This window comes from Haliotis rubra, unplaced genomic scaffold (genome assembly GCF_003918875.1).
Source record: "Haliotis rubra isolate DU_JTF1 unplaced genomic scaffold, ASM391887v1 Scf748, whole genome shotgun sequence".
In the NCBI taxonomy this organism is placed as follows: domain Eukaryota; kingdom Metazoa; phylum Mollusca; class Gastropoda; order Lepetellida; family Haliotidae; genus Haliotis; species Haliotis rubra.
The window spans coordinates 1-525,433 of record NW_025767466.1 but is presented as its reverse complement, the minus strand read 5'-3'; the positions used below and the strand labels follow the sequence as shown (position 1 = coordinate 525,433).

The 525,433-nt window shown below is 41.1% G+C and overlaps 6 protein-coding genes and 4 long non-coding RNA genes across 28 annotated transcripts; 4 read left to right on the top strand and 6 right to left on the bottom strand.

Moving 5' to 3' along the window:
• Positions 1 to 69,992: 69,992 nt before the first annotated feature.
• On the bottom strand, positions 69,993 to 76,914 carry LOC124260032 (methyltransferase-like protein 27). The gene is made up of 5 exons (XM_046694274.1): positions 76,825 to 76,914; positions 76,059 to 76,190; positions 71,992 to 72,130; positions 71,004 to 71,096; positions 69,993 to 70,352 (listed from the first exon to the last, which is right to left on the bottom strand). Exons 1-5 carry the CDS (start codon positions 76,912 to 76,914, stop codon positions 70,117 to 70,119), a joined length of 690 nt encoding a protein of 229 aa, XP_046550230.1. The 3' UTR covers positions 69,993 to 70,116.
• Positions 76,915 to 203,741: 126,827 nt separating this feature from the next.
• Positions 203,742 to 205,566, top strand: LOC124260031. Its single transcript, XM_046694273.1, has 2 exons — positions 203,742 to 204,117; positions 205,415 to 205,566. Exons 1-2 carry the CDS (start codon positions 203,742 to 203,744, stop codon positions 205,564 to 205,566), a joined length of 528 nt encoding a protein of 175 aa, XP_046550229.1.
• A 7,963-nt stretch (positions 205,567 to 213,529) lies between these two features.
• On the top strand, positions 213,530 to 234,918 carry LOC124260030. The gene is made up of 3 exons (XR_006893985.1): positions 213,530 to 213,602; positions 232,719 to 233,042; positions 233,620 to 234,918. It is a non-coding gene; the product is annotated as an uncharacterized LOC124260030 (long non-coding RNA).
• LOC124260027 lies at positions 214,604 to 215,995 on the bottom strand. Its single transcript, XR_006893982.1, has 3 exons — positions 215,842 to 215,995; positions 215,168 to 215,303; positions 214,604 to 214,768 (listed from the first exon to the last, which is right to left on the bottom strand). It is a non-coding gene; the product is annotated as an uncharacterized LOC124260027 (long non-coding RNA).
• An 18,480-nt stretch (positions 234,919 to 253,398) lies between the features above and the next one.
• LOC124260022 lies at positions 253,399 to 391,748 on the bottom strand. 9 transcript variants are annotated; one of them, XM_046694252.1, is made up of 8 exons: positions 391,451 to 391,748; positions 388,542 to 388,629; positions 385,298 to 385,411; positions 384,938 to 384,994; positions 354,383 to 354,947; positions 353,755 to 353,936; positions 352,330 to 352,550; positions 253,399 to 255,164 (listed from the first exon to the last, which is right to left on the bottom strand). In XM_046694252.1, the coding sequence occupies exons 2-8, from the start codon at positions 388,623 to 388,625 to the stop codon at positions 254,996 to 254,998; spliced, it is 1,392 nt and encodes a 463-aa protein (XP_046550208.1). In that variant the 5' UTR covers positions 388,626 to 388,629; positions 391,451 to 391,748; the 3' UTR covers positions 253,399 to 254,995. The 9 variants fall into 9 exon arrangements, 8 of the variants coding, with proteins under 8 accessions (XP_046550208.1, XP_046550211.1, XP_046550213.1 ...); XM_046694257.1 differs by lacking the exons at positions 253,399 to 255,164; positions 385,298 to 385,411 and adding exons at positions 313,693 to 314,089; positions 387,380 to 387,402; XM_046694251.1 differs by lacking the exon at positions 253,399 to 255,164 and adding an exon at positions 313,693 to 314,089.
• Positions 391,749 to 397,302: 5,554 nt separating this feature from the next.
• Positions 397,303 to 429,133, bottom strand: LOC124260024. 7 transcript variants are annotated; one of them, XM_046694264.1, is made up of 10 exons: positions 428,968 to 429,132; positions 404,034 to 404,198; positions 403,723 to 403,900; positions 402,936 to 403,078; positions 402,388 to 402,442; positions 402,162 to 402,275; positions 401,688 to 401,773; positions 399,574 to 399,730; positions 398,365 to 398,497; positions 397,303 to 397,377 (listed from the first exon to the last, which is right to left on the bottom strand). In XM_046694264.1, the coding sequence occupies exons 1-10, from the start codon at positions 429,025 to 429,027 to the stop codon at positions 397,335 to 397,337; spliced, it is 1,134 nt and encodes a 377-aa protein (XP_046550220.1). In that variant the 5' UTR covers positions 429,028 to 429,132; the 3' UTR covers positions 397,303 to 397,334. The 7 variants fall into 7 exon arrangements, with proteins under 7 accessions (XP_046550220.1, XP_046550222.1, XP_046550221.1 ...); XM_046694266.1 differs by lacking the exon at positions 402,388 to 402,442 and having other exon boundaries at positions 399,589 to 399,730; positions 402,162 to 402,330; positions 428,968 to 429,133; XM_046694265.1 differs by lacking the exon at positions 402,388 to 402,442 and having other exon boundaries at positions 398,365 to 398,482; positions 402,162 to 402,330.
• Positions 427,180 to 449,042, top strand: LOC124260025. Of its 2 annotated transcripts, none has more exons than XM_046694271.1 (6): positions 427,180 to 427,515; positions 442,929 to 443,225; positions 444,543 to 444,683; positions 446,136 to 446,151; positions 447,873 to 447,974; positions 448,407 to 449,042. In XM_046694271.1, exons 1-6 carry the CDS (start codon positions 427,338 to 427,340, stop codon positions 448,579 to 448,581), a joined length of 909 nt encoding a protein of 302 aa, XP_046550227.1. In that variant the 5' UTR covers positions 427,180 to 427,337; the 3' UTR covers positions 448,582 to 449,042. The 2 variants fall into 2 exon arrangements, with proteins under 2 accessions (XP_046550227.1, XP_046550226.1); XM_046694270.1 differs by having other exon boundaries at positions 448,389 to 449,042.
• Positions 449,043 to 459,922: 10,880 nt separating this feature from the next.
• On the bottom strand, positions 459,923 to 460,771 carry LOC124260029. The gene is made up of 2 exons (XR_006893984.1): positions 460,679 to 460,771; positions 459,923 to 460,478 (listed from the first exon to the last, which is right to left on the bottom strand). It is a non-coding gene; the product is annotated as an uncharacterized LOC124260029 (long non-coding RNA).
• Positions 460,772 to 461,331: 560 nt separating this feature from the next.
• On the top strand, positions 461,332 to 462,009 carry LOC124260028. Its single transcript, XR_006893983.1, has 3 exons — positions 461,332 to 461,382; positions 461,739 to 461,824; positions 461,923 to 462,009. It is a non-coding gene; the product is annotated as an uncharacterized LOC124260028 (long non-coding RNA).
• Positions 462,010 to 462,180: 171 nt separating this feature from the next.
• LOC124260023 lies at positions 462,181 to 505,135 on the bottom strand. 4 transcript variants are annotated; one of them, XM_046694259.1, is made up of 11 exons: positions 505,095 to 505,135; positions 504,480 to 504,619; positions 494,255 to 494,320; positions 493,332 to 493,498; positions 493,021 to 493,198; positions 492,042 to 492,184; positions 471,871 to 472,039; positions 471,423 to 471,508; positions 469,462 to 469,618; positions 462,530 to 462,653; positions 462,181 to 462,355 (listed from the first exon to the last, which is right to left on the bottom strand). In XM_046694259.1, exons 2-11 carry the CDS (start codon positions 504,490 to 504,492, stop codon positions 462,262 to 462,264), a joined length of 1,197 nt encoding a protein of 398 aa, XP_046550215.1. In that variant the 5' UTR covers positions 504,493 to 504,619; positions 505,095 to 505,135; the 3' UTR covers positions 462,181 to 462,261. The 4 variants fall into 4 exon arrangements, with proteins under 4 accessions (XP_046550215.1, XP_046550216.1, XP_046550217.1 ...); XM_046694260.1 differs by having other exon boundaries at positions 469,477 to 469,618; positions 493,332 to 493,503; positions 494,260 to 494,320; XM_046694261.1 differs by having other exon boundaries at positions 493,332 to 493,503; positions 494,260 to 494,299.
• Positions 505,136 to 525,433: the final 20,298 nt, after the last annotated feature.

Genomic DNA, 525,433 nt, shown 5'->3' with positions numbered 1-525,433 from the left:
CGACCTTTCACTGGCCAATGTGACATCGTCCTCTGCTTGTTCCCGGGTCACGTCGGCATAGCAGGTAACACAAAAGCCAATGCTGCACCTAAAGCAGCTCTTGACAAGCCCTTTTCTCGTACAGTGATTTCAAACCCACTATCAAAAGCTATACTCGGGACCTAATGCAAAAGAGGTGGGACACACAAGTAGGAAGAAATAAACTGTGCATGAACTGAAGCTAACAATTGATTATACTTACTTGGGTTGTCAGTCAAGACGTGATGAGGTAATTTTACGACGATGTCGTATTGGCCACAGTCGGTTTACACATGACTATCTGCTGAAAACGGAAAGGGGGTGGACCCCCCATGTGTGTCTCTTGCGATGAGGTTTTCACCATCAAGCATATTCTGCATGACTGTGTGGACTTATCGTCTGCAAGGGACTCACACTATGATGCAGCTAATATGAACGATCTGTTCTCCCACGTGAGCGCTCATCTGATAGTGAACTACCTGAGGGTAATGTGACTAACATATTGCCTGCCTTTAAATTCAGTGCTCTGCCTTTTGCTGTCTTTAAATGACAATGTAATGAATATATGTTTTTGAAATACAACTCATTTTGACTCTGTACCTACAATGATTATTAATGCAGACTTGTTATCGTCAGACTCGTCTCGTCTATATGGCTGGAATAATGCCGATGTGACGTAAAGCCCAACTCAACTGAACTCAAAGTGGTTTATGGGACAAAGGAATGCTTTTCCTGGGAGCATACACCAGAATCCCTTCTTCCAAAGATGCATGGACGTTACCCAGCACCTCACCACACAGACATTGCTCTTCTCAAATTACGCATATGCCTTGATGTGCGATAGATTGGATCTAGGCATAGCTCTTACTACTACCCAATACACCATTATATTTTGTTGTTTGACAAGCCATTTGGGCGTAATGGAAAATACGATTGCTTATGAACAATTTCCGATCATAGTATTGCGGCGCCCAATGAGAAACGATCGTTGGATATAGTGACGTGTCAACCATGTAAGTGAGTCTTACCAACTGATGTCATTTATCACCTCTAAAGACAAGCATACATGTGTTGCTGGAAACCAATTCTAACCCTGGTCTTCACGGGAATTGTTTGTAATAAGTCCCGTATTGATCTGTTACTTGATATAATAACCCTGTTGCTGGCGTAATGTGAAACTCCTTCTTCCATTCCACAGGGTCCCTGTTCTGACTGTAAACCAGGAAGCAGTTGTATAAAGTCTCAGCAAGGTGACACAAAGTGCGTCCATTACGGTAAGGATGAATTTATGTCCACGTATGTTTCGTGTAAATACGTTTAGTTTGAATATGTTGCTGAGGGTGTACTTGACTGATTCTGGATATTTCATGACGAGGTTCAAACCTTAAAGACATATCCCTAACAGCATGAATAGTTCACATTAATTATAAAACCATATTGTGTATTAGAAAATATTGATAATATGTCTTTTTGTATTGAAAATCGAACATGTTAGCAATGAACAGTGCACTATACGAATTTTGTTAAGCATACTTTATTTTGCATATTTGAAAATATATTACGATGTATGATATACAAGGAGGCTCTAATATCCTATTTTGTAATTCTAATACTAATGAAAGGTTCTGTGACAGACAATTTCTAATTCAATGTAGGATCAAACTTGTTCTGTCGTCTCGGTGAGATTTAATACAATATTCATATTTTCACTCTAGGCCTACACGATCAATCTCAGAGAGGTAGCATGCCGCCACAAGCACGCAAAACTACACATTTCTTGAACATAACAGATCAAGGTAATTTTCTGCAGAGTGAATATGCATAAATTTAATGTTACATATAAATGTTCCTGCATGACGCTCCCCATGAGAAAAACTGAACAAATTGCGTAAAGATTTCGATACCAGATAAATGTTGTAGTGAGAAGAAAGGGTTGGGGTAAACGGAGCCAACATTATGACGACAAAATCTGGTTTATCTCAAGATGGTGGCACTCGTGGTTCCAGTAGCGAGCGTTGGATAAAGGTAATAGCTCTTCCCCCGTGTGCATTAAGGGTAGAATAGATCCTCAGCACCCCATTGCTGGTCGCAAGAGGCGACCAAATTGGGCAACATGATCGCTGTGGGTCGCGCACCTGTGTCGGTCGGGATTCTGGTTATTTAGGGCAAAGGAGCCAGGAACTGTTTTCCTATAGCCCAACAAACCACTTTGACACTTTATAAGTTCTCGGGAATTTTTACTTCCATCGACTGCTTGACTTGGAAGAAATGTAAGATTTTTTCCCAGCAATGGCTTTTCAAAAGAAAGCATCATTTGTAAATGTCTCTTTAACAAACATCAACAAACCAGAGGGCTTGCTTCGACCACACACCCGTTTTGTGCGGATATATCGTCAGCCATTTGTGTCAAGATCGTTTAGTTGAGAGTGAAATCGGGTTTCTGTCGACTTGCAGAAATAACAATAAAGAACTGGTAAGTGTCATGAGAGGTGCTCGATATTCCAGCCATCCATGATTATGTTTACATTAACTTTTAATCGATTGCATGCGATGGTAGCGTAGCGATCGGCAAAGCAATCGGCTGGGGTGCACGGAAGTGTCCGGTCTTGTCATAATGTATTATACTGTGAAGCATTTCGAGTCGGGGGTCATGTCAAAAACAATATTTTTTTAATCGTTAATCCTCGCAAAGACACGTGGGCATGCGTTATCCGGGGTAATAAACATCAGATTCTGATTAAAGCGCCCAGTGAGCAGCTAGCGAGATGGATACTAGGCGCTATATATATGAATTATTAGGTCTTCAGACGAAAGTTTGGAAGACCTACTGTTATTATCCGAATATTCTTCTTCTTATTATTATTATTTGTACCTTTTTTGTAACAGCTCCCCTGAACTAAATACCTGGTCGATTTTAATGGAACTTTCAGGGATGATAGCATCCGTGCTGAAATTAATACAGAGTTATAAAAACCATGACTTCCAGCTTCCGGTAAGGGCAGATAATTCAAAATGTTAAAATATTTAAACCTCTATATCTAAAAAACTAGCAGAAATACCTTAACCAAATTTTCACTCCATGTGCACAACAACATCCAGCATCGATTCAAGGCATAGCAGAAGTTGGCGATCAAGATAGATTTTCCCTCATTTTGACAAAAATAAATGTTTGCCGAATTTCACGTTTTGACGGTGCCTGTGTTTAAAAATCTTCTCCTAGTGCAATCGTGTTTGATATATCGTTGTAACGCCCACACACCGGACTACTTAGATTCCTTAGGGCATGTCGATGTCTTGAATACTTTTGGAGTAATTGACCTTTGAAGTTTCTAAAGATGCATTTCCAAAGGGTTCATAAAAATGTCACAGCTTCACGTTATCATTATGTTAAAAATCAATAATTACGTCACAATTACGACACAAACACAAAAAGTACGAACGAAGATACCAACTATAGTGAGCAAAATACAATTTTACTTTGTCCATCTGTTGTCTGTGGAGCTGTATTAATGCAATTCGTTGACATATTCGCGGCCAGAGGACGTTTTTGACACGCGAGCGGATCGCTGAAATACAGCCGGAGTCTCGGAGAATCATGTACCTTTAAAGAAGTTCCGGTGAAGAAATGCCCCTTTTACAGGCCATAGCTCAGTCGTTCTTTGGTCTACAGTCAGAGCAGTTAGTGTTCTAAAATCGCCAGTACCTGAGCTATCAGATGCATCCACTCAACATTATATCATTTTCTGATTTTTTTACCACTTTTCACATGGTAAGTTTGCTTTTGAAAAAATCGTGAAGAAATCTGTGACACTTTTTGAAGAGACCTTTCGCCCGTAAGGCACACGTGGGCACTGTTTGTACACAATGTGTAGAGTGGTTCCTGGACACAAAGTATGGTGAGGTGAGGTGAAATTGGGTTTCGTCGTCTTGAGAATATTTCGCTCACAAAGTATGGAAAGTTAAAGTGGAAAGTTCGACCTCAGTACATTTTGCGATCAAACTACTCCGAAAAGACCGCCTCTATGGTGTAGAGCGTCCGCCCGGAAAAGTTGCGGGTTCGATCCCCGACCGCGGCATACCAAAAGACGTTAAATATGGTACTTGTTGGTCCCTGCCTGGCGCTCGGCATTCATGGGTACAACAAGGTCTGGTCGGCTCGGAGTCAGTATAATGTGTCTGAGTGGGGTATTCATGCTTCACTGCGGCATGGTATATCAGTGAGCCAGCAATATAAAACCAGCTTTTTCTGGGCTAGTACAAGCAGCCGCACATACACACGCATGCACGTCGTCATATGAGCAAAATATTATCAAGCACGACGTTAAACCCAATTTCACCTCACCTCACCTCACTCACAAATATTGCTTAAAAACTTAAAACAGCCATAGCTATCATCTGATTGTGCACCTCAACACAGAAAATGGAATTTCTTGAACCATTAGTTCTCGATATTTGCTGTTAAACATTGCCATTTTGGAATTGATTTGTAATTATCTGCCCTTTGCTATGGGGCCTACGGCGTGGAGATTTTTGCAGAACAGCTTCAGCACTGTTGTGCCATTAGCGCCAAATTAGGGCGTCATCATTTCATTGGAACTAACATTTACTTTCTTAGTAATTATATCCGAAAAACACTGTAATGGACGCCCCAGTTAATGTCCAAAGTGAGCAGTGAGTTAAAATTTAATTTCAGCCATATCGTGACTAAATCAAGTTATACATTAATATAAATTAAAGGTAAAGTATAAAAACCTGTCGACGAAGGACAGTAAAATAACTAGATTATCACATTTAGAAATTTAAAACTAGTAACTGAATCTAAAACAGTTTAACTATACATGATAATGCAATATAAAAACAGGCTATAGGTTGCCCAAAACTGAAGGTAGATCACCATACTAGGGACTATGGGGACTTACAGTACATTTGCTTCCTGCATGGACCCTAGTTGGATTTACATCATCCCCTCAGCTAGTAGCAATTTACACACATCTAGCAATACATTAAAATACACATATTCTATGATTACAAATGTGGACAGTTTAAGTTTACAGTACTTTAACCCCCCTTGAGGATACAGCCACTAACAATCTGTGTTATTAATTTACACTTCCAATCATAAATATTTTATCTAATTACAAATCAGTTAACAAATCTAATTCCTTTAAAAATGCAATAATTAAATGGGAACTTATATTATTAAAAATATCCCTCATAGTTCGTGATTTGAGTGAGTGAGTGAGTTAATATTTAACATCACATCGGCAATATCTCAGCAAAATCGAAATGAAAATAATTTTTACAATAAAAAAGAAAACATTTTAGAGAGTAAAACCTGTCGACGATGGACAGTAAAATACTAGAGTATTACAGATATGAACATAAAACGAGCATGTAAAACTAAAAGATTTTAATGAAAGAAGCCAATACAATATAAAACACGGGCTATAGATTGCTAACAACTGAAGGTAGATCACCATACTAGGAACCATTGGGACTTACATTACTTTTGCTACCTGCATGGACCCTAGCTGGATTTACACCATCCCTTCAGCCGCTGGCGATTATAGGAAAATCTAGCCAACAGTTAAAATAACAAAAATACTACGTTTAAAAAGTGATAATTTATATTTTACAGCTGGCGATGGTAGGAAGAATTATGGTTGAGCGAAATTGACTTGGAAAGTTTTTGGGACTTACGTACCCTCTCAGGAGGACAATAATTTTACGCTACTTCAACACCCTTTGAGGATACAGCCACTAATAATCTAAGTTGTGTCCTTTACTGTTGAAAATTTGAAATATGTATCCCTTATGATGGATGCTTGACCGTGGTTCTCTGATAACAAGGGATGCAAAACGGAGGATCCTCACCTTTTTAGAGGCATTCATGAGTATATCTTGTATGTCCAAAACGACATCGTCGCATGATGACCTCTTCAAAACTGGACTGACAACCCAAGTAGGTGTAACCAATATAGGGTTATATTTCATGTAATTTATTGATTCCTACTTGAGTGTCCCACTTCTTCCACATCAGATCACGGATGTAGGTTCTAATGCTAGCTTTGTAATCAGAGTATGGGATAAGAAGTGGTGTCACAGATTTGTTTAGTGCTGCCTTAGCAGCAAGATCAGCTATTGTATTCCCACAAATGCCAACATGACTGGGTAACCAACAAAACAAGATGTCGCATTGGTCAATAGCAAGATCATTATACAATTCAGGAATTACTAGTGGATGTTTACCAGAAAGAATTAATAGCCTGAAGACACGAAAGAGAATCGGAAAAGATGATATATTGTTTATATGTACGGTGTTTGTTAATATATTTAATAGCTGTTAATGTGGCGTTAGATTCTGCTGTGAAAATAGAGCTGTTATTTAGTAGGCGGAAATATATTGTTCTGGATCCAACTACAGTGGCACATGTCACCGTGCCACCATCCTTTGACCCATCTGTAAATAAGGATTTGTATGTATTATATTTATTTTTTCATTGATTATATTCTTGTTTACATTGTAATTCATTAGTTTCAGATTTCTTAAACTTTGTCAGAGTTAGGTCAACTGCAGGCCTCACCAGTTGCCAAGAGAAGAGTGAGTGAGTGAGTTAAGATTTAAAGTCACATCGGCAATATTTCAGCCATATCGTGACTAAAGCAAGTTATAAATATATCAACAACGATGGACAGTAAAATACTAGAGTATTACAGATATGAACATAAAACGAGCATGTAAAACTAAAAGATTTTAACTAAAGAAGCCAATACAATATAAAACACGGGCTATAGATTGCTAACAACTGAAGGTAGATCACCATACTAGGAACCATTGGGACTTACATTACTTTTGCTACCTGCATGGACCCTAGCTGGATTTACACCATCCCTTCAGCCGCTGGCGATTATAGGAAAATCTAGCCAACAGTTAAAATAACAAAAATACTACGTTTAAAATGTGATAATTTATATTTTACAGCTGGCGATGGTAGGAAGAATTATGGTTGAGGACAAAATTGACTTGGAAAGTTTTTGGGACTTACGTACCCTCTAATCAGGAGGACAATAATTTTACGCTACTTCAACACCCTTTGAGGATACAGCCACTGACAATAATCTAAGTTGTGTCCTTTGACTGTTGAAAATTTGAAATATGTATCCCTTATGATGGATGCTTGACCGTGGTTCCTCTGATAACAAGGGATGCAAAACGGAGGATCCTCACCTTTTTAGAGGCATTCATGAGTATATCTTGTATGTCCAAAACGACATCGTCGCATGATGACCTCTTCAAAACTGGACTGACAACCCAAGTAGGTGTAACCAATATAGGGTTATATTTCATGTAATTTATTGATTCCTACTTGAGTGTCCCACTTCTTCCACATCAGATCACGGATGTAGGTTCTAATGCTAGCTTTGTAATCAGAGTATGGGATAAGAAGTGGTGTCACAGATTTGTTTAGTGCTGCCTTAGCAGCAAGATCAGCTATTGTATTCCCACAAATGCCAACATGACTGGGTAACCAACAAAACAAGATGTCGCATTGGTCAATAGCAAGATCATTATACAATTCAGGAATTACTAGTGGATGTTTACCAGAAAGAATTAATAGCCTGAAGACACGAAAGAGAATCGGAAAAGATGATATATTGTTTATATGTACGGTGTTTGTTAATATATTTAATAGCTGTTAATGTGGCGTTAGATTCTGCTGTGAAAATAGAGCTGTTATTTAGTAGGCGGAAATATATTGTTCTGGATCCAACTACAGTGGCACATGTCACCGTGCCACCATCCTTTGACCCATCTGTAAATAAGGATTTGTATGTATTATATTTATTTTTTCATTGATTATATTCTTGTTTACATTGTAATTCATTAGTTTCAGATTTCTTAAACTTTGTCAGAGTTAGGTCAACTGCAGGCCTCACCAGTTGCCAAGGAAGAGAAGAAAGCACACGGGAAGGAGCTATATTTTCCAGCTCAATGCCGGCAGCAGAAATGACTGCTTTAATTCTTAAACCAAGAGGTTGAACAAGAGAAGGCTTTTTGTTGTACAAATCCTCATAAAGAGGATTAAACACACAGCTAAATGCAGAGTTAGACTCGTTAGAATACAGTTTTGTAATATACTGCAAGGACAATTTTATACGACGTTCGGTAAGAGATGGCCACCACTGGATATACAGTAATGTTGCATTTCACAATAAAGTCGCAAAGATTTGTCGTATCTAAATGATCTTGGTGTGAAATCATACATTTGTGACTATGTACAATCGGAAGTTTGAACTATGTTCCTACGCTCTGGCTTCCTTGTACAATATCAGTCCCGGAATCATAATTAAGGTAAAAAATGACCTTATTATAGGCACCAACAGTTCGAATTATTATTGGTGTACATGTAGGCAGAGGGATTTCACTTATTTTGTCGCCGCCTGGATGAATATACTATTACGCTTCTAAACCTCGCATCTGCCGCTGCAAAGTGACGTGCAGGTCAGATCAAAGCAATAGAGGACTTCAGAGAATGCAATCACCAGCTTATTCCCCTGACCTCGCCCAACTGAACATATCTGGACGACGCGTTCGTGAAAACCATTAGGACTGCGCCTGCCCACCGCCAACAGCTGTTTGAATTTCTTCAACAATAGTGACAAGCAAGACCTCAAGTATCCCTCTGAGAAAAATGCGTTAGAAACCGTGGTGGTCATACTCATTATTATGCGTGCGTCGTGACTCGTGATTTTTTAAAATGACCCGCTTGACTTCAAAATCAGTGCACGGCTATATTGCTGGAAATTTTGATTGAATCTCCCCTTGCATCTACACCATTAAATATTCTCATTTTTGTACCTACTTAATGTGTTGTTTCGTTTGGGCTTTTCTTTAAACTAACGTGTCAGAGTTGTCGTATGTTTGAAATTGAAGATATATTTTGGAAACATTTGGTGTTCATACACTTGTTTGAAGTAGTAGGTAATCTCTTCTCTTGTACTTTATTACCCTTGAATTTGTACAGTCACTATATTATTTACTGCCATAGTAATACCTTTGTACTGGTTGGTGTTGCTTTCTGAACTAGTTTATCTTTAGTACACGGTTGTTAATAGCATCATATTTCTTTGTTGTTGGTTGGTTTTACATCTAGGTCTGTTAGTTTTTTTCATTTCAACTTTACAACATTACATTACAACACTAAATATGTTTCATTACAGATCTTAAAGACAAGTGGACCACAACTGAGATTCAAGAAGGTGACATAATGATATCGTTGACTTATAGTCCCTCGTTTGCACGTCATTTCTACTGCCTAAGTAGGAAGGGGTTGGGCAATCTCATCATTCAACTCTACATCCAAAAGGGTAACTCACTGGAGAAACTGGTCCACTGGGACGGTGTGACATTTCCTGGGCGTTGGCAGCATATATGGAGAATTGACACTGGATTTTGTCTGACAAATGATGGCACGCCCTGCATATTTGTATTTGAAAACCAGATGAACTTCATGAGCAAAGATATGTATTTGCGCTCTTACCTGGAAGTAAAGACTCCACATCACCTTCGGCCGGAAAGGGAAGGGTACATAAAACAGTATGTATGACTCCGTTTGCGTTTAGTTGTTGTCGATACAATGACAAACATACTTTATGTACGACATTCTACCTGATGTTTATTTCCAGATGAGTGAGTTAAAATTTGTAGTCATTCACTCTTTCAAATTGGCGACTATTTTGACAAGAAGCTCAATTGTATGCATTATAAATAGTGTGCATCAGAATGAGATCGGGCGGTCCTGGCACAGTAGGGCTGATAAGGCTCGTCTTCAGCTTTTCAAGACAGGTTTTATATACTCTGGTGTAAATTGGAACTCAAAGGAAATTTTACACCGCAAAATATTACATAAAAATTTCACACCAAGAAATGAAGTGAGAAACCATACTGAGCCATGTAACACGTACACACCCATCCTTTCGGGGGACAAACAGCGAAACAAGTTAATGAATGGCCTAAACTTCTCGCAAACTATAAAACGACTCGTTCTGATGTAACACGAAATGCACGTGCATACTGATGGTAAAAATTAGCCTACGCTACACGCGAGCAACGCAGTAGTCAAAAGAACACAGATCATATGCCACTTTTGAGGCAAATCGAAAGAGCTGTCAGAAAGGCCCAACAAGGAGCCAAACACACCGCCATTGCCAGAACCTTCGGCTGCATCCGAGCCGCTGTCATCAGACTGATGCAACGACAAAGACAAACAGGCAATACGTCATACAGTCCTAGGAGTGGTCGACCACGTGCAACAACGCCCGGTGATCGCTATATTCGGACAATTCATCTGCGAAATCGATTTATAACGGCGACATCAATGGGACCGACGGCAGTAGGACATCATATTAGTCGTCAGACAGTGTACCGGCGACTAAGAGAACATTGTATCCGAGCAGGTCGAGCCTACCGCAGAGTGCATCTGACTCTTCAAAACCGACGTCGTCGATTGACATCGGCCAGGCGAGTTCAACGTTGGCAGGCACCCGTGAAGAGCCACCTCCTCGTGGTAGGTGCTGGGTAACGCTAAGCGCTCTAAAACCCCCCGTTGTGGACCCTGGGGTATATTTGGTCCACAAACCCGTGGGTTGCGCCCCTGTGTCGGTGGAGGACGGGAGTCTGGTGGTTGAGGGCTCTGGTTCCAGGAACAGTGTTCCTTTGCCAATCACACCACTTCGCCCCTTACTTCACCTAGACGGGTGGTTGAATCGGCTAGTCACGCCAAGCCCTGTATGTGCTACAATTATGAATTGTTACACACAATTTTGGGATTTATAAAATGATACTTTTAAGTCTTGGCATTTTTTTTATCTCAGAATTTCAAATACACTATTTCCTGTATGTTTTTGCCTAGAGTCGTATGCCCAGAAGGCGGTGGCTCATGGGCTAATTTGGTGGAAGAATTAATCTTTTACTTTCTTCTGCTGGAGTATATCATCCGAGTACCCTTGGTGCTGCAAGTTGGAGACCCACTTGTTTGTAGGATTGTCTTCATGATTCTCCATGGTGGGTGGGGGGTTTGGATGATGAACCTTTAAACACTAACCATGGCTTACGAAACCCCTATTACGAAAGAAAAACGTCCTCTTGACACAGATACTGAAGTTAATGACCATAGACCGTCCACATCTATTGAATACTGGCCACGTTTTATAGTGCTTGAGACTGATGACAAGACTCCTTTAAAAGCTGAACCCTTTTTGCCGTTTCAAAAGGCATACATGGCATTGCAGGAGATGTAAAAAACGTTAAACGTTTGCGGACAGGTTCTCTACTTGTTGAATGCAGAGAGAGACAGCAGGCAACCAACCTCCTGTCAACTAAATCTTTTGTCGGCATTCCCGTATCAGTCTTGGCTCACCGAACGCTTAACACCCGCAAGGGTATTGTGAGAGACCGAGATATGCTAGAAACTGATATTGGATCAGAGATGAATGAACAAGAAGTGCTATATGTGAAACGTTTCACTACCCGAAAAAAACAATGAGATCCAACAAACGAACACCTAGTTGTTATCATTCTCCACTCCAACTGCCCCTATTTCCATAAAGGCTGGTTACTGTCACGTCAAAGTAGATACGTACATTCCGAATCCACTGAGATGTTTTAAGTGCCAGAAATATGGCCATGGTGTAAATACTTGCACATTGTCTGTTGTGTGTGTTCCCACTGTGGTGAGAAGACACACACAACAGAAGATTGTGAAAGTCATAATAAGAAATGCACAAATTGTTCTGGATACCATTCTTCTTTCTCTAAAGATTGCCCAATTGGGAAGCTACAGATGGAGATACACAAGATCAAATTCACTCAAAATATAAGTTTCGCCGAAGCCAAACAGCTTGTCCAAAGATCTGAATTAAAAGAAACGTATGCTTCCAAAACCAGGACGGCATCTGAGGCAACTCCTAAAGTAACTAAATCATCTTCAAGCTGCCAAACAAATTTGACTTGGGTGAAAACCACAGTAGAGTCACTTCCTGGCAGGTCCGACAGTCAACCAGAGCCAGATCATGATCATGATACATCATCTCAGTCTACCACAAGGTCTCAATCGCAATCTAATGTACAGCACAATACTAAAGGCAAGAATAAACCTAAGCCTGATTATTCAAAAAGCCCAAAAGGGTCTGAAAATAAGATTAACCTTTACAACGAATAGCATTTTGTCTACAGGAGACCTACTTAAAGCAGACAGATCCTTTTGGCCTACGTCATTTCAATGCTTGTCATTAAAGCTCACACCCAGGTGACAGGGTCAATCCTATAGTTTGGCATGAAATGCATGTCGACCCGTTTTTTTGTAAATATCTCTTCATCCAATGACCCAATCGATCTCAAACTGTGCAAGTGGATGTTTTGTCAGACAACCTAATCACATTGTAAATCACCGATTTTATGCATTTGTATTAAAGAATCTGTCTATGTAACTGTCAACAAAATAAACAGCAGAACGCAGAAGGCTTGCTGAGGGAGGGAGCCAATGACCTGTAACAGCAAGCGTCCTCGTGCTTTAACTATAATAGTTCAGGGCAAAAGTGTGTTTTATTACACTATACATGGTGGTAGGGCGAAGTGTATTTCTTAAATGCAATTGTGTTTAAACAAAATAAATAAATGGTGTCTTGAAAATGGCTAAGTCAAAAACTAATTTATACACTTCTGTAGAAAATGTAAGCCACATAAGGTCCCAGAACAAAAATGTAAATGGCACTCCAATCAAAGTTGTCAAAGAGGCCAAGTTCTTGGGTCTAATTTTCGACTCCGATTTAACTTTTCTACCGCATATTAAATCCCTTAAATATAAATGCCTGAAGGCATTGGATTTATTGAAAGTAGTTTCTAATTAATAATAAATTAATAATCAAATACAGAGTGGGGAGGGGATCATACTACCCTCCTACACCTATATAGATCACTAGTCCGCTTCAAACTTGATTATGGCTCCATCGTATATGGCGGAGCCTGCAACAGCAACCTAAAACTATTAGATTCTATTCACCACCAAGGCATAAGACTTTATCTTTGGTCTTTTAGAACTTCTCCTGTTGACAGTTTCTATGTTGAGGCAGATGAGCCATTACTTAACCATCGTATAAAATTATCCTGACAGTATATAACAAAACTCTATTCTATCGAGTCTAACCCTGCATCTAACATTGTTTTCAATCCTCTTTATGAGGATTTATACAACAAAAAGACTTCTCTTGTTCCGCCTCTTGGGCTCAGAATTAAGCCATTTATTTCTGCTGCCGGCATTGAGCTGGAAAATATATCTCCTTCCCGACTTCTTTCTTCTCCTCCTTGGCAGTTGGTTAGGCCACAAGTCGACCTAACATTAACTACATTTTAAAAATCAGAAACTAATGAGTTTAATACTTACAAGTCCTTATTTACAGATGGGTCCAAGGATGGTGGCGCAGTGGCATGTGCCACTGTCACTGGATCCAAAAACAATATCTTCCAGAATACTAGATAATAGCTTTATTTTTACAGCAGAAGCAAACGCCATATTAACGGCTCTTAAATATATTCAAAGACACCCTAAATATAAACAATATATGATCTTTTCTGACGCTCCTTCTTGCCTTCAGTCTATTAACAATCTTTCTTGTAAACATCCACTTTCAATAGAAATTGACTTATATAATGCTCTTGCTACTGGCCAATGCGACATCGTCCTCTGTTGGTTACCAAGACGCGTTGGCATTTCTGGGAACACAATGGCTGAACTTGCTGCCAAGGTAGCACTCAACAAATCTGTGACACCACTTCTTATTCCTTACTCTGATTACAAAGCTAGCATTAGAACTTACATCCGTGATCTGATGAAGAAGAAGTGGGACACCCAAGTAGGTATAAATAAATTACATGAAATAAAACATTATATCGGTTACACTTACTTCGGTTGTCAGTCCAGATTTGAAGAAGTCATCATACGACGATGTCGTATTGGCCACACAAGATATACTCATGAGTACCTATTGAAAGATGAGGATCCCCCGTTTTGTATCCCTTGTGATGAAAGAATCACAGTCAAGCATGTCCTGCTTGACTGTTTTGAATATTCCATCAAAAGAGATAACTATTTCAAATCACGAACAATGAAGGATCCTTTTAATAATATAAATTCTCATTTAATTATTTTATTCTTAAAGGAATTAGATTTGTGAAATGATTTGTAAATAAATCAATATTTTATGATTGGAGGTTTAACTTAATAACTCAGATTGATAGTCGCTGTACCCTCAAGGGGTGTTAAAGTACTGTAAAATTATTGTCCTCCTGAGAGGGTACATAAGTCCCAAAACTTTTAAAGTACAATTAAACTTACCAACTTTTTAAAGCGTAGTATTTTTGTGATTATAATTTTGGCTAAGTTTTCCTACAATTACCAGCATCTGAAGGGATGATGTAAATCCAACTAGGGTCCATGCAGGTAGCGAAGCTACTGTAAGTCCCCATGGTCCCTGGTATGGTGATCAGCCTTCAGTTGGTGATCTATAGCCCGGTTTTATGTTGTATTGTTGTCTATAGTGATATATTTTATGATAGCGTACTAGTTTTAAATTAAGAGCTGTGATATTCTAGTAGTTTTACTGTCCTTCTATGACAGGTTTCTATTATCTCAATTTATTTTTTATTGATGTGAATTACACTGTTCTCGTCACGATATGGCTGATGTGACGTTAAATATTAACTTACTCACTCACTTTATCTCTGGGTATATGTGCATGCCCCCTGTGTGTTGTTGGACTGGCCGTGGTCTGATAAGTGCCTGACGTTCTTAGTAGTCAGAGTATGGGTCATATTTATCCCGGGGTATATGTGCATGCCCCCTGTGTGTTGTTGGACTGGCCGTGGTCTGATAAGTGCCTAACGTTCTTAGTAGTCAGAGTATGGGTCATCTTTATCCCGGGGTATATGTGCATGCCCCCTGTGTGTTGTTGGACTGGCCGTGGTCTGATAAGTGCCTAACGGTCTTAGTAGTCAAAGTATGGGTCATCTTTATCACCGGGTATGTGTGTATGCCCCCTGTTTGTTGTTGGACTGGCGTTGGTCTGATAAGTCCCTAACGTTCTTGGAGTAGGGGTCACATGAGGGGCTTATGTATTTGATAACCAAATATGGTTATTTAAAGTAATATACCAACCGATCATACCATTTGACACATTATGGCTGAACTATTGAAAACATGACTTCTATCTCTCTGAACTGACCGTCGAACAGACATTCTATTTACACACTAAGAGTCTTCGTTGAATCTTTATGCCAAATGATCTGTTGAATCCTTTTTTTATTTTGCTTAATCCTTACATGGGATATGAAGTAGCGTAACATTATTGTCCTCCTGAGAGGGTACATAAGTCCCAAAACTTTCAAAGTCAATTCAAACTTACCAGGATTTTTGAACGTAGTATTCTTTTTATTTTAATTTTGGCTAACATTTCTTCCACTCGTCAACAGCTGAAGGGATGGTGTAAATCCAACTAGGGCCCATGCAGGAAGCAAAGGTACTGTAAGTCCTCATGGTCCCTAGTTTGGTGATCTACCTTCAGTTGTCGGTGATATATAGCCTGTTTTTGTATTGTATTGTCCAAATAGTGCTATCAGTTTTAACTTTACACACTAGTTTTAGTTGTTATTGTCATATTCTAGTTGTTTTACTGTCCTTCGTCGACAGATTTTTATAATATGCATATCTTCCATTTCAATAGACATATGTTCTCGTCACGATATGGCTGAAATATTGCTGATGTGACGTAATATAATAACCCACTCACTTACAGGGGGATAGGAACACAATTGCAGAGAGACGACCAACTAGCAGTTTGTTCTGTAGTAATAAGCAAATGGGTAATGCTAAGTTATGTTTCAGCTGTTTCTATGACACATAGAATCTGCTCTCAGAACCCTTTCATCATCACAAAAAGCACTTTCTAGTATACTCACTTTGTTTCCAGACGTTGCGGCTTATCAGTGAGGTGTGTTTTCTCCTGTAGCCCCAAGTTTGGAGTGGCTGTCTACGTCTACACCTTGTATAAAGCAGAAAGCCTCAGATATCTCATTCAAGCTGGAGAAGTTGGTTTTGCGATGAAAAACTCAACAACAATTCATGGATTGCCGTATATGGGGAAACTTAGATGGAATCATGATGGTTCTTTGGCCATTGCTATTTATCCTCACCTAATCAGTTTTTTGGATGATAAGGAACAAGTGGTGAATAAAGTCAACCATACGTGGAAGGGACCCAACTTTTTGCCTGTATGGACCAACACATCAATTATGATCTATGAGGCTACATTGAAGTTTAAAGTTGTGCGCATAAGGTTTCTGAAACTAAAATAATATAGGTAGAATGCTTGATATACATTCACAATGTACACTGCTGTAATAAGAAAGCTTGACCAACACACCAGAGCAAGGGATAGAGTATTACATTTATGAGATTGTAAATATACTCTTAAAAAAAGTGAAACTTGACATAGGAACAATTTGAATTTTAGGAAAATATTTGACACAAACCAACGCGTGCTGAATCCCAACAACGGGGAAATGGTTGCCGACGACAAAACGTTTAAACAATAAAGAGTAGAACAAAAACGTAACGTTACACTCACGTTGGTAGTGAATCGCTAAACGCACCTTTCATGAAATGCACGTGCATCAACCGAAATTGCGTATCACCCGAGCTGAAATCTATGATTGTAGTTGTTAAAAGGCCACATCAACGATACTCCAAATGCATTGCTTTAAGCCACTATAGCCCAGACAGACGACACAATGCCATCGGCCGTTTACAAGGAGGTGGCAAGGCCAACAGATCGTTTCAAACCTATGGACCCAGTACAACATTACTGGGACTGTTAATGACAGACACATGTCAGGTCGACCAAAAGTTACCACCGCCGCCCAAGATCGCTACGTCCGGTTGAGACGTCTTCGTTCACTCACCACGAGCGCAACATCCACAACAACCCAAATCCCTGGACCGCGCCAAATCTCCAACCAGACCAATCGGAAACGGGATTTTTTGCAACAAGATAGGTTCAACATAACGTCTTCCAACAGCTTCACTGGCCTGAACGTCTACATTGGTGCAGACAATGAGTGCGATGGCTGCGGGCAAGATGGAGGACAATTGTGTTCTGAGACTCGGTTTCGTCTCAGACGTGCTGATGGACGTTCACGTGTATACAGACGTCGGGACGAACGTAAAGCCGATTACTGTGTACAGCAGGTCGATAGCTTTGGTGGTGTCATGGTGTGGGCAGGTATCCATCATAATGGCCGGACAGCTCTTTGTGCACGTGGCAGATGCATTGAATGGGATTCTCTATAGAGACGAGATTTTGGAACGTCACGTCGCTTCCTTCATCAACGTCAACGGTAGATCTTTCCAGCTTGACATTGCTCAACCTCACGTTGCACGCGTTTGCCAGGACTTCCTCCAGCAAAACAACGTGAAGGTGTTCCCATGGTCTTCTCGATCACCCGAGTTGTCTCCAATTGAACATCTATGGGACACTCTTGATCGACGCTTGCGCGTAATCCACTACCTCTACAAGAACTGCACGCAGCACGTCAGCAAGAGTTTCAAAACATTCCTCAAGACAGCATTCGGCATCGCCTTTCTTCCACTGGCCACTGCTGTAAAGCTGTTATCGATGCTCATGGTGGTCACACCAGATACTGATATTTCACTCTGACCAAGTAACTGAATAATCCTCTGTGGTTTTACCAAACACTTTCTGGATAATCATGTTTTAGAAATTTGTAAAGTGATGATTTTACTGTAATGGAGCAATGATGTCATGTTTGAAACAGTTATGCACTCAGTAAATAAACTCCAAAAACAGCATATCAATTTTCTTTTTTTTGAAGAATATATTTCATCAACATGTTGCATATCCGTGGGCATATTTGGTTTGTAATAGCATGTTTCTGAGTGACCTGAAATACTGCATAATAATGTACTTTGAAATCCTAACGGTACATGAATCAACATTTGTCAGTAAATTCTTCACTGACAAGACCACAATTGTTATATAGTAATTTGTATGCTTGGGGTGTGAATGGTTTGGAGTGAAAACATTCGATTGCCTACGTTGTAGGTGTCTGGTATAAGAGACCATTTGTTTATATTCATATGCATAAAGAAACAGACCAGCAACGAGGGGAGCGGAAGTGGTGCCCATGCCTACTTTTTGTCGAAATGTTTTACCCCAAAGTTTGAAAAATCAATCAGAAAGTGCAGCACTTCACATATATGTCTCGGTAAATTTCAAGTGACATATGCTTTCGTTTTTTAAGTGACTGAGTGAGTCACATCGGTGGTATTTCAGCCATGTCGTAAATAAGACAAGTGATACATCTGTAATACGTAAAGTTAAATTATATTTTAAAAATTTATCTAGAGGACAGTCAAAACAAGAAAGATCGAGACGTAACTTTAGTATGTCAAGTTGAATGTAGATCACCATATTAGGGACAATGGGGACTTACAGTACATGTGCTGGGACCAGATGCTGGCGATTGTGTGCATAATTGAGCTATGCGTTAAAACACTTTTACACTACGATTCAAGTCATGGACAATGAAAAATACTGTGAATGAAATGGGACTGACGTACCCTGTCCGGGGGAAAATAATTTTACAGTACTTTTAACTCCCTTGGAAAGGTGTGTCTCTTCAGTCGTTAGCGATTGTATTCCAGTTTAACTAAACATTTAAACAATACATGTTCTACGATTACAAACACGTAGTATAAAATAAATCCTTGGATGAAATAGAACTTATGTACCTGCTCGGGGGGACAACCTTTTTACGCAACTTCAACCTTTTGAAGTTATTGCCACGAACAGTCAAAGTTATAAATTCATTCTAGCAAATTAAAATTAATTTACACTGCAAAATCAACATTAGTCAATTAGATCGATCTCTATTACAAAAACAATAATTACATGAACATGTACATTGTTAAAAAGATCATTCGTAGTTTTTGCTCTGAAATAGTGTGCGCCACATATGTCTGGTAAGAACAAATGTATTGGGACTTACGTACCCAAACAGGAGGACAATAGTTTTACAATACCTCAAACCTTGAACACAGCCGATAACAATCTCAGCTGTTCATTTAATCTAACAATTATAAACACCATCTATGTACATACATTTGTCACAATACGTCTATATCTGTTTTAGAAAAAGGAATTCGTATACGATAATTAACAAGATTAAAACACCCCGATCTGTGTTCACATTGAAATGAAATATTAAATTTGACCACTTTCTAAATGACATTGTGCATTCATAGCTTTAGGCCTTGGTAGCCGTGCCAAGTTACATTTACCAGAGGGGTGCACAAAGTCCGTAGCCTAGACAACGAGTTATCCGACTTCCATTTTTATGGAAGCCACAGTGGTTGAGCCGGTTAGGTTCAATAAGCTCAATAGTAAATAATCTGACCCAATACAAGTTGTAAATGATAATAATCTGTACTGAATTTACGAGACTGTCCAACACCTTGTCAGTGGATGCCCTTCCTTTGCATAAACAGCATATCTTAAACGACATGATGGCATGGCTCGTTGCTTTTACTACCGACATGCCTGTGGCTTTGACTCCGAGGTCCATCCATGGTACGACCCTTAACATGTCCAGGGCGTCATGGAAAATGTCCTTTTTGATAAAGCCAATGAATTTATTTATATCATTGAATTTTCTGTCCCTTTGACAGCAACGTGATTGGCAAGATTCAGGAAAAGCATGATAAATATACGGACCTCGCCTCTGAAATATCTCGCTTGCATCCCAAGTACTCTGACGTCAGGTTCCTCTTTGTTCTCATTTCCCTTGGTTTGGTACCTCCTGAACTCTTGGCGCAGATCAGGAGAGTGCCCTGGTTTTCCACCGGGAGTACAGCCCTTCTGACTCTCTGGGTAATGCAGAAGGCTGCAGTGTTGGGGGGCCTTCATATTCTCCGGAAAGTTCTTGGTGGGTTCGACTAGGCAGTGTTTCCTGGGAGAAGTCCCCTTCGCTGTCTAGGCTGCGTGTAGAGGGGGCAAGGGCCCTGAGCTGATGACGAGCCTTACCAGCCTGACTGTGCCAGGATCACCCGAGCCTCTCTGTTGCATTTTCATCTTTAATCTGAAAAACATAATAATAATAAGAGTATTTATATAGCTCTTCCACTTCCACCACACAAAGGCAATGCTCAAAGCGCTGACAAGTCACAGTTCATATGTAAAAGACAAATACATGGATTTATGAAACATATTATTGAATGAGGTGTGTTTTTGACGAGTGGCAGAGTTGGTACTGGTTTTAGATCAAGAGGCAGAGAGTTCCAAAGGGTAGCAGCTGCATACTGAATGACTTGATTTGAGTTTGTAAGTAGGCATGGACAGGAGAAACTGATCATAGGTAAGTTCTTGGGTATTGTTTCCGAGCAACACTTGAACTTTCGTCCACATATCAAATATGTCAAGAATAAAAGATACTTGGAGTATTCAAACCTGATTCCAACTCGAAGTTTCAAGTTTATGTGTGGACGATGATGAGACAACTACGCCCTTATTTTGAATCAATATTTCTAAATGCGTCCTACTAAATTCAATCCTAAATTCAAGACTGTGTTTTGTAATCGTCCCCTAAGACGTCTATAATGGGCCAAACATCCCTTATTACACCATTTGCATTCAGACTGCAATCTGATATTTCTGCTGCTAAAACTGATTTCGAAAATATAGCCCCAACTCTTCTCCCCCATGGCAATTAGTAACACCAAATGTGAATCTAACATTAACTGAACCGAGGAATACTGACACAAAACCAATCACAATATAATGAAGTAAGAAGCACGTATGATACTTACATACTTATCGTCACAGTTGACTCCATTGATGGTGTCACTAAATCCAAAACAAAAAATTAAATTTAATAGTTATAAATGCGTGATGAATACACATTTAAAAACCTGTCGACGAAAGACAGTACAAACCAACTAGTATACCTGAGTAACACTTATCAAAGCTAGCATCTATCCCTTAAATAGGATTAAAAATTGGGACAAAACAATATGAAAACACGACTGAGTATGGACAGGAACTGAAAGAAGATCGCCATGGGGACTTACAGTACTTTTGCTACCATAGCAACTCTACACCAACTCTTCTTTTTAGTGAGTGAGTTAACATTTAAAGTGACATCGGCAATATTACACCCATATCGTGACTACGAAAGTTGTAAATATATAATTGACTAAGACGAAGTCAGCTAAAATACTTACCTGTCTGCAAGGACATTAAAGCAACTAGATCATCACATAAATAAATTTTAAACTAGTAATAAAATCTAAAATATGTTGACTATAAATGACAATACAATATAAAAACAGGCTATAGACTGCCAACAACTGAAGGTAGATCACCATACTAGGGACCATGGGGACTTACAATATATTTGCTTATATATAATTCGTCAAGATGAGGTTTTGATTCAGCGATGTTGTATGAGACATAGTTACTAAACACATTCCTTTTTCTTGAAAGGAGAAGATCCACCATTCTGCATCCCTTGCCATAGACCGATTACTATCAACACATTCTGCTTGAATGTGTTGACTTTTCCAATATCAGACAACGTTTTGAATGACGATATTCCTACTTTACGTGAACCTTGAAAAAAAGTTTCTAGCCACTTGATTTTAGCATATTTAGAAGAAATCAAACTGTATGAAAACCCATATGTTTTTATTTTAGAGATCAGTTTTCTTAACTTTGAATGTAATATTTTAGTGATTTTCTCAAGCACTCACTCACTCGCTCTGCATAATACCCTGCCGCACTAAAATAAAAGCGCCTCCAGTAGCTTTATCCTCTGGATGGGAAAAGGAATGATAATCTCTGTACTGTCGTAAGTTATTTTTAAGATATGTCTCCTGATGACATAATACTGACGGTTGAAGATCTTGTATAAGTAATTGTATAAGTAAAAGTTATTCTTCAGTCCTCTGTAATTCCACTGAATGATATTGGCCTATTGAGTCATTGTTGCGGTTCAATTGGTGATCGTTCATGTGAATGTGAGGAGGAACTATTTCTCCGCCTGGAACAGATTGACTTCCATATGTACATATCCAGAAGAGTGAGTGAGTTAAAATTGATCCTCACATCGGCAATATTTCAGCCATATCGTGACGAGAACAAGTAATTGGTACACATAGTAAGTAATAGTAAATTATAAAAGTCTGCCTACGAAGGACAGTAAAATAACTATCACAGAGAATAATTTCAAACTAGTAATTAAATCTAAAACAGTTTAACAATAGTTGACAATACAATATAAAACCGGGCTATAGATTGCCAACAACTGAAGGGAGATCACCATACTAGGGACCGTGGGGGCTTACAGTACTTTTGCTTCCTGCATGGACCCTAGCTTGATTTACACCATCGCTTCAGCTATTAGCAATTTTAGAAAATCTAGCCACAAATTAAACGAACATATATTCTACGATTAAAATGGTAGTAGGTTTAAATCCGCTTCGAATGTATTGGGACTTACGTACCCTCTCAGGAGGACAATAATTGCATATCCAGAAGAATTTTGTTGAGGAGCCTCTGAAGGTGAAGGGTCAGAAGGTGTTAAATTTATGTTTAATCGTTTTCCTTTCTTCCTTTTAGATAGCTCGATGGCTGGCTGCGCAGTGGCTCCTTGCGATGTTGCGCTTTTGCGAAGTCTGAGTCTGAATCTCGAACATATTTACTGGAACAGAAGGTGTTTTGAGTGGAGAAGCATGTTTTCTTGATAAAAGGTTTTTCCCCATGTCAAATCAGTCTGACAAGCAGCTGAGGCCATTGTCACAGAGCAGGTAACTGCAGCAGAATACAATATATTTGACGGAGTTGAAGATTGATTTGTTAAATGTTTTTTGTTTCGACATAGGAAATGTCTTTTACACTCTTAATCTTAATGAGCTTTGATTCCCTTTGATAGATAGGGCATAATCTAGATGAAGCAGGGTGAGGCTCGCTACAATTAACACACCTGGGATCATTCTCACTGTCTGTGCCGTCCTGGTGATCTCCACAGCAATGACACGCAGCAGAATTACGGCATGAGTTCGAACCATGACCAAACTGTTGGCATTTGTAACACCGGAGTGGATTGGGGACATACACATCCACTCCGATGTTATAATAATCTGCTTTAATTGACTGGTAGAGTTTATCTGACAAATATGAAGAGATAAGTGTCTGTTTAGTTATGATGCCATCCTTCTTTATGGTGAAACGTGGAACTACTGTAACAAGATTATCTTCAAGCTCTGTAGCAATTTCCTCTTCGCTTATTTCATATGATGCCTCGGCAGGAATTAAGCGTTCTATGCACGGACACATCAACCTCTGTATTGGCAAATGTTTTGAGAGACATAAGGTTAAGAGATTGTTGTAACAATGCTCACTCCACCAGAGTGGACCACTACGGAGATGGGATACATTTTTAACTTCCCCACATATACCACGGATAGCTTTGGACACAGCAAATGGGTTCAGTTTAATGGGTAAAAGTCTGAAGGGTCGATCAATAAAAACAGACCCCAGGAATCAACATAGGGAGACTTAATGTCAGTTTGATGATCATCAAGGCGTCACTTAATTTTTCATTTCGAGATGTGCCATTGTGAAAGGAAATGATTTATTACCCCTTATCCCCACCCACGACAGAGTGTCAACAAGGACGTCTACATCCAAGATGCTGACACCTGGGATACAGGGGTGTTATACTCCAGACAGTATGACATGAATAGCTGCATTTATCTACCAATTTAATGTCAGACTGGTTCGGCCCTAGATATGAAATTGAAGATACTTTTTATTCAGAGGTCAACATCACCAGATTGGCCCATGAGCCACCGCCTTCTGGCATGATACTCTAGGCAATTAAATATGATGATAATTTGACCATTGATAATAAAAACAGACAGACAGTTTATTCTCAAGAGAACCCACCAACGGTGGTACATGAGAAAAGTACAATATAAATTCGCATATGATAATATAATCAATCAAGATGACAGCAATATAAGGTAAATACATATATATAGTGAAATTTTCAATGAAATATGGCAAAGTAATTTAGCAATATTCCCATGCAGCTGCAACTAGTCTGAAGATGATGTTGATGAATTTAGACAGGTCTTTCACATTTTTTACTCTGTTGCAAGATAAACATTTTTTTAGCTTGAACATATTAGGCCATTCGTAGAGATCTTTACGTATGTGTATAGACCGTGGCTGGAGAAGGGCTTCACACCTGAACAGGTAGTGGAACTCATCACCAACCGCCGGGGAATTACATAGATGGCACAAACGTTACACTCTTGGGGTATCAGGCCAGCGTCCAGTTTCAACTGGTAAGTGGTGATTTGTTGTTCTAAATTTCAAGATTGGGTAATAGACGTGTTTTGGTAGATAAAGGTATTTTTCAAAACTTATATTTTATTTAAACATTTTATAGTAGACACCTTTCGGGCTTTCAATAATGGAACAATGTCAGTTCTGCAGGAACTGGTCTTTCAATATTTCTTCAAATTTTGAAGCTAACCACCGTGAAGAACACATAAACGGATTGTCAAATATATCACTTAATCCACAGTTATTTAATATTTTCTTAACGAACGTTGTCCATAGTAGTTTTTCAGTGTTGTCAGTGAAATTACTGGTGATAAATCTGTAGATAATATTTGTTAGTTTTGGAGTTTCATTATGACTTGCCATTTTGTGCCAGAATAGAATAGCACGTTCATATATTTTGATGTAGAGGGGTTCCCTACCAAGTTCTCCATAAGTCATATAGTTTGGTGTTGAATTTCGAAGACCTGCTGCCAACTTAAGAAATTTTAAATGAACCTTTTCAATTAGTTTTATGTTTTCAAATGCCTAGATTTCAGAGCAGTCCATTAGGATCGGAGCAATCAAAGTGTCAAATGCCGATATTAAACAGTCCAACGATAGATTGACTCGTCGTGCTTTTTTTAATAAGAAGAACATAGCTTTTGTTGCATTTTCTGCTAAGACTTTAATGGCTTCTACAAATCTCCCGTATCTGTGTAACTTTTTTCCAAGGTAGGTAAAGATATCAACCATTTCGATAGTTTGATTGCCGAACGTGAATTTATATTTTAGTTTACTGTTTTTAGCAGGCCCGCTTCCAAAAACTATTATTTTGGTTTTGGACAAGTTTACTTTTAGTTTCCATCGTGAACAATATACATGAAAAGTGTCGAGTGAATGCTGTAAGTCTTGAGGGTCTTCACTGAATACGACAGAATCATCTGCATATAGCAAGACAATATACTGCAGGCAAAGCATCAATTCGGTTTCGGTTTGGTATTCTAGATTAACACCTTTACTTCCTCGTTTCAGTAGAAATGGCTCAATATCATTTATAAAAAGTGAAAACAGAAGTGGCGATAGATTATCCCCTTGTCTTACTCAAAGAATGTTGCATTGGAAGAATGAGGATATATGATTATGTAACATGACAGTGGATTTTATATTCTTATACATGTTCTTTACTAAGTTAAGAAATCTACCAGATATTCCACAGTTTAGCAGTTTATACCACAGACCAGCCCTCCACACAGTGTCGAACGCTTTTGTGAAATCAACAAAGACGCAATACGTTTACGTTTTGTTTGTTTTAAAATTTCCCTAAGAGCATGTAGAGCATATACATTGTCGCTTGTAGAGAAACCTCTTCTGAATCCTGCTTGAGCTGGAGTTAAAATATTATTTACTTCGACAAACGTAGTGAGCCTCTCATTAAGTATACTTTTGAATAGTTTACCGAAACAACTGAGAATTGTTATAGGTGTATATGAGTTTGGATCTAGGTGTTCGCCCTTTTTCTTATATATCGGTCTAATTATACCCTTTAGCCAATAGTCTGGTACAAATCCGGAACAAAGTATCAAGTTAAAGAAATGGGTTAGGAGTGGTACTAATGTGTGGAAGCATCAATGAAATAATCATTTTCAACAAAGTCCAGTCCAGTGGCTTTATTTCTTTTAAGATTTTTGATTGCCGAAAGGATTTCCTCACCCGTTATAACCTTATTTAAGACATCAGTGTCATATTGTTGATCATCTACAACATCATCTGATATATCCTCATTAGATTTGGATTCATTAATATCTTTATAGAACTCAAAGAATGTTTCAATATCAGGTGTATTATCATATTTAGTGACATCCCCTTTACTCCGTAGCTTCCAGTATTCTTTGGGCGAGCGTTTCATAAGGTCACGAAACTGTTTAGTGGTCTCATTTTGAAATTGTCGCATACTTTTGTCCATACATTTTTTATATGCTCTTGACGTTTGATGATAGTGCGCTCTATTTAATGGAGTATTACGTGACTTATATTCTCTTTTAGCTTTATGGAATGATTTTCGCATTTTCCTACACTCATTGTTAAACCACGGTTTATCTTTTTTCTTTCTATTCTGTTTGGGACGATTCGCGCGAACACTCCTGACGCCGAACGTTTCGCGTGCAGCGTCCACCAGCACGTGCGCTATGTCTGTTGCAAGCTCGTTGACCAGATCTGGGTCAACACCGCATTCGCTTGTGCATTGTGTACGCTCAGTGAGGCGTGCGATATTATCGACATTTATATTATTGCAGTAGAGGTCCGATTTGATGGTATCATATCGTAACGGTTTGCCTATAGTAAGTTATCTTCCATTGGATTTACCGAGGGATGGACAATTTCATTGGTGATGTTTCTATGGGATTTTAAAACAAATTGAACAGGGCAGTGGACATCTGAATATAATGGTGAGTAATCAATTATTTCAAAATTAACAAAAAGACATAGACACGATGGTGACGAAATAACATAGTCCACAACAGATTTGCCTTTACATGTTGCTTTGCCGATTGTTTTGTCTGAACCAACTCTTCCATTACAGATAAAGAGATTTAAATTCTTACACAATTCTATCAATTTAAACCCAAAGTTGTTAGCCCCATCTTTATCTTGTGTGCACCTCTGGTGTGGTAGGCTAAGATTGTCTAGTATATTCAGAGGGTTAATATCATTTTCAAGTTGTGGTACGTCCATTTCGAAATCATCAACAATGTGCTTATCAAGTAAAAGGTAATCACACACAGTGTTAGTTCTGGCATTGAAATCCCCCATAAGGCTTACATAATAACTGACTGATAGATAGTGTAATAGGGATTGTTCAATCTCATTAAATGCGTTACAATTCACATACTTAGAACCTTCAGGTGGGAGATATACATTACCAATGTACATATCCTGATCAATGTGAAACACGGACTTTGATATCTTAATCCACAGAACATAAGTGCTTTCTTCTTCTAGACATGTGACTAAATCTTTTAAAGTATTTCTGATTGCAAAACCAATACCACCTGATTTTCTTAAGGACCCAGACCTGTGATGAATATGTAATTCATATACATGTAATCTTAGATCATCAAAGATGTCAGTTTTGGTTTCTTGCAGACCAATAATGTCATACTTCTCAATAAACTCTGTAAATTCGGCATATTCAAGTCTCTTTCTTAGACCACACACATTAAGATTTAAAAAGCATACTATCTGTTGACTATAATCATTTGCAAAAGCATCATCTTTTTTATTAAAATCATCATCACCATCATCATCATCATCATCATCATCAAGATCAACAACATCATTATCATCAAGATCACTATCACCATCAATATTACCGTCCGCAGCAGCAGAAGAAACACAATCATTATTAACACTTCCCTTATCTATGACGTTCAAGGAATGGTCATGTACAGTTTCAAATGTTGCCTTGGTTGCACAATCAGTTATAATTTCATCATCCATGATATTCAGGGGAGTAGTATTTACAGTTTGCATAGTGGAGTTATTTGAACAGTCAAATGCAATTTCTTCATCTGAGATATTCATATAGTTATCATGTGCAAATTCTAATGTAGGGTTGTTCACCCATTTAGATGCAATTCCTTTATCTGATGAGTTCAGATAGTTATTACTTACATACACTAATGCATCATTGTTTACACAATCAGATGCCATTTCTTCATCTGCGATATTCAAATAGGTGTCATGTGCAGATTCTACTGTGGGACTTTTCACCCATTTAGATGCAGTTTCTTTATCTGATGTATTCAGATAGTTATTACTTACATATTCTAATGTGTGATTGTTTACACAATCAGATGCAATTTCTTCATCTGTGATATTCAAATAGGTGCCATGTGCAGATTTTACTGTGAGGTTGTCCACCCATTTAGATGCAGTTTCTTTATCTGATGTATTCAGATAGTTATTACTTACATACTCTAATGTGTGATTGTTTACACAATCAGATGCCATTTCTTCATCTGTGATATTCAAATAGGTGCCATGTGCAGATTTTACTGTGAGGTTGTCCACCCATTTAGATGCAGTTTCTTTATCTGATGTATTCAGAGAGTTATTACTCACATACTCTAATGTGTGATTGTTTACACAATCAGATGCCATTTCTTCATCTGTGATATTCAAATAGGTGCCATGTGCAGATTTTACTGTGGGGTTGTCCACCCATTTAGATGCAGTTTCTTTATCTGATGTATTCAGATGGTTATCTCTTAAATACACTAATGCATGATTGTTTACACAATCAGATGCAATGTCTTCATCTGTGATATTCAAGTAGGTGCCATGTGCAGATTCTAGTGTCAAAATGTTTATGCACTTAGATCCAGTTTCTTTATCTCTGTAATTCAAAGGGTTGTTATTTACAGGTTTCGTTATACAATTCTTTCCATAGTCAGATGCAATTTCATTTTCTCTGATCAAAAGTTTATTGTTTACATATTCCACGGAGGAATTTTTCACTGAATGTGACATATCTCCGATATTCAAAGTGGGAGCATTTAAATATTCTAATGTAGACTTGTTTACATAATCAAACTCGGTTTTTGTATCTGTGACGTTCAAAGAGTTATTATTTACAGGTTTTAGTGTGCTATTATTTGCTAAGTCAGAACTAGTTTCATCACCAACAATATCTAAAGAATTCTTGGCATTTTCTATGGTGACATTGTTAAAACAATTATCTTCACTGGCATTGTGTACAGTTCCTGTACAGATAGGTGCATTTTTCTTGTTCGCCGGGTCACTGTTTCTCGGATGAGTGACTTTTAGCTTGTGCACTGGGCAACATGCATGGGCATGTTTAGTTTTACTGTAAGTGCACAGTACAGGCACATCCTCGTGACCACCGTCGTTTTCCTATCTATGAGTGGTGTTAGGAACATGCTGTTGTACCCGGTAAGGTGGGGGTGGAGCCTTTTGTAACAGATTATCTACGTAGAGTTTATCAACGGACATGTAGGCTCTTTTATTGTTCTTTCTTGCATCCCTCAGCAGAGGTAACAGTACATCTCTTCTGTAACAACTGATTTCTTCAGGAAATTGTTCAGCAATTGAAAAATTAGTTCCCTTTAGTTCTCTGGCAGCTCTCTTAACAGAGTCCCTCTCAGTTGTATATATGAATTTAGCAATGAGGGGGCGTGGTTTCACTGTATCACCTGGTCGTTGTGGACGACGGGGGCGCCCAATCCTGTGGACTCTTTTGAATTTTATATTCTGGCTGTCTAGGTGCAATTTGGATTCGATGAACTCTCTGAGTAACACTTCGAAACTTTCAAAAGTCGGGGTACTTTCTGTTTCTAGGATGTTGCCAAAAATCAGATTATTCCTCATTGATCTACATCTTTGATCTATGATGGATTCCTTGAGTTGCAAAATCTCCTGACTAAGTTTACCAAGAGTGGATATGTTCCCCGTAACTTGATCTTTTAGGTTATTCAGGTCACGATGAATATCAGTTTTTTCTTTCTTCCAATCTTCGTATTGATCGGCTACAAACTTAAAACTTTCCTCTATACCTGAAACACGACTTTTCACATTGTCGACTTCACCCACTTTTAGCTCGAGTGTTGCCACTTTTGTTTTGTTTTCCGAAATATCATTCTCGAAGAGATCGAGTTTAGACAGCTTTTTGTCGATACATTCAAACTTTTCCATGATGGCCTTACTACAGTCCGGATTCAAAGGTAGAACAGAACCTTGGTTAATAGGATAAGGGCTAAATACCTGGGGTGTACCGAAGTGCGGCTGTTCCTGGGTGGGTGCGTTAGCTGAGTAGATTGTCTCCAGTGACTGTCGCACCAAGTTGCCCGTGGCGGTGGCCATGTTTGTTGCTGCAGGGGTGTCACCTAAGTTCGTGTCTGATCCACTTGAGGACGATATATTTTTCCGCTTATTGTTGCGTTTTCTGTTGAGTTTCTGACGTCCACAGTTGCCTGGCATGTTAGTTCATATCATTTCAGTCGTTGAATTTTCTGTGGTGACTTATAAGTGGGGCTTATTTTGAGAAGTGTTCACTGTTCTTTAGTTACTGAGCAGCTTGCTCCGCCATCTTGATTGCCCCCCCAAAAAACCCCAAAAAACTGTCTGTCTGATAATAAAAACAAACAAAGCCTAAAAAGAAGTAGCATTTGCAAAAATTATTTTACTATGAACAGGGCTTGGCGCAACCAGCCGATTGATAGAATCGGGCCAATTCTACAACCCATCTAGGTGAAGTAAGGGCCGAAGTTGAGTGCTGGGCAAAAGGAACACGGTTCCAGGCTCCTATTGCCCTCAACCACCAGAATCCCGTCCTCCACCAACACAGAGGCGCAACCAATGGCAAACAGGTTGCCCAATTCGGTCTTACGATCAGCAACGGGGTGCTGTGGACCTATATGCCCCCGGGTCCACACGGGGTTTGAGCTATTAGCGTTACCCATTACCCATCACGAGGAGGTTGCTCTTTAAAGGTGCCTACTATATTTTAAGGCTTTTAATATGGCGTTTGCTTCTGCTGTGAAAATAGAGTTGTTATCCATTAATCTAGAAGGTATTGTTCTTGATCCAATGAGAGTGGTACAATCAACTGCGCCACCATCATGGGACCTATCTATAAATAAAGATTTGAATTCTTTTCTTTTCTTCATATTCTTATTATTCCAGTTTATTTTGTAATTCATTAATTTGTGATTTTTGAAATGTGGTTAGTGTTAGGTCGACCTGTGGCCTAACCAACTGCCAAGGAGAAGAAAAAAAGACCGGAAGGATATATATATTTTCCATCTTAGCCAAAGAGGTGGAACAAGAAAAGAGTTCTTGTATAAATCCTCACAGAAGGGACTGAAGACACATGTATATGTAGGTAATTGGAAAATAAAACCTTTGATAGATTGTTCATTTTTATACTAAACAATGTGACAGACAAAATACTGTCCACAGGCATAGACAAAAACAACATCAAACCTTAATAGAACTCAGCAGTACTAGCGTGTCAAAAGGAAGCGTGTTTGACGGAAGTACAAGGCCTCATAGGCTAATCTGAACAAGTGAGTCTTTAGTAAGGATTTAAAAGTAGACAGCTCTGTATAATCACGTAGATATTGCGGTAGTTGGTTCCAGGTTGTAGAGGCTGCATAAGAAAACCGACCTTTCGTCATATATAGAGGTCCTCACAGTGGATCCCGGAGATAACGAGGAGACATTTATCCTGAGAACGTGGACAGTCAGATGGGAGATGTCGTGTAAGGGACTGGGCAAGATACGAAGGGGCATATCCACAAAGACAGCGGAAAGTGAGGCACAGAAGCTTGAATTGAATCCTGTAACGAATGAAGGAGTGGCAGAGCGTCATCAGAATTACGTGACTGGGACACTACACGAGCAGCAGAGTTCTGAATACGCTGTAGTTTAATTATCTGTGTCTTAGTGGTACCAGCGAGAAGAGAGTTGCAGTTATCAATCCTGCTCATAGCTAGAGACAGGACAAGAGTGGTGGTGAGATATGGTCGGGTATGTCCAATAGTGCGCAGTAGAGCAAAGCAGATCTGAACTAGATGGGAAACATGATCACCCAATCACACATCTGCGTCGATAAACACACCAAGTCTTTGACCTTGTCAGCAATTTGGATGTCTGTATTATCAAACTCGAAACCTGTAAGACACTGTGATCTCCTGTTCTGTGGCCCTAGGAAAATGCATCCCGTCTTGTGTCTCTATTCAGTTTTAGTTTGTTGCACTACATTCATGCCTTCATGTCCTCACATCAAATGCTCAATTCACTCAAAGCCCTGTGCACCCTGGCCTCGACTCTATAAATGTGTAGACTTGCGAGTCATTAGCATAGTGATGTCTCTCCGTTTCATGTCTTCCCACAACACTCCCAAGCTCCTTCATTTACAATTTTCATTTTTTTTCATTTTGTATCCCTTGTGATGAAAGAATCACGGTCAAGTATGTCCTGCTTGACTGAGTTGAATAATCCATCACAAGGGATAACTATTTCAAATCACGAACTATGAAGGATATTTTAAATAATATAAGTTCTCATTTAATTATTGCATTTTTAAAAGAATTAGATTTGTCAAATGATTAGTAAATAGATAAATATTTTGTGATTGGAAGTCTAAATTAGTAACTCAGATTGTGAGTGGCTCTATCCTCAATGGGGTTAAAGTACTGTAAAATTATTGTCCTCCTGAGAGGGTACGTAAGTCCCATAACATTCAAAGTAAATTTAAGTCTCCACTATGTTAATCGTAGAGGCACCCATGAAGGGCCACCTCCTCGTGGTGGGTGCTGGGTAACGCTAAGCGCCCTTCAACCTCCCGTTGTGGACCCGGGGGAATATTTGGTCCACCAACCCGTTTACCGTGGGTTGCGCCCCTGTGTCGGTGGAGGAAGGGAGTCTGGTGGTTGAGGGCACTGGTTCCAGGAACAGTGTTCCTTTGCCCAACACACCACTTCGCCCCTGACTTCACCTAGACGGGTGGTTGAATGGGCCCGGTTCAACCAATCGGCTGGTCATGCTGTCCTGTGCATTCAACTTGTTCTTGCACAAATTTGATTCTTTCAAGTGTTTGCCATGGGGTCTTGTTCAAATAGCTTGTAGACCTGCAATATTAATTGATTTTACATAGATCAAAATACTTACCTAGAGTCTTAATGCCCAGAAGGCGATGGCTCATGGGTCAATCTGGTGGATTTATTGATCTCGAATTGATACTTCTGCTGGAGTATATCATCCCAGTATCCTTGGTGCTGCTAGTTTCAAATCCACTGCCTTATAGCATTGTCTTCGTGATACTCCGTGGTGGGTGGGGAGCTGGGATGATGAACCTCTATAACCTTAACATGATACCCCCAAAACAACTTAAACGTACATTAGAAGATAGTACATCTTCTGATGATGATGCTGTTTCTAACAGCAAATCTGATTATTGGTCACGCTTTTTGGTGATTTCCTCATCGGATGATGGTCCGTTGAAGCTGAATCCCTTTGCTCTTTCAAAAGCAATTTAGGGTATTGCTGGTGATGTTGTCACAATGAAAAAGATGCGATCTGGCTGTATCTTGATTGAATGTAAGTCTGCATTTCAATCAGCTACCCTCTTGGCACTCAAACATCTCGTTTCAGTACCTGTTATTGTGTCACCACATAAAACTTTAAACAGCTCAAAAGGCATTGTCAGAGACTGAGAACGTTGTCTTTCAGACATGTCTGAAGATGATATAGCTTTTGAATTAAAGGACCATGGTGTGACGGGTGTAAAACGTTTCACGAGTAGGCAGAATGGTCAAATAGTAAAGTTAACCACCTATCTATTTACCGTTTCTCTTCCTGTTCCACCAACATCCATTAAAGCTGGTTATTGCAACATTGGTGTGGATAAGTACATTCCTAATCCACTTCGGTGTTATTCATGTCAAAAGTTTGGTCATGGTGCCCAGTCATGTACCAACTAAAAGAAATGCCACCGATGTGGCGAACCTGCTCATGAAATGTTAGAATGCCCAAACAACCCAAAGTGTGTTAATTGTTCTGGTGATCACGCTACCTCTTCCAAATCATGCCCTGTGTGGCAACTACAATACAAGGTCGTTAAAATGAAACATGAAAAAAAATGTTTCTTTTCAGAGGCTAAACGTTTGGTGATGTCAACTACAACTCCAACTGCAGCTGTGTCATACTCTGCAGTAGTTGCACGTCATCCTAACATGTCTACTCAATCCGTTGAATACCAGACAGATATCACCTGGGTGAATACTGAAAAACAGTCATTGTCTGAAATTCACGTTGTGGCGTCTACGCAAACAAAACCACCATCCCGTCCAAAATCTCGTTCACCATCACCTGTTGTGATAAATGCCAGCAAAAACATCAACTATATTTAAGAAAACAGGAACGAGTGCCCAAAGGTCAACGGAATCGTGTACAACTCTTCAACAAATATGAAATTCTAGAAGATATGGATGTCACCCCTCACCACCGTACGCGCCGCAAAAGTCATTCACCACAGTCTAGGAACAGATCCCCTGTCTTACCACCTAATGTAACATGAACAACACTACTACACTTATCCAGTGGAATTGCAGAGGTCTTAAGACCAACTTAACTGAAATACAGCTGTTAATCCAAGACTTTCAACCATCTGTTTTCTGTCTCCAGGAAACATACCTGAATCCGACAGATACATTTGACTTACGTCAGTGCAATTCTCATCATTCCTTTTCTCCGTCTGGTGGCAAAGCCACTGGAGGCTCCTCTATTTTAGTGAAGCAGGGTATCATACATAGCCCTGTTCATCTTACCACTAATCTTCAGGCTGTTGCAGTCCGCCTCACGTTACACATTGCTTTTACTTTATGCTCTTTATATATCCCTCCATCTTCAAACCTCCAACAATCTGAATTTCAATCTCTATATGACCAGTTACCTCAGCCCTGGATACTCATGGGGGATTTGAATGGACATAATCCTTTATGGAGAAGTAGTGGTATTAATACCAAAGGTAAAATATGAGAGGATTTCATTTCTGACAATAGTCTATGTATTTTTAACGATGGTACTAACACATATTTACACCCTGCAACGGGTAGCTATTCTGCCTTGGATCTAACAATCACAGATGCAAACCTTCTGAATGCATTTTCATGGTCAGTTCATGATGATTTATGCGGAAGTGACCACTTTCCTACATTTTTAACAGTCAGTAACCCATCTGACGTTCCGCCTTCATCAAGGTGGAATTTTTCAAAGGCTAACTGGTCTAAATTCACATCATTGTGTTCTGAGAAATTAAAACATGAAGCATTCCAGAATATCACTGATCCCATTCAGCTGTTTTCAGATGAACTGAATGCTATAGCTACCGAATCCATTCCTAAGTCCTCTGCTAATCCACACATTCGTAAGCCATGGTTTGATGGAGATTGCAAACGGGCTAGAAAAAATAGGAAAAGAGCGGAAAAATATTTTTGCAAGCATCCAACTGTACATAATTTGAATAATGTTTAGGTAACCAGAGCTAAAGCTCGACGTACCTTCAAACAAAATAAACGTCAATCATGGAGAACCTACGTCTCCAAGATTAATTCCCGCACACCTCTATCAAAGGTGTGGAATATGGTCCAAAGAATCAATGGCAAAGGTTCAAAAACGAGTGTTAAACACCTCAAGGAAGGAGATTTTTTTTGAGACTACTTCAGAAATCTCAGGAGATCGAGGAAAAAAAGAACATTAATTTCAACGAAGTCTTTTCACTACATGAGCTACAAACTGCCCTTGGGCAACCTCATGATACGGCAACAGGGGCTGATAATATTCACTATCAGCTCCTAAAACATTTGCCGGAATCGTGTCTTGAAGTACTTTTAGACATTTTTTGATCAAATTTGGACTTCAGGAAATTTTCCTCCTTCTTGGCGGAATGCTATTGATGTTCCTATTCCAAAACCTGGCAAGGACCATTCAGATGCATCTAATTATCGACCTATATCATTAACTAGCTGTGTTTGCAAAACTATGGAACGAATGGTAAATAATCGTTTAGTGTGGTATTTGGAAACCAATAACCTTATTTCAGATATTCAATGTGGTTTCCGGAAAAACCACAGTACTATCGATCATTTAGTCCGATTAGAATCCTATGTTAAAGATGCTATTGTAAATAAACAACACGTAGTATCCATTTTCTTCGATCTGGAGAAAGCATATGATACTACTTGGAAGCACGGCATTTTGAAAGATTTACATGATTTCGGTTTGAGTGGTCGTTTACCTCATTTTATCTCTCAGTTTTTAACAGACAGACAATTTCAAGTCCGAGTGGGTTCAACACTGTCTGACTATTACACTCAGGATCAGGGTGTCCCACAAGGCAGTATTTTGTCTGTCACACTCTTTAGTATCAAGATCAACAGTTTATCCAAGGTTTTAAATGATTCAATTGATGGATCACTTTTTGTGGATGATTTTAATATTTCTTGTCGTGGTAAAAATATGCATACTATTGAAAGGCAATTGCAGTTGTGTTTAAATAAAATAAATAAATGGTGTCTTGAAAATGGTTTTAAGTTTTCTAAATCAAAAACTAATTGCATACATTTCTGTCGTAAATATAAACCGCATAAAGACCCGGTACTGTTTCTCAATGGCACTCCCATCACAGTTGTTAAGGAGGCCAAGTTCTTGGGTTTAATTTTCGACTCCCATTTAACGTTTCTGCAGCATATTAAATCCCTTAAAACTAAATGCCTGAAGGCACTTGACTTGTTGAAAGCCGTTTCAAATTCTAAGAGGGAAGGGGATCAAGCCACTCTCCTACATCTATATCGATCACTGGCCCGCTCGAAACTTGATTATGGCTCCATCGTATATGGTGGAGCCTGCAAAAGCAGCTTAAAACTATTAGATTCTGTCCATCACCAAGGTCTAAGACTTTGTCTTGGTTCCTTTAGAACTTCACCTGTTGACAGTCTCTACGTCGAGGCAGATGAACCATCTCTTACACAACGCCGTATAAAATTGTCCTTGCAGTATATCACAAAACTTTATTCTAACGAGTCCAACCCTGCATTCAAATGTGTCTTTACTCCTCTTTATTAGGATGTGTACAACAAAAAGCCTTCTCTTGTTCCAGCTCTTGGTTTAAGAATTAAACCATTCATTTCTGCTGCCGGCATTGAGCTAGAAAATATGGCTCCTTTCCGTCTTCTTTCTTCTCCTCCGTGGCAACTAGTTAGGCCGGAAGTTGACCTTACTTTGACACAGTTTAAGAAATCGAAAACTAATGAATTACAATATAAACAAGAATATAATCAACTATAAACTAAATATAATACTTACAAATCCTTATTCACAGATGGGTCCAAGGACGGTGGCGCGGTGTCATGTGCCACTGTCATTGGATCCAGAACAATATCTTCTAGAATACCAGATAACAGCTCCATTTTTACAGCAGAAGCAAACGCCATACTAACGGCTCTTAAATATATTCAACGACATCCTAAACATAAACAGTACATAATCTTTTCCGATTCTCTTTCGTGTCTTCAGGCTATTAAAAATATTTCTTGTAAACATCCACTTTTATTAGAAATTATTGAATTGTACAATCAACTTGCCACTGGCCAATGCGACATCGTCTTTTGTTGGTTACCCAGCCACGTTGGCATTTCTGGGAACACGATGGCCGATCTTGCTGCCAAGGCAGCACTCAACAAATCTGTGACACCACTTCTTATTCCTTACTCTGATTACAAAGCTTGCATTAGAACCTACATCCGTGATCTGATGCAGGAGAAGTGGGACACCCAAGTAGGTATCAATAAATTACATGAAATAAAACCCTATATCGGTTACACTTACTTGGGTTTTCAGTCCAGATTTGAAGAGGTCATCATGCGACGATGTCGTATTGGCCATACAAGGTACACTCACAAATATTTGTTAAATGGAGAAGATCCTCCGTTTTGTATCCCTTGTGATGAGAGAGTCACAGTCAAGCATCTCCTGCTTCACTGTGTTGAATTCTCCATCATAAGGGATAAATATTTCAACGTTAAAACTGTTAAGGATCTTTTTAATTCTGTTCATCTTCATTTAATTCTTGGTTTTTAAAAAGGAATTGATTTCATTAATGAATTTTGATTAATATATTCTGTATATAGCTGTGTTTTAATGATTGGTAGTTTGATTAGTAACTAAGATTGTTAGTGGCTGTACTCTCAAGGGGGGTTGAAGTATTGTAAAATTAGTGTGCCCCTGAGAGGGCACGTAAGTCCCAAAACTTCGAAAGTCAATTTAAACTTACCAGGATTTTTAAACGTAGCATTTTTGTCATTTTAATTGTAGCTAACATTTCTTACAATCGCCAGCAGCTGCAGAGATGTTGTAAATCCATCTAGGGTCTATGCAGGTAGCCAAGGTACTGTAAGTCCCCATGGTCCCTAGTATGGTGATCGACCCTCAGTTGTTGGCGATCTATAGCCGGTTTTTATCTTGTATTGTCCAAATAGTGCTATTAGTTTTAAATCTAATTGGGCCACCTCCTCGTGGTGGGTGCTGGGTCACGCTAAGCGCCCTTCAACCCCCGTTGTGGACCCGGGGGGATATTAGGTCCACGAACCCGTTTGCCGTGGGTTGAGCCCCTGTGTCGGTGGAGGACGGGATTCTGGTGGTTGAGGGCAAGGGCTCCAGGAACAGTGTTCCTTTGCCCAATACACCACTTCGACCCTTACTTCACCTAGACGGGTGGTTGAATGGGCCCGGTTCAACCAATCGGCTGGTCATGTCGAGCCCTGTGCATTCTTTGTATTTGCACAAATTCCATTTTGAACTGTAATTATTGACTTTAGGTCTCGGCCCTTTTTGTCTATAATACATTACTTTATTTCGACATATGACTTAACTACTTTGCCTAGAGTCTTATGCCCAGAAAGCGGTGGCTCATGGGCCAATCTGGTAGGATTTATCTTTTAAAGATACTTTCTGCTTGAGTATACCCTCCTAGTATCCTTGGTGCCGTCTGCAGGAGACCCACAGACACGAGGCATCGTCCTTGTTGACACTCCGTGGTGGGTGGGGAGCTAGGAGGGTGAATCCTATTACATACAATCATGGCTCCCCCACTTAAAAAACGATCTCATGAATCGGACGATTCGTGTTCTTCGGAGGATGAGGCTACTGTAGTCCTTGCAAACGCTGACAACTGGCCTCGTTTCATTGTGATGTCAGCACCGGATGGTGGCCCTTTGAAATTAAATCCTTTTGCTGTAGCGAAAGGCATTGAAGGTTTGGCAGGTGATGTTAAGGAAATTAAAAAACTACGATCTGGCTCACTGCTAATTGAGTGTCAGAAACTGATACAGTCTCAGATTCTGCTCTCAACCAAATCATTAGCTAATGTTCCTGTGGAGGTGTCCCCTCACAGGACACTGAACAGCAGTAAACGCATTGTCCGTGATACTGGACGGTGCCTTTCGGACATGAGTGAACATGACATTGTCAAAGAACTACATTCTCAAGGCGTTACTCATGTTAAACGCTTCACTGCAAAAACGAACAACGAAACCTTCAATACTAATACCTATTTATTCACTTTTTGTCTGCCAGTACACCCAAGCTCACTGAAAGCGGGATACTGCAACTTACGGGTAGATACTTTTGTCCCTAATCCCCTAAGGTGCTACACCTGTCAAAAATATGGCCATGGGTCAAAGGCGTGCCATAATACAGCTGCATGCCAACGATGTGCTGGGACATGTGCAGACAGCAATCTCTGTGACAAGCCTCCTGTTTGCGTTAACTGTTCTGGTAGCCACCCGTCATCATCTAAGGAATGCCCTACCTGGAAATTGCAATCCAGAATTTCGAAGGTGAAACATGAACAGAATATTTCATTCTCAGAAGCAAAAAAGACTGTTCTTGCACAAGAACAGTCGGGTCCGACATATGCCCAAACCGTATCAGCTTCTATTCTGGCCTCCAAACCAAAACATGTTTCCTGTTCTTCAATCGGTTGCCAGACGGATTACACGTGGGCTAGGACTTCTGCTCCTACCCTCCTGTCTGCAGAGATCCAGGAGAAGCCTTCACAAGTCACCTCCGCTTCACAAACTTTGTCTTCATCAAAAAGTGTCATTCAATCTAAGACACCTTCTGGAAAGGATACATCTGTTTCTCAGAAACAACCAAATAAATCGGACAAAATGTGAAACAAAATGTGAAAAATTTATCCAAATCTAACAATGGCACTTCCAAAACGTATCTAAATAACAGACCCCAAAGGGGTCGGACAATGAGGTCCAGCTTTTAACAAGTTTGGATCACTTGAGGACATGGATGTGTCTGACCATAGCCATGGTAGGACACATAGCTTGTCACCCTCAAGGAAGGTGAGGGGTAGATCTCCTGTTCATCCGCCTAAAAAATGATGTGTTCACCCATAATTCCATGGAATTGTAGAGGAATTAGGACTAATTTAAATGATTTACAGTTATTAGTTCAAGATTTAAAACCGTCGGCATTTTGCATACAAGAAACTTATCTGAAACAGACAGATAAATTTGACCTCCGTCAGTTTAATGCGTATCACTATTTTTCTCCTCCTGGTGATAGAGCTTCTGGTGGAGCATCTATTCTGGTGAGGAACAATGTTATACATAGCCCAGTTCCGCTTAAAACAAATCTCCAAGTCATTGCAATTCGGCTTACATTACAGGTTGCTTTTACTTTGTGCTCTCTGTACATCCCGCCTTCATCGGGTGTTCAACTGACTGAGCTGCAAGCTCTCTATGATCAACTACCTAAACCCTGTTTAATCATGGGGGATTTAAATGGCCACAACCCGCTCTGGGTCGGTACTACTACCAACACCAAAGGTAAATTATTGGAGGATTTCATTTCCAATAATGACTTATGCATTTATAATGACGGTGCAAATACTTATTTACATCCTGGCACAGGAACATATTCAGCTCTTGATTTGTCTATTACGGACTCTAACCTTTTGAGTGAATTTGAATGGTCAGTCCACGACGACCTTTGTGGAAGTGACCATTTCCCAACGATACTAACACCCGTGAATCCATCTGATGTTCCTACATCATCAAGATGGAATTTTAAAAAGGCTAACTGGCCTTTATATGAAATTCTGTGTGCTGACCAACTGAAACCTGAACTTTTTAATGATATTCCTGATGCCATAAAATGTTTTTCAGGTAAACTAAATGACATAGCTGACGAGTGTATCCCAAAGTCCTCTTCAATTCCTCACGTCCGAAAACCATGGTTTACAGACGAATGCAAACAGGCTAGAAAGGCACGGAAGAAAGCTGAACATTACTTCCGTCGCCATCCTATGGTCCACAATTTAGACAAATTTAAAATTATTAACGCTAAAGCACGGCGTACTTTCAAGCATAGTAAACGCCAATCGTGGCGAAACTATGTCTCAAGAATCAATTCGCGCACACCTATATCAAAGGTGTGGAATATGATCAAGAAAATCAAGGGTAAGGGCTCTAAATCTAGCATTCACCATCTCAAAGATGGGAATCAGTTATTGACTGATAAATCAGATATTGCAAATAAACTTGGTGAGACGTTGGCCAAACATTCTTCCTCATCTAATTATGTACCTGAATTCCAAAAATATCAAAAACAGCAGGAAAAGAAATCTCTTAATTTCAATTCAGATAATGGGGAAGACTATAATGAAACCTTTTCGATACATGAACTACATACTGCTCTTGATCAGGCTCATGATACTGCTTCAGGGGCTGATAACATACATTATCAACTCCTGAAGCACTTACCTGAATCATGTTTAGAGACGCTCTTACATATTTTTGATGCCATTTGGACATCTGGAAATTTTCCTTCGTCGTGGCGGGATGCTATTATTGTTCCCATACCTAAACCTGGACGTGATCATACTGATCCCTCTAATTATAGACCAATTTCACTGACAAGCTGCGTTTGCAAGACCATGGAACGTATGATCAACAATCGACTTGTTTGGTACTTGGAAACCAATAACCTTATAACTAATATACAATGTGGTTTCCGTAAAACCCGTAGTACCATCGATCATTTAGTACGTTTAGAGTCTTTTGTGAAAAATGCAATAATTAATAAACAACATGCAGTGTCGATCTTTTTCGATTTAGAAAAAGCATACGACACGACATGGAAACATGGGATTTTAAAAGATTTACATGACTTTGGATAACGAGGCCGTTTGCCTCAATTTATATCCAACTTTTTAAATGACAGGCAATTTCAAGTCCGAGTGGGTTCAACCCTGTCTGACCATTACAATCAGGATCAGGGTGTCCCTCAAGGCAGTATTTTGTCTGTAACATTGTTTAGTATCAAGATCAACAGTTTATCGAAGGTTTTAAACGATTCAATTGATGGATCACTTTTTGTGGATGATTTTAATATTTCTTGTCGTGGTAAAAATATGCATACTATTGAACGGCAATTGCAGTTGTGTTTAAATAAAATAGATAAATGGTGTCTTGAAAACGGCTTTAAGTTTTCCAAGTCCAAAACAAATTGTCTACACTTTTGTAGAAAATATAAGCCCCATAAGGATCCAGAACTATCTTTAAATGGCACTCCCATCAAAGTTGTTAAGGAGGCCAAATTCTTGGGTCTAATTTTCGACTCCCATTTAACCTTTTTGCCGCATATTAAATCACTTAAAGCCAAATGCCTGAAGGCACTCGATTTGTTGAAAGTTGTTTCCAACTCAAACTGGGGAGGGGATCAAGCTACGCTCCTCCACCTATATCGATCATTGGTCCGTTCGAAACTTGATTATGGCTCCATCGTATATGGTGGAGCCTGCAAAAGCAACCTAAAACTACTTGATTCTGTCCACCACCAAGGCTTAAGACTTTGTCTTGGGTCCTTTAGAACCTCTCCTATTGATAGTCTATATGTTGAAGCAGATGAGCCCTCTCTTACACAACGTCGTATCAAATTATCTTTACAATACATTACTAAACTATATTCTATCGAGTCTAACCCTGCATTTAACTGTGTTTTCAATCCCCTATATGAGGATTTATACAACAAAAAGCCTTCTCTTGTACCGCCTCTTGGGCGCAGAATTAAACCATTCCTGTCTGCTGCCGGCATTGAGCTGGAAAATATAGCTCCTTCCCGTCTTCTTTCTTCTCCTCCTTGGCAACTGGTGAGGCCCGAAGTTGACCTAACTCTGACAAAGTTTAAGAAATCTGAAACTAATGAATTACAATATAAACAAGAATATAATCAATTAAAAAATAAATATAATACTTACAAATCCCTATTTACAGATGGGTCCAAGGATGGTGGCGCGGTGGCATGTGCCACTGTCATTGGATCCCGAACAATTTCTTCTCGACTACCAAATAACAGCTCTATTTTCACAGCAGAAGCTAACGCCATATTAACAGCTCTTAAATATATTAATAAACATCGTAAATATAAGCAATACATCATCTTTTCCGATTCTCTTTCTTGTCTTCAGGCTATTAACAATCTTTCTTGTAAACATCCACTTTTATTAGAAATTATTGAATTGTATAATGAGCTTGCTACTGGTCAATGCGACGTCGTCCTCTGTTGGTTACCCAGCCACGTTGGCATTTCTGGGAATACAATGGCCGATCTTGCTGCAAAGGCAGCACTCAACAAATCTGTGACACCACTTCTGATCCCATACTCTGATTACAAAGCTAACATTAGAACTTACATCCGTGATCTGATGCAAAAGAAGTGGGACGCCCAGGTAGGTATCAATAAATTACATGCAATAAAACCTTACATTGGTTACACCTACTTGGGTTGTCAGTCCAGATTTGAAGAGGTCATCATACGACGATGTCGTATTGGCCATACAAGGTATACTCATGAGTACCTATTGAAAGGTGAGGATCCTCCGTTTTGTATCCCTTGACTGTATTGAATATTCCATCACAAGGGATAACTATTTCAAATCACGAACGATGAAGGATCTTTTTAATAATATCAGTTCTCATTTAGTTATTGCATTTTTAAAAGAATTAGATTTGTTGAATGAATTGTAAATAGATAAATATTTTAAAATTGGTAGTTTAGTTGAGCAGCTGAGATTGTTAGTGGCTGTATCCTCACAGGGGGTTGAAGCATTGTAAAATTATTGTCCTCCTGTGGGGGTACGTAAGTCCCAAAACATTCAAGCTAAATTTAAACTTACCATTAGTTTTAATCGTAGAATATGTGTTATTTTAACTTATGGCTAATTTGTCTAAACTTGCTGACGACTGAAGGGATGGTGTAAATCCAGCTAGGGTCCATGCAGGAAGCAAATGTACTGTAAGTCCCCAATGTCCCTAGTATGGTGATCTACCTTCAGTAGTTAGCAATCTACAGCCTGTTTTTATATTGTATTGTCATTTCTAGTTCCAATATTTTAGATTCAATTACTAGTTTTAGATGGATATCTGTGATACACTAGTTGTTTTACTGTTCTTCGTCAACAGGTTTTTTAATTTCTAACTTTATTCATCTTTAATATAATTATAAAATGTTCTCGTCACGATATGGCTGAAATATTGCCGATGTGACGATAAATATTAACTCACTCACTCACTTTAAATCTAATTGTGATATTCTAGTTGTTTTACTGTCCTTCGATGACAGATTTTATAATATATACATATTCCATTACAATGTAAAATGTTCTCGTCACGATATGGCTGAAATATTGCCGATGTGACGTTAAATTGTAACTCACTCACTCACTCATTAATCGTAGAATATGTGTAGTTTTTAATATATGGCTAGGTGTGTCTAAATTGCTAACGGTTGAGGGGATGGTGTAAACCCAGCAAGGGCCCATGCAGGAAACAAATGTACTGTAAGTCCCCATGGTCGCTAGTATGTTGATGTACCTTCAGTCGTTGGCAATCTATAGCCTGTATTTATTTTGTATTGTCATGTATAGTTAAAATATTTCAGATTCAATTACTAGTTTTATATATGTATAAATCTACATATATATATATATATATATATATATATATATATATATGTGTGTGTGTGTGTGTGTGTGTGTGTGTGATAATCTAGTTGTTTTACTGCCCTTCGCTGACAGAATTTTATAGTTAACCTTTCATTGTTAATATATTTATAACTTGATTTAGTCACGGTATGGCTGAAATATTGATGATGTGACTTAAAATCTTAACTCACTCACTCATTTACAAGGTGGAAAGAACCGGTCTAAAGACGGATCCTTGTGGAACCCCACACATAAGATATGATAGGTCAGATGACAACTTGTAAATGATTATACACCGACTTCTATCGGGTAGGTACGATTTAGACCACCCTCAAACTGTTCCATCAATGAGAAATTCCAACCTCAGACGTTCCAGGTCAACAATCATAATTTCGTGAAATCTTTCAAATCACCGGCTTTACCTTGTAGTCCTTTTTTTCCAACAGAAATGGTGAATATAAAGTAAGTGTCCGTTCACCCTTTGCTTCCAGGACAAGAAAGCATGTCCAAGTATCCCTTTTGGATTATAATAATTTGGTGCCAATTTCAAATTCATTACAATCAAGTTCAGAATCAGATTCTGAAAAGTTGACGTTTGAAATGTATATTGGTTCAGCAAACTTGTTCCCTACCCGCCATGGAGCGCCAACAATGGCGATGTCATGCAGAAGCGATATTCCAGCAAACAGACACCGAAGGGTTACAGGAATGGAATACTCCAGTTAATCCAAAAGATTAACTAGATTTGTCCATGAGCCACTGCCTTCTGGGTATAAGCTCGAGGCAAGAATATGAGAGTACTTCATGAACACAGGAGTATTCAAAATAATAATAAAAATAAACATACGAGGGGCCTGCAGCAGTTTCCCCTTGTCGAGTCCTTTTCTAATGATATTGGCATGACATTTGGACTCGAAATGTAATACTCTTCATTTGAAACGTGGCAAGGTAGTTAATGATGGATCAGTCAAGTTACAAGGGGGAGGAGTTATTGAGCATCTTGTGGAAGATAACGCCTACACCTATCTTGGAATGCAAGTTCGAGACAAGCTCCAGAATGCCCATATTCAAGACAAACTTCGGGCCGAGTACAAATCTCGCTTAAAGAAAGTCTGGAGCTCAGAGCTAAATGCTCGAATCAAAGTCAAAACCACCAATACTTTTGCTGTGCCAGTCCTTTCCTATTCCTTTGGAGTAGTTGATTGGACAAAACAGGACATCCAGAGTCTTGACCGTCTGACCATGTCTGATAACAGAGCCCACCACCCTTGTTCCTCTCTTAACCGTTTATACATGCCAATCAATTCTGGATGTCGGGGTTTGATTAATGTGGAGGCTCTTCATGATATAATTTTATTGTGTACTTTTGCACATATTTATTTATCGGATGATCCTGTAGTGATGCATGTGAAGACTCATGATGAAAGCAAGGAATTCCACAGCTATTTTAAGCGTGCCAAGGTTGTTAGACAGAATCTGAGATTTGAGGTTGATTTTGTTGATGGCGATGTACTGCTGGACGGTACAGCGATGGGAGTAAACCAGGTGAAGTCCTTCACCAAGTCTGCTCAGAGTCGTTTTTTTGTGGAGAAGCTTTCTAAGAAGCCATTGCATCGTGTGTACATGCAGTGTGTGGAACAGAACAGCAATCCCACCGACTCCTTCGCCTGGATGAAGTCGGCTGGTCTTAAATGTGAAACTGAGGGCTTTCTTTTTGCTGCTCAGGACCAGTCACTTCCCATTCGCAATCGCCTAAATGTGATTCTTAAAGAAAATATCAATATGAAATGTCGACTTTGCAATGAATTCACGGAGACTGTCCAACACCTTGTCAGTGGATGCCCTTCCTTGGCACAAACAGCATATCTTAAACGACATGATGGCATGGCTCGTTGCTTTTACTACCGTCTCCGACATGCCTGTGGCTTTGACTCCGAGGTCCATCCATGGTACGACCCTGAACATGTCCAGGGCGTCTTGGAAAATGATGCTTTCAAACTTCTGTGGAATAGGCCCATATACAGCCTTAGAAGAGTTCCAGCTAACAAACCTTATCTTGTCCTTTTTGATAAAGCCAATGAATTTATTTATATCATTGAATTTTCTGTCCCTTTTGACACCAATGTGATTGGCAAGATTCAGGAAAAGCATGATAAATATGCAGACCTCGCCTTTGAAATATCTCGCTTGCACCCAAAGTACACCGTCCTCAGACTCCCCATTGTTCTCGGTGCCTTGGTTTGGTACCTCCTGATCTCTTGGCGCAGATCAAGAGAGTACCCAGGTTCTCCACCGGGAGCACAGCCCTTCTGACACTCTGGGTAATGCAGATGGCTGCAGTGTTGGGGAGCCTTCATATCCTCCGGAAAGTTCTTGGTGGGTTCGACTAGGCAGTGTTTCCTGGGAGAAGTCCCATTCGCTGTCTGGGCTGCGTGTAGAGGGGGCGAGGGCCCTGAGCTGATGATGAGCCTTACCAGCCTGACTGTGCCAGGATCACCCGAACCCCCTCTGCTGCATATTATCTTTAATCTGCAAAACATAATAATAAGAGTACTATTATAGCGCCTCATCCACATCACCCAGTGACATGCTCTAAGCGCATAACATATATACAGGTTATATGTACAGGAACGTTGACGTCATAGATATTTCTTGAAGAGGTGAGTTTTGAGCTTGGACTTAAAGACTGGGAGTAATGGAGAGGTTTTAAGATCCGATGGTAGAGAGTTCCAGAGAGTGGCAGCAGCATGAGAAAATGAATTTGCAGTGTTAACAAATCATGGAGGTATGCTGGACCAATGCTATTAACAGACTGATAAACAAGGGAGAGCAGTTTAAATTCAATCCTCTCACGGATACGGAGCCAATGAAGAGAATTGAGAGCTGGCGTAATATGAGAGCATAGCTTTGTCCTTGTGACGATGTGAGCAGCCTGATTCTGAATTTTCTGGAGGCGCTGTAATTGTTCATCAGAGATACCAATTAGTAAACTATTACAGTAGTCCAAGCGTGATAGAACTAGAGGTCGAACGAGGGTGGCTGTTGCTTCCATGGTTAAGATGTTGCGTATGGAACCAATATTTCGGAGATGGAAGTGACTTTTCATAGACAAATTTGAGTCAAAATAAACACCAAGATTTCTTACAGAGGGAGAGAAAGGGATTGAGGATTGTCCAATGGAAATGGAAGAAAACTGACACTTCTGCTGTCTTTGACGTGGGGCAATAATGATGGCTTCTGTTTTACTATCGTTTAAGACCAGTTTGTTGTTTGTCATCCATGACTTGACATCATTGAGACACGACTCCATGTTATCCTTGGCCTTCTGCTGACTGTCTGGACTTGGTTTAAAGCTATCCACCAATTGGGAGTCATCAGCAGCATAAAAGTGCCGCCCAATGCAATGATCAGAGATCAGTTGTCCCAGAGGTTTGGTGTACAAAGTGTACAGTATTGGTCCTAAAACTGAGCCTTGTGGCACTCCACATTCAAGGACAGTGCCCTGTTAATTTGAACAGACTGTACACGATCTTCTAGATATGATGAAAACCATTTTAGGACTGTGCCGCTCAGTCCATATTCGATCTGTAGCCTTGATAACAATGTTGCATGGTCAGCAGTAATTCAAAGGCAGCTGAGAGGTCTAAAAGAACGAGCAGGGCAATATTACCGTCATCTACGGACATCTTGATGTTGTCCACAACACCATTTAGAGCTGTTTCGGTGCTTTGTGCAGTCCTGTAGGCAGATTGATACTTATCAATCAGATCGAAGTTCTCTAAATGCCCAAGCATCTGACTTTTGACAACTTTTTCAAGGACTTTAGAAATCAACGAAAGATTAGAAACTGGTTGGTAACTGCTGAGGTTTTCGGGTTCCAATGATAGCTTCTTTATCAAAGGTTTAATTACTGCCTGTATATACAGTCAGGACACTGCCCAAATGAATACTACAGGGCTCGACATGACCAGCCCATTGATATACCGGGCCCATTCTTCCATCCGTCTTTGTGAAGTAGGGTCAAAGTCATGTGTTGGGCAAAGGAACGCTATTCCTGGAACCAGTGCCCTCAAACATCAGACTACCGTCCTTCACCATCACAGGTGCGAAACCCAGGGCAAACTGTTTGCCCAATCCGGACTTATGACTAGCAGTGGGGTGCTGTCGACCTATTGGATCCCGGGTCCACACAGGATAGAAGAGGCATTAGCACTACCCAGCACCCACAACGAAGAGGTTGCCCTTGACGGGTGCCTAAAATATTTGAAGTAGAAGAGGCCAAATTCCTGGTACTCATATGTCACCATCACTTGACATTCCTACCACACATGAACTACTTGAAAACAAACTGCTTGCGTCGACGTGGGTGCTGGGTAACGCTAAGCGTTCTTCAATCCCCCGTTGTGGACCCGGGGGTATTTTTGGTCCACCAACCCGTTTGCTGTGATTTGCGCCCCTGTGTCGGTGAAGGACTGGAGTCTGGTGGTTGAGGGCACTGGTTCCAGGAGGTGGAGGACGGGATTCTGGTGGTTGAGGGCAATAGGCGCCTGGAACCGTGTTCCTTTGCCTAACACACCACTTCGCCCCTGACTTCACCTAGACGGGTGGTAGAAGTAACCCGGTTCTTTCAATCGGCTGGTCACGCCAAGCCCCGTGCATGGTGAACATTTATGCACATATTTGGAATTTTGAAACGTATCCTGTGATCTTGGCCATTAAGTTTTGACACAAACACAAATTATTGATTTGTTAATTTGCCTATATGCCAGAAGGCGGTGGCTCATGGGCCAATATGGTAGGATCTATCTTTTCAAGATATTTTCCTGCTTGAGTATACCCTCCTAGTATCCCTGGTGTCGTCCGTTGGAGACCCACAGACTTGAGACATCGTCCTTGTTGACACTCCATGGTGGGTGGGGAGCTAGGAGGATGAATCATATAAATATCCATCATGGCACCCCCACTCAAAAAGTGCTCACACGAATCTGATGATTCGTTGTCTTCAGAAGATGAAGGTCAAGCAACCTTTAACAATCCTGATAATTGTCCCCGTTTTCTAGTTAAGTGTGCTCCTGACGGTGGCTCTTTAAAATTGAATCCCTTTGGTGTATCAAAGGGCATTGAAGGTTTGGCCGGGGACGTGAAGGAAATCAAAAAGTTGAGATCTGGTTCCCTGCTAATCGAGAGCAGGAAACAAATAGTGTCACAAATTCTGCTCAAAACAAAATCGTTAGCAAATGTTCCTGTGGAGGTGTCTCCTCACAGGACGCTAAATAGCAGTAAGGGACGTTGCCTTTCAGACATGAGCGAAATTGATATAATGACTGAACTGCACTCCCAAGGAGTAAGTCAGGTCAAACGCTTTACAGTTAAAAAGAATAACGAAACACCTGTTTGTGTCAGCTGCGCGGGTTGCCATCAGTCTTCATCCAAGGAATGTCCTTACTGGGAGTGCCATTTAAATATAGTTCTGGGTCCTTATGAGGCTTATAGTTTCTACAAAAATGTATACAATTAGTTTCTGATTTAGAAAATTTAAAGCCGTTTTCAAGATACCATTTATTTATGCTATTTCAACACAACTGCATTTGCCGTTCAATGGTATGCATATTTTTCCCGCGACAAGAAATATTAAAATCATGCATCAATTGAATCATTTAATACCTTGGATCAACTGTTAATCTTAATGCTAAACAATGTGACAGACAAAATATTTCCTTGAGGGACACCCTGATCCTGATTGTAATGATCAGAGAGGGTTGAACCAACTCGGACTTGAAATTGCCTGTCATTTTAATTATTGGATATGAATGGGGGCAAACGACTTCGTAAACCAAAGTCATGTAAATCTTTTAAAATCCTATGTTTCCATGTAATGTCGTATGCCTTTTCTAGATCCAAAAAGATCGACACTGCATGTCGTTTATTAAGTATGGCATTTTTCACAAACGATTCTTAACGCACTAAATGATCAATGGTACTTCTGTTTTTACGGAAACCACATTGTATATTAGCTATTAGGTTATTGGTTTCCAAGTACCAAACAAGCCGATTGCTGATCATGCGTTCCATGGTTTTGCAGACGCAGCAAGTAAGTGAAATTGATCTATAATTAGAGGGATCAGTGTGATCACGTCCAGGTTTAGGTATTGGAACAATAATAGCATCACGCCACGATGAAGGAAATTTTCAAGATGACCAAATATCATCAAAAATATGTAAGAGCGTCTCTCAACATGATTCAGGTAAGTGCTTTAAAGGCTGATAATGTATGTTGTCAGCTCTCGAAGCAGTATCGTGAGCCTGATCAAGAGCAGTATGAAATTCATGTGTTCTACCTATATTATTATAGTTTCAGAAACCTTATGCGCACAACTTAAACTTCAATGTAGCCTCATAGATCATAATTGATGTGTTGGTCCATACAGGCAAAAAGTTGGGTCCCTTCCACATATGGTTGACTTTATTCACCACTTGTTCCTTATCATCCAAATAACTGATTAGGTGAGGACAAATAGCAATGGCCAAAGAACCATCATGATTCCATCTAATTTTCCCCTTATACGACAATCCAGGAATTGTTGTTGAGTTTTCCATCGTAAAACCAACTTCTCCAGCTTGAATGAGATATCTGAGGCTTTCTGCTTTTAGACCGATGTAGACGTAGAGAGCCACTCCAAACTTGGGGCTACAGGAGAAATCACACAACACTGAGAAGCCGCAACGTCTGGAAACAAAGTGAGTATATTAGAAAGTGCTTTTTGTGATGATGAAAGGGTTCTGAGAGCAGATTCTATGTGTCATATAAACAGCGGAAACAAAACTTAGCATTACCCATTTGCTTATTACTACAGAACAAACTGCTAGTTGGTCGTCTCTCAGCAATTGTGTTCCTATCCCTGTAAGTGAGTGAGTTATTATATTACGTCACATCGGCAATATTTCAGCCATATCGTGACGAGAACATATGTCCATTGAAATGGAAGATATGTATATTATAAAAACCTGTCGACGAAGGACAGTAAAACAACTAGAATATCACAATTACAACTAAAACTAGTGTGGAAAGTTAAAACTGATAGCACTATTTGGACAATGCAATATCAAAACAGGCTATAGATCGCCAAGAATTGAAAAATCACTTTTAAACCACAATTATGCACAGCAGGAGCAAACGCAATACTAACAGCTCTTAAATATATATGAATAAATACCGTAAATATAAACAATACATAATATTTTCAAATTCTCTTTTGTGTCTTCAGGCTATCAAAAATCTTTCTTGTAAACATCCACTTTTATTAGAAATTATTGAATTGTATAATGAACTTGCTACTGGCCAATGCGTCGTCTTTTGTTGGTTACCCAGCCACGTTGGCATTTCTGGGAACACAATGGCTGATCTTGCTGCTAAGGCAGCACTCAACAAATCTGTGACACCACTTCTGATCCCATACTCTGATTACAAAGCTGCTATAAGATCTTATGTCCGTGATCTGATGCAAAATAAGTTGTACAGCCAAGTAGGTATCAATAAATTACATGAAATAAAACCAACTATCGGTAACACCTACTTGGGTTGTCTGTCCAGATTTGAAGAGGTCATCATACGACGATGTCGTCTTGGCCACACAAGATATACACATGAATACCTATTAAAAGGTGGCGATCCTCCGTTTTGTATCTCTTGTGATGAAAGAATCACGGTCAAGCATGTCCTGCTTGACTGTGTTGATTATTCCCTCACAAGGGATATCTATTTCAAATCACGAACTATGAAGGATCTTTTTATAAATATAAGTTCTCATTTAATTATTGCATTTTTAAAAGAATTAGATTTAACTGATTTGTAAATAGATAAATATTTTATAATTGGTAATTTAAATTAGTAACTGATATTGTTAGTGGCTGTACCCTCAAAGGGGGTTGAAATAGCGTAAAATTATTGTACTCCTGAGAGGGTACGTAAGTCCCAAAACATTTAGTTAATTAAAGTGTACCAGGTTTTTAATCGTAGTATTTTTGTGTTTTTAATGTATGGCTAAATCTCAGTATAAACGCCAATGGCTGAAGGGATGGTGTAAATCCAGCTAGGGTCCATGCAGGTAGCAAAGGCACTGTAAGTCCCCATGGTCCCTAGTATGGCGATCTACCTTCAGTTGTTGGCGATTACTGGCCCATTCTTACATTGTATTGTCCAAAAATAGTTTTCTACTTTTAAAGTTATATGCTAGCTAGTTTTAACTCATTTTGTGATACTCTACTGGTTGCACTGTCCTTCGTTGACATGGTTTTATATATTATATGTATGTACTATAAATTAAGAACTAGTTTTAGTCACGATATGGCTGAAATATTGCCGATGTGCCTTGAAATTTTAACTCACTCACTCACTCTAATTAACACCTGTCACAAGGGATGGACCGTTTGGGTGGTTTATCACTGCGTAATCAACAGTCAACAGGGCATGAAATGTTGTTTTGAGACTGAAGACGAAATTGGGATGTAGGGGAACAGAGAACAACCCGTTTGGGTTTTTGGGTCAGAGACGGTGTTATGCAGTTGGTGTATTCACGAAATATCATGAACTTGTTAATAGATAATTGGTTATGTTGTCAACACATGGGTGGACTGAGGCAAAACCAACCCAAATGAATTATTTCTTAAAAACTTCATAGTGTAACTAATTAATTTGGTCATTTACAATAAAAGGTGACTAAGAGTTTAATGCATTATTCATTATAGATCACGTTAAATAATTTCTAGAGTAATCACTACACAAGTTCATATCACAGATGATTCCAGAGACAAATAGTACATGAGATTCTAGCTTATGAAAAGCATTAAATTCCAAAAAAAGCATGCCAATCTGTTCTCTAATGCTCAGGAATTATTACCACTTACATGACAATAGTTTGAGAAGGTGTCGACTCAGGAAGCTCAGGACGTTGACAAGGGGTACACTTTGATGTGTGGGTGGTATTTTAGCACATGGCTAATCTCATGTCACGTGTTATTACAAGCTGGTGGTTGATGGAAGTGAACACATCGCACACGGAAGCCGACCGCGTAAAAACATGATTAAAACAATTACATGATGAACACATTTAAAAAGGCACTAATCCAGAGCAATTTCCGCGCACTGGTTGTTGCTTTTGTTATTGTTTTTCTCCCCTGAGGACCCGGATGATATCTCACTATTTTCGACTGGTTGCGCAATTGATAGTATAGGTACAGATTGATAAACAAAAATGAAATCTTTTTTACTCGATAATATTTCCATCTTCATTTTTATTATAACAAATGAAAACATTTTGAAGTTTAATCATCTGCCAGTGTTAAAAAAAACGTTCGGACTGAAAAATAACGAAGTCAATGTATGTCTTTATTTTTTGTCTTATAATCCGAATCATTTTGTTGTCATGTTTTTATGCATTTTTAAACTTAATAAAAAACATACGATCTGCTTCTACTTATAGTGTATTTATAAGATGACTGCAAAAATCTCATATTTCCAAAATTGGAAATGTCTTGGAAACATCATCTTTCCAAAATTGGAAATGTCTATGAAACATCATCTTTCCAAGACATTAGCAAGCTTGTAAATGTGGGCTTTTTTCCAGTGAGGCTAACTGGCCTTTATATGAAATTCTCAAAGACTCACACCTGAACTTTTTAATGATATTCCTGATGCCATAAAATGTTTTTCAGATACACTAATTGACATAGCTGACGAGTGTATCCCAAAGTCCTCTTCAGCTCCTCAGGTACGAAAACCAGAATTTACAGACGATTGCAAACAGGCTAGGAAGGCAAGGAAGAAAGATGAACATTACTTCCGTCGCCATCCTATGGTCCACAATTTAGACAAATTTAAAATCATAAACGCTAAGCACGGCGTACTTTCAAGCAAAGTAAACGCCAATCTTGGCGAAACTATGTATCAAGAATCAATTTGCGCACGCCGATATCAAAGGTGTGGTATATGATCCAGAAAATCAAAGGTAAGGGCTTTAAATCTACCATTCACCATCTCAAAGATGGGAACCAATTATTAACCAATAAATCTGATATTGCAAATAAGCTTGGTGAAACGTTGGCCAAACACTCTTCCTGTTCAAATTATGTACCTGAATTCCAAAAATATCAAAAACAGCAAGAAAAGAAATCTATTAATTTCAATTCTGAAAATGGGGAAGACTATAATGAAGCTTTTTCCATACATGAATTTCATACTGCTCTTGATCAGGCTCACGATACTGCTTCGGGAGCTGACAACATACATTATCAGCCTTTAAAGCACTTACCTGAATCATGTTGAGAGACGCTCTTACATATTTTTGATGATATTTGGTCATCTTGAAAATTTCCTTCATCGTGGCGTGATGCTATTATTGTTCCAATACCTAAACCTGGACGTGATCACACTGATCCCTCTAATTATAGATCAATTTCACTTACTTGCTGCGTCTGCAAAACCATGGAACGCATGATCAGCAATCGGCTTGTTTGGTACTTGGAAACCAATAACCTAATAGCTAATATACAATGTGGTTTCCGTAAAAACAGAAGTACCATTGATCATTTAGTGCGTTTAGAATCGTTTGTGAAAAATGCCATACTTAATAAACAACATGCAGTGTCGATCTTTTTGGATCTAGAAAAGGCATACGACATTACATGGAAACATAGGATTTTAAAAGATTTACATGACTTTGGTTTACGAAGTCGTTTGCCCCATTCATATCCAATAATTAAAATGACAGGCAATTTCAAGTCCGAGTTGGTTCAACCCTCTCTGATCATTACAATCAGGATCAGGGTGTCCCTCAAGGAAATATTTTGTCTGTCACATTGTTTAGCATTAAGATTAACAGTTGATCCAAGGTATTAAATGATTCAATTGATGCATGATTTTAATATTTCTTGTCGCGGGAAAAATATGCATACCATTGAACGGCAAATGCAGTTGTGTTGAAATAGCATAAATAAATGGTATCTTGAAAACGGCTTTAAATTTTCTAAATCAGAAACTAATTGTATACATTTTTGTAGAAACTATAAGCCTCATAAGGACCCAAAACTATCTTTAAATGGCACTCCCAGTAAGGACATTCCTTGGATGAAGAATGATGGCAACCCGCGCAGCTGACACAAACAGGTGTTTCGTTATTCTTTTTAACTGTAAAGCGTTTGACCTGACTTACTCCTTGGGAGTGCAGTTCAGTCATTATATCAATTTCGCTCATGTCTGAAAGGCAACGTCCCTTACTGCTATTTAGCGTCCTGTGAGGAGACACCTCCACAGGAACATTTGCTAACGATTTTGTTTTGAGCAGAATTTGTGACTGTATTTGTTTCCTGCACTCGATTAGCAGGGAACCAGATCTCAACTTTTTGATTTCCTTCACGTCCCCGGCCAACCTTCAATGCCCTTTGATGCACCAAAGGGATTCAATTTTAAAGAGCCACCGTCAGGAGCACACTTAACTAGAAAACGGGGACAATTATCAGGAATGTTAAAGGTTGCTTGACCTTCATCTTCTGACGACAACGAATCATCAGATTCGTGTGAGCATTTTTTGAGTGGGGGTGCCATGATGGATATTTATATGATTCATCCTCCTAGCTCCCCACCCACCATGGAGTGTCAACAAGGACGATGTCTCAAGTCTGTGGGTCTCCAACGGACGACACCAGGGATACTAGGAGGGTATACTCAAGCAGGAAAATATCTTGAAAAGATAGATCCTACCATATTGGCCCATGAGCCACCGCCTTCTGGCATATAGGCAAATTAACAAATCAATAATTTGTGTTTGTGTCAAAACTTAATGGCCAAGATCACAGGATACGTTTCAAAATTCCAAATATGTGCATAAATGTTCACCATGCACGGGGCTTGGCGTGACCAGCCGATTGAAAGAACCGGGTTAGTTCTACCACCCGTCTAGGTGAAGTCAGGGGCGAAGTGGTGTGTTGGGCAAAGGAACACTGTTCCTGGAACCAGTGCCCTCAACCACCAGACTCCAGTCCTTCACCGACACAGGGGCGCAAATCACAGCAAACGGGTTGGTGGACCAAAAATACCCCCGGGTCCACAACGGGGGATTGAAGAACGCTTAGCGTTACCCAGCACCCACGAGGACGTGGCTCTTCACGGGTGCCTCACTTTTTGTGGATGATTTTAATATTTCTTGTCGCGGTAAAAAGTATGCACACTATGGAACGGCAACTGCAGTTGTGTTTAAACAAAATAAATAAATGGTGTCTTGAAAACGGCTTTAAATTTTCTCAATCCAAAACTAATTGTCTACACTTTTGTAGAAAATATAAGCCGCATACAGACCCAGAACTATCTTTAAATGGTACTCCCATCAAAGTTGTCAAGGAGACCAGGTTGTTAGGTCTAGTTTTCGGCTCCCATTTAACTTTTCTGCCACATATTAAATTCCTTAAAGCTAAATGCCTGAAGGCCCTTTATTTGTTGAAAGTTGTTTCCAACTCAAACTGGGGAGGGGATCAAGCTACCCTCCTCCACCTATATCGATCATGAGTCCGTTCGGAACTTGATTATGGCTCCATCGAATATGGTGGAGCCTGCAAAAGCAACCTAAAACTACTTGATTCTGTCCACCACCAAGGCCTAATACTTTGTCTTGGATCTTCTAGAACTTCTTCTGTTGACAGTCTCTATATTGAGGCCAATGACCCATCACCTAACCAACGCCGTATAAAATTATCCTTACTGTCTATAACAAAACTACATTCTAACGAGTCTAATCCTGCATTTAACTGTGTTTTTTATCCTCTTTATGAGGATTTGTACAACAAAACGTCTTCTCTTGTTCCGCCTCTTGGTTTATTAAATTAATCCAGTCATTTCTGCTCCATGCATTGAGCTGGAAAATATATCTCCTTCCCGTCTTCTTTCTTTTCCTCCTTATCAACTGGTGAGGCCTAAAGTTGACCTAACTCAGACAAAGTTTAAGAAATCTGAAATTAATGAATTACACTATAACAAAAATATAATCAATTAAAAAATAAATGTAATACATACAAATCCTTATTTACAGATGGGTCCAAGGATGGTGGCGCAGTGGCATGTGCCACTGTCATTGGATACCGAACAATATCTTCTCGACTACCAAATAACAGTTCTATTTTCACAGCAGAAGCTAACGCGGATCTGTAACACGACTTCTTATTCCATACTCCGATTTTAAAGCTAGCATTAGAACTTACACCCGGGATCTGATGCAGAAGAAGTGGGACACCCAAGTAGGTATAAATAAATTCCATGAAATAAAACTCTATATTGGTTACACCTACTTGGGTTGTCAGTTCAGATTTGAGGAGGTCATCATGTGACGATGTCGCATTGGCCATACGCGTTATCCTCACAAATACTTGTTAAAAGGTGAAGATCCTCCGTTTTGTATCCCTTGTGATGATAGAGTCACGGTCAAGCACATCCTGCTGGACTGTGTTGAATATTCCCTCACAAGGGATATCTATTTCAAATCACGAACTATGAAGGATCTCTTAGTAATATTAGTTCTCATTTAATTATTGCATTTTAAAGAATTAGATTTGTTAACTGATTTGTAAATAGATAAATATTTTATTATTGGAAATTTAAATTAGTAAATAATAAGGGATTAATATTTCAATGTGAAAACAGTTAAGGATCTTTTTAACACTGTTTATTTTCATTTAATAATTGTTTTTTAAAAGAAATTGATTTAAAAGATGAATTTTGAATAATATGTTCTAATTTATTTTAATGATATGTAGTTTAGATTAGTAACTTAGAGTGTTAGTGGCTGTATCCTCAAAGGGGGTTAAAGTACTGTAATATTATTGTCCTCCTGAGAGCTTAAAAAGTAAGTCCCAAAAAGTAAAATATAAATTATCACATTTTAAAGGTAGTATTTTTGTTATTTTAACCGTTGGCTTGATTTTCCTACAATCGCCGGCGGCTGAAGGGATGGTGTAAATCCAGCTAGGCTCATGCAGGTAGCAAAAGTAATGTAAGTCCCCATGGTTCCTAGTATGGTGATCTACCTTCAGTTGTTGGCGAACTATAGCCCGTGTTTTATACTGTATTGTCTTCTTTAATTGGACTGTTTTAGCTTTGCTCGCTAGTTTTATATTCATATCTGTGATTCTCTAGTATTTTAACTGTCCATCGTCGACAGATTTTAATCTTCCAAATGTTTTCACCTTTTATTGTATGGATTGTTTTCGTCACGATATGGCTGAGATATTGCTGATGTGACGTTAAATATTAATTCACTCACTCACTCACTAATATCTGTTTTCGACAATTTTTAACAACTGTTATTAATGCATCAGTCACTCACACATATTCATTTACTCAAAGTAAACCAAGTGCACATGAGGTATGTATTATTTCGTAGCAAACACAGATGGACAGATGGATAAATGTGTATTTTCGATTTACAGAAGTGTCTTCTCGTCATTGTCTACGGTGGAGTTTTACAACAATAGAAAGTTTGGAATGAGTCTCATATATGGATCACATTTAGGACAATCAAGTACAACATTCAGGCCGAGAAAGGTGGATTTTCGTTGGTTGAATCTGAGATGATAGAAGGACTAAAGTGGGTAATGAAGGTTAAGTACGAGAGGTGAGGTGAAATTGGGTTTAATGTCGCGCTCGAGAATATTTCGCTCATATGACGACGTGCATGCATGTGTATGTGTAGGTGCAGCTGCTTGTACTAGCCCAGACTGAAGCTGTTTTTTATAGTGCTAGCCCACTGAGATACCATGCCTCAGTGAAGCATGAATACCCCACTCAGACACATTATACTGACTCTGAGCAGACCAGTCCTTGTTGAACCCATTAATGCCGAGCGCCAGGCAGGGACCAACAAGTATTATATTTTGACGCCTTTTTGGTATGACGCGGTCGGGGATCGAACCCGCGACCTTCCGCTCTGCGGGCGGACGCTCTAACCATTACACCACAGAGGCGGTCGTTAAGTACGAGAACGCGGGTTCTTTCGCCTTTTCCATCTCTACGAGCCATATGTTTATAATCAGGTATTTCGATAATAAAGAGAAAGTGATAGTTTCTTCAAAACATAACTGGGAGGGATTTCTAACACCTGTCTGGACAGATACATCTATATTGCTTCTTGAGACTAATAGGAGGGAGGGTAGAGCAATGTTCTTGAGGACTTTTAATAGATTGGCAAAACGACTGTAGCTGATAGATTCACTGTATCAAAGCTTGAACAAGTTTCCATCGGTAAAGATTCACTGGAACAATGTTTCATTGGTAAAGATTCACTGTAACAAGTTTCAATCGGTAAAGATTCACTGGAACAATGTTTCATTGGTAAAGATTCACTGAAACAAGGTTCATTGGTAAAGATTCACTGTAACAAGTTTCAATCGGTAAAGATTCACTGGAACAATGTTTCATTGGTAAAGATTCACTGAAACAAGGTTCATTGGTAAAGATTCACTGTAACAAGTTTCAATCGGTAAAGATTCACTGGAACAATGTTTCATTGGTAAAGATTCACTGTTACAAGTTTCAATCGGTAAAGATTCACTGGAACAATGTTTCATTGGTAAAGATTCACTGTAACAAGTTTCAATCGGTAAGGATTCACTGGAACAAGGTTTCACTCTGATACAGGTTCACATTGACAAACGATGTTTTACCCTGTATTCTAAAAAGAGGTGGAAGATCAAGGATGAGTTGAGAGACATGTTCCATGAAGGCTTTGACAAACGATGTTTTATCCGACCCTGTAGGGCCTGCAATCAACATGGTAAAGGGATGACGTAACGTGAGTGGGGTGACCATGGCATTCACCAGGTCTGTCCCTGTCCCTCACAGTGCCCCCTGACATAGTCCCTGGCACACGTCTTACCACCCTGCAGGTTACACCGGAAAGGACCTCAAGGATCTAAGATACCTCATGATATACGACCCAACACATTGAAATTGAATTCACATTTTTTTATGAACAACACATTGTGAACAGATCAACAATGATGCATCAACAACACTACATCAACAGATCACCACCAGTTCAGGTGATCCTCAGGATTGCATATAGAACAACGCAAAAAGTCCATTTGTCCTGGATGAAAATGATTTTCATCGATAAACACGAGAATGCTGTCAAAAGTCTCTGACTCCTCTGGAGAAATCACTGAAGTCATCACTGGATCCGTCTCTGAAGCATCTCTCCCTCAGACATCTGTACTTGAGTGTGGCCTTCATGGGGTATCTCTTTGGGGCTAGCAGGACTGGTCCCTTGACCCTTCTCGCTCTCTTCAATAGCACGGCTGGCTTGTTGATAGAACTCCCACAAATCAGCAATCTCCAACTGTTTCTTGGGAGTCCTTGGTGCCTTGAGACTCTTAGGCTTTTGGGGTGCCTTGGTGATTGCTTTGGTGGATGGGGCTTTGGTAGGTGGCGTCTTGGTGGGTGTGTTGGGTGCTGTCTTGGTGACCTTCTTTGCCTTCTTTTGTTTCTTCTTTGGAGAAGTCTTGGCAAGGGTGGCCTTGGGAGGTATTCTTTTTCGATGGACGGATTTGGGCGTCATGTCTGTGACCTCTGGATCGTTTGAGAACAAGGGTAGCGTGTAGGTGGCACGTCGAAGATCATAGCTGGGAGGGTGAGCCCAGAGTTTCATCTGGAGCTTATCTAGGAGCTTGATGTACAGTACTTCATTGCTCAAGGTCATAGGACGACCATTCCTCAACTTGAACACGATGTGTAACAGCTTGCTGAGGAATGTCTCCCCTGCATTTTCTACGGATGAATACCCACCAGCTTGCGGATGATCGACGGTAACTTTTGTTCCATCACTTGGATCTGGTCCTGGAGATCCATGTAGGTCGCCTTGTACAACTGGTTTTGAGCCATCATGTTGACGAAAGAAGAAGGGAGGTTGCCTGGAGATGCCATGTTCAACGGCTGATCTGCTGCTCCTGCGACTGATGACCCACCCGAATGATCCTGAGCTTTATAGGGAGATGCAGGGCGAGCTATGACGTCACTTCAAATCATGTCACGATCCTGTTGCTTCTGCACAACGTCTTGCACCGCTTTTCTGAACCGTTCTAAAAGTATCTCTCTTCTAGATACGTTGCGGCCACAAAGAGCAGAGTGAACAACATGACTAATCATGACTCGGTCAGAAACGCCTCTTTTATATACAGGGTGATGATGACGTCACTTGTTTTTTTTCCTATGTTTTTTTTCTCAACAATGGATGGCATCACTTGGAGTGACCATGACATCCACCAGGATCACTATCGCAAAAGAAAACGGAAACAGGCCGTTGGATTCACCAAGAAACGTAAAGCATTGTTTTGAGAGAAGGCGTCATTTGGCTTCAACTCGTCAGACAGTGCAGACGTATCAGCATGAGTGCATTCGATGTCCCCGATACGGAATGGGTGTCTCCAAAGACCAGGCACAAGAAGTTGTATGTAGATATATCCCCACGGAAACAACCTGAGGATATTCCTTCTCCTCTGTCATCTCCATGGAGACAACCTGGATACACCTTGACGAATCCTAATCACCCCGAGTATGCTCAGTTTCATCAACGTGCGAGGTCGTTTCGAACATGGCCTATACAGATGGCACACACGCCTTATGACTTGGCCATGGCTGGCTATTTCTCTCATGGACGTGGTGATAGTTTGATCTGTTATTGCTGCGGGGTGAAACTTCCTCGATGGGAAGCCACAGACCAAACCTTGCGAGAACATCTGAAGCATGCCAAAGTCCCTTCTGAATACTTGTGCCTGTTTTGTCCTGAGGAAGAAGTCAATGACAACTACAGACGACTGAGGGCCAAAGGAGAATGCAAGAGAAGAGCAATGTGCTTTGAACACGGTACACCACCAACCACCACCACCTGTAGTTGTTGGGGTCGTGATGTCCCTGATCAAGCACCATAAAGGACCGTCCGGATGGAAAAAGGGGTTCAGTTCAACACCAGACACGGTACGGTGAAGAGCAGTTGTCAAGATGATGCACCAGGATGCCTGCAAATGTTCCAAGGCTCAACTGGATCTCTTTCCTGTCCCCCTGTGATGACTTTGGTCCAAGAAGGTCAGTGGGTTCATTACAATCCTCTTGTGCCACCTTCGGTCAAGGATCCCCTCTATTTAAACATTGCTAACCTTATCAATGCCTACATCGATTTGAGTCAGTGTTACTTCCTGCATCTTTGGTGAAATAAAATCAAACGATTGACCTATCGTTATCGTTATTGTTTGCATTGGTCGCAACATTCTTTTGAGAGAGATGGATGGTCCTGAAAAGGACTGCTGGGTTTGATGGGCTCACATTGGTAGTGACCACAGGCGTGGATGGCCATCTTTGTTTTCACAAGGCACTTGCTACAATGGGGCAAACGCCTGATACCCGTGAAGATCCGGGTTTGAATTGGTCTTCAGTAACCCATGCTTGTCGTAAGAGGCGACTCAAGGGATGGATTGGTCAGGCTCGTTGAATTGGTTGACCCATGTCATTATATCCCAATGGTGTAGATCGATGCTCATGTTGTTGATCACTGGATTGCACAAACAGTCTTTGAAATATCAAACACAAGCAAAATAAATGATTTTATGTGCGTTTCACAAAACTAATAATTCAAAAATATTTAAAAAAACATTTATGCAGACATGCTAAAAATGGAGTTAACCCTGTTGTTATTCTAACCCCTTTAATTACTCCCTTAATGGGAACCCATCCTACCGAGCCTATTTAAAAACGTGACTAAGTTATGGGAAGGCAGCCAAAAGGGCGTATCTCCAGTGCCCAGGTTGGTACACAGATGAAACTGGACAAAGTGGATGACTTTAATGCTATCGCCCAGAATGGCTCCTACGTTAAAGACTATTTGAATGAGCCGTTCTCGGAAAATACCCAGTTCTAGGAATTCCACATGAGCTGTGAAGTCATCGATGACGTCACAGTTATGCAATGTCTAACGTAAACAAAACAGCGGTAGCCATTTGCCATGAAACCGTCACTTTCATAGGAATAGTCTTATGCCCACTCTTCACAGTTAAAACTCCAGATAACCTTAGTGATAGTCACGATCGTGACACAGGATTACGAAGGACTGCAAACAATTCCCCAAAACAAATGGATCAAGAGTATGGTAGACAGGAATAGCCCACTGAATGAAAACAACGCGTGTGAGTACCGTTACTGGGCATTGTGTCGCAAACTTTACAGCCACTGGAACCATTTAGTGGTAGATACAATGAAATCACAACGTTGCTAAGATCATTAGGTGAATATATTGTGATATGTTACAGTCATGGACGCCCCTAATCCTGCATCTTTTGCCAAAGTGTTCTTGTTAGCGGGGCAAATAAACGTTTGACAAAATGTCAACCTGTCGTTATTATTAGTGTTGTTGGCATTGAATGCAGCATTCTTTTGAGAGAGATGGGTGGCCCTGAAAAGGGCCGTTGTAGAGTGAGAGTGTACCTCACTCACAGTGTCCACAGCTGTCACATACATTGACATGGCTGAATGGAAAGCTTTGTTTTCACGACACACTTGCTGCCCCTGGCCGTTCACATTGTTTCTCAGGTCTAACAAGACAGCATCAAACTGCTCTCTGAGAACGACGGGGAGGTCTTCAGGTTGTTGACGCTGCAACCAAGCTGGATTGAATTTCAGCGTATAACGATGAGTGTTGCCCCGGAACTTCTAGCGTGTTATTTGGGACGTCGGTTCCAACCAGTAGGGCACAGGCGTCTCTTCAAGTTATCTTCCTCAACTTCGTCCATTCGTGGTGACGACATGGTGAGAACTGACAAGGCCCACGGTGAGCCTGGTTTATATACACAACGTGACCCTATGACCTCACAATAGGTTTTCCCCATGGGTTTTTCCTATGGGTTTTTCTCATGTTTTTTTTTCCTATGGTTTTTTTTTACAATGAGTTTTCCCCAGGGGTTTTTCCCATGGGATTTGCCCAGGACGTCACACACCCTATGACGTCACGCCACACTAACCCGACGGCCCAAAGGGGCGTCATCAACCTCAGCTATAAAACTCATCAAAGCTTGAACCACACACTTCTCTAGCCACCCCATCGTCCTCTCACCACTCTCCTTCCCCCTCCTCCCTCTCCTTCCCTCCCTCTCCTTCCCTCCCTCCCTCCTTCCCCGTCCGCCGCTCGTCCGCTTTCTTGCATGGTGTCTACGTTCGAAGGATCCCGCGAGATTCCACGAAATTCTCACGAGATCCCACCGGATGGGCCGCCATCTTGAAACGCGTCCGCCATCTTGGCCTGGAGGTGACATCATCGCGATGCGTGCGCACATACCGGAACCGGAAGTACCGACCGGACCCCAAGTGGCCTCTCCTTACCGGAAGTGCCGCCATCTTGGACAGGAAGTACCGCCATCTTGGATCACGAGACCATCTTGCAAACGTCTCCAGGGTGCTGTCCTACACTACTCCCTTCTACTTTTAAAAATATATGCTAGATAGTTTTAACTCTTTTTGTGATGCTTTAGTTATTTTATGACTATGGCTGTTCTCATGGCGGTCACCTTTGACAAACTCCCGTAATGAGTGCATTATTAAAACCACTTCAAGCATAGGATTAAATTGGGGACACACACCTCTACTGATGTTTGCATAGCCGGTCTTGATTAATTTAGAAGGGATCGAAAGTTTAAAGGCACACAGTGTTTGACAGGATGTAGTTCCCGTCTTCTATTTGCACAGAAAAATCTTAACTGCCTTTTCCAGTTGAGTTCATAAATCATAAAATAAACGCCTGGCGAGTAAGAATTTAATAGTTTAATTTGAAATGAAGAATGAGGACTATGTTTATGGATATACAACTTCTTTATTCTGTATAGACGACGTTTCGACATAGATTCTAATGTCGTTGTCAAGCAAGCATCTTATTTAGAGCAAAATTGTAAATGTATTAGAAATTTAAAACAACATGTTTGTCTATCACCAGACAATAACAATCATTATTCATGTTTCGAACAGACGCAAGGAAGGTTTTTTAAAACCACAATGAAATTACCAAGTAAAACATGGTTGAACGCACTAATCTCAAGCTCAACCCCGCCCACACAATTACCATCCGATCAGAAAGGAGAACTAGAACAAGGTCACGGTCAAGACAATAATGTTCGGCTCGATTTGGAAATTAATAAGCAATGTATAACAGCATATTTTTCTATCATCAGATAATAACAAAAATGTTCGTAATTTTCGAACAGTCATAAGGAATGATTTTAAAAACTACAATGAAATCACTCAGGTGGTAATTAACAAGTAAAAAATAATGAAATGCAGAACTCACTAATGTATATTCTGTGTTTATCTTTCCAAAATTGCTCATTATCGTATCTATAAATTATTCAAGATATATCTGTGTGGATAAATTAGAATTGCTGTTTATTGTTGGATCTGTTTCGACAGGTTTCTCTTATTTGTTTCGAAACCAAAATGTTTTATACACAAGACATAACACAGCTGTACTGACGTGACGCCATCATTGTCAGAACATACGAGACGATTGCACGCGCACCTGTCCACAAGACATGTTCGTGGTTTGTAATACGCAAATTATGGCAAAGGAACATACTACTTCAGCACACAAATCATAGCGCCTCTAGAGGAGTTTCAATGAAAGGAAATATAATTTGAAAACATTGACAGCACATGTAATTCACATGCGGTGAACTCAAATGTACAAATTTAGCTGTTATATTTTTTCAGTTTTTTAGTTGTCATATTTTTATGCTGCGTCTAAGTAATCTTAATCATAATTTGACAGAGGTGCGATGTCTACCTGATGGCTTTTTCTTTTGGAAAATTTGTGAAACGGATAGGGCTATTCATTCAGGTGGTCACACTGTTCAGTCACTCTTGGTCCACTGGTGTTATTCAAGCTACTTCAAACAACTCAAACAGTAGTGAGCATTACAGAAGCACATGAACGTGGCTGCTTTAAAAAAATATAATGATTGTGAAGATTGATTGAAATATTTTAATTTGATTATTACCAGCTATTCACATTATATTTCAAAATGTATATTTCTAGTAAGGCTTAAGAATCTCAAACAGGACTTGACTGTGTAATCACAGTGTTTGAATTTAGGTGATCAGTGTTTTTGTAATAATAATAACAATTATAACAATGAGAATATTAATAACGCGCCTTTTCCAGGCTAGACAGTCTCACGACTTAGTTCAGAGGGTACCCATTGTTCTGCTGGGTGAACAGAGGCAATTTTAAACAAACTCACCTGCCTAAGATGAGACCACATGCGTCACATGTGCTTCGTTGTGGGGCAGGACTGAAGTCCTAGAAACTCTCAGGAGTCAAGCTATCAGACACGGTCACCCATCTCAAAGACTCTCCGAGACCCTGAGCTCTATGCACAGGACCACACGCCACAACGTGTTTCAAAAATTCCATTACCTAACAATGTATGAAAACGAACGTAACATCTCCACAGCAATCCCGAAACTCGCCGAAGAGCACACTTATGATAGTCGCTTTATGAACAAACGCTCGTGTTGGCATTTGAATCTCGCATCACGCATGGCCCTATTCTAATAAAATCTTCAAATTAGGCAGCACAATTCTGTTAGGTGTGTTCCTTCTCATGTCAAATGACGATACAGTTTGGCACATTACACTCATCCATAGAGGGAACGAGTCTTCATGGAGGTTACGGAAAGGGGCGAGTGGTAACGAATGGTAACATTTGTCGAGAGGTGGACCAGTCTTCTTGGAGGTCAAGGAAAGAGCGAGTGGTGACGAATGGTAACATTCGTCGAGATGTTGACCAGTCTTCTTGTAGGTTACGGAAAGGGGCGAGTGGTAACGAATGGTTACATTTGTCGAGAGGTGGACCAGTCTTCTTGTAGGTTACGGAAAGGGGCGAGTGGTAACGAATGGTTACATTTGTCGAGAGGTGGAACAGTCTTCTTGGAGGTTACGGAAAGGGGAATGTGTTTAATCAATCACAAAAGTCTTTTAGCCCTTTACATGAAAAAAGCAGCAATAATTTGCCAAAAGGAGCGAACATGTAAGATGACCATGGCGGCATAGTTGTGATGTAAACATACTCTAAGGAATATTTCGGGCTTCGCCATTTAGTACTGTTGCGTACTTTTAGTACTTGATAATGCCCATATACGTAGTTCTGCTAAAGGGATCCGTTCCTGCTACAACAGTAATATCAGTACTCAAAAGTTATAATGTTATAATTGGGATTACACTTTCTCAGTACAGATTCTCGTTCTTTTGTTGGGTTGAGTCCCATCCGGGATCGAACTCACACCCTCAGACTTCAGCACCTAATCTTGAATCTCGAATGTATCAGAATGTCATTTAGGTTATGGAGAGAGCTTCTGTACTACTGACCGTTTATTTACTTTTCAGTCTTCTACATTAAGTATTTACAATGAATGAAGGGTTATTTATTGTTTGTTGTAAATGTAGAAAAAGCATCCGACTGTAGATGGCTACAAATTCGTACAGGCATTGTAACAATGTGTCATACATTCGACATTACTACGACTTGTCTAAAACGCACCCACATGTGCAACAAGCAACAAGCATGACACGACTGGCATATGCATGTGGCAGATGTAAGTAAGACAGCGTCGTATATTGTCACCCATCCTCTATCTGTTGTACTTTGGGTGCAGTGGGGTAGCCTAGTGGTTAAAGCGTTCCCTCGTCACGCCGAAGACCGGGGTTCGATTCCCCATATGGGACAATCTGTGAAGCCCATTGCTGGTGTCCCCCGACGTGATATTGCTGGACTATTGCTAAAGGCAGCGTTAAACCAAACTTACTCACACACTCATTGTTGTGCTTTGAAGAAACAGTGAATGAAATATTATCCAATGACCCTTGAGGCATAACTTCTTTGAGTGGCATATTAGAAGTTGGGAAGTTCAATAAAGGCAAACTTTGTGGTTAACAACGTCTTTATTTCATGAGGGCGATACAGATTCTGGTATCGTTGTCAAGCTGAAATGAAATACTGTCAACGCGTAGATGTGTGTTGACAGGGGTATCAGCTCATAACTGAGACGAACAATACGTTGACAAAGACGAAGGAACACTTTGAGTACCAACTTCTTTAGTTATACATGACATGATAAGAGAAGTATACATGAATGAGGTGAGCGGAGTTCCAGCTCAACCCCAAGGCGTTTCCTACGAGCGGCATTATCCTGCTCCCAGTCATCACTACACAGACAGTCGGAATACCGGATTCCTTGACAATATAGATGTGAGCATATATATATATATATATACAGTTTTTGACAACAATGGACAGGCGAAGACTCAACAATGGACAGAGAGAGAAACAACAGCACTTCCGTGGACCAGTTGATGTAATGGCAGACACGGCCAAGGGGGATGATCAATTAAGGCTATAAATGTCACATACAGTAAAAATTGTATTAATGAATTAGACGCTATGACAATACCAACGCAGTTAATGTCAAAACAAGTACAAGTGACGGCAGACACAACAACAGAAATACTCTGAAACCCGGCAGCAAGGTTAAAGAGATCTGGACGCCTTGCATTAGTACTATTTGATAGAAATTGATAGCAAGCGAGTGAGTTTTGTTTTACGCCGCTTTTAGCAGTATTCCTGCAATATCACGACACCAGAAATGGACTTCACACATTATACCCATGTGGGGAATCGAACCCGGGTCTTCAGTGTGACGAGCGAACGCTTTAACCACTAGACCACCCCACTTTCCCTGGTTATTGATAGACTCATTTAGTCAAAATCGTATCCTTCTTTTCACATGTTGGCTTTCGTATTGTTTCAGTTATGTATTTGTGACTCATATTTATGTTTACAAGATACACTTGGATATGGAATGTACGTACGTGTAACAGGTACTAATGGAATAATTATGAAGTACATAAGGTTGTGAATATTAACTTGAGCAGTGATTGTACTACAATGTAAGTGCTACTGTACTACAGCTGATATCGCAATTACATGGAGGCGAATCAATGGGCATGACGAAGCTTCTGTATATATTGTTTCACTTGAACATCAGAAGCTCGAACAATATATCTGAAGAGATTTCCAGGGTCTTGGTCGTAAGAATCATCGTAGTGTTTCTTGTCCAACAGTTGCCACGCCCCATCCTGCTCCAGCCACTGCATCAGAGGTTCCAGCCTGTCGATGTAATCCTTTACCTCAGTGAATCGAGCATCCAGGATCCCGAAACATATCACACCTCCTGCAACGGACAACGACGACCACCAAATCAGTTGGTTTTGTCCACAGGTCAATTTCTGCAGGACATACTGGCTAGAATTAAACTATTTCAAAGACATATATTTCCTGAAGAGGTCTGGTATGTATTGCCAAGTGTCCTGACCCATCACCAATGTCGGGGGTAATTTGGGTTGCGTGAAAATATATTATCCCAGTATCTATAACCTTGCTGTATAGCTGAAATACTGCCGCTGTGACTGTAAACGTTAACTCACTCACTCACTCACTCACAAAAACTGGTCACAATCAGAAATTATCAATAAATCCAACGTACATATTGTGTGTGTTTTTCATTCTGTTCTAAATACACCATAGTCTGTTTACTGACTTGCTAACTATCTTGGTTCAGTGACATCACACACCTTTGAAGCGGCTTGATGTTAAAAATAAATTAAAGTTTGTTTTGGTATTATTTAGGTTCTGTCTATCTCTCATTAATACGTTTAATACATAGGATTTGTGATAGTGCTGAATGTTAGGTGATCTCTGGAACATCGCAGTCTAAAAAGGGGTACTTTAATGGAACTTGTCTGTAAATCCGAATCTCAAACACATACAACTCAGGAACACCACTTCAGGTGAACCACGTGAAGAGGAAGTAAAATCCCAATACCCGGCTTCACAAGTCGCACCATCTCTAGCAACGCAGCACAAGGTAGCAGCCCGATGTTGAAAGCCCCAGCTGCCACCACGCAGTCGTACGTGTCTAAAAGTTAAACAAGCGATATAAATACCACCCAAAAAACAAAAGATGAAGTGAAAATGAAGATATATGTCAATCAATTTCTGTAAACTGTATATCGGACCTAGTGAAAGGTCCGTGAATAATAATATCACCCAAAAATGGAATATATACTATTAGCATGTATGAGCTAATTAGGATGTTGGCTCTACCAGTGTGTTTTCAGAGAACGATGAATTGCAATAGTTAATCGGATATTGAAATCAATCGGTTCTCCAAGCTTCGAATGTATTTGTCAATTATAACTGTCTGGTGATGTGCACGTATCATAAGTTACAGTATCAGTATGAAGAATAGCCTTGACTAACTGTTAATGACGACTGATTGGCGATTTGAAAGTTGAGTGTTCCAGATTTGTATATTTGGTCCATTTGTGTTATACCATTGGGTTAACCATATGATACTTTGAAAATTCAACATAATTCAATTTCGTCATTGTTAAATACACGTCCATGACCGTTGAATTCCTTAGCTACGTTCGTCCTTCTTAGAACGATATGAAACGTTGTAAAGGTTATCTAATATCCTACCCCGTTAATGCAATCGGAGACTATATGTCTAATAGGACGTTTGGCTGACTACTCACATACACACTCATATGCATTCATCGCTCTCTCTCTCTCTCTCTCTCTCTCTCTCTCTCTCTCTCTCTCTCTCTCTCTCTCTCTCTCTCTCTCTCTCTCTCTCTCTCTCTCTCTCTCTCTCTCTCTCTCTCTCTCTCTCTCTCTCTCTCTCTCTCTCCTCTCTCTCTCTCTCTCTCTCTCTCTCTCTCTCTCTCTCTCTCTGTATATATATATATGCACACACACACACGCGATTAATAATGTCTTCATAATATACTGTCATATATATCTCTAACCTGTCTTCAGTGTGCTGATGGGGTTTTCATCCATGAACTCCAGGTAGTAATTAGTGTATACGCCTTTCTTCATTGCTTCACCCATCATACCAGACGATGGACCAAGACCGTCTAGCTGCCTAAATCCCTTTTTCCACAGCTGAAACATGTAATCAATATCATAACTGTTTCCTTCCTTAGTCTACTACAGCTGAGCACAACTGTTTATAAGTGGAAACATATTTTCATTTCAAAACATAAATTTAGATAGAGAAACGTTCACTCGGTAAATATGTGAGTGATAAATGTATGAATATCGGCTGTGTTTTGGCAAACCCTTCCAAACTGAAACGCGGCTTTTCATTACCTGAAATGTGGGGCTAAACAATGGCACCAATGACTTATCACCATCATCATCATCGATAACATCATCGCTATGATGATCTATATTAAGAGGTGCTCAATTAAATTCCATGTGTATAGTTTGCACAGTGATTTTACTTTCGGTCAACGCATCATGTATGACTGTTGAGAATTTGATTCAATTACTTATTTTATAGTTTATTATAAATTTTATTTCAGCCAGAAGTTTGAACATTAATTATTTATTATAGCAATGACTTCTCCCTTGTAAAACTGTATAATGATATATCCCCGCTATGCAGGGCACAGAGTTGGTTTCATGAAGCCCAGACGGACGGCATGGTCTGCCAAGAGATAATCGCTTATGAGCAATTATGTGTCGAGAAACCACTCTTCATGTATATATTATTAATTCTATGTCAAGACATAAGTTTAATATCGTACACGTTATGAACATTGAATGTAAACTAATGTAGTTGTAGTATTAGTTTCGGTCAGTTGGCAGCAGTCTGTAAACAATCCAGTCTAGACAAGACAATCCAGTGATCAACAGCATGAGCATCGATCTAACATGTGACGCTAATATATGGATCAAATTAGCATAGTGCATATGGAATATTTTTAGTGAAAATACAATCAGGATATTTATAGCGTATACCAATATGTCATAGTTTTATTGCACGTACGCACGAGTGCACAAACTTAAGAAAACAGTGGACCATATTACAACAAGAGTCGGCTAAGTATGAAAAGAATAACCGGAAAAGAGACAAGTATACCTAATTATCATCTAATGGAGCGTGTTATCGATGCAATAAAGCAATCGGATAAACTTGGTGTCCAAATCTGATAGCTGTGCAAACTACGTCAATCCACGAACTACTTTCATAAAACTCCATACACGGCATGCGAATCATAAACGTTTTAGCATTTCACTGATAACGTTGTCGCGAGTTTAAATTGCGTGGACGAGTTTATAAACAAACATAGCTGCCCCCATTCTCAAAATTGGTGATTCTGTAAGAATTGCTGACAGAGGGTCTGGAGTCGTTACAGCAGGAATTGACTTTGGAAACCATGAAACGGATTATTTCGTTCAAATTCTAGGTACGAATTATGAGTCACAAGTGAAAGGCGATCGTCTAAGAAAAGTACCAACCAAGGATTGTGATCTGTCCATCACTATACAGATGACTAATCGATTCCGTCAGGTATCAGAAACTGATATTGATGAGGTGATTACCCGCAGTGAAATTAGAAACACTGCCAAGAAAACCCTGCCCGATTTTGTTGTTCTGTTTAGACCGAAAGATCTCATTTTAAGCATGTGTTATGTTTGCACTGTATTAGCAACTTGTCACAACCATAAAATTATGCCGCCGTCATGAACGACCTTCACCTTGGTGTACCGCTAAGTATTCTTACGCGAATGCTCGATTCTCTTCATATAAATTCGCATATGATTTCCTTCTTTTTTTAGAATAATTTTAAGAATGACATCATATGATAAGGCGATTATTAATCCCGTGTGTTTCTGCATCATTAATATCACATATTAGGACAAAACATTATGCATTATGCTCGCCAAAGGCTCGCATAATACATTTTGTATTCCTAATATATTATCTTAATGATACCGAAACACACTCGGTTAATAATCTCAATGAAATACATTAAGAATTTTGTGTCTATGTTGCCATGCGGCGTTTCCGACACAGGGTCTTCTGACCTTACATAGTGTATCTAAATAGCTATCTACATCTCAAAAGCTCAAGACAGAATACGACGCATACATTTCGGTATGCTATGAGAAGTGAGTGAGTACATAAGTTTAATTTAAGTCACTTCATTCCCGGCAAAATTGTCTAAAGAGCTGAAGGAATGGTGTAAATCCAGCTGGGGTCCATGCAGGAAGTAAATGTACTGTAAGTCTCCATGGTACCTAGTATGGTGATCTACCTTCAGCTGTTGGTGATATATATCTTGTTGTTTTTTATATTTATTGTCTTCTGTAGCTGACATATTTTAGATTTACCTACTAGTTCTATATTCATAACTGTTGTTTTTACTGTCCTTCGTTGAAAGGCTTTTTATAATTTACATGTATTTATGGTGAATTTAAAACTTGGTTTAGTCACAATATGGCTGAAATATTGCAGATGTGACCGTACATCTTTACTCACTCACTTAAGTCACGTGGTATATACACAAAGAACTTAGTTATGCACCCCCTGACCTAGTTCACGACTAGATGAGTCCCGATCTTAACCCTTTGACGCATATCTGGGACGTGACTGGTCGTCGTGTGCAACAAAGGGATCCTTCTGTACAAAAACTGGCCCAGTTGGAAGCTGCTTTACACGAAGAATGGCGGAGACTGCTCCTTCAGAGGATCAGGAATCTGACAGGGGGTATTAGGAGGAGAGTGCTGGCTGTGAGTGCTTGACACAAAACCTATTCCGACAGAAACTTTGTGGGTTAAACGCTAATACAAGAAGGTTCCTACTTGGATGGACAACATAAATATATCATGCATGGGGCTTCATGTTGGTAATTGTAAGTGGTTGATCAAATGTGGAAAACGAAAACATTTCAAATCCCCAAGCAGGTCCCGACTGCTCATAACCCCCGAGCAAGGGTCTTAACCCGCTTGCAGATATCATAAGTCATGCTGATTAAAGATATTTTACCCCAACCAAAACAAATTAGATGACGTAATCCATACGAGTGTTGTATTAAACCGTAATCTCTCAGATAGTTCCAGCAATGTTTCTAGCATGCCTGAATATCATAGATAATATACCAAAATGCAAATATGCACCGTACATCTTAACCGATTTAATCATAGGCCAATACAGAAAACCTTTGGCATAGTTTAGAAGCAGTTCACGAAGGTAAGTAGATGAAGTTGGCAAGCCATAAAAGAAAATGCAGACATGTTCTTTAATATCGTTGAAGATGACTTTCACGTTTTGCTTGTATGTTGTATATAAGATAATTTAAGGAAAAACATACATTGAAGAAAAGTATTGTTAAAAGTGTAAACAAATAAATGTTCATATCTGTTAATGTCACATGTGAGCAAAACAACTTCACAAAATCTTTCTCGGTGTATATATCATGCCATGTACCCCCAACATCAAGTCTCCCACTAATGGAATCCCAACATCAAGTCTCACACTAATGGCATCCTAACATCCTGTCTCCCTATATTTGAATCCCCAACATCCCGTCTCCCACTAATGGAATCCCAACATCCAGTCTCACACTAATGGCATCCTAACATTCAGTCTCCCTATATTTGAATCCCCAACATCCAGTCTCCCACTAATGGAATCCCAACATCCAGTCTCACACTAATGAAATCCCAACATCCAGTTTCACACTAATAGAATACCAGCATCCAGTCTCCCACTAATGAAATACCAGCATCCAGTCTCCCACTAATGAAATCCCAACATCCAGTCTCACACTTATGGAATCCCAACATCCAGTCTCCCACTAATGGTATCCCAACATCCAGTGTCACACTAATGGAATCCCAACATCCAGTCTCCCACTGATAGAATCCCAACATCATTGTATTTCTGACACCCAGTGCCATACCTTACACACCGAGGATCCCCACGTATAGCATACACAATACATGGTCTGAACCTGACAATTTCATGAATACTGAATCAGTCTTAGCCTTTCCACAAGTAACACCAGAGCAATGGGCGCACCTGTTCCGCTAACATCCCTGTGCCTGCAGCAACATCCAGAATCCTCACAGATGCCCTCTTATCTTCTTTAAAGAAGTCCGAGACACACTCGGACACGTGTATAGGGTCCCTGTAACTTGGGATTGTCCATATCTGTAAATGTACATCATCCGTATAAAACCCCAGTACGATCAGAAGCAATCATCCAACTCACTCAGCCTGACAGCCAAGTGCAGATGGTAGGTTTATGGTTAGATTGGTATATCCGTGTGAGTGAGTGAGTTTACTTTTACGCAGCTTTTAGCAATATTCCAGTAATATCACGGCGGGGGACATCAGAAATATGTTTGATATATCTTACCCATGTGGGGACTCGAACCCAGGTCTTTAGCGTGACGAGCAAACGCTTTAACCACAAGGCTACACCACCGCCCCTGTGTGTTTTGTAGTGTTGTGAAGAATAGGACAGGTGTTCAAAAAGCGTTGGTATATATGTGGGGATTGTGTGTATATTGTATGCATCTGTGTAAATCATGACGACATCAACTGTCGCACACACTTGTCAAAAAGGCAGGATAGATGTACTGTAGTAAATGAATCGGATGGACCTTACGTCCATTTGAGCAGCACATCATATTATTATATCATACACACAGTTTATTGCAATCAAAATACCACTGTCTTTATGCATATATGGATAGTTGGAATGAATTGTGTCCGTGGCTCTTTGAGGTAACATATTGGTGAAAATAAGAGACTATAGCGTATAATATGGCATTCATCTCACCTGATCGTAACTGCTGGCAACGCTTGTGAATAGATCGGCAATCTGTCTTGGGGTCATGCCCTCTCTCTTGTTATAGTCATCAAATGACATGTTTCCTTTCTTTCCTGTTTGAAACTAAAGTTTTGAACAGGTTAAACGCTATGGATTAATTAGTATGTATTTCTTACATGTAACTAACTTTCATCAGGTTATAAACACATTCCCCTCTAAAGGGTAATCTTTAAATGGGAAGTATCCAGGTATCTTGTGATCAAAGTCATAAACTTTCTAAACGTAAAATGGCATAAAAACAATTGTCTGATACAGTGCAAATTTTCAACAAAAAATAATCAACGGACTCGAAATGTATTATCTATGAGCACATCTTATAACATCACTTCTGGATTAAGTAATATGACATTGTAATAGGTTGTTCTATGCATCTAGATACATAAAAATCCATTTATATGCCCTTCCGTTTTCAAAACAGCATTTCTTTGAAAATAAACATGTTTGACAACTTTGACACATCAAGGTCTAATTGCTCGATCGGAAGATCTGAGATGAATAAATCACGAAAGCATGCGAATTTGTGCATATAACAAATTCTGGTTAAATTACATTGATTGACTATACAATAATAACGAAGTTATTCTGCACATAGCAGTACGCATTGTTACGTAAGTCCTGGATGTAATTACCAACCAGACATATTATCAGTGGACTACAGTTATACTCCACCCCTAGACATGTTATCAGTGAACTACCGTTATACTCCACCAACCAGACATGTTATCAGTGAACTACCGTTATACTCCACCAACCAGACATGTTATCAGTGGACTACCGTTATACTCCACCCCCAGACATGTTATCAGTGGACTACCTTTATACTCCACCCCCAGACATGTTATCAGTGAACTACCGTTATACTCCACCCCTAGACATGTTATCAGTGGACTACCGTTATACTCCACCCCTAGACATGTTATCAGTGGACTACCGTTATTCTCCACCTCCAGACATGTTATCAGTGGACTACCTTTATACTCCACCTCCAGACATCTTATCAGTGAACTACCGTTATACTCCACCCCTAGACATGTTATCAGTGAACTACCGTTATACTCCACCAACCAGACATGTTATCAGTGAACTACCGTTATACTCCACCAACCAGACATGTTATCAGTGGACTACCGTTATACTCCACCCCCAGACATGTTATCAGTGGACTACCTTTATACTCCACCCCCAGACATGTTATCAGTGAACTACCGTTATACTCCACCCCTAGACATGTTATCAGTGGACTACCGTTATACTCCACCAACCAGACATGTTATCAGTGAACTACCGTTATACTCCACCAACCAGACATGTTATCAGTGGACTACCGTTATACTCCACCCCCAGACATGTTATCAGTGGACTACCTTTATACTCCACCCCCAGACATGTTATCAGTGAACTACCGTTATACTCCACCCCTAGACATGTTATCAGTGGACTACCGTTATACTCCACCCCTAGACATATTATCAGTGGACTACCGTTATTCTCCACCTCCAGACATGTTATCAGTGGACTACCTTTATACTCCACCTCCAGACATCTTATCAGTGAACTACCGTTATACTCCACCCCTAGACATGTTATCAGTGAACAACCGTTATACTCCACCAACCAGACATGTTATCAGTGAACTACCGTTATACTCCACCAACCAGACATGTTATCAGTGGACTACCTTTATACTCAACCCCCAGACATGTTATCAGTGAACTACCGTTATACTCCACCCCTAGACATGTTATCAGTGGACTACCGTTATACTCCACCCCTAGACATGTTATCAGTGGACTACCGTTATACTCCACCCCTAGACATGTTATCAGTGGACTACCGTTATTCTCCACCTCCAGACATGTTATCAGTGGACTACCTTTATACTCCACCTCCAGACATCTTATCAGTGAACTACCGTTATACTCCACCCCTAGACATGTTATCAGTGGACTACCGTTATACTCCACTCCCAGACATGTTATCAGTGGACTACCGTTATACTCCACCCCCAGACATGTTATTAGTGGACTACCGTTATACTCCACCCCCAGACATGTTATCAGTGGACTACCGTTATACTCCACCCCCAGACATGTTATCAGTGGACTACCGTTATTCTCCACCTCCAGGCATGTTATCAGTGGAACACCTTTATCCTCCACCCCCAGACATGTTATCAGTGGACTACCGTTATACTCCACCCCCAGACATGATATTAGTGAACTACCGTTATTCTCCACCCCCAGACATGTTATCAGTGAACTACCGTTATTCTCCACCCCCAGACATGTTATCAGTGGACTACCGTTATTCTCCACCCCCAGACATGTTATCAGTGAACTACCGTTATACTCCACCCCTAGACATGTTATCAGTGGACTACCGTTATACTCAACCCCTAGACATGTTTTCAGTGGACTACCGTTATTCTCCACCTCCAGACATGTTATCAGTGGACTACCTTTATACTCCACCTCCAGACATGTTATCAGTGAACTACCGTTATACTCCACCCCTAGACATGTTATCAGTGGACTACCGTTATACTCCACCCCCAGACATGTTATTAGTGGACTACCGTTATACTCCACCCCCAGACATGTTATCAGTGGACTACCGTTATACTCCACCCCCAGACACGTTATTAGTGGACTAACGTTATACTCCACCCCAGACATGTTATCAGTGGACTACCGTTATACTCCACCCCCAGACATGTAATCAGTGGACTACCGTTATTCTCCACCTCCAGGCATGTTATCAGTGGAACACCTTTATCCTCCACCCCCAGACATGTTATTAGTGGACTATCGTTATACTCCACCCCCAGACATGTTATCAGTGGACTACCGTTATACTCCACCCCCAGACATGATATTAGTGAACTACCGTTATTCTCCACCCCCAGATATGTTATCAGTGAACTACCGTTATTCTCCTCCTCCAGACATGTTATCAATGGACTACCGTTATTCTCCACCCCCAGACATGTTATCAGTGGACTACCGTTATTCTCCACCCCCAGACATGTTATCAGTGGACTACCGTTATACTCCACCTCCAGACATGTTATCAGTGGACTACCTTTATACTCCACCCCCAGACATCATTATCAGTGGACTACCGTTATACTCCACCTCCAGACATGTTATCAGTGGAACACCTTTATCCTCCACCCCCAGACATGTTATTAGTGGACTACCGTTATACTGCACCCCCAGACATGTTATCAGTGGACTACCGTTATACTCCACCCCCAGACATGTTATTAGTGGACTACCGTTACACTCCACCCCCAGACATGTTATCAGTGGAATACCGTTATTCTCCACCCCCAGACATGTTATCAGTGGACTACCGTTATTCTCCACCCCCAGACATGTTATCAGTGGACTACCTTTATACTCCTACCCCAGACATGTTATCAGTGGACTACCGTTATACTCCACCTCCAGACATGTTATCAGTGGAACACCTTTATACTCCACCCCCAGACATGTTATCAGTGGACTACCGTTATACTCCACCCCCAGACATGTTATCAGTGGACTACCGTTATACTCCACCCCCAGACATGTTATCAGTGGACTACCTTTTTACTCCACCCCCAGACATGTTATCAGTGAGGTACCGTTATACTCCACCCCCAGACATGTTATCAGTGAACTACCGTTATACTCCACCAACCAGACATGTTATCAGTAGACTACCGTTATACTCCACCCCCAGACATGTTATCAGTGGACTACCGTTATTCTCCACCTCCAGGCATGTTATCAGTGGAACACCTTTATCCTCCACCCCCAGACATGTTATCAGTGGACTACCGTTATACTCCACCCCCAGACATGTTATCAGTGGACTACCGTTATACTCCACCCCCAGACATGATATTAGTGAACTACCGTTATTCTCCACCCCCAGACATGTTATCAGTGAACTACCGTTATTCTCCACCTCCAGACATGTTATCAGTGGACTACCGTTATTCTCCACCCCCAGACATGTTATCAGTGGACTACCTTTATACTCCACCCCCAGGCATGTCATCAGTGGACTACCGTTATACCCCACCTCCAGACATGTTATCAGTGGAACACCTTTATACTCCACCCCCAGACATGTTATCAGTGGACTACCGTTATACTCCACCAACCAGACATGTTATCAGTGGACTACCGTTATACTCCACCCCCAGACATGTTATCAGTGGACTACCTTTTTACTCCACCCCCAGACATGTTATCAGTGAGGTACCGTTATACTCCACCCCCAGACATGTTATCAGTGAACTACCGTTATACTCCACCAACCAGACATGTTATCAGTAGACTACCGTTATACTCCACCCCCAGACATGTTATCAGTGGACTACCTTTATACTCCACCCCCAGACATGTTATCAGTGAACTACCGTTATACTCCACCCCTAGACATGTTATCAGTGGACTACCGTTATACTCCACCCGTAGACATGTTATCAGTGGACTACCGTTATTCTCCACCTCCAGACATGTTATCAGTGGACTACCTTTATACTCCACCTCCAGACATGTTATCAGTGAACTACCGTTATACTCCACCCCTAGACATGTTATCAGTGGACTACCGTTATACTCCACCCCGAGACATGTTATCAGTGGACTACCGTTATACTCCACCCCCAGACATGTTATCAGTGGACTACCGTTATACTCCACCCGCAGACATGTTATCAGTGGACTACCGTTATACTCCACCACCAGACATGTTATCAGTGGACCACCGTTATACTCCACCCCCAGACATGTTATCAGTGGACTACCGTTATTCTCCACCTCCAGGCATGTTATCAGTGGAACACCTTTATCCTCCACCCCCAGACATGATATTAGTGAAGTACCGTTATTCTCCACCCCCAGACATGTTATCAGTGAACTACCGTTATTCTCCACCTCCAGACATGTTATCAGTGGACTACCGTTATTCTCCACCCCCAGACATGTTATCAGTGGACTACCGTTATTCTCCACCCCCAGACATGTTATCAGTGGACTACCGTTATACTCCACCTCCAGACATGTTATCAGTGGACTACCTTTATACTCCACCCCCAGACATGTTATCAGTGGACTACCGTTATACTCCACCTCGAGACATGTTATCAGTGGAACACCTTTATACTCCACCCCCAGACATGTTATTAGTGGACTACCGTTATACTCCACCCCCAGACATGTTATTAGTGGACTACCGTTATACTCCACCCCCAGACATGTTATCAGTGGACTACCTTTATACTCTACCCCCAGACATGTTATCAGTGAGGTACCGTTATACTCCACCCCCAGACATGTTATCAGTGGACTACCGTTATACTCCACCTCCAGACATGTTATCAGTGGAACACCTTTATACTCCACCTCCAGACATGTTATCAGTGGAACACCTTTATACTCCACCCCCAGACATGTTATCAGTGGAACACCTTTATACTCCACCCCCAGACATGTTATCAGTGGACTACCGTTATACTCCACCTCCAGACATGTTTTCAGTGGAACACCTTTATACTCCACCTCCAGACATGTTATCAGTGGAACACCTTTATACTCCACCCCCAGACATGTTATCAGTGGACTACCGTTATACTCCACCCCCAGACATGTTATCAGTGGACTACCGTTATACTCCACCCCGCTATGTTATGTTAATATGATCAGAAAGTATTCTGGAAGAAAGGACAATGTGCCTACTCGGTGTGTTGCCACTGTTTCTCCAGTCGATATTGTATGCAATTGTGACACTGCTGAGAAATGTGACTCTGTAAGGTGTAATGGCATTAAAGACTGTCCTGTCCTATCACTGAGCTATGCAATTGTGAATTTTTACATTACGTAGATGTTAAGCCGGGTCATATTCCGAAAGAACAAAAGCCCAAATATCAGAGTTAGTCCAAGAGTTCTCTCACTTGTTTCTGGATGTTCCTGGATGTACAGATTAAACTAGTGTCATGCTGTAAATGTGTCTGTGAAACAGCATCCCTACCGGATGAATCCAGTCAAGCTTGAAGTCGTTAAGAAGGAGGTTCAACACATGCGAGGCAATGACATCATTTAACCACGTCATAATAACTGGAGTTCACCTTGTATTCCTGTACCAAAGCCCGATAGAAGTAGGTGTACCGACATGAAACGTGTGAATCCTGTTTCTTAAAGTGATACAAAGAATCGACTGCATCAACAGAATCGGTCAGCACAATTGACGTGATAAAGGGTTTTGGCAGCTTCAGCTGGCAGATAGTGCCTGAGAGTTTGCGACTCCAGATAGACTGTATCAATATATTCATGCCATCACACATTCTAGGGACCTGGAACACCTGAAGGGGAATCCTGACTGATTTGAAAGACTCGCTGAAGCCAAACTAATTTGAATTTACACAGACCTCTGTTGTTAGGTTGTGTATTAGGTCAAGGTCAGATCCAAGTGAAGGAGGAATCAATTCTTAGTCCCCCCATACGAGAAGGATTTCTGAGTATGGCTTTTTACAACTGTGAATTGTTTACAAAATATCCCTCTTGTGGAAGCCCCTCTCATTAATTGAAATTGGTTTGGGATGGCAATTGTCAGGCTGCTTTTGAGAAACTTCCCTGCTCCTCAAGCACCGCACTCTGAGAAACACACATTGATGCTTAAGCTGCCCTGTTGCAGGAGGGGGCATCAGGCTGTGGTAATACTAGGAATGACAAGTCGTTATGGATTATCAACTTCTTTATTGTACAGTAGTGATGTTTCAGTATAGATACTTATATCGAGTTCAGTAATGGGTCGGTGAATAGATCCGGCAGGATATAAAGAAGTTGATTATTCATAAAAACTTGTTATTCCTCTAACTTACAACTTCTTGAATGCCTCTCAAACAGTTATTTGGTTATACTGCCTCTTTTTGCCAGCCCTGCACAGAATTAAATCTGGCGTGTTCCACTCTGTACGCGAGCACTGTCGCCAGGCTAACACTCCCAGTCGACAAACGCCCTCCCCTTTGCCCCCTCCCCTGGCCCCCGCCACAGCATAGACCCACACACCAGAGACCATATAATAGATATTATAGATATTATATGGTCTCTGCACACACGCAATGTGGGTCATCAGTGTTTTTACAGCTCGGAGCGGGAGACCTCCACTAGCTTTGCTCCATTTCGACCATAAACCTTAAACCCGTTGGTGTATAGTAATTCTATCCTATAAATAGACTAGTCTAGATAAGCGCATAAGCGGTAGACATTCTACCCCAGTCCATCAGAGGAATATATTTGTTGTTTTGTATAGAAATTATCATTTAAAATATTCATTATTACCTTAGAGACTTGTGCAAGTCTACCCTGACCATACGTTAAGCGCCTGAAATTCCATTTGCATCGGCAGTGTTAGGGACGTGTTGGGAATAGCCATGTTTGTGACAAACACTGAACTCTTATACGAAGTATTGGTTGATTTCAAACAATCACAAACATATGGGATTTTTCACTACCATCGGATATCATTATGTATTTTATTCATGGTCTATGAAAGGTTTGTTAGCACGATTTTTTCAACACTTCAGGAGTTTAGATTGGATGGACTTGATGACACATGAAAACTTTATTTTATACATGATGCATCCACAATACGAGTAATATGATTACACCGCTTTATACCTTCATACTGTGAGCGATAACGTGACATCTAGTCTAGATGTAAAGTATAATATTCATACCTTTTCGTTTGTTGAACTTGTTGAAGACACTTGTACTCTTGAGCTCAAATGGTCGTGACCTAACCTCAAAGTGCAGTCGGCAAGTGATGCATGGTGTTGAATTAATGGAGCTTTATAGCTAAAATGGAAACCGGATGAAACTAGTTTGTGGTCAGTGGTCCAGTAAGTTCAATAGTTGCTCTCCGCTGATTGGTCCAAATTAATGGTGGGATGTCATGGTGGGATGCTATGATGTGTCATCCGTTTCCCAAGGGGAACGCGATCATTGGCCCCAGTCAGCGTGAGTCCAGTGGATCCGTTTCCTACGGGGGTACGCGATCATTGGCCCCAGTCAGCATGAGTCACATCGTATCCCTTTTCCACGGAGGTACGCGGTCATTGGCCCCAGTCAGCGTGAGCCACACCGGACCCGTTTCCCACGGGGGTACGCGATCATTGGCCCCAGTCAGCGTGAGTCACACCGGATCCGTTTCCCACGGGGGTACGCGGTCATTGGCCCCAGTCAGCGTGAGTCACATCGTATCCGTTTTCCACGGAGGTACGCGGTCATTGCCCCAGTCAGCGTGAGTCACACCGGATCCGTTTCCCACGTGCGTGCGTGCGTGCGTGCGTGCGTGCGTGTGTGTGTGTGAGCCAGGTGTTTAACTGGGTCACCAACATGGCGGATTTGGGACTTTGTTCTCCAAGGTCATTGTGAGGTCATTCTTCTAGGCTATGCCTAATGAGGTCACACAGGTGGTGATGATGTCATAAAAACAAAATGGCGGATATTCGTCTATTCCAGCCTGTTAACAACAGTAAAACCAATTACATGCACAAGGACCAATACTATTGGGGTTAAATATCAGGCTAATTAAATTGGAATTACGACTATCAACTAACAAATGTCCTGTTGAAATAATTAAAGATTGTGTGTGACATTCAAAGTGATTGAGTGAGTTTAGTTTTACGCTGCACTCAGCAATATTCTAGCTATATGGCGGCGGTCTGTAAATAATCGAGTCTGGACCAGACAATCCAGTGATCAATAGCATGAGCATCAATCTGTACAATTCTGAACCGATGGCATGTGTCAACCAAGTCAGCTAGCCTGACCACCCAATCTTGTTAGTCGCCTCTTACGACAAGCATGGGTCACTGAAGGCCAATATTCTAACCCGGACCTTCACGGGGGACTTTCAAATTATTACATACACAAGTTATAGATCCTTTTGAAGAGTGTCGTTATTCTGATCCAACTTCAAATAAAACAGACTGCCTCCGTGATGTAGTGGTTAGAGCGCCCGCCCAGAGAGCGGAAGGTCGCGGGTTCAATCCCCGACCGCGTCATACCAAAAGACATTAAAATATGGTACTTGTTGGTCAATGCCTGGCGCTCGGCATTAATGGGTACAACGAGGACTGGTTGGCTATGAGTCAGTATAATGTGTCTGAGTGGGGTATTCATGCTTCACTGCAGCATTGTATCTCAGTGGGCTAGCACTATAAAATCAGCTTCAGTCTAGGCTAGTACAAGCATATATATCCTGGAATCCACCTCACAGTCTTACAAATATGGTATTGGGGGTACGAAATAGAGGTGGGGGAGAGTTATAGATAGTCCGGTTACAAACTGAGTTTGTTGATGAGTGCTTCAAGTATGGAAATAAACTGATAAAAATATAAACTGTTGTCGTCTTCTTGTTCTAGGACGGACGCTTCTGGCCAGCAGCGTACTGGACCAAATTGTTTTCCGTGTTCGTCTGTTCACGTGACAGGAACGGCACGATCTCGAAGATGTTTTGGGTGAGCCTTGCCGACGCATCTCTTCAGATGTAAATGCCACCCTTCCAGGTGGTTGTTGGTTCTTATCCCATCTGAGTTGTGGTGGTTCCATATCGTTCCACTGCGATATGTTTACCGAGTGCGACGAGTTCACCTAATCAAAACATCTAGATTAGATTATCCGCAACCCTAATTACGCCTAATCAGAACCTAACGTTCAAAGGAAACCGCAGGTCGGCGTCCTGAGACTAGTGGAAAATCGAAAGGTCGGCGTCGAGACGACACCGTAAAATATTTGTATTTGATCTCTGTAATTATCAAATCCGGTGTGATTATCAAGCGTATCAATGAACTCAGTCTCTATTGATCCATCGTCAATATATGCTGGATAGTATAACAGTTACGGTATCGATACACATGCGTATAATCATTCAATCAGATTACAGTAATGAGATAATTGAACACCTCTTTCGACCTTGAAATAACAGCCTCCGGTAGAATGCAAATGAAGTTACGCCCTTGTTGAAAGGTTTGTCCCGTGACAAGTGTAAAATAAACAGATGCGCTGTTATTTCATTGGACAACCTGCTTTATGGAGTCACGCCCCTCTCGGTAAGGTTTATTCATGTGAGATCGTGGTCCAGGGGTATAATACTCGTGTCTCTGAACGAGGCTGCACATACAAGAGTCAACCAGGGCCAACTATGAATGTCTTTATTGTGGATGGTGAAATGACTGTGTGCACCTGCCTGCATACAGAAGGAGAATGTCTCTCAGTGAGGGACAGGTACACACACTGTTACATTTAACAACAATAACAGTACAGTTTGGCCAACCACAGCAACATTACATGAATATAACAAACACTACATCAATGCACAGTATGTGACTGTACCAAACACATGTGCCAACTATGACTTTACATATTATAATGGAAAACTGTCATGGCCGACGCTAACAAGCACATGGCCATTGTTAAGTTTATAAATTGACCAGATATATAAATGCTAATTTAAATTAAAGTATGTTCTAGTTGATAGTTAATAGTTGATAATTGTAATAAATGTTTAACATGTTTAATAAATTTAGTAAACCTATGCCTAACTTATCTCCAATGAAACTGTGAAAGGTTGACTCACCTGCATATAGAAGGAGAATGTCTCTCAGTGAGGGACAGGTACACACACTGAGGAACAATCTACAGGTGAGCAAGAAGAAAACTATGGCAAACCAATAGGGCCAATCACAGCCAAGAAGAGAATTGTTTGGCATAAGAAACCAATCAGTGGCAGGTAAGTGGCAATAAGGTGAGTCTACTTATAGAAAAGAAGAATTGAAGTGAATTGGGATGATTCCCAATTCAGAAAAAGAAGAGGGTGAAAATTGGAAGAACCGAGGAACCAAGATGGTGACCAGTGTTAGTAAACAATCAAGACCAGACAATGACATGACATGACATGACTGCTATTACAGCACCCACATGGCACTTCAGGTAACTGCAAGTTTATACACTATAATAATTCAGTATAGTGTCACTTCGTGAATTCTGTGATACGTGTATTTTAGTTTCGATATTCATTCGTATCAAGGTGAAGATTATATTAACATGTACAGCAAACCAGTATGTTTTATGTACTAGTTGTGTGCGTAAAATGTATATGAAAATAAATACTATCTCTACTCAGTGGTTTGATATCAATCGCTTTGTTTTACTTATCGAAAAACACTAAAATGAGGACAAATGTGTTTATCTACTCCTTTTTGTCTTATGTGTATATTTTATACATCGTCATGTTTACAATACACAAACTGTTACATGATGGCTTGAGTTGATAAAGCCGAAACCCAGCATATCGACTGGTCAACGATATAGCCAATAATCAATGTCTATCCAAGCTGTTGCACTGAGTGACCAAACGTGCTCTTCAGAAATTTCGCCCACGCCCCATCACCTGTCCTTTCCTCTGTGACAGGTATCTCATCATACGATTGGTCACAGTTGACATATGACCAGCCACTATATTGAACAGTTGAGATACCGAACGTTCTATTCGGGAAATTTGGTGACGCCCTATCACGTGACGCTTTGTTTTATGTCTATGCAAGGAATATGTAGTATACAGTTTTTATATGTACGTTTGTATGTATGGTCACGTATGCTTTCTGCATTAAATCTAGATGAAACAAAGTGCTCTATGTTAGTCACAGACTAGCGTTATTTAGTACTTTCATTAGAATAATTCCTATACACTAGTAATGTATCGGCAAAAACGCTATTTTCGTCGAAGATTATAAAGTATGGAAGTAAATTCTTCTTTACAGTATGTCATTGTCACAGGTGTTTTGTAAAATTAAACCTCACACAATGATATGAGAGAGATAATTCTATGTGTGTCTCATCTCTTACATACAAAGAATACATGCATATTGTGATAAAATATAAATGTACAAGCCACCAAAGGTCTACAAGAGAAACTTGCAATAAAATTACATAAAATTTTGCAATACACGATATGAATTCACTCCTGCTTTCTTTCAACATATATCTTTACGACACAATTAAACAATCAGGACTTGTTTGTACGACTAGACAGTTTCCTGTCATCCCCGAAACCTGCCAGGGAAATCAGGTGTGATTAGCACTAATTAGTCTCGGCACAGCGAGTGGGCAATCAGCGAGGGGTTCGAGGTGTTGAGTAGTGAGCTGGCTCTCGGGCTTAATGAGTTAAACCCAATTTCATCTCACCTTTATTCAAATAAAACAGGTAATCATTCATTTGTATGAGTCCATCTACTCCAAACGTATAAATAAGGACTCACTGATAAACATCTGTCCTGATGTCAACAGATTTAAGATATCAGGAGATTCATTTTCCATAAGTCCTTAAGAATTGACATAGAAGAATATGCTCGTGTCTTACCTGTTTTGTTCAGGCGGTCATAAAATCGACATTATCCTACACCTTTTCTCCAAAGTAAAATATATTATTATTTTTTTTATATTTATGAGAATAAAGCACTGGCGTTCTCTGTACCTTATCTATGTGCTTGGTCCTATTTTGGCCGAGTGTATCCCAGTTGACAGTGGTCCAGGTTTGGCCCGATGGTTTATTTTTTGCAGTGGATAGTCACGGTGGAGAGACCAGTGTAACGTGTGAATTGTTTTGCTGAATATGCAACATTCATATTTGTAGGTTATCACTATTGTAGCCTCATCGCGTGAGCACTGGCGTGAAACTTGGGAGCGGTCCCTCCAAGGGGATTTGACAGATAGCGTTTGTACAAAAAGTTTCACTCGTCAATTTAACAAAATAATTGCCCAATGGTTTTTAGGCTCGAGTTCATTTCGTTTGTGCATTGTAGGCCCATTATTAATTTGGCAATTACAGCAACAAGGGCCCTACTTCAATTGCTCTCTGTTATACCTATGTTAGGAGTTGTTGATCTCAATGTTTTTTTCAAACTGTTTAATTCCCAAGGTTCAAACAGCCTATTTTTTATTGGTCTGAAATTTGGGGCTATAAGGAATTTTATGCCATTGCAGAGGTTCACCTCCTTGCTTGTAAAAGTTTTTTAAAGTTGGTATCTCTACCCCTAGTAATAAGATGTACGGTGAATGTGAAAGATTTTCTCTGTATATGATTTCTTATTCCCGCCGTTTAAAGTATTGGTGTAAAATAATAAATATACCAGAACATCATATGCCCCCAAATCCTACAATGTGATTGTCCGTCTTGATGATATTGGTAAAAATATTTGGGCAACCTGTACTCGTAATCATTTGTTTAGATATGGCTTTGAATTTGTTTGGTTATCCCCTAACAGTTGGTGATGTTAATACATTTATAAAAGATAAAATTCGCACCAGGATAATCGATATCTTTAAACAAGACTGGCATCCATCTTTATATGAAAGTTAAAGATATGATTGTTATCTTGAGTTGAAATCTTTACTTGAACCCGAAACGTATCTAAAAATCTTCGTGATGTTTTCATACGCCTGAGACTTGGTAGAAACGATTTATCCATCAATCAAGAAAGATATTCATCTATTGTAAAATCACAAAGATTCTGTTCATTTTGTAATACTGTAGAGAATGAATTACACTTTCTATTTCTTTGTCCTGTACATAACGATTAAAGGCAAATGTATTTTCCACAATATTAATGCTACAAATCTCAATACCTTCCTGTAAACCTTCCTTATTACACTGTAAGGTAGCTCTATTTATTTATCATGCGCTTGTATTGAGAAGAGATTCAATGTAACGTGTGTGTCGTATGGTGTATATGTTGTACATATTATGCATACTTATTTACACTCTTCAAATAAAGAAATAATACATGCTGTTTTAGAGTTTACTTACGGAGTGCCCATAACTGATTTAAACATGATATCATTTCGCAATTACTGTAAACTCATCACTTTACAAAATTCGTGATTATCCAGAAAGCGTTTGGTGAAACCACAGATGTCTATTAAAGCCTCTTGGTCAAAATATTATGTCAGTATGACGTGTGACCACCATGAGCATCGATAACAGCCTGGCAGTGGTGACCTATAGAAGAAAGGAGATGCCGAATGCTGTGTTGATGAATGTTTTGGTACTCTTGCTGAAGTGCTGTGTGCAGTTCTTGTAGTGTCAGAGGTATCCCATAGATGTTCAATTGGGGACAAATTGGGTGATCGAGAAGGCAAGGATAACACCTGAACATTGTTTGCTGGAGGAAGTCCTGACAAACACGTCCAGCGTGAGGTCGAGCATTGTCATGCTCCAAAGATCAACTGTTGACGTTGATGAAGGGAACCACGTGACGTTAAACTGGTCTAAAAGTCTGGCTTCCCATAGCCAATTGCGCACTGTCTGGTCGGAGATTCGGCACAGACCAGGGATTTGGATTGTTGTGGATGAAGCGGCCGTGGTGTTTGAACAAAGATGTCTAAACCGGATGTAGCGATCCTGGGCGGCGGTGGTAACTCTAGGTCGATCTGACTTGGGGCTGTCATTAACAGTCCCAGTATTGCTGTATCGGGTCCATTGGTTTGAGATGGTTTGTCTGGCCAGGCTGAATTGCCTTGCCACATCATGCTGCGATGTCCGTCCTAGGGCGTGTTTCAATATATCTCGATTTGGGGGATTGAAGTCAGGACTCCTGGAGGGCCAACATAGAGTTGCTACCGCCTCTTGACGTACGAAATCACCAACAACACGCCCACCATCCATGTGGTCTTGCATTGTCGTCTATGACGACTGGGCTTGTGTTCAGAGGATGGTCATCAAAATGTGGTACAACCACCCTGTCTATGATGTCAGTGTTTTACCGTTGTCCATTCAGATTTTGTCTAATTATCACACAGTCAAGGTGGTAGCCAGAGGCAACCAAACGTCATCAACAAATTCCCGCCAAAAGGTACTTGCGGCGCCAAACACAAGCTCGATTATCAGTCACAAATAAAAGAAATCTAGCCGAGAAGATTCGGGTTAGAATTGACCATCAGTAGTCTTTGCTTGTCGTATGAGGCGACCAACGGGATCGGATGGTCAGGTTTGACCACTTAGTTGACCACATGTCATCGCATCCCAGTGCGTTGATCGATGTTCATGCTGTTGATCACTGGATTGTCAGGTCCAGACTCTATTTACAGACAATACCAATAGCTGGAGTATTGCTGAGTGTGGGGTAAAAGTTGTTTGATAGACATCTATAGAAGTTTGGTAATGATAAATGTACCAATTATATGGATTACAACTTCTTTATTATTTTCTGTATGGCGACATTCCAACACAGATCGTTATACCGTTAATAGGTTACCATTCTGTTGTACAAACGACGATGTTTCAGACACGCCACTTGACATGAACGGATGAAGTTTCCTTTAATCATGTTTGCTTATCAATCAGCTGATTTTACTGAGGTATCGTGTTGTATGACAATTTACCAAATATTTGTTTTTGCTTGATGACGGGACAAAGGATAATCGTCTTTGATCGTAGCACGTCCATAGCTGAAATATGGCCCACAGGAAGTTTGCCCTTAAGGAACTTTGCCTACTGGAACTCTGGCCACTAGAAATTCTGTCAACCACAAATTTGTACAGGGGAGAAATCTTGCCCATAATATTAATATTTTGCCAACCACAATAATGCGCCATTATATAAAATAAGTATGTGTCTTGGAAATCGGTTCTACCGGGAAAAGCAGGAGCTGCTCTCCGGCGCCAGAATCCCAGTGGAATATGCTGACTCTTATTGGTCTGTACATAGACATCAATGTTAAAGTGAATAAGTTTGGATTATAACATGTTTGTGTGAAAGTTTTACATATACTTTGTTAATCCGTTCTTCTATTTCATATTCCATACATATACAGACACGTACCTAAAGATGTAATAAAAACATGTCAACCACGAAACAGTCTATAGTAAGACATTTACTTAGATGTATAATGCCGATGTGACGTAAAGCCCAACTCAAATCAACCAACAACTCAACTCAACTCATCACAAGAGATGCACAATGGAGGATCATCACCTTTCAGTAGGTAATCGTGCGTATACCTAGTGTGGCAAATACTACATTGTCTAAGAACCACCTTTTCAAATCTGGATTGAAAACCCAAAAAGGTGTAACCAGTCATACAACTGGTTGCAAACACTCAACTTTCAAATCAGTAATCAGTCCTTACATACCCAAAGCTGTATAACACAATCTGTTTGACACCAAGCTTACTTCCAAGATACACGCGGTCTCTCACTGAACACGTACTGTGATAATGATGACGTGGCAACATGGCGGGTAACATTGCCATGAGTCTCACTTTGTTTTAAACTACAAGTTTTTAGCGCTACAAGAGACATCTACGTACACTATGTGGTTAGTATTTGAACTGTTTACCCACTAAGATGTCTAAAGGCAAAAATAGCGGTTCTCGGCTGACAAGAGGAAAAAGAGTCCCTATCGTCAGTGAGCGAGACATACACGAATACGGGTGACACCCCGTGCCCACCCGCTTCTCAAGAAAGGAGCACGGGGGACCTGGTACGGCAATGTATGGACACGTTGTACTCTCAGGAACATAAATTACAGCCCCATGCTTACCCTGCCCCCCAGGGACACTACAACCACCCAGGCCCCACGCCTGACACTGGCCCTAACTACGCCTACGCTGCTCCAACCCCGGTACCCGACATGACACTCATTATGGCCAAACTTGAAGGTATGGAGAAGAAACTGAGTAAACTGTTTGAGTTGAGTTGAGTTGGGCTTTACGTCACATCGGCATTATTCCAGCCATATAATGACGAGATCAAACCTGCATTAATAACATTGTGAGTACAGAGTCAAAATGAGTTTTATTTCAAAAACATACATTCATTATATTGTCATTTAAAAACAGCAAAAGTCATAGCACTAAATTTAAAAGCAGGCAATTTGTTAGTCACATTACACAGTTAAAATTTATGATACAGGTGAACTTCCCTCAGGTAGTTCACTATCAGATGAGCGCTCACGCGGGAGAACAGATCTTTAAGATTTGTTGCATCATAATGTGAGTCCCTTGTAGACGATAAGTCCACACAGTCAAGCAGAACATGCTTGACGGTGAAAACTTCATCGCAAGAGACACTCATGGGGGGTCCATCCCCATCCGTTTTCAGCAGATAGTCATGTGTAAACCAACTGTGGCCAACCAATACGACATTGTCGTAAAATTACCTCATTACGTCTTGACTGACAACCCAATTAGGTATAACAAATTGTTGCCTTCAATTCATAAAGTTTATTTCTTCCTACTCGAGTGTCCCACAAGTTAGTGGACAAGTTAGAGGAGAGTGTCTCATAGAGGCAAGGAGAGACAATAAGAAGGCACATATCACTGTTGACAAACTCTATGTTGAGAACAGACTGCAAACTGTGCCTGTGCAACCCCTATACAGAGCACCCAGTACCTCTACCAGGTACAGTGCCAGGCCCCACCATAGACCATAGGGGTGCGATGGTGGTCTTGAGAACTTGAGTCTCATCTGTCTGGAACACTCATATAGTGCTACCCACTCACAAGTGAACACTTGTGTACATGAAGCATCTTCTCTTGTGAATACTTCCAGCTATGTAAATGATATGCACTTCAATGTAATTACATGCACTGTTCACTGTGTTACTCCTTTGACTGTCACTAATTATGTTATATCTCCTCATGTGAACACTAGTGAGTGTTAAAGTACGTCTTATGTTGAAACACATAGTAATATACACTGTATGTATAATGATCAATACCATAATAAGTGATGATAATCATGCTCTCCCTCAACCTACGAAAATTTATAGATCAACTTCTTCCGTGAATGGTACTAGTGTTGAACGTAACACTGTTAGTAAAACATATATTACCCCTGAAAACCATAGCAATAATCAATGTCCCTCAGATAAAAACATGTGTGTATATGAATCTTCAACCCATATGAATGATGCCAGTAACATTGATATCAATCTCTCTCAGATAAAAACATGTGTGTATATGAATCCTCAACCCTTATGAATGATGCCAGTAACATTGATAGCAATGTCTCTCAGATAAACACATTTGTGTATATGAATATTCAACCCATATGAATGATGCCAGTATAACATTGATAGCAATGTCCCTCATATAAAAGCACGTGTGTATATGAATCCTCAACCCATATGAGTTATACCAGTAACATTGACAGCAATGTCTCTCAGATAAAAACATGTGTGTATATGAATCCTCAACCCTTATGAATGATGCCAGTAACATTGATAGCAATGTCTCTCAGATAAATACATTTGTGTATATGAATCCTCAACCCATATGAATGATGCTCGTAACATTGATAGAAATGTCTCTCATATAAATACATTTGTGTATATGAATCCTCAAACCATATGACTGATGCTAGTAACATTGATGGCAATGTCTCTCAGATAAACACGTGTGTATATGAATCCTCAACCCATATGAATGATGCTCGTAACATTGATAGCAATGTCTCTCATATAAATACATTTGTGTATATGAATCCTCAACCCATATGAACGATGCCAGTATAACTTTGATATCAATGTCTCTCATATAAAAACATGTCTCTATATGAATCCTCAACCAATATGAATAATGCTCGTAACATTAATATCAATGTCTCTCAGATAAAATCATGTGTGTATATGAATCCTCAACCCATATGAATGATGCCAGTATAACTTTGATATCAATGTCTCTCATATAAGAACATGTCTGTATATGAATCCTCAACCCATATGAATGATGCTAGTAACATTAATATCAATGTCTCTCAGATAAAATCATGTGTGTATATGAATCCTCAACCCATATGAATGATGCCAGTAGCATTTGATAGCAATGTCTCTCAGATAAACACATGTGTGTATATGAATCTTCAGCCCATATGAATGATGCTAATAAAATTTATAGAATGTTTCTCAGGTAAACACATGTGTGTATATAAATCCTCAACCCATATGAATGATGGCAATAACATTGACATCAATGTCTGTCAGATAAAAATATGTGTGTATACAAATCCTCAACCCATATGAATGACGCTAGTAGCATTGATGCTCCATATAACAATGACGATGCTAGCTATGATCACAACACTTTGACAAATGATGTAACTGATGAATTTGTAATGAACATAAACACTGTTGATATATCAGAATTGCCAACAGAAACTTTGATAAATGCTTATTATAATAATTTAACAAGCCACACTGGTGAACTCCACACCAGAACTACTGAAGAGAGTTCATACCGCTGAAGTTGGGGAATACATCATACCAGAAACACAGCCTGCATCTATCAACCAGTGTAGTCATGAAACTGCAGCTAATGATGATTCATCAAGTTCTGCCAGTAAACTAAAATGTATCAATCTAAATGTATGTGGGCTAAGAAGACAACTGCAGTATCCTGAATTTACATCTCTATTAAATAAAGCTGATATAATTGGCTTACAAGAAATAAAAACAGATTCGTTTGATGAACTAGAAATTTAAGGCTATAAATTATATCTTCACCATAGACCATGCTTCTGTAGGAAGTCTGGTGGTATTGTGTTAGCAGTAAGAAATACCTTTTCTGACCATATCTCATTATATAACCATGAATGTGAATATATTATCTGGTATAGAATATCTAAAGAATTGCTCAATATTGATAATGATCTTTATCTAGGTAATGTGTATTTACCACCAGATAGTTATAGATATGCAAAAGATGATATGTTTCCCCTTGTAGAACAATCCATTTTACAAATGCTTGCTAAGAGTGATTACATTTTACTTATGGGTGATTTCAATGCTGGGACTAGACTATTGAAAGAGTATTACACAGTTGACAAGAATATAATTCAAGAACTTGATATTGATATTGAAACAATGACAGATATTTTTTAACCTGAAAATATTCCTTTTGCCTCTTCTCTCCCTATAATAATAGCTAACCAAGATTTAGGAAAAGTTAATGCTTCAGGACTTAAGCTCATTGAGCTTTGTAAAACCACTAATATGTTTATATGCAATGGGAGACTAGACAAAAATAAGGATATAGGAAAGGTGACATGTAATGACTCAAGTTTCATTGACTATGTTTTACCCCCGCGACAATGTCTTCTATGTTTTGTTGATTTTGATGTTATTGATTTTTCACCTTTGTATTAAGATGTTCACCCTCCCATCACTTTCTCATTACATATAGGATTAAACTATAACTCAAAACCACTTGAGCATAGGCGGGAAAATGTTACAAACAATTCTATAAAACCAAAGCGGTATGACATAAATGAAGCAAACCATTTGTAAATGAAATTAACATAATTTCTGTCCTGGAATTGACCCATTTATTGCATCAACATCAAGTCACGACGACCCAGCACGTGCAGTCAATGATTTTGCCTCTGGGGTAGCGCACCTTCTGGCTGACGCAGCATGTGCAACATTTGGTATGAGACGCTCGCCCCAACCGAAACGAGATTGCAATGATAAGCCTTGGTTTGGAAAAGAATGTCGAGAAAAACGTAAATGCTTTCAAAGTAAGACGATATACTAATAAGGCTGAATATTGCCGATGTTCAAAAGAATATTAGAAATGTCTTAATAAACATAAAAACAAGTACAAAAATGAATTATCCCACTTGATCAGAAAAATACAAATGTATTCCCCTAAACATTTCTCGAAAATACTAACAAAAAGTAACAAATATAACAATTCTGATACCAGACATAAAATATTTTTTTGAACATTTCAAGCATATCAATAGTAAACAGACTACTCCTGATTTCGAAATGGATCAAGAAATTAAAGATTGTGATGATCACATATTAAATGATGATATTACTTACACATGCTCTCAAAAAGCTAAAACGAAATTAATGTTCTGGTATTGATGACATTGAAAATGACAATCTTATTGGTTCCTCTGATCTACTTGGTCCTTTTTGTTTGTTGATTATTTCAATTTGATATTCTCCACAGGAATAATGCCTGAAGCATAGTTGACTGGCTCTATTAGACCTATATACAAAGATAAGGGCCAGAAGTCAGACCCCATTGCCTATAGACCAATCACTATTTTAAGCTGCTTTGGAAAGCTTTTCACTAGTATATTGAACAATAGACTGAACATTAGCTTGGAAATAAACAATATTTTAACCCCTGCGCAGGCAGAATTTAGGAAAAAACATTCCACAAAACACAACATATTTGTTTTGATCATGCTTACTCAGATTTTAAAGACCTGTAAACGAAAGTTATATTGAGCGTTCATTGATTTGTCTAAAGCTTTTCATAATGTATGGAGGATTGGACTAGGCAAAAAATAGTTAACAATGGAATTACAGGTAAATTTTTTACGCTTATGCAAAACATGTATGCAAATATCAAATCTTGTGTAGATTCAAATGATACGTTCTCAGATAATTTTCAATGTTATTCGGGCATCCGTCAAGGGGAAAATCTTTCTCCTCTTTTATTGTGTTTATTCATTAATGATTTAGAACAATTTCTCATTGATGACAGTTGTAAAATTGTTATGCTCGAGAATGTAAACATACAATTATGTGTATCATTTATTGTACTCCTTTATTCCGACGACACTGTTCTTTTTGCTGATTCCGAATCCGAACTACGGAGTACATTAGATTCTTTTAGCAAATATTGTAAAATCTGGAAAAAGTGGCTCTGCCAATAAAAGAAAGACTTAATTTTTTGAAAAAGTGGCCCTGCCAATAACAGTAAACTCAAATTTGTCTTTGAACAATCTCCAATTGAAATTGTAGATAAATATACTTATCTTGGAGTGACATTTAATATAAATAGGAAATTTAATCTTTCAATCAAAAACCTTGCAGCAAGCGCATCCAAAGCAATGTTTTGTCTGTTTTTAAAAATCTAGAAATCATAATATCCCGTTGGACTGTTTACTTAAGGCATTTGATGTTATGATAGCCCCAATTCTTTTGTATGGCTGCGAAACTTGGGCATATGAAAATGTAAATATAATTGAAAAAAAAACATTTGAAATTTCTAAAATTGGCCATCGGTTTACGAAATTCTACCCCTACTTTTATGGTATATGGAGAACTCGGAAGATTTATTCTAAATATCGCAGCGGCTAAGCGTATTATTTGTTACTGGCATACACTTAATAATCCTGGAATGCAGCAGAAATTATCAAAACTGATCAACAATTATGCATATGTACAAAGTATCTATGGGAATTATTTTGATCCCTGGATGCATCATGTTAAACCTTTATTAGATAAATGTGGCTTATCTTTAGTATTCTATAACCCTGTAAGCGTACCATGCCAATGGCTAGTTTCACAGGTGGAGACTGTATTAAAAGACCAATTCCAACAAAGTTGGAAAGCTGATATTGAAAATAACTCTAAGGGATTTTATTATAAACATATTAAAAACACTCCCATATTTGAAAACTATCTTCTCTTCCCAGCTTATATTTACTTTTCTATTTTGAAATACAGAACCTGTAATCACAATCTCTCGGTAGAAACTGGTCGTTGGCATGGTATCGCTAGAAAAAAACAGAAAATATATACTTTGCAATTCACCAGCAATAGGCGATGAATTTCATTACTTATTTAAATGTGAAGCCCTTACATATATTAGATTGAAATATTTACCAACTAGACATATGTACTTCCCCAATTTATCAACATTGAAGAAAATATTTAGTAGTAGAAATACAAAAGAAATAAGAAATCTATCCAAATATCTGCTAGTATTAGATAAACTCATAGGCAAAAATGGTTAAATCTCAATTTTCTCATTCTATAGACAACAAATCACTTAATAGTTATTAATTTATGGCATTACTGTGTTTCCTTTTAAACTGTTCTACCTGTTATTTTGTCATGTTTGTTTATATGTATTAAATTAATTATATTTGACTTTCCTTGTACCACCAAACGTGGTTATTTGAGAATAAACTGAACTTGAACTTGAACTTGTAAAATTATTGTCCTCCTGAGAGGTTATGTAAGTCCAAAAACATTCAAAGTCAATTACACTCTCCACATTTTAAAACGTAGAATATGTGTATTTTTAATGTATGGCTAGATTATTCTAAATTGCTTACAGCTGAAGGGATGATGTAATCCAGCTGGGGCCATGGAGGAAGCAAATGTACTTGAAGTCCCCATAGTCCCCGGTGTGGTGATCTACCTTCAGTTGTTGGCAATCTATAGCCTGTTTTTATTTTGTATTGTTGTCTATAGTTAAAATATTTTAGATTTAGTTACTGATGATATTCATTATCAACTTCTGAAACACCTCCCTGATCCAAGTTTGGAAACTCGACTCAATATATTTGATGACATTTGGACAACCGGCAACTTTCCTTCTTCGTGGCACAATGCCATTATCATCCCTATACCAAAACCTGGGCGGGATCATACTGATTCCTCAAACTACCGTCCTATATCACTAACTAGCTGTGTTCGTAAAACCATGGAACGCATGGTCAACAATCGATTTATCTGGAACTTGGAGACCATTAACCTCCTTAGTGACCTCCAATGTGGTTTCCGAAAAAAAACGAAGTACCATTCACCATCTGGTGCGCCTGGAATCTTTTATGAAAAATTCCATTGTCAACAAACAGCATCTATCTTTTTCATTTAGAAAACGATACAATGTGGAAACATGGTATCTGAAAAGATTTACATGAATTTGGATTGAGGGGCAGATTACCTCAGTTCATATCTCAGTTTTTAAACTACAGACAAGTTCAAGTAGTACGGGTAGAATCCACATTGTCTGATTATTTCCACCAAGATCAGGGCGTCCCTCAAGGCAGCATCCTGTCTGTCACCCTTTTTAGCATCAAAATTAACGGCCTCACTAACGTCTTGAACAGTTGTGTTGATGAGTCCCTTTTCGTGGACGATTTCAATATTTCATGTCGTGGTAAGAACATGCACGCAATAGAAAGGCAGCTACAAATCTGCCTTAACAAAATCCAAAAATCGGCCAATGAAAATGGCTTTAAGTTTTCAAAACTTTAAATTTTTGTCGTAAATACAAACCACACAAGGATCCAGACCTATCTTTAGATAGTACTCCCATCAAGGTAGTAGAAGAGGCCAAATTCCAGGGAATTCCTCATATTCGACCATCACTTGACATTCTTTCCACACATAAAATATTTGAAAACGAAGTGCTTGAAGGCTTAGATGTTTGGTTCGCTCTAAACTAGACTACGGCTCCATCGTTTATGGTGGAACCTGCAAAAACAATTTAGAAAACATAGATTCTATCCACTACCAAGGCCTGAAGTTCTGTCTCCGGTAGACAGTCTATATGCAGAGGCTAACGAACCTTCCCTTTAACAACGCCGTATTAAACTTTCACTGCAGTATATCATTAAATTACATTCAAATCAGTCCAATCCGGCATACAATTGTGTTTTAACCCTCTCATGTTCTGCTTGACTGTGTGGACTTATCGTCTGCAAGGGACTCACATTATGATGCAACAAATCTTAAAGATCTGTTCTTCCGCGTGAGCGCTCATCTGATAGTGAACTACCTGAGGGATGTTGATCTGTATCATAAATTGTAACTGTGTAATGTGACTAACGAATTGCCTGCTTTTAAGTTTAGTGCTATGACTTTTTCTGTTTCTAAATGACAATGTAATGAATATATGTTTTTGAAATAATACTCATTTTGACTATGTACTTACAATGTTTATCAATGCAGACTTGTTCTCGTCACTATATGGCTGGAATAATGCCGATGTGACGTAAATCCCACCTGAACTCAACTAGAATTTCAGAATCCTTATGTGCCGAACTTTATTTGAGCTTGTAGTCTCATAAATGAAAATAGATGTGTTGGTCCATACAGGCGCAAAATTTGGTCCCTCCCACCCATGGTCGACTTTCTTCACCACTTGTTCCTTATCATCCACAAACATGATTTGGCTATAACTCATGGCAATGGCCAAAGAACCATCATAATTCCATTTAAAGGACTTAGGAAGTGTCGACACTCCAGGAATTTGTCCTGATTTTTTCGTCGTAAAACCAACTTCTCCAGCCTGAATGAGATATGTCAGGCACCCTTTGCCGGCGGTGTATTGGTAGAGAGCCAATCCAAACTTCGGGCTACAGGCGAATAGACATCCAAAGTAGCCGCAGTTCCTGGAAAGAAAATACGTATATAAGTGAGTTCTTTTTGTAATTATGAGTGATTGAGCGAGTGAATTACAGTTTATCGTCACATCCGCAACATTTCAGCCATATCGTGACGAGAACATTTAATTTTATACATAATTAATGGTAAATTCTCAAAACCTGTCAACGAAGGACAGTAAAATAATTAGATTATCACAGACTCGAATTTAAAACTAGTAATTAGATCTAAAAGAGTTTAACGATAAATGACAATACCATATGAAAACATGCTATATATTGCCAACAACTGAAGGTAGATCACTACACTAGGGACCATGGGGGCGTCAAGTACATTTGCTTTCCGCATGGACCCAAGCTGGATTTATACCATCCCTTCAGCCGTTGGCAATTTAGGCAATCTAGTCATACATTAAAAAGACACGTATTCTACGATTAGTGAGTGAGTGAGTGAGTCATTGAGTGAGTTACGATTTAACGTCACATCGGCATTATCCCATCCATATCGTGACGAGAACAATGTAATTCATATCAATAAAATATAAATTGAGATAATAGAAACCTGTCATCGAAGGACAGTAAAACAGCTAGAATATCACAGCTCTTAATTTAAAACTAGTACGCTATCATAAAAATATATCACTATAGACAACAATACAACATAAACCGGGCTATAGATCTCCGACAACTGAAGACTGATCACCACACCAGGGACCATGGGGACGGACTTACAGTACCTTCACTACCTGCACGGCCCCTAGTTGGATTTACATCATCCCTTCAGCCGCTGGTAATTGTAGGAAAACTTAGCCAAAATTAAAATCACAAAAATACTGCGTTTTAAAAAGTTGGTAAGTTTAATTGTACTTTGAAAGTTTTGGGACTCACGTGTACCCTCTCAGGAGGACAATAATTTTACTGTACTTTAACCCCCTTTGAACATACAGCCACTCACAATCGAAGTTACTAATATAAATTTCCAATCTATTTACATATCATTCAGCAAATCTAATTCTTTTAAATATGCAATAATTAAATGAGAACTTACATCATTAAAAAAGGTCTTCATGGTGCGTGATTTGAAATAGTTATCCCGTGTGATGGAATATTCAGTGCAGGCAAGCAAGACATGCTTAACCGTGATTCTCTCATCTCAAGGGAGACAAAACGGAGGATCCTCACCTTTCAATAGCTATTCATGAGTATATCTTGTGTGGCCAATACGACATCGTCGCATGATAACCTCCTCAAATTTGGACTGACAACCCAAGTAGTTGTAACCAATATACGGTTTTATTGCATCTGATTTATTGATACCAACTTGGGTGTCCCACTTCTTCTGCATCAGATCACGGATGTAGGTTCTAATGCTAGCTTTGTAATCAGAGTACGAAATAAGAAGTGGTGTCACAGATTTATTGAGTGCTGCCTTAGCAGTAAGATCGGCCATTGTATTCCCGGAAATGCAAACATCGCCGGGGTACAAACAATAGACGATGTGGTATTGGCCAGTAGCAAGATCATTATACAATTCAATAATTTCTATTAAAATTGGATGTTTACAAGAAAGGTTTTCAACGGCCTGAAGACACGAAAGAGAATCAAAAAGATTATATATTATTTATATTTACGGTGCTTATTAATATATTTAATAATATATAATTTAATATATCTAAGTGCTGTTAATATGGCGTTTGCTTCCGCTGTGTGGCACCCATGAAGGGCCACCTCCCCGTGGTGGGTGCTGGGTAACGCTAAGCGCCCTTCAACCCCCCGTAGTGGACCCGGGGGTATATTTGGTCCACCAACCTGTTTGCCGTGGGTTGCGCCCCTGTGTCGGTGGAGGACGGGAGGCTGGTGGTTGAGGGCACTCGGAGAATGGAACCGTGTTCCTTTGCCCAACACACCACTTCGCCCCTGACTTCACCTAGAGGGGTGGTTGAACTGGCCCGGTTCAATCAATCGGCTGGTTACGCCAAGCCCTGTGTATGGACTCTCTCTCTCTCTCTCTCTATATATATATATATATCTATATGCCATTGCACCAATCTGATTTGGAATTGTTTTAATTTCGGTCTTGGCCTACTTGTTTATCTAAAACGTTTGTAATTTTGCAATATACTGTTATGAACTTTGCCTAGAGTCTAATGCCCAGAAGGCGGTGGCTCATGGGCCAATCTGGTGGAATTATTAATCTTTAAATTCTTCTGCTGGAGTATATCATCCGGGTATCCTTGGTGATGCAAGTTGGAAATCCACTTGTTTTTAGCATTGTCCATGTGATACTCCGTGGTGGGTGGGGAGCTCGGATGATGAAATCTTACTAACTAACCATGGCTTACCTACCCCCCCCCCCCACCCCACACACACACACACACCAGACCAAGCGTCAACTTGACACTGATCCTGTTGAAACTGACCTCAGACTGCCCAACTCAATTGATTACTGGCCACGTTTTCTTGTGCTTGAAACTATTGACAACACACCTTTGAAGTTGAATCCTTTTGCCGTAGCTAAAGGTATACAAGGTACAGCTGGTGACATTAAGAACATTAAGCGATTACGTTCCGGTGCTCTGCTGGTTGAGTGCAAAAAGACACCAAGCCACCAACCTTCTGAGTACTGATTCTTTTGTCGGCATTCCAGTCACGGTCTCCACTCACAAAACTCTCAACACGAGCAAAGGAATTATCAGGGATCGGGATCGATTGTTTGCTGACATGTCAGAACTTGACATCGTCACCGAGATGAAGGATCAAGGCATACTTTATGTCAAGCGTTTCACAACCCGTAGAAATGATGCACCTATAAAAAAAAATACGTATTTTTTTATTTCTCTTCTCCAAATGTTCCAAAATCACTAAAAGCAGGATACTGTAACATCAACGTTGAAATGTACATTCCAAACCCTCTTAGATGCTTCAAATGCCAAAAGTTCCGTCATGGGGTTAATACTTGCACATTGTCTGTTGTGTGTGCTCACTGTGGCGAAAAGACACATGCAACAGAAGATTGGGTCAGTAATGTTAAGAAATGTACAAACTGCACTGGTGACCACTCATCATTCTCTAAAGACTGTCCTGTCTGGAAGCATCAAATGGAGATCAACAAAATAAAATTCACGCAAAACATTAGTTTTGCGGATGCCAAAAAACTGGTCCAAAGCTCTGAACATAAAGAAAGCTATGCTTCCGTAACCAAAACATCGTCAGAAACAACAACAAGAGTCCCTGGACGTCTGGAAGACAATCAGTAGCATCCGCTGATCATGAGTCATCTTCTCAATCAACACCTAAACCTTCACAAATTGTTAAAACCAAAGGCAAAAAGCCAGATTCTTTGAAACAACTAAGTGGCAGAGCCCCAAAGGGGTCAGAAACTAGAATTACCTTGTACAACAAATATGGATCACTTGAGGACATGGACGTGTCTGAAAACGTCCGCTCTAGGGCACACAGCTTGTCGCCCTCGAAAACGGTGCGGGGTAGATCTCCAATTAATCCGCCTAAAAGATAGGTCTATCTAACAATATCGTGCAGTGGAACTGTAGAGGACTCCGGACAGATTTTGATGAAATACAGCTATTAATCCAGGATTTCACACCATCAGCGTTCTGTCTGCAAGAGACGTATCTGAAACAGACAGATAATTTTGACTTACGTCAGTTTGTACCGTATCATTATTTTTCCCCTCCAGGTGATAGAGCCTCTGGAGGTTCTACTATCCTTATACGACAGAATGTTATTCACAGCCCTGTTACTCTTAACACTAATCTCCAAGCTGTTGCAGTGCGACTTACTCTGGGTGTAGCATTTACATTGTGCTCTCTGTATATTCCACCTTCATCGACACTTCAGCTGACTGATCTTCAATCACTCTATGATCAACTCCCGAAGCCATGTGTTATCATGGGTGACCTAAACGGTCACAACCCCCTCCGGGGCAGTACTACCATTAATACTCAAGGTAAAATAATTGAAGACTTCATTTCCAATAATGACCTGTGCATATTTAATGATGATTCAAGCACCTACCTGCATCCTGCAACTGGCACTTATTCTTCTTTGGATTTATCTCTTGCAGATTCTAACCTCCTGAATTTTTGATTGGTCTGTTCATAATGACCTTTGTGGAGGTGACCACTTCCCAACTATGCTTTCAGAAATAACTCCATCTCATTCTCCTTCGTACACAAGATGGACGTTTTCGAAGGCTAACTGGTCTTCATTTCAAACTAAGTGTAAATCGAAACTGCGACCTGATTGTTTCAGTGATATAACTGATCCCATTCAAACTTTTTCTGAGGTTTTAAATGAAATAGCTGACGAGTGTATACCAAAGTCCTCTACGACTCCACATGTACGAAAACCATGGTTTAATACAGATTGTAGACAAGCCAGAAAAGCGAGGAAAAAGGCAGAGCGTTATTTCCGCCATCATCCAACTGTCCATAACTTAAATAAATTTAAAATACTCAATGCAAAGGCCCGTCGTACCTTGAAACAAAACAAACGACAATCTTGGAGAAATTATGTCTCCAAAATTCATTCACGCACGCCAATGTCTAAGGTTTGGAACATGGTTCAGGGAATAAAAGGCAAAGGTTCAAAATCAGCTGTGCACCATCTTAAAGATGGTGATAACTTGATAACTGATAAATCTGACAGTGCAAATAAAATTGGCGAAACCCTTGCCAAAAATTCATCATCGGCAAATTATGTCCCTGAGTTTCAGAGATATCAGAAACAACAGGAAAAGACAAATTTTAATTTCGAATCAAATAATGGTGAAGATTATAGTGTTTTCATTACATGAGCTAGATACTGCTCTTGAGCAAGCTCATGACACTGCAGCGGGTGATGACAATATCCCTTACCAGCTACTGAAACACTTACCGGAACCATGTCTGATGACTCTTTTAGATATATTTGACACAATATGGACATCTGGAGAATTTCCTCCTTCATGGCGTAATGCCATTGTAGTCCCAATACCAAAACCTGGCAAGGATCATACCGATCCGTCGAATAACAGACCGATATCTCTAACTAGCTGTGCTTGTAAAACCATGGAACGTATGGTGAATAATAGATTAACTTGGTATCTTGAAACCAATAACCTTATAACCACTATTCAATGTGGTTTCAGGAAAAATCGTAGTACCATTGGTCATTTGGTACGCTTAGAATCCTTTGTTTAGAATGCTATAGTAAGTAAACAACATGCTGTATCAATTTTCTTTGATCTTGAGAAAGCTTATGAAACTACCTGGAAGCATGGCATTTTGAGGGATTTACATGACTTTGGTTTGAGAGGCCGTTTGCCTCTTTTTATATCACGTTTTTTAAAAGACAGACGATTTCAAGTCCGAGTGGGTTCAACCCTGTCTGATCATTACAATCAGGATCAGACTGTCCCTCAAGGCATTAGTTTGTCTGTCACTTTATTTAGTATCAAGATCAACAGTTTATCCAAGGTTTTAAACGATTCAATCGATGGATCACTTTTTGTGGATGATAGTTCTTGTCGTGGTAAAAATATGCATACTATTGAACGGCAATTGCAGTTGTGTTTAAACGAAATAAATAAATGGTGTCTTCAAAACGGTTTGAAATTTTCCAAGTCCAAAACTAATTGTCTACACTTTTGTAGAAAATATAAGCCGCATAAAGATCCAGAACTATCTTTAAATGGCACTCCCATCAAAGTTAAGGAGGCCAGATTCTTAGGTCTAATTTTCGACTCCCATTTACCTTTTTTGCCGCATATTAAATCACTTAAAGCTAAATGCCTGAAGGCACTCGATTTGTTGAAAGTTGTTTCCAACTCAAAGTGGGGAGGGGATCAAACTACCCTCCTCCACCTATATCGATCATTGGTCCGCTCGAAACTTGATTATGGCTCCATCGTATATGGTGGAGCCTGCAAAAGCAACCTAAAACTCCTTGATTCTGTCCACCACCAAGGCCTAAGACTTTGTCTTGGGTCCTTTAGAACCTCTCTTATTGATAGTCTATATGTTGAAACAGATGAGCCTTCTCTTACACAACCACAGCAAAAATAACTCGGTTTCCGCACTGCGGAAACCTGGTAGAAAGTGGACTGAAACTTAAGTTTCCACCTAGAATCCAATGAGTTTCCGTTCTTTTACATTGAGTTTCCGCAATAACGGAAACTTACAATTACCCACTTTCCAAGGGTTTCCGCAAGGTTTCCGTTACCCACACTCCAACAGGTTTCCGCAAGGTATCCGTTACCCACACTCCAAGAAGTTTCCGTTGAGTTTCAGTTAACTTTGAATCCATCAGGTTTCCGCAAGGTTTCAGTTATTAAGACTCCAACAGGTTTCCGCATAGTTTCAGTTACCAACAATCCGACATAGTTTCCGCATAGTTTCAGTTCCCAGCAATCCGACATAGTTTCCGCATAGTTTCAGTTACCAACAATCCGACAAGGTTTCCGCATAGTTTCAGTTACCGGTTTCAATTTCAGGTTCACGGGTTTTCATATGCGTTTCAAAGAGCTAAATGTAAACTTTCATCTTTATTTATATCATAAACTCTTGTTAAAAACAATATAAGCAATTTGTTATTATCATGACATTTACTAAAAGAAAAACAGAATATATAATAAGATTCATTGTTTTATTTTCTCAACATGGTATGGATTAGCATTTAAGGCAAATAACGATCATACACATAACTAGTAATATAGCACTAAAGAACAGGGCAAAACATGTTGGCATAACTCAATCCAGTTTTAGAAATCATATATCATTTATAACAAAGTTGTAATTTTTCATCAGTTAAACTTTCATTCACTTATTATCTTGAAATAGCATGTTAGATACGAAATTTATTTCTAAAATCAGGCTAATGATGAAAAATAACAATAACATACAACTTAACACAGTAATAAAACATAGCTGCATCGGACATTTATTTGCACGCCTTGGCATTCAGCCACACACTCTATGTCACAACTATCGCCAAACATCCACTATGATATACAATAACAACATACAGCTTACAATACAAAAATAAAATAAAAATTACATTATGAAATTGAAAATAAATTCAATTAAATTGCAAGAGCTGGTCAGTGGGCCCCGTAAAGGCATCCCTGAGCGGAGATCCCTCTGTTACTTTGGTTGGATGCCTCATCCTCGTCCTCCTGTTGGCCTTGACGAGAGCAGTGGAGGTGTAGATTCTTTCAAGTCCAGTGTCGTCGTGTATGCCATAAGCTTGCTGGACTCACAGACAAAGGGGACGGAATGCAACTAATTGACGTCATCTTCGTCACTCACGACTGGTGATATCATGTCTATGGTGAGTGTTGTCGCTACCTTTTTCTATCGTCTATCTGGCCAATCAATAGATGCAAGTCTGTTTGGGCGTTGTGCAAGTTTCTGAAAATGGCAGGTTATAACGAATTACTAGGTTATTTTGATGAATTACACAAACATCAATCAACAAGAAACTGACAATGCCAAGGATGATTTAAAATGAGTAATCCACAAGTAAGTTTGAATAAAAGAGAACTAAATTGAACAATCACACTTTGCACTAGTTTTCTCAAAACTCAAATTATGCAATTCATCACACGTCATTGACCGAATGTAATATCTTATTTTCTAAAGAGGGACACAGAATCTATACAAACTTTGCTCTGGAGTTACATGCTTCCCAGACCAGAGGTAGTAATATGTTATATATAATATCTGAACATTTATTGCATTTTCTATGTAGTAATAATGGTACTAGTAATAGATTTTCATCAACGTTGTGGTGTCCACCTCCGTGATGTTGCTGGAATATTGCTAAAAGCGGCGTAAAACCAAACTCAGTCAGGCAGTTGTATTGTTGAAGGCACAAGTATATTCACCCAGTAGTGACTGTATGTTTACACCATTACGTCTTTGAGGTGTATTTAGAAGTGAATAATACAAGACACGAATGTTTCCGGATGTCAAGGTCTTTATTATGTGAAAACACAATGTTTCGGAGTGAATGCTTACACCTGACGAAGGGGTAAGCATTCACTCTGAAACATGTTTTCACATAATAAAGGAGTTGACAATGACATCCATAAACCTTGTCTCTACTCTATGAATTGGAAATAATTTACTACTTATAATGAAAGTCACTACAGATAGGTCAAAATTACCTTCACACATGTTTCAGCTGACCATCCTTGGTCATTCGTTATACAGTCTGCAGACTCATCATCAGCTGAAAAAAATAAACAATAACACGTTACTTTTCTTTGCATTTCTCCATTCATTCATTTGAGGTTTAACAAACCCCCAAACAATTGCAGCGACATTTATACCAACAAGCAAACTACAGATTTATCACTTTAAGGTTATGCAATGAGTAAGTGAACGGCCTGACATAAACATCCTGATGAATGAAGTTCAGTTATCTCATGTGACATAACCTTGGAGTAATTACGGTATTGTAAAATCAAGGGGTCAGTTTTACTGCCATTTCACACAGGTGTGAAGTTTATTTGGTCCAATTTGAAATCATGATTAAGTTACCGGTTATTCAAATCCATTTGCAAATGTAACTTGAGTATGGTTCATTTTGTGAAAATGTATCTAGGGAAGCATAATAATAAAATATTCAAAGTGAAATTACGTCTATGTTTCATAGTACCATAAACACATACCTTCAGTTAGAGGGGTGATCTTTTCTTCCAGGAGTGGTCGTGACACGTTTCCTCTCAACAGCCTAAATGGATAAAACAAATCAATTAATATACAATCTATTTGCTATATTTTTCAAAATTGTAGTATATTTTTCGATAGACACTTATTTTACTTCACCAACCTTTGAAAATAGTTCGTGCAAAACTGTTTATACAGTCAGGGGACTTAAATATACGTCAGTCGGCAAAATTCTCATAGACTTGCATGCTATTTTAGTGTAGCTATGTAATTTTCATTAATTCAGTTTTCCATATTTGGTTGTCAAATTATGCAGGCTGTTAGGAAATAATCTTGGTCACAGATACATAATTTTCCGCATTGTAGTTACATGAGCAACATATATACAACATTGCGTATTCTTTCCCCATAGACCGCCATGTTAAAAATTGCCATAACCATGCATTGAATTTAAAATAAAACGGAAATTATGTCTTTGAAGCTGAGATGATTCAGAACCCATGTGCAAAATATGAACAATATCAAACGGATATCAAATAAATTCAAGACATATTTCTAGCTGCACCAAATTAACATGTAAGTCGAATAATGCATAGTGGCGAATACCTATGGCCACTGGCTGTAATTCGATAGATTAGCTTGTTTACCAATCCGGATTTTCTGTACGTAAAGTAAATAATTCATAAAACGTTATTTGACAACAAAACAAATTGGTCTTACCTGACAGGGTCGTGGTACTGCGAGTTTTTCGCAGCCATTTCCATCTTTCTTTTCCAGGTAGCGAATTCTCTCTTTCAGTGCTTTGAGGAAAACTGAGGCGGCTTTGAAAATCGCGACTCGCAAAGGCTCACGGGAAAAACACTTTGTTGTTGTTTTTCAATCTAAATCTAACATTACAGTTTGACAATATCTTTCCGCGTTATACAACAAAATAAACATACACTATACACATAAAATGTCAGCTGTGTGTTTTTATAATGATTTAGGTAGTCTCGCGTGGACGTGATCCGGTCGCCATTGTTTTATTTGTTTACATTGCCGACATCAAAGGGGACCGTGAAAGGTGGAAATGAGCAGATTGAATGTGAGTACCCAACAGTGGGCTTGTATGGGCTTAAGGGTCTTCTCATCGCATTATGGGCACTAATTGCTCCTCCTCAGTGTCAAGCATCAACATGTAGGCCTAGAGAAGTGAATAAATCTGAAAACATATTCACGTTACTTTAAAAGTCCTCATCGAGCTCCATGAGTCCTACTCATGAGAGATTGTGTTAGTGGCAAATAGGTGATTTTTCAAAACCCTGTCAGGAGTAGGCAATATACGTTCTGCTGGACGTAAAACTTCACCAGGTAAGTAATTTACCTATTGAGCTCAAAACATGCACATGTATTAGACATGCTTATATCATGTTCATTCTTTTCAGTTCTACACCTAGATCTACGTACATTCCCTGTATTATAACTTTACTTATCTAATTATATGTGATGTCAGCTCAACATATCTACGTGAGCGAGTTTAGTATTACGCCGCACTCGGCAATATTCCAGCTATATGGCGGTATTTATCCAATTATACCAGTACATCTTTTTATCATTTTATTACCATTAAAACAATTATAACATATACTTTACACTCATAGCTTTGTGTAATAATTTAGGTAATCAATTATTGAACCTCTTAGCCTTACAATGCATTGACACAAGTCACGTATAACATTTCTAAAAGAATCATTGTTTCAATTATTTGATTTACAGATACGTATTGTGGATCCACTGACTTGTTGGAGATTGACAAGAGGCTTGGCTTGGTAATCATTTATAGTTACACCATATCATGCTCCTAATTTCATTAAAGGAAATCTTAAAACAATATTTTTTATTCATCAGCATTTAGTCAAAACAAGTAAACACTAAATAGATACATAGAATAAATTTCTTTATCTTTGTGAAAAATATAATCACTCAAAATGTAACAGTGCGTGGATTCCAGTGTAACCATAAGTTTAACATATGTTATATATGGGATTACACTTTCATAAGTTAAGATATGTTGATATGTTTTTCAGTTCCAAGAAAAAGACCCAGTTTTCTGTCCGCACTGCCAGTCGTTTGTTTCAAGGAAACAAGGAATCGTCTGGAATGGACGGCAGTTTCTCATCAGGTTAGTCCAAAATACTTCACTTCATAGGTTTCATTTAACGACTTCAGTCAGTTTGATCTATCCCATTGCTATCCATCATATATCAATAATGAATATATTTAATTATTGTAATTTGTTTGATTGGCATTTAGAAGTTGGTGACAAATAAGAAAGTAAGAGAGTTTATGGATAACAACTTCTTTATTATATATGATGCGACGTTTGGCACCCATGAAAGGCCACCTCCTCGTGGTGGGTGCTGGGTCACGCTAAGCGCCTTTCAACCCCCCGTTGTGGACCCGGGGGAGATATTTTGGTCCACCAACCCGTTTGCCGTGGGTTGCGCCCCTGTGTCGGTGGAGGACGGGAGGCTGGTGGTTGAGGGCACTGGTTCCAGGAACAGTGTTCCTTTGCCCAACACACCACTTCGCCCCTTACTTCACCTAGACGGGTGGTTGAACTGGCCCGGTTCAATCAATCGGCTGGTCACGCCAAGCCCTGTGCATGGTTAATATTTTTGCACATTTTTAGTATTGGGTATTTGGTCGTTTACACTTTCAGTGTATAAATTATGAATGTATCTAATTGCCTAGAGTCCCATGCCAGAAGGCGGTGGCTCATGGGCCAATCTGGTTATATAGACCTCTGAATTCCGTGTTCTTTAGAACTGCGTCATGGGCCGAACCAGCCTGGCACTTATTCTTTAAGATATCATGGCTTTTCAAGTCTGTATTTTCTGGAGTATGGCATCCCTGTAACCCTGGTATTGTTGTCTGGTATCCACTCCAATACCGTCCTTGTTGACACTCGATGGCGGGTGGGGGGCAGGGTTGCTGAATTATATTATTACACCATGGCTAACCCCACTCAATCCACTGGTTCTTCTAAAACGAGCAAACGTCGTCACATGTCCTCTTCATCCGACGAAGAGATATCTTCTTTCATTAAAGATTCCTGGCCAAGGTTCTTGGTCATTGACAGTTCTGATGGCAACCCTTTAAGGATCAATCCTTTTGCCGTCTCCAAGGGTATTCAAGGTATCTGCGGAGAGGTTAAAAACGTCACTCGTCTACGAAATGGTTCTCTTTTAATTGAATGTTTGCGTAGGCAACAGTCTGTCAATCTTCTGGGTTTAAAGCAGTTTGTAAACAACCAGGTAGTTGTTTCTGTTCATAAGACTCTCAACACATGTAGAGGTATTATCAGAGACAGGGCCCGCTGTCTGTCCGATATGACAGAAGATGAGATTGTAGCAGAACTGAAAGACCAGGGTGTTACTTCTGTTAAACGTTTTAACAGGAAACAAGAGTCCACTTTTGTCAAAACAAATACATATCTCTTCACTTTTGGTTTGACAAGTCTTCCAAAATTCATAAAGGCCGGTTACTGTAATATCGGGTGGAGGTATATGTACCAAATCCACTCGGTGTTACAAATGCCAAAATTTGGACATGGTGCGAGATCTTGCACAGGTAAGTCAGTGTGCTCACGCTGTAGTGGGGCTCATGAAAGCACCGAATGTACTAATGACATGAAGTGTGCTAACTGCAGTGGTGAGCATCTGTCATCATCGAAATCTTGTCCAAAATTTGAGTATGAGTGCAAAATTCTAAAATTGAAGTGCAATAATAATATTTCATACTTTGAAGCAAAGAAATTGGTTCAGGCTCAGTCAAGACCAGCAACAGGTCTTACCTATTCTGCCACAGTATCTTCTACTGTTCCCTCTACTGTCAAAAAAGCTGCATCCGTTTCAACATCTTGTCAGACTGACATATCTTGGGTGAATGACGCTCAGATAACCTTGGATGACACGACTCACTCATCACAGAATTGTCGGCGCTCATCAGCCTCCCAGACTGAGGAGAACCAACCCGGACATATATCAGATATTGATTTAACTCCAGATACTCAGGGCGTTGTTAAACTCTCAAATAAAGAAAAGAAAAAGTTGAGAAGAAAGACCAGAGCCCTTCATCATTTAGAAGAGCCTACTCCTTTAACACCTTCTGTGGCGGTTCAAAATCTGTTCGAACCGCTTGACATGGAGATCACTCCTTCACAAACAGGTTGTAGGAGTGGCGCTGCCGCGCGCTCACGATCTCCAGTGGAAGCTCCCTAAACATTTTAATGAACTTAATACAATGGAATTGCAGAGGCCTTAGGAAGAATTTTAACGATCTGCAATTATTATCTCAAGATTTTACACCTTCGGCTTTTAGTCTACAAGAGACTTATCTGAAAAGTTCAGATAAATTTGAATTACGTCGGTATAATTCATATCATTCGTTTTCACCCCAAGGTGAAAGAGCCACTGGTGGCGCTTCGATTTTGGTTAGACAGGGTGTAATTCATAGCCCTGTCCCTCTTAAAAGCAATCTTCAGGCTGTTGCTGTCCGTCTAACTTTACAGGTAACCTTTACTCTTTGTTCTTTGTACATTTCTCCTTCTTCTGCTCTTCAGCAGTCTGATCTTCAGGATCTATTTGACCAGCTTCCCAAACCCTGCATCATAATGGGTGATCTTAATGGCCATAACCCTTTGTGGGGAAGTGCCAATATTAACAGTAAAGGGAGAATCCTTGAAGACTTCATGTCTAATAATAATTTATGTCTTTTCAATGATGGATCAGCCACATATTTACATCCTGGTTCTGGAACTTATTCTGCACTTGATCTGTCCCTCACGGACCCAAATATTTATAATGAATTTGACTGGTCGGTACACGATGATCTGTGTGGAAGTGACCATTTCCCACAATCCTTTCTGCTATAAACCCAACCGATGATCCACCAACAACAAGGTGGAATTTTAATAAGGCCAACTGGCCATTATTTCAGACACTGTGTGATGCCACATTACAGTCCGACCTTTTTGTTAATGTTACAGATCCGATTCAGTTGTTCTCTGATAAACTGAAAAACATTGCCGATGAAACTATTCCTAAGGCTTCTGATAAACCACATATTCGAAAACCATGGTTTACTGACAATTGTAAACAAGCCAGAAAGTGTAGGAAAAGGCAGAGAAATACTTTCGCCGCCACCCTACAGTTCACAATTTAAATAATTTCAAAATAAACAATGCCAAGGCTCGACGTACATTTAAACAAAGTAAACGTCAGTCATGGAAGAACTTTGTATCAAAGATTAATTCCCGTACACCAATGACGAAGGTATGGAACATGGTACAGAGAATCAAGGGCAAAGGTAGAAATTCAAGTGTTCATCATCTCAAAGATGGCCACGATATTTTAACTGATAAAATTGACATTGCAAACAAGTTGGGTAAAACTTTAGCTAGACATTCTTCTTCATCCAACTACAATCCACAGTTTCAGAAATATAAAGATCATCAAGAAAAAATTAAAATTAACTTTCAGTCTGAAAATGGTGAAGATTATAATGAAGTATTTTCACTACATGAGCTGAATACTGCCTTAACGCAAGCTCATGATACGGCAACAGGTGCTGATAATATCCACTATCAGCTCCTGAAACATTTAACTAATGCTTGTCTTGAAACACTTCTGAACATTTTTGATAATATTTGGATGACAGGGCATTTTCCTCCTTCGTGGCGTCATGCCATTGTTGTACCAATACCTAAGCCTGGCCGGGATCATACAGATCCATCAAACTACAGACCTATTTCATTAACTAGCTGCGTTTGCAAGACCATGGAACGCATGGTCAATAATAGATTAGTGTGGTTTCTAGAATCAAATAATCTAATTACTAACATTCAATGTGGTTTTCGTAAAATAGAAGCACTATTGACCATTTGGTTCGACTAGAATCGTTTGTTAAAAATTCCATTGTAAAATAACCAACATGCTGTATCAATCTTTTCGACCTAGAGAAAGCTTATGATACAACATGGAAACATGGTATTTTAAGAGATTTACATGACTTTGGTTTGAGAGGCCGTTTGCCTCATTTTATATCACAGTTTTAGCTGACAGGCAATTTCAGGTGCGTGTTGGATCAACCCTGTCTGACCATTATAATCAGGATCAGGGGTTCCACAAGGCAGTATTTTGTCCGTTACTTTGTTTAGCATAAAATCAATAGTCTTTCAAAAGTATTAAATGACTCAATAGATGGGTCATTGTTTGTGGATGATTTTAACGTTTCATGTCGTGGTAAAAATATGCATACCATCGAGAGACAATTACAGATGTGTTTAAATAAAATTCATAAATGGTCACTTGAGAATGGCTTTAAAATTTTCACAGATAAAGACCAAATGTATACATTTCTGTCGAAAATATAAGCCTCATAAAGATCCCGAACTGTCCTTGGATGGCTCTCCAATTAACGTTGTAAAGGAAGCCAAGTTTTTGGGACTGATTTTTGACAAGCATTTGACCTTTTTACCACATATTAAGTCTTTGAAGACTAAATGCCTGAAGGCATTAGATCTATTGAAAGTCGTGTCCAATTCAAAGTGGGGAGGGGATCAAACTACTCTCCTTCATTTGTACAGATCACTCATCCGGTCAAAACTTGATTATGGCTCCATTGTCTATGGTGGAGCCTGTAAAAGCAATTTGAAACTACTGGATTCTGTCCATCACCAAGGTCTCCGACTTTGTCTTGGATCTTTCCGAACTTCTCCTATTGATAGTATTTATGTTGAAGCTGACGAGCCTTCTCTCAAGCAACGCCGTATCAAACTGTCTTTGCAGTATATTACTAAACTATCTTCTAATCAGTCCAACCCTGCATATAACTGTGTCTTCCATCCTCTCTATGAGGATCTGTACAACAAAAAGTCTTCTCTTGTTCCGCCTCTTGGGCACAGAATTAAACCATTCATTGCTGCTGCCGGCATTGAGCTGGAAAATATAGCCCCTTCCCGTTTGCTTTCTTCTCCTCCTTGGCAAATGGTGAGGCCAGATGTTGACTTAACATTAAGCACATTTAAAAAATCCGAAACTAATGATTTACAGTATAAACAAGAATTTAGTCAATTAAGAAATAAATATAATACATATAAATCCTTATTTACGGATGGATCCAAAGATGGTGGCGCGGTGGCTTGTGCTACTGTCATTGGGTCCAAAACAATATCTTCTCGGCTACCAACTAACAGTTCTATTTTCACAGCAGAAGCTAACGCCATATTAACAGCTCTTAAATATATAAATAAACACCGTAAATATAAACAATACATCATCTTTTCTGACTCTCTTTCTTGCCTTCAGGCTATTAAAAATCTTTCTTGCAATCATCCACTTTTATTAGAAATTCTTGAATTGTTTAATGAGCTTGCTACTGGCCAATGCGACATCGTCTTTTGTTGGGTACCCAGCCACGTTGGCATTTCTGGGAACACAATGGCTGATATTGCTGCTAAGGCAGCACTCAACAAATCTGTGACACCACTTCATATTCCATACTCTGATTACAAAGCTAGCATTAGAACTTACATCCGTGATCTGATGCAAAAGAAGTGGGACACCCAAGCAGGTATTAATAAATTACATGCAATAAAACCCTATATCGGATACACTTACTTGGGTTGTCAGTCCAGATTTGAAGAGGTCATCATACGACGATGTCGTATAGGCCACACAAGATATACTCATGAGTACCTATTAAAAGGTGAGGATCCTCCGTTTTGTATCCCTTGTGATGAACAAATCACAGTCAAGCATGTCTTGCTTGACTGTGTTGAGTATTCCATCACAAGGGATATCTATTTCAAATCACGAACGATGAAGGATCTTTTAATAATATCAGTTCTCATTTAGTTATTGCGTTTTTTAAAAAGAATTAGATTTGTTGAATGAATTGTAAATAGATAAGTATTTTATAATTGGTAGTTTAATTGAGCAGCTGAGATTGTTAGTGGCTGTATCCTCACAGGGGGTTGAAGCACTGTAAAATTATTGTCCTCCTGTGGGGGTACGTAAGTCCCAAAACATTCAGACTAAATTTAAATATACCATTAGTTTTAATCGTAGAATATGTGTTATTTTAACTTATGGCTAATTTGTCAAAACTTGCTGACGGCTGAAGGGATGGTGTAAATCCAGCTAGGGTCCATGCAGGAAGCAAATGTACTGTAAGTCCCCATGGTCCCTAGTATGGTGATCTACCTTCAGTTGTTTGCGATCTATAGCCCATTTTTATATTCTGTTGTCCCCTATAGTTAAAATGTTTCAGATTCAATTACTAGTTTTACATATATATCTGTGATAATCTAGTTATTTTACTGTCCTTCGTTGGCAGAATTTTATAACTTCACTTAAATTGTTGATATATTTATAACTTGCTTTAGTCACGATATGGCTGAAATATTGCCGATGTGACTAAAAATCTTAACTCACTCACTCACTGATGCGACGTTTCGGTATGGATTCTTATACCGTTGTCGAGCAAGAGTGTAATTATTGTATACCAGATATGTAACTGTAACTGAAAGTGAATAAGTTGTGTTACACATTTTACAGTTTTAAATTAAATTAAAGGTCACATAAAAAAATAATATTTTATGTTTATATTGCTGGGAATGTTTCCTTAGAGAGTTGATAAAACTAAGAAATACCCACGATTTTTCATTCATGGGAAATGTTAGGTTTTGTATGCTTTTCTCAGTTGAGTTGGTCATTTCAATTTGAATAAGATCACATATATAATTAGGCGTTACATTCAGTGTTTAAACATAATTCGTATCTATTTAAAATATGTATGTACCGTTTTACATATGCTTCGATTTCAATTGGCGATTTGGTAGTAGATGTTACCTTGAATATGAGTACAGTAACAGTAATAAATATTACAACAATTTGCTTCAGAATACTGGGTTGGCTGCTATTTTCTGGTACCAATCAATAAAATAAGTGACATGTCAAATGGAAGATACAATATACATGTATACTACATATCTTTCCTTTGTGATTGTGAAAAAAATATTTTGGTTACATATACAAATTAGTCGTTCTAATTATATAATTTCATTGTGTTCAGACGTACCACTGTGCATGTTTATGAATATGTATAAATGTGTTACTTTGGCTGTTTTGCAGTTTTACTAAGCATTGTATGTATTGTATTTGCAGGATGATGAAGAGTCTGTGTGGGATGATAAGGATGGCAACGATGTTGTGCCAGACATCAACCAGGACTCTTCATATTCACCCACAAATCTTAAGTAGAGCATACACCATCTGTTTGCGTTTGTGGACTGGTTCAAGCCTTGTTGTAATCAACTTGGTTATATTTCCCCTTTCTGTGTGGCAAAACTCAGGCTCAACTCAAGGCTCTGCGTCATATGTACCACATCAGAGGATTGTTGGCTGCTCAGTGTGAGTGCAACAGAAGCTTCATGGTTGTAAGCAAGTTGCCAAGTCTTTACTATGTGAGATTGTTAGTGTGTATATGTTAACATACATTGAGACAGCTTCAAATGTACACTTCATGTATATGTATATGGGCCCATGACCTTTCATACAATAAACATTTGAATTTGAATTTGAAATCTGTTTTATAAATACCACAGCAAATATGTTATGCCTGCACTAGTAGACCTCATTTCATCATATGCATAAAATGTTGTAGGGTTTTGACATATTTGTATTTGCATATTCATACAGAATTTGTTTTCTCCAATGCTGAAAATTCCCTTTTGATATGGGCATGCATGCATACATACATACATACATACATACATACATACATACATAATACATACATACATACATACATACATACACACACACACACACACACACACACACACACACACACACACACACACACACACACACACACACACACACACACACACACACACACACACACACACATACATACATACATACACACACACACACACATTGTTGAGTACTGTTGAAATGTGAGCTATTCACAATAATGAAACAGATGAATCATAACAGTGCATGTGTCACTGTGTTTGTTGTTTTTCGGGTACAATGTAATAAATTGTACATTCACAAGTTATGCAGAATGGTAGTGAGTGAGTTGCATAGTCACATCGGTAGCCATATCGTGACTATGAAAGTCGTAACTCTAAATTTGTAAATGTGTACATGAAATAAAAACAAACTTATATACTTACCTGTCTTCGAAGGACAGTAAAATAACTAATCTATCACAAATGTACACTAAAAACTGGCATGTAACCATAAACACTTTACCGGTACAGTATAAAAATGAGCTATAGATTGCCAACACCTGAAGGTTGATCAACATACTAGGGACTACGGCACGAACAGTACTTTTGCTTCCTGCATTGACCCTAACTGGATTCTGTAAACAGAAATTATCTTGCAACTGTAACAGTAAGTAAATCTAGTCCCCCCAATGGAACAGCACAAAGCTAATTATAAGTTTGCCATTTCATCTAAGCTGAAACCAACAGAAACCTAGCGGAAACCTACATTACCCAGTATCCAATAGGTTTCCGCAATAGCGGAAACAAAGTCATTTCTCTTTGAATGTTTCAGCGAACTGAAACTAAATGGAAACGCATAATGATAGTTTCAGTTGTAGAAACTTGACGGAAACCTAGATTTGTTAGTTTCAGTTTTGTAAACTATGCGGAAACTCGCATTGTCTGTTTCCGGATACTGAAACCTAGCGGAAACCTACATTACCCAGTATCCGTTAGGTTTCCGCAAAAACGGAAACTAAGTTATTTTTGCTGTGAACGTCGTATAAAATTATCTTTTCAATACATTACTAAACTATATGCTAGCGAGTCTAATCCTACATTTAACTGTGTTTTCAATCCCCTCTATGAGGATTTATACAACAAAAAAGCCTTCTCTTGTTCCACCTCTTGGGCACAGAATTAAGCCCTTCATTTCTGCTGCCGGCATTGAGCTGGAAAATATAGCTCCTTCCCGTCTTCTTCCTTCTCCTCCTTGGCAACTGGTGAGGCTCGAAGTTGACCTAACTCTCACAAAGTTTAAGAAATCTGTAACTAATGAATTACAATATAAACAAGAATATAATCAATTAAAAAATATATATAATACTTACAAATCCTTATTTACAGATGGGTCCAAGGATGGTGGCGCGGTGGCATGTGCCACTGTCATTGGATCCAGAACAATATCTTCTCGACTACCAAATAGCAGCTCTATTTTCACAGCAGAAGCTAACGCCATATTAACAGCTCTTAAATATATTAATAAACATCGTAAATATAAGCAATACATAATCTTTTCCGATTCTCTTTCGTGTCTTCAGGCTATTAAAAATCTTTCTTGTAAACATCCACTTTTATTAGAAATTATTGAATTGTATAATGAGCTTGCTATTGGCCAATGCGACATCGTCTTTTGTTGGTTACCCAGCCATGTTGGCATTTCTGGGCAGCACTCAACAAATCTGTGACACCACTTCTTATTCCATACTGTGATTACAAAGCTAGCATTAGAACTTACATCCGCGATCTGATGCAGAAGAAGTGGGACACCCAAGTAGGTATTAATAAACTACATGAAATAAAACCTTATATTGGTTACACTCACTTGGGTTGTCAGTCCACATTTGAGCTGGTCATTATGCGACGATGTCGCATTGGCCATACAAGGTATACTCACAGCTTGACTGTGTTTAATTCTCCATCATAAGTGATAAATACTTCAATGTGAAAACAGTTAAGGATCTTTTTAACACTGTTAATTTTCATTTAATTATTGGCTTTTTAAAAGAAATCGATTTAATGAATGAATTTTGAATAACATGTTCTGTCAATAGATGTATTTTAATGATTGGTAGTTTAGATTGTTAACTTAGATTGTTAGTGGCTGTACCCTCAAAGGGGGTTGAAGTATTGTGCTTTTATGTGTGCTTTTAATTTATGGCTAGATTTCTCTTCTGTCGCCAATGCCTGAAGGGATGGTGTAAACCCAACTAGGGTCCATGCAGGTAGCAAAGGTACTGTAAGTCCCCATGGTCCCTAGTATGGTGATCTACCTTCAGTTGTTGGCGATCTATAGCCCATTTTTACAGTGTATATTGTCTTCTTTAATTGGAGTGTTTTAGCTTTGTTCGCTAGTTTTATATTCATATCTGTGATTATCTAGTATTTTTACTGTCCTTCGTCGGCAGGTTTTTTAGAATATCTATATATATTCTATTTCAATGTCAAATGTTCTCGTCACGATATGGCTGAAATATTGCCGATGTGACGTTAAATCATAACTCACTCACTTGCTTCTGCTGTGAAAATAGAACTATTATTTGGTAATCGGGAAGATATTCTTCTGGATCCAATGACAGTGGCATAAGCAACCGCGCCACCATCCTTGAACCCATCTGTAAATGAGGATTTATATGTATTATATTTACTTTTTAATTGATTATAATCTTGTTTATATTGTAAGTCATTAGTTTTTTTGTTCTTTTTTATATTTAGTGAGTGTAACGTGTGACCTGTGTGACTTATGGCCTAACCAATTGTCAAGGAGGAGACGAAAGAGGACGGTAAAGGGGATATATTTTCCAGCTCAATGCCGGCAGCAGTAATGAATGGCTTAGTCCTGAGCCCAAGAGGCGGAACAAGAGAAGATTTCGTTTTGTACAAATCCTCATAAAGAGGTTTAAAGATACAGTGAAATGCAGGATTAGACTCGTTAGAATATATTTTGGAATTATATTGTAATGATAAGTTCTGAAGGACCCAAGACGAAGTTTCAGACATTGGTGATGGAGAGAATCTAATAGTTTTAGGTTGTTTTTGCAGGCTCCACCATATACGATGGAGCCATGATCAAGTTTGGTACTGACCAATGATCGACATAGGTGTAGTAAAGGGTAGCTTGATCCCCTCCACACTTAGAATTTTAAACAACTTTGAACAAGTCAAATGCCTTCAGGCATTTAGTTTTAAGGGATTTATTATGCGGCAGAAACCGAGAATCAAAAATTAAACCCAAGAACCTGGCTTCCTTAACAACTTTGATGGGAGTGCCATTGAGAAACAGCTCAGGGTCTTTATGCGGTTTATATTTTCTACAAAAGTGTATACAATTAGTTTTGGATTTAGAAAATTTAAAGCCGTTTTCAAGACACCATTTATTTATTTTGTTTAAACATAACTGCAGTTGCCGTTCAATAGTATGCATATTTTTACCACGACAAGAAATATTAAACTCATCCACAAAAAGTTATCCATGAATTAAATCATTTAAAACCTTGGATAAACTGTTGACCTTGATACTAAACAATGTGACAGACAACATCCTACCTTGTGGGACACGCTGATCCTGATTATAAAAGTCTGACAGGGTTGAACCCACTCGGACTTGAAATTGCCTGTCTCTTAAAAACTGTGATATAAAAAGAGGTAAACGACCCCTCAAACCAAAAGCATGTAAATCTTTTAAAATGCCAGGCTTCCAGGTGGTATCGTATGCTTTCTCAAGATCAAAGAATATCGATACTGCATGTTGTTTATTTACTAACATTTTTAAGAAATGATTCTAAACGTACCAAGTGATCAATGGTACTTCGATGTTTCCTGAAACCACATTGGATATTTGTTATAAGGGTATTGGTTTCAAGATACCAAGTTAATCTATTATTTACCATTCGTTCTATGGTTTTACAGACACAGCTAGAGATATAGGTCTTTAATTCGATGGACCTGTATGATCCCTGCCAGGTTTTGGAATTGGGATTACAATAGCATTGCGCCATGAAGAAGGAAAATTTCCAGATGTCCATATTTCATCAAATATATCTAAAAGTGTCATCAGACATGGTTCAGGCAAGAGTTTCAAGAGCTGATAATGTAAATTGTCATCACCGTTGTAGTGTTATGAGCTTGCTCAAGAGCTGTATGTAGCTCATGTAATGAAAACACTTCATGATAATCTTCGCCGTTATTTGATTCGAAATTAAGTTTTGTCTTTTCCTGTTGTTTCTGATATCTCTGAAACTCAGGGACATAATTTGCCGATGATTAATTTTGGGCAAGAGTTTCACCAATTTAATTTGCAATGTTACATTTGTCAGTTATTAAGTTGTCACAATCTTTAAGATGATAAATAGCAGATTTGGAGCCTTTGCCTTGTATTCTCTAAATTATGTTCCACACCTTAGACATGGGTTAGCGCTAATTAATTTTGGAGACATAGTTTCTCCAAAATTGGCGCTTGTTTTGCTTGTATGCCCGTCGTGCCATGGCACTGATAATTTTAACATTGTTCCAATTATGAACAGTAGGATGTCTGCGAAAATATTTTCCTTCCTTCTTCCTATATTTCCTGGCTTGTTTGCATTCATTGTTAAACCATGGTTTACGAATGTGAGGCTTTGCAGAGGACTTCGGAATTGTTTGTTCAGCAATTTCATTCAGCTGAGCGGAAAACAGCTGTATTGGATCTGATGCATTATTAAAATTGTCCGGTATTATTAAGTACTGCGGATAGCTACGGCTTGAAGATAGTATTCAGGTGAACGTCACTATGAATGACATTATTTCTGACTAATATAGAAGCACCCCAGTTGCTTTGTCCATTTGAGGAGCTGGATCTATTACATGTATCACACACAATGGTTCAAGTCTTGTTGATTTTTTATTTGCGTCGACCAGTTGTTTATACTTGATTAAGGATATGTTTGTCCACTCGTGGTCAGACTCTGACCACCTGCCTCTATCGTGCATTGTACGGGTATGCGTCGAGAATTGTGGTGATAACTCGCTAATAGCCAGTGTTCGTCATGTAGAGTGTGAAAAACTCGTAAAGTTCAGGTGGAGTAATGGTGGTTTAGACAGGTTCAATAAGTCTGTAGCGTCTAGTACAGCGAGTTGTATATTAGATGAGTTTCTTGATCTAGTCTATTCTGATATGAATGGTGCCACCGAGAAACTTGTTGAGTTTCTCCACTATGTGGGAAGTCACTTTCAATGTCGTGATGTTCAGATCCCGAAATCAAATAATATTCAACCTTAATGGTTTGATGAAGAATGCGAAAGTTAAAAAAAATATAAGTTTTACTGGCTTAATATGTTCCGCAATGCAGATCAAATGGAAATCTAAACAGATACATTGAAGCAAATAGACATTTTCGCCTCTTGTGCAGAAATAAAAGTAGAATGTTTAACGGTGGTATTGCTGATGAGATTCAGAGTGCTGCTAAAAGTGGTGACTGTAAGAAGTTCTGGCAAAAGATGAAATCTCTACTGAGCAATTGTAATGAAAATAACACAATTACGGCAGATAAGTGGGTGACATATTTTAAGAGCCTGTTAAACCCGACGTGTACCGGAAACAAATGTTGAGTTCAATGAGAATGTTGACGCATTTTTGACACAGCATGATTGCTGTGCGGACTGTAACAATACTGACTTATTATCTGCACCAATTACCAGAACATAAATAGAAAATGCAATCAAAGTGTTAAAATCTGGTTAATCCCCAGGTATTGATGGAACACCACCCGAATTCTTTAAATATGCTCAATGCATACTCCCCTACCTAGACAGATTGTTTAATGCTATTCTGGACAGCGGCATTTTTCATGATAGCTGGAATGTTGGCTTGATCATTCCACTCTATAAAAAAGGAAGCTCTCATGAACCAAAGCTATCGTGGAATCTCTTTGTTGAATGTAATGGGGAAAATATTCACTTCTATCCTCGAAGTCAGAATCCGTATGTGGTTAGATATAAACGAAATATTACATGAATGTCAAGCAGGGTTTAGGCCCGATTACTCATCAGCTGATAATATGTTCGTTCTGCAAGCTCTATGCCAAAAGTATTCAACAAAATCTAAACATCGGTTTTACGCAGTTTTCATTTACTTTCGGAGGCCTTTGATTATATAGACAGAAACAAGCTTTTATATGCTCTTATCCCCAAAGGTATACATGGGAAAATAATACGAATCCTCAATAACATGTATGATAAGGTATCTGTTTGTGTGACAATATGAAGTGTACGAACAGAAGTATTTTCGACACCATCTGGACTACGAGAAGGATGCATTCTCAGTCCTGTTCTGTTCATTTTCTTTATCAACGAATTAGTGGATGGAATGAATGCATGTGGTCTACGAGGAATACTTGTGAAAAAAGGTATGAATGATATATGTTTATTGTTATTCGCAGATGACGTCAAGCTCATTGATGACACAGTAATAGGTTTACAAAAAAAACCTGGATACATTAAAATCATTCTGTATCAAATGGGGTCTAGAAGTTAACTTACATAAATCCTGCATTATTGTTTTCAGGCAACGGTGCCTATCTTCGAAATAACGGAAAATGGCTTTATGATAGTACAAACATGAATGTTTTATCTCATTATAAAAATCTTGGCATTTTGTTCACTTCAAAATTGTACTTGTCTAAAATATGTGAAACATTAGCTTTACAAGCCAGGATGGCTTCATTTCCGTTATTTCTCTTTTCAAAACTTATCAAAATATCTCTTTGAATGTGGCATCTACTATATTTGATAGCAAAATTGCACCGATTCTGCTTTATGGTGCAGAAATATGGGGTTTTACCTATCGTGCAAACATTGAAAAAATACAAAGTTATTACTTCAAAATATATCTTCGTGTTAGCAAAAATGTATCGTCAAATATTGTACTGGGTGAAACAGGTAGAAGCCATCTTTGTGTACAGTATTTCACCCGTTGTATAAAGTACTGGTGTAGACTCCTTAATATGGAAAGTTATCGTATTCCAAAGGCATGCTAAGAAATGTTAAAAACATACGACAAAAATGGTGGTCCCATGAACGTTTACTTTTATTTCACACTGGGATTTCTTTTGTGTGGTTATCGCAAGAATGTGGCGATGTAACAAGTTTTATAAGTGTTTTTAAACAGAGATGTAAAGATATAGATATACAGAATTGGTATGCAAAAATCACTTTTTCATCATTCTTAAATCATTACTCGTCATATAAAAATCTGTACTTGAACCGGAAAAATATATATCAGAGTTTTGCTATGATAAAGATCTCTTACGTGTTTTGTTCAAATTCAGATGCATGAGTGATAAACTTAAAATTCAACATAACCGTTTTAATAAGGTAAATGCTGATTCCATTAAATGTGATAAATGTAATTGTAATTTGATACAAGATGAGTATCATTTCTTACTCGTAATGTCAATTGTATTCACAACAACGCTCTTTGTACATTCCTGACTTTTATATTATATCTCAAACCAGATCAAAGTTTACTCAGCTGTTTGCAACAAAGAATGTAAAACTCCTAAAAAATATTGCAAGTTATCTTAAACTATATTTCCCTGTATAAATTGTTAATTGTTCGCCTGTCCATGTGCTATATTTTGCTTATTGAATTGTACTTTTGGTCATGTGGCCATAAATACTGAATAAAGCTCTTCTTCTTCTTCTTCATATAGATTCTGAAGAGCAGATGAAGGTGGAATGTATAGTGAGCACAAGGTAAATGCAATGTGCAAAGTACTGCATATAGCTACGGTTTGGAGATTAGTATTCAAGTGAACATCACTATGAATGACATTATTTCTGACTAATATAGAAGCACCCCTAGTTGCTTTGTCCACTGGAGGAGAAAATGAGTGGTGACATGTGTACTGCCTTAGATCAAATGTATCAGTACGTTTAAGATAAGTCTCTTGTAGGCATAATGCTGACGGTTTAAAGTCTTGAGCTATCAACTGTATCTCATTAAAATTATTTTTAAGTTCTCTGCAGTTCCACTGAATTATATTTGATAAATGATTCATGGTGGATCAATAGGTGATCGTACACACGAACGTGACGACGAAACATTCTTCACAAAACTCTGTGAGTGAGTGAGTTAAAATTTAACGTCACATCGGCAATATTTCAGCCATATCGTGACAAGAACAATTAATTTTATGCATAATGAGCAATAGCAAACTATAAAAACCTGTCAACGAAGGACAGTAAAACAACTAGAATATCACATATACAGATAAAACTAGTAATAGAGTCTAAAACATTTTAGACAACACAATATAAAATTGGGCTATAGATCGCCAACAACTGAAGGTAGATCACCATACTAGAAACCATGGGGACTTACATTACTTTCGCTACCTGCATGGATCCTAGTTGGATTTACACCATCCCCTCAGCAGCTGGCGATTCTAGGACAAGTTTAGCCAAAATTTAAATGAACAAATATACTACGATTAAAAATCGGGTAAGCAAAAAAGTTAACTTTGAAAGTTTTGGGACTTACGTACCCTCTCAGGAGGACAATAATTTTACACTACTTCAACCCCCCTTTGAGGATACAGCCACTAACAATCTCAGTTACTAATTCAAACTACCAATGATAAAATATATATCTATTTACAAATCACTTAACAAATCTAATTCTTTTAAAAAGGCAATAACTAAATGAGAACTAACAGTAGTAAAAAGATCCTTCAATGTTTTGACATTAAAATACTTATCCCTTGTGATGGCATATTCAACACAGTCAAGCAGGACATGCTTGACTGTGATTCTTTCATCACAAGGGATACAAAACGGAGGATCTTCGCCTTTCAGTAAATATTCGTGAGTATATCTTGTGTGGCCAATACGACATCGTCGCATAATGACCTCTTCAAATCTGGACTGACAACCCAAGTAGGTGTAACCAATGTAGGGTTTTATTGCATGTAATTTATTAATACCTACTTGGGTGTCCCACTTCTTTTGCATTAGATCGCGGATGTAAGTTCTAATGCTGGCTTTATAATCTGAGTATGGGATAAGAAGTGGTGTCACAGATTTGTTGAGTGCTGCCTTAGCAGCAATATCAGCCATCGTGTTCCCAGAAATGCCAACGTGGCTGGGTAACCAACAAAAGACGATGTCGCATTGGCCAGTAGCAAGATCATTGTACAATTCAATAATTTCTAATAAAAGTGGATGTTTGCAAGAAATATTTTTAATAGCCTGAAGACACGAAAGAGAATCTGAAAAGATGATATATTGTTTATATTTACGGTGTTTATTAATATATTTAAGAGCTGTTAAGATGGCGTTTGCTTCTGCTGTAAATATAGAGCTGTTATCCGGTATTCTAGAAGATATTGTTCTGGATCCAACGACAGTGGCACATGCCACTGCGCCACCGTCCTTGGACCCATCTGTAAATAAGGATTTATATGTAGTATATTTATTTCTTAATTGACTAAATTCTTGTTTATACTGTAATTCATTTGTTTCTGATTTTTTTAAAGGTAGTTAATGTTAGGTCAACTTGTGGCCGAACCAATTGCCAAGGCGGAGAAGAAAGAAGACGGGAAGGAGCTATATGTTCTAGCTCAATGCCAGCAGCAGAAAGAAAAGGTTTCACTCTTATACCAAGAGGCGGAACAAGGGAAGGCTTCTTGTTATACAGATCTTCATATAGTGGATTAAAGACAGTTATATGCAGGGTTTGACTCATTGGAATATAGTTTTGTAATATACTGTAAAGTTAATTTTATACGGCGTTGTGTAAGAGATGGCTCATCAGCCTCGACGTAGAGACTGTCAACAGGAGAAGTCCGAAAGGATCCAAGACAAAGTCTCAGACCTTGGTGGTGGACAGAATCAAGTAGATTTAGGTTGCTTTTGCAGGCTCCACCATATACGATGGAGCCATAATCAAGTTTCGAGCGGACCAATGAGCGATATAGGTGGAGGAGGGTAGTTTGATCCCCTCCCCACTTTGAGTTGGAAACAACTTTCAACAAGTCAAGTGCCTTCAGGCATTTAGTTTTAAGGAATTTAATATGCGGAAGAAAGGTTAAATGGGAGTCAAAAATTAAACCCAAGAACTTGGCTTCCTTCACAACTTTGATGGGTGTGCCATTTAAAGATAGTTCAGGGTCTTTATGTGGTTTGTATTTACGGCAGAAATGAATACAATTAGTTTTGGATTTAGAGAATTTAAAGCCGTTTTCAAGACACCATTTATCTATTTTGTTTAAACACAACTGTAGTTGCCGTTCAATAGTATGCATATTTTTCCCACGACAAGAAATATTAAAATCATCCACAAATAATGATCCATCGATTGAATCAGTTAAAACCTTGGATAAACTGTTGATCTTAATACTAAACAGGGTGACAGACAAAATACTGCCTTGCGGGACACCCTGATCCTGATTATAATGATCAGACAGGGTTGAACCCACTCGGACTTGAAATTGTCTATCATTTAAAAAGTTGGATATAAATTGAGGCAAACGGCCTCGTAATCCAAAATCATGTAAATCTCTTAAAATGCCATATTTCCACGTAGTGTCATATGCTTTTTCTAGATCAAAAAAGATAGACACAGCGTGTTGTTTATTAATTAGAGCGTTTTTAACAAATGATTCTAAACGCACTAAGTGATCGACAGTACTTCTGTTTTTACGGAAACCACATTGTATATCTGTTATAAGGTTATTAGTTTCCAAGTACCAAACAAGTCGATTATTTATCATGCGTTCCATAGTTTTGCAAACACAGCTAGTTAGTGAAATAGGTCTATAATTGGACGGATCTGTATGATCACGTCCAGGTTTAGGTATTGGTACTACTATGGCGTCACGCCATGAGGGAGGAAAGTTACCTGATGTCCAAATATCATCAAAAATAGTTAAAAGAGTTTCTAGACAGGATTCTGGTAAGTGCTTCAGGAGTTGATAATGTATGTTATCAGCTCCTGTAGCAGTATCGTGAGCTTGATCAAGGGCAGTATGGAGCTCATGAACAGAAAATAGTTCATTATAATCTTCCCCATTATCTGAATTGAAATTAATAGTTTTCTTTTCTTGTTGGTGTTGATATTGTTGGAATTTAGGCACATAATTAGAAGAGGAAGAGTGTTTAGCGAGAGTTTCGCCCAGTTTATTTGCAATATCTGATTTATCGGTAAGTAATTGATCTCCTTCTTTGAGATGATGGACACTAGATTTAGTACCTTTACCTTTAATTTTCTGTACCATGTTCCATACTTTGGACATGGGAGTTCGAGAATTTATTTTTGATACATAATTTTGCCAAGATTGGCGTTTATACTGTTTAAAGGTACGCCGCGCTTTAGCATTTAAAATTTTAAATTTATTTAAATTATGCACCATAGGGTGGCGACGGAAATAATGTTCTGCTTTTTTCCGTGCCTTCCGAGCCTGTTTGCACTCATTATTAAACCATGGTTTTCGAATGTGTGGAATTGCAGAGGACTTTGGAATACACTCGTCAGCTATGGTATTCAATTCATCAGAAAAACATTTGATAGCATCAGGAACATCAATAAAACGTTCAGGTTTAAGTTTGACAACACACAAGGTTTCATATAAAGGCCAGTTAGCCTTTTTAAAATGCCATCGTGAAGTTGGAGGAACATCAGTTGGGGTTACACGTTTCAGTATAGTAGGAAAATGGTCACTTCCACAAAGGTCATCGTGGACTGACCATTCAAATTCATTTAGTAAGGTGGAGTCAGTTATTGACAGATCAAGGGCTGAATATGTTCCTGTACCAGGATGTAAATATGTATCTGTACCATCATTGTATATACATAAATTATTATTTGAAATAAAATCCTCTAGAATTTTCCCTTTAGTGTTTATGGCTGCACTCCCCCAGAGTGGATTGTGGCCATTCAAATCACCCATGAGTACACATGGTTTGGGAAGTTGATCATAGAGTGTTTGAAGATCAGCCAGCAGAATAGTTGATGATGGTGGAATGTACAATGAACACAGAGTAAGTGTAACGTTCAAGGTAAGTCGCACTGCAACTGCTTGGAGATTTGTTTTGAGTGTCACAGGGCTGTGGATAGTGTCATGTCTTACAAGAATGGCTGATCCTCCAGTGGCCCTATCACCTGCAGGAGAATAATGATGATAGGCGTTGAACTGACGAAAGTTTAAAGAATCTGTCTGCTTCAGATACGTTTCTTGTAAGCAGATCGCTGACGGTTGGAAATCCTGGTCTAATAGATGTAGTTCATTTAGATTAGTTTTAAGACCCCTACAATTCCACTGTATAATGTTTGATGAAACTATTTCTTCGGGGGGTTTATTGGGGATCTACCCCTTGCCTTTCTAGAGGGCGACTGACTATGTGCCCTATGTTGGATGATGTCAGAAACATCCATGGATTCAAGAGATCCGAACTTATTGTATAATTGGATCTTATCTTCTGACCCTTTTGAGGCTTTGCCACTTTGATATTTCTGAAAAGATTCTTTGTTTGGTTTGACCTTATTTTTTGACACGTGCTTCTCATAATTTCCTGTGGGAAGTTTTGGATTCGACTGTGATGATGATTTATCCTTCGAAGTTGACCGAGAGTGAACTGCAACTGTGACAGGTGTTGCAGATAGTGATTCAACAGTTTGCGTTGACTGGTGAGGTGAATATACCTCAGGTGTAACCGTGTCAACCCATGTCAAATCAGTTTGACATGATGTGGATGAAGTGGATATAGTTGCAGCTACTGTTTGATTCATTCCAGTGGATGCTGTAGTAACTGAGGCATATGACTCATTTCGTTCTGAGGTCTGAACGACAAGTTTTTTGGCATCAGCAAAACTAATATTTCTTGTGAATTTAATTTTATTTATCTGCATTTGTTGTTTCCATTGTGGACAGTCTTTGGAAAAGGATGAATGAGTGCCAGAGCAGTTTATGCATTTTTTAAAGTTACTATCACAATCTTCAGTTACATGAGATTTTTCACCGCAGTGAGCGCATGTTATAGAATTTGTGCAGCTATTGACACCATGTCCATACTTTTGACACTTAAAACATCTCAGTGGGTTTGGAATATAAATGTCAACTCTGATATTACAATATCCTGCTTTAATTGACGTTGGAACAGTTGGAGAAGAAAAATGAAATAAGTAGGTATTTGTTGGTCTACTTTCAGAATTTTTCCGGGTTGTGAATCGTTTCACAAAAGTCACTCCTTGGTCCTTCATTTCTGAGACGATGTCCAGTTCACTCATGTCAGCAAACAGTTGGTCCCTGTCTCTTACGATTCCTTTACTTGAGTTCAATGTTCTATGCGGAGAAACCGAAACTGGTATTCCAACGAACAACTCAGTTGACATCAGATTTGATGATTGCTGTTGTCTACTACATTCTATGAGCAGAGATCCTGTGCGCAATCGCTTTATATTACGGACTTCACCTGCAATACCATGTACACCTTTTGATACTGCAAAAGGATTGAGTTTTAAAGGTGATTTGTCAAGTGTCTCCATAACTAGAAATCGTGGCCAATATTCGTTTGAGTTTGAAGGTCGTTGGTCGTCATCATCACTGTCCAATTGACGCTTGTTACGTTTTAGGGGGTTTTTGTATTCCATAGTAAGTGTTAAAGTTTCATCGTCCGAGCTCCCCACCCACCACGGAGTATCACAAGGACAATGCTAAAAACAAGTGGGTCTCCATCTTGCAGCACCAAGGATACTCGGATGATATACGCCAGCAGAAGAGTTGTAAATAACTAATCCACCAGATTGGCCCATGAGCCACCGCCTTCTGGGCATAAGACTCTAGGCAAAGTTCATAACATCATAGTTCAAAATCACAAAAGTTTTAGATGAACACTTAGGCCAAGTCCGAAATTTAAATAATTCCAAATCAGATTTGTGCAATGACATACAGAGATATATAGTCCATACACAGGGCTTGGCGTGACCAGCCGATTGATAGAACCGGGCCAGTTCTACCACCCGTCTAGGTGAAGTAAGGGGCGAAGTGGTGTGTTGGGCAAAGGAACACTGTTCCTGGAACCAGTGCCCTCAACCACCAGCCTCCCGTCCTCCACCGACACAGGGGCGCAACCCACGGCAAACGGGTTGGTGGACCATATATCCCCCCGGGTCCACAACGGGGGTGAAGGGCGCTTAGCGTGACCCAGCACCCACCACGAGGAGATGGCCCTTCATGGGTGCCCAAAACTCTGTGATGATGGAGTGACTTCCATGTCCAGAGCACTATAGGAGTTCTGGACAGGCACCTCTGACTAAGTGAGATTCCTGAGGGGTTGTTCTTTATTGAACTTTTTTCTTTCTTTCTTTTCTTTTGCAAGATTTGACGTTGATGATTGTACTGAGTTTGGTATTGACTGTGTCTGACTCTCTGCGCATGATGTTGAGGCTGGTGTTGAAGCTGATGCCTTGGTTAGGTCAAGCTCGATGACTGGTGCAGTTGACAAGGGTTGAACAGATTTGACCCATGTCAGTTCAGTCTGGCATGACACAGATGAAGTCTGAGTTGGTCTCGAAACAACAGCAGAATAGGTACGTGTAGGTGCTGTAGCCGATTGAGAGTTTAAGAGTTTTCTTGCTTCTCCAAATGTGATATTTCTTTCGCACTTCAGTCTAAGAATTTTCGATTCTGTTTGCCAAACGGGACAGAGTTTAGAGGATGCCATATGCTGGCCATCATAGTTGATACATTTCATGACCCGTTGGCAGTCAGGATTTTCATGGTTGTCACCGCAACGTTGACAAACCATTGAGCGTGTACAGGTATTAGAACCATGGCCAATGTTCGTACATTTAAAACATCGGAGTGGATTGGGGACTTACACCTCCACTCCGATGTTTACATATCCAGCTTTGATAGACTCTGGTAATTGAGATCGTGCAAAAGTGAACAGGTAAGTATTGGTTGGTTCAGTTGTTGAATCCTCCTTTTTTCTAGTGAATCGTTTCACAGATGAAACTATTTCTTGTTCTGACATGTCGGACAAGGAACGGGTCCTGTCACGAACAATGCCTCTGCAGGAATTAAGTGTCCGGTGTTCCGAAACAACAACCTCAACATTGGCAAATTGATGGATTGATAACAGGTTTATGGACTGTTGTTTCTTCACACACTCTACAAGAAGGGCACCAGAACGAAGTCGGGTGACATTTTTGACTTCACCACAATACCCATGAATAGCTTTTGATATGGCAAATGGATTTAGTGTAATAGGAAGATGGTCTTTTTGCCTCCATCACCAGGAATCGAGCCCAGGAATCAATATTTGGACCAGTGCCATCAGATGAACTTGATTTTAAATGTATTCTTTTTAAACCAGATTCATTGTAAGCCATGGTGAAAGAAAAAAACATTCAGCAACCCTGGACAGTGTTAAATTGCATCGGATATCCAAGACGCAAGACTATTGCAGAGCTCTTGGCGTTATCCAGCACCCACCACGAGGAAGTGGTTCTTAACGGGAGCCTGCAATATCAGAGTATATAAGACCTGACAGAATCTGAGCTGACAATGAGCCTTATCAGCCCTACTGTACCAGGACCACCCGACCTCTTTCTGCTGCACTCTATTTATAACCTGTGATATATTAATAATGTGAATATTCTGGGGCGAGTTTAGTCCTGTTCTTTTGTTGAGCAGCCTCCACCTGGTTCACAGCACACATTGCTGGACGTATGAGGCGACCGAATTGGGGTACATGTTTGCCGTTGCGCCCCTGTGTCGGTGGAGGACGGGAGTCTGGTGGTTAAGGGCAATGGCACTTCGGACCTTATTTCACCTGGACAGCTGGTAGAATTGGCCCGATTCTATCAATCGGCTGGTCATGTCAGGCCCGGTGCATAGTGATTATTATCATTATTGAACTCTTTTACTATTGGGTCTTGGTTAATATATTTTATTGCCTGAGACTCCTATGCCAGAAGGGGGTGGTTCATGGGCCAATCTGGCAATGTTGACCTCTGAATAATGTATGTCTCAAATTTCTTGTCAAGGGCCGAACCAGTCTGGCATGAAATTGGTAGATACATGCAGCTATTTAAGTCATATTATGTGGAGTATAACACCCTGCATCTTGGATATCCGGTGTCTTTTTTGACACTCCATAGTGGGTGTAGAACATTGGTGTCGACTCGTTTCCTTTCACCATGGCACCATTAGGTACTGGTTCATCTAGCAGTGAGAAGAAAGGACCTTTCGAGGATTAAGATCCCTCAAGTGGAAATATTTCTCCAAATAATTATTCTTGGCTGGCTTTCTGGTGATTGAGGCTGCTGATTTTTTACCAATCAAGCTTAACCCACTTGCTATTTCAAAGGCTGTATCTGGGATTTGTGGTGAGGTTAACAACGTCTCTGTAGTGGTTCACTACTTGTCTCTTAATTTTCCTATCGATCAAAACATTTACAAATATTGAGGTTGATGTGTCTGTGCACAGGACACAAAACTCGTATAGAGGCATTGTTCGTGTCAAATCTGATGAAGGTCTACTCTAACTGTTGAATGATTTCTTTGCCTCCAGGTATGATACGTTATTTTGACATTTTTGTTTTAGTATCTTGGATTCCCGTTGTCATAAGGGGCAGGACTTAATTCCCGTCCTTAATTCATTCACACATTGCCGGTACGAGTATGCAGTATTGGGGCGCCGATCGTAACTGTGCGCGGACCACATCGAGCTTAATTCAACCATTCACGGCTTATACTGACCCTAACGCATGACTGTCAAAATATTTTCATTGATCCCGCCTGGTCGTTTGAAAACCATGCATTACTCAGACGCGGTCGATACTCAATCGTGATAACAGTGACTTACTATGATTTGTACACATGTGAGGGGTGTCGCGACAAATTGACGAAATGAAAACATATCAGCGTACCATAAAAAAATAGTTTATTAACAGATCTTAACTCATTAAGCCCGAGGGCTACTTCACTGCTCAAACCAGCCCGCTCGACTGTCTGGCTCTCTGTGGCGAGACTAATTAGTACTATTCACACCTGATTTCCCTGGCAGGTTTCGGGGATGATAGAAAACTGTCAATATGGATTTGAATATTGGTATTTAAGCATTTTACCACAAATAGCAAACTTTTTGGAACATCTAATCAACGACTGCCAGATGAGGTCGGCCATTAGAATGGTGCACTATTGGTGTACGAGCGTATATGGACTCTCTGTAATACCTTTATCGGTGATGAAAATCATGCAATTTTAGAAAATTTAGAAATTTATCAAACCTTACTTTACAAAAGACCAAACTGTGTTAAGTTTTGACATTTTTTCAAAATGAAAAAGTTGGTCAACTACGAAAACTTTGTATTTTTGGTAGAAAGATATAAGTGGAAAGAAAGCAGGTGTGAATACAGATCATATATTGCAACATTTCATGCCTTTTTATTGCAAGTGTCTCTTATTGCTCTCTGGTGGCATGTATATTTATGTTTTATCAACGCATGTATTCTTTGTATGTACGAGATGAGACATATATAAACAAATTCACTCTCTCATATCATTGTGTGAGGTTTAATTTTTTTTTTAAATCTATTCACATTACGGGCTTATATATTATTGACAATGACAAATTGTAAAGAATAAATAACTTGCACCCTTTATATTCTTCTACGAAAGTAACTTTATTGCCGATACATCGCTAGTGTATACTAAATATTTTAAGGAAAGCACTAATACGCGAGTCTGTGAGTAACATAGTGCAGATTCATAGTCGAGTGGATTTTTGGTAAAGCAAAAATATTGTTAGAGTTTAAGAAATAATGCAATGGTTATGGTTATTATTGATCCACTGGACAGCTGCTGAAGACATACGTATGCCCTGTTCTTTTATACCCAGAGGTAGTTTAGACTACCTACAGGGAAACTATAGAAGTAAGCATGGCTACTTCACAATTTCAATGGAGAAGTGACAGACTGGTAACTGGTATCGTTTATTCAATTGTTTATTTCTGTTATCTATTCAATATTATATTTACTCATAATTTCCTAATTAATTTAGTTGTTTTAATAATAAATGGGATTAGAAAAATAAATTCATCAAACAGAATAAACGTTTCAGAAATAATGAAACACACTTCTACAGGCAACTCAAATCAAAGGGTGATGGTGAGCATAATAAACGACCTCCAATGGATGCCAATGAAAGGTTCTGGAAGCAGTTGTGGTCTGTAGCCGGCGACTGTAACCTTGAGGCACCATGGGTCAGTGATTTCAAATTAAGCCTTGGATAAGTCCCTAATCCCGTTCCACCATTGTGTATACTACTACTGAGGTGCAAGCAAAATTTGATCGGTCTAATAGTTTCTGAAATATTGACTTTTAAGTGAGCATGGGGTCGGTTGGGAAAAGGTAAAGTGTCCAACTTTTTGTTGTAATTAAGTCTTAATTAATCTAATAAAGGCATTGCGCTGTCAACACCGTCCACGGAATTGACGGCCCTGTGAAATTTTCCTGTAATGCTGACCGCCTATCGCGTTCACGTTCTAGTTGTTCTTGATCTCGCATATCTGTCGCAAACGAAACCCGTGTACGGTTTCCAATGTCTTTGGTACTTCATACACGACTGGGTACAGTCCCATCCTGTGTGTGTATATATATATATATATATATTTTTATAAAATAATATTAAATTGGGTTTGCATCAATCTTTGATGAAAATATTTTAAACTGATGAAATACAAGTGCTCGGATAAAAAAATGGTCCGGAGTAAAATGAGAGGCTCCTGAAAAACCATCACCCCCTCGAGGCTTGTGGTGGGGACTTTTCCTGATTGTATATAAATACGACAACATTTATTTCTATGGCGATCATATGTTTAACCCCAACAGAATGCTCACATCTTGTCCGGGGGCCTCTCCAAGAAAGACTTCCATAATAAGTGTAGAGTCTTGTATCACACTGATCCACGAGTTTGGGACTTCAGTATGTCTCCTTAATTCTAACCATTTATGTTTGTTTTCTGGACGGGCGACTAACATATTACCCGTTTGATCTGGTAATGTTGATACGTACATCCCCTTTTTTGCACCTGGAACAAAACTGTTCAGTACAACCCCCTTATTTTTTAGTTCGATGACATTACCATCATCATCCATAACAAGACAGGGGGTGGTTAGGATAATATCGATGATCCAGTTCAACTGAGATTCTATGATGACTTCTCGTCGTTTGTACACGTTATATTGTAAGTGCAGGACGTACAAGGTGTTTCCCTCCCCGGGCAGATCGAATCGCTGCGTGTCCCCTAGATCGACTAGCGTTATGTTGGGATGATGGTTCATCTCGTATATTAATATGTTACAAAATTAATATGTTACGTTTAACAATTGGTTTTCTGTTAATTCCTCGGACGTGCACTTCAAACCCATGAGATATATTTTGTCGAGTAGGAAAATTTTGGTGAGCGATATCGTGTCTTCCACTGTCACGGTGACTCCCTGCAGACTGGTTTAGGCGTTAACGTTCACCCGCACGTAAACGGAGCAAACTTGGTATTGTTGTTGTTTGCCTGAGCGGAGTTTGATCCCTTTCACAATTTCGACAACATCACGCACCGACGGGGGTCCGCCTAGGTAGACATGGATGTACAGGGTGGATTTCGCTGGCAGATTTTTCCAGGACGTTTACCACGCTGTCGAATTCCGACACCATCTGCAATCCCATGTTTTGTGTCCCGGGTTTGCTCGACAGCATGTGGACTACTCTTTGCCTCAACCATGATGTTGAGATTCCGGTTGATTTGGGATGGCACTAATACCCATTTGTTGTCGTCGTCGAAGATGAGAGTGTACTGCGTGCTTCTGGAGACGGCCGTGGTCTCGACGTCATCCAGGTGGAACAGCCTGCTGCGGAAGGCTGGGGTTATCATCCATTCGTCCTTACGTATCAGGTCGTCCCGAGTGTTGCTGACCGCTCCTTCGGTATCGACAAAATCTAGGTCGTTGTTCTTGCCACCACCACCAGCGGCAGTAGAGGCAGCAGTTCGACACGTTTGTAACTGCTGTTTTTTCAGTTGCAAGGCATACAGTTTGCTGTCAACTCCGGGTTCGTCAAATCCACACGTGTCCCCGATGTTGGAGATCGCTATGTTGGCGCATTTTCTAACGCAAGTTCCTGGACCTGGACCACATCCTATACTTACGCGATCGTGTTTAACTTCTAAAACTGATAATTTCACGTACTGCCGCGATGAAAACGATTCGGTTCTGCCGTCGTTGTACTTTTCCGTTTTCACCGGCATGGCTCTCAGCAGTATGGAAGGTCGTTCACCTTGAACATTGTCGGTCGTGCTCAGCTGATCGAGATGAATGCACAGTTCACGATACGTAACGAGATCGGGTAATTTCGTGCCGGTCACCGTAGTTTCCGGTGGTATGTCATTTGGCGTAAACCTGAGCGTTTTAACCTACGGCCGACCTGTCTCAAGTCGTTTTTTCCGTTGTTGGCTAACATGACCGTGCCGTACGAGTCGTTCATTTTGAGTTCGGCTCCCACGGGTTCGAAGATTTCTTCGTTGAGTGAGCACACGCTGTAGTAGCCATCTGTAATTTGATTGTGGAGGTTATTGATGAACAGCCTGTTGTTTCTGCCGTTGATGTTGGTCCATCGCGGGTAGTAGGTGATGTCGCAGAGCGCAACTTCGAGCTGACCGGACATGATATCGATTGCTTGCAGCAGTTGAATGGACTCGCCGCTTGATATTCCCGGAAACATCACGTACACATTGAAAAGTAGATATGTATACTAAAATTAAATATATAACAATTCAGTATGTACAAACCGGGAGTGTTTTATTCTGAAGGTGATAATAAAAGTGCTACAGATCGCACGCAACAGAGTAGTGTAGTCGATGCAAAGGTTGGTTTACATTTCATAGTTCAGTTCATCGATGTGTTTAAGAATTACGGGTTTTTGGTCACGAATGTGAAAACGGTACACGCTTGGTTTAACAACCCGATGCAGTTCTGGCAGAATCAATTCAATTTCGCCGTGTGGTGTGCGACGAACGGGTGCGGCGTGACGTTGAACGACACTCGTCGTGATGAACTGAGTCGGTCTGTATTCTCGTTTCATGTGTACTACCAGATCAGATGTATCCTGAAAGAAATCAGCGCCCTGATTCCACAGGATAAGCCATGGAATGCCGTAAACAATCCATACGATCGACGTGCGTACGAACGTGTTTGCGGTGAATTTGAACTAGATCCGAAGACGGTCGATTGGCGTTTGCCGGGTCTGAACAACGGTTTGGGAATTCCAATTGTTCACAACATGTCTCTCGTGGAAGCCAGCAAACAGCTGGTGAAAGATTGGGGTTACAAGTCGTATCATTACGTCACGACGAACGAGTGGAACGACGATTACATGGCTTTCAACAACCGCAAGGATTACCGCATTTGGAGGTTTGAGCAGGGACCAGCGGATGATTGGAAAATGTTCATGCTGGACACATCGAAAGGGTTAACTCGTGCCAGTGTCATCAGAATGAACGATTCGATTCGAACGTACGTGTGGGACGTGTTGGGCGCTCAGACACAAACACGTTCCAGCATCGTGTGTCGTGAAGGGACGGCTTACGACATGCAGAAACAGTTCGTGGCTAATGTAGAGGATGCCATTACTAGACCGGTCGATCTACTGAGTGCTATCGAATGCTGTGAAAATGCGCTGGAATACGCCCGTTCGAAAGTCGACTACGTGTTCGGCGCGGGATTGTACATGGCTCCGATCAACATGCAACTGAGACTGAATAGAGTGGTGGGCTACAACAACGAAATAGCCACCGGCTATCAAAAGTTGGGCTTGAGCTTGGGTGTCAAAAATGTGAGTGGAGTCGTGTTGCAGTACGAAACGGCATCGTGGCACCAACACCAGAAGAAGTAGAACCACAACGACAGCAGCACCTTAGCTGCGACGTACACCAGACCCGCCACTGCAATGACGAAAGCCCACTGGTTTTGACCGAGCAACGTGACCATTTTCACCAAGATGCCTAACAACCAGGAAACGATGCTGCCCAAGATGCCAGGCAGCGCTTTGGTCACTTTGCTGGACAGTTTAGCCAGGGCCTCGACGAGAGATATCAAATGTTTTTTTATCCAGTCTCTGACGTCGTCGCCTGATGATGGGCTTGGTGGTGTACCACCACTGCCCGTCAGCGATACGACCTGGCTGGATATGATGAAGCCAAAAGCCGGTCGATGGTTTCGCGCAACGCACAATATTTGTGGTTGGAGGGTTTCCCAGTTGGAGGAAGCGGCTTCCAATCGGGTCCTTCTCTCGTCTTCCAGGTCGCACATTCTTTTCTCGATGATGTTTTTCGTGGCTTTGTCGTCGTCCACGACCATGAGTTTTCTTTTCTTGTGAGCGATGTGCTGTCGATTTCGTTCAGTTAACCCATGTTGTTCACGAGTTCTCCACGCACGTTTTTCAGGCTTTGTCTAGACCCAGAAGTTCCCTAAGAGGAAATTCGAAACCGGGTTCGTTCGTGTACGTGACCAATATTTTTTTTCAATTTCGTCCGACGCTTCTTTGGCGTGCTGGGGCATTTCTCTCGGATCAGCGCTGGCTTCACCAAGTTCTGTCCATACGTTTTGCAGATCTCGGACAACCTTCGGCAAAAGTTGTTTTGGTTGTGCGCTGCCATAATCTTGCAGGTTTTGTTCATCGCATATCAGTTGCCTACCGCCAGGGCGACTGGCTAGCGTCGACAGGGCGAGCGGTTTTCTCGTGTGTTTGTTCATGAGATCGACCTCCGGATGAGCTTTCAATTGCAGCATCCATTCGTTGTCGATTTTGAACTTCAGATAGTTGCGGCCCAATGGTTTGACGTAATTTTTATCGCGCGCTTTAGGGCATCGTAATAATCGTCCATGGCCTGCGTTAAAAGCTCGTTGCCCAGAGTGTCGCCCATGAATGAGGTGTCCATGGCTGCTGCTGCATCATCGTCATTCAGCAAAGGCTGGTGTACCTCAAAATCGTCCATGGGAATATCGTCCACCATTTTAATTATTTTTTATATTAAACTTATAATATACATAGTTTCAATATAAACAATGACGCAATACGGACGAAAGCTAGATACTTCCCGAAGATCGAGAGAACCCCTCGGTGTCAAAGCCATGCGTCAGTCGGTGACCATCAACAACAATCCGAGCACGATCGATCAAAACCAAATGCTGCTGGTTCGATTCCCATGATATATATCATTCATGTTTTTGCACTTTTAGTATTGTGTCTTTGAACCCCACTGCATATGAGAAGGTACGTAATAAATCTTGCATACGTCTCTTAAAAGGTGATCCAAAGTAATTCCTTCACTTTGCCTTCTATCAGCAACTACAGGTGCAATGCTCAGACATCTCAGGAATCCATGCAGGAAGTAAATGTACTGAAAGTTCCCATGACCTCCAGTAGAGTGATCTACTTTCAGTTGTTGGCAATCTATAGCCTGTTGTTACATTGCATTGTAAAGGTTTTATATTTTCATTCTATTCTTATATCTATAACTGTGAACTTCTAAAGTACTGTCGGAAATGCTAGAAAAATGCTTTTTGACTTATATTGAAAATTCAGAGGTATTACAGTTACTTAAATAGCAAATATCACTTTAAGAAGCATCTACCTGCATGTAGACCGAGGAAATAAATTTTGAGACATGCCCTAAAATGTGTTTTTACTGATGAAAATACCAAAAACTTAGAAAAATAAGGGGGTAGTGGGACGTTATTTGATATAAACATTAACTGCCTGTGTTACGTCATCAGCATGCACGGTATCGACAGGTGAAATTGACACCTGAGCACACAGGTTCGGGCGAGGGGTCATCTCAATAGATGTTTTCTTCAAAATGTTGAATATGTGTACGTATTGTATACGTATTGGTTATGTAAGGGATCATCTGTGTATGTGTTTGTTTTGAAATAAACATACGAATTAATGTACATTTGCAAGAATCCTGTCACTTGTGTTATCTTATCGATTGATTGTAGAAATGTGCAACGTTTTAATAAATGTTTTGCATGTCGACAGTATATTTCATTGCAAAAATATGGATGTAATTCGGTCAGTTTAATCTAGTTGTGAACATTGGCCAAAGATTTAACGAAGTCACTGGTGTAGCTTCTTTAGCATATATATATTATTATTCTCATAAAGTTTGTAGACCGCCCGTCTAAGTACTCCCTTGTCAAAGTTGTCAAGGATGGTTTTACGTCCCGGCTTTGCTTTTGAGACGGTCCCTGTCTTGTCTGATTTGTTTACAGTATTGTAAACTTGTTGGCAAGACATACCAACAGCTCTACAAGTTCTGTAATAAACTAATGAAAGGTTTACCTCTGTCTTTCTCAATCACAGAAAAACTTATAAACCTTTGCAACAATCGACTGCAAATAGTTGGCCATAGTTGACGCTGTGATAAAGATGTGCATGCATGACGGGGAACATATTTATCAAGACTTAACATTTATATTAATATTTCTTCAATAAAGAAACGATAATTAAGTAAAGTAACATAAACATTCAACATTTATTTGTTTAAGAAAAACGTTAATTTATGTTTTCACACCACCTGTATTATTAGCATAAATGTAAAGACTATTTCAGATTTCTGTTGTTGAACTCTGAAAATGTTTTAAGTTGTTGTTTTGGTACCAAATTCTCTCCTGTAAACTGCCCCTTCAATGCATGGGAATGTTAAATCAATTGAAATAAAAATTAGGTACACTAAAGGCGAGTTGATATATTGACAACATAGTACATTGATCACCTTTCTAAAGATATTATGGCTAAAAAGCATTTTTCTAGCATTTCCGACAGTACTTTAGTTGTTTTACTGTCCTTCGTTGACAGGATTATAACAAAAATCGTTTCTTAGCAATCTATAGCTTGTTTTAGTCTCCTGAGGGGTACGTAAGTCCCAAAACTTTCAAAGTTAAATTTAAGCTTACCAGATGTTTAACACGTTGGCTGCCTTTCACGAGTATACTCGTGGTGTCAATTCTGGACGAGTTTGCCACTGCGAGTTGTCTCGTGTTGGCAAAATGGCATTTTGAGGCAGGTTTTGCATGTTGGCTTGGTGGACACAGGAGGCAAACGTCTCCTGGCGGTCTTTGTTACCGCCAGGAGATGATTGCTTCTTGTGCCTGTTTTGCCAACATGTGGGGCCTGTTTCTGGGTGCCATTGGTGTAGCTGCGAGATGGCTCGTGGTGGCGTGTTCGGCCAGACATTTATACTGCGAGTGTGCTTGGGTCGCAGTCAACGTGTTAAACGTAGTATTTTTGTTCTTTTACACTTCGTCTAAACTTTTCAATTTAATTGCCAGCAGCTCAACCGATCGTGTAAATCCAACTAGGGCCCATGCAGGTAGCAAAGACGCTGTAAGTCCCCATGGTCCCTAGTATGGTGATCTACCTTCCGTTGTTGGCGATCTATAGCCAATTTTTATATTGTGTTGTCCTCAATAGTTAAAATATACTGAGTCAAAAAAGAAACTTCACATTCTTTCTTCAGGGCACTATAAAAGAACAAGAGATGGTAAGATGGTTAAATTTTTATTATTTCATTGCTGAGATCTGTGTGATGTACTCGATGCACTGACAGTGCCATAATCAGTTCCATTAGGCTACACCGCCGTTCCAAAACATAGGTATACAGAATGTCAAGTCACAAGAATAAAAATGCGAAATTGCTCAGTTCAATATCGTGTATGGCCGCCCCGCGCATTCATCACTGCCAAACACCGTCTCCTCATCGACTGCCTGATGCTTGTGATGCTTGGGGATTCTGCGCCATTGCTCTTGCAAGGCAGCGCCAAGTTCCTGTAAATTCTGAGGTTGGTTCCTAAGACCACGAAGCCTTCTCCCAAGTGCATCCCAAACGTGCTCTATTGGATTAAGGTCAGGGGACCTCGATGGCCAGTCCATGACGTTGATTCCAGCTTTTTGAAGGAAATTTCGTGTCAACATCGCGGTATGCGGCCGAGCATTATCATGCTGGAACCGTAGACCTGGGCCATGAGCCGCCATGAATGGAACGAGTTCAGGGGTGAGCACCTGGTCACGGTAAGCAGCAGCTGTGAGGTTTCCACGGATGACCAGAAGTCGGGAACGGTTGTTCCCACAGAAAGCACCCCACACCATGCAGCTTCCGCCCCCGAATCTGTCGACTTCCTGTACACAACATTGGGCATACCGTTCACGACGTCGTCTCCAGACTCTATGCCTACCGTCAGAGAATCTGAGGGTAAACCTGGATTAATCGCAAAAGACGACTCGATTCCAGTCTCTCTAGGTCCATAGGAAGTGACGTTGGGCCCACAGCAGACGTTGACGTTGATGAAACGGCGTCAATATTGGCCCACGATAAGGACGTTGAGAATAGACATTGGCAGCCCACAACCGATTTCGAATGGTCTGTGAGGACAGTCGACCTCTAAACATCTCAGCCCTGGTTCGTGTAGCCGTCAGAAATGTGTCACGTGGCTGACGTAGGACGATTTGACGGTCTTCTGCTCGTAACGTCACACGTGGACGACCCGACCTTGGGCAATCAGAAGTGGCGCCAGTTTGTTGTAGACGACCTCGCAAGTCATACACAGTACGACGGCTGCATCCCATTGCTCTTGCGACGTCTATAACTGATCTTCCCGCTTGCAACACGTTCACGTTGCATATTTGACAATCGTGGCATTTCAAGTACCGTTAGAACTGTGGTTTAAAAGTGTTTTTTCAATTCTTGAGGCCAATACAAACACGTGCATATGAAGAACACTTCGATGCGAAGATCACGTGATCGACTGCACCTGCAAAACCTGATTTGGCACTAACGTCATTTGCACGACGAATGGATGGGTTTGAGTGGGCTTTGCTAACGTTTTTCTAGAGTCGAAAGATAGCGATCCCATTTCGGATACATAGATGTATCATCAGAGAAAAATTATTCATTATTTTTCAAATTGCATTTTGTGAAGTTTCTTTTTTGACTCAGTATATTTTAGATTTAATTACTAGTTTTACATTTATATCTGTGATATTCTAGTTGTTTTACTGCCCTTCGTTGACAGGAGTTTATTATCTGCCTGTAATTATCGTTCATCTATGACTTGTTTATCGTTAATCTATGACTTGTTTTAGAAATATTGCCAAAGTGACTTTAAATTTTAACTCACTCACTCACTTGTTTTAGTGACGCTATGGCTGAAAAATCATAACTCACTCACCAGGGATACGGTTGTCTTATACTCCCGGGAAAATGACGCGAATAGCTGTAATGGACTGCCAATTCAATGCCAGACTGGTGCGGCCCATGACATTATACATTATTCGTAGGTCAACACCTTTGGGCATATGACTCTAGGCAATTTCATATAGATATATAGATGTACACAATTGAAATGTGAACAGCCAAGACCATATATATATGTCAAATATTTGAAAAACAAAATCATCACCATGCACAGGGTTTGGCGTGGCGATTCGATTGATACAACCCGGTCGATTTCGCCATCCGTCTGGGTAAAGTTAGGGTTGTATTGGTGTCTTGGGTGAAAGGGGCACGGTTCCTGGCTTCAGTGTCATGTTGATTCGATTGATGACATTGATCTTGAACCACAGAGAAGCAAATGCACATCAAGTGTAGTTGTGCTTTACTTAGTGATATAAAGTCATGATACTAGCTTGTAAACTGAATTGGTTAGTATTAATAACAATGTTGAATAGGGGATTCGCGTCTTTCTTCCTCGAAACGGAAGACTGGTGATCTTCCATTCTGTGTTTTGCATGTTTTCTATACCTAATCCATGATACTTTCACAATTAAACTTACTTTCAGACAATGACACGTTAACGTAATCATACATACTGTTTTATGTCCCCTCTCCTTTCTAGCTGAAGATGATGTGGAGTCTTTACTTCCCGGTAAATGCGCAAATGCATACTCCTTGTCCATAAGCCTAAATCGCTTTGACATACGAATATGCAGAGCGTGCCATCATTTGTCAGACAAAATCCGGTGTCAATTGTCCAGAAATCAAATCGGGGCTTAGGAAATGTCACACCATCCCATTGGACCTGCTTCTCCAGTGAGTTCCGTTTTTGGATGTAGAGTTGAATGATGCCAGTTTCACGCCCCTCATTACTCAGGCAGTAGAAATGATGAGCAAACGAGGGGCTATAAGTCAACGATATTATTGTGTCACCTCCTTGATTCTCAGTTGTGGTCCACTTGTCTTTAAGATCTGAAATGAAACATATTTAGTGTTGTAATGCCTGATTTCCAAGTTGAAATAACAACACTAACTGACCGAGATGTAAAACCAACCAACAGCAAACAAATGTGATGCAATTACCAACCCTGTTCTAAAACTGACCTAATTCACAAATCAAAATATATCAGTACAAACGTATTACTATGGCAGTGAGTGAGTGAGTGAGTTAAGATTTAGAGTCACATTGACAGCCACGTCGTAACTATAACATTAATATGATAATAAACTATAACATTATAAAATAATAAACAGATTGTAGTCAGAGATGGCCATAATTTAAAATCGCAAAAATACTACGAGTAAAGTGAGTGAGTTAAAATTTAAAAGGCACCCTTGAAGCTAATAGCTCTGACCAACCTGACATTATACTTGGTAGACAAATATAGCTATTTATGTCGTATTTACTGGAGTATATCACCCTTGTACCCCTAGTGTTTGCATGCTGGATATCCGGTGCTATTAGACACTGTCCGTGTTGACACTCCTTGGTGGATGGGGAGCAGGGGTGCTGGATCAAACTCCCTTCATCATGTCACAACAATAAACTGCTTCATCCCGTCATGAAAGGAAACAATGTCTTGACGAAATAGATCAATCAAGTGACCAAACAAATAAAAATGTTGATTAATGGACTCGGTTTTCGGTAATAGAAGCTGCAGATTTTCTTCGTATTAAACTTAATCCTTTTGCCATTTCAAAGGCTATTTCTCGAATTTGTGGAGAGGTCCAGAATGGGTAGTGGTTCACTTTTAGTTGAATGTTTACGTAGACAAAAGACACTCAGTCTGCTGTCGATCAAGACCATTGCAAACATAGCAGTTGCCATCTCTGCACGCAGAACGTCAAACTCGTGTCGTGGCATTGTCCGTGACAGAGCACGGTGTCTCTCTGATATGTCAGAGGAAGACATTGCTGCAGAGCTGCAGAATCAGGGAGTTTCAGTAGAAAAACGTTTTACCGCTACGAAATAGAGTATCATTACCAAAACTGATTCATATTTCTCGACCTTTTCTCTTTCCTCACTTCCAACATCTATCAAAGCAGGTTATTTCAATATCGGGGTGGATGTGTATGTCCCAAGTCCACTCCGATGTTACAAATGTCAGCATTTCGTAACAGGCTTGCAATCTTGCCGAAACTCTGTAGTATGTCATAACGATTTTGACTGCGACAAAGATTCCAAGTGTGCTAACTGTAATGGTGCACATCCTGCTTCATCAAAATCCACACATAAGATATTTGAAAACAAAGAGCTTGAGGGCTATTGAAAACTTAGATTGTATCCACCACCAAGGTCTCCGGTAGACTCTATATGTGGAGGCTAACGACCCTTCCCTTGAACAACGCCGCATTCATTTTTCACTCCAGTATATCACTAAATTACGTTCAAATGAGTCCAAACCAGCATACAGTTGCATTTTCAACCCTCTCTATGAAAACCTCTTTCCTAATCTGACAAGCCTGATTCCACCACTTGGAATCAGAATACAAACACACATGACCATTTAAATCTCCCATTATGACACAGGGTTTAGGGAGCTGGTCATATAGTGCCTGAAAATCGGACTGATGAAGGTAAGTCGATCGTGGAATGTACAAAGAACATAATGTGAAAACAACATTTAATGTTAATCGAACTGCAACAGCCTGGAGAGGACTTTTGAGAGGAACAGGACTATGAAGGATGCCTTGCCTCACCAAAACAGAACAACCTCCAGTGGCTTTATCACCTGGGAAAGAAAAGCGGTGGTATGAGTTGTATCGTCTTAAATCAAATTTATCGGTGATTTTAAGGAATGTTTCTTGTAAACAAAGAGCAGATGGTTTTAAATCTTCGATTAATAGCTGAAGATCAGAAAAATTGTTCCGAAGACCTCGACAGTTCCATTGTATCAAACTGTCAGGGCAGGTCATGGGGGCACAATAGGAGATTGTGTGTGAGAAGGTCCTTTACGCTGTAATGGCAGTGATGGAGTGACCTCTATATCCAGAGAATTTAAGATATCATGAACCTCCAGAGGAACAGTCAAGGGTAAAGGTACCTCAAAATGTTTGAGGCCCTTTGTTCTTTTTTCTTTAGTTTTTGTTTTTCCTTCTTTGTAAGTGAGGCGTTTCATTTTATCTCAATAACAGGTTCAGATTGACTTTCGGTTCAGGCACAGTTGTTGATTCTGGTATTGTTTTAGCAGACACGGTGGTTTGTGAAGCTGATGTAGATTTGGAAGGCATGAGTTCAGCATCTACTTCATAAAGAACGGTCTGTACATCAGATACCCAGTTAATTGATGTTTGACATCCTTGATCAACGTTTGGAATTGAGGAAGAAACTGCAGCAGAGTAAGACACTGTAGAAGTGGACGAGAAAGTCTCCTTTTCTACTTTTTTCTTTGCCTCAGTAAAAGAAATATCTTTAGAATATTTGTTTGTGAGAATTTTATTTTGTTGCACATAGCAAGGGCATGATTTTGAGAAGGACATGTGGTCGCCGCTGCAGTTTGCACTTGATCATATCTGTGCAGTCGGTACTGTCATGTTTTTTACCGCAGCGGGAGCAAACTTGAGAGTTAAGGCAAGATTTGCACCATGTCCAAACTGTTGACATCGGAAACACTGGAGAGGATTTGGTATATATACATCCACTCCGATGTTGAAATACCCAGCTTTGATTGATGAGGGGATTTTCGATAGAGCAAACGTGAAGAGGTAAGTATTGGTATTGATAATTCTGTCACCATCTTTCCTAGTGAACCTTCTCACATGCGTTACACCTTGACTCGGTAGCTCTTCTGCAATCTCATCCTCAGACATGTCCGATAGGCACTTTGCAAGGTCGCGTACAATACCTGTTCACGAATTTAAAGTTTTGTGCACTGAGACAACGATCTCAGTATTTGCAAAATGATGTGCTTTCAGCAGATTCAGAGACTGTTGCCTCCGCGCACATTCCACGAGCAACAAACCAGAATGGAGACGGGTAACATTCTGTACGGTACCGCATATGCCTTCAATTGACTTAGAAATTACAAAAGGGTTGATTTTTAGGGACTCACCATCAACACCTGCTACGACTAGAAATCTTGACCAATAATCAGAATTGTGTACAGATTGCTCATCTGAAGAATTAGCAATATCAGAATCAACATGTCTTCTCTTAGTTTTTGACCGAGAACCAGATAATTGTGGGGTAGCCATAATGAAGGAAAATATATTCAACAACCCTGCTCCCCACCAACCATGGAGTGTCAACAGGGACGGTGTTGTAGTAGAAGCCAAATACAGACACCAGGGTTACTATACCCCAGCAAAATGGACACAGGTAGCTACTTTTTGCCTAACAAGGTAAAAGTCAGGCTAGTTCTACCCTAGACAGATCCCTGAAGACAAACCGAACCGGAGGAGGTCAAAATTGCCAGATTGGCCCATGAGCCACCGCCTTCTGGCATAGGACTCTAGGCAATGTAATCTAAGAATAATTTGTTTACTGAAAATCGAAATGTCCAAGACCCACTTACAAAAATGTGCAGAGAATAATCACCATACACGGGGCTTGGCGTGACCAGCCGATTGATAGAACCGGGCCAGTTCTACCACCCGTCTAGGTGAAGTAAGGGCCAAAGTGGTGTGTTGAGCAAAAGGAACACAGTTCCAGGCTCCCAGTGCCCTGAACCACCAGACTCCCGTCCTCCACCGACACAGGGGCGCAACCCACGGCAAACGGGGTGGTGGACCCAATATACCCCCGGGTCCACAACGGGGGGGTTGAAGAACACTTAGCGTTACCCAGCACCCACCACGAGGAGGTGGCTCTTCATGGGTGCCGGTACTAAGAGAGACAGGGCTATGTATTATATCCCGTCGCACCAAAATGGAAGCACCTCCAGGATGAGAATAAGAGTGACAATCACTGTACTGTCTTAGATTGAAGTTATCTGTATTTTTAGATAACTCTCTTGAAGGCATAAAGCTGACGGTTTAAAATGCTGCATCAAAAAGTGGATCTCATTGCAGTTCTTTTTCAATCATCTGCAGTTTTAAAGTCGACAATTTAGTCCTGGTGGCAGAAATGGCGATCGTTGTGATCCTTCACGTGAATGTGAGAAGGATAAACTCCTCCGCCTGTCCTTTGAGGACAGAGTGACCTTGATATCTGGAGGTCCACAAGAGGTTGCTAGAGGAAGGTTCCCTTTGACGTTGATAGGATGGTAGGGGACTGTTTTCTGTTTAATTTCTTTTCTTTATTTTTTGGTCTGCACATTTAAAGGTTGTGAAGACGACGTTTCTTATGATTTGGTGTCAGAAAGTTTTGTATAAAAGGTTCCACTTTGAGATTCCTTCCTCACTATTCTGCTACAGCTTCAGAAAACAAACGGCCAAATCAGCATGCAAATTGACGATTAAACATTCAAGTGAATTTCTTCATTGTTTCATGTTCATGTACTGTTCACTAATGAGAAAACTATTCAACTATTAATGTTGAACAGAAAGTTGAGACAACGTAAAATACGTTAGCATCAAATAACTTATGCTTGTGGCAACGTCACGGCAAACAGGCTGCCCAAATTGGTCGCCTCTGACGACCAGCTATAAGGTGCTGTGGATACATTCTGTCACGGGTCCACACGGGGGACCGTTACCCAGCACACTCCAAGAGGAAGTTGCTCTTCACGAGTGCCATCATCTTCAAATACACTAAATTATGTCAATCTTTCTTTTCACTAACAGTTAAATTACTGTAAAATTATTGTCCACCTGGGAGGGTATGTAAGTCCCAAAACTTTCAAAGTCTATTCAGATCTACACACTTTTCGTAGAATATTTGTTGTTTTATTATGGCTAGCTATCAGTACAATCGCCAATGGCTGAAGGGATGGTATAAATCCAGCTAGGGTCCATGCAGGTAGCCAAAGTACTGTAAGTCCCTTTGGTCCCTAGAGTGTTGGTCTACCTTCGCTTGTTGGCGAACCTCAGCTTTTTTGTATGTGTATTGTCCTAATCTGAAATCCTATTTTAGAGATATATGCTAGTTTTATTTCTTGATATTGTGATATTCTAGTCGGTTTTACTGTCCTTCGATTACAGGTTTTCATAATTTACAATAAAATGTTCTCGTCACGATGTGGCTGAAATATTGCCGATGTGACGATAAATTATAACTCACTCACTCACTCACTCTCTTTTCACTACAACATTCATATGGTATTGACATCTTTGACACAACTTATGCACGGTTCATTAAACTTTTTTCTCATGGGGGCATCTGCATAGTAATCACTTTACCTACTACTATGAGCGTCACGTAAGAACATTTATATGTTGCATTACACTTGGGCAAGTTCAGTCTGCAGGAAATTACCTTGATCTGTTATGTTCAGGAAATGTGTAGTTTTTTGTGCTTGTGGCGGCATGCTACCTCTCTGAGATTGATCGTGTAGGCCTGAAGCGAAAACATGAATATTGTATTAAATCTCACTGAGACGACACAACAAGTTTAAGCATACATTTTTAATCGAAATTGTCTGACAGAGAACTGATTATTAGTATTAGAATTACAAAATAGGATATCAGGAACATGATCTCCTTGTTTATCATACATCATAATATATTTCAAATATGCAAAATAAAGAACGCTTAACAAAATTCGTTTGATGCACTGTTCATTGCTAAAATGTTTGATTCGCAATACGAAAAGACATATTGCCAGTACTTTCTAATACACAATATGGTTTAAATATTTATGTGAACTATCCATACTGTTAGGGGTCATCTTTAAGGTTTGAACCTCGTCATGAAATATCCAGAATCGGTCAAGTACACCCTTAGCAAAACATTCAAACTGAACATATTTACACGAAACATACGTGGACATACATTCATCCTTACCGTAATGGACGCACTTTGTGTCACCCTGCTGAGACTCTATACATCTGCTTCCTGTCTTACAGTCAGAACAGGGACCCTGTACAATGGAAGACGGAGTTTCACTTTACGTCAGCAACAGGGTTATTAAATCAACAGATCAATACGGGACTTATTACCAACCCACCGTGATGTTGCTGGAATATTGCTAAAAGCGGCGTAAAACCAGACTCAGTCACTCAGTCAGCTTATTACAAACAATACCCGTGAAGACCAGGATTAAAATTGGTCTTCAGCAACACATGCTTGTCGGTAGAGGTGACAAATGGCATCGGCAGGTCAGGCTCACTTATTTGGTTGACATGCTATCATATCCAACGATCGTTGCTCATGCTGTTGATCACTGAACTGCCTGGCATCGAAAATTGATCATAGTGTTTGTGTTACCCATTACGCCAAAATGGCTTGTGAAACAACAAAAAATAATGTTCGACAGTGGCAATAGCAATGCATAGTTCCAATATATCCAACATCAAGGTGTAATTGGCACTCGTGAAGAGCAATGTCCTCGTGGTGAGTGCTGGGTAACGCTAAAAGCTATTACCCCCTGTGGACCCGAGGCAGAATAGATCCACAGCACCCCATGGCTGGTCGTCAGATCCGAATGAATTTGGCAACCTGTTTGCCATGGGTTGCGCCCTGTGTCTTTGGGGGAACAGAACTGGTGGTTGAGGGCTCAGGAAAGGCGTTCCTTTGTCCAATACACCACTTCGACACTGACATCACTCGGGCGGGTTGTAGAACTGGCCCGGTTATATCAATCGGCTGGTCACACCCAGCCCTGTGCAGTGGACTTGATTTGCACAAATTTGTTTTATTAAATTGTATATTGTTGGGTCTTGGTTAGAAAATACATAGTACATAAATACTGTTTGACTGAATTGACAATTATTGATTATATTTATTGCCTAGACACAACAATTCCCAGAAAGCGCCGGCTCGTCTGCCAATCACGTATGTTGCAATGCTGGAGCTACTGTATATCAATTCTGTAACATCAGGGTGTTAGTCTGCCGGAGACACTGGAAAAAAGTCCACATTTACAAGCTTGGAAATGTCTTGGAAAGATGATGAAAGAAAGATGATTTCCAATGTTGGAAAGATGATGTTTCCAAGACATTTCCAATTTTGGAAATATGAGATTTCCATACATTTACAATTTTGGAAATGTCCAGAAGGGGAGATAACTGGTGGGTGATGGCAAATTATTGTTATTTGCACGCCCCAGGACCTAATCCCTTGTTGATTGATGAGTGAGTCAAGGCAGTTAAGAGTCACCAATTAACAAGGCCTACTGCCTTGTTAATTAACAAGTTTTTATGCCTCTTAAAGAAGCCTCTGGAAGTAAGTTACATCTTTGATGGGCATTAAGAAGTGGAATGCATTACTGTGACCTGATTTTCACCTGATGAAGGAGCAAGCATATGCTCCGAAACTTCGTGTTATTCACAATAAAGAAGTTGACATCCATAAATCTTGCTTTTCTTATTAAAAAGGTAAGTTATTAAAATCTGCTGAGCTGTAGGTTTGTTAATCATGATGCGATGTGATTATCGCTCTAACACACCTGAGAGATTCGTCAACAGTGTGGTATGCACAGGTGGTGAAAATTGTATTGTATTACATTGGGTTGGTTGCACATTGTTTTGTGTTATGCTGTCATGTATGTATGTGTGAATGAGGAACCTCACATTATGACACTGAAAACAGACTAAACTTAACATTATTCCATGGTCAATATCGCAGTGTTAGTGAAATGGTAGTATACGGAAGTTTGTTTCACATTTTTGATAATATCTTCTTTTATGCAGATAAAATTATTCAAAAATGAACGAATAATGCCATATTTATATAGTGATTCTTATCAAATTAGATATTTCTTTATCATCCTAACAGAATTTACAAATTACGGATGTTTTGTGTGGGTGTGTGTGCATGCGCGCGTGTATAACATCTAACTTGATAGGTATTAAAATCAGGCCATTTTTAACCATAATGACTATATTGGTTGGAACACTTGAGGAACAAAAATAATTTCACTCTTCAAAAGGAACTGGAGCAGTAACATTTTTCATGTTTTCATATGAGCTTCAAAACATTGAATGCAATAAATGCTGTATGATGAAATGGATCAGAGAACATTATAATGGCATAAATGACGTGTGAATGACACATGTAATAATCAAAAATACATAATCACTATGTTAGTTAACTCATGACCAGACACGTCAAACTGGTACCGATAGATTTATATCTAATACGTAAAAATTCAGTTTTTGTTAGTACCTGAAATAGAAAACACGAATTTGGAATGAGATGTTTTAATCTGATATCAATCTGTTACTAAAGAAGAACTTAAATCAACTTCAAAAGATTATTCATTTGGAAAGTGAAGCAGATCTCACTTATACTGCAGTAAACAGTATGGGGATACACAACGAAACATACAACTTAAGTGATAACAACTCCCTGTTTATTGCATAGAGCGGCATTTCGATGTACAACGTTCAGGATAAACAAGCTGATTGAATGTTGATTGATTCCATCACTTGTACAATTCAGTGGATTTAGACTTGTTGATCTTACTCTCCTGTTGGCCCAACGATGTGCTACTGGCTGAATTACCTGTTGTTAATTTGCTGCTTGTCACTATGCATATATACTTCTATTCACCTGGTTGTAGTAACTTTTATCTTGATGACGGCGTGAGAATATACATGGAAACTCCCCTCTATCGACCTTTGGTCCAAACGGATGAGTTAAGAGAAATGTTGATGTCCCGTCCGTTAGCAAATTAACATTGGATTATAGAGACAATGATAGGCCTACGTGTTGATAGAAGAGGATATTCTGGATTATGCGAATGAGAGCACACATAATGAGAAAACGAGCCAGATATATGTATAAAATTAGTGTTTCAGTCTCAGTTCACTTAGTATATATACATTGAAATATACTACACATAATAAACATAGAAGGCGTAAGCCACGAGTGGTAACGGGAGACTACATGGACAGATTTTATTTAATCATGTTACAACTTGCTACATTTTACAGGAATTATATATAGTTATATTACATCATATTATGAAATGTTTCAAAATATTACAAAATTTTAAATATACATAAACATTTATAAGTACATTATAAATATATTAAAGATGTGAAAGAAGAGACGTTGAATCAGCAAACTGTCTAACAGTTAACATTCCATTTTGAAACTGGTGTCTCAGTTCTTGAAGACGACGTTCCAGGTATCGGTATTTCTTCTTCGTGGGTTGTCTTTGGCCTTCGGCATATTGCACCAACGAGGTGTAGGAATAAACTTATGTTCAAGTTGAGCATTAGCCATTTCGAAATCGAATGTACACTTTCATGCTTCTTTTCATTATATATCCCCATGTAATTACTGATCCAGAGCGATTAATGTTTCTCGCCAACAGTCTAATTACCAAACCAAATTGCAAGCTTGTCGGTATCTTGTTTGAGTGGCATTATAGCTTGTTTGAGTAGCATTATAGAAGTTGAGACGTACAATATATAACAAGTTTTATGGATAACAACTTCTTTATTTTCGTGAGTGCGACGTTTCGATACAGATTCTTATACCGTTGTCAAGCAAGAGTGATACATGAAGTGTAGGAGGTGCATATATATACTGTATATAACAATGAAACAACATAATAGACAAAGGAAACAACATAATTGCCATGATTGGCTAAGCAGTAAGCTGATGAAGCCAGTAAGTACATAAAGCGATAGTGAATGGAAGCCAGAGATGTAGTTACAATGAGATGTTTATACAATGGATGCGAAGTTTATACAATAGACTGGGCTTGGTGGAGGAGTGGATCATAAGCAGATGGAATGAAGTATCCTTGGTCACGGTTGATGGTAGGCTTGTGGCGTCTGATGTGAATGGCTTCTGTGAGCTTGCGTTTAGTGAAGTCCGTTTGGTTGTTGGCGAGAATGGTGATGTCGGACCACTCTATTTGATGATTGGGGTTGGCTTTGATGTGGTCAGAGATAGCTGATTTGGTGTCGGAATTAGCAACAGAGGTGCGATGTTCTTTGACTCGGGTGTTGATGGGTCGGGATGTTTCACCTATGTAGCATTGTCCACAATCACAGTCTATTTTGTAAATAACACATTTCGGGTTGTTGTTGTTGACGGTGGGTTGTTTTCTTCCGTTGGCATGGAGGAGGTTGTTGAGGCTGGAGGACGCTGAGAAGGTAGTGTCTATTCCTGCCTGTTGTTTCAGGAGTCGGCTGATTTGGTGTGATGGTCCCTCGACCATGACAGACACAGGATTGGGCTTCTGGCCACCTTGACAAAATTTCTTCAACCCAAACAGCGGACATTAGGAAGGGTGGATGCTCATCAGATGATGTTATTTGAGAATACCCCCGGTCTGATTGCAATAAAGTGATTTTCTAATGCATAGATGGCATAGTGACTGATCCAATTTGATCTTATTTCTGTGTTGTTTTACCTCGATATTGAATCATGCCATGTAAACATATGATGTCTATTACATATTATATTTATGACAAATGAAAATTTACTTAGGTATATACAATTTTACCTTCAGTACACATCAAATGCTTATATGTATTTCTTATGCAACAATGAAGTTCCGTTCGTATCCTCCAAACAGTGTCGGCCTATAAGTTTTTTCAGGCAATTAACATTGCATGCAATTCAGTGATTACTACCCCCTTTGCTGTAACCAGTGTTTGGTGGTATAAACCTACACATGTTATTTGTCATCATTCACTGGATGGTCAATTAATGAATTATAACAGGTATGATGGTAATACCACTCAGATTACCCGACAAAGGTTCCCATTTCGCATTTCTTGTGTCTGGGGTAAATACTCAGTATTATGAATTAAGGTCTGATTTGACAAATGTATTGCATCTTATGTAATATGCTCATGGAAGTGCAGCAAGACGAATTATCAGTTGAGATACAAAACAATACATTGATCAAACTGGTACCGATAGATTTATATCTAATACGTAAAAATTCAGTTTTTGTTAGTACCTGAAATAGAAAACACGAATTTGGAATGAGATGTTTTAATCTGATATCAATCTGTTACTAAAGAAGAACTTAAATCAACTTCAAAAGATTATTCATTTGGAAAGTGAAGCAGATCTCACTTATACTGCAGTAAACAGTATGGGGATACACAACGAAACATACAACTTAAGTGATAACAACTCCCTGTTTATTGCATAGAGCGGCATTTCGATGTACAACGTTCAGGATAAACAAGCTGATTGAATGTTGATTGATTCCATCACTTGTACAATTCAGTGGATTTAGACTTGTTGATCTTACTCTCCTGTTGGCCCAACGATGTGCTACTGGCTGAATTACCTGTTGTTAATTTGCTGCTTGTCACTATGCATATATACTTCTATTCACCTGGTTGTAGTAACTTTTATCTTGATGACGGCGTGAGAATATACATGGAAACTCCCCTCTATCGACCTTTGGTCCAAACGGATGAGTTAAGAGAAATGTTGATGTCCCGTCCGTTAGCAAATTAACATTGGATTATAGAGACAATGATAGGCCTACGTGTTGATAGAAGAGGATATTCTGGATTATGCGAATGAGAGCACACATAATGAGAAAACGAGCCAGATATATGTATAAAATTAGTGTTTCAGTCTCAGTTCACTTAGTATATATACATTGAAATATACTACACATAATAAACATAGAAGGCGTAAGCCACGAGTGGTAACGGGAGACTACATGGACAGATTTTATTTAATCATGTTACAACTTGCTACATTTTACAGGAATTATATATAGTTATATTACATCATATTATGAAATGTTTCAAAATATTACAAAATTTTAAATATACATAAACATTTATAAGTACATTATAAATATATTAAAGATGTGAAAGAAGAGACGTTGAATCAGCAAACTGTCTAACAGTTAACATTCCATTTTGAAACTGGTGTCTCAGTTCTTGAAGACGACGTTCCAGGTATCGGTATTTCTTCTTCGTGGGTTGTCTTTGGCCTTCGGCATATTGCACCAACGAGGTGTAGGAATAAACTTATGTTCAAGTTGAGCATTAGCCATTTCGAAATCGAATGTACACTTTCATGCTTCTTTTCATTATATATCCCCATGTAATTACTGATCCAGAGCGATTAATGTTTCTCGCCAACAGTCTAATTACCAAACCAAATTGCAAGCTTGTCGGTATCTTGTTTGAGTGGCATTATAGCTTGTTTGAGTAGCATTATAGAAGTTGAGACGTACAATATATAACAAGTTTTATGGATAACAACTTCTTTATTTTCGTGAGTGCGACGTTTCGATACAGATTCTTATACCGTTGTCAAGCAAGAGTGATACATGAAGTGTAGGAGGTGCATATATATACTGTATATAACAATGAAACAACATAATAGACAAAGGAAACAACATAATTGCCATGATTGGCTAAGCAGTAAGCTGATGAAGCCAGTAAGTACATAAAGGATAGTGAATGGAAGCCAGAGATGTAGTTACAATGAGATGTTTATACAATGGATGCGAAGTTTATACAATAGACTGGGCTTGGTGGAGGAGGGATCATAAGCAGATGGAATGAAGTATCCTTGGTCACGGTTGATGGTAGGCTTGTGGCGTCTGATGTGAATGGCTTCTGTGAGCTTGCGTTTAGTGAAGTCCGTTTGGTTGTTGGCGAGAATGGTGATGTCGGACCACTCTATTTGATGATTGGGGTTGGCTTTGATGTGGTCAGAGATAGCTGATTTGGTGTCGGAATTAGCAACAGAGGTGCGATGTTCTTTGACTCGGGTGTTGATGGGTCGGGATGTTTCACCTATGTAGCATTGTCCACAATCACAGTCTATTTTGTAAATAACACATTTCGGGTTGTTGTTGTTGACGGTGGGTTGTTTTCTTCCGTTGGCATGGAGGAGGTTGTTGAGGCTGGAGGACGCTGAGAAGGTAGTGTCTATTCCTGCCTGTTGTTTCAGGAGTCGGCTGATTTGGTGTGATGGTCCCTCGACCATGACAGACACAGGGATTGGGCTTCTGGCCACCTTGACAAAATTTCTTCAACCCAAACAGCGGGACATTAGGAAGGGTGGATGCTCATCAGATGATGTTATTTGAGAATACCCCCGGTCTGATTGCAATAAAGTGATTTTCTAATGCATAGATGGCATAGTGACTGATCCAATTTGATCTTATTTCTGTGTTGTTTTACCTCGATATTGAATCATGCCATGTAAACATATGATGTCTATTACATATTATATTTATGACAAATGAAAATTTACTTAGGTATATACAATTTTACCTTCAGTACACATCAAATGCTTATATGTATTTCTTATGCAACAATGAAGTTCCGTTCGTATCCTCCAAACAGTGTCGGCCTATAAGTTTTTTCAGGCAATTAACATTGCATGCAATTCAGTGATTACTACCCCCTTTGCTGTAACCAGTGTTTGGTGGTATAAACCTACACATGTTATTTGTCATCATTCACTGGATGGTCAATTAATGAATTATAACAGGTATGATGGTAATACCACTCAGATTACCCGACAAAGGTTCCCATTTCGCATTTCTTGTGTCTGGGGTAAATACTCAGTATTATGAATTAAGGTCTGATTTGACAAATGTATTGCATCTTATGTAATATGCTCATGGAAGTGCAGCAAGACGAATTATCAGTTGAGATACAAAACAATACATTGATCAAAGGATTAACCGATAACACGCTGGTTGATTAATTACTTTTATCTTGCACATCGGATTTGTCAAAGGTAGTGTTTATGTATGTAGATTTACTAATCTATACTGATTACACCCTGTCGTAAAGTACCTGAGTAAAAATAACATCCTTCCTTCAATGTATTAACCGCCAGTAAGTTGATGGGGGTGTCCCTCTTTTTGCCAGTCGGGCAAGTTGTTTATTTAAGGCGTAAGAAGATCACCAGACAATGTTAATTAGCAAGACAATGGTACGGGTGGGTGGGAGGGCGGGGGAGGAGATGACCAAGCAAAGAAAAACATAGGTGGATTGATTGCTCATTATTGGCTAATTAAATTACCTTTTTAAAGAATGGCGTACATCATGCAATTAGTTGCCATGTGTGCGATCTTGGATGACCAATGAGATATACACCAATGTGAAAAAAACGGAATCGATGTATCCCTTTTTCGCATATTAGACTGTTAAAGATACTTGGCATGGAACAGGATTCTTTGTAAGCTGCAGATCAATGGCATATTGTTCCTTTATGTGGAGGTAGTGTCCCATTTTTGACAGCGTCTTGGTCACTGATTCGCTGCACCAATTAAGGGTAGTTATGTAAATGCAATCACCTGAGAGTAGTACAGAACAAGTAACAATCTTGAACACTAATACCACAATCAACTGAGAGAAAAGGATGCGAGAAGCAGCATTATCCGTTGAGATGTATGAATGCATTATTTATAAAAAGGTTACGTCATGAGCAGGATGGGGGAAGTAGCTTTACCAATTACTTGCAAAGTATATATGCCCACATATACATCACATTTTCTTATCATATTTCATCATGGCTGAGAAAGTTACAAAGTTAGATGGTAGGAGACCAGGTTGAGAATTGTTGCTGGATGGATATAGGTATCTGAGACGAACTGCCAACAGGAATGGTACCATTATATGGAGATGTCAGTGCCTGAAAACAGCCTCAGTCACTACAACAGCAGATGGGACTGTTGTCAGAAGAGGGGACAAACAGCATACACATCCAGACTCTATTGGTTCCTATATCCTTACCAGTAATGTAAAAAAACGGGCACGAGAAGAGCTGACAAGTGTACCAAAGTTCATTGCCAAAATTGGGATAACTGGCTAGATCAATTACAGAAGTGAGAAATTTCACTGTCAAATTTGAGGCTGTCAAAATCGGGACCAAATCTATGTGGATATTGATGGATACATTCCTCGAACAAGGTAATAACCTGAGATTGTTGCAGACTTTAGTCTGTTTTGTATCTAATATTTGCATTTTGTTTTTATTCATTTGCGGTAGCATTCAACAGAATAATTTGTTTTCGCCGTGTAGCGTAATGAGACCGACAACATACACTAGGTCATACCTAGGGCGTGTGTGAAATATGATTAATGTTGGCATTCTATAAAATGTCTAGATACTACAGTCATGTTATAAATACGCTATAAGTATTAGCAGATCGTATGCTTTTTAATAAGTTTCAAAATGCATACAAATATGGCAAGAAAATAATTAGGATTATAAGACAAAATATAAAGACATACATTGACTTCGTTATTTTTCAGTCCTGACGTTTTTTACCACTGGCAAATGATTAAACTTCAAACTGTTTTCATTTGTTATAATAAAAATGAAGATGGAAATATTATCGAATAAAAAAGATTTCATTTTTGTTGATCAATCTATACCTATACGATCAATTGCGCATGCGGGTGGGGCAGCAAAGGTCACGAACCCATCGAAAATACTGAGATATCATCCGGTACTCATGGGAGAAAAACAATAACAAAAGCAACAACCAGTGCGCGGAAATTGCTCTGGATCAGTGCCCTTTTAAATGTGTTCATCATATGATTGTTTTGATCATGTTTTGACACGGTCGGCTTCCGTGTCTGATGTGTTCACTTCCATCAACCACCAGCCTTGTAATAACACGTCACATGAGATTAGTCATGTGCTAAAATAACACCCAAACTTCAAAGCGTACAGCTTGTCGACGTCATGAGCCGTATAAAAATTGAAAGGTCAAACTATTTCCATGTAAGTGTTAATAATTTCTGAGCATTAGAGAACAGATTGGCTTGTTTGGAATTTAATGCTTTTCATAAACTAGAATCTCATAAACTACTTGTCTCTGGAATCATCTGTGATATGAACTTGTGTAGTGATTTCTTTAGAAATTATTTAACGTTATCTAAAATTAAACATTTAGTCACCTTTTATTGTATATGACCAAATTAATTAGTTACACTATGAAATTTTTAGAAGGAATTCATTTGTTGTTTTTGGCCTCAGTCTGCCCGTGTGTCGACAATATAACCAATTATCTAGTTCATGATATTTCGTGAATACACCAACTGCATAACACCGTCACTGACCGAAAACCCAAACGGGTTGTTCTCTATTCGCCTACAGTCTTAAAACAACATTTCATGGTCTGTTGACTGTTGATTCCGCAATGATAAACCACCCAAACGGTCCAACCCTTGTGGCAGGTGTTAATTAGAGGGTACCATTAAAGAATGTATTCTACTACAATAAACCTATTATTCCCTGGCAAGGGTTCACTTTTATGACATGTATTAAACCCTGTCCAGTCAGTCAGTGGGTCCGGTAAACTTTTATTTAATCAATGATGTAACGTAGGTCTATGTAATTTGTGTTTATGAAAACCGTGACAGGTCAAAAACTATTTGCTCTTCTGTGGATAATAAGTAAAACATATTATATCATATATTTGGAATATGATATTTCCAAATTGGAAATTTTTGGAAATCACCATTTGTTTTCTTGTGAGAGCCGCTGACGTTTCAGATCGGCATATTGGCGCCTCATGGTGGGCGGGAAACAGAATCAATGAAACCTATCCTTAATACCATATAAGCAAATACAAAGGTGAAAAGAATCATATAAGTGAACCCGACTAATCAGGTGATGAAGTATACGCCCGGAAAAAAGTTAAGTATCCCCGGTAAATTTTACAAAGTTCGGCTAACATCAGTGGCGCGCAGGCTCATGCATCGGGAAAACTGTTTGGGTTTGTTATGGATTGACTACAAGAAAACAAATAATCGACTCTGTACCAGACAATCCAACGATCGGTGTCATCAGCATATATCTACGCATTTTGGATACGATGACATGTGTCAGCCATGTGAGTGAGCCTGACCACCGATCGACAAGCATGGGTTGTTAAACACTAATTCTAAACCGGATTTTAACAGGTCCAGTCATCGTGGTGGTAGTGGCGTAGTTTTAGGGACGGCTCATCAGCCTCCACATATTTACACTGAATTGGTTAAATCCTGAAGGCGCCACTGCAGAGCTTCAGGCCTTGGTGGTGAATAGAATCTAGTATGTTCAATTGCTTTTACGAGCCCCACCATAAATGATGGAGCTGCAAGACAAGTGTATACCTGATCAGTGCTCTATATAGTTGGAGGTGTTATTTTGTATCCCCAGTATGACTTCCAAACAACTTGTAATATGCCCAGTGCCTTCAGACATTTATCTTTCAAACATTGAGGGCAAAAGGTCATATTGTGATCGAAAGTAATACCCAAGAACGTGGCTTCCCTTACAACATTCACAGGAATACCACCTGAATACATTCAGGGTCTTTTTGAGGTTTATATTCTCGACAAAAATGGATGAAATTCTGTTTTTACTTTAAATTCATTTTCTAAACAACATTTATCGGTTTGCAAAGACAAGAATAATTAAAATCATCCACAAACACAGACCCATTAATTTACTCATTTAAAACTTTTGACAAACTGTTATTTTTTATGCTAAATAAAATGACCAACAAAATATTTCCTTGCGGGACACACTGCTCCTGACTGTAGTAATAAAACAGCGTATAAATTGCCTGTCTTTTAAAAGTGTGGATATAAACTGAGGCAAACGGCCCTGCAATCCAAAACTATGAAATTCACAATGCCATTTTAGAAAATGGTCAGATGTAACATATATTATATTTGGGATTACACTTTCTCAGTAAAGTACAGATTCGAGTTCGTTTTTGGGGTTGAGTCCCATTCGGGACTCGAACCCACAACCTACAGAGTCAAGCACCTAATCGCCAGCACACACAAAATAGTACTTTACTGAGAAAGTGTAATCCCAAATATAACATATGTTAAAGCAAATCTGTTCCAAAAATATATTCACTGTATGTTTGTTGAGTATAAAAGTATAGAAAGTGATTGTAATCCATTTTTAAATGTACATCTGTGATATATTCGCTATGCTTTTAAGAAATTCTCATAGTAACAATATGGCTGAAATACTGCCGATGTGCCTTAAAAAAATAACTCACTCGCTTAAAAGTGACAAATTTGTATCCTTACAAATCTTGCTTTCTTCAGACAAATCCAGGCTTCATCACTTTCTGGTTTAGTAGAGGACACAGTGCTTGATGCCGTGCAGATCTTGCCAACCAGCGTCTTGGGATTGAATCTGACATGACTGCAACTAGCAAGCTGCAAACATTTAGTCAAGGTCTGTAACACTCCATATGGCTCAAATACAGCCAGAGGCGTGTCACAGTGGTCTTCTTGTGTACAGTTTGTGAACTGAGTCATCTCCCTCATGGCACTGGTCCTGCACAGTACCATCGGGAATAAGGTAAAACAAAGCCACGACACTTGAGAAGTCATACTTCAAAGCGTGAACTCTATGAAACGAAGACTATCTGTGAAATATATTATAGAACGTAGTGCTGATCAAACCTAGGACAAGTCACGTGAACATACAAATGAACACCATGTCTATGGACCACGTTTCCCAGCATTCCCTATATTTCGTGATCACCTCGACAACAGTCGGTATCAATATTTCAGACAATGCTAAATGTAAAGTGAACGTTACAACGCTTCTTGTTTAATATTGTAAGGCGCCAGACAAGTGTAGCTCCATAAGAGAGTGGTCGTCTTGAACGTTATCAGTATATTCCTCATAACGTAATTGTACAGCAGAACATTTAGTTTTCAGATTATTTGACGACTTATATAAAAGTAAGCTATATAATAGGTATTCATAGTGACATCTTTGAAAACTATACACTAATTGCGAATAAAGAAAAAATCATATTTGTGACAGTAGCAATGTGAAATACAGATTGATTTCTACACCTTCATTTAACATATGTAATCACAATTATAACGACAACACTTTGCAAACAAATATCGATCTTTTAACTTCAAGAGGACTTATAGATAAGGGAAGTGGATATTATATCCCATTTCAAAAGATGTAATATAAAAATTACGTAACTAAGCTGTGTATGTCATGTTTAGGAAAGTGTAATGAAACAGTAGTATAACATCATACCACACTGCATCCTCGATTACCAAAGGCGAAACATCTGTTATCAGGTCTTTGAGTGACATTTAGAAGTGATACACAAGTAGTATATAGAATAGCGGTACGAGATCACTTTTGACAAAAGCCTCTGTAAAGCTATATTTATGAAATTAAGCTTTTATCAGGCCCTAACCTCTTCCCATAGTGTACATACCACTTTTGAATCCCCAGCCAACTTCCTGGTCACTATGGCCGCAAACCAACACTTCCTGGTCACTCGACTATGTTTCATATCAACCTATATAATGTTGATCTCGGCGAAATAATTTAATGTGAATCTCCTATGATTTCTTCGGTTTTCGTAATGAAGGCTTGTCGGGCTTGTTGTACCCCTTGTTCTATGTACTTTTTTTTCTCGTCTTCGCTGATGTTAGTGCTTTTACGAGACTTTGACTGAATCTCTTGTTTCATTCTGTGATATTTTGCGAGTTCCGAGAGGACCAAACGAAACTCATTCTCTGAGATTTTACTGTCTGTGAGTGGCGTGGAAATATGATCACTTATTGTGTTTAACTTTGCTTCAGCCAGAATTCTGATTTCATCGTGTTTCAACGCTTTGTGATGTAACTTGCGAGATGCAAACTTAAACACCAACCCCACCAACCCTGACACTCCAGCTGTTATTTCAATACCTAGCACTATGGGTGCGGCTACGATTGTGGCCAACAACCCGGCCCCGTCTACGAAATTGAAAGCTCTCTTATATATCTTACTTAATGACGCCCATATATTGCGATCTTGTTCTAGTTGACGCTTTATGTCTCATAACTTTTTCAACCGAAATCCGTCCACGGTTTCCAGTGTTTTTTGCTACTTCATCTACTACTGGGTACAGCCCCATCCTGTGTGTATAATATATATATAGTTTACAAGAAAAAATGTAATTGTTTTTCAGTTAATTTTCGATCAATGTATTTGATACTTATAAGGTTTATATTATTGTACATGTAAAAAGCCTCAATTGGAGCAGAGAAATTATATTCTACATGGACCCCATCGAGGCTTACTAAGGGTGTCGATCCCATTTGTATGATAATACGGCAACGTTGGTATTTGTGCCTGTCTTCCCAACTTATTATACACCTAGGTTAAAGTTGTCCCTCAGAAGCATCTCCGAGATAGACTTCTATGACGAGTGTGGCGTCTTCTATGCCATTTGCAAAATCCTCTTGGTACCTGGGTAATTTTACCTCTAAAGATGCAGCATTGTCGTTTGGAGCTTACATGTTGCCTGAGTGACCCGGTATTCGTATAACTTGTACATAATCATTACGAATCGGAAAGAAAGACCCGAGATAGCTACCGTTGATCTTAATTTCGGAGACGTAACCATTTGTTTTTAAGGAGATGTAAGGTGAGGTGAGGGTCATGTTGATCAATCATTCGGGCTCTTTAAAGTCTGCTAACGACAACCGCTCATACACGTTGTCTTTTAAGTGTAGGACGTACAAGGTGTTTTCATCACCAGACAGATCGAATCCCTCCGTGTCTCCTAGATCGCCAAGCATGACGTTTGGATGATGATTGTTCATCGTCTATATAAAAATATTATAAAATAGTTTCCAATTGTTTTTCTGATAATTTCACAGGTGTGCACTTCAACCCCATGAGATGTAAGTTGTCGGGTAGGAAGATTTTGTTGAAAGGTATCTAGTCTTCCACGGTAACGGTGACTCCCTGCAGACTGGTGTGGGAATCGACGTTCACCCGCACGTAAACAGAACAAACGTGATATTGATGTTGTTTGGCCCACCGGAGTTTGATTTCTTTCACGATTTCGACTTCACGTGACGATGGGTCACCAAGGTAGACTTGGATGATCACCGTGGAATTCCCCGGTATATTTTCCAGGATGTTGGCCACGCTGTTGAATTCAGACACCACCTGCAATCCCACGTTTTGCGCCCCGGGTTTGCTTGAGAGTATGTGAGTGAGTATATCAAGACGCGACAAGGCTTCGATGACCACGGTGCGTCTCTGCTCCGGGACGTAAGCCACGAGCAGGGTTTCATTGATCACGACTTTGTTTAGGTAGTGGTCGTTGGTTTCTGTGAAAACGTAGGGAGAGCCGAGTGTGATGTTGAGAAACCAGTCGCTTCGAGATTGTACCAAACCCCATTTGTCGTCATCGGTGAAGACGAGGCTGTACTGCTTGTTTCGAGCGACGACCGTGGCCTCGACGTTGTCTAAGTCGAACAGTTTGCCACCGAACGCTGGGTATAGCGTCCATTCGTCCTCGTCGTTGTGGACTAGGCCGTACTCAGTGTTGCTGTTCACTCCTGCAGTATCAACAATATCACTTAAGTTACTGTCGGATCCCCCGACAGGGACTTCAACGCGTTTGTAAATGTTATTTTCAGTTGCAAGGCGTACAGTTTACCGTCAATTCCTGGGTCGTCAAATCCACGAGTGTCCCCGAGGTCGGAGATCGCTAGGTTGGCACATTTTCATAATCGCGTTCCTGGGCCATTGGCGCTAGTCATTATCATATGTGCAGCGCTATGCTGAGGTACCCTATATTAATAGGATGTTTTTTTATATTTAAAATACCTATTTTAAACTCCGAGATGGTACTTCGCGTTAATTTCTTGTACTGCCGTGATGAAAACGATTCGGTTCTGCTGTCGTTGTACTTTTCCATTTTCACCGGCATGGCTCTCAGCAGCGTAAGAGGGCATTCACCTTGAATGTTGTCCGTCATGCTCAGCTGATCGAGATGAATGCACAGTTCACGGTATGGAACTAGGTCAGGTAATACCATACCTGTGACGGTGTTTGTCGGGGGTATTTCGCTTACGGCAACCCGAGTGTTCTCGCCAACGGCCGGCTGAGTCTCAAGACGTTTCTTCCGTTGTTAGTTAAAACGACTGTGCCGTTCGACTCCCACAGGTTCGAAGACTTCATCGCTGAGCGAGCATACACTGTAGTAGCCGTCCGTTATTTGGTTACATTTATCATTGACGAACAGCTTGTTGTTGCTGCTGTTGATTTTGGTCCATCGCGGTAGGTAGGTGATATGGCAGAGTGCGACTTCGAGTTGACCTGACGTGTTATCGATCGCGTGCATCAGTTGAACGGACTCACCACTCGTTATTCCTGGAAGTGTTACGTACATATTAAAGTATATATGTCCATTAAATAATAATTTAAAAATGTACAAACCAGGAGTGTTTTACCCTAAAATGGATATAGATTTCACGAACATGAAGACCGTGGTCGATGCGGATGGTTTACATTTCAGAGCACAGTTTATTGATGTGTTACAATTACAGGGTTTCGGTGACGAATGTGAAAACGGTGAACGCTTGGTTTAAGAACCCGATGCAGTTTTGGCAGAATCAATTCAATTTCACTGTGTGGTGCGCTTCAACGAGGTGCGGCTTGCCGTTGAGCGACACTTGGAGTGGCCCTCTGAGTTGGTCTGTGTTTATGTTTCACGTATACTATCAGATCAGATGTATCCTCAAAGAAATCAGCGCTCCGCTTCCACAGGACAAAGGGTGGGATGCAGTGAACAATCCGTACGACCGACGGGGATATGAACGAATTTGCAATGAATTCGAAATCCATCTGAAGACGGATTGGCGTTTGCCGGGTCTGAACCATGGGTTGGGCATTCACATCATTCACAACATGTCTCTAGCGAAAGCCAGCAAACAGCTGGTGAAAGATTGGTGTTACAAGTCGTATCATTATGTCAAGACGAACGAGTGGAACGACGATTACATGGCTTTTGACGACAGCAAGGATTACCGCATTTGGAGGTTTGAGCAGGGCCTCACGGACGATTGGAAAATGTTCATGCTGGACACTTCGAAAGGGTATACTCGTGCCGGTGTCATCAGATTGAACGATTCGATTCGAACGTACGTGAGGGCTGTGCTGGGCGCTCAGACGCAAACACGTTCCAGCATCGTGGGTAAAGGGACTGCTTACGACGCGCAGACACAGTTTGTGTCCAATGTTGAGGATGCTATTAATGCTCCAGTTGATCTACCGAGTGCCATCCAACGTTACCAAAACGTGTTGGAATACGCCCGGTCGAAAGTCGACTACGTGTTCGGTGTTGGATTGTATATGGCTCAGAGCGACATGCAACTGAGAATCCATAAAGTGGTGGGCTACAACAACGAAATCGTCATCGCCACCGCCGATCAAAAGTTGGGTATCAACCCAGATATCAACGTCTTAACCATCAGTACGATGAGTACCAGTGAGACTGGCATAGTGGCATCATCCCCGAAGCCTAGGGTTGTTCGGCCACAACCACCACAGCCCTTTTCACCACATGAGGTGGTTGAAAATAAAGATCACCTCGATAGTAAAACAGCGCTGGTGGTTTGGGGGGATCGCGGTTGGACTGTGCCTCATTTGGTACACCAGACCCGCCACGGCGACGATGGCTGCCCACAGGTTTTGGCCGAGCCACATACAGTTTTCGCCAGCGTACTCAGTAGCCACGAGACGATGCTACCCAGGATTCCCGGAAGCACTTCGGCAGCTTTGCCTGCAAGTTTAGCCAGGGCTTCACCGAGGGTTTTTTTTTTTCAATCTCTGACGCGGCCGCTTGGTGATGGTGTTGGTGGTGTGCCTCCGCCACTGCCCGTCAGCGATACGACCAGGGTCAATATGATAAAGCCCAATGTCGTAAGAACGCTGGCGATGGTAATGCCTTGTTCCCGGAACAGAGTTCGAATCCTGTCGGCCAACGTGGTGTCCTCATGGAAGACTCGGTCGATGGTTTCTCGCACGCGACTGATTTGGGATCGAAAGGCTTCTCGGTTGGTGGACGCGGCTTCTATTCGAGTCAATCTTTCCTCTTGTAAGTCACGTAATCTCTCCTCGATACGCTGCCTGCTTATCTCGTCGTCGTCATCCACTTGTTCGAGCAAATGTACAGAGCACTGATCCTTTCAAAACTTGACTATGGTTTTATCATCTACGGTGGAACCTGCAAAAGCAACCTTCAACTTCTTGATTCAGTCCACCACCAAGGTCTTAGACTTTGTCTTGGATCTTTCAGAACCTCCCCTATTGTCAGTCTTTACGTCGAGGCCGATGAGCCATCTTTAAAACATCGCCGTATGAAATTATCTTTACAATATATTACAAAACTATATTCTAATAAATCAAACCCTACATATAACTGTGTTTTCAATCCCTCTATGAGGATTTATACAACAAGAAATCTTCTCTTGTTCCGCCTCTTGGGCTAAGAATGAAACCATTCAATGATCCCGGCATTGATCTTGAAAATATAGCTCCGTCTTCTCTCTTCTCCTCCTTGGCAGTTGGTTAGGCCAGAAGTCGACCTAACAGTAACATCATTAGAACCTACATCCGTGATCTGATGCAGAAGAAGTGGGACACCCAAGTAGGTATTAATAAATTACATGAAATATAACCCTATGTTGGTTATACTTACTTGTGTTGTCAGTTCAGATTTGAAGAGGTCATCATGATGATGTCGTATTGTCCACACAAGATATACTCATACATACCTATTGAAAGGTGAGGATCCTCCGTTTACTATCTCTTGTGATGAGCGAACCACGGTCCAGCATGTCCAGCTTGACTGTGTTGAATTCTCCATCATGAGGGATAAATATTTCAATGTAAATACAATGAAGGATCTTTTTACCACTGTTAATTTTCATTTAATTATTGTTTTTTTTAAAGAAATTGATTTATTTGATGAATTCTGATTAATGTGTTTTGTAACTAGATATATTTTAAAGATTGGTAATTTAGATTAGTAACTTAGATTTTTAGTGGCTGTACCCTCAAATGGGGTTAAAGAACTGTAAAGTTATTGTCATTCTGAGAGGGTACGTAAGTTCCAAAACTTTCAAAGTAAAATGTAAATTTACCATATTTAAACGTAGTATCTTTGTTCTCTTTAACTGTCGGCTACATTTTCCTACAATCGCCGGCGGCTGAAGGGATGGTGTAAATCCAGCTAGGGTCCATGCAGGTAGCAAAGGTAATGTAAGTCCCCATGGTTCCTAGTATGGTGATCTACCTTCAGTTGTTGGCGGTCAATAGCCCGTCTTTTATACTGTATTATCTTCTTTAATTGGAATGTTTTAGCTTTGCTCGCTAGTTTTATATTCATATCTGTGATTCTCTAGTATTTGTACTGTCCATCGTCGACAGGTATTAATCTTCAAAGTATTTTAACTGTTTATTGTATAAATTGTTTTCGTCACGATATGGCTGAGATATTGCCGATGTGACGTTAAATATTAACTCACTCACTCACTTTGTCTTCTTGTTAAACATTGATCTGAAACGCATACTCATTGTCTATAGGACCCCCTCAACTAACGTCAGCCAAGGGATGGCAAGTTATAGGTATGGTTAATGTCGGGTTGTCAAAGAGACAAATTGCCAGACAATTAGGTCACAACCCCTCAACAACCAGTCAATTAGTGAGGAAATATCACCAAACAAACGATGTAAAGGATCTGCATCATTCAGGCAGACCACGCAAGACATCAGCTACACAAGACGCAGTCCTACTTAGACTTGTTCGGCGATTTCCCTTTGCACCAAGTCCAATGTTAAACCAGTAATGGCTTCCACATCAGCAACTCTATCAAACAACTGTTAGAAATGGACTGAAAACTGCGGGGTAGAAGGCCAGGAGACGACCTTTGTTGACACGTGCCCACATGGATGCAAGAACCTGGAACCTGGCTTCTTGGAGGAAGACCCATTTTTTTCAGTCAAGATCCCGGTTTTGCTATTTGTAACTGAAGGAACTTCAGCTTGTCACAGTGAGAGGAAATCTGAATGGACAAAGATACCAAGAGGAAATCTTGACGAGGCATGTAATACCTAATCTATATAATCACCCCGAGTTAACAAGGCCAGTGTTTACGCATGACAACGCAGTGCCACATTGCGCAAGCGCAGTCATTGATTTCCTGCAAAAAGAAGCCATTGCTACCCTTCCATGGCCGGCTAGGAGCCCTGGTTTGAACCCTATTGAGCTATATTCTGGGACGTAAGGTTCTTCAGGGAGATCCGCCAGTCCAGAATATTGATGAATTAGAAAAGACATTGCTCCAAGGATTGAACCGATTGACCCAACATCGTATTCAGTGTCTTTTGCACTCAAAGAGAACGAAAGTTCAAAACGTCATCCAGGTGGGCAGAGGTTACACAGGATGTAACAGAAGGGAGAAGACCTTATTTGTGGATATATATATAGTTTTATTTCTGTCAAAGAGGCCACAGGCCCATAGGACAATACAGTTATAAAATAAAAGCATATGTTTTACAAAAGCATCAAATAAACACTTGTCCCAAAAATTGAATAGATATGCATGCTGACATATATGTACAAAGCATATTAATAAATATAACTTGTTACTATTGTTACAGTTATTTGTTGTGTACCATAAGTTTACGGGCAAAATATATATATTTCCCAAGATTTAAAATAGTTGATTGACAATTTGAGTTCATTAAGTTCGTCAAAGATTCCTGTGATGGATTTAATGTATAGTTACATTTAATATACCTTTTCCGTAAAATTAGTAAATGCTGTGAAATTAATTTTCAAAATAATCTAATCAATAACATGAACAGTGTGTATAAAATCTACAGTTAATATCAATACCAGTTCTACTTCCTACTTCGACCATTAATTGTGATTACCACATCTAAAACGACTTAAAGCTTGGCGATCCCCAGATTTCCGATCCATAAGTGAGAATCGGAAGCACAATGCTGTCGAAGAGTCGAGATGCTGTAGTAATAGGAAGTCCGCCACATTATGAATTAAGGTTATAGAGTAAAGATCATGCGTTTTCTGCTTGTTGCGCCAATGTTGGTGTGGCTTTTGTCCAGACGGCTTTTGGTGTGAAAAAAAGTCCTAAATATTTATGATGTGAAACAACCTTTGAAATGCCAGTTCGCATAATGTCGTTAATATCCCCCGTTATTTGTGGATTGGGTGTATGAAGTAAGACTAGGCATCGTGTTTCCCGTGTATTAACATATTATGTTATCTTCATTTCAGTTTTATTACAGTGTCCTTGTTTAATCAAAGTATACCATTCGTTCAGATTCTGTTGTTGGCTCTTGTGTTAATTAAAAGTCTTGAGTTTAGGCTTTCAAAGTGCATATCGTGCAGATTGGTTGGTTGGTTTGTTGTCGAACGCTGCACTCAGACAATCCAGTGATCAACACCATGAGCATCGAGCTACGCAATTGGGATACGATGGCTTGTGTCAACCAAGTCAGTGAGCATAACCACCCGATCCCGTTAGTCGCCTCGTATGACAAGCATGGGTTGCTGAAAACCAATTCTAACCCGGATCTTAACGGTACACAAGCATTGGTTGCTTAAAACCAATTCTAACCCGGATCTTAACGGTACACAAGCATTGGTTGCTTAAAACCAATTCTAACCCGGATCTTAACGGTACACAAGCATGGGTTGCTGAAAACCAATATAACCTATGCTTTCACTATCAGTGAAGCTTTGTAAATAGCATAGAGTTTATTGTGAAGATATCTCACCTAATAAATTAGAATTGATGAAATCGAACGCACTGAACTTCACCCTCGCGTGTTGTCTGATAAACCCAAACAGTTGTGTTGACCCATACAGGGGTGAAGTATCCCTTCCATCCATGTTTGACGGAAGTGAAAACTTGCTCCTTATCATCAAACAATCTTATTACAAATATGTCCTTACGAGATATGGCAAATGCAAAAGAACCATCGTAGTTCCATTTAATGGCACTGACTCTCTTTAGTCCATTTACAGTTCTTGATGATTCTTTGAACGTAAATCCACCTTCTCCAGCCTGAAGGAGTTGACTTTCAGGGGTCTTAAACATCCGTTGCAAATAGACAACCAATCCAAATTTCCAGTTGCAGGCAAATACACAAGTCATCATTACAGTACAGTGTCTGTAAACATATATACAGATAATACCAATGAGTCATTAAGCAGTAAATATACGATACACAATTCATGATATCAATTTATTGATATGTAGTTGTTATATATATATACTGAACCACAAAAGAAACGTAGCATTTCAAAACCAAATGAAAAATTTTGTTCTTATTATGATTGTACCCTTTTCTTAACATGTGTTTCAATCCATCTTGACATTTATTACAATATGAATGTGTTTTCTGGAGACAAAACATATCGACCAAACGCACCGAAAAAGGCAGACATGGTGAAAGGTTCCGTATGATATTCGTGAAAATGAAAATGCACGTGCATGTCGTGACAACCTTACAAATGAAAACGAGTCCCCAAAACACCTGAAATCATTTTCGTTTTGACACAATCACCTTGCCACGACTTACGAGAGATCAGGGGAACCAGGTCTTGGAACGATTGCAAGTTGGCCAGGCTGCATGGTGGGTAGCCAATCGTTTTACTGTTCATGTTTGGACAATCTACCGACTGCAGGAGCGGTATCAGGCCACTAACAGCATCCAAGACCGTCCACGCAGTGCGCAACCTTCAGTAACATCACAACGTCAAGACCGACAGAAACAGCTCGCGAGATCATTGGGACCCACAACAGACCCATCAGTGCCGATACAGTGCATCGACGTTTGCGCGAAAGAAACCTCTGCTGTCACAGTGCATATCGTAGTCCTGTCCTCACCGCTCATTGCCGCCAAAACCGACTGCAATGTGCAACTCAGCATCGACATTGGCGTTATCGTCAATGGAGAGCTATGTTTTTTATCTCATGAAAGCCGATATTGTGGTTCGACAGTCGATGGCAGAGTGACAGTATGGTGAAGCCGTGGGGAACTATTTTCCGATGAATGTATTGTTGAAAAGGACTCGTGGGGTCCAAGCATCATGGTGTGGGGTGCAATCGTCCTGAGCCTGTTAGTTGACACCGGGATGATCCAGAAACTTGGTCCAGGATGAGGAAATGACGTGACAGCTGCTCGTTATATTGACCAAGTCATCAGACCCCACGTTGTACCACATTTTGGACGTTACAGAAATCACATCTTCTTGGAAGAAAACGCTCGTGCCCACACTGTCAGAGCAACATTGGGCTTCCTAAAACTGCATGGCATCCAAACCCTACAATAGCCTGCACTCGGTCCGCACTTAAGACCAACAGAACACATTTGGGACGAGATTCAAAGAAGAGTGAATGACATTCAATAAAGGCCGACAAATGCGTCTGCACTCAATCAGGCATTTCGCAGAGTGTGGACCCAAGTGCCCATGGCCTTCACCATCCGGCTAATTCATTCCATGTACAGACGATGCAACGCTGTCATCAAAGGCCATTTAGGCCACACACAATACTGACTTTTGGGTATCTTAATGGCACCGTTTCTGGTGCTTTTGTTTGTGTGAACTCTAAATGTGATTCCCGGAAATGTGTTAACCATAATTGTCAAGTTTGAACTCAATTTAAGTGCGTGCTTTAAGAAACTGCTATCGGTGTGACATTTCTTTTGTGGTTCAGTATATACGTAGGTGCTATTGCCTCTTATCTGAATTTACATTTCACGTTACCAGAAGACCAGCATAGTTTGTTAGCCAGCCTTCAAAGAAACAAGTCTCCATGTTCAAGATGTCTGAACTGGTCGAATAGGCCAAATATTACAAACTGGACATAAGGTCTGATATGTTAAAGGCCGAAGTCAGAACACATTTGATCACATTTCTGTTTGAGGAAGGCATATTGGTCTATGAAGCTTTGACCTTAATTGTAGAGCAGAAGACCGATTGTAACTGAAACTTTTTTCGGATTGCGAGCCACATTGTTTAACCTGCTTGGGGAAGGGAGGTAACGCGAGGAGGAGTAGCTGCGGCTCCATGTGCTTCACTACGGTGAATGTAAAATGAATTGAAGGTGGTAGACTTTTCGTGGGTTTACAAATTTTGTAAGTACAATGTCATGTAGTGAGCAACATTTACACCTTACAGTTACATAATATAAACTTAAACATGTTAAATTAAGCCTTAAATGTGCTGTTATATCCTGTCATATCTACTCAAAAAGCAGAATCGCTTCCAACTCGAATCCAATCAGAGTCATCCCCGATCCATGAACAATCTTCTGGGTCAACAAGGAGGTAAAAAAAAATCGTTAAAACCAAAAGTAAAAAGCCAGATTCTTCGAAAAAACTAAGTGACAGAATCCCAAAAGGGTCAGAAAATAAAATTCAATTATACAACAAATATGGATCACTTGAGGACATGGACGTGTCTGAAAACTTCCGTTCTAGGGCACACAGCTTCTCTCCCACCAAAAATGTGCAGGGTAGATAAAAAATAATCCTCCAACAAGATTATTAGAATGATATCATACAGTGGAACTGCAGAAGACTTAGGACTAATTTCAATGAATCGCAGCAAATAGTCCAGGATTTAACACCATCAGCAATCTGTCTGCAGGAGACATATTTAAGACAGACAGATACTTTTGACCGGTGTTACAGTACAACCAGAAATTATTGAGAATTTAAAGACTGTATATTTTTTTTTTTTTCACTCATTACTTACGTATTAAATGTGAATATTAGCAGAACATAACTCCAGATTCAAAGACAGGTGAACAGTTAGTATTTTGTGAAGTCACCATGGGCAGCAATGCAGGCCTCAATGAGGCGGGGCATACTACTGATCCAAGAAGTTAGAAAACCGTGGTCCATGCTGTCCCTACATCACAATATTTTTTCAGATTTGTCTTCTTAACAATTTCCTTCATCAGTCCCAAAACATTTTCTATTGGATTTAGGTCAAGGCTATAGCTTGGTCAATCTAATAATGTCATATTTTGGGCGCGAAAACCAGGCCTGTGAATGCTTTGAACGATGTTTTGGGTCGTTGTCCTGCTGGGAAATCCAAAATATTTCCATAGAACATGTGAGCAGATTGAAGTAAATGTCCCTCGAGAATATCTGTGTACCGCTCACTGTTCATATTCCCTTCAAATACACAGAGGGGCATTGCCCCTAACACAGATATGCCACCCCACATGTTAAATTTCGGACTGTACTTTGGGCGCTGATACAAAGGTTTTTCAGTTTGTTTAGTCAAGAATTTCAATGTATTAGGAAACAGCCACACAGAACTTTCATCTGAGAAAATCACATTGTCCCTGTTAAAATGTCTATGCTGTAAGCACCAGTTCAACCTTCGCTCCTTTTGTTCAGGTTTCATGATCGGTGACGGAATTCCTCGACTTTTCTGCCAACCCATTGCATGCAGCTCAGTTCTAATTGCCTCCTTACAGACAGCCACAGTTCCCCTATCAATCATATGTAGCCTTAAGTTTTCTAAACTCCCTTTTTTTTAGAAACAAGAATGCCAAGCCGCCTCCTGTCACCGACAGTCAATTGTCTGGGCCTTCCTGCGCCTCCCCGGTGCTGAATGCCATATCCATTTGCAATATTTTTCAAAACACGATAAACAGTGAACAAAGGGATGCCTGTTCTACTTGAAATCACTTTAGCTGATCTGATGTCCTTGTTATAATACTCCAAAATCAACTTCCTCTTCTCTAAATCATCCATACGGAGGATCACTGAAAATGTCGTCTGCTAGCAAGTAAACAAAGGGGATAACTCTTCACAAACTAATGAATAAGGATTAACGGAGTTGTCTCTCTTGAATGAAACCAAGCACTTAATAGCTGGTCAAGGTTGTTTATACTAGAAATCCAATTAAACACATTCCTAAAATTCTCAATAATTTCTGGTCATACTATAATTCGATGCATATCATTGGGATTGTTTCACCTCCGGGTGATAGGGCCAGTGGAGGATCATCAATCCTAGTCAAACACAAAGTTACCCATAGCCCTGTTACACTTACTACTAATCTCCAAGTAGTTGCAGTGAGACTTATGTTACACGTTGCATTCACATTATGCTCCTTGTATATCTCACTGTCTTCAACCCTTCAGAAGACTGATCTTCAAACTCTATATGATCAACTGTTATATGGGACTTCAATGGCCACAACCTACCCTGGAGTGGTACAACTAGTAATGCTAACGGTAAACTAAGTCGACCATTATTTCCATCCCATGGTCCACAATTTAGACACATTGAAGACTCTAAACACTAAAGCACGGTGTACTTTCAAAGTAAACGCCAATCTTGGCGAAACTATGTATCAAAAGTCAATTCGCGCAGCCCGATATCTAAGGTATGGAACATGATGCAGGAAATCAAAGGTAAGAGCTCTAAATCCAGCATTCACCGTCTGAGAGATGGACACCAAGTTTGGACTAATAAATCATATATTGCAAATATACTTTGTGAGACGTTGGCTAAACATTCTTCCACATCAAATTATGTACCTGAATTCCAAAAATATCAAAATCAGCAAGAAAAGAAATTTTAATTCATATAATGATAAGATTACAAGGACACCTTTCCGATACTGCTTCATACTGATCTTGACCAGGCTCACGATACTGCTTCGGGTTCTGACGGTATACATTATCAACTCCTGAAGCACTTACCAGAATCATGTTTAGAGACAATATTACATATGATTCATGACCCTTTGACATCTTGAAAATTTCCTTCGTCGTGGCGTGATGCCATAACTGTGCCCAGTCCTGACTCGGGCGTGATCATACTGATGCTTCTAATTATAGACCAATTTTACGAACTACCAAAACTTGCAAAACCATGGAACGCATGATGAATAATAGACTTATAATATAATTGTTCCCATCCCATTGTTTAATATGTAAGTAGAATGTGAATATATACTTAGCTTGTTTGTAGCTACAACCTTGATGGGTTTTGAAGTACTATAAAAGTATATTAAGCCTACATCATTTAAAAAAATACTCATATCTATCACCAATTTTAATGGCAGTATATATCAGATGAGTGAGTGACTGAATGTAGTTTTAAGCCGCACTCAGCAATATTCCAGCTATATAGCGGCGGTCTGTAAATAATGGAGTCTGGACCAGACAAGCCAGTGATCAACAGCATGAGCATCTATCTGCGCAATTGGGAACCGAGGACATGTGTCAACCAAGTCAGTGAGCCTGACCACCCGATCCCGTTAGTAGCCTCTTACGACAAGCATGGCTTACTGACGATCAATATTCTAACCCGGACCTCCACGGGTAATATTTCAGATGAAGGCACTAAGCGATATTTACAGATCAGCGGTCAGGTCAGGGTTATTCATGATGTGATGTACAAAACTGCTTGTCTTGAAGTAATGTGATTTCCTAGGGATTGGTTTTCCTTCGGAGTGGTATTATCATGGGTCTTTTATATTTTGTTAGTTCTCATTTAAATATGTCGGGCATATGGAATTTAATTACTCAGTCATGTATAAAATATACTGCTTCTAAAAATTGGCACAATGAATTTGTGCTTGCTAGAGACATTTTCCTCCTCTAGATGGTGTGTGTCAAACCTCAACATGGTTATTGCTGCCAATACCGATTATCTACCGAAGGTTTATTTTTCATTTAGAGTAAGTACAATGTACGAGTAATCGCCGCCCATTCACAGGCATGCCCCGGACGACATATAAAGTGTAAGTGCCTTCTAGACAGTTGCAGTTCATACTAGTTTAGACTAGTTTAGACAAGAATGTTCCGAAGATTCCACACAACACTGGACACCTGGACACCTCTACCTGCAATGCCTGGCAACTGACTAGTGGTACAACACAATGCTTTCTCGACAGTTCCATGTCATGTCTAGTTTCAGCTGTCTTAATCTGATCATACCAGCAATACCCACAACTGATAGACCACTGACGGCAGTACCACACTGTGTGCTAACGTCGAGCACAGGTACGGTGCATCTACATAATTCTAAGTGTGTAACATCAACTAAGTGTATAACATCAACTAAGTGTACAACATCAACTTGTGTTATAATTACTTGATAAAAGCCGGTTACATAAATATACTTTGGTTTGTGTGTGCTCCTTAGCATCCCTTGTGCTGGCACACTGCCACAGGTGATAAAATAAAAGTGACATATCCCTTTCCACATCCATCAGGGATCTCTGTCCACAGCATAATCGATCAAAGTGGTGATATGAATCTTGATATCAATCATACATGAAGCCAACGAACCACACATTTACATCATTGCCCGTTTTATGTGGCTCGGCTTCTGTTGCCCCCTGTCCTGGTCTTTTATTGATACTATAATATCAACTGACAACCGATCTGTATGACTATTGACCTGGATTGTCTCTGTTCTATTTTCCATGTACTGTATTTACTGTTCCTCTGTCGACAGGTGATGATAAGCTTGTTTAACTCACGATATTCGTTGACAGGTTTTTATAATTTACCTCGAATTGTTATTGATATATAGCTTGGAATAGTTACGATATAGCTGAAATACTGCCGACGTTGCCGACTTAAAATTTAAACTCACTCACCCATTGCTCACGATAGTGCAGTGTTGCTTGTGTCAGTAATATTTGATCCCAGCAAGTAGGATCTTCAGATAACATGGAAAAATGTAGCTCTGAACCGTTGTTCATCTCTACACTTTCATTTGCAGGGTACCCATTAATAGGTCCATAGAGAGATTTGTCCTCCACAGTTAAACATGAGGCAGAATTTAGCACTTCAAAAAGTTAAAAAAAGACTACAATAAACAAGAACCTGTTCATATATACCTGTTTATGTCCCCTTTTCTTTCCAGCTGAAGGTGATGTGGACTTGTCATTTCCCCGTAAGAGCGCAAATGCATACCAGAGCCATCATATAAGGACGCAATGTGTTTAAACACAAATATGCAGGGCGTGTCATCATTTGTCAGACACCGTCCGGTGTCAATTGCTCTCAACAAATCTGTTTTGCTGTTACAAGGAATAGCCATATTTCCCCATCCGACTTGTTTCTCAATGAGTTAAGTCTATATATGTTTAGCTTAATGGCATAAGTAGAATTATCTCTACTGAGACAGTAGAAATGATTTGCAAATGAAGGGCTCCAAGTCAACGATAGTATTATATCGGATTCTTGATTCAAAGTGGTTGTCCAGTTGTTTTTGAGATCTGCAATGAAACATGATTAGTGTTGCAATGTGCTGTAACAAAATGAACATATGAGAACCTAGAATCTCGATCTTCACTTGTCTTCAGTTGAACTGTATGTATCATATATCCAAAATTTGTTTTAGTCACGAACGATATGGTTGAAATATTGCCGATGTGACTTAATATCTTAACTCATTCACTCACTCTTGACATTCTACACATTGTTCCAGATATTAAATGGGGTGGAGATAAGGAAACACGGGACAGATTAACACTTGACTATTGATGATTCATTTATGGTTCAGTTGCCTTATCAAATCTTACAGAGCTTGATACCATCCATAATCACGCTACTGGATAGTGTCTGAGAGCTTTTACTTGACACTGTCCTCAGAGGCACTCGTGAAGACCAACCTCCTCGAGGTGAGTACTGGGAAACGCTAATAGCTCTTCCCTCGTGTAAGTGCTGGGTAACGCTAATAGCTCTTCCCTCGTGTGAGTGCTGGGTAACGCTAATAGCTCTTCCCTCGTGTGAGTGCTGGGTAACGCTAATAGCTCTTCCCTCGTGTGAGTGCTGGGTAACGCTAATGGCTCTTCCCTCGTGTGAGTGCTGGGTAACGCTAATAGCTCTTCCCTCGTGTGAGTGCTGGGTAACGTAATAGCTCTTCCCTCGTGTGAGTGCTGGGTAACGCTAATAGCTCTTCCCTCGTGTGAGTGCTGGGTAACGCTAATAGCTCTTCCCTCGTGTGAGTGCTGGGTAACGCTAATAGCTCTTCCCTCGTGTGAGTGCTGGGTAACGCTAATAGCTCTTCCCTGGTGTGAGTGCTGGGTAACGCTAATAGCACTTCCCTCGTGTGAGTGCTGGGTAACGGCAATAGCTCTTCCCTCGTGTGAGTGCTGGGTAACGTAATAGCTCTTCCCTCTAGTGAGTGCTAGGTAACGCTAATAGATCTTCCCTCGTGTGAGTGCTAGGTAACGCTAATAGCTCTTCCCTCGTGTGAGTGCTGGGTAACGCTAATAGCTCTTCCCTCGTGTGAGTGCTAACAGCTCTTCCCTCGTGTGAGTGCTGGGTAACGGCAATAGCTCTTCCCTCGTGTGAGTGCTAGGTAACGCTAATAGATCTTCCCTCTCGTGAGTGCTGGGTAACGCTAATAGCTCTTCCCTCGTGTGAGTGCTGGGTAACGCTAATAGCTCTTCCCTCGTGTGAGTGCTGGGTAACGCTAATAGCTCTTCCCTCATGTGAGTGCTGGGAAAAGCTAATAGCTCTTCCCTCGTGTGAGTGCTAATAGCTCTTCCCTCGTGTGAGTGCTGGGTAACGCTAATAGCTCTTCCCTTGTGTGAGTGCTGGGTAACAGTAATAGCTCTTCCCTCGTGTGAGTACTGGGTAACGGTAATAGCCCTTCCCTCGTGTGAGTGCTGGGTAACGCTTATAGCTCTTCCCTCGTGTGAGTGCTGGGTAACGCTAATAGCCCTTCCCTCGTGTGACTGCTGGGTAACGGTAATAGCTCTACCCTCGTGTGAACCTGGGATGGCATAGGTCCTCAGCACGCCATTGATGGTCGTTAATTGTGGTCGAATTGGTCAACCTTTTTGCCCTATGTTCCTGTGTTGGTGCAGGAAGTGATTCTGAAGTTAGTACTGGTAGGATACTTATATACCGCTAATTCCACCACACATGGCCATGCTCAAAGCGCTTCCTGAGCATTACAAATCTATATACAGGGATGGAGCTACCGTTAACGCAGAGCCACCATCACGGGGACGGAACAATATTCGGCATACCCCCTGATCCAACTATGGTGGGCCCAAGGATATGGAAGTGGCAGCCCCTCAGTGCACCGAACGTCGAAAAGCCACAGATGTGGTGATATGTGGTACTTCCTCTTCGCTTCCGAAGGGACAAACGACCTGATTGGATCTTCACATTGGCTTCGCGTGATAGTTTGGTTCCTGGCATTTTTCTTTGTTTTTCTATACACCCGCATATCTCTATTTGGAGCGCACTTGCGTCGGGACACCTGACACTTTTTGTCTTCAATACTAGATTTATGTAAAACTCTAATTGTTTTAGTGGCTGTGGGAGCTGAAATGGTCATTTGGAGGCTCCTAGGCATGTAGCCGTGTCAACTCCCCATGGTGAAGGAAGGAGAGTAGCCATGTCTACTCCCTATGGTGAAGGAAGGGGAGTAGCCGTGTCAACTTCCCAGGGTGAAGAAAGGAGAGTAGCCGTGTCCACTACCCATCGTGAAGGAAGGGGAGTAGCCGTGTCCACTCCCCATGGTGAGGAAAGGAGAGTAGCCGTGTCCGCTCCCCATGGTGAAGGAAGGAGAGTAGCCGTGTCGACTCCTCATGGTGAAGGAAGGGGAGTAGCAGTGTCGGCACCCCATGGTGAAGGAAGGAGAGTAGCCGTGTCCACTCCCCATGGTGAAGGAAGGGGAGTAGCCGTGTCCACTCCCCATGGTGAAGGAAGGGGAGTAGCCTTGTCGACTCCTCATGGTGAAGGAAGGGGAGTAGCAGTGTCGGCACCCCATGGTGAAGGAAGGAGAGCAGCCGTGTCCACTCCCCATGGTGAAGGAAGGGGAGTAGCCGTGTCCACTCCCCATGGTGAAGGAAGGGGAGTAGCCTTGTCGGCACCCCATGGTGAAGGAAGGGGAGTAGCCTTGTCGGCACCCCATGGTGAAGGAAGGAGAGTAGCCGTGTCCACTCCCCATGGTGAAGGAAGGGGAGTAGCCGTGTCCACTCCCCATGGTGAAGGAAGGAGAGTAGCCTTGTCCACTCCCCATGGTGAAGGAAGGGGAGTAGCCTTGTCGGCACCCCATGGTGAAGGAAGGAGAGAAGCCGTGTCCGCACCCCAGGGGGAAGGAAGGAGGAGTAGCCATGTCGGCTCCCCATGGTGAAGGAAGGAGAGTAGCCGTGTCCGCTCCCCAGGGGGAAGGAAGGAGAGAAGCCGTGTCCTCTCCCTATGGTGAAGGAAGGGGAGTAGCCGTGTCCACTCCCCATTGTGAAAGAATTGGAGTAGCCGTGTCTACTCCCCAGGGGGAAGGAAGGAGAGTAGCCGTGTCCACTCCCCATGGTCAAGGAAGGGTAGTAGCCGTGTCCACTACCCATGGTGACGGAAGGAGCTTAGCGGTGTCCTCTCCCGATGGTAAAGGAAGGAGAGTAGCCATGTCTACTCCACATGGTGAAGGAAGGAGCTTAGAGGAGGCCTCTCCCGATGGTAAAGGAAGGAGAGTAGCCATGTCTACTCCCCATGGTGACGGAAGGAGCTTAGCGGTGTCCTCCCATGGTAAAGGAAGGAGAGTAGCCATGTCTACTCCACATGGTGAAGGAAGGAGCTTAGAGGAGGCCTCTCCCGATGGTAAAGGAAGGAGAGTAGCCATGTCCACTCCCCATGGTGACGGAAGGAGCTTAGCGGTGTCCTCTCCCGATGGTAAAGGAAGGAGAGTAGCCATGTCTACTCCACATGGTGAAGGAAGGAGCTTAGAGGAGGCCTCTCCCCATGGTAAAGGAAGGAGAGTAGCCATGTCCACTCCCCATGGAGAAGGAAGGAGAGAAGCCGTGTCCGCTCCCCATGGTGAAGGAAGGAGAGTCGCCATGTCCACTCCCCATGGTGAAGGAAGGAGCTTAGCTGTGTCCTCTCCCGATGGTAAAGGAAGGGAAGTAGCCGTGTCTACTCCACATGGTGATGGAAGGAGAGTAGCCCTGTCCACTCCCCATGGTCAAGGAAGGGGAGTAGCCGTGTCCGCTCCCCATTGTGAAGGAAGGGGAGTAGCCGTTTCCACTCCCCATGGTGAAGGAAGGAGAGTAGCCATATCCACTCCCCATGGTGAAGGAAGGAGCTTAGCGGTGTCCTCTCCCGATGGTAAAGGAAGGGAAGTAGCCGTGTCGGCTCCCCATGGTGAAGGAAGGAGACTAGCCGTGTCCGCTCCCCATGGTGAAGGAAGGAGAGTAGCCTTGTCCACTCTCCAGGGGGAAGGAAGGAGAGTAGCCGTGTCCACTCCCCATTGTGAAAGAATTGGAGTAGCTGTGTCCACTCCCCATGGTGAAGGAAGGAGAGTAGCCGTGTCCACTCCCCGGGGAAGGAAGGAGAGTAGCCATTTCGGTTCCCCATGGTGAAGGAAGAAAAGTAGCCGTGTCCACTCCCCATGGTAAAGGAAGGAGAGTAGCCGTGTCCACTCCCCAGGGGGAAGGAAGGAGAGTAGCCTTGTCCACTCCTCATGGTGAAGGAAGGGGAGTAGCCGTGTCCACTCCCCAGGGGGAAGGAAGGAGAGAAGCCGCGTCCTCTCCCCATGGTCAAGGAAGGGGAGTAGCCGTGTCTGGTCCCCATCGTGAAGGAAGAAGACTAGCCGTGTCCACTCCCCATTGTGAAAGAATTGGAGTAGCCGTGTCCACTCCACAGGGGGAAGGAAGGAGAGTAGCCGTGTCCACTCCCCATGGTGACGGAAGGGGAGTAGCCGTGTCCAATCCCAAGGGGGAAGGAAGGAGAGAAGCCGTGTCCTCTCCCCATGGTGAAGGAAGGGGAGTAGCAGTGTCTGCTCCCCATGGTGAAGGAAGAAGACTAGCCGTGTCCGCTCCCCATTGTGAAAGAATTGGAGTAGCCGTGTCCAATCCCGAGGGGGAAGAAAGGAGAGTAGCCGTGTCCACTCCCCATGGAGAAGGAAGGGGAGTAGCCGTGCCCAATCCCCAGGGGGAAGGAAGGAGAGAAGCCGTGTCCACTCCCCATGGTGAAGGAAGGAGCTTAGCGGTGTCCTCTCCCGATGGTAAAGGAAGCAGAGTACCCATGTCCACTCCCCATGGTGAAGGAAGGAGCTTAGCGGTGTCCTCTCCCGATGGTAAAGGAAGGAGAGTAGCCATGTCCACATCCCATGGTCAAGGAAGGAGACTAGCCATGTGCACTCCCCATGGTGAAGGAAGGAGCTTAGCGGTGTCCTCTCCCGATGGTAAAGGAAGGGGAGTAGCCGTGTCTACTCCCCAGGGGGAAGGAAGGAGAGTAGCCGTGTCCACTCCCCATGGTCAAGGAAGGGGAGTAGCCGTGTCCGCTCCCCAGGGGAAGGAAGGAGCTTAGCGGTGTCCTCTCCCGATGGTAAAGGAAGGAGAGTAGCCATGTCTACTCCACATGGTGAAGGAAGGAGCTTAGAGGTGTCCTCTCCCGATGGTAAAGGAAGGGGAGTAGCCATGTCCTCTCCCCATGGTGAAGGAAGGAGAGAAGCCGTGTCCGCTCCCCATGGTGAAGGAAGGAGAGTAGCCATGTCCACTCCCCATGGTGAAGGAAGGAGCTTAGCTGTGTCCTCTCCCGATGGTAAAGAAAGGGAAGTAGCCGTGTCGGCTCCCCATGGTGAAGGAAGGAGACTAGCCGTGTCCGCTCCCCATGGTAAAGGAAGGAGAGTAGCCTTGTCCAATCCCCAGGGGGAAGGAAGGAGAGTAGCCTTGTCCACTCCTCATGGTGAAGGAAGGGGAGTAGCCGTGTCCACTCCCCAGGGGGGAGGAAGGAGAGAAGCCGCGTCCTCTCCCCATGGTGAAGGAAGGGGATTAGTCATGTCTGCTCCCCATCGTGAAGGAAAAAGACTAGCCGTGTCCACTCCCCATTGTGAAAGAATTGGAGTAGCCGTGTCCACTCCCCATGGTGAATGAAGGAGAGTAGCCGTGTCCACTCCCCAGGGGGAAGGAAGGAGAGTAGCCATTTCGGCTCCCCATGGTGAAGGAAAAAGAGTAGCCGTGTCCACTCCCCATGGTAAAGGAAGGAGAGTAGCCGTGTCCGCTCCCCAGGGGAAGGAAGGAGCTTAGCGGTGTCCTCTCCCGATGGTAAAGGAAGGAGAGTAGCCATGTCTACTCCACATGGTGAAGGAAGGAGCTTAGAGGTGTCCTCTCCCGATGGTAAAGGAAGTGGAGTAGCCATGTCCTCTCCCCATGGTGAAGGAAGGAGAGAAGCCGCGTCCGCTCCCCATGGTGAAGGAAGGAGAGTAGCCATGTCCACTCCCCATGGTGAAGGAAGGAGCTTAGCTGTGTTCTCTCCCGATGGTAAAGAAAGGGAAGTAGCCGTGTCGGCTCCCCATGGTGAAGGAAGGAGACTAGCCGTGTCCGCTCCCCATTGTGAAAGAATTGGAGTAGCCGTGTCCGCTCCCCATGGTGAATGAAGGAGAGTAGCCGTGTCCACTCCCCAGGGGGAAGGAAGGAGAGTAGCCATTTCGGCTCCCCATGGTGAAGGAAGAAGAGTAGCCGTGTCCACTCCCCATGGTAAAGGAAGGAGAGTAGCCGTGTCCACTCCCCATGGTGAAGGAAGGAGCTTAGCTGTGTCCTCTCCCGATGGTAAAGGAAGGGAAGTAGCCGTGTCTACTCCACATGGTGATGGAAGGAGAGTAGCCCTGTCCACTCCCCATGGTCAAGGAAGGGGAGTAGCCGTGTCCGCTCCCCATTGTGAAGGAAGGGAGTAGCCGTTTCCACTCCCCATGGTGAAGGAAGGAGAGTAGCCATATCCACTCCCCATGGTGAAGGAAGGAGCTTAGCGGTGTCCTCTCCCGATGGTAAAGAAAGGGAAGTAGCCGTGTCGGCTCCCCATGGTGAAGGAAGGAGACTAGCCGTGTCCGCTCCCCATGGTAAAGGAAGGAGAGTAGCCTTGTCCAATCCCCAGGGGGAAGGAAGGAGAGTAGCCTTGTCCACTCCTCATGGTGAAGGAAGGGGAGTAGCCGTGTCCACTCCCCAGGGGGGAGGAAGGAGAGAAGCCGCGTCCTCTCCCCATGGTGAAGGAAGGGGATTAGCCATGTCTGCTCCCCATCGTGAAGGAAGAAGACTAGCCGTGTCCACTCCCCATTGTGAAAGAATTGGAGTAGCCGTGTCCACTCCCCAGGGGGAAGGAAGGAGAGTAGCCGTGTCCACTCCCCATGGTGACGGAAGGGGAGTAGCCGTGTCCAATTCCCAGGGGGAAGGAAGGAGAGAAGCCGTGTCCTCTCCCCATGGTGAAGGAAGGGGAGTAGCAGTGTCTGCTCCCCATGGTGAAGGAAGAAGACTAGCCGCGTCCACTCCCCATTGTGAAAGAATTGGAGTAGCCGTGTCCAATCCCCAGGGGGAAGGAAGGAGAGTAGCCGTGTCCACTCCCCATGGAGAAGGAAGGGGAGTAGCCGTGTCCAATCCCCAGGGGGAAGGAAGGAGAGAAGCCGTGTCCACTCCCCATGGTGAAGGAAGGAGCTTAGCGGTGTCCTCTCCCGATGGTAAAGGAAGCAGAGTACCCATGTCCACTCCCCATGGTGAAGGAAGGAGCTTAGCGGTGTCCTCTCCCGATGGTAAGGGAAGGAGAGTAGCCATGTCCACTTCCCATGGTCAAGGAAGGAGACTAGCCGTGTCCGCTCCCCATGGTGAAGGAAGGAGAGTAGCCATGTCCACTCCCCATGGTGAAGGAAGGAGCTTAGCGGTGTCCTCTCCCGATGGTAAAGGAAGGGGAGTAGCCGTGTCTACTCCACATGGTGAAGGAAGGAGAGTAGCCTTGTCCAGTCCCCATGGTCAAGGAAGAGGAGTAGCCGTGTCCGCTCCCCATTGTGAAGGAAGGGGAGTAGCCGTGTCCACTCCCCGTGGTGAAGGAAGGAGAGTAGCCGTGTCCACTCCCCATGGTGAAGGAAGGAGAGTAGCCGTGTCCACTCCCCAGGGGGAAGGAAGGAGAGTAGCCTTGTCCACTCCTCACGGTGAAGGAAGGGGAGTAGCCATGTCCACTCCCCAGGGGGAAGGAAGGAGAGAAGCCGCGTCCTCTCCCCATGGTCAAGGAAGGAGACTAGCCGTGTCCGCTCCCCATGGTGAAGGAAGGAGAGTCGCCATGTCCACTCCCCATGGTGAAGGAAGGAGCTTAGCTGTGTCCTCTCCTGATGGTAAAGGAAGGGAAGTAGCCGTGTCTACTCCACATGGTGATGGAAGGAGAGTAGCCCTGTCCACTCCCCATGGTCAAGGAAGGGGAGTAGCCGTGTCCGCTCCCCATTGTGAAGGAAGGGGAGTAGCCGTTTCCACTCCCCATGGTGAAGGAAGGAGAGTAGCCATATCCACTCCCCATGGTGAAGGAAGGAGCTTAGCGGTGTCCTCTCCCGATGGTAAAGGAAGGGAAGTAGCCGTGTCGGCTCCCCATGGTGAAGGAAGGAGACTAGCCGTGTCCGCTCCCCATGGTAAAGGAAGGAGAGTAGCCTTGTCCACTCTCCAGGGGGAAGGAAGGAGAGTAGCCGTGTCCACTCCCCATTGTGAAAGAATTGGAGTAGCTGTGTCCACGCCCCATGGTGAAGGAAGGAGAGTAGCCGTGTCCACTCCCCAGGGGGAAGGAAGGAGAGTAGCCATTTCGGTTCCCCATGGTGAAGGAAGAAGAGTAGCCGTGTCCACTCCCCATGGTAAAGGAAGGAGAGTAGCCGTGTCCACTCCCCAGGGGGAAGGAAGGAGAGTAGCCTTGTCCACTCCTCATGGTGAAGGAAGGGGAGTAGCCGTATCCACTCCCCAGGGGGAAGGAAGGAGAGAAGCCGCGTCATCTCCCCATGGTCAAGGAAGGGGAGTAGCCGTGTCTGGTCCCCATCGTGAAGGAAGAAGACTAGCCGTGTCCACTCCCCATTGTGAAAGAATTGGAGTAGCCGTGTCCACTCCACAGGGGGAAGGAAGGAGAGTAGCCGTGTCCACTCCCCATGGTGACGGAAGGGGAGTAGCCGTGTCCAATCCCCAGGGGGAAGGAAGGAGAGAAGCCGTGTCCTCTCCCCATGGTGAAGGAAGGGGAGTAGCAGTGTCTGCTCCCCATGGTGAAGGAAGAAGACTAGCCGTGTCCGCTCCCCATTGTGAAAGAATTGGAGTAGCCGTGTCCAATCCCGAGGGGGAAGAAAGGAGAGTAGCCGTGTCCACTCCCCATGGAGAAGGAAGGGGAGTAGCCGTGCCCAATCCCCAGGGGGAAGGAAGGAGAGAAGCCGTGTCCACTCCCCATGGTGAAGGAAGGAGCTTAGCGGTGTCCTCTCCCGATGGTAAAGGAAGCAGAGTACCCATGTCCACTCCCTATGGTGAAGGAAGGAGCTTAGCGGTGTCCTCTCCCGATGGTAAAGGAAGGAGAGTAGCCATGTCCACATCCCGTGGTCAAGGAAGGAGACTAGCCATGTCCACTCCCCATGGTGAAGGAAGGAGCTTAGCGGTGTCCTCTCCCGATGGTAAAGGAAGGGGAGTAGCCGTGTCTACTCCCCAGGGGGAAGGAAGGAGAGTAGCCGTGTCCACTCCCCATGGTCAAGGAAGGGGAGTAGCCGTGTCCGCTCCCCAGGGGAAGGAAGGAGACTAGCCGTGTCCTCTCCCGATGGTAAAGGAAGGAGAGTAGCCATGTCTACTCCACATGGTGAAGGAAGGAGCTTAGAGGTGTCCTCTCCCGATGGTAAAGGAAGGGGAGTAGCCATGTCCTCTCCCCATGGTGAAGGAAGGAGAGAAGCCGTGTCCGCTCCCCATGGTGAAGGAAGGAGAGTAGCCATGTCCACTCCCCATGGTGAAGGAAGGAGCTTAGCTGTGTCCTCTCCCGATGGTAAAGGAAGGGAAGTAGCCGTGTCTACTCCACATGGTGATGGAAGGAGAGTAGCCCTGTCCACTCCCCATGGTCAAGGAAGGGGAGTAGCCGTGTCCGCTCCCCATTGTGAAGGAAGGGGAGTAGCCGTTTCCACTCCCCATGGTGAAGGAAGGAGAGTAGCCATATCCACTCCCCATGGTGAAGGAAGGAGCTTAGCGGTGTCCTCTCCCGATGGTAAAGAAAGGGAAGTAGCCGTGTCGGCTCCCCATGGTGAAGGAAGGAGACTAGCCGTGTCCGCTCCCCATGGTAAAGGAAGGAGAGTAGCCTTGTCCACTCCCCAGGGGGAAGGAAGGAGAGTAGCCTTGTCCACTCCTCATGGTGAAGGAAGGGGAGTAGCCGTGTCCACTCCCCAGGGGGGAGGAAGGAGAGAAGCCGCGTCCTCTCCCCATGGTGAAGGAAGGGGATTAGTCATGTCTGCTCCCCATCGTGAGGAAAAAGACTAGCCGTGTCCACTCCCCATTGTGAAAGAATTGGAGTAGCCGTGTCCACTCCCCATGGTGAATGAAGGAGAGTAGCCGTGTCCACTCCCCAGGGGGAAGGAAGGAGAGTAGCCATTTCGGCTCCCCATGGTGAAGGAAAAAGAGTAGCCGTGTCCACTCCCCATGGTAAAGGAAGGAGAGTAGCCGTGTCCGCTCCCCAGGGGAAGGAAGGAGCTTAGCGGTGTCCTCTCCCGATGGTAAAGGAAGGAGAGTAGCCATGTCTACTCCACATGGTGAAGGAAGGAGCTTAGAGGTGTCCTCTCCCGATGGTAAAGGAAGGGGAGTAGCCATGTCCTCTCCCCATGGTGAAGGAAGGAGAGAAGCCGTGTCCGCTCCCCATGGTGAAGGAAGGAGAGTAGCCATGTCCACTCCCCATGGTGAAGGAAGGAGCTTAGCTGTGTTCTCTCCCGATGGTAAAGAAAGGGAAGTAGCCGTGTCGGCTCCCCATGGTGAAGGAAGGAGACTAGCCGTGTCCGCTCCCCATTGTGAAAGAATTGGAGTAGCCGTGTCCACTCCCCATGGTGAATGAAGGAGAGTAGCCGTGTCCACTCCCAGGGGAAGGAAGGAGAGTAGCCATTTCGGCTCCCCATGGTGAAGGAAGAAGAGTAGCCGTGTCCACTCCCCATGGTAAAGGAAGGAGAGTAGCCGTGTCCACTCCCCATGGTGAAGGAAGGAGCTTAGCTGTGTCCTCTCCCGATGGTAAAGGAAGGGAAGTAGCCGTGTCTACTCCACATGGTGATGGAAGGAGAGTAGCCCTGTCCACTCCCCATGGTCAAGGAAGGGGAGTAGCCGTGTCCGCTCCCCATTGTGAAGGAAGGGGAGTAGCCGTTTCCACTCCCCATGGTGAAGGAAGGAGAGTAGCCATATCCACTCCCCATGGTGAAGGAAGGAGCTTAGCGGTGTCCTCTCCCGATGGTAAAGAAAGGGAAGTAGCCGTGTCGGCTCCCCATGGTGAAGGAAGGAGACTAGCCGTGTCCGCTCCCCATGGTAAAGGAAGGAGAGTAGCCTTGTCCAATCCCCAGGGGGAAGGAAGGAGAGTAGCCTTGTCCACTCCTCATGGTGAAGGAAGGGGAGTAGCCGTGTCCACTCCCCAGGGGGGAGGAAGGAGAGAAGCCGCGTCCTCTCCCCATGGTGAAGGAAGGGGATTAGCCATGTCTGCTCCCCATGGTGAAGGAAGAAGACTAGCCGTGTCCACTCCCCATTGTGAAAGAATTGGAGTAGCCGTGTCCACTCCCCATGGTGAATGAAGGAGAGTAGCCGTGTCCACTCCCCAGGGGGAAGGAAGGAGAGTAGCCATTTCGGCTCCCCATGGTGAAGGAAGAAGAGTAGCCGTGTCCTCTCCCCATGGTAAAGGAAGGAGAGTAGCCGTGTCCACTCCCCAGGGGGAAGGAAGGAGAGTAGACTTGTCCACTCCTCGTGGTGAAGGAAGGGGAGTAGCCGTGTCCACTCCCCAGGGGGAAGGAAGGAGAGAAGCCGCGTCCTCTCCCTATGGTCAAGGAAGGGGAGTAGCCATGTCTGCTCCCCATCGTGAAGGAAGAAGACTAGCCGTGTCCACTCCCCATTGTGAAAGAATTGGAGTAGCCGTGTCCACTCCCCAGGGGGAAGGAAGGAGAGTAGCCGTGTCCACTCCCAATGGTGACGGAAGGGAGTAGCCGTGTCCAATCCCCAGGGGAAGGAAGGAGAGAAGCCGTCCTCTCTCCCATGGTGAAGGAAGGGGAGTAGCAGTGTCTGCTCCCATGGTGAAGGAAGAAGACTAGCCGCGTCCACTCCCCCATTGTGAAAGAATTGGAGTAGCCGTGTCCAATCCCCAGGGGAAGGAAGGAGAGTAGCCGTGTCCACTCCCATGGAGAAGGAAGGGGAGTAGCCGTGTCCAATCCCCAGGGGAAGGAAGGAGAAAGCCGTCCACTCCCCATGGTGAAGGAAGGAGCTTAGCGGTGTCCTCTCCCGATGGTAAAGGAAGCAGAGTACCCATGTCCACTCCCCATGGTGAAGGAAGGAGCTTAGCGGTGTCCTCTCCCGATGGTAAGGGAAGGAGAGTAGCCATGTCCACTTCCCATGGTCAAGGAAGGAGACTAGCCGTGTCCGCTCCCCATGGTGAAGGAAGGAGAGTAGCCATGTCCACTCCCCACGGTGAAGGAAGGAGCTTAGCGGTGTCCTCTCCCGATGGTAAAGGAAGGGGAGTAGCCGTGTCTACTCCACATGGTGAAGGAAGGAGAGTAGCCTTGTCCAGTCCCCATGGTCAAGGAAGAGGAGTAGCCGTGTCCGCTCCCCATTGTGAAGAAGGAAGGGGAGTAGCCGTGTCCACTCCCATGGTGAAGGAAGGAGAGTAGCCGTGTCCACTCCCCAGGGGAAGGAAGGAGAGTAGCCTTGTCCACTCCTCACGGTGAAGGAAGGGGAGTAGCCATGTCCACTCCCCAGGGGGAAGGAAGGAGAGAAGCCGCGTCCTCTCCCCATGGTCAAGGAAGGGGAGTAGCCATGTCTGCTCCCCATCGTGAAGGAAGAAGACTAGCCGTGTCCACTCCCCATTGTGAAAGAATTGGAGTAGCCGTATCCACTCCCCAGGGGGAAGGAAGGAGAGTAGCCGTGTCCACTCCCCATGGTGACGGAAGGGGAGTAGCCGTGTCCAATCCCAGGGGAAGGAAGGAGAGAAGCCGTGTCCTCTCCCCATGGTGAAGGAAGGGGAGTAGCAGTGTCTGCTCCCCATGGTGAAGGAAGAAGACTACCCGTGTCCACTCCCCATTGTGAAAGAATTGGAGTAGCCGTGTCCAATCCCCAGGGGGAAGGAAGGAGAGTAGCCGTGTCCACTCCCCATGGAGAAGGAAGGGGAGTAGCCGTATCCAATCCCCAGGGGGAAGGAAGGAGAGAAGCCGTGTCCACTCCCCATGGTGAAGGAAGGAGCTTAGCGGTGTCCTCTCCCGATGGTAAAGGAAGCAGAGTACCCATGTCCACTCCCCATGGTGAAGGAAGGAGCTTAGCGGTGTCCTCTGCCGATGGTAAAGGAAGGAGAGTAGCCATGTCCACTTCCCATGGTCAAGGAAGGAGACTAGCCGTGTCCGCTCCCCATGGTGAAGGAAGGAGAGTAGCCATGTCCACTCCCCATGGTGAAGGAAGGAGCTTAGCGGTGTCCTCTCCCGATGGTAAAGGAAGGGGAGTAGCCGTGTCTACTCCACATGGTGAAGGAAGGAGAGTAGCCTTGTCCAGTCCCCATGGTCAAGGAAGAGGAGTAGCCGTGTCCGCTCCCCATTGTGAAGGAAGGGGAGTAGCCGTGTCCACTCCCCGTGGTGAAGGAAGGAGAGTAGCCATGTCCACTCCCCATGGTGAAGGAAGGAGCTTAGCGGTGTCCTCTCCCGATGGTAAAGGAGGGAGAGTAGCCACGTCCAGTCCCCATGGTCAAGGAAGAGGAGTAGCCGTGTCCGCTCCCCATTGTGAAGGAAGGGGAGTAGCCGTGTCCACTCCCCGTGGTGAAGGAAGGAGAGTAGCCGTGTCCACTCCCCATGGTGAAGGAAGGAGAGTAGCCGTGTCCACTCCCCAGGGGGAAGGAAGGAGAGTAGCCTTGTCCACTCCTCACGGTGAAGGAAGGGGAGTAGCCATGTCCACTCCCCAGGGGGAAGGAAGGAGAGAAGCCGCGTCCTCTCCCCATGGTCAAGGAAGGAGACTAGCCGTGTCCGCTCCCCATGGTGAAGGAAGGAGAGTCGCCATGTCCACTCCCCATGGTGAAGGAAGGAGCTTAGCTGTGTCCTCTCCTGATGGTAAAGGAAGGGAAGTAGCCGTGTCTACTCCACATGGTGATGGAAGGAGAGTAGCCCTGTCCACTCCCCATGGTCAAGGAAGGGGAGTAGCCGTGTCCGCTCCCCATTGTGAAGGAAGGGGAGTAGCCGTTTCCACTCCCCATGGTGAAGGAAGGAGAGTAGCCATATCCACTCCCCATGGTGAAGGAAGGAGCTTAGCGGTGTCCTCTCCCGATGGTAAAGGAAGGGAAGTAGCCGTGTCGGCTCCCCATGGTGAAGGAAGGAGACTAGCCGTGTCCGCTCCCCATGGTAAAGGAAGGAGAGTAGCCTTGTCCACTCTCCAGGGGGAAGGAAGGAGAGTAGCCGTGTCCACTCCCCATTGTGAAAGAATTGGAGTAGCTGTGTCCACGCCCCATGGTGAAGGAAGGAGAGTAGCCGTGTCCACTCCCCAGGGGGAAGGAAGGAGAGTAGCCATTTCGGTTCCCCATGGTGAAGGAAGAAGAGTAGCCGTGTCCACTCCCCATGGTAAAGGAAGGAGAGTAGCCGTGTCCACTCCCCAGGGGGAAGGAAGGAGAGTAGCCTTGTCCACTCCTCATGGTGAAGGAAGGGGAGTAGTCCGTCCACTCCCCCCAGGGGAAGGAAGGAGAGAAGCCGCGTCATCTCCCCATGGTCAAGGAAGGGGAGTAGCCGTGTCTGGTCCCCATCGTGAAGGAAGAAGACTAGCCGTGTCCACTCCCCATTGTGAAAGAATTGGAGTAGCCGTGTCCACTCCACAGGGGGAAGGAAGGAGAGTAGCCGTGTCCACTCCCCATGGTGACGGAAGGGGAGTAGCCGTGTCCAATCCCCAGGGGGAAGGAAGGAGAGAAGCCGTGTCCTCTCCCCATGGTGAAGGAAGGGGAGTAGCAGTGTCTGCTCCCCATGGTGAAGGAAGAAGACTAGCCGTGTCCGCTCCCCATTGTGAAAGAATTGGAGTAGCCGTGTCCAATCCCGAGGGGGGAAGAAAGGAGAGTAGCCGTGTCCACTCCCCATGGAGAAGGAAGGGGAGTAGCCGTGCCCAATCCCCAGGGGGAAGGAAGGAGAGAAGCCGTGTCCACTCCCCATGGTGAAGGAAGGAGCTTAGCGGTGTCCTCTCCCGATGGTAAAGGAAGCAGAGTACCCATGTCCACTCCCTATGGTGAAGGAAGGAGCTTAGCGGTGTCCTCTCCCGATGGTAAAGGAAGGAGAGTAGCCATGTCCACATCCCGTGGTCAAGGAAGGAGACTAGCCATGTCCACTCCCCATGGTGAAGGAAGGAGCTTAGCGGTGTCCTCTCCCGATGGTAAAGGAAGGGGAGTAGCCGTGTCTACTCCCCAGGGGGAAGGAAGGAGAGTAGCCGTGTCCACTCCCCATGGTCAAGGAAGGGGAGTAGCCGTGTCCGCTCCCCAGGGGAAGGAAGGAGACTAGCCGTGTCCTCTCCCGATGGTAAAGGAAGGAGAGTAGCCATGTCTACTCCACATGGTGAAGGAAGGAGCTTAGAGGTGTCCTCTCCCGATGGTAAAGGAAGGGGAGTAGCCATGTCCTCTCCCCATGGTGAAGGAAGGAGAGAAGCCGTGTCCGCTCCCCATGGTGAAGGAAGGAGAGTAGCCATGTCCACTCCCCATGGTGAAGGAAGGAGCTTAGCTGTGTCCTCTCCCGATGGTAAAGGAAGGGAAGTAGCCGTGTCTACTCCACATGGTGATGGAAGGAGAGTAGCCCTGTCCACTCCCCATGGTCAAGGAAGGGGAGTAGCCGTGTCCGCTCCCCATTGTGAAGGAAGGGGAGTAGCCGTTTCCACTCCCCATGGTGAAGGAAGGAGAGTAGCCATATCCACTCCCCATGGTGAAGGGAAGGAGCTTAGCGGTGTCCTCTCCCGATGGTAAAGAAAAGGGAAGTAGCCGTGTCGGCTCCCCATGGTGAAGGAAGGAGACTAGCCGTGTCCGCTCCCCATGGTAAAGGAAGGAGAGTAGCCTTGTCCACTCCCCAGGGGAAGGAAGGAGAGTAGCCTTGTCCACTCCTCATGGTGAAGGAAGGGGGAGTAGCCGTGTCCACTCCCCCAGGGGAGGAAGGAGAGAAGCCGCGTCCTCCCCATGGTGAAGGAAGGGATTAGTCATGTCTGCTCCCCATCGTGAGGAAAAAAGACTAGCCGTGTCCACTCCCCATTGTGAAAGAATTGGAGTAGCCGTGTCCACTCCCCATGGTGAATGAAGGAGAGTAGCCGTGTCCACTCCCAGGGGAAGGAAGGAGAGTAGCCATTTCGGCTCCCCCATGGTGAAGGAAAAGAGTAGCCGTGTCCCACTCCCCATGGTAAAGGAAGGAGAGTAGCCGTGTCCGCTCCCAGGGGAAGGAAGGAGCTTAGCGGTGTCCTCTCCCGATGGTAAAGGAAGGAGAGTAGCCATGTCTACTCCACATGGTGAAGGAAGGAGCTTAGAGGTGTCCTCTCCCGATGGTAAAGGAAGGGGAGTAGCCATGTCCTCTCCCCATGGTGAAGGAAGGAGAGAAGCCGTGTCCGCTCCCCATGGTGAAGGAAGGAGAGTAGCCATGTCCACTCCCCATGGTGAAGGAAGGAGCTTAGCTGTGTTCTCTCCCGATGGTAAAGAAAGGGAAGTAGCCGTGTCGGCTCCCCATGGTGAAGGAAGGAGACTAGCCGTGTCCGCTCCCCATTGTGAAAGAATTGGAGTAGCCGTGTCCACTCCCCATGGTGAATGAAGGAGAGTAGCCGTGTCCACTCCCCAGGGGGAAGGAAGGAGAGTAGCCATTTCGGCTCCCCATGGTGAAGGAAGAAGAGTAGCCGTGTCCACTCCCCATGGTAAAGGAAGGAGAGTAGCCGTGTCCACTCCCCATGGTGAAGGAAGGAGCTTAGCTGTGTCCTCTCCCGATGGTAAAGGAAGGGAAGTAGCCGTGTCTACTCCACATGGTGATGGAAGGAGAGTAGCCCTGTCCACTCCCCATGGTCAAGGAAGGGAGTAGCCGTGTCCGCTCCCATTGTGTGAAGGAAGGGGAGTAGCCGTTTCCACTCCCATGGTGAAGGAAGGAGAGTAGCCATATCCACTCCCCATGGTGAAGGAAGGAGCTTAGCGGTGTCCTCTCCCGATGGTAAAGAAAGGGAAGTAGCCGTGTCGGCTCCCCATGGTGAAGGAAGGAGACTAGCCGTGTCCGCTCCCCATGGTAAAGGAAGGAGAGTAGCCTTGTCCAATCCCCAGGGGGAAGGAAGGAGAGTAGCCTTGTCCACTCCTCATGGTGAAGGAAGGGGAGTAGCCGTGTCCACTCCCCAGGGGGGAGGAAGGAGAGAAGCCGCGTCCTCTCCCCATGGTGAAGGAAGGGGATTAGCCATGTCTGCTCCCCATGGTGAAGGAAGAAGACTAGCCGTGTCCACTCCCCATTGTGAAAGAATTGGAGTAGCCGTGTCCACTCCCCATGGTGAATGAAGGAGAGTAGCCGTGTCCACTCCCCAGGGGGAAGGAAGGAGAGTAGCCATTTCGGCTCCCCATGGTGAAGGAAGAAGAGTAGCCGTGTCCTCTCCCCATGGTAAAGGAAGGAGAGTAGCCGTGTCCACTCCCCAGGGGGAAGGAAGGAGAGTAGACTTGTCCACTCCTCGTGGTGAAGGAAGGGGAGTAGCCGTGTCCACTCCCCAGGGGGAAGGAAGGAGAGAAGCCGCGTCCTCTCCCTATGGTCAAGGAAGGGGAGTAGCCATGTCTGCTCCCCATCGTGAAGGAAGAAGACTAGCCGTGTCCACTCCCCATTGTGAAAGAATTGGAGTAGCCGTGTCCACTCCCAAGGGGGAAGGAAGGAGAGTAGCCGTGTCCACTCCCCATGGTGACGGAAGGGGAGTAGCCGTGTCCAATCCCCAGGGGGAAGGAAGGAGAGAAGCCGTGTCCTCTCCCCATGGTGAAGGAAGGGGAGTAGCAGTGTCTGCTCCCCATGGTGAAGGAAGAAGACTAGCCGCGTCCACTCCCCATTGTGAAAGAATTGGAGTAGCCGTGTCCAATCCCCAGGGGGAAGGAAGGAGAGTAGCCGTGTCCACTCCCCATGGAGAAGGAAGGGGAGTAGCCGTGTCCAATCCCCAGGGGGAAGGAAGGAGAGAAGCCGTGTCCACTCCCCATGGTGAAGGAAGGAGCTTAGCGGTGTCCTCTCCCGATGGTAAAGGAAGCAGAGTACCCATGTCCACTCCCCATGGTGAAGGAAGGAGCTTAGCGGTGTCCTCTCCCGATGGTAAGGGAAGGAGAGTAGCCATGTCCACTTCCCATGGTCAAGGAAGGAGACTAGCCGTGTCCGCTCCCCATGGTGAAGGAAGGAGAGTAGCCATGTCCACTCCCCACGGTGAAGGAAGGAGCTTAGCGGTGTCCTCTCCCGATGGTAAAGGAAGGGGAGTAGCCGTGTCTACTCCACATGGTGAAGGAAGGAGAGTAGCCTTGTCCAGTCCCCATGGTCAAGGAAGAGGAGTAGCCGTGTCCGCTCCCCATTGTGAAGGAAGGGGAGTAGCCGTGTCCACTCCCCATGGTGAAGGAAGGAGAGTAGCCGTGTCCACTCCCCAGGGGGAAGGAAGGAGAGTAGCCTTGTCCACTCCTCACGGTGAAGGAAGGGGAGTAGCCATGTCCACTCCCCAGGGGGAAGGAAGGAGAGAAGCCGCGTCCTCTCCCCATGGTCAAGGAAGGGGAGTAGCCATGTCTGCTCCCCATCGTGAAGGAAGAAGACTAGCCGTGTCCACTCCCCATTGTGAAAGAATTGGAGTAGCCGTATCCACTCCCCAGGGGGAAGGAAGGAGAGTAGCCGTGTCCACTCCCCATGGTGACGGAAGGGGAGTAGCCGTGTCCAATCCCCAGGGGGAAGGAAGGAGAGAAGCCGTGTCCTCTCCCCATGGTGAAGGAAGGGGAGTAGCAGTGTCTGCTCCCCATGGTGAAGGAAGAAGACTACCCGTGTCCACTCCCCATTGTGAAAGAATTGGAGTAGCCGTGTCCAATCCCCAGGGGAAGGAAGGAGAGTAGCCGTGTCCACTCCCCCATGGAGAAGGAAGGGGAGTAGCCGTATCCAATCCCCAGGGGAAGGAAGGAGAGAAGCCGTGTCCACTCCCCATGGTGAAGGAAGGAGCTTAGCGGTGTCCTCTCCCGATGGTAAAGGAAGCAGAGTACCCATGTCCACTCCCCATGGTGAAGGAAGGAGCTTAGCGGTGTCCTCTGCCGATGGTAAAGGAAGGAGAGTAGCCATGTCCACTTCCCATGGTCAAGGAAGGAGACTAGCCGTGTCCGCTCCCCATGGTGAAGGAAGGAGAGTAGCCATGTCCACTCCCATGGTGAAGGAAGGAGCTTAGCGGTGTCCTCTCCCGATGGTAAAGGAAGGGGAGTAGCCGTGTCTACTCCACATGGTGAAGGAAGGAGAGTAGCCTTGTCCAGTCCCCATGGTCAAGGAAGAGGAGTAGCCGTGTCCGCTCCCCATTGTGAAGGAAGGGGAGTAGCCGTGTCCACTCCCCGTGGTGAAGGAAGGAGAGTAGCCATGTCCACTCCCCATGGTGAAGGAAGGAGCTTAGCGGTGTCCTCTCCCGATGGTAAAGGAGGGAGAGTAGCCACGTCCACTCCCCATGGTGAAGGAAGGAGAGTAGCAGTGTCCACTCCCCAGGGGGAAGGAAGGAGAGTAGCCGTGTCCACTCCCCATGGTGAAGGAAGGGGAGTAGCCGTGTCCACTCCCGAGGGGAAGGAAGGGGAGTAGCCGTGTCTAATCCCCATGGTGAAGGAAGAAGAGAAGCCGTGTCCTCTCCCCATGGTGAAGGAAGGAGACTAGCCGTGTCCACTCCCCATTGTGAAAGAATTGGAGTAGCAGTGTCCGCTCCCCAGGGGGAAGGAAGGAGAGTAGCCGTGTCCAATCCCCAGGTGGGAGGAAGGAGAGAAGCCGTGTCCACTCCCCACAGTAAAGGAAGGAGCTTAGCGGTGTCCTCTCCCGATGGTAAAGGAAGGAGAGTACCCATGTCCACTTCCCATGGTGAAGAAAGGAGCTTAGCGGTGTCCTCTCCCGATGGTAAAGGAAGGAGAGCAGCCATGTCCACTCCCCATGGTCAAGGAAGGAGACTAGCCATGTCCGCTCCCCATGGTGAAGGAAGGAGAGTAGCCATGTCCACTCCTCATGGTGGAGGAAGGAGCTTAGCGGTGTCCTCTCCCGATGGTAAAGTAAGGGGAGTAGCCGTGTCTACTCCACATGGTGATGGAAGGAGAGTAGCCCTGGCCACTCCCCATGGTCAAGGAAGGGGAGTAGCCGTGTCCGCTCCCCAATGTGAAGGAAGGGGAGTATCCGTGTCCACTCCCCGTGGTGAAGGAAGGAGAGTAGCCATGTCCACTCCCCATGGTGAAGGGAGGAACTTAGCGGTGTCCTCTCCCGATGGTAAAGGAAGGAGAGTAGCCATGTCCGCTCCCCATGGTAAAGGAGGAAGAGTAGCAGTGTCCGCTCCCCATGGTGAAGGAAGGGGAGTAGCCGTGTCCACTCCCCATGGTGGAGGAAGGAGAGTAGCCGTGTCCGCTCCCCATGGTGAAGGAAGGGGAGTAGCCGTGTCCACTCCCCAGGGGGAAGGAAGGAGAGAAGCCGTGTCCTCTCCCCATGGTGAAAGAAGGAGACTAGCCGGGTCCACTCCCCATTGTGAAAGAATTGGAGTAGCAGTGTCCACTCCCCAGGGGGAAGGAAAGAGAGTAGCCGTGTCCACTCCCCATGGTGAAGGAAGGGGAGTAGCCGTGTCCACTCCCGAGGGGAAGGAAGGAGAGTAGCCGTGTCCACTCCCCAGGTGGGAGGAAGGAGAGAAGCCGTGTCCACTCCCCATAGTAAAGGAAGGAGCTTAGCGGTGTCCTCTCCCGATGGTAAAGGAAGGAGAGTACCCATGTCCACTCCCCATGGTGAAGGAAGGAGCTTAGCGGTGTCCTCTCCCGATGGTAAAGGAAGGGGAGTAGCCGTGTCCGCTCCCCATTGTGAAGGAAGGGGAGTAGCCATGTCCAATCCCCATGGTGAAGAAAGGAGCTTAGCGGTGTCCTCTACCGATGGTAAAGGAAGGAGAGTAGCCATGTCCACTCCACATGGTCAAGGAAGGAGACTAGCGGTGTCCGCTCCCCATGGTGAAGGAAGGAGAGTAGCCATGTCCACTCCCCATGGTCAAGGAAGGAGACTAGCGGTGTCCGCTCCCCATGGTAAAGGAAGGAGAGTAGCCATGTCCACTCCCCATGGTCAAGGAAGGGGAGTAGCCGTGTCCACTCCACGTGGTGAAGGAAGGAGAGTAGCCATGTCCACTCCCCAGGGTGAAGGAAGGAGCTTAGCGGTGTCCTCTCCCGATGGTAAAGGAAGGAGAGTAGCCATGTCCTCTCCCCATGGTGAAGGAAGGAGACTAGCCGTGTCCGCTCCCCATGGTGAAGGAAGGGGAGTAGCCGTGTCCACTCCCCAGGGGGAAGCAGAAGGGATCGGCCGTCTCCACCCCATAATGGTGAAGGAAGGGGAGTATCCGTGTCCGCTCCCCATAGTGAAGGAAAGGGAGTAGCCGTGTCCTCTCCCCTGGGGGAAGCAGAAGGGAGCAGCCGTGTCCGCTCCCCATGGTGAAGGAAGGAGAGAAGCCGTGTCCGCTCCCCATGGTGAAGGAAGGAGAGTAGCCGTGTCCGCTCCCCATGGTGAAGGAAGGGGAGTAGCCTTGTCCACTCCCCATAGTGAAGGAAGGGGAGTAGCCGTGTCCAATCCCCAGGGGGAAGCAGAAGGGAGCGGCCGTCTCCACCCCCCTATGGTGAAGGAAGGGGAGTAGCCTTGTCCGCTCCCCATAGTGAAGGAAGGGGAGTAGCCGTGTCCTCTCCCCAGGGGGAAGCAGAAGGGAGCAGCCGTGTCCACTTCCCATGGTGAAGGAAGGAGAGTAGTCGTGTCCACTCTCCAGGGTGAATGAAGGAGAGTAGCAATGTCCACTCCCCAGGGGGAAGGAAGGAGATTAGCCATGTCCGCTCCCCATGGTGAAGGAAGGGGAGCGGCCGTGTCTACTCCTCAGGGAGAAGCATAAGGGAGCGGCCGTGTCCACTCCCAATGGTGTAGGATGGAGAGTATCCGTGTCCACTCCCCATGGTGAAGAAAGGAGAGTAGCCGTGTCTACTCCCAATGGTGAAAGAAGAAGATTAGCCGTGTCCGCTCCCCAAGGTGAAGGAAGCGGAGTAGCCGTGTCCACTCCCCATGGGGAAGCAGAATCGAGCGGCCGTGTCCACTCCCCATGGTGAAGGAAGGAGAGTAGCCGTGTCCACTCCCCATGGTGAAGGAATGAGAGTAGCCGTGTCCACTCCCCATGGTGAAGGAATGAGAGTAGCCGTGTCCGCTCCCCATGGTGAAGGAAGGAGAGTAGCCGTGTCCGCTCCCCATGGTGAAGGAAGGGGAGTAGTCGTGTCCACTCCCCAGGGGGAAGCAGAAGGGAGCGGCCGTGTCCACTCCCCATGGTGAAGGAATGAGAGTAGCCGTGTTCGCTCCCCATTGTGAAGGAGCGGAGTAGCCGTGTCCGCTCCCCAGGGGGAAGCAGGAAGGAGCGGCCGTGTCCACTCCCCATGGTGAAGGAGAGAGAGTAGCCGTGTCCACTCCCCATGGTGAAGGAAGGGAAGTAGCCATGTCCACTCCCCGTGGTGAAGGAAGGAGAGTAGCCGTGCTCACTCCCCATGGTGAAGGAGGGGAGTTGCCGTGTCCACTCCCAATCGTGAAGGAAAGAAGAGTAGCCGTTTTCGCTCCCCATGGTGAAGGAAAGGGAGTAGCCGTGTTCACTCCCCAGGGGGAAGCAGAAGGGAATGGCCGTGTCCGCTCCCCATGGTGAAGGAAGGAGAGTATCCGTGTCCACTTCCCAGGGGGAAAGAAGGAGAGAACATGTAACCCAAGGGAGGTTCAATCCGTCGTCCGTCACGCGTCCCAAAAAGGGACACTTTGGCCCAGCCCCACGCGTCCCAAAGAGGGACACCCCACGCATCCCGATGCGGGGTAAGTCTGCCGAAATGCCAGCTGGCGAAGGCGACCTCAAAAGCATCTAACTACTACTAGAGACAACAGCCTCTTGATTGATAACAAATTGAGAGATTGTTATCAACGTGAACATTCCACCATAAATGAAGCAGTATGGAGACGAGTAACATGTTTCACCTCTCCACAGATCCCGCGACTAGAATTAGAAATAGCAAAAGTATTGAGTCTGATGGGTAGCTTCTATCACCAGGAACCAAGCCCATGAGTCAACGTTTTTGGGGTTTTGTTCGAGTTCAGTTCAGTTGAGTGATGTTCAGCAACCCTGCTCCCCACCAACCATGGAGTGTCAACAAGTACAGTGCCAATTTGCACGTGATATCCAGGATGCAAACACCAGGGCTACAGAGGTGTTATGCTCCAGACTATATGACACAAACAGCTGTGTGTGTCTACAAGTTCAATGCCAGAAGCGAAACTGGAGACATGCATTATTTCAAGGTCACCAGATAGGTTCATGAGCCAAAGCCTTCTGGCAATAATTTGACTTTGAAACGACCAGGATGAAATATTAAATTAAATATGTGCTGTAATATTCCCCATGCACTGGGCTTTGCGTGGTCAGCCGACTGTTAGGACCCGGGCCATTCTACCTTCCGTCTGCTGAAGTTGGGGTCGAAGTGGTGTGTTGGGCAAAACGAAGAGGGTCCCAGTTTCCATTGCTCTCAACCACCAGAAGCGCAACCTACGGCAAACAGATTGCTCAATTTGGTAGCAACGGGGTACTAATAACCTATTCTGCCCCGGGTCCTCACGGGAGGAGAGCCATTAGTTTTACCTAGCAATCACCACGAGGAGGTTGTTCTGCCCTACACGAGTGCCCAAGCAAGATATTGAAAGGCACTAATTATCATGCATTTTTCCCAAATTATTTCTCAGAAGGGCATCTGCATCCCAATCACTTTACGTATGGTGGATCCCCCATGTTTGTTTGTTGTCCAACGCCGCACTCAGCAATATTCCAGCCATATGGCAGGAACCTTCGTGTAAGATCACGGACGTTACTTTCGCATATTCACCTATGTTTGAAAAACTATAGTGTATTACCTTCTTTTGTCATGCTGAGTAATGGCGTACTGACCCGTGCTTGCGTCGGCATTCTAACTTTCCTCTGTATTTGTTCTTCAAGGTCTAGAGGGAAAGTATGAACATTGTAATAAATGCCAGAGAAGAGTTATTTAACCATTGTAACATTAATCGTCAGTAGAAGATACATATCGGACAGAAACACACACACACACACACACACAGGCAATTTTTCAGTATTTTCCAATACTATGTAATTAGATATGTGAAGAATTGAACAGTTCATGTCATTACTTATATATATTTTGCTCGAAATATCCAGACTTATACCCACAGTGAAATATTGAAACTGGACATATTTACACTAACAGTATGTTGAGGAAAATTCATACTAAGCCCTCACCGTATTGAACACACGTCTTTTCACCACTCCGTGTGTATATACATCTGCTTCCTGGCAGACACTCAGAACAGGGATCCTGTGTAATGAAAGAATGGGTTTGACTTAACGTCCACCAGGTGGTCCAGAGAATGGTAAACATGCTGTCCGCCCCATATGTAACACCATCCACTCAAACAGTTTGTCTGTTGCCTGGTGACACACGACTTTACTTCAACTAACCGTTACCATTCTGTGAACAAACCCATAAGCACGGACTGGAGATGGTAGACCACTTATCAAACTGGGTCAGTCACTGAACTTAATTCATAACTGGCAGATTTGATGCCTGGACCACGTGACCTGAGAACATCGCACTGCTCATGCCCATCTCTTCGACGGCTTAAGCATACCGGTGAAGTTCAAAGAAAGGACATCTTTCGAAATCACTATACATGCCGCAAGCATGCACTGGAACATTTAAACATGGCAATCTAGCAAAACGATGCTAATACCATTTCATGCGTCAACCGCCGAACATCTTTGCTACTAAAACAGCCGTTAAATACATGACATAATCTCTAGTGCACGATTATCAAGCTGACAAATCCTAGATTCATAAGCAGAAGGATATTCATCAGGCACACCTAACGTCCTCACTACGGATAATGGCATCTCAGACAAGAGGACCCCATTGAGAAAAGACCAGGGCTGCGTTTCACAAGCTATCGTAGCGATACGACTATCGTAAGTCCGTCTTACAGTATAGCAGATACGAATGCTACGAGAAAGGTTACGACATCTTAGGCTTACGAGAGCTTTGTGAAACAGGGCCCTGGGCTTTAAATATAGGTCTATAATACTGATTCAGTTAAAATTGTGAAAAACATGTGCTTACAGAACTTACTTTACTCTGACAATGCCAATCTTCCTCACTGTCTGAATCCTTTGGTTTAACAGATGACCCATTATTTGATGTGAGGCACATCCTCCCAATAAGCGCCGTGGGATTGAATCTTACATAGCTACAACTAGCAAGCTGCAGACACTTGGTGAAGCTCTGTAAACACCCGCATGGTGCACATTCCGCCAGAGGTGCGTCACATGTTTCTTCTTGTGTACATTTTCTAAATAGAGTCATGTCACTGATTCCATCTGTTCTGTCCATTGTGACCAGCAGCAAGGTAACACAAAGCCAATACACCTGAAGTATCATTGTTAGTAGAAGAATTTAAAATAGTGCTCTTAATAATAATAATAATGTCCATTTGTATGGCGCCGTTTCCACACACTAGTGTATGCTCAAGGCTCAAGAGAGCTCGAACTTGTGGTAACTCCCATTGAACTCTCACGGTTAAGCACACTGTTCGCTCACAGTATTAGCGCATGTGTTCAGATTGAACAGTTGTTTTTGCCACAGAGTGAGTTTTGAATGACTGATGAATATCATTTTGCAAATGTACATAGTTTGAAAGAACTGTTTGATAATTGTTATTTACAGGACACAATGGGGACAATGAGGAGCACTGCTGGAAATACATCCCATTGCCCGCTTGGAGCGCTGTGGTAGTTGCAGTCCAAAAGTAGTCTGTAGCTACACTGATGCTGCAATAAAGGCCCATCGGCCATGTCTAAACTTACATCAAAATTAAAATTATTGATTTTCTCTGTAATTCTTGCATGATTAATTACAGAAGCTGGAAGTCGTCCAAACTGAATATTGTGCTAGAAGTATGAAGAATTGGCATTTCTGGACCCACAATGATGCCAATGAAAATGGGAGCCGTACCAATCTACACTCATCAGATGGGTACGCAAAGTCCGTGGTGAAGACAACCAGTTGTCCGACTTCCATTTCTGTTGGTCAGGCGGTTGACTTTGTGTGCTGGCGAATAGATGCCTGACCATTGAGGGTCTGGGTTCGAATCCCGGATGTGACTCAACCCAACAAAAGTACTAGAATCTGTACTTTACTGAGAAAGTGTAACATTTCTTTACATTAGCAAGAACGTTTGTGGAAAGATAATCATATTAATAGTAGAAGTCACCCCCGTACCTACAGATCTTCTAAAAAGTGGTGTTGTTGTAAAAGTTGTGTCAGCACTTTCATACCCTGGAGTTATCGTCCGGCCTTTGCAAAATTTAGATGTGCTATTGCACCTTTAAGAATAGACTGACTGACTGAGTTTGGTTTTACGCCGCTTTTAGCAATATTCCAGCAACATCACGGCGGGGGACACCAGAAATGGGCTTCACACATTGTACCCATGATGGGATTTGAACCCGGGTCTTCGGCGTGACGAGCCAACGCTTTAACCACTAGGCTACCCCACCGCCCTTTAAGAATAGAACCGGACAGAGATACAATGTAAATGTTGAGGATAGAGTTTGTTTTACCTTCAATGGATTTATTGAAGATGAAGAGCATGTTTTATGACAGCGTCCGTCATATGATATATGTGTGTATACGTATATGTGTGTGTGCGTGTGCGTGTGTGCGTGTGCGTGTAACCGCTGAAGCAGAACTTCACTTGTAACAGTATGTTGGATTTTGTCAGTTTCGTAATCCGAGAGCCGTAGGGGGAGGGGGGGGGGGATTAACCTGTCCTATAGTCATGTCATTATTTTGTTACAGTATAGTGCTGTGGCAAATTGATTGATCAGAGTAGCACTACTATAAAGCTGACATACAAACTCTTAAAGATATTTGATTACAAACATCACATATGTTAACGCATTGGCAGGTGAAGCATCAAGGTAATTGTACAGGTGAATCCGTCATCAGAAATGTGAACACTCGAGCTTTGTGCCACGTTTTTAAAATGACTTTCATTTGTCTTTTAAATTTAATTGACCATATTTGACCAAATATAAATAACCTTATAGCAATCGCAATAAGCAAAACACAATCAGTGACGTTATAGCGGGGAAAGTGCTCCACTCTCTACAATAAGCAAAACACAATCAGTGACGTTATAGCGGGGAAAGTGCTCCACTCTCTACAATAAGCAAAACACAATCAGTGACGTTATAGCGGGGAAAGTGCTCCACTCTCTACACTATTTAGAATAGCATTAACTGCATTGTAATTCAAATTTCTAATTAAATGTTCACCTTCCCTTTAGACTTCGGTGTCAATGGTACGGGTTATATTGTGCTTCTCTCGTCAGGTGTCTGAGTACATGAGCACTTAGCCTCACCGAAATATTTCCGGCTGAGTGGTGACACCACACGCATGGATGAAGCGAGAGGGAGTCCTGATATCATTGTTATGGGTTCTTTAATCAGTTTAACTATTTCGTTATAACTAAAACGGAGTCACGAAACTCTGACAACAAGAATGATAATGTTTTCCTCGCAATTACCATAGCACTTTCAAACGTCTTTAGAAATACATAGTAAAAGAGTTTCAGGTTGATTCGCCTCTGATTAAGTTTGTTACGGGGAGACAACTCATCCACAAGTAACTCAACACCTACTCGTCATCTGGAACATATTATGTAATCTACACAGGCTCTCAAGTGGCTTAGACAGATTTAGTTCTGTGATTTTAAATCATTTTAACGCTCTGTCATCTTAACCTACTGCTTTGTTCATGAATACGTATTTCATGTTTCAGGAATGGAAGTGATTACTTATGGTATTTAACCCGTAACACAAAGCAGAGCTTATTCGATATATGTATACATCTATCCAAATGAATATTAATAGTGTTTGTCGGTTCTTTTATGTTAACTTAAAGATTCCTTTTTTGCGATGAAATTACCTATGATGTTTTATTACTCATCAATGTGTTGGGCGCAAATAGGCCTCTTATTGGCCCACGTCGCCCTAAAACTATAAAACCAACCAACCAACCAAGTCAACATCTATGGCTCATATTGGTCTTTCCTTGCCCAGTGTTGCCTTAGAACATTACATAGTATAGTAAACTCAGCATAGTAAACCGCCTCCGTGGTGCAGTGGTTAGAGCGTCCGCCCAGAGAGTTGAAGGTCGCGGGTTCGATCCCTAACCGCGTCATACCAAAAGACGTTAAAATATGGTAATTGTTGGTCCCAGCCTGGCGCTCGGCATTAATGGGTACAACAAGGACTGGTCGGCTCGAAGTCAGTATAATGTGTCTGAGTTGGGTATTCATGCTTCACTGCGGCATGGTATCTCCCTGGGCTAGCACTATAAAACCAGCTTAAGTCTGGGCTAGTACAAGCAGCCGCACCTACACATACACACGCATGCACGTCGTCATATGAGCGAAATATTCTCAAGCACGACGATAAACCCAATTTCACCTCACCTCGCCTCAGCATAGTAAACTACTGTAGCATACAACTTGAGCTTCAGATCTTCAGTGTTGACTTCAAGAAAGCCCTCAGAGCTGTCAGCGGGTTCCACCTCGTTACATACCGTGTATAACTGACCGTCTCTGTGCATTCAGACATGCAAGGGACAAGGGTAATGGTAGGTAGATAAGGACAACAGATTCGAGGACATTCAACCAGTATGGGACGGTAGAGATGGTCATGGTCTCCGTCTGCGATGTAGTCACGTGAAAGTGTTCCAAGCGAAAAGAACTGACATAAACAAGTATAATTTACCAATTAGTTAGGTTTTAACTTATGTTATTCATTTACTTCAATCTCATGTATTTGTTGGAAGAATTTCTGATAGCTTGAAACAATCATGACGCTGCTCTATAAATGATTCTACAAAATGCTACAGTTGTAAACAATAGCTGAAATATACTGAGAGAAAGAAATAAAGGATCACATGGAAATTCAAGCGTTCCTTTAATATTTTCCAGTTTTCATCACCAGGTTTGATTAGCTCTGTGGTGAGGAAAACTGGAAAAATATAGGAACGCTTGCATTTTCCTGTGATCCTTTATTTCTTTCTCTCAGTATAGAAATAGCTGTTGAAACTGCTTGACCTGACATGGTGGAGTTTTACCAACACCTTTATACACATGTATGTTTCATATCTTATGCCAGTACAGGTTTAGGATGTTAAACATGTTAAACATGATATGCATGGTTTGTCTATATTAGACACTGCATCAGGTAGACACATTACAGATAATAAGAAACAGTTAATTATGTAAACTGTGCCCTGTGCATACTTTGAGTTAACTTTTTGCTGAAGGCTTCATATTGAATGAAATATGTCCATGAAAGACTCCAAGATGGGAAACAATGTGAATCACACCTCAGTGTCTGTATACAATTGGTTGACGTTCATACTGAGTGACCTCCACAATCATAGAAATACGTACTGCAAAGTCCACCTGAGGTATATCTGGCATGAAACAGACGCCATCTGCTATGAGAGTTTGGTAAACGTCACAAATCTACCTGTTTTCTTTCCTTGTAAAATCCAAATGCATTTTAATTGACAGTATGTGACTTAACTGTATCGCACGAGAGAAAGAGGGTTACCTCCCTTTAGTTGTAATCCCAATACAGTGGACGAGCAGAGAAGCTACATGTACAAGAGGTGCAGTCGATGTTGCTGGAGTTAAACTAGTTTTACTATATATAGATGACAACTGACACACGTCGTGAAACATGCATGGCCGTTTCCAGTATACATGGCACGGTTATTGCATGGTAGAAACATAAGTGAAAGGTGAAATAGTGGGTATATAATAATACAGTGTCACAGTTGCACCAGATGATAATAAACGTCTCTCAATGTTTAGTAACATTCACATGAAATACAGCCATTAGATTATTAGATTATTTCCTCTAATTGTATTATCTCTATTTTCTTGTCAGTTTGCAGGTACCAGCAAAACGCATTGGGTGGCAAGGATACGTAAAAACATGTAATTTGATTTAGGCCGAAAATACCACGTGTATTTCGCATACTGGTATGTTTTGTTACCCCGACAGTGTTCATAATACACTATTTGTTATTTGTTATAGATTTGTGTCTCGTAAGGCTGGACTTTACTTTCCATAATTATGTTATATATCGTATAGTATAAAATGCTCTTTAATTGCAAAAAGGTGACACTTAAATAATGTTCTTCTTCGTCTATATTACCCAACTGAAGTCCGACTTCCACTCCTCCCCACAGCATAGCATCTCCTAGTTGATGACAACAATGTCCATGTTGCCACTTTGTATCTCTGTAAAATGGTTTGATATCATAATGTAGCAGCATAATCTCAGCGATTTCTGATCATTGTTCAAGTGTCCAATGTTTACCAAAACTATATAATACATCGTTTATGTGTTGGGTGCCTGTCGACTTAAGGCCCTTAGAGGGGCGGTGGAGTAGCCTGATAGTTACAAACGTTCGCTCGTCGTGCTTAAGGCCCGGGTTCGATTCCCCACATGGGCACAATATGTGAAGCCCATTTTTTGTGTCCCCCGCCATGATATTGCTAAAATATATTGCTAAAAGCGGAGTAAAATCATACTCAGTCAGTCAGTCATTAAAGGCCTCAGACAATAAGAAACACAACATTCGTCATGCAAGAGTTACCTTCCACTTCCAAATTCCATATAATGTTACATTTTCCGCTTGGAAATGTGATGACACAAGCGTATGTTCCGGCGTCCGCGGCGCTGACCTTCTCCAGCCGGAACCCAACATCACCTGCCTGTACCAGATGAAAGCGAGGCTCGTACTCGGCTGTGATACGCAGTGAATCCTGTAGAAACAACAGAGGGGATATTACATGAAGACAATGACCAACGCAAACTGTGGATGCAAGAACGCAAAACTGATACTCGCACCAACAGGGCTTATTGTACGGAGACTTTTGGAACTGCAGTTAATGATACGTTGACTTTTACTGAGGACTGGACATGTAGTTGCGTTGAGGAGTTGAGGTGATGGAATTAAACCTCAGATTAATAACAAAGTGTTTTAATTATTGAACCGCCATGGATAAAGTAATTAAACCCAATTGTGGCAACATAGCTAACAATTTCATTTTAAACAGTTCATACATTGAAATGTATGTAAAGAACTCTTGCATTTACACAAACACTTGCCGATTCCATGTGACAAGTAGGTCAGTCAGAAGGATTGCTGCCATGACACCGACCCTACTGATTCCTTCTCTGGTTGTATTGGCAATCGTTGTTTCATTGAACTGCCACTGTACGTGTTCTCCTCCTAAGTCCGAGTCCACTTAAAGACGGCAGCTCCATCACTGCACGCCTCCTCTTTTTCCCATCTATCTGCAAATGAATCCTGTTCATTATAACCAAACGTTCATATCTATTACGGTTATCCTCACTGTAGGAACTGCCCGTCACTCATCTAGCTCCTCGTGTATGTTCCTCCGTCCGAGCTTCAGTCTCACTCGGGGCGCTGGGGTAGCATAGTGGTTAAAGCGTTATAACCTAGTGGTTAATCACTCACTCACTCACTCACTCACTCAGTCACTAACTCACTCAGAACCTTACCTCCATCTTTTTTGTATATCTGCAAATAGTCAAATAGTCTGTAAACATACATATGTCCCTTTGCACTCGAAAAGGATAAAGTAATGCCAATTCCATCATAATCATAGCTGCATAACTGCATGTCTTGATATATATATAGTTATATTACTTATTATTATATATATTATATTACTTATTGTGCTGGAAATTCATTAACTACTATTTCTTCATAGTACTTCATAGTTCAATCTGCATGATGAAATATCCAGGCATAAAGTATGTTTATATTTACATGAATGTCAACTGCTCTCACTACGACATCAACCATTACCAGTACGTCTCTCTTCTAAACCTCCTTGCAGTGTTATTCCTGTTCCGCTGTCCACTGTGATGATACATCTGTAGATTCCTAGGTCAGCCCTCTTCAAGTTGGTGAGACTAAAACCAACATCACCTGGAGTTAGGAGGGTAAAACGGCCAATGTAGTTCTGGTTGATACTTAGGGACTCTTTAAATGAAGAAAACAGATCTTGTCAGTTTACAGGCTACAGACAAAATATCTAACTCAATTTCTCACTTTCACATGCAACCAGTGACATTATTCATCTTTGACATTATGCACTAATCACACATATTATCAACCAGTGACATTATCCATCCTTCACATTATGCACCAATCACACACATTATCAAATAGTGACTTTATGCACAAATAACACACATTATAAACCAGTCATATTATGAACCAATCACACACATTATAAACCATTCATACTAGCCACCAATCACACACATTACCAACCAGTGACATTATGCACAAATCACACATTATCAACCAATGGTATTATGCATCCTACACACATATTATCAACCAGTGACATTATCCTCCAATCACACACAATATAAACCATTGACATTATTCACCAATCACACACATTATAAACCAGTCATACTAGACACCAATCACACACATTATCAACCAGTGACATTATGCAAAATCACACACATTACCAACCAGTGACATTATGCACAAATCTCACACATTATCAACCAGTGATATTATGCATCCTCCACACACATTATCAACCAGTGACATTATCCTCCAATCACACACAATATAAACCACTGACATTATTCACCAATCACACACAGTATCAACCAGAGACATTATGCCCAAATCACACTCATTATAAACCAGTGACATTATGCAACAATCACACACATTAACAACCAGTGACATTATACACCAATCACACACATTATCAACCAGGGATGTTATGCACCAATCACACACATTATCAGCCAGTGCAATTACCCATAGATTACTAACATTATTAACCACTTCCATTATGCTTCTTTGCTATTATCTATCCTCCACACACACTTCCAACAAGTGACATTATGCACCAATCACACACATTATCAAATAGTGACTTTATGCACCAATTACACATATTATCAACCAGTGACATTATGCACCAATACCACACATTATCAACCGATGATATTATGCACCAATCACAAACATTATCAACCAGTGATATTATGCATCAATCACACACATTACCAACCAAAGATATTATGCACCAATCACAAACATTATCAATCAGTGACATAATGCACCAATACCACACATTATCAACCAATGATATTATGCACCAATCACAAACATTATCAACCAGTGATATTATGCATCAATCACACACATTACCAACCAAAGATATTATGCACCAATCACAAACATTATCAACCAGTGACATTATGCACCAATACCACACATTATCAACCAATGATATTATGCACCAATCACAAACATTATCAACCAGTGATATTATGCATCAATCACACACATTACCAACCAATGATATTATGCACCAATCACAAACATTATCAACCAGTGATATTATGCATCAATCACACACATTACCAACCAGTGACATTATGCAAAAATCCAACACATCATAATCCAGTGACATTATCCTCCAATCACACGCTATCAACTAGTGACTTAATGCACTAATTACACATATTATCAACCAGTGACATTATGCACCAATCACACACATTATCAACCAGTGACATTATCCACCAATCACTAACATTACCAATCAGTGACATTATGCACTCATCACACATATTATCAACCAGTGACATTACCCATCATTGACATTTAGCACCAGTCACACACATTATCAATCAGTGACATTATGCACTAATCACACATAATATCAACCAGTGACATTATCCATCCTTGACATTATGCACCAATCAAACACATTATCAATCAGTGACATTATGCACCAGTCACACATACTATCAACCAGTGCCATTATCCATCCTTGACATTATGCACTAATCACACACATTATCAACCAGTGACTTTATGCCAAAAAACCCACTTTCTAAACCAGTAATATTATGCACCAATCACACACATTATAAACCAGTCATACTAGCCACCAATCACACACATTATCAACCAGTGACATTATGCAAAATCACACACATTACCAACCAGTGACATTATGCACCAATCACACATTATCAACCAGTGATATTATGCATCCTCTGCACACATTATCAACCAGTGACATTATCCTCCAATCACACACAATATAAACCATTGACATTATTCACCAATCACACACATTATAAACCAGTCATACTAAACACCAATCACACACATTATCAACCAGTGACTTAATGCACCAATCTCACACATTATCAACCAGGGATGTTATGCACCAATGACACACATTATCAACAAGTGCCATTATCCATAGATTACTAACATTATCAACCACTTCCATTATTCTTCTTTGATATTATCTATCCTCCACACACACTTCCAACCAGTGACATTATGCACCAATCACACACATTACCAACCAGAGACATTATACACCAATCACGCACATTATCAAATAGTGACTTTATGCACCAATTACACATTTTATCATCCAGTGACAGTATGCACCAATCACACACATTATCAACTAATGATATTATGCACCAATCACACACATTATCAACCAGTGATATTATGCACCAATCACACACATTACCATCCAGTGACATTATGCACCAATCCAACACATTGTAATCCAGTGACATTATCCTCCAATCACACACATTATCAACTAGTGACTTAATGCACTAATTACACATATTATCAACCAGTGACATTATGCACCAATCACACACATTATCAACCAGTGACATTATGCACTCATCACAGATATTATCAACCAGTGACATTATCCATCATTGACATTATGCACCAATCACACACATTATCAACCAGTGACATTATCCATAGATCACTAACATTATCAACCACTTTCATTATCCTTCTTTGCCATTATCTATCCTCCACACGCACTTCCAACCAGTGACATTATGCACCAATCGCACGCATTATCAATCAGTGACATTATGCACCAATCACACACATTATCAATCAGTGACATTATCCATCATTGACATTATGCACCAATCACACACATTATCAACCAGTGACATTATGCACTAATCACACACATTATCAACCAGTGACATTATCCATCATTGACATTATGCACCAATCACACACATTATCAACCAGTGACATTATCCATAGATCACTAACATTATCAACCACTTTCATTATCCCTTTTTGCCATTATCTATCCTCCACACGAACTTCCAACCAGTGACATTATTCACCAATCGCACGCATTATCAATCAGTGACATTATGCACCAATCACAAACATTATCAACCAGTGACATTATCCATCAGTGACATTATGCACCAATCACACATAATATCAACCATTGCCATTATCCATCCTTGACATTATGCACCAATCACACACATTATCAATCAGTGACATTATGCACCAATCACACACATTATCAACCACTGACATTATCCATCCTTGACATTATGCACCAATCACACACATTATCAATCAGTGACATTATGCACCAATCACACATACTATCAACCAGTGACATTATCCATCAGTGACATTATGCACCAATCACACACATTATCAACCAGTGACATTATCCATAGATCACTAACATTATCAACCACTTTCATTATCCTTCTTTGCCATTATCTATCCTCCACACGAACTTCCAACCAGTGACATTATTCACCAATCGCACGCATTATCAATCAGTGACATTATGCACCAATCACAAACATTATCAACCAGTGACATTATCCATCAGTGACATTATGCACCAATCACACACAATATCAACCATTGCCATTATCCATCCTTGACATTATGCACCAATCACACACATTATCAATCAGTGACATTATGCACCAATCACACACATTATCAACCACTGACATTATCCATCCTTGACATTATGCACCAATCACACATTATCAATCAGTGACATTATGCACCAATCACACATACTATCAACCAGTGACATTATCCATCAGTGACATTATGCACCAATCACACACATTATCAACCAGTGGCATTATCCATCATTGACATTATGCACCAATCACACACATTATCAACCAGTGACATTATCCATAGATCACTAACATTATCAACCACTTCGGTATTATCCTTCTTTGCCATTATCTATCCTCCACACGCGCTTCCAACCGGTGACATTATGCCAATCACACACATTATCAACCACTGACATTATCCATCCTTGACATTATGCGCCAATCACACACATTATCAATCAGTGACATTATGCACCAATCACGCATACTATCATGACCAGTGACATTATCCATCGTTGACATTATGCACCAATCCAGCACATTATCAATCAGTGACATTATGCAGATCACACATTCTATCAACCAGTGCCATTATCCATCCTTGACATTATGCCAATCACACACATTATCCATCCTTGGCATTATGCACCAATCACATCTATCAACCAGTGACATTATCCATCCTGATGCGTTGTGCTAATCACACATTATCAATCAGTGACATTATGCACCAATCCGCACATACTATCGGCCAGTGACATTATCCACCCTTGACGTTTATGCACCAATCACACACATTATCCATCCTTGACGTTATGCACCAATCACGCATTTATCAATCGGTGACATTATGCACCAATCACGTATACTATCAACCAGTGACATTATCCATCAGTGACGTTATGCACCAATCACACACATTATCAACCAGTGGTATTATCCATCATTGACATTATGTATAATCCACACATTATCAACCAGTGACATTATCCGCCAGATCACTAACATTATCCAGCCACCTTCTTTGCCATTATCTATCCTCCACACGCTTCCAACCAGTGACATTATGCACCAATCGCGCATTATCAATCAGTGACATTATGCACCAATCACACATTATCAATCAGTGACGTTATCCATCATTGACATTATGCACCAATCACACACATTATCAACCAGTGACATTATGCACTAATCACACACATTATCAACCAGTGACATTATCCATCAGTGACATTATGCCAATCATACATAATATCAACCATTGCCGTATCCATCCTTGACATTATGCACCAATCGCACACATTATCAATCAGTGACATTATGCACCAATCACAATACATTATCAACCACTGACATTATCAATCCTTGACATTATGCACCAATCACACACATTATCAATCAGTGACATTATGCACCAATCACACATACTATCAACCAGTGACATTATCCATCAGTGACATTATGCACCAATCACACACATTATCAACCAGTGACATTATCCATAGATCACTAACATTATCAACCACTTTCATTATCCTTCTTTGCCATTATCTATCCTCCACACGAACTTCCAACCAGTGACATTATTCACCAATCGCACGCATTATCAATCAGTGACATTATGCACCAATCACAAACATTATCAACCAGTGACGTTATCCATCAGTGACATTATGCACCAATCACACACAATATCAACCATTGCCATTATCCATCCTTGACATTATGCCCAATCACGCACATTATCAATCAGTGACATTATGCACCAATCACACATTATCAACCACTGACATTATCCATCCTTGACATTATGCACCAATCACATTATCAATCGGTGACATTATGCACCAATCACACATACTATCAACCAGTGACATTATCCATCGGTGACATTATGCACCAATCACACACATTATCAACCAGTGGCATTATCCATCATTGACATTATGCACCAATCACACATTATCAACCAGTGACGTATCCATGGATCACTAACATTATCAACCACTTTCATTATCGGCTTCTTTGCCATTATCTATCCTCCACGCACTTCCAACCAGTGACATTATGCACCAATCACACACATTATCAACCACTGACATTATCCATCCTTGACATTATGCACCAATCACACACATTATCAATCAGTGACATTATGCACCAATCACACATACATCAACCAGTGACATTATCCATCGTTGACATTATGCACCAATCCGCACATTATCAATCGGTGACATTATGCACGAATCACATTCTATCAACCAGTGCCATTATCCATCCTTGACATTATGCACCAATCACACATTATCCATCCTTGACATTATGCACCAATCACACACATTATCAACCAGTGACATTATCCATCCTTGACGATGCACTAATCACATTATCAATCAGTGACATTATGCCAATCACTATCCTATCAACCAGTGACATTATCCACCCTTGACATTATGCACCAATCACGCACATTATCCATCCTTGACATTATGCACCAATCACGCATTATCAATCAGTGACGTTATGCACCAATCACACATACTATCAATCAGTGACATTATCCATCAGTGACATTATGCACCAATCACACACATTATCAACCAGTGGTATTATCCATCATTGACATTATGCACCAATCACACACATTATCAACCAGTGACATTATCCATCAGTGACATTATGCACCAATCACACATAATATCAACCATTGCCATTATCCATCCTTGACATTATGCACCAATCACACACATTATCAATCAGTGACATTATGCACCAATCACACACATTATCAACCACTGACATTATCCATCCTTGACATTATGCACCAATCACACACATTATCAATCAGTGACATTATGCACCAATCACACATACTATCAACCAGTGACATTATCCATCAGTGACATTATGCACCAATCACACACATTATCAACCAGTGACATTATCCATAGATCACTAACATTATCAACCACTTTCATTATCCTTCTTTGCCATTATCTATCCTCCACACGAACTTCCAACCAGTGACATTATTCACCAATCGCACGCATTATCAATCAGTGACATTATGCACCAATCACAAACATTATCAACCAGTGACATTATCCATCAGTGACATTATGCACCAATCACACACAATATCAACCATTGCCATTATCCATCCTTGACATTATGCACCAATCACACACATTATCAATCAGTGACATTATGCACCAATCACACACATTATCAACCACTGACATTATCCATCCTTGACATTATGCACCAATCACACACATTATCAATCAGTGACATTATGCACCAATCACACATACTATCAACCAGTGACATTATCCATCAGTGACATTATGCACCAATCACACACATTATCAACCAGTGGCATTATCCATCATTGACATTATGCACCAATCACACACATTATCAACCAGTGACATTATCCATAGATCACTAACATTATCAACCACTTTCATTATCCTTCTTTGCCATTATCTATCCTCCACACGCACTTCCAACCAGTGACATTATGCACCAATCACACACATTATCAACCACTGACATTATCCATCCTTGACATTATGCACCAATCACACACATTATCAATCAGTGACATTATGCACCAATCACACATACTATCAACCAGTGACATTATCCATCATTGACATTATGCACCAATCACACACATTATCAATCAGTGACATTATGCACGAATCACACATTCTATCAACCAGTGCCATTATCCATCCTTGACATTATGCACCAATCACACACATTATCCATCCTTGACATTATGCACCAATCACACACATTATCAACCAGTGACATTATCCATCCTTGACATTATGCACTAATCACACATTATCAATCAGTGACATTATGCACCAATCACACATACTATCAACCAGTGACATTATCCACCCTTGACATTATGCACCAATCACACACATTATCCATCCTTGACATTATGCACCAATCACACACATTATCAACCAGTGACATTATCCATAGATCACACATACTATCAACCAGTGACATTATCCATCAGTGACATTATGCACCAATCACACACATTATCAACCAGTGGTATTATCCATCATTGACATTATGCACCAATCACACACATTATCAACCAGTGACATTATCCATAGATCACTAACATTATCAACCACTTTCATTATCCTTCTTTGCCATTATCTATCCTCCACACGCACTTCCAACCAGTGACATTATGCACCAATCGCACGCATTATCAATCAGTGACATTATGCACCAATCACACACATTATCAATCAGTGACATTATCCATCATTGACATTATGCACCAATCACACACATTATCAACCAGTGACATTATGCACTAATCACACACATTATCAACCAGTGACATTATCCATCATTGACATTATGCACCAATCACACACATTATCAACCAGTGACATTATCCATAGATCACTAACATTATCAACCACTTTCATTATCCTTCTTTGCCATTATCTATCCTCCACACGAACTTCCAACCAGTGACATTATTCACCAATCGCACGCATTATCAATCAGTGACATTATGCACCAATCACAAACATTATCAACCAGTGACATTATCCATCAGTGACATTATGCACCAATCACACATAATATCAACCATTGCCATTATCCATCCTTGACATTATGCACCAATCACACATTATCAATCAGTGACATTATGCACCAATCACACATTATCAACCACTGACATTATCCATCCTTGACATTATGCACCAATCACACATTATCAATCAGTGACATTATGCACCAATCACACATACTATCAACCAGTGACATTATCCATCAGTGACATTATGCACCAATCACACACATTATCAACCAGTGGCATTATCCATCATTGACATTATGCACCAATCACACACATTATCAACCAGTGACATTATCCATAGATCACTAACATTATCAACCACTTTCATTATCCTTTTTTGCCATTATCTATCCTCCACACGAACTTCCAACCAGTGACATTATTCACCAATCGCACGCATTATCAATCAGTGACATTATGCACCAATCACAAACATTATCAACCAGTGACATTATCCATCAGTGACATTATGCACCAATCACACATAATATCAACCATTGCCATTATCCATCCTTGACATTATGCACCAATCACACACATTATCAATCAGTGACATTATGCACCAATCACACACATTATCAACCACTGACATTATCCATCCTTGACATTATGCACCAATCACACACATTATCAATCAGTGACATTATGCACCAATCACACATACTATCAACCAGTGACATTATCCATCAGTGACATTATGCACCAATCACACACATTATCAACCAGTGGCATTATCCATCATTGACATTATGCACCAATCACACACATTATCAACCAGTGACATTATCCATAGATCACTAACATTATCAACCACTTTCATTATCCTTCTTTGCCATTATCTATCCTCCACACGCACTTCCAACCAGTGACATTATGCACCAATCACACACATTATCAACCACTGACATTATCCATCCTTGACATTATGCACCAATCACACACATTATCAATCAGTGACATTATGCACCAATCACACATACTATCAACCAGTGACATTATCCATCATTGACATTATGCACCAATCACACACATTATCAATCAGTGACATTATGCACGAATCACACATTCTATCAACCAGTGCCATTATCCATCCTTGACATTATGCACCAATCACACACATTATCCATCCTTGACATTATGCACCAATCACACACATTATCAACCAGTGACATTATCCATCCTTGACATTATGCACTAATCACACACATTATCAATCAGTGACATTATGCACCAATCACACATACTATCAACCAGTGACATTATCCACCCTTGACATTATGCACCAATCACACACATTATCCATCCTTGACATTATGCACCAATCACACACATTATCAATCAGTGACATTATGCACCAATCACACATACTATCAACCAGTGACATTATCCATCAGTGACATTATGCACCAATCACACACATTATCAACCAGTGGTATTATCCATCATTGACATTATGCACCAATCACACACATTATCAACCAGTGACATTATCCATAGATCACTAACATTATCAACCACTTTCATTATCCTTCTTTGCCATTATCTATCCTCCACACGCACTTCCAACCAGTGACATTATGCACCAATCGCACGCATTATCAATCAGTGACATAATGCACTAATCACACACATTATGAACCAGTGACATTATCCATCATTGACATTATGCACCAATCACACACATTATCAATCAGTGACATTATGCACCAATCACACATACTATCAACCAGTGACATTATCCATCCTTGACATTATGCACCAATCACACACATTATCCATCCTTGACATTATGCACCAATCACACATATTATCAACCAGTGACATTATCCATCCTCGACATTATGCACTAATCACACATATTATCAACCTGAGACATTATCCATCCTTGACATTATGCACCAATCACACACATTATCAATCAGTGACATTATGCACCAATCACACATATTATCAACCAGTGACATTATCCACCCTTGACATTATGCACCAATCACACACATTATCAACCTGAGACATAGTGACCCAATCAGTCATTTAATCACCTAAACGTTTCACTCACTGAGTTGTTTCATCTTCAGTATCAAGGATCCGCTACACCCTAATGTCTGTGTTATCCTCAGTGTCCAGGATCCGCTAAAACCCGTTATCTGTGTTATCTCTCAATGTGTGTAATGGCAGCGTCATCAGTAAACAGTGCTCCTGTGTAATGGTTATATCTAGCTTTTAGGTTTTCAATACAAAAAGTTCGACATGATTAGTGGCGACCACATATCAATTGACGTGATTTAATTATTGACATCAACACCCTGTGCCAGAAAACGTTACGAAATCTTTGTTTGACGAGAAGCTCTGTTGATTCATCTTTCGTTATCGCTCAAATATCTCACTTAGACATACATTTTGCTTTCACTTTGAATTCCATGGATAAAATACCCTTTACACTTCGGTACTACGCGGATGTTTATAATTACATGGCGGTCTGTTGAGCGCGTGTGAAATTCATTGTGGTTAAATGTAGTCTCAAAACTGACATGTACCTTTCTATCTTTCAGCAATTGAGCTATATCGTCATAATTTATATCATGTCACTAAAATACTTCATAATAATACCCAATTTGTCTTATATTAATCGATTGGTTTGATAAATAAACAGTAAAATGTAACAAAGACTGACCTACTGTACAAGCGAGACAGCATATGGCGCCTTGCGGGTCGACGAGTCCTTATTACGTCACGTCCACCGGACGTGTCTAACAAGTATTGTGGCATTGCGTAAAGGTGGTTATCAATACACAGACGTGAGAATCAAATGAACGGAACTCAAACAATATTTGTTTTGTGACATTGCATTACAAATAGACCAGCAACATAGGTGTATGGTCGGTGGCATTTAATCCTCGTAGTGCTCTTATAGTGTCCATGTAGTGTTCATGTAGTGTTCACGTGGTGTTCATGTTGTGCCCATGTGGTGTCCATGGGGAGTTTTTGCAGTGTCCACGTGGTGTTCATGTGGTGTCGAAGTGGTGTTCATGTGGTGTCGATGCATAGTCAATGTAATGTTCATGTAGTGTCAATGCAGTGTCCATGTTGTGTTCATGTAGTGTTCGTGTAGTGTTCATGTGGCGTTCATGCAGTGTTCATGTGGTGTCCATACGGTGCCCATGTACATTTGATGTCCATGTGGTATCCATGAGGTGTCCATGTGGTATCCATGAGGTGTCCATGTGGTTTCCATGGTGTCCATGTAGTGTCAATTCAGTGTCCACGTGGTTTCCATGTAATGCTAATGTGGTGTTTAAGCTGAGTTCATGTAGTGTCCATGAAGATTTCATGTAATGTTCACGTAGTGTGAATGTAGTGTTCATGTAGTGTTCATGCAGTGTTCATGTAGTGTTCATGCAGTGTCCATGTGGTGTTCATGTAGTGTTCATGCAGTGTTCATGAAGTGTCCATGTAGTGTTCATGTAGTGTTCATGCAGTGTTCATGTAGTGTTCATGCAGTGTTCTTGTAGTGTTCATGTAGTGTTCATGCAGTGTTCTTGCAGTGTTCATGTAGTGTTCATGCAGTGTTCATGTAGTGTTCATGCAGTGTTCTTGCAGTGTTCACGCAGTGTTCATGTAGTGTTCTTGCAGTGTTCATGGAGTGTTCATACAGTGTTCGTGCAGTGTTCATGTAGTGTTCATGTATCGTTTATGTAGTGTTCATGCAGTGTTCATGTAGTGTTCATGTAGTGTGCATGCAGTGTTCATGTAGTGCCCATGTAGTGTTCATGTAGTGTTCATGCAGTGTTGTTGCAGTGTTGATGTAGTGTTGATGTGGTGTTGATGAAGTGTTCATGTAGTGTCCATGGAGTGTCCACGTAGTGTTCATGTGGTGTTCATGTAGTGTTCATGCAGTGTTCATGTAGTGTTCATGCAGTGTCCATGTAGTGTTCATGCAGTGTTCTTGCAGTGTTCATGTAGTGTTCATGCAGTGTTCATGTAGTGCCCATGTAGTGTTCATGTAGTGTTCATGCACTTTTGTTGCAGTGTTCATGTAGTGTTGATGTGTTGTTGATGTAGTGTTCATGTAGTGTCCATGTAGTGTCCACGTAGTGTTCATGTGGTGTTCATGTAGTGTTCATGCAGTGTTCATGTAGTGTTCATGCAGTGTTCATGTAGTGTTCATGCAGTGTTCTTGCAGTGTTCATGTAGTTTTCATGTAGTGCGCATGTAGTGTTCATTTAGTGTTCATGTAGTGTTCATGGAGTGTTTATGTAGTGTTCATGTGGCGTTCATGTAGTGTTCATGTAGTGTTCTTGCAGTGTTCATGTAGTGTTCATATAGTGTTCATGTAGTGTTCATGTGATGTCCATGTGGTGTTCCTGAAGTATTCACGTATGTCCTTGTGGTGTCTATGTGATGTCGAAGTGATGTTTATGTGGTGTCCATGTGTTGTCTATCTTGTGTTCATTTGGTGTCCATGCAGTGACCATGTTGTGTTCATGTGGTGTTCATATAGTGTCCATATATTGTCCATATACTGTCCGTGCGGTGTCCATGTACATTTTGTGTACATGTGGTGTCCATGAGCTGTTCATGTAGTGTCCATGTAATGTTCATGTATTGTTCATGTGGTTTCCATGATGTTTATGTGGTGACCATGTAGTGTCCATTCAGTGTCCACGTGGTTTCCATGCAATGTCAATGTGGTGTTCATGTAATGTTTATCCAATGTCCGTGCAGTGTTCATGTAGAGTCGATGTAATATTAATGTGGTGTTCATGTAGTGTCAATGTGGTGTTCATGTAATGTTCATCCAATGCCTGTGCAGTGTTCATGTAGAGTCCATGTAATATTAATGTGGTGTTCATGTAATGTTCATCCAATGTCCGTGCAGTGTTCATGTAGATCCATGTACTATCAATGTGGTGTTCATGTGGTGTCCACATTGACATCCACAATGTTGAGATTTAGCAACCAGCCGACATTCTCCATCTTTGGCCTACCCGTCTACGTTCCAGCATCTGGCCATGGTAATTACATCAGCATCTCATACCTGTTGACTACACTGAGAATATATGGGTATAATGTACGTACCTGAGAGCCATCGAACTACAGGCTTCAGTTAATCATTAGAGGCCATGGTTAGTTATCACACAACGGGTTTGGAATCCGAGAACCAAGCCGAGAACCTATCGGTCGGACGAAATCTAGTTCGTGCTCCATGTGACTGACTGACTGACTGACTTAGTGAGTTTGGTTTTACGCCGCTTTTAGCAATATTCCAGCAACATCACGGCGGGGACACCAGAAATGGGCTTCACACATTGTACCCATGTGGGGATTCGAACTCGGGTCTTCGGCGTGACGAGCCAACGCTTTAACCATTAGGCTACCCCATTGCCCCTGTTCCATGTGAACGGCGGATTGAGGGTTCGGTGGCACAGACACACGACCTACACACAGATGATCACAATACTCACTGCCATTTATGGGGAAGGTTCGGTAATGATGAGTGAGTGAGTATAGTTTGACGCCGCTTCCAGCGATATCATGATGGATGCAGAAACGAGCTTCCCACATTGCATCCATGAAGAGAATCGATCCCGGGTCTTCGTCGTGACGAGCGATCTTTTTAACCACTAGGCTACCCATTATTTGTCATCAAACAAGGCAACTTTACTGAAAACTGGTACACCCGGGATGACCAAGTTACCCCATTTAGACACTCTCCCTCTTTGCCACGAGAACTCAGTTCATAATGATGAATGGATCCAGGGCATTGACAGCCTACTTTCAGATAACACTCTACCTCGGCCCTGTTTCGGATACCTGAATCCGCTGATGTACACGTGGGACAGTCTTGGACAATACGACAAGGGAACTGCAGCTCTCTGCCCAGAACACGTGTGGACTGGAATCAGCCTTGATGTGGTTGCAGTTGCCCTTCCGGCACATGTTTGGGTAAGGGGATTAGTGGCAGGCTGGAGGCCATCATACATAGGTGAGGTGAGGTGAAATGGGGTTTAACGTCGTGCTGGAGAATATTTCGCTCATATGTCGACGGGCATGCGTGTGTATGTGTATGCGCGGCTGCTTGTTCTAGCCCAGACTGAAGTTGGTTTTATAGTGCTAGCCCAATGAGATACCATGCAGCACTGAAGCATGAATATCCCACTCAGACACATTATACTGTGGTTCTTTGAACCACTTGCTTCCATCTTTTCCAGTGAAGTGCGCCCTTTCGTCCAGTTGCACAGGTACTAGTACTTCATTGTTCTCCTCACTAACATCATCCAATTCATCTGAGGAACTGGTTTCAGATCTGGAGCCCGCAACATATTCACTGTCCGACAATCTGTCAGAACACTCTGACATACATCCACCATCATCATCTTCTTTTAATTTTTTTTCAAAAACTGGCTAAATACAACGTCCTTTATGCCCGGGCGACTCATGGCTAATATCTGATTGCTTACCACTCAGTGGCCAGATCAATAATATGTATGGCAAAACCTAGAAAAAAGAGGGGTGACTGGGCCTCTGAAGCCCATGTTCAGTGATAATGGTGACATTTCCAACAGTGTTCATTAACTTGTTTTGTATAGCTGTTGAAATGAAAATAAAAAGTGTACAGGTAGCTGAGATGTTGTTCGAGGAATACCTAGAATTTCACAAAAAAATGTGTAACTGGGAAAGAGCTGGATGTTTTGAAAGCATCTCCCTAGTTAGTGGGATGAGGATTAGCATTGTCATTCCAACATCATGCGTTCTCGACAAGTACCTGTCTATTCTGGAATCTTGTTTTGGTCGTGTGTCTGGATACATGGAGTGGACAGTACACCTGCAGTAATTACAGGTAGATATTGCAGGTCACGTGATGTACTTGTTTCGACTGTAAATTGTATTTGAATTTGATCAAGGGATTCCGATCGTATGTCAGCATGGTTGCATTGCTACTTGGCTTCATGACTGGCCATTGACGTCTGTCTTAGTAGTAACAGTTATAATTCATTGATGGCAGCGATAGTGAGACCACAGCAACGACGTGTTCTTAAAGCAATATGCGATTGCAAGCGCATGTGTTAGCGTGTGTGTGCGTCTGTCTGTATGTATGTGCGTGTGTGTGTTATTAAAAGCAAAATGTCTGTGAAATGATCGTGGTGTCCAGTTTTGAAAAAAATATGCATACGCATTCTTTGAGTTGATACTATAATAATACTCATACGTTTCTACCATGCTATGGCAGTTGATTGCCTAACCGTTTATTCCCCAGAAATCAAAATAAATGAGGCAACTATTCGGATTTAAGTAATGATAGGCTCGACTATAACGATGGTTCTGGGAACGAGAGGCCACGGATGACGCAGTCGCTGAAAGCGCCGCAATTAGCGTTCCTTGGTCACAACAGAAACCGTTCATTGTTGCTTGCATTTGGAGTTCAGATGTGTTGCAAAGTTTGTCAATACCATACCAGGGCTCGTGTCAAAGACTTAGCGGTAAACGCCTCCAAGGGACGCAACTCTGGCTTGCTCTGGGAGTAGAGGCCGAGGTCATGCAAGTCACACCACTTTGGTTCGAACACACAGTCATAGATTTCTGTCATGACCAAGGGACGCAACTCTGGCTTGCTCTGGGAGTAGAGGCCAAGGTAATGCACGTCTTACCACTTCGGTTCGAACCCACAGTCATAGGATTCTGTCGTGACCAAGGGACGCAACTCTGGCTTGCTCTGGGAGTAGAGGCCGAGGTAATGCAAGTCTTACCACTTTGGTGCGAACCCACATTCATAGGATTCTGTCGTGACCAAGGGACGCAACTCTGGCTTGCTCTGGGAGTAGAGGCCAAGGTAATGCAAGTCTTACCACTTTGGTGCGAACCCACAGTCATAGGTTTCTGTCGTGACCAAGGGATGCAACTCTGGCTTGCTCTGAGAGTAGAGAACGAGGTAATGCACGTCTTACCACTTTGGTTCGAACCCACAGTCATAGGATTCTGTTGTGACCAAGTGATGAAACATCGTCACAACGAATTGCTTCGCCTCAGACCACACGGCCACCAGTGGAAAATGGTTCAGTGGAGTAATGTGCCGCTTGCACCATATACAAATTAGTATGCAATAGCTGCAATTGATACTGACGGACCACACGTTGATTTCTACTGTATACACCCAGGAGGTTACAAACTCATTGTCTGGTTCGATGGTTAACAACAAACACATATATCCTCAACTATATAGTATGAACGTCTTTCCCCAGGAGGGTTTAATGGCGTTACGTATATTCATAATGTGATGGTATGATTCAGAATGTGATATTATATGATTTGCATTTCTTTCTCAGTGATATCACAAGGCAACCAGAATACAACAGTCCAGGCGGGAAGTGATGTTGTATTAGAGTGTACAGGTGCGGGTTCAGCTAGAGGCACCTGATACAAAACTGACAAGCAGCGGGGCTATATTGCGTATGTGGTGCTCAACGACGGGTTATGCAACATACACCAAGAACCAAAATCGCTGCCTGGCCTATCATTGGGAAATGAAGACTGCGCTAAACATGCTCTGAAAATATCCAACATCAGCAAGGAGCACGAGGGAATATGGAAATGTTATATCAGTAACTCCACCAAGACGCACCATCTCCATGTTATGGCATCGCCTGCAGGTATTATCTGACAGTCTGACATTATAAGTGTCCTAGCTTTGATGTACAAATGGAGCACCTAAGGTTGCACTTAGGATATCCTCACCATCGCAAAGTGAATGGAGAACGTTGTTGACTTTGTATACACAAAAGACAAAATCCACGACTTTAGACGACATTGAGTAGAGTAAAAATGTTACGGTTTCATTTCATTCAGTTGCATCCCCAACCTGTTATTTATAGGATACGATATTTATATAGCGCACATATCCACGCAACTAGTGCATGCTCAAGGAGCTGGTATTTTTTCCCTCGATCATTGGATGTCAATCTCAACGGCACATTGTATTATCACTCTCAGCTTCCTGGGGAATATACAACTCTTGCTGCCACTAGGCGCACCGAGTTATTGTGGCTTTCTCATCCTAATGAGGTACCCATTTACAGGTGGGTGGACTGCATTTATCTAAGCATTATGCCAAAATAACCAACAAGATGTCTTCTTGGGATATCATAAACATATCATAATTGTTATATTTGATATATTTGATTATTTTCTCCATCTGTAATCACTGCTCGTATTTTGTTAACGTCTGAGAAACAACAACTGTAAAAACAACGAGTCTCTCATCGTTGACAACACCAATATCAGAATCAACATCCCACGTCACTACTACGGCTGGTGTCCCTGGCTCTACTCCTGATTCAACTACTTAGTCGCCAGCCCCTGCCACGGATACAAGCAGTGCTGGGTATACGACTGAAAGCAGAACCCAGGACTCGGTAAATCCCCAAACACCATCTGTGACTTCCATGATAACCATCCTAGGTGGAACTGTTGGTGGCGCACTGGTCCTACTGGCTGCTATCATCACCGTCTGCTGTTTACTTCGATCAAAGAAAGAAAAACAAAACAATGGCTGTAAGTACTGTATTGTGTACCAGGGAGTGATGGAGCGAGTTTTCTTTAATGACGCTTCCAATAGGATTTCACAGGCTACGTGGTGTTCATATGACGTGCACGGGTTGTCTCCAACGCCACTTTTAGCAGTGTTCAAGTTGTCTCACGTCGTGTCAGCTTCATGTGTGCGTGCGTGCGTGCGTGCGTGCGTGCATGTGCGTGTGTGTTCGTGTGGGTGTGTGTGTGAGAGGCCGAGGTCATGTCTGTCATGAACGTTTATCACTTTGGTGAAACTCACGAGTACAGGTACTGTCACACCTATACATTTTAGTGTGAACAACTAGGATTCGAACCCAAATTTCTAGGTTTCACGGTCCCGAGATCTAGTGACACAACCCTGCCACCAGTGCCACCTTTATGTAAGAGGCCGTGCAGGTAAATGATGGAGGTGTGTGTGTTTAGGTTCATGATGATAAAACTGAATATCTGTTATATCAGGGAATGTCAATGAGCTGTGGCTAAAGTGATTGATTTGGTTTGGTTTAATGCTAATTTAAAATGGATTTCAATTTTATCAGTGTATCAGATTATTGTGGATTAAGGCCTCAAGTTATGGATGTCTTAGACGTTTTGCACTACGTTGAAACCGAGGCTTCGAAGTTCCTCCGGCTCCTGGAATGCCAAGGGGCCGTAATTCTGTACTGCGAGTTAGGGTGGATGCAAAATATAGTTTATGTCATCGTTCACTTTGATTAACCTATTCTCAAATTTCAGCATCGCTATACACTTCCCCTGCTACTAACACTATCCGTTTCCCCATTTATTCAACAGTGTATAAATAGCTTATAAAAGAGAAACCTGTAAAGATAGTAATTCAGTACTGATGATCTCTGTCTAGTGTTGTTCTGTTTATATTTCCTCAGCAGCTCGGGGGCTTGTCAATGGGGATCATAGGTATGTATACAGATATCTCTTAATTATCAGATTATGGAAAGAACGAGGAATTAAAGTGACACTTTACAGTTATGGCATGAAATTGTTGCTGTTTTACACAGGTGACAATACGAGTATCAGTACAGTACAACGGAGGTGGGGAAATAGGGATTGATAAATATGGAAGGATTTGCATGTTATGTAAAAGTGGTATAGATAAAGAAATCCACTTTGTCTTTACATGACTTACTCTTAATAAGCTGCAAGTAACACCCGAGTGTGTTATTTGCTCTGTATTTTGTTTACTCCGTATGTGGCTCAGAAGAGCTTCTCCTTCTTCAGCAATCAACAATCGTACGAAATAACGTATTGAACAATATTTTGCATATCCAAATTGGTGTTATACTGCATGTAACATTCGATTGTGTAATTTACTCTTATTATTGTTTATTCTATATGTGTGCCGCTGGCCTCAAATACAATAAAACTTCTTCTCCTTCTCCTTCTTCATCTTATTCTTCTTCTTCTTCTTCTACAGACAGTCAAAGTATATTATCCTCAGCCAATAGATAATAATGACTTCAAATGCGGATGAGCTAGCGTTTCTTTGTACAGCATTCAATAATATTACTGCGTGTAATCTTGACGAGGTTGGAAAGCCGAGTTGATGTAGGCATTTGATGTTTACACCTTGTGTGAAACCCAAGATCGGGTGCAAACTGAATACCTACCTTCACACACAGGATTGGAACCCTTGATCAGACATTTCTGACAAAATGAAGTGTGGCACCTTATACGACCTGACCTACCCATCTGTTCAGTGTGCTAATAAAGGACATACACTCGAAATTTAAACAATGGTTCAGAAGGATCTCTACCCAAAAGGAAATTAATACTTTCATGAGCTATGCGTGGTTTTCACTGTTCAGTTTTAACTGAAGTGGTCCGATTATGTGCGTGGCGAAACCCTGCATTAAAGTAATCATACATTTCTAACTTATCAGACATCAAGATCTTGAACAAAGAGAAGATGCTGGTGAGTACATACTACTATTAAACCTTTTGATGGATTTAAGAATACTAGCATTAGGAAGAGAGTTTTTATGGATGTCAGCTTCTTTATTGTGGGGTGAATGAATAGCATGAAGCAGAGAGCATATAGTACATGTACAACAAAAGTAATAAGACAACAAACATGATGGCTAAACAATGGATGGCCTATAAATTATAATTTAATCCCGGCTACCAGCTGTACACTGTTCATCACCAATCAACACTAATTAATAAGTGTTGGTTTCCGTTTATCCTTTGCCAATCACACATCAACACCAGTTAAGTTTTGGTTTCCATTGTGTAGCCATTTATATGTGTATCACTTCTAAATGCCATTCAAAAACCTAATACTAGTATGTATTTGATTATATGTAAAAATAGTCAATAAAACATTTCCTATATACTTTGGTTTGTTTTTCTCCTCTGTTGTCTAACGCCAGTTTGTTCAGGTACATTTTTTCCGTCCCCTTTGCAGTGATGTTTTTTTTGTGTGTGTTTTTTTTATTTAATTTTTTTTTATTTTCATGTAAAAATAAAGTCTTCCCTCAAAACATTCGTTACATAATGACACATACAAATACATGAATATAATCATCGGCCTCATATCAGACATAGCATGTTGTATATGGGTCACAGACAACATATGTTGTATATTGCGAAACTTCCAAAATAAGTTGTATATAATGTCATTTCTGATATATCATAAGTATATAGTATTACATCCCATATGTCATGTTGTAAATAGCATCATATATGAACATATCATATTGTTTATAGCACCACAACTGACATATCAAGCTGTATATTGTGTCACATCCAACATATCATGTTGTATATTGCATACACATTCAACATATTTTGTTGTATATAGCGCCACATCTGACATACCATGTTGTATATAGCGCCACATCTGAAATATCATACATAGTGTCACGGCCAATCTATCGTGTTGTACATAGTGTATTATCTGATATACATTGTAAATATGTCTTATCTAATATATGTTGTATATAATGCCACAATTATTCTGACATGTCATGCTGTGTCTTGTGTCACATCCAATGTGTTGTGTTATATATTGCGCAACATCCAGCTTATTGTGTTGTATATTGTGTCTTATATCCAACCTATAGTATGTGTTCCCAAAGTTACACCAGTGCCATTAACTAACTAGTCAATATATAACTAAAACAAAGATAATTTTTCAAAAGGGGAAACAGATCAAGATTTTACAAAAGAAGCGGTTGCTGCATACACAGGTCAGGTTTAAGTACTGGGAATACGGGATGCCATTTATTAGCAAATTTCTTCATTTTAGTCTTCCTTTTGGCATTGAAGCTTTCAACAGAAAAAAATATTTTTTAAAGTCTTTATAAAGTTATCGCATTTTGGAACGTTGTTTTTCAAAGAAAAGACATAGATCTGTCTTTTTGCTGAAATGATTATATGATTAAGTAATGGGTTTTTACTTAAGGAGCCAAAATACACCAAATATTTTGTCAAATTGACTTTTTGTATCAAATAAGTGTTAATCCAAATTTGAAGATCCTTCCAAAACTTCTTAGTTTCACTACATTCCCAGTAAACATGGCACAAGTTTTCATCTTCATCTTTACAAAAGCTGCATGAGGCGCTCTGGATGAGGTTCATTTTTAAAAGTTCCTTTTTTGGTATAGATAATACCGTGTAAACATTTATATTGGAACTCAAAGAGTTTTACATCATTAATGTCTTGTCTGTAAGACTTGACAATCATTGGCCAATCAAAGTCAGTATCTTCAAACACATTCTCCCATTTATGACACATATGAGGGTTATTATTGTTAAATAACAATATATCATACAATAATCTTGATCCTTGTAATGATTTCATCAAATTCTTTTGATAGGAGTTAAGATTCATGTCATAGTTATTTATACACCTGTGATTTGTTATTGTATTTTTCCATGATTCAGGTTTATTATTTAGAACATATCTATGATCTAATTCTGTCCCTTTTATTGCATATTTACTTTTTAAAGATTCAAAAGACATCAAACCTTCTTCATCACACATGTCTTTGATGGTTAATAGTCCTTTATTTTTCCCCAATGACTGATATAATGATTTTGGTATTTAATATTATGATAAAACCATAATGGCTGAGCTAAAATTTCATCAATGTTGTTTTCCTCTATGGTAATGTTAGTACAATACATGTTCCATGCTTTTAAAACATCTTTCAGATATGGATTATGAATATCAGCAATATTATAGAAATTAGAACCAAATTTCATGATATCATGTAACGGAAAATTGCATGGATTACATATTGATCATTTTCTTAAATAAAGTCTCAAAGTGGATAGTTTTAAGGCATTGATGAAGGTTTTTATGTCGATCATTCTTAAACCCCCATGTATATAATCTTTTTTCAAGGTATTTCTCTTAATTTTGTCAGTTTTGTCAGTCCAGATGAATTTGAAAATTATTTTATCAAGGGAGGTAACAAAATCTTGGGGTGGGTTTGGTAAAGTATTGAAAATATGAAACAATTTTATCATAGCTAGTGTCTTGATAACAGTGATTTTGCCGATTAATGTTAAATGTATTTTTCTCCACACTGCCAATAATCTGTTAATTTCCTCTAGTTTTTTCTTTGTATTGATGATCCATAGATCCTTCAGTTCAGCATTAAGTATAATTCCCAGAACATCAAATTCATTTTTTCGCCATTCAATATTCAAATCCTGACATAGTTTCTCACCACAACCTGCTTTAGATCCAATCCAGATAGCTTTAGTCTTATCAATATTTATTTTCAGTCCTGACATCTTATAGAAAGTATTAATTGCATCAACAGCAGGATATACACAATTTTATGTACCATCTAAAAACAACTCAGTATCATCTGCATATTGTCCTAATTTATACTCTGTACCATCAATTACTATACCTTTGATATTTTCATTTTGTCTTATCATGCATCCAAGGATTACAGCTACAAAAAGGAAAAGATATTGCGATAACGGATCCCCTTGTCTACAGCCCCGTTCATTTGAAAAGAATTCTGAAAGATGTCCATTTTGAATAACACAAGAAGTTGTATTATAGGTTAGGAAATTTATCCACCTAATAATTTTGGGACCAAAACCAAACTTTTTTAATACCAAATTTATAAAATCTTTAGAAACAGTATCAAAAGCCTTTTCAAAATCGATCAAACTTAATAAACCTGGGATGTCTCTTCTTTTTGTCTCAAACATAATGTCATAGAGTAATCTTGTGTTTTCGCTTATATTTCTACCAGGTATAAAACCAGTCTGATTTTCATGTATAAGAGAGTACAGGGTTGTTTTTAAACGATTAGTACTTACTATTTTATACAAAGTTATTGGTCTCCAGTTATTTTAAAATAGTTCTGTTTTTATCTGGCTTGGGTATACATGTAATAACATCTCTTTTCATTGTGAAAGACATTTGATTCTTATTAAAAATTTCTTTGATAAATCTATTGATCCAATATTTAAGGACTTTCCAAAAATATTTAAAGAAATCTTTTGGAAATCCATCTACGCCAGGGCTTTTGTTACTTTTCATATGTTTAACAGCCAATGTTATTTCTTCCATATCAATATCTTTTTCTAATTTGTTTCCAAGCCTAACTGTTGTTCATAAGTGTAGCTTTAACTCAATATTTTTACAACACATGCTACATTTGGGATTAATCATTCTCAATAAAGTACATATTCTAGTACTTTTGTTGGGTTGAGTCCCATCCAGGATTCGAAATCACATCCTCAGAGTCAGGCACCTAATCGCCAGCACACGAAGTCAGCCGCCTAACCCACTCAGCCACCGCGGATTTCCACAAAAATGGAAGTTTGACACGGACTTTGTGTACCCCGTTGATAAGTGCTGGCGATTAAGTGCCTGACTGTGAGGTTGTGGGTTCGTCTTCGACTGAACCCAACAAAAATCCCTGGAATTTGTATTTGTATTCATCTGGAATGAATGCCGTCATATACTACTGCTGCGAGATGGCTATCTCTGAAAATGAGATTCCAGTAACTGAGATTCTGGGAAACCATCACAATCAACATACCGACGCATCTCTTACGACCAGTATAGGTTGTTGAACAAATTGTAACTTACTTACTACTCACAACCTAGGGAAACTAGAATGCATTGTTGTTATTGAATTAGTGTCATTACAGACTGTAAATCTTTGTTTCTTCTTTATAACGCACCTTATCCAGGTTAGATATCCTGCTCAAAGTGCACAATCTGATCATTATTACCCCGGATAACACAAGCTGCCTGGTAGGCGCTGGAAGATTAATAGTCTCACGACCTATTTCACTGGGTACCCATTTTCTGCTGGATGAACAGAGACAATTTTGATCAAACTCATTGCCTTAGGTGAGACTACATGTGTCGTTGTGGGGTAGGACTGAAGTCCTAGAAGCTCTCAGGAGTCAAGATGTCACACAGTCACCAATCCAAGGACCCTCCACGCCCATCGTTGCTTAACTTTAAGACAGCCTTTCTTTTTGTGTCCGTTAGGACGACCTTTAGCGCTAGGTGTACTAAAGGTGCTGTCAGGCCTCGATTTGGGGAATTAGCTATAGGGAGCAAGCCTTGAAACCTTGAAACAAGAAAGGAGCCAGAGCTGTGAGATCCAGGGTTTATTCAAGCAAGTCTCGTTGCATGACATTCAATATACATCAGTTCATACATAATAATGACATACAATAATAGAAATAGTAATCAATGATATCCTAATACAGTTTATATCTAAGTCCGGTAATATAAGCCATGTGTGGTACAACAGGGTATGTACGGTAACTGCTTACAGAAACATAATACAAATAGTACAACATTTTCTTGAGTAACTACGGTACTGATAAATAACATAACCTGACGGATAAATTAATCATCAACAACAATTGCAAAGAACAAGTACTGAGTGGAGCGCCCAACAGTTTAATTACAGCATGTAGTGCCTATAGTTCATTAACTATTGTGCGGATTTATGACTATTACGTTATGTCGCTCCTAATGCGTTAACTACGGTACCGATTTATGACAATTACGGTATGTAGTGCCTATTGCGTTAACTACGGTAGGAATTTATGACTATTACGGTATGTTGCGCTTAGTGTATTGACTACGGTAGGAATTTACTATTATTACGGTATGTCGCGCTTAATGCATTAACTACGGTAACGATTTATGACTGGTGTAAGTAATTTCCGTTATCAACATACATGCCTTGAGCAAATACGGTAAACGGCGCGAAGTGCTCAGATTTGACATATACCATTTAACTCCGGTATTGACTGTACGCATTCTTACTGTAATGTTAACATTTATTTTCCTCAATACAATAATTTCGGTAGATACGGTAAGTGGAACTAGAGAGTGATATAAATATGTGTAACTACGGGGACAGACGATATAGTTTTAGCTAGAGTACTACTTTGTCCCATCCTGAATTATTTGGGTGACTACGGTAAATGTATTTCGACGGTGATGTTGCTATTGGCAACGTGTAATTTCGGCATATACGGAGTTAAGCCATGACCTAGAATATATGTAATGCTGTAGTGCTACATTTTTGTGCTTTACGAAACAAGACAGTAACTTAGTTAAATGAATATGTAATAATGTACCAGGACGGCGCTGTTGTTATTGGCTACGCGTATTTCTTAAATTACGGAGCTAAACAAATACGGAATGAAGACTGTAATTGCAAACTACACGGATTTGAATGTATATTTTCTGGTAATATGCAGAGTAGACAATACCATTTTCTACTGATTACGGTAATGTGATTCGCGTATAAACTGTTCTGTACGGTATACAACTGCACGCGGAACGGAACATTTAATATATCATTATTCAAATACTTATAGTGTTGGTGAAATATCAAAACACAAATGTTGGCTGTTATACCTATCATGTGAGAGCGTATCTGAGGTAAATCTACACGAATATCATTTGATCGGCGGACTATCGTAAAATACATACAACTTCGTCTTTGCTGGAAATGATTGTATAAACTCGGAACTGTTTTTTTTTTTTGACTAAGCTACTAGAATCTAGGCTACTGAACGGGAATCTAACCTGCATATACAGATCTAACACGCAAATGAATAAAACAAGACAAGGACTGGGAATACACACATGTGTGTCGAAACATAGAAAAGAAATATTCGTTTGTACATGAAAAACATAAAACTTGAGGAGCCCACGACGCAATGTGCATAAATAAATATCCCTGGGTAGTGCCTAATAATTAATCGGTTATCTAGAACTAGCATTTGCAATGCCAAAGTGCTTCAATGTTGTAGGAATGTTTCTAACCTAACTCTAACATTTTCTAGACGATAATTACAAAGAAATAACAAGTTAAACAAGACTAAAGTTTAAATGTTTCTTACCTTGAAACAAGAAAGGAGCCAGAGTTGTGAGATCCAGGGTTTATTCAAGCAAGTGTGCCTGAGATGGAAGAACCCAGGATTTTATACCCCACAGCTCTACTCGTTTGTCATTATCAAATTTCTATAAAGTTGAAGTTTCCATATGCGTTATCCAGCCTATGCTGACAAGGTTAACTACACGAGGTAGGTGGTAAGAAGATGATTACCTAACAAGGTTTGATTTTCTTTGTGGTGTAGCCACGGTCAGCTTGCGCCAGCTGCTTAACAAAATATCTGTCAGCGCTTGACCATGGCATTTACGACAGGACAAAGAGGATGGCATGATGGTAATCTCGATCTTGTTCAACAAAAGTTGATTTTCGATTACGACTTAGTTGGTGGTAGACATGCTCCTGCTGGGATGGGACTACTTATCTGTGCTTTGACCAAGGGATGTACCCGAGAAGAAAGGCCGGAGCCGACACAGCTCGCTAGCTTCATCTTTGATTAATTAGTTTAAGGTTGGCGTGGACGCGTTTGCTAATTGCCTACTACTGCGCTTGCCATGCGGGGCTATAAACAAGATACACTATGCACTGCGACTTGCACGTATACGGATTTTCTTTGTTATGAATAATTTGTGAAAAATATAAAAATGTATGAAGAAATATATGCACTGTAATAATACCCCTATGCGTCGTGGATCTTTTGTCCTCAAAAGCTTTTACAAAAACAGGAAAGGGTTACAAATACTGAGGTGTACAATGAGAATCAAAGAGGTGCGCATGATAGCGTTTGACAAACGTATACACAATGATCAAAACAAAAAATAGGATGGACATAGGGTTGGTACGTTTAAAAAAATTATGGTACAGGGATTGAAATACAATTATTTGACCTGAAATAAAAATACACACTGCAGTAGAAGAAATCAGGGACAATTTAAAAAGATGGACAAGACGAAAGGAACCGGAAAAGGTGAAAAGATACATATTATATAACTAAGACAGGTTGAATGATGAGGGAGTTTTTAGCGTTCCCTAACAATTTGCTCTTTAAAATACCTTTAAATGACCATGCCAGTTGGTTCCAAATCTTGAAAATACCCAAGGTGGACTGTCGAAATATATGAGGCAAACGGTTGTTGAAAGAGCGTGCGTAATTTGCGGGGAAGTTAGATCGGGGGATGTTGAGTGAACGGTCGGTAAGTTTATTGGTGACATTGAAATCAGGAGTGGAGTGTGAGAGTGGGAAAGAGATATCATGAGAGATGAACATTTTCTTTGAACATAAGGCGGTTGGATGTGCAAGTAGGAAAGACACGGTGTGAGCGAAAAGAAATAGGCAATAGTTACACACTCAGCACCAGAAGTGAGTTCGAGGAGTAGACAGTTGTTATGTTGAGAATGTTGTGTGTAAAAGTCAAAGATGAGAATTGCTGGCAAAAGGACAGTCGGGACAGGAAGCACAGATATCAGTAGTAACGAAAGGATGGTGACTCCCAATGATGGACCTAAGACAAGACAAGAAACCAAGGGACAAGTCAGATGGGATGACCATAATGCAGGAAAGTTGTGGCCACAACATTTCACAGCGTAGCACTTATAAAACACAAGGTAATATGATTACCTGTAAGGGTTGGTCAGAGCTCATCTACCTTGACCGAAGATGACATGTTGTCAGGAGGAAAACCATGGAAGGTCATGACCTATGATTTTGCAAAATATCTGGGTTTCCGTTTTCGTCTGTGACCTGATCGGGTTCTGTAAGTGTGGTAATCACTTATCATTTCAGGACTAAGGTTAGAGGCTGGTTCCCAGGTACGCTGTGGGTAACCTTCCCATTCAATTAAGTAATGGGTTTCTCCTGATCGCTTTTTGGCTTTGTGAATGCGTTTTACCGCATACAGTTGATCATCTTGTTGGGAAGATGATGGGTGTGTGTTGTCTGGTTCATTATCTTGTTCTTGGCTTGACATGTGCTGTATTGTGATAGGATTGTCAGGCTGTGAGGATGTTGACGGAGTTGGAGTAGCTGTTTGTGAGCCTTGTCTATGTGCATTGTCAGGCTGAGAGGATGTTGACTGAGTAGGTGTTGCCAGATGCTGGGTGGGTTGTGACACTTGCATACGAGGGGTGGGAGGTGTATAAGGCTTGAGTCTGTTGGCATGTATGAAGGATTTATGTTCCTTGTTTGTGCTTGCATTCATGAGTTTGTATGTGTGGTTTAGACCAATGCGAATGATTCTGTAAGGCCCTATCCATTTCTTTGATAGTTTGGGTGAAAGGCCAGTTTTGACTGTCATTAGAACCTGATCGCCAACAGAGTAGGAAGGTTCCTTGGCTCTGATATCCTGAAGACCCTTGCTTTTGTCCTGTGCAGCAGACATGTTGTCCTTTGCAAGTGATTTAGCCACACTGAGGTTTGTTAAGAGATCTTGCAGATGACCCTGTGCATCCTTGCCAAGAGTAGATTTGGGCAGTAAGGTAGTGTCAAAAGGGAGATTCATTTCCTTCCCAAACAGAAGGTAGTGTGGCGAATACCCAGTTGATTGACAAGGAACATTGCGCATGGCCATCATTACACATGGAATGAGTTTGGCCCAGTTGGTTTGATCAGGGTCAGCATATGTTCGGAGAGCCTGTTCTATTACACTATTCCTCCTCTCACACATGCCATTGGTTTGTGGGTGATAGGATGAAGTGTAATAGTGTTTGATATCCAAGAGTTCACAGAGGGCATTTACTAACTTGGACGTGAACTGCCTACCTCGGTCAGTAAGAAGTGTACGAGGAGCACCAAATCGTGAAAACACCTCATTAAACAGGATTGATGCAACCTCAGATGCTTCTTGAGTGCGCATTGGGAAACCTTCAGTCCAGCGAGAGAAGGAATCAACCGCAAGGAGAACATATTTGTAGCCTTCTTTAGTCTCAGGTAGTGGACCGAGGATGCCAACATGGACACGAGAGAATGTGTCCTCAATAGGCATAGGCACCATTGGTGCTGGCTTGGCATTTGTCCTTCTTTTGGAGCGTTGACAGTCATCACAGGACTTGATATAATTCTCAATATCCTGGTATAGGCCTGGCCAATGATACTTAGTGAGTATTGTTTGACGTGTGGCGTCTCGTCCAAAGTGGCATCCACCAGCTTTGGAAGCATGGTAAGCAAAAAGAAGCTCTTTGCGACAGCAAACGGGGACAGCTAGCTGTGTGACCATGGGAGGGCGGTTGTTTTTCTGACCTCTATGCTTGGCATGATAGAAATGGTACAGAATACCATCACGAATGTCATACTCCTGGGAAAGGCCTGCAAGGCCCTTTACTTGAGCATCTGTATAGGTGGAGGGAATTTCACTTTTCTCAATGTAGTCAATGATTGGACGAAGGTCCGAAGACTTACGTTGTTTTTCTGCCAAGCCTTCATCGTCTAGATCAGTGCCTATAGTAAAAACCATAGGACCAGGGGGGGTTGGACCTGATTTGTAGACAAAGTCTACAGATGTAGAGGATGACACGTCATCTCTGCAGGTGTCTTCTGTAGAAACATTGTGTGCATGAAGTCGTGGATTGTCAGTATTTGAATGTTATGTAGTTTTGGACTTGAGTGTGATGGCGTGATGAGTGTGCTGTATAATGGTGTCTTGAGAGGACAGATATGATTTGTCCGAACATGTAGACACTAGTTGACTGGAGGACGAGACATGAATTGTCGACCTTGTTGATGTTTGTGCGATAAGGCTTTCGAGGGTGCAGACCTCATGTTGCCTGGTTTTGAAAGAGCATGTGGATGAGAGGGGGCATTTGAGCGTGTAGAGCTCGTGTTGCCTGAGGCCGAATGTGCATATGGGCGCGTGGAGGCAGTCGAGGGTGTAGGCCTCATGTTGCCTGCATTGGAATTGGGAGAATGGCGGGTGGAGGCAGTCGAGGGTGTAGACCTCATGTTGCCTGCATTGGAATTGGTAGAATGGCGGGTGGAGGCAGTCGAGGGTATAGACCTCATGTTGCCTGCATTACAATGGGAAGAATTGCAAGTGGAGGCGGTCGAGGGTGTGCACCTCGTGTTGCCTGCATTGAAATGGGAAGAATTGCGAGTGGAGGCGGTCGAGGGTGTAGACCTCATGTCGCCTGCATTAAAATGGGTAGAGTGTCGAGTGGAGGCAGTCGAGGGTGTAGACCTCATGTTGCCTGCATTGAAATTGGTAGAATGGCGAGTGGAGGCAGTCGAGGGTGTAGACCTCATGTTGCCTGCATTGAAATGGGAAGAATTGAGAGTGGAGGCAGTCGAGGGTGTAGACCTCATGATGCCTGCATTGGATTGAGCATAATGTTGAGAGGAGGCAGTCGAGGGTGTAGACCTCATGATGCCTGCATTAGAATGAGCATAATGTTGAGAGGAGGCAGTCGAGGTTGTAGACCTCATGTTGTTCTCGGGGTGTGGAAATGACACTTGCTTGATGGGGTTGCTTGTCTGGGATGTGGTATGTGAAGTTGGAGTGGGTATGAGTGGGGAGGAAGCAGTGGCAGCTACCTGTGCATATTGGCATGGTGAAGAGATTGGTTTTGTTGAAATGGGTGGGGAAGGTATGTCTTCAGTGTTGGGTTCATGTACCTGTTCTGCATGTGCAATGCGAGATAGGGCATCTGCATTTGTGTAAGATTTGCCTGGTCTGTGTATAATCTCAAAATCATATTCTTGCAGCATCAGGGACCATCTACTAAGTCGACCAGAGTCATGTTTTGTCTTCTTTAGCCAAGTAAGAGCCTTGTGGTCTGTGTAGACAGAAAATGAACCAATGGCAAGATACACCCTGAAGTTTTTGATACCCTCTAGGACGGCTAGGCATTCTAAATGTGTGATTCCCCAATTCTTTTCTGTAGTGTGGAGAGAGCGACCACCATAACTGATTACTCGTTCTCTGCCCTGTGAATCAAGTTGGCCTAAAATGTACCCTATTGCAGTTTGTGATGCATCAGTTGTGAGTATGAAGGGCTTTGTTTGGTCAGGGTATGCAAGGATAGGTGCAGTTGTAAGAGCTTGTTTCAGCTTTACAAATGCCCGCTGACAATGGTCAGACCATTCAAATGACACATCTTTTTTTCAGAAGGTTAAACAGTGGGAAGGCTATACCAGAAAAGTTGGCCACAAATTTGCGATAATATGATGCCAAGCCCAAGAAATGGCGCACATCATGGACATTTTTAGGAGGTGGGATTTGTGTGACCGAATCTATTTTTGAAGGATCAACATGGATGCCATCTTTGCTGAAGATATGACCTAAATAGGTGACTTGTTTTGTGGCGAATTTACACTTGCTGGGCTTTAGAGTGAGGCCTGCTTCTCTGATCTTTTGAAATACTGCCTTGAGGTGACTCAGATGTTCCGAAAAAGTTTTGGAAAATATTATGATGTCGTCAACATATATCAATATGTAACGCCAATTCATTTCTTTTAGTGCCTCTGAAATTGTTTGCTGAAAAGCCATTGGGGCATTTTTGAGACCAAAGGGGAGGCGATTCCATTCAAACACGCCATCAGGTGTAATGAATGCTGATTTGTGTTTTGTTTCGGGGTGAAGTGGTATTTGCCAAAAGCCACTAGCACAGTCAAGAACACTAAAAATTTTGGCATGGCTATCGCCTACAGCATCAACAACATCTTCAAAACGTGGTAGAGGAAAAAATATGGGCTTGGTAACTGCATTGAGGCGTCTATAATCTACGGCAAAACGGTAAGAAGAGTCACGTTTTTAAACATGACAACAGGAGAGTGCCACTCAGAAGAACTAGGCTGAATGATATTAGCTTCTAACATTTCTTGTACTTGTCTAGAGAATTCTTTCCTAATGGCTGCATTTTGTCTGTAAAAAGGGAGTCTAATGGGTCTGGCATCACCTGTATCTATTTTGTGATGATGTAAGTGAGTGTGTCCTAAGTCTGACAAATCTGTGGCAAAAACTGACCTTTGTGATTGTAGAAATGCATGTAAATGTTTTCTTTGTTCCTGTGTGAGATCAGCATCACTGAGATCAAACTCAATGTCTTGTGAATGTGTTGTGTTAGCACTTGTAGAGGGAGAGTCAGAATCAGACGTGTCAGGGAGGTCAAGGACAGATGTAGGGTCAATCTCTGAGGCAACAGCAATGACAGTTTTAGAAAACAGTGTGACATGGCTGTCACTTGCATTAAGTAATCTCATGCAAACTGATTTGGGGTGGTTTGTAATGAGACATTTGGCACCTTGGAGCTCCATGTCATTTAGTGCTGGGACGGGTTCCAAGAGAAAAACTTGACCTTGTTGACAATGAGAAATTTTGATGGGAATGTCAGCTTGAGAGTGTGGGGGAATGACAACAGATTTGTATGGCCTTATATAACCTCCATTGATTGATGCCAGAGAGACAGACACAAGACCTTCGTGTATGTGTAAGCACTTTGAGGGCAGGTCTATGGTGACTTTGTTGGACTCAAGGAAGTCAATGCCTAAGATGAGTGAGTGATGTAGGTTATGGAAGACATGAAAGGTTTGAGAGAGATAGATGTGACCTATGTTGATGTCAAGAGAGATAGAACCTAGCACAGAGTGTTTTTCACCTCCTACACCAATGATTTCAGTGAGGTGAGATGGGCCTAAATGAAAGGGTTTGATACCTATTTTGCGTAAGTACCTCATGCTGACACAGCTAACTGAGGCACCTGTGTCAACAAGAGCTAATGTTCTGACTTGTTTCACCTTGACATGAACAGAGTTCTTTGTCAAGGGTGCCACAAGAGATACAAAATCTGACTCTTGCCTGACCCCAGAATGTTGAGAATCAGGCGTGCATACTTTTTGTGACTGACTGCCTTAAGCATAATATGCACGCATGCAAACTTTAGTATGGTGACCAGTTATACCACAGTAGCTGCATATTGTGTTTCTATGAGGGCAATTGTGAGGGAACCGAAAAAACTCACCACATCTGCGACATCTGCCTTGAAGATGCTGTGGAGTCGATAGTCGGCTGCTGGGGCTGGGTGGTGGGTGTTGCTGCGCTGAGCTGTATGGTTGATGAAGTGAGGCTTGATACTGGTTTGGTGCTGGGTGGTACTGCTGTGGAGATGGCTGGTGTTGTTGTTGCTGTGGTGGTGGTGGTTGGTACGGCTGCTGTTGCTGTGGTGGTAGTGATGGTGATGGTTGGTATTGCTGCTGCTGTGGTGATGGTGATGGTTGGTACTGCTGCTGTTGCTGTGGTGATGGTAGTGGTTGGTGCTGCTGCTGTTGCTGTGGTGGTGGCTGTTGCTGCTGCTGTTGCTGTGGTGGTGGTTGGTACAGCTGCTGTTGCTGTGGTGGTGGTTGGTACTGCTGCTGTTGTTGTGGTGGTGGTGATGGGTGGTACTGCTGCTGCTGTGGTGCTGGTTGTGGTGGTTGGTACTGTTGCTGTGTTGCTGGGGAAGGTGTCTGTTGTCTGTGGTGGTGTTCCCAGGGCTCTTGCTGCTGTAGACCAGTTGAAGGCGTTGCTGACTGTACAGCACAGGCCCTGTTTGTTGTGATCAGCATGGCCACCAAGTTTGTTAATTGTTCAACTTGTTGGACCAAGCCGACCTCTGCTGTGCTGGGAGCCTGCGACTGTGCAGCCAGCTGTGCCTGGTGGCGAACCTCGTCCAGGGTTGCTGGCTCTTTCGTGTACACCCACTGCTTAATCTGTGGGAGTAGCCCATTGATTGCAATAGCTACTATCACAGATTGTGGCAATGTGGAGTGCAACATGGATGATTGCACCCTGGTGATGTAGTCTTCTATCGTTTCCTGCTCCTTCTGTACCATGTGTAGAAGACCCATGTCAAAGGAACGCCGAAAACGTTGTTTGAAGGCTGCCTTCAGTGACTGCATGTCGCGTTGTGTGGTTTCAGGCAGGCAGAGAAACCATACCTTTGCAGCGTCGTCCAAGTAGAATGGCAGAATTCTACAGGAGATGTAGTCTGAATGTCCATGGAGGATGTTAAAGTTGGCAAAATCTGCCCACCAACTTTCAGCATCCTGTTGTCCATTGTATTTTGGAAGGTGTACTTGCGCCTTTGTTGTGGGATGTTGCTGGGTGCATTGAGGCGAACTGTCAAGGGTCTGTGATGTGATGTCTGACCTTGTCTCATCCGTTGATAAAGTGGGTGATGGTGTCGTCTGACATAGTGTTGTGGTATTGGTCTGTGGAGATGGTGTTGGGGGCTTAGGTGTTTGGAACTTCTCAGGGAAACTGCGCAGTCTCAACTTGTAGTTTTCAGGGTTGGCTCCAGGCATCGAGGATCGAACGTTTCCACCAATTAAGACAGCCTTTCTTTTTGTGTCCCCTAGGACGACCTTTAGCGCTAGGTGTACTAAAGGTGCTGTCAGGCCTCGATTTGGGGAATTAGCTATAGGGAGCAAGCCTTGAAACCTTGAAACAAGAAAGGAGCCAGAGCTGTGAGATCCAGGGTTTATTCAAGCAAGTCTCGTTGCATGACATTCAATATACATCAGTTCATACATAATAATGACATACAATAATAGAAATAGTAATCAATGATATCCTAATACAGTTTATATCTAAGTCCGGTAATATAAGCCATGTGTGGTACAACAGGGTATGTACGGTAACTGCTTACAGAAACATAATACAAATAATACAACATTTTCTTGAGTAACTACGGTACTGATAAATAACATAACCTGACGGATAAATTAATCATCAACAACAATTGCAAAGAACAAGTACTGAGTGGAGCGCCCAACAGTTTAATTACAGCATGTAGTGCCTATAGTTCATTAACTATTGTGCGGATTTATGACTATTACGTTATGTCGCTCCTAATGCGTTAACTACGGTACCGATTTATGACAATTACGGTATGTAGTGCCTATTGCGTTAACTACGGTAGGAATTTACTATTATTACGGTATGTCGCGCTTAATGCATTAACTACGGTAACGATTTATGACTGGTGTAAGTAATTTCCGTTATCAACATACATGCCTTGAGCAAATACGGTAAACGGCGCGAAGTGCTCAGATTTGACATATACCATTTAACTCCGGTATTGACTGTACGCATTCTTACTGTAATGTTAACATTTATTTTCCTCAATACAATAATTTCGGTAGATACGGTAAGTGGAACTAGAGAGTGATATAAATATGTGTAACTACGGGGACAGACGATATAGTTTTAGCTAGAGTACTACTTTGTCCCATCCTGAATTATTTGGGTGACTACGGTAAATGTATTTCGACGGTGATGTTGCTATTGGCAACGTGTAATTTCGACATATACGGAGTTAAGCCATGACCTAGAATATATGTAATGCTGTAGTGCTACATTTTTGTGCTTTACGAAACAAGACAGTAACTTAGTTAAATGAATATGTAATAATGTACCAGGACGGCGCTGTTGTTATTGGCTACGCGTATTTCTTAAATTACGGAGCTAAACAAATACGGAACGAAGACTGTAATTGCAAACTACACGGATTTGAATGTATATTTTCTGGTAATATGCAGAGTAGACAATACCATTTTCTACTGATTACGGTAATGTGATTCGCGTATAAACTGTTCTGTACGGTATACAACTGCACGCGGAACGGAACATTTAATATATCATTATTCAAATACTTATAGTGTTGGTGAAATATCAAAACACAAATGTTGGCTGTTATACCTATCATGTGAGAGCGTATCTGAGGTAAATCTACACGAATATCATTTGATCGGCGGACTATCGTAAAATACATACAACTTCGTCTTTGCTGGAAATGATTGTATAAACTCTCGGAACTGTTTTTTTTTTTGACTAAGCTACTAGAATCTAGGCTACTGAACGGGAATCTAACCTGCATATACAGATCTAACACGCAAATGAATAAAACAAGACAAGGACTGGGAATACACACATGTGTGTCGAAACATAGAAAAGAAATATTCGTTTGTACATGAAAAACATAAAACTTGAGGAGCCCACGACGCAATGTGCATAAATAAATATCCCTGGGTAGTGCCTAATAATTAATCGGTTATCTAGAACTAGCATTTGCAATGCCAAAGTGCTTCAATGTTGTAGGAATGTTTCTAACCTAACTCTAACATTTTCTAGACGATAATTACAAAGAAATAACAAGTTAAACAAGACTAAAGTTTAAATGTTTCTTACCTTGAAACAAGAAAGGAGCCAGAGCTGTGAGATCCAGGGTTTATTCAAGCAAGTGTGCCTGAGATGGAAGAACCCAGGATTTTATACCCCACAGCTCTACTCGTTTGTCATTATCAAGTTTCTATAAAGTTGAAGTTTCCATATGCGTTATCTACCCTATGCTGACAAGGTTAACTACACGAGGTAGGTGGTAAGAAGATGATTACCTAACAAGGTTTGATTTTCTTTGTGGTGTAGCCACGGTCAGCTTGCGCCAGCTGCTTAACAAAATATCTGTCAGCGCTTGACCATGGCATTTACGACAGGACAAAGAGGATGGCATGATGGTAATCTCGATCTTGTTCAACAAAAGTTGATTTTCGATTACGACTTAGTTGGTGGTAGACATGCTCCTGCTGGGATGGGACTACTTATCTGTGCTTTGACCAAGGGATGTACCCGAGAAGAAAGGCCGGAGCCGACACAGCTCGCTAGCTTCATCTTTGATTAATTAGTTTAAGGTTGGCGTGGACGCGTTTGCTAATTGCCTACTACTGCGCTTGCCATGCGGGGCTATAAACAAGATACACTATGCACTGCGACTTGCACGTATACGGATTTTCTTTGTTATGAATAATTTGTGAAAAATATAAAAATGTATGAAGAAATATATGCACTGTAATAACTTCAACTGATTGTGACCTGAGCTCTATGCACAGGACCATACACCACCACTGTTTGTTGCTGTGTTTCATTACCATTTCAAAATATCTTCAAATCAACTATTGATGCATGACAAATCGATTGCAAATACCATAACATTGTTAACGATAAAGCAAAATACTATTAATGGTGATAAGCAAGCTCATATGGCGGTCCAAGTATATCCATTCAAGCGCAAAGTAAACGAAATACATTCTGCTATACTCTTGAAAAAAGCCATTTTTAGAAGAATTTATTGCGCTAATTCAAGAGCAATTATTTCATGTAATTTCAATGGTTAAAAGGTAAAAATTCACACGTTAATGGACAAAGAGTTCGCAAACAAAAACAGCTATTGTTGTGTTTTAGTTTCGATTGGCGGCATTCAGTCGTGGCATGATGATTTCCTCTTTTCCAGGGAAAAACGATAAAGTTAAACACAACGTTTGTTTTTTTTAGTAATCGATATCGCATGCTTTCCACATTTTACTTCGCACGTTTTCTTGGTGACGTTTTGGCGAATGTTACTTGAAACGCTTCTAAGACAGGAGAAAAAAATCTACATTGCCGCGTTTTGGCGCCGAGGCTGTTTACAATGGCGCAAAGTTAACGTTTTGGGGAAAGAAGCAGTATGTTTGTATTGTTTTTGTCACAGATACATGAGTCCACTGTTCTCAAAATCACATATGCGTTTCTTTTTTTGAAGAGTGTAGAACCACTCCATCGATAGAGTTAACTGATCACGTTAGCTGAGTTAGTTAGTGAGTAAGTTAGGTTTGACCCCGTTTTGAACAGATTTTTATTTTATATCAGTTTGATGCAAAACAGTAATGAGAAAGTTAGTTAGACGACTGAGATTTTTACGACATACATGAAATTGACGAGACTGGGTTTAGTGCTGATAAACTAATAAACATTAACAGGGGAAAATGTCCTTAGAAATCACTATCAAAGGTCTCGCTTTTATTCTCGAAACGTTCGTAGCCATAAGAATTCGTAACTTTGATCGTGGCCAATGTGTTAAGAATGGGCTTATGAAGTTCGTAGGGCTACGGACGTTTCGAGAATATCTAGCCTGGATGTCTAAGGGACTCAACTCTACCGTGTCCTGGGTCCACACAGATGGGATGAGGTTGAAGCCTTTGTGCATTGTAATCGCAACTAGTGTTCTTCAACCGACTGATTATCATCTCATTGTACAGTGAATGACTGTATGCAGCATTTGAACCTATTATACAGGTGTATCGCTACATATGTGTACCCGTAAGTTGTTAATGCAGTTTTGGATGTGACCCTCATTGTTTTGAACCACCCTTGTAAATTTGATTGGTGTCTCTAAGAAAGGGAAAATTAATATTCTTTCAGAGATATGACTCACTCTATATGAAAATACTGTGGACTGTGCTCTCGCCACAGTTTTATTCCACTCAAACAATTGCGCACACGCACGTGCGCACGCACGCACGCACACACACACATTTATAATGCATGAAATATGCAAATCAAAATTATGTGGAAATATCTGCAGGAGGAAAATGTGCACAGAATAAATGAAATATATGAATCTTGCATTAACGCTAAAATTATTAACAAAACCTAATACAACAATTAGTAGAGAACTCACAAAAATAACTAAAAGCCCAAATTATATTACGATATATAGGGTCAAACCACACTGTGTTACATCTGTTAACATGCGGAAGAAAGAAGTGGGCAATCATATGGGGGAACGGAAGGCACTCTTTCCCAGATTTCCTCCATAGATGTGAGCAGACGGGCGGATTGACCGAGCTGTAGGGACGTTGTTCCACTGTGTGTTGACAAAGTCAGATCGGGTCACAGCAACCCTATTTCCTTCATCGCCTGCTTCACCTTTGGCGGAAGGTTGCGTTCGAATCTCAATAGTGAATCATCAATGGGCGAGCCTGGAGGAAAGCAAACTTTCTCAGGATGCACACAGAGACGCACGTGATGAATGACCCCTTCTTTTGGAGGCACTCGAGGACTGAAACAGAGGGATGGTACAGAAAATTGGTAGGTGCACAAATTTTTATTGCATACGTGCGTCCAAATGCACGGGCGGGCTTAAGGTCAAGCTAACGTTATAAGGAACTTTTATTGGACAGGTCAACGTCTGATGATGACGTCTTTGTGATTGGTATGATTCCGTAGTGTAGATAGATCGACAAAATGAGATACCCAGTATTCTCTTCAACAGTATAGCAGGAGGCTGTTCACTCAATAGGCCTACACGTGGGAATTACAAGGGAACCTAGAGGACTACGAGGGACACGTGGGGACTACGAGGGACACTTGGGGACTGTGAGTGACAAATGGTAAGTACCAGCGAATTCAGCCAAACAATTCGTGGAGAGATGGTTGAACAGAATGTTACACATGGTCTACACATTGCACATGGATGCACAGTGATGAGAGATGGATTCACACATTGCACATAGACACAAATCGATGGGAGGTAGATTCACACACTGCACATGGACACACAGTGATCAGAAATCGATTCATACACTGCACATGGATACACAGTGCAGAGAGATGGATTCCCCATTGCACATGGACACACAGTGATGAGACATTGATTCATACACTTCCACATGAACACACGGTCATGAGAGATGGATTCACATGTTGCACATGAACACACATTGATGACAGATGGATTGACAAATTGCACATGGATGTATAGTGATGACAAATGGATTCTCACATTGCATATGGACACACGGTGATGAGAGGTGGAATCACACACTGCACAAGGACACACAGTGATGAGGGATGGAATCAGACAATGCACATGAACCCACCGTCATGAGATATGGATTCAGCCACTGCACATGGACAAACAGTGACGAGACATGGAATCACAGATTCCACATGGACATACATTGATGAGAGATGGATAAACACACTGCACATGGACACACAGTGATAGGAGATGGTTTCACACACTGCACATAGACACACAGTGATGAGAGATGGAATCAGACAATGCACATGAACCCACCGTCATGAGATATGGATTCAGACACTGCACATGGACAAACAGTGACGAGACATGGAATCACAGATTCCACATGGACATACATTGATGAGAGATGGATAAACACACTGCACATGGACACACAGTGATAGGAGATGGTTTCACACACTGCACATAGACACACAGTGATGAGAGATGTATTCACACATAAGAAAGATGGATTCACACACTGCACATGGATACACAGTGATGAGAGATGGATTCATACACTGCATATGGACACACATTGATGAGAGATGGATTGACACACTGCACATGGACACACAGTGATAAGAGATGGTTTCATACACTGCACATAGACACACAGTGATGAGAGATGTATTCACACATTAGAGATGGATTCACACACTGCACATGGATACACAGTGATGAGAGATGGATTCACACACTGCACTTGAACACAGTGATGATAGGATGGATTCATTCCCTGCACATAGACACACAGTGATGGGAGATGGAATCACAATTTGCACATGAATACACAGTGATGAGAGATGGATTCACACACTGCACGTGGACACACAGCGATAAGAGATGGAATCGCACAGTGCACGTGGACACACAGTGATGAGAGATGGAATCAGACAATGCACATGAAAACACAGTATAAATACACAGTGATGACAAATGGATTTACACTTTGCACATGAACACACAGTGATGAGAGATGGAATCAAACTTTGCACTTGGATATGCAGTGATGAGAGATGGGTTCACTCACTGCACTTGGATACCAAGGATACAGGAGTAGAGTGAGTTCGTTAGAATTTAACGTCACCTCAGCAATATTTCAGCCATATACTGACGAGAAATGTTTTACATAAACAATAAATTGAAGTTGCTAAATAATCAGTCATCGAAGGACTGTAATATAACTACAGTATCACAGATGGAGTTTAAAACTAGCATGAACATGTAAAACTAATTTATTTACGAAGACAATACAATATAAAAACGGGCTATAGATCGCCAACAACTGAAGGTAGATCACCAAATTAGGGACCATGGGGACTTACATTACTTTTGTTACCTGCATGGACCCTAGCTGGATTTACACCATCCCTTCAGCTGTTGGCGAAAAGTAAGAAAATTTAGCCACAAATTGAAATGACAAGAACACTACGTTTAAAACACAGGACGTGAAAAGTTTACTTTGGATTTTTTTGGACTTACGTACCCTCTCAGGAGGACAATAATTTTATGCTACTTCAACCCCCTTTGAGGATAAGGCCACTAACAATCTAAGCTCATAATCTACACTACCAATCATTAAAACACATCTATCTACAGAACATACTTATAAAAATTCATTAATTAAATCAATTTCTTTTAAAAAGGCAAGAATTAAATGAAGATGAACAGAATTAAAAAGATCCTTAACAGTTTTAACAATGAAATATTTATCCATTATGATCGAGAATTCAACACAGTCAAGCAGGAGATGCTTGACTGTGACTCTCTCATCACAAGGGATACACAATTTAACAAATATTTGTGAGTGACCTTATATGGCAAATACGACATCGTCGCATGATGACCCCTTCAAATCTGGACTGAAAATCCAAGTAGGTGTAACCAATATAGGGTTTTATTTCATGTAATTTATTTATGCCTACTTGGGTGTCCCACTTCTTCTGCATCAGATCGCGGATGTAAGTTCTAATGCTAGCTTTGTAAGCAGAGTAAGGAATAAGAAGTGGTGTCACAGATTTGTTGAGTGCTGCCTTGGCAGCAAGATCGGCCATTGTATTCCCAGAAATGCCAACATGGCTGGGTAACAAACAAAAGACGATATCGCATTGGCCAGTAGCAAGTTCATTAGATAATTCGATAATTTCTAATAAAAGTGGATGTTTAAAAGAAATATTTTTTATAGCCTGAAGGCAAGAAAGAGAGGCAGCAAAGATGATATATTGTTTATGTTTAGGGTGTCTTTGAATATATTTAAGAGCTGTTAATATGCCGTTTGCTTCTGCTGTAAAAATAGAGCTGTTATCCGGTATTCTAGAAGATATTGTTCTGGATCCAATGACAGTGGCACAAGCAACTGCGCCACCATCCTTGGACCCATCTGTAAATAAGGATTTGCATGTATGATATTTTCTTTTTAATTGATTATATTCTTGTTCATATTGTAATTCATTAGTTTCTCCTTTTTTAAATGCTGTTAATGTTAGGTCAACTAGTTGCCTAGCCAACTGCCAAGGAGGATAAAAAAGAGGGCGGGAAGGAGTTACATTTACCAGCTCAATGCCAGCAGCAGAAATGAATGGTTTAATTCTTAAACAAAGAGGTGGAACAAGAGAAGACTTTTTGTTGTACAAATCCTCATGAAGAGGATTAAAGACACAGTTGAATGCAGGGTTAGACTCGTTAGAATAAAGTTTTGTTATATACTGCAAGGATAATTTTATACTACCTTGTGTAAGAGATGGTTCATCTGCCTCGACGTAGAGACTGTCAACAGGAGAAGTTCTTAAAGATCCAAGACAAAGTCTTGGTGATGGACAGAATATAATAGTTTTAAGTTGCTTTTGCAGGCTCCACCATATACAATGGAGGCATAATCAAGTTTCGAGAGGACCAATGATCGATATAGATGTATGAGAGTGTATTGATCCCCTCCACACTTAGAATTTGAAACAACTTTCAACAAGTCAAGTGCCTTCATGCATTTAGTTTTTGGGGATTTAATATGATGTAGAAACGTTAAATGAGAGTCGAAAATTAGGCCCAAAAACTTGGCCTCCTTGACAACATTGATTGGAGTGTCATTTAAAGATAGTTCCGGGTCTTTATATTTTCTACAAAAGTGTAGACAATTAGTTTTGGATTTCGAAAATTTAAAACCGTTTTCAAGACACCATTTATTGATTTTATTTAAACACAACTGCAATTGCCGTTCAATTGTATGCATATTTTTACCACGACAAGAAATATTAAAATCATCCACAAAAAGTGATCCATCAATGGAATCGTTTAAAACCTTGGATAAACGGTAGATCTTGATACTAAATAAAGTGACAGACTAAATACTGCTTTGAGGGACACCCTGATCCTGATTATAATGATCAGACAAGGTTGAACCCACTCGGACTTGAAATTGCCTCTCTTTTAAAAACTGTTATATAAAAAGAGGCAAAAGGCCTCTCAAACCAAAGTCATGTAAATCCTTTAAAATGCCATGCTTCCAGGTCGTATCATAAGCTTTCTCAAGATCAAAGAAAATTGATACAGCATGTTGTTAATTTACTTAGCATTCTTAACAAAGGATTCAAGGCGTACCAAATGTTCAATGGTACTACGATTTTTCCTGAAACCACATTGAATATTTGTTATAAGCTTATTGGTTTCAAGATACCAAGTTAATCTATTCTTCACCATACGTTCCATGGTTTTACAAACACAGCTAGTTAGAGAGATCGGCCTGTAATTCGACGGATCTGTATGATCCTTGCCAGGTTTTGGTATTGGGACTACAATGGCATTACGCCATGAAGGAGGAAATTCTCCAGACGTCCATATTTGGTCAAATATATCTAAAAGTGTCATCAGACATGGTTCAGGTAAGTGTTTCAGTAGCTGGTAATGTATATTGTCATCACCCACTGCAGTGTCATTAGCTTGCTCAAGACTGACTGAGTTTGGTTTTACGCCGCTTTTAGCAATATTCCAGCAACATCACGGCTCATGTAATGAAAACGCTTAATTATAATCTTCACCGTTATGAGATTCGAAATTAAGTTTTGTCTTTTCCTGTTGCTTCTGATATCTCTGAAACTCAGGGACATAATTTGCGGATGATGAATTTCTGGCAAGAGTTTCGCCCATTTGATCTGCAATTTTAGATTTGTCAGTAATAAAATTATCACCATCTTTAAGATCATGAACAGCAGATTTTGAACCTTTGCCTTTTATTCTCTGAATCATGTTCCACACCTTAGACATGGGTGTTCGTGAATTAATTTGGAGACATATTTCCTCCAAGATTGTCGTTTGTTTTGTTTGAAGGTAGATACAGGAGTAGAAGGATAGTAGGTGATTAGTGGTAAGTCTACAGACTACACGATTTTGTATAATGAAGGTGAGTATCAATGGGTTAATAAACATAAGAAAATAACTAGTTGTGTTTACATCTCACAACACGATTCATTGTTACAACTTAAATCTCTATTGGCGCTTTTGTGATGCATACGATTGTTATCCTATGCTTCCCAAACCTGCAAAATAAACCAAGCCAACGACTGGTTTATCAGGTCTAGACTGTTTGTCATATGTTGTCAACAAACATAGAAAAACAACACCAAGGAGGAAGCTGTAACAATACTTACACCGTGAAGGGAGACTTTGGGTTTACATTGTGAGTAATTGGTACATTTACTCTATCAGGAATGTAGACGTACTTGTACGCCATCCAAAGAGGTGGAGTAGATCTGGAATATTCAAAGTGCTCGATTCTAGAAGAGTGATTCCTTGTTTTACCCCAGCTTGTGTAGTGGAACATTATGTAAAAATGGAACCCTGCCGCGTGCGGTTCCCGAGCAAACAGATCCTGCAATGAACGAACAGAATTATTATCCCATTTCAGAAAAGATTACCCCTTGTTTGACACGTAATTCTTATCATAATCAATGCAATTATCATCAATCAGTGTTTCTATCATCTTTTTGCTCGGACTGTTTTAATATTACCTACCATTGCGTACCAATGACACAAGCTAAAGTGACGACGTAGGTCCTGCTGGGTATCTATCACGCAGAAAGCTGAGTCTCCGTAACTTCTGTTGGGTGTTTAACATGCAGAAATCTGAGGTTCCATAAGTTCTGTTTGGCACTTATCATGGAGAAAGCTGAGGTTGCGTAAGTTCTACTGGAAATGTACCATGCAGAAAGCTGAGGTTCAGTAAGTTCTACTGGAAATGTACCATGCAGAAAGCTGAGGTTCCGTAAGTTCTGCCGGGTGTCTATCATGCAGAAAGCTGAGGTTCCGTAAGTTCTGCCGGGTGTCTATCATGCAGGAAGCTGAGGTTCCGTAAGTTCTGCCGGGTGTGTATCATGCAGAAAGCTGAGGTTCCGTAAGTTCTGCCGGGTGTGTATCATGCAGAAAGCTGAGGTTCAGTAAGTTCTGCCGGGTGTCTATCATGCAGAAAGCTGAGGTTCCGTAAGTTCTACTGGGTGGGTATCATGCAGAAAGCTGAGGTTCCGTAAGTTTTGCCGGGTGTGTATCATGCAGAAAGCTGAGGTTCAGTAAGTTCTGCCGGGTGTCTATCATGCAGTAAGCCGAGGTTCCGTAAGTTCTACTGGGTGTCTGTCATGCAGTAAGCCGAGGTTCCGTAAGTTCTACTGGGTGTGTATCATGCAGAAAGCTGAGGTTCAGTAAGTTCTACTGGAAATGTACCATGCAGAAAGCTGAGGTTCAGTAAGTTCTGCTAGGTGTCTGTCATGCAGTAAGCCGAGGTTCCGTAAGTTCTACTGGGTGTGTATCATGCAGAAAGCTGAGGTTCAGTAAGTTCTGCTGGGTGTCTATCATGCAGTAAGCCGAGGTTCCGTAAGTTCTACTGGGTGTCTGTCATGCAGTAAGCCGAGGTTCCGTAAGTTCTACTGGGTGTGTATCATGCAGAAAGCTGAGGCTCAGTAAGTTCTACTGGGTATCTATCATGCAGTAAGCCGAGGTTCCGTAAGTTCTACTGGGTGTGTATCATGCAGAAAGCTGAGGTTCCGTAAGTTCTGCTAGGTGTCTATCATGCAGAAAGCTGAGGTTCCGTAAGTTCTGCCGGGTGTCTATCATGCAGAAAGCTGAGGTTCCGTAAGTTCTACTGGGTGTGTATCATGCAGAAAGCTGAGGTTCCGTAAGTTTTGCTGGGTGTCTATCATGCAGAAAGATGAGGTTCCGTAAGTTTTGCTGGGTGTCTACCACGCAGAAAGCTGAGGTTCCGTAAGTTTTGCTGGGTGTCTATCATGCAGAAAGATGAGGTTCCGTAAGTTTTGCTGGGTGTCTATCATGCAGAAAGCTGAGGTTCTGTAAGTTCTGCTGGGTGTCTATCATGCAGAAAGATGAGGTTCTGTAAGTTTTGCTGGGTGTCTATCATGCAGAAAGCTGGTGTTTACTCAATGCTAACACCTCCAAATACTAAACAATCCCGTGATCAACACCTTGATTATTGATCTACGCAACTGGCAAACCTTGGAGAGATTCTTGTTAGTTTTAAGTAAATTCCAAATACATTGTCCAGTGTGAACGTAGAAAACCACATCATAACAATGTTCAATAAATTAGATAAAGACCCACTGAATACAATCTTCATCCATGAAGTCTTCAATATGAAATGGATGAAGTGTGGGGTTGTTTTGCTCACCTTAATGAAGGGTTTCAGAGTAATGTTTTTTCTGGGAAGTACAATTTCATCCACATCGGTGCCGATCACCCAGCTATAGCCAGACAGTCGATCTCTGCAGTCTATCAACGGGTAGTTGTCATCATTATCGAACTGACTATCGTGGTCGTGGCGATGTCCGGAAAGGTCTCGGAAGCGAACACCTATAAAAATAATCCTTAATTTTAAAGGTGTTTACACTGGTGTTTTCAAATGGACTCCAGTTGTGTCACGGCATGTTGCTTAAATGTGGGAGAAGAGTGGTGCAATGTACATATTTATAGTAAAGAAAATATTCATATTGCACTCTGCTTCAACAAACTGCTCAGAGGCGCTCAAGCAAAGGCACTGTAAAAAAGGCTGTGTTTGTAGCATTCGTTATAACTGGTGAGTCATTTAAGGTGATGCTATCTGGGAAACCACTGCACCGTGTAGCCTAATGGTTAAAGCGTTCGCTCGTCACGCCGTAGACCCGGGTTCGATTCCCCATATGGGCACAATGTGTGAAGCCCATTTCTGGTGTCCCCCGCCGTGATATTGCTGTATTGCTAAAAGCGGCGTAAAGCTAAATTCATTCACTCACTATTCCTACCATATCAGTAGGAGATTTTTAAGATGTTTAAAACTACAATTTTGTGGCTGTATGGTTTTGCACCTATTGACCCTGAAATCTACACCACATGTGTGACCCTCTGACATTATCAGTGACGTCATCAGTGTACCTATTGACCTTAGTAGTAATAGATGAGTCAAATCGTCCTGCTTTTGCCGGATCCACCGGATCCTTATTAATTATGCAAGATAACTCATTATTATGCAATGTATGCATGACGCCATAGGTCAGAAAGGTGAATGAACAAGTGTTTGTTTTCATGCACTAACGCAATCAACGACCCGAGCCTTTATTAATGGAAAAAGATGGGTAGTAAAGCCGTACAAACAGACAGACAGACAGATATTTTTATTGTTGTCTCACTTGTTTATACAACCAATCAGCGATTTATAGCGCTATTAAAGGTTAGGACTGGGCTGCTAAGTAAAGCATAAAACTATTCCTGTGGAGATAAAATTACAAATCCCTCTAACTTGCTACAACAGAAATAGTAGACTGACTGACTGACTGAGTTTGGTTTTACGCTGCTTTTAGCAATATTCCAGCAACATCACGGCAGGGAACACCAGAAATTGGCTTGACACATAGTACCCATGTGGGGATTCGAACCCGGGTCTTAGGCGTGACTAGCCATAGCTTTAACCACTAGGCTACCCCACCGCCCAGAAATAGTAGTGTCCTAACGGTGTCGTATAAAGGAGAGAAAAGTAAAACGTGCATTTCATCTTCTATAATGTTAACACAAGTGGTACAGTATCTATGGTTAAAATGCAGGCTCTCATAACGTCCTGTTTCAATCCTCAGTGGCGCTACCCCACACCTAAACTTAGCAAGGGCGGCTCTGTGTGATCTCGGTAGAGGGTGAGTGAGGTAGCCCTCAGTTTGATATTGCCCTTGAACTGCCTATAGTGTTGATGAACAGTTATGGTCAGGATTAGCATTTAGTTTCTCCCTCCAGTTAGACATATAGTTTTCAAAAGATATTCTTGCAACTGCCTTTGATAAAAGGCGGCTTTATACCGTTTCACAGGCTGTTACGTGACCCATTCCATTGTCCTCAAGATATTCCTTACCACGCCGAGTCCAGCACTTTCTGTTCAAGTTCTTAGCCCAGATGAATACACGTACGTTTGTTCATCCTCCGTTCGTTCATGTTGACTAACCGTGCATATGTACTGGGGATGTCCAACCAGAATCACCGTTCACGGTGAGATTAGGGGTATATTTCCCTGCGCCCATAAAAAATCGTATCGCTCTGTGGTGAAGAGCGTTGACTGCAGAATATTCACTGGTTCCCCAATTCCCACAACGTAGTTTAGAATCAGCCAAACCATCGAGTCGTTAAACTTAGTGTATACATTGAAAGACATTCCTCCAAGGTGCATGAATTTAGTGATAAGTAAACCAAAGTCTCTGTTTGCTGACTTCACCGCACACTTCAACATTGCCTTATAGTTCAGATGTTCTGACAGCGTGATTGCAGGGTATTGATATTGTGAACATACGTCAACTCCCCAAAGTTGAAGGTGATTTCGGTCTGAGGCACTGAAGGTCCTCTGAAGTGGACAACCTTTGATATATTCCTGTTCACCCACACCTTGTTCTTATGGCACCAGTCGTGTAGTATAGATTATATAAAACACGGATCATTCTCTGATTCAGCAATTAACACAATATCATCGGCATAGGCGAGGATGGAGATAACTTCGTGTCCCACGTCTACGCCTCTTCCCAGTGCGGTAATATAGTATCTCACAGTTCATTGATGTATAGATTAAAAAGCAGTGGTGACAAGATACTTCCTTGTTTTAGTCCTCGATTGACATAAAAAACCCTGTCCTAGTCTGGTTACCTCGCACGCATCATTGTACTTTCTTGTATAGCGATTTTATAGCCGAGGGCATCTCCCCCTGTACACCAGTTGCATATAGCTTCTTCCATAGTTCTCCTCTGTTAATCCAGTCCTATGCCTTTTGAAAGTCTATAAAAGCTGCAAAAGTAGATTTCCTGCTTTGTTTCCTGTTTTCAATTATTGTTGTAAGAGTCGAGACGTGATCAATAGTAGGTTGGCCCTTTCAGAATCCATTTTGAACATCATTTAAAATGTCACACTATTCAGCCCAAGTCTTGCATTCAGTATTTCACAATATAATTTGCAAATAATGGGGGTAAGTGTCAAACCTCTGTAGCTCATAGGATCTCGCGGATCTGTACTAGATGATTTGGGGATAGGACACATGATACTTCTGGACCACATGTCAGGTACACAAGAGGTGTGAAAGCACACGTTAAAAAGTCTATGGAGAGCTTTAACCATCATTTCACCCTTAATTAGGTGGCTTGGGATCTCATCAATACCTGGCGCTTTTCCGTCTTTACACCTTTTGACAGCAAGCTCAACCTCCCGTAAAGTTATGGCGTCAATGAAAGTATGATCTCTGGCATTGTACTCATCTCTCTACTTGTGCATGATGGTTTATCTCTAATCACACTTCCATCATCAGACACTATCTCCCATGGAATAGTCTTTCCTCGCTCGTTGCCCACTCCCACTTTCCCTATAGATTTCCAGAACTCGGATTGGTTCTCTTTACACATTTCCCCTACGTCCTACTTCTATACTGTCTCTTAGCACGTTGAACACCTCGATCGAAATCATTTCTGGCCTCAACGAAGCACTTAGCTATAACAGTTTGTGTTGCAAAGTTTATTGGGTTATGTTTACATCAACAAAACAGTCTAAGTTGAATCTTTGATGAGATCCTTGTTTTTTGTCAGGAAGGTTTGAATGATTTGTTGTCGACCTTGTTCTATGAGCTTGTCAGCAGTTTTCCGAGTCTTGGTTCAAATCTTTTCTTTCATTCGGTGGTATCTTGCGATTTCAGACATCACCAAACGAAACTCTTCCTCTGCGATTTTGCTATCGGTGATCGCTTCGGAAATATGATCGTTGACCGTGTTTAACTTTGCTTCGGCCAGAACCCTGATCTCGTCATGCTTCAGTGCTTTCTGTTGCAGACGATGTGAAATGAATACCCCTGCGGCTATTTCTAAACCAAGGACGACGGGTTTGGCCATGATGGTGGATAATAAGCTGTCGCCTGCTACTCCTAATCCCATGCTAACTGCGGAGATAGATGTGTCCACACCGGCGATGGCAGTGAAGGCTCGATGATATTTTTTGTGCAATCCGAGTCGTACGTCGCATTCTCGTTCCAATTGGTGTTTAGTTTTGCTGATCTGTAGCAAACAAAATCCATCCACGGTTTTGAGCGTTTGAGCCATGTCGTCCATGCCCAGATAAAATCCCATCTCGAGTATATTATAAGTTAGGAAATAAGCTTCAATTGGTCCTCCGTCAATATCCGATGACTGTACTTTAAGTTGATGAGGTACAAGTGTTCATATAAAAAAATGATCCGGAGCACAATGCGAGGCTTCGAAAAAAAACATGACCACCTCGAGGCTTGTGGTGGGGATTCTTCCTGGTTGTATATAAATACAGGATCATGCCAGCGTATTTTTAACCCCAACAGAATGCTCACATCTTCTGCGGATCCATCTCCAAGAAAGACTTCAATAATATGTGTAGAACCTTGTATCACACTGATCCACGTGTTTGGGACTTCAGTATATCTACTTAATTCTAACCATTTATGTTTGTTTTCTAGACGGGCGACTATCATATCACCCGTTTGATCTGGTAATGGTGATACGTACATCCATTTTTTTGTACCTCGAATAAACTTATTCAGTACCACCCCCTCATTTTTTAGTTCAAGGATATTACCATCCTCATCAATGACGAGATAGGGGTAGGTCAGGACGATATTGATGATCCAGTTCAATTCGCAGATCACTTCTTGACGTTGGTACCCATTGTTTTGTAAGTGCAGGACGTATAATGCGTTTTCCGTCCTGGGTTCATCGAATCCTCGCGTGTCCCCAAGATTGGAGAACGTGATGGTGGTGATTTAGTTCGGGTTTGACACGTCGCCAATGGTTATGCATGTATTATGGAAGAGTCTTCAATTGATTCTCGGACAAATTCTCATGCGTACACTTTAACCTGACGAGATGGATTTTTGGAGGTAGAAAAATCCTCGTGAGCAAGATTTTATTCTCCAGGTTAATCGTGATTCCTTCGAGACTTCCGTAAGCATTGACGTTTTTCTGTATGTAAATCGAGCACACATGATTTTGATGTTTTTGAGGCCAACGGAGGTTTACTCCCGTTATAATTTCAACATCTCTGTCGGGTGATGCCTCCCCAAGAAAGTCTTTTATTCGATATAAAGCAAAGAATTGTTTGGAATCCCTCGTGCGAAATCGGTCGTGTCTTCAAATTCAAGCACAAACTGCAATCTCGTATTTTGACTATCCAGTCGACTTGCTAGCAAATGACCCACTTTATTCGAGATGAGACTAATGACCACACTTTGTTGCGAGGGTACGTAAGCAATGATGGGAATCCCCTTATTGAGGACGTTAAATAATGATCCTTCGACTCTACAAACACATAGGGAGAAACGAGGGTTATATCGAATAGCCAGTCGATTTGGGAGGAGATCAACGTCCATTAGTTATCATCGGTTAGGACAAACTGGTACAACGTGTTTTTTGAGAGACCTCGGGTCTCGACATTGTCTAAATCACCTAGATTGCCATCGAATGCCTGGACCATAATCCATTTGTTATTGTTGTTGAGGACATGATTTTACTGGGTGTTTTTCCTGAGCCCTCATCTAAATCTCCTAGGTTACCACCACCACCACTGCAGACTTCCACTCGTCTGTAAGTGTTGTTTCTTAATTCTAGACCATATATTTTGCCTTTGACCCCGTGGTCGTCGAAGCTGCGTGTGTCCCGAGGTCGGAGATTGCTGCAGTAGGGAATTTTCTGATTCGCATGATCATTCCAGGACCCGAAGCTTGAGTGATCGTTGTTTGATGTGTAGCGTGGTGCTTCGATAGCCGATATGCATTGGTTTATGTTTTATATCCGTGATGTTGCCCCGCGTTGAATATTATTGCTTACCCGGTCGAGATGAAAATAACGTCGTTGAGCATGCACATGCTGTAATAATCATCTGACAACAAACGTCAAGGCTGTCCACACTATGTTTCACAACCCGATGCAATTCTGGCAGAATCAATTCAATTTCGCCATGTGATGGATGATGAGGGGGTGTGGCGTGACCTTGAACGACACGCCTCGTGATCCACTCAATCAGTCTGTGTTCTATTTCCACGCGTACTACCAAATCATTGCCAGGCGTGAATCACGGTTTGGGTATTCCTATCGTTCACAACATGCCCCTCGTAGAAGCCAGCAAGAAGTTGAAAGAATGGGGTGGTAAAACGTATCTGAATGCTTACGTAACCAGTAACAAGTGGAGAGATGATCTCATGGCTTTTGACGACGGCAAGGATTATCGTGTTTGAAGGTTTGAGCAGGGACCCGCAAACGATTGGAAACAATTTATGCTGGACACGTCAAAAGGTTTTACTTGCTCAGGCTCTGTACGGTTGAACTTTTCGATTCAACGTACATGTGGGCGTTGCTGGTTGCAAAGTTGCAAATGCGTTCTGGCATCGTGGGTCAAGGGATGGCTTACGACATGCAGAACCAGTTTGTGTCGAACGTCGAGGACACCATCTCCAGACCGGTGGATTTACCGAGTGCCATCAGGCATTATCAAGACATGTTGGAATACGCCCAGTCGAAAGTCAACTACGTGTTCGGCTAGGGACTGTACATGGCTCTGAGCGACATGCGACCGAGGATCCACAAAGTGTTGGGCTACAACAAATCGCCATCGTGACCGCTGATCAGAAACTGGGCATCAACCCCGACGTCAAGGTGAGTTGAGTCCAAACACCCACGCTTACCGATGAAGCGGGCACAGTAAAACCACCCCTTGAGCCGCCCCGCATTCGACCCGCACCAGCACGCCCCACATTGGCGGTCAAACATCAGCAACACCTCGATCGTAAAACGGTGCTCGTGGTCGGCGGGATTGCGGTCCGGGTATGCCTCATTTGGTGAAAAATTCTTTAGCGGTAACGTATATCAGTCTGGCCATGCCGATGACGACCGCCCACAGGTTCTGGCCCAGCCACGTGACCATTTTCGACAACAATCCCAGCAACCGGGACACAATGCTGCCCAAGATGACGGGCAGGGCTTTGGTGGCTTTGCCGGCAAGTCTCACCAGGGCTTCCCCGAGCGATTTCAACTGTTTTTTTGATCCAGTCTCTCATATCGCCACCTATTTTGGGTGGTGGTACCGCCACCTGTCAGCGCTCTGGTGAGGATCGATATGATGAAGCCCAAAGCCGTCAGAACGCTGGCGATGGTGATCCCTTGCTCCCAGAACAACGTTCGGATCCTGTCGGCCAACGTGTCTAGCCCTCACAGGACGGGAAAGGGTTTGTCCGCGTATGTGCAATACTTTTTAGATGTCGTCCGACGTTTCTCTTTGGCAGGTTTGGGCACGTCTCTCAGATCGTCTCCGGCAGTAATATTGTCGAGTCAAGTCTTTAAGTTTTCCAGGTCTTGAACGACCTTGGGTGGAAGTTGTTTGGGTCATGCGTTGCCGTAATCTCCCATGGTTAATTCGTCGTGAACGAATTAGACGCCATGTTTTCCGGCCAGAGTCGACAGAGCAAGCGGTTTTCTCATGCAGGCATTCATCAGATCTATCTTTGCATCAGCTCTCAATTGCAGCGTGCCCTTCCTATTGAACAAAATCTTGGAACAGTCTCAATACGGTGGCTCGACGTAAATTTTATCTCGTCTCAATGTATTGTAATAATCGTTGACGGTCTGTTTTAAGAGTTCATCACCCAAGAGATTGCTCGTTAATGACGTGTCTGCATAATCATCATCATCAAGCAACGGGGTTCTATTGTCCCCCATATCGTCCACCTCCAGCCATTGTTCTACTGAAGATGTGAAAACATACTTTTAATATAAACGATGTCGTTGGCCTACGGACGAAAACTCAATCGTTTCCGAAAGATGAGAGAATCCCTGGCGGTCAAAGCTGTTCGTCAATCGGTGACAATCACCAACAATCCGAGCATGATCCACGAGAACCAAACGCTGTTGGCTCACTTTCCCAACCTGGGCGAGGATGACGTCATCATTTCAGGGATGGCTCGCCTGTCCTTCCAGATCAGTTTGGAAATCTGACGATGATAAGAGTGAAGTCGTGGGGAACCTTGGTCACGCCATCGTGAAGAAAACGACCATCAAAATCAGTGGTAACGAAGTGCTGAGCATCGGCAACATGGACCTCTGGAGAACTGCGAGTGAACGGGAAAACATGAGGTACCAGGGGATTTGTCCGGTCGAGTGTCCGTCAGCTCGGTTGCAGGTGGGGTACAGTTTTGACCAAGCCCAACTCACTTCGAATAAAGGCCATCGCTGAGGCGTTCGGGAATCGATTTTGCACAGCAGCGGGCGTCGCATCGAGAACGGACGCGAGGGGATCACCATCCAAATCACAAAGAAGGCTCAAACCGCGGGTAAATTAAATCTTGTACATGATCATGGATGCGCAGCTTAATATAGAAAATGGAAGATTCGTGCAATCCCTCTATTGATTTGCCTCGCGATCCTCAATGCGCCATCATGTGCGGTGAGACGGGACGCGGGAAGACCGTGTTTGTCTTAGATATGCTGGAAGGGTACTATCGGAATGTGTTCGATCATATCGTGATTCTTTGCCCTACGATACGCGTCAATAAAACGTACACAGAGAGAGCGTGGGTGATGAACGACTCGGAGGTGTACACAATCGACCCGCGAGTATGTTTACAGGACTGGTTGCGAGCCTTACACGAGAAGTTTGAGGGAGAATCGACACTGTTTATCCTAGACGATTGCAGCATGAATAAAGAAATCACCAAAAAAAGAGACATGTTATCGTATTTAGCGTTTTCTGGACGTCACATAAAACACAGCGTTTGGGTCCTCACACAAAACAACTCGGTCCTGAAAGACCTGAGGGAACAGACGCGATGGGTCGCCCTGTTTCACTGTAAGGATAGGGATTCATTTGACGAAAGTTTAAGGGAAAACGACGTCATTCCCACCAAACCCGAGCAAAAATGCGTGAGACCCTTGTTAGCCAAAACGAAACACGCCAAACTCGTGCTGAAAACATTTTGGTTGTATTAATACTTAAGGGCAAGTAGTTGGTCAATATTGCATGTTATAATTTCCATTCCTACGCTCATCACATATATTGCATAATCTAAAGCTTACATAAATTGTTTTCATTTGTTTGTTGTTGGTTGCTATACTATGCAATATTCCAGTTACATGAAACCTATAACTAACCTGCAAGCACTGGAACTTGAAGCTAGACAAGGTACTAAGTCATTGAGCCTGACCACCATATCCACATCAGGTAGCATGGGTTGCTGGGGAAACTTACACGCAAAACAGTAGATATAAAGGCATCTTTTACCTTGACAGTTTCATCTCAGGAAGAATATTTCATCAAAAAAGCTTCAGCTGTTTGGACTTCTAACACAAGGAGCAGACGGCCATTTTGAACACAATTGTGAAGCGGGTCAACTCTAACTGCTAGTTAGTCCAGCAAATATTGATGCTATTGATGACAGAGCATGGAATAACAAGTTCAAGTGTCTTAGAGTTATGGGTTATATCAATAAGCAGCTATGAAGGGCTCAGTCAATTTCCCATTTATTTCAAGCTGAACAGGAATGGGATTTTGAGCAGGTGAAGGTTAAAAAGAACATTAAAGAAAACTTTTTCAATCATTTCAACACCATCATTTTCCTTCAAATGGGATGGGAGGCACAAACTCTCCCACTGTTTTTCATTCTGAAGTAAGTATGCCTTGTATGTCTGGTGTCTGTTACAAACACCTTCCGCATTTATGTATCTCAAAAATTATTTTTTGTTGTGTAGAAAATAATCAGATGGAAAGTTATAAATGGCAAATCGTTTATGATAATGGTAGTAATATTATCACCACATTACTTGGAGGCTACAAATGTTATTAATAAAGGAAGCCACTAAATGCTTGAACTTGAAGGGGAAAGAACTTAAAATAGACCTTTTAACTCTGACATGATCAGCATGGTATTGTTTGTGATGGTATGTTACTGAATATACCCTACCACCCTACCATTATTTACAGATCATCACTTCTTACAATGTCATGAGTGTACACGAACCTGTATATTTTCCCTGCGTTTAAGAAGAAATATTCTCTGAAAAGTATGAGCAAGCAACATACCAATCTCTTAGAAAATCTCACAAATAGCATAACAAAAATACCTGAAAAGTTGTAAATCTACAAAACAAACTTGAATTATTATACTTTCATACCCATCCATCATAAAATACAATATCATTAAAAAAAAATTATGACATAATTTATTTGCTTTTTCTGTTGTTATTTTAAAAAAAAATATTTTCTGTATGTTTACATAAAACACAGTGCAGAAGTGGCCAGGACTGCCAGTATTAAGATTATCAATTTATTATATTCTTACACATATCAGCAGAATTTTAAACTATTAATATGCCACTCAAATAATCTATTTTCTGGTTCTATTTGTTTATATACACACATATATTGTTGAAAGGTATAATCAACTATATCCTAAGATATTATTAGATGTTGCATGACAGTAATATTTCAAGTTGAGGAGGAACCATTTATAGGAATGAATCATTATGAATGAATGAAAAACACCTGACACCTAAATCCAGCCACCACAACCGAGAACATTGATTGGTCGCTCCCTTATGGTAAGCTGGGACCCCCACTGACCCAGTGCCAAGGTAGAGTAATTACAGCAAGCTCGTTAAAAACGAATTCTATTCCGTTTCAGTTTCACGTTGCTACTTTTTTGCGCTGCTATATTTCAGCTTTTATGGCGGACATCGACTACGGGGCGTTGCCATTGGCACTTATTGCACACAGTAGTTTAAATAAAGGACATGAGTTGCGCAACTGATTTTGCTCTTAATAATTGTTTGTCGATTAAATACATAGCTGAAAAGAACACGTATAATCCTCTATGGTAGTTATCCCAGTTCTGGTCGTAACACACGTTTGTTGTTATTCACTAGGTCGGGGTTTGCTTCTGAAAGGAAATGCAATGAAGACATTCCTTTCTGCGTTAGTCATTACACTCTCGGCGCTCGAGATCTTCTTATGGATAAGCTACTATGGCTTGGCTTCCCTTATAAGGAAGAGGTTACTGCCTTGTTTCAGCTTCATTAAGGGTCCGTTAATGAACTGTGATATGTGCAAAGAGATCATAGGATACCCTTTGACCTTTCTGATCTGTGAAGGCATGCATACATCGGTTTATCGTGCATCATTTGAATATACCATACACAGCTTTAGCCGGCCGACTGGTGACTCAGCAAGGTCACGTGCACGTGGCTACGTGAAGCGCGTGCGTTTTCAAAACACGCTCCATATATGTCATTGCTTACTACGATGTACGGCTTTACTACGCCTCTTTTTCCATTAATGAAGGCTCGGGTCGTTTATTGTGTTAGTGCATGAAAACAAACACTTGTTCATTCACCTTTCTGACCTATGACGTCATGCATACATTGCATATTAATGAGTTATCTTGCATAATTACTTAGGATCTGGTGGATCTTGCAAAAGCAGGATGATCAGTACTATCCATCTATTACTACTAAGGTCAATAGGTACACTGATGACGTCACTGATAATGTCAGAAGGTCACACATGTGGTGTAGATTTCAGGTCAATAGGTGCAAAACCATAGAGCCACAAAATTGTGGTTCTAAACATCTTAACAATTTCCTATTCATATCATTAGTATAACATCACCTTCAATTTTCCCTGGCAACTTGTGGGGTTGTACTTCCACGATCCCTTGACGTGTGTAATAGTTTAGGATCTTCCGGATATTTTCAGGACAGTCCAAGTCAAATATTAATATTTTATCTACTCCGAGCAGTTTTTGAATTTCTATCCATTCCACCAAGCGCTGTGGCCTCAACGACTCTCCAAAAATAGTCTTCGCACAAATGGCTAGGCCACCAGGCACTTGAGCAGGTTTTCTGATTGGGACGTAGTTGGACATGTTGTTGCTACATGTAGAAGGCGTTAAAGACACGTTGACAACGTCTGTGCCTGCGGGAACTGAACAGCTATACTTTGTTGGGTGAAAATGAGCGTTTCCTCCATATCGGTATACCTCTTTAGCTTGTGTCCGTAAACGAGTTTGGTTTCTGATAAAAATGCAACAGTTCAGTTGCACTCGAGAGCCGTCCATAGTGTTCAGATATATATTCAAACGGCTCTTTTGGGATTGATCCTGACGTTCATATGCGGTGAACAAGAAGTTGGATAAAGTTCCTGTCTGCGTGAAAATGGGTAACGGTGTTCCTCTTTTTCCAGACACTCCATTTCCCCACTGCATTCCAACTGAAAACTGGAAACAACAACATGTTACAACCAGGGGGATTGACACAAGATATAGAGTAGATGTAGGGTCTCAAGGAAAGGTGGTATAGTCCTGCGTTAAATCGTTATCTATTTCGGTTTACATACCCCAATTCGATAAACTGAGCAAAGCACATTTCCAGTGTTTCCTGTTGTGATGTTGGTGCAACATTGTTTGCTAAGTAAACCAAACCTCACTCACTCCTTTGCGTACATTGTAAATACATTACCGGTTTGTATTCACAACAGCTACATATATTGCTGGAGAGTATGAACTGTTTCACGAATACACCTGACAAGGGACGGCTATTGTCGATATCTTCGCAAGTCCAAACATTGATGTAATACACAACAGTCTCGTTTCCTGCTGACTGGATTCCGTTTTATTGCGCAACTTAGTACTATAACCAGTCCAGAATTTTTACACTAACTCATTTAACTGGATATATATCGCAACACTACCCTATCTTATCCTTGCAAACGTGCAGCTGTCGTACAGCTAGCACTGACAAACGGAAATCTAATAAAATCGTGGTAATCTCAAAACGAGGCTCGGCCGCTAGAAAAGTTTGGCCGTCTAATACGGACTTGATATTATATCAATCACATTGTACGATACTCAAATACATTTAATAAGCGCAGAGAACATAGAGAAGGTGTAACCAGTGAGCCAAGATGAATTGCGAATCATTGTACGACCTCTTCAAACAGGGGGAGTCCGTGACGTCTTAGTTAATGACATACTGCCTAAACCTCGACATGAAATATAAAAATACGATCACCACACGAAATGACTGTATTAGCCAAATTTTCTAACGTTAGTAAATAAACGTGTCATCCGGCGGCCAACGTTTGAACAACGTTTAAAATCAACGTATCACCTGGCCGTGAGATTTACACATTTTTATGATAAAATAAACAAACAATCAACTTTGCATTTACATGTATTTCACAGATGTGTAAAGCTGGCCATTGTTTTCATGTGTTTTCTAGCATGTGTAACATGTAAATGCTGTGATTCTGGGACATGCATTTCAATGCCTTTGAGATCTCGTATGACCAGGGTTAGGTTTGTCATATATTTAGTACATGCGTAAATGGTTGATAATGAGTAAATTGAATGTTACAAGATTGACCCTACTTTAACAAGTATTTCAATGGTTCTGTAATATTATTGTCACATAGGGTTCGTTAGCGCGTTCGACCAGGCCAGAATGTACTGAGATAATTAAAAACACATGGTGAAGTGATACCCATGACTGAGCACCACTATTAAAGGTCACATAAACCCTAGGGGGTACAAATACATAAATCACTAACTGGCATCGTTATAAATGAAACCCCGTCATTAAAACTACTCATTTCGACCTTTAATTGACTTAAATCGACCTTTTTGACAACAGTGCACAATTCTCACCCGCGAACGAAATTTCAACCAATCAGAGCGGCGCGCCTCTGTGACGTCATATGAGGAATAGCTTTGAGGGCCGATGCAGAATTCATCTACATTTTAGGGGTTAAATTATCTTGTTTACAGGCTTGTATAAACCTGAAATCGTGACAATTGTTGTGGAAAATGAAAGCTATATGTTCTCACAATCTACTTTCATTTAATTTTGTCTCCTGCTTTGCCTAGTTTCCGAGTTACAACTTGTTTTCATAGACGATTCTGTCAAAATCGATTGGTGTCGTTAGGCCCTATTTGTATAATGACTGATCCAAATTGATCCCATTTCTGTGTTTTCTTACCTCGATATTTAATCATGTCATGTAAAAATCTGTTTGTATTCTCAAAACAGTGTCGGCCCATAAGTTTTCACATGCAATACAACAATTAATACTCCATTGTAACCCGTGTTAGGTGGTATAAACCTACACATGTTATTTGTCATCATTCATTTGGTCAGTTAATGAATTTATAACAGGTATAATTAGTGGTAACACACTTAAATTACCCGACAAAGGTTCCCATTTGGCATTCTTGTGTCTGGAGTAAATATTCAACATTATAAACATTGATCAAAGCATTAACCGATAACACGCTGATTGATTAATTACTTTTATCTTACACAGCGGAATTGTCAAAAGGTAGTGTTTATGTATGTAGATTTACTAATCTATACTGAATACACTCTGTCGTGTCGGTGTCTGCGTAAAAACAACGTCCTTCTTTCAAAGGATTAACCGGCAATACATTGATTGATTGCCCATTATTGGCTAACTAAATTACTGTTTTTATAGAAAGGCGGATATTATGCAATTAGTTGCCAGGTGTGCTATCTTGGGTAACCAATGAGAATATACACCAATACCTGAAAAGATTTATCACTTTTTCGTATATTAAACTGTTAAAAGACACATCATTTGGAACAGTTTTGTGGATATTGATGGATAGATTCCTCGAACAAGGTAATGGCCTGATATTGTTCTTATAACTTTAATCTGTTTTAATTTTAATATTTGCATTTTGTCTTTATTCATTTGTCGTAGCATTCAACAGAATCATTGTTTTCGCCCTGAAGTGTAATGAGACAGACAACATGCACTAGGGTGTGTGTGCGATTTATGATTCACATTGGCAAACTATAAAATGTCTAGATATTACAGTTCTGTTATAAATTCACTATAAGCAGATCGTCTGCTTTTTATTTAGTTTCAAAATGCATACAAGTATGATAATAAACTAATTAGGACCAAATATAAAGACGCACATTGACTAGTATCTACATACTGGTGAGTGGACATTAACCATGTGAATGTAGCAAGAAATTTATCGCGCAGTATTGTGACTTCGACCCCCACCTCGCTTCCGTGGAAGAAATCGTTATGTTATAAGTTGTGTCATGCAAAATCCGTTTGGTTATGATTCCAATACAATAACTACGAGTAGAAAGTAGTTTTGATTTTCTAACTTGATGAAAACAAACTATAATCTCATTAATTCTAACAGATTTTTAAAAATGGCGGCGCCCTGTCGGGAACATCCGCCAATCTGAGGATAAATGGTATTTAGGTTTGTTTTCACCGAGTTACAAAATCAAAACTACTTTCTACTGGTAGTAAAATATGTATTTTATTGATGGCCAATAGGATTTTGCATGACATAGCGTATAACATAACAATTTCTCTCCTGGCAGCAAGGTGGGTGTCAATATAATACTACTTACAACATTATTGTTACTTCGACCACAACCTCACTTCCGAGGAAGAAATCGTTATGTTACAAGTTGTGTCATGGAAAATCTTTATCAATCATATACATATTTTACTACAACTAGTAAGTAGTTTTGATTCTTTAACTTCCGTGAAGCGATCTGAACACAAGTAAGATATCTTTTCAGGCTTCCACAACGCTCGCTTCGCACTCACAAACATAACCCATTTAGCACGAACTGCGGGGTCCTGTGGAAATCTGTGCATGGGGACACCATCGCCCGACCCCTAGGAGCAATTGACGACAAAGCAACGATTTGGCATGTCCTCGTTGATGTTGAGAAATCATCAAAATGATGAGCGCGTTACACACTTTCTATACAACTAACTGAAAATCGTTCCTCATATGACGTCACTGCAGTGCTCTGGCGACAGAGTTACGTAACCTGTCTGTGGTTTCGTTGGCGGGCGAGAGGGAAGCAGGCGACTTTTTGGCCACTTTTAATCGCTCGGTATTAATTAACCACAAGTTTTTAAAGAATAAATTTGGTGTTCCGCATAAGACTAACCACAAATCTTTCATATGTAATAGTTAAAAGAGTAACAAAAAACAAAGTTTATTGGTTCTTTAACGTGCGTGTTTCTCTTGACATACACATGATGTCTGTTTGAAAGGTTCAAATATCGGGTCTATGGGCCAGAGCGATATGTATGTTAGGGAGTGTGTGTGCATGTGTGTGAGAAGGAGATGGTGTGGGATGGGGTAGGCCTAGGTTTGGGTGGTGGGGGTAAGTCGGTGTTGGGGTACTGATAAGTCATTCTGATCAGTAGGTGATATTGTTATACTTGTTGTAATGGAAATTACAGTACAGTTTAAATAACTCACCTTGGGTACACTTCTTATATATGCCTAATTTTAGGTCCTCAATTTTAGTACTCGTATGAATTATCCGACTGGGCCCGGGTGTTCAAAACTCAGTAATCTTTTAACCAGCCGTTAAGTACATTTACCCGACTGTTAACTAATAACAGAGGGTTATCTTGTTGTTCAAAACACTGTTAAACTAACTTTTAACAGGTTGTTAACGTGACGTTAAGTTAACAAACCTAAGGACCGCCGCTAACTTTTTAACAGTGTGGTAAACTCGCAAATGGCGTTCATGGCTAACACTGCTTTCATGATGCCGGTTAGGAGAAAGGATAGGGTGTATCGTGGACTGGACTTCGATATTGGAAATTATTCTGACTATGCACATCATAGGAACTAAAATACATGTTGTACAAGTACATGATGCCACGTTTCATCTTTTAACACTTGTGCAAAGGTTTATATATACTCAGGCCAATAATGGCTGCACCCCCCCCTCAACCCCACATCCCCACCCACCCCACACCCCCTCTCCTATTAAAAAAATTGAAGGGGGTGACAACCATTATTGGCTTGGGTATATATGCTTTACTACACTAAATATTTCTTCTGTAAATATTATTCAAACAAACACTTTCAAAGAATAAAACACGTACACCTTATACCCGCGTATCATATGATATGGCTAAATGTAGATAATTAAATTAGTTTCATGACAAAATACCCGAAACATTACATTATGATACTGACAATGTAATCGGTGGTATATGGTGATTGTGTATACTCTTATTCTACCGACCTTCACCTCAGAGAAATTGCCAAATATGTACAACAATGTTGACGTATGACATCACTACCGCTGCGATTCCTTAAAAAATGGCGGCTGACATGGGTTTTGTGAGGACCCTTCCGTTGATTCAGGGATCGTTTGTACATAAATATGAGATCTAAGTAATCAGAATGATTCTGACTATCTGTCTATTGTTACATGTTTTTATCGTTTTCGTTTTAAGAAAGAGAAGAAGCCAGAAATGCAGATTATTACTGTTGTCGTTCTGCGTGAGTTTGCGTCAGTCATGGCGTCACGCTGCACAGAAACTTGACAGATTGGTATTAACACATCACATTTCTGTATTGTATTTATTTTTAATTTCCTACTTCTTGCTACTATGCTCTTTCCATGCAAATGGGTGTCTGAAAATTTGAGAAAATGCTACACAGTGTAAAGTCTGAAATTTTCTTTGTTTACATTTCAAATGATTACAATGAATCGAGTACTCGGAAATGTAAGAAATACATTCGGGTCAACATTCTGAATATTCAATCACGATTTGACAGAGACTATTATTGAAAACTTGAAATGGTGGTAATAAGACATTAAAACTGACCTCAAGCTATTTAATTTACGTCTGTTTACCAATATATATAGAGTAACACAATTACTTATCACAGCAAAAATAACTTGGTGGAAAGTGGACTGAAACTTAAGTTTCCACCTAGAATCCAGTGAGTGTCCGTTCTTTTACATTGAGTTTCCGCAATAACGGAAACTTACAATTACCCACTTTCTAAGGGTTTCCGCAAGGTTTCCGTTACCCACACTCCAACAGGTTTCCGCAAGGTATCCGTTACCCACACTTCAAGAAGCTTCCGTTGAGTTTCAGTTAACTTTGAATCCATCCGGTTTCCGCAAGATTTCAGTTATTAAGACTCCAAGAGGTTTCCGCATAGTTTCAGTTACCAACAATCCGACATAGTTTCCGCATAGTTTCAGTTACCAGCAATCCGACATTGTTTCAGTTACCAACAATCCGACATAGTTTCCGCATAGTTTCAGTTACCGGTTTCAATTTCAGGTTCACAGGTTTTCATATGCGTTTCAAAGAGCTAAATGTAAACATTCTTCTTTATTCATATCATAAACTCTTGTTAAAAACAATATAAGCAATTTGTTATTATCATGACATTTACTTAAAGAAAAACAGAATATATAATAAGATTCATTTTTATATTTTCTCAACGTGAATATGAATTAGCATTTAAGGCAAATAAAGATCATACATATAACTAGTAATATAGCACTAAAGAACAGGGCAAAACATTTTGGCATAACTCAGTCCAGTTTAAGAAATCATATATCATTTATAACAAAGTAGTAATTGTTCATCAGTTAAACTTTCATTCACTTATTATCTTGAAATAGCATGTTAGATATGAAATTTATTTCTAAAATCATGCTAATGGTGAAAAACAATAACATACAACTTAACACAGTAATAAAACATAGCTGCATCGGACATTTGGCATTTAGCCACACACTCTGTGTCACAACTATCTCCAAACATCCACTATGATATACATCATACAATAACACAACATACAGCTTACAATACAAAAATAAAATAAAATAAATATTACATTATGAAATTGAAAATAAATTCAATTAAATTGCAAGAGTTGGTCAGTTAGCCCAGTAAGGGGCATCCCTGGGCGGAGATCCCTCTGTTACTTTGGTTGGATGCCTCATCCTCGTCCTCATGCTTGCCTTGACGAGAGCAGTGGAGGTGTAGATTCTTTCCAAGTCCAGTGTCGTCGTGTATGCCCTAAGCTTGCTGGACTCCCAGACAAAGGGGGCGGAATGCAACTAATTGACGTCATCTTCGTCACTCACGACTGGTGATGTCATGTCTATGGTGAGTGTTGTCGCTACCTTTTTCTTTCGTCTATCTGGCCAATCGATAGATGCAAGTCTGTTTAGGCGTTGTGCAGGTTTCTGAAAATGGCAGGAAATAACGAGTTGTGATTACACGATAACGAATTGCTAGATTATTTTGATGAATTACACAAACATCAATCAACAAGTAACTGACAATGCCAAGGATGATTTAAAATGAGTAATCAAAAAGGAAGTTTGAATAAAAGAGAACTAAATTGAACACACTTTGCATTAGTTTTCTCAAAACTCAAATTATACAATTCATCACACTTCAATGACCGAATGAAATATCTTATTTTCTAAAGAGGACACACAATCTAAACAAATTTTGCTCTGGAGTTACATGTTTCCCAGACCAGAGGTAGTAATACGTTTTATATATATAACAACTACTGTATATAGAAAATGCAATAAATCTTCAGATATATATAGTGTATTTAGAAGTGAATAATACAAGACATGAATGTTTACGGATGTCAACTCTGAAACATGTTGTCACATAATAAAGGAGTTGACATTCATCAACCTTGTCTCTACACTATTGGAAATTATTTACTATTTATAATGAAAGTCACTACAGATAGGTCAAAATTACCTTCACATGTTCCTGCTGACCATCTTTGTTATTCTTTATAAAGTCTCCAGACTCATCATCAACTTTGCTGAAAAAAATAAACAATAACACGTTACTTTTCTTTGCATTTCCCCAGTCATTCATTCGAGTTTAAAAAAAAACAACCAAACAATTGCAGCGACATTTATACGGCCTGACATTAACATCCTGATGAATGAAGTTTAGTTATCTCATGTGACATAACCTTGGAGTAATTACGGTATTGTAAAATCAAGGGGTCAGTTTGACTGCAGTTTCACACAGGTGTGAAGTTAAGATTTATTTGGTCCAATTTGAAATCATGATTAAGTTACCGGTTATTCAAATCCATTTGCAAATGCAACTTTAGTATGGTTCATTTTGTGAAAATGTATCTAGGGAAGCATAATAATAAAATATTCAAAGTGAAATTATGTGTATGTTTCGTAGTACCATAAACACATACCTTCAGTAAGAGAGGGTGATCATTTCCTCCAGGAGTAGTCGTGACACATGTTCCCTCACAACAGCCTAAATGAATAAAACAAATCCATTAATAAATAATATATTTGCTGTATTGTTCAAAATTGTAGTATATTTTTAGATAGACACTTATTTTACTTCACCAACCTTTGAAAATAGTTTGAGCAAAACTGTTTATACAATCATGGCACTTAAATATACGTCAGTCGGCCAAATTCTCATAGACTTGCATGCTATTTTAGTGTAGCTATGTAATTTTCATTAATTCAGTTTTCAATATTTGGTTGTCAAATTTTACAGGTCGTTAGGAAATCATCTTGGTCACAGATACATAATTTTCCGCATTGTAGTTAAATGAGCAACATATATACAACATTGCGTATTCTTTCCCCATAGGCCACCATGTTAAAAATTGCCATAACCATGACACGCACTGGATTGAAAATAAAACGGAAATTATGTCTTTGTAGCTGAGATAATTCATGACCCATGTGCAAAATATAAACAATATCAAACGGATATTAAATAAATTCAAGACATATTTGTAGCTGCACCAAATTAACATGTAAGTCGAATAATGGGGAGGCGGTGATTTCGTAAACAGAACCAGTTCGTAGACGCGGTGAATTCGTAACCCAGACCGGTTCGTAGACGGTGATTTCGTAGACGTGTATAAATAATTGAATAATAGTATATATTAAGTTTGATTTTTACTTAGAATGTTTATAACGAAGTTGTTATGCTTTGTTTTCAGTGATACGAAACTAAGGGCAGCTGAGGACACAAGAAAATGTGATTGGAGAGTGAACGAATTTTTCCCCGTATCTTGTTTGTGTTGTATTTATTATTTTCAGTGATACGAAAATATTGTTACTGTGTGACTGTGTGTGTAATAAAGATGAAGCGTCGTAAAATGTAAAAAGACAGACAACACTGTTATGGAAGAGTGTTAATGTAATATATTTAACAACATTTTTCACAACAATTTTGTTATTTTATTATCTAAGGATATTTTCAACGCCGATCATACTTACCTGATATATTTTATTTATTTCACAAAATGCAAACACTTTTCGTCGATTTTCTTTATCATTGAGGGTGAACTTTTCGCATTTTAATAACGTCTACCAATCCACCGGATTTCCACGTCTACGAACCGGTTTTGGTTACGAATTCACCTACAGCCGAATAATGCATAGTGACGAATACTTATGGCTAGTGGCTGTAATTCAATAGATTCGACAATAAATTTATGGAATGCCCTACCAAATTTCAAAAGCGTCATGTAATCTCACAGAATTTAAAAACCTAATTACAAAAACTGAAAATAAAATTGACTTTGACCTTAACTATGGCACTCGTTTTTACCAAATCGTTCACTGTCGCCCCAGGTTCGGATGTAGTGACCTAAACGCCGATAAGTATAACAGACATTTAAAAGACAGCCCTTGTTGTTCTTGTGGATATCAGAGTGAAAACGCCCTACACTATTTCCTCACTTGCCGTAACTATACTCGGATAAGACTTAAGATGTAGTTTTACGCTACCGGTTATAACCTGGATACCATTCTTAAGGGAAACAGAGAACTTACTCCCTGTGTAAACCAGAAAATAGCTGAATCCGTCCACGATTATATAACTAAGACACAACGCTTTAAATTTTCTCAGGAAAATAATTAAATTTACTCAACAACCTTCTCATGATTGATTTTTATTTCTACAATGGCTTGTGAGACACACACAACTGTAACTCTCTAGCTTATGACTACTTAGAGAATAGTTGTATTTCATGTAATCTGTATATATTTATACATTTTAAAAATATTATATTTATGCAATGGTCATTATCGATGACGTAAAATCCTCCATTTTCATGTTGTATTATATGTTGCATGGGAGCGGTGTTAATATAAGCAGTAATGCTTGTTCACCAATCCCAATTCATCTTCATGAATAAAAATATGTTTAAATCAATTCGATAGATTAGCTTGTTTACCAATCCGGATTTCTGTACGTAAAGTAAATAATTAATAAAACGTTATTTGACAACAAAATAAATTGGTCTTACCTGACAGGGTCGTGGTACTGCGAGTTTTTTGCAGCCATTTCCATCTTTCTTTTCCTGGTAGCGAATTCTCTCTTCCAGTGCTTTGAGGGAAACTGAGGCGGCTATGAAAATGGCGTCTCGAAAAGACTCACGGGAAAAACACTTTGTTGTTGTTTTTTTAATCTAAATCTAACATTACAGTTTGACAATATCTTTCCGCGTTATACAACAAAATAAACATACACTATACATCTGAAATGTCAGCTGTGTGTTTTTATTATGATTTAGGTAGTCTCGCGTGGACGTGATCCGGTCGCCATTGTTTTATTTGTTTACATTGCCGACATCAAAGGAGACCGTGTAAGGTGGAAATGAGCAGATTGAATGTGAGTACCCAAAGTGACAACAGTGGGCTGTTATGGGCTTAAGGGTCTTTTCATCGCATAATGGGCACTAATTGCTCCTCCTCAGTGTCAAGCATCAACATGTAGGCCTAGGATAATTAACTGTGAATAAATCTGAAAACATAAAAACAGATTCTCTCAGTGCCGTCAAACAACTTCAACACAAGCACTCGAAAGCACGATACGACCTAATACACAACATAATTATACAGACTTACTCACTCCAACAATTAAATAAAAACATAACATTAATGTGGATTCCAGCTCACACACACAACCAAGGAAATAACACAGCAGACATAGCAGCCAAACTAGCCACCACACACAACTCTCCAGCCATAAAATTCCACACATCCAAAACTGAAATAAAACAACTCATTAAACACCATATAATTAACCAAAACTACCAACACAACCTGAACACAAACAAATCCACCTGGGTCAAAGCAATCATAACTAAACCTATCACCAAAACACTCACCTACTCAAACAACAAACACATGGACACACTCATCACTAGATTAATCACTGGCATTACAAACCATTCATTATTCAAACAAAACAGACACCCAGTTTAAAGGTCACATAAACCCTAGGGGGTAAAAATACATAAATCACTATCTCGCATCGTTATAAATGAAACCCCGTCATTAAAACTACTCATTTCGACCTTTAATTGACTTAAATCGACCTTTTTGACAACAGTGCACAATTCTCACCCGCGAACGAAATTTCAACCAATCAGAGCGGCGCGACTCTGTGACGTCATATGAGGAATAGCTTGGAGGGCCTGTGCAGAATTCATCTACATTTTAGGGTTAAATTATCTTGTTTACAGGCTTGTATAAACCTGAAATCGTGACAATTGTTGTGGAAAATGAAAGCTATATGTTCTCACAATCTACTGTCATTTAATTTTGTCTCATGCTTTGCCTAGTTTCCGAGTTACAACTTGTTTTCATAGACGATTCTGTCAAAATCGATTGGTGTCGTTAGGCCCTATTTGTATAATGACTGATCCAAATTGATCCCATTTCTGTGCTTTTTTACCTCGATATTTAATCATGTCATGTAAAAATCTGTTTGTATTCTCAAAACAGTGTCGGCCCATAAGTTTTCACATGCAATACAGCAATTAATACTCCCTTTGTTGTAACCCGTGTTAGGTGGTATAAACCTACACATGTTATTTGTCATCATTCACTTGATGGTCAGTTAATGAATTTATAACAGGTATAATTAGTGGTAACACACTTAAATTACCCGACAAAGGTTCCCATTTGGCATTTCTTGTGTCTGGAGTAAATATTCAACATTATAAACATCGATCAAAGGATTAACCGATAACACGCTGATTGATTAATTACTTTTATCTGACACAGCGGAATTGTCAAAAGGTAGTGTTTATGTATGTAGATTTACTAATCTATACTGAATACACTCTGTCGTGTCGGTGTCTGCGTAAAAACAACGTCCTTCTTTCAAAGGATTAACCGGCAATACATTGATTGATTGCCCATTATTGGCTAACTAAATTACTGTTTTTAAAGAAAGGCGGACATTATGCAATTAGTTGCCAGGTGTGCTATCTTGGGTGACCAATGAGATTATACACCAATACCTGAAAAGATTTATCACTTTTTCGTATATTAAACTGTTAAAAGACACATCATTTGGAACAGTTTTGTGGATATTGATGGATACATTCCTCGAACAAGGTAATGGCCTGATATTGTTCCTATAACTTTAATCTGTTTTAATTTTAATATTTGCATTTTGTTTTTATTCATTTGTCGTAGCATTCAACAGAATCATTGTTTTCACCGTGAAGTGTAATGAGACAGACAACATGCACTAGGTGTGTGTGCGAATTATGATTCACATTGGCAAACTATAAAATGTCTAGATATTACAGTTCTGTTATAAATTCACTATAAGTATCAGCAGATCGTCTGCTTTTATTTAGTTTCAAAATGCATACAAGTATGATAATAAACTAATTAGGATTATAAGACCAAATATAAAGACGCACATTGACTAGTATCTACATACTGGTGAGTGGACATTAACCATGGAATGTAGCAAGAAATTTATCGCGCAGTATTGTGACTTCGACCCCACCTCGCTTCCGTGGAAGAAATCGTTATGTTATAAGTTGTGTCATGCAAAATCCGTTTGGTTATGATTTCAATACATATTTAACTACGAGTAGAAAGTAGTCTTGATTTTCTAACTTGATGAAAACAAACTATAATCTCCTTAATTCTAACAGATTTTTTTATTTTTAAAAATGGCGGCGCCCTGTCGGGAACATCCGCCAGTCTGAGGATAAATGGTATTTAGGTTTGTTTCACCGAGTTACAAAATCAAAACTACTTTCTACTGGTAGTAAAATATGTATTTTATTGATGGCCAATAGGATTTTGCATGACAAAGCGTATAACATAACAATTTCTCTCGTGGCAGCGAGGTGGGTGTCAATATAGTACTACTTACAATATTATTGTTACTTCGACCACAACCTCACTTCCGAGGAAGAAATCGTTATGTTACAAGTTGTGTCATAGAAAATCTTTATGGTCATCAATCATATGCATATTTTACTACAACTAGTAAGTAGTTTTGATTCTTTAACTTCCGTGAAGCGATCTGAACACAAGTAAGATATCGTTTCAGGCTTCCACAACGCTCGCTTCGCACTCACAAACATAACCCATTTAGCACGAACTGCGGGGTCCTGTGGAAATCTGTGCATGGGGACACCATCGCCCGACCCCTAGGAGCAATTGACGACAAAGCAACGATTCGGCATGTCGTCGTTGATGTCGAGAAATCATCAAAATGATGAGCGTGCTACACATTTTCTATACAACTAACTGAAAATCGTTCCTCATATGACGTCACTGCAGTGCTCTGGCGACAGAGTTACGTAACCTGTCTGTGGTTTCGTTGGCGGGCGAGAGGGAAGCAGGCGACTTTTTGGCAACTTTTAATCGCTCGGTATTAAATAACCTCAAGTTTTTAAAGAATAAATTTGGTGTTCCGCATAAGACTAACCACAAATCTTTCATATGTAATGGTTAAAAGAGTGACAAAAAACAAAGTTTAGTGGTTCTTTAATCCATACCAAGCCAGCTCACCAACAGTCTTATAACCACTGCCACGGCCTTTGCATTATCGTCTCCTCACCCCCACCTCCACCCCCACCCGTTACAAACCCTTTTTCTTTCTTTATTAGGTCCCCTATTATTAAATAAGTACAGCTTAACTGTACCACTATAATTTAACCCCCAACATGTTATACATTTATTCTATACTCACCTATAAATAATGAGCGTTCATGTTAGTTAACGCTATGTATCTTAGCTATAAATAATCGAGTCTGGACCAGACAATCCAGTGATCAACAGCATGAGCATCGATCTGCGCAGTTTTGAACCGATGACATGTGTCAACCAAGTCAGCGATCCTGACCACCCGATCCCGTTAGTGGCCTCTTATGACAAGCATGGGTTACTGGAGTTCAATATTCTAACCCGTGCCTTCATTGGTATTTTTCCAACCAAGTGTAAACGTGGAGAAAAAGGCTGGAGCAAAATATTGTATTATGTGTCTGTCTGTCCCAGGAGCATGCTCAACATGCCATTTGTTGTTTTCCTTTTACGTTTTATGTATTTGTCTACTGCAAGATACCGTTTGCTTTAGAACATATGCTCTACAATCTATACAGTTTGAACATGGTTTTCTATCTTTTTGCTTACACATATATGAGATGAATATTGTACTGCCCACTGTCCCCCACTTTGTATTGTTTGTACTGTTTATAATGGGGGTTGATATACGCCAGTATCGAATGGCAGTTGGGCTATTTGCATCTACTCTTTACGTTAGAAACCGACGCCGTTTTGACAAGTTCTTGTGCTTTTGTATAGTCCTATACTTATGTCTAGGGGTTAGTTACTTTTTAACAATATCAATCCTCCTGCTATGCTCTGGGAATATCCACCCACACCTTTGTTCACTATCGTGCATTTGAACGTGAGGAGTTTAAAGGATAAGGTTGACTTAATAGTTGCAGAATATGGTAATAATGATATCATTTGTTTATGCGAAACTTGGTTACACCCTGACATCTCAAACGACGAAATTATTATACCGGGTTTCCACCCACCGATTCGTAAAGATAGGCCTACAAGGGGAGGAGGGGTAGCAGTATACGTAAAAGATAATCTGTTTTTCACTCATGTTGCCGATCTTGAACTTCCAAACTTAGAGGCGGTATGGCTTGAAGTGATTGCAAACAATAATAAACTGCTGATTGGTACATTCTATAGAGCGGACCCCAGGAACTATTACTGGGATTTAATTGATGAATCATTCGCGAAAGCTGCGGATAAAAACACTAAAATGATTGTTGTAGGTGACTTTAACGCTAACATACTCAACAGACGCAATGACAAAATTGAATACTTACAATTGTTCTACAACCTAACACAACTTGTTGTTGAACCTACACGCGTAACAGATACCACAACTTCTTTGCTTGATCTTATCTTTACTTCTGCTTATAGCATTGTACATGAATCAGGTGTTCTCCCTCCAATATGCAGTGATCATAGTCCAGTATTTGTCTCCCTCAAGTTTGGAAAGCCACGTAAGGAATCTTATAAGCGAATTATATACGATTATATCCACGCAGATTATGATGGCTTGAGTGATTGCATTGCTGCTACTGATTGGGGAAATATTACTGACCACAGTGATATCGATACATCTGTTTCACTATTTACTTCAAAATTATTACATTTGATAGATCAGTACATACCCCATAAAGATATTGTTGTTAGACCGGGGGATTGCTCTTGGATGAATGGCCACTTGCGTAAGCTAATGAGGAAAAGAAATCGTATGCATAAAAACGCTAAAAAGAGAAATTTACCGGTAGATTGGGAGCGCTTCAGAGTAGCACGAAACAAAGTCAACTCCGAAGTTAGGAAAGCTAAACGCGCGTATGATATGAAACTAGATGATAGTATTAATTCTGAATGTGGTTCTAAATCATGGTGGCGCCTAGTGAAAAAATATATACAGCACAATACAAATCCAAATAAACAGTCTCCTCCTATCTTGACTGACGGGAAGGTTCTTGATCACCCCAGTGATATTGCTGATGCATTTAATGATTACTTTACTCAACAAGCCCAAGTTGAAGAACCTGAGAAGGAAACTTGCAGTTTACATGAGCCTGCAAATAAACTTAATGAGTTGCTCTTGTCCAAAAAAGAGGTGCACGACATTTTATTAAACTTAAATACTACTAAAGCTAAACGTCCAGATAATATTGGCAACATGCTTTTAAAAAAATTAGCCGTATCTCTGTGCGCTCCCATTACTACGTTGTTCAATTTATCCCTACGTCTTTCCTGTTTTCCTTGTCAATGGAAACAATCTATTGTTGTTCCAATTAATAAAAAGGGTAGCGTTCATGATTGCAATAATTATAGACCAGTTGCCTTGACATGTTCTCTTTCTAAGGTATTTGAAAAATGTGTATTTAAGCATGTTTATAATTTTTTCTTGGATAATGATATTATAACCACCTCACAATCGGGATTCAAACCTGGAGATTCAACTGTTTATCAGTTAACTGAATTATACCATTTGATTTCCAAAGCCTTGGATGATGGAAAAGAAGTTCGTGCTATATTCTGCGATATTAGCAAAGCATTTGATCGTGTTTGGCACGAGGGTTTACTAGCAAAATTAAAGTCAACAGGGATAAGCGGTTATCTTTGGGATTGGTTTGGGAGCTACCTTAGTAATAGGAAACAAGCCGTAGTAATTAATGGCTACATGTCAAATTATAGACCTGTTCTAGCTGGAGTTCCTCAGGGTTCAGTTTTAGGACCTCTGTTATTCCTCGTTTATATCAATGACTTGATTCACGGGATAACAAGTAATATTAAACTTTTTGCTGATGATACTTCCTTATATGTAATTATTGAAGACCCTGAATTCTCAACCGTATAACAGATTGGGCTGATAAATGGCAAGTGAAATTTAGTCCTACCAAAACTGAAGCCATGCTATTTTCGACTAAAATTAATTCTAGTCCTAAATTACCTCTTCGAATGAATGTTGTTCTTATACCTGAAGTAAGAGATCATAAACACCTAGGGCTGGTTCTTCAGGAAGATGGAAAGTGGCACAAACATATTGATTATCTTGTCCGTAAAGTGAGCCCACTAATTAATTGCTTGCGTAGTCAAAAATACAGGTTGAATCGAAGAACGCTTGAAATTATGTACAAATCTTTTATCTTACCCATATTTGACTACTGCGATAACATTTGGGATAATTGTAACAAAGAACAAGTAAAAATGCAAGAAAACCTTCACTTGGATGCTCTTCGAACAATATGTGGAGCAGTACGAGGAACTAGTCACGAAAAGCTTTACAGGGAAACGGGTTATTGCTCATTGTCTGACAGGCGACATTATCATAAATTATGCATATATTACAAAATGGTCAATGGGCTGACTCCTAAATACCTATCATTATGGGTCCCACCTAGTATCTCCAGCATAACAGGATATAACCTTCGTAACTCCAACGACTTCCAGACAAATGCTGGGCGCTTATCCCAGTATAACCGATCTTTCCTGCCTTCTGTTGTTAAAGCATGGAATGCACTTGATATCAATATCAGAAATGTAGATTCCCTATCTAGGTTTAAACAATTGATTTCCACAGATATTCAGATTTCTTAAAATTTTATATACATTGCTAGTTATGGCCAGCGACAATACCAAGTGATCCTATCCAGAATTAGGCTAGGTTGTAGTGATTTAAAAGCACACTTATTTGACAGATTCCTGATTGATGATCCCACTTGTTCATGTGGCCACAACAGAGAAGATGCTACCCATTTTTTTCTGTCATGTCCCCGCTATGCCCAGTTTAGACCCGACAAATACTTTGGCCTTAACCACCTCAGCATATATACCATACTTCACGGCAATGACGACTTATCTCCTCTAGACAATGAAAACCTAATAAAATCCGTACAGAATTATATAACTGAAACTAGCCGCTTTACGGAATTCAAGTAACAACCTATAAACATAAAATGCACTTGGTATCTTGTTCTTTTTGTTCTTTTCTTGGTTTTTATTTTGTTTCGATTCATTCATTAATGTCCTAATGTCTGCTCCATAGAATTAAGTCAAGGTAATAATGAATTATATGCGGAGAAGCATTGACATAGGCCATATGGCCTGTTTGCTGATCCTATTTCCATTTTCTTATGTTGTGTACTATGAAAAATGTAAACATTAATGGAAATAAAATACTGTTTAAATCATATTACGGTAGTGAGCACCTTGGTTTCAGGTGCAAGTGCGTGTGGACGCTGGGTATCAGGCATAATATAATAATAATAATGCATATTTATAGTGCGCCTATTCCACATCCTGGGGCATGCTCAAGGCACCATGTACAGATAATTTACACGAGAGCATTTACTGCCGAAGTAATAAACTGAGTACAGGTTTTAAGTCTGGACTTTGAAAATGTCAATTGTGTCAGAGCTTTTAATATGTGCCTGAATAACACGCGGTCTGCCTTTAGAATCCCCCACCAAATATGCGCAGTGAAATCAAACATATTTGTATCTTTTTGCTTCAGAACATTGTTCACTTCATGGCTGTCCCTATTCTTAACCATGCCGTTGCAATATTGTTGTACAATACAAATGTGTAACACCGACTCGCTCGGCTGTGTTCCCATGACGACAGTGGTCAGACTGGCCTGACATTTGTAAGGCTTCAGTGCAGTGTTTGTTTACATCACAGAAATATACAATTCATTTCATGGGGGATTTTAGGGGACGCTCACGGTGAAATGCTCGCTCTTATTTTTCACATAGAATAGGAAAGCCACCATTTGGGTTTCTCTACGATTGATTTTAGCTATCCTAAGTTGGTCATGAGCAACTTAGACTTTGAATCTTAACTTTACGATTGACTTAGGTAAGATTGGTTAGTGGAACGGTATGCCGATCGTAACGTCACGCTAAGATTGGGATTTTATGGGTTTACGATTGGCGTAGGGCTAAGATCGGTTAGTGGAACGGCACCCAGATCGAGCTTCATGAGTCCTACTCATGAGAACTTGTGTTAGTGGCAAATAGGTGATTTTACAAAACTCTGTCAGGAGTAGGCAATATACGAAAATATTTCTGCTGGACGTAAAACTTCATCATGTAAGTAATTTACCTATTGAGCTCAAAACATGCAAGTGTATTAGATATGCTTATATCATGTTCATTCTTTTCAGTTCTACACCTAGATCTACGTATACTATTCCCATGTATTATCAGTTTACTTATCTAATTTTACAGTATATATTACTAGTTTATATATAATGTCAGCTCAATATATCTAAGTGAGTGAGTTTAGTATTACGCCGCACTCAGCAATATTCCAGTTATAAGGCGGTATTGATCCAATTATACCAGTTCATCTTTTTTATCATTTTATAACCATTAAAACAATTATTACATATACATTACACTCATAGCTTTGTGTAATAATTTGTGTAATCAATTATGAAACCTTTTAGCCTTACAATGCATTGACACAAGTCACGTATAACACTACTAAAAGAATCATTGTTTCAATTATTTGATTTACAGATAACTGACTTGTTGGAGATTGACAAGAGGCTTGGCTTGGTAATCATTTATATTTACACCATACCATGCTCCTAATTTCATGAAAGGAAATCTTAAAACAATATTTTTTATTCATCAGCATTTAGTCAAAAACAAGTAAACACTAAATAGATACATAGAATATATGTCTTTATCTTTGTAAAAAAAATCACTCAAATGTAACAGTGCGTGGATTCCAGTGTAATCATAAGTTGATATGTTTTCCAGTTCCAAGGAAAAGACCCAATTTTCTGTCCGCACTGCCAGTCGTTTGTTTCAAGGAAACAAGAAATCCGTCTGGATTGGACGTCAGTTTCTCATCAGGTTAGTCGTCAAAGATACTTCACTTCATGGGTTTCACTTAACGACTTCAGTTTGATCTGTCCCTTTGCTATCCATCATGTATCAATAATGAATATATTTAATTATTGTATATCAGATATCTAACTGTAACTGAAAGTAAATAAGTTGTGTTACACATTTTACAGTTTTTAAATTAAAGTAAAGGTCACATTAAAAATAATATTTTATGCTATTATATTGCTGTGAATGTTTCCTTAGAGGGTTGATAAAACTAAGAAATACCCACGATTTTTCATTCATGGGAAATGTTAGGTTTTGTATGCTTTTCTCAGTTGAGTTGGTCATTTCAATTTGAATAAGATCACGTATATAATCAGGTGTTACATTCAGTGTTTAAACATGATTCGTATCTATTTATAATACCGTTTTACCTATGCTTAGATTTCAATTGGCGATTTGGTAGTAGATGTTACCTTGAATATGAGTACAGTAACAGTAATAAATATTACCACAATTTACTTCAGAATACTGGGTTGGCTACTATTTTCTGGTACCAATCAATCAAATAAGTGACATGTCCAATGGAAGATACAATATACATGTATACTACAGATCTTTCCTTTGTGGTTGTGAAAAAGATCTTTTGGTTACATCTACAAATTAGTCGTTCTAATTTTATAATTTAATTGTGATCAGATGTACCACTGTGCATGTTTTTGAATATGTATCAATGTGTTACTTTGGCTGTTTTTGTAGTTTTACTAAGCATTGTATGTATTGTATTTGCAGGATGATGCAGAGTCTGTGTGGGATGATGAGGATGGCAACGATGTTGTGCCAGACATCAACCAGGACTCTTCATATTCACCCACAGATCTTAAGTAGAGCATACACAATCTGTTTGCGGTTGTGGACTGGTTCAAGCCTTGTTGTAATCAACTTGGTTATATTTCCCCTTTCTCTGTGTGGCAAAACAAATGTCTCAACTCAGGCTCTGCTTCATATGTACCAGATCAGAGGATTGCTCTCTGCTCAGTATGAGTGCAACAGAAGCTTCATGATTGTCAGCAAGTTGCCAAGTCTTTTTATGTGAGATTGTTAGTGTGTATATGTTAAGATACATTGAGGCAGCTTCAAATGTACACTTCATGTATACGTATATGGGCCCATGACCTTTCATACAATAATCATTTGAATGTTAATTTGAAATCTGTTTAATAAATACCACAGCAAATATGTTATGCCTGCACTAGTAGACCTCATTTCATCATATGCATAAAATGTTGTAGGGTTTTAACATATTTGTATTTGCGTATTCATACATAATTTGTGTTCTCCAATGCTGAAGATTCCCTCTTGATGTGGCCATACACACACACACATACATTGATGAGTTCTGTTGAAATGTGAGTTATTCAAAATAATGAAACAGATGAATCATAACAGTGACTGTGTTACTGTGTTTGTTGTTTTTCGTGTAAAATATAATAAATGGTACATTCACAAGTTATGCAGAATGGTAGTGAGTGAGTTACAAAGTCACATCGGCAGCCATATCGTGACTATGAAAGTCGTAACTCTAAATTTGTAAATGTGTACATGAAATATAAACAAACTTATTTCTTACCTGTCTTCGAAGGACAGTAAAATAACTAGTCTATCACAAATGTACCCTAAAAACTGGCATGTAACCATAAACACTATAACGGTACAGTATAAAAATGGGCTATAGGTTTGCAACACCTGAAGGTTGATCAATATACTAGGGACTACGGCACGTACAGTACTTTTGCTTCATGCATGGACCCTAAAAGGATTCTATATATCGAAATTATCTTGCAAATGTAACAGTAAGTAAATATAGTCCCCCAATGGAACAGCACAAAGCTATACGAAGTTTGCCATTTCATCTAAGCTGAAACTAACAAAAACCTAGCGGAAACCTACATTACCCAGTATCCAATAGGTTTCCGCAATAGCGGAAACTAAGTCATTATGCTATGAATGTTTCAGCGAACTGAAACTAAATGGAAACGCATAATGATAGTTTCAGTTGTAGAAACTTGACGGAAACCTAGATTTGTTAGTTTCAGTTTTCTAAACTATGCGGGAACTCGCAGTGTCTGTTTCCGGATACTGAAACCTAGCGGAAACATACATTACCCAGTATCCATTAGGTTCCCGCAATAGCGGAAACTAAGTCATTATGCTATGAATGTTTCAGCGAACTGAAACTAAATGGAAACGCATAATGATAGTTTCAGTTGTAGAAACTTGACGGAAACCTAGATTTGTTAGTTTCAGTTTTCTAAACTATGCGGGAACTCGCAGTGTCTGTTTCCGGATACTGAAACCTAGCGGAAACATACATTACCCAGTATCCATTAGGTTTCCGCAAGAACGGAAACTCAGTTATTTTTGCTGTGAATTACATTCCTCGTTATAACAACGAACGTTTCGTTCCTGCTGCTACTGTAACGTAACTACTCACTGCTCATGTACAGATAAATTACAGTCATAAAACTATGCTCCATTAATCGGACAATACCAATGATGTAAAAACCCGTGAATTTCCGGGTTAGATTATTGATCTTCAGTAACCCATGCTTGTCGTAGGAGGCGACTAACGGGATCGGGTGGTCATATTCGCTGACTTGGTTGACACATGTCATCGGTTTCCAATTGCGCACATCGATGCTCATGTTGTTGATCACTGGATTGTCTGGTCCAGATTCGATTATTTACAGACCGCCGCCATATAGCTGGAATATTGCTGAGTGTGGCGTAAAACTAAACTCACTCACTCAATGATGTAAATGTGTGTTACGTCAAAAATGAAAAAGACAAGCCATTGTCTTCCCTTGTCATTACAGAGCTCTCTCCCTTTCTGGGTACTCGATTCCTAGAAATAGGACTAAATTCCAGCTGTAGCCGACCCGGATTCGAGTACCCGAGTACCCGTCCCAGCCTCAGAATTCAGTGATGCATTTGTCGCCGCTGAATATAAAACATAAGTGATGTAATTGGCGTCTGAATACCGGCCTTTCCGAAACGTGATTTTGTAAACACTATCCAATAGGGCGCAAAGTGCACTTGGGCGTTCGTGGGTGTGTATTTATGAAAACATCTGAACACGATTCCAGGTTCATCAGCAACGTTTCAGAATTATTAGTGATTTTATGAAAAAAACTGATATCATTGATAATTAATATGCTACATATACAGTAGAAGTTAATTCGTCAGATGGTCAGAATTCGGAACATAAGACTGATGTGTTTTTCATCTCTTCCGTGAGTAAACGGATTACTGTGTACTAGTTTATCGCACAGATAGGGATTTCCTGTGAGTAAGCACTAAACGCCGCCTGACAGGTTAAACCACTCTGTTTCTTTTCACTGCTATTAGTGGCGGCCAAAGAGACAGCTGGCAGTTCCGGCAATTACTGATTGCGCTAATAATTGACCGCGCGATGTAGTCTAAACTGTCAATTCCGCGAAAATTGCACCACTCGAAAATAAGTACGTTTACAGTATTTTTGAAAGTCAATACTCCGAGTAATTTTCCGACTTTGTTTTTATATGTCCGTCTGGCATCCCTTCCCATAGATGGATTTTAATTATATTTTTACTAATCATTACAGCAAGAGGCTTAATTTCTTTATCATTCTTCGAATTTTTTTAATTGAGACAAATCATCTTTTGAAAATACTGTATAAATTGACGAATAATGATGAGCATAAACATTGCTCTTGCAACTGATGTGTAGGAAAATAAGCAAAACATTATTATGTATCTATTTCTGTTGTGAGTGATATGCAGGCCTACTTCGTAGTCACTTTGATTAAATGTTATATTTGAATATCGAAACCTTTTTGTCACAGCGAACACAACACTATCTCTTGTCATGTTACACGATAATGTTTGGAATGTTTAACTTATTTTATAACAATATCTGAATGCTAATGTTATATACTGATAGGTTCATATAAGGAATACAATGGCACAATAGTATTTCTCTGCCGAATCGTTGCAGCGTACTATAATACACTTATGAAATATAATACATGTTTTCCGTCCTTGAAGACATTGAAAAGAGCTATATATGCATTTTCTGTAGTCACTTGTGAATTGAACTAAATGGAGGTTCATCTGATTAATGAGTATCGAGGAAATTATGTTCATCTACTACAGCGCTCTATAATACACTTATGAAATATAATACATGTTTTCCGACCTTGAAGTAATTAAAATGAATTATGCATTTTCTGCAGTCACTTGTGAATTGAACTTAATTAAGGGTCATCTGATTAATGAGTATCGAAGAAATTATGTTCATTTATAAATTTGACGCAGCTTCATGTTTTTCAAGACATCTTTCCGGAATATGCGTCAGTGAAGGCGTTCAGATAATGACGATATTGTACAGTATTATTCATGAGCTTCCTGTCAACAGTAAGGTCGGATAATAGATCGATTTTATTCAGCAGTGTTGGCCCTGAGGCCTATAGTACGATTACAGTTTGATTACTTGCACGTGGTGCTAGTAACGTATTAAGTTTCTATTGGCATTGAATGCATATTTCAGATAAAAAGCTAATGGGATTAATTTCACAACATCCATATTGTTTGATGTTAAAAGATTTGGCAATGTATAGTTCATACATTACAATTTTTGACAGACCTAGCAAATAATTAATAAATGATATTGGTAGCATCTTCACGAGTTGGCCATACAGTCATGACAATTTAAGGAGTGAAAAGTGAGCGATAGGTCTTGTGGGAATTCAAAGATTCATTAAGACTGTAGCCGTCTAAGCGTAGCTCCTGTGTGTAGTATTTATATATTTTTTATCCACGGACAACATGCTTCTAATATTAATATTATTTTCATGGATTCATCATAGTTTATCTATAGCCGTGCTAGAGTTTTTCATTAAAATGTCTTTTCTGTTGTCGGAACTGAAGTACGTCCCACACAGAGCTGGGTTCATATGTCTTTGAAATATATATGCAAACTGCTGGAACCTTGTGTTCCAATACAAAACGTTCGTAGCGCTACGACATTCGCATGCCTATGATAAACTATAGAGTTGGCCTCAACCATTGACTTGATTACATTCTCTTCCTCAGCAGAGAGATTTCGACTTCTCTTTTTCCTTGGGGTGCAGGCGACATTTCGCGTTTCCATTTTTGGTAAACCGGAAGTAAACAGAAAACGGAATTATGGGATACATGGAAGCTAACCAGTGACGTTAACAACGCATATTTAACGTTCGGTTACCTAACGGCCGGTTAAGGATTTAACCGGCCGTTAGGAGTTAACCGGCGGTTAAGATAACCGAGTATTGAACAACCGGGCCCAGATCATAACTTCACAAATTTCGTTATCTATACTTTCAAAAAAGAAGATTGCAATGTATTAATTATTACCGGTTTAAATTACTGTTGTAAATATGTAAACATGCACATACTTACCTCTTCTTTATTCGGAATACAGATATTATCCCATACGGACGTTTTCTCACATTTCAGCTACCCGACGGAATATACTGTACACCTATTTTTATTCCATCTCTTGGGTAGATTATAGAAAATTCTAGTGATTGCAACTAAAGTACTGTCGGAAATAGGAAAGAACTGTTTTTAGGCTGTTACTCTGTATCCCTAAAATTTACACAACTGCAAATAGCATATGTCGAAATAACCAACTTCGGCCTAACTGGGCATTCAGTGGGATACGTAATAGGATATCCAGAACAGCATGTTTTCTGGTAAAATCGGGCAAAACTTAGAAGAAATACGAATAGATGCTGAAAACAATAGATTAGACTATAGATGGGATTATATCATATAACCTGCAAGTTTTGATTAGAAACATACCTAAGGCTTTGAAGGTTAGGGTGTTAATTAGCGGACGAGTGCTTGTGAGGTGAGGTGAGGTGACATGGGACTTAACGTCGTACTTGAGAATATTTCGCTCATATGACCACGTGGATGTGTATGTGTGGTTGCTTGTACTTGCATAGACTTAAGCTTGTTTCATAGTGCTAGCTCACTGAGATACCATGACACAGTTAAGCACGAATACCCCACTCAGACATATTATACTGACTCCGAGCCGACCAGTCCTTGCTGTACCCATTCATGCTGAAATATTATAGTGAAAATTAACTGGGTTTCTAGGAGTCGGTATGATTTAGTTTGCCTCGAGGGTTGTGACGTATGGATGCCAAAACGTGCGGTTTTTTCCCGGATCCAATGTGTAAATGTGTCATCAATTTGGCCAGTGTTCATGTATGTAAGCTAGTGTTGTATTGTGGGCTATATTTGGGCTCGTTCGTTTGTTTATTTCGGATGAGAGTTTTGTGGTATTTTAGGAATTAAACTTAGTTCAAAGCTTTAGTTAAGCTGTTAAGTGTCTTCCTTTCTGACAAAATTTATGAATTATGGGTTTTTGTTGAAACACAACTCGACAGCTAATAACGTAACAGTAACGTGTAAAATACATTTGCCAAAATTAAGCATTGCAAAATTTACAAATGCATCAGTCCTCTATATAACTACCCGCGAATTCCGCCGCGCTGCATTATTGCCAACAGAGTTATTCAGAATGGTAACCACACAAACATTCAGGAGATAACAAATACTCGTTTCAGTAGTTTTTATATCTTTCACTGTTGTGTTTGCTTCATATGCGGTTACCGCCCCTACTCGCCCCATTTACACTGTGAGATCACCGAGGGTCTAGCAATGGATACAGATTGAGAATTTTCTTTTCATTATAGTGATAAATTTTGGAAAAAATAAACAAATTTCGGGGTGTTGTTGAAAAACAACCATTACGTAACAACTAACAGCAAAAAGGTAGTATGAAAACCGTATATCCCATACCTTAATTCTTAGAGACATCTGGAGATAAAATCTGAAATGCATAATTTTCCTGTTCAGGTACCGTCACTTGTTTTGGTCGCCTCTTGTAAATACAGGTTAGTTTGGGACCAGTTCTGACCTGGAAACCATACGTTTATATTTCTCTATTTAAAGCTACCAACAGAAATATCTGAAAATGATTAGTTCAGTGATTGACATATTGATCATTTTTGGAATCCAATGACATACATCAATCCGATACCGTTAGTCTCCTCTTATGACAAGCGTGGGTTGCTGCAGACAAATTCAAACCCGGAACTTGACGTTATATAAGAACTTGTGACATTCCTCACCATGTATCATAGACGTGCAATCGAAATTCTCATATCAAACATATTATAGACTGTTTACAATCATCGGCTTTACTATTATACTTACATTATCTGTTACAGAGGCCAAGGAGATGAATGAGACCAACAAAGACAGCACAGAGACGGTAGCCACAACAACGCATCGTCTTCTCATGTTCCTGTCCAGGAGTTGTAAAGTGACAAAATTAAGCCCACCAATGAACATCAAGGTTACAACATAGGTATTCTGTTCAACCAATGATATGCAGCCTGGACCCATTCCATACTATAGCCTCCCACCGGAAGTGACGTCACATTCCTCATCTTTCTAGTCACCGACAAAGTGCAGGTTCCTCTCGTTCCTTGTTAACGTTATCTGATTGGACTTCTAGTTCGTGTGTTAGGACATTCAGATTGTACTTGAAGCTAAGAGGCCATCTTTAATGAAATAGATGGAAAAGTGCACTTGACACGTCAAAGAACTGAATTTGGCTTAATTTGTCTACTTCACCAATTACGTTGGATAACGTTTTGATGTCTAGAATATATTTGACTTGCTCATATGGACACTTTGAAGTATTAATAAAATCAGCAGATCTACAGACTGTCAATCGTCACCACTCGCCCCTTTCTGTAACCTTTAAGAAGACTTATCCTCCTCTTGACGCTTGTTATGTGCGAACATACGACAAACCAATCATTTATGGCATTAAGTGATTGTTTAGAAAATCATGATTTTTTCAGTATATATATATATATTAAAATTCCACTGGGAGTACGTCAACAAGGTTACTCGAATGTTCAGTTTGAGAAATATTCATTTTTTTATTTTCCTCTTTGGGATTTATCGTAGCTGATATGTTTTGCATTTTCAATAAAACAAATCCCATTTGTCCAGGTTTCGTTAGAGGACCTGGGCCCTCATCCCCGAAACGTTCGTAGCCCTAATTCTTAACATTGATCGAAGCCAATGTGTTAAGAATGGGCTTAATAAGTTCGTAGGGTTTCGAGAATAGCTAGCTAGACATTTTGAGTCCACGACATCGGTGTATTCTTTGAGGACTGAACTTTGTGCTGTCTTCGTGTATGTTCTTTTACTGAATTTGAAACGAGTGACAAAATTAAATACAACGTTTTCCGCATGCTTTTCCGCTTACTTGCATGTGCATTTTGCTTTGCATGATTCTTGGTGACATTTTGGCGAATATTTCTTCAAACGCTCTAAAAGAAAGGGAAAAGTTTAAATATCCACTGTTTGGAGCTGAAGCTGTTTACAGTCACACAAAGATGACGTTTTGGGAAGAAATAATTTGTTGTTTTGTTTATTGCCGCAGCTATATGAGTCCAATATTATAAACCCGCATATATATTTATCCGTTTATATTTAGATCTTCGTATTTATTTTTCAGAAGGGCTGTGTTCCCGGTAGAGAACCTGGTGCCAAGAGATCAGGTACCAAGAACAATGGGGAGCCCGTCCACAGTGTTCTTGGGATGCAAGCAAGACATTTCAATGGCAAGGTCCGGATATTGAGCATGCTTTTCCTGAATCTTGCCAAAGGACAGAAAACCCAATCAATGATATAAATAATTTTGTAATTCATCGGCTTTATCAAAATGGACAAGATCAGGTTTGTTTACAGGAATTCGTCTGAGGCTGTATATGGGCCTATTCCAAAGAAATTTAAAAGCATCCTTTTCCATGACGCCCTGGACATGTTCACGGCATGGAGATCACAAAAGGCTTTGACCCTGTTTCGAGCATTTAGCTCTGAGCTGCTGATATTCTTTAAGCGAGTTTTATACTCGATCCGAAGTTTGTCTTGAATTTGGGCATTCTTGAGCTTGCCTCAAACTTGCATTCCAAAACAGGTGAAGGCCTGATCTTCCACAAAATGCTCAATATTTTCTCCCCGCTGTAACTTGGCCATAAATTACCTTGCCAGGTTTCAAATGAAGAGTATTGCATTTTTCGAGTCCAAATGTCATACCAATATCATTAGAAAAGGACTCGACAAGAAGAACCTGTTCTATCTAATTAGTATTTCCTTTGGCGAGCGGCTCGATGTCATCCACGTAAAGGGTATGAGTAAACGGTATTGGAGATCTGTGCTGAGGAGGTAACCCTTCTCTTAACTGAGGAGAAAGCTCAAGAAAATTAAAGGCAAACAAAAAAGCAAAGGCGTCCGCCTGGAATACTCCCCTTCTAACTTGAAGAGATTCCGATGTCTGTTACCTGCCCTGCGAGTACATTTCCAGTTAATTCTACCAGCAACTCACTAAAGACTTCAGGTAATCAAGTAGTTGCTCAGGGAAGTCAATACAATTACGGGACTTCCGAATCCAGAATGTCATATGCCTTTTTGTAATCAATCCAGCACATGGAGAGGTTGCGGTGATATGTTTTAGCCTCTTCCAAAATAACTTTTTGACAAGAAATTGATCCTTGCACCTCCAACACCCGTTCCTATTCCCTACTGCTCTCTGTAAATTACCATTTGAATTATTATGTTTCACAGATTAAGGAAACAATGTAGCAGAGAGGGTTGTGGTGATCCTGGCAGTCAGACTGGTAAGCCTCATCATTGGCCTAGGGCCCATTGCCCCTTCTACACGCAGCCCAGCCAGCGAGGAAGCACTGCCTAATCGAACCCACCAAGCCTTCTGCATTACCCAGAGTGTCAGAAGGGCTGTGTTCTCGGTAGAGAACCCGGGCACTCTTCTGATCTGTGTCAAGAGATCAGGAGGTACCAAACCAAGGTCACCGAGAACAACAGGGAGTCTGAAGACAGAGTAATTAGGATGCAAGCGAAACATTTCAAAGGCGAGGTCCGCATATTTAGCATGCTTTTTCTTAATCATGTCTCTTGTTGTTACATGTGGATCAATCGATAAGTGGAAGAATTTGCATGACTCCATCTGCTGTTAACAAATATAATAAAATACAGGGACGGTGAGGTAGCCTAATGGTTAAAGCGTTCGCTCGTCAAGCCGAAGACCCAGGTTCTATTTCCCACCTGGGTACAATGTGTGAAGCCCATTTCTGGTGTCCCCCGCCTTGATATTTCTGGAATATTGCTAAAAGCGTCGTTAAACCATACTCACTCGCTTGCTCAAATTATTTATGCAAAATCTGATCACACTTACTTTAATTGTTCGATCGGCATTCTAGTAGTTGGTGATCCAATGATATAGCGTCCGACTTTATGGATAAAGTTTTTAACTTAAAACTGTGTGAGAACCTACACCAAAATGTCGCTGTATGCAATAAACAAGAAGTTGGTATCCATAAAGTTGCATGCTTTATTGCACACTTACTTTAACTCAAAACCTATTTTATAGGGTCCTTCAAGATACTTGGCGGTCAGTGCATCCACTGTTATACAGTAACACCAAACTCACTCACTCACTCACACACAAACACCCACCCCTCCACCCAAACCCTCTCTCTCTCACTCACTCACTCACTCAACCACCCACCCACCCAAACCCTCTCACTCACTCACCACTCACTCACTCACTCTGTCATACGTTATTTCCGATTGTCCCCAACTTGTTTGAGGAGTACACATATGGTCTAGAAGCCAGACCCCCCAAATGGTGAAAATGTGGTGCAGTTCTGGCGACCAAACGGGATGTGATTTTTCATAATCAGGAATGATTTAGCTCTGACTTAAAGCCGGTTGTCATCAGCTACCGTGCGTGACTACCGTACAGAGGCCCTTTTAAGGTGCAACATGTCATGTCAGTTATGGCAATATTTTAACCGATTACTGGGTGGTTAATTTAATAACTTTGGTTTGGAGTGACCGATTTTCATACAAATAGTAGTTTTGGAATGCTCAGATCATGATTTAAGATTGTGGACAATAATATAACATATATTGTCATCGCAAAAATGTTTTGGTTAAGGTCAAAGGTCAGTTTTAATAGAAAGGGCATTTGATGAGAAAATATGAGTTGAACTTTACAAATCAAAGCTCTTAAATGTAAAATTGTATTATTCCAGATGTCTTTCTTTGCTCATCAAAGAATGGTGAGTCAGTCATGTCATCATAACACAAGCAACATTTCCTTCATATCAATTCGTGTCTATTGTTCCTAATAGTCATAGTGTATTCCTAGTTTACATGGTAGCCAATGTCAACAATGTGAAGATCACGGGAACATGTTTCAAGTCCACATCCACATGCCGAAGTACACAACAGGTTCAACCTCTTTGACACCTTCCTGTACATTGACTTTTACATGCACAGTTATGAAGTTGAAGAAGGTTCACGGAAACCATTTAGTCTTAACTTATTTGCAACTTAATCAATTTTACAAATTTAAGTTAATTTTACCGAATTATGTTTTTATAATTCAGCTATATCATTTGAAGATCATACATATCTTTGGTTGGCACTGCATGCATGAAACACAACAATTCAACTGATATCAGAAGGAGATATGTTTTGATAAGTGTCAATATTGCATATATATGTGTCACTTCACGCTCCAGCTGCAATGACATGCTGTGAAACCCTTAAAGTTGATGAATAATAATATGACATCCTAATGAAAGGTTTACGAGTGGCATTATGGTGTTTCATTTTGTCTGTTTACAATGTGAAATATTACGACTTTGGTTTTCTTTATATATTTTACACCGGCAAAAGATATAACACACGGATCAGAAGGGCGTTATGGTAGCTTACCACCAAATATACACACCCGTCATATACCTCTGAAATACACAGTATTCCCAATACATTTCTTTTGATTTTAATATAGGTGATGTAATTTCCGACTCTTTTTTAAGTTTACTTTGGTTCGAAATATGAATATTTCCTTAGGTGGGAAACATTTGTAAATTTGCAAGTTTTCAAATGTTTTCATGGCTTAAAACCTTGTGCATGCTCATGTTGCCAGTACTAAAACAAAATGGTCACAGAAAATCTGGGTTCATATTGTGTTATTCACATTTGAGGTTTGATAGTTGTGTAGGCTATGCAATATGTTATTACTCTCTCCTGACTTATTGGGAGTTCACTGACAACAACATTACAGTTTGCAACATGTTTCTCATCCATGCATTATACAGCGCAGTTCTTGATTCATGATTCATGCATTCAATCAAAAACAAAACATCTTTAAAAATACTTGTGATCGGAACCTGCTTAAAACGGCATTGCTCATGGGTACTTTCACACAGTGTTGTTTTACTTTTCAAAGTTCTTTTAGGAAAGCTTGTTTTCAAATGTATTGATTTAGTATTTCAAGCATCGCTGCAGGTTATCTGGATGTCTGGATGCCTTGAACATATACCTCCCATCTTTCCTCTATCTCCACTACCCCATGGACAATTGAAGAAAATAATCATCCTGATTAAGAGATCGCACAAGCAATCGTACATACAATGTACTTCGATTAACCTTTCCATATTCCATAAAATATCAAGCAAATATTCATTATCATAAATACACAACGTTTCTCGGCTACTAAGAAGCAGCCTAGAAACGTTGTGTTGTAAATAATAAAGAAGTTGTAAATCCATACCATACGTTGTTATGTTATCTTCAAACTTCTAAATGCCCATCAAGCATCCACATGTTGATCAGTTTACAGTGCAAACATTATGAAAATTTACCCATGAATAAATATAGTGATTACGATGCAGTTGTGTGGCATTTCACCAATCAGGAAACACACACACGCACGCACGCACGCACGCACACACACACACATTACAGGACCCTGGCACGTTATACCAAGCGGAAGCCTCTGAAGATAGGGAATTTTGATAGCAATATATAACTCCGTATATACTGAATTAGCCCCAGTGGGATTCAGAACTAGACTGGCTTCATTTTGGACAATTGCATTACAGAAGGGGTTGGGCCGAAAGTTTGGAGTATGAGACAGACTACTGGCATGTGTAAGGTCCCCGCGATACACAACGAATGTGGTTCTTTCAAGTCTACAAAAATGACTTGGTTTCCTGAAATCTGGAAACCATCCGTATACTGGGTAAATGGGGAATCCAGTTGGTTTCCATTCACTGAAACTGAGTAACTGAGTTTCCAACTAGATTCCATTTTGGATTCTTTGATTTTTGCATTTCAGTAAATGGAAACCAACAAGAAACTAAGGTTATAGGTTTCTTGTTGGTTTCCATTCCTGGAATTTGCAATTGAAGGTTTCATGAAATGGAAACCAACATAAAACCAGAAAATGTAGTTTCATGTTGGTTTCCTGTGCACTGTTTTGAACTGAGTAACTTAAAATTTGCAAGTATTTGGCATGAAGTTGACCATCCTGACATCCAGTTGGTATCCATTCATTGAAACTGGGTAACCTAGTTTCCTAATAGAATCCATAATGGATACTGTAAACTTATAGTTCCGGTAATGGAAACCAACAAGAAACTATGGTCATGTGTATACTGTTGGTTTCCATTCCTGAAACTTAGTTTCGAAGATTAACTACTTTCATATCATATTACATTATCAGTAATTGCGTAGAATAATTATGAGGTCTTAAAATTCAAAATGAATATGCCTGGGGAAGGAACAGCAGATTTACATTTGAAAGAGTACATAATTTGTAAGATTGCTTAGATGAACAAGAAAAAAATACCCCAAAAAGTTGTTGACGCATTGGTCAACTTTATATTTACCTGTTTTTGTTGAACCAAGATGTTGAGTGTGTGGAAAGAACTGATATTGTGGGACACCAAATCACTATACTGTTATAATTTTGATATATATGACACATGAAGTGTTTCACTTGTGTTCGACAATAACTGTGAAGTCTGACAAGCTTAGATGAACAATCCTCAGTTATCAAATTTTATCATTTATTACAATCTTAATTGTTATTAAATACCAATTATTTATCGTCATTTCATATCATGGGGAATTTTGAAAATCTAAATAGATGGATGATATTCTACGATGAGTAACAATTTTCACTGTAGTAATGAAAAATCTTAAACGTCAAAAGGGGAAATTTGAGGGAAAACTCGGTTTAATTATTTTTGCTTTAGAATGTGAAAGAGTATAAGCATTTAGGAAGTTTAGTATAATGTAATTCAAACAATTGTCAATCCGGTACATACATTACGGATTTCTCAATAACTAGAATATCAGGGAATTGTACTATGAATTGAGGTTGTGAGTAATGTTTACCATTAAAAGCATTCGTGACATTTTATAAAAGCAATGTTTTTTTTGTACTGAAGTGGTCATTTTCGTCTTTTAATGTCTTGAAGTCACAACAAAATTGGGTCAGATAATGTTTTCATACCTGCCAATAGAAAAGGGTTTAGGTATTTGTTATTACCCACAATGCCCCTACACATAATTGCCGCCATTTTGTCACTTGAACTCATGAGAAGTTGTTTTGAAAGTGGGCCAAAGTGTCTCCCGTTTATAACACAACAAGGAACCCAGCACAATGAATTATTCCTACCGACGTAACCGTATTTAACAGCATGATTTCGGCGTGTAGTGTCACAGAAAACACAATTCACATGCAATGCACGTGAAAGTTCGGGATCAGATAGTCTCAATGATTGGTATAAAAGGTTGATCGTTGCCTGTCGATTATTCACTGTATTTGGAATATTGTTGACGAACGCAAAATGCCACGTCTAAGTGAAGCCAACCGTAATATCGTCGTTGGTTTGCTTGAAGCTGGCGTCTCAACGTGCAGTTGCCCGACGCATGAATGTTCACCAAAGCACCATTTCAAGGCTCTGGGAGAGATATCGCCGGCAGAATGCGGTAGCAGATGCCCCTCGTAGTGGGCGACCTCGAGCGACCACTGCGGCGCAGGATCGCTATATCTGGGTACATCACCTGCGTCATCGAACAGCTACGGCCACCAGTACCGCTCCACAAATACCGGATTGAGGAGGCTTTCTGAAAAGACTGTCAGGAACAGGTTGAGAGGCTGATTTTCGTGCCAGAAGACCTAATTTTGGCCCTGTGCTTCGACAACAACATCGTCGACATCGAGTTCAATGGTGCACCAACGTCCAAGCCTGGAACCTACCGAATTGGGGTAGAATCTGGTTCAGTGATGAATCACGATTTCTATTGGAACGACACGATTGAAGAATGTGGATGTACAGACGTCGACCGAATTGGCGTAGAATCTGGTTCACTGATGAATCACGATTTCTATTGGAACGACACGATGGAAGAATGCGGATGTACAGACGTCGACGTGAACGTTTCGCCCACGGTTGCGTTCCCCAGGTGGACAGATTCGGCCGACAAGATCACCGGACTTACACCCGATCGAACATTTGTGGGATGCCCAGGACAGACGGTCGCGACGCCGTAACCCTCAGCCCCAGACACTTCAGCAACTCTCACAGGCACTGCAGGCAGAGTGGGCTGCGATTGGGCAACACGAGATTCTGAGACTTCGATGCCGAGGCGATGCCGTGCAGTTCGGGATGCCCACGGTGGTCACACGAGGTATTGACTTCAGCGCCACCACACGTCTCCATGTGACACTCAAACTGACTTTCCTCGAGTTTGTGCCAAAGACGGATAAGTCTGCATTCCCAGTGTGCAATTTCGCTATATTTCATTCTCTCATAAAGCCTACAAGATGTTTCAAAATAAACATAAAAATACAGTTGAATTTCGCTATATGCGTTTTTTCTCGGGGAGAGTATACATGTATACCAAATGTATACACTGCTACTGGCTTCAAGCCATAAAAACTACAGTACTCAGGACAAGTTTCAGTGGTAAAAAGCTCAAATAGGGTAATGCACATCTGTATTAAATGTTAATGTTCAAATATATGTACTTTTAAGGCAATGTATGTATTTGTATGGTAGTGTATTAGCATACTGGTCACACTGTGTATTTTTATATATTCATTTCAGTAAAATAGTTGGTCAAATTCATTGTATTCAGCAGTATAATTGAGTGTTTTCTGTACAGATCATTTGATTCCCCATGTTTATTTTAATCATAAACATCTGAATAATATTGGTAAAACCTTTTCATGTTGTTTTACAAACTGATTCAGAGAACATTCTTCGAAAAAAAAGTGTGTACATGGATGGATTTGTTTAATTTTATTACAAATTATATGTACCAAAATAGCTCAAGATAAGGAATATATTTTTCTGTATTATGTTACTGAGAGCCGATAATTTTACAAGCACATCCGCAGTTAAAAAACAATGGTTTGAACTTGATCAATTCCTCATAATATTTCCTCATAATACCTAAGAAAAGAATCAGATAATAAATGACTTTTTCAGTGTGGAAGCGTTAGGGCAGCAGACCCTGGGAACCAGACTGAGCCGTTTTCTGTTTCCGAGTCATTAAAATATCCACGGTAACTGTCGATGTTTATCGAAGAGAGGCCAAACAGTGGTTCGAAACCCTGTGGTTATAATACATACTATAGTCAATATTTTAGTCAAATACGTTATAATACATACTATACTCAATATTTTAACAAAGCGCGACAACGCGATATTTCATCAAAATGTCGCGTTGTCGCATTGTCGCGTGTCGCGTTTTAGTAAATATGTTATAATACATACTGTACTCAATATTTTAACAAAACGCGACACGCGACACGTGACATTGCGACAACGCGACATTTCATCAAAGTGTCGCGTTGTCTCATTGTCGCGTGTTGCGTTTTAGTAAATACGTTATAATACATACTATACTCAATATTTTAACAATGCGTGACGCGCGACAATGCGACATTTTGATGAAATATCGCGTTGTCGCATTGTCGCGTGTCGCGTGTCGCGTTTTAGTAAATACGTTATAATACATACTGTACTCAACATTTTAACAAAACGCGACACACGACAACGCGACAACGTGACATTTCATCAAAATGTCGCGTTGTCGCATTGTCGCGCGTTGTGTCTTAGTAAATACGTTATAATACATACTATACTCAATATTTTAACAAAACGCGACACGCGACAATGCGACACCGCGACATTTCATCAAAATGTGGCGTTGTCGCATTATCGTGTGTCGCGTTTTATTAGTTACGGCGGATTTTATAAACTGTCACAAGGATGATTACTTTTCGATGTTTGGAGTGACAGTGGAGTGGAGCGGAGAGTAGAGGAGCTGAGTGGAATGAGTGAGTGAGAGAAGTGAGTCATTGAGCGGAGCGGAGTGGAATGAGTGAGTGAGTGGACTGGAGCGATGTGGTGTGGAGTAGAGTAGAGTGGAGTGGAGATGACTGGAATGGAGTGCAGTGGGGTGGAGTGAGTGTGTGGGTGGAGCGGGGAGTGGAGTGGAGGGAGGGAGGGAAGGAGGGAGGGAGCGAGCGAGGGTTGATTTCTGGCACTCCAAAGGTACGCAACTCTGAAAAGCGATTTGACCGCTTTTAAAATCATAATCATAACATTCCATTTGTATGGCGTTTTCCCTAGAAGAATATCACTTTCAAAGTCGACCAAAACTGTATTTCATGGTTAAGTGATATTACCATCTCATTCTACCTGGTATCCATCCACTGCTGGCTGAACAAGTTCATCAGCGTCGGACAGGACTGTACCAAGAATCTCTCTGAGGAGCCACACTGTGGAACATAGTGACCCATTCGTGGACATCACTTGATGTTTCTGCCGATGTGGCCTGAATTTTAACAATATTTCAGTTTTTTCACAACCTGTGAGCTTGATATGGGTGAAATGTCCAAAGTGATGAGTGTGTATGGTACTGGGATTAGAACCTATGATCATAGTTTTCTGGTGTGACTAAGAGACACAACTCTGCACAGCAAATTGCCTCGCCTTGAATGACAGGGTCACCGTGTGCCGTGATTACAATGAATAGTAGCGCTAATAATTTGTCTTGCTGCTAAAACACACTTGATTGGCCAAATACATTTACAATATATACAATAATTTTCAAAGCAATAATGAAAGATTTCCATTAAGTTCAAGAAAAGCAGCCCCCATTATCATTACGCGTACTACTTCATTCTAAAAATCATTGGAGGTAACAAAAGACCACTGAAGTGTGAAATAGAGTATAACATTTCCTGCGCACGCGCAGACTCATTGACTTTCTACGCATGCGCACCGGTAATCGAAAAGGGCAAAACCGGGACACGCGACAATAAGTCGCATTGTCGCGTGTCGCGTTTTAGTGATTTTTTAGGCTTCTTCTTACACATCTTAGATAGGGCGACGCGCGACAACATGACATATTTTGACCTTGAAAAGTGTCGCTATGTCGCGTGTCGCCCTTTGGAGGAATAGAAAAATATTATTCAAAACGCGACACGCGACGTCACGACAATGCGACAAATGGGCGAAATATAGCGTTGTCGCGATGTCGCGTGTCGCGTTTTGGTTTTTTTGCCTCACTTTACTTGTTTTTCCATAGTATGCAGCATTTGATATTATATCGGTGTATTGCTATATATGTGTACCAGTCAGATGTGAATGAAGTTTGGATGTGACTTTTCCCTTCATTGTTTTGAGCAACCCTTGTGCATTTGATTGGTATGTTTAAGAAACTCTAGGATAATGGAATATTCTATCAAAGATATGATCACTCAACATGGAAATACTGTGGACTGTGCTCGCGCGACAGTTATATTCCACTAATTCAAGTACGCACAAGTGTACACACACATGCAGACACACACACACCAATGAATACAAGAACTTCACTTCAGCAAGACTCGCCGAATATGATAACACAATTGAAATAGAAAGGTGAAAAGTGTAACTAAGGTCAGTGAGTGAGTTTAGTTTCATGCAATATTTTAGCAATATTCCAGCAATATCACGACGGGAAACACCAGAAATGGGCTTCACACCTAAGTCACTGAAACTTATACATGGGTGAGTGAGTGAGTATGGTTTTACGCCGCTTTTAGCAATATTCCAGCAACACCCCGGCGGGTTAAATATGGAATAAAGGAAGGAAGGAAGGAATAAAAACACGAAGGAAGTATTAAAGGAGTGAGTACAGTTCAATATTTCAGAAATATTCCGCGAGTAAAATATGGAATAAGGGAAGGAAGGAAAGAATGAAGGAATGAATGAAAGAATAAATGAATGAATGAATGGTGAAATGAATGAAAGCAAAAAATAATGAATGAGGAAGGAAGGAAGGAATAAGAAAGGAAAGAAAGAATAAATGAATGAAGAAATAAAGGAATAAAGAAATATTTAAGAATGAGGGAAGGAAAGATTGAAGGAAAGATTCACGAATGATCATATGAATGAATGAAGCAGGGTAGGAATGAAGGAACGAACGAATGAATGAATTAATGGACTAAAAGAATGAATGGAGGAAGGAAGTAATGAAAAAAGGAATGAATGAGTGAGTGTGTGAATTAAGATCATACAAGGCAAATACATTTTGCATTAGATATGCTGTGCTGCTCTTTCATAAATAATTCCCAATGTACAAGTTGTGAGTAGTAGGGCCATTGTGTTCAGTAGATGTAAATAAGATGTTTCTGCAGCTTCCATACGAAGTGACAAATCGACAGAAGTTATAGTAATATGAGAACAGAATATATATTTTGTTATTGAATTGCAACCATTATTAATTTGTAATCTACATTTTTCTATGTAAACATTTTCGACGATTAATTACAATTACAGCAATATGATGGCAGGAGACATGACAAACCGAGTTCCTCCACAGACGGGAGGAGACGTGCGGACTGGCAGAGCTGTAGGGACGTTCTTCCACTGTATGTTGACAAAGTCAGATCGGGTCACAGCAACCCTATTTCCTTCATCGCCCGCTTCACCTTTGGCGGAAAGTTGCGTTCGAATCTCAATAATGAATCATCAATGGGCGAGCCTTGAGGAAAGCAATCTTTCTCAGTACGTCCAGGCTCACAGACTCGCACGTGATGAATGACCCCTTCTTTTGGAGGCACTCGAGGACTCAAACAGAGGGATGGTACAGAAACTTGGTAGGTGCACATTTTTATATTTGCATACGCGCGTACACACGCAAGGGCGGACCTGAGGTCAAGTAACAATGCATTTTATTTGGACAGGTCAACGTCTGAGGATGACGGCTTGATGATTGGTATAATTCCATAGCGTAGATGGATCGACAAGATGAGATACCAAGTATTCTTTTCAACAGTATAGCAGGAGTCTGTGGACTCAATACAGTCTACACGTGTAAAGTACAGGGGACACTAGCGGGGAACTAGGGACACGTGGGAAGTACCAGGGACACTAGCGGGAGACTAGGGACACGTAAGGAGTACGAGGGACACTAGCCGAGAACTAGGGCCACGTGGGGAGTACGAAGGACACTAACGGAGAACTAGGGACACGTGGGGTGTACGAAGTAGCGGGAAACTAGGGACACGTAAGGAGTACGAGGGACACTAGCCGAGAACTAGGGCCACGGGGGGAGTACGAGGGACACTAGCGGAGAACTAGGGACACGTGGGGAGTACGAGGGACACTAGCCGAGATCTAGGGCCATGTGGGGAGTACGAGGGACACTACCGGAGAACTAGGGACATGTGGGGAGTACGAGGGACACTAGCCGAGAACTAGGGACACGTGGGGTGTACGAAGGACACTAGCGGAGAACTAGGGACACGTGGGGAGTACGAGGGACACTAGCGGAGAACTAGGGCCACGTGGGGAGTATGAGGGACACGTGGGAAGTACCAGGGAATGCAGCCAAACAATTCGTGGACAGATGGGTGAACACAATGTTACACATGGTCTACACATTGCACATGGATACACAGGACACACAGTGATGTGAGAGGGGTTCACACATTGCACATGGATATACAGGACACACGGTGATGCAAGATGGTTTCACACAATCCACATGGATACACAGCACACACAGTGGTTTGAGAGGGGTTCACACACTGCACATGGATACACAGTAACGGGAGATGGATTCACACATTCCACATGGCTACACAGGACACACAGTGATGTGAGAGGGGTCCACACACTGCACATGGATACACAGTAATGGGAGATGGATTTACAGGAGACACGGTGATGAGAGATGGATTCACACAATCCACATGGATACACAGGAGACACGGTGATGAGAGATGGATTCACACAATCCACATGGATACACAGGAGACACAGAGATGTGAGATGGATTCACACAATCCACATGGATACACAGGACACAGTGATGTGAAATGGATTCACGCACTGCTCATGGATACACAGGACACAGTGATGTGAGATGGATTCACACAATCCACATGGATACACAGGAGACACGGTGATGAGAGATGGATTCACACAATCCACATGGATACACAGGACACAGTGATGTGAGATGGATTCACACAATCCACATGGATACACAGGAGACACGGTGATGTGAGATGGATTCACACAATCCACATGGATACACAGGAGACACGGTGATGTGAGATGGATTCACACAATCCACATGGATACACAGGAGACACGGTGATGAGAGATGGATTCACACAATCCACATGAATACACAGGACACAGATATGTGAGATAGATTCACACAATCCACATGAATACACAGGACACAGATATGTGAGATAGATTCACACACTGCACATGGATACACAGGACACACGGTGATGAGGGGTAGGTCTACAGATTGCATCACTTTGTTGAAGTATTCATAGCACGTTCGCCTCAGGAAGTTTCAACAGACCATTGCCGTTGATAAGTAAAGTGACCATTAAAAGTTTAATAAACATGAGAAAAAACAATTAGTTGTGTTTACATTTCACCACATGCTGCATTATTACACCTTCTATCTCTTGTGGCGCTGTTGTGATGTATACGAGTCTTATCCTGTGCTTCCCAACCCTTTAAAACCAGCGAACAGCTGGCTGTCAGGCATCAGGTCTAGACTATTAGTCACATGCTGTCGCTATTCAACAAACAAAGAAACAAAACCAAGGAGGAAGCTGTAACAATACTTACACCGTGAAGGGAGACTTTGGGGCCACATGGTGAGTAATCGGTACATTTACTCTATCCGGAATGTAGACGTACTTGTAAGCCTTCCAAAGAGGAGGGGTAGATCTCGAATAGTCAAAGTGCTCGATTCCGGAAGAGTGATTCCTTGTTTTGCCCCAGCTGGTGTAGTGGAACATCATGTAAAAATGGAACCCTGCCGCGAGCGGTTCCCGAGCAAACAGATCATGCAGTGAATGAACAGAATTATTATCCAATTCCAGAAAATATTGTCCCTTGTTTGAAACGTAATACTTATCATAATCAAAGCAACTATCATCAGCCTGTGTTTCTGTCAACTCTTTGCTCAAAATGTTTTAACATTGGTTACAACTGACACTAGCTAAAGTGAAGACGTAGGGCCTGCTGGGTATCAATCATGAAGAAAGCTGAGGTTCGTGTAAGTTCTGCAGTGTATATATCATGCAGAAAGCCGAGGTTCGTGTAAGTTCTGCAGTGTATATATCATGGACAAAGCTGAGGTTCGTGTAAGTTCTGCCAGGTATATATCATGCAGAACGCTGAGGGTCCTTAAATTCTGCCAGGTATATATCATGCAGAAAGCCGAGGCTCTGTAAAGTTCTGCTGGATATATATCATGCATAAAGCTGACGATCCGTAAGATATGCCGGGTAATTATCAAGGAGAAGGATGGGGTTCAGTAAATTCTGCTGTGTGTCTATCATGGAGAAAGCCGAGGTTCTGAAAGGCCTGCTGGATATCTATCATGCAGAAAGCTGATGTTCAGTTAATGCTAACACCACCAAATACTTAGCATCGTTTTCTCTGGAGAGTTTCTTTGTTTGTTGTTTATCGCAACACTCAATAATAGTCCAGCTATATGGCGACGGTTTCTAAATGACCGAGCCTGGACCAGACAATCCAGTGATCAACTTCATGACCATCGATCGACACAACTGGCAAACCTTGGAGAGATTCGTGTTAGTTTTAAGTAAATTCCAAATACTATGTCTAGTGTGAACTTAGTAAACCACATAATCACAATGTACAATGCACGAAATAATGCACCGCCACTGTGAGTAACTGCGACGGCTGTCTGAGTACAATCTTCATGAATAAAGTCTGCAATATGGAATGGATGAAGGATAGGTGTTTTTTCTCACCTTGATGAAAGGTTTCAGGGTATTGTTATTTCTGGGAAGTACAATTTCATCCACATCGGTGCCGATCACCCAGCTATAGCCGGACAGTCGATCTCTGCAGTCAATCAACGGGTAGTTATCATCATTGTCGAACTGACTATCGTGGTCGTGGCGGTGTCCGGAAAGGTCTCGGAAGCGAACACCTATAAAAATAATCCTTAATTGTATAGGTGTTTACACTGGTGTTTTCAAATGGAATCCAGTTGTGTCACGGCATGTTGCTTAAAGAGTGGTGCAGATTATACATTTAAAATAAAGAAAATATTCATATAGCACCCTGTTTCAACAATCTCTACTCAAAGGCGCTCAAGCAAAGGCACTGTAAAAAAGCTGTGTTTGTAGCATTTGTTATAACTGGTGAGTCATTTAAGGCGATGCTATCTGGGAAACCACTGCACCGTGTAGCCTAATGGTTAAAGCGTTCGCTCGTCACGCCACGGGTTCGATTCCCCATATGGGCACAATGTGTGAAGCCAATTTCTGGTGTCCCCCGCCGTGATATTGCTGTAGTATTGCTAAAAGCGGCATAAAACTAAACTCATTCACTCACTATTATACCATATCATCAGGATAACATCACCTTCAATTTTCCCTGACAACTTGTGGGGTTGTACTTCCACGATCCCTTGACGTGTGTAGTAGTTTAGGATCTTCCGGATATTTTCAGGTCAGTCCAAATCAAATATTAATATTTTATCTACCCCGAGCACTTTTTGAATTTCTATCCATTCCACTAAGCGCTGCGGCCTCAACGCTTCTCCAAAAATAGCCTTCGCACAAATGGCCAAGCCACCAGGCACTTGAGCAGGTTTTCTGATTGGGACGTAGTTGGTCATATTGTTGCTGCATGTTGAAGGCGTCAAAGACACGTTGACAACGTCTGAGCCTGCGGGGACTGAACAGCTATACTTTGTTGCGTGAAAATGAACGTTTCCTCCATATCGGTATACCTCTTTAGCTTGTGTCCGTAAACGAGTTTGGTTTCTGATAAAAATACAACAGTTCAGTTGCACTCGAGAGCCGTCAATAGTGTTCAGATATATAGTCAAGCTGTTCTTTTGGGATTGATCCTGACGTTCATATGCGGTGAACAAGAAGTTGGATAAATTTCCTGTCTGCGTGAAAATGGGTAACGGTGTTCCTCTTTTTCCAGACAGTCCATTTCCCCACTGTATTCCACCTGAAAACTGGAAACAACAACATGTTACAACCAGGGGGATTGACACAAGATATAGAGTAGATGTAGGGTCTCAAGGAAAGGTGGTATAGTCCTGGGTTAAATCCTGGGTTAAATCTAGCTCGGTTTAGACTCCCCAATTCGATAAACTGAGTAAAGCACATTTCCAGGGTTTCCTGTTGTGATGTTGCTGCAATATTGTTTGCTAAGTAAACCAAACCTCACTCACTCATTTACGTACATTGTTAAGGCATTGCCGGTTTTACATATATTGCAGGAGAGTATGAACTGTTTCACGAATACTCCAAGGGACGGCTATTCTCGATATCTTAGCAAGTCCAAACATTGATTTAATACACAACAGTCTCGTTTCATGCTGACAGGGTTCCGTCCTATTGCGCAACTTAGTACAATAACCAGTCCAGAATTTTGAGACCAACTCATTCAACTGGATATATAAATATTAATCTGTATTATTTGATACATCTTATCACTTGTATATTGCAACACTACGCTCCTTCTAATCCTTGATAACTTGCACCTGTTGTACAACTAAATCGGACATCTATAAAAAGCTTTGAAGGTTAGGATGTTATTTAGCGGGCGAGTGCTTGTGAGATGAGGTGACATGGGACTTAACGTCGTACTTGAGAATATTTCGTTCATATGACCACGCGGGTGTGTATGTGTGGTTGCTTGTACTTGCATAGACTTAAGCTTGTTTCATAGTGCTAGCTCACTGAGATACCATGACACAGTTAAGCACGAATACCCCACTCAGACATATTATACTGACTCAGAGCCGACCAGTCCTTGTTGTACCCATTGATGCTGAAATATAATAGTGAAAATTGACTGGGTTTCTAGGAGTCAGTATGATTTCGTTTGCCTCGAGGGTTGTGACGTATGGATGCCAAAACGTGCGGGTTTTTCGGGCGGTTTCCTGTACAGAGTCAACGAAAGGAAACGTGATGAAACTTTAATATGGAAGTGTCCGACCAAGGATTGCCATATAACAGTGACGATGTATGTAACATCGATGTACAAATAAAACAGTTTTGCCATTTGCCCTAGTTCCAAGTGTCTGTCGGTCCTAATCCGGATTAGTAAATTGAGTCTGACTATGTCCCGTAATTGCAATAATTGGCTATTTAGCGAAATTCACAAGAAGTCACCCAGTAGGGATTAGAGTTTCTGGTGACTTCATCAGAATAAACTGTTTCATTTTGCCCATAAATAATGGATTACGAGGATCAACGAGTTGTTAGAGGAGGATAATCCGGATTATGCGGATGAGAGCACTCCTAATGAGAAGATGAAAACAAATTAGATTTTTGTCAGTTCATTTCCATACCTGAAACACTCAGTTGACTGATTATAACATTTTTTATTAAGCACCTTACTGAAACACTGTTATAAAATTCAACGAAACTGTGGCAATCACTGAATAATATTTATACATATATAAGAATTTAAACTCTTACCTTAATAGCACTCGTGACAGTTTGATGATTGTGTTCATCTTTCACCCCCTCTCGATACTTGTTATCAACAAACCCATCAGAACGCGTGTAATGACTGCGGTGCTTTGATAAAATAATCCCGAGTACTTAAATCGTTTATGGCATTATGTGATTGTTTAAAAAATCATGAATTTTTCAGCATATAGATACATTTTAAAATTCCACTAGGAGTATGTCAGCAAGGTCACTCGAATGATCAGTTTGAGAAATATTCATTTTTGATTATCTTCTTTGGGATTTATTGCAGCCGAAACCTTGTGCATTTTCAATAAAGCAAATCCTATTTGCAATTCTTAAACCCTCTTTAGAAATATACATTTGGAAATATGAGGTGAACAGCTGGTAATAATCACATTAGAATACGTGTTTAACAAATATTTGCTTCTCCTTCATTTTGATGGATAAAAGAGGTTTAATTCTTTAAATAAATAAAAACAGAAACAAAACTGCCATACAATGTACGAGTTATCGTTCTTGGTGTTCTGATGTTCATGCGTCAATATGAAATCCTTCCAGAGGGGCACGAGTCCCTATTCGGGTTGTTCCGGAATAACACGAGTTGGTCACGAATGGACAGAATGTTTGTCAATCTTTAAACACTGCAGTGTGAAAAGTGGATTGTGACAACCAGACAGTCTCTAATCTATGGTGTCCTATAATTGCCATCGCGTGGCGCGTAAAAAAAGAACTACGTCGACCACGACGTCGTGCAGATATACACAAGAATGATCTACGACAAAAATACAAAATCGACGTCGTCCACGACGTCGTGTTTAGAAATTGTTATGTTGGAAAATCGGGGAATAACATTTTGTGGTGCAGTTTTACTGCTATTGATCTCTAATCACTGATTTCATGTTCAACATTACTACTTATTTAAGTAATCCAATCGAGGGGTTAGCGCTAGAACACCTTAAGTAAAAAAATATGTCAAATTTAGTTGATGTTTGATGTTGTGAAAACGGTGTTGTTTTAAGGGATCAATACTCTACAAAATGTAGAGTTTTCTACAAAATGAAAAATGTCTCCACTCAGGAAACGAAATATGACTTTTGTACCGGCGGGTTGACATGTGAACCAGCGGGTTTAGTGAGTGAGTTTAGTTCACTCGTAGTTCATTAGTAGTGAGTTATTAAATTTCTTACATAAACGTGCAAGCTATAGGGATGTTGGAATTGACAGTTTTCATCACCATTTCCACAAATTCAGTCATGGAAAATGCACAATAGGTTTCTTTATACTTCTCGTGGTGGAACTTACATATATGTAAATGGTTATATGTTTATTGTGAACAAGAAGAAAAGGGGAAAATGGATCTCGTGGAGATGCATTAAGATAACTGCATATCAGTCTTAACAGTGAACAACATAATTTCCAAAATACCTGCAGACAACAACCACGGACCTGTACACAGCGAGGTCAAAGTGAATCGTTTCGACTGTACCAAACATACTGACGACCCCTGCACAAACAACAACCTCCGGGGTTGCAATTGGCATGGCCGTCTCATGAAGGTTGTGGTAAAACAACATCCCACCCTATTCGAGATGGCCAAGTTCCTGGAAGATGAACAAGGACTGAACGAAGCAAAGATGCTTCAGTACAATGCCGGCCAAAGACTGTCCCCAAATAGAAGTACAGAGATTTGGAGGAACGACTAGATACCTTGAAGTTCAGGCTTGCAAATAACCACCCGACATTGATGGAGTACCTGGACAATGACAGACAGACAGACAGACAGACAGTCACACAGGCTTACTTCAGTAGTTAAGGCCCAGTGGTCCAGAGTACAATTGAAGTTACTCAATTACAACTATTGGTCACGTGACATTAAATTATGATTTTACATGTGATTTACGGATGGACATCAAATGTTTCATGAAAATGGCAACAGATTTAATAATATCAGCAGTTTTGGATTAAGTACATTGAATATTGTTTGTGGGGCATCGTTAGTGCATTTTAAATACTTCTTTCGGCAGGCAGAGAAAGTCTTACAGACTAATAATAAGTGTCGTTCGTCTTCAGATTTACCAGAAGAACAACAAGAACATGATAAATCTTCCAATGTATTATTATCTTTTCTTAAACGTTGTATTTTTAAGGCATGTAGAGAGATTTTAAATTTACAAAAAAATTCTTAAAGGTACTTATCATTAAAAACACTGACATATTTTGCAGGTCTGAACACCGATTTACACTGTGAATAATGACTAAGAAAACTGGATGAATTGACTGATGCGTACCAACTCTGAATATATATCTTTTATTCGTTGTTTAAATGTTGACAAAACATTTTTATATCACCAACATCTTGCTTAAACCAACCATAAGAAAACTCGCTTGAAAATAACACATTTCTCACATCTGAAGCCCATGAATACTTTCCACATTTATCCAGTGATAACAATATTTGACAGCTTTGATGGGGGTAACGATAATCAGACATTCTTATAAGTTTAATCCAGTATCTAATAACTCTCATATGACTCTCAATATACATGTTATAGCGTCCTGTTTCGCCAAGTATGGCTTTATTGGAAACAAATGTACCTTCTAATATATACTACATACTGTATATAACAATGAAACAACATAATAGACAAAGGAAACAACATAATTGCCATGATTGGCTAAGCAATAAGCTGATGAAGCCAGTGAGTACACAAAGGATAGTGAATGGAAGCCAGAGATGTAGTTACAATGAGATGTTTATACAATAGATGCGATGTTTATACAATAGATTGGGCTTGGTGGAAGAGCGGATCATAAGTGGATCATAAACTGATGGAACCAGAATCAGCCATCCATTCCCTACATTGGTAAACCATCACACCAAATCAGCCGACTCCTGAAACAACAGGCAGGCATAGACACAACCTTCTCAGCGTCCTCCAGCCGCAACAACCTCCTCCATGCCAACGGAAGAAAACAACCCACAGTCAACAACAACAACCCGAAATGTGTTATTTTTAAAATAAAACTGTGATTGTGGACAATGCTACATAGGTGAAACATCCTCACCCGAGTCAAAGAACATCGTACCTCTGTTGCTAATTCCGACACCAAATCAGCTATCTCTGACCACATCAAAGCTAACCCCAATCATCAAATAGAGTGGTCCGACATCACCATTCTCGCCAACAACCAAACGGACTTCACTAAACGCAAGCTCACAGAAGCCATTCACATCAAACGCCACAAGCCCACCATCAACCGTGACCAAGGATACTTCATTCCATCAGCTTATAATCCACTCCTCCACCAAGCCCAATCTATTGTATAAACATCGCATCTATTGTATAAACATCTCATTGTAACTACATCTCTGGCTTCCATTCACTATCCTTTGTGTACTCACTGGCTTCATCAGCTTATTGCTTAGCCAATCATGGCAATTATGTTGTTTCCTTTGTCTATTATGTTGTTTCATTGTTATATACAGTATATATATGCAGCTCCTACACTTCATGTATCACTTTTGCTTGACAACGGTACAAGAATCTGTAACGAAACGTCGCACTCACGAAATAAAGAAGTTGTTGTCTTTAAAACTTGTTCTATATTGTACGTCTCAACTTCTAAAATGCCACTGAAACAAATGTACGTTCTGTAAGAAATCTTTTAAAATAGGATGCATGGACATTTTCAATGGCTTCGAAATAATTTGCTCCCCATAGTATATGGGAAATTATGACATGATTATATATGTTAAAAGAAATATATTAAATCACAACCTTTTGTAATATGTTATAAAGGATCAAAGAAAGTATACATTTACACACACTTATTCTTATGTATGCATATGCTTAAATTTGCTAGTACACATGAAAGGCAAAATGGTATTATATCTAATAGTACTTCTTTATAAAGTCGCAAAGCGTAGTATTTTAAGCAAACACGTTGCTCGAAGTGAAACCTTCTTTTCTATATATAATCTCAACAAACACACTGTGTCACAAGCGTTCGGTCCGGCTTGGCTCGAGTTGTCAAAAGCACCTAACACCTCAAAGGTGTATCTTTAATTGTGCTTAAATCCATAGATTAGTATTATATCTACCTACATATCACACTGAAATGTTACAAAATGCCACATGTAAAGGTAACTGCTCCGTTAAAGTGAAGCCCTTGTGTGTCCACCCTCAAAATAACCTCAATCAAAAGTGTTCAGTCTGTTTAGCCCGACTTGGCCCGGGCTGTCAAAAGCAACTTAAACCTCACACATGTACATCTTGAAATGTGTTTAAGTCCATAGATCAGTATTATATCTACCTAAATGCCACAGTGTGATGTTACAAAGAAAACTGGGTCTATAAAGTGTTTTTAAATAGATATACACATGTAACTATATTCATTGGATGTAAACAGAATCTAGGGTTCATCTGTGAGACTTCAAGATATATGTGTGAGGTTTAAGTTGCTTTTGACAGCTCGGGACAAGTGGGGCCAACAGAAACTTAACACTTTTGATTGAGGCTATGTTGAAAATGGAGAGTGAGTGAGTGAGTTTAGTTTTACGTCGCACTCAGCAATATTCCAGCTATATGGCGGCGGTCTGTAAATAATCGAGTATGAACTAGACAATCCAGTGATCAACAGCATGAACATCGATCTGCGCATTTCGGAACCGATGACATATGTCAACCAAGTCAGCGAGTCTGACCACCCGTTCCCGTTACGACAAGCATGGGTTACTGAAGGCACTTTCTAATCCGGACCTTCAAGGGTGAAAATGGAGAGAGAAAGGGGCTGGAAAAGTGATATATAGGTAGATCTAATACTAATCTGTGAATTAAAACGCAATTCAAGATACATGTGTGAGGTTTAAGCTGCTTTTGACAGCCCGAGGTATGCCGGACCGAACAATAGTGGCGGTGATTATGTTTAGAGTGTGGGGAAGAGATCGTTTCATTTGCAGATTGGTATGCCTTACATACAATGAACAGTGACCTTCTAGGGTGGTATTTGATTGGATATAGGTGTAAAAACATTTTCGGGTCAACAGAAATGTTTATCGGGAATGACTGAAGCATTTTTGCGTTTTAAATCCTGTTTCGTTTAACGATTCTTCTTTTAGACGTAACCTTGGTCAGCCACGTTCAGAGGCCGATAACCACTCGATATAGTCAGACGTCGCCCACGACGTCGCTCACGACGTCGCCCAAGACGTCGCCCGTTATTTTTGTAGCCAAAATATATTTACAAAGCGACGTCGCGCGCGATGTCGTCTTTTTTAGGCGACGTCTTAGGCGACGTCGCCCACGACGTAGTTCTTTTTTTACGCGCCACGCGATGGCAATTATAGGACACCATACTAATCCGCTTGGGGAGTCAGTAGGTTTCGCTAGAAGAGCTATGCGACATTTAGAGTCCATGTCACCCCGCGACATCAGTGTACTCATATATAAGAATTTCTTTTCAGTTATGGTAAGAAGAAACAGAAAGTGGGAGAGAAGGAGTTCGACCCCAGACACCCTGAAGACAGACAGAGTTTGTTCAGTTTTATGCATTGAGTGAACGATATCCTGACGGTAGCGAGCACATATTGGTGTTGAAAATGGCGTTTGTCATTGTTTACATTCGTCCCCATTAACGACAGCCTTCGAAACTGCTTAAATAACCTTTTCCTTCACCGGGGGTGGGGTGGGCGTTTTTCAGGTGAGGTATACATTGCGACAATATCGATGAAAATACAAAGAAAGAAATCTAGCCACAGGAGTTTGGGGATTTGTTTTTCAAAGGAAACATTTAGCTTTTCGCTTAGTCTGTCTCACAGTCCCTGAACATTGTTTCCCCTCTACCGTGTCCTTTCTGCAATGTTAAGGCACTAAATGAAGCAACTATAGAGTGCCTCTGATTCCCACATGGGCTACTTTTTAGTTTGAAAAGAATTGTTTGCTTCTATGAAAATTAGAAATATTCAGAGAGAAAGCGTTAGTCTACCGTTCGCCGAGTAGGGGAGGCCGCCATCGTGCAGTCGTTATCTGAGTCAGTATACAAAGAGAACAAGGCTGTTTCTTTCTTTCTCTTCAGCAGGTTCTTCAGCTTCATGGGTTTTGGGTACACAGAAATAATACTTACCTAGCTTCACAGACAGATCATATATTGTAAACCTCTTCCTTTGCAATGGTATAATCATGTATATACCACTATATTCACTCACAATGTTAAAGCGATTTTTCCCAATAGTCCTTGAACATTGATCTGATTGTGTGTTGCAGTCTCACTGCACTTGTGCAGCTGCGGGGAAACGCTGTGCGATAAATGCTATATAGGTTACTTCCTGAATTCCTGACTGTCTGTATGTCATTAATCAGATAAAATACATTCAAGTCTTTTTTTAAGCTGAAACAAAACACGTTATAAGCAATGACAGACTAGCGTCCCTTAGACGTCCTGGGAACATTTGATCGCGGGTTCGAATGCCAGTTTACCCTGCTGATGTTTCATGGTTTATCAGCACCAAACCCAATCTCGTCAATTTCATGAAAGTCGTAAACATCTCACGCGTCTAGCTAACTTTCTGCTTGCAGTTTTACATCAAACTGATATGAAATGAAAATCTGTTCACAGCGGCTTTAAACCTAACTCACTCACTAACTCACTCACTCTGTTAACGTGAGCAGTTCACTTGAACCAAGGGGTCAAGGATTATGTAAAGCATAATTAGACTGACAGATTGCTACATTGTAAATAAACACATATTTAGAACCTGAAATAGACACTGAAGAAACAAAAGTATATGAACCGTCGTTCCTTATCTTGATCAACTAACAGAAGTAATCAAGAAGGATACGTCAGTAGTTCAGGATTTAAGTTCAAGATAAAGACAAGGGTGTTGGTAAAGTCATTTGTACAAATTTGAGTTCAGTTAACTATGTGCTGTCTTCGTGTATGTTCTTTTACTGATTTTGAAACGAGTGACAAAAATAAATACAACGTTTACTGCATGCTTTTCCGCTTACTTGCACGTGCATTTTGCTTTGCATGATTTCTAGGTGACGTTTTGGCGAATATCTCGTTTTGTTTTATTTACAAATGACCAATGGAATACTCTTGTAGCCATACGTGCATAGTTGATTCCTAAAGAATCAAGTTGAGATGAAATATGTCGATCAATTACGAAAGTACATTTACGAACAAAATGAAAATTGTATGCTACTGACAGGAAATTATCTCTTTTCTATTTTGCAATATTTTCCCGATCGCCAGTGGATCGTTTATTTACAGACCGCCATCATATGTATAGAATATTGGTAAGTGTGCAGCAATCAAACAAACAAATCGTTTTTCCAGTGATATTTTTCATTTCCACTTTTGAGTTAGTTCGCTCAAACATGTTGTCTCCGATATCAGCTGATATCAATTAGGGCGGTGGGGTAGCCTAGTGGTCAAAGCGTTCGTTCGTCACGCCGAAGACCCGGGTTCGATTCCCAACATAGGTGCAATATGTTAAGCCCATTTCTGATATCCGAAAGGATAGATACGTTTCTAAGGAATGAAAAAAATGAATATTCAAAATGTACAAGCGCTTCCCCACCTGAGGAGCTATGATATTTCCATCCCTTGTAAACTTGGAAAAGATTTGAATATTTCAGCACATATTGCAATTAAATGGACGTTGTACATAATCTATAATCAACCATTAATGAGGGATCAACTTCTGAATTCATGATTCGAAATGTGTGCAAATACGGTCTTGGCATGCATGAAAAATGTGCTTGTGCATTCGGCAATATACAATGAGCATGTTTCAAAGTTGCGGTTTCATATGAAATATGCATCGTAAGTTAAAGAAATATCGGGAAACTTACGAAAAGCGTATATTTCCTTCTGTATACGTATATTTCAATAGTGTGCTATCCGGCTTTTGGTACAGTGTTATAACTTGTTATTTCACTCGCTGCCCCGAATGACATCAAGAACTGATGTTGCTTCCAGCTCAAAAGGATTTTATCATCACGTATCATCTATTTGACACATACCCATCTTTCCCAAAGCGAATATCTATTCCATTTTCAAGATTTATTACATCTAACTAGAATTTTCCAATAGAAACTGAGTGAGTGAGTTTGGTTTTATGCCACTTCTAGAAATATTCGCGCAATATCACGGCGGGGGACACCAGAAATGGGCTTCATACATTGTACCCATGTGGGGAATCGAACCTGAACGCTTTAACCACTAGGCCACCCTACCGCTCCAGAATAGAAACTGGCTGCTGGGAGAACATACCACGCTGTGATAGAACTTGTAAACTTTGTCAATATGCATCTATGGCTGATGAATTTCATTACATTATTGAATGTCACAGTCTTTGTGATGCTAGAAAAAAATATGTATCATCACCCAAAACGAAATATCCAAGTCTGCAAAATTTTGTCAAATTATATTCAACTAATGACACTAAAGAAATTATCAATTTATCAAAATTTGTATCAAAATTATCATTCCTTATAAGAAACATGAACTTGTATCATATTTTGTATTTGTATGTACGATTTATTATTATGTATCTGTTTCATTTCTTTTGGTATACGGGGGCGGTGGGGTAGGCTAGTGGTTAAAGCGTTGGCTCGTCACACTGAAGACCCGGGTTCGAATCCCCACAAGGGTTCAATGTGTGAAGCCCATTTCTGGTGTCCCCCGTCGTGATGCTGCTGGAATATTGCTAAAAGCGGCGTAAAACCAAACTCAGTCAGTCAGTCAGTCAGTCTTTTGGTATACAATGTGTGAAGCCCATTTATGGTGTCCCCCGCCGTGATATTGCTGGAATATTGCTTAACGCGGCGTAAAACCCAACTCACTCACTCACTCACTCTTTTGGTATACGGTGTATAAAATATTTGTATTCGCTCTTGTACCACCAATCGATGTTATTTGAGAATAAAATGATTGATTGCTTGATTGATAGACATGCGCGCAGAACTGTTTAGGTGGCACCTTTTGGTATTTCAGATTTACTGACAGTACCATGACTGAAAGTTTGATGGGCAGTAAAATGTTTTCAGGACTGGCAGACAGGAGGTAGCCAAGTGGGTAACGCGTTCGCTTATTCAACGTGTGAAGCCCATTTCTCGTGGCTCCCGCTGTGATATTGATGGAATATTGCTAAAAGGGGCGTAAAACCCAACACACTCACTCACACGAAGAGATAAGCAGATGACCTGCCTGAGGCATATTTTCACAGAAATTGCAGATATGAACTTTGATGACCTTCACTCCTCGGTCTCTGATGTTTGAGGTGAAAAGTAGAGCTGTGGTAGCCAACTCGTTAAAGCGTTCGCTCGTCACGCCGAAGACCTGTGTTCGATTTCCCACGTGTACGATGTGTGAAGCCCATTTCTGGTGCCACCCGCCTTACTATTGCAGCAATATGTTACAAGCGGCATTGAAACAAACTCACTCACTCACCCACTGACAGGTGAAGATGTCAGACAGCTCAGAATGCTTGGCTGTTACAAAGTGTTACACGCCGTTGACTCGTTTTCCCAGATCAAGAATACTGTGGATAATGTAGTTAAGATAAAAACCAGAGATCATTAGATTATTACTAGCTATAGTAACTTTCCACTGCTTGTAATTAATCGAGTACCAAAACAATAGAAGGTTCTCACAAATGTAATGTCATACTGTTTATTTCAGTTGTGATGGGTCAATGTCATCAACAACATCACATGATGTACTTTCTAGAAGTGACATACAACAGATATCAATGACTTCAAAATGAAGTTCTGTGTTTTAAGGACTTTGAGATCAATTACTGATGGGGCTCGCGGCCAGGCATTTCCTTGGTACATATAGCAACACATTTGATCAAGTAAAGTGAAGCTATATCCGGTTGCAAATACCCACCCAGATCAGTGAACGATCTGCATTTCATCGTTATTGCCAACAAACTAACACAGGCCTGTATCAATTACCAGCAGTTGCCGTGATGTTGTCACCCTAACTACGTTCACTGGTCTTCTTGCAAAACAAAGTGAGGATGGACATAGAAGACAGTCACACGTTTGTCTCAAATGTTGACGGCCCGCTATAGAGAACAAACTTATTGCAAATTTGAATGGAAGCTGTACATGAAGCTAGCTAATACATTTCAAAGCTTATTATTACTCTTGCAAATTGTATAAAGTCTATGTTGCTCGTCATGGAGATATTCAGAACCAACGCCCATTTGCAGGGAGTAATGGTATTTTCCACGTTGCCGTTTTTCTTCTGGATAAACTATTCCTTATGTGCTAACATACCAGCTGGTCCAGTGAAATCCAATGTTGAGGTTTGTCTGTCGTACTGTACACAGGGGAACACACAACCCCAAACATTCCAGTTTTGTCAGTGTAGGACAGGGGTAAAGACCGACATAACCACGTCCTTGCTTCAGACCTGGGGATTGACAGACATTGTTGGCATCCAAAAACATCCCGTGGACAACACTTACATATGTCAAGCAATGTGTCAAGATTTGGAGGAATGTGAAGATTGGCACTATGATCAACTTCGAATCTCGTGTTTCCTTTGAAACCATTACCAAAGACAGGTAAGTACTCGACTATTAATTCTTTGCACAATCGACAGGAATATACACAGGGCATAAACAGCATTCGATTTTACGTGCAATTGTAACATGTTAACTTCATCAAGTGAGTTCACAGTGATTTGCTCAGCAACGATTGAAAATGTCGACTTCTTCATGTCACACTTTGAGATGCACAACTTCATAAATATGAAAACAAATTATTTTTCATATTTACATATTTTATAAACTTACCTGCCTATATTTTCAGATAAATGCATCATTTTACCAATGAATTCACACGAATCTAAATCTATATATCATTATGCATGTAGATGCATATCGTCAACACTTCACACGGCACTGGTTCATCCAAACGTTCGGTATTGATGGGACAGAGTAGCGACGAGTAGGCTGTGTGAGGTGTCAGTGTTAAACTATCGTATATTTTACCTTTGGGCTGACATCATAAAACCCGTATTACTAATAAAAGCAGCTAGACAATTGCAAGTAAATAAAAGTATACTCGACAGCAACAATTTTACAAATAATTTACCACTCATCTGAACATATTTTAGACCAGCGGTTCGGCAGCTTACGGTCGGAAAGGTGTCTCAAGTGCAAAGGCCAAAAGCTGAAGTAACGCCGTGGCTTCTCCAACAATGGAAACGTCTAGAAACGTCTGGAAATATTCTAATATGAGTACATCACCGAGGAACACCGGCAGTAACGACGGGACGACTCGAACAACAACTGGAACGTCATCTAACGGGGCTAAATTGTTCAATATGAGTACATCACCGAGGAACACCGGCAGTAACGACGGGACGACACCACCAACAACTGGAATGTCATCTAACGCGGCTAAATCGGTTAATATGGGTACATCACCGAGGAACAACGGCAGTAACGACGGGACGACACCAACAACAACAGGGATGTCATCTAACGGGGCTAAATCGTTCAATATGAGTACATCACCGAGGAACAACGGCAGTAACGACGGGACGACACCACCAACAACTGGGATGTCATCTAACGAGGCTAAATCGGTTAATATGAGCACATTACCGAAGAACAACGACAGTAACGACGGGACGACACCACCAACAACTGGGATGTCATCTAATTATAACGGGGCTAAATCGGTTAATATGAGTACATCACCGAGGAACAATGGCAGTAACGACGGGACGACACCACCAACAACTGGAACATCATCTAACGGGGCTAAATCGGTTAATATGAGTACATCACCGAGGAACAACGGCAGTAACGACGGGACGACACCACCAACAACTGGGATGTCATCTAACGAGGCTAAATCGGTTAATATGAGCACATTACCGAAGAACAACGACAGTAACGACGGGACGACACCACCAACAACTGGGATGTCATCTAATTATAACGGGGCTAAATCGGTTAATATGAGTACATCACCGAGGAACAATGGCAGTAACGACGGGACGACACCACCAACAACTGGAACATCATCTAACGGGGCTAAATCGGTTAATATGAGTACATCACCGAGGAACAACGACAGTAACGACGGGACGACACCACCAACAACTGGGATGTCATCTAATTATAACGGGGCTAAATCGGTTAATATGAGTACATCACCGAGGAACAATGGCAGTAACGACGGGACGACACCACCAACAACTGGAACATCATCTAACGGGGCTAAATCGGTTAATATGAGTACATCACCGAGGAACACCGGCAGTAACGACGGGACGACTCGAACAACAACTGGAACGTCATCTAACGGGGCTAAATCGTTTAATATGACTACATCACCGAGGAACACCGGCAGTAACGACGGGACGACACCACCAACAACTGGAATGTCATTTAACGGGGCTTAATCGTTCAATATGAGTACATCACCGAGGAACACCGGCAGTAGCGACGGGACGACACCACCAACAACTGGGATGACACCTAACGGGGCTAAATCGGTTAATATGAGTACATCACCGAGGAACACCGGCAGTAACGACGGGACGACACCACCAACAACTGGAACGTCATTTAACGGGGCTTAATCGTTCAATATGAGTACATCACCGAGGAACACCGGCAGTAACGACGGGACGACACCACCAACAACTGGAAGACATCTAACGGGGCTAAATCGGTTAATATGAGTACATCACCGAGGAACACCGGCAGTAACGACGGGACGACTCGAACAACAACTGGAACGTCATCTAACGGGGCTAAATCATTTAATATGACTACATCACCGAGGAACACCGGCAGTAACGACGGGACGACACCACCAACAACTGGAATGTCATCTAACGGGGCTAAATCGGTTAATATGAGTACATCACCGAGGAACAACGGCAGTAACGACGGGACGACTCGAACAACAACTGGAACATCATCTAACGGAGATAAACCTCCTTCTGTGACGAAATCAACTAACGATACAGGACTATATAATCGAACGAGTGGCTCCAAGCAACAACATAAAATAATCAGGACAATCGAAAGGACATTCGTCATTCGTCATATACAACTTTCCAAGATAATAAAACCCAATTTCAGTAAGAATTTTATGCTATAGTAATGCTGGAAATGCTTGGAAAATGCTTTTTGGCAATTATTTGATAATGGTTGATATTTCAGATTCAAAACTCATATATAATCATTCATACCACCTGGACCTAATATGACATATGATCACGATGTACCATTCCCTAATGATAATGATTATTCGGAAAATATCGAAAAACTTAGAAAAAAATCCATGGTAGAAACACTTCTAAGAAACAAACAATACTGTGACCCACCTGGCAGGCAGACAGGGTGACAGCGTTCATGTAACGCACGCACATGTCAGGGACCGTCTCAAAATATCAAGTGTCAGTATCACTGCTGGTCGAGGACTCTAGCGGAATTACAACAGGTACAACTCGGCTGACGTTAACGCCGTCCCGCAGACGGTATTCTTCCTCGTTTTTGAGAACGCGGTCTTCAGCATTTTGCCACACTTCTGGGGTAATTCTCGCCAAAGAAGCATACACAAGCTCTTTAACGTCAGAAAGCTTGAATGTGGTATTATTGCAGCAATAAAGTTCTTACAGTTATCCCAGATCAGCTCGATGGGATTGAACTCACAGTGCCGGACTGGTGTACGCAGAACTATGTGGTTTTGCAGCTAGTTCGTCAGTGATGTGATGGATTGGCTTTTTGTGCTGCCGGATTTTTTCCATGAACTGGGGCCTTGAGATTGCTCAGTTACAGGAAGTGAGAAAATCCTGCAACTGAGCCTTGAGATTGCTCATGGTGGGTGTGATGGTACCAGGGACACGCAGGTTATGGTAACTGGCGTTATCCAAAATGATAACACTTGGTTCGTGCAGCTGCGGTACAAGTTGATGTTCCAACCAATCCAAACATACCTGCCCATTCATTTCGCTATGGTAATCACCATCATATTTCTTGGCCTATAAAGGAAAGTCACAACGCCCAATCTGTCCCTTGCTACGGGTAACAGCATGCAAAATGATCAGGCGTCTACGTTTGTCTGATGGTAACACTGGTGCCATAGAACAATCTGAAGGAAGCCTCATCCGATCGGTTGAGTGATTGTTTTACACCAGGTTTTATCAATGTATAAAATTTGAAACCCAAAATTGCGGTATTATTCAACTGTTCTGGGATAAGCTGATCGCATGAGTACTTTTCACTAAACACAGCTCTGTCATCTCCTCTTTTGGTGTACCTGAACCCCATTTCTACCAGAGCTACAATAAGTGTTGTTTTCGAGACTTCTATTGTATCTTTGATCTCATCGTGTGTTATAGCACACGTCGGTGGGATTTTGCGTATGGCACCCGTATCAAAGCTATCCAGTTTGTGTTTCCTACCTGGTTTTGATTTTGACACGACCCCCGAGGTAGCTGATTTGTTTACAACTTCATATACCTGACTATATGTCAGATTAAGGGTTTTACACATTCTATAGTAAACCCTGTCATAGCTGACGAGCGGTTTCCCCCAGTATGAAATACTGGTATAAATCTGAAAATAATTGTTCTGCAGAGATATCAAGTCGCATGTTGCCAGTTCAGTGTTCATACACGAAGTGAAACTTATGTGGGTGAACAAGATCATCTATGCGATTTGAATTAAGACTTGTTTTCGTAATTAATTTGAATATAACTACTACAAGAGTTCCATCTTTTTCACATATAGATGTAAACAACACTTTTTCCAATCATTTATGTTATTTAATTAGTTGAAGCTGTATCAATAATTATAGCCTGTATTTTAAAACTACAGTTTATACTTAAAATATTTACTAAAATATTTACGAATGTTGTTAAAGCGTCAAAATTTCCGCAAGTGACACCTTAAGTGCATTTTTTCATCTGAGCTTTAAAATCCAACGTACATGTACAATATAAATATATTAATCTTGTGTCAAGTCCATCGTATTCATATTGCAGCCAAAAAGCATTGTCCAAGAATTTCCTGCATTACTTTATTTCAAAACACGACACGACCTATTTCCTATTTCTAACATGCATATCTAACACGAGACACACGCTTGACGTCAGATAGTAGTATGCGTATGTAGCGACATATGCTTGACGTAATATGTAACATGCGAGTGTAGAGACACATGCTTGACGTCAAATGTAACATGCGTATATAGAGACACATGCTTGACTTCAGATGTAACATGCCTATGTAGAGACACATGCTTGACGTAATATGTAACATGCGAATGTAGAGACACATGCTTGACGTCAGATGTAACATTCGAATGTAGAGACACATGCTTGACGTAATATGTAACATGAGTATATAGAGACAAGTGCTTGACTTCAGATGTAACATGCGTATGTAAAGACACATGCTTGACGTCAGATGTAGCATGAATATGTAGAGACACATGCTTGACGTCAAATGTAACATGCATATCTCACATGAGACACATGCTTGACGTCGGATGTGTAGCATGCGTATGTAGAGGCACATTCTTGACGTCAAATGTAACATACGAATGTAGAGACAAGTGCTTGACGTCAAATGTAACATGTGAATTTAGAGACACATGCTTGACGTCAAAATTAATGTAACATGCGTATGTAGAGACACATGCTTGACGTCAGATGTAACATGCGTATGTAGATACACATGCTTGAATTCAAATATAACATGCGTATGTAGAGACACATGCTTGACGTCAAATGTAACATGCGAATGTAGAGAGACATTCTTGACGTCAAATGTAACATGCATATCTCACATGAGACACATGCTTGACGTCGGATGTGTAACATGCGTATGTAGAGGCACATTCTTGACGTCAAATGTAACATACGAATGTAGAGACAAGTGCTTGACGTCAAATGTAACATGTGAATTTAGAGACACATGCTTGACGTCAAAATTAATGTAACATGCGTATGTAGAGACACATGCTTGACGTCAGATGTAACATGCGTATGTAGATACACATGCTTGAATTCAAATATAACATGCGTATGTAGATACACATGCTTGACGTCAAATGTAACATGCGAATGTAGAGAGACATTCTTGACGTCAAATGTAACATGCGTATGTAGGGACAAGTGCTTCACGTCAGATGTAACATGCGTATGTAGATACACATGCTTGACGTCAAATATAACACGCGTATGTAGAGACAAGTGCTTGACGTAATATGTAACTTGCGAATGTAGAGAGACATTCTTGACGTCAAATGTAACATGTGTATGTAGAGACAAATGCTTGACGTAATATGTAACATGCGAATGTAGAGAGACATTCTTGACGTCAAATGTAACATGCGAATGTAGAGACACATGCTTAAAGTCAAATATAACATGCGTATGTAGAGACACATGCTTGACGTCAAATGTAACATGCGTATGTAGAGACACATGCTTGACGTCAAATGTAACATGCGAATGTAGAGACACATGCTTGACGTCAAATGTAACATGCATATTTCACATGAGACACATGCTTGACGTCTCATGTAGCATGCAAATGTAGAGACATGATTGACGTCAAATGTAACATGCATATTTCACATGAGACACATGTGACGTCTCTTGAGCATGCGTATGTAGAGACACATACTTGACGTCAAATGTAAAATGCGTATGTACAGACATATGCTTGGAATCCCCTTCCAGCATACATATGTAAACATGCAGAATGCACATGAAGTCTTGTGTCCTGTGAGTGTATTACGTACGAATATATATCATCATGTAGACACAAATAATTAAAATCTATCTGAAAAAATGCTTTATTGCAGAAAAACACACATCTTCATGTAGACGCACGTGCTCAAAGTCCCACAGTAAATGCCTAAATGGTCAGTGTATTTGTGAGCCTGGCTATGCGGAACAGCCACTGGATGATACTTGCTCTAAAGGTAAGAGCCAAGGGTACAGGTGAGTATATTCTCAAAAGCCATCTGCAGATTCCAACGAAATACAGACACAAGATGCATGAAATATAAACCGACGCTAAAGTCATATAGAACATTCAGCATCTGCCGAAACATAATTCTTCTCGTGTAACAGCTATTGGTTACCCAGGGTTCTGGGTTTCCACGCTTTATTGGCCTTCAAAAGGGTTTCCAGAAAAATCAAACTGATATGTAGTAACCCAAATAGCAGGTAAATGTGTGGTTCCCTAATTTCCCATTTTGACGTAAAGAAAAGTTCGAATGCTGTCAATCACTGGATTGTCTAGTCCAGACTCGATTGTTTACAAACCACATCGTACAACTGTACTGCTGCTGACAATAATACATACTAGTGATATAGTCCACCTGTGACTCTTTCAATGTTGTCACAACCCCAAACTGGTGCACAGTACACAACACTGATGTGCACTTAAAGAAAGACGCAGCAACGTGCAGTAAAATTGGACAAGCTACAGTGACTATATGTGTCCCATGTGTGAATGTGTACCTCGTAAAGATGGGAAAGTCATATTAACTCGGTGTGCCCAGTGGTTACAATAGTTGTATGATCCCCAGGGGATGAGACTGATAATACGATGTGCTGTTGAGATTGACATCCAGTGGTCGAGGAAAAGCCAGCGCCTTCAGCATTATGTGGATATGTGAGCTATATAAATAACATATAAGTATAAAATAATTCCCGCGGCCAGACTTGTCCTGTTCGACAGGTCCAGTTATTTCTTTCAAATCCTTAAACGATTTACAAAACTGACGACGTACTTTTCCTAGAAGATGCATATCAGTACTTTCACCACTGATAACGTTTTACACCCCAAATGTTTTAACGCTGGTTTAAAAGGATCTTAAACAATGTTGTTGCTTATGTTACTGGGATAGCACCTTGAAGAAGTGACGTTTCGGCCAAAGTAAAAACTGTGTGCAGCATTTGAAGCTATTATACAGGTGTATTGAACATTATGTGCACCTGTCAGATATGAATGAAGTTCATGAAATTTCCCCTCGTTTGTTTTGAACCACCCTTGTAAAGTTGATTGACATATTTAAGAAAGGATAAATTTAGATTCTTCCAGAGACTGAGAAATACTGAGAGCTGTACTGACGCCACAGTGTTATTCCACTGATTCAAGAACACACACACACACACAAAGCAGAGAGAGAGAGAGACAGACACGCACAAAGATAGACACACACAGACACACACAGACGCACGCACGCACACACACATGTTCATATACCAATGAAAACAAGAACTTCACTTCAGCGGGACTCGGCCGAATATGAAAAAAACCAACTGAAATTGAAAGGTGACAGGTATCACTGAGTTGAGTGAGTGAGTTTAGTTTTACGCCGCGGTTAGCAATATTCCAGCAATATCACGGCGGGGGACACCAGAAATGGGCTTCACACAATGTACTCATGTGGGGAATCGAACCCGAGTGTAACTGAGGAATACATTAAAGATGTTGTGGCAATGTTGACATGGTGTGTTTTCGATATACACTAAACGCGAAAGAAACGTTACCCTCCTACCTTTATGAATTACTGAAAACTATCAAAGATATGTTAGAAAGTATTAGTACCAGAAAGCTTAACAACACAGCTTTATCCAAATCACGAAAATAATTCTCAAATGCATTCATATTTAGGTGAAATGCATCTTTTCAGAAGAGTTAAATTGTCCTACAGTCGTCCATGCCGAAAACATTTTCTGCTGATTTGCATTAGTGAAAACAAATAAAGCGTGTCTTTGATATTGTGAAAAAATGTTTAGGAACATCTAAAATTATTTTTAACATATTTGCGTGCTAGGTAACATTTTTCCATTTTCTGTTTACACATAGCAATATCAATCGCCAAAACGGAGCAACATTCAAGCAGCATTTGCATCCGTTTCACATGTAGAATGATTCTATAGGGTATGAAGAGAGCTTAGAATACATGATATGATACACAAGTACGAGAAATATGCCACGATTAACAGCTGAAGAGAGAGAAAGAGCCAATGTGCTGACACCGTATCACGGTTATAAGACTTATTCATGGCTTCAGACAAACTGGGTTCACCGCAGAAGTGACCGAGAAGTGGACGTCCACGCATCACAAAGCCAGCTGAAGATAGGTACCTCTGTCATTAAGGAAGGGAGGTAACGTTTCTTTGGCGTTTAGTGTATACATTCTATATTCTAATCTATCACATACTGATTATGTGTAACATAACGAGTTAACCACCTGGCATTGTCACTTTTAGTGCAGTCAAAATGAGACAGAATTATTACATGCTGCTATTCGTGCTAAATTTACATAACGTATGATCAATACCGTGTCGGAGTATTTCAATGTCTTTACTCAGAAAGTTCAAGTTGCTAACTTAAAGAAAACACATCTCGGTATGAGAGGGCGACTGAGTATTATGAATGGTAATGACAAATCAATTATATCTAAAGGAAAGGTAAGGTATAATCAAAAATATATTTTCTTTGGCATGAAAGAATAGTGTGTCTATGAAGCGTTACTGCTGTGGGCGGTTCAGGAGAACAAGAAGGATGGAGTAGCCAGAACTAAACAACGTTCACGTGGTTGCTGGTTGGACCGGTGCCTGTTCATTGCACGACCTGAGGTGTGGCGGAAATAGTCGCGTTCAAGATTACGGCACCTGTTTAAGTTGTTTACCACCTGCAAGTATGTGCGTGCGTGCGTGCGTGCGTGCTTGCGTGTGTGCGCGCGTGTAGGCGAGAGTAGGGGGCGTCTTGACTGTTGCCGGTTTCATAATGTTGGCCCACCGAGAAATAATATAGATCATTTGTAATGCGCTTGACTCCACAACACTTGGCCATGCTCTAAGCGCAAACACAAGACAGTCAGTAGCGAAGAAAAAAAAATGTCTTTAGATGAGATTTGAAACTTGAGAGAGTTGGAGCAGATTTGATGTCTGTAGGGAGAGAGTTCCACAGGCAAGCAGCTGAATGTTTGAAGGATCTATGTCCGAAAGTTTGAGTTTATATGGAGGCACAACAAGAAGTGATTGATCGGCAGATCTGAGATTCCTCGGTGGGACGTAGAAGGGTGAGACAAGGGCTTGGAGATAGAGTGGAGCAGTTCCATTAAGTACTTGGTAAGTTAGAGTTAAAATCTTAAACTCTATTCTTTCCCTAATTCTCGACCAGTGGAGAGACTTAAATGCAGTCTGGATATGACCTGATAGTTTTGTGCGCGTGATAATCCTGGCGGCGGTGTTCTGCAGTTTCTGCAGTCTGTGAAGTTGGTCATTGGTAATACCAATCAAGAGACTATTGCAGTAGTCTAACCGTGACAATACTAGGGATCTCATCAGTGTGGCAGTGGTGTTTCTAGTAAGGAGGTGACGGATAGAACCAATGTTCCTGAGGTGGTGGTGGCAGATCTTTGATAGGTGGTTAATATGCTTCTCCATGGATAGATTCTCATCTAAAACACACCTAGGTTTTTAACGCAATGAGAAACAGGAACTTCCACATCATCGATCTGAAGATGATCGATACCACATTTCTGCAATCTGGATTTAGAAGCAGTAATCATGAGTTCAGTTTTTGCGCTATTTAGCTGTAGCATGTTCTTAGACATCCAGTATTTAACATCTTTCACACACGACTCCATCCTGGCACAGACCTCAGTCTGACTCTGGGGGTCACTGGTGAAAGTATCAGCATGTACTGTGTTCGAACCAACCACTGCTGACCCAGGCATACCCTCTTTCAACTAGAACCAGGGGTATCGATCCATTATTGCAGCAACATTCTTGGACAGATTTGGTATTGCTAAAATCGCTTACATCAATATCATATTTGATGTAATGGGGTATTATGACAACAGTCATAACTTTATTCTTTGTTACCCAAGTCACTGGAGTGAGTGTCTGAGTATGGTTTTACGCCGCTTTTAGCATTATTCCAGGAACATCACGGCGAGTTATATATGGAATAAATGAAGGACGGAATAGGAAAGATATGAACGAAGGAATGAAGAAATGAATACATGAATGAATGGATGATGGAGTAGAATGAAACAATGCAGGAATGAAAAGGGAGGAATCACTGACTGAATGAATGAACGAATGAATGAAACAAAGAAATGAATGAAGGAACAAATGAATGAAAGAATGAATGAATACGAAGATCATACAAAGGCAAATACAATTTTTATTAGATATGCTGTGCTGCTCTTTAATAAATAATTCACAATGTACAAGTTGTGAGTAGTAGGGCGATTGTGTTCAGTAGATGTAAGTAAGATGTTTGTGCAGTTTCCATACGAAGTGACAAATCGACAGTAGGGTAAGAGTTCCTGCCGTTCCCCCATCCCAAATAATACTTATAAATGAATATACACTAAAATCATTAACAAAACCTAATACAACAATTAGTAGAGAACTCACAAAAATAACTAAAAGCCCGAAATTAATTACAATATATAGGGTCAAACCACAGTGTGTTACCTCTGTTAACATGAGGAAGAAAGAAGTGGGCAATCATATGGGTGAACAGTAGGAACTAATATGAGAACAGAATATATTTCTTATTTTCGAATTGCAATCATTATTAATTTGTAATCTACATCTTTCTATGTCAACATTTTCGACGATTAATTACGATTACAGCAAGATGGCAGGAGACATAACAAACAGATTGTGTAAATTATCTATTGAAAATGAAATTCATCTTTTATTTGTCTGTCCATCTTACATAGATTTACGTAAACAATATATTCCTGATTGTTACCTCTCCAAGCCACCTACTGTAGCATTTAAACAAATCGTGTCTACTTATGACAACTGTATTAACTTAAAACTATAACAACACATCTACAATGCTATGTCCAAGCGTGATATTCTGTTAAAAGCATCTCTGTGTTCAAACATTATGTGATTGTATAATGCATGCAACTCCCAATGTATAAGGGGCCGGAGGCCTGAAATACAATAAACATCTTTGACTTTGACTTTGATTTCCTCCACTGATGTGAGGAGACGGGCAGATTGACAGAGCTGCAGGGACGTTGTTCCACTGTATGTTGTTGGCAAGTCAGAATCGGGTCACAGCTACCCTATTTCCTTCATCGCCCGCTTCACCTTTGGCGGAAGGTTGCCTTCGAATCTCAATAGTGAATCATCAATGGGCGAGCTGAGGAAAGCAAACTTTCTCAGGATGCACACAGAGACGCACGTGATGAATGACCCTTTCTTTGGAGGCACTCGAGGACTGAAACAGCGGGATGGTACAGAAAATTGGTAGGCGCACAAATTTTCATTTTGCATACGTGCGTCCACACGCAAGGACGGGATAAGGTCAAACTGAAGTTATAAGGAAACTTTTCTTGGACAGGTCAACGCATGAGGATGACGTCTTTGTGATTGGTATAATTCCGTAGTGCAGATGGGTCGACAGGATGGAGTTACCCCGTACCCCCGTTACAAGGGAACCTAGAGGGATTACGAGGGCCACGTGGGACTACGAGGAGACTTGGGGGAGCAAGAGGGAGACGTGGGAAGTACCAGGAAATGTAGCCAAACAATTCGTGGAGAGATGGGTGAACAGAATGTTACAGATGGTCTACACATTGCACATGGATACACAGTGATGAGAGATGGATTCACACTGAACATGGATACACAGTGATGAAAGATGGATTCATACTTGAGAGATGGAATTACACACTGCACGTGTACAAACATTCATGAGAGATGGAATCTAACTTTGCAAATGAACACAGTGATGAGAAATAGATTCACACCCGCACATGAACGCACCGTCACGAGATGGATTAACATAATGGGCATGAACACACATTGATGAGCAGGTTGATTGACAAACCGCACATGGACACACAGTGATGAGAGATGAATTCAAACACTGAACATGGATAGACAGTGATGAGATAGGTTTCATACTTGAGAGATGGGATCACACACTCCACATGAACACACCGTGAACGGGGATGGATTCACACATTGCACATAACACACATTGATGAGAGATGCATTGCCACACTGCACATGGACACACAGAGATAGATTCACACACTGCACATGGATACGCAGTGATGAGAGATGGCTTCACATATGAGAGATTGACTCACACACTGCAAATGAATACACAGTGATGAGACATCTATTCTCTCATTGTAGATGGACTTATGCTGATGAGTTGAGGAATCACACACTGCACATGGACACACAGTGATGAGATGGATTAATTACACACACATATGAGACACGCATTAATGAGATATGGATTTACCTATAACAAATGGATACACAGTGATTAGAGATGGATTGATACACTGCATATATGAACACGCATTGCTGAGATATGGATTTACCTATAACAAATGGATACACAGTGATGAGAGATGGATTAACACACTGCATATGAACACGCATTGCTGAGATATGGATTTACCTATAACAAATGGATACACAGTGATTAGAGATGGATTGATACACTGCATATGAACACGCATTGATGAGATATGGATTTACCTATAACAAATGGATACACAGTGATGAGAGATGGATTAACTTACACTGCATATGAACACGCATTGCTGAGATATGGATTTACCTATAACAAATGGATACACAGTGATTAGAGATGGATTGATACACTGCATATGAACATGCATTGATGAGATATGGATTTACCTATAACAAATGGATACACAGTGATTAGAGATGGATTGATACACTGCATATGAACACGCATTGCTGAGATATGGATTTTACCTATGGTTTATGACAAATGGATACACAGTGATGAGAGATGGATTGATACACTGCACATGAATACATGGTCATGAGAGATGGATTCCACACATTACAAATGAATGCACAGTGATGAGACATCCATTCTCTCATTACGCATATGACACACGAAAAGTGATGACAGAAAGAATCACAAAACTGTACATGAACACACAGCGATGAGATGGATTCACATACTGCATATGGACCTTTACGGTGATGAGCGATTGATTCACACTGAACATTACCACACACAGCGATGAGAGAGATCGATTCACACATTGCACTTTGGGACACAGTGATGGGAGATCCATTCACTCATTGCATGTGGACACACGGAGATGAGAGATGGAATCACACACTGCACACTGAACACACAGTGATCAGAGATGTATTCAGACACTGAACATTGAAACGCGGTGATCAGAAGATGAATAACACATTGCATGGACACAGATTGATGAGATGGATTCACAAACTTTCATGGACTGCATGTTTTTGGAAGATGAATTAAGACACTGCACATGAGGACACATTAATGTGATTTGGTTCACACACACTGCACATGGACACACAGTGATGAGAGATGGATTCACACACTAAACATGGACTCACAGTGGTGAGAGCTGGAATTACAAACTGTACATGAACACACAGCGATGAGAGATGGACTCAGACACTGCACATGAGCAAACAGTGATGAGAGATGGATTCACTCACTGCACATGAACACATTGATTAGAGATAGAATGACACACTGCACATGAACACGCAGTAATGATAAATGGATTCACACAAAGCACATGAATACACACAATGATGAGAGACGGATTCACACACTGCACTCGGACACAAAATGATGAGAGATGGATTCAGACACTGCACATGAACATACAGCGATGAGAGATGGATGCACACAGTAAACTGGGGGCACACAGTGATGAGAGATGCATATCTTAACTGCACATGGAAACTCGGTAATGAGAGAGAAGGAATCACACATGTGCACATGGACTCGCAGTGATAAGAGATGGATTCACACACTAAACATGGACACACAGTGATGAGTGATGGAATTACACACTGCCCATGAACACAGTGATGAGAGATTAACACAGACACTTCACATGAACACACTAATGATAGATAGATTCACACACACTGCACATGAGACATAGTGAAGAGGGATGGATTCACACACAGCATTATAGACAGCCAGTGATGGGGGATTGACTGATTCAATGCACATGGCCCCTCTAGAGATGATAGATGGAACAAAAACACTGCACATAAATACATTGATGACAGATGGATTTTTCAGATTGCATATGGACACACACAATGATTAGAGATGGATTACACACACTGCACATGAACACGGTGATGAGAGATGGATTCACACACTGGACATGAACACGGTGATGAGAGATGGATTCACACACTGGACATGAACACGGTGATGAGAGATGGATTCACACTGGACATGAACACGGTGATGAGAGATAGATTCACATGTATAACAAATGTATGCACAGTAATGAGAGAAAGCTTCACACACTCCACTTGGATACAGTGCTGAGAGATAGCTTCACACATTGTATTCAGACGCACAGTGATCAGAGGCGGATTCATACATTGCACAGGAACACATCGTCATGAGAGATGCATTGCCACACAGCACATGGACACATAGAGATAAAGAGATGGATTCACACACTTCACATGGATCCACAGTGATGAGAGATGGATTCACATATGAGAGATGGACTCACACTGCAAATAAATACACAGTGATGCGACATCCCTCCTCTCATTGCAGATGGACACATGCTAATGAGAGAGATGGAATCACACACTGCACATGAACACAAGAGAGATGATGGGTGACGGAATCAAACACTGCACATGGACACACAGTAATGAGAGATGGATTCACAAACTGCATGTGAACACGCATTAATGAGATATGGACTCACATATAACAAATGGATACACAGTGATTAGAGATTGATTCATACACTGCACATGAATGCACGCTAATGAGAGATGGATTCACATATTGTACATGGATCCACAGGGATGAGAGAGATGGGTTCACACATTGCACATGGATCCTCAGTGATGAAAGATGAATTCACAAATTGCACATGGATCCACAGTGACGAGAGATGGATTCACACATTGCACATGGATCCACAGTGGTGACAGATGGATTCACATATGAGAGATAGACTCACACACTGCAAATGAATACACAGTGATGAGAGATGGATTCAGACACTGCACATTACCACACAGCGACGAGAGATGGATTCACACATTGCACTTGGGGACACAGTGATGAGAGATCCACTCACTCATTCCATGTGGACATACGGAGATGAGAGATGGAATCACACATTGCAAATGGACACACAGTGATGAGAGATGGATTCAGACACTGCACATTGACACACAGTGATTAGAGATGTATTCTCACATTTCACATGCACACATGCTGATGAGATGAAATCACACACTGCGCATTGAAACCCGGTGGTGAGAAAATGAATGACACATTGCACATAGGCACAGAGTGATGAGAGATGGATTCACTCACTGCACATGGAAGCACTGTAATGAAAGATGACTGGACACATGATGAGATGAGATGAGAAATGGAATCAAATACTGCACATAAATACACAGTGATTGACAGATGGAATCAGACACTGTACATGGACACACACAGTGATTACAGATAGAACCACACTCTGCACATGAACACAGTGATGAGAGATGGATTATCTGATAGCATAACGACACACAAAGTGATGTGAGTTTGATTCTCACACTGCACATTGACACACAGTGATGAAAATGGAATCACACACTGCACATGAACACGCAGTGATGAGAGATGGATTCACACACTGCACATGAACACACAGTGATGAGAAATGGAATCACACACTGTACATGAACATACAGTAATGAGAGATGGATTCACACACTGCACATGAACACACAGTGATGAGAAATGGAATCACACACTGCACATGAACACGCAGTGATGAGAGATGGATTCAGACACTGCACATTGACACAAAGTGATGAGAGATGGATTCACATATAGGTCTTGGGCACACAGTGATGAGAGATCCATTTTCTTATTGCATATTGACACAAAGTGATGAGAGATGGATTCTAATATTGCATATGAATATTCATGGTTGAGATGGATTCACACACCATATGTAAACAAAGTGATGAGAGATAGATTCAGACAATGCACATGAGCACAAGGTGATGAGAGGTTGATTCAGACACTGCATGGGGACACACAGTAATGAGTAATGGAATCACACACTGCACATGAACACACAGTGATGAGAGATGGATTCAGACACTGGACATGTACACACAGTAAAGAGAGATGGATTCACACATTGCACTATCACACACAGTGATGAGAGATAGCTTCACACATTGTATTCAGACGCACAGTGATCAGAGGCGGATTCATACATTGCACAGGAACACATCGTCATGAGAGATGCATTGCCACACAGCACATGGACACATAGAGATAAGAGATGGATTCACACACTTCACATGGATCCACAGTGATGAGAGATGGATTCACATATGAGAGATGGACTCACACTGCAAATAAATACACAGTGATGCGACATCCCTCCTCTCATTGCAGATGGACACATGCTAATGAGAGATGGAATCACAGCACACTGCACATGAACACAAGGTGATGGGTGACGGAATCAAACATTGCACATGGACACACAGTAATGAGAGAGATGGATTCACAAACTGCATGTGAACACGCATTAATGAGATATGGACTCACATATAACAAATGGATACACAGTGATTAGAGATTGATTCATACACTGCACATGAATGCACGCTAATGAGAGATGGATTCACATATTGTACATGGATCCACAGGGATGAGAGATGGGTTCACACATTGCACATGGATCCTCAGTGATGAAAGATGAATTCACAAATTGCACATGGATCCACAGTGACGAGAGATGGATTCACACATTGCACATGGATCCACAGTGGTGACAGATGGATTCACATATGAGAGATAGACTCACACACTGCAAATGAATACACAGTGATGAGAGATGGATTCAGACACTGCACATTACCACACAGCGACGAGAGATGGATTCACACATTGCACTTGGGGACACAGTGATGAGAGATCCACTCACTCATTCCATGTGGACATACGGAGATGAGAGATGGAATCACACATTGCAAATGGACACACAGTGATGAGAGATGGATTCAGACACTGCACATTGACACACAGTGATTAGAGATGTATTCTCACATTTCACATGCACACATGCTGATGAGAGATGAAATCACACACTGCGCATTGAAACCCGGTGGTGAGAAAATGAATGACACATTGCACATAGGCACAGAGTGATGAGAGATGGATTCACTCACTGCACATGGAAGCACTGTAATGAAAGATGACTGGACACATGATGAGATGAGATGAGAAATGGAATCAAATACTGCACATAAATACACAGTGATTGACAGATGGAATCAGACACTGTACATGGACACACAGTGATTACAGATAGAACCACACTCTGCACATGAACACAGTGATGAGAGATGGATTATCTGATAGCATAACGACACACAAAGTGATGTGAGTTTGATTCTCACACTGCACATTGACACACAGTGATGAGAAATGGAATCACACACTGCACATGAACACGCAGTGATGAGAGAGATGGATTCACACACTGCACATGAACACACAGTGATGAGAAATGGAATCACACACTGTACATGAACATACAGTAATGAGAGATGGATTCACACACTGCACATGAACACACAGTGATGAGAAATGGAATCACACACTGCACATGAACACGCAGTGATGAGAGATGGATTCAGACACTGCACATTGACACAAAGTGATGAGAGATGGATTCACATATAGCTCTTGGGCACACAGTGATGAGAGATCCATTTTCTTATTGCATATTGACACAAAGTGATGAGAGATGGATTCTAATATTGCTTATGAATATTCATGGTTGAGATGGATTCACACACCATATGTAAACAAAGTGATGAGAGATAGATTCAGACAATGCACATGAGCACAAGGTGATGAGAGGTTGATTCAGACACTGCATAGGGACACACAGTGATGAGAAATGGAATCACACACTGCACATGAACACACAGTGATGAGAGATGGATTCAGACACTGGACATGTACACACAGTAAAGAGAGATGGATTCACACATTGCACTATCACACACAGTGATGAGAGATAGCTTCACACATTGTATTCAGACGCACAGTGATCAGAGGCGGATTCATACATTGCACAGGAACACATCGTCATGAGAGATGCATTGCCACACAGCACATGGACACATAGAGATAAGAGATGGATTCACACACTTCACATGGATCCACAGTGATGAGAGATGGATTCACATATGAGAGATGGACTCACACTGCAAATAAATACACAGTGATGCGACATCCCTCCTCTCATTGCAGATGGACACATGCTAATGAGAGATGGAATCACACACTGCACATGAACACAAGGTGATGGGTGACGGAATCAAACACTGCACATGGACACACAGTAATGAGAGATGGATTCACAAACTGCATGTGAACACGCATTAATGAGATATGGACTCACATATAACAAATGGATACACAGTGATTAGAGATTGATTCATACACTGCACATGAATGCACGCTAATGAGAGATGGATTCACATATTGTACATGGATCCACAGGGATGAGAGATGGGTTCACACATTGCACATGGATCCTCAGTGATGAAAGATGAATTCACAAATTGCACATGGATCCACAGTGATGAGAGATGGATTCACACATTGCACATGGATCCACAGTGGTGACAGATGGATTCACATATGAGAGATAGACTCACACACTGCAAATGAATACACAGTGATGAGAGATGGATTCACACACTGCACATTACCACACAGTGATGAGAGATGGATTCAGACACTGCACATTACCACACAGCGACGAGAGATGGATTCACACATTGCACTTGGGGACACAGTGATGAGAGATCCACTCACTCATTCCATGTGGACATACGGAGATGAGAGATGGAATCACACATTGCAAATGGACACACAGTGATGAGAGATGGATTCAGACACTGCACATTGACACACAGTGATTAGAGATGTATTCTCACATTTCACATGCACACATGCTGATGAGAGATGAAATCACACACTGCGCATTGAAACCCGGTGGTGAGAAAATGAATGACACATTGCACATAGGCACAGAGTGATGAGAGATGGATTCACTCACTGCACATGGAAGCACTGTAATGAAAGATGACTGGACACATGATGAGATGAGATGAGAAATGGAATCAAATACTGCACATAAATACACAGTGATTGACAGATGGAATCAGACACTGTACATGGACACACAGTGATTACAGATAGAACCACACTCTGCACATGAACACAGTGATGAGAGATGGATTATCTGATAGCATAACGACACACAAAGTGATGTGAGTTTGATTCTCACACTGCACATTGACACACAGTGATGAGAAATGGAATCACACACTGCACATGAACACGCAGTGATGAGAGATGGATTCAGACACTGCACATGAACACACAGTGATGAGAAATGGAATCACACACTGTACATGAACATACAGTAATGAGAGATGGATTCACACACTGCATGAACACACAGTGATGAGAAATGGAATCACACACTGCACATGAACACGCAGTGATGAGAGATGGATTCAGACACTGCACATTGACACAAAGTGATGAGAGATGGATTCACATATAGCTCTTGGGCACACAGTGATGAGAGATCCATTTTCTTATTGCATATTGACACAAAGTGATGAGAGATGGATTCTAATATTGCTTATGAATATTCATGGTTGAGAGATGGATTCACACACCATATGTAAACAAAGTGATGAGAGATAGATTCAGACAATGCACATGAGCACAAGGTGATGAGAGGTTGATTCAGACACTGCATGGGGACACACAGTAATGAGAAATGGAATCACACACTGCACATGAACACACAGTGATGAGAGATGGATTCAGACACTGGACATGTACACACAGTAAAGAGAGATGGATTCACACATTGCACTATCACACACAGTGATGAGAGTTGGGTTCACACACTGCACATGGATACACAGTGATGAGAAATGGAATCACACACTGCACATGAACACACAGTGATGAGAGATGGATTCACACACTGCACATGAAAACACAGTGATGAGGGATGGATTTACACACTGCACATAGACGCACATTAATGAAAGATGGATTCACACATTGCTCATGAACAGACAGTGATGAAAAAAGGATTCACACACTGCACATGGATACACAGTGATGAGAGATGGATTCACACATTGCACTTGAAAAGACAGTGATGAGAGATGGATTCACACATTGCACTATCACACACAGTGATGAGAGTTGGGTTCACACACTGCACATGGATACACAGTAATGAGAAATGGAATCACACACTGCACATGAACACACAGTGATGAGAAATGGATTCACACACTGCACATGAAAACACAGTGATGAGGGATGGATTTACACACTGCACATAGACGCACATTAATGAAAGATGGATTCACACATTGCTCATGAACAGACAGTGATGAAAAAAGGATTCACACACTGCACAGTGATGAGAGATGGATTCACACATTGCACTGAAAAGACAGTGATGAGAGATGTGTTCACACATTGCACTATCACACACAGTGATGGATTCACACACTGCACATGTGGTGATGAGGATGGATCTATACACATAGACGCACATTGAAAATGGATTCACACATTGCTCATGAACAGACAGTGATGAAAAAAGGATTCACACACTGCACATGGATACACAGTGATGAGAGATGGATTCACACATTGCACTTGAAAAGACAGTGATGAGAGATGGATTCAAACACTGCACATGGATACACAGTAATGAAAAATGGATTCACACATTGCACATGAACACACAGTGATGAGAGATGGATTCACCCCCTGCACTTGAAAACACAGGGATGACAAAAGGATTTTCACATTGCACATGAACAGACAGTGATGAGAGATGGGTTCACACATTGCACTTTGAAAGCAAGGATACTTGAGTACAAGGATAGTGGTTGATCAGGGGCAAGTCTACAGACTGCACACTTTTGTATGAGGAAGGTGAGTATCAAAGGGGTAATAAATATTCAAAAAGAATTTGTTGTGTTTACATGTCACAACACGATTCATTGTTACAACTTATAGCTCTTGTGGCGCTTTTGTGATGCATACGAGTCTTATCCTATGCTCCCCAAACCTGCAAAAAAAAACAAGCGAACGACTGGCTTATCAGGTCTAGACTGTTTGTCATATGTTGTCAACAAACAAAGAAACGAAACAAAGCAGGACGCTGTAACAATACTTACACTGTGAAGGGAGACTTTGGGTCCACATTGTGAGTGATTGGTACATTTACTCTGTGAGGAATGTAGGCGTACTTGTACGCATTCCAAAGTGGTCGGGTAGATCTGGAATAGTCAAAGTGCTCGATTCCGGAAGAGTGATTCCTTGTTTTACCCCAGCTGGTGTAGTGGAACATTATGTAAAAATAGAATCCTGCCGCGAGCGGTTCCCGAGCAAACAGATCCTGCAATCACCAAACATAATTATTATCCCATTCGAGAAAAGACTGCCCCTTGTTTGACACGTAATTCTTACCATTATCAATGGAACTATCATCAACCTGTGTTTTCTGTCAACTCTTTGCTCGAACTGTTTTAACATGACCTACCATTGCGCACCACATTACGCAACCACATTACGCAAAGCTGAGGTTGCGTAAGTTCTGTCGGGTATCTATCATGGAGAAAGCTGAGGTTGCGTAAGTTCTGTCGGGTATCTAACATGCAAAAAGCTGAGGTTGCGTAAGTTCTGCTGGGTATCTATCATGCAGAAAGCTGAGGTTCTGTAAGTTTATGTTTGTATCTGTCATGCAGAAAGCTGAAGTTCCGTAAGTTCTGCTAGGTGTCTATCATACAGAAAGCTGAGGTTCCGTAAGTTCTGTCGGGTATCTATCATGCAGAAAGCTGAGGTTGCGTAAGTTCTGCTAGGTATATATCATCTAGTAAGTGAAAGCTGAGGTTGTGTAAGTTCTGCTAGGTATCTATCATGCAAAAAGCTGAGGTTGCGTAAGTTCGGCTAGGTATCTATCATGGAGAATGCTGAGGTTGCGTAAGTTCAGGTAGGTATCTATCATGCAGAAAGCTGATGTTCCGTAAGTTCGGCTAGGTATCTATCATGCAGAAAGCTGAGGTTGCGTAAGTTCTGCTGGGTGTCTATCATGGAGAAAGCTGAGGTTGCGTAAGTTCGGCTAGGTATCTATCATGCAGAAAGCTGAGGTTCTGTAAGTTTATCTTTGTATCTGTCATGCAGAAAGCTGAGGTTGCGTAAGTTCTGCTAGGTGTCTATCATGGAGAAAGCTGAGGTTGCGTAAGTTCTGCTGGGTGTCTATCATGCAGAAAGCTGGTGTTCAATCAATGCTAACACCACCAAATACTTAGGATCGTTTGTCAGCGACTGAAAGCCTTGATAGTTTGTTGGTTGGCTATCGCAACCCCGAGTCGGGACCAGACAATCCAGTGATCAACTTCATGAGCATCGATCTACGCAACTGGCAAACGTTGGAGAGATTCGTGTTAGTTTTAAGTAAATTCCAAATACATTGTTCAGTGTGAACGTAGAAAACCACATCATTACAATGTTCAATAAACGAAATAACGACTGACTGAATACAATCTTCATCAATGAAGTCTTCAATATGAAATGGATGAAGGGTTGTTTTTTTTGCTCACCTTAATGAAGGATTTCAGAGTAATGTTTATTCTGGGAAGTACAATTTCATCCACATCGGTGTTGATGACCCAGTCATAGCCGGACAGTCGATCTCTGCAGTCTATCAACGGGTAGTTGTCATCATTGTCGAACTGACTATCGTGGTTGTGACGATGTCCCGACAGGTCTCGGAAGCGAACACCTATTAAAATAATCCATAATTGTAATTGGTGTTTACACTGATGTTTTCAAATGGACTCCAGTTGTGTCACGGCATGTTGCTTAAATGTGGAGGAAGAGTGGTGCAGATTACTCATTTATAATCAAGTTAATATTCATATTACACCCTTTTCCAACAAATTACTCAGAGGTGCTCAAGCAAAGACACTGTCAAAAAAATGTGTTTCTAGCATTCGCGTTAACTGGTGAGTCATTTAAGGCGATGCTATCTGGGAAACCACTGTAGCCTAATGGTTAAAGCGTTTGCTCGTCACGCCGTAAATCCGGGTTCGATTCCCCATATGGACACAATGTGTGAGGGCCATTGCTGGTGTCTCCCGCCGTGATATTGCTGTAGTATCGCTAAAAGCGGCGTACATCTAAACTCATTCACTCACTATCATTACCATATCATCAGGATAACATCACCTTCAATTTTCCCTGGCAACTTGTGGGGTTGTACTTCCACGATCCCTTGACGTGTATAGTAGTTTAGGATCTTCCGGATATTTTCCGGACAGTCCAAATCAAATATTAATATTTTATCTACCCCGAGCAGTTTTTGAATTTCTATCCATTCCACTAAGCGCTGCGGCCTCAACGCCTCTCCAAAAATAGTCTTCGCACAAATGGCCAGGCCACCAGGCACTTGAGCAGGTTTTCTGATTGGGACGTAGTTGGACATGTTGTTGCTACATGTAGAAGGCGTCAAAGACACGCTGACAACGTCTGTGCCTGCGGGGACTGAACAGCTATACTTTGTTGCGTGAAAATGAGCGTTTCCTCCATATCGGTATATCTCTTTAGTTTGTGTCCGTAAACGAGTTTGGTTTCTGATAAAAATGCAACAGTCCAGTCGCACTCGAGAGCCGTCCATAGTGTTCAGATATATAATCAAACGGCTCTTTTTGGGTTGATCCTGACGTTCATATGCAGTGAACAAGAAGTTTCTTTTTTCAGACACTTCATTACCCCACAGTATTCCAACTGAAAACTGGAAACAACAGCATGTTACAACCAGGGGGATTGCCACAAGATATAGAGTAGATGTACCGACTCAAGGAAAGGTGGTATAGTCCTGGGTTAAATCGTTATCTAGCTCGGTTTAGACTCCCCAATTCGATAAACTGAACAAAGCACATTTCCAGTGTTTCCTGTTGTGATGTTGCTGCACTATTGTTTGCTAAGTAAACCAAACCTCACTCACTCATTTGCGAACATTGTTAATATATTACCGGTTTTGTATTCACAACAGCTACATATATTGCAGGAATGTATGAACTGTTTCACGAATACACCAAGGGACGGCCTGTTTCCAGATATTGTCGATAACATCCCAAACATTGATTTAATACACAACAGTCTCGTTTCCTGCTGACTGGGTTCCGTCCTATTGCGCAACTTAGTACAATAACCAGTCCATAACTTTGAGACCAACTCTTTCAGCTAGATACATAAAAAATAATCTGTATTATTTAATACATCTTATCACTTGTATATTGCAACACTACGCCCTTTCTTATCCTTGCAAACTTACAGCTAGCTCTGACAAACGGAAATCTAAAAAAGGCGTGGAAATCTCAAAACGAGGCTCGGCCGCTAGAAACGTTTGGCGGTCTGGTACGGACTTGATATTATATCAATCACAGTGTACGTTGCAAAAATACACTATAACAGTTGTAACCAGTGAGCCAGATGAATTGTGAATCACTGTATGACCTCTTCAAACAGGGGGAGTCCGTGACGTCTTAGTTAAAGACATATTGCCTAAACCTCGACATGAAATATAAAAATGCGATCACCAGACGAAATGACTATTTTACCCAAATTTTCTTAAGTTAGTAAATAAACGTGTCAACCGGCGGCCATATGAACAAACGTTTGAAATCTATGTATCATCTGGCTGTCAGATGTACACACGTTTAAGGGGGTGTTAAAATAAACGAACACTCAACTCTGCATTTACATGTATTTCACAGGTGTGTAAATCTGGTCATTGTTTTCATGTGTTTTCTAGCATGTGTAACTTATGTAAATGCTGTGATAATAGGACATGCATTTTAATACCTTTGAAATCTCGTACGACCAGGGTTAGGTTTGTCATATGTTTAGTACATGCGTAAATTGTTGGTAATGGGTAAATTGAGTGTTACAAGATTGACCCTACTTTAACATGTATTTCAATGGTTCTGTAATATAACTGTCACATAGGGTTCGTTAGCGCGTCCGACCAGGCCATAATGTACTGAGATAATTAGAAACACATGGTGAAGTGATACCCATGACTGAGCACCATTATTAATGTGCGTGTCTCTTTTGACATACACATGATGTCTGTTTGAAACGTTCAAATATCGGGTCTATGGGCCAGTGCCCAGTTGTTCAAACGCCCGTTACATTTTAATGAACCGTTAACGTCGAGAGAGCAAAAGCCTGTTGCTCAAAGTGCCATTAACCTTTAACGGCCCGTTAAGACCACGCTTACTTAACGTAAGGGGAGGTGGTACATTAGCTCACTAACGTTACCATTAGCATTAGTTCTACACCTGGCTGCATGGTGACAACATGGCGTTTATTGTCCAGCGTAATGCAGCATTCATGAACATTAGACCACAAAGAAAATCTAAGGAATTCAGAAATGTTTCTGTTGAGTTTAACCCCCTGGGTGCCACAGGGACATATATGTCCTTCTTCTTCAACATTCACTTTGAAGTCCAATCAAATTCTAAATATATCACGCACACAAATATAATTCATAGTTTTGAATTTTCTGCGGGGAAATTCCCTGTTTCTTGATACCTCAGCTATTATCTCAGACAAACCTAAAGTGCTGTAAAAGACGTTTCAAAATAGGCTTCATCGTCGATGTCGCCATTTTCGACACAATACGAAATCGCGATTTACAGCGTTATTTGCTGTATGTTTTGAAATTTGAAAATCGGTTAATTATTGAATTTCAAAATTGCATATTAATTTTCACTGATATCAGTTTTCCATAAAATCACTAATGACTATTCTGAAACGTTGCCGATGAATTTGGTTGGGATGTTTTCGGAAATACACTAACCCGAACGCCGAAGTGCGCTTTCCGCTATATAGATAGTGTGCGTGTCAACATTGTTGTACATATTAGGCAATTCTTTGAGGTGAAGGTCGGTTGAACAAAAGTTAACACAACTGCCCTTATCCTTCCGATTACACTTTCAGTATTACGATGTATATTTTGCGTATTGTTCAGATATTTCTTCAATACTAATTTCATTGCCTTGTTCAATATCATACCATACGTGGATTATAGGGTATACGTTTGCGTATTGTTTGAACGTTTTTGATTGTTTGAATAATATTTACATAGGAAATGGACACATTTAGTGTAGTATACTATACTGTATACCTTTACACAAGTGTTAGAAGATCCAGCCTAGCCATAACTGCAACATGCACTTTAGTTCCTGATATTCAATGCATTGAGACTAATATTGCAGTTTCATATGAACATATTAATGAACAGCGATTTCATTAAAACTGATAATATTAATGAAATGATTTTATGAAATGTACATGCATACATATTTAAAGGAATTGTCTTGTTCATTGAATTGTCCACCCCTAGTCTTCCTTTGCTGCATTTGGTAGTAAGTAAATGTCTTTTTTAGCTTTTTGGGCGATGTTTCCCGACTTTTCCTTCACCTGCTCTACATCACGACAGCAGACGCCTTTAATTGTTTACCGCATCTGTTATTTTTTGCCAGATGGGAGCCTTGGCCCTATTTGTAACCTCATTGCTGATTTTTTAACTTAAAATTTCAGCATTTTCTTGATACATTGGCTGAATTACATTTTTAATTGGTGCTGAAATCTTTTACTCTTTTTCTTTTCTTACAGTCAGATGTTACTGATGTGATCATTTCAGGTGCTTTTGATAGCGATGCCATTTTGACAGGGAATCATGGGACAGTGTTCAATGAATTGTGGGTGATGGTTAGGTCCTTAACAGGCTGTTATACTCTAATCATAACATTAGTTAACGCCCTGTTAAAATTACCTTCCAGCAACCAAATTTTAAATTACTCTTAACTAACTTTTCGTTAGCTATTTAACGAGTCGTTAGTGTTTAACGGTATGTTAAAATAACGGTGCTTTGAGCAACTGGGCCTAGAGCGTTATGTATGTTAGGGAGTGTGTGTGCATGTGTGAGAGGGAGAGGGTGTGGGATGGGGTAGGCCTAGGGTGGGGAGTAGTAGGGGGAATGATAAGAAAAACCTGTATAGGTACACCTTGCTCAGAAGCTTCCATATGGGCTAATTCTGCTACCAGCCTAGGTGAAAATGAGTGTTTGCCCAATCCCTTCGACAAGACCACTTTCGGCTGCTTCCAGTGCAGTGCACTCCCAGTTAGAGCTATGTGGGTGCATGGATATAGAAATATGCCAGGAACCAAGCTCTCGCGCGAAGCCTATACCGAGATCCGATCGGGTCGTTTGTCCCTTCGGGAAGCGAAGAGAAGTACCACATATCGCAAGCTCGATACACGCGAATCCGAGGTGGTATAGACAAGCCCCAGACGACGACAACTCCCGACATATCCGAAGACTTCGAGGCCCTGCTGCAGAAGTGTCGCCCCATGTTGCTTTCCGACCGAGAGAAACAAATCCTGGAGCAATCGGGACACACCTTCTACGAACGCTACCAGATCCCCAAACAGTTTCTCGAACTCTATTTGCTGTGCTTTCGCCCACTAGTAGAAGCCGGCAAAATAGTCGATTTCGTCTACATCTACCCACCCCACCAATTTCGACCCTCGGCGGGCAAACTCGAATCATTCTCGCCGATGACTGCGATCCGGGTCCCAGGACAGGCACAACCAATGCACCGACTGTCTCGCCACTCTATCGAACTGCCTGCTCTCTTTGGACCCGACAACTCTACGTGCAAGTGCGCCATCGACCACTGCGTCGACAGCAAGAAATGTGTTCTCTGGGAAAAGAAAGCGATAGACTACACACCCCAGAGCGACTCCACTCGAGGTTCCCGAAGAGATCGTGGTCAACAGCTGTTTACGCCAAATGTAGAGAACCTGTGCGACAAGCGCCTGTGCTTTCTGGAGCATAACGGTATGCACTCCTCGCCAGCAAATTGGTCGACCGTTGTCCGTGCAAGGAGAAAGAGTCTTGTATCTTCCGGCAGCTATCGGGAAGCAGAGGTACCACAGGGACGGGGCAATATTTGGCATACCCATTGCCCAACTATGGCGACCAAGGATATGGAAGTAGCACCCCTCCGTGCAGCGAACACCGAAAAGCCGCGAACGTCCCAGAAGGAGTCTACATGTGCAAAAGTTTGCTGTAGCGAGATACAAAGGAAGAACCGGCTGTTGTTGCTACCGATCCCCGACTGGGGAAACGATTCCAGTCTGCTACAAAGATATGAGAAACGATTCCGGACGCCGGTGGAATAGAACGCCCTACGGTTGGTGCGGGGAACCGTTTCTGTGCACGCTTCGGCAAAATCTGCTACTACGCCTATATCGGAAAAGAAAGACGATAGAGAAGTAGAATTGCTGCTTCCTGACCTTGGGCGAGAATAGGTTCTATGGGTCCTGCACCACAGGGCTAGGGAGAGTAGACCCTCAACAGCTCGCCTAGTATTTTTGCAGATGCAGTCGCGGGCTGGGGGTTGCAAAGGCGAATGGAGTCATTAACTTGTCTAGGCCCGTTTTGCATTATTCCAACTGCTTTTCGTGGAAATCGTGGTACAGAAAGTATACCCTACTACATTACTTTTTTCCCCCAAAACGCTGCATACCACTCTCTACTCCATATGGAAGGGATCCCCACGTTTGGTCTTGGGTGTTTCTACCTTCTCTGCCGGTGTGTGGAGGGGGTGCACGAAGGAGGAAACTGGTTTGCTGTGCTTCCACGTCTTGTACACAACCTTCCAGAGAAAAACAGCGGCTAGCGAAAGGTAGGTCCACCTTTGGGCTGTTTCTAGCATCTGCCGCACCTTCTGGATATCCAGACGGGTCTCTTCTTACTCCTCCTCGACGTTTTCTATTTCCTCTTCCTCGTCGTCCTTGTCCAGCATCGACAAGATGTCGACCAACAAATTCGTGGTTTGCTCCACACGAGCCGGCAACGTATTCGTGGTTTGCTCCACACGAGCCGACATCGCCGCAGTTTGCTCCACACGAGCCTCTAGCCTTCCCAAGCGGTCGTAGAAGTCCTGGACGGTGGGCGCAGTCGGCTCTGCAGCAGGCAATACGCTCTCGCTGGGGGGCAATACGCTGCTGGTAGACCATGCGCTAGCGGCAGCAGGCAATACGTCTGTGCTGGGACTTTTCCACGCATCTTGCGAATCTCCTCCACCTGGTCTTGTGATAGTTGTCTTTTGGGAGGCATTTGGTTGTGCTATATATCTACATTCGCAAAAAATTGTCTATATGGGAAACTAGGGCACACTAGACAAACTGGGCACACTAGACAGAACCTAGAGGTTTGCTTGTTTTGCCAAGCATTTGCTATGCATTGCTAAGCATTGCTAAGTATTTGCTAAGCATTGCTAAGCATTGCTAAGTATTTGCTAAGCATTTGCTAAGCATTTGCTAAGCATCGCTAGGAGTTTCCTGGGAGAGGATTGGGATTCCTGGGGAGGATTGGGATTCCTGGGAGAGGATTGGGATTCCTGGGAGAGGATTGGGATTCCCATATAGACAAGTAGGAAGCATGGGTATATATATTCCCAGTGAAAAAACCAATCATGCCACCAAGAAGAGATTTGTCTTCGGAAAAGATCCAAGAAATACGCTCCCTTCGAGGGGTGCTCCCAGCAAGCGAAGTCAAAAAGCGCTTCGGTATTGGGTCCACAAGACTCTACGACATATGGCGAGAGCCTGCTGTAGAGCCTCCGACCAGCACGATGGTATTGCCCGCTAGCACAGCCACGGAACCGTCTAGCGACACCACTGGAGAGGAAGCGTTGGCCCCCAGCACAGACGCATTGCCTGCTGCCGCTAGCGCAACGTCTACCAGCAGCTTATTGCCTGCGGCCATCTTGCCCCCCAGCGAGAGCGTATTGCCTGCTGCAGAGCCGACTGCGCCCACCGTCCAGGACTTCTACGACCGCTTGGGAAGGCTAGAGGCTCGTGTGGAGCAAACTGCGGCGATGTCGGCTCGTGTGAGCAAACCACGAATACGTTGCCGGCTCGTGTGGAGCAAACCACGAATTTGTTGGTAGACATCTTGTCGATGCTGGACAAGGACGACGAGGAAGAGGAAATAGAAAACGTCGAGGAGGAGTAAGAAGAGACCCGTCTGGATATCCAGAAGGTGCGGCAGATGCTAGAAACAGCCCAAAGGTGGACCTACCTTTCGCTAGCCGCTGTTTTTCTCTGGAAGGTTGTGTACAAGACGTGGAAGCACAGCAAACCAGTTTCCTCCTTCGTGCACCCCCTCCACACACCGGCAGAGAAGGTAGAAACACCCAAGACCAAACGTGGGGATCCCTTCCATATGGAGTAGAGAGTGGTATGCAGCGTTTTGGGGGAAAAAAGTAATGTAGTAGGGTATACTTTCCGTTACCTACGATTTCCACGAAAAAGCAGTTGGAATACGAAAACGGGCCTAGACAAGTGTACGACTCCATTCGCCTTTGCAACCCCAGCCCGCGACTGCATCTGCAAAAATACTAGGCGAGCTGTTGGAGGGTCTACTCTCCTAGCCCTGTGGTGCAGGACCCATAGAACCTATTCTCGCCCAAGGTCAGGAAGCAGCAATTTTACTTCTCTATCGTCTTTCTTTTTCCGATATAGGCGAAGTAGCAGATTTTGCCGAGTGCACAGAAACGGTTCCCGCACCAACCGTAGGCGTTCTATTCCACCGGCGCCCGAATCGTTTCTCATATCTTGTAGCCGTAGACTGGAATCGTTTCCCCAGTCGGGGATCGAAAGTAGCAACAACAGCCGGTTCTTCCCTTTGTATCTCGCTACAGCAAACTTTTGCACATGTAGACTCCTTCTGGGACGTTCGCGGCTTTTCGGTGTTCGCTGCAACGGAGGGGGTGCTACTTCCATATCCTTGGTCCGCCATAGTTGGGCAATGGGGTATGCCAAATATTGCCCGTCCCTGTGGTACCTCTGCTTCCCCGATAGCTGCCGGAAGATGCAAGACTCTTTCTCCTTGCACGGACAACGGTCGCACCAATTTGCTGGCGAGGGAGTGCATACCGTATGCTCCAGAAAGCACAGGCGTTGTCGTACAGGTTCTCTATATTTGCTTGAAACAGCTGTTGACCACGATCTCTTCGGGAACCTCGAGTGGGAGTCGCTCCTGGGGTGTGTAGTCTATCGCTTTTCCCAGAGAACACATTTCTTGCTGTCCACGCAGTGGTCGATGGCGCCGCACTTGCATCGAGAGTTGTCGGGTCCAAAGAGAGCAGGCAGTTCGATAGAGTGGCGAGACAGTCGGTGCATTGGTTGTGCCTGTCCTTGGGACCCGGATCGCAGTCATCGGCGAGAATGATTCGAGTTTGCCCGCCGAGGGTCGAAATTGGTGGGTGGGTAGATGTAGTCGAAATCGACTATTTTGCCGGCTTCTACTAGTGGGCGAAAGCACAGCAAATAGAGTTCGAGAAACTGTTTGGGGATCTGGTAGCGTTCGTAGAAGGTGTGTCCCGATTGCTCCAGGATTTGTTTCTCGGTCCGGTCGAAAGCAACATGGGGCGACACTTCTGCAGCAGGGCCTCAAGTCTTCGGATATGTCGGGAGTTGTCGTCGTCTGGGGCTTGTCTGTACCACCTCGGATTCGCGTGTATCGAGCTTGCGATATGTGGTACTTCCTCTTCGCTTCCCGAAGGGACAAACGACCCGATCGGATCTCGGTATAGGCTTCGCGCGAGAGCTTGGTTCCTGGCATATTTCTATATCCATGCACCCACATAGCTCTAACTGGGAGTGCACTGCACTGGAAGCAGCCGAAAGTGGTCTTGTCGAAGGGATTGGGCAAACACTCATTTTCACCTAGGCTGGTAGCAGAATTAGCCCATATGGAAGCTTCTGAGCAAGGTGTACCTATACAGGTTTTTCTTATCATTCCCCCTACTACTGTGGGGTGATGGCGGTGGATCGGTGTTTGGTTACTGATAAGTCATTCTGGGCCCGGTTGTTCAAAACTCGGTTATCTTAACACTCGGTTAACTCTTAACCGACTGTTAAATCCTTAAGCCGCCGTTAGCTAACCGAACGTTAAAAGAGCATTGCACAGTCCATGCTTAACAGTGCCGTTTACTAACGTCATTGTTATCTTTAACGTCGTGGTTAAAGTCGTGGTTAAAGTTCTATCAATCCCATAATGCAATAGTTTGTTTACTTCCGTCAATGTCAAAAACGGAGGCACCAAACGAGAAATCACCGCCTGAACACCTAAAACCAAGAAAGAAAAGAAGTAGTAATTTATCGGTGGAGGAAGAAAACATTATTCAAAGCTCGGTGGAGGGCAATTCGAAAATACTAAATGAAAAGCACAGAAACGAGGTTACTAGAAAAAAGAAAAATCAAATTTGGCTGGAAATTACCAAAGAAGTCAATACGAGATGCGTTGCTTCAAGAACAGTCGACGAGGTAAAAGAGATATCGAGATCATGCGGGACACAGCCTGCTTCAGCGGGGTGGTTGGTGGAATCGAAACGGAAGTTTAACATAGCTGACGCACTCTTTTCATGACCGACAATTGTTTTATAATATTTTGTAATGAACAGATCTAGCTCAGACTCCCATCGCTTTATCAAGCCTTCTATCATTTGACTTGTGACGTCTGTCAGTGCCCGCTGTTTACACTCTATTTTTAGTAAATGTCGACCTTGAACTTGGTGTAGTTTGGGGTGAGAGATGTTGTCAATGTCAATCGTGAGAAGCTGCATTTGAAAGCGAAAGGTTACAGTCTGCACTGTGGGGAATATAATATAGATTTCTTAACAAATTCAATCTTTGAGACACTGTAAGTAGCTTCTTATATCCTATCTAGAACGATAATTGTCTACCTCACTGGTACAACGAGCCCATTAATTGTAACAATTGTATTAGTCATTCGACAACACAAGATGTAATTGGTGCATGCAATTTTCTCAATATGCAACAAGCGGTCGATCCAAAGTTTCTGTCGATATTGCTTGAGTATCCACATAATTACCAGGCGTAACCAAAACTCAGTCATTCGTGTCAGTGGTAGGTGCGTGGTGAGTACCCAAAATACGAAAAAACAAGATTGCATAAATTTTACGTATTGAAATTAGACTTATGTAGGCTACAATTACATGTTCAAAAAATACTTAACGTGTCATTAACGTGTTTCTGTTTAAATTAAACTGTAATTTAATCCCTATAGGTCATGCTTTTATACATTATTTTCATTATCTCTACCAAATTTTAAATTGAATATTAATTAAAGTTAATAAAATATATAGATCTTGATCATTCAACATTTCAGTTTGCATTACATTTAACGATGAAAAACAAATAAATGACGAAGTAATCACATATATGTTAAATTTAATTTGAATCACTAAATTTAGATTTGCCTTAATTCAAAGATTTATATACAGTTGAAAGTGCCATCATGTCTTCCTCCATATGCCTCCAATGGTGGCTGCTCATCTATGTTGGCTCTGTCATCATCAGGCTCACACATATCAATAGTAATGTTGTGCAGGACAGCACAAGCAACAGCAACAATGCAACACACTCGGCTTGGTTCCATCCTCACCTATTTCGAAGGAATAAATACATATTTTACTTTTTGTATGTCATTTTTCAGTAATACTTAGGTAAATTGATGTGAGCTTCATAATGAATTATTAAATATTTAATTTCATAATGTATTTCAATTATAAGATTTGACACATACATATCAAAATTGATATTTGATACATACATATATACAGTACATGTAATTAATGGACAATATTAATTTCATATTGGATATTTCAGGTATGTTGAACAAAATATTTCAATAAGAAAATGTTTCCCAATATTTTCATTCATTTCAGTGGAGCATATACAAAAGTATATAAGTATGGTTTGATGGAGTAACAGTGTCTGCATAGCAAGCACCATAGACTAGCATGACATATACAGCAGGTAGTGCGTTGTACACTTACAAGAGAAAGTATTTTCAGACTACATGTTTTTTTACGGTGAATGTAATAGTGGTGGTCCGATTAATTGAAATAATCGAAGATTGGTCGCAATGAAAAGAATGACCGAGCAATCGATCATGTTTTCTCATAATCGACACAAACAATCTTGGCACACTTGTTTGCATTAACAACATTTTTCACAAGGTTGGTTTGGTCTGTTACACTTCATAAGCACTACAAGTTCGTTCCTTGTCACGATTGAATTTATCATACAGATTCCAGGAAAGTTATGTTCCTAACATACTAGTCATCCTTTAACGATGTAAACTTTGTAAACAAAACTTTGGCAAAACACCCGAAAGAACTACATGTTTTTTCTATAATTTTTTCGATGATTGATCGGTTGTAATGATCCAATCATTAATTGTGAGATTTTAACCAATTCCCAATACAACACTATATGTAATACAATGGAATATCAATGTTGGCATAGCAAACATTATAGTCTAGCATAACCGATACAGTAAGTAGTGCATAATACACTTATAAGAGAAGGTACAGTCAGGCTAAGGATATTCCTTGGGCCATTACCTCTCGGACTTTGACGTGTTGTTATGTTTCCAGTGTTCAATGACATATAATGAAATAACAACTAAATATTTCAATAAATTATTATGATGTCTTATATTTAAATATATATTTTTTCCCAACAAAAAGAAGGAATATGTGATATTGAGCTTAAAGCTAATCTATTTAGATTACTGCAAATCTTTTTTACTGCTCAATGGATGGGAGATCAGTTGAATTGAATATAAGGAAATTTTTTATATGAAATAATAAACATATGTTTTCACTATCTGACTGTGATTACTTTTTTTATTGAAGTATTTATTGTTGGATTTTTGGGGGTAATACACGAGAAGAAAATGATGGAGGGTGAACTTGCAGAAAGGTTGAGATCTACACTTACTTCCCTACTGTTAGAGTGTAATTTAGATCTTGGGTATTTATCATTCCTTATCTTTATATTGTTATTATTTGATAATCTGTTAAATTTGGATTATTTTGTGTTGTATTGAATACATTATACGTTACAAGTACATTTGTGTTGTTTTGCCCTCTAGATATTGATTGTTCCTAGTCATGTCTATTCCTGTTGCAATAATAATGACATACATACATACAATATTATATATACACACATATGTACATGTATGTATGTATGTATGTATGTATGTATGTATGTATGTATGTATGTATGTATGTATGTATGTATGTATGTATGTATGTGTGTGTGTGTGTGTATGTATGTATGTGTGTACGTATGTATGTGTGTGTGTACGTATGTATATATTATATATGTGTGTGTATGTATGTGTGTGTGCGCGTATATGTTATTTTTATTAAATACTTATATTTTCCTTCATAATGTCATGTGTGAGAATATTCTGAGGATTGATAAATATCTTTACTCAGTATTAATATTACCTCAGAGTGTAGGACATGGGGGGGGGGTCGTTTCCACCTGCCGAATGTCCTCTTAAAGTATCAACCAAATACTCGAAAGACCTCCTTCCAAACCTGTAACGAAGACGCAGTTCACTGTCCTAATAGCTTAGATTGTTTAAATCGTAAGCTCTATAAACTTTCTCATGTCCTTGGTTCTTTAACGGCCATGGGCGAGCGAGTTTAAATATAAAGTTTTCGAATTTCTTTTCCATTTTTTCATCCTTGGCATGTATTCATAACAACTGCATGTTTAATTCAGTCAAATCCCTTGTCAGAAAGTGCCCACAGTGTGGAGAGTTTCTGGACTTTTGTGAGTCCAGAATTATATTGTGACGTGTTCCGATGTTAAACAACCCGGTTAACTATTTAGCGGCGGTCCGTAGGTGTGATAACTTTAACGCCAAGATAACGACGGGTTAAAGAAACGCCTTAACCACTTGGTTAACTTTAACGGCCGGTTAAGAGTGTTTAACCAGTGGTTAAAAGATAACCGAGTTTTGAATAACCGAGCCCTGATCAGTAGGTAATATCGTTTATACTTGTTGTAATGGAAATTACATTACAGTTTAAATAACTCACCTTAGGTACACTTCTTATATATGCCTAATTTTAGGTCCTTAATTTTAGTGCTCACTTGTATTAGTTTTTTATCCGACTGGGCCCCGTTGTTCAAAACTCGGTTATCTTTTAACCAGCCGTTAAGTACGTTTAAGTTAACACACCTAAGGACGGCCGCTAACTTTATAACAGTGTGGTTAACTCGCAAATGGCGTTCATGGCTAACGCTTCTTTCATGAGGCCAGTTCAGCAAAGAAAGGATAGGGTGCATCGTGGACTGGACTTCGATATTGGAAATTATTCTGACGAAGAGTTACATACGAAACTGTAACTATGCACATCATAGGAACTAAAATACATGTTGCAAAAGTACATGATGCCAACGTTTCATCTTTTAACACTTGTGTAAAGGTTTATATATACTCATGCCAATAATGGCTGTCAACCCCCTCCCCACCCAAACCCCACACACACCTCACACCCCCACCCCACACCCCCTCTCCAATTAAAAAAGATGAAGGGGGTAACAACCATTACTGGGTATATATGCTTTACTACACTAAATATGTCTTCTGTAAATATTATTCAAACAAACACTTTCAAAGAATAAAACACGTACACCCTATACCCACGTATGATATGATATTGAACAAGGCTAAATGTACATACTTAAATTAGTTTCATGAAAAAATACCCGAACGATTACATTCTGATACTGAAAGTGTAATGGGCGGTATATGGTGATTGTGTATACTCTTATTCTACCGACCTTCACCTCAGAGAAATTGCCAAATATGTACAACAATGTTGACGTATGACATCACTACCGTTGTGATTTCTTAACAAATGGCGGCTGACATGGGTTTTGCGAGGACCCTTACCTTGATTCAGGGATCGTTTGAACATAAATATGAGATGTAAGTAATCAGAATGATTATGACTATCTGTGTATTGTTACATGTTTTTATCGTTTTCATTTTAAGAAAGAGAAAAAGCCAGACATGCCGTTTTACTGTCGTCTTTTATTATTTTGCGTCAGTCATGGCGTCACGCTGCACAGAAACTTGACAGTTTGGTATTAACACATCACATTCTTGTATTGTATCTTTTTTAAATTTCCTACTTCTTGCTACTATGCTCTTTCCATGCAAATGGGTGTCTGACAATTTGAGAAAATGCTACACAGTGTAAAGTCTGAAATTTTCTTTGCTTACATTTCAAACAGGCGTTGTCTTTCGAGCACAGCATTTGTTTCCACCCCCAATATCTTTCGTTTCAGTTTATCTAGACACTTAGTATTGGTGACAAAGACCAATTGTAATTAGATTCTAAAATGTATGAGGAATTCAGTAGGGCTGGGACGAGTAGGGAAAAATGGAATCGAGTACCGGCATGTACTTACCCGAATCGGAATCGAGTTCTTCTGAATATTCAGTCACGATTTGACAGAGATTATTATAGAAAACTTGAAATGGTGGTAATAAGACATTAAAACTGACCTCAAGCTATTTAATTTACGTCTGTTTACCAATATATAGAGAATAACACAATTACTTACATTCCTCGTTATAACAACTGCTACTGTAACTTAACTACTCACTGCTCATGCACAGATACATTACAGTCATTAAAACTATGCTCCATTAATCGGACACTACCAATGATGTAAAAACCCGTGAATTTCCGGGCAAGAATATTGATCTTCAGTAACCCATGCTTGTCGTAAAAGGCGACTAACGGGATGGGGTGGTCAGATTCGCTGACTTGCTTGACACATGTCATCGGTTTCCAATTGGGCACATCGATGCTCATGTTGTTGATCACTGGATTGTCTGGTCCAGACTCGATTATTTACAGACCGTTCGTGTGATTGTATTTATGAAAACATCTGAACACGATTCCAGGTTATCGGCAACGTTGCAGAATTATTAGTGATTTTATGAAAAAATGATATCATTGATCGTTAATATGCTATTTTTGAAAGTCAATACTCCAAGTAATTATCCGATTTTGTTTTTATAGGTCCGTCTGGCATCCCTTCCCATAGATGGATTTTAATTTTATTTCTACTTACCATTTCAGCAATAGGCTTAATTTGTTTATCATTCTTCGATTTTTTTAAATGAAGCAAATCATCTTTTGAAAATGCTGTATAAATTGACGAAAACATTTTTAGCATAAACATTGCTCTCGCAACTGATGTGTAGGAAAATAAGCAAAACATTATTATGTATCTATTTCTGTTGTGAGTGATATGCAGGCCTACTTCGCAGTCACTTTGATTAAATGTTATATTTGAATATCGAAACCTTTTTGTCACAGCGAACACAACCCTATCTCTTGTCATATTACACGATAATGTTTGGAATTTTTAACTTATTTTATAACAATATTTGAATGCTAATGTTATATACTGATTGGTTCATATAAGGGATACAATGGCACAATAGTATTTCTCTGCCGAATCGATGCAGCGTTCTATAATACACTTATGAAATATAATACATGTTTTCCGTCCTTGAAGACATTGAAAAGAACTATCTAGTATGCATTTTCTGTAGTCACTTGTGAATTGAACTAAATGGAGGTTCATCTAATTAATGGATATAGAGGAAATTATGTTCATCTGCTACAGCATTCTGTAATACACTCATGAAATATAATACATTTGTTCCGACCTTGAAGTCATTAAAAAGAATTATGCATTTTCTGCAGTCACTTGTGAGTTGAACTTAATGAAGGTTCATCTGATTAATGAGTATCGAGGAAATTATGTTCATCTAAAATTAGACGCTGCTTCATGTTTTTCAAGACATCTTTCCCGAATATGCATCCGCGAAGGCGTTCAAATAATGACGATATTGCACAGTATTATTCATGAGATGCCTGTCAACAGTAAGGTCGGATAATAGATCGATTTTATTCAGCAGTGTTGGCCCTGAGGCCTATAGTACGATTACAGTTTGATCTACTTGCACCTGGTGCTAGTAACATATTAAGTTTCTATTGGCATTGAATGTATATTTCTGATAAAAAGCTAATGTTATTAATTTCACAACATCCATATTGTTTGATGTTAAATGATTTGGCAATGTGTGTTCATACATTACAATTTTTGACAGACTTAGCAAATAATTAATAAATGATATTGGTAGCATCTTCACGACTTGGCCATAGAGTCATGACAATTTAAGGAGTGAAAAGTGAGAGATAGGTCTTGTGGGAATTCAAAGATTCATTAAGACTGTAGCCGTCTAAGCGTACATCCTGTGTGTAATATTTATATATTTTTTATCCACGGACAACATGCTTCTACTAATGATATTATTTTCATGGATTCATCATAGTTTATCTATAACCGTGCTATAGTTTTTCATTAAAATGTAAGGGGCGGCGGGGTAGCCTAGTGGTTAAAGAGTTGGCTCGTCACGCCGAAGACCCGGGTTCGATTCCCCACATGGGCACAATGTGTTAAGCCCATTTCTGGTGTCCCCCGCCGTGATATTGCTGGAAAATTGCTAAAAGCGGCGTAAAACTAAACTCAGTCAGTCATTAAAATGTATTTTCTTTTGTCGGAACTGAAGTAAGTCCCACACAGAGCTGGGATCATATGTCTTTGAAATATATATGCAAACTTCTGGAACCTGGTGTTCCAATACAAAACGTTCGTAGCGTAACGACATTCGCATGTCTATGATAAACTAAAGAGTTGGCCTCAACCATTGACTGGATTACATTCTCTTCGTCAGCAGAGAAATTTCGACTTCTCTTTTTCCTTGGGGTGGAGGCGACATTTTGCGTTTCCATTTTGGGGAAACCGGAAGTAAACAGAAAACGGAATTATGAGATACATGGACGCTAACCAGTGACGTTAACCACACTGTTAAACTTTGACGGCGAGGTTAGCTAACGGCATGACTTACCATGTTTTGAACAACGCATATATAACATTCGGATTTAACCGGCCGTTAGGAGTTAACCGGCGGTTAAGATAACCGAGTATTGAACAACCGGGCCCAGATCATAACTTCAGAAATTTCATTATCTATTCTTTCAAAAAAAATGATTGCAATGTATTAATGATTCCCGGTGTAAATAACTGTTGTAAATATATAAACATGCACATACTTACCTCTTATTTTTTTCGGAATACAGATATTATCCCATACGGACGTTTTCTCAAATTTCAGTTTCCGAATATACTGTACACCTATTTCTACTCCATCTCTTGGGTAGATTATAGAAAATTCTAGTGATTGCAACTAAAGAAATGTCGGAAATAGGAACAAACTGTTTTTAGGCTGTTACTCTGTATCCCTAAAATTTACACAACTGCAAATAGCATATGTCGAAATAACTAACTTCGGCCTAACTGGGCATTCAGTGGGATGCGTAATACGATATCCAGAACAGCATGTTTACTGGTAAAATCGGGCAAAACTTAGAAAAACTATGAATAGATGCTGAAAACAATAGATAAGACTATAGGTGGCAATTAGGTCGCTCAGCCAGGTATGACGACGGACCATCGACTCACCTGTCATGAAATGCATGCGCTGCCTACTGGAACAAGGGGTCATCTCAAATATAGATTTTGTGCTTTTTCATGTGTGCTTAATATGTCTCATCTATTGATGAACATCTTATGTGTCTTTCTTTCATAAAGTTTATGTTGAGATATGTAAAAGAGTATGATACCTGGTACCCAAATAAAAGCATCATATTAAATGTCTCAAAATATATAGGTGGGATGACCACCCGAAGATCGACAGCACGGGATATCCACAGTTTAATCCCCCTAAGGGATTATCATATATTATAGTCCGTTTGGCTCAAAAGCGGACCGATGAATGGCAACCTAACTCGATAACTAATGAACATAAAATACTTAATGAAACGCTGATCATAATGAAAACATCATGCCAACTCTTTGAAGTTTTGGAGAATCTATGTCCTGAAAATAAGAAAGTTGTTTAACAATTCTATCATTACAATATTGCCACAGTTCACTATTTGTTACGAGGGAGGCGTGCAGAGAAATGGACAGCCGAAACCGACTTTAGCTGATATCTCTATCACCTAGCCCGACCCCAACCATCGTCTGCTACACTCGTCCTGGTTTTGCTTTCGAGACGACCCCTCCTACCTGCTTCTTTTTATAGTGGTAGTGAGACTTCATGGTAGCTACATCCTCAATAGTTTTAGCATGAAAGTTATTATTTTTCACGTGAGCTATCGTTTATAATGAAGCTAAGTCTAATTTAAAAATGGACATTTAAAATGTGTCCTTTGTAATACAATATCATCGCACACTAATTTGCATAAAACCGTGGTCTGTTCCAAATAAGTCGCTTTGGACTTTGAAAAAACCCGCATTGCTCATTTCTGCACTAATCTCTCCTCAGTAAAATCCTTTTTTTACGTTTCCTATCTCCCTACCACTGAGACTGTAGTTAAGCCGAACTTAGTTTAACACATATTTCACACTTTCACATATCAACTACATACATTGTAGACATAAATGTGAAAAAAAACCAGTTTCTTTCTATTTCCGACAGTACTATAGTTCATAAACTTAGATAACTAAGCAGTTTCGATCATTATTAAAAGTTTACTACCTGACAGCATTTATGTTGCTCATGTTGATGTTGTAACATCACTATTTGATTATGATTCACAAACACATGCTCATGAAATCATGCCACGGATTAGAAGATATTTATCATGAAAACAGGTTTTTTTCAGCCATTCTCAGTTAAAATGTACAATTGCCAGTGGAAACTCGCGGGAAAACAATGTTTCATGTTCACTAAATTGCATTACATTTCTTGAAGTACAATCATTTGAGAATATGTTACTAAACATTCAGCACTCAGACACAAGCAATTACCCTACAACAGCTCTTTATACTATTGTACCATGAAGTTAGAATGACATTTACGTGACGACACCCAAGAGCCAATGACTAGCCGCCTTTGACTAATCTGCACTAATCTGTCCTCAGTAAAGTCCTTGTTTTACGTTTCCTATCTCCCTACCACTGAGACTGTAGTTAAGCCGAACTTAGTTTAACACATAATTCACACTTTCACATATCAACTACATACATTGTAGACATAAATGTAAAAAAAAACAAGTTTCTTTCTAGACTGAGTCAAAAAAGAAACTTCACAAAATGTAATTTGAAAAATAATGAATAATGTTTCTCTGATGATACATCTATGTATCCGAAATAGGATCCCTATCTTTCGACTCTAGAAAAACGTCAGCAAAACCCACTCAAACCCATCCATTCCTCGTGGAAATGACGTTAGTGCCAAATCAGGTTTTGCACGTGCAGTCTATCACGTGATCTTCGCATCGAAGTTTTCTTTATATGCACGTGTTTGCATTGGCCTCAAGAATTGAAAAAACACTTTTAAACCACAGTTCAAACGGTACTTGAAATGCCACGATTGTCAAATGTGCAACGTGAACATGCCGTTGGCATGTTGCAAGCGGGAAGATCAGTTATTGACGTCGCAAGAGCAATGGGATGCAGCCGTCGTACTGTGTATGACTTGCGAGGTCGTCTACAAACACTTCTGATCGCCCAAGGTCGGGTCGTCTACGTGTGACGTCACGAGCAGAAGACCGTCAAATCGTCCTACGTCACCTACGTGACAGATTTCTGCCGGCTACACGAACCAGGGCTGAGATGTTTAGAGGTCGACTGTCCTCACAGACCATTCAAAATCGGTTGCGGGCTGCCAATCTCCATTCTCGACATCCATATCGTGGGCCAATATTGACGCCGTTACATCAACGTCAACGTCTGCTGTGGGCCCAACGTCACCGCCGATGGACCCAGAGAGACTGGAATCGAGTCGTCTTTAGCGATGAATCCAGGTTTACCCTCAGATTCGCGGACGGCAAGCATAGAGTCTGGAGACAACGTCGTGAACGGTATGCCCAATGTTGTGTACAGGAAGTCGACAGATTCGGGGGCGGAAGTTGCATGGTGTACGGTGCTTTTTGTGGAAACAAACGTTCCCGACTTCTGGTCATCCCTGGAAACCTCACAGCTGCTGCTTACCGTGACCAGGTGCTCAGCCCTGAACTCGTTCCTTTCATGGCGGCTCATGGCCCAGGTGTACAGTTCCTGCATGATAATGCTCGGCCGCATACCGCGATGTTGACACGAAATTTCCTTCAAAACGCTGGAATCAACGTCATGGACTGGCCATCGAGGTCCGCTGACCTTAATCCAATAGAGCACGTTTGGGAGGCACTTGGGAGAAGGCTTCGCGGTCTTAGGAACCAACCTCAGAATTTGCAGGAACTTTGCGCTGCCTTGCAAGAGCAATGGCGCAGAATCCCCAACCACGTGTTCACAAGCATCAGGCAGTCGAAGAGGAGACGGTGTTTGGCAGCGGTGAATGCGCGGGGCGGCCATACACGTTATTGAACTGAGAAATTTCGCATTTTTATTCTTGTGACTTGACATTCTGTATACCCATGTTTTGGAACGGCGGCGTACCCTAACGGAACTGATTATGGCACTGTCAGTGTATCGAGTACATCACACAGATCTCAGCAATGAAATAATAACAATTTAACCATCTTACCATCTCGTTCTTTTATAGTGCCCTGAAGAAAGAATGTGAAGTTTCTTTTTTGACTCAGTATATTTCCGACAGTACTATAGTTCATAAACTTAGATAACTAAGCAGTTTCGATCATTAATAAAAGTTTACTACCTGACAGCATTTATGTTGCTCATGTGTTTTCATTTTCGCTTTTGCTTTTTGCTGTCTGATTTGTTATCCATAATACAATTATGTTGATCATTTTGGCATCTCAATATATATGATGGAATATAATTTGTACTTATTAATCTATCAAGTACAGAAACGTATTATCTGTATTGGGTGGAACTGTTAAATGTACCCTCGTACAGAATTTCCAGGAAATAGAAACTGAAAATTGTTAAATAAATGGAAAACTAAATTGGGTAAAGATTGCAAACACTTATTATTTATATACCTGTTTTGAATTATCAGTGAGCAGATCATGTCACTAACATAAAAGCTGAAAGATATATAGTGACAAAACAGGGTTCAATCTTGAATGTGAAACAGACCATTGTTGGGGTCTATTAATTGTAAATATGATTCAAATAGCTTAACCTAGATTTCGACATACTTCGAATGTACATTTGGTTGAAACTGGAAAATATAAATTAATCCCGAGAGAAGAACGAATGTTTACATATAATTCAAAAGTATAACAACACGAGTATCCATTGTCTTTTGTCTTCTACCCGTCTCTACTAGACTAACAACTAGTCTCTGAAATGAACATATTTTACAGAAAAAAAGTTCATAGTAAAAAAAGTAAATATAATGAAAAGGAGACTGTCTCCTGAAGCTGTGGAAATCTAGACTTGCCACATTTTCTAGACTTGCGTGGACTTCAGGGTCTGTATGACAGACTACGTCCCTACGTCCCTTCTCTTGCGTTTACAGGTGTTGTTGACGCGGCATGGACGCCTTGTAACATCACTATTTGATTATGATTCACAAACACATGCTCATGAAATCATGCCACGGATTAGAAGATATTTATCATGAAAACAGGTTTTTTTCAGCCATTCTCAGTTAAAATGTACAATTGCCAGTGGAAACTCGCGGGAAAACAATGTTTCATGTTCACTAAATTGCATTACATTTCTAGAAGTACAATCATTTGAGAATATGTTACTAAACATTCAGCACTCAGACACAAGCAATTACCCTACAACAGCTCTTTATAATATTGTACCCTGAAGTTAGAATGACATTTACGTGACGACACCCAAGAGCCAATGACTAGCTGCCTTTCAACTAGCAATACAGTGATATTTTCATAAACAGCAGAATAGGATAGACAGTTTCACGTGTCAATTGTGTGGAAAAGCAATATGAACAGCCGGGCGTGTACTTTAGTAAATTTATTTTATACTAGGTCTGAAGGGAAATGTCAATGTAAAAATTGATACGCTTTCTCAATGATAGTGCTAAAACAAAATTGCTGCGTTTCATATTTGATTATCACCTATCACTGTGATACTGTATCTTCAAGCAATAATCACACATGCTGGTACCAACGATCTCAACAGTCATCTGCGTAACAACCCATTCTGTTTTTGAGTGACGTAAATTACAATGTTTCATTAATTTGGATACAAATAAACAACCCCAAACGACATAAGGTGCAACTGTTAAAAGTTTTATTTAGAAGGTCTTTTTTTACAAATTGACAACTAATTAATGAAACCAACACGTTATGGTTAACCGAACTATTAGACATGACCATGAACATTAGATACATAGACCCTGATCAAAATACCACTGTCACGTAAAATACCAGTCAACAACTTCAAATAATGGATATTAGTGATATTATCATAAGCAAAGATCAAAGCAGAACTTTAGAAGATCTTTTGACGAATTAACTTGTTAGAAACTGGTACAAGAATAAAAGGGAGTAGCTTTAAAATCACTGGTTCTTGTGTTGTACTCAGCTGGACACACTGTTCTCATCAGACATTGCCGTCACTACAGACTCCTGTGGAACAACTTCTCGTCCATAGTAGCTCGACTGGATTTTATATTTTCTGACATTTCTTTTGTTTCTCTCTCTCCGTTTTTTTTTATCCTTTTCAGCTCTAGACAGTGTACTGGTTGCCTTATGATACTTTTTACCAAGTTCTGTTTTTTTCCTATTCCATTTGTTTCCCAGTTCTGACTTTTTCCGTTCTCTGTATTCTCTTTGTCTCTCTGCATGAGATTTAGCCATAATATCTACAGTAGATGACCACAATTCAAGCAATAATGTACAGATTCCATCATTTAACATTAATGTCACTTTCCAAAATCTGTGTAATCTCTCAGAAATCTCCAATTAGGTAATGTATTTTACGTTGTAATTTACGTTATCAGCAAATATAAGACTTTATAAATGTTTGATTATGAATTGCATGCAATAACAACACTACTTGAACAGTTTCCGAATAGCCATTTGTTTAAGGATAAAACATGCATGTTTTTAAGTATTATCATCATACCAACTGTGCAGTTTTACAATCATATAAAGAACTACATTAACAAATAAACAAACACTGAAAATGGTTCTGTTTACATCTTGAAATTTTAATCTCTCCGAGCCAATCACAGGTTTACTGCTTTGTCACTTGATAGAAAACCACATTTTTCAATATTAAGCTTACTTTTTTCGACAGTGATTTATACAGAAACGATTAATGTAGAGGCAATGAGAAGTAATGTACGTCACAATTCCCGTAATTTACGTAACAGGGCAATGCATGGAAGCCAAAGAATGGTTTTCATGAAACGTGTCTGAATTATGAAAGTATTTAACTTGAATAAACAATACATTACCGTAATGTCACAAAAATGTAACTCGAAAACATTATACATGATGTGGCTAAACAGCAGTCATCCTTATCATTGAAAAACACTGATTCAACTTCATGAAACTCCCGTTCATCAATGTTTACATTCGACTGATGCGCTGGAATGACCACTGTCTCCAACACGTGATTGCACTGGGTATTTGTTGTGCACATTTTCACTAACATGGAATTTCTGAACATCTACTGAATGTAAATTACAAAACGTAAATTACATCCTTATATTAAATGTCCAGGATGAGGGCTACATTGCTCCGTTTTGGTGATTTAATGTTTGGAAACACGGTTATGCTATCGATTTAAATGGATTAAGGCCAGCCTCAATTCCTATGAGACTTATCTTATTGTGTCCGTCACGTATGATTACATCCTTAAAAAATTGTTCCAATAACTAAAGATAAAATGGGTTAGTTCGTTCTATTGATTCTTCTTGTTTAGTTGACATTTGTTTGAAAACAATGTTGTTGTCTGCATAGACTAAACATTTTACTTGTTCAACTTGTTTATATATATAGTAAATGTTATGTACATAAGTTACCATAACGTAAATGTCGTTACTTCTACCGACAAAATTTAAACAAAAAAAGGTATGGCAGCACTACTGCAGATGATACTGTCGGCCGTACATTTTAATAAGTTGTTTCAACTCTATCACTAATCACTGGGTATCTATACAATTATATGTGTGATGGAGGAGCACTTGCATGGCTAGTTTTCTCAATAATCTGAATACATGTATGTAGCGTGAAACCGGCAGATACCTATAGAAGAAAGTGTTTGACCTACCTGTAACAACCATGTCTCGTGTCTATAAAAGGGATATGATATGGGGATGAATGACATGTACTTTTATCTTGGCCCGTTTATGATTATACATACTGCGATCGTTGGCAATAACCTCTCTGGTTATCAGATTGAGGGTCCTTTTTAAACATAACCGGTATTTCTATTATTGTATCTATACAGTAACATTCTTCGAACGTTCTCCATACAGTAACATTCTTCGAACGTTCTCCATATATGTCCGTCAGATACTACCCCCTTCTCTTTTGATCTTCTCAAACGACTTCTACAAGTTCGAGAATCCTGGTCAAAGTAGAAAAGTCTTAAGACTACGCCCTACAATTCTGTAACATACACATTGTACCCTAAATGGGTAGAACTTCAGTTCGGGGGAATGTCAGAAGAACAGCGATACAATTATCTCCAATGTTGTAGAAGACACTCCAATTACTTAGGAAAACAATAACCCACTGAGATATTGCATTCATGTCGGAATCAAATTTTTTTTCGGCCCTGTCAGATCTGAACCTGAACATGCGAGGTCTGCGTCTGTGTAAGACTAAAGGTCTACAAGTTGTTTAGCGCCACTGGGGCGTAATAGTCATAGGCCTGCTCCAAACAACGGAATATATATCTTGTCAGACGGGGAAAAGTACATCAATGCAACATCACAGTTACTTGTGTGATATTTGCTTTCGCAATCTGAGTTTATCGATCGTCAATTTAAACAGGACAATCAAGACGAATTTCACAAAAGGCACGGAGGTCCAACATGCCAATGGTATACTCAGAACGCACCCTCCTGTGCTATCCGGTCATAATCGCTACACGATAAAAACTTTTTTTCATTTCATGTCTCACAGAATATAAAATTTGATATATGGCATTGTTTGTTGTCGCATACTTTTGCGTTAGTGACACAAATGTGGACAACTTTAAAGTTAATAGAATTAAAATTGTCTCAGCAAACTGCAGGGGTCTGGCTGAAAAACAAAAGAGACGTGAAATTATGAATATATGGAGGAAACGTAAAGCCTCGATTATATGTTTGCAGGATATCCACATTTCTGAAAAAGAGGAAAACATCATGAGAAATGAGTGGGGAATTAGTAGCATCATAGCTCCTTTTACCTCAAACTCTAGAGGCGTAGCAATATTGTTTAACAATGATGTAGAAATAGACATACACAAATATAAGAAAGATGCTAGTGGTAATTATATAACTGTTGATACTAGTGTTGATGGTACAAGACTGACTTTAATGAATGTATACGGGCCCAATAAAGATGACCCTGCTTTCTATAACACCCTATTCGGTACAATTGACGAATTTGATAATGAATCGATGGTACTTTGTGGAGACTGGAACCTTGTTCTAGATCCTTCAATAGATCTAGAAAATTATAAGCATGTAAATAATCCTAATGCTAGAAATATAATTATTGAGAAAATAGATGAATTTAATCTTGTTGACATTTGGCGTGACCTTAATATTGATGCAAGGAAGTGCACATGGTGGAAAAAGAATCCAAAGTAGCAAGCTAGACTGGACTTCTTTCTGGACTCACAAGATATATCAAATGTAACTGTTGATACTGCAATTTTACCAGGATATAAATCGGATCACTCCGCCATTACTTTAACTTTCTCCTCTGACAACAAGTCAAGAGGGAGGGGCTGTTGGAAATTTAACACATCTCTTCTACGAGATCATGATTATGTTAAAATGGTCAAAAACGAAATTGAGGAAACCAAAAAACAATATGCAACTCATTCTGAAATCAGCGGGATTGATGATATTGATTTAAAGTTGAACATAAATGATTGCCTATGTCTGGAAACTTTGTTAATGAATATTAGAGGTAAATCTATCTCGTACAGTTCTTTCGTGAAAAAAGAAAGAAAGGATAAAACTTTGGAACTAGAATCTAAAATAAAAGATCTAGAAGATACGATACGTGGCAATTTGCAAAACATTGATGAAACCCTCCTTGCCGACTTGTCAAAGCATAAGTTAGAATTTGAAAAAATTAAAGAACAGGAAATTAAAGGAGTGCAAATTAGAAATAGGATTCAATGGTATGAGGAAGGAGAAAAACCATCTAAATATTTTTGTAATCTAGAAAACAGAAACTTTGTTAGTAAGTCTATTACTAGTCTTATGTCTGATACAGGGGAAGTCATTACTGATGGAAAACGTATATTAGATAAACAAAAGGCCTTTTATCAGGATATATTTTCTGAACAAGATTGTATCGAGGACCATGAAGGTGCACAGATGTTATCAGACATGAACACCCCTGTCCTTCCAAAACCTTTACAAATTGAACTGGAAAATCCTATTAATACCAGTGAAATTCTTAAAGCAGTTAAATCAATGAAAAATAATAAGAGTCCTGGCATTGACGGCTATTCAGTCGAGTTCTTTAAATTCTTCTGGCTGGATTTGGGAAAGTGGATCCTTCGATACATAAATCAATCATTTCAAAATGATCACTTGACTTTGACCATGAATAGGGGTGTCATAACTTGCATACCTAAACAAGGAAAGGATAGAAAATATTTGAAGAACTGGCGCCCTATATCTTTGTTAAACGCCATTTATAAGATTATAAGTACATGTATCACTAATAGACTGAAAGTTACACTTGACCATCTGATACATGAAAATCAAACAGTCTTCATTCCTGGTAGATGTATCAGTGAAAATATAAGACTGTTATATGATATCATGTTTGAAACTAGAAAACAAAAAAAGAAAGGCCTTTTATTATTAATTGATTTTGAAAAAGCATTTGACACAGTCTCAAAAACATTTGTTAACAAGGTTTTACAAAAGTTCGGATTTGGTCCATACATGCTAAAATGGATATCTATACTAACGAAAAATGCTACCTCCTGCATTATCCAAAATGGACATCTATCCGAATTCTTTCCTAATAACAGAGGCTGTAGGCAGGGGGACCCCGTCTCGCCATATTTATTTTTATTTGTAGCAGAGATCCTAGGTATCATGATTCGTGCAAATGCAAGTATTAAGGGTATTATCTTGAATAACAAGGAATATAAACTAGGTCAATATGCTGATGACACCCAGCTCTTCCTGGAGGGCTCCGATGTCAGCCTAAAGGCTGCTATGGATACGCTTTCTCTCTTCTACCGCATGTCAGGATTAAAAATAAATATAGACAAGACAAAAGCCCTGTGGATTGGAGCTATGGCTAACAGTAAAGATATAATATGTAGTGAATATGGGCTGGACTGGCACTTAGGGAACTTTGAGGTTTTGGGTATTGTTTTAAATGCTGATTTGAATGACTTGTGGGTTATCAACACCAGGAAAAGGCTAAAAGTTATATCAAACATTCTTGGGAATTGGCGAAAAAGGAAGTTGACTATTATTGGGAAGATAACTGTAATTAAAACATTGGCTGTATCTACTTTAGTACACATTTTCACATCTCTCTCTAATCCTCCTAAATGTTTCGTGGATGATATTGAGAAAATGTTTTTCACTTTTATCTGGAGTGGTAAACCTGATAAGATTAAGAGGATGACTATGAAAAAGGATTACGGGGAAGGAGGAATTAGGATGATTGATTTAAAATCCTTTATTGCTGCATTGAAACTAGCCACTATTAAGAGGTATTTCAACAATGGCGCTAATAACCCTTGCAATGTTCCTATTCGTCAACTTGCTCAGATTGGCTCAAACATTGATCAATTCTGCACTGTGGACAACCCTTATTGGAAAGATGTTCTTCTATCATGGAAGAGATACAGAAGCTTATTCATAACTGATGAGAATGACTTGTCTAAAATCCTTTCTGAGCCCCTTTGGTTTAATCACCAGTTTGTGGATTCATCCTTTTTTCTTAAAAGTTGGTTTGAGTATGGAATCACTAAAGTTAAAGACCTCTGTAAAGCCGTCGGTCTTCTCTCTTTTAATGAGTTCAAGAACAGATATCCAGTTAGAGGAACATTTCTAGACTACAATAAACTTTTGAAAAACATCCCTGTCTCATGGAGACATACTGTCAATAATTCTATTAATGAGACTCAAAATCTGGGTATTAATGACATAGTGTATGAACTTATTACACCTTCAAAAGGTTGTAGAAGGTTCTATGACAAATTGATTAAAACATGTGAGCTACCTGAGGTGTGTAACAAGTGGGAAAGTATGACTCAGATTGCATTGCCTTGGCGTATTGTTTTTACAAACTATAGAAAGTGTACTCGGGATGTTAAATTATTGGATTTTCAATTTAGATTCATCCACAAGATTATATATACTAAAAAAGAATTGTTGAAGATGAAATTGATTGACAAAAATATTTGTACATTTTGCAAATCAGAACCAGACGATATTATCCATGTTTTCGTATCGTGTGAACATGTACAGATGTTCTGGAGTGAACTAAGGATTTTTATTAACAACACCTTTAGCATTGATATTGAACTCTCAGAATTCAAAATCCTATTGGGATTTAACACTGGCTATGATTTTATTAACAACATTATTCTCGCTGGGAAACGATTCATATATATCTCAAGTATAAACAACAGACGGCTGCAAATGACAGGATTTCTGAAAATAATACAGAATATTGTATTTGTCGAAAAATAACAGGCTTAACAAATTTCACAAACAATGGCCTCATAGCTTTGTTTCGAACTTTGAAAATCTGCAAGTCTCTGGGCCAATAAATAACCAGCTCCAACATGCCTACGACCCATGAGTTGACTGTTAGAGGTTTGCACGCTGTCTTTTTATACTCATCCTTTTACACTTTGAAATTAATAACGCTTCTGTCAGCGATAACCAGGTTTTAACATCATATAAATATCCTATAATAATAAGAAGAATAATAAGAAGAAGAACAATGACAAGAATATTAATTACTCAACAAGCAGGTAACCCAAGGGCTTGTCGCTGCAGTCATGTACTCCCCGACTTATGTACCTATACTTTCACACTCTGAAAACTTGTAATTTGTTGTTGCCAAGGTATAACCAGCTCCAAGTGCCTTATCCATTGAGTTTGCTACTGGAGTAGTGTACTCCCTGATTTTGTATACCTATATTATCACACTTTGAAAATTTGAACTATTTGTTGCTGATGTATAACCAGCTCTTACATGCCTGTAACCCAGAGAGTCTGTTGCAGGAGGTATGCACTCCCTGACTTTGTGTACCTATGTTTTCATACTTCGAAATAAGTAACTTTGTTGCTGATATATAACTAGTTAGAACATGCCTGTAACCAATGGATTCTGTTGTTTGAGTGGTTCACTCCCTGACTTTATGTACCGATGTTTTCATACTTCGAAATAAGTAATTTTATTGTCGATGTATAACTAGCTAGAACATGCCTGTAACCCATGTGGTTTGCTGCTGGAGTTGTGCTTTCCCTGACTTTGTATACCTGTAACTATACTCTCTCACTTTGAAAATTTGTAACTTTCTGTTACCAATATGTAACCAGTCCCAACATGTAGTTGTGTACTCCCCGTCTCTGTATACCTATCTGAAATGAATAAAAATATTACAAAAAAAACCAACAACTTTAAAGTTGATGTATGGCGTTATTACAGCAAAGGCTGGGCGGAAGGGCAATTGACATGATTCAAGCACTGTGAGACTATTGAGAAGAATAATTGCAGTGCAATAATATTCCAATTATGTACTTGCAAAAAATATTTTTTCAGAAGTGAGCAGAATAGGCTTATGAAATTAAGTGTTGGTATGTGTGGCATATTTGGCTGTGTTCTAATAGAGATAAAGTGCTATTCTATTGGGACAGCTAAGGACACTTGCGAGGACAAAGCGGAACCTGATCGCCCTTCGTTCACAACTGAACCTTTTAATCCCTCGAAACAAGCACCACACAAGATTTGCCAACACCCCAGACAAGGCGTAACTGATACTGGTAGTATGAGCGAGTGCAGCTGAATAAGGCGTGTTAGCTTGCGTAATACTGCTTTCTTTGTCAGGCTCTTCTGATAAGAATAATGAGGTCACGTGAACGTTGATTTCAAACGTACTAAAATGTGTGAAAATGAAATTACATGAACGAAGTAATTCACATGATGGAAACATATGATCATCCTGCTTGAGCACAGGTAACATGAATATATATGAACCGTTCATTTACATACCCCTGCTATCCGGTATTATACATACATATCTAAGGTGTGTAAATGTAGTAGCGGACGAGGTTCCAGTTGGAAGAATAACGCAAAACAGCTACTGGGTTGTGAGTCAACAGCAATCTCTTTATTGTGTAAACAAAGTTTACTAATCAGTTTCCAACTCTGTAAATATTATATAAAAGTACTATTAAAATATCTGATAAATTAATTACACCAGCCATATCACATAACATCTATGAATTATACATGAATGATATACAAAAGGGAACAGTAGATTTAGTTAAACTGATAAGATTAACTCGAACAGATTACAATGTATGCTTAGGAAGCTGACACATTACTGTCTCCACAAATTGTCAAGATATATAGTCAATATATACAATATGTGCACCTGACTTACCACTGTGTGGCAATGAGCTGGCAGCTTATTAAGTTGGCAGTGTCCAATCGGGATATTCTACAAATGTTACACAATGATGAGCAACCAGGAAAAATGGCAATAAAAGTATAGGACATAAGTTCATGGATTAAAAGAGAAATTATATTACCTTCAAAGCTGGTAGAATATCTGAACATTTAAATATACTTATATACTAATTATGAGCTACTAGTCAATAACACACACTCAATGGCAAGTTAATTTGGTGGTTCAACAGAGAAATATATCTTATCAATGCATTAACTTAATGCATTTAATTCATATACAACTATACAGACATATATATAAAAACGTAAATATGAAAGCCAAACACAAACTGACCTTATATATACATAAATAGAAGTGAGGTCCACAGCCACAGTCCACAAAAAGCCAAACTATTGGCTCAGCATTACATGTGTAGGACCTCTGACTTGTAAGAGTAGTATCTGACAACTGCTTAATGAAATAAGATTGAACTGTAGGCAAGGAGACTTACATAATAAGGATATGGGACAAGGCAGACAATGCAATGCGCTTATCATTAGAGTGACAGTGGCTATGGTGAAGTTAAGAGTTATATAAGTGCTGGAGTAAATCTATTGTTACTTTATGCATACTGTGTAAGTGTTATAGCTTGTACAGGCACTTAATGGCCTAAAACATATTTCTCAAATATTTACAAAACAAATATAAAATCATCTCGGACACATAAACATTTGCAAATTTGAAAATTTACATGTGTTTCCCCACCTTAGTAAGTTTACATGTTTCCAACCCAAGTAAACATAGAACGAAATCGGAAATGCAGCATATTTAGTTGATGTGTGATTCAGCTGAGAGAGTTGACTCAAAGACAAATCCAAGATTCCTTGCCTCCTGTGCTGGATTTATGACATTGTGAAATGATGGAAGACTCAACTTCTGTCGGGCAGATTTGGAACCAAAGATCATCAGTTCCGTTTTCTCGCTGTTCAGCTTTAAGAAGTGGCAAGCCATCCACTGTTTAATGTCTTCTGCACAGAGTGTCATCCGACTGAAAGCCGAGCTGATAGATATCAGGTCGGTGGGTTTGAATGCTAGATATAGTTGCGTGTCATCTTCGTAGAGATGTTTGGACAGACCATGACGGCGGGCTATATCTCCCAAAGATGAAGTATATATGGTGAATAATATCGGCCCTAAAACGGATCCCTGAGGTACACCATAGCGAAGTTCTACATTCATAGACAAGCTATTCTTCATCTTCACAGCCTAGGTGCGCCCTGATAGATATGATTGCAGCCAGTCATAAGCGGAGCCGTCAACACCAAATCTCTGGTTTAGGGTCTGCAGCAAGATGGTCTGGTCGATGGTGTCAAATGCAGCCGTTAGGTCTAGTAATACAAGAATGGCAGCTCCACTGGTATCTACAGCTTCCAAAATGTCTAACAAGCGCAGTTTCAGTATTGTGCCGGCATCGATACGCTGACTGCATCACTTCAGCGTTGCCAGTGGCCATAACATGTTGGTTTAGCCTTTTTTGTTACAACTCGCTCCAATACATTGGATACAGATGCCAAATTGGAAACTGGCCTGTAGTTGGGTAGAAATTCTGCATCTAGGTTAGACTTCTTTATCAAAGGCGTTACTAAGGCTTGTTTCATGTTACTAGGAACAGTAGACTGCTCAAGAGACTGATTCACAATGTGTGTGATGATTGGCACAGTTTCATCAAGACATTCCTTGAGCAACCACGTGGGGTAATGGATCCAAACTGCAAGATTTGGCTGGTGATTTCAGAATGATCTGTTTAATTTCCTGTTCTGTTGAAGGTACAAAATTAGACAGAGGTTGGAGTGGGGCTTGAAAAACACTGAGTGTTGTACTTGAAGGTCGAGTTGCTTCGAGACTCTAACGAATCAGTTGTATCTTGTCTTGGAAGAACTGAGAGAAGTCCTTTGCTTAAGCATCATTTGACTTAGTGCTGGTAAGAACCTGTGATTTATATTTGAACAAGAGTCTATTTGTGATCTGGTACACCTCCTTTTGGTCCTTAGCCCTGTCGATAGCATTGACAAAATATTCTCGCTTTGATTTCGTAACCAAAGCTGTGACTGAGTTTCTTGCCGCGGAGTGAAATTACTACCCATCATTTTCCTTTCAAGTTTATGTCATATAACCTGCAAGTTGTGATCAGAAATATACCTAAGGCTTTGAAGGTTAGCATGTTATTTAGCGGGCGAGTGCTTGTGATTTGAGGTGACATGGGGCTTAACGTCGTACTTGAGAATATATCCCTCATAAGACGACGTGCATGCGTATGCATGTGTGTTTGCTTATACAAGCCCAGACTTCAGCTGATTTTATAGTGCTAGCTCACTGAGATACCATGCCCCAGTTAAGTACAAATACTCAGACACATTATACTGACTCCGAGCTCACCGGTCTTGTTGTACCCATTAATGCTGAAATATAATAGTGAAAATTGACTGGGTTTCTAGGAGTCAGTGTGATTTAGTTTGCCTCTAGGGTATGGATGCCAAAACATGCAGGTTTTTTCCGGATCAAATGTGTAAATGTGTCACCAAGTTGGCCAGTGTTCATGTATGTAAGCCAGTGTTGTATTCTGGGCGATGTTTCGGCTTGTTTGTTTGTTTCGTGTTTATTTTATGAATTTTTAGTTAAGTTGTGACGATACTGGAAGGGTTATGTTTCAGTGTCTTCCTTTCTGTCACAATTTATCAATTATGGGTTTTTGTTGAAACAACAACTCGACAGCTAATAACGTAACAGTAACATGTAAAATACATTTGCCAAAATGAATAATTGCAACATTTCCAAATGCATCAGTCAACTACCCACGAATCCCGCCCCGCTGCATTATTGGAAACAGAGTTATTCAGAATGGTAACCAAATAAACATTCAGGAGATAACAAATACTCGTTTCAATAGTTCTTATATCTTTCACTGTTGTGTTTGCTTCATATGCGGTTACCGCCCCTACTCGACCAATTTACACTGTTAGATCACCGAGGGTCTAGCAATGGATACAGATTGAGGATTTTCGTTTCATTATTGTGATACATTTTTGAAGCAAGTATACAAATTTCGGGGTGTTGTTGAAAAACAACCATTACGTAACAACTAACAGCAAAAAGGTAGTATGAAAACCGCATATCCCGTACCATAATTCTTATAGACATTTGGAGATAAAATCTGAAATGCATAATTTTCCTGTTCAGGTACTGTCACTTGTTTTGGTCGCCTCTTATAAATACAGGTTTGGTTTGGGTCAGTTCTGACCTTCAAACCATACGTTTATATTTCTCTATTTAACGCTGCCAACAGAAATATCTGAAAATGTCTAGTTCAGTGATTGACAACATGATCATTTATTGGAATCCAATGACATACATCGATCCGATACCGTTAGTCTCCTCTTACGACAAGCTTGGGTTGCTGCAGACAAATTCAAACCCAGAACTTGACGTTATATAAGAACTAGTGACAGTCCTCAACATATGTCATAGACGTGCAATCGAAATTCTCATATCAGACATATTATAGACTGTTTACAATCATCTGCTTTACTATTATACTTACATTATCTGTTAATGAGGCCCAGGAGATGAATGAGGCCAACAAAGACAGCAGAGAGACAGTGGCCACAACGCGTCGTCTTCTCATGTTCCTGCCAAGGAATTGTAAAGTGACACAATTAAGCCCACCTATGAACATCAAGGTTACAAGATATGGTTTCTGTTCAACCAATGATATGCAGCCTGGACCCATTCCATACTATAGCCTCACACCGGAAGTGACGTCACATTCCCCATCTCTCTAGTCACCGACAAAGCGCAGGTTCCTCTCGTTCCTTGTTAACGTTATTTGATTGGACTTCTAGTTCGTGTGTTAGGACATTCAAATTGTACTTAAAGCTAAGAGGCCATCTTAAATGAAATGGATGAAAAAGTGCATTTGACACGTCAAAGAACTGAATTTGGCTTAATTTGTCTACTTCACCAATTACGTTGGATAACGTTTTGATGTCTGGAATATATATGACTTTTTCATATGGACTCTTTGAAGTATTGATAAGATCAGCAGATCTACAGAATGTCATTCGTCACCACTCGTCCCTTTCTGTAACCTTTAAGAAGACTTTTCCCCTTCTCGACGCTTGTTATGTGCGAACATACGACAAACGAATCCTTTATGGCATTATGTGATTGTTTAGAAAATCATGATTTTTTCAGTATATATATAATAAAATTCCACTGGGAGTATGTCGGTTAGGTTACTCGAATGTTCAGTTTGAGAAATATTCAGTTTTCATTTTCTTCTTTGGGATTTATTGTAGATGATATGTTTTGCATTTTCAATAAAACAAATCCCATTTGTCCAGGTTTCGTTGGAGGACCTGGGCCCTTATTCTTTAAACGTTCGTGGCCCTAATTCTTAACATTGATCGAAGCCAATGTGTTAAGAATGGGCTTAATAAGTTCGTAGGGTTTCGAGAATAGCTAGATAGACATTTTGAGTCCATGACATCGGTGTACTCTTTGAGGACTGAACCACCCCCATCCAAAACCCAAACTCCATCCCGACTGCACATCGGTATTACTTATCAAAATATACTAACCACATAAAGAAACTGTGCATTGTCAAAATATTATCCCAGTTGATAAGTGCGATAACAATGTCAAAGGTACATATATACTTTAATGGAGGGATCATGAGACCATAGCAAGTCGGGAGAATTACAATTGAAAAGTCAATCACAATGACCACACGAGTCCACAAGCGGGACAGGGGTCAAACGACCATGTCACAAGCTCAATAACGGGTATGTCCACTATTGGCATTGAGAACAGCAGTGCATCGACGACGCATAGAGCCTATCAAACGTGCAAGGAAGGCTTGTGGGATGTCACGCCAGATTCTCTCAAGTTCTGTTGCAAGGCCAAGGACGTTATCTGGCGGATGAGGAAGACGGCGTAGACGTCGATCCATCTCGTCCCAAGCATGCTCTATCGGGGAGAGATTCTGTGAAATTGCAGGCCAAGGCAGTAAGTCAACGTTGTGGTGTTGCAAAAAATCCATAGCAACCCTTGCCGTATGAGGGCGTGCATTGTCCTGTTGGAATGTTAACCCAGGGCCATGACGTTGCAGAAAAGGAATTGCCACAGGTCGAAGAATCTGATCCCTGTAGCCCACACCGTAAACGTTGTCGAACTGTGTTGGGGTGGATACGGTGAAGTCCTGGGATGGTTCGGGCAGTCATCACTGCAGTCTGAAACCTGTGGCGAAAATGGGTCACCCTTATCCATCTGTCCTGTCTTGGCGTTGTTACACGTGGACGTACAGAACGTGGCCGATCGATGACGTCATTTGTTTTCTGGTAGCATCTCACCAGTGCAGAAATGGTGTTCCGGTGGCAGTGGAAATGTGCAGCGTCTTGTCGTTGAGACATTCCCCCACGGACCATCCCAATGGCCTCATGACGTTGTGCAGACGTGAGCCTTGGCATGCTATGCGTTTCAATAGCCGTTTACTTTTTTGAACGATCGCAAGGGCAGGGATGGAGCTTACAAAGTGACAGTATTGTGTGGCATTCATTTGCTCTGTTTCTCTTTCCCGGAATTCACGTGCAACAACGTATTGCACGTCTCAAGGACGAATCCACTGACGTCACGGAACGTGGCACGTGCATGCATGTTGGATACATGTCACTAATCTCTGAGTTTAAATCCTTATGTGTCTACACAGGTTTGATAAATTTAGATTTTAAATTTTTGTATGCACAGTTTCTTTATGTGCCTAGTATACTTCTTTCTAGTTATTATTCTATTATACTTGATGTTCTGTTATTCCCATCACATCAAATGGGCCCAAATAATCGAAATGTGCATTATCAAAATTGTATAAATGAAGATGATATTTAATAAATGTAGTCGTTCAGTTTTATGTATTGAGTGAACGATTTCCAGACGATAGCGAGCAGACACAAACTATCAGTGCACATATCGGTGTTGATAACGACAGCTTTCGAAACTGCTTATATAACCTTTTCCTTCACCAGGTGTCGGGTAGGCGTTATTCAGGTGACGTATACTTTGCAACAATATCGATGGAAATACAAAGAAAGAAATCTAACCTTAGGGGTTTTGGGATTTGTTTTCAAAGCAAACATTTAGCGTTTCGCTTAGTCTGTTTCACAGTGCCTGAACATTGTTTTCCCCTCTGCCTAGTCCTTACTGCAATGTTAAAGCACTAAATGAAGCAACTATAGATTGTCTGTGATCCCACATGGGCTCCTTATCAGTTTGAAAAGAATTATTTGCTTCTACACAAATTAGAAATATTCAGACACAAACGTTAGTCTACCGTCCGCCTAGTAGGCGAGGCCGCCATTGTGCAGTCTTTATCTGAGTCAGTGACGTATACAAATAGAACAAGGATGTTTCTTTATTTGTCTTCAACCCGTTTGCGTACATAGAAATAATACTTACCTAGCTTCACGGACAGATCATATATTGTAAACCTCTTCCTTTTCAATGGTATATCTATGTATATACATGTACCACTGTATTCACCGACAAGGTTAAAGCGAATTTTCCCAATCGTCCTTGAACATTGATCTAATTGTGCACTGCACATGTGCAGCTGTTGGCAAACGCTGTGCGATAAATGCTAAGTAGGTTACTTCCTCAATTCCTTAAAACATGTTTTAAGCAATGGCAGAGTTGCGTCCCTTAGAGGTCCTGGGAACATTTGAACGCGGGTTCGAATGCCAGTTTACCCTACTGATGTTTCTGCTTTTATCAGTACCAAACCCAATCTCGTCAATTTCATGAAAGTCGTAACGTCTCACGCGTCTAACTAACTTTCTGCTTGCAGTTTTATATCTAATTTACATGAAATGTAAATCTGTTGAAAGCGGTGCTAAACCTAACTCACTCACTAACTCACTCACTCTGCCAACGTCAACAGTTCACTTTACCAAGGGGGCAAGGATTATGTAAAGCATAATTAGACTGACAGATTACTACATTGTAGATAAACACATTTGAAGAACCTGATATAGACACTGAAGGAATGAAACAAAAATATATGAACCTGAAAATGTACTTCGTTCCTTATCTTTACCAACTAACGGAAGCAATCAAGAAGGATACGTCAGTAGTTCAGGATTTAAGTTCAAGATAAAGACAAGGGTGTTGGTAAAGTCACTTGTACACATTCGAGTTCTAATGTATATGAAATAAAAATCTGTTCAAATCTGCGTTAAACCTAACACACTGACTAAGTCACTCTGCTAACGTGAACAGTTCATTTTATCAAGGGGCGATTATTATGTAATGATGTTTAATTAGACTGACAGGTTCCTACATTGGAGATAAACACATCATAAAGAACGTGGTATAGATACTGAAGGAAGGAAACACTAATATATGGACCTGAAAATGTACTTCGTTCCTTATCTTCACCAACTAAGAGAAGTAATCAAGATGAAGGAAACGTCAATAGTTCAGGACTTGTTCAGACTTGAGTAAATTAAGTAGTTTCTCAGGGAGGTCAATACAATGAAGATACTTCAGTATGCAGAATGTCATATGCCTTTTTGTAATCAATCCAGCACATGGAGAGGTTGCGGTTATATGTTTTAGCCCCCTCCAAAATAACCTTTTGACAAGAAATTGATCCTTGCACCTCCAACATCCCTTCCCTGTTGCCTTATGCTCTCTGTAAATTTACCATTGGAATTATTATGTTTTACAGCTTAAGATAAAAATGTAGCAGAGAGGGTTCTGGTGATCCTGGCACAGTCAGGCTGGTAAGCCTCATCATTAGCTCAGGGCCCTTGCCCCTTCTACACGCAGCCCAGATAGCCAGGAAGCACTGCTTAGTCGAACCCACCAAGCCTTCTGCATTGCCCAGATTGTCAGAAGGGATATGTTCTCGGTGGAGAACCCGGGCACTCTTTTGATCTGCGTCAAGAGATCAGGAGGTACCAAACCAAGGTCACCGAGAACAACGGGGAGTCTGAAGACAGAGTAATAAGGATGCAGACGAAACATTTCAAAGGGGAGGTCCGCATACTAGTATTTAGCATGTTTTTCCTTGACCGTGTCACTTTTTATTACATGTGGATCAATCAATAAGTGGAAGAATTTGCATGACTCCATCTGCTGTTAACAAATATCATTAAATACAGGGACGGTGAGGTAGCCTAATGGTTAAAGCGTTCGCTCGTCAAGCCGAAGACCCAGGTTCTATTTCCCACCTGGGTACAATGTGTGAAGCCCATTTCTGGTGCCCCCCGCCGTGATATTTCTGGGATATTGCTAAAAGCGTGTTAAACCATACTCACTCGCTCGCTCAAATTATTTATGCAAAATCTGATCACAATTACTTTAATTGTTCGATCGGCATTCTAGAAGTTGGTGAGCCAATGATATAGCGTGCGGCTTTATGGATAAAGTTTTTAACTTTGTTTTTAACTGTGTGAGAACCTACACCAAAACGTTGCTCTTTGCAATAAACAAGAAGTTCTTATCCATAAAGTTGCATGCTTTATCGCACACTTACTTTAACTCAAAAGCTATGTTATAGGGTCCTTCAAGATACTTGGCGGTCAGTGCATCTACTGTCATACAGTTACACCAAACTCACTCACTCACTCACACACCCACCCACCCAAACCCTCTCTCTCTCTCACTCACTCACTCAATCAATCACTCACTCACCAACCCACCCATCCAAACCCTCTCACTCACTCACCACTCACTCACTCTGTCATACGTTATTCCGATTGTCCCCAACTTGTTTGTGGAGTACGCACAATATTACTACATTGTTGTCATTGGAGATCAGGTCTCATGTTCGCTTGGAGCAGGCCTCAGTAAGCTAATGGGAATGGTTGACTGAATGCGGACAAAAGTGCGTGGTGTCATAACTGATCACGTTGTAAGGCCCTGAAGAGCTTTATTACTTCGGTAAAGATCAAGAACTGTTGCGACAAGATTACAACTTAGGAAGGTAAGTTAGTTAAACGTCAATATCGCCAGCATATTTGCAGTTGTTTGTTAACTGATTTTTGTATGCTGATAGGAAATTATCTCTTTTTTTACACGTGTCAATGTGGTCGAGCACCGTTGATCGTTGCTGGGGTGGCCACGTGTGTCAGAGGTAAATCTGTCACCACATTGCCCGTGTTACTGTTGTAAGTTGTTGTTGCGGGTGACGTTTGTTATGAGTCTGAGATGCTACTAGGGGATATCAAAAAGATCTAATTATTGCCATGAATTTATTCAGAAATTATAATGAATAATTTTGTTGCTTATGTTACTGGGATAGCACCATGAAGAAGTGACGTTTCGGCCCAGTAAAAACCGTGTGCAGCATTTGAAGCTATTATACAGGTGTATTGAACATTATGTGCACCTGTCAGATATGACTGAAGTTCACGACTTTTCCCCTCGTTTGTTTTGAACACCTTGAAAAGTTGATTGACATATTTAAGAAAGGGTAAATTTATATTCTTCCAGATACCTGATTCATTCTGCATGAAAACATTGTGAGCTGTACTGACGCCACAGTGTTATTCCACTGATTCAAGAACACACACACACAAACAGAGAGAGAGAGAGAGACGCACACAGATAGACACACACAGACACACACAGACGCACTCACGCACACACACATTTTCATAAACCAATGAAAAACAAGAACTTCACTTCAGCGGGACTGAAAAAACAACTGAACTGAAATTGAAAGGTGACAGGTGTCACTGAGTTGAGTGAGTGAGTTTAGTTTTACGCCGCTTTTAGCAATATTCCAGCAATATCACGGCGGGGGACACCTGAAATGGGCTTCACCAAATGTACTCATGTTGGGAATCGAACCCGAGTGTAACTAAGGAATACATTAAAGATGTTGTGGCAATGTTGACGTGGTGTGTTTTCGATATACACTAAACGCGGATGAAACGTTACCCTCCTACCTTTATGAATTACTGAAAAGCTATCAAAGATATGTTAAAAGGCATTAGTTTACCAGAAAGCTGAACAACACAGCTTTATGCAAATCACGAAAAATAATTCTCAAATGCATTCATATTTAGGTTAAATGCATCTTTTTCAGAAGAGTTAAGTTGTCCTCTATTCGTCCATGCCGAAAACATTTTCTGCTGATATGCATTAGTGAAAACAAGTAAAGCGTGTCTTTGATATTGTGTAAAAATGTTTAGTACTTGTTGATCCCTTCCTGGCGCTCTGCATCAATGGGTACAACAAGGGCTGGTCGGCTCGGAGTAAGTATAATGTGTCTGAGTGGGATATTCATGCTTATCTGCGGTATGGTATCTCAGTGAGCTAACATATAAAACCAGCTTAGGTCTAATGATAGTTTCAGTTGTAGAAACCTGACTGAAACCTGGATTCGTTAGTTTCAGTTTTGTAAACTATGCGGAAACTCGCATTGTCTGTTTCCCCATACTGAAACCTAGCGGAAACCTACATTACCCAGTATCCATTAGGTTTCCGCAAGAACGGAAACTAAGTTATTTTTGCTGTGTGGGCTAGTACACGCAGCCACACATACACACGCATGCACGTCGTCATATGAGTAAAATATTCCTAAGTACGACGTAAAAAAAATTCAACTGGCCTAAAACAGGTGATCGAACGAGCCGTACATTGTCAAATGATGTCTGTCAACAGTAACCGGTTGGATAGGTATATTCCAATCTTGGTGCGTAATTGCTACTATTACTACAACACGAGGTATCTCACCAACAGCTCGACTATTGAAGGTTTATCCTCCTAACGGCTGTTGTTTGTTTCCTTGTGTGTTAGTGAGGCAAAGCATGTCAGCATGTTAATGTTTAGTGAGTTAGATACCAACCACAGCAATATCATAGCGGAACATACTAAACTTGCCAGCCACACGATACAGATAGATAATAAGACGCATTGTAAGTATTTACGCAGTTTATTTGAAAAAGGAGTGCAAAACACATTCATACATACACTAAGATAAATAAAACCTACAAAACAAAGACGTTTTCCACCATCCACAAGACATCTTTAACAAAGAGCAGAGTCCCCGGTATGACTCCGACTACACCATGTACATTTGTACATTATAAGTTGTTCACTGGTATCGAGGGGGGCTAGTGTACAACGTATTTATCTTACCGGATACCTCAATGGTAATTTTGAACTATTTGAAGCACGGGTATCTGATGGAGTACCCGACGACAAGAAAAACAAAATGTAGAGTTATCTCCCTTGCATCGATTTGCCTTCGCAAAACATCGGTAATTTCCATGCATCATACGTGATTCAATGTTATTCGAGATAAAGAATTACTACTACGAGGTACCAAATGAGTTTGGCGCTCCAAGCAGGGTACATAGAAATTGTTGCTCGCTTGTAAGCGGGGTACATTGAAAATAACAGAAGAGCGCTTAGCCAATCAGAAAACGACAGTTATGTGTGAGGCAAGATAAGTGTTTATGAACCATTGTCAAATATTGATGACTTATATCAGCCAAAGGCACCCGCCTTTAAGGGCGCCTTTTTATTTGTTATATAACATATACAAGCCGATTACGAACAAGTTAAATAAAAATCCTTCGTGTCCACATCCATAGGTCATCTCTACTAAAGGCTCAGTTGATTGTACGAGTCCGACTAGTATGAGTCCTGAGATCAGTTGATAGATATACGTACTGTGTTTCCATCATGTTAGATATGCATCAAAACAAAACATACTAGATCTACTTACCATGCATCTGACATGGCTATCTTGGAATATATACTGTAGAGATGGTCTTCACAGTATCAAGGAGACCCAGCTGGTATTGGTGGGGGATTTGTAAACACGGTTGTGACATGGGTTTTGCATTAGATTAAACAGCCCAAGCAGAGCAACAGCTAAGGTCTCGCAAGAAGGCAAAATGAGATGTATTTCGACCTGTAATATAGGCTTCTGTCTGTCTCAATAAAGAATATAATTATAGAGTCATAAGTGGAGAAAAAATATTCGGGTTGAAAGGAAAAGCGTTGCTGTTCTAAAAATGGAACAAAGGGGGTTTGGGTTTTTTGGACAGTAGCAATAAATATTATTTTCCTGGTCACATGACGACATGATTACATGTCTATTGCACATTAACACTGTAACTACAGTGTGCATCTACTACACCGGGCCAGTAACAGTAGAGTGGGACATTTGTGCAGGTAATTGCATATATTTTCCCAGAGGTGCAAACTGTAACTTGCGCGTTGATTCACCGTCAGGTTTTCATCCGTATTAACTCCTTCATAAAAGGTAGCAAGACGCGCGTGGAATTTTGGCACATGAGGCATGTGTCTGGTTTATAATGTTCTACAGCATGATCTTGCCCTCTCCTTCATCCGGTGTAGAGTCCCTGCAACACACAAGCAATAACAGGTTTAAACACTGCTAGTTTGATAGTATAAATGGTCCTCACCACAGGGCAATCACACAGCCTGTGTTAAGGACATACACACATATACATACACATATATACATAGTAGAGAACGAGTGAATGTGGTTTTACGCCGCCTTTATCAACATTCCATCGGGGGACACCAGATATCGCCTTTGTTCACCCAGCAGAAAATGGGTACCCGGTGAGATAAGTCATGTGACTATTAACCGTCTAGCGGCAGCTTACGTTATCCGGGGTAATAATAATCAGTTTATGAATACAGCGTCCAGTGAGCAGCTAGTCAGATGGATACAAGGCGCTATATAAATGAAGTATTATTGAATTAATATTATATGGTCTTCACACAGTGTACCCAATTGGGGAATCGAACCCGGTTCTTCGGCGTGACGAGCGAACGCCTTAACCACTAGGCTACCCGACCGCCACTCGTATACAACAGGTAAGACAGGCCAACCATCACCGCTATATGTAATACTCACCTGGGGCGTAAAATGATCGTCCTCCTGAGAGGGTACGTACCGCCCAAATCATTCAAAGTCATTTTAAACTCCCCACCTTCTTAATCGTAGAATATGTGTATTTTTAACGGATGGCTAGATGTGTGTAAATTGTTAACAGCTGAAGTGATGATGTAAATCCAGCTAGGGTCCATGCAGGAAGCAAATGTACTGTAAGTTCCAATGGTCCCTAGTATGGTGATCTACCTTCAGTTGTTGGCGATCTATAGCCGGTTTTCTATATTGTATCGTCTTGTATAGTTAAAATGTTTTAAATTCAAGTACTAGTTTACGATTTCTATCTCTGAGAATCTAGTTGTTTTACTGTCCTTCGTTGACAGATTTTTATAATTTCCTTTTAATAATTTTAATTTATAACTTCATTTAGTCACGATATGGCTGAAATATTGCCAAAGTGACTTTAACTTTTAACTCACTCACTCACCTGGGGCGTTGCCTTTGTCCTCTTCGCTTATACAGTACTAGGACTACGATGATGATAACGATGAGGATAACGACAATCGGAACTACATAAGCTGCAGGATTCATCTTGCTTCCTCCCTCTTCGGGCACATTATGTAAAGGGAAAACAACACCTAGGTTTAAGACCGATATTCTATTTGGAAAATGGCCACCAAGTTATACAAAGATAAGGGTGCTGAGTATTTGAGACAGAGTGAGATAGAAACATGACATGTATCACCAACACGATACAGATATCCGCTCCAACAACCACCACAACCTTGGTAAAGTTTCACAATATGCAGGTTTTAATTAACTTTTTCGTTGCAAGGATTGTTTTCATTTCAAAACACATCTCAAACAAGGCGGTTGATATATTACCATATTACCATACTAGCTTGCCATAAACAGCAATATCTTACCAGATTTCATGTTTGTCCCGCCTCTGGTTCATCACAATCACCAACACTCAAATGCATGCAAATTTTGAACCTAATTTGAGTTTCAAAACAGAACATAAATGATAAATGAACTCAAATGAACGTTGACTTTGTGTTATATTCTTTATTCGATGCCGCAATCACATCACAAATTCAGTACCGCCATTTCGCCAAGTTTCATGGTAGCATAGACAAATGAAAAACGGAGATAAATAAAAAAAGAAGAGGATACTACACTATATAGGCAGACAGACAGAAAGGTTTAGCACAGCGCAGATTTAGAGCAAAGCAAAATATTCATAATTTCAGATAAGGTTCGCGTCAAGCATTGTCTGTCGTCACAAGCTATAATAAGCAGGGCCCTTATAAGAATTCTTAACTTTGATCGTAGCCAATGTGTTGAGAATTGGCTTAAGAAGTTCTTAGGGCTACGAACGTTTCGAGAATAGCTAGCCTGATGGGTAACTGGAACGAGTCTAATATTGCTATGAATTCTCACCATCAGTCACTACAGGCTAGATTACGATTACTGTTAGTAGAGTAAGTATAATGCTTTTTGGATCTGTTCACACTTTGAAATCAAAGAGATTTACCTTTCTAAAAGATGAAATCAAAGACTGTATGTAATGGGAGAAGGCAACAATGGGATATAACGGTAAAACAAAACAAAATCACAACGCAACTTAAAATGTCCGACAGCCAGGGCATGTCCCATACAACGAGCAACGTGTAAAGTCAATGTAAATAATTACCTTCGACTGACTCACCACTGGTGAAATTGTAGATCGACGACATTGTACAGTCAGACTGACGGACACAGAACACCCACCCCGACGCAGGAACGGATGGCAGATGTAGGACGTGTCCTGTCTTATCCACGTTCTCTACCCCAGACATATTTTGGAAAACCTGAAGAAGTAACATCACGTCATGTACTTTACTACACTGGCGACAGCAGGCATTCTGGTGCCTGTTTAGTGGTCGGGAAGAAACCGTCCGTCTCTAGCTTCAGTTTACATCCCCCGAGGGGGCCCGTGACTTTTGATGTAGACCAAATGAAAACGTAACGTTTGTTAGATCAACGTGTGTCAGTAAAGTGACTGGTAGAGACTGTTCACAGGCCGCCATCATGCAACGAGATATTACTGTGCAGCGTCAGCCAAGCACCAATGTCGGATGCTACCAGAAGAGTGAGTGAGTGAGTATGGTTCACGCCGCTTTTAGCAATATTCCAGCAATATCATGGCGGGGGACACCAGACATGGGCCGCACACATTGTACCCATGTGGGGAATCGAACCCGGATCTTCGGCATGACGATCGAACGCTTTAACCACTAGGCTACCCCACCACACCGCTACCAGAAGAAGCACCCCAGACAAAGTAGACAGACACTGGTTGTCGGCGATCCAGCCACATCCCTTCTGGTTTAACGTTTACACTCAGGGGAATCTGTCTCGGCATATAGTCGGGACTGGTTATTCCCTGGCGTTGACGGTTTAAGGAAACTGGCCATGAAACTTTTAAATTACTCCTGTTTAGAACATCCTGCTATCATTCACAAATAGAAGTCGGTAGGTGGCACAAAATTCCAATCGAAGAAAGAATGTGAAAATTCACATACGTGAAGAGAACGGTGATAAATTCCATTATAGTATTCTCTCTTCCTTCTAACGTCATAGGAAAATATATATATCCCAAACTATTATGTTAAAAAACCCAATGTGTTAAAATTTAACGAATTGTTTAACTGTAAAACGAAATAAGTGTTTTACAAAAACTGTGTATAGTCAGTAATGCCATCATGAAAACTGTACAATCTTCCATGTAAACCATCCCGCCATCCTGTGTATTCTCAACTGTATATTTGTACCTCTCTTGCCGAGTATCCCGGCCTGAGTGGAGTACTGCTCTGTTCTGATGTTTTGTATTGACGTCACAAATGGCACGAATGGGTCGTGAATTGTCCTACCAAAACTGGAACCTGAAGACTCCAAGATGGGAAACAATGTGGATCACACCTCAGTGTCTGTATACAATTGGTTGACCTTCATACTGAGTGACCTCCACATGATAGAAATACGTTCTGCCTGAGCTAAATCTGGCATGAAACAGACGCCATCCGCTATGAAAGTGTGGTAAAGGTCACAAATCTACCTGTTTCCTTTCCTTGTTAAATCCAAATGCATTTTTAATTGACAGTATATGACTTAACTGTATCGCACGAGAGAAAGAGAGTTACCTCCCTTTAGCTGTAATCCCAATACAGTGGAGAAAGAAGGTTACCTCCCTTTAGCTGTAATCCCAATACAGTCGACGAGCAGAGAAGCTACATGTACAAGAGGTGCAGTCGATGTTGCTGGAGTTAAATTAGTTTTACTATATATAGATGACTACTGACTCACGTCGTGAAACATGCATGGTCGTGTCCACTATACACGGCACGGTTATTGCATGGTAGAAACATAAGTGAACAGGAGAAATAGAGGGTATATAATAATACAGTGTCACAGTTGCACCAGATGATAATAAACGTCTCTTAATGTTGAGTAACATTCACATGAAATACAGCCATTAGATTATTAAATCATTTCCTCTAAATGTATTATCCCCATTTTCCTGGGTGGCATGGATACGTAAAAACATGAAATATGATTTAGGCCGAAAAAGCCACATGTATTTCGCATACTGGTATGTTTTGTTACCCCGACAGTGTTCATAATACACTATTTGTTATTTGTTATAGATTTGTATCTCGTAGGGCTGGACTTTACTTTCCATAATTATGTTATATATCTTATAGTATAAAATGCTCTGTAAGTGGAAAATGGTGATACATAAAATATATTGTTCTTCTTCTATATTACCCAGCTGAAGTCCGACTTCCTCTCCTCCCCACAATACAGCGTCTCCTGGTTGATGACAGCAATGCTCAAGTTGCCACTTTGTACTTCTGTAAAATATCATGATATCATAATGTATCAGCATAATCTTTGGTTCTTTCAGCGATTTCTGATCATTGTTCAAGTGATTTCTGATCATTGTTCAAGTGTCCAATGTTTACCCAAACTATATTTTACATCGTTTTTGTGTTGGGCGCTTGTTGACTTAAGGGCCTTAGAGGGGCGGTGGAGTACCCTGATGGTTAAAGCGTTCGCTCGTCGCGCTTAACACCCGGGTTCGATTTCCAACGTGAGTACAATGTGTGAAGCCCATTTCTGGAGTCCCCCGACGTGATATTGCCGGAATATTGCTAAAAGCGGAGTAAAATCATACTCAGTCAGTCAGTCATTAAAGGCCTCAGGCAATAAGAAACACAGCATTCGTCATGCAAGAGTTACCTTTCACTTCCAAATTCCATATAATGTTAAATTTTCCGCTTGGAAATGTAATGACACAAGCGTATGTTCCGGCGTCCGCGGCTCTGACCTTCTCCAGCCGGAACCCAACCTCACCTGCCTCTACCAGATGGAAGCGAGGCTCGTACTGGGCTGTGATGTGCAGTGAATCCTGTAGAAACAAGCAGAGGGGATATTACATGAAGACGATGACCAAATCCAACATCACCTGCCTCTACCAGATGGAAGCGAGGCTCGTACTGGGCTGTGATGTGCAGTGAATCCTGTAGAAACAAGCAGAGGAGATATTACATGAAGACGATGACCAAACCCAACACCACCTGCCTGTAGCAGATGGAAGCGAGGCTTGTACTCGGCTGTGATGTGCAGTGAATCCTGTAGAAACAAACAGAGGGGATATTGAAGACGATGACCAACGCAAACTGTGGATGCAAGAACGCAAAACTGATACTCGCACCAACAGGGTTTATTGTACAGAGACTTTTGGAACTGCAGTTAATGATACATTGACTTTTACTGAGGACTGAACATGTAATTGCGTTGAGGGGTTGAGGTGATGTAAATTGAATTAAACTTCAGATCAATAACAAAGTGTTTTAATTATTGAACCGCTATGGATAAAGTAATTAAACCCAATTGTGACAACATAGCTAACAGTTTCATTTTAAACAGTTCATACATTGAAATGTATGTAAAGAACTTGCCGATTCCATGTGACAATAGGTCAGTCAGGAGGATTGCTGCCATGACACCTACCCTACTGATTCCTTCTTTGGTTGTACTGGCAATCGTTGTTTCATTGAACTGCCACTGTACGTGTTCGAAAGGCTCCTCCCAAGTCCGAGTCCACTTAAAGATGGCAACTCCATGACTGCACGTCTCCTCTTTTTCCCGTCTATCTGCAAATGAATCCTGTTGAGTGAAGCTATACGTTCATATCTATTACGGTTATCCTCACTGTAGGAACTGCCTGTCTCTCATCTAGCTCCTCGTGTATGTTCCTCCGTCCGAGCTTCAGTCTCACTCGGGGCGCTGGGATAGCATAGTGGTTAAAGCGTTATAGCCCAGTGGGTAATCACTCACTCACTCACTCACTCACTCACTCACTCACTCACTCACTCACTCACTCACTCACTCACTCACTCACTCACTCACTCACTCACTCACTCACTCACTCACTCACTCACTCACTCAGAACCTTACTTCCATCTTTTCTGTATATCTGCAAATATTCCTACATGTACAAACATACATATGTCCCTTTGCCCTCGAAAATAATCATAACTGCATGTCCTGATGCACACGCACACACATATATATATATATGAATGTGTATGTGTCTGTGTGTGTGTCTGTCTGTGTGTGTGTGTGTGTGTGTGTCTGTGTCTGTGTGTGTGTGTGTGTGTGTGTGTGTGTGTGTGATGTGCTAGAGATTCATGAAGTACTATTTCTTCATTCAATCTACATGATGAAATATCGGGACATAAACTATGTTTATATTTACATGAATGTCAACCGCTCTCACTACGACATCAACCATTACCAGTACGTCTCTCTTCTAAACCTCCTTGCAGTGTTATTCCTGTTCCGCTGTCTAATGTGATGATACACCTGTAGGTTCCTAGGTCAGCCCTCTTCACGTTGGTGAGACTAAAACCAACATCACCTGGAGTTAGGAGGGCAAAACGGCCACTGTAGTTCTGGTTAATACTGAGGGACTCCTTAAATGAAGAAAACAGATCTTGTCAGTTTACAGGCTACAGACAAAATATCTAACTCCATTTCTCACTTTCACATGCATGTATTTGCTAGTTGTTGTTTGTCTCACTGTATCCGTCTTATAGTTCATATTACCTGTGTCAGGTTTGCACGACGCTCTGTGTAATTTGCCATGAAAATGTCCTCAAACTTCCACTGGATGCGGTATACTGATTGTACTTGGTACGTCCAGTTGAAATTGGCTTTTCTTTCATTGCAGTAAACACACAACGTCCCTTTGCTCTGTATCTCTGGTGGGGGGGTCTGTAATATAGCAACAAACAGATCTTTATATGTTCACACGCACACACACACACACATTCATATACAGAAATAAACGCACACCGTGGGTATATACTTGTCACTTACAAACTCACATAAAAGTTTGGGACCACAGACGGGTGTCTCATATTTTAGACACACACCACTCATGAAGGAAAACTTAGTTCTATGGATAATCAACTTCTTTATTGCAATGAGTGCGACGTTTCGGTGTAGGTACTTGTAGAGATTTGTAGTGCTTGTTTTCTATTTGCCTAATTGGGTTGAGTGAGTCGGAGAGGATGAGGAAGTTAGTTTAGGGAAGGGTGGGAATTAGGTGCAGTGCAGTGAGAATAGCTGTTAGTTCTGCAGTATTTATTGTTGTCTGGTTTGTATAGTGGAGGTTGGTTGTAATAGTTTTTTTTTTGTTGGACATGTATGCCGATACCAGTGGTTTTGTTTGGGTTGATTGAAGCGTCTGTGTATATATGGGTGTGGATGGGGTAGCTGTTGTTGATGTAGTTGTTTGTGATGTTTGTTAAAGTGGATTTATTGGTGTCTTTTGGTAGCTTGTGGAGGATGATATCTAGGGTAGTGTCTGTGATGGGTGGGGGTTCGTCGTGAATGAAGCTTGTAATGGGAGGTGTGTGTTGTATGTCGTTTAGCTGTTGTGAGTGTAGCAGGTTGTAGATGTGGGTGAGGCATGGTGCTCTTAGTTGATTGAGTTTGAACTTTTTAAGTGTTGATTTCTTTACGTTGCTGTATATGTTTATAATGAGTTTAAATAGAGGGTTGTGTTGGGCCCCAGCCCAGTAAGTGAGTGTTGTTTGGTTAATTGTTACACATATACGAGACACTACCATATACTTTCAATATGGCTACAACCAAGTACAAGCCGGAAGTGATTTATTCTAAAAGCAATCATTTAAGTGCTAACGATTTCACGCACATGAAAATCGTGGTGGATGCCAAGGAGGGTTCCCACTTTCGAGGTCTATTTTTCAATGTCTTTGGAAAGTATAGGCTTAATTCAGTCGCGAGTGTAAAGATAATATAAGATTGGTTTCACAACCCGATGCAGTTCTGGCAGAATCAACTCAATTTCGCCGTGTGGTGTGCAACGACGGGGTGCTGCTTGACCTTGAATGACACGCGTCGTGGACCGCTGAGTCAGTCCATGTTTTATTTTCACGTGTACTACCAAATCAGGCGCATCCTGAAAGAAATCAGCGCCCCGATCCCACAGGACAAGTCATGGAACGCATCGGACAATCTTTACAATCGGCGTACGTACGAACGGGTTTGCGGCGAATTCGAAATCGATCCTAAAACGGATTGGCGTATATTGGGTCCAAACCACGGGTTAGGCATTTTGTCCAATGGAGGGCGATCCGTGAAAGAAGTCAGTGATGATTTACTTTAAAAAAAAAGGTTTTCTACGTCAGCACCTCGCTCTGTCGAGTAATGAATGGTGAGATGATCGTATGAACTTTAGAGGTGCAGTAGTTACTGCTTCCACCATTCAAAAGGTGGAGCAGTCCTCCTACATGGAAGATGATTGGAAAATGTTCATGCTGGATACGTTGAAAGGGTTCTCTCGCGCCGGTACCATACGGTGTAACGATTCGATTCGAACATACGTATGGGCAATGCTAGGTGCGCAGTCACTAACCCGTTCCGACATCGTGGGTAGAGAGACGGCATTCAACGCACAGAAACAGTCCGTGTTGAACGCCGAGGACGTCATCGCCAGACTGGTGGATTTACCGAGTGCCATCCAGCATTACCAGGACACACTGGAATACGCCCAGTCGAAAGTCGACTACATGTTCGGCATGGGACTGTACATGGCTCCGAGCGACATGCGACTGAGGATCTGCAAAGTGGTGGGCTACAACAACGAAATCATCATCGCGACCGCCGATCAAACGTTGGGTAACGATCCCGATGTCAACGTGAGTCGAGTCCCACCGCTCACGCATACCGGTGAAACAGCAATTGTGACGCCACCACCAGGACCACAGCCCAGCGTTCAACCACCACCACCACGCCCATCACCACACAAGGAGGTCGAACATCAGCAACACCTCGATCGTAAAACGGCGCTCGTGGTCGGCGAAATCGCCGTCGGGTTGTGCCTCATTTGGTTAAAAGTTCTTTAGCGGCAACGTACGCCAGAGCGGCCATGCCAACGACGAACGCCCAAAGGTTCTGACCGAGCCCGTGACCGTTTTTGACAACAAGCCCAACAACCAGGACACGATGCTACCCAAGATGCCGGACAGGGCCTCGGCGGCTTTGCCGGCCAGTCTCCCCAAGACTTCACCGAGCAATTTCAAATGTTTTTGAATCCAGTCTCTGACGTCGCCGCCTATTTTGGGTGGTGGTGTTGTCGGTGTTGTACCTCCACCGCCCGTCAGCACTAAGACGAGGGTTGAGACAATGAAGCCCTTCAACACTCGGTAGATGGTTTCGCACACGTGGCTGATCTGGGATTGAAGCTTGTCTCGGATGCCACTTCCAATCGGGTCAATCGTTCATCGTGCAGCTGACGTATCCTTACCTCGTTCCGACGTCGGTTGATGTCATCATCAATATCATCCTCTTGTTCGAGTTTGGTTGTCACATAAGCGAAACGATCTTCAATTTCTTTCAGTATGGCCATGTTGTCCACGAATGGTTTGCAAGGCCTTGTCTAGCCCTTGCAGTTCCCTGAGGGGAAATTCGAACCCGGGCAAGGGTTCGTCCAAGTACGTGCGCTCAATAATTTTTCGTTGCCGTCCTACGTTTCTTTGGCACGTTGGGGCACGTCCGTCTCTCAGATTACCTCTGGCGGTGATATTGTCAAGTCCAGTCCTTACTTTTTCCAGATCTTGGATGACCTTGGACGGAAGTTGTTTGGGTCATGCACCGCCATAATCTTGCAGGTTCACGAACGAATTGGACACTGTGTTTTCTGGCTAGTGTCAGCAGAGCGAGCGGTTGTCTCATGCGAGTGTTCATCAGATCAACCTTTGCATCTGCTCTCAATTGCAGCGTGCCCTTCCTATCGATAAAAATCTTGGAAGGGTCTCGAAACGGCGGCTCGACGTAATTTTTATGTTGTCCCAAAGCATCGTAATAATCGTTGACGGTCTGTTTTAAGAGTTCGTCACTCAAGAGGTCGCTCATTAACGACATGTCTGCCTAATCATCATCATCATTAAGCAAAGAGGTCCCCACAATCGTCCATTTCAATATCATCATAACCACCTTCAGCCATGTTTCTATTGAAGATATGAAAACATACTTTCAAAATAAACGATGTCGTCGCATTCAATATAAACAATGTCGTCGCAATACGGGCATAAACTAAACCCTTTCCAAAGATTGAGAGAACCCCTCGGGTTCAAAGCCGTTGGTCAGTCGGTGACGATCACCAACAATCTTGATGCGCTTTCCCAACATGGACGCGGACGACGTCATCGTTCCGGGAACTGTCCTTTTAGATCAGTTTGGAATCTGACGATGATAGGCGAGAAGTCATGGGGAACCTGGGTCGCGCCATCGTGAAGAAAACGACCATCAAAATCAGCGGGAACGAAATTTTGAGCATCGATGACAGCGACGTGTTCTTCAGCTACACGGACCTCTGGAGAACTGCAAGCAAACGGGAAAACATGAAGTACCAAGGGATTTGTCCGTCTGAGTGTCCACTGACTCGAAATCCTGCTCGAATTCGAGTTGCTGGAAGGTCATATGCCCTTCTACAAAGCCACGCTGGGCGACCGGCAGGAGTACGAACTCACATTTAACAATTACAGCCACGCGATCGTGGTGGAGAACGCCGCAGAGAGTCACTACACCATCGACAACATTTCGCTGGAGTTCGACAAGGTGACGAATCCGGAATTGGCTTGACAGATTTGCAGCCAGTATTCGGGCACGTTAGCCATCCTGTACAATCGCATGCTGCGTCACCGGAAGATCGGCACGAGCAAGAGCGACATGCTGTCGAACAGCAATCTGAATGTGCCCGCGTGATTGATTAAGGGCGTTTTGATCCTGCCGGTGGAAGAATTTCAGCCGTTTCAAAGGGTCAACAAAAAGTATTGGAACCCGAGATCACGAAAGTCGAGGTGACAGTCAAGGGCGTGCCCAACCAGCTGTTCAGCCAAGGCATGCACGCTTGCCATCAGTAGGACGAGATCCAAAAGTTACCGGAAAGCAATGCGATCGTCAGTTGGCCTCTCCTACGTGACGCTAGAAGATAACCTGATGACCAAGTACGCACTCTGGTTGGACATACGAGCCACATACGATGATCAACTGCACGGCAGCAGGCGTCGCATCGAGAACGGTAGCGAGGGGATCACCATCCAAATCTCCAAGAAGGCTCAAACCGACGGTAAATTAAACCTTTATTTGTACATGATCATGGATGCGCAGCTTAATATACAAAATGGAAGATTCGTGCAAGCCCTCTATTAATATCGAACTACCTTGAGATCCGAATTGCGCCATCAAGTCTTGGATCTGCTGGAAGAGTACTATTGGAATGTGTTCGTTCATATCGTGATTCTTTACCCTACGATACGCGTCAATAAAACGTACGCGGAGAGAGCATGGGTGATGAACAATGCGGAGATGCATGAAATCGACGCTGTTTATCCTAGACGATTGCAGTGCCAACAAGGAGATCACCAAAAAGAGAGACATGTTATCGTATTTAGCGTTTTTGGTACGCCACATGAGCCACAGGGTTTGAGTCCTCACGCAAAAATTCAACTTGGTCCTGAAAGACCTGAGGGAACAGACGCATGGGTCCCCCTGTTTCACTGCAAGGATAGGGATTCGTTCGAGGAATGTTTGAGAGAAAAGGACGTCTTTCCCACCAAACTGTGAGCCAGAATGCGTGAGAACCTTGTTAGCCCAAACGAAAAAACGCCAAACTCATGCTGAAAACAGACCAACCCGTGGCTTATGCGGTGTGCTAGCTTAGCAAAATCAAGCAACCTGCTTAGCAAAATCAAGCAACCTGCTTAGCAAATTAAATGTGTAACCTATAGGTAAAAACCATGATGACGTTGAAATTCTACGGCTGTTTTACCTGACATTCCCCTCGTTCTGCGTGCCAGAATTTCGTTATGTTAGATTTAAAAACAGATTGATGTATTACAAGATGGAGTTGGACCACATGCTCGTACAAATGGTATCCTAGGAGGAGAGTGAAAATGACGCAATGTTACACCGCGATCGCTTCGTCACTGCTTCCCATTCCACCTGCAAACCGACCTTATTTGTCCGAAGATCTAGACGGGGATCCGTTTATCAGTCACGCCTTGAACACCCTCAGTTGCAAGCTGTATCACCGATATGGTCTGTTATTAGCTCCCACCACCGCAGCGATCTTTACGGCAAAGCACTGCCAATTTAAACATAAATGTTCGACTAATGATATGCAAGATGACGGAGCTAAACACCGAAACGGTTCTGCATCGGAGGAGTAGATGATCCCCCACCAGGTGATTGATAACGTCACGAAGAAACGCAAGAATCCGAAAAAGTAGGCACCGGTAAAAAAATGAGGGTTAGCTAAGCATTGTAAACCGACCCCGCCGTGGATTCTGTATGCCGTGGTAGCGCAGTCATATGGCTTCATCAACAAAAGACGATGCCATTGCCATTGGTGGTGATGACCCCACCAGCAACAAACCCACAATTAGTGGTTAACTTACACGTTATGTTATCATGTCTAATCCCCACGGAAAAACGTTCATCAACGACACATATCATGCCGCTGTGGTCCGCCCACTGGCCATCAGCTACGCTCGTCAAGCAACGCATCTCCGGAAAACATATTGAAGTAAGGGGCCTTGAAATGATATATAAAAAAAGGCCACGATCGCGATGATGGTCGGAGGGGCTTAAGTCAACTCCCTCATTTCCTAATTACACAAATCCAACGCCGCCGAGCTCGAAGCGGAATGGAAACGTCACGATTTGGCCGTGGAGCAACTGCAGGCCTCGCAAGCAGAGTACGTTAAAAAACGAATGGAAAGAATCAATTTCATCAACGCCCAACTCCAACGCGAAAACAATGCCATTAGAACGTTCAAAGACGTCGACAACGCTATGCAACAATACTACCTGCTCACTGGCAAACGACTCGACCCCCTTGGAGGCAAACCCACCCTCTCTCAGTATTACACCCCTTCCAAGTCACAACAAGACCGGGAGCTGATTTTTGTGGCCTTAGGACTAGCCGCCACCATAATGATTGCCAAGCAATTAGACAAAAATGTATCTAAGTGCATACAGCGAAGATGAGACCCGCTCCGTATCATTGTCAATACGTGTTTCTGGGAATAGTCGAGACTTGCGACAAGAACTTCAGGACCTAAGGGTACTGCAACATACACATGATGTCCATCTGAAAGGGTTTCGAGAGCTACATGTGCGAAGTGTGCGGGATTGGTGTGAAATGTCATTATCGGTGATGTAAAGCCCACAGAGCAGACGTGGTCTGAAACCAATTGATTTTCAGAATAAAATCTTTAAAAAAATTAAAAATTAAAAAAATATTTTATGAGCGCTTAAGTCAACTCCCTCATTTCCTAATTACACAAATCCAACGCCGCCGAGCTCGAAGCGGAATGGAAACGTCACGATTTGGCCGTGGAGCAACTGCAGGCCTCGCAAGCAGAGTACGTTAAAAAACGAATGGAAAGAATCAATTTCATCAACGCCCAACTCCAACGCGAAAACAATGCCATTAGAACGTTCAAAGACGTCGACAACGCTATGCAACAATACTACCTGCTCACTGGCAAACGACTCGACCCCCTTGGAGGCAAACCCACCCTCTCTCAGTATTACACCCCTTCCAAGTCACAACAAGACCGGGAGCTGATTTTTGTGGCCTTAGGACTAGCCGCCACCATAATGATTGCCAAGCAATTAGACAAAAATGTATCTAAGTGCATACAGCGAAGATGAGACCCGCTCCGTATCATTGTCAATACGTGTTTCTGGGAATAGTCGAGACTTGCGACAAGAACTTCAGGACCTAAGGGTACTGCAACATACACATGATGTCCATCTGAAAGGGTTTCGAGAGCTACATGTGCGAAGTGTGCGGGATTGGTGTGAAATGTCATTATCGGTGATGTAAAGCCCACAGAGCAGACGTGGTCTGAAACCAATTGATTTTCAGAATAAAATCTTTAAAAAAATTAAAAATTAAAAAAATATTTTATGAGCGCTTCAGTTAATAAAAAAGAGAGAATGCTGATGGTGTTATCTCCCTTTGAAAACAACAACCTATTAGACATTTGACTTTGCATGTGGATATAGCAATCATGACGACCGTCGGCGAACTCAAAGCTCTCGCTAAAAGTCATGGAATTGTGGGTTATTCTCGCATGAGGAAACATCAACCGTACGCCTTGCTCGACATGAAATATGTCAAACCCCCTACCGTGGGAGACCTCAGACTCCGAGCTAAAGAATGGGGATTGAAGGGTTATTCTCGCATGAGGAAAGACCAAATGCTCACCCTGCTGGAAGACACCGAGCCGGTTGAGTTGGGATTCGTGCCGACAGACCATGCCGTGGGTCAGTATCTGAGAGGCTGGAAAATGATCGTCCAGTCTGACACCGACGTCAACAGCATCAAACCCCTGATCACCGACAAAGTCGAAGAAGACTTGGATGATTTAAAACGTATTAAATACCAGTTGACCATCAACATGTCACTCAACAAACAGCAGACGGATGGCAGTACCGAGTCCATCGAGCCTTATTTCAGAGGTAAGCAGGAAGTCGTACTTCAATCCGACTCCTACAAAAAATGCAAGAATCGCTGGAATGATGGACGCACAGAGGCTCAGGGTGGGTGGTGGGAAGTGTGAACACCATCTATCTGGATGTATCGAACTACGTACCGTTCAAAGGCGGATCGTACCTAGACTTGCAACCTTACTACAGAAATAAAAAAGCCATGAATAACATTAATAATAAAGACGATGCCTGTGCAGTATATTCGGTGAGAGCTGGCTTATTTACAGTAGATATTAATAAGAACAGACCTTCGAGCTACCCCGAAGACGACGGGCTTAACTGGACCCGATTTGAAAAACTAAACCATTTAGCCATGAACATCTTCGGCCACGAAGGCAATGCGACCATCGTACACTGAGTCAGCTCCATGCCCGATGATGTGCGCAGAATCAATTTATTTATGACCGAAAAAGAGGGTAGGTATCACTATACACATACTGAAAGTCTGAGCAGACTGTTGTACAATCAATCGACGCATAGAGAAAAGAAACATTTCTGCGAATGATGTCTGCACGGTTTCACATGAGCCGACCTGCTGAAAGCGCACAGGGAGGATTGGCGAGGCGTGGAAGAAACGGCGATCCGAATCGACATGCCTCGAGAACATGAAAATATCTTAAAATTCATCAACCACAAACATCAAATGCCCATGCCTTACATCATTTACGCTGACTTCAAAGCACTCATCAAACGGTTCGACCACATTGTGCCACCCCCCGGAGAAAAGTTTTACGTACAAAATGCAAGAACACCAAGCCTGCGGGTTCGGGTACGTGGTCGTTCGATGCGATGGTGAAACGGAGACTCCCGTGATCGAGGTCCCGACGTAACCGAAACGTTTCTCACGTTCTTAGAACGCGAAGAGAAAAACATCAAAGAAGTGTTGTCGGATCCTGCTCCCATGAATATGACGCCGGAGGATGACGCATGTGCGAACAACCCCTGAAAGGTGCTGCTCCCAACACGTGCAGCTTAAAACTTAGAATTGATCCCCACAAAATCAACATCCCCGTGGTCTTGCACAATTTGAGTGGGTACCATGCTCACTTGATCATGCAGGCCATCTAGAATATGGTGATATCAAGTGCATCCCCAACAACATGGAGAAATACATCTCGTTCTCGCTAAACGGTATGAGATTTATGGATAGCGCTCAGTTCCTCCTGTCATCGCTGGATAGTTTGGTCAAGGCCAACGATACCTTCACCATAACCCATCAATACACCAATGAGGCGACTCGACCTCTGCCGCTCAAAAAGTCCGTGTACCCGTACGAGTACATGGACGATTGGCCCAAGTTCGACGAGACCAGATTACCTCCCATCGACCAATTTTACAGCATCTTGACTGAATCCCATATCTCCCAGGACGATTACGACCATGCTCAGAATGTGTGGAACAAACTGGGTTTCGAGAATCTGGGCGACTACCACGACCTGTACTTGTAAACGGACATGCTCCTGCTGGCTGACGTATTCGAGATGTTCAGAACAACGTGTTTGAAACAGTATCGACTCAACCCCGCCTGGTACTACACCAGCCCCAGTCTTTCTTGGGATGCGCTCTTGAAGAAAACCGGAGTCAAACTGGAATTGCTCACGGATTATGACATGCACCTGTTCATCAAAAAAGGCATGCACGGTGGGATTTCCATGGTCTCCAAACAGTGCGCGAAAGCCAACAACAAATACGTGGAAGGCTAAGACTCGAGCAAGCCCACCAACCATCTCCTGTATCTCAACGCCTACAACCTGTACTGTTTGGCCATGAGCCAGTCTCTACCTACAGGCGGGTTCAAGTGGTTGGACTATGAGATCAATATCACGAGCTTCATGCCAGATTCGAACAAAGGCTACATCCTCGAAGTGGATCTGGAGTATCCCGAGGCATTGCACGCTGCTCACAACAGCTATCCGCTGGCTCCCGAACGGTTGCCGGTGAACCGAGACTGCATGTCGGACTATCAACACTAACGTTGCTGGGGAAAAATAACCTGGCCAACGTGGAAAAAGTTGTTGCGAACTTGATGCACAAGACCAAGTACGTGGTGCACTATCGGAATCTGCAACTGTACCTGTCGCTGGGCTTGAAGCTGGCCAAAATACATCGGGTGCTGCAATTCTATCAAAGTCCCTGGATGGAACCTTACAGTCGGTTGAACACCGAGCTGAGAAAACAGGCCACAAGCGATTTTGAGAAAAAACCTCTACAAACTGATGAACAACTCTGTGTTCGGCAAAACCATTGAAAACTTGAGAAAACGGGTGACGGCCAAACTCGTTTGATCTCACGAGGAAGAAAAATTCAGGAAACTCATCGCCAGCCCGGCCTTTAACCGGAGCAAGCTATTCGATAACGATTTGGCGGCACTGCACATGAACAAAAGCCACATCAAGCTCAACCGACCCATCTACGTGAGGATAAGCATTCTCGACCTCTCCAAACATCTCATGTACGATTTCTACCGACAACCGACTGAAACCACAGTACGGTGATCGATGTGAGCTGCTGTACATGGACACCGATTCCTTGTTGTTGAATATACGCACCGAGGACGTGTACGAAGACATGGCAAAACACAGCCACTTGTACGACACCAGCGATTACCCACCCCAGACCAGGCCCTACACAGCACGACCAATAAAAAGGTCCTCGGCAAGATGAAGGATGAATGCGCGGGAACACCCATCGCCGAATACATCGGATTGAGACCCAAGATGAATTCCATCCTGAAAGCCGACAACGGTGAGATCCGAAAGGCGAAAGAGGTCAAGAAATACGTGGTGAAACAACTCATCAAACACACCCTCTTCAAACAGGATCTCTTCGATAAACACACGTTCAAACACCCCCATGAACGCGTTGAGAAGCGACAAACACACCATCTACAGCATCACTCTCAACAAGACGTTGCTGTCGCCCATGGATACCAAACGGGGATTGCGAACGATGGTATCCACACTTATGGCTATGGATACCAACAGTCTGTCTAGACCTCAACGTGTTGAGAGTTTCAGAGACCCCCAATAAAGGAAACTCCACTCGGTGTGTCGAAGTCTAGACAGACTGTTGAATGGATAATAGCGTGCTTACATCATGGAGAAAGTTTACTACAGCCCCCAGGGTTACTGGAAAGGTGTGGGCGCCATCCCGAAGCTAGCCGAAGGCGCTCGCGTCTCCGAGGATACCGCCCTGCCCTGCCTGCCTGCCTGCCTGCCTGACAGTGTTTAATGACAAAGTATAAGTTCAATGATGGAGGAAAGTGACACAGGATTCAAACAATGAATCCTGTGTCATAACTCTTCACAGCAAATCTTGATGACGTAGACGAAATGGCCACAGAAGTCCCTGAATCAGGACAGGGATATCTGTTAAATAACGCAGGAATATTTAGTATTTTAACCTCAGACAGCTGGTAACAGAGCATACAATGAAAATCTTCATGCTAGTAACATCTGCTGTAATAGCAGCCAATGTAACACACTTCTATTTCAGCTGTTATCCCATTGCCATTATTAACAATTTGAACAAATCTCAAGACCCATTTATAATAAATATTTGACTCTTAGATGGATATAACTTCATTGGGGCTCAATTTCTGTATGTAGAGTTGGTGTGAGCAAGAGCTCACAGAACTGCCACGTATGTAAATGATCAAACCTGTATCAGTTACCTCCCTTTACATTGCTATATATACAAATACAAATAAATCATGGTATCTGTCTGTCCATGGTCCATGTATAAAGGTGTTGGTTATTCTCCACCATGTCATGTCAAGCAGTTTCATCCCTATTTCTGTTTCAACTATTGTTTATAATCGTAGCATTTTATTGATTCATTTACAGCATTTTGCCGAATCATTTATACAGCAGCGCCATGACTGTTTCAAGATATCAGAAAATCTTCCATCAAACAAATACCACACCCGGATGGAAATGATTTCCTACCAAACTGTAAGGACACACTTGTTTCATTACTTTGTTTACGCATTGCTTACAGCATTATGCCTATCGTAGGTGATAAAAAACAGCAACTGCTTTTTCCGACTATTCCCCCGAAATCGCTTTCACCACAGGTAGGTTGTTTTAAAAAATAGAATATGCCATCAGCCATTCAGGTGTTCTCAATTGCTACTATAATAGGGTTTAAAACTCCCAGCATTTTCACTCGGTAACGTTAATTCGGCGATTTTATTTGTTTCAATATTTAAAATGTTGTTTTGCAACAATGCTATATTCGTAACAGAAATTCAGTTTCAATAAAGTTTTCAATTATTTATGTGGATTTTATTTGTCTGTGGTATTTACAAAAAAGGGAAAGTTTGTTTTCCACTTTAACAAAAATTACGGTGAGCGGATCCGTAAACCAAGTAGTAACAAGAGCGTGTCCGAAGGGGTGACCCCAACAACTTGTTGGGAACCCAGACTGAAATATGCTCACCAAACTGCATACAACATTATCTCCCTGGTTACCTCGCTGTAAAAACTGTCCACTTGCTTAAGGAATGAATGGCCGGTCAGATCAGTCAATAATAACAAATTAATATAACAAATTTACCATACGCCTTGGGCGGAAAACGGTAATGGTGCGATTAAAAGGTATGTAATGTTTTAAAGCAACTTTATGATGTCTGAATACAGAAGTGTTGGGGTTAGTCTTGCAAGAGTTATCTCCCCTTAAGAAACTGTATCATTCATAATGACGTTTGATACTGTTAATTGCCGGGTAAACATTATTAATTGTCTTGAAATAATGCCACCCCGTTGTGTTTTCACCAAATAGTTATGTGGCTGATGATTTCATAACATTGACATAAGGACTTCCTCTCGCTTCATCCATGTGTCACTAATCAGCCGGACATATTTCGGTGAGGCGAGAGAAACACAATGCAGCTCAGGTTTTTAACACTCTTAATCCACCATAACACCGAAGTCTAAAGGGAAGGTGAAAGTGTAACATCTGTAAATTTTATCCCAATTTGGTTGATGCGATTTTAAACACTATAGAGAGTGGAGCGCTTTCCTCGGTTCATCGTCAGTGATAGCGATTTGGTCATACATGGTCACTATGTGTGGATGTTATTGTTAAGCTGTTAAATATTTCAAAGACAAATGAATGCCATTCTAAAGACGTGGTACAAGGCTCGCGACTTCATATTTCTGATAATTGATTCATCTGTACAATTATCATGTTGCTTCTCCTACCAACTCGTTAATATTACAAATATTTGTGAGATTTGTGAGGAAAATTAAAAATTTGTAATAGAATATCTGTGAAAGTTTGTAGTTAAACTTTATAGTATGACGAATCAGATAAATTCTTTAAAATACTACTTACAAAAATACGGATGTGTTTATTGAAAAGAAATAAGTAACTCAGCTTTTAAGTCGACACAGGAAAATATACTTGGAAACTGACGATATGCAAGATATACTGCTCTGCTTCAGCAGTTATGTGTGTGTGCATGCGTGTGTGATCGCGCGCGCGTGGTGTGTGTCCATGTGTGGAGTGGTGGTGACGATGGTGTGTGTGTGTGCCTGCGCGCGTGTGTGTTGTGTGTGGTGATGGTGTGTGTGTGTCGTGAGGTGGTGGTCCTGTGTGTGTAATGTGGTGATGGGGTGTGTATGTGTGTGTGTGTGTTGTGTGTGGTGATGGTGGGTGGGTGTGTGTGTGTCGTGAGGTGGTGGTCCTGTGTGTGTAATGTGGTGATGGTGTGTGTGTGTGTGTTGTGTGTGTGGTGATGGTGTGTGTCTGTCGTGAAGTGGAGGTCCTGTGTGTGTAATGTGGTGATGGTGTGTGTGTAAGGAGATGGTCGACATAGTATACTAAAAGAATTTATAAATAGCATACACTGGTTTAATTTATGCATATATTTCCAGTCTCACTTTCAGTAACATACGATACAAATATGGATTATACCCGTGTATAACTATAAGATACGGACCACCCAAATGTACACAAAACCCCTTCATATACGAACGGGAATCCTATGAGACATGCACCAGGATCTTCATCAAATATTCATAATATTTTAACTAATTGTGTGTAGAAACACTTTAAGTTTTTTTGAGCCTACATCAAGCTGTCCAGAGGACCGTCCAGCGAAGAAAGACAGATTGCTCATGTAGATTTCAGTCCGTTTTTTAATTGTTGCTGAGATTTCAAATCGGATCAAAATACCAGCTATACTATACATATTTGCTAGAGTTCACTCAATTCTGCTCACATGATATTATCTAGTTGCCAGTTAAAGTTAAAAGAGAACAGGGCTATCCTTCAATCACCTTTTGAAATTGTTTTAAAATTAATATAGAGCAAAGAAAATATAAATGTTATAATATTTTCCTAACCTATCATTTTGTCATATCTTTCTTCAAAGTCTCCTAAATCTTGGTACAGAATGTCCCCTTTTATCATCTAGGTGCGCAGTCTTACATGATCGCAGTGCATATAGTGGTTTATTAAGGGAGCAGAATCTCCTCAGTCCTTCTCATCATCTCTTTTAGCTGGAGCTTTCAGCTGTCTTTTTAATCCTTTTCTGTTAAGCTAACCATATCCTCATCTAGTTTGTGTTTTGTAAATGACAGAACCTTTTCTTTCCATTCTGCTACTTCAAGATAATGTAAACAAAGGGAGGATAACTCTCATGAACACATTTCCTGTGCGCTAGTGTCCAAAATCCACGTTCAACCCACGTCATGGTTTTTTGGCAATTTTTATTTTCATTGTTTACTATTTTGTTTACTTCAGATGTATTTGCAGCACCATATTTTTTTACTATATTGTGGACTTATTTTCAGTTAGCAAAATATAATTGAAAAATACTATTTTTCACAGTTTTTTACCCCAAAAAGCCACTTAGCATCAACATCCAAGGGAGGACTTTTTATATATTGTTTACATAACCATTGTAAATGATATAAACACAAAACCATTTCTTTACCAATTTTTTGGCGGTTCAGTGATTTTTTCCACTAATTCTATTGGACTATAAGTATTTTAAGGCAACACATTCATGTATATGCATGTATACCCTTTTCCCGAAGCAGCTGATGTCATCATTTATATACTGTCCATCTCACTTTTACCCTTAACAACCCACTGGAATCTGTTACGCAATCTGACGTTAACAAGTCTACACATCAGAACACCATCTTATTCACGACTGGTTAAGATTTAAGATTGAAGGTACAGGAATCCAACATCTATTGTGTGTTTGTGTCAACACAAGTAGTGTCTTTGTTCAATGTACACGTGCTAGTTGATGGTAACATAATGTAGTGATGCTTCCTGGGTTGGATGAGTTAGCAAACATTTCTCAATAACTTGGTGTCACTTTTCCTTCAAAAGAAAAGTTCTCACAGCCTACCAAGTGACATGCAGCTGAGCGACATCTATGTTCCTACTGGAACAATTAGCTGGACATCTTAATCCTCCCCGTGGAAAACCCTTAAGGTCAACATTACTCTCATATATCATATGACAGCAAATCTCGATTAATCATGTGTTTATAAATAGAGATCATACCAGGCTGGCGACAAGATAAACCTTTTTTCCCCTAGACAGAAAATACGGAGCAGCATCGGACATTATTTCTGTCACCGATTTGCCCTGTACATGTCAACCATGAAGCTTTTGGAAAGCTTTATTCAACACTACGCTAAGCTAAGCTCAACTATACCCTATCCTACCCTACCCTACCCTACCCTACCCTACCCTACCCTACCCTACCCTACCCTACCCTACCCTAGTATACTACATTGCCCTATGCTACTAGAAAAGTATAATACTTTATGGATAACAACTTCTTTATTATATATGATGCGACGTTTCGGTATAGCCTCTTATACCGTTGTCAAGCAAGAGTAAAGCAATACAGTACAGAACCGACTATACTACATTGTATACTATGCTGTACCATACTATTCTATACTGTGCTGTACTGTACGGTACTACACTGTGCTATGCATCCACCAGAATCAAATATTGTTCCCAGTATCCTACACGGGGTCAGTCAGTACTGGTTTCAGTACACACATAGAGATAATCATTTGAAAGGGGAATATCAGCAAGTGAAACTAAATTTTCGGACGTATTCACGGCAAATCATTTCAAAACCTGAACTCTCTCAGTGTTAATTCAGCAACGGGTGACTATGTTCTACATTGTGGCTGGTGAGTATGTTCTACATTGTCGCTGGTGACTATGTTCTACATTGTCGGTGGGGATTATGTTCTACATTGTCGCTGGTGACTATGTTCTACACTGTGACTGGTAACTATGTTCTACATGGTGACTGGTGACTATGTTCTACATGGTGACTGGTGACAATGTTCTACATTGTCGCTGGTGACTATGTTCTACACTGTGACTGGTGACTATGTTCTACACTGTGACTGGTGACAATGTTCTACATTGTGACTGGTGACTACGTTCTACATGGTGACTGGTGACAATGTTCTACATTGTGACTGGTGACTATGTTCTACATGGTGACTGGTGACTATGTTGTGCATTGTGACTGGTGACTATGTTCTACATTGTGACTAGTGACTATGTTCTACATTGTGACTGATGACTATGTACTACATGGTGACTGGTGACTATGTTCTACATTGTGACTGGTGACTATGTTCTACATTGTGACTGGTGACTATGTTCTACATTGTGACTGATGACTATGTTCTACATTGTGACTGGTGACTATGTTGTGCATTGTGGCTGGTGACTATTTTGTACATGGTGACTGGTGACTATGTTGTGCATTGTGGCTGGTGACTATGTTGTGCATTGTGACTGGTTACTATGTTGTACATTGTGACTGGTGACTATGTTGTGCATTGTGGCTGGTGACTATGTTCTACATTCTGACTGGTGACAATGTTCTACATTGTGACTGGTGACTATGTTGTGCATTGTGACTGGTGACTATGTTCTACATGGTGACTGGTGACTATGTTGTGCATTGTGACTGGTGACAATGTTCTACATTGTGACTGGTGACTATGTTGTGCATTGTGACTGGTGACTATGTTGTGCATTGTGGCTGGTGACTATGTTGTACATTGTGACTGGTGACTATGTTGTGCATTGTGGCTGGTGACTATGTTCTACATTGTGACTGGTGACTATGTTCTACATTGTGACTGGTGACTATGTTGTTCATTGTGGCTGGTGACTATGTTGTGCATTGTGACTGGTTACTATGTTGTACATTGTGACTGGTGACTATGTTGTGCATTGTGGCTGGTGACTATGTTCTACATTGTGACTGGTGACAATGTTCTACATTGTGGCTGGTGAATATGTTGTGCATTGTGACTGGTGACTATGTTGTACATTGTGACTGGTGACTATGTTCTACATTGTGACTGATGACTATGTTCTACATTGTGACTGGTGACTATGTTGTGCATTGTGGCTGGTGACTATTTTGTACATGGTGACTGGTGACTATGTTGTTCATTGTGGCTGGTGACTATGTTGTGCATTGTGACTGGTTACTATGTTGTACATTGTGACTGGTGACTATGTTGTGCATTGTGACTGGTGACTATGTTGTGCATTGTGGCTGGTGACTATGTTCTACATTGTGACTGGTGACAATGTTCTACATTGTGGCTGGTGAATATGTTGTGCATTGTGACTGGTGACTATGTTCTACATTGTGACTGGTGACTATGTTCTACATTGTGACTGATGACTATGTTCTACATTGTGACTGGTGACTATGTTGTGCATTGTGGCTGGTGACTATTTTGTACATGGTGACTGGTGACTATGTTGTGCATTGTGGCTGGTGACTATGTTGTGCATTGTGACTGGTTACTATGTTGTACATTGTGACTGGTGACTATGTTGTGCATTGTGGCTGGTGACTATGTTCTACATTCTGACTGGTGACAATGTTGTACATTGTGACTGGTGACTATGTTGTGCATTGTGACTGGTGACTATGTTGTGCATTGTGGCTGGTGACTATGTTCTACATTGTGACTGGTGACAATGTTCTACATTGTGGCTGGTGAATATGTTGTGCATTGTGACTGGTGACTATGTTCTACATTGTGACTGGTGACTATGTTCTACATTGTGACTGATGACTATGTTCTACATTGTGACTGGTGACTATGTTGTGCATTGTGGCTGGTGACTATTTTGTACATGGTGACTGGTGACTATGTTGTGCATTGTGGCTGGTGACTATGTTGTGCATTGTGACTGGTTACTATGTTGTACATTGTGACTGGTGACTATGTTGTGCATTGTGGCTGGTGACTATGTTCTACATTCTGACTGGTGACAATGTTGTACATTGTGACTGGTGACTATGTTGTGCATTGTGACTGGTGACTATGTTCTACATGGTGACTGGTGACTATGTTGTGCATTGTGACTGGTGACAATGTTCTACATTGTGACTGGTGACTATGTTGTGCATTGTGACTGGTGACTATGTTGTGCATTGTGGCTGGTGACTATGTTCTACATTGTGACTGGTGACTATGTTGTGCATTGTGGCTGGTGACTATGTTCTACATTGTGACTGGTGACTATGTTCTACATTGTGACTGGTGACTATGTTGTGCATTGTGGCTGGTGACTATGTTGTGCATTGTGACTGGTTACTATGTTGTACATTGTGACTGGTGACTATGTTGTGCATTGTGGCTGGTGACTATGTTCTACATTGTGACTGGTGACAATGTTCTACATTTTGGCTGGTGATAATGTTGTGCATTGTGACTGGTGACTATGTTGTACATTGTGACTGGTGACTATGTTGTGCATTGTGACTGGTGACTATGTTGTGCATTGTGACTGGTGACTATGTTCTACATTGTGACTGGTGACTATGTTGTGCATTGTGGCTGGTGACTATGTTGTGCATTGTGGCTGGTGACTATGTTCTACATTGTGACTGGTGACTATGTTGTACATTGTGACTGGTGACTATGTTGTGCATTGTGACTGGTGACTATGTTGTGCATTGTGACTGGTGACTATGTTGTACATTGTTACTGGTGACTATGTTGTGCATTGTGACTGGTGACTATGTTGTGCATTGTGACTGGTGACTATGTTGTACATTGTGACTGGAGACTATGTTGTGCATTGTGACTGGTGACTATGTTGTGCATTGTGGCTGGTGACTATGTTCTACATTGTGACTGGTGACTATGCTGTGCATTGTGGCTGGTGACTATGTTCTACATTGTGACTGGTGACTATGTTGTGCATTGTGACTGGTGACTATGTTGTGCATTGTGGCTGGTGAGTATGTTGTGCATTGTGACTGGTGACTATGTTCTACATTGTGACTGGTGACTATGTTGTGCATTGTGGCTGGTGACTATGTTCTACATTGTGACTGGTGACAATGTTCTACATTGTGGCTGGTGACTATGTTGTGCATTGTGACTGGTTACTATGTTGTACATTGTGACTGGTGACTATGTTGTGCATTGTGGCTGGTGACTATGATCTACATGGTGACTGGTGTCTATGTTGTACATTGTGGCTAGTGACTATCTTGTGCATTGTGACTGGTGACTATGTTGTGCATTGTGACTGGGGACAATGTTCTACATTGTGACTGGTGACTATGATCTACATGGTGACTGGTGTCTATGTTGTACATTGTGGCTAGTGACTATCTTGTGCATTGTGACTGGTGACTATGTTCTACATTGTGACTGGTGACTATGTTCTACATTGTGACTGGTGACTATGTTGTGCATTGTGACTGGTGACTATGTTGTGCATTGTGGCTGGTGACTATGTTCTACATTGTGACTGGTGACTATGTTGTACATTGTGACTGGTGACTATGTTGTGCATTGTGACTGGTGACTATGTTGTGCATTGTGACTGGTGACTATGTTGTGCATTGTGGCTGGTGACTATGTTCTACATTGTGACTGGTGACAATTTTCTACATTGTGGCTGGTGACTATGTTGTGCATTGTGACTGGTGAGTATGTTGTACATTGTGGCTGGTGACTATGTTGTGCATTGTGACTGGTGACTATGTTCTACATTGTGACTGGTTACTATGTTGTGGAATGTGGCTGGTGACTATGTTGTGCATTGTGACTGGTTACTATGTTCTACATTGTGACTGGTGACTATTTTCTACTTTGGGAATGGTGACTATTTTGTACATTGTCGCTGGTGACTATGTTGTGCATTGTGGCTGGTGACTATGATCTACATGGTGACTGGTGTCTATGTTGTACATTGTGGCTAGTGTCTATCTTGTGCATTGTGACTGGTGACTATGTTGTGCATTGTGACTGGGGACAATGTTCTACATTGTGACTGGTGACTATGATCTACATGGTGACTGGTGTCTATGTTGTACATTGTGGCTAGTGACTATCTTGTGCATTGTGACTGTTGACTATGTTCTACATTGTGACTGGTGTCTATGTTGTGCATTGTGAATGGTGACTATGTTCTACATTGTGACTGGTGACTATGTTCTACATTGTTACTGGTGAGTATGTTCTACATTGTGACTGGTGACTATGTTCTACATGGTGACTGGTGACTATGTTGTACATTGTCGCTGGTGGCTATGTTGTACATTGTCGCTGGTGACTATGGTGTACGTTCTGACTGGTGACTATGTTCTACATGGTGACTGGTGACTATGTTCTACATTGTGACTGGTGACTATGTTCTACATTGTCACTGGTGACAATGTTCTACATCGGTACTGGTGACTATGTTCTACATGGCGACTGGTGACTATCTTCTTCATTTTGACTGGTGACTATGTTGTACGGTGTGGCTGGTGACTATGTTCCACATTGTGACTGGTGACTATGTTCTACATGATGACTGGTGACTATGTTGTACGGTGTGGCTGGTGACTATGTTCCACATTGTGGCTGGTGACTATGTTCCACATTGTGACTGGGGACTATGTTGTACATGGTGACTGGTGACAATGTTCTACATTGTGACTGGTGACTATGTTCTACATGGTAACTGGTGACTATATTCTACATTGTGACTTGTGACTATGTTCTACATTGTAACTGGTGCCTATGTTCTACATTGTTGCTGGTGACTATGATCTACATGGTGACTGGTGCCTATGTTCTACATTGTGGATGGTGACTATGTTGTACATTGTGACTGGTGACTATGTTCTACATGGTGACTGGTGACTATGTTCTACATTGTCGCTGGTGACTATGATCTACATTGCAATTGTGAGTATGATCTACATTGTGACTTGTGACTATGTTGTACATTGTGACTGGTGACTATGTTGTTCATTGTGGCTGGTGACTATGGTGTATATTCTGACTTGTGACTATGTTGTATATTGTAACTGGTGACTATGTTCTTCATGGTGACTGGGGACTATGTTGTACATTGTGAGTGGTCACTATGTTCAACATTGTGGCTGGTGGCTATGTTGAACATTGTGACTGGTGACTATGTTGTACATTGTGGCTGGTGACTACGTTGTACATTGTGACTGGTGACTCTGTTGTACATTGTGACTGGTGACTATGTTGTACATTGTGGCTGGTGACTATGTTGTACATTATGGCTGGAGGATTGTTCTTGTGTGGTAGATATCTGACGTTGGCTCGTTTCCATGAGTCGTGTGTGTGTGTGTGGTGACTGTTGTATATATAGATGTACGTAATGTAGTACAATGTCTATGATACAATGTGTTGTGTTTATACATATATATATATACATCGTGTAATCAAACGTGTAGATCGCTGTAATGGTTATACATATACATGTATGTACTTGACGCAATGTTGGGTTCTTGGCGAGACAATACTACACGGCTCCGACCTCTCCAAGAAGAGACGCTACGTCTCGTCAAGTTCCTAACCGTCGCATGGTTAATAATACGTCCTTGTCATACTCACACATGAAAGACAAGTTGGATTCCCCGGGAAGCTGAACTCTGGTCGTGCGTCGCACTTGAGAATAGGACACACTGATTGCATTGCCTTGAATTAGCGAATCTATTTTGACACAGTTTCGGAAAAAACTCTCATACAGGTTAGTTATAATGACAAAGACGCTTGTGCAGAGTGAGATATGTATTTATATAACCGCTCGTACAAGACAATATCGGGAAAAGCGATGTAACATAATAATGTCTATTTAAGCTGCGCTTGTTTCCACACACATGTGCATGCTCAAAGTTCTAGCACATTACTACCCCGGATAAACCAAGCTGCCTTTGAGCCGCAAGAAGGTTACGAGTCATATCACCTATCCCATTGGGTACCCACTCACTGCTAGGTGAGCAGAGGCAATTCATGAACACATTCACTCTTGCCTAGGGTGAGACCAATGTGTCACGCGGGCTTCGTTGTGGGACAGGACTGAAGTCCTAGAAAACCTCAGGTGTCGAGCTGCCAAACACGGTCACCCATCCAAGGACTGTCCGCGAACCACGTTGCTTCAATTCTGATTTGTGACCTAGGCTCTGTGCACGGGATAAAACACGCCTCCATATCTAGATATTATTAAGACCTATATACATGTACCTAGTTATAACCTTTAGGCCAGCCAGTACATGTCCACTCTTCTATGTACGGACGTGTATATTGTTATCGGTGTATAAGCATGCATATCCGATTTGTTCGTTTGGAGACTCGAGACATCAAAATGAGCATCCGTTGCCATGTTAGGTGCAAAGGCACATCTTAATGCACAGACGGGTCACAAAAACACGCACAGGCACGTGGCACGTGAATTGTTCACCTATAGAAAACATACGGCACAAGTAAAGGTACACATATTGCATGGGCCATCATTTTTGTCACTAATTCACGGAATCACTAACTGGTCAGCAGTAATAACTTTATACGCCGTTAATGTAATATCATGTATCTATGTATTTATTCTGATGTGACATTTGTGTAGGTGACAAACCAACAATAACAAAGACTTTAAGACTCTGGTCGGTCACTAACGTGCAGTGGTGGTATGTAATTGTCCATTGAAATGTTTCACAAACAAGGTTACAATATACATCATTAACAATTATACTTTTGCTGACCTTTTTATGTAAGATGTTATTTAAGCGTGCAATATTGTGTATGTCAAATGGTCTTTGTGTGCAGTATTGTGTGGACGTATATTAACAATAATGTTTTATTTGCAGGTCTTATGTCTGTGACGACAGGATCCGATTACATCGTTGCACGTGTTGGCCATAACGCCACCATCTCCCTCAACACGTCCCAGGCTGGACACGAGTTTAAAGTCGGCGTGCAAGTTAATAATGATATAGAATATCTCTTTCTTAAAACTGACACTGAGCATGACATGGTGAACACCAGCCATACATGGTACAGAGACAGAGAGATACCAGTGAACATCACCCCATCAGAGTTCAGGTTTACACTGTATAATGTCACTACAGAGGACGCAGGGCTCTACGAATGTCGGACGTTTGACACAACCAAAGGGATACCTGGCTGTGAACAGCTTCTCGTTGTGGCACGTGAGTGAGAATCGGATACGGTATCCGTATAATATGTAAATTCCACTTTAACGAATCACTGAATACCTACTAATGGGTCCAGCTTGATAAAGAGACAGCCCATTGTGATGTATGTCTCAAATGTTACCTCATTTGTGAAACGCACAGGGTATATGTTTGACAAACGTATATACGTTATTGGAGCGAACCCGCGGACTTTAACGTGGCCAAGGCACACCCTGAACAGTGCATAGCGCCACATCACGATTTGCCCAATTGTTTATCACACTTAGATAGCGTTTTAAAATAGCATGAATATACGTTATCTGTAACCCATACATGTAGAACCTGGATACGAATAATTAGACGGAAAATAGTGTGCTTTAGACGGGAGTTCTTTTTGTATAAAAACAGTTACTGCCTATAATATCTGTTCCAAACAGCTAAAGAGATTATTATATCTGGGTTTGAACTGGTCTTGACACATGTCATTGTATTCGATGATCATTGTGTTGGTCACAACACCTTGTCAGTGGATGCCGTTGCTTGGCACAAACAGCACATCTTGAACGACATAATAGCATGGCTCGTTGCGTCTGCTATCGCCTTCGCCATGCCTGTGGCTTTGACTCCGAATTCCATCCATGGTACGACCCTGAACATATCCAGGGCGCCATGGAAAATTATGCTTTTAAACGTCTCTGGAATATGCCTTTTCTGTCCCCTTTGGCAGCAATGTGGTTGGCAAGATTCAGTAAAAGCATGCTAAATATGCATACTTCGCCTTTGAAATGTCTCGCTTGCGTCCCAAGTACACTGTCGTCAGGCTTCCCATTGTTCTCGGTGCCCTTGGTTTGGTACCTCCTGATCACTTGGCGCAGATTAGGAAAGTGCCCGGGTTCTCCACAGCCCTTCTGACACTCTGGGTAATGCAGAAGGCTGCATATTCTCTGGAAAGTTCTTGGTGGGTTCGACTAGGCAGTGTTTCCTGGGAGAAGTCCCATTTGCTGTCTGGGCTGTCTGAGCTGATGATGAGCCTTACCAGCCTGACTGTGCCAGGATCTCTGCTGCATTTTCATCCTTTAATCTATAAAACATAATTAGCCTATTGTCTGTCCACACAGACAACATGTTCATATGGTCAACCCAAGCTGTTTGTAAGGGGCTATAAGATTATAGTGATATGACTTTTTTCACCGCGTACCCATTTATTCTGGGTGGACAGAGGCATTTTGTTAGCAAACTCACTTGCCTAAGGTGAAACCACATGTGCTTCGTTGTGGGGCAGGACTGAAAGTCCTAGAAACACTCATGTGTCAAACTGCCAAACGAGGTCACCCATCCAATAACTCTCCGTGCCCAACGTTGCTTGACTGATTTGTGACCTGTAATATGTACCACCTGTTGATACGTTTTTGACACGTTGCCAGTTAAAACATAAAATATATATCAGAACGAATACACATCACACTCACCTGCGATCACCAGTCCAAACAACAACGCATATATTCCAACGAAACAGTATATGTTCATGATTGCGTCCTGTCGCCCACGAGAGTTCTACGCGAGAATCACGTTAGCAGATTACCACACAATGTAATTGTAAAATTTGTTAAAGCAATTCCTCTGTGAACCTCTTATCAGGCAGGTAACGCTACAAGGAAAGACCATAAATAGATTGCAACACACACATATATCGATGTGACCTACAACACACAGACAAAGCACACGCGCCTATAACGAAATAATATTGTTTGGAGGGTCAGCATCATCAAGCCAGTGTTATATCTATTTGTTGGACTATTTTGTTTCTTGAGAGATTGTTCTTCGTTGGCTTTCATTGCCAAACAGTATAACTGATAACAGGGGTTTATAACAAAAGAGGAAGGACAGGGTGATCTAAAATCATTGTCATTGTGACGTTTCATGTTTCATGTCAGTGCACATAATCCAGGAAACTAAGTGAGTTAAAATTTAAGCCATAATCGGCATTGTGACGTATCATGTCAATGCACATTTAAGTCACATCGGCAGTATTCCAGCCACATCATGACTATATCATGTTATATATTAATAATAATTACAGGTAAAGTATAAGAACTTGTCGACGAAGGACAGTAAAACAACTAGACTATGACAGATATTCATTTTAAAACTAGTGATTAAATTCAAAACATTTTAACCATACTTGACAAGACAATATAAAAAAACGGCTATAGATTGCCAGTAACTGAAAACAGATCACCAAACCAGGGACAATGGCCAGGAAATTGAGCGAAGTTTGTTTTGTGAGAGATTTTATAATAAATTCACATTAACATTATGTGATCAGGAAGTTAGCACTAATATTTGAAAAAAAATTATGTCTGATACAGGGTTTCATTATAGCAAAACGCAGTCGCTTATTGACTGGTTCCACTGGTTTGGGCAATGTTCCAACAGTATCACATGTCTGAACACCAGGACATGTATTTATACGTTATGGAGAAGTGAACTCAGGTCCTGTTCGAGCCCAATTCTTCCTATTTGGTACTCTTCGCCATTGATACATAATTGCCATAACATCGCCAGTGCACTCAAACAGACCATACAAAATGTATTTATTTTTGTCGGATTCTTATCATTATGAAGTGATAACGTAAAACACAATTTCAGATTATCATCTTGAACAAACAAACAAACAAAAATGTTGAATTCTCTCAGTAGATAAAAATTGATAAGTGCAGAGCCTCCTCGGGAGGTTCTATGAAGGCAGCAAGCCACGTGACCATCGAGGGCTCTCTGACGTCATCAATATGAGGCTGCATGATTAAAAAATGCAGAATAACTCATTAATATGCAAATATATGCATGACGTCACAGGTCAACAAGGTGAGGTATGATCAATAATTCCTCTCTGACGAAACCTCTAGGCGGGCCGTCTTTCAAATAGTACAAGTTCGGTTCGTCGTCTTTGATGTCCACTTTATCTATGCTGTAAGTTTTGACAGACCATGTCGGATCGGTGGCTCGTTTCCGAGTGTCTCCTTCGTGTTCTCCCAGCTGATAGAGGTACCTCATGAGAACACAGTCAGGTATTTGTTTCCCTTTATGCGATGATGCAGCCGCTTCAGCGCTCACTGATTTCAATTTAATAGCGTCGGCCGGTTTTTTATCGGTGAGACGAGTGGTTTCGTGATTGATAGCCGATACAACTTGAGGTAGCCGCGCGACCCATTCGGTGTTGGGTTTATTTAGACTTATTTCCTGCGCATACTGATGCCCGAATAAGCGCTCAGCCAAAGTCCTGTTGAATCTCTCGACGAAGACTTGGCTGTGATGAGCCCCGGCCGTGCCATGCCTGACTTGGACGTCATGTTTGGTTAGCAGTTGTGACACGGCACCCATGAACTCCCGTCCAGGATGGACTTGCAGCTCTGTTGGCCATGTCAGTGGACTGCGCTTGTATATGCGCTTGAATGCGTGGGGCTACTTGTGCCGAATCTTTCGCCGTTATTGGTTCAGCTTCTTTGTAGCGGCTTACCACGTCAACGATGGTTAGGGCATACTTGTATGGTTTACGCCCCACCCTGTCGTGGGGCAGAAACAGGAGGTCGGCTTCGTGAACACTATCGGGCGTCGACACAGCGAACTTTCTTCTAGGCACGTAGTGTGGTGCCGGTAGGTAGATTTGCCACAGGGCTTGTTTTCCCAACCACACTTTGGCTTCGTTTTGGGATACTCTTGCTATTTCGGCAAGCTTGTGTATGGCGCTCGCTCCTTTCCAATACCCACGCGGGCTGCAAAAAATGGCCTCAAACTTTTTGCAGAAATGGCCTGTCCCTCAAACTTTTTCTGGTGCCGTGACATTGTATATATATGATTATTTTTTAGTTCAATTCTTCGTGTCCGTACGCGTACGTATTGATTCCGTTGATGGCTATCCAACGTTTCATGTCCATTGGCGACAGGGACGTTTTGTTCATCGTCAGTCCATATATCATGTGTCCGTTGCTTCTCAGCGTATTCATTTGATGCCTGAATGTGAGAGTCTTGAACAGGGCTTCCTTGAATCTGGCGTGTTTGATGTGTTGTTTCACCAGGTATTTCTTGACCCCCTTCGCCTTTCGGATGTCGCCGTTGTCGGCTTTCAGAATGGAATACATCTTGGGTCTCAAGCTGATGTATTCCACAATTGGTGTGCCGGCACATTCATCCTTCATTTTACCGAGCACTTTTTTGTTGACTTGGCTGTGAATGGGGTGGCCCTTGGGGTAGTCGCTGGTGTCGTACAGGTGCATTTGTTTTTTCATGTCCTCGTACACGTCATTGGTTCGAATTTCCATCAGCAGGGAATCCGTGTCCGTGTACAGCACTTCACACCTATCGCCGTACTGTTTCTTCAGTTTGTTGTAGTAAAAGTCGTACATCAGGTGTTTGGATAAAGTGAGGATGCTCATCCCCACGTAAACATGCCGGTTAAATTTGATGTGGCTTTTTCTCATGTGAAGTGCCACCAGATCATCGCTGAATATTTTGCTCCGGATGAATGCTGGGCTGGCTATCAGTTTCCTTCCTCTTTTGATCGGACTATCTTCACGGTCAAGCATTTTCTCAAGTTCTCCATCATCTTACCGAACACCGAGTTGTTCATGAGCTTGTATAAGTTTTTCTCAAAGTCACTGTTAGCCCGCTTTCGCAAGTCCGTGTTCATTCTAATGTAGGGCTCCATCCAGGGACTTTGGTCGAACTTGAGCATCCTATGAATTTTCGTGAGTTTCATGACCAGCGACAGGTACAGCTGCAGGTTGCGATAGTGAACGATGTACTTCGTTTTGTTCATCAAGTTGGGTACGAGTTTTTCAACGTTAGCCGGCTTATTGTCCCCAGCAAGTCCCGTTTGTAGTCGGAAATCCAGTCCGGGTTCACCGTCAATCGTTCGGGAGACAGGGAATAGCTGTTGGGTGATTTGTGTAATGCTGCTGGATACTCCAAGTCCACTTCGAGTATGTAACCTTTTTCAGAATCTGGCAGTATGCTCATGACGTCGACCGTCTCGGATGTCCACTCGACTCCACCGGTGGGTAGAAACTGGCTCATGGCCCAGCCGTACAGGTTGTAGAGGATATGGGTGATGGGTAGATTCAGATTATAGCCCTTCACGTACTCGTTGTTGGCTTTCGCGTACCATTTGGAGGCCATGGAAATCCCACCTCACAAGCCTTTTTCGATGAACAGGTGCATGTCGTAATCGGTGAGGAGTTCTAGACTCGGGTTTTCTTCAGCAGCGCATCCCACGAGAGACCGAGGCTGGTGTAGAACCATGCGGGATCGAGTTATACTTCTTAAAACACGTTTTTCTGAACGTCTAGAACACGTCGGCCAGCAGCAGCACGTCTGTTTTCAAGTACAGGTCGTGGTAATCACCCAGATTCTTGCAGCCCAGTTTATTCCATACGTTAATAGAGTGCGAGTAATCATCATGGGTGATGGTTGAGTCGGTCAAGTTGCTGTAAAATCGGTTGATGGGGGACAGTCGTCTCTCATTGAACTTGGACCAGCTGTCCATGTACTCGTACAGGTACACGCCCTTCCTCATCAGCAGGGGTCGAGTCTTGGCGTCGGTGTACCGATTGGTGATGTGGAAGTCGTTCGGGTCGTTGGCCTTGCAGACAGCAGGAATTGAACGCTGTCGATGAATCTAAGGCCGTTTAACGAGAAGGAAATGTATCTTTCCATGTTGTTGGGGATGCACGTCAGGTTGCCGTCGACCTTCGCGATGGCCTGCCTGATCAAGTGAGAGTCGTACCCTCTCAAGATTTGAAACACGACGGGGATTTGGATGGTTTTGGGGTTGATTTTGAGTTTGAGGTTGCACACATTGTGGGCTGCGCCTCTGTACTCACCGGTGATGTGACAATGATCTCTCACTGAATCATCATTCAGCGGTTCGATGCACACATGGCAGTGATTGCTGCAATCGTGACCTCGCTGGTCGGCTTGGGTCATACACATGGGAGCGGTTGTATACAGCCTTTTCCTGTTGGTTTTCTCTTCATGTTGCAAACACATGAGAAACTTTTCAGCCGCGTCAGAACCTCTGTGTTTTTTTCTCTTTGTGTTTCGATTGGTCGTACAACAGCCTGCTGAAGTGTTTTATCCACGCGTAGTGGCACTTATCACCTTGCTGGATCATGAATATATTGATCGTCATACGGCCCTCAGTCATCGGGCTGATCCTGTGCACAATCGTTTTGTTGCCTTCATGCCCAAAGACGTTGATGGCTATGTGGCCATTCTGTTTTTTAAATTTGGTGACCTGAGATATGGGGGTGGGTTCGTCTATGCCGTCCCAGTTGAGTCCGTCGTCCTCGGGATAGCTGGAAAGTCTGTCCGAATGTGCGTTGGCTGGAAGCAATGCGGATCTGATTGCTACCCTCATTCAATTGTGGCCTCTGTTTTTAACGCTGACCATGGCTTGTTTTTCCTTGAAGTAGGGGGGGCAACTCAAGGTACGATTCGCCTTTGAGAGACATGTAGTTAGCTATGTCTAGATAGACTTTATCGATTCTGTCCACGACCCACCCAGAACCCCTGTGAGTGTAGCGTTCCAGGCATTCTCATATATGTTGAAGCAAGGTGTCGATGGACGCGTCTATTGTCTCGGGTTGAGTCACGACTTCTTGTTTACCCCTGAAGTAAGGCTGAACGTACTCAATGAACCCGTCCGTCTGGTGTTTATCAAGCGACATTTTCACCGTGATTTGAAATTTGAGGCTTCCCAAATCGTTCAGTTCCTCATTGACTTTGTCAGTGATCGGAGGTTTGACGTCGTCGATGTCTATGTTTTGGTCTACATTCATCACCCGCCAGCCCCTCAGATAATTACCTATAGCGTGTTCAGTTCGCACGAACTGTAGATCAACTACTCTGTGTTGGTGCAACAGTTCGACGAGCTCGGCTCTCCTCATACGGGGATAACCTGCCAGCCCCAACTCTTTCGCTTGGAGTTTGACTTGTTTCACAGTGGGAGGGGGTTGTATGTTGAGCAATCTCAACAACTGAGGTTTCCTCAATCGGGAGTAACCGACTACACCTCGTTCTCTTGCAGTCTGTTTAAGCTCCCGAACAGTAGCCATTATTATACTAAGGTGCACACCAATCTCTATTTGGGACACCGGCTATGGAGGGGAGGTAACTCCGTCAGCCTTATCTCTCAGGTAAAAACAATGAAGTGCGCACAGTCAATTTAATAGCGTTGTAAGCCTAGGTCCACTTCAGCTATGTCTCGAAAGACCTTATCAATGCTCAGTGACACACCACACCATGAACCCTGCATGAGACAGCAATCAAAGTTTTTTCGTATTTTTTGCACCAAGGCGTTGACATACACATCTATCATCCCGGGTTGGGTCTCGACTCTTTGTCCGCCTCTGAAGTAAAGATGAACGTTCTCAAGGACATCGTCCTCCCACTCTCCAACAATCACCAGCTTCACCATGATTTGAAATTCGAGGCATCCCAAGTCGCCCAGTTCCTCTTCGAGAATGTCAGTGACCTGAGGTTTGAAGAACCCGATATCTCTTTTTTTATCACTGTTTACATCCATCTGCCAGCTTCTCAGATAACCTTCCGGGATTTTTGTAGTTTGCACGAACGCATGCTCTCCAGTGGTAAACATTATTATACCTAGGTGCACACCAATCTCTAATTGGGCCTCTGGCTATGGAGGGGAGGTAACTCCGTCGGTTACCTTCTGATTTTTATTGATTTGTGTAGTAGGGCGGCAAGCCTAGTCCCACTCTGGCGTGAAGTCAACTATATGTAGAAAGATCATTTCGATTCTGGGCTCGTCCAACCAGAAACCCCCACGTGGGAAGCGTTCTATGTTTTCTCGTATTTTCGGCAGCGAGGCGTCTATCGACGCGTCTATAGTCTTGGGGTGACCTGTGACATCTCTTCATACATGTCATGTGCATAGCTGACCTACATTGATGAACGTTGACCTTTATGACCCAACACTGCCGCTGTTACAGGTCATTGGCTCCCTCCCTCTGCAAGCAGTCAGCGTTCTGGTGTTTATTTTGTTGACAGTTACATAGACAGATTCTTTAATACAAATGCATAAAATCGGTGATTTACAATGTGATTAGGTTGTCTGACAAAACATCCACTTGCACAGTTTGAGATCGATTGGATCATTGGATGAAGGGATATTTACAAAAAAACGGGTCCACATGCATTTCATGCCAATCTATAGCAAACGATTTTTAATTCTAATAATATAATATCAAATACACGCGAGACAGCGAGATGAAAGTTAAGTTACACATGATGAGAATTTCAAAGGCCGCCATTTAATATTAAAGCTATAACTTTAAATTGCTAATCATTTGCTAAGCATTTGCTAGGCATTGCTAAGTATTTGCTAAGTATTGTTAGCATTTGCTTAGCATTTGCTTAGCTAAAACACTCGATAAGCCATGGGTTGGTTGGTTTTCAGCATGAGTTTGGCGAGCTATTTCTTCACTCGTTCCCCGTTCTAGTTTGCCAAGAATCACGTCGTTTTCTCTCAAGCATTCCTCGGACGAATCCCTGTCCTTGCAGTGAAACAGGGCGACCCATCGTGTCTGTTCCCTGAGGTTTTTCAACACCTAGTTGAATTTCTGCGTTAGCACCCAAACGCGGTGTTTTGCGTGCCGTCCAGAGAACGCTAAATACGATAGCATGTCTCTCTTTTTTGTTATCTTTTATTAGCGCTGCAGTCGTCCAGGATAAACAGCGTCGACTCCCCTTTAATTTCCCGTGATAAGCTTTCAACCAATCCTGCAGACGTGTTCCCAGTGTAAATAATTTTACACTACTTCAACCCCGTTTGAGGGTACAACCACTAACAATCTAACTATAATTAAAACTACCAATCATTAAAACACATCTTTTTACAGAACATAGGGGAGGGGGATTGAAGACACAGTTGTATGCAGGGTGACATTTGTTAGAGAACAGTTTGGTAATATATTTAAAAAAAAGTTTTATACGGCGTTGTGCAAGAGATGGCTCCTCTGCCTCAACATAGAGACTGTCAATAAGAGAAGTTCTAAAGGAACCAGGACAAAGTCTTAGACCTTGGTGGTGGACAGAATCAAGCAGTTTAATGTTGCTTTTGCAGGCTCCACCATATACGATGGAGCCATATTCAAGCTTCGAGCAGATCAATGATCTATATAGATGAAGGAGGGTAGTTTGATCCCTTCCCAACTTAGAATTGGAAACGACTTTTAAAAAAATCGAGTGCCTTCAGACATTTATTTTTTATGGATTGGATATGAGGAAGAAACTTTAAATGGGAGTCAAAAATTAGTCCCAAGAATTTGGCCTCCTTGACAACTTTGATGGGAGTGCCATTTAAAAATAGTTCGGGGTCCTGTAAGTGCGGCTGATATTTTCTACAGAAGTGTATGCAATTAATTTTTGATTAAGAAAATTTAAAGCTGTTTTCAAGACACCATCTATCTATTTTGTTTCAGCATAACTGCAGTTGCCATTCAATAGTATGCATGTTTTTACCACGACAGGAAACATTAAAATCAGCCACAAATAACGATCCATCTATCGAAAACTTTTGATAAACTATTTATCTTTATACTAAATAGTGTGACAGACAAAATACTGCCTTGTGGGACACCTTCATCCTGATTGTAATGATCAGACAGGGTAGAACCCACATGGACTTGAAGATGTCTGTCATTTAAAAAGTTGGCTTTAAATTGAGGCCAACGGCCTTGCAATCCAAATCCATGTAAATCTCTTAAAATGACATATTTCCACGTACTGTCATATGCCTTTTCAAGATAAAAAAGATAGACACAGCATGTTGTTTATTAATTAGAGCATTTTTAACAAATGATTCCAAACCCACTAGGTGATCGACAGTACTTCTGTTTTTACGGAAACCACATTGTATATCTGTTATAAGGTTATTTGTTTCCATGTACCAAACAAGTCGATTATTTTTCATGCGTTCCAAGGTCTTGCAAACACAGCTACTTAATGAAATCGGTCGATAATTGGACGGATCCGTATGATCACGTCGAGGTTTAGGTATTGGTAGAAGCGCTTTGAACCCAAATCAGCAGCTTTCGCAAAACCACCGACTGAGTCTTCATAAGACACCACGTGAGCCGAAAGGATTAAAACATTATTCAGAAAACAAGGGATCACCATCGCCAGCATTCTGATGGCTTTGGGCTTTATTATATCGACCTTGGTCGTCTTGCTGACGGACGGCGGAGGCGGTGGAAGCACACCAACACCAAGCCCAACACCAGTCCCATCAGGCGATGGCAACAACGTCAGAGACTGGATCAAAAACCATTTGAAATCGTGTGTTGGCTTAACTGGCCGGCAAAGCCACTGAAGCACTGCCATGCATCTTGGCCAGCATCGTTTCCTGGTTGTTAGGCTTCTTGTCAAAAACGGTCACATGGTTCGGTCAAAACCTTTGGGCGTTTGGTGACCATCGCCGCTAAAGAATTTTTAATCTGATAAAGCACAGTCTGACCGTGATTCCACCGACCACGAGGACTGTTTTACGATCGATGTGTTGCTGATTTTCGACCACAGCCCCTACCGATGCAGGTTGAATGCTTGGATCCGGCGATGGTGGTGACGTCACGATCCCCATTTTACCGGCACTCGTGGGTGGTGTGACGTGACATCGGGGTTGACGCCTTACTTTTGATCGCTGGTCAAAATGACGATTTCATTATTGTAGCCCATCACTTTGTGGATCCTCAGTTGCATGTCGCTCAGAGCCATGTACAACCCCATGCCAAACATGAAGTCGACTTTCGACCGGGCGTTTTACAACGTGTCTTGGTAACACTTCATGTCTGTCGGTAAATCCACTCGTGACACGATGTTATCATCGACCTTGGCCACGAATTGTTTCAGCACGCCGTAAACCGTTCCCTTACAGATGATACCGGAAAGCGTTTGCTTCTGTGCTTCGAGAATCGCCCATACTTACGTTCAAATCGAATCAGTCAGTCTGACAACACCAGGACGTGAAAACCCTTTAGACATATCTAACACAAATACTTTTCAATTGTTTTCGTAACATATTGAGGCTGCTCCACTTTTTGACGATGAAAGCAATGCCGCCTGTAAAATCCATACAATCATCTCGCCATTCGTTACTCAACAGAGCAAATTCTGGTCGAAGATAACCTTGTTTCAGCAAATCATTGCTGAGCTCTTTCATCGTTTTTGGTCCACTGTATGCATTTTTAGGGACGAGGTTGGAAAATGCCTGGATAGAATTACCAGGACTAGACATATGGTGGGTTATAACATGTATGGAATACCCAACCCATGATTCACTTCTCCCAGTATACGCCAATTTTCTGATTGATTTCGAATTCACCGCAAATCCATTCTTACGCTTGATGATCGTAAGGATTGTTCGATGCATCCCACACCTTATCCTGTGGAAGCGGAGTGCAGATTCTTTCAGTATGCGTCTGACCTGGTAGAGCACAGAAAACGAGAACATGGACCGACTCATCGGATCATGATGAGTGTCATTCAAGGTCACGCCGTACTTGGTGGTTGCGCACAACCCGGCAAAATTGATTTGATTCTGCCAGAATTGCATTGGGTTCGAAAACCAAGCGTGTACTTTTTAAATATATCGACAAACCATCCTTTGCATTCACTACAATCTTCATCTGCGTGAGATCGGTAGCACTTATATTATCGCTTTTAGGATAAATCGCTCCCGGTGTATACTTGGGTGTAGACATATTGAATGTATATTGTAGTGTCCTGTATATATGTAACATGTTGGTCACGCTCCTGCGAATCACGAGCGGCGAGCCTGTTCACCTGCTACACGTGATTGATAACACGTTAGGACGACTCGAAGTCGCTCTCTGCGATCTCATGTATTACCTACGTTGATCAAATATTAGTCAAAACAAAGGCAACAACAGGCTATTCATTGATGGCAAACGCCACGACTTGTCCGACAGTTATTACAGCGTTTGTACGTTGTACAAGGAAATTTTCAAACCTATTGGGGCCCATCTCAAACTCAACGAATTGAATGGAACGCTGATGTTAACGGCTGCGGAAAATCTCATTTGACTCGGTAGGACCTTGGCGAGAACTCTTTGGTTACCGTCGAACGAAATAAGACCTCAAGACACCAGCACGTGTTCGAAATTACCGACCTGTTCGTTCATCTCGATCTGGTAAGCACGAGCGATAGTATTCAAGGCGAACGCCTTTCGACGCTGTTAAGAACCGTGCCCATAAAATGGGACCTGTCTATCTTGAAGAACTCATGACACTGTACACTCCCTCCAGAACTCTCCGCTCCCATGATCAGTTTCTCCTGTCCATGCCTACTTATAAACTCAAATCGTTTGGTGCCATGTCCTTTCAGTATGCAGCTGCTACCCTTTCGAACTCTCTGCCTCTTGATCTAAAACAAGTACCAACTCGGCCACTCTTCAAAAACAGACTCAAAACACACCTCTTTCAAAAATATGTTTCATATGAACTGTGACTTGTCAGCGCTTTGAGCATTGCCTTTGTGTGGTGGAAGTCAGCGCTATATATATACTCTTCTTATTATTATAAAAACGAAAAAGTGCAACGATGGTCAAACCAAATTGTTCTCTTACAATACAAATAGTTAACGCAGGGCATTATCACAGAATTGAAACTATCCGTTTTAGACAAACTGGTGTATATGGAATATCGCAGCATCACGCTGCACGTAAAACAATGACTCAAGCCTCTGGTCCCGGAACAACCCTGAACCTGCGAAAATGCCCTACCATCGTGATCTCCGATCTCGGGTACACGCGAGGATTCCATGAACCCGGTGTCGAAGGCAAGTTATACGCCTTAGAATAAAGAAACAACATTTACAGCCGAACAGAAGTGAGAGGTGGTGGTAACCTAGGAGACTTAGATGATGTCATAACCGGTGGTCTCTTACAAAACACACAGTACAATATGGTCCTCAACAATAACAAATGGATGATGGTCCCGACATTCGGTGGCAATCTAGGCGATTTAGACCCGAGGTCTTTTAAGAAACATGTTGTACCAATTCATCCTTACCGATGATAACCAATGGACGTTGATCTCCTCCCAAATCGACTGGCAACTCGATGTCACCCTCGTTTCGTCTTACGTGTTTGCGAAGGCGAAGGATCATTATTTAACGGAAAAGTCCTCGAAGGTCGGCACACCGTTGTTAGGTTTGGCTTAGTAACGGCGCGCTTGGCTGGCACGCCATTTTTATGTTGGGTGCCATCTTGTTCAACTTAGTAACGGTGCACTTGGTCGGCACACCATTACGAGGTTGGGCGGCCATCTTGTTTGGCTTAGCAACGCATTCAAGTTCAAGTCCCAATCAAAACCAATCCTCTACCTACATGCATACATATAACAAGTATACTAAAATCAAATACTTCAAATAAGGACGCATCCCACGAGAGTCACACAACCAATCCACCCCAATTTTACCCTACGATGGGATTCAGACATCAATAAACCTATAGGACACATGTGCGGCAGTACTATCATCGTAATACTACTGATGGTATTGTGTCATGGAGCTTCTGTCCGTCTTTTGGCATTCTGGTATGGTCTATAGTGGCTTAAAGCAATGCATGCGAAGGACAGTTGATGCATTGCCATAGGCTTCAGCTCAAAGTGATGCAGTTTCATGATGCACGTGCCCTTCATGTAGGGTGCGTCTTAGGATTCACTACTGACGTGAGTGTAACGTTACGTTTTTGTTCAGTGTTTCTTTTTGTCAAATGTTATGTCGTCGGCAGCTATTCCCCGACATGTTAGGATTCAGCATGGATTGGTTTGTGTCAAAATTGTTCCTAAACTTCAAATTTTTCCTATGTATAGTTTCTTTTTTTAAGAGTATATCTTTCTGTTGGATATTAAATGTTGTAACCTTTGTTGGAGGCACGGTATAAGTCCATGTGTAGTTGCGTACCATGTCTATGATTTGCCCACAACTGATTCAGATATTGAGTTATTTAACTGGGAATTATTAGTCACAGAGCAATACACTCTCCGTTTCAACATTAGCATGCGTTTCTATGTAGAAATACTGCCGCATTCTATAAACGGCACAGGGCTCATGTAGCTAGTGACATATATGTACCAAATACCAAACGTTATGAATTTGGAAGATAATTAGCTAAATTATGTTAAGTAAATGTCTGTCAGTTATTGTAAATGACACAAGGCTACATTTGCGAAATATCATCCTTAACCAGAGGAAGTATTAATTAACTCATATGCAATACGTAGGGTGTAAATCAATATTTAGAAATACACGTGTCAGATCTCACGTTGAAGACACATAGCTAGTGAGGATGAGGTATCACCACACAAATGACTGTCTCATCATTTAACACCGACTCCCACCATGTGTACTCTACTCTATAAAACAACATCTTCTCCAAATGGTCAACGTTCATCGCATGTACGGGTCAGCTGTTTGGCCTTTGGCTTGATGAAGGGTGCAGGATTTATAATGCATTCTCCTTACATTATGTGACTGTGGCTTTCTGCTATGACTGACTGACTGACTGAGTTTGGTTTTACGCCGCTTTTAGCAATATTCCAGCAATATCACGGCGGGGGACACCAGAAATGGGCTTCACTCATTGTACCCACGTGGGGATTCGAACCCGGGTCTTCGGCGTGACGAGCCAACGCTTTAACCACTAGGCTACCCAACCGCCCCGCTTTCTGCTATGATCTTGTCAGGTCAAGAGTAGGGTGAAATAATTGACGACCACTGATGAGATTCCACATTGTCTTGCCATGACTGTGATATAGTCAAGTTTATGAGCGCGGGTTAGTCAGTCAGAAACTTGGAGCTGAGCTCTAAGTAAATAGTTAAACAGCTGACAATGAAATGTTGTGGATCCGCAGAGGGACTTGTGTTGACACTTTGAGAAATATCCGCCAACACACAACACGAACCAACAACATAACAGTAGACAACCTGAAACGTCTACTGCGAAACGACTATGGAGGATATCCTTTATTAGCACTTGTGTTGTTGTCCGAATACTGTGGTTTGTCATGTAAAATTAACAATACGTTTTGAGATACAATACACCTACTACACCCCAGGGACCTGCCCCACTTGTACTATACATTATAGCTCAGCACTATTAAATATAACTTAACGACCACTTTGCCAAGAGACACATCACGACGTGCCACTGCTTGATACCTCTAAAGGAAACTGCTATTGGATTTCATGTTTTCTTTTCTTTTTCTTCTAAAACAGAATAGAGTTAGTTGTACTGACTGGACCTGTCACACTGTATCGTTTACTCGAGACCACTCCTTCATCTGGATCATCTACCCAGGGTAAATGCCGATGTTATCTGTCATTACAGAGAAACCTTCAACCCCGAACATCACTGGACCTACATCAGCTGTCTCAGGTGGGCGTGTCACCCTGACATGCTCCTCCTCCTCCCTGAGTCTGCCCCCGGACCACCCCCCTCTGACCATGACCTACATCTGGAGGAGGAACAGTGAGAAGATTCAAGGAGGGGAAGACGTTCATGTAGAGGGGCCAAACCTCACCATGAGACACATCAGCAAGGCGGAAGACGGCAACTACAGCTGCCAGGCTATCGAGGGGGGGCTGAAGTCTGAGTGGAGTCACGGACACGACCTGGATGTTCAGTGTGAGTAAATCCGTGATCTGTGTTGTCCACCTTCAGCAGAATAGGTCAAGACTGTGCCTTTAAACACTGTTCCATATTGATGTACTTACGATCTTGTTGCCTACACGACCGAATGCAGTATTTATTTATTAATTAATTAATTTATTTATTTATTTATTTATTTATTTATTTATTTATTTATTTATTTATTTATTTATTTATTTATTTATTTATTTATTTATTTATTTATTTATTTATTTATTTATTTATTTACTTACTTTACTTACTTTACTTACTTTACTTACTTACTTACTTACTTACTTACTTACTTACTTACTTTATTTATTTATTTATTTATTTATGCACATCAAGACAGAGGCTGATTATTACACGACACAGGGAGGCTGTGTTGTCTACACCAGCTGTTGACAGATCAGGGCAGTACATCTGTCATGTCTACAAAACTCATGGAAACACGTGGAGGAATCTGAAACTTGATAAACCAAGTAACATACATATCATATCATATCATATCATATCATATCATATTCCCTGCTGGCCGTTCGGCGTGCACGTCTCTATCCTATCACCCATTCCAACTCACCTCATCTCCTGTAGATCTTCAGTAACCCATGCTTGTCGTAACGGGATCGGGTTACGGTGATCGGCGACTAACGGGATCGGGTGGTGAGAATTGCTGACTTGGTTGACACATGTCATCGGTTCCCAATTGCACATATCAATAATCATGCTGTTGATCACTGGATTGTCTGGTCGAGACTCGATTATTTACAGACCGCTGCCATATAGCTGGAATATTGCTGATTGTGGCGTAAAACTCATCTCACTCACTCACTCATGTCTTGTACTGCATGTTTACATCCAGATGTTAAATTTGTTTTAAGAATGTTATTCTTAGCGTCACGTCACTTACCATTTCGGAATCATTAGCGTCTGTCTGGATATCAAATGTAATATTACATTCAGAGTGCCATGTGTCCATTGCCCGAGCAAATAGGGTCAGAAATTCAAACTAAGTAGTACCGGGTTTACACGAATCTTTTGATTGTGTTCACAAGATTAATATCTCAGACTTTGTGCTGATATAGCCCAAATTTCCCTCGGGATAAGATAGCTTGTGTCATATTGTAATGGCGTAGAGGTGGATTTGTGTTGGCATAAATGTAACAAATGTCTTTGATGATGAACAGTACAAACCTTGAAATCTATTCATATTACCTTACTTACAGTGAGTTTAGTTTTATGCCACATTTAGCAATACTTCGGAAATATCAAGCGGGAGACAATAACCTTACTGATAATGCAGTTTCCCTACAGATAGGGAAGTCCAACAATCTCTGTCTCCAGACACGCCCATGCCGTTCCTCCTCGTCTCTGTTGGGGCGGTGCTGTTGCTGCTGGTGGTGGTGGTTGTGCTGCTGCTGGTCTGTGGGATACGTCGATGCAGGAGACTTAGAGGTAGGATGGAGGATGCGTGGTTGTAGGATTGTATGTTAAGCACCATTTATTGGCATATGTCTGTACAGTATCTAGAGCAACTTGAAATCCCTTTGGTGAAGATAGATAGATAGTATAACTGTAGTGCAGTAGTTTCCAGATGTTTCTCTGGATGCCCAGTTGATGTAACTTGTTAAATAGACCATCGTGCCATATACTGTCAAATGTTTTTTCATTATCTATAAAGGCAGCATACTCTGTAAAGTTTCTCTCAATGTAATACCTGATACTTTCAATAAAAGCAAAAACGCTCATAACTGCCCCATGTTCTTTTCTAAATCCAAATTGGAGTATGTCAGGGAAATATTGATTATTTTCAAGCAATTTAGTTTCTATTTGTTTAAGCAATAGCTTCTCAAAAGGTTTTCCAAGGCATGACGTCAGAGTAATTCCCCTATAGTTTCGGGGATCGGATTTTTACCTTGATAGATTTGAATGACCATATCAAGTCTATAATTAAAAGGCACATAGCGAAATTTAATCACTTTATTAAACAGGTCACAAAGGTGTGTAATGAGACACTGCCCCCCGTGGATAATGTGCTCATTTGTAATGTTATCTGGGCCTGGCGATTTGTTTTTGCAGAGAGATTTGGCAGTCTCTAGTACCTCGTTATCTGTAAAATCCCTTTCCATTCCTTCATCGATTAAATGGTCATCTAATGCTTCAATACTTTCAACCCTCTGACATATTTCATCTTTGAATTAATCATCAAACATATGTGAGGTGTGTGGCTGAGCTAAGTCAGAGTGATATTTACCCCACAGTCTACCCCCACAGGTGTTGACTCATTTTCATTATCATAGTTAAGCGTGGTTATAACATCAGTTGTGGATCTTTGTTTTCTGACAGTTTTGTAAAAGGTATTGGTATCAAGTTCAGCTGCATGTTCAAGTTCAGTCAAAATCCCATGCTTTTTAGATCTTTTAGATTTTCGATGCAAACATCTAAAATTCGGCTTTGAGTTTCATATGATAATAATACATCCCAGTCGTCACCTCTGGGCTTACCACTGTTAACCCATGCTCTACGAGCAACTCTCATACGGTAGTGGGCATTATCTAAACCATCCTGTTTCTAGTATGGCTTTAGATAAGGCTTGAATGTACTTTGTGGGATACATTTACAGCTGGCCTGTATGAGGCCTTTAGTAATAGTTGTGATAAATATATTCAATATCTGTCAAAACGTATTGTTAATATCAATAAAATACGGGCTGTAGATCACCAGCTACTGAAGGTAGATCACCATACTAGGAGGAAGCTTAAACTCAGGACTGACAGGACAGTGGTCGTTAGGCGAGGAAGTACCTACAGAGACAAGGATAACGCTGACTGGCGATGAATGCACATACTGAATTGAACACTACTGTGTAATTTCGTGTAATAAAACTCTTCCTTCTCTACTTTTCAGCAAAACGGAAATTAAGGTAACTAACACATGTGAACATTGACTGGAACCTTTCTGAGGAATCAACCTGTAAACGTCATGTAACATGCATGTAAAAGTTCTGCATAACTAGTCTATCATACTAATCGTATAAAACGCTTGAAGTTTTGTGCACAGTCAAATGTGCATGTTGTCCAAGAAAAAAGGTTTGATAAAACACATAATATTTCACAGAGATACACACAAATGTGTACACGGCTTTTGCACATACCCACTGCTTTCACACACACAGTCACTCGAACTACTTTCGCACATATACATTGCTTGCACACACACAATCACACATAAACTCTTTTTTCACATATATACAGCTTTTAGACACATACACACAATTATTTCACACACAGATGCTCACACTACTTTCACACACTGATACACACAAGCATACGCCCACGCACACACACGTGTGCTACAAAGATGGAAACAAATGCTCTAGCCATTGACATCCCCGTAATATGCACAAAGAACTAAATTAAGAACCTCCTGTACTTTTACAATGATAGATGTTCAGCAGGTTCATGAAACTTATCGTGGTGACCATGATTGAAAAGCATGAGTTTTTCTGACCCGTATGATCCTTCGACTCAACAAAGCGACAAAATAATTGAAATACATGTTGATTTTATGATGTTAATTGCTCATTTACAAAATACACTGATTTTCATATAAACCAATGTCTGTACAAGTATGGCCCTGGAATGTTTAATGTTGGATTTATAGGTGAATGTGAACATTAAAAATGTCATTTTGCGTGTCTTACACGACTCAATGTCAATACCGAGTGTAACCTCCGTGTGACTGTATGACAGCCAGCACTCTCCTTCTCAGCCTCCTGATCCTCTGAAGCGGCAGTCTACACCATTCCTCGTGTAAAGCAGCTTCCAAGTGGGTCAGGTTCTGTACAGGAGGATTACTTTTTTGCAAACGAGGACCAGTCATGTCCCAAATATGTTCCAGAGGGTTACATACATACATACAAACATTTATATGGCGCCGATATCCAGTACAACTGCTCAAAGGCGCTCTGTTTTCCCTCGATCACTGGATATCCATCACAACGGCATATCGTATTTTTCAATCTCAACTCCCTGGGGATCATGCAACTCTTGCTGCCTACTAGGCGCACCGAGTTAATGTGGCTTTTCCATCCTTACGAGGTACCCATTCACAGCTGGGTGGACTGGGACACATAGTCACAGCACTTTGTCCAAGTTTACTGCACATTGCTGTACCCGCAAATAGGTGTTTGCACGTATTCATGTGGCCACCATCTGGTCATCTACCAAAGGATTCGTGGGTTCTTTTAAGTGCACAGCGTTGTGTACTGTACACTAGGGGTTGTGACAACACGGAAAGAGTCTGCACACAAAGTTGACTCCAAGGTTAGGGTCAGGGCTCATGCAATCGTGAGATATGTCAGGAGGTGCTTAACTAAGTTCTTTCGTATGCCATGTGTAAAATTAAGTAGTTGTTTCAATTTCAGTTTTGATGTTGGAATCTTTTAATTACCTAAATGTTTTGATATGTCACAATGTATCAAGATATTGTGTTGTTAGAATAACCATCAATTTCAGCTTTAAAAATAATATATATTCGAACTTTTAACTACCTAAATGTTTGGGTGTGTTACATTGTATCATGATATTGTTTTGTCAGAATAAGCATACACACATTTCTATCTGTGTGCCTATGTGCCTCCAGGTATGCTGCCCACCTGACTGCACTGAACAACAGAGCCAGCAGCGAGTCCCCCTACGCTACAGTCCACGTCGAGGGTGCCAGGGTGTCCTACTCAAACATGAGGTACCCATGACCTATATCTACCACAGTAATACAATTAATATATCGTACAAATATATGAAAAATGGGACATTATTTCATTTAGGACTGGGCTCAATAACATAATCAATGAATGAATATGTGACACAATAATCAAGCACTTACAAATCTTTCAGGGAAACGTTTCTCACTTTAGTTAGCGAAAACTAGCAATAATTAAAATATAAATACTTTAATGATGTTTATAATAGTTTTTATTTTTTTATTATCTTCTGTGGTTTCAAATTCATGATAGACATATAGTTTATATTTATCTTAATGTTATGCCACTTGGAGAAGTGGGTCTGTAATTGCTCCAGTATTAACCGTTTGTAACTCATTTACCCATAAGTGTTGGCTTCTTGGCTAAAACAAAAACAAACATGGTCACATCAACAGAGAATCTTCTGCTACAAGCGAGCACCACTATGCCAACTTGCCGTTGCCAAGCTACAGGTCTGATGCTACAGCTGACTACGTGGCTCTCGGGCAGGAAGAACACGTCCACATCTACACGGCTCTGCGCCCCAAAGTTAGGCAGCAGGTGGGAGGTGGGAGAAGGAAGGCTGACACAGCGGGAGGATCACCATAAGCCGGGATAACACCTCCTCATCACTGTATCCTCAACTCTCACAGGGCATGTCCTATGTGAAACATCCAGAGAAGGAACACGTTCCAGACACCCAAGCACGACTCACAACGCTTCAACAAATCTTGTTACTATGTACCTGTCTTGATAAAGGTCTGAACGCATTGGGAAAATACTCGGACAGATCACATTTCAAATCACTAACACTACGAGCCATTCTGTGTATGGCTAGGAGCTTTCATACTTAAAGATTAGAATTTGACAAGTCATACAGACTTGTAATACCTTTGATATGGTTACAGTCTACTGTATATTTTAGTTGACCAATGTACTATCAGCGCTGCCAGCTTGTGAAAACTAACCTACTTAGATGTAGGCTGTCTGCGTCTTTGCTTACTTTAAGCCTTAGTCCTGTAGAATGGTGTTCATTGTCCTCGGTTAATAAATCCTTTAACTTGGGTTGTCAACTTTGTCAGTGTGGTTTTAAGCAATAATTATGTCTTCACTTGACTTTCACATGCGTGCGTGTGCGTGCGTGCGTGCGTGTTAGTGTTTGTGTGTTTGTTTGTGTGTGTGTGTGTGTGTGTGTGTGTGTGTGTAAGTGTGTGTGCGAGCGCGCGTGTGCGTGAGAGAGAGATATAATTACTTGTCTATGGGACAGGCGCTACTCTAACCCAGGGGGAGTAATCGTTGCCAGTAATCACCACCAAACACATCAACCCTTCCGTTTGACGAAATTGGTGCATTTTTCAAAGGAGTGTTATAATCGCTATAACACACACACACACACACACACACACACACACACACACGAGAAAAGAAACACACACACGAGAAAAGAAACACACATACACACAAAACACACACACAAACACAGGCACATATACACGTATACACACAAATGCACAAGTGTATTCTCCTCGGTGTTTTAATCGCCGTCATGCATGCATGCACATACACACACATACACACAGACACACGCACACAATCACAAGCACATACACACAGAAAGAGCAATTTCCTCAGTGTTGTTGTATTCGCCACAATACACGCATGCATGCACGCGCGCGCACACGCACACACGCACACCTACATCGGCACACAAGCACACTCACACGCAGAGTCACACAGACAGACACTCACGAACAAACACAGGCACGCACACACAAACATAATCTTAAACACGAAATGGTCACATGTATTACCACATAATCATATTTCATGTGTTGTGCTGTAAATACCTACCTGTTGAGTTGCAGGTGCTATAGCAACCTATCGTGGGGCCCTTTTCGCGAACACCTGGTGTCTTCCCAGGATTTCAGTTGTACATGCCATGATTTCTACAGCTATTTTCCTCCTGACATCAAATGGAATAAGTTTCTAATGATAGTTAAGACTGCTGGTATTCCTTTGTGCTGAAGATTTATATTAGTTAAGCACTTCACCCACGTCATTTCGCTGCTAGCCCTCGGGATATTACTGCACAATAACAAATATTGATCTTTTTCATTGGCTTTGATGTAAACCATCGGTTATATGGATATCTGAAATCAATGTTGACTTATATTTTCAATCATATCATTTTAATGTCACTGCTTTCCTTAATTTTTATTAAGCTCATGCATAAGATATACAATTGTGAAACCATGTTTAAATTCGAAACACTAGAGGTTGAATGTTGAAGTTCATTATGCTTTTATTATTATATACCATTATCTGTATATATTTCTGTTACCTGAGGGTGTCTGGGTGTTGTACCCTTCTCCCTAGGCAGTCTATCTACTCTTGTTCCGGGGATGATGTATCTGAGATGGATAGTCAAAGATAAGTCTAGTATGGTGTTCAAGTCCTGTTTATTTTTGAATGAATTCTTGCACAAAGGTCCTCAGAAATTACCTAGTTCTGAATTACACACAACATTGGTTCACAAACTTTCTGGAAGAACTTGTTGGTTTCTTGTAGAATTCTTAATACTATCAGTTCATCTGAGCTATTCTCTCAATATACAGAGAGAACCTTTCAAGTCAACGGTGGGGCCCAGAATCGCGCTCTGCTCCCTCGACTTGAGACAAAACAGAACGTCTGACAATTTTGGCTCCTCCCCCCGAAATAATGTCCTACGTCATACGAATATGACTCATATCCCATCTTAATAATTAGTTACTTTCATTTGTCCCTTTCCGAGACTTTATTTAGTACCATCAAATTCTTCCAGTTATAAAATGACATTGCTAGTTAGCTTTAAGCCATCCATCAACCAAACATTGACATCTCTAACAACTATCTAACTAATATTTCAGACTGGTAGGCACCAGAAGATACTTAATCAAATCATTTCAGATCCTCTGTGTGCCCATTTATCAACAAACTGACCATCTATATCCCGAATGTCCATCCACCTAATTGTGTAGAGTCACGCGATCTAACCTTTCCTCCACATTTATGTCAATTCAGAGAAATTGTTATTTCCCCAAGAAAAGTGAATCAATAAGAATTCGGTTAGCTTGGTCAAAGCACTTTCCCAGTACATTGACCCTTCTTAACTTGACTTCAAATTTTCCCTAAATCTTTATGAAATGTATATAATGTTTTTAGTTCTAAATATCCTTGTTATATTTCTATCAACTGCTTACTCGTTCGCGGCATGTAGAATATAGCGTCACATAAGAAACGTGACGTCATAGCCTTGTTCATGACCTCTAGTCACCATGGCAAAGTGATATTTTGCCCTTGGGCATCGTACGAAAAATATGAACCCCGATATTTTCGCCCTCGTGGGGTTCTTCATGTCGGTTGGTTTTGTATTTCTCCTTTTGTCAACCAATACTTCATATATCTTAAAGGTCACATAAACCCTAGGGGGTAAAAATACATAAATCACTAACTGGCATCGTTATAAATGAAACCCGTCATTAAAACTACTCATTTCGACCTTTAATTGACTCGAATAGCTTTGAGGGCCGATGCAGAATTCATCTACATTTTAGGGGGTAAATTACCTTGTTTACAGGCTTGTATAAACCTGAAATCGTGACAATTGTTGTGGAAAATGAAAGCTATATGTTCTCACAATCTAGTGGCATTTAATTTTGTCTCCTGCTTTGCCTAGTTTCCGAGTTACAACTTGTTTTCATAGACGCTTCTGTCACAATTGATTGGTGTCGTTAGGCCCTATTTGTATAATGACTGATCCAAATTGCTCCCATTTCTGTGTTTTTTTACCTCGATATTTAATCATGTCATGTAAAAATCTGTTGGTATTCTCAAAACAGTGTCGGCCCATAAGTTTTCACATGCAATACAGCAATTAATACTCCCTTGTTGTAACCCGTGTTAGGTGGTATAAACCTACACATGTTATTTGTCTTCATTCACTTGATGGTCAGTTAATGAATTTATAACAGGTATAATTAGTGGTAACACACTTAGATTACCCGACAAAGGTTCCCATTTGGCATTTCTTGTGTCTGGAGTAAATATTCAACATTATAAACATCGATCAAAGGATTAACCGATAACACGCTGATTGATTAATTACTTTTATCTTACACAGCGGAATTGTCAAAAGGTAGTGTTTATGTATGTAGATTTACTAATCTATACTGAATACACTCTGCCGTGTCGGTGTCTGCGTAAAAACAACGTCCTTCTTTCAAAGGATTAACCGGCAATACATTTATTGATTGCCCATTATTGGCTAACTAAATTACTGTTTTTAATGAAAGGCGGACATTATGCAATTAGTTGCCAGGTGTGCTATCTTGGGTGACCAATGAGACTATACACCAATACCTGAAAAGATTTATCACTTTTTCGTATATTAAACTGTTAAAAGACACATCATTTGGAACAGTTTTGTGGATATTGATGGATACATTCCTCAAACAAGGTAATGGCCTGATATTGTTCCTATAACTTTAATCTGTTTTAATTTTAATATTTGCATTTTGTTTTTATTCATTTGTCGTAGCATTCAACAGAATCATTGTTTTCGCCGTGAAGTGTAATGAGACAGACAACATACACTAGGGTGTGTGTGCGAATTATGATTCACATTGGCAAACTATAAAATGTCTAGATATTACAGTTCTGTTATAAATTCACTATAAGTATCAGCAGATCGTCAGCTTTTTATTTAGTTTCAAAATGCATACAAGTATGATAATAAACTAATTAGGATTATAAGACCAAATATAAAGACGCACATTGACTAGTATCTACATACTGGTGAGTGGACATTAACCATGTGAATGTAGCAAGAAATTTATCGCGCAGTATTGTGACTTTGACCCCCACCTCGCTTCCGTGGAAGAAATCGTTATGTTATAAGTTGTGTCATGCAAAATCCTTTTGGTTATAATTCCAATACATATTTAACTACGAGTAGAAAGTAGTTTTGATTTTCTAACTTGATGAAAACAAACTATAATCTCATTAATTCTAACAGACTTTACGATTTTCAAAAATGGCGGCGCCCTGTCGAGAACATCCGCCAGTCTGTGGATAAATGCTATTTAGGTTTGTTTTCACCGAGTTACAAAATCAAAACTACACTCTACTGGTAGTAAAATATGTATTTGATTGATGGCCAATAGGATTTTGCATGACATAGCGTATAACATAACAATTTCTCTCCTGGCAGCGAGGTGGGTGTCAATATAATACTACTTACAATATTATTGTTACTTCGACCATAACCTCACTTCCGAGGAAGAAATCGTTATGTTACAAGTTGTGTTATGGAAAATCTTTATGGTCATCAATCATATACATATTTTACTATAACTAGTAAGTAGTTTTGATTCTGTAACTTCCGTGAAGCGATCTGAACACAAGTAAGATATCGTTTCAGGCTTCCACAACGCTCGCTTTGCACTCACAAACATAACCCATTTAGCACGAATTGCGGGGTCCTGTGGAAATCTGTGCATGGTGACACCATCACCCGACCCCTAGGAGCAATTGACGACAAAGCAACGATTCGGCATGTCGTCGTTCATGTCGAGAAATCATCAAAATGATGAGCGTGCTACACACTTTCTATACAACTAACTGAAAATCGTTCCTCATATGACGTCACTGCAGTGCTCTGGCGACAGAGTTACGTAACCTGTCTGTGGTTTCGTTGGCGGGCGAGAGGGAAGCAGGCGACTTTTTGGCCACTTTTAATCGCTCGGTATTAATTAACCACAAGTTTTTAAAGAATAAATTTGGTGTTCCGCATAAGACTAACCACAAATCTTTCATATGTAATGGTTAAAAGAGTAACAAAAAACAAAGTTTAGTGGTTCTTTAACAATACGTCTTATATATAATTATTATTTATGCAAACACAAGAGTCTGACGTTTAAACACATTATTCACCATCGCACATCAGCAGCTCTAGGGATGATCATCAGGAACCTGTAAGTGGCATTGTGTATTTAAAGCGATGTGGTCGGTCCTTGTGCTGGCGTGGTACTGGCTCGGAGCCCAGGTTATGGGACACGTGAATACAGGACACGTGGATACAGGGCAGGTGGTTTCGGGACACGTCGATACAGGACACGTGGCTACGGGACACGTGGATACAGGACATATGGCTACAGGACACGTGGAAACAGGACACTCTGAAAAAATGCAGAAGCCTGCAGTGTTGGGAAGCCTTCATATTCTCCGGTGGGTTCGACTAGGCAGTGCTTCCTGGGAGAAGTCTGTCTGGGCTGCGTGTAGAAGGGACAAGGGCCCTGAGCTGATGATGAGCCTTACCAGCCTGACTGTGCCAGGATCACCAAAACCCTCTCTGTTGCATACTATCTTTAATCTGTAAAACATAATAATAATAGCTCCAGAATGCCCAGATTCAAGACAAACTTCGGGCCGAGTACAAATCTCGCTAGAAGAAAATCTGGAGGTCAGAGCTAAATGCTCGAAACAAGGTCAAAGCCACCAATACATTTGCTGTGCCAGCCCTTTCCCATTCTTTTGGAGTAGTTGATTGGACAAAACAAGACATCCAGAGTCTTGACCGCCTGACCAGAAGGATCATGTCTGATAACAGAGCCCACCACCCTCGTTCCTCTCTAAACCGTTTATATATGCCAATCAATTCTGGAGGTCGGGGTTTGATTAATGTGGAGGCTCTTCATGATAGAATTTGATTGTGTACTTTTGCACATATTTATTTATCGGATGATCCTCCTGCAACCTGGTGATGCATGCCAAGACTCATGATGAAAGCAAGGAATTCCAGAGCTGTTTTATGTGTGCCAAGGTTGTTGGACAAAATCTGAAATTTGAGGTTGATTTTGTTGATGGCGATGTACTGCTGAACGGTACAGCGATGGGACTAAACCAGGTGAAGTCCTTCACCAAATCTGCCCAGAGTCGGTCTTTTGTGGAGAAGCTTTCCGAGAAGCCACTGCATCGTGTGTGGAACAGAATAGCAATCCCTACGACTCCTTCGCCTGGATGAAGTCGGCTAGTCTCAGATGTGAAACTGAGGGCTTCCTTTTTGCTGCACAGGACCAGTCACTTCCCACTCGTAATCGTCAAAATTTATATCAGTTTCGGAGTGGATGAGTATATCCCAAATCCACTGTGATATTATACCTGTCAGAGGTTTGGACACTGTTCTAAATCCTGTCGTAGTGCTCAACGTTGTTGTGAAGATCATCAAGCTTCCGCCTGCTATAAATGATCCTAAATGTGCAAACTGAGGTGGTGATCATCGTCCACATCTTGCCCTGATGGATTAGTTGTATTGTACATCGTCAACGTGTGTATGGATTAAGCAGCATAGATCTCGTTCGTGTAGTTATATTTGGTTCATTCAGGTCACTTTATGTGTTGGTGTTCCTATAATTGTACTTACCTGACAACAACTTATGTGAGTTTAAGTAAACAAAATAGGCAATACATATATAAGGCTTCTTGTTGCTATAATCAACATATTTAAAGTGGTAGCTAAGGATGAACCTGCAACCAGCTTTATATCAAGGTAAATGGACCCGGGGAAATGAAAAAAAGGGAACCAGATTGCAGCAGGCTATACAATTATTTTTTTTCATGTTAATATTTTAATATTGTTCGTGTGAAGGGAAGTGAATAAAGTGTTATGAATTTAGGTTTTAAATTTCTAATTAACCCTCAATAAGACACACACATACGCACACATACACACACATACACACACACATGTGTTTATGATGAGTCAATATGAGTTTATATCATATATTACTGAATGCCCCTTCCACAAAATGAACGGCAATAGTTTTTGTAACTAGTATTACGCATGCACACTTCCTGTATGTTAGGAGACGCACGTGTGTGTTCCTGTCATTTATGAAGATGGAAGTTTTCTCTGCAATTCTTGCATCAGTAATTACAGAAACTGGAAGTTGCCCAGACTGAAAATTGTGCTCAAAGTACGAAGAACTGGCATTTCTGGCCCCACACTGATGCCAATAGAAATGGGAGCCGTGCAAACCCTGGTTAGCGATCAGTCTGTCCAATAGTCAAATCCTTATTTTTGCAAGTAGTATTTTGGCAAATAAATTTGATTCGCAATAATATAAAGTTTGAATACAAACTTTCACAGATATTCTATTACAAACTAAACGCTCATCTTCCTCACAGATCACACCTATTTATGAGTTGGCAGGAGAAGCAACATGGTAATTGTACAGATGAATCAATTATCAGAAATGTGAACGTGCGAGCCTTGTACCACGTCTTTAGAATGGCATTCATTTGTCTTTGAAAAATGAAAGTGTTACTGCTTAACATCCTGACACTGTGACCATACTTGACTGCGGTGTCAATGGCTTGCATTGTGCTTCTCTCACCTCACCGAAATATTTCCGGCTGAGTAGTGGCACATGGATGAAGTGAGATGGAGTCCTGATATCAATGTTGTGGGTTCATTAGTCATGTAAGTATTCTGTGATAACACAACGGGGTGGCATTATTTCAAGAAAATTTGACAACATTAATAACATTTTCCTCGCAATTAACATAGCACTATCAGCATCCAACGTAATTAGATAATACATAGTAAAAGTGCTAGAACTAGGTTGAATCGCCTCTGATAAAGTTTGTTGCGGGGAGACAACTCTTTCACGACTAACTCATCTGGGCTCATATTGGTCTTTCCGTGCCCCAAATCGCCTTTGAACATTACATACACTCCGTTTGATTTCATTTGAGACCGATGAATTGCTCACGAACACAAAATCTAATAAATGATACAAAACCATATTTTGCACAGTAACATGGAGTCGACAGACTCATAATTCTGGACACCTAAATAAATAACTCGTTTAGCAAACCGAACATTATTTTGCGGCAACATTCGCTTTTTTGCAGGGATGTGTGTGGGGATATACCGCTTTTGTGCATTCAGACATGGGACAATCAAAGTGGTAGGTAGAGAGGGACAGCAAATTCGAGGACATTCAACCAGTATTGGACGGAAGAAAGGTCATGGTCACCGTCTGCGACATAGTCACCTGAAAGTGTCCCAAGCGAAAAGAACTGACATAGACAAAAATAACTAATTAGTTAGGTTTTTACTAATGTTATTGATTTTCATCAATCTCATGTATTTGCTGGAAGATTTTCTGATATCTTGAAACAGTCATGGCGCTGCTTTATAAATGATTCTACAAAATGCTACAGTAAACAATAGCTGAAACAGAAATAGCTGTTGAAACTGCTTGACATGGCATGGTGGAGTTTTACCAACACCTTTATACACATGTATGTTTCATATCTTATGCCAGTACAGGTTTAGGATGTTAAACATCATATGCATGTTTTGTTTGCGTCTATATAAGACACTACCTTATTTTTACATCAGGTAGACAACTAGAGACTTAGGAACCGTTCATTATGTAAACTAGGCCCTAGAAACCAAATGCATACTTTGGCTGGAGGCTTCGTATTGAATGAAATATGTCCATGCTTCTCCATTTGCAATTGTTTGCACTTTCATCCTCAACTATTTGTGAACATGTGTCATGACTTGTATCATGCCTCTTTTGTTACCTGCCAACTTCTAAATAGCCAGTCAACCAGATGTGTCATGACTTGTATCATGCCTCTTTTGTTACCTGCCAACTTCTAAATAGCCAGTCAACCAGATGTGTCATGACTTGTATCATGCCTCTTTTGTTACCTGCCAACTTCTAAATAGCCAGTCAACCAGATGTGTCATGACTTGTATCATGCCTCTTTTGTTACCTGCCAACTTCTAAATAGCCAGTCAACCAGATGTGTCATGACTTGTATCATGCCTCTTTTGTTACCTGCCAACTTCTAAATAGCCAGTCAACCAGATGTGTGATGACTTGTATCATGCCTCTTTTGTTACCTGCCAACTTCTAAATAGCCAGTCAACCAGATGTGTCATGACTGATTTACAATTGTCCAACTACTTGATGGAATCTGTTCTAGCAGAATCTCAGTACCAGTTATACTCATATGTGGATGGTTGATTTAAGAGGAAGAAACCTGGTTTTACGATTGTGGCTTCAGCGCATACTTTATAGTCTTCTGTTCATGATCAAGTGTCAACGACATTAGAATCTGTGCCGAAACGTCGCCTTTTATTCACAGAATACAAAAGTTGTATATTCATAAAACTATCAACATTCTTCATCACCTCAGCTTCTACAATGCCTATCAAAGTCGGAAAAAAAGATTCATTCCTGGTAATAATCTGAGAAGATACTTTGAGCAAAATGCAATAAAAAGTCTGAAAGAAATGATCCAACCCTGCTGTTAATCAACTTATTTTGTATACTTTGCACTTTTTGACGGCGATGTTAAACTATGGGTTGCAGCAGGTAGGTACAAAGATTCTACAGAGAATCTCAGGTTGAGACTTTATCAGGGTTTTACAAAATAATGCACACAAATGCATAAACTGGATGTGTAAAACATAGCGTGACCAGGGACATACAAGCACTCTAAAGTTCCTGTATTTAAAGTGATCATTAAATTTAACAGAACTGTACGCTACACAAATTCATTACTTCACAGGGCCTCATATTTCCTGTAAGGACCCTTGAAATTAGCAAGCTAGGCTCCTGTGGACCCTCTTGTTGGTCCAGTCAAAACCCTTAACTGGGAGGAACGTTGGGAGAAATATTTATTAAGAATTGAATCAGAATACTTACTATTTCTTTTTATATTCGGAAGCATTATATCAAGGTATGACGATTTTTAGATTTGGAAATATGTTTGTTCATATCAGGAATTTGCTGACTGATAATTGTCCTCAGAGTAGATCTAGATATATCCTTGGATGAACACAATCTTTGGTGGGTACCCCATGGTCCCTAGTATGGTGATCAACCCTCAGTTACTGGTGATCTATAGCCCATTTTTATTTTGTGTTGTTCTCTATAACAGTATCGTTTTATGATTACCTGCTACTTTTACCTTCTCTGTGATACATGTACCTTCAGTTGTTGGTGATCTCCAGTCCTTTTAAATATTGTATTCTGTGTACTATTTTTCTAAATTAAAATGTACCTTGCTAGTTTTAATTGGCTGTGGTAATCTAGTTATTCTACTATCCTTTGTCGACAGGTGTTCTGTTTTGTTTGGTTGCTTCATAATTTAATTGCGTTCATTGTTAATTTATAACTTTGTAATGTATATGGCTGAAATATTGCCGATGTCACTATAAGTCTTAACTCGCTTACTCATTTTTCTCAGCTGTCCATATCATAAAGTCACTGATGGACGCCTGTAGAGTAGTCACCAATAGTCCAAGGTGGGATCCTCACCAAGTGTGAAGTAACACATGTACACGTTCAGTACTTTAGATATCAACCGTGGTCACACTGACGTACAGCAAGGCACAGTTATTACGCCAGAGCTGCACCAAACACACTATGGGGCAAATATAGATACATAACACATACTGGGTAACCAACCAATTGACAAGTCAGCAGTTGATGATGTATTCATTATATTAAGTGAAGCAATAATAAAATAAATTCTTGGATATGTTTGGATCATGTTGCTTTCACACTACATTGACCAGTGAAAAGATAATTGTCAATGAAATACATGAGCATGTTGATAACGAGCGTGAATGGTGTGGATGATGTATTCCGTTTTGCATTTGTCGCTTTGTTTAGTAACACCAAATATAACACTTCTTTATTGAATTCATGAACGGATGAGTGAGTGAATGTAAGTTGTAAACTACTACACACAGAAGGGTATATATATCCAGGTGTATCCAATACTATCATCATGTGTGTATGTTGTTACGAGTGAAGGTGTGATAAAGGGGTATATGACACCAATTAACTCGTAACAATGAAAATGGATCACACAACAATTTGACTAATTTCAGGAAGATTTATTTATACTATCCTAACAGAAGGCTGATACAGGATACCAATTTACAAATGTGGAAAGTGAAGAGGGAATTGTCTTAGATATATTATGGGCAAAGCAATATGGCATAGTCACCTCATTTTTAAATCCTTCCTGTACACCATGATTTCCTAGTTTCCATATTTGACAAAGTCCCGACGTGGGTGCAAGTTTGTGAATCCACATTATGGGTACAACCACAACTGGCAAAATTCGCGTCCTCAAGAAACATCCCAGCTAGATCAGAATCACCGAGCTTCTCCCTATAAACTGGCTGGCCACATTAAAAAAACTGACCAAAGCTGAATTCATCAAACCCCAAGCTGTACCACTAGTTACATAACAATTTCTCGCGAAAGCGAAGGCCCCTCACCCCAAGCTAAAACTAATTACACCAAGTATACTCATCACTATCTAAAACTGTACATTATATTTGCAAAATACGTTTCATCACCCATAACAATGTGTACCTGCAGCACTATATCCACGTGTATCCAATACTGTCATTGTGTGTGTATGTGTACCTGTAGCACTATATCCAGGTGTATCCAATTCTGTCATCATGTGTGTGTACCTGTAGCACTATATCAAAGTGTATCCCATACTGTCATCATGTGTGTGTACCTGTAGCACTATATCCAGGTGTATCCAATACTGTCATCATGTGTGTGTACTTGTAGCACTATATCAAAGTGTATCCAATACTGTCATAATGTGTGTGTACCTGTAGCACTATATCCACGTGTATCCAATACTGTCATCATGTGTGTATGTGTACCTGTAGCACTATATCCAGGTGTATCCAATACTGTCATCATGCGTGTGTACCTATAGCACTATATCCAGGTGTATCCAATACTGTCATCATGTGTGTATGTGTACCTGTAGCACTATATCAAAGAGTATCCAATACTGTCATCATGTGTGTATGTGTACCTGAAGCATTATATCCAGGTGTATCCAATACTGTCATCATGTATGTATGTATATATGTAGCACTATAGCAAAGTGTGTTCAATACAGTCATTATGTGTGTACCTGTAGCACTATATCCAGGTGTATCCAATACTGTCATCATGTGTGTATGTGTACCTCGAGCACTATATCCACGTGTATCCAATACTGTCATCATGTATGTATGTATACATGTAGCACTATATCCAGGTGTGTTCAATACTGTCATCATGTGTGAATGTGTACATGTAGCACTATATCCAGGTGTGTTCAATACTGTCATCATGTGTGTATGTGTACCTGTAGCACTATTTCCGCGTGTATCCAATACTGTCATCATGTGTGTATGTGTACCTGTAGCTCAATATCCAGGTGTGTTCAATACTGTCATCATGTGTGTATGTGTACCTGTGGCACTATATCCAGGTGTGTCCAATACTGTCATCATGTGTGTACCTGTAGCACTATATCCAGGTGTGTCCAATACTGTCATCATGTGTGTATGTGTACCTGTAGCACTATATCCAGGTGTATCCAAAACTGTCATAATGTGTGTGTACCTGTGGCACTATATCCACGTGTATCCAATACTGTCATCATGTGTGTATGTGTACCTGTAGCACTATATCCAGGTTTATCCAATATTTTCATCTTGTGTTTGTACCTGTAGCTCCATATCAAGGTATGTCCAATACTGTCATCATGTGTGTTTACCTGTAGCACTATATCAGGTGTCCTCAATACTGTCCATTTTGTGTTTACCTATAGCTCTATATCCAGGTGTGTCCAATACTGTCATCGAGTGTGTTTGCCTGTAGCACTATATCCAGGTGTGTCCAATATTGTCATCATGTGTGTTCCTGTAGCTCTATATCCAGGTGTGTCCAATACTGTCATCTTGTGTGTTTGCCTGTAGGTCTATATCCAGATGTACCCAATACTGTCATCAGGTGTGTACCTGCAGCACTATATCCAGGTGTTTCCAGTACTGTCATCGTGAATGTTTGTCTGTAGCTCTATATCCAGGTGTGTCAAATACTGTCATCGAGTGTGTTTGCCTGTAGGTCTATATCCAGATGTACCCAATACTGTCATCATGTGTGTACCTGTAGCACTATATCCAGGAGTGTCCAATATTGTCATCATGTGTATCCCTGTAGCACTATAGCCAGGTGTGTCCAATGCTGTGTGTGTACTTGAGCACTATTATTGCATTTGTACAGTGCAGTGTGACTAATGGTGTTTTTCACATTTCGGACATTAAACATTATAACAACTGCAACTGTAGTTTATATGAACTGAACAAAATTGCAAAATATCATTGCTGTGCTACATGTCCAGAACATTTGATTTTCAAGGGACAATTCCTCCGTTACAATTAAGATCTACTGCCGCGTTTTTTCGCGGAAGCATCTTTTCGTCCGCTTCTTTCTTTCCCAATTCGTTGCTACAACAGACAAAGGATAAAGACATTGCATGTGCATCCATAAATCTACAATGATGGGTTTGAATTTGCTTCACGAACTAAGCAGTGATAGAAACTTAGTCTGAAAACAAGGGGTATCTGTATTTACATTTCAGGTAACACAGAACAAGAATCGCCTCCTTGTGAATTACTCACCTGGTGTGTGCACGATGCTGTGCAAGCTTCCATAGTAACACTACACTGGCCACTATGATGATGATTAGGACTGAAAGAACCACGGTGATGGGGATGATGATTTTTCCCTTCTCGGGGTCCTCACCTATAGCATAATAAAAATACATACATGTCATATATATATATCTTATTGGAACAGCAACAGGTTGACGTTGGCCATGACAACCCGAGAGTGTTGTTTGCGTACATTGGGAGTGATTAAAAAATGAGAGTGGCTTCGAATTTCGGTTTACAATGTTCATCTTTTTAGTTTTGGTCAACATGGTAAATGGTGATCACCTGCATCACGTGCGCCATCTAGTCATCATTGGTGGATATAACGCCATACAGCTCAAATACAGAGTTACACCCAACTCTGTCATTAGAGGATATACCGCCATTCAGCTCAAATACAAAGTTACACCCAACTCTGTCATTGGTGGATATAACGCCATTCAGCTCAAATACAAAGTTACACCCAGCTCTGTCATTAGTGGATATAACGACATTCAGCTCAAATACAAAGTTACACCCAACTCTGTCATTAGTGGATATAACGACATTCAGCTCAAATACAAAGTTACACCCAACTCTGTCATTGGTGGATATAACGCCATACAGCTCAAATACAAAGTTACACCCAACTCTGTCATTGGTGGATATAACGCCTTACAGCTCAAATACAGAGTTACACCCAACTCTGTCATTAGTGGATATACCGCCATTCAGCTCAAATACAAAGTTACACCCAACTCTGTCATTAGTGGATATAACGACATTCAGCTCAAATACAAAGTTACACCCAACTCTGTCATTAGTGGATATAACGACATTCAGCTCAAATACAAAGTTACACCCAACTCTGACATTAGTGGATATAACGCCATTCAGCTCAAATACAAAGTTACACCCAACTCTGTCATTGGTGGATATAACGCCATACAGCTCAAATACAAAGTTACACCCAACTCTGTCATTAGTGGATATAACGCCATTCAGCTCAAATACAAAGTTACACCCATCTCTGTCATTGGTTGATATAACGCCATACAGCTCAAATACAAAGTTACACCCAACTCTGTCATTGGTGGATATAACGCCATTCAGCTCAAATACAAAGTTACACCCAACTCTGTCATTGGTGGATATAACGCCATTCAGCTCAAATACAAAGTTACACCCAACTCTGTCACTTGTGGATATAACGCCATACAGCCCAAATACGGACTTACACCAAGGCCAGTCACTGGTGGCTATAACGCCATGCAATGTGCTTAGTGACCAGGGCCTAGATTTTCGAAGTTCTCCTACCGCTAAGATAGTCGTAAGTTAATGTTAATGTATGGCACTTACGACTATCTTAGCGCTAAGAGAGCTTCGAAAATCTAGGCCCTGGATTACCACTGCCTCAGTAGCGTAGATACCTGTGTAGCAAGGACGACTCTACTGTCCCCTGGTGACACGACATAAAACACTGACAAGACAACATCAGCAACAGTATCAGGGATCCTAGCCTCCTACGCACACCCCATCAATATGATATACACACAGCCTTGATAACTGTGTTACCACAGTATCATATATAACACGTCATTCGCGTTGTTCACCTACCTCCCTGAACATCGAAGTGCGAGTCACGGTCAGACGCGCCTGATGTTATTCTAGTGAATTGTTTACGTGGATTCCTGACATAGTACCCGTATTCCGCTATAGTGAGTGTTGGTTGTAGCTTCCGAACCATACATTGTTGTATACTAGACCTTTATGTTACTATGGGAAGTTTCAAATAGGCGATCGTACGGCCTCTAAGGTGTAGTGGTTAGAGCGTCCGAGTAGAAGGTCGCGGGTTGGATGCCCTTCCTCGTTATATCAAAAAACGTTAACAGATGGTACTTGTTGATCCCTTCCTGGCGCTCTGCATCAATGGGTACAACAGGGACTGGTCGGCTCGGAGTCAGTATAATGTGTCTGAGTGGCGTATTCATGCTTATCTGCGGCATGGTATCTCAGTGAGCTAACATATAAAACCAGCTTAAGTCTGGGCTAGTGCACGCGGTCACATATACACACGCATGCACGTCGTCATATGAGTAAAATATTCTTAAGTACGACGTAAAAAAAATTCACCTGGCCTAAAACAGGTGATCAAACGCGCCGTACTTTGTCAAATGATGTCTGTCAACAGTAACGGGTTGGATAGGTATATTCCAATCTTGGTGCGTAATTGCTACTATTACTACAACACGAGGTATCTCACCTACAGCTCGACTATTAAAGGTTTATCCTCCTAACGGCTGATGTTTGTTTCCTTGTGTGTTAGTGAGGCAAAGCAAGTCAGCATGTTAATGTTTAGTGAGTTAGATACCAACCACAGCAATATCATAGCGGAACATACCAACCTTGCCAGCCACACGATACAGATAGATAATAAGACTCATTGTATGTATTTACGCAGTTTATTTGAAAAAAAGAGTGTAAAACACATTCATACTTATGTATGCACTAAGATAAATAGAAGCTACAAAACAAAGACGTTTACCACATCCACACGACATCTTTACCGAGAGCAGAGTCGCCGGTATGACTCCGACTACACCATGTACATTGGTACATTAGAAGTTGTTCACTGGTATCGAGGGGGACATGGGTTGATGTACCCTCGAAGGAACAGTGTACAACGTATTTATCTTACCCAACACCTCAATGGTAATTTTGAACTATTTGAAGCACGGGTATCTGATCATAGCATGGAGTACCAGATGACAAGAAAAACAAATGTAGAGTTATCTCCCTTCCATCGATTTGCCTTCGCAAAACATCGGTAATTTCCATGCATCATACGTGATTCAATGTTATTCGAGATAAAGAATTACTACTACGAAGTACCAAATGAGTTCGGCACTCCAAGCGGGGTACATAGAAAATGTTGCTCGCTTGTAAGCGGGGTACATTGAAAATAATAGAAGAGCGCTTAGCCAATCAGAAAACGACATTTATGTGTGAGGCAAGATAAGTGTTTATGAACCATTGTCAAATGATGATGACATCAGCCAAAGGCACCCGCCTTTAAAGGCCCCTTTTTATTTGTTAAATAACATATACAAGCCGATTATGAAAAAGTTCAATAAAAATCCTCCGTGTCAACATCCATAGGTCATCTCTATTAAAGGCCCAGTTGATTGTACGAGTCCAACTAATATGAGTCCTGAGATCAGTTTGAAGATATACGTACTGTGTTTCCATCATGTCAGTTAAGCATCAAAGCAAAACATACTAGATCTACTTACCATGCATCTGACATGGCTATCTTGGAATATATACTGTAGAGATGGTCTTCACAGTATCAAGGAGACCCAGCTGGTATTGGTGGGGGGATTTGTAAACACGGTTGTGTCATGGGTTTTGCATTAGATTAAACAGCCTAAGCAGAGCAACAGCTAAGGTCTCCTAAGAAGGCAAAATGAGATGTATTTCGACTTGAAATATAGGCTTCTGTCTGTCTCAATAAAGAATATAATTATAGAGTCATAAGGGGAGAACAAATATTCGGATTGAAAGGAAAAGCGTTTCTGTTCTAAAAATGGAACGAGAAGATTTTTTTGGAGAGTAGCAATAAATATTATTTTCCTGGTCACATGCCGACATGATTGCATGTCTATTGCACATTAACACTGTAACTACAGTGTGCATCTACTGCACCAGGCCAGTAACAGTAGAGTGGGACATTAGTTTGCGCAGGTAATTGCATATATTTTCCCAAAGGTGCAAACTGTAACTTGCGCGTTGATTCCCCGTCAGGTTTTCATCCGTATTTACTCCTTCATACAAAGTAGCAAGACGTGCGTGGAATTTTGGCACATGAGGCATGTGTCTGGTTTATAATGTCCTACAACATGTCCATGTCCGCTCCTTCATCCGGGTCCCTGCAACACACAAGCAATAACAGGTGTAAACACTGCCAGATTGATAGTTTAAATGGTCCTCACCACAGGGCAATCACAAAGCCTGTGTTAAGGACATATAGTATGACCAGAAATTATTGAGAATTTTAGGAATATGTTTAATTGGATTTCTAGTATAAACAACCTTGACCAGCTATCAAGTGCTTGGTTTCAGTCAAGAGAGACAACTCCGTTATTCCTTTTTCATTAGTTTGTGAAGAGTTATCCCCCTTTGTTTACTTGCTAGCAGAAGACATTTTCAGTGATCCTCAGCAAGGATAAATTAGAGAGGAGGAAGTTGATTTTAGAGTATTATAACAAGGACATCAGATTAGCTAAAGTGATTTCAAGTAGAACAGGCATCCCTTTGTCCACTGTCTATCGTGTTCTGAAAAATATTCCAAATGGATATGGCAATAGGTGTGATGCACCAGGCAGGCGCAGGTAGGGCCCGACAATTGACTGTCGGTGACAGGAGGCGGCTTGGTATTCTTTTTTTCTTAAAACACACGAAGGAGTTTAGAAAACTTAAGGCTGGATATGATTGAAAGAGGAACTATTACAATCTTTAAATTCTCAATAAAGTCTCAATACATACACATATACATAGTAGAGAGTGAGTTTAGTTTCATGCCGCTTTTATCAACATTCCAACAATATTACGGCGGGCACACCAGATATTGCCTCTGTTTCAACCAGCAGAAAATGGGTACCCGGTGAGATAAGTAAAGTGACTATGACCTTCTAGCGCCTCACAGGCAGCAAACTGAAACATGAGTCCCATTAACCTATTCAGACTATGACCTACTTTTCAGCCGAATTTTCTCATGCGAAAGTAAAAAGAGACACCACAAACAATTATGGTTACACTGAATTCCAATTCCTTGTTTCATAAGCAAGTGGAATATTTAAGTTGATTTTAAATTTAAACTTTAACAACATCGTATTTGTATATTTTATGGCGAGGTGTAGGCAGCATGACCTTAACTTAGACGTCACAGGCTGACCCTGTTTGATGAGGCCGTAAACTGATTAACAATACATCTGGCTCACTGGTTACCTGTTATGTGTTTTTTACACGTTTTCAGTGTGGTGTTATAACGCACAATGTCATTGACGTACTATCAAGTCCGTACAAGACCGCCAAACGTTTCTTGCGGCAGAGCCTCTTAATGAGATTTCCACGATTTCCAGATTTCCGTTTGTCAGAGCTCGTTGTACGACAGAGCACGCTGCACGACGTGTTTGCAAGGATTAGAAGGACCGTAGTGTTGCAATATACAAGTGGTTGAATGTATCAAATAATACTGATTAATATTTATGTATCCAGTTGAATGAATTGGTCTGAAAATTCTGGACTGGTTATTGTACTAAGTTGCGCAATAGGACGCAACCCAGTGAGCAGGAAACGAGACTGTTGTGTAACCAATGCTTTGACGTGTAAGGTTATCCGGGGTAATAATAATCAGTTTATGAATACAGCGTCCAGTGAGCAGCTAGTCAGATGGATACACGGCGCTATATATATGAATCATTATTGAATTGATATTATATGGTCTTCACACATTGTACCCAACTGGGGAATCGAACCCGGGTCTTCGGCGTGACGAGCGACCGCTTTAACCACTAGGCTACCCCACCGCCACTCGTATACAACAGGTAAGACAGGCCAACCATCACCGCTATATGTAAGACTCACCTGGGGCGTAAAATGATCGTCCTCCTGAGAGGGTAGTACGTCCCAAAACATTCAAAGTTAATTTAAACTCTCCACCTTCTTAATCGTAGAATATGTGTATTTTTAATGTATGGCTAGATGTGTGTAAATTGTTAAAAGCTGAAGTGATGATGTAGATCCAGCTAGGGTCCATGCAGGAAGCAAATGAACTGAAAGTTCCCATGGTCCCTAGTATGGTGATCTACCTTCAGTTGTTGGCAATCTATATTGTATCGTCTTGTATAGTTAAAATGTTTTAAATTTAAGTACTAGTTTAAGATTTCTTTCTCTCATAATCTAGTTGTTTTACTGTCCTTCGTTGACAGATTTTTATAATTTCCTTTTAATAATTTTAATCTATTACTTGATTTAGTCACGATATGCCTGACATATTGCCAAAGTGACTTTAAATTTTAACTCACTCACTCACCTGGGGTGTTGCCTTTGTCTTCTTCGCTTATACAGTACTAGGACTACGATGATGATGATGATGATGATGATGATAATGACAATCGGAGCTACATAAGCTGCGGGATTCATCTTGCTTCCTCCCTCTTCGGGCACATTATCTAAAGGAAAAACAACACCTAGGTTTAAGACCGATATTCTATTTGGAAAATGGCCAACAATTTATACAAAGATAAGGGTGCTGAGTATTTGAGACAGAGTGAGATAGAAAGATGACAAGTATCACCCACACCATGCAGATATCAGCCCCAACAACCACGACAACCTAGGTAAAGTTTCACAATATGCAGGTTTGAATTAACTTTTTAGTTGCAAGGATTGTTTTCATTTCAAAACACATCTCAAACAAGACGGTTGATATATTACCATATTACCATACTAGCTTGCCATAAACAGCAATATCTTACCAGATTTCATTCTTGTCCCGCCTCTGGTTCATCTCAATCACCAACACTCAAATGTATGCAAATTTTGAACCTAATTTGAGTTTCAAAACAGAACATAAATGACAAATGACCTCAAACGAACATTTATTTTTGTGTTATATTCTTTATTCGATGCCGCCGTTTCATCACAAATTCAGTACCGCCATTTCGCCAAGTTCACACTTTGAAATCAAAGAGCTTTACTTTTCTAAAAGATGAAATTAAGGACGGCCTGTAATGGGAGAAGGCGACAATGGGATATAACGGTAACTCAAAACACAATCACAACGCATCTTAAAATGTCTGACAGCCAGGGCATGTCCCGTACAACGAGCAACGTGTAAAGTCAATGTAAATAATTACCTTTGAGTGACTCACCATTGGTGAAATCGTAGATCGACGACCGTGTACAGTCGCACTGACGGAAACAGGACACCAACCCCGACGTAGGAACGGACGGCAGATCTAGGACGTGTCCTGTCGTATCCACGTTCTCTATCCAAGACATATTTAGGAAAACCTGAAGAAGTAACAAGCACCCTTTACCTTCACGTCATGGACTTTACTACACTGGCGACAGCAGGCTTTCTGGTGCCTGTTTAGTGGCCGGGAAGAAACAGTCCGTCTCTAGCTTCAGGTTACATTCTCCGAGTGAGTGAGTGAGTGAGTGAGTATGGTTTACGCCGCTTTTAGCAATATTCCAGCAATATCATGGCGGGGGACACCAGACATGGGCCTCACACATTGTACCCATGTGGAGAATCGAATCCGGGTCTTTGGCGTGACGAGCGTACGCTTTAACCACTAGGCTACCCCACCACACCGCTACCAGAAGAAGCACCCCAGACCGTGTAGACAGACACTGGTTGTCGGCGATCCAGCCACATCCTTTCTGGTTTAACGTTTACACTCAGGGGAATCTGTCTCGGCATACAGTCGGGACTGGTTATTCCCTGGCGTTGACGCTTTAAGGAAACTGGCCATGAAACTTTTAAATTACTTTTGTTTAGAACTTCCTGCTATCATTCACCAATAGAAGTCGGTTGGTGGCACAAAAATTCCAATCGAAGAAAGAATGTGAAAATTCACATACGTGAAGAGAACGGTGATGAATTCCATCATATTTATCTGTCTATCTTCAAATATCCTAAACTATTTTGTTAAAAAACCCGTGTTAAAATTTAACGAATTGTTTAAATGTAAAGCGAAATAAGACTTTTACAAAAACTGTGTATATTCAGTAATGCCATCATGACAACTGTACAATCTTCCATGTAAACCATCCCGCCATCCCATGTATTCTGTATATTTGTACCTCTTATGCCCACTATACCGGCCTGAGTGTAATGAAAGTTATGTACTGTATTGTTGTGATGTGTTTTATTGGCGTCACACATGGCACGAATGGGTCGTGAATTGTCCTACCAAAACTGGAACCTGAAGACTCCAAGATGGGAAACAATGTGGATCACACCTCAGTGTCAGTATACAATTGGTGGACGTTCATACTGAGTGACCTCCACAATCATAGAAATACGTACTGCAAAGTCCACCTGAGGTATATCTGGCATGAAACAGACACCATCTGCTATGAGAGTGTGGTAAAGGTCACAAATCTACCTGTTGCCTTTCCTTAAATCCAAATGCATTTTTAATTGACAGTATGTGACTTAACTGTATCACACGAGAGAAAGAGGGTTACCTCCCTTTAGCTGTAATCCCAATACAATGGACGAGCAGAGAAGCTACATGTACAAGAGGTGCAGTCGATGTTGCTGGAGTTAAACTAGTTTTACTATATATAGATGACTACTGACACACGTCGTGAAACATACATGGCCGTTTCCAATATACACGGCACGGTTATTGCATGGTAGAAACATAAGTGAAAAGGTGAAACAGAGGGTATATAATAATACAGTGTCACAGTTGCACAAGATAATAAACGTCTCTCAATGTTTGGTAACATTCCAATGAAATACATCCATTAGATTATTAGATTATTTCCTCGACCGTGGCACTAATTGTATTATCCCTTTTTTCTTGTCAGTTTGCAGGTACCAGCAAAATGCACTGAGTGGCAAGGATACGTAAAAACATGTAATATGAGTTAGGCCGAAAATACCACGTGTAATTCGCGTACTGGTATGTTTTGTTACCCCGACAGTGTTGATAATACAATATTTGTTATTTTATATAGATTTGTGTCTCGTAAGTCTGGACTTTACTTTCCATAATTATGTTATATATCTTAAAGTATAAAATGCTCTGTAATTGGAAAATGGTGACACATAAATACTAATGTTCTTCTTCGTCTATATTACCCAGCTGAAGTCCGACTTCCTCTCCTCCCCACAGGACAGCGTCTTCTGGTTGATGACACCAATGTCCAAGTTGACACTTTGTACCTCTGTAAAATGTTATATTTTACTGCAGCAGCATAATTTCTGGTGCGTTCAACGATTTCTGATCATTGTTCAAGTGTACAATGTTTACCAAAACTATATTTTACATCGTTTATGTGTTGGGCGCCTGTCGACCTAAGGGCCTTAGAGAGGCGGTGGAGCAGCCTGATGGTTAAAGCGTTCGCTCGTCGCGCTTAAGGCCCGGGTTCGATTCCCCACGTGAATACAATATGTGAAGCCCATTTCTTGTGTCCCCGCCATGATATTGCCGGAATATTGCTAAAAGCGTAGTAAAATCATACTCAGTCAGTCAGTCATTAAAGGCCTCAAACAATAAGAAACACAACATTCGTCATGCAAAAGTTACCTTTCACTTCCAAATTCCATATAATGTTAAATTTCCCGCTTGGAAATGTGATGACAGAGGCGTATGTTCCTGCGTCCGCGGCGCTGACCTTCTCCAGCCGAAACCCAACCTCACCTGCCTGTAGCAGATGGAAGCGAGGCTCGTACTCGGCTGTGATGCGCAGTGAATCCTGTAGAAACAAACAGAGGGGATATTACATGAAGACGATGACCAAACCCAACCTCACCTGCCTGTAGCAGATGGAAGCGAGCCTCGTACTCGGCTGTGATACGCAGTGAATCCTGTAGAAACAAACAGAGGGGATATTACATGAAGACGATGACCAAACCCAAGTAGTGTACCATGTCACCCTGGGGTCTTTTTCAAGATGGCGGCACATCCGGTCCCCCTGGGCGCCGCCATCTTGGATCAGTCACTTCCGGTCAGGGGGGAGATCACTCGGGTTCCGGTTCCGGTGGTTCCGGTTCCGGCGTGTGCGTATGCATGGTGATGACGTCACGTCCGGTTCCGGTGGGTGCGCGCGCATGACGATGACGTCACCTCCGGGCCAAGATGGCGGACGCGGTTCAAGATGGCGTCCCATCCGGTGGGATCGCGTGAGATCTCGCGGGATCTCGTGGATTCTCTCGGGATCTCGCGAGCGTAGACGCGTTTCAAGATGGCGGAACCGACGGGCGGCGGACGGGACGGGACGGAGAGGGAAGGGAAGGAGAGGAAAGGAGAGGGAAGGAGGGAGAGGGGGTGAGGCGGACGATGGCGTGGCTAGACAAGTGTGTGTGTGTGTGTGTGTGTGTGTGTGTGTGTGTGTGGTTAAAAAACATTGGATGTAGCCTTCTTTCGAGCGAGGTGGGTGGCCCTGAAAAGGGCCGTTGGTATGGGTGGGTGAGAGATCACCGAGGCATCTATTGTGGTGATGGTGGTGCACTGGAGGCAGTGCTGCTGGAATCGTCCATGGGTTCGACAAACTCCAAGATGCGTTGAAGTAGAGAGTACATGGTGTCTATGCGATCTTGAACGAGGAGGACCTTGTCATGGAGTAGAGCCAGTAGATGTTGGCTTTCACGTTTACTCACTTTCTTTGGCGGTTCACTTGGCTGGTGGGTGGATGTCGGTCGTTTCTGGGTCTTGTTAGAGCAGTTCATACTCTTATGGTCCTCTTGACCACAGTGACGGCAGGGATGTGGACAGGCGTAACTGAGATGACCTTCGTTTTTTCCACAGTTGTAGCAGGTGTTGTTATCGTGCTTGTTGTTGTCCTTGGTCTTCTTGGGACATACGTAATGGCGATGACCTTGAGCACCACACTCGGTACAGGTCACCTTGGGACAGTGTAGATAACTGTCGTCATCTGTTTCGCACAGGCGGCAACGGAAGGAGGCGGCGGCGGAGGCGGAGGCGGGAGACGACTGCATGCTTTTAGTTTCAGTGAGCAACTGATGAGGAGAGCTGGAAAACCTCGAATTTATATAGCTGGGGTTGATGACGTCACTTTGACGCATCCGGTTCGGACCGGTTGCATCCGGTTCGCACCACTCTCATCCTGACTCAACAGGGCGATAGGCTAGTGTGACGTCATGGGGTATGACATCATTCCTATAAATAACACATGAGCTCATGGTGTGCACTGCCACGCTTAGGACGACCTATTGTGACGTCATAGGGTGACGTGACCTATATAAACCAGGCTCAGCGTGGGTCTTACCAGTTCTCACCATGCCGTCACCACGAATGAACGAAGATGAGCTTGAAGAGGAGCCTGTGCCCTACCAGTTGGAGCGGACGACTCAAAGAACAACCAAGAAATTCCGGACTGGTACCCAGCGCTACAACCTGACGTTCAATTCAGCTTGGCTGCAGCGTCAACAGCCTGAAGACCTTCCCGTCGTTCTCAGAGAACAGTTTGATGCAGTGTTAGCAGATTTGAGAGACGATGTGGGCGGCCAGGATGGTGATCGTGTGGGATTGGCCCTGGAACACTCAGCCCTGGATTCAGACATTCGAGTCCCATTTCAGAGGATGGGTGACCTCCAGGGGGAACACATCATGGCCCAAGTGGAAAAAGTACAACAAAGCAACCACGATTTACATATCGATGACACCATGGACATTTTCTTACTGCATGTAGAGGATCCTGATCGTATCGGTGAGGGACACGGCCGGCCAAGGCACCTCGTTGGCTTAAACACTTTCCTGGGAAAGAAACAATGCATCGTTCAAATCAAGAATGAGGATCAGCTCTGCTTTGCCCGTGCCCTGGTCGTGGCCAGCCACCATGAACACAAACCCGATCCTGTGACCAAGGAATGGACGAAGGAATGGCGATACATACGTGACGAACGAAGACCAGCGCAGCTGAAGGCCGCCAAGGGCTTGTTTCGCCAACTCAAGATCCCCGAAGGTCCTTGTACAGGACGTGCCACGTGGGAGTTGTTCAGTCAGCGTTTGGCCCCTTACTATCAGCTCAAAGTCTACTCCCAAGATGTGATGAATCGACTCCTGTACAAGAGTGAAGTGGCTCAACCCACCAAGATCCTACACCTCTATCACCACCATCAGCATTACGATGTCATTACATCCATGACTGCCTTCACAGGTTATCCCTACTATTGTGAAACTTGTGACCAAGGATACGCCAACACTCAAGATCATCGTTGCACCCGAGAATTTCAATGCCACTGGTGTCAATGTCCTGGATACTGTGGCGACGTGGTCAGTGAAGGACTCTCCTGTCTCCAATGTGGCGGGTGGTTCCGAAACCCTACTTGCTTTGAACGACATCGGACGGCCTCCGCCAAGCATCCCAGCACCTGCTCCACCATTCACACGTGTCATCGATGTCTGGCCAAAGTCAATGTGAGGAAAATCCAGGGCATGGCCAACCACCAGTGTGGCACGAATCGTGACTGTAAGATCTGCAAAGAACCCTTGAAACCCAACCACCAGTGTTACATGTCCGTCATCGAACCACCGAAACAAAATGAAGATGGTGAAAAAATGGATGAAGACAAAGAACGACAACAGCGTCAGTTCATCTTCTATGACTTTGAATGTACTCAAGATCAAGGGACTCATGTTCCCAACTTGTGTGTGGTGCATCTGGGATGTGGAAAATGTATTTCCGAGGCCTCGGATCAGTTGTGCGACAAGTGTCCCTGGCGTAAGGAAGGAGAAGGGCCTGGCCGTATCAAAGTGTTTCGGGGATCTACGACCTTGAAGGACATGGGCGACTGGCTGATGCGTCTGGCGGAAAAGAAAGAGAAGCAGAAGAAGAAACGTAAGGCATCCCAGCAGCAGCAGCCGTCAGGCCGTGCCTCGAAACAACCCAAACTGTCATCACCAGAACCCGATGATGATGTAGAACAACAAGATGGCGACAAAGAACAAGACGATGAAGACGACATTTCTCCTACCATTGATGATGACGACGTGTTGGTCATTGCACACAACTACCGTGGGTATGATGGACACTTGCTCCAACAGTACTTCCATCAACATCTCGTGAAAGCACCCCAGGTCACACTTCGAGGGAATCACATCTTGCAAATGACCATGGGACGTCTTGTTTTCAAGGATTCACTCAACTTCCTCACGATGGCTCTGAAGCAGTTTCCAAAAACGTTTTCATTGACGGAACTCAAGAAAGGCTACTTCCCTCACTTCTTCAACACCGAAGCTCACCAAGGCTATGTGGGTCCTTATCCTCCCGTGTCTACTTACGATCCTGACAGCATGTTTCCTGCCGAACGTAAAAGCTTTCTTGGCCTGAATGCGATGCACGGGTGGCTGAAGGGACTGTCTTTGATCTGGATGAAGAATTGTTGACCTACTGTCAGAGTGATGTGGACATTTTGCGTCGAGGCTGTGCTGCATTCCGCAACATATTCATCCAACAGAACAACGTGGACCCTTTCTATGAAGCAGTGACTCTACCCATGGCTTGTATGCTCACCTTCCGAAAACAGTTTTGGAACCCGTACCATCGCCATCAGACCTACTCAAGGTTATCGTCCCCAGCGTGGCTACTGCGGCTTCAGTGTCTCCACTGGCTCAACTGGGTCATGCATCAACACCCTGGGGTCCACATCCAATATGCTCGAATGGTGGAGAAGTAGGCTTTGGACGGTGCTAACGGTAGCCGCTACATGGTGGATGGCTCTGGCCAAGACACGCACCGTGTATGAATACTTCTTTAGCTGTTTCTGGCATGGATGTACTTTCGCTGTTACAAGACGAGGCGATGTGAACACCATGCTAGCTTGGGTACAACCCCCTTGGGAACGATACCATCATACCATGTACCGACTGGGTGTGTTACGCCAACATCCCGACATCGACCAAGTGGTGACCCTCTGGGAATGCGATTTTCTGAAACAACAGAAAGACAATGGTGACCTGAGAGCCTTCCTGACCCCACTGCAAGGACCCCATGCCTACATGCCTGACCCATTGGATCCTAGAGATGCTTTCTTTGGAGGTCGTACCAACGCCACCAAACTGTACTCTGGCCAAAGAAGATGAAGAAATTAAATATGTGGACGTTTGCTCGTTTGTACCCTTACATCTGCAAGTATGGTACTTTTCCGTGGGACATCCCCGATCAAAGATCATCCTCCCTCGTCCTGACTTGTTTGAGCTCCCGCGGCCTGATCCAGTGCCGAGTCTTGCCACCCACCGACCTCTATCATCCTGTTCTTCCTTACAAGTGTCAAGGCAAACTGCTCTTTCCTCTGTGCCGTACATGTGCTGAAGAGCAGTTGGATGCTTCCTGCCCCCACGGGGATGAAGACCGGGCATGGATCGGTACCTATGTCAGCAAGGAGCTTCAGTTTGCTGTTGAAAAGTGTGGCTATCAGGTGCTTCACATCTTTGAGGCTTGGCACTTTGACACGCTTGCCACCTACGACCCTGACACTCAAGAGGGAGGACTGTTTGCCAAGTATGTGAACAATTTCTTCAAGATCAAGCAAGAGACCAGTGGATACCCCGAAGGTTGTCCAGACCCAGACGCCTACATCAACGAGATACAGCAAAAAGAGGGAGTCACCTTGGATCCTGCTCACATTCGCAAAAACCCAGGACTACGTGCCTTAGCCAAGGCCTGCCTGAACAACCACTGGGGCAAGTTTGGTCAACGCGTTGGGTTTGCCAAGACGGAATATATCAGTTCCCCTGAGAGGTACTTTGCCCTCCTCCGGGATGAGCGCTGTGTGGTGAAAGACATTAACATCATCAATGAAGACCTCATTTGTGTCACTCACGAACCTCAGGCAGACTTTCACGACCCTCATCCAGCCCACAATGTGGCCATTGCAGCCTGGGTGACAGCACAAGCCCGTCAAGTTGTATTCTTATTTGCAACCGCTGGATCGTCGTGTCCTCTATTTTGATACGGACAGTATCATCTACATTCACCGTCCACGAAGTTACAACCCGCCACTGGGAGATACCTTGGGGGAGCTGACTGATGAACTGGGAGGGGGCAACAGCATTCAGACTTTTGTCTCGGCAGGACCCAAGAATTATGGCTACCAGCTACGTCATCCTCTATCTGACGGCAGTGTGGGCATCAGCAAGGTCCGGGGATTTACTTTAAATCACAGGGCGAGCCAACATGTCAACTTTGACAGCATGAAGAACCTCGTCTGTCAGAGGGATCAAGCCAACATCACGGTCCCGTACCCACACCGCATCATTCGCGGAGGACTTCGCCAGAACAGCGTGTTGCTGTCCAAGGACACCACCAAAAGCTATCCCTTGGTCTACACCAAACGCCGAGTGCAGTACGACCCCCAAGGTGTCCCCAGGGAAACTCTCCCCTATGGCTATAAAGAGTGAACCAATCCCTCCCATGGACTTTTGTTGCAGACATGCTCTGATGTATTGATGTTTAATCCATAAAATGTGATTGCCTTGTTCATTTGTTGTTCTATCATTCAATAAATTGTGATTGTATTGTACTCTTGTGTTATGTCGTCTCTCTCTCTTCAGGGCCAGACCTGGTGGAGTCCATGGTCACCCTCAATCCTGTTGTACCCTGTTCTTAGACTCAGACCTGGTGGAGGCCATGGTCACGTTTATCATGGCATAGGTACTGTCACAAAAAGGGAAGGGAGAGCAGAGTGGCGCAGTGGAAGCGTGCTGGGCTCATAACCCAGAGGCCCGCGGATCGAAACCACGTTCTGCTCTGTATATCTTTTTTTCCTTTCTATGTTGCGAATACAACCCCTTGAAGTGGAGGTTGACGTCACACACCCTATGACGTCATCACAACCCTGTGTCTATATATAAAGAGACGTTTCTGTCAGAGTCATTACAGATTCTGGTGTCTAAGAAAAAGGATGGAACCTGTTCACCGCGATAGACTTAGGGAGAATCATTGTGGTCTCGTGCTCGCTATCAAGCAGGTCGAAGCCGTGGTCGACAAACTGATGACGTTTAAAGTCCTGACCATCCTCATGAAGGCAGAGATTATCGAAAAACCTCGGACCTCCTTTGACCGTGTCAGAGAATTGTTAGACATGCTTCCCCGACGTGGACCCCAAGCTTACTCCCTCTTCTGCAAAACTTTGGAGGAATGTGGAGAAACAGAAGCCATGACCTTGCTGGTTCTCAAGACTCCAACGGACAAGGCACAGTCACAAGTGACAGTCCACTGGCTATTCTTCTATGGAATCCAGTCACCGTTCAGCAACTTTCATCCAGCTGTGTTTACCTTGGATGGTGTTACATTTAATTGTGTTGAACAGTGTTACATGTACTCTAAAGCCATGTACTTTGGAGATTACGACAGTGCGACGCGTATTCTGCAAGAGACTGTTCCAGCAAAGCAAAAACGTCTGGGGCGATGTGTGAAAGGCTTTACTCAAACAGTGTGGGACACGGTCAGTTTTGAGGTGATGACCAAGGCGATAACGGCTAAATTTTCCCAGATCAAGGACTTGAAACAGAGATTGATTCAATCCTACCCTAAGTCGTTAGCTGAAGCTAGCCCCTACGATCAAAGATGGGGAATAGGAATGGGTGTATCTCATCCGAATATTGACAAGCCCTGGACATGGTCGGGGAAAAACAAGTTGGGAAAAGCGCTCATGCATCTTCGTGACACGCTGTTGTTGTTGTGAGTGACGTCATCCATGGGCAAACTCCAATGACGTCATCCATGCACGAGCCACGTGACGTCATCCATGGGCAAACTCCAATGACGTCATCCATGCACGAGCCACGTGACGTCATCCATGTGCAAACTCCAATGACGTTATCCATGCACGAGCCACGTGACGTCATCCTGTGTATCTATATAAAAAGACTCTGACCCCATCGTGGTTCGTCATCATGCTGTTCACGCTGCTCTTTGTGCTTGCCACCTATCTAGAAGAGAGACACTTTCTAGAACAGTTCAGAGAAGCAGTGCAAGAGGCCATCCAGAAACAGCACGATCGTGACGTCATTTGAAGTGACGTCATAGCTCGCGCTGCTGGTGCTACCTATAAAAACGCAGGATCGATTGAGCGGGTCATCAGTTGCATCAGCTCAGTCGTTGAAGATGGCATCTCCAGGCAACCTCCCTTCTTCCTTCGTCAACTTGGCTTCGCAGGCAAAGGACCTTGCTTCTGACATGGCCCATCACCACAACAACATGATGGCTCAAAGCCAGTTATACAAGACCAACTACATGGATCTCCAGGACCGGCTGCGTGTGATGGAACAAAAGTTACCGTTGATCATCCGCAAGCTGGCAGGTATTCATCCGAAAAGAGAAACACTGTATGGAATGATGGGTCGCTTCTGTGAGTTGACTGAGGAAGACTATTACTGGATGGCGTATCACCAAGACCACTTAGAAATCCTCTCCGACAGCGCCAACAACTCTGTTCGCTTGATCCTCATCGGTATCAACGATGCTTATGCCAAGGAAAATGCAGGGGAGACCTTCCTCAGCAAGCTGTTCCACATCGTGTTCAAGTTTAGGAATGGGCGTCCTATGACCTATGACCATGGTGTACTGTACAGCAAGCTGTTGGCCAAACTCCAGGTGAAACTCTGGCCTCACCCACCCAGCCACTCACTTCGATATGCCACCTGCACTCTACCTTTGTTCTCCAATGATCCATAGGTCACTGATATGACGCCCAAGCCCGTGCCTCGAAAAAGAATACCTCCCAAGACCACTCCTGCCAAGACTTCTCCAAAGAAGAAGAAGAAGGTCTCCACCCCACCCCTTCCCAAGGCACCCACCAAGATGACGTCACCTCCCCAGGTGACCCTGGCCACGGCTTCTCCAAAGAAACAGAAGAAGAAGAAGAAGGAGGAGGCCCCCACCAAGACAGTCACCAAGAAGACGACACCTCCCAAGACACTCACCAAGAAGGCACCCCCAAAGCCTAAGAGTCTCAAAGCACCCCAGACTCCGAAGAAACAGTTGGAGATGACTGACTTGTGGGAGAACTATCCACAAGCCAGCCGTGCTAGGGTTGAAGAGAGCGAGAAGGGTCAAGGGATCAGTCCTGCTAGTCCCCAAGAGATCCCCCAGGCAGAGTTACCTCCAGATCTTCAAGACTTGTATGATCTACTCCCGATGGCTGTCACCATGGAAGCAGAGCAGACAACTCCAGAGAGGGCTCCAGAGACGACTCCAGTGATGGCTCCAGAGACGGATCTGGTGATGGCTTCAGTGACGGCTCCAGAGGAGGAGCCAGAGACTTTTGCCGACATCCCCATGTTTAACGATGAAAATCATTTTCATCCCGGTCAGATGGACTTTTTACGGTGTTCGACCTGCAATCCCGATGATCACCTGAACTGGTGGTGATCTGTGGATGACCTGTTGTTGTTGATCTGTTGATGCATTGTTGATCTGTTTGCCATGTTGTTGTTCCTCAATAAAATTTGAATTCCATTTCAAAGGGTTGTGTCTTCTATATCTTCAGGGATCTTAGCTCTTAGAGGTCATTTCCGGTGCAACCCACAGGGTGGTAAGACGTGTGTCAGTATGTCAGGGACACTATCAGGGACACTGTTAGACTCAGACCTGGTGGAGGCCATGGTCACCCCACTCACGTTACGTCATCCCTTTACCATGTTAATTGCAGGCCCTACAGGGTCGGGTAAAACATCGTTTGTCAAAGCCTTCATGGAACATGTGTTTCAACCGCGGATCCTTGATCTTCCACCTCAGGGGATCGTGTGGGTGTACAGTGAATGGCAACCCATGCATGAGGACTTGGAAGTTCTTACTTCGAGGTTAGGGATAACCCTGACGTTTGTGCAAACCATGGGGGAAGCCAACACGCAGTTACCTGCAGGGTCTGGGGCTAAGGCCGAGAAGGGTTTGCCTACGCCCCATTGGTTGATCATTGATGATTTGCTGGGCGACAATACCAAAGAGGAAGAAGCCGAGGTCCTGCGATGGTTTACCAAGAAAAGTCATCATCGTAACACGTCCGTGTTGTACTTGACACAAAACCTCTTTGCTTCATCGCCTCATCATCACACCATTAGTTTAAATGCCCACTACATGGTGCTGTTTAAAAACCCGAGGGACGCCTCGCAAATGGATCACTTGGCCAGACAAATCTTTCCAGGACAGACGGCCTTCCTTCGGGAAGCCTATGAGGATGCCACTTTGGCTCCTTATTCTTATTTGTTTCTGGACTTGAAACCGACCACGGCCAAAGAGCACCGTGTACGGTCCCATCTCTTTCGTAACCCCACCACCCTTTACATTCCCAAGTCGGGATAAATAGAGATGATCGTCTACCCTACGGTCAGTTGACCCAGAGCTGCCATGGGAGACAGGCGGAAACAGACCCAGCCCGCAAAATGTGCTGTTGCCACAGGGTTGTTTAAACCGATCCATAAAACACTCCTGACCACCTTGGGTCGTGATCCCACCGAACAACATCGGTCGGGTGTGCAACGGCTGTACGAAATTCTAAGTGCTCCTCCTCCCTCTGCTTCCTCCTCCAAACAAAGACGTTCTTTAAAGCAGTTGTACCCCACAGCACCCACCATGAACACGTTTGTCCCTGTCAGTACGTATCGTGCCTCTCCTGCTGCCTTCTCTCCCCCTTCTTCCTTTCCGTCCTCTCCCCCTTAATTTCCATCGTCTCCCCTCTCTCCCACCATCATCCAACCCTTTCAACCCTTGACCCAACGGCGTACCACCAGCACCAAACGCACCGGCAACAAACGCACGGGTGCTAAACGCCCCAGCCCGGGCACCCCTTGCAAAGGAAGCCACAGAAGCATGCCCGCCCGCAGAAAAGTCAAACCCATCATCGTGAAGAAACGACTGCCTTCGGCAGAGAGCATGGCTGTCAAAGGACGTCATCGACTGTTGCAATGGTTTGTCATTGCCGTGAGAAATCTGCGAGCAGGACGTGTTCCTTTGAAGACGCAGCACAAGACCTGGCTGCTGAGGCACCAAGACGTGCTGACCAAGATTGCGAATCCACGACTACCTATGGATGAACGCCTGAATTACCTGATGAAACGCAGTGGAAGTGGTACGTTGGCTGGTGTTTTGACTCGTATCTTGCTGAACTGGCAGTCCTACCTACAGGAAAAACAGCAGAAGCCCTCAGCACCTCGCCGCCGCCGCCGTGCCCCCAAGAAACCCCAGCGTCGCAAGTCACCCACCCGACAAGAGAACAAGATGAAGAAGAAGAAAAGGGTCAATTCACCCTCAGCCCCAGGTGCAGCCTTGACCCGGATGGTGTTAAGAAGTCAAAAGAAGAAGAAGAAGACGGCAGCGGCATTACCTCCACTCCCTCCAGCGACATTACCATAAATAGAGGCCTCCCACCCCCATCCTGGTCAGTTCAACGGTAGCAACTGCAGGGATGACACCATCATGTCGGCACGTTTGAAGCGTCACAAAGAAGCACTCTGTCATGTGTGTAGTCCTTCTGCAACACCAGCCATGCGACAGGCTATTTTGAAACAGGCCCCGTCGGAACTGATTCAAGCCATCTGTGAATGCGTGGTGAATTTGTATGGAGGCAACATTCCTATGACAGCACAGCAACGTCAACGTTTACAAAAGCATTGGCCATTGATGCATACGTTGATGAAAAAGAAGGTGTCTGTGTCCAAGAAACGTCAACTTTTACAGCAGAAAGGAAGGGGATTTGGTCTCTTGTCTGCCTTGGCATCGGTGGTGGGTCCCTTGGTGTCTGGCCTGTTGGGTAGATGATCCTCAAGGAAGATCCTCAAGGAAGATCATAAATAGAGGCCGCATCCTAGATTGGGGTTAGTTGCATCTGCACCGTCCTACCACCAAGATGAAGCATGCACGGAAGATGGTGATGGTCCCAGAAGAGGTATGGCAAAGTCTGCAAGAAGAAAAACGTCAACGGCATTTGCTCAAGTCCAAACTGTTGGAACAGAAACGCGTGCACACGCTTCACGATATGGATACCCTCGTCCGTGATGACACGGTTCCTTTTAGGGACCGAGAGCAGCAGTATAACACCTTGTTGCAACACACCTTGGCGTTTCAAGACCGAGCCGCGCCCAAACCTTTAGAAGCCACGGGCACCCCCAGGACGGGCACCCCCAGGGTTGGAACACCCAGGGATGGAACTTCTCACCGTAAGTACGGTTAACTTACTGAGTCGTGCATCTGCATGTCCTGTGTAGAGGTCGCCTTCCTAAGAAGGAGTCCGCGAAGCCGGTCGTAGAGCAGTGGCTCATGGTTTGTTTGTTCTTTTGTTTCAGAACCCGATGATGTCGAAGCCATTCTGCATGAAGTCGTGCAAACGGTTCCCAAAATGCTACAAGCCAAGGCCAAGCAGTTGATGGCCCGTATTCGTGCGCATCCCGACTTGGGCTGGAATGAGACGGGTCAATTCGTGGTGGAAGGGGAACCCATGCCTGGGACGCACATGGTGGATCTCATCAATGATCTTGTTCGACAACGTACCAAATCAGACCCTCCACGGGGTTGGAATATTCTGGGTCAGTATCTCGCTTCCAGCAATGTACCCCATGAACTGATTGGCAACCCTCAACGTTGGTCCTGGATGATGAAAACCAAAGGGTCATCCACCCAGCCCCCTGACACCCCCGTGAAGCGTCCACACCCTCCACCCACTGACTTGTTTTTGACACCCCCCGCATCCAACCTTCCTCTGGAACCCAAGAAGAAGAAAGCAGCAGAGGTCCCCTCCTCCCCTCTCAACCGGGTTCGTCAGTGGATTCACTTTTAATAAAAGGGAGCAGAGGGTGATATCAACGACAGTGTCACCATGAGACGTCCAAAGAGAAACAACAACATCAGCAAAGCATCATCATCGTCTTTGTCACCTGCATGGACACGATGGCTCCACCACACCTATTATGATCCCAAACACCCAGCAGGCTATGGAGGGTGGCTTGCCTTGTGGCAAGCAGCAGGACATCAAGCCAAAGCAGGACATCAAGCCAAGGGGGGACCCAGGAAGGGGGGAAGCAAAACGGGGCCTAGGCCCACCCAACGCCAGGTGCGGCAATGGTTGAAAACCCAGGACACGTACACCTTGCACAAACCAGCCCGACGCTCGTTTCCCAGGGATCATTACCGTGTGAGTGGCGTAGATGAATTGTGGCAAGCCGATCTGAGCGATCTCCTTGCGTATCAGAAAGAGAACCAAGGCTACCGGTATTTGCTGTGTGTCATCGATGTCTTCTCCAAAATGGCTTGGGTGCAGCCCATGAAAGCCAAGACCGGTGCCACTTTGATAGAGGCCTTTCAACGGATTCTGAAACAAGCCAAAGGACGTGTCCCGTCCCAGTTACAGACAGACAAAGGGACTGAATTTGTCAATGCCACTTTTCAAGCCTTCCTCAAGAAACGGGGTGTTCATTTCTACACCAGTCAAAACCCAGAAACCAAAGCCTCTGTGGTGGAACGTTTTCAAAGGACGTTGAAAAACCGTATGTGGCGGTATTTCACCCAACAGGGAACACGCCACTACCTGAAGGCATTACCCCAACTGTTGCATTCCTACAATCATCGCGTCCATCGTACGATTGGACAACGCCCCGTGGATGTATGTCCTAACGCTCCCTACGATGAAATTCGGGTGTTGGATCACATGGAACGGCAGAAGAAGCTGAAGCAGCGCCAACTCAAGACAAAGAAGAAGAAGAAGAAACACCCTCTCTTGTTACCCGGGACCCGTGTCCGTTTGAACAAGACCAAGGGCACGTTTGACAAAGGGTACCTTCCCAACTGGACCACCGAACTGTTCACCGTGGATCGGGTGGTGAAAGGGCGTGTTCCTCCTGTCTACCAAGTGAAAGATGATCATGGAGAAGTGCTGCAAGGCACCTTTTACCCGCAAGAACTGCAACCCATTCAGAAAACGGATGATGTGTACTAAGTGGATCAGGTCCTGAAACGACGACGTCGTCAAAAAAAGGATGAAGTGCTGGTGAGTTGGTCAGGATACCCTGCCAGCTTTGATTCATGGATCCCTGCGGCTCATCTGGTCTTTAAATAGCGTGGCCTCCAGTCTCCCACCGTCAGTGGAGCCTCCACCATCATGCAGAGTGAACCGATCTCAAGGTGCAAGGAGGGCGGCAAGTCATCCCACGCTGGTGTTGCTTTGGCATGGACTTGCCACGAAGTGAAGTGGTGTTTTTCTCCCAAGTGTTTCTGATATATGGCGTGGTCATCATGAGCATGGTTCAGTTGGCATTGGACAACGGTGAGAAACAGTTGTGGACAGCTTTGTTGGCCAGTAGCTTGGGGTACTTGCTCCCACAACCCACGTTGGTGTCGTCGTCGTCGTCATCATCCCCGTTGCCACCTTCCTCGACTACATCTCCAACCCCCTCTGTATCCAGCCTGGTTCCCTAAGAGAGAGAGAGAGAAAGATGTCGGTGTCTGTGTTTTCCAAGCGGGACTTTTAAGTGACCTTACCCAGCGATGCGTCCATGGATGTTCATCCCAACAACAGAGTGAATCATTACGAAGTCAAACTACCCTTTCCCATTCAAGTGAATCGCCAAGAGTGGGAAGTCGGCGTCAGTGAACTTCATTTCCCCATGACATGGTACAATGTGTCATACCCCTTCAACTGGTTTGTCCTTTATGTGAACTTGGAACGCATGACCCGGACTTACAGTTCAGCAGAACTCAATGCGGCGTCCGTGACAGAAGAGAACCCAGGCATCATCAGAGCTGTCAGCGAAAAGGTCATTATTCCAGAAGGAGTGTATTCCAGTCGCCAACTGGTCCAGAGACTGAACATCCTGCTTTAACACACCTGTGCACGGCTGTTGGACAAGCATACGCAAGATGTTTACCAAGCGGATGCTCGAGGTCGTTTCACCGTCACCGTGAACTACCCCAAAGAAGACCTCCGATTTGAAATGCGTGGCAAAACGCATGTCAACTTTTCTGCTCCCACCCCGAAAGACATGTGCAGAGCCATCACGGGTTCCTCCTGCAAAACTGTAAACCAACCTGGCCACGATGACATCAGGTCTGCCTACACCACCCGATTGGTGTTGCCTGCTCCTTTAGTACGTATGCTGGGATTCATACAGCTCCCCATGGTGGATGAAGCAGAAGAAATAAGCCAAGTCTCTGCTCAGCCTGTGCAAGTGGCTGCGTTTGACCGTCCTCTCGTCGTGGGTGAACAGGAAGCACACCATCTGGCTGGTTTTGATACCGTGTACGTCTACTCGGATGCGGTGGAAGATCAAATCGTGGGGGATACCATGGCTCCCTTACTGATGTATGTTCCGGTGTCGCGCCAGATGATGGAAGACAGCGTCGTGATCAAAACCCCTCAGCACCTACGCTACATGGGATTGCGTCAGGGAAGCACGGATGCCATTCGAATCTATTTAACGGATGACGTAGGACGTCTCGTGCCATTCCAGAGTGGGAAGACCATCGTGACACTTCATTACCGTCCCGTCGTCTGGAGTGCGTACTGAGAATCAGCATGGTAGGACACCAGTGTATCAGACTCCGCAGCGGCAGCGGCATGGGTGGACAGCAGCGAGGAGGAGGCGGCTTAACCGTGTACCGAGGACGCATTCATCAACGAGGGAGAGGTTTCGGTAACATCTTGGGAAACTTGGGACGTTCAGCACTCTCCATCCTCAAGACGGTGGGAAAATCTGCTCTCAAATCAGGCGTCAAGATGTTGCCGGGATTGGTGCAAGATATCAGTTCAGGACACCGAAGTGTGGGGGACAGTTTGAAACATCATGGGAAACAAGCCTTACTTGCCACCTTGCGACAGCACCCACTACCACCACCAGGATCACCCGCTCGCAAACGAAAACGGAAACAGCCTGTGGGATCCACCAAGAAACGTAAACCCTTGTTTTGAGAGAAAGAGATAAAGACCCACCCCGATGGGAAAGGAGTTCAGTTCAACACCAGACACCGTACGGTCAAGACCTGTTGTGCAGACCTGTTGTCCAGATCAGCTGTCAAGATGATGCGCCGAGATGCCTGTGAATGCTCCAAGGCCCAACTGGATCTCTTTTCTGTGCCCCCCTGTGGTGACTTCCGTCCAAGAAGGTCAGTGGATTCGATACAGCCCTCTGGCACCCCCTTCGGTCGCGGGCCCCCTCCAATTTAACATTGCTAACCCTGTCAATGCCTACATCGATTTGAGCCAGTGTTACCTCCGCATCTGCCTCAAAATCAAGAATACAGATGGTACGAATGCAGTTCATGATGGCGATGGGGCACTCGCCGTGTCCACGGTGAACAACATGATGCATTCCCTCTTTCGTGAAGTGCGTGTACAAGTGGGACACAACCAACTGGAAATTACTCCTTCCATGGGTACCTATCCCTACCGAGCCTATTTGGAAACGTTGCTGAGTTATGGGAAGGCAGCCAAAGGGACCCATCTCCAGTGTCCAGGATGGTACACCGATGAAGCTGGAAAAATGGAGCACTTTAATGCTGTCGCCTCGAATGCCAACGCCGGACTTGTCGCACGACGAGGGGTCATTCTACCCACCCGAGACGTGGAACTGACAGGACGTCTCCACTGTGACCTGTTTCTCCAAGACCGGTACCTGGTGGATGGAGTCCCCATGAAACTAGAACTGATTCGCAGCCCGAGTGATTTCTACTTGATGAGTGCTGGAGACGTCGAGTGCCGATTTGAACTGACCAAAGCCGAGTTTTACGTGTGCCAAGTCAACATTGATCCTGCCATACGGGAACAACACGTGAAACACATGTCACCAGGAGTCACGGCCAAATATCCTTTGACCCGAGTCCAAGTCACAGCCAACGACATTTCAGGAGGAGGACGCGATTTCCACAAAGATCAACTGATTGGAGGCCAACTGCCCAAACGAGTGGTGTTGGGATTGGTGGACAATGATGCTTTTGCCGGCAGCAAGGAAAAGAACCCTACCATTTCAAGCACAACAACGTGACCAGTCTCAAGCTGAAACTCAATGGGCAAGAAGTGCATGGCACCGAAATCAAAGCTTACTTTCAGAACAACAGTGCCTCGCTCAAACAGTTGTACATGAACCTGTTCCGCAACACGGGACACCTGTGGCAAGAACATCCCTGCAACCTCACCCTGGACGAATTCAGGAACGGATTCACCGTGTGGGTGGTGGATCTGACGGCGGATCTGGGCGCAGATGAAGGGTATAACTACCCACGACAGACGGGCAAGTTGGGACTTGAACTTCAGTTTGCAGAACCCCTACCACACCCGTCACGCTCGTCTGCTACGAGGAATACTGGCGTTTTGGAAATTGATCGGTTCCGCAATGCTCTGATGGTCTAAGGATGGACGACGACAGTGGCTTGACGACCAAACACTTGAACGCCTACGTACAACAGGATCCCCTGCTGCGACCCCTCTACCAAGGTACCTTTGCCCGAGATCACTTTGCCACCGCCGTGCTGTGTGAACAGCAGGAGGGACATTATCCTAAAGCCTACATTGTCAACACGGACCCCAGCCATCTCCCAGGACAACACTGGGTGTGCGTGTATCGTCCAGTACCAGGTGCCATGGACTACTTTGACAGTTATGGACTCCATCCCTATCAACAGCATCCAGACTTTCGGATGTCATGACCTTCACAGGATGGCTCCAACAACAGTGGAATGGCCAATCACTTCAACCCTGGTTCAGTGCCTCTTGTGGGATGTACTGTTTGTATGTACTGGCTCATCGTGCCCGTGGATGGTCTTTTGACGAAGTGATGGAACAGTTTGATCCCTACGATACCCTCGTCAATGAAGAACGTGTAAGACGTTGGTTTCAACCCACACGTCTGACAGACAACAACGCTGGCCATGATCCACACCCCTGCCAAAGGACACAACCTTATCGTTCTGATGTTATGATGTTACAGTTCTGATGTTACAGTTATGATGTTACAGTTCATACCGTTTGTAAACAAAAGATCAGGGACGCCCCTAATCCTGTCTCTTTTGTCAAAGTGTTCTTGTTAGCGGGGGAAATAAAACGTTTGAAAAATGTCAACCTAGTGTTGTTGTTATTGTTGTTGGCATTGAAATGAACCTTTCTTTTGAGAGAGATGGATGGCCCTGAAAAGGGCCGTTTTTTTAGAGTGTACCTCACTCCAGGGACCACAGTTGGCACCTACATTGGCAGGGATGGATGGTCATCTTTGTTTTCACGGGGCACTTGCTCCCATGAGTTAAACGCCTGATATAAGTGTCCTTCAAGACAGTGCCACAGTAGACACATTGAAAGGTGGCATTGTACTCGATGGTGCCATTGGCGTAGACAGGTAGACAGCCATAACATCGTTGGCACTGCCATGCCGGTAAGGGTGGTGATGCTGTCTCCAAGGACATGAGTTCCAGATCCCAGTTTTCTCCAGACATGATTGCTGGTTGTAACACTGCTTCCACCACCCCTCTCATCATATATAGTGAGAGCTCACGATCATGACGTCACCGGTGCCACGTCATTACCCTCACGCGCGACCATGACGTCATCGATACCACGTCATTATCCTCACGCGCGACCATGACGTCATCGATACCACGTCATTACCCTCACGCGCGACCATGACGTCATCGATACCACGTCATGGATACCACGTCATCGACGACACGTCATCGCTGTCTCGTCGCCCATATATAAACTCCAGCATGGGTCAGTGAGGGCTATCTTGATGCAACATGGATACAAGAAAAGTGGAAATCATGCGACCGGCGCCTTACCGGAAAAATTGTGGTAGACGGCAATGCTTGCGGTGCAGCCCTACCTTACAAGGGAAGGCTGGCATCAAAATGGAAGAGGCAGCAACAACACCTACAGAACCGGTACCAACAACGGCAACAGAAGCAGCGGCAGCCCCACCACCTACGGCAGGAGACACGGTAGCCCCACCACCACCACCACCAACAACAACAACATTACCAAAATGGTCATCAAAATGGCGACTGATTATCTGCCCTACCTGTTTTAAAGCGTATCCCTCGAATCGCTTTGATGTCGTTCCAGGAGCTGCCTTCTACATATGCCTCTACTGTGGAGAAGGCATCATCAAGAGAGGGCAACAGCAACACGATGATGTGTGCCCCGGAAAATTTATTTTTCGGGGTCTCCAGCTCCTCTGTGAATGCTAACCTGCCTGGTTCACATACCAACGGCCCTTTTCAGGGCCACCCACCTCGCTCGAAAGAAGGCTACATCCAATGTTTTTTAACCACACACACACACACACACACACTTGTCTAGCCACGCCATCGTCCGCCTCACCCCCTCTCCCTCCTTCCCTCTCCTTTCCTCTCCTTCCCTTCCCTCTCCGTCCCGTCCCGTCCGCCGCTCGTCCGTTCCGCCATCTTGAAACGCGTCTACGCTCGCGAGATCCCGAGAGAATCCACGAGATCCCGCGAGATCTCACGCGATCCCACCGGATGGGACGCCATCTTGAACCGCGTCCGCCATCTTGGCCCGGAGGTGACGTCATCGTCATGCGCGCGCACCCACCGGAACCGGACGTGACGTCATCACCATGCGTACGCACACGCCGGAACCGGAACCACCGGAACCGGAACCCGAGTGATCTCCCCCCTGACCGGAAGTGACTGATCCAAGATGGCGGCGCCCAGGGGGACCGGATGTGCCGCCATCTTGAAAAAGACCCCAGGGTGACATGGTACACTACTAACCCAACATCACCTGCCTTTATCCGATGGAAGCGAGACTCGTACTCGGCTGTGATACGCAGTGAATCCTGTAGAAAGAAACTGAGAGAATATTACATGAAGACGATGACCAAACCCAACATCACCTGCCTGTAGCAGATGGAAGTGAGGCTCGTACTCGGCTGTGATACGCAGTGAATCCTGTAGAAACAAACAGAGGTGATATAACATGAAGACGATGACCAACGCAAACTGTGGATGCAAGAACGCAAAACTGATACTTGCATCAACAGGGTTTATTGTACAGCGACATTTGGAACTGCAGTTAAGGATACATTGACTTTTACTGAGGACTAGTGTTGGGAATTGGTTAAAATGTCATAATTGATAATTGGATCATTACATCCGATCAATCATCGAAAATAATTGGTTAGCGTCATTTATCAAAGTTCCTGTTATCTTTGTTAATGCACACAAAAAATAAAGAAAAAATGTAGTTCTTTGCTGATGTTTTTCGCCAATTTCAAAAAATGCATTAGCAAATTTCACATATTTAAAGGATGACTAGTAAGTTGAGAACATAAATTCCCTAGAGTTTTTAAGATAAATTGAATCATGACTTGTAGTCCTTTGAAATGTAAATTTAATGACACCGCCAAAACCAACCTTGTAAAAAATACTGTTGATGCAAACAAGTGTTTCACATTGTTTGTGTTCAATTATTAGAAACCTTGTTCGATTGCTTGATCGTTTAGTCCAATCTTCGATTATTTCAATTAATCGGACCATCACTACAGAAGGCTGGACATGTAGTTGTGTTGAGGAGTTGAGATGATGTAAATGGAATTAAACTTCAGATTAATAACAAAGTGTTTTAATTATTGGACCACCATGGATAAAGTAATTAAGCCCAGTTGTGACAACATAGCTACCAATTTCATTTTAAACAGTTCATACATTGAAATGTATGTAAAGAACTCTTGCATTTACACAAGCACTTGCCGATTCCATGTGACAATAGGTCAGTCAGGAGGATTGCTACCATGACACCTACCCTACTGATTCTTTCTTTGGTTGTATTGGCAATCGTTATTTCATTGAACTGCCACTGTACGTGTTGGAAAGGTTCCCCCCAAGTCCGAGTCCACTTGAAGATGGCAGCTCCATCACTGCACGCCTCCACTTTCTCCCGTCTATCTGCAAATGAATCCTGTTGATTATAGCTATACGTTCATATCTATTACGGTTATCCTCACTGTAGGAACTGTCCGTCACTCATCTAGCTCCTCGTGTATATTCCTCCGTCCGAGCTTCAGTCTCACTCGGGGCGCTGGGGTAGCATAGTGGTTAAAGCGTTATAGCCTAGTGGTTAAACTCACTCAATCACTCAATCACTCACTCACTCACTCACTCACTCAGAACCTTACCTCCATCTTTTCTGTCTATCTGCAAATAGTCCTACATGTACAAATATACATATGTCCCTTTGCACTCGAAAAGGATAAAGTAATGCCAATTCCATCATAATCATAACTGCATAACTGCATGTCTTGATATATATATTCTTATTATTATATTTGAGCGCCTCCGCGTGATATATATATAGACGTTAAAATGTGGTACTTGTTGGTCCCTGCCTGGCGCTCGGCATTAATGGGTACAACAAGGACTGGTCGGCTCGGAGTCAGTATAATGTGTCTGAGTGGGATATTCATGCTTCAGTGCGGCATGGTATCTCAGTGGGCTAGCACTGTAAAACCAGCTTCAGTCTGGGCTAGTACAAGCAGCCGCACATACTCATACACACTCATGCACGTCGTCATATGAGTGAAGTATTCTCAAGCACGACGTTAACCCCAATTTCACCTCACCTATTATTATATATATTATATTACTTATTGTGCTGGAAATTCATTAACTACTATTTCTTCATATTACTTCATAGTTCAATCTGCATGATGAAATTTCCAGACATAAAGTATATTTATATTTACATGAATGTCAACCGCTCTCACTACGACATCAACCATTACCAGTACGTCTCTCTTCTAAATCTCCTTGCAGTGTTATTCCTGTTCCGCTGCCCAATGTGACGATACATCTGTAGGTTCCTAGGTCAGCCCTCTTCAAGTTGGTGAGACTAAAACCAACATCACCTGGAGTTAGGAGGGTAAAACGGCCCCTGTAGTTCTGGTTGATACTGAGGGACTCCTTAAATGAAGAAAACAGATCTTGTCAGTTTACAGGCTACAGACAAAATATCTAACTCAATTTCTCACTTTCAGATGCAAGTATTTGTTACATCCTGTTCGTCTTACTGTATCCGTCTTATAGTTCATATTACCTGTGTCAGGTCAACAGTACGCTGTGTGTAATTTGCCATGAAAATGTCCTCAAACTTCCACTGGATGCGATATACTGATTGTACTTGGTACGTCCAGTTGAAACTGGCTTTTCTTTCATTGCAGTAAAAACACAGCGTCCCTTTGCTCTGTATCTCTGGTGGGGGATCTGCAAAATAGCAACGTATAGATGTATATTTGTTCACACACACACGTGTACACACATTTTATATACAGAAATACACGCGCACACCATGGGCACATGTCACCTATAAACTCACATACAAGTTTGACGTTCCATTCCTGATGGGGACCACGGATGGGGTTTCTCATTTTTACACGCACATTACTCATGCACGCACGCACGCACAAAGGAAACGCGTGTCTTGATTGTGTGCATATTACCTCACCCTGATAACAAAAGCGTTCTTTCATATGCCAGGGAGGCCCGTTCTGGGCTGTATTCAATGTGTGAAAATGGGGGCCCAGTAGGCTTGGCCAATTACACACGGACATATATTTCAGCTATTGTAGTTCGTATTTCCCCCTCAGACCTATACACAAATATAAAACAGAAGTGCCACTTTCATACAAATTTTAGAAATTACGACAAAGCCGAACATTTGTAAAAAAAGCAGTTGTAAAATCATTATATAGGGACATTGTAATAAAACATGTTCTTAGCCGTCAATACATTTATTACACTTATAACATATTCTGTCCTTAACATTTGAATTGATACATATGACTATTTAAATTCCTGGAGGTGCAACACAGCAATTACACGTGGTTTTAATATTAAAATGGATTGTAACATCTAAAGATAATGTAATAGTTTAAAAATTTAAAGTTGCTAAAATACAAAATATAAAAATCATATTAGAATTGCACTTTGAGTGCCATCCCTCCAACTTGTTTGACATACCTAAAGTAGACGTGATTCGCCATAGCTGGATCAGTACCACCACAGCTGTAACATAAGGGTATGATTCTGAAAGACAAAATATGTTATTTAGGTTACAAACACTACTTCAGCTTACTAACAGGCCAACAATATGTTAACTCATAGCATGTTAATGACCTGCATATCTTCCAAAAATTTATGTGAGGTCGACAAAATCATGCCAAATACACACGCACACATGTCAACACAACCGTCTTTGAATCAAACTCGGAGCTGCAACCAAACAGATGGAGGTTGGATATCCTAATCTGTCTCACAATGGCAGAACAATGCCGGTGCAATGTGACGTTATCCACAACCACATACCATATCAACTAGTGACGTTATCCACAACCACACACCATATCAACTAGTGACGTTATCAACAACCACACACCATATCAACTAGTGACGTTATCCACAACCACACACCATATCAACTAGTGACGTTATCCACAATCACACACCATATCAGCTAGTGACGTTATCCACAATCACACACTATATCAGCTAGTGACGTTATCTACAACCACACACTATATCAGCTAGTGACGTTATCTACAACCACACACGATATCAGCTAGTGACGTTATCCACAACCACACACCATATCAGCTAGTGACGTTATCCACAACCACACACTATATCAGCTAGTGACGTTATCTACAATCACACACTATATCAGCTAGTGACGTTATCTACAACCACACACTATATCAGCTAGTGACGTTATCCACAACCACGCACCATATCAGCTAGTGACGATATCCACAACCACACACCATATCAGCTCGTGACGTTATCCACAGCCACACACCATATCAGCTAGAGACGTTATCCACAGCAACACACCATATCAGCTAGTGACGATATCCACAACCACACACCATATCAGCTAGTGACGTTATCCACAACCACACACTATATCAGCTAATGACGTTATCCACAGCCACACACCATATCAGCTAGTGACGTTATCTACAACCACACACCATATCATCTAGTGACGTTATCCACAACCACACATTATATCAGCTAGTGACGTTATCCACAATTACACACTATATCAGCTAGTGACGATATCCACAACCACACACTATATCAGCTAGTGACGTTATCCACAACCACACACCATATCAGCTAGTGACGTTATCTACAACCACACACTATATCAGCTAGTGACGTTATCAACAGCCACACACCATATCAGCTAGTGACGATATCCACAACCACACACTATATCAGCTAGTGACGTTATCCACAATCACACACCATATCAGCTAGTGACGTTATCCACAACCACACACTATATCAGCTAGTGACGTTATCCACAACCACACACCATATCAGCTAGTGACGTTATCCACAACCACACACTATATCAGCTAGTGACGTTATCCACAACCACACACCATATCAGCTAGTGACGTTATCCGCAACCACACACCATATCAGCTAGTGACGTTATCCACAACCACACACATTATAAACCAGTGACATTATGCACCAATCACACCCTTTATCAACCAGTGATATTATGCACCAATCACACACATTATCAACCAGTGACATTATCCACCAATCACACACATTATCAACCAATGACATTATGCACCAATGACACACATTATAAACCAGTGACATTATCCACCAATCACACACATTATCAACCAGTGACATTATGCACCAATCAGTCATATTATCAACCAGTGACATTATGTACCAATCACACACATTATCAACCAGTGACATTATGCACCAATCACACACATTATCAACCAGTGACACTATGCACCAATCGCACACATTATCAACCAGTGACATTATGCACCAATCACACACATTATCAACCACTTCCATTATCCTTCTTTGACATTATCCATCCTCCACACACACTACCAACCAGTGACATAATGCACCAATCACACATTATCAAACAATGACTTTATGCACCAATCACACACATTATCAACCAGTGATATTATCCACCAATCACACACATTATCAACCTGTGACACTATGCACCAATCACACACATTATCAACCACTTCCATTATCCTTCTTTGACATTATCAATCCTCCACATGTAGAGATTTATTTGCTTTAATCTTTTATAAAGATTTTACGTGCGCTTCATGCAACTATCTGTAGCCTCAACATGGGGCAGATAACTCTAATCGCTGCGGTGACCTCGTGGTTGTGAACGGAGAGCTATGAACGATGAACGTCTGCTGCGGTAGACAACATTCTACTGTTTTACTTTGTACACCTACCTTTGTGGAGGATAATGGGCCTAAAATTTGTAAGCATTGTTTCTATTAGTATTGCAACACTTTTCAAGCAATTTTGTCAGGTATAATTAATTTTACTGGTAAAGTGTTGTCTGTAAACTTCAACATGACGAGCACGAGCACATGGTTCTGTGTCACCTATTTTCGTGCCACTATGAAATCATTGTTTTATTGGTCTTACACAGACTATTATGTAATATGTGTTTGTATATCATTATGTGCAAGGTTTTATGCTGGATATTTTAACTAAATGTTGTTTTCTTACTTCTTTAACCAGCTTGAACCTACTACACAGAATAGTCAACTCAAACAATAAACTCACGAGTTCACGATTAAAGGTCGCCCAGTTATTTATTCCCACAAAAAGTTCAAGAAATTTCCAACTTTAATCAACAAATATGTCTGTCTTAAGTGGATGTACAGATAAAGAAACTTTACAAGACACTGAAGACATGCAAAAAATTGAAATAATATCCAAGCTCCGAAAGGAGAGAGGAGGAATTGTGTCATACTTTAGTAAAATAGAGAAGGGAATAAGACTGATGAGACAGGAGGGCAACCCAAGTGCAGTTCCTCTTGAAGAAGAACTAGAACTTATGAAAGAAACATTAGACACAATTGTTGTGAAGTCTATGCAGTTGAAGGAATTAGTTGTCCATGATCCAGTGGAATTCAAGCAAGTTGATGAATATTATAATGCCCTCAAGGATAGATATAGTAAATTAGCAGCAGAAATTAGGGTTTTTATGGTCAAAGACAGTCAGGGGATTAAACCCGAAGATTCTGCAAGTCAGGTCAGCATGAAGTCGGTAGCATCACATGTGAAGGTGGCCGAAGCTAGGGCAGCAGCGCTTCGTGTGAGAGCCGAGGCTCTAAAGAAACAACAGTCATTGAAGCGTCAGGTGATGGAACTGCAACTGCAAGAGGAAGCCCTTAAGTTAGAAACAGAGATCGCCGCTGCTGAGGAAGAGACCAGCGCTTTGAGTGATAACGGGAGTACAGTTAAGAGGCCTCTTCCAGCTACATCCATGCTGAACCCCAGGACTGAAGAGTTTCAGCTGAAATCAGATTCTCTCTAAGTCACCCGATCAAACCAGAGAGAGAGCGTAAACAGGAGTTTACACAGCCACCAGTGTCTGAGAGTAGCAAGGAGATTCTGAACATGATTCATCTCCCTAGAGCAGACCTGATTAAATTTGATGGTGATCCACTCAAGTATTGGATTTTCGTCCGTTCCTTTGACAATAGCATTGGAACAACTTCAATAAGTGACACTGCCAAACTCACAAGACTCCTACAGTATTGCAGTGGCAAAGCACTTTCGGTCATAGAGTGTTGTGCCGTCATGAACCAAGACTATGGTTATAAGGAGGCAAGAAGAATTCTGCAGGAGCGATTCGTCAACCAGTTTGTTATTTCGCGTGCATGGATTCAAAGAGTCACTGAGAGACCAGTACTGCGGAATGGAGACAATGCAGCCTTGCGTCAGTATGCGGACTCGGTGAAGAGCTGTATAGTCACTTTATCAGCCATGGGGAGACTCACAGAGGTTGATAACCAAGACAGGATAAGGAAGATGACAGAAAAACTCCCGGTCTATCTACAGAACAGATGGAGAAATCAAGCAGTCAGCCATCTCAGGACACACAGACATTACCCAAACATTCATGAATTTGCTCAATTCATTGAGATGGTTGCCGATGAGGCTAACGACCCAGTCTTCGGGAATATTCGCTTTGACAACAGAGAGAGACCATCAAGAGGACACGATAGCAAGGGAACAGCCTTACAAACTGTCATGAAGTACAGAGACACTAGTCAAGTTGCAAGTTATGCTCTGGGGATCATGCCATCTACATGTGCAACACATTTAGACAAATGAATTCTGAAGATCGACTGAAATCCATGCAAGAAGAAAAATTATGTTTTAACTGCTTTGCTAAGAATCATGTGTCGTATGAATGTACCAAGGAAAGCATGTGTCGTATTGATAGATGCAACAAGAGACATTCAACTCTGTTACATCATGCCTTGCAGACATACAGGAAGATGCATTCTGGCGTGCCAGTGGAAAGTGAACTACCGAAGAGAACCCAACAGTTACGAGGGAACTCACACTCAAACCAACAACATCGTGGAACACAGACCTTCTCTACTCACCATTCAGTTCGTGATGTCAATGGGGCCGGCATATGTAGGGTAGCATTACCAGTTGTACCCGTTACAGTTCGGAAGAACGGAGAAGAGTGCTTAACAACCTATGCCTTCCTGGACAGTGGCAGTACGAATTCCTTCTGCTCCCAAGAATTATATGACCAACTCGGCCTGCAGGGAGCAAAGACATCCTTGTCTCTTATAACTCTGACAAATGAAGACTGTCCATTGGAAACTACCTGTATCTCGCTTGAAATTGCGGATCCGGAAGGGAATAAAGTGTCACAGACAGACGTTGACAACTGGCCACACATGCAGGACATACATTTGCCACAAGTCAATGAGTCAAAGATCTCTATACTCATTGGACAGGACAATCCTGGAGCTATAGCACCACTTGACATTAGAAGAGGGAAAATAAACGAACCGTATGCCGTGCTTACCGTTTTCGGCTGGACCCTGAACGGACCTTTGGAATATGGCAAACAGGGCACAGTAGTCTCCAACTACATTCAAGCTGATCTTACAACTTGTTTAGAAAGACTTTGGACATTGGATTCCTGTGGCATGCAGATGGATAACCGTCAGCAAATGTCCATACAAGACAAATATGTACTTAACCTGTGGAAGAATACGGCTCAAGTTATTGACGGGCATTACAGCATGCCTATACCATTCAAGATGGAAGAACCGAACATGCCGAACAACTACTGCATCGCTGAAGCTAGACTTGAATCCCTATGAAGGAAGTTGAAGAAAAATGAAACCCTTCATGACAACTATTCAAAGGGCATCGAGGAGTTACTTGAAAAGGGTTATGCAGAAAAGGTTGACGATGATGAAATTACAACTGAAAGACCTGTGTGGTATCTGCCGCATCATGCCGTTACAAGCGACAAGAAGCCGGATAAAGTGAGAATCGTGTTTGATTGTTCAGCAAAGTACTTGGGGACAAGCCTTAACGAAGAAGTACTTCAAGGACCGGATCTCACTAATAAGCTAATCGGAGTACTTCAGCGTTTCCGAGAGGGACAATTTGCTATCATGGGGGATATCGAAGCGATGTTTCACCAGGTCAAAGTCGAACAGAAACATCGAGATCTATTGAGATTCCTCTGGTGGCCAGGAGGAAACCTATCCCTCAAACCAGAGATATTTCGGATGACTGTTCATATTTTTGGAGGGGTATGGAGCCCCAGTTGTGCTAGTTATGCTGTCCAGCGCACCGCTCAGGACAACACAGTAGACTTTGATGAAGAGACAGTGAGAACAGTGTTAGACAACTTCTACGTCGACGACTGCCTCAAGTCAACAACTTCAGACGAAAGAGCAATTCATCTTGTAAAGGAAACTAGCAATTTACTCCAGCGAGGTGGATTCAATATTACTAAATGGACTAGTAACAGTCGGACAGTAGTGGAATCCATTCCAACTGAAAAGCGAGCAAAGGAGCTGAAGAATATTGACCTTGGCAACAACATTCTCCCTTCAAGAGCGGGCACTTGGTGTAGTTTGGGACACTGAAACAGATGAATTTGGGTTTATTGTGAAACCTAAAAGGAAACCGATGACACGCAGAGGACTTATTAGCATCAAAAGTTCTGTTTATGACCCCTTTGGAGTTGTGTGTTCAGTCATGTTGAAAGCTAAGAGACTATTTCAGCATGAGTGCAGATTGAAGAAAGAATGGGATGACGCACTTGAACCGGACAGTGTTCGAAAGTTCATGGACTGGCTCCTTGATCTCCGAGAAATTGAGAATCCCCAGGTGTCTATTTCCTGCGGACTTTGGCGAAATCGTGAAGTGTGAGCTACATCACTTCTCTGACGCATCACTAAACGGCTATGGAGCAGTGTCTTAACTCAGAGCAATAAACACAGACGCTGAAATTCATTGTTCATTCTTGATTGGAAAGGCCAGACTGCCACCTATTAAAGAAAGCACCATTCCCGAGACTTGAGCTGTCCGCTGCGGTTGTATCAGTAAAACTGAATGAGACACTTCTACAAGAATTAAACCTGAACATCATCAGTTCTACCTTTTGGACGGATAGTACGATTGTACTCCATTACATTAAGAGCGAGAGACTGCGGTTTCAAACCTTTGTTGCCAACAGAATAAGTACAATCCAGGAATCGACTTCGTCGTCAGACTGGCGATATGTGAAATCTGAACTGAACCCGGATGATTACTCATCTCATGGCATGTACGCAAGTCAGATTGTCAACTGCGGACAGTGGATAAAGGGTCCAGAATTCCTGTGGATGGAAGAAAGCAAATGGCCTGCAACTCCCGACCTGTTTGATGTTGACCCGACAGAACTTGAAGTAAGGAAAAGCAAGGTTTTCTTTTCTGACATTGGAATGGAGGAGTATGCTACAGACAGGCTATTAAAGAGGTATTCATCCTGGATCAAGCTGAAGAAAATAGTTTGTTGGATTCTAAGACTCAAACAATGCCTTCTACTGAAAGTGAGAGGTTCAAAACAGAAACAGGACAATAAAATATCCACAAAATCTCTTTCAGTAGATGAAATGAGGACTGCCGAACTGGAAATTGTGAAATATTTGCAGAAACGTCACTTCACATCTGAAATTCAAGAACTGAAACTAGGTCGAACAGTCAAGAAATCAAGTCCTATACACCAGTTAGAGCTAATGATCAGTTCCAAGGGAATTCTCTGTGTTGGAGGCAGGCTATCCAATGCTCCTATCACCGAGCAGGCGAAACATCAGATGATTTTACCAAAAGATCATTATGTCGGCCGACTGATCGCCTATCACGCCCATGAGATCTTGGGCCACTCTGGGACTGAGCATGTTTTATCATATCTGCGACAAAGATTCTGGATAATCGGGGCCAGAGTTATGCTCAAATCCATATTCAGGAAATGTGTTCATTGTCGGAAAATGCAGAGTGCTAAGGGTGCTTAACAAATGGCGCAACTGCCTACAGATCGAGTTACGTCTCATCGACCGCCATTCACTTATGTAGGTATTGACTGTTTTGGGCCATTCGAGGTAAAAAGGGCCAGAAGCATTGTGAAGCGTTATGGCTGTATCTTTATGTGTCTTACTACCAGAGCAGTCCATATCGAGAAATTGGATTCAATGAGTACAGACTCCTTCATAGACACACTTCGGCGATTTGTGAGTCGCAGAGGCAAACCAGAGAAAATTAGGACTGATAACGGGTCTAATTTCAAGGGAGCTTGCAGAGAGCTCAAAGAGGCAATTCAAGCATGGAACTTGAAACACCACTTTCAGTGGGAGTTTAACCCTCCTACGGCATCCCACATGGGCGGTGTATGGGAGCGGCAGATAAGGACTGTGCGCAAAGTGTTGAATGGACTGTTTTGCAGGGAAAAAGGACTGTCTGATGAGTGTCTTCATACACTCTTCTGTGAGGTTGAAGCAATAATCAATAGCAGACCGATCACTGTTGTATCGGACAATGTGCGGGATGCAGAAGCTCTCACACCTAACCACTTGCTTCTATTGCGGCAAGGCGAGTTGATGCCTCCAGGTGACTTTCATCCTCAAGATGTGTACAGACAACGATGGAGGCATGTACAATTCCTGTCCGACGTTTTCTGGAAACGTTGGGTCCGGGAATATCTTCCAACCTTGCAGCTTAGACAGAAGTGGTTGAAGCCTATATATAATCTCTGTGTGGGTGATATTGTTCTCATTACGGATGAGAATACACCGAGAAAATTGTGGCCACTTGCCCGTGTGGAAAAGACATTCCCAGGTAGAGACAGACTGGTGCGGTCAGTGCTTGTGAGATCAAGGGGGACAATCCTTACCAGACCCATCCATAAACTGTGCCTTCTGGAGTCAGTGACACTATGACTGACTAAATGTCAAATGAGTGACTTTTCATAAAGCAAATCAGTAAATGTGATTGTGTGACTACTGTAACTGTAGGGGAGTATATCATTGAAAGTATAAACTTTGAGTTCATTTAAGAGAAACATTCATAAGCACAGTATATAATATTTTGTATACAATCATGGTATTCACCTGTAAGGTTGTTTGGTTATTACATTTCTTTTATTTGTTTAGGTCATTTTATTCGAGTAATATTCTTTGGTTAAGAGTATATTTAGGTTTTTGGAGGTAAATGTTTGTTATAAAGGAAAACTACACATTTATTGGGCCGGTGTGTAGAGATTTATTTGCTTTAATCTTTTATAAAGATTTTTCGTGCGCTTCACGCAACTATCTGTTGCCTCAACAAGGCCGGAAGTTCTGGGGCAGATAACTCTAATCGCTGCGGTGACCTCGTGGTTGTGAACGGAGAGCTATGAACGATGAACGTCTGCTGCGGTAGACAACATTCTACTTTTTTACTTTGTACACCTACCTTTGTGGAGGATAATGGGCCTAAAATTTGTAAGCATTGTTTCTATTAGTATTGCAACACTTTTCAAGCAATTTTGTCAGGTATAATTAATTTTACTGGTAAAGTGTTTTCTGTAAACTTCAACATGAGGAGCACGAGCACATGGTTCTGTGTCACCTATTTTCGTGCCACTATGAAATCATTGTTTTATTGGTCTTACACAGACTATTATGTAATATGTGTTTGTATATCATTATGTGCAAGGTTTTATGCTGGATATTTTAACTAAATGTTGTTTTCTTACTTCTTTAACCAGCTTGAACCTACTACACAGAATAGTCAACTCAAACAATAAACTCACGAGTTCACGATTAAAGGTTGCCCAGTTATTTATTCCCACACCACACACATTATCAACCAGTGACATTATGCACCAATCACACACATTATCAACCAGTGACACTATGCACCAATCACTCACATCATCAACCAGTGACAGTATCCACCAATCACACACATTATCAAACAATGACATTATGCACCAATCACACACATTATCAACCAGTGATATTATCCACCAATCACACACATTATCAACCTGTGACACTATGCACCAATCACACACATTATCAACCACTTCCATTATCCTTCTTTCACATTATCCATCCTCCACACACATTATCAACCAGTGACATTATGCACCAATCACACACATTATCAACCAGTGACACTATGCACCAATCACTCACATCATCAACCAGTGACAGTATCCACCAATCACACACATTATCAAACAATGACATTATGCACCAATCACACACATTATCAACCAGTGATATTATCCACCAATCACACACATTATCAACCTGTGACATTATGCACCAATCACACACATTATCAACCTGTGATATTATCCACCAATCACACACATTATCAACCTGTGACATTATGCACCAATCACACACATTATCAACCAGTGACATTATGCACCAATCACACACATTATCAACCAGTGACACTATGCACCAATCGCACACATTATCAACCAGTGACATTATGCACCAATCACACACATTATCAACCAGTGACATTATCCATAGATCACTAACATTATCAACCAGTGACATTATGCACCAATCACACACATTATCAACCACTTCCATTATCCTTCTTTGACATTATCCACCCTCCACACACACTACCAACCAGTGACATAATGCACCAATCACACACATTATCAAACAATGACTTTATCCATCCTTGACATTATGCACCAATCACACACATTACCAACCAGTGACATTATCCATCCTTGACATTATCCATCCTCCACACACATGACAAACCTGTGACATTATCCATCCTTGACATTATGCACCAATCAATCATTCAACCACCTAAACATTTCACTCACTGAGTTGCTTCATCTTCAGTATCAAGGATCAGCTTCACTCTAATGTCTGTGTTTTCCTCAGTGTCCAGGATCCGCTAAAACCCGTTATCTGTGTTATCTCTCCATGGGTGTAATGGCAGCGTCATCAGTAAACAGTGCTCCTGTGTAATGGTTATATCTAGCTTTTAGGTTTTCAATACAAAACGTTCAACATGATTAGTGGCAACCACATATCAGTTGACGTGATTTAATTATTGACATCAACACCCTGTGCCAGAAAACGTTACGAAATCTTTCTTGACGAGAAGCTCTGTTGATCCATCTTTCGTTATCGCTCAAATATCTCACTTAGAATTACATTTTGCTTTCACTTTGAATTCTGTGGGTAAAATACCCTATACAAATCGGTACTACGCGGATGTTTATAATTACATGGCGGTCTGTTGAGCGCGTGTGAAATTCATTGTGATTAAATGTAGTCTCAAAGCTTACATGTACCTTTCTATCTTTCAGCAATTAAGCTATATCGTCATAATTTATATCATGTCACTAAAATACTTCATAATAATACCCAATTTGTCTTATATTAATCAGATTGGTTTGATAAATAAACAGCAAAGAGTAACAAAGACTGACCTACTGTACAAGCGAGACATCATGTGACGCCTTGCGGGTCGATGAGTCCTTATTACGTCCCGTCCACCCGGACGTTTCTAAGTATTGTGGCATTGCGTTGAGGTGGTTGTCAATACACAGAAGTGAGAATCAAATGAACATGATTTAAACAATATTTTATTTGTAACATTGAATTAGTGAAAAATGAACCACCAACAGTAGTGTTCATGTAGTGTCCATATAGTGTCCATGTAGAGTTCATGTAGTGTCCATGTAGTGTCCATGTGGTGTCCATGGAGAGTTCAGGTAGTGTCCATGTGGTGTTCATATAGTGTGCTTGTGGTGTCAATGTAGTGACCATGTGGTGTTCATCTAGTGTCCATGTGGTGTTCATGTAGTGTCCATGTAGTGTCCGTGTAGTGTTCATGTAGTGTCCATATGGTGTTCATGTAGTGTCCATGGGGTGTCCCTGTAGAGATCATATAGTGTGCATGTAGTGACCAAGTTGTATTGATGTAGTGTCCATGGAGTGTTCATGTAGTGTCCATGTGGTGTTCATGTAGTGTCCATGTTTTGTCCATGTGGTGTCCATGGAGAGTTCATGTAGTGTCCATGTGGTGTTCATGTAGTGTCCATGTGGTGTCCATGTAGTGCTCATGTAATGTCCATGTAGTTTCCAAGTAGTGTCCTTGTAGTGTCCATGGAGAGTTCATGTAATGTCCATGTAGTATCCATGTGCTGTCCAAGTGGTGTTCATGTAGTGTCCATGGAGAGTTCATGTAGTGTCCATGTAGTGTCCACGTGCTGTCAATGTAGAGTTCATATAGTATCCATGTATTGTTCATGTAGTGTCCATGTGGTGTCCATGTGGTGTTCATCCAGTGTCCATTTGCTGTCCATGTACTGTCCATATATTGTTCATGCAGTGTCGATGTCGTGTCCACGTAGTCTACATGTAGAGTCCATGTAGTGTCCATGTAATGTCCATGTGGTGTCCATGGAGAGTTCATGTAGTGTCCATGTGGTGTTCATGTAGTGTCAGTGTGGTGTCCATGTGGTGTTCATGAAGTGTCCATGTGGTGTCCATGTTGTGTTCATGTGTCCATGTGGTGTCCTTGTGGTGTCCTTGTGGTGTCCATGTAGTGTTCATGTAGTGTCCATGTAGAGTCCATGTGGTGTTCATGTAGTATCCATGTAGTGTCCATGTGATGCCCATGGAGAGTTCATGTAGTGCCCATGTAGTGTCCAAGTAGTGTCCTTGTAGTGTCCATGTAGTGTTCATGTAGTGTCCATGTGCTGTCAATGGAGAGTTCATGTAGTGTCCATGTAGTGTCCATGTAGTGTTCATGTAGTGTCCATGTGGTGTCCATGTAGTGTCCATGTGGTGTCCATGTAGTGTCCATGTGGTGTTCATGTAGTGTCCATCTGGTGTCCATGTAGAATCCATGTGGTGTTCATGTAGTGTCCATGTGCTGTCAATGGATAGTTCATGTAGTGTTCATGTAGTGTCCATGTGGTGTTCATGTAGTGTCCATATGGTGTTCATGTAGTGTCCATGGGGTGTCCCTGTAGAGATCATATAGTGTGCATGTAGTGACCAAGTTGTATTGATGTAGTGTCCATGGAGTGTTCATGTAGTGTCCATGTGGTGTTCATGTAGTGTCCATGTTTTGTCCATGTGGTGTCCATGGAGAGTTCATGTAGTGTCCATGTGGTGTTCATGTAGTGTCCATGTGGTGTCCATGTAGTGCTCATGTAATGTCCATGTAATGTCCATGTAGTTTCCAAGTAGTGTCCTTGTAGTGTCCATGGAGAGTTCATGTAATGTCCATGTAGTATCCATGTGCTGTCCAAGTGGTGTTCATGTAGTTTCCAAGTAGTGTCCTTGTAGTGTCCATGGAGAGTTCATGTAATGTCCATGTAGTATCCATGTGCTGTCCAAGTGGTGTTCATGTAGTGTCCATGTAGTGTCCATGGAGAGTTCATGTAGTGTCCATGTAGTGTCCACGTGCTGTCAATGTAGAGTTCATATAGTATCCATGTATTGTTCATGTAGTGTCCATGTGGTGTCCATGTGGTGTTCATCCAGTGTCCATTTGCTGTCCATGTAGTGTCCATATATTGTTCATGCAGTGTCCATGTAGAATCCATGTGGTGTTCATGTAGTGTCCATGTGCTGTCAATGGATAGTTCATGTAGTGTCCATGTAGTGTTCATGTAGTGTCCATGTGGTGTTCATGTAGTGTCCATATGGTGTTCATGTAGTGTCCATGGGGTGTCCCTGTAGAGATCATATAGTGTGCATGTAGTGACCAAGTTGTATTGATGTAGTGTCCATGGAGTGTTCATGTAGTGTCCATGTGGTGTTCATGTAGTGTCCATGTTTTGTCCATGTGGTGTCCATGGAGAGTTCATGTAGTGTCCATGTGGTGTTCATGTAGTGTCCATGTGGTGTCCATGTAGTGCTCATGTAATGTCCATGTAATGTCCATGTAGTTTCCAAGTAGTGTCCTTGTAGTGTCCATGGAGAGTTCATGTAATGTCCATGTAGTATCCATGTGCTGTCCAAGTGGTGTTCATGTAGTTTCCAAGTAGTGTCCTTGTAGTGTCCATGGAGAGTTCATGTAATGTCCATGTAGTATCCATGTGCTGTCCAAGTGGTGTTCATGTAGTGTCCATGTAGTGTCCATGGAGAGTTCATGTAGTGTCCATGTAGTGTCCACGTGCTGTCAATGTAGAGTTCATATAGTATCCATGTATTGTTCATGTAGTGTCCATGTGGTGTCCATGTGGTGTTCATCCAGTGTCCATTTGCTGTCCATGTAGTGTCCATATATTGTTCATGCAGTGTCGATGTCGTGTCCACGTAGTCTACATGTAGAGTCAATGTAGTGTCCATGTAATGTCCATGTGGTGTCAAAGGAGAGTTCATGTAGTGTCCATGTGGTGTTCATGTAGTGTCAGTGTGGTGTCCATGTGGTGTTCATGAAGTGTCCATGTGGTGTCCATGTTGTGTTCATGTGTCCATGTGGTGTCCTTGTGGTGTCCATGTAGTGTTCATGTAGTGTCCATGTAGAGTCCATGTGGTGTTCATGTAGTATCCATGTAGTGTCCATGTGATGCCCATGGAGAGTTCATGTAGTGCCCATGTAGTGTCCAAGTAGTGTCCTTGTAGTGTCCATGTAGTGTTCATGTAGTGTCCATGTGCTGTCAATGGAGAGTTCATGTAGTGTCCATGTGGTGTTCATGTAGTGTCCATCTGGTGTCCATGTAGAATCCATGTGGTGTTCATGTAGTGTCCATGTGCTGTCAATGGATAGTTAATGTAGTGTCCATGTAGTGTCCATGTGGTGTTCATGTAGTGTCCATATGGTGTTCATGTAGTGTCCATGGGGTGTCCCTGTAGAGATCATATAGTGTGCATGTAGTGACCAAGTTGTATTGATGTAGTGTCCATGGAGTGTTCATGTAGTGTCCATGTGGTGTTCATGTAGTGTCCATGTTTTGTCCATGTGGTGTCCATGGAGAGTTCATGTAGTGTCCATGTAGTGTCCATGTGGTGTTCATGTAGTGTCCATGTGGTGTCCATGTAGTGCTCATGTAATGTCCATGTAATGTCCATGTAGTTTCCAAGTAGTGTCCTTGTAGTGTCCATGTAGTATCCATGTGCTGTCCAAGTGGTGTTCATGTAGTGTCCATGTAGTGTCCATGTGGTGTCCATGGAGAGTTCATGTAGTGTCCATGTAGTGTCCATGTGGTGTCCATGGAGAGTTCATGTAGTGTCCATGTAGTGTCCACGTTCTGTCAATGTAGAGTTCATATAGTATCCATGTATTGTTCATGTAGTGTCCATGTGGTGTTCATCCAGTGTCCATTTAGTGTCCATGTGGTGTCCATGTAGTGTCCATATATTGTTCATGCAGTGTCGATGTCGTGTCCACGTAGTCTACATGTAGAGTCCATGTAGTGTCCATGTAATGTCCATGTGGTGTCCATGGAGAGTTCATGTAGTGTCCATGTAGTGTCCATGTAGTGTCCATGTTCTGTCAAAGGAGAGTTCATGTGGTGTCCATGTGGTGTTCATGAAGTGTCCATGTGCTGTCCATGTTGTGTTCATGTGTCCATGTGGTGTCCATGTAGTGTTCATGTAGTGTCCATGTAGAGTCCATGTGGTGTTCATGTAGTATCCATGTAGTGTCCATGTGGTGCCCATGGAGAGTTCATGTAGTGCCCATGTAGTGTCCAAGTAGTGTCCTTGTAGTGTTCATGTGCTGTCAATGGAGAGTTCATGAAGTGTTCATGTAGTGTCCAAGTGGTGTCCATGTGGTGTTCATGTAGTGTCCATCTGGTGTCCATGTAGAATCCATGTGGTGTTCATGTAGTGTCCATGTGGTGTCCATGTGGTGTTCATGTAGTGTCCATGTTGTGTTCATGTGGTGTCCATGGAGAGTTCATGTAGTGTCCATATAGTGTCCATGTGGTGTTCATGTAGTGTCCATGTGGTGTATATGTGGTGTTCATCCAGTGTCCATTTATTGTCCATGTTGTGTCCATGACGTGTCCGTGTAGTGTCCATGTGGTGTCCATGGAGAGTTCATGTAGTGTCCATGTGGAGTCCATGGAGAGTTCATGTAGTGCACATATGGTGTCAATGGAGATTTCATATAGTGTTCATCCAGTGTCCATGTGGTGTTCATGGAGAGTTAATGTAGTGTCCATGTGGTGTCCATGTAGTGTCCATGTGGTGTCCATGGAGAGTTCACGTAGTTTCCATGTAGTGTCCATGTGCTGTTCATGTAGTGTTCATGTAGTGTCAATGTTGTATACATGCAGTGTCCCTGTAGTGTCTATGCGGTGCCTATGTAGTGTTCATGTAGTGTTCATGTAGTGTTCATGGCTGTAATAATTTGTGGAAAATGTAAATATGTTTAATACCGATTTTCGACAACTTTCGGCAAGGATGTATGCCTACTTTAAGTGTCGGTTCACAATATACCTGCTATGTTTATTTTAAGGATACCTTAGAACCTGAAAAATATTTATCCTGTCTTCATGCTAAAAAAATTAGAAATACATTTGTTCGATTCAGACTTGGTATTACAAATCTAATGATCACTGAAGGTAGAAAACATTATTTATAAAAGTCTCTACGGTTATGCTCTTTGTGTAACACTGGAATTGAAGATGAATTCCATTTTATATTTTTTGTGCCAAACTTTTAAGTTACTGCGAAAAAAATATCTTGGCGAACTTAAGTTTTCTCGTTTTTTGCTAAGCTCTTGGCTACAAACAATGAAACAATTTTGTCTGATCTTGCTTTGTATGTACATCACGCACTGAAACTAAGAAATTCTATTGTATGATTATTATACCAGCTCACTGAATGCTAATATCCATGGTTAAAATTATTGAATGAATGATTACAGCAGAACGAATATGTTTACATATTGTATCTATGATTTGTATATAAACCAATGGCCTTTCATGCAATAAACGCTTTGACTTTGACTTGACTTTGATTCAACCTTACTGTAAACTGGTACATCCTAGATGACCAGGAACACGTTATACCCCATTTAGACAGCCTCACTCTGGCAACTGGGACTCAATCCATAATGATGAATGGTTCCAGGGCATTGACAGCCAACTTTCAGATCAACACTCTACCTCGGTCCTGTTTCGGATACCTGAATCCACTAATGTACACGTGGAACAGTCTTGGACTGTACGACAAGGGCACTGCAGCTCTCTGCCCAGAATATGTGTGGACTGAATCAGCTCTGATGTGGTTGCAGTTGCCCTTCGGACACGCCATTGAGGGATTCGTGGCATGCTTGAGGCCATCATACATAGGGTGAGATGAGGTGAAATGGGGTTTAACGCCGCTACTGGAGAATATTTCGCTCATATGGCAACGCATGCGGTGTATGTGTATGTAATAAAGGCTGCTTGTACTAGCCCAGACTGAAGCTGGTTTTATAGTGCTAGCCAAATGAGATACCATGCCGCCATGAAGCATGAATATCCCACTCAGACACATTATACTGACTCCAAGCCGACCAGTACCCATGTTGTGTACCCATTAATGCCGAAATACAGGCAGGGACCAACAAGTACCATATTTTTAACGTCTTTTTGGTAGGATCGCCAGTCGGGAGCTTAACCACTTGGAACCGTCCGCTCTCGGGCGGGCGCTCTAACCACTACACACACACGGAGGCGGTCCCATCATACATAGAGACCGCTACTGCATATTTGACCCGCGAGTGTATGTGTGCAGTATTGTGTGGACGTTAGCATATTGACAATAATGTTTTATGTGTGCAGTATTGTGTGGACGTATATTGACAATAATGTTTTATGTGTGCAGTATTGTGTGGACGAATATTGACAATAATGTTTTATGTGTGCAGTATTGTGGACGTATATTGACAATAATGTTTTATGTGCAGTATTGTTTGACGTATATTGACAATAATGTTTTATGTGTGCAGTATTGTGGGACGAATATTGACAATAATGTTTTATGTGTGCAGTATTGTGGGACGTATATTGACAATAATGTTTTATGTGTGCAGTATTGTGGACGTATATTGACAATAATGTTTTATGTGTGCAGTATTGTGGACGTATATTGACAATAATGTTTTATGTGTGCAGTATTGTGGACGTATATTGACAATAATGTTTTATGTGCAGTATTGTGGACGAATATTGACAATAATGTTTTATGTGTGCAGTATTGTGGACGAATATTGACAATAATGTTTTATGTGTGCAGTATTGTGGACGTATATTGACAATAATGTTTTATGTGTGCAGTATTGTGTGACGTATATTGACAATAATGTGTTTAGTGTGTGGAGCATACAATTGTTTTATGGACAGTATTGTGGATATATGACAATAATGTTTTATGTGTGCAGTATTGTGGACGCATATTGACAATAATGTTTTATGTGTGCAGTATTGTGGACGAATATTGACAATAATGTTTTATGTGTGCAGTATTGTGTGGACGAATATTGACAATAATGTTTTATGTGTGCAGTATTGTGTGGACGTATATTGACAATAATGTTTTATGTGTGCAGTATTGTGGACGTATATTGACAATAATGTTTTATGTGTGCAGTATTGTGGGACGAATATTGACAATAATGTTTTATGTGTGCAGTATTGTGGACGTATATTGACAATAATGTTTTATGTGTGCAGTATTGTGGACGAATATTGACAATAATGTTTTATGTGTGCAGTATTGTGGACGTATATTGACAATAATGTTTTATGTGTGCAGTATTGTGGACGTATATTGACAATAATGTTTTATGTGTGCAGTATTGTGTGGACGAATATTGACAATAATGTTTTATGTGTGCAGTATTGTGGGACGTATATTGACAATAATGTTTTATGTGTGCAGTATTGTGTGGACGAATATTGACAATAATGTTTTATGTGTGCAGTATTGTGTGGACGTATATTGACAATAATGTTTTATGTGTGCAGTATTGTGTGGACGAATATTGACAATAATGTTTTATGTGTGCAGTATTGTGGACGTATATTGACAATAATGTTTTATGTGTGCAGTATTGTGGACGTATATTGACAATAATGTTTTATGTGTGCAGTATTGTGGACGTATATTGACAATAATGTTTTATGTGTGCAGTATTGTGGACGAATATTGACAATAATGTTTTATGTGTGCAGCATTTGTTGTGGACGTATATTGACAATAATGTTTTATGTGCGCAGCATTATTGTGGACGATATTGACAATAATGTTTTATGTGTGCAGTATTGTGGACGTATATTGACAATAATGTTTTATGTGTGCAGTATTATTGTGGACGAATATTGACAATAATGTTTTATTGTGGACGTATATTGACAATAATGTTTTATTGTGCAGTATTGACGTATATTGACAATAATGTTTTATGTGTGCAGTATTGTGTGGACGTATATTGACAATAATGTTTTATGTGTGCAGTATTGTGTGGGACGTATATTGACAATAATGTTTTATGTGTGCAGTATTGTGGACGAATATTGACAATAATGTTTTATGTGTGCAGTATTGTGGACGTATATTGACAATAATGTTTTATGTGTGCAGTATTGTGTTGTTGACGCATATTGACAATAATGTTTTATGTGTGCAGTATTGTGGACGTATATTGACAATAATGTTTTATGTGTGCAGTATTGTGGACGTATATTGACAATAATGTTTTATGTGCAGTATTGTGGACGTATATTGACAATAATGTTTTATGTGTGCAGTATTGTGGACGTAATATTGACAATAATGTTTTATGTGTGCAGTATTGTGTGGACGTATATTGACAATAATGTTTTATGTGTGCAGTATTGTGGACGATATTGACAATAATGACAATAATGTTTTATGTGTGCAGTATTGTGTGACGAATATTGACAATAATGTTTTATGTGTGCAGTATTGTGTGGACGAATATTGACAATAATGTTTTATGTGCAGTATTGCAGTATTGACAATAATGTTTTGACGAATATTGACAATAATGTTTTATGTGTGCAGTATTGTGGACGTATATTGACAATAATGTTTTATGTGTGCAGTATTGTGTGGACGAATGTTGACAGTAATGTTTTATGTGTGCAGTATTGTTTGGACGTATATTGACAATAATGTTTTATGTGTGCAGTATTGTGGACGTATATTGACAATAATGTTTTATGTGTGCAGTATTGTGGACGTATATTGACAATAATGTTTTATGTGTGAAGTATTGTGGACGTATATTGACAATAATGTTTTATGTGTGTGGACATATTGTAATGTTTTATGTGCAGTATTGTGAGGACGAATATTGACAATAATGTTTTATGTGTGCAGTATTGTGGACGTATATTGACAATAATGTTTTATGTGTGCAGTATTGTGGACGTATATTGACAATAATGTTTTATGTGTGCAGTATTGTGGACGTATATTGACAATAATGTTTTATGTGTGCAGTATTGTGGACGTATATTGACAATAATGTTTTATGTGTGCAGTATTGTGGACGAATATTGACAATAATGTTTTATGTGTGCAGTATTGTGTTGACGAATATTGACAATAATGTTTTATTTGTGCAGTATTGTGTGGACGTATATTGACAATAATGTTTTATGTGTGCAGTATTGTTTGGACGAATATTGACAATAATGTTTTATGTGTGCAGTATTGTGGACGTATATTGACAATAATGTTTTATGTGTGCAGTATTGTGGACGTATATTGACAATAATGTTTTATGTGTGCAGTATTGTGTTGACGAATATTGACAATAATATTTTATTTGTGCAGTATTGTGTGGACGTATATTGACAATAATGTTTTATGTGTGCAGTATTGTTTGGACGAATATTGACAATAATGTTTTATGTGTGCAGTATTGTGGACGTATATTGACAATAATGTTTTATGTGTGCAGTATTGTGTGGACGAATGTTGACAGTAATGTTTTATGCGTGCAGTATTGTTTGGACGTATATTGACAATAATGTTTTATGTGTGCAGTATTGTGGACGTATATTGACAATAATGTTTTATGTGTCCAGTATTGTGGACGTATATTGACAATAATGTTTTATGTGTGAAGTATTGTTGACGTATATTGACAATAATGTTTTATGTGCGCAGTATTGTGGACGTATATTGACAATAATGTTTTATGTGTGCAGTATTGTGTGGACGAATATTGACAATAATGTTTTATGCGTGCAGTATTGTGTGGACGTATATTGACAATAATGTTTTATGTGTGCAGTATTGTGAGGACGAATATTGACAATAATGTTTTATGTGCGCAGTATTGTGGACGTATATTGACAATAATGTTTTATGTGTGCAGTATTGAGGACGAATATTGACAACAATGTTTCAAGTGTGCAGTATTGTGAGGACGAATATTTACAATAATGTTTTATGTGGACGCATATAATAATGTTTTATGCGTTGCATATTGACAATAATGTTTTATGTGTGCAGTATTGTGGACGAATATTGACAATAATGTTTTATGCGTGCAGTATTGTGTTGACGTATATTGACAATAATGTTTTATGTGTGCAGTATTGTGGACGTATATTGACAATAATGTTTTATGTGTGCAGTATTGTGGACGTATATTGACAATAATGTTTTATGTGTGCAATATTGTGGACGTATATTGACAATAATGTTTTATGTGTGCAGTATTGTGGACGTATATTGACAATAATGTTTTATGTGTGCAGTATTGTGGACGTATATTGACAATAATGTTTTATGTGTGCAGTATTGTGTTGACGAATATTGACAATAATGTTTTATTTGTGCAGTATTGTGTGGACGTATATTGACAATAATGTTTTATGTGTGCAGTATTGTTTGGACGAATATTGACAATAATGTTTTATGTGTGCAGTATTGTGGACGTATATTGACAATAATGTTTTATGTGTGCAGTATTGTGTGGACGAATATTGACAATAATGTTTTATGTGTGCAGTATTGTTTGGACGTATATTGACAATAATGTTTTATGTGTGCAGTATTGTGGACGTATATTGACAATAATGTTTTATGTGTGCAGTATTGTGGACGTATATTGACAATAATGTTTTATGTGTGCATTATTGTGGACGTATATTGACAATAATGTTTTATGTGTGCAGTATTGTGGACGTATATTGACAATAATGTTTTATGTGTGCAGTATTGTGTGGACGAATATTGACAGTAATGTTTTATGTGTGCAGTATTGTGTGGACGTATATTGACAATAATGTTTTATGTGTGAAGTATTGTGAGGACGAATATTGACAATAATGTTTTATGTGCGCAGTATTGTAGACGTATATTGACAATAATGTTTTATGTGTGCAGTATTGTGGACGAATATTGACAACAATGTTTCATGTGTGCAGTATTGTGAGGACGAATATTGACAATAATGTTTTATGTGTGCAGTATTGTGTGGACGTATATTGACAATAATGTTTTATGTGTGCAGTATTGTGGACGTATATTGACAATAATGTTTTATGTGTGCAGTATTATGGACGTATATTGACAATAATGTCTTATGTGTGAGGTATTGTGGACGTATATTGACAATAATGTTTTATGTGTGCAGTATTGTGGACGTATATTGACAATAATGTTTTATGTGTGCAGTATTGTGGACGTATATTGACAATAATGTTTTATGTGTGCAGTATTGTGACGTATATTGACAATAATGTTTTATGCATGCAGTATTGTGGACGTATATTGACAATAATGTTTTATGTGTGCAGTATTGTGTGGACGAATATTGACAATAATGTTTTATGTGTGCAGTATTGTGGACGTATATTGACAATAATGTTTTATGTGTGCAGTATTGTGGACGAATATTGACAATAATGTTTTATGTGTGCAGTATTGTGTGGACGTATATTGACAATAATGTTTTATGTGTGCAGTATTGTGGACGTATATTGACAATAATGTTTTATGTGTGCAATATTGTTGACGTATATTGACAATAATGTTTTATGTGTGCAGTATTGTGGACGTATATTGACAATAATGTTTTATGTGTGCAGTATTGTGGACGTATATTGACAATAATGTTTTATGTGTGCAGTATTGTGTTGACGAATATTGACAATAATGTTTTATGTGTGCAGTATTGTGTGGACGTATATTGACAATAATGTTTTATGTGTGCAGTATTGTTTGGACGAATATTGACAATAATGTTTTATGTGTGCAGTATTGTGGACGTATATTGACAATAATGTTTTATGTGTGCAGTATTGTGGACGAATATTGACAATAATGTTTTATGCGTGCAGTATTGTTTGGACGTATATTGACAATAATGTTTTATGTGTGCAGTATTGTGGACGTATATTGACAATAATGTTTTATGTGTCCTGTATTGTGGACGTATATTGACAATAATGTTTTATGTGTGAAGTATTGTGGACGTATATTGACAATAATGTTTTATGTGTAGCAGTATTGTGGACGTATATTGACAATAATGTTTTATGTGTGCAGTATTGTGTGGACGAATGTTGACAATAATGTTTTATGTGTGCAGTATTGTGTGGACGTATATTGACAATAATGTTTTATGTGTGCAGTATTGTGAGGACGAATATTGACAATAATGTTTTATGTGTGCAGTATTGTGTGGACGTATATTGACAATAATGTTTTATGTGTGCAGTATTGTGTGGACGAATATTGACAATAATGTTTTATGTGTGCAGTATTGTGTTGACGAATATTGACAATAATGTTTTATGTGTGCAGTATTGTGTGGACGTATATTGACAATAATGTTTTATGTGTGCAGTATTGTGTGGACGAATATTGACAATAATGTTTTATGTGTGCAGTATTGTGGACGTATATTGACAATAATGTTTTATGTGTGCAGTATTGTGTGGACGAATATTGACAGTAATGTTTTATGTGTGCAGTATTGTTTGGACGTATATTGACAATAATGTTTTATGTGTGCAGTATTGTGGACGTATATTGACAATAATGTTTTATGTGTCCTGTATTGTGGACGTATATTGACAATAATGTTTTATGTGTGCAGTATTGTGGACGTATATTGACAATAATGTTTTATGTGTGCAGTATTGTGGACGTATATTGACAATAATGTTTTATGTGTGCAGTATTGTGGACGTATATTGACAATAATGTTTTATGTGTATTGACAGTATTGTATTGTGGACGTATATTGACAATAATGTTTTATGTGTGCAGTATTGTGGACGTATATTGACAATAATGTTTTATGTGTGCAGTATTGTGGACGTATATTGACAATAATGTTTTATGTGTGCAAGTATTGTGGACGTATATTGACAATAATGTTTTATGTGTGCAGTATTGTGGACGAATATTGACAATAATGTTTTATGTGTGCAGTATTATTGACAATAATGTTTTATGTGCAGTATTGTGCATTGACAATTGACATAATGTTTTATGTGTGCAGTATTGTTTGGACGAATATTGACAATAATGTTTTATGTGTGCAGTATTGTGGACGTATATTGACAATAATGTTTTATGTGTGCAGTATTGTGGACGTATATTGACAATAATGTTTTATGTGTGCAGTATTGTGTTGACGAATATTGACAATAATGTTTTATTTGTGCAGTATTGTGTGGACGTATATTGACAATAATGTTTTATGTGTGCAGTATTGTTTGGACGAATATTGACAATAATGTTTTATGTGTGCAGTATTGTGGACGTATATTGACAATAATGTTTTATGTGTGCAGTATTGTGTGGACGAATGTTGACAGTAATGTTTTATGCGTGCAGTATTGTTTGGACGTATATTGACAATAATGTTTTATGTGTGCAGTATTGTGGACGTATATTGACAATAATGTTTTATGTGTGCAGTATTGTGGACGTATATTGACAATAATGTTTTATGTGTGCAGTATTGTTGACGTATATTGACAATAATGTTTTATGTGTGCAGTATTGTGGACGTATATTGACAATAATGTTTTATGTGTGCAGTATTGTGTTGACGAATATTGACAATAATGTTTTATGTGTGCAGTATTGTGTGGACGTATATTGACAATAATGTTTTATGTGTGCAGTATTGTGAGGACGAATATTGACAATAATGTTTTATGTGCGCAGTATTGTGGACGTATATTGACAATAATGTTTTATGTGTGCAGTATTGTGGACGTATATTGACAATAATGTTTTATGTGTGCAGTATTGTGAGGACGAATATTGACAATAATGTTTTATGTGCGCAGTATTGTGGACGTATATTGACAATAATGTTTTATGTGTGCAGTATTGTGTGGACGAATATTGACAATAATGTTTTATGCGTGCAGTATTGTGTTGACGTATATTGACAATAATGTTTTATGTGTGCAGTATTGTGTTGACGAATATTGACAATAATGTTTTATGTGTGCAGTATTGTGGACGTATATTGACAATAATGTTTTATGTGTGCAGTATTGTGTGACGTATATTGACAATAATGTTTTATGTGTGCAGTATTGTGGACGTATATTGACAATAATGTTTTATGTGTGCAGTATTGTGGACGTATATTGACAATAATGTTTTATGTGTGCAGTATTGTGTTGACGAATATTGACAATAATGTTTTATTTGTGCAGTATTGTGTGGACGTATATTGACAATAATGTTTTATGTGTGCAGTATTGTTTGGACGAATATTGACAATAATGTTTTATGTGTGCAGTATTGTGGACGTATATTGACAATAATGTTTTATGTGTGCAGTATTGTGTGGACGAATGTTGACAGTAATGTTTTATGTGTGCAGTATTGTTTGGACGTATATTGACAATAATGTTTTATGTGTGCAGTATTGTGGACGTATATTGACAATAATGTTTTATGTGTGCAGTATTGTGGACGTATATTGACAATAATGTTTTATGTGTGCAGTATTGTGGACGTATATTGACAATAATGTTTTATGTGTATGCAGTATTGTGTGGACGAATATTGACAATAATGTTTTATGTGTGCAGTATTGTGTGGACGTATATTGACAATAATGTTTTATGTGTGCAGTATTGTGTGGACGAATATTGACAATAATGTTTTATGTGTGCAGTATTGTGGACGTATATTGACAATAATGTTTTATGTGTGCAGTATTGTGGACGAATATTGACAATAATGTTTCATGTGCAGTATTGTGAGGACGAATATTGACAATAATGTTTTATGTGTGCAGTATTGTGTGACGTATATTGACAATAATGTTTTATGTGTGCAGTATTGTGGACGTATATTGACAATAATGTTTTATGTGTGCAGTATTGTGGACGTATATTGACAATAATGTTTTATGTGTGCAGTATTGTGGACGTATATTGACAATAATGTTTTATGTGTGCAGTATTGTGGACGTATATTGACAATAATGTTTTATGTGTGCAGTATTGTGGACGTATATTGACAATAATGTTTTATGTGTGCAGTATTGTGGACGTATATTGACAATAATGTTTTATGTGTGCAGTATTGTGGACGAATATTGACAATAATGTTTTATGTGTGCAGTATTGTGTTGGACGAATATTGACAATAATGTTTTATGTGTGCAGTATTGTGGACGTATATTGACAATAATGTTTTATGTGTGCAGTATTGTGGACGAATATTGACAATAATGTTTTATGTGTGCAGTATTGTGGACGTATATTGACAATAATGTTTTATGTGCAGCATTGTTGTGGACGTATATTGACAATAATGTTTTATGTGTGCAGTATTGTGGACGTATATTGACAATAATGTTTTATGTGTGCAGTATTGTGGACGTATATTGACAATAATGTTTTATGTGTGCAGTATTGTGTGGACGAATATTGACAATAATGTTTTATGTGTGCAGTATTGTGTTGACGAATATTGACAATAATGTTTTATGTGTGCAGTATTGTGTGGACGTATATTGACAATAATGTTTTATGTGTGCAGTATTGTTTGGACGAATATTGACAATAATGTTTTATGTGTGCAGTATTGTGGACGTATATTGACAATAATGTTTTATGTGTGCAGTATTGTGGGACGAATATTGACAATAATGTTTTATGTGTGCAGTATTGTGTGGACGTATATTGACAATAATGTTTTATGTGTGCAGTATTGTGGACGTATATTGACAATAATGTTTTATGTGTGCAGTATTGTGGACGTATATTGACAATAATGTTTTATGTGTGCAGTATTGTGGACGTATATTGACAATAATGTTTTATGTGTGCAGTATTGTGTGGACGTATATTGACAATAATGTTTTATGTGTGCAGTATTGTGGACGAATATTGACAATAATGTTTTATGTGTGCAGTATTGTTGTGGACGTATATTGACAATAATGTTTTATGTGTGCAGTATTGTGGACGTATATTGACAATAATGTTTTATGTGTGCAGTATTGTGGACGTATATTGACAATAATGTTTTATGTGTGCAGTATGTGTGGACGTATATTGACAATAATGTTTTATGTGTGCAGTATTGTTGACGTATATTGACAATAATGTTTTATGTGTGCAGTATTGTGTGACGTATATTGACAATAATGTGTGTGCAGTATTGTGGACGTATATTGTAATGTTTTATGTGTGCAGTATTGTGGACGAATATTGACAATAATGTTTTATGTGTGCAGTATTGTGTGGACGTATATTGACAATAATGTTTTATGTGTGCAGTATTGTGGACGTATATTGACAATAATGTTTTATGTGTGCAGTATTGTGGACGTATATTGACAATAATGTTTTATGTGTGCAGTATTGTGCAGCATTGTGGACGTATATTGACAATAATGTTTTATGTGTGCAGTATTGTGGACGAATATTGACAATAATGTTTTATGTGTGCAGTATTGTGTGACGTATTTTATGTTGTGCAGTATGACAATAAATGTTTTATGTGTGCAGTATTGTTTGGACGAATATTGACAATAATGTTTTATGTGTGCAGTATTGTGGACGTATATTGACAATAATGTTTTATGTGTGCAGTATTGTGGACGTATATTGACAATAATGTTTTATGTGTGCAGTATTGTGGACGTATATTGACAATAATGTTTTATGTGTGCAGTATTGTGTGGACGTATATTGACAATAATGTTTTATGTGTGCAGTATTGTGGACGTATATTGACAATAATGTTTTATGTGTGCAGTATTGTGTGGACGTATATTGACAATAATGTTTTATGTGTGCAGTATTGTGGGACGTATATTGACAATAATGTTTTATGTGTGTGCAGTATTGTGGGACGTATATTGACAATAATGTTTTATGTGTGCAGTATTGTGGACGTATATTGACAATAATGTTTTATGTGTGTGCAGTATTGTGGGACGAATATTGACAATAATGTTTTATGTGCGCAGTATTGTGGACGTATATTGACAATAATGTTTTATGTGTGCAGTATTGTGGACGAATATTGACAATAATGTTTTATGTGTGCAGTATTGTGGACGAATATTGACAATAATGTTTTATGTGTGCAGTATTGTGGGACGTATATTGACAATAATGTTTTATGTGTGCAGTATTGTGTGGACGTATATTGACAATAATGTTTTATGTGTGCGTATTGTGTTATGGACGTATATTGACAATAATGTTTTATGTGTGCAGTATTGTGGACGAATATTGACAATAATGTTTTATGTGTGCAGTATTGTGTTTATATTGACAATAATGTTTTATGTGTGCAGTATTGTGGACGTATATTGACAATAATGTTTTATGTGTGCAGTATTGTTGGACGAATATTGACAATAATGTTTTATGTGTGCAGTATTGTGGACGTATATTGACAATAATGTTTTATGTGTGCAGTATTGTGGACGTATATTGACAATAATGTTTTATGTGTGCAGTATTGTGGACGTATATTGACAATAATGTTTTATGTGTGCAGTATTGTGGACGTATATTGACAATAATGTTTTATGTGTGCAGTATTGTGGACGAATATTGACAATAATGTTTTATGTGTGCAGTATTGTGTGGACGTATATTGACAATAATGTTTTATGTGTGCAGTATTGTGGACGTATATTGACAATAATGTTTTATGTGTGCAGTATTGTGTGGACGAATATTGACAATAATGTTTTATGTGTGCAGTATTGTGGACGTATATTGACAATAATGTTTTATGTGTGCAGTATTGTGGACGTATATTGACAATAATGTTTTATGTGTGCAGTATTGTGGGACGTATATTGACAATAATGTTTTATGTGTGCAGTATTGTGGACGTATATTGACAATAATGTTTTATGTGTGCAGTATTGTGGACGTATATTGACAATAATGTTTTATGTGTGCAGTATTGTGGACGTATATTGACAATAATGTTTTATGTGTGCAGTATTGTGGACGTATATTGACAATAATGTTTTATGTGTGCAGTATTGTGTGGACGTATATTGACAATAATGTTTTATGTGTGCAGTATTGTGGACGTATATTGACAATAATGTTTTATGTGTGCAGTATTGTGGACGTATATTGACAATAATGTTTTATGTGTGCAGTATTGTGTGGACGAATATTGACAATAATGTTTTATGTGTGCAGTATTGTGTGGACGTATATTGACAATAATGTTTTATGTGTGCAGTATTGTGGACGAATATTGACAATAATGTTTTTATGTGTGCAGTATTGTTGTGGACGCATATTGACAATAATGTTTTATGTGTGCAGTATTGTGGACGAATATTGACAATAATGTTTTTATGTGTGCAGTATTGTGTGGACGTATATTGACAATAATGTTTTATGTGTGCAGTATTGTGTGGACGTATATTGACAATAATGTTTTATGTGTGCAGTATTGTGTGGACGTATATTGACAATAATGTTTTATGTGTGCAGTATTGTGTGGACGTATATTGACAATAATGTTTTATGTGTGCAGTATTGTGTGGACGAATATTGACAATAATGTTTTATGTGTGCAGTATTGTGTGGACGTATATTGACAATAATGTTTTATGTGTGCAGTATTGTGTGGACGTATATTGACAATAATGTTTTATGTGTGCAGTATTGTGGACGAATATTGACAATAATGTTTTATGTGTGCAGTATTGTGGACGTATATTGACAATAATGTTTTATGTGTGCAGTATTGTGGACGTATATTGACAATAATGTTTTATGTGTGCAGTATTGTGGACGAATATTGACAATAATGTTTTATGTGTGCAGTATTGTTGGACGTATATTGACAATAATGTTTTATGTGTGCAGTATTGTGGACGTATATTGACAATAATGTTTTATGTGTGCAGTATTGTGTTGACGTATATTGACAATAATGTTTTATGTGTGCAGTATTGTGTTTTATGACGTATATTGACAATAATGTTTTATGTGTGCAGTATTGTGGGACGTATATTGACAATAATGTTTTATGTGTGCAGTATTGTGGACGTATATTGACAATAATGTTTTATGTGTGCAGTATTGTGGACGTATATTGACAATAATGTTTTATGTGTGCAGTATTGTGGACGTATATTGACAATAATGTTTTATGTGTGCAGTATTAATGTTTTATGTGTGGACGTATATTGACAATAATGTTTTATGTGTGCAGTATTGTGGACGTATATTGACAATAATGTTTTATGTGTGCAGTATTGTGGACGTATATTGACAATAATGTTTTATGTGTGCAGTATTGTGGACGTATATTGACAATAATGTTTTATGTGTGCAGTATTGTGGGACGTATATTGACAATAATGTTTTATGTGTGCAGTATTGTGGACGTATATTGACAATAATGTTTTATGTGTGCAGTATTGTGGACGTATATTGACAATAATGTTTTATGTGTGCAGTATTGTGGACGTATATTGACAATAATGTTTTATGTGTGCAGTATTGTGGACGAATATTGACAATAATGTTTTATGTGTGCAGTATTGTGTGGACGTATATTGACAATAATGTTTTATGTGTGCAGTATTGTTTGGACGTATATTGACAATAATGTTTTATGTGTGCAGTATTGTGGACGTATATTGACAATAATGTTTTATGTGTGCAGTATTGTGGGACGTATATTGACAATAATGTTTTATGTGTGCAGTATTGTGGACGTATATTGACAATAATGTTTTATGTGTGCAGTATTGTGGACGTATATTGACAATAATGTTTTATGTGTGCAGTATTGTGGACGTATATTGACAATAATGTTTTATGTGTGCAGTATTGTGGACGTATATTGACAATAATGTTTTATGTGCAGTATTGTGTGGACGAATATTGACAATAATGTTTTATGTGTGCAGTATTGTGGACGTATATTGACAATAATGTTTATATGTGTTGTGTGGACAGTATTGTGAGGTTTGGACGAATATTGACAATAATGTTTTATGTGTGCAGTATTGTGTGGACGTATATTGACAATAATGTTTTATGTGTGCAGTATTGTGGACGAATATTGACAATAATGTTTTATGTGTGCAGTATTGTGTTGACGTATATTGACAATAATGTTTTATGTGTGCAGTATTGTGGACGTATATTGACAATAATGTTTTATGTGTGCAGTATTGTGGACGTATATTGACAATAATGTTTTATGTGTGCAGTTGATTGTGTGACGTGTGGATATTGACAATAATGTTTTATGTGTGCAGTATTGTATTGTGGACGTATATTGACAATAATGTTTTATGTGTGCAGTATTGTGGACGTATATTGACAATAATGTTTTATGT

Coding starts and splice junctions, on each gene's coding strand:
- LOC124260031 (XM_046694273.1), top strand. CDS start 203,742: ATGTCCACTCCCCATGGTCAAGGAAGGAGACTAGCCATGTCCGCTCCC. Junction 204,118..205,414: donor AGCCATGTCCGCTCCCCATG/GTAAAGGAGGAA, acceptor TCCAATCCCCAG/GGGGAAGCAGAAGGGAGCGG.
- LOC124260024 (XM_046694264.1), bottom strand. CDS start 429,027: ATGAACATATACTGTTTCGTTGGAATATATGCGTTGTTGTTTGGACTG. Junction 404,199..428,967: donor TTGGACTGGTGATCGCAGGT/GAGTGTGATGTG, acceptor ATATTACAGACC/CCCCCACCAGAGATACAGAG. Junction 401,774..402,161: donor ATGGAATTTGGAAGTGAAAG/GTAACTCTTGCA, acceptor GATATTTTACAG/AAGTACAAAGTGGCAACTTG.
- LOC124260025 (XM_046694270.1), top strand. CDS start 427,338: ATGGTGAACACCAGCCATACATGGTACAGAGACAGAGAGATACCAGTG. Junction 427,516..442,928: donor ACAGCTTCTCGTTGTGGCAC/GTGAGTGAGAAT, acceptor CTGTCATTACAG/AGAAACCTTCAACCCCGAAC. Junction 447,975..448,388: donor GTGTCCTACTCAAACATGAG/GTACCCATGACC, acceptor TCACATCAACAG/AGAATCTTCTGCTACAAGCG.
- LOC124260032 (XM_046694274.1), bottom strand. CDS start 76,914: ATGTCATTTGATGACTATAACAAGAGAGAGGGCATGACCCCAAGACAG. Junction 72,131..76,058: donor CAGGGATGTTAGCGGAACAG/GTGCGCCCATTG, acceptor TACATGTTTCAG/CTGTGGAAAAAGGGATTTAG. Junction 70,353..71,003: donor GGTGCGACTTGTGAAGCCGG/GTATTGGGATTT, acceptor TGTCCGTTGCAG/GAGGTGTGATATGTTTCGGG.
- LOC124260022 (XM_046694251.1), bottom strand. CDS start 388,625: ATGAGAAGACGACGCGTTGTGGCCACTGTCTCTCTGCTGTCTTTGTTG. Junction 354,948..384,937: donor CAGCTCATTGCCACACAGTG/GTAAGTCAGGTG, acceptor TGTTGTTTCCAG/TTTTCAGTTGGAATACTGTG. Junction 353,937..354,382: donor GTTGCCAGGGAAAATTGAAG/GTGATGTTATCC, acceptor TTATTTTAATAG/GTGTTCGCTTCCGAGACCTG.
- LOC124260023 (XM_046694259.1), bottom strand. Junction 472,040..492,041: donor CCAAAGAAAGAATCAGTAGG/GTAGGTGTCATG, acceptor TTGTTTCTACAG/GATTCACTGCGCATCACAGC. Junction 471,509..471,870: donor ATGGAATTTGGAAGTGAAAG/GTAACTTTTGCA, acceptor AACATTTTACAG/AGGTACAAAGTGTCAACTTG.